We start from the raw sequence: 576,716 nt of genomic DNA, 5'->3' as shown, positions 1-576,716 counted from the left end.
TAGAGTATAAGTGGTAGGTTATCACAATGGACTTTGTCCAAGGGTTCCCTATGACACAATGTAGACATGATGTGATCTTGGTAGTGGTTGATAGATTGACTAAGGTAGCTCATTTCATACCAAGAAGTTTGAGGGATGGATCTTTGGCTTTGGCCAAGAAGTTTGTTTAGTAGATATTCAAATTACACAGAGTTCTTGAGACTATTATATTTGATAGAGACACTCAAATGACATAAAGGTTTAGATAACCTTGAACACATCTTTGGGTACTACATTGAATTTTAGTACACCATATCACCCTCAAATAGATGGAGAAATAGAGAGGGTTAATCAAGTTCTTGAGGATTTGATTAAGATATACTACATGGATCAACAACACAATTGGGAGGAATATCTTCCCTTGGTAGAGTTTTCCTACAATAACTTGTACCATTCTTCTTTAGGAATGACTCCTTTTGAGGCATTACATGGATGAAAGTCTCAAAATCCCATCAGTTGGGATAGAATTGAGGATAGAATCATCATTCGTCCTAACATGTTGAGGGAAATGGAAGAGTAGATGACTCTCATTAGGGAAAGGTTGAAGGAAGCAGCAGATTGACAAAAGAGTTATGCAGAAAAGAACCACACTTTTAGATATTTTCAGGTGGGGGATAAATATTTTTTTGCATGTGAGGCTACACAAGAGTTCCATATCATTTGGCAAAGCTTCGAAGCTTGCACCTAGATATGTGGGGCCTTTTGATGTTTTGGAGGTCGTCAATCCTGTTGCATATAGACTTGCCCTACCACCCATTTTTCCCATATTCATAATGTGTTTCATGTCTCTTTGTTGAAACCCTACCATCCAGATGTTTCTCACATCCTTGATTGGTGTGCCTTGCAAGTACATGATCTGGGAGTGGTACTAGTGGAGCCATCCGATATAATTGATCATCGCACCATCAAAGTACATGATAGAGATATCTAGCAGTATAAAGTCCAATGGGAGGATGCAAATGATATGCATAGTTCATTTCTGCATTTATTTGAATAGACATTATTATGTTATTTCAGCTATGTTTTTAGTATTGTGTATGTGAGAAAGTTTATTATATTTTCATAAGACATCGGGTCAATGTCTCTTCTTAGAGGGGAGGGATGTCACAACCAATTTTTAGACACGTATATTTCAGTATGGTTTATCGACTTTGTTTGACTCTTTTGACTTGGTCAGATGTTTTTCGACTCAAATTGTTATGATTAATAGATATAGATACATGGGTTAGATATCTTTGCTATTTTGACATGTGATTGGATAACTTCATGAAATATGATAAAATTGAAACTGTAAACAATGAATAAATATATGTGCATGTTTCATTTTGATTTTGATTTTGGGACTAACCTACTAATGGCACATTGAGTTTTGATTACCCATAGGGAATTGAAGACAAGAGTGTGGTTGAGGTAGAGGAGGCTAGCTCCTCGGTAGATGAATTCAGAGAAAAAATGGGATGCACACACCACTTAGATTAATTGTGTTGTTTAAAAAAAAATGTCAAGTAGAATTTTATTATATTTTTTATGTATTAATAGGACAAAAGAATACTTTAAAATAATAGATTTTATTTGGCGTGTACTTTGTTAGCTTAAAAATAAAGAAATAGTAAATATTTTTATTTATTTATTTTAAGTGTGAGATTTTTATTTTGGTTAAAATGAAAATAAAAATAAATACATACATACATAATTGTGTAAACCTATGAAGAAAATTGTAATAAAATGCAATCTTGGCGTTTAGTTAGAATTTGTTTGAACTTAGAGTTCTTTTATCACATCTTTTCCTTTTATTTAGTACCAAACTTCATGCAAAACCAACCGCATTTATGTGCTTGATGGACGATTAGATGTGAGAGAGCGTGTTGTAAGTAAACACGAGTTCGCATTAATAAACATGAGTAAAACAACAAGATTTAAGAAAAGTTATCAACGGATGGAAAGGGGAAAAAAATTGCAAAATGTTAAATAAGAATAACGAAGGAGAAAATAGGGAAAGATAGACGTGATAAAAAAGAAATTGATATAGAAGTCAAGAAGTGCTCAAGAAGTTAAGCTGCTATAAGAAGAAAATCCAGGCTCCTATAGTTTTTCACATTTTGTTAGTATTTAAATTGAATCTAAAGATTAGTTTGGAATATGGGATCTCTTAATCTACTTGATGGCAGCATGTCGTGATTAATTTCTATTGAAATTATATCAATTTTTAGTTGAAATTATTTAAGAATTTTCGATCTGAGTTAATAGAAGAAGTTCTTAGTAGAATCGATTAGACACTTTTCTTTAAATAGGAAACATGGAGGCTCAGTTTTACATTATTGATTAGGAAATTAATATTCTCCTTTCAATCTTATACATGTGATAAATTAAGTATAACTTTCTTAGCACTGGCTAATAGTTCCCTTCTGAATTTTTAAATATCAAATGGATACGAAATCGTGCTTAGTGTTGGAGATGTGTATATTGTTTGAATATTAAAACTATATTCAAATAGCCAACAATAAATGTGTTAGATTTTAAACCATTAGCCAATGAAGCACATTGTACAATTCTTTGTTCATTTGATTGTGCTTAGTATACGGTAGAAATTGAATAAGCTACCCATGTGGTAAAAAGGGAAATAGGTGAACTGTCAATATAGACTTAGTAAATCTATAAATTAGGATTGATAGTATTAAGTTTAGCATGCGGATCTTTTACCAAAAAATGTTGTAGCCAATAAACAAGAAATTGCCCTAAATTATTTCCAACTCATCACAGATTAGTGTAAACTCATAATCTTTTTCTTTTATGAAGTATTTTCAAATAGAGATCATAGTTTTTTTGTTATATTTTCTAGAAAAAGACACCATGGTCTTAAAATAATAGGAAGTCCAATTATTTTGTATTTTTTTTTGATAAAAGAATAGCCATAAACTAGGGGGCTGGTCCTTTACATCAGTGGTGGAACTACCATCAAAAACCTGCTAGCAACTAGCACAAAACCAAATAGTCCCCCTAATTGTTCATATAAAAAACATCATAAACAGTATACCAGAATATAGAGTCACTAGTAATCCTACTCTTAAACCCAGTAGAGTTTAAGTTAACAAACTACATGTAGGTGGTCATCGCATCGTACCACCTACAACCCATAAACAAGTTCAATATAAAAAACAAAACCATCAACAACAGATGGGGAGAGACCACATGAGTACCAAAAAAATAACAAAAACTAAAAAGCCATTAACTAGCCTCCTTTTTCTTTCCCTTCCCAGCCATGAGAACCTTGGTCCAGTCATCAGCAAGGAAGCTATAAAGGAGCTTTGTGTCATCCTTTCCAAGGTTCTCCTCCTTCGAGTTATTAGCCAATAGCTAAAGAGTGGTAATTGTTGCATGTGTCACTTTGAGAATGAACCTAGAGAAAAAGTTGAATCCCTCTTCCACCACCATGCACCTGTCCATCAACTCCTTGTATTCCTTGTGAGTAACAGGTTCATTCTCCTTGGTTTCTAGCTTTAGGGTCCTATTACAATTCTTCGGGGGGTTCTGCTTAACCTACACATTAGAAATATTACCATGGCCCTTTAAGCTCTTTTGACATTATTTACCAACTGGGGAGGAAATAATGTTAGGGGAGGCATTGATGATACTGGGGAGCTCTTGGTTGACAATGGAAGGTTTTAATGTCCCTTTACTAATTTTTTTATGATATTTCCAGCCTCAAATCAAAACTTTAAAATCAAACAACCAATATTACAAAGATTGAAAACCCAAACTCAAACCAAAAAATAACCCCAAAAACACCCAAATCGGCACTATTCAGCACAAAGGCAAACTCTGTATGAGCATGCACATGGAATGGCTTCAAACTCCCGTCCTTAGCCTTCTTGGAAACCTGCAAACTCCCGTTCTTGGGTCTCCTTCTCCACAGGTTTGGCAGCCTCTGAAGAACAACAAGAAAATTAGCAAGAATCAAGATGTAGAATGAGCCCAAAATGCCTCCAAACCCCTTTTAAAGAGGGCATAACCCTAAATCACGTCCAAGAGGGGTTAATAAAATATAATTTAATAATAATTTTTATTTATTAGTCCATTGGTTTCCAAAGATTAGCCTCTTTTTCCAAAATTTCACCTTTTTGGAGCCTGCCTGCCTTAACAAAGTTTTTTTTTTTTAATTATTTGAATAGGGGACATGACAAGTCCTCCCCTCCCAAATATTGCTTGTCCTCAAGCAATGAAGGTTGGAATTCTCAAGAATATGTGCTGCTTCCCAAGTTGCATCCTCTAGTGGTAATCCTTTCCATTTGACCAAATGCTCTATGATGCTCCTATTTCTCAACCTTTTCTCTCTTGTATCCAAAATCTCTTCTGGTATCAAAACTAATTTCCCTTCATGATCAAGAGGTGGTAATTCTGTAGATACTATGGTTTGCTGGCCTAGAACCTTCTTTAAGCAAGATACATGAAAAATATTATGTATTTTGCTGTTTGGTGGGAGCTCCAATTCATAAGCTACCTCTCCTACCTTCTTGATGATTTTATAAGGCCCATAGAACCTTGGCTTGATTTTCTCTGCCCCACTTCTCTTCAAGGTGCTTTGCTTATATGGCTGCAACCTAACAAATACCAAATCTCCCACCTCAAAAGATCTTTCAATCCTTTTCCTGTCAGCATATATCTTTTGTTGGTTTTGTGCATGTTGTAGATTATCCTTGAGGGACCTTATTATGTCTTGGCTTTGCTTGATGAAATCACTTGCTGTGGGTACTCTGCTATCGGAAAGTATTAGATCAATAAAGGAAATGGCATCATAACCATAAAGAGCACGAAAAGGAGGCATACCAATAGACATGTGATGAGATGTATTGTAACAATACTCCCCTAGGTGTAACCATTTCACCCAAGCATGTTGTTGATTTGAAACATAGTTCCTCAAATATCCTTCTATCCATTTATTAAATATTTCTGTTTGTCCATCTGTTTGAGGGTGATAGCTAGTACTGGGAGTGAGTTCAGTTCCTGCCAAATGAAAGAGCTCCTTCCAAAAAGAGCTAAGGAATCTACTGTCCCGGTCACTAACAATGTTTCTAGGCAAACCATGTAATCTAAAAATTTCCTTGAAGAACAATTCGGCCACTTGTGATGCCTTGAAATTAGATGTGATAGGAAAGAAATGTGCATACTTAGTTAGTCTATCTACAACCACATATATGCAATCCTTACCTTGAACCTTGGGCAACCCAGTGATGAAATCCATGGAAATACTTTCCCATTTTTGTTCGGGAATAGGAAGTGGCTGCAACAACCCTGCAGGAAAATTTTGCTCACTCTTGCTTTGTTGGCATACCATACATTCCTTAATGTGTTTAAGGACATCCTCCTTCATACCCTTCCATGAAAACTGCTCTCGAATTTGCCTGTATGTCTTGAAGTATCCCTGGTGACCAGCCAAAGGTGTGTCATAAAAGGCCCTCAATATCCTCTCCTTAGTTTTTGACACTGGCACTAAGAAGATCATGTTCTTGTAATAAATCAATTCATCAACAACCTTGTACCTGTTATCATCCACTAACTTATCCAAAATCTTGGTGGCAAATGAATCTTTAGCATACTCTAAAATTATGGAGACTTTCCAATTAGCAGAGATAGATGATAAGGAACACAAAGTGGGCTTTCTTGAGAGAGCATCAGCAACCACATTATTCTTTCCTTTCATGTATTCAATATCAAAATCATAAGCTTGCAATTTTCTTACCCATTTTTGTTGATGATCATTCAAATCCCTTTGGTTCAAGAAGAACCTGAGGCTATTATGGTCTGTCTTTACAATGAATCTCCCACATACCAAATATTGTCTAAACTTATGAAGTGCATGCATGATTGCCAACATTTCCTTATCATAGATGGAGTACCCTTTCTCTGATTGATTTAATTTTTGACTCTCAAATGCTATTGGATGTCCCCTTTGAGTTAGGACAGCCCCTATACCTTCTCCAGAAGCATCACATTCAACAACAAAAGGTAAAGAGAAATCTAGAATTGCAAGCACAGGGCATGAACTCATTACCTCCTTAAGCTTATCAAATGTTTTTTGTGCCTCTTCTGTCCAAACAAAAGCTCCTTTCTTTGTCAAATCAGTCAAGGGGGCAGCAAGCTGAGAAAATCCCTTGGCAAATCTCCTATAGTAGCTACACAACCCGAAGAAACCTCTCAACTGTGTAAGATTAGTGGGTGGAGACCAATCCAAAATTGCCTGGATTTTTTGTTGATCAACCTGTACTCCTTTAGAGCTTATAATATGTCCCAAATATAGGATCTCTGTCAAACCAAACTCACATTTAGATAGATTAGCATAGAAGGATTGCTGCTCCAAGATTCCCAAAATAGTGTCTATGTGCTTTAGATGCTCTTCCCATGTTTTACTGTATATCAAGATATCATCAAAAAATACCAAAACAAATTTTCGAAGATGCTGACTGAATACCTTATTCATACAAGATTGGAATGTTGCAGGTGCATTAGTGAGTCCAAATGACATAACAAGAAATTCAAAGTGCCCATAATGACATTTGAAAGCAGTCTTTTCCACATCTTCACTCCTCATTCGGATTTGATGGTAGCCTGATCTTAAGTCAATTTTTGAGAAGTATATAGCACCATGTAACTCATCAATGAGTTCATTTATGCATGGTATGGGATACCTATTTTTTATGGTCTTCTTGTTTAGAGCCCTGTATTCTATACACATTCTCATTGTACCATCCTTTTTCTTGACAAGTACCACAGATGATGCAAATGGACTAGAGCTAGGCCTTATGAATCCCATGTCCAGGAGTTCTTTAATAGTTTTTTCAATTTTTTCCTTATAACCTCTTGGATGGCGGGATGGGGTTGTTATAACTGGTTTGGCACCCTGTTCTAACTCTATAACATGCTCAAAACCTCTATCTGGTGGTAATCTTGGAGGCAAATCATTGAAAACTATACTATGCTTATCAAGAATATTTTGAATTTCAAAACAGAAATTACCTTGATTCTTTGGAGAGCTTGTTGGTTGGATTATGACTCCTGCTGCCCATGTTACTTGTCCTCTTCGAAAAGTCCTCTCCATCCTCTTTGCAGAGACCGCCTTAGGTGCTCCATTCGATAAGCCTCTCAATATGACTTCTTTCCCATTGGAATGAAATTTAAACTCCATAGTTTGATGGTTCATGTAATAGCCTCCGATAGAGTGCAACCATTGAACACCCAATACAAGATCTGTCTCCCCAATACCAACCACATAGAAGTCATCACATAACTCATAATCTCCTAAGGTCATCTTGAATTGTTTCACCACCCGTGTGCAAGGCATAGTGAATCCATCAGCTACAATAACATTGAATCCCTCAAAATCTTCTGCTTTAAGCCCTCTTTTCATGACAAATCCCTCATCAATAAAATTGTGAGTTGCCCCACTATCAAGAAGAACAGTCAACCTTTTCCCTGCTAGTACCCCTCGAATTCGGAAGGGATGGTATCTTGGGACTCCTGATAATGCTGCTAAAGTGCCATCCTTGCTGATTTCTTTTACTTTCTCTTCTTCTACCTCCTCCCTAGTATCATGAAATTCCTCATGCTCATCTGAATCAGATTCTGAAGCAACTTCAATATAGTGCACTTGACCTTTCCCCAAACATCTGTGTCCTGGAACCCATGGTTCTCTACAAGTAAAACAAAGCTTTTTCCTTCGTAATTCACTCCTAGTCTCTTCATCTACCTTCTTTTTTGCCACATTTGTCACATCTTTTGGTGGTAGTGTTGGGAAAGTCTTTTTTTGAAAATTTCCCTTATGTTGCCAAAGATTTGGGGGTTTTTGATTAGTGATTGATTTCATAGGCACGCAAGTTTCAAGTTGCAAGCTTCTTTTGATAGCTTCCTGTAAGGTTGAGGGTGAGAAAGCCTTAACCAAACCCTTAACAGAATCTTCTAAACCATCAAGAAAAAGATAAACGATCCTCTTTTCACTCATATCAGGTACCATAACAGCCACTTTTTGAAATTCTTCTATATACTCATTAACTGATTTGGTTTGCTTCAACTTTGACAATTCTTTAAAGTACTCTTCATCATCCTTGAGGTCAAATCTATCTATCACCCTTTGACTAAAATCTTCAAATGTAGTTACCTGATCGTGACCTTGAGTAGTCATTCCATGATACCACCAATCATAGGCTGCATCTTCCAAGTGTAGACTTGCAAATTGAATAGCATCACTCTCTTTCATGGGGTTAAGTGTGAAGAAAGTTTGTAATTTTTGTAGCCATGCTCTAGCTGAAATTTTATTTGTTCCATCAAAAGTAGGTGCTGTAAACTTGCTTATTTTATTTTTGAGCTCTCTTCCACTTGTGTCATGCTCCCTCCTGTTCTCTTTCTTGGGCATCAAAGCGTTCATCATATCCACATATTCTCTAAAAGGAACTGAACTACGAAAGTCATCATCTAAGCCATTGTAAGTAGCTCTTAATGTAATCAAATTACCTGTAACCTCTTCCACTGGATTAATGGCTGGATTTGGTACTGGTGGCTCATCTATAGGCAAGAAAATAGATTTGGTTGATTTAGATGGTGTGGATCTCCCATTTCTTGGCTCCTCTGAAGTGCTCCCTTTCTCATTAATAGATGCAATTCCTTGTAATTTTTCTGTCAATATTCGCAAAGCCTCTCTAGTTTCCACCAACCCATCCACTGTTTGCTTCTGAGTATTTTGGATGTCTTGGAAGAATTTCTTTGCCATCTCATCTGGATCAGCCATACTTTTTTCTTCCTTGGATTTTGTACTTTTGCTTTCAACTGGGGGTTTGATCAAAATCTCTTTATTCTTTTCTCGCTGCAAATATCTTTTTTCTCTTTCACTTAGTTGCATGTAATCATAAAAGATGACATGCAAGATCTGGGTAGTTATCAAAACTTGACATGCAAGATCTGGGTAGTTGTTAAAACTGACATGCAACTTCTACAAACCCTCAGGCTGGCAAGATCACGGCTCTGATACCACTATAATGTCCCTTTACTGATTTTTTTATGATATTTCCAGCCTCAAATCAGAACTTTAAAATCAAACAACCAATATTACAAAGATTGAAAACCCAAACTCAAACCAAAAAACAACCCCGAAAACACCCAAATCGGCACTATTCAGCACAAAGGCAAACTCTGTATGAGCATGCACATGGAATGGCTTCAAACTCCCGTCCTTAGCCTTCCTAGAAACCTGCAAACTCTCGTTCTTGGGTCTCCTTCTCCACAGGTTTGGCAGCCTCTGAAGAACAACAAGAAAATTAGCAAGAATCAAGATGTAGAATGAGCCCAAAATGCCTCCAAACCCCTTTTAAAGAGGGCATAACCCTAACTCACGTCCAAGAGGGGTTAATAAAATATAATTTAATAATAATTTTTATTTATTAGTCCATTGGTTTCCAAAGATTAGCCTCTTTTTCCAAAATTTCACCTTTTTGGAGCCTGCCTGCCTTAACAAAGTTTTTTTTTTTTAAATTATTTGAATAGGGGACATGACAAAGGTAGGGTGATGGTGGTAGAGACATGTGTGGGGTCAGGGGAGGGGTCCTTAGTAGTGTTGTTTGCCTCAAAGTCCCATGTACCATCAAGGGTATCATCCTGTTTCTCGACATCTTTATCCATCTCCTCTTTCCCCTTATTCAAACCACCTCCAAATTCTTGTCACTCTCCTCTGAGTTGGTATCATCCTCCTCCTTTTCTTGAGAGCGACTGACCATTTGTTTGTACTGACCCTAGGTCTTAGCAATTCTTCCTGACCTTCTTCTACCCCCACAAATCTCCTCATCAGAGTCACCAATTTAAACCTTCACCCTCTTATCCATTTTAATTCTTTTATTGGGCTCCAGCTCAAGGGTCAAAATCTTGTTTTTCCTTCCCTTAGCAGGGGTTTGGCTAGGCGAGGGCTGAAGTGTGGGGCCTTGGCTACCAGTAGTAAATTCCAAACACAGGCCCCCCCTAGAGGCAAGGATGTTATCGATGGTAATCACACGAGGAGGGCAGAGGGTCAGGTGAAATTGGAAGAGGTAGAACATGAGCCCTTGGTGGAGAATGGTAAATTTGCCCCTTTTTTCTTCTTTTCTCTAACATCAATGACAATGTCCTCAAGGAGATACAACAGGAAGAAAGGAATACTAACAAATTTCCTATTGTGAAAATGGTTAAGTAGAGGGAAATGGTAAAAGTAATACACATCGTGCCTGCTCTTTAGCATCAAAGACTTCATTATCATCAAACAGACATCATCCCAGGGCTCTAAAAGTTTGTCTCTCCTAAATCCTCCCTGGTATTAGTCAGGTGCCTCATTCTCTCTGAAGAAACTGGACAAGCTCACCTCATCTGGCACCTTCGTGATTTTTTGCCATTTCATTCCCTTCATCTCTAAACCCATCACCATAGCAATAGATTCTTTATTCACCTAAAAAGAAATGTCATTAATGGTCACCTGCCTATCCTTCCAGGTAGTGACAAACTATTGTGAACAATTTTCATCATACCCTGCCATGGCTTACATGTAGGGGACAAACCCTCCTTCCTTAAGTATAATCCAAGTGGCCTACCTCTTTGAGAAGTCCTCCAATTTTGTGGGCTCCAACCTATTTAGGTCCCCACCCATGCCAGCTTTCTCCTCAACCAAACCTCCTTCCACAATCTTAGTAATTCTCATTTGCACCCAGAAAATCACCAAGGCAGGCCTAAAAATAGAACAACCAGTGGATAAAAGCTCTTTTTTTTTTCTTTTTCTTCATGAGTTTGTGAATACAATGTGCATGCCAATTAATGATATCATTATGGGAAGTGTGAGGATTATGCATGTAATACCATAATGATTTGGCCCGGGTATTAATATGAACTTTTCCCTTAATCATGCCATAAAACCACACAATAATGGCATTAATTTTAAAGCCTATATTGTTTATTAATTCACCTTTTCTGTTCCTTTTCATGATGTAATTGATATTATTTCCCTTTGTGAGCCACCTTGTCAACATTATGACAACCTTAGCTATCATAATAATAGCAATCCCGCCAAAATTGTCCATTTTCCAAATTTAGAGAGTCATCCAACCTAATTTAGTGGGGTCTTTTCACTGGAAATGAAAGAATGCACATTCTTGGGTAGTGATTTCATACCCCTCCAGCTTTTACCATTCACAAAATCAAAATCACACCTAGCTAAGGCATATGCCACCACATTGCCTTCCTTGTATGTGTGTTGCAAATCATAATGATCAAGTTTCATAAGATAATGCCATATGTCCCCCAGGATGTGCCTCAGTGTCCATCCAGCTTGAACCCGGGCCTGAACCGAATCAATGATGAGTTTAGAGTCCTGCTCAATGGAAAGTCTTCTGACTTTTGTTTCCACTGCAATTTTTAGCGCCCATAGTAATGCGGTAGCTTCTGCCACATTGTTGATTCCTTGACCCAAACTTCCTGAGTAGCCAACTACCACATCGTCTTTTTTCTCCCACAACACACCGCCCGCTACCGCAAGCCCCTTATGTGTTGCCCCATCAAAATTTAGTTTCACAGTGGGGCTAGTGGAGAGGTTCCAACACGTATTTCTTCTAGAAAGCATCTTTGACTTGTCAAAATGATGGAAATTGGGAAGAATATTTCATCTCTCAGCAATATCCTCCTATTTCGTACTCGAGGTTCCTATGGAAATTCGACTTTAGGTAGCATAACATTCTCAGTTATGATCTTTTTTAGAATCTCTCCCACTATCTCCTCACCCATCTCCTCCTCCCGAAAGACCTTGTTGTTTCTCTCCTTCCAAATGGCCCAGAAAACATGTGGGGGGAGGAGAAACCAAAAGATTTTGTATTTTTTTTATACAAACTCTTTTAATATGATTCCTACTTGTTAAGAATTGAATTGAGTAGAATACTTTGTAGTTGGATCTGTATATAATGATTCTTTTCATCATTAGGGAAAACATACCTCCCTAGCTATATACAATTGCTTGATCTCTGAATGTTCTGTATTCCCAGCTTTAATTCATTTTTTTGTATTCTATATCCATTTGGAAAGTACAAATATTTATTTTTATTTACATATAACACTTGAATTCCACGTGATTGATTCAAACATTTACTCCCCTAAGCTCTTCTGTCCATTATTAATTAAGGAAGTAAATTTTAGTTTATTTATTTTTTTCGATTAAAAAAGAAAAAATAAATAAAAGCAACCTTAACCAAATTTGAAAACAATATATAAAATGATAAGTAGGAGATAATTATGGGTCAATGAGTTTGACTCAAAAATCACACAGTTAAATCATGATAGCAATATCACAATATATAAAATTCCACTCTTTATGTTGAAACTTCCTTCTAAGAATACATGTACTTAGTTTGGGAATTTAGATGCATATAATATAGGAGACTATATAGAAGGAAAGGAAAGGAAGCAATCATAGTTGTAAAGCAAAAAGGAGGTGGTGACATATTTAATTAGTTAGATATTTGTGTTTTTCTCTAAATGGAATTCTTGCTCTTTTCTCTCTCACAAGGAGACAAGTATGATTTGTTTTTATAAAAATAAAAATAAAAATTGGAGATGTTAATTATGGTTAGATGATATTATATATATAATTTTTTGAAATTATGATAACACTTATTTGATATTTATCTTAAATATAAACACATGTTTATTTTTAAAGATGATAATTATTTGTGAAACTCAAATTATTATTGTTGTAAATTTTAAATCAAACATTTTTTTTTGTTTTGAATTGGGAAAAATTTATAGTTTGATATTGAGAAATGACTAAATAAGGGAGGGAAAGATTAAGAATTGGGTGTAATGTGGAAGACAGAGAAGGGTAAATATGATATAATTATTTACCTACTAGTTTAATGTGGGAATTTGAGATGCTTTGGACAAAGCTTAATTCACATATGGTTATATAAATATGCTTGGTTGGATGTTTGTAATCTCTCTACCACCCTGTGTATATTATTTTTGCTTAGAGTATAGAATGTTTAGTAGATAGGTGCACAATTTCTCCATATTCTTCTAACTCATCAATGCTAAGTCACTAGGTTTCTCGAGCAAGGGTCGGCGCACTTTTTATTTCAGGAAGAGCCCTAGGGGAGCTAATTACTCCGTGGTTGGATGATAAAAGCACTTAGACCACACTCTCGTCTTAGGATTTGCAAGTGGACGTGATGTCTAGAGGCTTAGGAAATAGGGTTGAAGTTTTAGTGTGGTGCTTGGATGACTAGACAGAGATGCTCTTATTTGGGTGTATTTTGACTATACATGAATTATTGAGTTCTTATGTATTATACCATTGGAAGTATCACATATAGTCAACATTTTCCATTTTTGATTGTGTATATAATGTTAATTCAATTCACAATCATTTGTATATATTGGTTAACTTGAAATGAAATATTGGAATGTTCTTATTTTGGAAATCTATGGTCAAACTTTTGTACTTGACAAATTATTATGTAAAAATTTAACTTTGACTACTCTTGGGTTTTTTGACTATGTTTACATGTCTTTGGCTTGGCATATTTTTGCTACATTGATGAAATGGCAAGGGTTTTAGGAAATCTAGTCTTTACAGATAGTTTCAAAAAATAGTGAAGGAAGTTAGAAATTTCAAACTTTAGTATATTTTTAAAAACTTTTGGCTTTGTATAAAATGTTAATCATGTTGTCTTAGAGATGATGTATTCTATTTTGTTTTCTATGGGTGAAGCTTTGTAGAATGCTTTCCAAACACAACCATATGTTCCAATTGGGTTAATGGGACATTCCGTTGATGTTAAAAGGAAACCTTATTGTGTTGTGAGCATTCTTTTAGAGCTGTTAAACAATATATGATAAATTTTAAAATTATTTATAAATATTACCCAATTTCTTAGCGTCATAATGGTAGAATTTTGGTAAGCCAGTTTATATATATATATGATTAATTTTATTAATCTTAGTTGCCTTGTTGAAAGAAAAAAACTAAACAATTAACTGTGATGTACTTTGTATTAGTTATTAGTACTTGCCATAAGGCAGGAGACTAAAGTTTTCAATAGCTTTTTAGGTATTAATTTGTTCTGGAAAAATGTGCATTGTTGAAAAATCTAGTGTAAAACTATAGTCTTGGAAGAATTTTAGAATTAATTTGAAGTAGAAAATAGAAATTGCCTTTTTACTATTGGTTGATATTATTTTCTCTAGTAGTATTTTTCTTTTTTCTTAAAGAAAATTAGAGAACTTTTTAGTTGCCACCACACAAAAGTTTAGCTAGCATCATGCATGGGCCATTGACTATCGTGTCTTTTGCATGCTCAAATCCTAGAGCCATATGCTAACACATGTACTTCTACATGTTAATTTTTACCCATTGTTTTAAAATAATATTTCTATAGCCAATCAGTAAGTATTGCATACATATTTGGCATGTGAAATAGGCTACCCCTTGCTCATATATTAGATTGATCATAGGTTTAAACTCTCTTTATCTGATCTCAATTTAGGCTGGTTAACATGCTTAGTTCACATTATTTGAATAATTTTGAGGCCATCTTCAAGAAGTATTCATTTATGCGAGGAAGCAGATGATTTAAAAGAATCAAATAGGCTACAAAGTTTAGAACATTGCAATTTTAGGGTTTGAGAACTAAGAAATTAGGATCACTCTGTACAGTTTTTGTGCTTCAATTTCCACATCTTGTATGTTTTGTCAAATCTTTAACAATGGGTAATTTTTTAATTTGTAAGATCCTCTTTCTGTATGCAGCTAGTATATCATGGCAATTTTATCTTAAAATGAAGTTGAAATTTTCTTCAAATTTTCATAATATGATTGTTTTGTCAGAAGGGCTTGGAAATGTTTATCATTATGTCTCATAAGAGAAATATAATTCTTTTCACATCTTCCTTCATTTCATATAGTATTGCATTGTACTCTACATTGTAGCTACTCTAATATTTTTTCTCTTCCCATCTTCCTTCATTTTTCTCTGATGGAGACTTACTATGCTCATGAAGTTATGGATCATTGTAATGGTGTTTCATTATTGAACTATGGATTCGATAAAAGAATGTTGGATTTTGATTCAAGTCTGAGTGAATGGTCTTTTTGGAGAGACCCATTCGTTCAAGACAATGGATCATTGATACCACAATTTGTTGGGGTGGATGGGAACTTCATTGACAATAAAGAGCTACCAAGTACCAGTTGGCCAAATGCAATTCAAGGAAATGGTCCTTTTGCACTTTAATACTCTTTGGTACAAGAGGATTTAATGGAGAAACTAATGAGCCAGGAGATATTTAGAAGCACTCAAGGCAGTTATGGTTATGATAAGGATGTTATGAGAATTGGAGCTAAAAAAGTCTGTGGTGTAGAAAACCATAGTACAAGTCTGTGGTGTAGATCACTACCCTCCAATGGGATTGTGGTGATGATGAAAATAATGATGAGCCCTTAATGTGTACAACTGCACATGCTGGCAGAATGTTGTCTGAGTATACGACCTCTCTAGGGATTCCATTTTCTTTCGAAGAAACAATTGTAGAGAATTTGAAGAGGGACAATCATGAAGTTGTAGCGGTGAATTGCCACATATGTGTGAGAGAAGCAAAATCCAACTATCCAAATTCATTGAGGGAGCACACTGGCTTGATCCAGTGATCCTGATCATTGGAATAGGACCTTGTGACAAGCCCCACCAAAAAAATAAATTATTGGATAGTTTTGATGAATGTCTCTAAAATCTTTGTGTTGTCTTCAATTGTTCTGAAGCAGGTTTTCTTGAAAAATATGTCGTTGCTCGATCAAAGGTGGAGTTTCTATTTTTGGTTCCAATGGTATGCAGGTCATTAAATTATACTGGGCAATCACAACCAATCATTAAAGTTCTAGACATCCCACCCAAATGTGGCTTCATTGAAGGAGAGATTAGCAAAAAGAATGTGATGTATGCGAATCAGATGCTTGTCCATTTAGGGTTTGCAATGCAGTACAAAGTGAAATGTGTGGATTCTCAGTAGTTTCTTCTTCGATGAAATTCTATTGTTTTGTCTTGCCTCTCCATTTGGAAACTGATTGCTTACTAAAGTGACATTATTCTGGATGTTTACTTTTGGCAATAAACATTGTAAGATTATATTGCCAATATATCTAGAATAGAAGTTTGGTGTAGTAGTATCTGAGTTTAGTATGTAGTGTTTTATATGTATATATATAAAACAAAATAAAACAAAACAGTTTCAAGAGGTCAATTGGTTTCCCCTTTTTTTTTGGTTTTTTTTACAATTATATGAATATGAAGTATGCGTGATTAGTAAAAGAAGTGTGAAAATGGCAGGAAAAGAGCAAAAGACAAATTTGGAAAAAAAGCAGAGATACCAAAGCAAATCAAATAATGTGGATTCAAAACTATATTACAAAGCACTAAACAAAGGACATCAAATGGCAGTCATAAACAATCCAAACCCTAACAACAGAGCTAGAAAACCATAGACATCAAGTAAACATCAGCCATATCAATCACAAAAATACGCAAGGGCAAGAAGAAACAAGAGTTAATGGGAATCGCATCGATACATTCAATCAGTTTCAAATTCTAACAAATAATAAGGCTAGACAAATTAACTCTTTCAAGGAAACTGTCGAGGCATATGATAACAGAAGGCTTGAGATCTTAAACAAAGGAAAAAACAAAGAATGTGCATCGAAGGAAGAGGAAGGATGACAAATCGTTCAAAGGAAGAAGAAGATATCAAAACAACGCTAGAACCACCAGTCGCTACAGAAAAAGAAAAATTGGCAAAATAAAAAAAAAGAACTAAGATTTAAGATCCAAAATAGAGGAGATGGAGATGACACAGAATGTAAAAAGCAAAAGAAGGAGGGTAATACAATACCACCAACACTTTACATAGATGAAGCTAACCATACAGCATTAGGGCAGTGGCAAATTTTCAAGGAAAAAATGGAACTTGAGCCTTCGAAGGACAAATTGTATATCCCTCCACATAAGAGGAACATGGAATCTCTGAAACAAAACCAGCTGCTAGATAAAAGCTTTGTTGATACTCTGATCATTAGTGACATATTCACAGAAGAAAGTTGGCAAGAATGTGAAGAAAGGGGGCTTTATGTAGTATGGAATGGCCCTAGCAAATATATCCCAAACCTAAAAAGGAGAACAGAAAAATATTGTCAAGACCAAGTAAGTATAAGTTTCTTTGCAAAAAGCTCATTATTTATTCTTTGTAAATCAATGCAAACTAGGAATTTATTAGCCAAATTGGCAAATTGTTTTTATAAAGGTTTTTTAGTTAAATTTTTACTATGGGAACCTAACTGGTTTGAAGGTAAACCTAATAAAATTGCCTACTGGTTAAAATGCAAAAATTTCCCTTCAAAAATTAAACATATTAAAACCCTAACAAGAATCGAGAATTTCTTAGGTAAGCTAATTGGTATAGAATCTGATTATTACAAAGAAAGTACCATCAAATTCTTGATAGAATCAAATTGTAAGCCAACAAAACCTATAATCAAAAAATAAATTACAAATAGATCAATTTATAACCTAGAATTTTTAACCTGTGAGGGAGAATGTTCTAGCATAATCATTTCGAGCACCGAAATTGGATTTAAAGCTACAAACATTAAAGACATGCTCAACGGTATCAATCAGGGAAAAGGATGTAATAATGGAGTAGCACATTGGAAATTATACAAGAAATCAGTAATAGACGAACAATGTATAGAGGAGCCTAAGGACTCTCAGGAAGGGATAACAAATAATGATCACGAAGAACACGAGACAATAGAACGAGATATTTTAACAGCTATTAATCAATGCACTAAATGCAGAAATAATGTTGAGGAAATGGAGACCAATAAGAACAAACTCAAGGCACTAAAATATGAAATTGCAATCACCCAGAGCGATATTGAAGATTTGTTAATCATCACAGAACAAATCCACAAAGAACATTGTAAAACGGGGGAGAATTCTTAGACTTTAAACCCCCTAACCCATAAAGAGAACAGTCAGGAACCATTGGATATTGAGGACCTACAAGTAGAAATGGAAGAATACATAGAATCTCTAAAAAGCACAGATACTCCTATTCAGAAATCAGCTAAAATCCTAGCAGCGGATGATGAACAATGGAACAATATAACAATTCGCAAAAAGAATAAGAAAAAGAGTTACAAATTTTGGCAAACCCCAATGGATGGCTCAGATTTATTTGAAGAAGTTGGGAAAAGTCAGACCACGGGCATGGAAATGCAAGCAACAATGGAATTACCTGAAGTAACTGAGATTTTAAAAGAAGCAGGCCTATCAGAAAGAGAGGTAAATGAAATAAAAGAAGGACTTAAATCCAATATACATGAGAAGGAAGGAATGAATAATACCAGAACCAATAATAGTCCTAACCAAGCAGGAAAAGAAGAAATAGAAGATATAGAAGAAGGAGATTGGAACTATGAGACAAAAGAGGATGATTTAACTGATTTTCTTATTAATGATCTACTAATGGATGAACCAAAAAGCAATGAAGATGAAAACAAACAGATCACTTCTGAGTTGCTGGGAATAGCTACTAATGAAGAAGGATGTAAACAATCTAAATGTGGCAAAATTAAAAATAGAAGGGGGAGAAAGTATCTTAAAGAATTAAGAGAAGTAACAGGACAAGCCAAAGAACAGCAAAAAAGCAATGATTTATTAAATGCAGGGAAGGGGAAGAGCCTTCCCAGTGTACAATGAAGATCACTTCCTGGAATGCTAGAGGGTTAAATGCCCCTAGCAAAAAAAGGCTATTAAAACAAAATTTAATAGCTTTTGAGTCAGAAATTATAATCATTTAGGAAACTAAATTAGATATTGCAGAAAGTATTAAACTGGGGAAAAGATTAAATCAATGGCAGTCAGACTTCAAAGAATCTCTGGGAACTTTAGGAGGACTAGGAATAATTTGGAATCCTCGGAAGGTCAATCTCACTATAATAAACAAAAATTCTAATTGGATAAGTAGTAGAGTGACAAGTCTCAAAAATAATGTAAAATTTCTACTACTTAACATCTATGGTCCCATCTCTTCTAGGGACAAAGCTACAGTATGGCAAGAGATCAGTGGTTTCCTCGCTAATCATCCAGATATGACAGTATTTCTAGGAGGAGACTTCAATGCAATAATGAGGATGGAAGAAAAGTATGGTGGAAAGCAAATGTTATCACAGATAAACAGGGACTTTAAAATCTAGGCAAAAAAAAATATGTTGACAGATATACCAACTAAAAATGGAATATTCACATGGAATAACAGAAGCAAAGACTTCAATTACATCGCAGAGAGATTAGACAGATTCCTAGTTAAAGGAGATCTAAGTAGCCTGGGCTTGGATATTATGGCAGAAATTCTCCCAATATCAGGATCTGATCACTTTCCTATTACTCTTAATATCTTAAAACCCAACAAACCAATAAGAAATGCCTTTAAATGTGAAAAAAATGTGGTTTCTAGATCCAAATTTTATGACTCAAATTAAGAATTGGTGGAAAATAGATAAATCGTCAGGATCAAAAATGTTTTGCTTGACAACAAAAATGAAAAACCTAAAAAACAAAATAAAAGAATGGAATAAAGAGCACTTCCAAAATAGTTTCTCAACAAAACTTGAAATAGAAGAAGAATTAAAAAACCTCAATAATGAAGTAATTAGGGAAGGCATGGACAATAATAAATACATAAAAGAAAAAGAATTAATGATTAAACAAGAAGAAATATTAGCAAAAGAAGAAATCTTCTGGCACCAAAAATCAAGAGAGAAATGGCTAGAAGCAGGGGACAGAAATAGAAAATAATTTTATAACAGTACTCTCCATAATCGTAATCTTAGACTCATAACTCATATTAAAAACTCTAAAGGTAACCTAACCTCAGAACCTCCTAAGATCTCTGAGGAAATAATAAAGTATTTTCAAGATTGTCTCAATAATTATGAAATATCACATATCACTGCCCAACAGGAAATGCTCAGAAACATCCCTAAAATTATCTCAGATGAAGACAACAAATTCTTAAATAAACCATTTACGTTAGAGGAAATAAGGACAACCCTCTTCAGCATGAACCCAGATAAATCCCCCGGTCTGGATGGATTCCAAGCATTTTTTTATCAAAAATGTTGGGATATCGTCGGGGAAGAGCTTTGGGCTGCCATAGAAGCGACTAGAAATGGGGGACATATACTCAAAGAAATTAATCATACTTTCTTGACGTTAATTCCAAAAAATAGTAATACTGAAACGCCGGGGGACTATAGATTGATAGCTCTCTATAATAATATATACAAAATCCTATCAAAAGCCCTAGCCACCCAGCTCAAGACTCTGTTATCTAAAATTATATCAGAAGAACAAACAGGCTTTATGCCTGGAAAATCCATAATTGATGGAATATCTATTATACAGGAAATAATTCACTCAGCAAAGACTAACAAAGAAACTTGCATGCTCCTCAAACTAGATATTCAAAAAGCATAATATAAAGTAGACTGGCGATTTTTATGCAAGACTATGGAGAAATTTGGATTCTCAAAAAGATGGATAAACCTCATCTACTAGTGTATAGCTACACCAAAATTTTCAATACTCATCAATGGAACCCCTGAAGGTTCCTTCAGTGCTTCAAGATGCATATGACAGGGTTACCCAATTTCACCCTTTCTTTTTATAATGATGGCTAAAACCTTGGGTAGAACTATCAAACAAGCTCAAATCCTATCCAAAATTCAAGGCATTCCGGTAACATAAAATGTTGAAAATATAACTCATGAGCAATTTGCAGACGACATTATTATGGTTGGACTTAGCACTATCAATGAAGCAAAAAACTACAAAACCATCTTAGATAATTACACCAAAGCATTAGGACAAAAAAGTAATGCTGAAAAATCAAAAAATTTCTTTATGAACACAGAAAATAACCAGGAAGAACAAATATGCAATTTACTATGGTATAAAACAGGAAAATTTCCTTGTAAATACCTAGGAATATACATAGGAGAAGGTAAAAATCAAAATCCAGTCTGGCAAGACGTCCTCTCTAAAATAAATAAACACACAGATAGTTGGAATGGGAAATGGCTAACAAAAGCTGGTAGAACTACCAAATTAAAGCAATCCTATCGGCACTTTCGACATAGCAGTTATCCTGTCTTCAAATTCCTAAAAATATCAGTAAAAAAATTGAAGCCAAACTCATAAACTTCTTTTGGAATGGGACTGAAAATAAAAAGAAAGCAGCTCTAATTAAATGGGAAAATATATGCCGAACAAAGAAGATGGGAGGATTAGGCATAAAAAACCTAGAATGGCAAAATGAAGCATTAGGGGCTAAACTGGCATGGCGCATGTTTCAGGACAAGGATAGTAAATGGTCCAAAATCCTATACAATAAATACCTAAATCCCGATGATCCAACATCTTTATTTAGAATTAATAACCCTCCCCGAGGATCAGAATTTTGGAATTTTCTGACAAAATGTCGTCATACCATCTCTAAATATGCAACTTGGGACATTGGAAATGGCAGTAATGCCCTCTTTTGGGAAGATTCCTGGAATGGCTTCCTCGTCTTAAAACATATAACATTTCCAATCAAACAGTGAACCTCCTCAAAGAGAGATGGGGGATAAAAGTAAAAGATTATGTGGATCATGATCCATCCAATGAGGATACTCCATGGAAATGGAAACCTCTATCCAATACTAACATATCAATTATTGATCAATCCAAGCTAGAAGGTATCCTCCAAGACCGAAAAATCCATCTTACTAATAGAGAAGATAAACTACGATGGGCTCTATCTAATGAAAGAACATATAAAGTTAAAGAAGGATACAATGCGATCCTCAACTCCCAGAGATGGGAGGAAATCAACAGCCCTATGAACCTCTGTTAGGATCCTGCCATTTTGCCCAAAGCAGGAATCTTCCTATGGGCGGCTTTCCAAAACCGTATTCTCACCGCTGATAGAATAATTAAAATGGGTTTCCAATGTCCCTCTAGATGTTCTCTGTGCAACAACAATAATGAAACAGTAAATCATTTACTCTTCCAAAGCAGCTTCTCCAATGAATGTTGGCATAGGATCAAGAGAAAACTCAGTTGGACATCGCCACTTCCTGAGACCTGGAAGGATCATATCAATGGATGGCCTAAAAGCAGAGAGATCAGCATTTATGATAAAATCTGGAATGTCACTCCTGTAATTGTAACTTGGGAATTATGGAAAGAGAGAAACAGAAGAATTTTCAATAACATTGGAATGACAATCCCTCAATTAGTCAATAAAATGGAAATAGCCATAACTGAAGTCTTAAATAATCACCTTAGAGTTACTCCTAAACAGGACGACACTTTTACAACTTGGGATGCAAAAATCAAAAAACACTGGCCTCAGTTAATTAATCCCCCATTAGTTTACAATTCAAAGAATACATTAGCATGCAAAGAATGCAAATGGGAACCGCCCCCTCAAGGATGGAAAAAACTTAATTTTGATGGAGCATCCCGCGGAAACCCAGGGGTATCTAGATTAGGGTTTATCCTAAGAGACCATTTGGGACAATGGATTGTCAAAAAAGAAAAACCCCTAGGTATTACAACCAATAATTTGGTAGAATTAGAAGCAGTAAATGAAGGACTTTCATTCTGCAATAAATACAAAATTAAAAAATTAATAATCGAAGGAGATTCCCAAATCATCCTAAATGCCCTTAGGAAAAGATACACTCCAAATTGGAAAATCAATTCTAAATTAGAAGAAGTAAATAAAAAATTAGACAAAATAGAAGAAGTTATCATTCAACATATCTACCGTGAAGGAAATTGTGAGGCAGATAAGTTGGCGAATGAAGGAGCGAATGGCAACAACATCCTTTTACTTAATCAAACAATAAACTAACAAATTAATATTTTTTAGGAATCCCATCAGAAATACTCAACTTCAGGACATATAAACATAGATTCAGATAAATTCTATTTAGATAAGTTATTATATTTATAACGGGCTATATGAAATTTAATTAGATCCTCTCGTCCTTATGTTAAGAGACTAAAACCATAGATTAGTCCTTAACCACTCGAATAAGAAATAGGAAGGTAGGGATAACATAGTGTCTTCGGAACTTTTAACTTAAGATTAAAATTTGGCTTTAGGTTTCGATATTAACCCCACGAATATCTTTGAATACTTCGAACCTCTAAACTAATAGAACTGAAGTAGGCTGCCGAATTCTTAGAAAGATCGAAAGGAACTTTCTAGAACCTCTAGAAGCTCCTCGAATTCTCTAGAACCTTCGACGTCTATACTTAGCTTTATCTGTATCTCTTGTCTCTTTCTACCTCACCTCAGCCAAAACAATGGAAACTTTCATTAGCCTGTATCATGTTAATGAAAACCAAACTATGGCATTCAGGGGGAACATTACACCAGAACGATGGACTCGGATCCTTAATCTAGTTGATAATATGACAAGAATTGTGGTTAGCAGGGCAATTGGTGAAAGTGTTTTCAGGTATGAATACACATGGAGAACAAACAGTGATATTATAGGATCATTTATAGGCTGCATGATAAGGGCAAAAATTGATAAATGGGTTACTATTCATCTTTGTTATAATATTTTCAATCCTATATGGCTGGTAGGGTTGGAAGAGGCAATTATGAGTATCGATAACAAAAATAGAATTCCTCTTCCTGAGCTTTACATGGCCCTACCCCCAGGAATTCTTGATACCACCTTACACCCCACTCGACCTGTAATCCTTATCCGCGACCCTCCCACCTTCAACAAAGAATGGGCAAATATGGAGACTAGCATCCACTTTCTGCTGCGATGGAGAGGAATCCTTGAAGATAATAGCCAGGAATGGCTTCAAAACTATCTCACATCCACCAAAGCTTACACAGAACCGGGTTCAGATTTTGATTATCTTCCTTCACTCTCCTTTTGCACGCCCAATTTGCACAAATCCAGCAAAGTCAAGATAGCTTAACTGTTTCCCCCCAACTTCCAAATGGAAGACTCAATGGATATTTCAAAAATTATCATGGTGTTCAAAGAGAAAATTGTAGAAGTAGAGTAAATTTGTTTGCACTCAATATGAAGCTCTCAAAACAGGCTAAATGAGAGCAAATTTTGATTAAAATATAGCAGGTCTCTCTTAAGTAACAGCTCGTTGAAACTCTGTAGTATTTAGGTTGTTGTAAGTAGGGTTTAAATATATGTATATGGATAAATTTTTACAGGAAAACAGTATATGCTAGAGATGATAAACTCATAGAAAACTCTCTCTTTTTGTGGCTTCCCTCTCTGCACCATATTATAGTAAAACAATATTATGGGATACATATATAACAGCAGGATTAATTGATTAATCTTATGTTTAAGCTGAACCATTGAGGCATATATTGACCAAGCTGGTTTTTATCTCTTTTCCTGTATAAGCTTTTTTTCACTCCTATTCACCTTCATTATGACAGTAATGGCTGGAAGATTTATATGAGGATAAAGATGCTAAATCTGTGAAAATTCACTCATAGCTTATTATAGCCCTTCTATGTCTTTATTTGTTATTAACATATAGGATTTTTAGCACTTAGACGCTACTTAAGATGGTTTTTAATGTATAACAAATGTTAAGGATTGGGTAATAACTTTACAGTCTAGAAAGAGGAACATATGTTATTATATGTGGGGCATTGATATATATATGTTAGCATGAGTAAGCATGTATATATGAGTGTCAACATAGATAAAAGGAAGTTCTGTTATATATAGGATGTGAAGTATTACAAATTCCCACCATAAATATCCCCTCTTTTGTTGATCCAGTGATTCTAAATGGATCTCAATCCGAAGCTTGGAAGATCAAATAATTCACAAAAAAATATTAAAATGTTCCAATATCAAATGATTGTGATATTAGCATGAGATACTAACCTAAAACTTATATGGAATTCTAACAATACTAACTCCCTCTATTTGGAAGCATCTCTTGTTTGATTTTGTTGTGAAGAAAACAGGTTAAAAGCAAGTTACTCAGCGATGGTCAAAGATATTCTCCCTGGTTCTTGCCCTTTATAACAACGGCCCATGAAATCCATTGGAAACTACCATTTGTAAATTGTATGATAAATGATTCAAAGTGATAATTGTAAAAGTGATATTAAAACATGATGTAATTGCTGGGCTATGCCCCTAAGATACATGTAAAATAAAGGACATTTGTCCCAGGCAAGACTGGAGGTTTTCTTCCCCATTCTTTCCTACCAGTGCCCGCTTGAACGGTGGATTTGTAAAAAAACTTATATTAATAAATAAAATCAAGGCTTTTGTCGTTTATTGATCATATATATATATATATATATATATATATATATATATATATATATATATATATATATATATATATATATATATATATATATATATATATATATATATATATATATATATATGAAGTATGATTTAAAATATTGGAGATTCACAATTTAAATTTTTTTAGTAATAAGTATAGATTGTACATTATTTATATTTTTTAATTAAAAAATATAAATTCAAGATTTGACAAGTTTTAATAGCAATTAATTTAGTTAATGTTAAGGTGGGTGGAAAGCCACTCTCTAAACATCATGAATTGTCATAAGGGGATGTAGATATCAAATTGGAATATAAATAATCTCAGAGCTAAGAACCTTGTAATGCTCAAAGCTTGTAATGACTTTGGTGTTTTCCATTCTTTTCAAGAAAGGGATAGGTCCACTAATTTTTATTTTTATTTTAACAAATCTTGGTGTTCATCAACTTAACATTTTTTGTTGCGGGATCAATGACCATGCTCATGTGAAAATTAAAAAACTTATTAATGATGACATATTAACATGTTGAAGGGAGACATTTTGGTCTACTGATGATGATTTGTATTTTCTCTATCAAAATTCAAAGATTAATTTGTGTAGAGGCCATTATGCAATGTAAAGGTAAGAAATACAAGTGGAAGATTTATGGTAAAACCATTCAAAGTGAACTTTATGATAACACAATTTTTGAGCATTTTCTCCTTCACTGAGCATTTTCTCCTTCACTATTTTAGTAGGTGGAGACAAGATAAATGACTTTCTCATTATTTTTAAACAATTTACAAAGTTTGAATTTTCCTATTAGCATATATTTTTCTACCAGTCAGGATAAATTTTTGACTCTAGGTTTGTGTTTTCTACATGGCTAGATAGTATCCAATGCTCAATAAGTGAAAGCCTTAATTTCTACTAGTTAGAATAAATTTTTGACTCTAGGTTTGTGTTTTTCACATGCTCAATAGGTGAAAGCCTTAATTAAATATTTAATCAAGAATACCTATTTTCATGTTTCACATCTTTTGGGTATTTTTCAAGGTAAGTTGTAATCTCCAATTAGATTATCAATCTTCTCCACATGAAATGTTCCCATGATGATGTTTATGACATTGTTGACGTTGAATATATTTTATACTCCAAAACCAATGAGCAAACTTTACTCAAGTTTAATGGAAATTTGTTGTGAACCCTAAATTCTTCTAAGTACATGTTGGGACTTAATTTCACTATTATTTGAATTTTTTTTTTTTGCAAATATTTATTTTTGTAGATTTATAATGCAATCAGAGTTGCAGATTAATAAGGTTGTTTAAAAAAATTGCAGATTAATAAGGTTGTTTAATTTATTTTTTAAGAGAAGATTAATGTACAATGCTTGTATGCTAGTTTTCATTTAATTTTCATTTCTTGAGTTCATAAGACAGACTGATGCTTTTTCACTTGATTGTGACCCTTTTATAGTTCAAAGTGGCAGAACTTCTGCTAAGACATCCACATACTTCTTCCTCCTACCCCACCATAGGCACGGACTCGAGTTGCACACAACACTTGTTTTATGCAATAAGTTCCATGTTTAATAGAAAGATTGATTCATTCTGTGGAGATATAGATAATGATTTTTTTAAATACCAAACCACACACAGTCTTGTTTAGACCACAATATAGAAAATAATTAGAAGGTCTCTATATATCAGAAATGTTTGGAAAACTATTGAAATGATGTTATGTTATTCTAAATAACTTTTAAAATGTTGAGATTATTTTTTTCTTCTAAGTATCTTTGAACTTTATGCTTTTTTGAAATGCAATACAATCTGATTCATTTTTCTTGTAAGAACTAAGGAAGGAAAGTAAAATAAAACTGTAGTATAAGTGTTGAATTATTTCATTATGAAAGTTGTATACGTCAAGAATTAGAACTACTAATGAGTCATTAAAGTAACAATGGGAGTTGTTCATCTCTATCCCTTTGAGTAAGTCTTATTTGAATTCTATGCATTGTTGGTTAACTCAAAATGGTTGAGAAATATGTGAAACTTATTTTAATATAAAATATCATAGTTGAAGGGCATTTAACTATAAAATTGTTAAATAGTAGATTTCTCCAGGTGCAAAGAAAATAAAGAAACCAATGATACTATGTAGGAATACAAGTACTTTTCTTTATCATTTAATATTTTGTAAGAATGGGGTGGTTGTGTTAAGTCTAAGATTTAAGGCTTACTTGAAAATAGTGGTTTTTTATCTTGATGAAAAGTTGAATTCAAGAACAAACTCTCCTTATGCTTGTAATGTAAACTTAGTAGTCATATAATATATTTAATGAATTTGGAAAAATGTCTTTTACTGACATTTTTAATTGTCATGAATATGTGTCTTCATTGTTCTTAAATTTATTACCTATCAATTATATATATTTTTATAACAGCAAATCCATTTGATCCAACTGTCCTAAATTGCTAAATTCCTTGAGCAGGGTCAAGTAGTTCTTCATGTTAGGAAAGACCCCAAGGGAAAGACTGCATACAGATGGACAAAGGTCTAATGAGATTATTTATATTCTTATATAGGTTTTCACTTTTCATGTTGTAGGTAAATGATGTACTTATTATTTTATGTTTGGTGTTGGTCGACTTTTTGAATGTAATTAAATAAATGTTTAGTCATGTGATGACTTTCCATGTTCAGCAATTTTTTCATCACTTGAGTTGTATTTTGTTGCTTCATTCGATATGTATATCTTGTTAGTGTGTATAGATTGTATTATTTAAGTTAAGAAGTTAATTATTGACATATATCTAAATGTTATTTTCTAAATAAAAAATCAGCAATAGATAAAAGTAGTCCTTTAATGATTATTTTTATTTATTGCAAGTCTTTTTATTACATAATAAGATTTATATAACTATTTAAAAATATATTTTAAATTAGAACTTGTTTTGTGGCTCGCTTAATTTTACAAAATGAGATGTATTTGCTATTTATGTTGTGATTGTATCACTTTGTCATTGCAACTTCCATTTGATTTTTTTTAATGGAAAAAAGAAGGGAAAAAATATGTAGTTGCCTTAGTGCAATATCTATACAATCCTTCAAGTTGATTATTTTTATAAACTAAATTTTATTTTTTTACATTAATTCAAGTAATATTATTATTAAAAGATATATTTTAATTAAAATTATTTTCTAGTTACTTTAATTTTGCAAAATATTATATCATTACACTTAGTACCATTACATTTAATGAAACACATAGTAATCATTACATTTAGTACCATTACTATTTCCTTATATTCTACTTAATGACACTTTTTCAATAAATTGAATAATATAATTTTAATAGTTTAACTTTATTAAAAAAAATTCTATTAAACTCGTTAAATTGTGTTTAATGAATTACATTTAATGCGCATTCTGGGTGGAGTGGGATAGTGTGAGCGTGTTAATTGTTAATGTTAACTTTTATTCTTTTAGGTTAAATTTGATAACCATCTACATGTCAAAAGTTTAAATCTTACATAAATAAAATATACTTTTAAAAATAATTTAATAAATACCACATAATATATTTGTTTAAATTATAAAAATCATCTATCTATTTTTTAGATATTAAAATTATAAACTTAAGTTAGTAAAAATCTAAATAAATGGAGATAAAAGAAATATAAATAATTTTAGATGTAAAATAAATTATAATTATTTTGTAGTGGATATCTATCCGCATTTCTTTAGATAGATTTATTTAAAATATCTATACTAATTAGTAAATTCATTAATTAATTTATATCAACCATTCAAATTACTTAAACTTTAAACAATTACTTATATTTTAAAACTAATATTTGTTTCCAATTAATTAATTATTTTTTCCTCTCAAATAAGACTTCACAATTTTACAGTTATGTTGTAGACTATTGCCTATTTATTTCCAATTAATTATGTTTTATTAGATTACTTTATTTAATTATTTTATATTCAATTAATATATTAAACTAACAAAATCTCCACAGACCGGTTGCTCGAATGCCTCCCCGAATTTTATCTCCAGTTGTTTGTCAATGCGCCTCTTTTTCTCTTTCGATGCGCAACTTTTTCCCTTTTTTTTGCGCTCAAATAGATTGCCTCCTCCCGTAGATTTTAATCAACCCATCCCCAACATTTTTCTACCTGCTGCACTGAGATACATGCTCTTCCAACTGTGAAATCCGCACACTCAGATCATAAATCATCTCATTTCGCTTCTCACTTTTATTCAGCAAATCAGATACCGTCTTCTTTAATTCCTGGTTCTCTTCTCTTACCATACCAATAATATCTTCAATGCCTTTTACTCTCTCTGGATCTTCATCAACCACACCACATTCGTCAGTTCCAGACAAAGATCTGTGTTCAATATTCTCAGATCCAACACTATTATTCGTGTCTTCTTCATTGGAAACCTCAATTTGCAAATTTTGCCCGCATTTCTGTGAAATTATGTGATCGACGGTATCTTGCAAATGAATGAGGTCACGAGTGAGGGCCTTTCTCGATTCGCGCACAAAAGGAATCGCTTCCTGAATTTCGTCGAGCCTGAGCAGCAGAGACATTATCCACTCCGTTATTTTCACCCGCTCCTTCTCATCTCTTCCAATCAACTCCACAAAATGTTCATCGCTCAAGCGCCTCCGAATTTTCGCAGCCTCTGCCCGGGTTTTCATTATAACCCTCAACTTGTTCAAAGCCCTCGTTTTCCTCACACAAAACCCTCGGAAAGCCGCCTGGGTTTTTACAGCCGCTGTATTTTCATCCATAACAGGCGCCTCTCTGGATTTGCGTGTCTCAGAATCCACGAAATTCATTGGAATTGTGATGACTTTCTTGGCCGGCTTTGCTGGCTCTTGATACAATCGTCTCTGGGGACCTCGACCTCAATACCCTCCGGGAAAAGGACTATCCATGGTAAAATTAAACAAAACTTCAACAGATCACAAAAATTTAATTCTTGTAGCCTGTAACTCAAAAAATCTGAAACAAAATTTCCCTTCGTGAATCAAGAATGCTTATGTTAAGGGAAAAAAACCGGAAGGAGAGTGTTTATATGAATGTTCGATAGAAACGGGACCAAAGGTCTGCACTGTTTGAGAAACGCCGTTCTTTGTTTAATTAACTAGATTTTATTAACCTAATTCATTATTTTAAATTAAATGACTTTAATTGTATTTAAAGAGTTTTTAAAATGTGTAATAATGAGTACCTTTGGCCACATATTGCTTTTAACATAGAGAAGGTGTAAAAAATTTAACTTGTCAAGCTTCCATATCAAATTCATTTTTCATTGGAAGGAAATATAATATTAGGAGTTGAGTTATATTATCACTATATTTGAAATATATATTTTTAATGAGCTTTCTTATATAATATAAAAAAATTATATACGAATGATTCAAAATTAATCTTATGCTTCATCAATTAAGCCGTATGAATAATTGATGATATATATTATAAAAAATATTATACCAAATTCTAAAATAATTCACTGAGCTTTTGAAATGGATGGTGATCAAGAATGTAAAGACATTATAAGACGATTGCATTTTGTTTCTCTCATTCTTTTCACCTTCCCTTCTTTGGGTCGCATGTTGTAGAAACTAGTTAGATTTGCAACATTTCCTTCCCTTTTCTCAAGAAGACATATTTTCTATGTTTCATAACACCATATGACATGTCCAACCCACACAATCAGATCATTCATTACTAGAAAGATATGTCCAAATTTTGTTTTGAAGAATTAGGTCTTTTCCAAATATTACAAAATGGTGTTTATTATGATATGGGTTTCCTTACAACTCAAAGATAGAGGCGTTGGTTCTTGTAGAACATTCACTAGCAGACTTGTTATCCTTAACTATTATGAAAACAACTCTTTTGTGCCTCTTTTTCATATAAGGTGTCTATAAATTTATGTAGTGTGTGAAAACTTGACAATATGTTATTGTTTTTTAGAATAAAATAGAGGACAAGTGAGAGGAATAAAATCAGTGTAAGAATAGAGATGGTCCTATCTTATGGAAGATTTATTCATGGAAATAATATATTGGAATCAAGGTTAAAATCCCATGGCTGAATATTGAGTAGACAAATATTGAATATTTAATGTTCCACTAGAATAAGTCTTTATTTATTCTTCTTTTATGTGTGTAGTTTTAGGATTGGTGGGGTTAGGCTTACACTTTTTAGCTTGGGAGTTCGATGAATGGAATATAGGTAATTTTGCTCCGAGGATTTTAGGATTTCTTATTTGTTTCTATTAATTGGTCATTACTCTACTTTATTGCCAATCCTTTTGCTTGCATTGGTAAATTCTTACATTTATCTTGGCCGAGGTTCATCCATTGATGCAAAGAGCTTCTTTAATTATTGAGTAAGGTGTAATTCATTTTAGTTTTTTAGAAGATAGGTCATGTGTTTGAAGAAATTAAAAATAATGCAATTTTGATTTTAAAAAATAGATTTGCCACTGTGAAATGCTTTCTTAAATTGACCCTGTTCACTTGGTGAATAGTGACAATTGTACCAATAGTTGGAGAGACTACAAGCAATCACTATCAACTTGCAATCTTCATCTAGGTTTGAGAGGGGAAACTCCCTCGTATGATGTGGGTATTTGGGAATTTTGTGTACTTTTCACCTGAAAGTACGAAGGAGAGAAACCAAAACTAAAAGAAATAAGGATATGGACATCAACAATAGACATATGACTACTGAGTGAGATTCATGAAAGAGAACAATTTACAAGGGGGTTTCAAAAATATAGAAGTAATCATGGTGAAAGCAATATAACAAATCCCAACATATGAATTGATAAGCTATACGAGTACATCCAAATCAAGATGCCATGAAATGAATTTTTTTCTTTGTACCAAATCAACAAATGATCCACATGAATGCATAAAAGAATCACTAGTTTAACATGCAATAAACAAGTGATCGTAATTCAAAAGAACAATTTGAACATACGTTCAAATGCATTCTTCATTATCTTTTGAGAATATATAAACTCATAAACTCTTACACATAATATGGAACTCAAATTCATCTTAAGTTTCTCTGAAAATTTCTCCAGAGTTTCCCCTATGCATTACATAAGTCAGTATTTATAAACATCATTTGCAAAAATAACCATTTTCAGATTAGTAACTACCTCTTTTTTGTGAAATTTCAATAAGGTTATTAACCTTACAAATTCTGCACAAAAGAGCCAACTTCCTAACCTAGTCCAAAAGTGACAAAAGTAATTCTTTACAAGCATGATGATAGAATAACGATTCTTCATCAAATCTCTACCAAGTAAGAGGAACCATGGAAATAGTGATATGCCATTCTTATTATCACAAGCCGCTTGGTTTTTGAGGAAATCCATTCTAACTCCAGCATAGAAAGCATTGTTAAAAACATTTACATTTTTGACACTTGAAATTATTTGAGCTTGTCCCTCATTCAAATATTCTGTCATAATAGTTTATATAGCATGGGCAAAACTCCCTCTCCATAGTATGATGGTAATAGATCTTGATTTCTATAAGAGTTCTGAGGGTCCTTGTACATGCGGTAGCCATAGCTCTCGTAGAAAATCACATGATAAAATATTCACAATCCTTAATTTGCCATTGCATTGATGTGGATTAGTGTACTTCAACTGACCACCTATATGGTGAAACCCCCAACCATAATCTTCTCAAGTAGTAAAATTCCCTCCTTAACCTTTTGTCCCTCACAAATATTTCTATGCTTGAACATTTCTCCAACATCTTCACCAAATCTCTTTACTGCATATACTACACTTGTTCAATTTCATTTATATGAACTTCTTATCAGTCTTGTGCATCTCAAATTTTTCCATATTTATTTAATGCTCACTATCATTTATGTTGATGTTGGCAGTCAATATATTTATGTTCCTATCATCTATTTCATTGATCAAAACATGGTCCATGATGATTCAGAGGAGGTTGGTAAAAGAAGAAATGGAAAATATCGAAATCTAAATTTTCAGCATTTTCTATGTTCCAGTAATTTTCATTTTTAGAGGTCTTGGGAGCATTTCTTAATGATGATTCAGAAGAAGCTGACAAAAGAATAGAAAATATCAAAAATCCATATTTCGATATTTTTCCATGTTCTGATCATCAATTGGGCATTGTCTTTTCAAGGTAATACATCTAAATGATTCAGGTTCAATGCCCATGATTAAGCACTATGTAGACTTGTTTATTGCTAGATGTTCCAAATTAAGAACTTTGGAGTGATCGAACTTTGATCAATTTATGATTCATATTCATGCTATATTTCAAAGGATGAAATTTCTACACAAATTTAGTGATAAACTTTGTAGAGATTGCTCCATTCAACTTCAACCCTTAGTTACTAGAAATGTGATGGGACATCCCCATTTCACGTTTTGACAGTAGAAACAAGTTTCCTGTCGTGAAACAATCATTTATGAGCTACCGAAAAATAATTGGTTAGTAAATGTTTCCAAGTAAGCTCAGCAAAAAGTATAAAGTTCCCATGTTTTCTTAGCAGAAAGTATAGGCATAAGTCAAGTATTAGTTTTACTCTTAATTCAAAACAACTTCACATAACTTCCAGTAATAATTGGGCGCACTAAAGAGTTTCTTAAAAGAATAGAGGAGATTAGTTGTACTGTAGTATTAGTTATTATAGAATAAGTATTTATTTATTTATTTTTATATTAAAAGATGTAATAAATATAAATATTAGTTATTTATGAATGTCATTTAAAACTAAGTAATACATTATTAAGTAATATATTAATATCTATTTAAAAATTAATTATTCTAATTTATTTTAAAATATCTTTATTAAATATTAAAATTTTAATTATTTCTAGATATACACGTTTCTTTTACACAACTTCTAAAAATTTCATTTCTCGTCACGTTGTTGTTGTTGTTACGTTTCTCATTTCTAGTAACTATGCTTCAACCCACCAAGTGCATTTCTTCGCATATTTTCTAAGTCTTTTTAATAAATCTCTCATGTGTCTCCAATCACATTTACTCAAAAGTTCTTCAAACCTTAAAATAAACTAATTGTATGCAGTCCCAAATGTAACACCCTATGAGAAGAAACTTGAGGGATTTGATATTTTGCACACCATTATAGTGCCTCTTCTAAAATAAATTTATTGTCGATGAAGTTCAATATATCAAATAAGCAGACATTCATGAACCTCCATGAGTTTTTCTAAAGATTTGGATCCCTAACAATGAGGAAATTAATTTAAAAATTAAAAAAGTAAATACCAAGTGCATTTATTTGATCGTGTGATGGAAATTCGTCTTTAAACCAATCAATCCATAGGTGCATCCGAATTTGGGATAAACTCCATTTTTTCCCAAAACCTTTGCCTCATCCCATTTTCTAAGAACTTTGGTTGTTAATTTGACCTTTTTTAGTACTTTAGAAAAACTAGTTATGAATGCTTCATTTTTAAGCATAAATAATTCATAAAATTTTGTGTGCTCTACTTTTGAGCATTAATAACCCCTTGGAACTTCTCTTAGTTATGAGTGGTCAATTGTTTAGCATTTCTAACTCCTCAAGTTAGAAAATTTAACAAGTTTAACATCAGATAAAAATAAAAGAGATAAATGATTTATATACAACTCCAATAATTTCAAGACTTTTAGTTTAGCTTGTAGCAAATTAGAAATTAAAAATCTTATTTTGTAGCATGTAAAGAAAATAGACTTATACACATGGGAAGATTTGTAGTTCCAACAATATTGAGGTTTAAGATTTATGAATATTTTTTATTTAAAATAATATTTTTCTATACTATATATTTGTAGATCTGCATCACTTAGATATGTTTTTGTGATTGGAGCGTTCTGTTATACCTACTATAAAGAATCAATTTTATTTTATATTGCATAATTAGCTTATTATTTAGTTTAATTTTTTTACTAGTATAGAAAATTTGAGTGCACACTTCCTTCTTGAAGATGTAACTGGTGAGTGGAAGATGTGTAATTATTGATCACTCTTAAACACCACATTTTCGTGAAAAATTAAGCTTAGAAAAGATAATTCAACTTTAACTATTTAAATAATAAAAATAAAATCTTAATATGTGATATTTATGCAGTCCAAAAATAGTTAAAACATAAAGAAATTTTAAAATTGTTTGTGGTGAAATGTTTGAAAAGAAGGATAAAAATTGAATGAATTGATAAAAGAAACAGAATGTAGATGATGTCAATTAGGCCTTTGGACAACGATGGATGTGAGTATAATAATATCCATAATCTCATTTGCAATAGTAAGTAAAGCTAACTTACACGATCATTCTAATCATCATCTATCACTGCCATCTTATTTTTCATCTTCAACAACTTACTCAACCACCTCAGCATAGCCCGCCACGTCATCGTAGTCCACATCATCATCCTCTTCAAAATAACAGTCAATGCGATGTAGAGCAATTACTCCCTGCAATGTTTGGAAGGCTTTCCTTTCTTCGCCTGCCTCCACTCCCATTAAAAATGCCTCCCTTATCACAACGTGATGGCTACCATGACTCATATTGTGAGAGCCACCCCTCATTGACTATGCATGTGTATACTATTGGCATAAACTAATTACCATGCCTACTAGCTATGTCGGCATAGACCAAAGAAGACTCCAAAAATGTGTGTAACCATTTCATTCATTGCTTTCTCATCTATATTTCATTAATACAACAACTAACTATAGTATACAGTCTCCTTCATATTTATTGAGCCAATAGGCTCATTCCTAAGAGAGTGCCTATTGGATTGTTCTAACTTTACGTCAGTATCTGACATCGTGGGACAAACAATCGACAAAATTCTAATTTCTTGATTATTTGGTGGTTGCATCTTTTGAGCTTGTCATCCATGCAAATTATGAACATTTCATATATGATTTTGGTCTAATCTTAACAATTCTAATGCTCTTTGATAATTTTTACATGTGAAAACATATCTATGCCATTCAAAGTCAAGGTCATTCTCCTTCTACGTACTCATTATTCAATGTTTAATTTAATATATAAACATATCTTATCTTATGATTTAAACAATAAAATTTTGTTGAGGTAAGCATTGCTATTATTTTCAAATCAATAATTCATCTGAGATATATAATTGATTGTTTATTAATTATAAGCATATATTTTAAAATAAGATTATATAAGGTTTTATTTAAGACATATTTCTTTATATTATTGAAATATTTTTAAAATGATTTGAGAACCTTTTTTTTCTTCTTTTTATTAGTAAATGACCAAAGCCTTATATTATATTAGATTATAAAATAAAGATTACAAGATTTTCCATTCTGACAGGCACTGGCAGAAAAGAACAAAAAAGAAAACCTCCAATCTAGCCTAGGACTTGTGTCCTTTATTATACATGAAATAAAAGGGGCATACCCCAATGAGACATAAATCAAATAAACCTTTTAATATTTAGCTACATAGTTATATAATAATAAAATAGAGGAAAGGACCAAGAGAGCCTAAGACGTGCTTCCTTTGGGATGCAGTAGGGTACCTGTTAAAAGTGAAAGAAACAACATAAGCTAACCACCAACCAGGGTTAAGCATTAAAAGGAAAATAATAAAAACCACCTCTAATATGTGAAATAATCTAGAGATTGGCGGGAGATAGCAAAAGCAGAGTTAGGAGACAATAATCCTTCCACATATATGATTTTGTCCTAATAATGGTTTATAATGGAGTTAATGAGAGAATGATTATAATACTAGTTTGAGGTGTATTCTTTATATTAATTGTTTTGTTGATTGCTATTAAGTTATTATGTTATTGAAGGTTTCATCTATCCTCTAGATTTTTTGAGATTTACAAATGACTTTGAAACAATAGTTTTGTTCTCGTCCTTGTTAAATGTAGATTTAATGTTTGAAATTGAAAAGTGAGAATTCAGATTATAGATACAATTTTGTATGGCACTCAATAAAATTATGTATTAAAGGTCCAAATTAGGCAAAGAAGCACAACCATCAAAAACCCATTCCAGATTGATTAATATTCGAACAAGATTATCTTGATACAAATAATATATTAATATGATCAGAGTTTACAAAAGAGAGCTAGTCGACCTCTGTCGAATACCAGAAGGGTCCTGTATGATGTATAATAATGTGACAACTTTTTAAAAATGCAGCTAGTCAACATCTACCCTAATCCTTATTTTATATTTTCTATACGTTGCTAAGAGAAAATGCAATCGAGCTAGACCTATAAAACTTTAAACTATATACAGTAATACCAACCCATAACTAAGGAGTCAAGAAAAGACCAAAGCAACAAACAAGAGACAACCCAAGATCTTAGCTATGCATCTTGATTCTACTTTTGGAAAACTATAATGATCTCTAAGGCTTCTTAGAGGTTTATAGCCTTGGAGCTTGGTGGGAATTCATAAGTGTTCCTTGTTCTGCTGGATTTGTCATAGTTTGGGAGACAAAACTCAACTGCTTCTAGGTCTAAGAGATCCACATCTAGGTGGATATAGGCATCGAACACCCGCAGGTAGTTTGTAAGCCATTCTTTGCCTAGGTCCTCTATAATCTCTCCACCACAGCAAGAATTGCATGCTAGTTTCCATCCTCAACCATTCTCTGTAGAAGAGAATTTTGCCTCTAATTACCAAGTAGGGATGTCTAGGGCTCTTGGAAAGTTTAGGGATGCCTAACAGGTGTTCCATATAGGCTTCAGGCAACGAGATTTTAAGTTTAGTGTCAATGTTGGAAATAACAGCCTCTAAACCTATCAACGAACTCAGATCGAAAAGATGATTAAAAACTCTAACATTTTTCTACTCTAGCCCTAGCTAGCCATCCAATCCATAACCCCAAAATGTTATTGTTAGTTCACCATGAGTAATTGTAGTTAAAAACCCCTTCCCCCAAGACCCTACTGATTGCAACTCTGCTCATATCGTCTATCGGTAGATATATCATGTTCCATCTTTCAGGTTTAACTAGACCACAAAAGGCCATAGTTCAATTTTTAAATGCATGACACAATAAGATGTTGGTATCCATAGGGAGAGACAACACTGGGTCAAAATCAAACAACAGGGGTAAAATGAGAAAGCCCAAGACCGATACACGTTAATATAGAAATAAGGGGGAAGGGTCTAGAACAATGGATGATGACATCATCTTTAAATTTTTGATTGATTTCCCCTCTCGAAGCCATAATTAATGTTATACTTGTGTTCACATTATCCTTTAGTAGCAGATTATAATCATTTGAAGATACGTAAGCCAATATTTATGCTAGTTGGAAAATCATTACTCCAAGTGTTGACGGGAATGAGAATAAATGTTATAAACTAAGTATAATAATCTTGAACTAGCTATGATTAAAAGATAAAAAAATTTCTCCATTTGTATCTTTGTTTACTAAACTATCTACTTCAGAATTACCTTCTCTAAATATATGCAAAAATCTAACTTCTTCAAATTCTTCCAGTAGTTTTAAAGTTGTTTCTAATTAGGAATTTAAAATCCAATTTGGCATTTTCCCTCTTTTGAGTGTGTTTATAACTATTTGTGAGTCTCTTTCGACTATAATTTTCTTGATTCTTAGTTTGATACAAATTTGTATTCCTTCTACTACTACTTCTAGTTCAACCGTGTTATTTCAAGTTACTCCCAGAGGCTTTGCTCTTTTTGCTAGCTAGTTTCCCATTTCTTCCCTAACTATGCACCATATTCCTACCTTTCTAGGATTGCCTCTAGAGGCTCCGTCAAAATTCAGCTTCTTCCATCCTATCGGTGATGGTTCCCATTTGCATTCTTTTCTAGTTGCACTATTATTCCTTATATATGTGAGTGGCAAATTGATTAGATGTTTCCATTGTTTTTTAATCTTTGCATCCCACTCTGTGAACGATCCTTCTTCTTTCAAATTTTTCCTTAAGTTGCTATTTATAACTTCTGTTATATTGGCCTCGATTTTATTATAAAGAGATGGTGTATTTAGTTCTTTGTCTTGAAATATTCATCTATTTCTCTCTTCCCATATCTCCCAAGCTAGGATTGTTGGGGTGATACTCTAGAGTTTTCCATAAACTTTCTTGTCTACATTTTTTGGCCATCCTATCAAATGATCTTGCCATTTTTCTGGTAGAGGGACTTTCCAATTAAGTTTTGATTTGAGCCACGTCCAACATTCTTGTGCAAATTTGCATTGATATAGAAGGTGCTCTATTGTTTTTGAATCTTCTTTACAGAGAATGCATCTTGTTGGGCCTTCAAATCCCATTTTTCTAATTCTGTCTGTTGTTAGGATTCTCTTTTGGATGGCTACCCATAGAAAAATGCCTACTTTAGGAAGCCTTGTTGGGTCCCAGTAGAGGTTCATCAAAAATTTTATTGCTTCCCACCTTTAAGAATTAACAATTTCTTTATAACCTTCTTTTATTCTATAATTTTTCATCTTTGGAAGCTATCCAGATGAGTCTATCCTCCCTATTTTTAACTATGATCGGGCAATCTTTAAGTAAATTTTCTAGAATTTCTCAGTTTGCCTGATTAAGACCACAATTGGCTAAGGACTTCCATTCCCAGGATGTTTCTTTGGTGGATTGGATTACTTGTATATAATCTTCAACTTTAGAACCCCAAATTGTCTTTAAATGTATTTTGGCATTATGGGTTACCTTAGTAAGATCACGGGTGGGGAACCCATTCCATGAATCTTCCCAAAATAATGCTTTTTCACCTTTCCTGATATCCCAAGTTGTAAATTTGGTTATAAGGGGACAGTACTTCATTAGGAAATTCCATGTCACCGAGCCTTTCGGAGGTTTCCTGTTTCTAATAGTGAGGTATTGTCGGATGCATCTAGATATTTATTATATAGAATTCTGGCCCATTTGTTGTCTTGTTCTTAGTAAACTCTAGCCCATTCTGTTAATCTAGGTTTTTAATTCCTAGTCCTCCTGCTTGTTTAGGCCTACATATTTTAAATCCTAGTTTGTTGCATATATAGTCTTCTCTATCAGCTGTCATGTTTAAGAAGAAAATTTCATATTTTTCTGCATTGATTTTTTGGCCCGAGGCTTTCGTGTAATTGTTCAAATTTGTTTGGAAGTAATCTGCCTCTTTCTTAGTACTTACTCTGGCTAGTATTGTATCATCAACAAATTGTTGATGAGTTGTGTTTTTTACATTGTTGGTGACCTTTACTCCTTTGATTTTGTTTTGAAGTTGCATTGTTTTAGTTGCTCTTCCAAAGGATTCTACCATGATTTTTTGGCTCGAGGATTTCGTGTAATCGTTCAAAATTGTTTGGAAGTAGTCTGCCTCTTTCTTAGTACTTACTCTAGCTAGTATTGTATCATCAACAAATTGTTGATGAGTTGTGTTTTCCACATTCTTGGTGACCTTTACTCCTTTGATTTTTTTTTGAAGTTGCGTTGTTTCAATTGCTCTTCCAAAGGATTCTACCATGATGATGAATGGAAATAGGGAGATTGGATCACCTTATCGGAGCCCCCTAGATATGCTGAAGAATCATTTTGGAGTTCCATTTATGAGGAGAGAGATTTTTGGGGTAGATATGAATTGAAAATGATTTTTATCCATTATTTTGAGAACTTGAAAGCTTCAAGTGTTTTACATAGGAATCATCAGTTGACTTTATCATAGGCTTTTTGAATATCTAATTTTAATAGCATACATGCTTCATTATTTTTGTTTGTTGAATGGATCATTTCTTGAATGATGGAGATACCATCTAGGATAGATCTCCCAGGTACAAATCTTGTTTGATCTTCAAATATTAGTTTAGGTAGATGTTTTTTGAGACAGTTAGCTAGAGCTTTTGAAAAAACTTTTTAGATCATGTTGCATAATGCAATAGGTCTGAAATCTCCTAGTTCTTCACTCTCTTTTTTCTTGGGTATAAGAGTTAAGAAGGTATGGTTAATTTCCATTAAGAGGGTCCCCCTGTTCCTAGAGGCTTCCAGTGCTTTCCATAGATCTTCGCCTAAAATATCCCAACATTTCTGGAAGAAAAATGCTTGGAATCCATCTGGTCCAAGTGATTTTTTTGGGTTAATGTTGAAGAGAGTCATTTTGATTTCTTGTAATGTGAATGACTCATTGAGGACTTTATTATCCTCTATTGTAATTACCTTAGGTATTGTTTTCAACATTTCTTCTTGTTCTATTCTGTTAGAAGTATCATAATTATCAAGTATATCTTTAAAGTTTTCAACAATTTATTTTGCTATTTTGTCTAGATTTTCTGTTAATTCAGATTGCGAATTTTTTTATTTTTGATATATTGTTACGTACTCTTTGATATAAAGTGCTACTGTGAAAGAATTTTGTGTTATGATCTCCTTTTGTCAGCCATTTTTCTCTAGACTTTTGCTTCTAGTATACCTCTTCTTTTGCTAAAATTTCTTTTTGTTTTAGTAGGTATTCTTTTTCTAGTTGTTACATTTCATTGTTCATTCCTTTTTTGATAACTTCTTTGTTTAATTTTTCCAATTTCTCTTCTATGTCTAATTTTTCTTTAAATATGTTTTTGAATTGTATTTTATTTCATTTTAATAATTTTTCTTTTATGCTTTTTAATTTGGATACAAAGAAAAACATTTTAGATCCCTGAAAATGCTCTTTTTGCCACTACTTTTTTATCTAATCCATAAATGTTTTGTCCAAAAACCACATCTTTTCACATTTGAATGGATTCTTGCAGGGCTTAGCCTACTCCTTGATTTCCATTTTGATGGGAAAGTGATATGATCCTATCATTGGTAGAATTTCTGCATTGATCTCTCTGTCCAGGTTACTTAGCTCTCCTTTAAAGAAAAATCTATGTAGTCTTTCTACTATGTAGCTAAAGTCTTTCCTTTTTTTATTCCATGTATATATTCCATTTTTGTGAAAATATCTATGAGAGAATTATTTTCTATCCATTCTTGAAATCTTCTGTAGCTCTAGATATTGTCTTTAGCCCACCATATTTTTCATCTCTCTTTAATATTACATTAAAATCTTCCCATATAATAATGGACTCATCCTGTACTGTGTTGAAGAAGGTGTTGATCTTGCTCCAAATTGTTGATTTGTCTGCTATTTGAGTGGGCCCATAGATGTTTATAACTGCCATCTGGAGATTTGATTTTGTGTTGGAGACTCTGCTTCCCATCTAGTTAGCATGGGAGGTGTAAGAATTTGGTATATCTCTAATACCATGTAAGAATTTGCCTTAGGGAAAGATTCACCCAAGATCCTAGAACTCAAACATAAGCACAACTGTAGACCAAAAAGTATGATCAATATATCAGAGTATGCCCTCATACATTTCTCTGTATTGTGTATAATAAATGTGCACACTAGGAGTTCATGTATATAAAGGCCTCTTAGGAAGCACCTAGAATGTCTCTAGAAAGAGCCAGGAGATAAGATAAGCATGACAACTAAGAACACATCTTATCCATCATTCTAGACGATAGAATAAGAATAATGAGGTGTATCTCAAGTGGAGATGTTGTAGACACCATGTGCTTAATTAGTGTGCTAACTCCTATGTTGTAGACACCATGTGCATAAAAGAGGTGCAAGCTTTTGTGTTGTTAACATGACAATTCACAAGAGTGCACATACTCCTAGGTGACTAATAAATAAATATTAAAATAATACATTAATTTAAGTAAACTTAAGTAAGTGTAAATAGTGAATAATTATTTACACCAACACCCTCTCTTAAGTGTAACTTAAGGGAATTCCCTTAAGCTTATGAAAACTAGGATGAAATGCATAATGGGTCCCAACTACTAGGCCATGTTAGGTACCCATGTACATAATGAAATGTAGTCTCTCATAAAGTGAAAAAAGAGGAAAAACCTAATGGGAAAAACCCTTCCCCAAAAAGAGAGATGAAAAAGGATGCATGGATGGATGGAGTAATCAAGACTTCCCCATTACGACATACATCTAGTATATACAAGAGAGAAGTGGGAGAAGGAAAAAAAATCCCTAAGAGGAAAAAGTCCCCCCTATAAAGGAGAAGAAGAAGGAGACAAGGTCCTCCCCCCCACTAATTGTAAGGTGTTGATCAGTGAGAAATGCTCCAATGTAGAAGTTGATCCATGATTGTTGAATGATGTTCTCCCTTCTGGAAGAAACAATGCCAGAGGTATAGATGAGATGCTTCCCCTTTGTGTGGAAAGAATCTCAATGATGTAAGGTGTCTGTGAAACTTGTTCAAGTGTCTCTATGTCGATACTAATGGTGGCTTCTCCCGAAATTGTTGAGAATAAGTAAAGATCAAGCAAGGATGCATATAGAACCTGTTTCAAAAAATAGTCTATCTCCTCAAATGATAAAGAAACCTCCAACAATTGTTGTACATAAGTATCCACAATCATGCCAATCTATAAAAATTGATCGTGTAGAGAATGGACATGAGGGTCAGAGTGAGCCCTCGCAACAACTATAGGAGGATCGTCATCATCAAAGAGATGCAGTATATCATCAAAGAAGTCTCCCAAGTTTGTTATGTGTGACTCCATGAACAAAGCTGAAATGTCAGTCAAGAAGTCATCACTTGAGGCTAGAACTGGAAGACAAAGTGTACCCTGTTGTGCTAAAGTACATGAATCGATCACTATGGCAATAGGTGAAGAATTTTCCGCAAAGAGATAAAAAATATCATCAAGGATGTCTCCCACATCTTTAATGTGAGACTCCATGAACAAGATTACAATGGCGAGAAGGAAGTCATCGCATGAAGGTAAAGTAGGAAGACATAAAGGGTCTTGTTGCACTGAATCTGAAGCATCTGTGGCTGAAACACGATTAGTAAGAGCAACAGGAGCATCTGGAGGTGTGATCTCATTTGAAGAGGATGTAGCTACAACTAGAGGTAAAAAATATTTTGGGAATGGAGGAATGTGTGGATCTCAATACAACTCCCAAAGATAGATCCAAAGATCATATGGATACCATAACTTGGTAATGACCTTATAAAAATCAAAAGAAGAGAAACTATAATAAATGATATCCAAAAGTCTGTTAATAGATGGTTGTTCTTCAGTGTCATAGATCAATTTTTTGGAACATAAATAAGGAAATACTTCCTTATGCTTTCTTCTTAGATGATCAAGGAGTGTATCACTCGATTTTTCATAGTTTCTTTTTGTCAACTTGGGTCTAACTCCATGCCGACATGTGAAAGAAAACTCCATGAGATCAATAAATGTATGCACCCCCCAAAATGTAAGAGAGAATCAAAGAAACCCCCCAATCTATGATTTAGGCACTTGGTAGCCACTTGTCAATTTAGGGCTTATTTCTAAAAGTAGTATTCATGTCCATAGAACCTATAACCTGATTGTAGATCTGGAAAGTAGACAAAAAAAATGCACTTTAAAAAAAAATGGAACTTGATTTGGAGTCCAGATGAGCTTGTACTAAGCATTTGAAGTGACAAAATTAGGGATTTGCGAGTTGCAAAAACAATTAGGAATAGAGATCTCAAACCACCTATACTAATGCATAGATCATGAAATTCTACCCCAAAACAAAAAAAAATGCTTGCAAAAAGGAGTCCGTATGAGGGAGATATCATTGTTTGAAAATCGATGTTGCTATTTTTTTTCTAAATCACCGTCGTCGCACCTTCAAAAATCAAGTGGCTCTAGATTTTGCCTCAGATGTCTGATTTGGATGAAAGAAAATTTGATTTGGGAGTTTTTTTACCTTCTAAATGTGATGCAAATATCTAATTTGCACCAGCAAGCACCAATCTTCACCTACAAAAATCTCTCCAACTAGCCTGATAGTAAAAAAATTTCTACAAAATAATGCAAGTCCGAAAAAAATAGCAGAGATGCAAATGAAAAAAATGTAGATCTAAAAATTAAATATACAGATATGAAATGATCATACCAATTTTGCAAATCGGTCCTTCGAGTGCCGGTTTGCAAAAAAAATTTGCCTCACAATCAAATTTGGCCTAGGGTAGACAACTTTATAGCCAATTTTCACTAAATCAACATTCTGGATGCAATGGTGAGGTCAAATCTGGTTCTAGATGCTCCCAATTTTTGCAATACTCTAGATTCAGGCCGAGGTGCTAAAGCAAGAAGATGGTCTTGAATGGCTATGTGAAGAGAAATTCTCCATGAGCTTAGATACCATGTAAGAATTTGGTATAGCTCTGATACCATATAAGAATTTGGTATATCTCTAATACCATGTAAGAATTTGCCTTAGGGAAAGATTCACCCAAGATCGTAGAACTCGAACACAAGCACAATTGTAGACCAAAAAGTATGATCAATATATTAGAGTATGTCCTCATACATTGCTCTGTATTGTGTATAATAAATGTACACACTAGGAGTGCCAGTATATAAAGGCCTCTCAGGAAGCACCTAAAATGTCTCTAGAAAGAGCTAGGAGATAAGATAAGCATGAAAACTAAGCACGTCTTATCCATCATTCTCGATGATAGGATAAAAATAATGAGATATATCTCAAGTAGAGATGTTGTAGACACCATGTGCTTAATTAGTGTACTAACTCCTATGTTGTAGACACCAATTGGATAAAAGAGGTGCAAACTCCTATGTTGTCAACATGACAACTCACAAGAGTGCACATGCTCCTAGGTGACTAATAAATAAATATTTAAATAATGAATTAACCTAAGTAAAGTTAAGTAAGTGTAAATAGTGAATAATTATTTACACCAACAGTAGGTTATGCCTTCTATATTGACTTTCTAGGTATTCCAAATGATTCATTGTCCTCTTGAGGCTCCCTCTGATGGTTTAAATTATGATTTCCAAGTTCCTAGTTTATGTCCTAACTTTAAGCCTTCTTCTTTGCTTAATTTTGTTTCTTGAATTAATATAATGTCTATATCAAATAGTGTTAGATTATGCTTTAAAAAGTGTTTCTTGCTAGGGGCACTTAATCCCCTAGCATTCCATGTAGTGATTTTCATTGCTCCTTGGGAAGGTTCTTTCCCTTCCTGCCTTGTAGAATTTCTATGATCTTAGTTTTTTCCTTTGCTTGTCCTGCAACCTCTCTTAATTCTTTTAATGATTTTCTTCCTCGCTTCTATTTAGGTTTTCCATAATTAGGTGTCTTTAACCCTTCCTGATTCATTGATATTCCTAGATTTTCTAGATTTAGTTGTTTGTTTACTTTTTTAGCCATGTCTAATTCTTCTATTATCTGGTTGTTCTCTGCCAAAATTTCTTTAAGTAGTAATTTGTTCATTTGGTATTTTTCTGCTTCTAGGATTTGCCCCTCTTCCTTGACTCTTTTTTCCTTAGTTCCATTCTCCCAACTAGGGTTTTCCTCCATAGCTCCATAAACATCCCACATTGATTATTCTTCACTCTGATTTTCCTATCCTTTTTCTTGCATGCTTGTTTTCTCTCTAATCTATTATGTTTCTAAGGATGTTTTCCCTGTATCTATCTCTTTTTTAGTTTCTTCTTTGTTCTGGTCAAAAATATCCTTTCCATTGCTTGGTGTCTACTAGAATTTGTAACTCTTCTTTTTTGCTTTTTTCCTGATAATGACATTACTCCAATGTTTTGTTTCAGCCTGATGCCACAATTCTATTCAATCTTCTCCGATATTTGATCTTGTTCTTGACTCATTTCTTGTTCTGATTCTATTTCTCTAGAGCACTCTAGTTCTATCTGATTATTCCCATGCTTCCCTTCCTGTGTTGCATATGTCTCTTCTTCCATTGATTTGAACTATGTACTTCCTCTATTTTTTGATTCCTTCTCTGAATCTGTTATCAACATCTTCTTGCCTTTATGTTATGTATGATTGGCTTCTGTTAAAATACATTGATCTACCATATCATTCTATAATAGCAATATCTCATGGGAGAGCATCTTTATTTTTTTAACATTGTGTTCCATTTCTTCTATTGTGTCCTTCTCTATTCTACAATCTTTACAATTTCTGAATTTTTCTAAAGAATGTTGATAGCCTATATTTGTGATCCATTCATATCCACCTTTTCTTCTCTCTCTAGTCTGTCATATTGAATCTCTTAGACTATCTCTATTATTTCTATGTCTAGGTTTCTTTTCTTCTTTGATGTTCTTTTTGCCCTATTTGCCTCTACTTTTTTGTACTTTCTCTTGCTTGCCCTTTGAATTTCCTTTAGATTGTTCGTGATATGAATATTAATAAAATCTGCTCCCATAATTTTACCTATTTCTCCTATATATTCTAAGAAAATTAATTTGTATATTGATTTGTTTGTTATAATTTTCCTATTTATAGTATTGCTTAGTTCTATTTTAACTAAGAATCTTATCTTGCTTGTTTTTATTTTACTGACTTCAATTCCTATTAGGGTTCCTAATGATTCACCTATTCTTTTAATAATATTAATCTCATTTAGTTTAGATGTTATGTTTGCACATTCCATCCATTTGATTACCTATTTATATATATTATAGTTTTCATTGAAGATGGACTACCATGCTATGAAATTATATAATGCCCTTTATAAAAATAGTTTAATAATTCTAATATTTTGTTTCTAGATTCTATATCCTGACATTGTAGAAACCAATATTGATTTGCATAAAGAGTTATGTTACTTACCTTCTTTCCACACATTTTGGCTAGGTTCTGTTCTAGATTGCTTCTGAATTTTGTTGGACCGTTCCAATATGCATGAACACCTTTCTCAATGCAATCCTTCCACTTTGCTTCATTGTATATGTTGCTAATGATTATAGTATCAATTTTCTTTATTTTGGTTGAATTACTTAGATTAGGGTATCTTCCTTCACTTGATTTGTTTAATTCATATTGCTTCTTTCGATGTAGAGGGATATATGCCTCTATTGCTAATGCTTTAGCTCCCTTCTTGATTAACTTATCTGGGTGGTTTTTAAGAGTAGAAACATATGTTTCATGTTTCTCTGCTTCCACCCGTATTTGAGCCAAGGATGGGCCTAAGGGTATATTGTTGGGCTCAAAGATCCATAAGGGCTGATATATTTGCTTTTTATGTTTGAATTGCCCCAATAAAGACTTTTGATCTTCTTTGCTGATATATCTAGTTTTATTGAAGAAGGCCTTTTGATTCTTCGTTCGTTGGTCTATACCTTTGATCCTCTTATGTGATATTGTGTGTTGTTTTTTCCTTCCTGTCTATACTTTCTCCTATTTTGAATGATCTACCATCCATTTTCATTCTTGCTATTCTGATTTTTGTGAATGATAGTGATTCATTCAATGTGGAGTCGTATTATGGTTTCGAAGCCTTTCAATTTTCTTTGTGATTTACAAATTCGTTGTTCATCCTGATTCGTAGAGAGCACTTCAAATTGATTTTTAATTTGTAGGGTACTTTCCTCCTTATTTAGGTGTTAATTCACATTGTGGAATAAGGGAAGCCTATTTTCAGACTTGAGTGTCTTTTCTACTTTCTTTGGATTGTTTTTCATATTTGTCTTTTTGCAGACTAGAAATCACTAATAAAAAAATGTCTAAGATTTGATAACTAATCTTAATTCCCTAAGCACAAAATAAATATTCTTTATCATCTCCCATCTTTTCACCATGTATTTTTTTTACTATTATATAGTATGTAAAAACTTAATAATATTTATGTAAAATTGGAAATTTTAATTATTTTCTATTTAACATATTAAAACAAAAGAAAAAATTTAATGTTGTTTATATTTAAAATTTACACATATTGTTCCACTCTATTATGTGATTGTAGAAAGTTTATGGACATTAATTGATAAAGGGTATAATTTTAAAATTTTATTTGTATTTTTATCTTTATTTTTTTAATCCTAATACAAATTCTATTTATTGTACAAAATCAAATTAATATATCTTAGACCATTCATGGAAGAGTCTACTCTATTCTATGGTTCCAAATTTCTAAATTCAAATTCAAACTTACTTGATTATATAAACATTTCACTATTTATTTAGTCCCAACCAAGAAAATATTTATATGATTAACAAACATGACCTTGCACTTCACAATATTTTATTGTATTTATTTCACATTAGTCTTACACCTCCCTAACCTCCGCCTCTCTTAGAAAATTTAAGGATCATCTACTTTAAAATTAAAATTAAAATATACTTTCTAGAATCATTTGTACTACTAAAAATTGTTGTCAATCATAGCCATGAGAATGAAGTCGTTTTTTTTTATATGATCTCCTACTACAGACTACTTTGAATTCACTTTTCTCCCTATGATTCACAATATTTAATGCTCCATGTTATGGGATAGATAAAAGGGGATGCATGACAAAGAACAAACTGAGGATGGAGAAATGTATGAGCTATATACAAATAGAGAAAATGCATAGATTTTTTAATTTTATAAAATTGTAAAATTAAATTAAAATTTTTATTTATAAGCCAATGCACACTATAACAAATAAATAGTATATTTAGAAAAATATTTCATATTATTTTATTTTAACTAATATTAAAATTTAATTTAATTAAGATTTAATTATTTTAATGATAATTATTTTATTATGTTTAAATATATATTTTTATTATATTTTTAAGTTTTAAAATTAAAATTAATTTTTGTAATATTATGGTTTATATTTTAAAATTTAGGTAATTATTATTCTCGTGTTAAAATTGATTGGTTGAGATTTATATTTTCTAAGTCAATATGTTTTTTAAACTATATAATAAGATAAGAACAATTTTTAAAAATATTACCTTTTAAAGTTCTCTTTGAATATTTTTAATACTAAAAGGTATAAGATGACATTTTTAAATATATATTAATGTATTTTTTAAGAGATGTGAATATGGTCTATTTTCATTATATTTGATATGTTATTATTATAATCCAAACAAAGATTTTAGAGTAGTGATATTGGTACTATAAAAAATAGAAAGGGAAAAAATAACAAAAGGGTGTGCTTTTGTATGAGGGAGATAAATATGAAGGGAAACACAAAGAAAAAGGACGCAGGAGAGAGAGAGGAATAGGAAGAGGAGAGAGGAGAGTGGGGGGATGGAAATATAGAATAAAGATATTTAAGGTGATAGATAGAATATAGATAGATACAAATAAAACATCAAATAGAAATAGAGAAAATAGAATATAAGGTGAATGATAAAGAGAGGGATAAGATAATATAGAGATAAGCATGGAGAAATGAGTGTTTGTTTGAATAAAAAAAGACATAAAGGAAGGATAGGAAACTAGATGTGGAGAATGTGTAAATTACAAAGAGACACATGGATATAAAATTAGAAAGATCTATAAATATAGAGTAAGATGACAATGAAGAGATAGAGATGAAATTTTTGATTTAAAATAGCTAGGTTGTCCATTTCATATAGTAAATGATAGTTATAGGGATAAATAAGTATAATGAGAGATATGGAGAGGGCGAGTAGGAACAAGGAGGGAGTAAGATGAATAGTATAAAGAAAAAAGAAGGGTGGAGAGGTAAAAAGATTTATGGTGATAAACAATATGTGGAAGTATATGGGGAGACAATGTATATAGATAGATGGATCATGATTGAATAGAAAAGTTGTGGATAGGTATGAACGGTGAGATAAAAATTTAGATAAAAAATAATGAATAGATAGATGGATCGTAATCGAATGACAAAGTAGTGGTTAGGTATGAAGGGCGAGACAAAAATTCAGATGTAATTCACTCCACTTCTATAAATATCTAACATTTATTTATATGTGATCTTTGCTTCCAATAATCCCTAGAATTCATAAAAGATGAACTCAACCAAAAACCTAGCATCTTTAATTAAAACATATATTTGTTTAGTCTAGAAGCATCTTCAAAGTTAACAAAAGTCTTTGAAACTTAGAATTGGCATCACATTTTTTATATTTTATTATTATTTTTAATAATATGATATATACTATTTTTTTGAAGAATATTTTGAAACTTTAACTAAATAATTATTTAAATAAGATTGTTCTAATAAAAAATTAGCTATAACCTTAATACCATGCTAATTTAACTTAATTATAATTAGTGCTTGTACATTTGAAGGGTTCATGGGTTAACCTGATAGTCTTGTATACATTTAATGATATTCTGAAATAATTATTAATATAATTTATGTGATTATTTTTAAGTTTTGAAACTTTCCAAAAAATACATTTTATAACATTTCTATTGCATTATACTCCCTTTATATTTATCTCCCTCTCACATACACATTATTTGGCTATTGTTCCCTCCCTTTGTTTTATCAACTCCAAACATTTTACCTCTTTATCTCTCTTCTCTCTTCATTTTATTTTGTAGCCATATTAAGGGCTGACTTGTTTAAATTTAATTGACATGTACCCTAACTTTAACTATTTGTAAAACTACAAAAATCCTAATTTTAATTAAGCATTACTCATAAATCTTGTTTCCTAATCTTTTTCAAAATCTATAAAAATAATTATTTATTTAAATTCAATCTATCAAGAATTCTGCTTTGTGAATATGGCAAAAAAAATACAAATGTACGCAACGCCTAATCATCACAAACCAAACCACTTTGTGCCCTGGCAGAGAAAATCGTAGACTCTTTTGAAGACTAGTAATCAATTCAAAGCCCTATCATCTCCAAGCAAAGGGCAAGAAAACAAAAATAATACAGAAACTAGCAAATTTGAATATTTGGTCAGGCAACACAAACAACGACAGGAGGAAATTCTTGAAAAGAAAAACTGTGAAGATGAAAAAGGGTGGCAGATTGTGCAAAAAAGAAAGAATAAACCACAATCTTCAGAAAAAGAAAGCTCAGAAAAACTATAATTTCAAAACAATTTCTTCTAGAAAACAAAGTATGCTCCATTGCTAGAGAAAAACCCTAATCCAAAGAAAGATACAATTCTGACAGAGATTAAGCAAATAGAGAAGCCAAAAATAATATCAGAAGCTAATCGCATTCCATTAGGGCCTACATCAGAGAGCATGCCCAAAGCAAAGGGGCTTCCTGATTCATGGAAGATTACTCATGGTTTCAAACCTCAACAGGAATTACCCTACCAATGGAAAAAAATTTACATTCTACCACATCAAAAGAATCAGTAGGTAATGACAAAGCAAGAAGAAATCAGAAACCCTAAACAGAGAATTCCAATCAAGCACAAAGACAGCAAAGAAATACTAATCAGCAATTCACATAGTGAAGGAAGATGGAAGGATTGTGAAGAAAAAGGCATATACATGTATTGGAATGAGCCACCGAATAAAAGAAACAAGTTGGCATGCATCATATCCAAAAAATGGAGCAAGCAGGTAAGTAATCTAACCCTATTTGCAAATAAAATTTGGTTTATTCTTTGTCAGAATTCTAAAGATAAAGAAGAAATCCTAAAATTTGATAACCTATTCTACAAAGGACATCATATTAATTTTTTAGCTTGGAAGCCAAACTTTAATAAAAACCACATTAAAAACACAAAATTAATCAAATGGATGGAAAGTAACATCATAAAGAAAATTGGTGAATCAATATGATCTATGATAGGTTTTGAAGATAATACAGACAAATCAAACATAGTAAGAATATTGGTAAAATCAGATCTGAACAACGCAGTCAGCCAAAAAATTATCACTAACAGATCAATTTACAATTTATCATTTAAAGAATATTCAAGAATCATAAATAAAATTAAGAACCCAAACTTAACTAAATCACATATCAAAAATAACATTATGGACAACATAAGTTCAAGAAAGAAAAAAAGGGAAAAGAAAATGCAGGAAGAAGAGATAAATGGAGTATCAAAGAATATCAAAAAAGGAAAGAGAGGAGAAGAAGAGATTAAAAGCAATGAAGATGGAAATCTTGAAAATGGAAAAGCAGGAAAATAAGTGGACATGGATTTAGATGGTTCGATGGGGAAAGATGAGATGGACAATATAAGCTACCAGCATTCTCTCAATAAATTCAAAAAATGTAGGGATTGTCAATCAAAAAAAGAAATAATAGAAGAAATGGAACTCAATATCAAAAAGTTAAATAAGCTATCCCATAAAATCGTATTGATTCAAAATGATCTAATTGATCAAAGCTTATTGGTAGAAGAAGTTCATAAGGAACATAAAGGGAAAAGAATAGTAATTACTGAAATAGGGGAACCATCAAATAAAGGAAATCAGTAGAAAGAGGATCTAAGGAAAGATCAGGCTAGAAAGCAAGAAGATAACATAGAACCAAGAGCAGTTAAAGGAAGGGAGCAGATACTTGAAAGTTGACAAGGAGAATAGTATCAAAAAGAAAACATAGTATAGGAGGCTATTATCCCACTGGCAGATTCAACATAGTGGAGTAACATAACCATTAGGAAAAAAGGAAAAAAGAAAAGTTACAAATTTTGGCAAACTCCTAATGATGGAAAGGATATGTTTGCACTAAACAAAGAAGGACTGGAACTAGAATCACAAAGAAGAGAAGCACTCACATAATGGACAAATATATTAATTGAAGAGTAAATCATGTGGAATGAATCAGAGGATAGACCTATTGAGAAGAAGAATAACACAGAGGATAGTGAAATGGAAAAAGATCAAGACCTGGTAAGTAAGGAATATCATATCAATAAACTGATTATCAAAGAAATTGTTATAGAAGATAAACAAGAAAGACAGGATTCAAAGATAGCAGAAAAAGTAATAAATGAACAAAACTCGGAAAGAATAGGCATCTCAGTAATTTAGGAAGGAATGAAGACTTTGAATTGTGGAAAATCAAAATAGAAACGAGGAAGGAAATCATTGAAAGAACTCAGAGAGGCAATAGGGTAGGTAAAGGAACAAACTAAGATTCTCAATATTCTACAAAATGGGAAGGGGAAGAGCCTTCCCAAGGAACAATGAAAATCACAACCTAGAATGCTAGGGGCCTAAATGCTCCTAACAAGAAGCACTTACTAAAGTGCGATCTCACCTTGTTTGATTCAGATATAACGCTAATATAAGAAACTAAGTTAAATAAAGAAGAAGAAATAAAAATGAGTTAGAAATTGGGGAAATGGAAGTCAGAATTCTATCAATCTCAGGGCGCATTAGGAGGGCTTGGGGTTATATGGAATCCATAGCAAACCAATATTGAAATATTAACCTCCAAAACTAATTGGATGGGATGCAGAGCTATCAATAACAAGACAAACTTGCAACCAATCCTAATAAATGTTTATGGACCTATCCAGTCATCAAATAAAGTAATGGTTTGGAATGACATCAATACTTTTATTAACTCTAAACCCTAAGAGATTTTTATCCTAGGGGGAGATTTCAACACAATATTAAATAACGAAGAAAAAATCAGAGGATGCACTACAGTATCTAGCCATGGGAGATTTTTAAAACTAAATCCAGAAGGACTCCCTTATGGATATCCCCACCAAAAATGGAGTATTTACATGGAATAATAGAAGGAAAGGATTTTGCTTTATAGCAGAATGTTTGGATAGATTTCTTATAAAAGGTGAGGTCAATTTAATGGACAGTACAGTCAATGCAAAAATACTTCCAATGGTAGGTTCAGACCACTTCCAAGTAAAATTGGAAATCAAAGAGTAGAAAAAACCAAGCAGGAACCCTTTCATGTGTGAGAAAATGTGGTTCATGGATAAGACTTTTATGGAGCAGATAAAAGGATGGTGGCAAGAGGAATAGTTTGAGGGATCCAAAATGTATTGCTTTGTATCTAGATCAAAAAGTGTGAAAGAATTTTTTTTAAATGGAACAAAACTCATTTCAAAAATATTTTTAAAGAAAAACTAGATATTGAAGAAAAATTTAGTAATCTAAACAAAGAAATCATTATGGAAGGTTTGAATAATGAAGCTTATCAATTAGAAAAAGAATAATTATTAAAACAAGAAGAGATATTAGCCAAAGAAGAAATCTTTTGGAGACAAAAATCTAGGAAAAAATGGCTACAAGAAGGAGATCGTAATACAAAATTCTTTCATAATAGTACTATTTTAAACAAAAACCATATTAATATATCCAAAATTAAGAATTCGGAGGGGGAGCAAATTGAAAACCTAGAAAAGATAGCAGATATCTTTGTCCAATATTACAAGGAGACTTCACAATTATACTCATCAAATAAAATTTCTCAAGAAGAGATGTTAAAGTATATTCCTAAGTTGATAACAGAAGAGGATAATAAAATCTTAAACAAACCTTTCACTCTTCAAGAAGTTAAAGTTGTGCTCTTTAATACTAATCCAGACAAATCACCTGGACCCGATGGCTTCCAAGCTTTCTTCTTCCAATAATGTTGGGACATAATAGGAGAAGAATTATGGAAAGCTCTGGAAGCAACTCGGAATGGCTGGTCAATACTAACAGAAATCAACCATATGTTTTTAACTCTTATTCCCAAAAAAATGAAAGTGTAGCACCTAGGGATTTCAAACCAATTTCCCTATGCAACACTATTTATAATTTTTTATCAAAAATCTTGGCAAATCGCCTTAAAAGATTTCTCCCAAAGATTATATCGAAAGAACAAACTAGCTTTGTCCCAGGAAGATCTATACTAGACGGAATATCTATTATCCAAGAAACCATTCACTCTGCAAATAAAAACAATGAAGCCTGCATGTTTCTTAAACTTGATATTCAAAAAGCATATGATAAAGTAGACTGAAGATTTTTATGTAAAACCTTGGAAGCATTTGGCTTCTCAAAACAATGGATAAATATCATCTTTCAATGTATATCTACACCTAAATTTTTAGTTCTAATCAATGGGACCCCAGAAGGGTTCTTCAATACCTCTAGAGGCATCAAACAAGGTGACCCAATCTCACCATTCTTATTCATCATTATGGCAGAAAAATTTGGAAGGGCAATCAAAGCAATGCAAATAGAAAACAAAATCAAGGGAGTTAGAGTAACTAAAGATGTAGAAAATACAACTCATCAACAATTTGTTGATGATACTATACTAGTAGGAATATGTACTTTGGAAGAGGTAGATCAAATGAAGCATATCTTAGAAACATATACCAAGGCTTCGGGGCAAGTCATTAATGCTGAGAAATCATAAATCTTTTTCCTAAACACTTCCAAAGAACTAGAGCATCAAATCTATAATAAAACTAATCTTAGTTGGGAACAAACTCTTAGGAAATTAGATAATCAAATAGAATCATGGAAAGGAAGATGGCTGACCAAGGTTGGGAAAACTAAAAAAAATCAAGGCTATTTTATCAGCCATTCCAACCTATCAACTCTCCTACTCACAATTAACCAATAACATCAACCTCAAAATGGAAAAGAAACTTTGTGACTTTTTTGGGAATGGATTAGAGGATAAGAAAAAAACAACCTTAATCAGCTGAAGTAACATCTTTAAACCTAAAGAAAATGGGGGTCTAGGAATCAAGAATCAAGAATGGCAGAATGAAACACTAGGAGCTAAACAAGTCTGGAGACTGTATCATGAAAGGGATAGGAAATGGGCTAGAATTATTTTTAACAAATATCTCAACCCCTCTGATAGTACATCATTATTCAGAATTAAAGAACCTCCAAAAGGTTTTGGGGGTTGGAACTTCTTAATCCAAAGCCAAAATTTGATTTCAAAATATCTTACATGGGACATAGGGAATGGTGATAAAGATTTGTTTTGGAAAGACTCTTGGAACATATATCTGCTTCTTATCAACTGTGAAATTAACCTTGCAGCGATTTCTCTCCTCAAGGAAACATGGGGAACCAAAGTAGAAAATTACATAGAGGAATCTGAATCTAAATTAGGCAAGATATGGAAATGGAAATCATTTGCCAATTGTGGGCTAAATCAAACAGATAAAGAAAATTTGGAAAACATATTAAAAAGCTGACCAATATTAGTCAAAAATAGGAAAGACAAACTAATTTGGGCAACCTCTAAAGACAGAATTTACAAAGTCAAAGAAGGCTACAGAATGATTACAAAATCCCAAAGATGGGAAGTCAACACACTTCTGTTAAACCTATGTTGGGACCCAACAAGACTTCCCAAAGCTGGGATCTTCTTATGGGTTGCCATGCAAAAGAGAATACTAACTGCAAATAGAATTAAGAAAATGGGAGTTGAAGAACCGACAAGATGCATATTATGCAAAGATAATGAAGAAAATGTAGAGCATCTGCTATACGAATGTAAATTTTCTTAAGAATGCTAGAGGTGGATCTAATGCAAACTAAAATGGCTTGCCCCTCTAGTAGGTAAATGGTTAGACCATCTCTTGAGTTGGCCTAAAGATACATCAAATAATGTATATGGAAGATTGTGGAATATTTCCCCAACAATTGTAGTGTGGGAAATATGGAAAGAAAGAAATCATTGTATCTTTCAAAACCGAAGTCTAGATGAGCAAGCTTTCTTTGCAAAACTAGAAGTAGCCATCTTGGAAGTTATCAATAGTGATCTAAGGAAGAGACCTAAAGAAGAGGGAACATTTTCAGAATGGGATGCAGTGATCAAAAAAACATGGCCATTCCTAATTAATCCTGCTCCATATTATAAAAAGCAAAACAATCTAGCTAGGTAAACATGTAAGTGGGAACCCCCTCTGCCAGGATGGAAGAAACTAAATTTTGATGGGACTTCAAGAGGAAATCCTGGCAAGGTAGGAATAGGATGTATTATAAGGGATGAATCTAGAAACTGGGTAGCAAAGAGATCAAAATCATTGGGAAGAACAATTAACAACATAGCAGAACTTGAAGCAGTAGAAGAAGGAATGAAGCTATGTACTAGCCTAAATATCAAAAGGATCATAATTGAAGGGGACTCTTAGATTTTTATTAATGCCCTTAGGAAAGGAGAAACTCCAAACTGGATACTGAATAATAAACTTGAAACAATTATCAATCCTTTTTTTTTTTGAAGTGAGATTCTCACACGTATACAGAGAAGGCAACAACGATGTAGATAAACTAGCTAATGAAGGAACAAACAGGGAAAATTAATTAATGTATAATCAAAGTATGTGTCCCAAAGTAGTAGACATCTAATTATAATAACATCCCCCCCGTTAGTAATCATTAAAAATCAACTGGGATCTACATCGTATTAAGGCATACCATTCACTCATGTTACATAGCTTTGCCATAATGATTTTGCAAGGAAAATCTGCACATATCTAGGAATCCTCATCATAATTCTAGCATCTAGATCTTTCCAATTCATAGCTATTTATATCTACTAAGGTAGCTTCTCCCCATCATAGTTTTCAATTTGAGGTCTGTTATTCTGGCTCCCTGGGCACCAACATATGTCTCTTTCATGCTTTCGAAAGTCAAACTATAGCTTTCTATGGTCTGATAAAGCAAGAAAGGTGGAACCAGTTGTTTAGGCCTATTGATGACATGAGCCATGTTGTCATAAGTTGAGCATTGGGAGAAGGGGCGTTTAACTATGACTACTCATGGAGGACCAATAGTGATGTTATAGGGCTCTGGGTAGGATGTTTAGCGAGGGCAGGGGTTGAAAAATGGGATATTACTAGGTTAACCCATAAAGTCTTTGATCCCAGCTGGCTAGTAGGGTTGGAAATTCCAGTAGCCAACATAGACTCTAGGCTTCAAATCTCACTCTTGGAGGCTTATATAGAGCTTGAGTTGGATTGTCCAGAACTTGCAAGAAGCCCAAGACAACCTTGTTTGGTGATAAGGGACAACATACAATTTTTTAATGAGTGGCCTAAAATGGAAGTGAGTATAAATTTCCTGCTTAGGTGGAGAGGAATTATTGAAGACCCAAGTACAAATTGGCACTTAAATTACCTAAGGGCCTTCAATGCATATATCCATCTGAATGCAGGCCTCACCAATTTGGAAAATGTGGAGTTCTACTTACCAAATTACGACCAGTCGAGCAGGGGAAGGACAACCCATGAATTCCCATGTGGTGCAAATGCCACAAATCTATGGGAGGCTTTATAGATCATCATGGTATTTAAGAAAAACATTTGACAAATGTAGTATCTAGGCCATTTTGATAATTAAATGAATCATATAGTAAAGGAAATAGTATCTACAATCAGTATAGAATCCATATTTTGATCATCAGTCAGTAAAATAGGTTTATATCTTGATTAGGCGATAACAAAGGAAAATTTTCAAAGATGCCCTTATTTCACATCGAATAGTAGCAAGTATATTTTGAAATGTATATACCTAAAATAACGTATATGAAGATAATATAAATATACAATTCAATTGTTCAATCTGGTGTTGAGCCTCTATATTTGGTTGTGACAGTCACTCTATTTTAATCTTGGGCTCTTGTTGTTTACATGATTGGTCTCTCTGGTTTCTCCACTATTCATGAATTCAACATAGTATTTTGAATAATCATTTTAAAATGTGGAAAATCTTTGTAATCGGTCAATTAATTTATGCCTGCGTACCTTTTAATGATTTTCCAACTTTCACCAGCATTTACAAGTGCATTGAAATATCACATGTATTTGCATTTGTTGTAATTTTCTCCCTTTGGATTTTTTAAAAAATAATAATAAAGGAAAAAATTAAGATTAAACACCTTTTTTCACTAACCCCTAACTTTTCTTGTTGTTTTATTATGTGGTGTTTCATTAACAGGTTCTTAGCTGAAAGAAACCCAATTGATTAAAGAGTTGTCAAAGTAATATTGATGTAAAAATTGGGAAAAGATGTAAAATTTATTGAAACTGGGGTATGCCCCTTTTAGAAATGTATAATATAGGACTATTGTCCCAGGCAAGACTAGAAGTTTTCTTTCTCTGTTATTTCCTACCAATGCCTGTCAGAACGAAGGAACTCTTGTAATACATTTATTTTATTAATAAAATATAACAAGGCCTAGGCTATTTATCGATAAAAAATAAATTAAAAATGTATCAAAATAAAATAAATATGTATAAATAAATATTTTGTAAGGCTTTACTACAAGGAGAATTTGAAAAAATCTAAAATGATGGTATAGGATTCTATTTTTTGTGGGAAGATTGAGGTGGTACTAACTCTTAAATAACATCATGAAAAGTATACAAGACTATCGACTTGACCCCTGCACCCATCAAAGGTGCAAGTGCTAGTTATAGTTTTTCCTATAAAAAGAATGGATTGGGCCTATGATTAGCGAGGCCCATATTTGAGTTTCTCTCCTGTGTTGTGTTATGGTTTTTAACTTATATCCTATACCCAGAATATCCATGCCAGATTCTAGGGTGGTTACTCCTGTTAAATCCACTTTTAAGTGTGGTTACTCTTGTTAAATCGACCTAAGTTAGACCATGCATAGTAAAAATCTTAAGAGATTTATTGCAGGAAAAAGTTGTTAGTGAATTGAGACCTTCCTTGTTTGGAATACACAAGACAGAGATATGGCTTCAAGGCTTCTCATACAATATTGATCATCACTTGTCTCCTCCCCGTTCCTTAATATAATTTACCCTTCTACAGAAGCCAAATCAACTTTACTTGATAGTAACAAAATAGAATTTTTGATCTAGTGAAAGAATTTACCTGGTGAACTCCATGTAGCAATCTCATAGGTATAATTCATAAAGAAATAGAGTGTGCACATTTAGTAGATGAATCCATTCAGTATCCCTTCCAACATGAAAAAATAGGTGAACCCATTGTGCATAAGTTGATGTCTTTCAAATCTCTAGAAAATAAAGTTTGAGTTTTGGGTAGAATATTTGAAGTATAGTCTATTTTAATCTCGCATAGAGAACTGTAACATTTGAAACTTTTTTTTGAACCTAGTGAGGTTGTCTTGGAATCTATGGATCTTGCTCAATTCAATTTGAATTCAAATTCTTTTTTAGTTAGAAATGAGAACAAAAGAAAAAAAAATTGTTTCCAAGTAGGAGCATGAATTTAAGGCTACAAACAAAACATACAAGATCCTTAGGATGCCACAACTCACAAGAAATATGATTTGTTTCATTATCGCAAAGGTGGTCATGCATTCTCAAAATACATTTTGGCCCAAAATGGCATATCAGCCATTTAAGGAAAGAAGTTTCCACTACAACAAGGCATTTGTCCTTGAGAGTCTAAAGTGGTCATGATCTTGCCAAAACCTCCCATTCCATAGATGCCAATTATTTTATCTCTCATCTCCCTGTTTCTTCTGTAATGGCTGTAGAAATTTTTACCAAGCTCATCAAGTCCCAACCCATGTTTTGCAACTTTGAATCAAATTTTCCTCTTTTGCTTCTCCTTAACTATAGAAAACACGATCTCATTACACAGCTTGTTCAGATCTCTAAAAGTATTAAAAACCAAAAAAAAAAAAACTTTTCAGGAATGAAATAGAGCATAAGAAAAGAAACATATAAAAAGAAAGACAAAAAAGTTGGTATATATGCCATAACGGAATCACATGTAATTTCCAAATTGATCTACCTTTAGAATAATTAAACCAGTTTCTAGAAATTCTTCTTGACAAAATACTGAAAAAATATATGGATGAAAAGAGAATAAAGATTTCTTATTTTAAGAACCAAATTCTCTAGCATTGCCACGCACACAAAACAACCATAAAAAAATGGAAATCTAAAGTTAAAGAAGTCAAAATAAATGAAGTATTGCAAATTTATTCCATTTATTTAATGTTGGAAACTTTCACATAATGAAATTTAGTCGAATTGAAATTGGTATCACATATCATAATTACATAAGCACCAAAATATTTCTATAAATGTGATATTACATTGTCGACCACATGTCGATATCATAAAACTAACAAAAGTCATAAAGTTTACACATGAAACATATGTCAAAATTATGTTGGCTTACACATCAAACATAACAAATCATGAGTACATCAAATGAGATAAACATACGATATCATAAAACACATAAAATAACATGCCATCAGACATGTGAGCCTCTCCATGTGCAGTCTTGTCTCCAAGCCATTCGAGCATTATCCATCTGCTATCATGAGACAGAAGAGTGGTCCAAGCACTTTTACCACCCAACCACAAAGTGAATAGCTCCCCAAGGTTCTCCTATTAAGAACTACCCAACCCTCGCACGAGAAGGCTAGCAACTTAGCACAATTGGATCGGAAGGATTTGGTATAGCCAAGTGCCTAGTTCTACTTTACACATATGCCTAGTAGAAACCATACACATGGATGTAGAAGACAAAAAATACTAAAATAACCAATGCATTTCAATCATATGCATAAATGTTTCACCGATCTTGGCCAAGCTTCATGAACCAACATAATATAAAAGATGGGCATGCAATATATAAGGAACAATAACACAAGTTTTTGAATAATTACCCTCCTCTTTGCTCTGACATTCAACACCCATTCCTACTATTCACATCACTTTAAAATATACCTAATGAGTTTTTCTCATTTACTTTAACAATAAATACATGTTCAAGTTAAATCATACCAATTCCAAAGTTTATTTTATTTTCTAAACAGAAAAGATCACACTATAATAGATAATTGATACTCTTATCTATATTCTTTTAGCATAACTTCACAATACTCCTACAAGATCTCATGACTTCCCAAGTAAATACATATATTGCCTATTTTTCCTTGATAATGGGGTTATTATGAAATACTTCCGCTATTTTTAATAACACAAAAATAGAAATAAAAACACGTTTTTATAATTTTATGATCAAGCATCCCATATGTTAATCAGTCATTTCTCTTTTGATTATAAATTTTCATTTTCATAAATGGAAGTAATAACCTAAAAAAAAATTGTTATAAAACCTTACTAGTACCATTATGTTGAATAACATTAGCTGAAACTAATGAACTTTCTTCTATTCTACATATCTAGGTTTATTAGCATTAATACAAAAGGTAATGTGATAACCATATGTCTATGTTATCTAAAGGAAAGACAAAACAAAATGTTTCATCTTAAAGACAAATCTGAAAAAAAATAAAAAAAATTGTACCCCCATATTATCATTTATATTGAACTGGAGTTGCAAAAAAAATTGGGCGGCAATTTTCTTCTTAACACATTGCTTCAGCAGGGCCACGTAAAACTTCAATGGTTGAATTGCTCAAGAACTTTTCCCGTCCCAATGATACAAAAGAACAAAGAAAATTTAAAAAGCTTGTAAGTTCAACCCCAATTTTTTATCATACTAAAGCAAATGCACTAAAGTACCCAGTTCTCGTTTTCCACCCGCAAGTTTTTGACATGCTTGTACATATGGAAACTCATATTTTCTCTCACCATGGCAATGAAAACTATTAACACCTGCCAATTCCTAACTATTTTTGGTTTGATCAAACTAAATTATATGAATTGATTATAGAATTCAGATTCTGATGTTGGACTAAACCTTAAATCATTTTAGAAACCTAAAAACAATTTTGGTCAGCTAATGGATGCTCACTAACATGTGTAGTGGGCCATTTCTATCTATCACGAGTTTGGAGGCTATACAAACACCTTTCTCAAACTACCATATGGTTTTGCTTTGGAAAACAACAATACAAACCACGGCTCCTCCTCAAAACATTTAGCTTAAATTGGTTTGAAAACTTGTCCCAATCAAAAATGAAAATTAGAGTCTTTACAACTTATCAAAATAAAATAACTATGGCATACACGGTTTGCATCCTATCACAATTTAAGATTTCCATAAGAAATTGGTAACAATATAATGAACCATTTCTCAACACAATAGGCAATATGTTTTTTCTAAACATTAAATCAATCATGATAATTTTTTAGCAAAATATATAAATCAAGGAACTTAGTTTGTGATGTCATCTCTTTCACCCGTGGTTGATCCTTTCTACTATAGGCCCCTATGCTTCAAACGTTAGCACCACACAAATTCCACCCAATCTTCTCTTAAATCGCTCTCTCCCACCACATGTATCCTTTTCTCCATTAATCACTACCCTCCTTCCTCATTGAATGACTCTCCTCCTCCCCCTTTTCAGCAACAAGCATGATACACTTTTAATAAAAGTCTCCCACCATCCATTTTCTTCTGCCTATCGATAACATTGGACTTACATTTGGCTTAGAAAATTTCCAAATACTTATAGTTCTATTAATTTCACCTTTTACTAAGTCAAGTTTTTTTTGTTTTTTTCAAATTTGAAAAGCTATTAATTACCATTAATTTCCTCAACTAACAAGTTCTAACATTTCAAATTTGAGAATTTCTAATTTGAAAAATTAAGAGCAAAACATTATTTTAAAAAAATAACAATAAAAATCTTAATTATAATAATTCATAAACATTAAAAAAATCTACAATTTAAGTGTGTGTGTGTCTGTGAATAACTACACCAAAAGATCTGAACCAACCCTATCAAGGAGCTAAACTCCTCTACCTCTACCACTCTTTTGCTTTCACTACCTGCACACTCACAACCTCAAACATGCCAATGCATCAATATTGTCAACCATATCAACAAGATTACAACATAGAATAAAATACACAAGACATTTCATATCGTAATTCTTGATTTTCTCATTAAATTTATATAATATGAATTGTGAACATTCAATTGCTATATATGTGTACAAATTCAAAACAAGATTTTAAATCAACTATTTTACATAATTAAATAAAAAGATAGCAACTTGTAAATATAACCATGCATCACTAAATCAATATTACACATTATCAATAAAAAATTAAGCTTAGTTTTAAACATCGTTATTAATCCAAACATGTACAATAACTAGCATAATGACATCATAGTCAATCAACACTCATAATCAAAGAAGGTCTTCATCATATAAAACAAAGAAACCAAAATCACAAGTTATATAGTCGGAACACATATCAACCAAGAACATATCAACTATAGTTTTAAGTCAAATACATAACGACTTAATGTCTAGCTCTCACAAATAGATGCAAAGGTAAGATTCTCCAATCTAGGTCAACCAACCTAATCGACTGAGTCAACAACTAACAACATCATCCTACATAGTAGGAGTTACTCAAAGCAGGTCATGACACTTACTCATTCTGTTCATTGAGTTTGAAGCCCTTGATTTTTGATACATTATGCACACATCCTTTCCACAATTGAGTATCATGATTCGAATATCTGCCCTTCTCTTCGTGTTTGGAAAATAAATGCAAAAGTAGCATCTAGTTAGTGAAAATATATGCAACATTGTGTAGGAGAAGCTAAAGAAAAAGTAAATGTGGATTCCCACTCTGGCATGATGGGACGTATTTGGTCAGTTTTTCCAATAAAGGTGCATAATATACTGCTTGGAAGGTGTCCAGGTTATGGCCTTGCAAAAGTTGAATTATTCTAATAATAAAATTAGTGTAACAAAAGAGATGGTCCTATCTTATGGAATATTTATTTGTGGAAATATCACATTGGAATCAAGGTTGAATTGGTATGGCTGAATATTGAGCAAACATATATTGAATATTTTGGGTTCTATTTGGATAAGTCTTTGTTTCTTCTTCTTTTAATGTATGTGGTTTTAGGATTGGTGGGGTTAGGTTTACACTATTCAGCTTGGGAGTTCAGTGAATGGGATATAGGTAATTTGCTTCGAGGATTTTAGGATTTCTTTAAGATTTATTATTTGTTTCTATTAACCGATCGTCCACCTTAAGCAAAGAGCTTCTTTAATTATTGAGCCAGTACAATGCAATTCTTTTTAAGGTTTCCGAAGATAGATACAATGTGTGAAGAAATTAAAAATAATACAATTTTGATTTTAAAATGAAAAAATTAAATAAAATATATTAAAAAAATTAAAGAGGATAAATTATTTTAATCAATTTCTTTTTTATCACATGAGATTAATTTATTTTTTTATCACATGAGGATTCTATCTCTGAAAGTTATATAAAGATATTTAACATATTACTGAATATTTGATAAAAATAGAAGAGATAAATGGTTTGTATACAACTAAAACATTTTCAAAAAACTTTTAATTTAGCTCGTAGTAAATGATGTATTAGCAATCTTATTTTATTGCATTTAAAGAAACTAGACTTTTACATGTGGGAAAATTGTAATTCCAACAATATTTTATATTGCAGAATTTTCTTATCATAGTTTAAACATTTTACTCTACTAGAAAATATGAGTGCATGCTTTTTAGTTGAAGGTGTAACTAGTGTGTGGAAGATGTGTAGTTGTTGGTCATCCTCAAGCATCACATCTTAAATAAAAATAAAGCTTAGAAAAGGTAAGTCAATTTTAACTATTTAACTAGAAATTAAATCTTAGTATGCGATATTTAAATTGTCCAAAAATAATTAGAACATAAAGAAAAGTTAAAATTATTTGTGTTGAAATCATTGGAAAGCTGGATAATGCAGATTGAATGAATTGATAAGAAGAAATGAATGTAGGTGATCTCATTGCATACATCCACAGCTGAAAATGTGGGTGCAAATGAGAGAAACTTTGGGCAATGATGGATGTTGAACATTTATCATATTATAAGCTTTTCAGTAAACTACAATACAATGTTATGGTTTATTAATAACTATAACAAGTTAAAATTAACATATGATGATTAAATTAAATTAAATTAAATTTATGTACCAATCTTATACAAATATTCTTCAGTAAACCAATTAATTTGTATTAAAAAAATCATCTTAATAAGTGTCATATATATAACCAATATTTAAGGAAATGAATAGTTAGTGAAATGAGTTGTGATCAAATAGAGATAAAGTTGTAATTATTCATTTAATAAATTAAGAAATAGTAAAATATTAAACATTAGTATGAAATGATATTGTCAAGTTGTTTCTAATAAGTACTAAAATTTGTTTGGTACTAATATATTCACTTTATTATACAATTGATTATATTTTTGAATTTGAAATTTTATATATGTTTAAAATTTAATTTATATATCTATATTTTTTTAAAATCAAAATACAATATTTATTTTTATTATACTTTATAATGCAATGGATTATATTTTAAATTTTAATTTAATCTTTTGTCTCTTTTTATTATTTATATGTTTGGGTTAGTGAGGATTTAAGTATCACTAGCTTAGATATCTTTATACATGTATCTAAAACATGTCGAGAGCTATCAATCTTGATGCACCTATTTCAATAAATAGTTATTGAGAATAGATAGGCACCTCGAGATTGATGTCTCTCAACATGTTTTAGATAGATGTATAAAGATATCTAAGCTAGTAGCATCTGCAACACAACATGTAAAACTGAAATCTATTAAATTTTTAATCTGAAAAATGTTTTTTAAACATGATGCTTGTCATATCCATTACGTTTTATAGATATTGAAATATAGTATATACATTTTGTGTACAATTAATCTCTTTCCAACGATTTGAGTCTTTCATCCTCTGCTTTCCTTTAGACAAGTTGCTTCCATGTTTTCATCTTTTCGTAATGATCATAAGAAAGTGGTGGTGAAATTCAAAGTCCATCCAAAGACTTAACTTGTGATATAACAAAAAATGTTAGTCATGTCCTTTCTCTTGGTCGAATGTCAATTATTGCCTTGGAAAGTGTTAATCCCTATGATTTATGGATAGTTAATGCCCAAGCCAAATGTAAGGGCAATTGATGTGTGCATCCTCTTTGTATTGGAGAAATGGGAATTAATTTTGGAGGTTTGTCTTCAAATGGCATTCTAGAGTAATTGTCAAATTCAACCATAACATATTTTGGTGGATCTAGTGGGGCATTTCCAGGTTTGTATATGATAGTTCTGTTGAGAATTGTGCCTCAACCTTGCAAGCTTTTTCTGGAAAACTCTAGAAAATTTTAGCTAGAAAACTCTAGAATTTTTTTAGAAAATTCTATAATTTGTCTATGGTAGTTTTCCACATGTTTATGAGTTGGAAAAAGGTGTATAATTTGTTAAAAATTTGTCTAGTCTCTAGAACAATGTAGAAGGGATATTTTTAAAGTGTAAACAACTCATTATATGACTTTTATGGGAGTCTAAACGAGAGGACAAAATTATGGATGAAAATGGTATTCTTGGAGTTACAAATTATAAGTGGGTAACATGTGGCATGGTTTTTTTGTCCATGGTTTTGTAAAACCACAAATTATTTCTAAGTGGAAAATCACTATAAAAGGAGGGCTTGGGGAGGTGTTTGAATCATCGAGTTCAGTTTGCAAAACTAGTGCTAGAAGGAGTCTCTCTGAGTCTAAGTCTGAGTTTAAGTTGTGGTGATGCACTACTATGAGAACTTGCATTGCAAGTGTATCATACTCTTCCAAATTTGAGAATACATTGTGTGGGTTTTGGAGGGTGAGGTGTTTCTCCTAGAAGGGTTTCCCCATGGTAATCATTGTGTTATGTGTTCATTTTTATTTTTATTATGTTTTTATGCATTTCTTTGAGATCTTTGTAATAGTTAGTTGATTTTTCATAATCATCCCCTCAAAGATTAGTGTAGGAAGCGATTCCACATACCTTAGCTTCCTTACAAGTGGTATCAAAACCTAGCCAATTTTGGTTCTATTTGTTGGATACATTGTTTTTTGAGCTAATCAAGGTTTGAGTGGGAGCTTTTGTAGAGGCTTTTATTTTTTTGTTTCAGGATTGCAAAGATGGAAAGCACATCACGGAGGATTGATGCAGAGATTTTTTTTGGCATAAACTTTAAAATGTGGAAGCTGAAGATGGAAGATCTATTGATTAAACGAGATCTATGGGATGTTGTCGATAAAAAGAATTTGAGGCCCACAAATCCAACTTCAGCTGCAGAGTATGATGTGAGAGGTAGAAAAGCTAAAAGTCTCATCAGATTGTGTCTTGTAGACTCTATACTGATTAATTTCCATGAAGAACCTACAACAAAGAAGCTTTTGAAGAAGCTAAGTGAGATCTATCAAGTGAAATCACATGTAAACAAGATTTTCTTGAGAAAGAAGTTGTATTCCTTGAGAATGGAAGAAGATGGACAGATTTTTGAGCATCTTGAAAGTTTTAATATGTTGGTGACTTAGTTGACCTCAGTTGGGGTGTGGATGGATGAAGAAGAAAGGTGCCAAATATTGCTATGTTCGTTGGCAAACTCATGGGACAAGCTTGTCATGGCCATAAGGAGCACTTCAGTTGTCTTGAAGATGGAAGACATTATTGGTTCTCTACTTTCTGAAGAGATGAGAAGGAAGGTCTCTCTGAATGCCAAATAGGCTTTGAGTCTTCAAGGAAGAGCAAAGGAAAGAGGCAAGAATGAGAAGCAGCATGGTTGTTCTAAGTCCAAGAATAAGGGGAGATCAAAATCTCATGGTAAGTCTAAGATGATCTTTTGGAATTGTGGCAAACATGGACACTTCTGAAAGGACTACAAAGAGGAAAAGAAAAAGAAGAAGCAAGATTCTAATTCTAAGTCTGGGCAGGAAGATGGAGATGTTGGTCACTCATGTAGGTGATAATGCATGGTTGATAGACTCAGGTGCATCTTTTCACATGAATCCTAATAGAAATTGGTTTAGTAAATATGAAAAGTTTGATGGTGGTAAGGTGTATTTGGGTGATAACTTAGTTCTTGATATTGTTGTTCATGGAAGTATTCATGTAAAATTTTATGATGGTAGAATTAGAAGATTTGATGGTGTCTTGCATATCCTAGGACTGGCGAGGAATTTGTTATCTGTTAGTAAACTAATAGATGTAGGTGTGCATGTACAATTTTTTGAAGTAGGTGTGAAAATGGTGAGAGGTGCTATGGTAATAGCAAGAGGAAGTAGATTGGGTCATTGTACTAGCTTGATTCATGCACGATTGAGTGAAATAGTACTTTTGATAAGATTGTGAAGAGGACTGCTTTGTTGGAGAAGGAGAGAGTTTCTCTTTCAATAGATGGTCGTGGCTTTTGGGTACCCAAGGCTTCTCTATCTATTGAATCAAAGTTACCTACAAAGAAGACTATGTTATGGCACCAGAGACTTGGCCACATAGGTGAGAAAGGTCTACGAACCTTAAAGAATAAAACCTTATTGATGGGTTGAATGACTGCAATCTTCATTTTGATTTTTGTGAGAATTGTATCTATGCTAAAGAAAATTGTGTTCAACTTACTCAAGTTCTCATAAGTCCTCATGTAGTTTGGATCTAATCCATTTAGATGTATTTGGTCCAGTTGGTGTTCCTTCTATTGGTATATCAGTTTATTATATTTCTTTCATTGATGATTTCAATAGAAGAACATGGGTTTATTTTCTTAGAAGTAAAGCTGAATTTTTCAGTCATTTCAAAAAATTTAAAGCAATGATTGAGTTGCAAACTAGAAAGAAGATAAAGCATTTGAGAACTAATAATGGTGGTGAATATTGCTCCAATGATTTTGACACATTTTGTAAATATTGTGGTTTTAATAGAGAGAATGCAACTTCCTATTCTCCACAACAGAATGGAATTGTACAAAGAATGAATAGGACCTTGATGGAGAAGGCTAGGAGTATGTTGAGTGGAGTTGGACTGGAAAAAAAATTTTGGGTCGAAGCTGTAGCCACTACCTGCTACCTAATAAAAAGGTCTCCTACATTAGCTCTTGTTGATAAGACACCAATGGAAGCATGGTCAGGCCACAAGCATTCACTTAGGCATCTGAGAGTTTTTGGTTGTGAAGCATATGCTCATGTGCCAAAGGAGAAGCAGAAAAAATTGGATAACAAAGCTGTCAAATGTATCTTCATCGGATATAGTTATGGTGTGAAAGGATACAAGCTTTGGGATCCTATTACACAAAAGGTATTTTACTCCAGAAGTGTTATTTTTAGAGAAACTAAGCCTTCTTCTGTTACAATGTAGCTGAAACAGATAAAAGAAAAGAAAGATGTGATTCAACTTCCTGCTACACTTGAGAAAGTTGAATCGAGGCCCTTATAAAGACAAGTTGTTGAAGAGAGCTCTATGAGTGTTGAATCATTAGAGGAAGAGGGAGAACCTAATCATGAACCTAAACCTAAACCTAAACCAAATCTTTTTCAAAGGTCAAGTAGGCAAAGGAAAGCACCAAAAAGGTATATTTTCCTAATGATTGGAGATGTATATTTTCTTTGAATGCTAATATTGATGAACCAAAATCTGTTAGTGTGAATGATTTAGAGTCCTAGAAAATAGCCATGGAAGAAGAGATGACAACTCTTAAGAGGAATGACACATGGGACCTTGTACCATTGCCTAAAGGATGGAAGCCTATTGGTTGTAAATGGGTGTTCAAAAGGAAGATAGGTTAAGATGGAAGCATTGAAAAGTATAAAGCACGATTCATTGCAAAAGGTTACTCCCAAGTTGCAGGAATTGATTATGGTGAATTTTTTTTCTCCTATAACAAAAATGACATCCATTCGATTTTTACTTTCTATTGTAGCAGCTCATGATCTAGAAGTTAAGCAAATGGATGTAAAGACAACTTTCCTTCATGGAAATTTGGAGGAAGAAATTTACATGACACAACCAGAGCACTTTGTGGTGAAAGGTAAAAGTCATTTGGTCTATAAATTCAATAAATCCTAGGAAAGTTTAAAACAAAGTCCTAAGATGTGGTACCAAAAGTTTGATACATATGTATTGAGTTTGGGATTTGTGCAATCCAAATCTGATCACTATATATACTACAAGTTTGATGGTGATTATTTCTTGGTAATTGCCTTATATGTTGATGATACATTGTTTATTAGAAAAGGAAAAGGTTTGATTGCATAATTAAAATCTCAGCTCTCAGCAAAGTTTGGAATGAAAGATCGTTGTGCAACAAGGTACATTCTAGGAATGGGGATTATAAGAGATAGACAAAATAGAAAGCTTTGGCTAGACCAAAGTAAGTATGTTGGTAATATTCTAAGAAGATTCAATATGCAGGATTCCAGACCATTGAGTGTTCCGATTACTATGGGAACAAAGCTTTCTAGCTCACAATGTCCTTCATCCCCATTAGAGATGGAAAAGATGACTTGAATACCATATTAGAGTGTTGTTGGAAGTTTGATGTATTCTATGGTTTGTACAAGACCAAACATTTCCCAAGTAGTGGGAGTACTTTCCTGTTATATGTCTAATCTAGGAAGAGCACATTAGGATGCAGTAAAAAGAGTTTTTAGATACTTGCAGTGTACCTCAAAGTACTCTTTATGTTTCCATGAAAAAGGAAATGAGCATTTCTTGGATATTCAAGGCTATGTGGATTTAGACTGGGCTGGCAATGTTGATAGAAGAAAATCCACTAGTGCATATGTGTTTACATTATTTGGTGGTGCAATCAGTTGGATGAGCAAGTGACAAGTTGTGGTGACTTTGTCCACTACAGAGGTAGATTATATGGTAGCTACTCATGCCTACAAGGAATCCATCTAGCTTAAGAGTCTGTGTTCGGATATAGAGTTCAAACAGTGTGTAGTGACAGTCAAAGTGCAATCTACCTATTGAAGAACCCAACATTTCATGCCAGGACCAAGCACATGGATGTACAATATCATTTTGTGAGAGATATGGTCAAGGACAACAAGGTGAAGCTAGAAAAGGTGGAGACTTTGGCGAATTTTGATAATGCATTAACTAAACCCGTGAGCACAGAGAAATTCAGATGGTGTTCAGAGTCTATGGGCCTCTCGGCCCCTAGCAATTAATTCCATGCCATTGTGGATCCCTTGGCTCTTGCAGGGTGTTCAAAAAGAGGGAGAATGTTGGTAATTGTGTCTCAACCTTGTAAGCTTTTTCAAAAAACTCTAGAATTTTTTTAGAAAATTCTAGAATTTGTTTGTGGTAGTTTCCACATGTTTATGAGTTGGAAAAAGGTATATGAGTTGTTAAAAATGTGTCTAGTCTCTAGAACAATGTAGATGGGCTATTTTTAAAGTGTAAACAACTCATTATATAACTTGTATAGGGGTCTAAACTAGAGGACAAAATTATGGATGAAAATGGTATTCTTGGAGTTACAAATTACAAGTGGGTAACATGTGGCATGGTTGTTCTGCCTATGGTTTTGTAAAACCACAAATGGTTTCCAAGTGGAAAATCACTATAAAAGGAGGGCTTGGGGAGGTGTTTAAATCATCAAGTTTAGTTTACAATATTGGTGCTAGAAGGAGTCTCTCTGAGTTTGAGTCTAAGTTCGAGTTGTGGTGATGTGCTCCTATAAGAACTTGTGTTGGAAGTGTATTGTAATCTTCCAAATTTGAGAATACATTGTGCAAGTTTTGGAGGGTGAGGTTTTTCTCCCAAAAGCGTTTCCCCATGGTAATCATTGTGTTATGTGTCCATTGTTATTTTTATTATGTAATTATGCATTTCTTGAGATCTCTACAATAGTTAATTGAATTTGCATAATCATCCCCTCGAATATTAGTATAGGAAGTGATTCCACACACCTTAGCTTCCTTACAAGTTTGAATCTATCCCAAAGCTCCATTGACAAGTCCTACTTCAATCCATAAATTAGATGTTAACATGACCCTTGCATCCTTGGCAAGTAATAATTCAACATCTAGTTCATCATTTTGACCTCCCCCTAGATTAGTACTGCCTTCTTTTGATGCAATGTTGTAGGCCACTAGTTTTTTTAGTGAATGTAATTTCTTTCTATTATAGCTATGCACATTTTCATTTGTTGCAAATAGATGAATACTATTATCAAATTCCTCCTTAGCATTTTGGGGCAATGAAACATTTGTCCTTGTCATTAACAATCACCAATCATCTCTAGTTGGAGTTGCATCTCTTCTATTGGTGAGTAATTGGTGAAACCTTTGTTTTGTCTTCACTTTCACCTTCATGGTGGGTTGTGTTTGTAAAGATTTCAAGCTATGGCTTCAAACGAAGAGTTATGGAAGAAAAAAGTGTTATGATGAATTTGGAGATGTTGTTTCACATGGGAAAAGAGAGTGTGATAGTTGCAAAGATATATTCAACACACTCTAGAGGGATAATTTTGATATCAAAGAAAAATTTGATATTGAAATGGATGGAATTTTTTTATGTTCATATAGAACAATTTATAGATGTATATGAGGGATTTCATTGTGATTTTGATATTAATAATTTATAAAGGATAGATTATTGAAAGAAATGTTAGTATTCCATATTTACTATTATGGAAGACAAAGTGTGGAGAAGAATTTGAAGATATTGGTATATAAATGGGATGGTTGCATTCCAAAAGCTACATTTGGAATATTCTAGATGTATTACTCTTTAGATTGGATGTTTTCTATTTAGCTTTATTTGTATATTTGTTTACTTAGATAAGTTGACTTGTGAACTCATTTGTTAAGTTTTGTAATTATTTATTATCTGTTATTATTATTTGTTGAGATTAATTAGTATTATGCATTAAAGTCAAACATAATACCTTTCACAATTTATCATTGTGTTGTAGTGGGGTCTAAATAGTGGGTCCACTTGGCCCAGATTACAAAAATAAATAAATAAATATTATTATTTTGACTTATTTATAAATTGTATCATTACAATAATGCATAATAATTTTACTTAAAAAATACTTTAAAATGTTTCTTTGAATAAGTTGTAGAAGCTGGGGACCAGTGCCCAAAAAATCGATTAGACAACGGATCCAAATCAAGATGAAACATGCAAAGATGTTAGAGTGAACTTTGACATTCTCAAAAATTTAGCTTTAATATCTCATTTTATTTGATAATTTTTTCAAAGATTGAACATATATTGAAGATTTAAATGGGTTACGCTCCCTACATATTTAGCCTTGGTGCCCTAATTTTAACCGAATATTGTTGCACTTATATGAAAAGCTTATGTAATTTGACTCAAAAATTGCACTCAAAACCTACAGAGTTAATATTGCAATTTTAATATTGTTCCTTACTATTTTGAACATATATTATTGAAACAAGAGAGCTAATATTCATTCAAGTTGAACAAAATCATTCAAAGATTTTTAGAATATTGTCTGCATCTAATTGACAGATATTTGTCTGATTAATCCTAAAATTAATATTATATTATATTATTTGGTGAAGATTATAGATGGTTTATTTATAATTATTGTTGTGTCATTGTGAAAGATATTTTTTATTGGTTAGTAGACGTTATATGTGTGAAAATTCTATATGTCTGAGACTATATTTGAATGTATTAAAACAACAGTCTAGTTATGATTATTGAGTATTAAAGAAGTTATAGAAACAAAAAGATTTTATAATCTAATTTTAAAAAATTAGTAAAGGAAATATTTCTAGTTTTTTTTTATATGTTCTGAAGCGTGGTTATGGTGTAGTGGGTATTTGTCTTGTTGCAATTAGTCCATGCAAAAAACTGAAATAGGACAAAAGAGAGAAAATAGAGCACAAAATAAAAATTTGGCAAACTTAAATATGAATCTTTTATTCATAATTCTCAATACATATTGCCTCAATTCTCAAGGCTTACACAAATCTCAGACTTTCCATGCCAGAACATTCAAATTGTAAACAAACCCCAATTAATCAATCTCCACTTTTTACTATACGAATTCCTAACTTAATCACCATAGACGGAATGATAATTGGAAGATGTCTCTCATTATCATTCCATTGAAAAATGGGGATTGGGCATTATATCCTTTTGATAAATCTTGTGATGTTGCTCTTGTAATTTAGGCATTATATCTAATAGGTATTTGCAATCGAATTGTGTGAAGGGAAATACCCTGTATGAGGATATACCAAGTGTGATAAAAGGATATAAGTACATGCTCCATATTTAGGCTTTGTTTTATGAGTAATGTAATGTTGTAGTGAGCATAAAATTTATAGCAAATTATATTCTTTGTACTCCAAATTCATGTCTGCATAAAACTTATAGGGGCAACCTATTTGACATTGGAAATCGTAGTTTGCCTAAGTAGAGTATGTTCCATATAAGCTGAATGGTTGTGAATTTATGTTGAAAAGAACATATAATTATTTATTGCCTTAATATATTTAGATATCGTTAAAAATTATTCCGGTGAAAAAGTTGATGGCCTGCAATAGTGAAATCTTTTGGTATGAACAAATACAAAAGGAAGAAGAATAGAGAATTCAAATTTAGCCTTCAAACCAAGCACAATCTCCTTGTTTCTCACATCTTCTATATTTATATCATTAATTGTATCTTATGACCAATGAGATAGTTCATTTAATACAATATTAGTCGGCCTTAAATTTTCAATTTTAAAAAGTTAACATTAACATGGTCACACCACTTCACTTCCCCCATTCTGCCACTGTAGGTTACGCCTCTCGGCATAATTAAGAAGCAAACCACTTAATTGTTATACTAGATGTTCCCTTATGTTTATTAAAATTAATATATTTTTGAATTATTGAGTTTATTGAAATTTTAATTATTCTACCATAATTATATTTTTTTATTTATATTTTAATTTACTTAATATCAATAAAATCTAGGCTTGAACCTTCAAAGAAATTTAAAAGGAATTACTTTGCTCTTCCAAATGAAGAACTTCAACACAAAGATATATTCAAATGTTGCAAAATATGATAGGTCACATGGTGCATACTAGAAGGTCACCCCTGTCTCAAATCCCTTTGGGGTTCTATAATCATTGTTAGAAGTTGCAAGGCTTGATAAAGGAAAGGACACCTAGCAACATATTGATACATAAGCGACAAAAAGTCTCAACAATCTATATCAAAAGAAAGGATTAAATGATATCATCGGCATGTAAGGTCCCTTTTTTGCCAGAACTAGGTATGCTAATTAGGATTTAGTAATGGACCCTAGTCTCACCACTTTACAAGACATGAATAATACATGACAAAGGAACATTTTTCACCATAAGCACATGAAGATGAAAAGTATGAGTAACAACATGGAAAGCTTCCTAAAAAGTTATAAGAATATCACGATTACACAAAAGGAATAGTTTTTAATCAACATAGACAAACAAGTAGAATATTATGCCAAAACAAAATGTGTGAAGCTAGGGCAAAATGAAGCCAAAAACAATTAATCCTTATTTTAAAATTTCCAACCAAAAGAATAAGCTAATCATCTATACTAGAATAACAAAAAAATTGAATAACTAGAGACTAAATATATCATTTTTTTGTCACCAATAACAATACAGTACCTCATAAATTAGATACAAATAAATCTCTATTTTGTAAGGATCAGATTATACAATTTTTGGTTAATCATCATTAACAGTTTAATCTTGAATTTAAGAAATCTTGTGGATGCAATCTTATTCAAACATGATTGAGATCCTATTCAGACAACAAGGGTGGATGGGACATGGTAACATCTAAAGAATTAAAAAAGAATGAGAGAAAATGTAATAACCCCAACCGGTTATAACTTCATCAAACACCAATTTCTTCTCTTGTTTAGTTGTTTGACATTTTGTCAAACACTTTGCAAGCAAGCTCTAGTACCATTATAATATCTTGTGCAATTCTGATTTTTATTTCCTGATTGCTAACTTGAGAATTTTGTCAAACACTTTGCATACAAGGGATATATATAAATTCCAAACTTTAATTAATAAGCTTGAAAAACTCCAAACAGCCAACAACAAATGTTTTTTGTATTTTTTTTGAAACATAGAGCATTGAGAATAAATGATAAAATATGCATCTACATCAATAAGATATTAGGCAAACAAATTCTAAAGTAGAACACTGATATAAATCAGATTACAAATGATTCCTAAATTGTTACACATGCCCTAAGACATTCAAATCTATCCTCCATTGAAAGCAAAATAAAATAAATAGGATCTTGGAAACTGCTCAAGAGAATTTGGATTTTTATTGTAGTAAGTTCATGTAGCAACAACAAAACTATAGAAAATAAATGTAGAATGTTTCTTGTAGTGGCGTTACTATAGTAGTGACACTTTAGCAAGTTATTATAACAACATCCAGCTTATTCCTTTAATCTTACTCCATGAATCTAGCCCTAGGCCACAAATTTGACACAATGAAAAGATTAATTTGTCTTCTCCAACAACTACAACCCCTTGAAGGGTCTTTTACCAATATGCTCAAATAGAACACCTGTATGATGTCCTCCCAATACCAAATTCACCAGGTATTTCACCAGCTCAAATGGAGGCACACAAAAGAACTCTGTTCTCTAGTGGCAAATGTTGAAACCCATGGCTCCACACAACTCATCAAATGTAAATGACAATAATTAGATGATAAGAAAAGAGTCTCTCATGCCCCCTTTATTCTTTCCTTGTGGGAGCTCACTTACTTTTCTCTCTAATGTGGGATAAAAGATATTCTTATATTTTCACTTTATAATAATATTATAATATGAAAGTAAGACCCATTATATAGTGGCAATCCCTAATAAAACCCTCTAACCACCATACTAGCTTACAAGGATCACAATAATAGGCTAATCCTTGCAATCTTGATGCTGGAAAAAATCGAAACATTACAATCCTCCCTCCCTAAGATTGCTCATCCTCAAGAAATCCAACAATAGAGTGAACTCCAAACTCCACCCAGATCCCAAATGAATTAGTATGTGACACCCCTGTCAATGTTGAACCAACTGAATACCACTAACATCATCAAGACCAACTACATAACCTGTAGTATAACACTTAGAACATGTGCTAATGATGCAAGAGTTAGAATATCATAAGAAGAAAACCCCAGAAGAAATATATTCATCTTTATCCCCACCCATATAATATATGTTGGACTAGAATCCTGATCAATAATGCCTAGAAGAGACGTAGTTACAAGAGAACCATATACAATCATGCCAATTGTATCAACAACAGGTGTAGCCATGACAAAATTTGTGGATATAGGAACATTACCAACTGCCACAACACAAAATTAAATCTTTACAGATAGTGAAAATTGAGCCCAACTCCACTCAAGTGAGTGATCAACATCAACCTCAAAAAATGGATTGTCATAAGACAGTGTTGCATCCATGTCAAACATAGGACTATCCATGAAGTGAATATCAACACTTTGATGATCAATAGTATAACATAAATTTGTCACTATATCACCCACCTCATCAATAATAACAAGTGTACTATCATCAATTCACACATCTACAACCACACGTATATTGCTAAACTCCTCATTGGATGGCTTAACCAACATAGAAGTGGTTGTTGATATGATAGTATCCTCAAATTCTCTTACTCCCACTATAATTGCATCGCCATCAAATACATGATCCAAGGAACTCATGCCAACAACTGCATCATCTGGCTTAACCTGAGATGAATTCTCATCACATTACACCTCAATTATGCCCAACTCATGCAATGTCTCATAAGAAATGTCCCACAAAATTGAAGTCACAACTATATCATCACATTTTTCTCTTCAAAAAAGCGATATCATGCTCTGCTCAAACCTTGAATTCAAAATTAGTTGGATCATCCATTTGTGATTTTGATTCATCTCATTCACTCACACATCCAACTATTTCACAATACTCCATATCTCAAAATCTCCATCCCTTGACAAAGAATTATGCCTCTGTAGATATAATAAATACCAAACCTTTTGTCACCATCCATAACATTGAAAACCAAGTCCTCTATCTATGAATCAAAAGAAAAGTGATGAGCACTCCTCACAGTGTAATGCTGATAAAAACTCCCAATATCTATCAACAACTCATTATCATCAAACTAGGAATCAGAAGATGGCTCCAATCTCTGACTCTGAACTATTCTTTGGGCAGGATCCTGAGCAACCCTCTCAACAAACCTAACCACAAAATCCCTATTGGGAAGCATTATAGCCAAGGTCTCTACAATCTTCCTCACCAATCATCATATAACACAAGAGCCCCGAATGAGAGTACCCTCAAATATACTGTATGAAACCTCCTACAAATCTAATCTCTCAAGTAAATAATCCATGAATGACTTGGTACAGTAGAAACTATATGTGGAAGCAACAATCTACTCCCCACAATCCACAACTGATCCCTATGAAAATGTGACAATGCCAACTGTCCAATGCTACCAACTATATGAAAAGAAGAAATAGATTCACTTCTAGTAGAAGGAAGCAAATCACCATGAGAGCTCATCTTCATTGATGATCTCACCTTCTCTATACATACTACACTCATATCTTGGATGAATGTGTTTGCCACATCATCACATCCCTCATCCTCAACCGTAGAAGCAAACTCACCACCAACCACAATATGTAACTAAATAGGGTATGGGGCTGGTGTTTTTTGTACCCATTCTAACTCCATGGTAACCTCATATAACTATGAGTGTGACTTTTAAAGAGCCAGCTAATTATACTAAAGAGAGTCCATAGTGACTTCAAGCTACTGGGTGAGCTCAACCACCACCTCCTCTTTCCCTAACAACATCTCATAACAGGTGCTACTCCACTCTAGAAGCTAATACATGTCAGAAACTAACTATGAGTAACTATGCTTGAAGATACTAATAGCCTCTCAAAGCACATGAACCTTTGCTAGGGATAGACTACTACCACCGTGCTTATCTAACATAGGAACACCTCGACTAGATGTAGCTATCATCTGATGAATAGCATCATAATGATCAAGAGATGAAGAAAGGCTACTATCACTCACCTTTAGCTCATAAGTCACATGATGCCTTTGTAACCCCTGACTCCTATGCAAGCTCTATATCTCACTAACTACACTATTATATGAAACTAAATTAGAACTATCCACCACAAGATCACTCATACGTGTGCTATTGTCCTTGCATAACTCTGCATTTGAAATACAACTACTCTGTACCTCAAATAACTCCTCATCTAAAGAAATGGAAGCCCTCATAGTTTCAATCTCCTCGCATGCCTCAACTTGCACCTCAATAGTAAGATCCTATAAACATTGATCCTGGGACTCATCCAAAACCTCCTCAAAGTCATCATCTAATACCTAATAGAGGGTATCATACCCAGTGCAACTCATAGCATCATCAAACAAATCATCAGATGTGTCCATACTATCTGCATTGACATCTCCTAACAAAGCCTCAACTATAGACTCTTGGCTCTGCACACATGACTCAACATCAGGTTGTGAATCAGTAATACTAGAGCATAAACCCACATCTACTAACTCCACTAAGACACCCACATCACCAACATCATAGTACATTCCTCCGTCCCACCTAAGGAAGCAACTACCTCCTATACTAGAGTAACTCTACGATAACAAGTAGATAAGTCTCCAATAACAACTCCCTCCTTGGGAGAGTCTGAATAGCTAGTGAGAACTACACTACCTCTAAACTAACTGTAGCAACTACTCTAGGAGCCTCAACCTACTAAAGCTCGGTGTTGCTATACACCAAGGGCACTAACACATCCACATCTCCCTATGAAATAAGTCCATCATCAACACTGTGGATAGGACTAGCTAGTGTCATACTGAATACGGGTACATCTACATTATGGATACATGTTGGGGAAAAATCAAGCTTCCTTCCATGCAACCTCAATCTCAACCTTCTAAAGGCAGAAAAAATATACCTCACTGCCCTCTCAACTACCTCTGGATCTTACAAGCTCTTTGCCAATCTTTTTTGATGAAGCTTAAGTTTCCCCGTACTTTCTTGTAAATCATTCATTTTCTCGCTAACTTCATCATTTCTCCATCGACTTCTACAACTACGAGTCACCATATATCTATCCATCACTAGAAAATGCTAGAGTGTTTCTCACTCCACATGTAACAACAAATCTAAAAATAAAATAACTTTCCCATCTCACAGGATAGCGAGAAATCACTTTGATACCATTGTAATAACCCCAATTGGTTATAACTTCATCAAACACCAATTTCTTCTCTAGTTTAGTTGTTTGACATTTCATCAAAAACTTTGCAATCAAGCTCTTGTACCATTGTAATATCCCGTGCAATTCTTATTTTTATTTCCTAATTGCTAACTTGAGAATTTTGTCAAACACTTTGCACACAAGGGATATATATAAATGCCAAACTTATGTGCTTGCAAAACTCCAAATAACCAACAAAAAATGTTTTTGTATTTTTTTTGAAACATAGAGCATTGACAATAAATGGGAAAATATGCATCTACATCAATAAGACATTTGTGCAAAAAATTCTAATGTAAAAATATGATATAAGTCATATTACAATTGATTTCTAAATTGTTACACATGCCCTAAGATATTCAAATCTATCCTAAATATAATGCAAAATGAAATAGATAGGAACCTAGAAACTACTTGAGAGAATCTAGATTTTTACTATAGTGAGTTCTCATAGTAGCAAGGACACTGTAATGAATTATTTTACCAAATCACTATAGCAGTGTTACTGTAGTGGTGTTACTATAACAGTGACACTATAGCAAGTAACTGTAACAACATCCAACTTATTCCTTCAATTTTACTCCATGAGTTTGACCTAGGCCACAAGTTTGACACAATGAAAAGATTGATTTGTCTTCTCCAACAACTACAACCCTTGAAGGGTGTTTCACCAATATGATTGAATAGAACACCTTCATGATGTCCTCCGAACACCAAATTCATTGGGTATTTCACCAGCTCAAATGGAGGCACACAAAAGAATTGCATTCTCTAGCGGCAAATGTTGAAACCCTTAGCTCCACACAACTCATCAAATGTAAATGACAATAATCAGATGATAAGAAAAGAGCTTCTCGTGCCCCCCTTATTCTTTCCTTGTGGGAGCTCACTTAATTTTCTCCCCAATGTGGGATAAAAGATTTTCTTATATTTTCACTTTATTATAATATTATAATATGAAATTATAATATTTTAACTTTATTATAATACTATAATATGAAATTATGCCCCATCATAAAGTGCCAATCCCCAATAAAACCCTCTACCCACCATATTAGCCTATGAGGATCACAATAATAGGCTAATCCCTAAAATTTTGATGTTGGCTAAAATGGGGACATTACAGAAAATAACTCCAAAAATAAGATTGAGAATCTTGAAAAAAAGAGACATGTCAAGCTAGTATTTCATAAGACCAAAAAGTATAAGAAGAAAGATCACATAAAATTGTCAAATAACTTTAAACAAATAGAAAATAAATATCAATCTTACAAAGAAAATAAGGTAAAATAAGGAAAAATCATAATCATAAGCAATCACTATATAGAAAACCAATGGTTTGAATGCAAATCATTAGAAGTGTTTGCACTTTGGAACAATCTCAAGCCAACAAGTTCTATGTTGATAAAATGGTTAAAGGTAGGATGCGAGGGATAGGTAACTATACTTTCTTGAAGGATTCGAGCAATACAAATCCAAAAAACTTGAAGAAAAACTACATGCAAGAATCTATCATAGAGAAGACAAAATAAATAAGAGGTAAGGGTTTTTCTCTAAAAATATGCAAACTATTTTATTAAACTAAAAATAATGAGAGATATTTACAAAAGATCAATCCTTATAGAAGGAAATCAAAAAATCTAAAAGGGAAACGCTAAGAGGTAAATGACATTTAATAATTACTAATTAATTATTAAATGGAAATATAAGTACATAAAGGGAAATCTTAAGAAGGTAGTAAAGGTAATTTAATAAACTAAATTAAACTAACCTTTTACTCTAACATCCCCCCACCCCCTACAAGATTAGAAACAAAGAAGCTAAAAACAATGCATGAAAAAGAAAGGAAACTACAATGGTAAAAGAAAACTTTGGTCCCAACAACAAGGCCTAATGAGGTATCTAATCATAGCCAAATCTCTATGAAATGGAGAAATAGAGAAAACCCAGTGTAAAAAACCCTACTCCAAAACGAGATAGAAAAGGATGCACAAATGAACTATGTAAAGAGACTCTCTTAAGATCGTACGTACAATGAAACCCCCCATCATAGAGGCTTGAGACTCCATAGCACATAACCTTTGTGTTCATAAACATACCAATGTAGCTCCAATCTAAAAGAAACAAAGGTAGTGGACAAGGAGGGTGAAACCCCTGAATGTAATGTAGAGCTGGAAATCCTAGCTAATGTTCAAAAGAGAATGCATGAGAATCTTGAAATGGAATCTCCAATGTAGGTGAGATAACAGTATGTTGAATCTATCATCAAAGAGGAGATGTGCATCCTTTGATATATCCTCAACAACTGCAGAAAGTAGCTCAATGATTGGAGCTACAATGGTAGGCAATGTTGAAGAGTAATCATGTGTAATGGATGAAATTTGGACAGGAGGTGGAGGTGTAGAAGTCACATTGGTTTTAGGAACAACACATAAGTTCAAGTGACTTGACTTCACCTCAGTAGTATCTTGTGAAGAAGAAGAGTGAGTCTCCGATAGTGGAGATGGTGAGAGAAAGAGCATAGGTGGCAAGAGTGATCAACAATTCCTATAGAAACAATATTTTATGTCTCATTATCTCTAATGTGCAATGAATCTTGTGCAAACTCAACTGTCTTCCTTGTTCCACTATGTGTAATATGGTAAATAGAGAGAAGGTTAGAGGAAAAAGATGGAATACATAGTACATCATGAAATGTAACATCATCAATGTCAATAGAACCTTTTCCACATATAGTCATAACAGTGTTGGTCCCCATCAAAATGTGTGGAGTAGGAGAAGCCTCAAAAGAAAAGAATAAATCATGAGAAAATGCCATATGGTGTGAAGCACTTGAATCCACTAACCATCTATAAGAATGTGGAGTAGTAGTTGCACATAATGCATGACCCTTTCCTATATCTTTACCATTTGAATAAAATGGTGATGATGATGAATATCTTTGAGACAATAGAAGGAATATCAATGTTTCTCTTCTGAAGGAGAGCTGTCAAATTTGAAACCTATTTTGCATAGCCATCTAACTTCTTCTCATAGAAATGTGACTCATCATGATTGGGCTTATTACAATAAGCACACTTTGGTCTTTCTAGATTTGGTTTATCTCCCTTAGGATGAGATGGATCTAATGTGATCTGAGGGCCAGAATCAATTTGAGACTCTATAGGATGTGACTTATGTTTCTTCTCCTTCATCCTAGGAGATGACCAAGCTACCAATGCATAAGTTTGTGAGAGAATCCAACTGAGAGAGCTTATCTTTCTCTTGAGTCAGATGATCACAAAAAACCTCAAAGGATGGCATGGTAAGTCTATTACCCAAAGAATCTTTGGTGGAATAGAAGGTAGAAGCAAAAATTTTTAAGTTTCCATGAAGCTTAGAAAGAATCGAGCAAATGCACTCAATGTCAGTCTTGGTTTTCCCACAACCCTACAATAAAGATCTCTATTTTATGAACTTCATTAGAAGTCCTCAATCGATGGAAAAGAATCTGGTACAAGAGAGGTAAGATATGCCTCAATCTAAAGTGCCTTAAACTCATTCACTGTACCAAACAAGCCATCAAGCTTGGTCCACATAGCTAGAGGGGTATTGCACCGATCAAGATGAAACTATAGACTATCAGATATTTGTAAATCAATCAACCTCATTTCTTGATCCATCTTGTTCCTATGATGTATGACCTCAAAAGGCCTCTATAAAACTAGCTACATTGCATATAAACAAGACCACAACCTTTTTCACTAAAGAAGCCATGTCATCAGGGACTTCCATGTGTGATAGTTATGAGGGGTCAGAAGTTCTAGACAAGAAGAGGTCTCATCCATTATTTTAGAAGGTGTTGGATTGTTTTTGAATTTTTTTTGGTTTATTAATATAAATAACAAAAACAATAATACAAAACACCCCCCACAATTCAAAAAAATGAAGTCCTACTACTAGAAGGAATTCGTAATTAAGAAGAGAGAAAAATGGCTTTAGTTTAAGAATCACATGTACCTTTGATAAATACTGATGAAAATAATAGAGAATTTGGATAGGGCTCGAGAAGATATTTTCAACACTTCTTTTGGATCAAAAAATAGATCTAAAATGAACAAGTTACACTCCCCGGAAGATAGAAAGAATCATCTGACTATGAGTGGAAAACATGTACAAAAATGGTATTTTTTTTTTTTTCAAAAAATGACTTTACAAATGTGTCCATCTCAAAATCAGCTTTCCAATGATATAAGATTTGTCAAAAAATACCTCTATATGCAAAAGATACAACCAAAAAACTAGCAATAGGTTTTTAGAACAAAATAAATTGAACAGATGAGAACTTGAAGGCTGTGAAATTTTGACCCAAAATTGGTGACATCAGCATCTACGCCCTGCTGACATTAGTGTCTGTGTAGGTCTATCATTACCTATGTACTTTATGATGTAGGCATACTTGTCTATGCAAACTTTTTAAAATTTGCAAACTTTGGCATGCACTTTTAAAAGTTGCAAGCTAATGCATTTTTCAAGGCCACTTTTTTAAAACAAGGGTTCTATTTTTTTAAAAAATTTAAAACAAAAACAAATTGTACTTGCATTGGGACACGTGTCAAGGTAGTATGGCTTTGTTATGTGATTTTTTCCCCTCCTAGTCAATGTTGTCCAAAATCGATGATTGTTATATAAAAATAAGGGTTTTGATGTCTTCTGAATCCAACCGTGATGTCCATTTGGACTCAAAGAGCTTCGATTTTCAGAGACCCCCCTTATTGCACAAAAAATACTAAAAAAATAGCCATATTTGATCCAACAAATCCTCATTCCTGCTTTCTTCAAAAATTAAATTAGCTACAACAAATCCGACTCTAATACCATGAAGGATTTGAGCACTACAAATTCACAAAACCTGAAGAACACCTACATGCAAGAACCTATCACAACGAAGAAAAATAAAGAAGAGGCAATGGTTTTTCTCTAAAAATATGCAAATTACATTATCAAACTAAAAAGAATGAGATATATTTACGAAAGATCAATCCTTATAGAAGGAGATCAAAAAACCTTAAAGGGAAACCCTACAAGGTAAGTGACATTTAATAATTACTAATTAATTATTAAATAGAAATGCAACTACATAAAGGGAAATCTTAAGAAGGGAATAAAGGTAATTTAATAAATTAGATTAAATTAACCTTTTACTCTAACATTTCTATCTCCAACTCTTTAGCTTATGTACAATGCAATAATAAGCTCACTTCAAATATGTTTTACAATATGATTCTCAATATTTTTTTGAAAGTAGAGTGTCAAATTTTGTAATTGGTGTCCTAATTTTGATGAAATTTATATTAGGAAAATGAATAAACCAACTTGGATATTAACAAATAAAGTCTTGATAAAATTTAACCATATTCTTGGATATTTAAAAGAATTGGTAATTCAATAGGTGACTTTATTGGATTAGAACCTAGCTTCTCAAAAACCAACAATGTTAGTAGGGATAACTTTCATAAATCCCTCCCTAAAAAATATATAAATTCATGGCGAATCCAACATTAGTTTCGAAAGGAAAAAATTAATTTCTATTGGCATTTTTTTCGATGTCTAGAAAAATTTAATTTTAGATGCAATTTTTCTCCAACCATTACAAAATTTCATAAAATCAAGGCGATTTTTCTCATTTATTGGATATATATATATATATATATTGGATTGGGCAATTTTTCCCATCTAGTGGAAAAACATATATAATGCATTGGTGAATGTGCTAGAAAATGATGTGATTACTCAATCAATGAATCAATGACTAGAATTTGATCGTATATTTTCAAATTAGTTTTCAGATTATCGAAAGATTATGCTTAATATTAAATCAAAGAGTGATAAGAAAGTGAGGTATCTATAAGATGACACATATGTGTAATTTCCTATTGTATTTATGGAAAAGTGAAATATTGTTCAAAAAACATTATTTAAATTGCAAACATCTTGTTAGTGATTGCCAAAAATGGGACTTACTGTGGAAGAGGGATTGTTGAATAAAAATCCAAACCCTATTGTCAACCCAGATTTGACTATGGAGGAGGATGAGGAACAAAGTGATCTTACTACTGAGATTATTGTAGCTTTGTAAGTTCTCTCTACTAATTCTGGGGATGCCATCAAAGAGCTAGAAAAGGAGTAGGAAAAGGAAAACCTCCGAGCAATGTTCGTTGAAATGGGTCTGGACCCTGCTAATTTTGAACAACAAATTAAAAATATAGTGGAATAGTAAAACTAGAACTTCAATTATTTTGGGATATTTTGAAGGATAAAATGATTACATGAAGAATCGTCAGTTTAGTTAGGTTTTATTCTGTAAAACATATTATCCAAAAGTGTGTGAATTTGAAATGTAATGGTTTGAAGTTTGTAGCTTCCCTTTTTGAGGGAAACCACAATTGTTTTTGGTATAGTATAGTATGCAGTGTAGCTAAGTGTAGTGTGTGTGTGTGTGTGTGTGAAGATTGAATGTAAAGAAAATACAAAGAATATAATGCAAAGTAAACTACTTTTTTTTGATATTTGATATTTAAGTTGCATGGTGTTTTCTTTTGGGCTTTATTTATTTTACAGAAATTAGATGATGTATTTAATTATTACTTTCCAAATTTGTGTGAATCATAATTTCATCTCCTAGTAAGTACTTACAAGTTAGTAATAGTACACAGTACACATGCAAGTAGGAATTGATTTATGAAGTGATGACTTCTTGGGAAATATTTCAAATATCATGTCATATCTCCAACATACATGCATAACCGGTACCATCCATATATAAACTACTGTCCAATGATAATATATCAATGATTGAAGCTTTATTTCAGGCCAAATGTCTCCAAAAAAGCCTCAACCTTGTTCAAGTCTCTGGAATGGTGACACATATCCTTCCACCTTGTACCACTTGTAGTGGATATCAAATAGATATCTTGCCACTATCAGTTACATTCCCTCTTCCATCGGCTCCAAACACATTACAACCTTTTTAGCACAAACTTGCATTTATGTTGAAGATTTGCAAAGATTTAATCATTTAAAATAATTGAACTCTAAGATAGATAGACAAATGTGTAGGGACCATCACTCAACCACTCAACTTATTTATAGGAAATTGAGCTTCTTTTGTCATTTGTTGTCTCAATTTTGGTAGTCAATTGTCTGGTAGTTATACTTGTAGTGCTCATTAATTATTGGTCTAGTTTATTTGGTGTGGCAGAATGGTAGTTATTTCTCTGTAGTCATTGTTCTATATTTAATTCTTTCATAAATTTTGAATCATGATGGATACTCCAATCTGCTTGACATGCCAATTGGAAGAGGAACATAAGACCTTTTTTAGGCGATGTCCTTGATGAAAACCTCTTGTTAATTTGCAATGAGGTTGTACCCATTGTGGATTTCATTATTCATGCTATGAAAATAGTTCTAGGGCGCCAATTTTTGGAGAATGAGAATAAGTACTATGTCAACACAAACATTACATCCCATTTTCTATCCTCTTTTCTTGACCTCAGAGAAGAAAATGTTGACATTTTTCTCCTCTTGAGGAAGAGTTTTAAAGTAGAATACCTAGGTGATGATATTGACATTTTTGCTCATGTATAATAAGGGGTGGGGATCCCTTGGGTGGGTGAAATGCACAAGCTTCTACAACCTAGCTCGGATGTGGCCTCGTAACCATTTATGTTGGGCCTGACTGGAGTAGTATTAGGATGGGTGACCTCCCAAGAAGTATCAGTGCTTAACCCTTGTAAGTGTGACCTATATCCAATGAGTGCTAAGTGTTCCATTTATTCTCACAAGAGATGGATTCATGTTTAATCACTACTCATGAAACAAGGGTTAATGAGTTTGACTAAAAAATCACATAGTTAAATCCTGACAGCAATATCATAACTTGACTTGTTGTGAAAATTATCTCCTACTTATCCATTTTTCATTTTTAAATTAAATTGTTAAGAAACTGAATATAACACTTAAAATTGAATAAAAATTAACATATTGATGTTTAACATTTAATAATTAGTTTAATTAATAAATCACTTACTTTAATGTTCAGTTTCAGTAGTACAGAATAATAGAATATGTGAAACATAATTGATAGTTACTTTTACAATCAAATTTAATACTACATTAGATGAGTTTATTTTAAAATCAAATTTAAAGCATCATTGAAAAACTATTTTATTTTAAAAATTAGAAAAATTCTAAAATATTTAAGAACTATGTTTGTAATATTATAAAGGTGATGTCATGATTATTGTTGGATGAACAAAGATCAATGATTCCAGATTTTTTTGGGCTAAATTCGGCAACAACTGACTAGTTTTTTCAAATGCCCCAGAAAGAATACACATGGAAAACATGTTTCAAGTTTGAAATCGCTATGCTCATAGACGTAGCACCATTTGATCAACTTGTTAGTGTAGTTTTTTATTTTTTCCTATTTTGCTAGGTTTTTCCTACACTTTTAATAATCTCGCTTAGGTTAATAAAGCATGTCTTATTAGGTGAATGGTTGTGAGGTGTCACCTTCCTACATGTGAGCATCCATTAGCTATCTTGGGAAGATACTTTGCTATCTTTAGTCCGATAGATGGTTGCTCCTCATTGGTTGGTGTTGCCACCTCCTCTCTCTTCCTTGCCTATATAAGCATGCTACCTGGCTTGTATTTGTATCTCTTGTTTTTTCATCCTCTTAATGCTATTTTGCTTCCAGCATTTGCATTACTCTCTTGGAGACTAACTCTATGATGCTATTTTGATTTTGTATCATTTGCATTCATAGTATAGATATTTACTCTTTGCACTAGTTTTCTGGGTTGTTAATCTTTTCAGATTCTAACATGGTATCAGAGCTTTTCTATGTGCAAGAGTAGATTTTAGTTTCCTTATTTGAGAGATTCGGGGGGGGGCAAATAAACTTTATTGTAGTTTTTTGAAAAATGAAGTATGCTCTTCTCTTGCATCTTTGGATGATCCTGAGAATCAGAAAAGTTTTGACAAAAAAACACTTTCTGGGTTTTGTTCGCAGCCCCGAAAAACTATCTGGGTATCTTTTAGATTTTGCATGCAAGCTGTATATTTTTCAAAATCGAGCATGCAAAGCTACAGCCATACTCCTCTCCGTTGGCAGTCACAGATTTGAATGCAATTTTTCTTCAAATCAGGGGGTCAGCAAATTTTCGGAGCACTTTCAGCCCAAACGGACATCACCATTGGATCCAGAAGGCCATTTGCAGTCAGGATTCATATAAAACTTTTCGATTTTGGACACAGGGCATTTTTGAAGATTTTTTGAGCCCTCAAGGAGCTGTCGTACGGATCGTACGGACGCAGTGCGGAAAAAATTCAATATATATATATATATATAATCGGCCGCCGCCAGCGCGCCGCCGGGTGACCACCTACGCACCGCTCACCGGCCATCGCAGCCGGCTGAGCCGCTGCTGGGCAGCCCCGGCCCGGCCGCCACCGGCCGGCAACCCCCGCTCCGCCATTCCGGCGGCGCCCCTGCGTTTCACCACCCCTGCGGCCACCTCTACCCGGTCCCCGCCGCCAACTCTGCTCCACCCACTGTCCGACACATGGACTGTCTTCATCCAATCGGCGCCCCACCACTCAGCCCGACAGCTCTGCAGCCGCGTCAGCCATTGCAACCACTGCGGGGGTGACACGTGGCCTGGGTGACACGTGGCTTGGGTGCCACGTGGCACCTTGCCATGTGGACCCGCCACGTCACCCCTGCCACGTCAGCTTTCCATGTGGTTGCCATGTGGACCTTCCACGTGGCTCTTTTTTGCCGCGACGGGCCGCAGGCCATCAAATTTAATTGCCTGACTTGCTGACGTCAGCACTGCATCACCATCCTTGCTTGCCCTCTCCTTCAAGTTCTCTTTTGGACCTACTTGTGGTTTTTTGGCCATAACTTTTGCATACGGAGGTGTTTTTCCAATCCGAAAGAAGCGTCGGAAAGATGGTTCCGAGACAAAGATGTTGGTATAGGTATTTTTTGGTTTTGGTGTAGTTTGGTTGCCTGTTATGGCAGTCAAAGCTGGATGTTCTATTTTGCACTCTGGGAGGCGTATCTTGAGCTTTCGATCTCCGATTTTGGACTTCTTTATATCGCTGGAAAGCTCTTTATGTGCTCTTTCTAGTGATGCTAGTTGTTGTTCCAGATTCTATTTCAGACACATCCTATTCAGTATTTTGCATTTTAGCATTCTGGTGGATATTCTGTTTGTTTCATGTCCGGAGATCAATTTTGTTGCTTCAGTTGCTTCATTTTGGGCTTTACCTTCTATTTTTTCAGCCTTATGTTTTTTATGATCATTGTTGATATTCACTGTAAGCATCTTTATGCAACGCACTGAGATAAAGTGCCACTCTTGCATTTTGGGATCCTTTTCATCATTGTGATTCGTTGTACTCACACTATTATATAAAGTGCCATGGGGGGGATAGTTGTTTGCCGCTTATAGGCTCTCTTTCTCTAATTCCTCATGCAGTGTCGATGACACATGCCTTTATTTGTGTTTGTACCTCACTCTCGATGAGTTTGGCTCCTATGTTGTAGGAGATTTTTGGCCCATCTTTTCAGCTGCCTGTCACCTCACCTACCTTAAGGGGAGGTTATATTGTTGTTCTATGCTTCTTTGGTTGATGGTTTGTGCCTTCTATTTCCATGGAGGTTCCTTTGGTTGATGGTTCGTGCCTTCTATTTCCATGGAGGTTCCTTTGGTTGATGGTTCGTGCCTTCTATTTCCATGGAGGTTCCTTTGGTTGATGGTTCGTGCCTTCTATTTCCATGGAGGTTCCTTTGGTTGATGGTTCGTGCCTTCTATTTCCATGGGGGTTCTACAGATAAGCATTTTGACAGAGTTTTGCGGTTCTTCATGCTTCAGTGATGCTGCTTCTTCATGATCACTCCTTGTTCCTATTTTAGGGGACAATTTCCCTAGCGGGAGACTTCTTCAGTTCTTCACTAGGTTCTTACCTCTTTTTGGGGGAGGGTTTTTCCCTTGTGGTTTTCTCTCTTTCCCCGCTTTCAGAGGTTGCATCTTCTTGCATTGTACTTGGGTACCTAACATGGCCTCGTTGCCGGGACCCATTTCTACATCCACCTAAGCTTCGCTTATGGGGGGGTGTTAGTGTAGTTTTTTATTTTTTCCTATTTTGCTAGGTTTTTCCTACACTTTTAATAATCTCGCTTAGGTTAATAAAGCATGTCTTATTAGGTGAATGGTTGTGAGGTGTCACCTTCCTACATGTGAGCATCCATTAGCTATCTTGGGAAGATACTTTGCTATCTTTAGTCCGATAGATGGTTGCTCCTCATTGGTTGGTGTTGCCACCTCCTCTCTCTTCCTTGCCTATATAAGCATGCTACCTGGCTTGTATTTGTATCTCTTGTTTTTGCATCCTCTTAATGCTATTTTGCTTCCAGCATTTGCATTACTCTCTTGGAGACTAACTCTATGATGCTATTTTGATTTTGTATCATTTGCATTCATAGTTTAGATATTTACTCTTTGCACTAGTTTTCTAGGTTGTTAATCTTTTCAGATTCTAACACAACTTAGATCAACAACTAGAGATTATTTTTAGGTAAATTTGGAGAATGCTCACCCATTTTTATAAATGCACTTGGAAAGAAGACACATTTAACTAATAAATTAATAATGATGTATCATTATTGAATTATTCATATGTAATAAATTTTAAAGTTTAATTAAAACTTTAAGTATGCTATATAAATTAGAATGATTTAACAATATTGTATTAGGTCCTTAATTATAGACTAATATAATTATTGAAGTACTTTTCTAACATAATAGTCAATAAATTAAATATTTGTAAACTACTCTATTTTCATACTGATACAAAAACTTTGATTATAACATACCAACTTTTTTAATTTTTTAATTATGATCAAAAGTATAAAATAAGATAATTATTTTGTTAATGTAAATGATTCAGTTGTAAATTCAATACAAAATATGTAGATTCCTATTTCTATTTAATTTTTTATGATTATCTTCTTATTCAATCACAAAATAATTTTTAAAAATAAAACATAAAACATCTTTATTCAATTTAGTTTTAATTAGTAAATTTTTATCTTTAATAAAAATATATTTTACTCTCCTTAATTAAATTATTATAAGTTACAACAAATAAAAGCCACTACATAGTACTTTTTTTTATCATAAGAGATTTAATTTTAATCTAAAATTTTAATCTTGGACGTAGTTTAGATCACTTTGGACAAGTGTTAATACAATTTTGTTATTATTATAATATAATAATAATAATTGTATAATTTAATATAATAACACAAGTGTTAATATAATAAAGGGGATGCCCCAACTACCATTGGATGAAAAAAGATCAATGACTTGAGATGTATTTCAGACTTACTTGGGCAATACTCAACTTGTTTTCTCAAACCACCCCAAAGAGAAGACACGTGGCATACATGTATCACATGTGAATAATCTCGATTGATTTAGACATGGTAAATAACATAGTGAAACCTAGGGAAACAACATCAAAATCATTTATATTGTACCAGAAAGAGCCCAAAGGGAACACACTGACCATCATTCAATCAACAAAGATCAATGACACTAGATGCATTTCAGGCCAATTTTGGCAATAGTCGCTCATAAAGAAGACATGGGGCATACACATATCAAGTGAGAAATGCATATGACATTGTATATTGACGTGAATTTTAAAGAGGCAATGTTTGATGCACCAACCATCATTGGATCATCAAAGATCAATGATTGGAGATATACTTCAGGCTGATTCTGGCTATAGTAGTTGCTTTTTAAAAAAAAATCTCGAAAAATAGACATGTGGCATACACGTATCAAGTGAGAAATGATTATGATGTGTACTGATGTGACCTCTAAAGAAGCAATGGTTGATGTGATGACCACCATATGATCATCAAAGATCAACCATTAGAGATGTATTTTGGGCCAATTTTGGCTACTTAATCATTTTTCCAAAATTTCCCAGGAAAGGAAGTCTTTAGAAAGAAGTCTCTGACTCTTCAAAGACATAAATTAGCAATGGCTAAGTGTTTTAAACTAATAGACAATGTCAAGATTTCCTTTAAGGTCAATAGTCCAAAGCATAGACTTTGGACTTAGTCTTCTTAATTCTAATCCCACTTTTTGCTCTTTGAATGCCCAACAATTGGACTTATAAAAAACTATGAAAAAGGTTGACTTGCTAGATTATTACCCCTGCTCTAAAGTGGAAGACCTACTCCTTTCCCCTCACAGGGAAGGTATCTGATACTTCTCCTTACCTAGAAAATCCCCCTGAGGATTCATAGGATCTTACTAACACCTTGAGAGATCCCTCTTTTAAGGTTCCATCTATTTCCCCTAGTCATAATGCTTGTGTAAGAAAATATAAGAAATTAAATGGGTTTTCTATGGTTATCATTAGATTAGAGCTTCAAGACTATCCTTCCAATTTGAGTACAGTTGATGCAATCACTAAGATGAAAAAGAAATTTAGAATGCTCAAAACTAAAAAAATGTAAGGAGAAAAAGTAAGAGCAAAGATTAACTGGATGAACTTGGGAGACAAAGGTTCTAAATTTTTCTTCCAAGTTTTAAAAATTAAAGAAGTCAAGGGTAAAATAGAGTTCATTTGTGAAGAAGGGGAAACTTTAACCTCTTTAGATGATATTTTAAGAGCATTTACCCATTACTACAGTAATTGTTTCTTGGCATAAGTTGATGGCTATAGGATGAAGGAAGCAAGAAATAGGATTGAGTAAATTATCCCCCAAAGGTATATGCAATGGATGAAACACACCTTTAAAATGTATTATTATTGAGGAAATAATAAATGTTATTAATAATTTGAGAAATAATAAAGCCCTTGACCATGATACTAACCCTAACCGTTACTCTACTCCTAACTATAACATGATTTTATGTAACAATATCCTTTAAAAAATAATTTAAACTTGTGAAAATTAAACACCATATATAGAATTAAAAAATAAAATTTTGAAGAATAACTTTATAACCTTATATAATTATAGTAAAAAATTAATTAATAATTTTATACTAACCTTGTCAAAGTAGAAAAATAAAAAATGATTATCTTATTGCATTGCAACTACCACTAGCTTATATATGCCTATATATATTACATACAAAGTAATTATTCTTGAGGCAACCTTTTCTTGTTAATGGAAGGTTTAGACTTGTGAGGAAACCCAATAGAGGTATGAGGCCTATGAGCTACCAACCAGTGAAGGCCACAATAGAAACATTTTAGGAACACAATATAGACCCACATGTACTCTCTTTAGCTTAGAGACAATAACTGAGGTACATTCATGCTATTAAATTCTCTTGGGGAACAATCCCAACTTCATCCCTTATGATGTCAAAACCTTGCACTCAACAAGACTTGACCCTAGTGGTCTCTTTGTCAACCATTCAACTTTACTAGTAGACCAAGGGCCCATTGATGAGGCACCAATTTTCATAAATCTAAACTGAGATAAAATAACCTTGGCTCAAGAATGAATACTCTTGGTGTAATACATATAGGTATATATAAGCTATTTTATAAATTAAAAAATGCAATATGATTTTATTGGTTGAGATATTGATGTTATTTCAGTTGATCATTGACTCATTGACTAGTTGCAAGTGTTTGAGCTTTTATTGGATTGAAGGTGAGAATGTGCTTGAAGCAGAGGAGGCTAGCTCCTCGGTAGGGTTGGCATTGGATACTCTCTCTCACACACACTAAAACATATGTTGCATTAATTTATTTTTCATTATTTGTCTCTAACATTACTTTAATATGTCCATGAGAATGATTTTTAATCCATAAAATTTAGTAAGGAAATTTTATGTTTAATATAATTGCTTGATACTTATTTTGTAAGATGTATTATAAAAAAAAGATATTAATGTCAGCTTGATTACATTCAATTTTTCAATACTATGAAAATTATATAAAGAATCAATGCTTTGGATAATACTTTAAACTACATTATTGTATTTGCATTCAATGATCCTCGTGCTTCCTAGTAAATAGGATGTGAAACATAATTTATATTATGTGTACAATGGCTAGAAAAGAGGAAAGTAAATTACATATAGTTAAATATCCAACAACAATAATAGTGGGGGAAGTTGAAATAGAGGTAAATCAAGAGTGTTGCATAGATTGTGGAGGATGTGGTCATTAATTAGGAATGATAAATTTAGAAATTGTTATTAGGAAGTTAGAGAATTGGAGGGAATTAATTATCGCATACTATCATGGACATAAAATATATATTTATTAGATGGATTGTGAGAGGATTTTAGGATTCATTATTGAGATTCAGGTTAAGTCAGAGTTCAAAGTACACTTGACATGAAAAATTTGGAAAGATTGCGACTGTTAAGGCCCATTTGGCTGTAGGAACAAAAATATGGGAATAAGAATTGTTATTCTAGAATAGTTATTCTAGTATAGAAAGTATTGATACATATTCAAATTTTCTATTTGGTTTAGCCAGAACTTAATGGAGAATTCACAGACCCAAAAATTTATGCTTTCTAAAATAAATAAAACTAGAATAGGAATTCCACCTATTTAGATGGAATTACAAATGCTCATTTTTTGGGCCAAAAATTTGAATATGTATTCCTTTTATATTCCTATTTGCAATTCCAATTTGGTGCACCTAAATGGAGAATTCAAATGTTAAGAATTTACATATGCCTATTCTACTCGTATTCCCATTGCCAAACAAGCCCTTAGCAATTAATCTATCATTGGCCTATTAATACTTTTCCTTGAGCTCCACTGGAATGGTGGAGAGGTAAACTTAAATGGAGATTCCTTTTTAGTGAAAAAGAAGAAATTTTGGAAAGTTGGAGGGGGATTCTTGTTTTGGAGACAGGAGTTGTTCGTGGAGATGGAAGGGTGAATTTGCATACCATCTACGATAGAGACAAAGTATATTAAAATAGTTCTTGTATCCTAACTCAGAATGCCCCTTGCAATGACTACTAGCACAAACACCTTAAAGGTTGATGTCATATTTCAATTATACAGTGATTTCTTGAATCCTCTATGTAACGATTGGTTCCTTATCAAGGAACATTCCTCCTAGAATAAAGTCTAGTGTCAAAATCTTTGTGACTTGATAAATGTTAGGTTTCAGTTGAGTGTATGATACTTCACTCAAATAAAAGTAATTAGTATGAGATTTTTTTATTTAGGTTTCAATTTCAACCCTTATCTAGTTTGCCTTCCCCCTCTAAGGGATCCACGAATGGGAAAACTCTATAGAAATGTACTTGCTAAGGCCCTTAGACCAATTTTGACTTAATTGCATTCTATAATTATTGGGAATGTATACCACCTATATGTCAATGAAACTAGATACCCATGGTTCTTGGATAAGTTGGATTTGAATTTTAGCTTTCACACCTTCTTGACAATTTTTTTTTCAAGGTGGACTACTACACCTCTGGATGGCATAAGGACCAACTTGAGATTTTTGAAAATAGATAAAGGTATGACATTGCTAGAAGCTCCAAAATAAACTAGGCAGTTGTAGAATTTCTTCCATAGATTTTTAGGCTAAGCAAGAAAGGAGGGTCTGTAGTATGCCCCATAGAAATTAGTCGCATTGGCATTATTAAAGGCTATAGCCTTCATAGTGGTAGAGCACATTTTTGCGTTCTCAATTTTTTGCATGAGGTCCTTTCACTACCCACAACAACTCAAAAACACATCCATCAAGGATGTGATGGTGTCATTATTCCCCATTACCATTGAGGTTTCATACTTCACACATGGTGATCTTGTGCTTCTCATCACAGACTCATGAGGCAGCTTTACCAATTTGGGAGGGGGAGACACGTTTACATTTGCATAGGGATCAAGAGGAATGCTAGTTTTTTTGGTGGGGTTGACATGGTGAAAGGTCCTTTATTGGATTGAATCCTTGTACTATAGGGAGTTTGTAAACTAGTAAGGCATTGACCGCAAAGGCTGGGATAGAGTGATCAAAGAACCCTTAGAGATCATGATCTTCCTTATCTTCTTCATCTCTTCTAAAAAATGAAATCTCAAAGATGACGAAAGAGTTATGAGGTTTCATTAGAGGCTTTCAAGATGAAATATGTTTGGATTGTACTTATCAATCAAATGATAAATTTGGATTAACTTCTCCATGGCCTTTGAGTGTGAGTTAGTGTTATATAACCAACACTAGTTGGTCAAGGGATACAATTCTACAAGGTGTGTGAAGTGGCTAGGCCAACACTCCCCTGAGCATCAGACTAATTTGGGGAATACCTCCATTGTTCAACGTATTGTTCCATTATAAGTTTCTTAAACATTGTTTATATTTGTCATTACTATTGGTGCAACGACTAAATTTAAAGGAACCTTACTTCCTTGAGAACATGTTTCCCTAGTGAAAGGGACTATGTTGTTGGATCATTGCCATAACCTTCTCCAAGTTTAATTAGCTCATATAATTATCTACTTAGGCCATGATCCTATATAATGTGTACATCTCAGCTATAAACATGTAACTTAGAGTCAAGGTAGTGACAACTGTGTTTGTGAACTTGTCATGATAGCACAAACTATGGAATTCTACCCATTTGGGCTAGTAGAAAGGAAGGTGGAGACTTCATATAATGGCCTAGCCTAGGGGGTTAGATTAGGAAAAAAGTCTTAGGTACTGAGGGCACCACTTTTGGGGGGGTGGGGTGGGGTGTAATGGGGGTATTCATGAGCCAGATGAGCGGTAGTGTGTGATGGATAAGTGTAGTGGGACTTTGGGTAGGTATTTGGCCCTACAATAGAAATCATATTAAAACTATCAAGATGAGAATATCTTCTAGGATGAGGATGGTATGACACACTTGGCCATGCCCCTAAAGGATATCTGGTAAGCTCATTCAAGATCTCTAACACCAAGGCATAAATCTTGGCAAGGGTATCCAATCTGTTGTGGGTATTTTCCTTAGGATGAATGCTGAGATGACTTATTCTAGTGCATTTAGGTAGGTCTAGAGCATAAATTCTAGTTTTGGGATGCAAGTATATAAACATTTCCTGAGGGTGCACTAGCATAAATTTTTTAATGCATGTAGTGGTTCATTTGGTTCTTTTTAGATCCTGATTAAGTGGCAATAACATAGAGCATGATCCTTATAGGACCAAAATGCCTTCTCCATATGATGCCACCCATGAATGGAGTTGGTAGGAAGGTTGAGATAGTATTTTAGTTCATTAGAACCTAAGGTATTGGGAATAGATGATAGGCCACATCCTCATGTTTGACAAGATCTCTAACCAAGGCATCCTTGAATACATGGATGTGCTCCTCTACTATCTAAGATCCTATATGTTTGAACTTCTAGCATATCTTTTCTAGATGAGCTAGCATATTATCTACTAGTGGAAATGGCACAATGGAAGATTGCTAAGTGTGGGTTGGATATTGTCCTAGATACAAGTTGGGATGTAAGTATACTCTTAGTAGTGGTAGGTTAAAACCTAGGGGTTTGACCTTTGTTCTTACATGTATTCTTCTTAGGTTGGAACATAGATTTGAGCTCTTCAAAATCTATGGGAATGATAAATAAACACGACTACGAAAGGTGAGATGTGAAAAGGATCTAATTTGATGTAGAACCTAGGGACTAAGGTGCTTACTAAATGACTATTCAAGTGGAAACTGTTCAAGGTCCTCCAGTGCAAAACTGAAGGGTGGTTGAGTTGGTGAACTCAAACTTTCTTGCTCTAGTTTTCACATAGTACAAACTTCAATGACAATAGGACTCAACAAAAAAAAAGGGTAGAAGTTTGAGTTCCCTCCTTCTAGTGTCATTTATCTTTTGATGGGACTTCATTTTGCGCCCTACCAATAGAGTACAAATTATGACTGGGAACTAAGTGTCCAACCAATTTCACTTGAAAAAGTGGAAAACAAGAACTTCCCACTATCAAGTCATCCAAATCTGGTCATGGTTGTGTAGGAACAAGTAAAAGTTGGATGAGAAGGTGATTTTTATTTATATTAAGGTGGTTGATCATTATTTACTTCTACCTATGTTTTGTTAAGTGTGGGATATTGGAAACCATTAGGTGATTATCTCAGAGAGAACTAAGAAAACATAAAATAAAGAACAAGAAAATAAAGAGCCTAAGGGTTAGATATTTAATCCATTTACTATCTACATTTTCTATCATTACTATCAATAATACATGCTTGAATGAAGGAATACTTAGATCTATGATCAATCAATCAATCTCACATAAACAAGTATTATAAATGAAATTGATATAGAAGTTTTAAAAAATTCATTCAAATATTATCAAATCCAAGGAAGAGAATACTAACAAAGAAGAAAATATCTCACTATTTTCAAAGATAAATGAAATCCACTGCAACACTCTAAGTGTTAGGATATTATTTTGGGCACAAGGTTTGAATCCTCCCATCCTACTCACAAGATGAACAATCATATAGGGAGATCCAAAAACTTGAGGCCCAAAATCAAAATAAAGTGTACTTGGTAAAGGAATCAAGTGATGTTTGGAAAGATCATACCTTGTAAGCATAAAAACTACCTTTTTCAAAAAGGAAATATGATGCAGGAGAATCCTAGGTGTAAGAGAAATCTTGCATCACCCAAAAATATTTTCTTTCAATTTCTTGAATAAGGTTTGTCTCAATGCAGAGTTCTTATTTTTGGAGGTTTGCTACTTGCTAAGTTACTCATATGAGCTCAGAATGTTGTAATTTAAGAGGTGGGAGTTCATCTTGGATATATTTGCCTATCAGTTGACGCTCACTTCCATATCATGAGTATTTGTGAAGTTATTACAGATTTTTGGTGTGCAATTTTGGTACAAAAAACTTTAGGCTTAATTTTGAAGGCCTTAGATGCTCTGGATGGCCTCCAAATGAGGTTGATTGGAGCTTGAGAAAGTTAATCCATATAGATTATTGTAAGGAAGGCACCCATGTGGATTTTCTTATTTTATTTCAAAATTCTATAATTCTACATTTGTGGCAATAATAAGAAATCCATATTTTTTTCTCACAAATTATTGTTGTTTCTTTGTTTCTATTATGTATTTTAGGTATTAAGGGGAGCACCCTTCATCAAGTGGTATCAAAGAAGGAGTTCTTGAGTGTGTAGACAAATCACCAACTATGAGTTAGTTTATACTAGGACTGTGATCTAGGCTACATGTGTAGATAGATCACTTTTTGTAAGGCAACTTGTACTAGGGTTTCAATAAAAGCATAAAAATGCCTCCACGAAGAGAGAATGGTGGAAAAGCTAGATGTGTTACACCTGAGGTTAGAGTGCTCCAAAGATAGATGCAAGCACTAGAGGATCAAATGCATAGAGGAATAAATCATGTCGTAAAATATGAAGTGATGGTGAAAGAGAAGGAGAAATTGGTTAGGAAGAAGAAGAGGAAGTTTTGAACCTAGAAGAAGAAAAGCTTTTTAGGGTGAGTTCTAAGATAGAAAAAGACCTAGGTTTGTTGTTCAAACATTTTTGGGAAATCTTAACCTATAGGAATTGATAAATTGGATCAATGAGTTAGAATCATACTTTCAGTATGAAGATATTGAGGATCCTAATTGTTGAGATAATGAGTGTTGCACAGTGCATAATATTGTTATATTGTATTATTTATTTTATTTTATTATGTAATGTTGCATCTAGGACCACCTAGATGGATGTGCAACATTAAAGATTCCCATGGAATAATAATAATAATATCAACAGTGATGGGAGCAGAGAGAGCGGGTGTTTTCAAAATTTGAATTCATGCAAGAGCGAGAATTCCATGGATGGTCGGTTTTGAGCCCCTGAACTTTAGCACGGACAGCAAGATGGAGGCTGTCTGGCTGCTCCTGGCATTGGGGACAAGTCAGAAAGCGTGGTAGGGGGTCCAGCTGTCCTAATCAAGGAAGCAGCCAAGTTTCCTCTGGCCTCCAAATCAAACGTGCTAGGACCTACAAAATGGTCCTCACTCTTCGGGGTTAAACCCTCTGGTAAGTCCTCTTTCTCGCCTGTTAAAACTATTCAGAATTCAGTGATTGGTTCTTGTGCGATAGCCATCCAGGATGAGATTGTGGATCACAATATTCAAACTATGGCATCTACTTTGGTTGGGAAATTTCTGGGACCTAGACCGAGCATTGATGAAGTTAGGCAGCTCATTAAGCATATATGGGCTCTCAAGGGCCAGGTCTTGGTCATGGCTATGGTGAAAGGCTTTATGTCTTTCGAGTTCACTTGCTTGGAAGACCTTGATAGCATTCTGAGTGAAGGGCAATGGGCCATGGGTCATTCTTCCCTTGTGCTCCAGAAATGGTCCTCTGGCATGAGCTTAAACGATTCTTTTTTCACCCAAGCTCCAGTGTGGGTAAGACTGCCAGAATTGCCACTTGAATACTGGAATGAGGATGTCTTTGGAGGTATAGCTAGGACCTTTAGGGAACTTCTCTCAACGGATCTGATCACTACTTCCAAGCGTCACCTTAACTTTGCACGCATCTGCATTGGGGTGAGAGATGGAACTGACATGCCTGAGTTCGTTGAACTTCATTCCAAACTTGGAGTGCACAACCAAAAAATTATCTACGAAAAGATCCCCTTTGTGTGTTTCCTTTGTCTAAAGGCAGGTCATAAGGCCCACCAGTGCCCCAATGAAGCAAAGAAGAAGATCGCGGAACCAGTCATCCCTGATCAAACCAAGAAAATTTCTACACGCCCTTCTGGTAAGGGAAAGATGAGGATGCTATGGAGGCGCAAACTTTCTATGGCGCAGGGGAGAAAAGTTGTTAGCCTAAAAGACACAGCAGCGAAGAACACTATTCAGAAGGATCCCCCCAAGGAAAATGTCATCTCCCCCCCCTTTGAAGAGGGCCCTATTTTGGAAAAGACAATCTCTCTCCTGTTGAATGACCCTAAGGTGCGGGTTAGCTCCCCCTCCTTGGCCACGGGTCCCGTTGTGGAACAGAATCTCCCTCTGGAAACTATAGTACAGTTATCTCCCGCAGTGGAGGAAGTCCCTTTTTTGGGTACTACTGTGTTGAATTGCCTGGAACGAGAGTTCCTGGCCCAGATTGAGGAAACCCAAGTTAAGTGTCTTCCTCTTGGGAACACTCTAGCTTCTCCGGGGGTCATCTCAGCCAAGGGGGAAGATTTTGCAACCCCAATAGGTATTGAGGCCAAGCTTCATCTCCTCATTAAGAACACTGATCCATCTCAGCTAGCCCTTTGGGAAGATAGGTTAGATAACAGTGCAACGGATAGCCTTGATGACTGGTGCATGGTCAAGAAGAAAAAGAAGAACCAGAAGAAAATTCCCCCCCCCCCCTATCGCCTGCTTCAACTAGAAGTAGGGTTAAAGTTGATATTGGATCACCCCCCAAGGGAGCAGGAAGAAAGAACTTAAATCAGATACTACAAGAAGAAACAAGAAGGAACCTGGCAGATGGAAGCCAGAGGTCCATCAAGGATTTCTCAGGAAGTAAGAAATGAAATTTATCTCATGGAACATAAGGGGCCTTAATGGGGCTCACAAACAGGAACTCATTAGAAATATGATTAGAGACCAAAGACCTGACTTTCTGTTGTTACAAGAAACTAAGATGAAAAGTGACCTGGTAAGAAGGATATCTTTCAGTAAAACTTTTGGCTGCGAAGCTTCTGATTCGGATGGAGCTTCAGGTGGTGTCCTAACCTTGTATAATACCAGAGCTTTCAAATTAACTACTCTTTACAGCTCAACTAATGCTCTTCTTTGTAATGTATTTCACATCCAAAGCAATGATTCTTGGATAATCCTTAACCTATATGCCCCCAATACCAAGAAAGAAAGGAATTGCTTCTGGACTAAGCTCCTTGGCATCTTATCTAATTGTAACTTGAATAAAGGGATTATAATGGGGGACTTCAACTCGCCTCTATCTGATGCAGACAAAAGGGGGGGCCAGGCCTCAGATCAGGATAACAAACGTGACCTTGCTTCTTTCATTCAGAATCTTGCTTTCTTGGATTTGGACCTTCAAGGTGGCAGATTCACTTGGTCTAACAGAAGAATTGGGGGAGATAGTATCCAGGTTCGCCTTGATAGAGCCCTCATCTCCCCCGAATGGCTCCTCTCCCACTCCTGTCGATTATCCCTCCTCCCCAGGGTGGGCTCTGATCACTCCCCGATTTCTCTTTCTGCTTCCCCCCTTTCCAGTAACAAGGCCTTCCCTTTCCGCTTTGAGAAAATGTGGCTCTCACACCCTGCGCTGGAAGACAATATTTCCCTTGGTGGAGCATTGAGGTTGAAGGCACTGCTATGTACAGAGTTGCCCAGAAGCTGAAAAATGTGAAAAGAAACATCAAATCATGTAATAGAACTGACTTTGGCCACATTTTCAAGGAGAAAGACGAGGTTTCTGATCAACTCTCTTCTATTCAGGATGAAATCCAACATTCAGGATACAATGCACATAATAGCCAGCAAGAAAAGGCCATCCTTTTGGATCTACACAACATCATATCTAAGGAAGAGCTTTTCTAGAAACAGAGATCAAGAGTCAGTTGGTTGAAGGAAGGAGACCGCAATACCAAATTTTTTCACCTGACCACCCTTAAGCACCGAGCTAATAATAGAATATCCAACATTGTTAAGGGCCAGGATCAGATTACCAAAGAGGATGAAATTGAGAAGGAAGTTGTCTGCCTCTTCTCATCTCCCCTCTCTGTTGATCCTTCCCTCTTTGGGTCTGAACAAGAGGAAATCCTTGTGACCATTCCCCCAATTCTTCAAGATTACCACAACTCCATGCTGAAGGCTATCCCCTCCTTAGAGGAAATCCATCAGGCCCTCTTCTCTCTCTCGAGGGATAAAGCTCCTGGCCCGGATGGTTTTCCTAATTTTTTCTTTCAGATCTTTTGGAATGTTGTGAAATTGGATGTGGTTAAAGCAGTTTAGGAGTTCTTTGGAGCTAGGAATTTGCTTAAAGAACTTAATGCTACCTTTCTGGTTCTCATCCCTAAAATCTTGGGTGTTGATTCCCTGGATAAATTCAGGCCTATTAGCCTCTGCAATTCCTTTGATAAGATCATTGCCAAGGTTCTCAATTCCAGGCTCCTCAGAGTTCTTCCTTTGATTATCTCTCCTCAACAAATCAGCTTTGTCTCTGGTAGGCAGATCCTTGATTCGATTGTTTCGGTTCATGAGGTCATCCACTCCCTTGAGGCAGGTAAAAAGGAAGGATTCCTTCTTAAGCTGGACCTGTCAAAAGCTTATGATAGGGTTGACTGGAAGTTTCTCTTTGCTATTCTTCGTGCCTTTGGCCTCGATGATCAGGTTGCAAACTCATCTCTCAACTTGTTTCTTCTCCCTCTTTATCGGTTATGGTCAATGGCCACCCCTCTCCTTTTTTCTCCCCCTCTAGGGGTCTAAGGCAAGGAGACCCAATCTGTCCATTCCTATTTGCTATCATGGTAGAGTGCCTTGGCAGACTCATTCAGAAGAAGATTAGGGACAGGTGTTTAGTGGGTTTGAGACCTTCTTCGGGTCCATCCTCTTTCACTCATCAGCAATTTGTGGATGACACTATTTTGGGGGGTGAAGCTTCAGTCCGGGAGACCAGAATCTTCAAAAGCATCCTTAATTCCTACACCTGGGGTTTTGGCCAAGCTATTAACTTAGACAAAAGCTCTGCCTTCTTCCTCAACACTCCTTCAAAGAGGCAGAGGAAAATTGCTCGAATTCTGGGTTGTGGCATTGGGTCCCTACCGACGACTTATCTTGGGCTTCCTCTTGGCTCCAAACCCCTGGACTCCTTTTGGACTGGCATTATAGACAACTTCAACAAGAAACTTGCTGGCTGGAAAGGGGCCACCCTCAGTCACGCAGGTAAATGCACCCTAGTTAACTCGATTCTCCATAACCTCCCCACCTATGGCCTCAGTCTCTTTGGAATTTTGGCTAAGTTCATGGACAGAATGGAGAGGATTCAGAGGGACTTTCTTTGGACTGGAACTGATGAACACAAGAGATACCACTTGGTAGCCTGGGACCAGGTTTGCTTGCCCAAAAGCCAGGGAGGTCTTGGTATCAGGAAAATTTCTCACCTCAATCAATCCCTCTTAGCTAAACTCCCTTGGCGCATCTTCCATGGCACAGGGGTCTGGAGGGATATATTGGCCGAGAAGTACCTTGGAGGCCTGTCTCTCTCATCCATTTTTCAGGGGGCCGAGCTGCCCATGGGTTCTTACATTTGGAAAGGTATTCTAAAGACCCTTCCCCTTGCCAAACCCAGGGCCAAATGGAAAGCTAGAATGGGAGACAAAATCCTTTTATGGCAGGACAGCTGGCTTTTTCAGGAACCTCTCATTAACCATCCTTCTTTTGGCAGATGGGCTGATCAGGCAATAGGCAGATATGGCATGCTGGTTAGGAACTACAGAAATGGGAATGATTGGCATAATCTGTCGGATCTCTCACAGGATCTCGAGCCTTTGATGGCCTCTTCAAATGCTATTAACATCAACCAGAAAGGGGATGCCTTAGTCTGGGGAGACTCATTTGGAGACCATTATACTGTAGCCTCTGGCTATCTTTCCCTAGTGGGAATAGGGGAGAAACCTATTTGGGCCAAGGCCTGGACCCTTGGATTAACGCCAAAAATCAACATTTTCTTTTGGCTCCTCTTGCAAGACAAGATCCTTACCCTGGATAATTTAGCCAAAAGAGGCCAAATTATTCCCAACAGATGCTGCCTCTATAAAATTGACCTGGAAATGGTTAATCACATTTTCATTCACTGCCCCTTTTCATCTAGAGTGTGGAGTCTTCTGACTTCCAATATGAACTCCTACTGGTGCTCGCCACCCAGCATCTATAATTTCTTCATTCAGTGGAGAAGCAACCACAAAGGCCTAGAATCCCAAATTTTGAGTTTCTAGATTATCCCACACTTTTGCTGCGGAATTCGGAAGGAGCGCAACAACAGGATTTTCAGAGACAGAGAAGCTCCTGAGGGTATTATAGCAGAGAAAATTGATAGCCTCATGAAAGAGAACTATTCCACAACTAGAGATGGAAACATAAAGGACGGAGGGAAAATTAAGACCAGGAAAGAAGACAAGATTAAAAGAAGATAGCAGGCTTCTTGGTCCTTCCCCCCTGAAAATTGGCATAAGGCCAATTTTGATGGAGTGGATAAGGGGAACCTTGGTCCCGCCGGATGTGGTGGAATCATAAGAAACAACATGGGAGGGGGCATTGCTGCTATCTCCTCCCCTATTGGTCACCAAACCAACCATTTGGCTGAAGCCAGTGCAGCCAGACTCATTATTAAGATGGCCCTGGACTTAGGGATCAAACAATTGTGGCTTGAAGGTGACTCCCTAAATATAATTAATTGTATTTTAGGAGTTACCAAACCATCATGGACCATAGAAAGCATAATAGAGGACCTCAAAATGGACTTGAGCAAATTTAAAAATTACCACAATAGCCATGTCTACCGTGAAGCTAACGTGGTTGCTGATTGGTTCGCAAACGTAGCGGTCACATTAAACTCGGTGATGACGTGGGGAAACAATACTCTTTTTTGACGACGGCTATTGAGCTCATCCGAAAGGAGCAAATTCAAGGTACTAACTCAAAATCTTTTTATGATGATGACACATGCTAAATCATGTTTTAAAAAGGGAATCAATAGGAGTTATGCAGAACCCCCACCGTTTCATAATATCGTGTACGGATTACACAAGCAGAAGAAAGCCAGAGTTAAACCCAAAAACACGCGCATTAATGCTCTCGTCCTTAGCAATTTTTCCATCTTTGAGCTCTGCAATTCTATTCAGGGTTTAGCGTTAGAGCAGCATAATTTTGCAATGGTGGGAGAAAGGATAAGAAGAGAGCCATGGGGAGAAACGGAGACCTGGAAAGAAAAAGGGAAGGTTTGGAAAAAACTCCAGAAGGGCGGCATTACCAACTTCATGGAGAGGCTCCATGGTTTCGACATAGGGGTTACCAAGATAATGGTTGAAACCTGGCACAACGGAAAGGTCATAATTGATGGTGTCTCCCACCAAATCACAGAGGGTCTCATTGCGGAAGTGACCAGCTTCTCCCAGGAAGACATTAGCTTCTTCAGGGATAAGAAGATGTTCGCCAATGCTGTCAACGCGTTCGTCAAGAACGACAAGGAGAAAAGCAAACTGGTGAAGATTGACACTTTTTACGACATAGAGTCCATCAAGAAGTTTTGGGGCTTGTTCTGAGGATCATCATAGAGTATGTCACTTTGGAGCCCAGGTTCGATAGAGTCAGAACCCATCATTTTGTTCTGCTTAATCATTTTAGACATAAAGTGAAAATCTCCTTTCCTTTCTACATTTTTACTTCTATGACTAAGAATATAGAGAGTTACAAAAAATGTCTTGTCAAGAATCCCGCCCTTCATGAAGGTCTTTTGCTCCTCATCTTTGAGTTTCTGAAAACCCAAACAAGAGTCAGGCCCATTGGGGCTTCGGGTGGCTCCTCGGAGGACACTACTAGCTCAGAATCAGGGGAAGTGCGCGTTGTGAAATCTGTCAAGTCTGAAACCCCAAAAGCCAAACCCTCTCCCCGCTTCCCTAGTAGGAAGAGCCCTAGGTGCCCTCCCCCTAACCCCCCTACCCCTCATCCTAAGGAGTCTAGTGAGGAGTCGGATATGGATTCAGAGGAAGCGGATTCAGCGGTAGAGAAGGAAAGTGAGTTGGAAGATGATAAGGAAAAAGATAATGTCAAGAAGGAGGTGACCCCCTTGGTTACCCAGGATAACCCCAAGAAAAGAAAATTGGACCAAACTTCTACCCATGATCACCTCAGCGACAACGCTGATTTGCCCCCCAGCCCCACTGCGCCCACCTCCCCCCTAGAGATCCCCATTTTGCCCCCAGAAGAGATGATAGAAATTATGGTTGAAAAGGGAGGGGAGGCCATCAGGAAAAGTAAGGTAAGAGCCTGGCAAAATTTCAATATGGATAATGTTAGTATTGGCATTGTTAGAGAACCTGCCAAAATTCAGGTGTTGGGGGATCTCGATAGTAGCACCCACTATGACGAGCTCCTTGACTCGACTCTTCTGGTTCTCTCTGACAATGCTCGTGAAACAGGTTTCAACTTCCTCAACAATGCAAAGAATAGCCTAATTGACAACTTCCGCTCCATCAAGTGGCTTTTTCAGGAAATTGAAACTCTGAAGGACAGGTCCAACTGTTAGGAACCTGTGTGTTCCTTCTGTTTATTTTGTTAGAGTAGTGTTGTTGGACGCATATGCTTTGTAAGTCGTCCCGTGAGTATATTTTATTATCCCACATGCATAGGTAGTATTACTTTTCTAGATCGTACTCAGTATATAAGAATAGGTTGAGGCCCTTGATGGACACGGACGAATTTATTGTATTGAGCTTGCTCAAAGGAGGTTACCCCGTCGAAGTGGCCTGCGATCAATAGATTCATTCTGAGTTCTGCTATCACTTTGTATTCTGTTATTTCGAGCATTCTCACGATATTGCTATAAGGAGGTTCATCACATCTGGTATCAGAGCACTCTCTTGGGCTCGCTGGGTGGAAATTACATCAAATTTTTTTTCTGTCGTGGCCTTCAGGTTCCTCTCACTTCTAATATCTCTTGTTATTGCAATAACTATTTTCAGTTGTTCTGTCTGTGAGTGAATTTTTCTAAGTCGACTGTTCAAAAAAAAAAAAAAAAAAAAAAAAAAAAAAAGAGTAAAAATTTTTCTATTTTTTTAGTCGTAGCTTCCTTGTTTGCTTTCTGTTTCTACTCATACTTCCGCAGAACGTCTGCAATATCATTTCGCATACTTCCTTCCTTGGCGACCCAACCCCAAATTTTACATATCAAAGCCCTAAATCCCTCATTTATCTAATTTTAGGGTTTGCCCTATCTTTTTCACCTCTCATCCAATCGCCACCAAACTGAGCCACCAGATTCAATTCCTCATTTTTCTCCCTTATCCCTCTAGGACTGTTCGCCTCATTTCGCCTCCCTCCCCTTGAAACCCTCATTTTTCTGTTTCCCTTGTCCCCAGATAGTCTCCCACCACCCGTCGAACACCCATTTCCTATCTGAGTTTTACCCAAATCCAAGTTTGCCGTAACTAAAAAAGTTTTTGTTTCTCATCTTCTACCCATTCCAAAAAAAAAAAAAAAACCTTGCTTTATGGTTGTTACGCGTACAGGAGCAAAAATCATGGAAGAAGAAATGGCATCCCTCAAAACCAAACTTCAAGATCTGGATGACAAAATTCTGGGTCTTAACTTTCAGCAGTCAGCCATGAGCCGAAACCATTCAGGAGATACTGGGTCCTCTTCTGGCAATTTTCGTGGACCAAAGCTTGATTTTCCACGCTTCGATGGTTCTGATCCGACTGGATGGATCTATAGGGCAGAGCAGTATTTCAACTTGCATAATACTTTGGATAACCACAAAGTCCCCCTTGCATCTTTTCATTTGGAACATGAAGCTCTTCAATGGTTCCGTTGGTACATCAAGGCTAATGTAGGCCCAACGTGGAGAGAATTGTGCACCCTCATTTTGGAGCGCTTTGGCCCTAGTTCCTTTGATGATTTCACAGGAGCACTCACTAAACTGCGTCAAACAGGCACTGTAAGAGAATACCAGACAGAGTTTGAAAAATTAGCTAATCACACAGAGGGCTTGTCTGATGAATTCTTCCGTAGTTGTTTTGTCAGTGGTCTGAAGGATGCACTTCGCTCAGAAGTCAAAATGTTTCGACCTACTATAATGATGGAAGCCCTTGGGTTGGCTAAGTTAGCGGAAGACAAGATTAGTGCTCTACAACGCTCCAGATCTAATTTTGTTCCATTCAAAAATACAGGTTCTCACAACCCTCCAGTCATACCAGCTCCCAGAACTACTCCGATCAAGCACTTGTCTGAAACAGAGATGCGAGTCAGGCGAGACAAAGGGCTTTGTTATAATTGTGATGAGAAATGGTCTCGGGGCCATAGATGTGTTCAGCAAAAGCTCTATCTCTTGGATGTGGATTCTCCACCGTAACTGGAAGAATATGTAGATGCTCAGGAAACAGTGGATGATGAGGTTGAGCCTCACCAGCCTGAACCTCCTTCACCAGAAGCTCCACCAGAGATATCTGTCCATGCTTTGGCAGGAGTCACTACTCCACAAACCATGCGGGTCCAGGGTTTCTTCAAGAAGATCCCTCTTACTATACTCATTGATTCTGGTAGCACTCATAACTTCATTGATCCACGAATCGCCAAACAGGCTGATTGCTTTATCCATCCCTGCTCTAGCTTTGAAGTCATGATTGCCAATGGGGGCACTTTACCTTGTAAAGAGAAATGTCGCAATGTGCGTCTCTCTATTGGCGATTATAACATGCGCTCTGACATGTTTGCCTTACCCTTAGGTGGCTGTGATGTGGTTTTGGGTGCCCAATGGTTACGCACTCTTGGCCCCATTCTCTGGGATTTTGCTGAACTTTGGATGCAGTTTTCAGCCGAGGGGCACCAACACACTTTGAAAGGCTTACAACCAGGGTCTCTCAGCATCATCAGTTCACACCGTATGGAAAAACTTCTTAAGAAGAATTCACATGGTGTCATCGCTCAGCTCCATTCCATTCAGATGCAGCCATCAGCAGTCTCTAGCACTCCTGCCGATCTCCAACACATTTTGGACAAGTATTTTGGTGTATTTGCTGAACCTGTGGGATTACCTCCTTCTCGTCCAGAGGACCACCGTATTCAGCTCCTTCCTGGCAGTGTTCCGCCCAACATCAGGCCCTACCGCTACCCATTTCATCAGAAGACCGAAATCGAGATACTTGCCCGTGACTTACTGAAGCAAGGTATTATTCGCCCTAGTACCAGTTCCTTTTCTTCTCCAGTTCTGCTTGTTCGCAAAAAAGATGGGTCATGGCAACTTTGCATTGATTTCCGAGCACTTAATCATCTCACTATAAAGGACAAGTTTCCCATTCCAGTTGTTGATGAACTTCTTGATGAACTTCATGGGGCTCATTTTTTCTCCAAGTTAGATCTTCGTTCTGGGTATCATCAAATTCGGGTTAATGAGGAGGATATACCTAAAACTGCCTTCCGCACACATGATGGTCACTATGAATTTTTAGTCATGCCCTTTGGCCTCACGAATGCTCCTTCAACATTTCAGGCAGTGATGAATAACATATTTCGACCATACCTCCGAAAATTCATTCTGGTCTTCTTTGATGATATCCTCATATATAGCAAAACTTGGGCTGAGCATCTCCATCATCTGGAGCTTGTCTTGCAACTTCTTTCTGATCATCAATTCTGTGCAAAACTATCTAAATGTGTGTTTGGCCAGGAGGAAGTGGAGTATCTCGGGCATATTGTTGCACACCATGGAGTGCGGGTGGATCCTACAAAAATAGATGCCATGAAAACTTGGCCGCATCCTAAAACTCTCAAGAGCCTTCGGGGTTTTTTGGGGTTGACTGGCTACTACCGCAAGTTTTTCAAAGATTACGGGAAAATTGCAGCACCATTGACAGCTCTGTTAAAAAAGGATGCCTTCTCCTGGACCCCTGTTACTGAGACTGCATTTGAACAACTGAAACAGGCTATGTGCAGTACACCTGTTCTCGCAATGCCCGATTTTTCCAAACCCTTCACTATTGAGAGTGATGCTTGCGGCAATGGATTGGGTGCTGTTCTCCTGCAAGATGACCATCCTATTGCGTTCACTAGCAAAGCCCTCTCTGGTAAGAATCTAGCCCTCTCTACTTATGAAAAAGAAATGATGGCTATTTTGCATGCTGTACAGAAGTGGCGGCCATACCTCTTAGGGAGTCATTTTTGCATCAGAACCGATCACCAAAGTCTGAAATACTTCCTGGAATAACGGGTATCCTCTCCTACACAACAGAAATGGGTCAGCAAACTCATGGGGTATGATTATGAGATCACCTACAAGAAGGGTAAGGAGAATATTGTGGCAGATGCTCTTTCTCGCACATTTGATAATCAAGCTTCCCTTTCCGCTATTTCTATGCCCATTCCCAATTGGTTAGCGTCTGTTCAGCAGGGCTATGACAGTGACTCTTCTTTATCTCAAATCATTCACCAGCTAGCCAGTAATCCTTCTGCTATACCACATTACTCTTGGGATGGTGCTTCTCTTCGATACAAGGGTCGGCTAGTGCTTCCTCAGAACCCAGCTCTACATCAGGCTATTTTTTATGAACTCCATGCTTCTCCTTCTGCAGGGCACTCAGGCTTCCTCAAAACTTATGAGCGAGCAAGGAGAAACTTCTTTTGGAAAGGGATGAAACAGACGATTCAACAGATGGTGGCTGAATGTGATACTTGCCAACGCCACAAGGGTGAAACGACCCTCCTTCCTGGCTTGCTCGAACCATTGCCCATCCCTACACGGATTTGGACTGATATTTCTATGGATTTAATTGAAGGGCTTCCTAAATCCGGTGGCAAGACAGTGATCTTGGTTGTGGTTGATCGTCTCTCGAAATATAGTCATTTTTGTGCCCTCAGCCACCCCTATACTGCCTCCTCTGTTGCACAAATCTTCATGGACCAGATATTGCGTCTTCATGGACTCCCTTCTTCCATTGTCTCTGATCGTGATGCAACTTTTACCAGTCATTTTTGGACTGAACTGTTTCAGAAAACTGGCACCAAACTGAAGATGAGTTCGGGCTATCACCCACAAACTGATGGTCAAACTGAAATTGTCAATAAATGCTTGGAAACTTATCTTCGTTGCTTCACTTCCGATCAGCAACATCAGTGGGCCAAGTGGCTCCCTTTAGCTGAATGGTGGTACAATACCTCTTACCACACTGCCTCTAAAATGACTCCATATGAAGCAGTCTATGGTCAGGCACCTCCAGTGCTCCTTCCCTACACTCCCAACAGCTCACCAGTCCAGGCAGTTGACATAGTTCTCCGCAGCAGGGATCAGATTCTTCGTACCTTACAGGATAATCTTCACATGGCCTGTAATCGGATGAAACAGCAAGCAGATCAACACCGTTCTGAGCGCTCATTTCAAGTTGGGGATATGGTTTTTCTTCGTCTACAGCCATACAAACAATCCTCCCTAAAGCTGAAAGGGCGTCATAAGCTGGCCCCAAAATTTTATGGGCCTTATAAGGTTCTACAGAAGATTGGTTCAGTTGCTTATAAACTGGAACTTCCTCCTTCTTCCCGCATTCATCCAGTCTTTCATGTTTCTTGTCTAAAGAAAGTTCTGGGTACCACTGTCAGAGCACAAACTACTCTCCCTGAAATGGATACGGAAGGATCCATTATCCTGGAGCCGGTGGCAATCATTGACCAGCGCACTCGCCAGCTTCGCTCTCGCTCCATCTCTGAGGTCTTGATTCAGTGGCATGGCATGCAACCAGAGGATGCTACCTGGGAACCCCTTCTTCAGATTCAACAACAATTTCCACACCTTAAGCTTTGAGGACAAAGCTTTTTTCTAAGGGAGAGGGGATGTTAGGAACCTGTGTGTTCCTTCTGTTTATTTTGTTAGAGTAGTGTTGTTGGACGCATATGCTTTGTAAGTCGTCCCGTGAGTATATTTTATTATCCCACATGCATAGGTAGTATTACTTTTCTAGATCGTACTCAGTATATAAGAATAGGTTGAGGCCCTTGATGGACACGGACGAATTTATTGTATTGAGCTTGCTCAAAGGAGGTTACCCCCTCGAAGTGGCCTGCGATCAGTAGATTCATTCTGAGTTCTGCTATCACTTTGTATTCTGTTATTTCGAGCATTCTCACGATATTGCTATAAGGAGGTTCATCACACCAACCAGACCAACAATAGGAGGGAAGTCAAAGATCATGAGGCCAGAGGCAGCAAAGACCAGGTGGGCAGCCAGGAAAAAGAGAGAAGCAAGGACCCCAGTGACAATCAGGAGGACAGAATCACCCGGCTAGAGCAGAAGGTCCAAAGGTTGGACTCTGTCCACCAGGTTGTGACTAAACAGATTGTGGACACCCTCCATACATTGAATGAAAACATTGTTAATCTGGGGGACTATCTAACCAATGTCGATCTTGTGGGGAATGTGGAGCAGAGCATAGAGAACAGAACCAGTTGGGAGGATCCTTAGAAAGAGACTGGAATCCAGGAAAGCTAGGGGGATCAGCTGCACTTCCCCCTCGTGACCCAGGAGGAGGAGGCCATCCAAAAGGAAAGCGACGCTGCAGAAATCCTGCAGGCAATGGAGAAGAAGGGACACTAGTCTGCCCACCAGGCTCATTTCCTGGCCTTTGTTTCCATAGCTTTGGGCCTTTTTGATTCTGGCCTTTTGAGGTTGTTTATGTTTTTTCTGACTTTTTATGCTTTATGCTGTTTAATGCTATAAAACTTTGGGTTTCAGGATCCTTGTAAAACCTGTTTTCCAAATCAAAAACATTGTGATAATATTTGATGTAATCATTTAATATTGGGGAAAATAATTAAATATCCAATATTAAATGTGAGATCAATGGGTTAGGTAGCACATGGTTTATGTAATACCACTTGGTGGTTTTGTGAGACGTACTACGATATAAGAAGCCACAAGGGTAGTTGTAGAAACAAGACAAATGGGAAAAAGCCAAAGAGACAAGAGTCAAACAAGACAAGGCTTGACATATTATCCAAGGGAGCATTTGTGAAGGTTGGAAGCATGGCATGGGATGTGTGGAGTCATGCTTGTTCACAGCGTGGATTTCTTGGTTGTGACTATGGATTTGAAGGCTTCCATGGTTGTATTGCAATGTTATTTTTGCTAAATAATACATGGTGATAGATTCTTTTGGAGGTTGGGTTTTTTCCTCAATGAGGGTTTCCCAAGGTATATCTTGTCTCACATTTTTTATGGGTATGTTGTCTATTCTCTTACATGTGGATTTTAATTACATATTTATTTTAGATATAATATGGGTTATGTGGAAACAATTATATTTTTTGTTGCAAGTTTACTTACACTAATAGGGTCAAGTTTGTGAAGGCCAAATTGAAGGGTCGTGCAAAGATCTAGTGGCACAAAATTTAATTGGAGAGAAATAGAAGAGGGAAAGACAAAATCACAAGATGTGACTACATAAATAAATTTAAGTGAAAATTTTCTTGTGGATTATGAGCTTGATCTTCTTAAGAAAATGTAAGGGTTGAAGCAAGTGGGAATATCTGTTCAAAGTATACAAAAGAATTATACCAAGTTCTCATTAAAATAGTCCATGTAAAAGATGACAAGGAGAAAGTTGTTTGTAATCTTAATGGATTGAGGCCAAACATTTAGAAGGAAATGAGTTTGGTCTGAATGAATAGTATTGAAGAGGCATACCAATTTTTCCTAAGAGTCAAGGAAAAAATGGAAAAAAAAAAAGTTTGATAAAAAGACTAGTGGTAGAGGTCATGGTGGAAGATCTAGTAGACAGTCTTATGGAGGATGAAATGATTATCAAAATAAGGATGGGGTTGTTAGTAGTAGTTAGAACCAAAGGGAAAATAATTCCAACCATTTTCATGATCAAAATAATAGAGATTAGAGAGGAAGAGGAAAAGGGAAAGGATCTAGTAGAGAAGGTTTTTGTGGAACCTATTTTCACTATGGAGAAGAAGGGCATAGGGCATTTGAGTGCCCCTAGTGCCAAGGAAGAACAGATTGAAGAACAAAAGGTCAAGCTAGAGTTGCACATATTGGTGAAGATGTCAAATCATTGCATTTTAAATAAGCTAAAAGAGGAGAAGTTCTAATTGTGAGTCCCAACTTATAATGTTAATAATGTATGTCAAAGAGTCACACCATTTGTTATTTTTTCATTGATATCAAGTCTTAGTTGGCTAGAAATTATGTTAAGTCAGTAGAGTGTCATATCATTTGATTGATGAAGAAGATTTGAAGAAAGCATGATGTTGAGTTAGAATATTGATAAGTACAATATTCAATGGACACTTGAATGAGATGGATTGTGACAATATAATATTGGTTTGATTATTTTGCAATCATGTAATATTTTGATGTAATGGTGAAGTTCATGTATTCATCGGATTATAGAAGTTACACCGAGTAACAAGGTGAAAGAAGGAATATAATATTCACCAAGTTACTACAGTTGTCATCAGGAAAATGACATAGATAAGCTAAAGTTCACTGTTAATTGAGCAATTCTAGTGTTAACCAATTGTTGTATTGCTTGAGTAAAATGTAATGTTCACTACGTATGAGCTAGAAGAACAAGCTAAGAAAGATTGAATCTAAGGTTGACTTATGATAAAAATAAAGAATATTCCATAAGCTCAAAGGCTAAAGTCAAAGTTAGTTGCAAGATCTACAACTACAAAATGTAATGAATAAATGATGAAGGAGAATCAAGAAAGATAAGGTCGGGCATAAAATTCAATAAAAAATTTATTTTCTAAGTGACCAATTACATTGAATATGAGATCCAATTTTTTGATTAAGTGACAAAAGCAAGAAGCTTCTAGAATCTAGAAGATTACTATTTAAGGAGATGATCAAGGCAGTTTATGCTTCTAATTGTTCGGTGATAGATGCAAATCATTGAAGGTGAAGAAGAAGTAGAAGAAGCAAGGTGAATCGAGTAGAGCATATTTGAGAAGATCAAGCTAGAGATAGTGCAAAGTGAAAGTGTGAAGAAGTGAATCAACTAGAAGGAGATCAGAAGAAGAAGATGGGATAGAGAAGATATCAGAACAAGCAAGGTGGTGCTAAACCTATAAGATTATTTGACTATTACTTTCTTACCATTGTAGCATAAAAATATGTTAACTAAGTGGCCCTAACAATTTTGTGAAGTCCCATATGGTAACATCAATTAGTGAATTTTGTAAGTCCTTTAGAGTAGGTTGCTTCTTAGACATGATCAAGAAGTGATAAGGTATCAAAGATGAACAAGGAGAATTTATCCTCGTGGAAAAATAGAATGAGGTTGTATCTGTCTAGAATTCATAACAATGCTACATACTGGTTGGATAATGAATACACCACACCTTCCCTTCCTATGAATTTGGAACAAATAACTAAGAAGAAAGAACATAATAGCTTGATGATTGAAATTTCATCTGCCTAAAATGATTTTGAGTTTGATGATGTCAAGAACTATACCAATGTTAATGAGATGTGGGATAGCTGGCACTTGTACATGGCAAAGATCCAAATGTATTGAGAGCTTAGCAAAAAAGTCTATGAGGAAAATATGATGACATGAGAATGAAAGAAGGTGAGAATGTTGCACAACATGTGAACCAAATCAAGTAAGTTGTGAGTGCAATTAGAGCTCATGGAGGTATCATTGATGATTCTAAAATTGTAAGTAAAGTTCTCAGGTCCCTTCTATCCATCTATGCTATAAAAAAATTGCAATTGAAGAAGTTAGATATGTGCCTGGTAATGATCTACCACTTGATGGTTTAGTTAGTCATCTACATTTGTGTTGAGCAATTACGATAATAATATGGTTACACATGGAAATGCTTTCAAGTATTCACTAAAAATTTGTTGTTCAAAGAAAGAAAATAGTAGTAAAGATGATATGGATAATATTAAATCATTGCTTACAAGGAGATTACCAAGAGGTAAAGGTAAATTTAAAGATAAATTACCCTTGATCTATTTTAAGTGCAATGAAGTTGGTTATTTTGTAGCTAAGTTTCCTAACAAAAGCAAGAGTGACATAAATGATAAGAAAGATCACAAGTACATGAAAAATAAGGATTGCATGGATAGAGGAAAGAAATCATGCTAAATTTTTGAAGAAGATCAAACTGAGTCTAGTAGTGAAGATGAGAAAGAAGTAGTTGAGATGGTGTATGTTGCAGTCAAAGAAGATCCCAATGAATAAAGGTACGAGAATGAAAAAGCCCTTATTTCACATGTAAGAAAGAATGATAAATGGATTATAGATAATGGATGTTCACATCACATGAGTGGTGACATAAGTAAGTTTGACAAAATTGAAGAAATTGATGATGATGGAACTGTTAAGTTAGGTAATGATGTTCCATATCGAGTGAAAGATAAAAGATCACTAATGTTGATTGATAAAATTAAATGTGATGATGCATACTAGTTATAAGGACTAAAATACAATCTATTGACTATTGCTTAGTTGAACAATACAGGTCACAAGTTTAGATTTTTACAACTGAAAAAGTAAACATCTATGATGATGAAGGAAATTTGATCAGAACTGGAGTGAAAACAAAAGGTAATCCATTTTATCTTGATCCTATTTTTGACACATATTTGTCTGCTAAGGTTGAGGATGTATGGTTGTGGCATAAGAGGTTTTGTCATGTAAATTTTGAGAATATGGTGAAAGTTAGTAGAAAGAAAAGAGTTGGAAGCTTATCGAATTTGTATAAACCTAAGAGTCCTATGTAAAAAGAATGTCAACTCAGTAAGATGAAAAAGTTAAAATTTTCAAGTAATACACACACTTTTAATGATATTTTGGAATTAGTACATACATATTTGTGTGGACCAATGAGAGTGGAAAGTTATTATGGTGAAAAATATTTCATATTATTTGTTGATGATTACACTCAAATGATGATAGTTATGTTTATCAAGGTAAAATAATATTCTTTTGATATCTTCAAATAGTATAAGGATAGAATTGAAAAAGAGATTGGTAAAAAATTGTATGTATGAGATTTCATAGAGGTGATGATTTTATGTCTATTGAATTCACTAACTTTTATGCTGAGCATGGTATTAAAAGACAATTATCTACACCTGGGACACCACAACAAAATGAGATTGCTAAGAGAGGAAATACATCAATTGTGGATTATGCAAGGACATTGTTGATTGGAAAGGAGGTTGCTCAGATGTTTTGCAGAGAAGCTATTAGCACTGTAGTCTATACTCTCAACTAGGTTTAGTTGAAAAAAAGAACAAACAAGACACCTTATGAACTCTGGTATGATCATACACCTAATGTGAATTATTTTAAGATATTTGGAAGTAGGTTTTATATTCATAAGGATGCAAGGAATGGTAAATTTGATTCAAAAGGAGATGGAGGTATTTTCCTTGGTTCTTCTTCAAAGAGAAAAAGAATATAAATGTTTGAACAAGGCTACTAACATAATTATTGAAAGTGCAAATATAAGAATTAATGAGTTTGTAGACAAGAATGATGTAGAAAGAAATAAGGAACTTGAAGATTATAGCAAGTTGGTTTATGTGTATGAAGATGTACCTAACACACTACCCAAGTTACAATTGAGAGCTATCAAACAACATACTACTTTACCCAAGCAACAAATAGTACAACCCAAGCAAGAATCTAAACCCCAACTAAGTGAAAATAATGATGAGAATCAAAGATCTGAACCTATGCTAGAAAATTATGTGAGGAACAAATTATTGAAGATAGATGTGTTGAAGTGATGAAAAGAAGTAATTTGAAAGGTAGTACCTATTTAATAGTTGAATTTGAAGCTAGAACAATTAAGGTAAAACTATATAATGAAGATTGATAAATGTAATAAATGTAGAAATTGATCATATTGAGAAGAAGAATACATGGACATTACTACTGAGACGTACATATTAGAATGTGATAGGAACTAAGTGGACTTTTAAAAACAAGCTGAATGAAAATGGTGAACTGGAGAGAAGCAAAGCAAGACTAGTTTGCAAAGGTTATGCACAAGAAGAAGGAATTAACTATGGTGAGACTTTTGCACCTGTTGCAAGATTGGAAGGAGTAAGAACATTGTTGGTTTATGCTACTTACAAGAAATTCAAAGTATATCAAATGGATATCAAATCTATAGTTTTGATTCGGATACTTGAAGAAGAAGTCTACATAGAACAAATTGAAGGATTTGTTGAACCTAGTTAGAAGAACTTGGTTTACAAATCGAAGCAAGCATCAAGAGCATGGTATGGAAGGTTACACTCTTATTTGATTAAGATTAGATTTTGTAGAACAAGTGAGAATAGTAATTTTTATTTGATGAGTGAATCAAAAAACATGGGTAATTGCTGATTTTTCTGTGGATGACATTATATTTGGTGGAGATGACCTACTATGTAAATCATTTGATGATCAAACAAGTAAAGAATTTTATATGTCTATATTTGGTGAGATCAAAAATTGTATCAGCTTAAAAGTTCATCAAACAAAGGATAGCATATATGTGACTCAGTCTAAGTATGTTAAGGAAATCTTGGAAACATTTGGAATGGATGAGTCAAGGCTAGTTAGTATACCCATGGTGACTAGATGCAAATTATCAAAAGAGGATACTATTGCTGAGGTAAATGAGTTATAATATAGATAAATGATTGGTAAATTATAATATATCATGCATAGTAGACCAGATATAACACAAGAAGTTGGAATAGTTGCGAGGTTTTCCTCTAATCCTAAGAAAACAAGCATGACTATTGTTAAGAGGATATTTAGATATCTTAAAGGGACTAAATATTTTGGAATGTGGTACATATTGATGTAGATTGGGTTGGTAATGTTGATGACGGAAAAGCACAAGTGGTGGAGCTTTCTTTTTAGGAGAAAGATTGCCAACATGGTTGAGCAAGAAACAAAGCTTTATTTAACAATCTACTATTGAAGCTAAGTATGTTGATGTCGTAATTAATTGTTCTAATATTGTCTACATCATGCAATTGTTAAAAGGAATTTAGTAGGAGATAACTTCACCTGTTACTATTCATTGTGATAACACTAGTGCAATAAATATCTCAAAGAATCCAGTCATGCATACAAAGACCAAGCATATATCAATCAAGTATTGATACTTGATGGAGAAAGTACAAGAGAAATAAGTAAGGCTTGAATATGTGAAATCTAAAGAGAAATTTGCATATATATATATATATATATATATATATATATATATATATATATATATATATAGAGAGAGAGAGAGAGAGAGAGAGAGAGAGATTGCCTAAGGATTCTTTTGAATATCTAAGAGATAAGTTGGGGGTCCTTCCCCTATCCAAAATTTACTAAGTGAAGATGCATGTTGCCTCAATTCATGGGCGAATTGTTTTATCTTTGTGGAGTTGATACAAGAGTTCACTCTTTAGGGACTATTTTTTGAAGTTGTAAAAATGATTGTAATAAAATTGAAGTAATAAGTGCATGCAACGTACGTGGTATAACTATAAGGTTTGATAAGTTTCAAATTGGAACTTATAGTTAACTTTGGCATTGTTGTCAAAGGCAGGGATAATGACTAAAGGAGGAGATGACTCATGAGTAGAAGAGTATGATACACTAAGGGGGAGAAAATTTGTAAGAATAATGATATGCAAATGACAAGATGAAGAATGAAGATTGTTAAGATTGAAGATTGTTGTCAAAGGGGATGAAGATGAAGAGAATTAGAAAGCAAATGGATAAGTATTAAAGATAGAAGCTGATATTTGTTACTAAAATTCTACACATGCTGTAATTTTACTTCAAGTAACATTATAGAAGGAACTATTCATTTTCTATTCATTTACATTTCATAATTTTGCAATCATATAAAAAATCATGAGGAAAAGGAGATACAATGTTCATTGTATAAATCATCAACTGATATGCACAATTTTCAGTTTTATAAAGTATGAAATGAATAAGAAAATGCTAGAAATGAAAAATTTCACACAAGCCATGAGTCTAACTACTGCTTTTATACATATTGAGAATGAAAAGGAAAAGTATAACATAGGAAGGAAGAGTCGAAGGTAACTAGTCATTGCCTTTAAACCTTTCACTGTTTAAATGTTCTTTGTTGTAGCTCCTAGTTTAGCCCTCAATCTGTTAGATCTCTACCTTTGTTTCCCTGCATAAGAAAGAGTGGGGTTAGATCTTTAAAGATCTAACTAATGACTAAGTACATACAACTACGTACCCACACATGCAATATTTTTCCTATTCTATTCTAAATACATATAAAAATAGTAAGTGTATTCTAAGTGCTCAAATGCAAAAAATTGAATATATAATGTTAAAGGGACATATTATTTATGATATGAAACCTTTCATTATAATCAAAGACAAGCATATTGAGATTTCATAAGGAATAGATGCAAATCACAGAAAGGTAGTTTATGAGTGTCAAAAGCCCATGCTTAAACCTCCTAGAATACTCTTTCAAATATCACAAAATGGGATAATTCAACACTCAGTCGGTTGCTTTAGAATATGATGAAAAGTTTGCATAACTTGCTACAGGAAGGCTTAATATGGAAAGCAAAACTTTGCTTATTAGTGGAAGAGTAAAGAAAGCATGACTCTTTCAAAGACCTTATCAAGTCAACATAATATCTTATGTTTCATTTGAGATTCTGCCAATTCAATACAAAGATAATATTTTCTTCTGATAATATCACTAGGGATAAACATAAACTGGAAAAGTTCATACAATATGGTTGTTTTAGTGTGGCTTCTATTTTTGGCCTAATTTTCTTTTTAGCATCACTTGTTATTGTTTTCAAAGACGTGGAGAGAAAAATGAATGATTTGATAGAGAACAACTAGATGCTGTCCAGAACACTAAATGTTATAGTCCAAGAAACAAATGCTTGATGATAGTGGCAAAAGTTGGGGTATAATTACAAAGTAACAAAACCTAGTTAGATGATTTAGAAGTGATAAGCAAACACATAAGAAAATGTTTCTGGTTTGATTATAATGATATTGAGTATCGGCCATTATATGGAACCAAAAGCACCTTGCCAGCTAGAAGGGAGGCCCACTATAATCGACAAATCCATAGAGACATGCATTGAAGATTATTCAACAATACGTATCCCAGCCATTACTAACAGATCTATGAAATTACATATTGAGGAATTAATGACCGAAATACTTTGGAGAAATTTAATGGTAAGCCTATTTTAAATGATGGATGTGACAATTCTTGGATTCATAATGGTTTGTCAAAGATATCTGAAGAGTCTCACAATAAAAATATTGTTTCTAGACAGTCGAAATGTTTAGAAAACCAAAGTGAAGAACTTTCACCTTAAAGAAAATGTAAGCCACCAAATAATCATCTTAACATAAATACATGTTTTCCTAGAAAGTTGTGAAATCATGGTGGGAAGTAAGAAAGTTTAACACAATAGACATATGTCCATCAACACCCACAAGGAAGAAGCGTAAAATAGTTGCTAGCTCTCGACGATCACAATATTTGTAGGCTCAAGCTCAAGAAATTGAATATAAACAGGGGAAACAAAAATTTACATTGTTGGGGCAAGGCATTTCAAAAAGAATGAGAGAATTGCATTGTGATATTTGCATTATTAGGTGCTCTAAGTGCCTGAGAGAACAGGCTCACAAAATTCAAAATATACTTTTACAGATTTAGAAAGAAAGGAAATGAAAAATAGTTTAAACAACAAGGTTTAGATTACAACAAGTTCATCAATGGGAGCGAGTAATAATAGGAACCCAATATCTGTAAAAGAAATTCATCTCTAATAGTGGCAACAACAAGATATCAAATACTTCAACATACCTTTCCAGCATATTCAAATGGCAGCTTGAAGTTTTTATTTCTTTTTAACTCCATGGCCATGAACCGAAGCAAGGTTTCTACATATTCTTTACAATGGTGGCCCAAAGAATAGTGAAACCCTTGCTTTTCCCTTCATCAAATTTTCCAAATTCTACGAATGCCATGTTAAAATGAAAACCTTTTAGGGTTGTAAAGGGATATATCTTTCCCTTTTCAATTTTTTATATTCTTTTGGAGTCTGTGCAGGTTTGCATGGGATTTTTATCCCTTTTAAAACTTTAGATTTGCTTTATGACGGGAGGGTTTTGTTTATGCAATACCTTAGGTTGTATGTAAGGTTTTATTTACCTTATTTCTTTTTGCCTAAGTTGTAATATTGTAAAGAAGAATATTTAAATGATGAAATTATAAATCATTTCATATTTTTTCTATTTTAAATGTAAAAAGAAAGCAAGAGGTTCATTTAATTTTCATGTTCTTTAATGAAAGAGTCAACTTGAAAACATTAGGAGCCTTTTTAGGAGGGAATCTGGGGGTCAAGTTTGACTTTTCCTTATGTAAGGTTTTATTTACCTTATTTCTTTTTGCCTAAGTTGTAATATTGTAAAGAAGAATATTTAAATGATGAAATTATAAATCATTTCATATTTTTTCTATTTTAAATGTAAAAAGAAAGCAAGAGGTTCATTTCATGTTCATGTTCTTTAATGAAATAGTCAACTTGAAAACATTAGGAGCCTTTTTAGGAGGGAATCTGGGGGTCAAGTTTGACTTTTCCCTAGTAGTTAAGGAGTCATTATTGACTGCTAGAGCATTTTTTGGATAGTTTTGAGTGAGTCATGGGGTTCATTATGAGGTAGTGGGACTTTCTCAGGGATAGGACTTAATTTCATGAGTCATTAAGCCCCCATTTTTGGGCTATCTTTCTGCATTCAATCCAAGTGTTGGGATTCTATTAGTGAGCTTTTTGAACTCATTTTGAGAGTTTTTATTGTGTAGAGAAGTTTTTGTGACTACTTTTGAGTCCTTAGCTTTATTTGCAGAAGTTTGTAATTCATTTTTTGGAAGTTTAATACATGTGACAACAGTTGAAGTTATGTTATTTTGTGTCTTTTTTTGAACCTTCTTTCTTTCTACAATTTTATGTGTAGTGTCAGAAAGATTTGAAAAAATAATTTGTGAACAGTTATTGTTCCTTGTTATTTTGTCTCATTCAAGCACCTAGTTGTAAAGGAGTATGTCTATTTGTAGGTTGTAATATGTGTTCTTAAAGGTGAAATTGATAAGAGAGAGGCATTTGTATTCCTCTTGCAAATTCATTTTTCAAACCTTATTACAAATTACTTATGCTAATCTTTACAAAAAAGAAGTATTTTGTTTGTACTTAGAGTAGCTAAGTAATCCTTCTCCATCATTTGTACCCAAAGTTTCATATCACTTTTGGTGTATCACCCATCTCTTAGGTTAAACTATAGGTTTGTAGGTTTATTTTTAGTAATTTCTACCCTTTTCCCCACAAGTTTAGATTAGGCCCATGGAAGTTTCACTAAATATTTAATACGAGCTAGCCTAGAAACCAAAGGTTTCACTTTACTACATGTCTCATCAAGAAGTGATTCCCATGTTATGCTAGAATCATTGAACTTTTTCAGTTCAGTACTGGGTGCAAATTCTGGTACTTAACAGTTTTGGCATGCCCAGTGGGACACGAGCACAGTTTTCAACCAAATCTCATATGTACTGATGCAACAGATAGCCATGTTTCAACCAGCTAGCAAAGAGCAATAAATTTATTTAAAAAATTCAGACAAGCAGTTCCACTTCTTTTGAATATCTATAGCTAGAAACTCCTAAAAGGTGTGGAAGAACTCTTGCCAGAACAAAGCTAGCATCAAGAAGGCAGATTTCAGCCCCTAGTATACATGTGTATAGTAGAAGACATCAAAGAAAAGTTAGGCATTTAACAAGTCCAATAGTGAGAATTGAATTGTTTGAAACTGATATTTCTACTACTTCAAATGCAAGTACTAGCTTCATACCAGCAACTACAACACATATACGTTTTCTACAACAACCTGTTCCTGTCCTAATTTTAGCACCACAACAGCAGGTACCATTACCTCCTCCAATGGAAAGAGCATTTTCTTTTGTGCCATTCGATCATGGGAGCCCTTTAAATTTTGCCCAACATCATGATATACCCCTTGCTTCCTTAAAAATTTTACCGAATTTCACTGGAGAGAATCAAACTACAGCATATGAACAACAATCGGTTTCAAAGGACTTGGCCTAGAATACCTGTCTCGGTAAGACCTTCAGTAGACCATGCTTTTCTGTATTTCTTGAAAAGCTTAAATAGTGATATTTCTATAACGTTTCAATCAATGGGAGGTGTTTCACTGCCTCAAGCATATAATATTTCTATTAGAGCTTAAAATAGCCTTATCCAAGTAGGAAAAATAGCCCCATCCAAGAAGGAAAAATAGCCCCTAGGCCTCTAATGCCTATTTTTCTAGATATTCAGCCAAATATACCATTAACAATCCCACCTTTTAATCATTTATTTGTTGTTCTTGTTGTTCCTAGTCAAGAAATTGTTGTAGCAAGCCCTTCACAAGAGCTGCAGGAGATTAAAAACAATCAACTCAAGATTGAGAATATGATGCAAATGTTTAGCAATGAGTTGGTTAATTTGAAAAAAACAATAATTTTAGGTTAGACCACCTTATCAACAGCAAAATCAAGCCACAAATCCACCTTATCAGCAAAAAAACCAAGGCCAAGCCCAAGTTAATAGACAACCATATTAGGGTAATAGGCAATATATCAATCAAAGACCTTTTCGGCCTTATAACCCAACCCCTCTCAATGTTGCTAATCCAATAAGAGATATTGTGCCTATGCAAAATATTCTTGTAGCCAATTTTGAGTGGTGTTATCCCTGCAATGAATCACACAATCAAGCTACTTGCACTAATGGAGTGATTAATCAGGCGTTAATGGTATAGAATACAACTGTAGGACAACAGAATGCAATGAATGATGCACCTAAATAGCAGCATGATGCAAATACTCATGAAACTGCTCTCTTTAACTGGAAAAGAGATGAGTTTTGTGCAGTAAATAATGATTCACCAATATCAGCCAATACTTGAGCCAAGAAGAGAGCTCTTGAAATAGAGAAACTAACAAATAAAGGTAAAGCACCTAATATTGTTGAACCATCACATCCCACAAATACTGTGGAAGATATTCATGTCCCTGTCACTAAGGAAAACTTTCACAAGTAAGTAGAACATGCTGCTAGTAGAGCTCATCAGAAATCATGTTGTTGTACCTTTCAATATTGTGGAGAATATGAAAAAGATGAACTTGTCTATGTCAATGTGGGAGACATTGGCTATTCCTAGCCAAACAGATATTTTTAAGAAAGCTCTATCTGATGAAGCAAATCCGAAGGGAATAGTGGATGAACCATCAAATCCTGTATTGACGAATACTGATGAGAAGCAGGAGGACGGTAATAAAACTGCCAAGGAAACAAGTACGATGGTTAAACCTCCTCCTTTTTATCTTTCATTGATTATTGGTCATAAGTTAGTTCATAACTGTATGGTTGATAGTGGGGCTACAAGTTCAGTCATGCTCAAAAAGATAGTTGATCAATTAGGATTAAAGTATCAGCCCATTGAAAAAGGTGTTGTTCAACTTGTGGAACATCCATTGTTACTATAGGTCTGATCAACGATGCAAGTCTTACTCTTCATGCTTGTCCTAACTATGCCATTCAGCAAGATATCTATGTAATAGACTTACCTCCATATTTTGTCATTTGTTTGTCTAGAGACTTTATCACAAAAATTGGGGGCTATTTATCATCTGATTGGTCTCACATACTTGTTAGGACTAGACATGGTACAAAGGTAACAATTAAGTTTGAATTACTTGCAAGAAACCATATAGAACCATACATACGTAGTGTTTTGAATGCAAATTTTCTTTCATTTGATGAAGAAAAACATGACATAACTATTGAAGCTAGAACCAAACTAGATAATGTTCTAGATATCCTTCTTGATGAATGGGTGTTAAGTCAAACTTATGAAAATCATTTTTATGATTTGAAAAATGTTGATTTAAGGACTTATGTCATACATGAGCAAGATGGAATCATTCCTAATTTGGTCAAATTACAAAATCAGATATGAGTATGTTTTTTGATGGTTCAAGGGGCAAACAAGGTGTTGGTGGGGGTGTTATGTTAGTTTCACCTGAAAATGAAAAGTATAATGCCGCTTTCAAATTTAGTTTTTCTTACACAAATAATATAGCTGAGTATGAGGGTTTCCTTCATGGATTGGAATGGGCACAAGAGCGTGGTATCAAATGAACTAATAGTAAACCAAGTAAGAGGCCTAAATGCTATAAAAAATGATGTTCTCAAGTCTTATAGGCATCGAGTGTGGGATCTTCTTGAGAAATTTGATGCTTTTAACATACTTGTTGTTTCTAGAAGTAAAAATCAGCATGTTGATAGGTTAGTAGCTGTAGACACACAGTATAACATTGTAAACAACATTAAAGCTAGGCCTTTAGTACCTTATAATAATGTTAATTGGAAAGCTTTTGAAAGTGATGAACAGATTTTGCAATTCTTGTTTGAAGAGGACATCATTGCCAATTCAAACTAGTAGAGGTATAATGATCAATATGGAGATCAAGTGTTACAGCTAAAAAATAACAAGTTGCCTAAAGGGTTAGTAACGTTGGAAAGTGTTTTTAACTCTGATGATCAGCTAAAACCTGGTAAAACAAACTTGTTGGTCAAGAAAAATCAGTATGAAGACTTGGAAAATGTCTTAAGTTTGGCAAAGTGAATTCCATTGAAGAAAAATAGTCTTATCTTCATTTATTTTGGGAATTTAGTGATGTTTTTGTATGGGAATACAAATATTTGAAGGGTTTTGATCCAAAGCTTACACAATACACTAAAGAGTTAGAACCAATAGCTAAACCAGTTTGGCAGAAACAAAGGCCAATTAATCCTAAATTGGAGCCTTTGATGCAAAAAGAAGTTTTCAAGCTGATTGAAAGAAAAATATTTTTTCCCATCAAGCATATAAGCTGGGTTGCTAATTTAGTCCCTGTAAGGAAAAAGAATGGAGAACTAAGGTTATATGTGGATTTCAGAGACTTGAATAGAGTTTCATTAAAAGATAGACACCCACTTCCATCAATGGAGAAAATATTACAATATGTATCAGGAGCTGAACGACTTTCCTTGCTGGATGGATATTCAGGCTACAATCAGATTTTGGTGAAGGAAGAAGATCAAAAAGCAATCGAGATGGCTTTCAGTAATTTGATGTATAAGTTTGTTTTAGTATACCTTGATGACATCACTATTTACTCTAAAAAAGTGATAGATCATATTAACCACTTGAAGCAGATCTTTGAGCGTTGTAGAGAATTTGGCATCTCATTGAACCCAAAGAAGTGCTTTTTTTTTGTCCATGAAGGTAAATTACTTAGCTATATTGTATCAAAAGAAGGTATTACTATGCATCATGAACGAGTTGCAGCAATTTTGGAGCTACCTTTACCTCAACATAAAAAGGGGCTTCAAAGTTTCATTGGCTATATAAATTTTGTGAGAAGATTTATGCCTAATATTGCAGTGTTACTTAAGCCATTAACAACTATTCTTAAGAAAAACACAGTCTTTGGATGGACAAAAGAGGCAAAATAAAATTTTTAGGCCATAAAAGATGCTTTAGCAACAAACCCAGTGTTAATAATTCCTAATTTTGGTAAGGATTTTATTATTTATACATATGGTGGTTTTGATGTTATTTTAGCAATGTTAGTATAGAAGAATTCAGAAGGATTGGAACAACCAATCGCTTTTTTCAGCAAAGGACTTGAAGATTATGAGAAAAGGTATAGTTTTGTTGAGAAACATGTACTTTCAGTTGTCAAAAGCCTTAAAAAATTCAGGCACTTGTTGACACATAATAAAGTGATTTTGCGTGTGGCACATCCAAGTGTTAAAGAGTTTCTTTTGAGTAAGGATTTGAATGAAAAGCGAGCTGGCTAGATAACACAAGTCATGGAGTATGACGTGGACATTCAGATAACCAAGTTGGTTAGAGGCAAAGGCTTATGTGAATAGATTATAGACAAAGAGGTGTCAGAACTTTAAGGACAAGCAAACACCGTTTTGCTAATTGGTACTGTAGAAAATAATGACAGACCAACAAGTTGGTTACATGATATGGTTTATTTTTTGAGGACTAGTGAGTGTCCAACCACTTTTAACAAAGAAAAATAGAGGTATTATAGGTTACAATCTATTCCCTTTGTCCTAATCCATGATGTTTTGTATAGGAAAGACCACAATTGTATACTTCTCAGATGCATTGATTCAGATCAGGTTGCCAATATCTTGCATGAATTTCACGATGGTCATTCAGGAGGACACTTTTCCCCTAAAACAAAAACATATAAAATTCTCTGAGGTGGATATTATTCGCGTGATATTTTTTAAGACGGTCATGTGTGTCAAGTGTGCCATGTTTGCAGGAAAAGAGAGGCTTCCAGCTCTACCTTTGCAGCCAATTAAGATAGAACAACCCTTTCAAAAATGGGGTGTTGACTTTATAGGGCCTATAAACCCTGTCAAGTGCAGGTCATAAACAGATAATTAATGCTACTAATTACTTCACATGCTAGACTGAAGTAGTAGTGCTAAAGGACACAAATGAAACAATATTCCTTAACTTTTATGATGATATTGTGAACAGGTTTGGGATACCTTATTCTATAATTTTTGATAATGCACTTGCTTTCATTGGATTGAAAGTGATTGATTGGGTATTCAAGCATGGAATTTATCTCAGCACTAGTTCCAATTATTATCCACAGGGTAACGGATTAGCAAAATCCTCCAATAAGAATATGATAAGGATTATTAAAAGAACTCTACAAGAGAATCAGTGAGATTGGCATTGTAAATTGAAGGTTGCCTTATGGGTTGATAGAATCACTCCAGAACAGGTTATTGGAAATTCACCCTACCGGTTGGTCTATGGGAAAGAAGCTCAGTTGTCAATCAAAATAGAATTACCAGTTCTTGATCTTGCTACTTAGCTAGTCCTTTTTAAAGAAGGTGATCCTATTCTAGTGCTATGTGCCCAGCTGATGGAGTTGGAAGAAAGCAGAAGAAAAACTATGCAAACTATGGAATTTCAACAAATGCAAATTAAGAAGAGTTTTGACAGAAAAGCACAAGCTAGAGAGTTTAGCATAGGTGACATTGTGCTAAAATGGGATGTTTTAAAAGTAGGCTAGGCCATCACAATAAGTTTGATCACATGTGGGCTGGGCCATTTTTGATTGCCGAATGCAAAGAACATAATGCTTACCAGCTGGCCATAATGGAAGGAGATGTTCTACCAATCCTTGTGAATGGGATCTACCTCAAGCCATGTTTTGAGGTATGAGTTTGGGTCCTATCTTGTATATACTAGGTTAATTTCCTTGTTTTCAATAAGTGCGTATGCATTTTTGTTTAATTTTCTCTAAGTGTTGTCCATGCACATGTCAGTTTTTGTTTTTTGTCCTAGGTTAGGTTGTTGGTTTGTGTTGTCAAGCTTCATAATTCACCCATCCCATTCATGCTCGCATCAATACATGTGTTTAAATGCCTACACATACTTAGTATACACATGCATACACATATACATAATGTTGCAGCTACTCAAAGTCATGTTGCCAACCTTACATACATGCATATCGACATATCCACTATTCACATGCATGCATTCAAATACATGCATTCATCCACACATAACTGAGATGATAAAATGATGAAGGTTTTGACTTCTAAAGCTACTACTTGAGTTTGATTATGCATATTAGTCAACCTAATAAGAGTCTTAAGTCTTATTAAGCTCACGTGCATGCATTCAAAACTAAACTAGCAAATTTAGAAGTCACTTTGTGTCAGGTCTAGGTGCTAGGGATGCATAATTTCAAACCCAATGCCCAATGAATCAAGCAAACTGGTCAAATGTCTAGCAAGAAGACATAGAACAGGGGTCACCAAAAATGTTACTAAAATTCTACACATGTTGTAATTTTACTTCAAGTAACATTGCAGAAGGAAATATTCATTTTCTATTCATTTGCATTTCATCATTTTGCAATCATATAAAAAATCATGAGCAAAAGGAGATACAATGTTCATTGTATAAATCATCAGCTGATATGTACAATTTTTAGTTTTACAAAGTATGAAATGAATAAGAAAATGTTGGAAATGAAAAATTTCACACAAGTTGTGAGTCTAACTACTATTTTTATACATATTGAGAATGAAAATGAAAAGTATAACACAAGAAGGAAGATTCAGAGGTAGCTAGTCATTTCCTTTCAAACTTTGACTGGTTAAATCTTCTTTATTGTTGCTCCTGGTTCAGCCCTCAATCTGTTAGATCTCTGTCTTTGTTCTCCTGCATAAGAAAGAGTGGGGTTAGATCTTTAAAGATCTAACCAATGACTAAGTACCTACAACTATGTACCCACACATGCAACATTTTCCCTATTCTATTCTGAATACATATAAAAATAATAAGTGTATTCTAAGTGCTCAAATGCAAAAAACTAAAAATATAATGTTAAAGGGACATATTATTTCTGATATGAAACTTTTCATTATAATCAAAGACAAGCATATTAAGATTTCATAAGGAATAGATGCAGATTACAGAAAGGTAGTTTATGAGTGTCACGAGCTCGTGCTCAAACCTCCTAGAATACTCTTTCAAATATCACAAAATGGGATAATTCAACACTCAATCAATTACTTCAGAATATGATGAAAAGTTTGCATAACTTGCTATAGGAAGGCTTAACATGGAAAGTAGAACTTTTCTTATTAGTGGAAGAGTAAAGAAAGCATGACTCTTTCAAAGACCTTATCAAGTCAACAGAATCTCTTATGTTTTATTTGGGATTCCCCCAATTTAGTACAAAGATAATATTTTCTTCTGATAATATCACTAGGGATAAACATAAACTGGAAAAGTTCTTACACTATGGTTGTTTTAGTGTGGCTTTTATTTTTGGCCTAATTTGCTTTTCACCATCACCTGTTATTGTTTTCAAAGATGTGGAGAGAAAAATGAATGATTTGATAGAGAACAACTAGATGTTGTCCAAAACACTAAATGCTACAGCCCAAGAAACAAATGCTTGATGACAGTGGTAAAAGTTGGGGTATAATTACAGAGTAACAAAACCCAATCAGATGATTTAGAAGTGATAAGCAAGCACATAAGCAAATGTTTTTGCTTTGATTATAATGATATTGAGCATCGACCATTATATGGAACATAAAGCACCTTGCCAGCTAGAAGAGAGGCCCACTATAATCGACAAATCCATAGAGACATGCATTGAAGATTATTCAACAATATGTATCCTAGCCATTGCTAGCAGATCTATGAAATTACAAATTGAGGAATTAATGACCAAAATACTTTGGAGAAATTTAATGGTAAGCCTATTTTAAATGATGGATGTGACAATTCTTGGATTCATAATGGTTTGTCAAAGATATCTGAACAGTCTCACAATGAAAATATTGTTTCCAGATAGTCTAAATGTTTAGAAAAACAAAGTGAGTAGCTTTCAACTCAAAGAAAATGTAAGCCACCAAACAATCATCTTAATAGAAATACATGTTTTCTTGGAAAGTTATGAAATCAAGGTGGGAAGTAAACAAGTTTAACACAACAAACAGATGTCCATCAACACCAACAAGGAAGAAATGTAAAATAGTTGCTAGTTCTTGGCAATCACGATATTTGCAAGCTCAAGCTCAAGAAATTGAATATAAACAGGGGAAACAAAAATTAACATTGCTGGGGTAGGGCATTTCAAAAAGAATGAGAGAGCTGTGTTGTGATGTTTGCATTATTAGGCACTCTAAGTGCTTGAGAGAACAAGCCCATAAAATTCAAAATAAACTTTTACAGATTCAGAAAGAAAGAAAATGAAAAATATTTTAAACTAGCAGCTTTAAATTACAACAAGTTCATCAATGGGAGCGAGTAATAATAGGAAACCCAATATCTGTAAAAGAAATTCATCTCTAATAGTGGCAACAACAAGATATCAAATGCTTCAACATACCTTTCCAGCATATTCAAATGGCGGCTTGAATTTTTTATTTCTTTTTTACTCCATGGCCATGAACTGAAGCAAGGTTTCTACAAATTCTTCACAATGGCGGCCCAAAAAACAATGAAACCCTTGCTTTTCCCTTCATCAAATTTCCCAAACTCTGTGAATGTCATGTTAAAATGAAAACCTTTTAGGGTTGTAAAGGGATATATCTTTCCCTTTTCAATTTTTTATATTCTTTTGGAGTTTGTGCGAGTTTGCATGGGATTTTTATCCCTTTTAAAACTTTATATTTGTTTTATGAAGGGCAGGGTTTTGTTTATGGAATACCTTAGATTGTATGTAAGGTTATATTTACCTTATTTCTTTTTGCATAAGTTGCAGTATTGTAAAGAAGAATATTTAAATGATGAAATTATAGATCATTTAATATTTTTTCTATTTTAGATACAAAAAGAAAGAAAAAAGTTCATTTCATGTTCACGTTATTTAATGAAAGAGTCAACTTGAAAACATTAAGAGCCTTTTAGGAGGGAATATGGGGGTCAAGTTTGACTTTGCCCTAGTAGTTAAGGAGTCATTATTAACTGTCAGAGCAATCTTTGGACAATTTTGAGTGAGTCATGGGGTTTATTATGAGGTAGTGGGACTTTCTCAGGGATAGGACTTAATTTCATGAGTCATTAAGCCCTCATTTCTAGGCTATCTTTCTGCATTCGACCCAAGTGTTGAGATTGTATTTAGTGAGCTTTTTGAACTCATTTTGAGAGTTTTGATTATGCAACAAAAATTTTGTGACTACTTTTGAGTCCTTAGCTTTATTTATAGTAGTTTGTAATTCATTTTTTGGAAGTTAAATACATGTGACAGAAGTTGAAGTTATGTTATTTTGTGTCAATTTTTGGACCTTCTTTCTTTCTGCAATTTTGTGTGTAGTGTTAGAATGATTTGATAAAATAATTTGTGAACTATTATTATTCCTTGTTATTTTATCTCATTCAAGCACGTGGTTGTAGAGGAGTAAGTCTATTTGCATGTTGTAGTCTGTGTTCTTAAAGGAGAAATTGATAAGAGAGAGGCATTTGTATTCCTCCTTTTGCAAATTCATTTTTCAAACCTTATTACAAATTACTTATGCAAATCTTTACATAAAAGAAGTATTTTTTTTGTACTTAGAGGAGCTAAATAATCCTTCTTTGTCATTTGTACCCAAACTTTCATATCGCTTTTGTTGTTTCACCCATCTCTTAGTTTAAACTGTAGGTTTGTAGGTTTATTTTTAGTAATTTCTACCCTTTTCCCCATAAGTTTAGATTAGGTCCATGGAATTTTCATTGAATATTTAATAGGAGCCAGCCTAGAAACTAGAGGTTTCACTTCACTGCATGTCTCATCAAGAAGTGATTCCCATGTTATGCCAAAATTGCTGAACTTTTTTAGTTCAATACTAGGTGCAAATTCTAATAATTAACAATATTAATATGAAGTTGAATCAGAAGTGGAGCATACCCAAAGCGGGAGAAACATTGAAGATTGATGTTGTTGAAGATACAGACTAAGTATGCGTAATGTCAAATATGATGTAGAGAACCTAAATAAAGTCAAAAGAGCTAAAAATATGTATTTTTGTCAATGCATACATTTGATTACGTTATGTCTATTTTTTTTGTAATGTAAAATCATATGTTTATGTGTTATCATCAATGATAAAGGGAAAGATTGTTAGTCCCAATTGATAATGTTGATAATGTATGTGAAAGATTCATATCATTTGTTATGTTGTCATTGATTCCAAGTCTTAGTTGGCTAGACATTATGCTAATTCAGTAGAGTGTTATATCATTTGATTGATGAAGAGGATTTGAAGAAAGTATGATGCTGAGTTAGACTATGATAATTAATGTTTACATTTTAAAATCATGTAATCATCTGATGTTATGATGAAGTTCATGTATTTGCCGAGTTATACAAGCTACATTGAGTAATAAGGTGGAAGAAGGAATGTAGTACTCACCGAGTGCCTCCAATTGTCACTGAGAAAATGGCAAAGATATGTTAAAGTTCTGTGTTGGAACTTGAATGAGTTATTGGATAATAATATTGAACCTTCTATTTTGTGGACATAGCCCAAGATTGGGTGAACTGCATTAAATATTTGTCTTCTATTCTATTAATGTGTGTTTTATTCTTTTGCATTATTGTTTATATTTTCATGTAACTTGTTATTTTATGTCTATATAATCCTAACAAAAACATCATATAACTTCATACCACTTGATCTTCAATATATTAGTCATACCAATCCTTTTTTTCTCACTAAACTTATCAAGAACACTAGGAGAAATGAAAACCTATGTTGACATCAATGACAAAACCTCTCAAATGCATGGTGAAAATATCATAAACACATATTTGCATAATATTCTAACATGAGAAATAACAAAAGTTAAGGATCATTTAAGAAGACATGATTGCTCCATTGTAGGAAACAATTAAGGTAATAAAGGTTGTATCGTTGAAAGATACAAAAGTTTTCAAGATAAAGTCACAAAAAATTGCTACGATAGTAGTATCAAGGGTGTAAAATAACTAATCTCGAATAATAGTGGCTCTAGTTGGGAATAATTAGTTACTTATGTAGAGGCACGTGTGAGTTAACTAACTATACAATCCTTTTTTCAGATTGAGTCTCTTGTCCTTCCTAGGGTGAGCAATACTAAGATCTTCCCAAGGTTACAAGAATTGGGTTCTACCTTCCCAAGGCATCTACTAACCCAATCTATGCTAGCCTATCCAACACAAATAGGATTAGAAAATTTGACTCCATAAGGTGACTAGCTCATAAGTGCTTCTAACAATAGGATCTCATGCATCTATGAGGTTTCATGTCCTATTTTATATGTCTATCACAATCTTTGAGTTGTGAAAGTAATGGGATCCAAATAGTTTTCCAAGATTCAATTGCTTGTGTTCACTAGACTTAACATGCCTAGTAGAATTAAGTCTCCATTTAAAGTTTTTCCATCATCACTTTGAAACTGACTAAATAAGGGAAAGATATTTTCACTTTTTCAAACACCCATTTGGATGCTTTACAAAATTAGATCTGGGTTTGCTCATTAACCTAGTGTTGGAAATATAAGAGGAGTAACTGAGAGGGGAGGGGTGAATCAATTACCACTAAAACAATTCCAAAACCCTTAGATGTCAATACAAAAACTACCTTTAAACTCACTGCTCAATTAGAACTAGAAATCCACTATAACTCTTGTTGAAGTTGATGAACGATCAACCCCATAGCTCCTAAGAATCACTTGCATTCAAACACCTGTTACAAAAGAGAGTAGCAAAATGCTATGGAGGCAGAAATTGCTAGATCTATATACGAGACATTCTTGATGATAAGAAAAAAAGTAGATTTCTATAATCAAAAGAAAAAAGTCTCAATTCTCAATTGTTAATGTTTACAATGAGAGATCATCATTATAAAGGAGATCAAAACCCTAAAAAGGTGTAACCTGAGTTGCTTCAATATAATTAATAAAATAATTAATTATTAGATACCTAAAGTTTAGCTTAAGCAACTAGAGTCAATTAGGAAGTATCTAATTAATATAACACCCCCCTTAAGATAAACTTAGGGAGTAGCTAAAAACCTAGAAACTACTACTAAAAGTAGAATTGGGTCTCGACAAAAAAGGCCTGATGAGGTACCCAAGCACAACCAAATATCTAAAAATAGGAGAAATAGAGAAAAACACATGGGAAAAACCCTACTCCAAATAGAGATTGAAATAATGTTGAAAAGACTAGTGAAGGATTTAAAAAGCCTCCAAACTAGGGAATGTCCCAGAAGATAGGAACAAAAGACGATCATGAAGAACACCACTGAAGCATGTATAATCTGCAAAGTGCTGTCAAAAGTAACTGTTGATTTGAAGAACCTCCACTGAAATTGAAACTGATAAGGTAGGGAAGATTGTAATTTGCATTGAATTAGGAGGAACACAAAGGTAAACAAATAAACTTGAAGATACAAAGAAATAAACACCAAAGCCTAAAGAGCTAATCAATCCAACCAAGGAAGCATGAGAAACAACAGAAGAACCTCCCCCACCCTAATGTAGACAAGGGTGAGGTGACAAGGAACTGGAAAAGTGTGCCAAAAGAATTGCATGTCAAGGAACCACAATCAAGATGCACAAAAGAGTACATATGTGTGTATTGAGGTGATCAATCCTAGACACATCACGAGGCTAATATCACAGAAGGGACACTCACTAGACAAAGGAAGATGGAAAACAAAGGCAAAACATCAACCCCCCATGGCACTTTAATCATGAGCAATGCATGTATAATAAGGCACAAGATATGGTGAATCCAAAGAATACAATAATCTACATGTGTGTCTTCAAATGACACTACTCGAATTAGAAGAAAAAACAAGGTAAAACAATTGAAAAAAAAATGCATATTTAGTATGACACTTTATCTCAGTGTGTTTGCAAAAATGCATATAAATGATGTCTAAATAGACCAGAAGAGACATAAGACTAGTACAATAGATAGTATAAGTCATGACAAATCATCTAAAGCAACAAAATCGATCTTGGACCTGAAACAAACAAGGTATCCACCATAATGTAAAAATATTGAATAGAATGTGCCTACACCAAAATCTGAAAAAATAACCAACATCATTAGAAAGAGCTCAAAAAGACCTATCCAATGATTAAAAAAAATTCCAAATTAGAGATCGAATGCTCAAGATATGTTCCCCAAAGTGAAAAACTAAACTCCTAACTTTGACAGTAGAAAAAATATAAAAAAGCATCAAAACTAAAAACTAACTATACCATTGTGACAGGCTTAGAACCATCTTTTTGATGATATCTCATCATCGAAAAATGGATTCCATATGCCTGAGATTTGAGAAAAAATGCAAAGGTATGTCCAAATAGACCATGAGAAGGTGATAGGAAATGTTGATGCAGTTCTGATGTGGCGCTAATGTTAGAAAGTGATGAGCCCAAATTTGATGGTCAAACGACCATCAAGGCAAAAAAAATCTCATAAAATGACCCCTGTTGGAAAAAAAACCAACCGCTAGAAACAAGACAATGTGGAAAACAATGTTGTTGGTAAAAGAGCCAATGTCGGATAAATCTGATGACCAACATTTCAAATTAAAAGCAAAATCTTGAATTTAATATTTCTAGATTTGTGAAAAAGGAGTCAAGAAAGGCGAGAAAGGGAGAAAGGGCAAAGCAAAGAAGAAGAGCATCTCCAACTCCAAAGACCATGCCAAAACATAACAAAATGTTGTCTCCAAAACAAAAACATTGCCTCCATTCCAATTCCTATCATCAGGGCCAAACATACAACATTCCACGCAACCCACGCAACCTAGGCTCCCACCTTGAGAACATTAAAAAACCACACCACAAAATTGCAGACATATAGAGGTCAGAAAGTGGCATGAAATGTGGCATAAACCAACCAATCAATCTCTAAAATAGGGGCTATAAACCATAAATCACATTAAAATATGAATAAGAAGCCCTAAAAACAACGTCATCCCTTCAAAATAGGGTTATCCCAAGAGAGATTAAAGGTAAAAGTGCATTCCAAACCATAAATCACATGCATAGGAACTAGGAACAGTTGTCACCAACTAGTAAAAAAAATGTCTAAGTCAAATGCTAAAAATGTGGAATGAACTCCAAGAGAACCATCGTGACTCTAGTGACCACCAAACTCAACATGTGCCTGAGCATATGTGTGGATCAAGGCATGCCATAAAAAGAACTATGTGGAGATCACCAAATAACGCCTCTAAATTGGTAATGAAAGAATTTTCCTATTGTTGTAAAAAAAAGTTCTCATGCACATAAAAACATGTTCCCCCAAACGACTAGCAGGAGCGCTTTCTCCAAGGTTGGCACCAATTAAAAAATGCAATTTTCTTAACATAGTCTAAAGAAGGCACAAAACCACCGAGCATGGGGCAAATCACCAATAGTAAAAGACTCAAACCATCTCAATAACCACTTGGAATGTGGCAAAAAGCCAAAAAATTATTCCATGATTCTGGCATTTCACCAAAATACTTCTCAAGTGGGGCGTGCAATCATAGTTTAGATTATTCATCTTTTTTTGATGATGATTGGAATCCACACATTTTGACATCACCTTTATGAAAAAAAGAATGGACGCCAAAAACTTAAGGCATTGTGCATAGGCCTAGGCTATGAAAGTTGATTTGGGTGCCACTCCAAAAAACAACCACATCCATAGGGGCCTGATATAATAGTGTTGCAGGACAGAGTACAAGCCTGCATGCTCAGGGATCCATACCCAAAAATTCACCCTCCTTTACAAAAAAGAATGCCTTCCTCATTTTTAATAAAATGCATGTGCATTCTATTTCATGCACCTGCCCAAATTTTTTTGGCTGGGCCAACAAAGATTTTCTCTTAATTTTTTATAACAAAAAAATATCATTGCCTCAAAGTGTGAGCCCAAGTTAAAACGACTTGGGTGCAAAAAAATTTTGCATCAAATTTCAACAACATTCAAATGGGACACATTTTATATGGAAATGGGAGTTTTCGAGCACTCTGAGCTCAACAGTAGTGTCCATTTTTGCTCAAAGTGCCTCAAAAATTAGTGACCCACTAGATCCAATAAAAAATCGTTGAAAGCTCAAGTCTGAAAATTGATGCCAAAATCCTCAAAAATATGATAGGGGCATGAAGATATAAAGCTCTAATACCATGTTGAAGTTGATGAACAATCAACCCCACAACTGCCAAGAATCACTTGCATGAAAACACCTATTACAGAAGAGAGTAGAAAAAAGCTATGGAGGTAGAAATTGCCAGATTCATAGACGAGACATTCTTGATGATGAGCACAAAAGTAGATTGCTATAATCAAGAGAAAAAAGTCTCAATTCACAATTTTTAATGTTTACAATGAGAGATCATCCTTATATAGGAGATTGAAACCCTAAAAAGGTGTAACCTAGGTTGTATCAAAATAATTAATTAGTAGATGCCTAAAGTTTAGCTTAAGCAACTAGAGTCAATTAAGAAATATCTAATTACTCTAAAAACTCTGTTAACAAAGCAATCTTGAAATATTAATGTGCATTAACCTTTAGTTGTAGAAAGATAAAGCAATAATGAAATAACATGAACACATGAGACACCAAAATTTAATGTGGAAACTCAAGTTCGAAAAACCACTAATACAACTAGTTACTGTTGGCATTATATTGTATTTGTCATTAGTGACAACACTTATTCGATTCTAAATGATTACCGAGCTCATCACTCAATCTATAGTGTATATCAAGCATTCAATGGTTACCTTGTAGGTTCATCACTTAAGCAGTTCACACCGAGCATTCTTGAAGCTACCGAGTGAGTGTGTAGTCCAACAGTGTTTACCAAGCCTACAATGTTCATCGAGCTTCACAGTGTCTACCGAGTCATCAATTTGTGTGATGGAAGCCAGTGTTTACCAAATGATGAATGTGTAGTGTTTACCAAGTGAAAGCAAGGTAAATGAAGGATTCAGTTTTTACCGAGTGACACTATATCTACCAAGTGTCCAATGGTTACTGAGTTCTAAGCTACGTTGTGTGATTAGTATGGACCAAGCTTCTACTTCTATCGAGTGCATGAAAATGCTAAGTAATGCAGTGGATGTCGAGTATCAGAAGGTCACCAAGTCAGCTTGAAGAACCCGAGTTTTCTACTGTTTGACCAGCTCAGTAATAATTTTTTCACTTGTGCTTTGGCCAACCTTGCAATTGTAATTATTGGAATGGTATTTATGTAATGTATTATATCATTTGCAATGTGTGTGTGTATATCAAGGAATGGACATGTAATGCTTTGAAGAAGAGTAATTTTGAATCAGCAGTAAAGCAGAGTATTCAACAGGGTCTACAAGGAGCAGTAAAGATTCATCAGTCAAAAGAGGTGATTTGTACTTCAAGGATCTAATCAACAATCAAGTTGTAAGTAGATCCACTATTTCATCCTAATAGGTGAATTAGTTTTGTAAACCCTTTAACAAGGTAGACTTAACAATCTTTGTATAAATCTCCTAATAGAGTGCATACTTCATTGTATGTTTGTAAATCCTCTAACAAGGTGGATCTAGCAATTCAAATTGCTCTTAATAGGGTAGATCATCAAAAGTGATCAATGTAAACCCTAACAGGCCAACTTTATACTGTAGTAGTGAAGTTTTGTGGGTATCATCCCCACCCCAATTTTTCTTTCCATTTGGAAGGTTTTTGGGTCACTAAAATTCTGTGTTCATGTGTTATAAATGTTTATCTTTCTCATGCATACAGTAGATCAGATGAATGAATGATGAATGGATTAAGTACTGAATTGATTTAAAGTTTTTGAGGTTACTGATTCACCCCTCCCCTCTTAGTGACCTAGCTAGTCTTGATTATTTCCAACAATTGGTATCAGAGCATTGTGGTTCTCAAGATAAATTTTGACAGCTTGAGCAATGATCTAAAGGACAAATGGAGATATTCAAACTTGACAAAGCAATTGAAAATGAAAAGCTAGATCTAGAGATGGCCATAGTTCAACTCAAGGAAGCAAAGGAACACCTTTCACAATCCCTAAAAAGAAGAAAGGAACTTGCAAATTAGATGAATGATCTCAAATATGTTGAAGAAAAGATTGAAGACTTTTTCCCCTCAAGCAGCTCAGATGAAGCAAACAATGCAATCAAAGAACTCCTAGAAAAGAATGGATCTCTACAAAAAGAAGTAAGAATAAGAAGAGAACAAGAAATTCAGTCAGCAAGGTTATGTGAAATCTTGGAACAAAGAAACAAATTGGAAAATGATACAAATGAAAGGATCAATGCAAATCAAAGTCTTATTCATCAACTATCCAATGCAAATGAAGAAATCATGAATCTGAGATCTGAAAATGAAAGCCTAAGGATTGATTTAATCACTGAAAGACAAATCAGTGAAAGTTTGGAAAATGACCTAAATACTGAAAAGAAAATCAATGAGAGAATGATGAAGTCCCAAGAAGATATGAATCAATTAAATCAACAAAATGAGCAGAATCTTCATAGACAAAAAGGTAAAGCAAGACTTGGATATAATGAAGAAGGTGAATCTTCCAAAAAAGGTGCCCAAAGGAATCAAAGACCTACTTGCAATCACTGTGGTAAGTTAGGTCATACATCAAACAAATGTTGGAGCAATGGAAAAGCAAAATTCAATGGAAAATGCTACAATTGCAATCAACATGGTCACAAAGCTAATGAGTGCAAGGAAAAATCAAAATTTGAAGGTAAATGTCACAAATGCAAGAAGCATGATCACAAGACATTCCAATGCAAATTTAAATCATTCAATCTAGCTGAACAACTTGTTAAGGCAATATTTGGATGGGATTACAATACATGGTTCAGATGTCATTATTGTCTAGAATATTGACACATTGGCAAAGACTGCTCAAGGCATCACTTGAGAAAAAGAGATACAATAGTAAGATGTTATACATGCACTGAACTCGGTCATATAGCCAAGAATTGCATGAATATAGGAAGAATTAAAGATGAAAAGAAAGCTAAAGCTGATAACATTTGGAAGCAGATGAGACAACAATGGATTCCTAAATCTACTAAGTAGAACAGTTCAAATGATGGCCACGTCACTCAAGAAGTCGGTGACTCCACTGTTTCCAATTAGATTCATGAGGGAGGATCTAGAACTATATCATCAAGTTATATCTAGAGCAGTTCCAAATGAAAAAAGAAAAGAAAAAGATCCAATCAGTATTTTAGATACAAAGGGTCACAGGAAATCAGGTCATACCGAGCAAGGTCAGTCACAGACTCAACCGAGCTAGATTGGGAGTAACAAAAGTTTTGTTCGATCATCGAGTCGCAAGTTTCTATCGAGCAAGTGAGTGAATGACATCCTGTCAAGCACTATGTCATCATAGCTACTTTTGTACTGAGCATTAATGGCAAAATTTTCATCAAAAAGGTAGAATTCGATTTCATTTCTCACCGCGTTTTCAAATTTCTCAGAGCTAAGCGATTTTAGGTGCATCTAGGCTATTTCAAGCAATTTTAGAGCGAAGGATTTGTTCAAAATATTTCTATCTTTTACCAAGCATCAATGGCATCTAGGAGTAGCAATAGTATCAAGGTGAAAAGAGGTTCAAAAATGTTGGTTAAGGTTGTGGAGTGGAAAGTGCCAAATTTTAAGCTAGTTCTAGTAATTGTAGAGCCACTCGACCCCAATGGAGCTCAATCGCAAATTCCACCAAAGGTACTCTTTATCAATGATATTCATACACATTTCAAATGTTCTATTCAAGAGATTGGAATCCTAAAGATGGACAATGCCCTAGGAGAAATGTGTGTTGATGGTTCATTGAAACCCGAGCATAGGCATCTAGAGACCAAAGGATTAACCCATATCTCACATATGCTAAGGAATTTCCAGATTAAGTGGATTAGGTGCATCCTTAGTTGTGTGCACAATGGTCAACTATGGTTAGAGCAGCTAGTATTAATCACCAAGAAGATGATTCATAAGATTAATGGTCTCCCCATGCTAAGTAAAGCAAAAACTACCAAAACCTTAGGTCAGGATGAACTTCAGAAGAAAACCCTAGCCGAATGGGACAGTAGAGGTATGAAGGTTAACATTATTTCTAACATTGAATTAAGGTTTGGCATTCACATCATTGCTCACAAGATTTATAGCTCTAGTCATTTGAACAGTGTGCCTTGTAAGGTTGTGGATTTGGCATTCAAGGTTGTGAAGAAAAATCTGGAATTTGATCTGTCAGAGTTATTGTTAGTACAACTGAACAAGAATATGGACAGCATTAGGACATCAAAGAACAACCCTTGCAAATTTGGTTCTTTGTTGACATGTCTTTTCTTCTATGTACAAAAACTCTTTCCATCCAAAGGATCTATTGTGTGGAGAAAATATATTCCTATTCTATATCAGATAAATGAGTTTGTAGCAGAAATGGGTGTAAACTTTGATAGCATCATGGATAATTATTTTGAAGATTTCAAGGAAAGGATGAATAACAAGTTCTGAATTCCACCAAAATTGGTTGAAGACTACAAAGATGATGTATGCTTTATGTTTGACAGTGATAGAGTATACATTCAGGCAATCAAGCCCCAAGTTGCATGGGTGAAACCTCTTCCTTATGAGGTCAATATTGATGAAACCAGGGATATTATTGAAGCACTGGTGAATGAGCCAGTAGATCCAAAGCAATCCACTTTTGGAACTTATGATGAGGCAAAGGCCGAAATTGAGCTTGAAATCAAGCTACCCCAGGCTATCAGCAAAGGCAAGAGGAAGATAGCCAAATTGAAAACTGCAACTGGCCCTCTCATGCTTACCCAAGGAAAAGGAGAAGATGAAGAAGAATAAGAAGATGAAGATGAATCTAAGAAAGAGGTAGAGCCAGTCAAGAAGAAGGGCAAGGTAATCATTACCAAGCCACCCAAAGCCTCCACAACTATGTTTACTAGAATATCAAAGAAAAAAGGAGGCAGTGAAGTTGTATTTAGTAAGCGCCCTCTCACCTTCCAAGAAAGATTGAAACAAATGGAAGAAGGTGCAGGCATCTCAAACTTCAAGGCTTTAAAGTATGAAACTAGAACATATGCTGAGAAAATGCAAATTGAGGAGCTAGTACTCTCCAAGATGGAAAAATAGAAATATTCCCCTGATAAAATTGCCTCTCAAATTTCTAATGAGTTACTAGCAAGATTACAGCCTAGATGGGAATTAGCTATGCAAACTGCAAAGGATATATATGAACAATCTTTGAGACAGTTGCTACCGAGCCTTACCAATGCAAAGGTAAAGGAAGCAATGAAGAAGAATGAAGACAAAATGACAATCAGGTTTCATACTTGTTTAATTTTAATAAAAGATATTGAGCATATAGTTAAGGATGCTACAAAAATGTGGAAGAACATCTATCATCTGCATAAGCCCAGTAATAATCCTATAGAAATCAAAGATGATGATGATGATAGTGACAATGATGAAGAAGATAATGCTCCATTTGTCACTTTTGATGTTGAGGACTATCAGGCACTAAAGGATGATGATGAAGCTGAAGAGGAAGACAAGGATGAAGAAGATCCAGTAAAAATTGCAGCAGAAGTTATTGCATCCCTTCCTCACTCTCCACTAAAGACTGTTACATCTACTATGGAGACAACTTCTGCAAGTGAGACTATAAGCACAATAGCCACATCAATAGCTCAATCATCACCTGTCACCTCCCAACTACAAGTACCTTCAATGGAAGTGTCAAGCACTTCATCTACCGAGCTACAACCCTCTTCATCAACTCCCTAGTCATCTACCTCAGCAGTATGTATAGCTGCCAGTTCTTCAATGCTGATAACTTCTACTACAATATGTATAGTAAGTTTGCCAGTTTGCTCTACAGTTTTGTCATCCATAGCTTCAACTGCACCAATTTTTGTTCCAGTTAGTTCTTAAGTTGTAAGTATTCCAATTGGTACATTACCTATTGATACTTCATTTTTGGGAAGCACATCAATTTTGGATACAGTTAGCACCTCTCTTAGTTTTCCTCTAGTTGGACCAATTCAAGTTTTTCTACTAGTCTAACTTCATCAACTATTGTTTATGTTTCTAAATCCAAGGAAGTAAGCACTGAAGTAAAACCAAAGACTCCACTAAAACTTCTGCTTACCAGCAAGGAAATTGATGAGGATATAGACTTGGACAAGGAAATTGTTATACCTAAGATAGATCAGTATACTGCCACAATTGATGAAATGAGACTCGTCAGTCAGCTTTTACAGCAAAGAACAAAGTAGAAAAAAGTTAGAGATGAGAGAGATAGAGAATTCACTATAATTGAAAGTGCTAAAAATATAATTACTGAGGCAATAGGTGTTGATGTGGATTCATCTCAACACATTTTGTTACAATTAGAAGAGGTCGTACATAAGTTCAATGAGGACACTTATGGTCAAGAGAAGCTTATAGAAAAGGCATAGAAAAAGTTTGACAATAAAGTGCTTGAGCATATTGCTCAGCAAATAGCCATTAAGCAGATAGAACTTTCTACAATTTTGGCTAATCTTGAAAATTCTTTTACAAATGTAACATCCCTTTTTGCCAAGCTATGTGATGTTACCGAGTACACAAAAGAAATAAGGGTAAAATTGAATAAAATTGATGAGGATTTGAAGGCCAATACGCAAAAGTTGCAGCTTGACCCCAGTTCAAGCTCTACACATCACATAAAGATTAGATTCTTGTCAGACATGTAGGCAGAACTATTGAGAGTGGAAGCAAGGATCCGGTCTACACTAATAAACATCCAGAACATGATCCTTCCTATCATGGACACAATGCAGAAGCACATTGCTTATTCAAAAACATTGATCCGTGATAACAATTTTTTAGTTGGAGATCATATGATTGAACTATCAGCAAAAGTCCAGGTTGCACTTCATATCTACATAATTTTGCAAGAGAACTGGGATAAGACATTAGCTCTTATTCTTAAGGTACATTATGAGTTTCTGTCACATTTTGGTGTCTCTGTATAAGTATGATTACCTTTGGCATTATTGTCAATAAAAGGGGGAGTAAGAAATAGTAAAAGTCAAGGGGAGTAAGAGACAATGGAGAAAATAAGGGAGAATATAATAGATTGATATATGTACAATGATAAGCTATGTATATACCATACCATATGTATGGGGGAGATATGTAAAGACATGTAAGAAATGTATATACAACAGGTTTACAAAGATCAATTTTGAAAAATCAAATCCAGTATGTCAGTGTACACAAAGTTTGGCTCATAAGTGTTTTTTTTTTGTCACTAATGCCAAAAGGGGAGATTGTTGGCATTATATTGTATTTTTCATTAGTGACAACACTTATTTGATTTTGAATGATTACCGAGCTCATCACTCAGTCTATAGTGTATACTAAGCATTCAGTGGTTACCTTGTAGGTTCATCACTTAAGCAGTTCACACTGAGCATTCCTAAAGCTATTGAGTGAGTGTGCAGTCCAGCAGTGTCTACCAAGCCTATAGTGTTCACTGAGCTTCACAGTGTCTATCGAGTCATCAGTTTGTGTGATGAGAGCCAATGTTTACCAAGTGATGGATGTGTAGTGTTTACCAAGTGAAAGCAAGGTAAATGAAGGATTCAATTTTTACCGAGTGACACTATATCTATCGAGTCTCCAATGGTTACCGAGTTCCAAGGTACATTGTGTGATTAGTATGGACCGAGCTTCTACTTCTACTAAGTGCATGATGATGTCGAGTAATGCAATGGATGCCGAGTATCAGAAGATCACCAAGTTAGCTTGAAGAACCCGAGTTTTCTACTATTTGGCCGACTCAGTAATATTTTGTTCGCTTGTGTTTTGGCCAACCTTGCAATTGTAATTATTGGAATGGTATATATGTAATGTATTATATCATTTGCAATGTGTGTGTGTATATCAAGGAATGGACTTGTAATGCTTTGAAGAAGAGTAAATGCGAATCAACAATAGAGAAAAGTATTTAGTAAGGTCTACAAGGAGCAGTAAAGATTCATTAGTCACAAGAGGTGATCTGTACTTCAAGGATCTAATCAGCAATCAAGTTGTAAGTAGATCCACTATTTCATCCTAACAGGTGAATTAGTTTTGTAAATCCTTTAACAGGGTAGACTTAATAGTCTCTGTATAAATCTTCTAACAGAGTGCATACTTCATTGTATGTTTTTAAATCCTCTAACAAGGTGGATCCAGTAGTCCAAATTGCTCTTAATAGAGCAGATCATCAAAAGTGATCAATGTAAGCCCTAACAAGCCAACTTTATGCTGCAGTAGTAAAGTTTTGTGGGTATCATCCCCACCCCAATTTTACTTTCTATTTGGAAGGTTTCTAGCTCACCAAAATTCTGTGTTCATGTGTTATAAATGTTTATCTTTCTCATGCATACAGTAGATCAGATGAATGAATGATGAATGGATTAAGTACTAAATTGATTTAAAGTTTTTGAGGTTACCGATTCACCCCTCCCCTCTTAGTAACCTAGCTAGTCTTGATTATTTCAAATAGTTACAACTTTTCACTCTTCTGAAGTGAGCTCTATTAGGAGCCAACCCTATCAAAGGTTACAAAACACATTGTTAGGTGTGATCCTATTAAAGGATTTAAATCAACCTAGTAGGAGTGGTCTTGTTAGAGGTCTTAAGACACTTCAATCTAGAGATGCCACCTAGTTAGAGGATTTATGTAAAATGACTGTTAAGTCAACTCTATTAAGAGATTTCTTCACTGTTACAATTGTTAGAGAGTAATAATGATTGACCTGATTGAAGAAACAATTGGATTGCAGATTTAGGTCACTATTCTAGTTGATCTTCTGGATCCTTCTTGATCAAAATATTCTTTTTAGCTCCTTGGATATTTTGCCCTTATGCAGATACACTTCTTATTTCGCATGTTATCTTCTTTCACAACTTCTCTATTATTTCATCCCGCAACTTGACCTTTCATATATATGAAATACAATGTCAAGTCAGCTTGAATATCCAATAAACAATTAACATCCATTAAGCCAACTTGCATAAAAATAAATAAATAAAGAAAATTATTTTGATGTAGGTCAACTTGAACTGCAACTGAGTCACTCAATTACTACTAAGTTCCTTGGTAACACCTGACTTAGTTTACACTGAACTTCTAACTCAGTCACAATTGAACTCCTTTGGTGATTGACCTAGCTTAACTTCAATTGGATCACTGGACTTGTCTTCTATTCGACTGATATAAGAGTCTTTTGAGCTTGATTCCAACTGGCAATGCTCAGTTAGATTATAATATTTGTGTAATATCAATGACAATATATAATTGAATAATTATTATCAACAATCTCCCTCTTTGGCATTGATATCACCACAACATGTCATTATGCATAAAAGAATTAGAGCAATCGAATGATTTATAAGATTTTATAATACCCTTAGTTTCATTATGATTCTCTATCCATCCATGAGAACTCCCTCTGAGATTCTCCCCTTGCTATCTTATCTTCAGACTCCATTAGATCAAGTTCTCCCTCTTTTTAATATGCAAATCACTTCCTTTGATTCTTCTCTAAATATATCAATCTTCCCCTTAAATAATTATATGACATGATTCAATCTCTCACTCTTTGACATCACATGCCAAAGACTTGATATAATGTTTTTATAGTGTACCTAATGTATTGATTCATATGCAATGAGCTCTTACTTCTTTGCACCAATTTGATAGTTCTTCAATGAAGCTCGGTTGATGCATCAATAATCTGTACTCTAGTGAGCATCAGATAGGGGAATGACCCCTAGCTTTCCTCTTAGATAAAAAAATGCCTCCTTAGGTAATGGTTTGGTAAATATGTCAGCAACCTGCTTCTTTGTGTTAACATATTCCAATCTAATCTCTTTATCTTGAACTGATTCTCTTAGGAAATGATACTTGATTGCAATGTGTTTTGTCTTGGTGTGCATCACTGAATTTTTAGATATATTTATTTCACCTGTGTTATCATAATAGATAATCACTAAATCCTTAATTTCTTCCTTCATTCCTCATAACAATTGCTTGAACCACATTATGTTGGAATAATTAATTCTTGTTGCAACATATCCATCTTCTATTGTAGACTGAGAGATGCAATTCTGCTTCTTACTTGTCCAAGATACTAACCTCTTTCCAAGAAAGAATGCCCCTCCATTGGTGCCCTTCCTATCATCAATGCTTTATGCCCAATCAACATCAATAAAGGATTTCAACTCGTAGTTCCCTCCTTTCTTGTACCATAGACCATAGTCTTGAGTACCTTTTAGATATCTCATAATTCTTTTGATTTCCATCATATGATATTCTCTGGGACTTGCAGAGAACCTTGCAACTATACCAACTGCTAATGCAATATCAGGTCTAGGTTTAAATTCAACAAGAAAACATGTACCTTTTAGTTTGTTCCTTGTCATTGTTCCTTTTATCTAATCTCCAATTATTTGCTTGGGTGCATGATGCCTTCTAACATATCTAGCAAGTATAGGTATCTTACTTCTAGATTCTGGACTGGATTCACTTAGTTCACCATGCTCAAAGGTTTTATGAATTTCCAAATTCTACTCTGTTTCTACTATCTGAGACTCAGTTCCCATAGAATGTGACTCGGGTTCCTTTGTCTGAGACTCGGTTCAAACTTTTTCCAACTCAGGTTGCACTGGCTACAACTCAGTTGACACTCCAAACTTGGGTGACTCAGATGGGGTAATCTATTGAATGCTAGGTAATGTATCAGGTTCAAAGTAGACAAAATTTTTGTAATTTTTAGGTTCTTTGCTACTTTGTTCTTCATTCTTTTATGCAAACTCATCAATTTTTACATGTGCATTTTCTATAACCCTGGGAGTAGAGAGATTCAAACACTTGTAGGCTTTTATCTTGTTGGAGTTCCTAGGAAAATGCCTTCATCACTTTTCACATCAAACTTTCCTTTCCTTGACTCTTTTAAGCTATAACATTTGCTTCCAAATACTTTGAAATAACAAACATTAGGTTTATATCCATACCATAATTCATAAGGTGTTTGATTTGTACCTTTCTTCAGTTGAACACGGTTTAAAGTATGAACTATTGTGTTGATTGCTTCCTTCCACTATTTGGTTGCAACATTTTTCTCTATCATTAGTGTCCTTGCACAATCTATGATGGATCTATTTATTCTTTCTGCTATGCCACTCTACTAAAGTGTACCACGTGCATATATGTGTCTTTTGATTCCTCTTTCATTGCAAAACTCATTGAATTCATTAGAGATGAATTCTCCTTCTCTTTCTACTCTTAGGAATTTTAACTTCTTACCTATTTCCTTCTCAACTCTAGCCAGATACTACTTGAATTTTTGAAAAGCTTCAAATTTACCCTTTAAGTACATTACTATCACCATCCTAGAATAATCATCAACAAACAAAATAAAGAATTTTATGCTCTCTCTACCTATTGGTCCACAAAGATATGTATGGACTACTTCCAAGACTTCTTCAGTATTGTAATTCTTACTTATTCACACCACAAACTTGCAAAGACAACCTAGGTGCTCCTATATCATACTCTTGAGGTAGCAAGAAACTCATGTCTCATGACTTATTAAATCTTGGACAGTCTTCCCATGTTTGATTATATCTTTTTTTGACATCCATATTGCTTTAGCTTTAGGTAAGCTTTCCCACTTCACCAAGTACTCCTTATACACCCCTTTTCTAGTCTTCTTCACTATTTTTATATCAAGAATACATTCCAATTGAAAAGGTTTACCAGGAGGTAAACTCATGACCCAATCTGCTTCCATGGTTTGGCGCAACTATGCAGAGTCTCCTTTAGGACCTTGACCCTTGTAGGCATATAAATCACATACATTAAAGATGGGAGAAATGCCCAACTCAAGAGGCATTTCCAATTCATATGCATTATCCCCAAACTTATTTACTATCTTCAAAGGTCCAATCTTCTTCATTGGTAACTTTGTTGGTTGACATTTAGGCAATCTTTCTTTCCTTACATAAGCCATGACTAAGCCTCTAACTTTAAACTTCAACTCTCATATGGACTTATCTGCTTGAGCCTTATACTTATCAACACTTTGTTGTTAAATCTTTCTAACTTGTTCATGAACATCTTTAACTTTCTTTGCAAAATTCTCCCCCAAGACACTTCTCTCCTCCATTGCTCCTATATCCCTCAATTCCATAATTCCCCTAGGGTGATATCTATACACTATTTCAAAAGGTCTCTTACTTTTACTCCTATTCATTGAGTCATTATATCCATGTTGTTTGGTTAGAATTCTTAATAGCTTGCCCAAGGACCTATTCACTAGTTTAGATTGGCCATCTGATTGAGGTTGGTATGCAGAAGAGAATGGCAACACCATGGATCAGGGAATGGTTACAAATAAGAATTGAAAGTCAACACCATGGTTTACATTTAAAGACTATATTTTTTTCTATTTGTTGGTATTTTTGTTTTTGATAAGATAAACAGGTTTTACAGGGACCATGAAATCCAATAGTTAAAACAAAATCAAGGCTGATAATAAGTAGTTAAAGCCTAGCCAAACATAGACAAGTCACTAGGCTGATAATAAGCATGAAAGCCTAGCCAAAAACAAAGGCCAACGAAAAGGCCAATTCAACATACATCTAAAAAGCTAGAACAAGAAAAAGCCAACTAGACAAAAAATAGTTGTAAACCAATCAACAAAAGACAGGAAAAAATAAACCATGATTACTCTTTTGTCTTTCACTTATGCTCCTACATCGTCTAAGCTGGTTCATAGACTTTGCGAGTCTCCTCAGCCATCTGCTCCTCAGTCTTCTGAACTTCTCGATCTAGGCTGCTAAAAGTTATTTCTATCGCTGTGTCCTCTTCCATCCTGGCTCTTTCTCTGTCCTTGTCCCCACTCTCATCTAGTAGACCTCTGGCTTTTAACATTCCAATAAGGGACAAAATGTTATCATTGATAGAATTGAGGATGGAAATCATTTGATTCGCTAGATTATGATTATAGTTTTCTAGATTCAAGATTCTCTTCTCAGCGAAACTAAGTTGATCCTCCTGATCCTTCTGATTTCTCGGACTTGGCTCCTTCCTATTGTTTTCTAGTTGGTTGAGTTTTTCCTTGAACTCTTCCAATTTGTGGTAAAGCCATTTGATTAACCTGAAATTGTCGATCATGCTATTTCGAGCATTATTCAACAAATTCATGCTTGTTTTCGTAGCATTATCCATTATTTCCACCATAGCGGGATCAATGAGGTCTTCGAACTTGAGCTGGCTCTGCTTTTCTTCCAAGATTTGGGGATTCACTGTCTCTTTGACAATTCCCATCTTGGTTGTTCTTACATTGAAGTTTCTCCATGCCTTTCGTCTATCCTTCATAACCACTTCTCTGCCCTCTCCACTAATATTCTCCTTCTCTTTCTCTTGGGGATGAATAGGGGAAAGAGGAATAGCAGAGTTTATTGGCCCTGAACCCAAAACCCCCTTAGTTTCCATCTCTTTAACCCTCTTCCATTATTTAGCAACTAGTTCTTCCCTCTTAATTTCTGTCTCCTCCTCTTCCTCAGCCTCATATTTCATTTCCTCCCCTTCCTCATTGTAATCTTCATCGCCCTGGCCTGTTATTTTAGGCCCATGTCCTCTAGGGCTCTTCCTGCTTGGGTTAATAGAAGAGGGTGATTTCTTATCCAACTCTTTGGCCTTCTTTCTAGAGGAAATGTTTTCCTCCCCCTCCGAGTTGATCATTTGGATATCCTCCGTATTAGAGGAAAAACTAGAGCCGCCCGAGTCCTCAGAGGCTTCTGCTCCATGTAGAGGAGTTTTACTTAAGGTCTGAGCTTTAAAATGCTCATAAATTAACAACAATAATCCTTCATGTAGGGCAAGATTCACTGAGGGTTTTTTCTTGAATCCAAAAATAGCCTTGCTTATAGAAGTAAATAAATAAAAGGGGAAAGAGATCTTAATGCCATGGTGGAAATGGTTGAGACGTATTTTTGTTAATGAAAGGGTTTGGTTTGATTTTTTAGACTCGAATAGTGCATAGTTATTGACTTTAGATTGTATGTCCATTTTACTGTTAACTGTGTTAAGTGATTATAATATTAGACAATAATGACATATATTTCTAATTGATGTTCAAATGTTCATTGCAGATTCTATTATATCTTTTATATAATTTTCATAAATACAATATTACAAAACAACTTTACTGCTACATATTTATACTAATTTTTTAATAAAAAATTCCATTCAAAAGTTTATATTTTTAAAGAAAATTCCAGATCCACCCCACTAAGAATACAAATAAACTATTGAAGAACACTTTCATGTCGATGTGACTCGAAGCTACGCGACCAAGTCAGAACTTTTTGACTACCTAGAAACGAATTACATCGTCGAAACGTCCATATTCTAAAATAGTTATTTTATCGTATACGGACCGTTGGGTCAAAGGAGTCGAAAATAAAATCGATTCATGAAGAGGTTTTCCAGAAGGACACGCACATCAAATTATTATTATTAATAGATTTATAGAATTCAGAGCTACTTTTTCGAATGGGTCCCGCACAACGTAAATCTTACCGATGGGAAAGGGAGTTTTGCTAAAAAGAAACTGTCCCCTTTAATAAGATTTACATTTTTATTAGTTTACGATGTAGACGTTTCCAAAAAACATTGCCCAACGAGAAAAAGACCTAAACATTTTCAGATTTTTAGATGATGAGATGTCAGAATCCAGACTGCTTGTAGACAGCCACCGGGCCTCATGTACCAAGAGTCTCCCTGCCACGTCATCCTGTGAACACTTTTAAGGCCGCCACGTATATATCTAACCCCCAGTGCACTTTTCCAAATTTCATGGCTTTTAGGAGCAGACCTTCGCCACCGCTATTTCTTCAAAAAGCGGGACCCACGTCCGACAACATCATATGTATATGAATGTCCACGTCGACCATGCTCCCAACAAAGTCACGTTCCCACCCATGTTACTACTGAAATCCCTCCCACTCGTATATTTCACTTGCTCTGCCGCTCGTTCTGTTCGGCTCTCCTGCGCAGTTACAGCTGACAAATCAGACTGAAAACTCACCAGTGTGCTTCGCCACCATATATTTTATCCCGTTGCCTTCTGGTTTTTTATTAAATGCCTCGTGGATAACAATACAGAGGTTGCTGCGGCTTCTTTTTCTTCTGGTTAGTTTTCTCGTAATGGCGGCTACTTCTTACTCAAACCCTAGGAGTGGCTCGCCCTTCAGAACCAGGCAACCTTCGCAGGAGAAAATTCCAGGCTTTTCTCCCTGTCCATCTCCAACTCCCAGATCTTCAACTCCACGGAGCAATTCTCCGCGTTTGAGATTCAATTCAGCTTCCTCAGTAGATTTCTGCAGCCCTGTCAATGACGCCATAGATTTTCCCGCTGCCAAAGAAAGCATCTCTGTCACGGTTCGGATCCGCCCGCTCAGGTAGGCTGCGAATTCCTGCTGCATTCTTGCAGATCCTTACGAACGGAGTGCATTTTGGCTGTGCAGCATTTAGCTTACATATTTTATTTATATATCAATCTGTATAAGTGGCCGCTTGGCAAGCATTTGCTTTGATATAAATACATTGCTGAAATTATACAATTGTAGTTGTCTAGCGCATCTCCATCAAGTAGAGATAAATTCTGTAAAAGATAAGTATAATGTATCTATAATAATGCATAAAACACTAAAATTATATAAGTAGCTCCCTCTTGACTTTTCGCGTTGGCCGGCATGTACAGTGTTTGACCGATCTCGTCTGTTAGCCGCTCTCTGATTAATATTATGCCTGTATGCTTCTTAGATGTGTGCTTTGTGACTAATTTTAGATTTTTGTTATCTGCTTCATTTTTCTCTTTGCTGCTATCTATGCTATATTCCGGAAATAGTCTTTCATAAATTATGTGTCAAAACTTGAAGGGCAAATTTCATCTAAAAGGTGAAGGTGTTGGTTATTTTTCAAGTCCACGGATTAACCAGATGACAAATCCAATATACACTTGTTTTTCGTTTTCCTTCATCCTTTTCAGTTTGTCTTTGATATTGTCACAGCGACCTAGGTTTTGAGGTGTTTTTGAGTTTCTTTTTCGTTTATTTGATTATTGTTTTGTTTTGTTTCTATCTGTGTTTAATGTGTTGTTTTGTTTCTATGGACGAATTCACAGTTGGAGGGAAACTGAGAGAGGAGATCAGATTGCATGGTATCCAGATGGAGATACGTTGGTGAGAAGCGAGTATAATCTTTCTACAGCCTTTGCCTACGGTAAAGTTTTCTCTACATTGTGTTCACTTTGATTTTGTGGAGCAAAATTGGTGTGATTGTATGGAATTTAAGTTTCCTAAGATTTGCAATGCAAAGGTGTATGCAGTAAAATTAGTTATGCATTGGACAGAATTAAGATTTGCACTGTATATGCGTTGGATTCAATTTTTATATTGTGAAATTATTTGTGCACTATGATTGATTTAAGCTTAATATGGTGGAACAATAAATATGTTTGTGCATTGTGACGAATTCATGATTTATGGTATAAAACTTTTCATGCATTGTGATGAATCTAGGCTTCATATGGCGAGATATCAAAATTGATTATGCACTGTTCTAGATTTACCATTTAGCTGTCAAATTTCTTGTGCATTGCTCAAGTTTAAGGTTTGCTGCAAATACTCAATATGTTTCCACAATCTGTTAAGGATATATACAGACAAATATTCAAACTCTTAAGAATGTTTTCTGTCTTAGGTATTGCTTTTCCATCATAAAAAGGATTATAAGGAAGTGAATCAATATTGGTACCATGCATGCGAAGAAGGGAAAGAGAAAAGAAAGGAGAGATCAATGAGTGATAAGATTTTGCTTCTGGTTAGTAGTATATTCTGAAGTAGAATTCTACCCATCAATGAACTTACTTGTATAAATCCAATCCAAACTTCAAATACTTCAGGGTATATTATACTTTAGAAGACCCGTGACCAGCTTGTCTAAACAAGGTCAAAACTTGTTCAATTATTAATTTATTATTACTAAGAAACAAATAGATAGGATGTCCTATGCATGTGCAACAAGGAGTGCTTATGATTTCATGACTCTTAGTTCATGGTTTAAATATACTAATTTGATACTTTTAGTTTTGATATTGGAATTTTTATGTAATAGCATATCGATTTGAAGTGTATAGCATCTATCAGGACTTCTTATGAGAATATTCTTTATAGATAGATCCTAGTATGATAACTACTGTCATAAATCAGTCAAACCCACATTTAAGCAGGTTAGAGGAAGATGGAAGCAAATTAAAATGGAGGGAAACAGTTGGAAGTTGGTAGATGGGAGTTGGAACCATTAAACCATTAAATGTTTTTATAATATTTGTAGCCTACAAATACATGATTCTCATATGGAAACAAACATTCAGAAAAATAGATATCATGCCAACTTAGGAGGTGATGGTGAATAAAAAATTGTTGTCATTGGAGTTAGTTATGTCATGTAAAATTCAGACTTTCCAATTTAAAAACTTCATTGGACACTTGTTACGATCTGACATTTCAGAGCTTTTTGTACATTTTGTAAATGTTGCAGATAAAGTTTTTGGCCCTGAAACAGAAACTGGAAGTGTTTACGATATAGCTGCCTCCCATGTTGTTAGAGGCGCCATGGAAGGAATTGATGGTATGTGCATTTAATAGTCTATTATGTTCTTGCTCTTTTCTTCACAAGAATGGTGACTGTTTCAAAGTCATTTCTTGCTTCAAAATTAATAGTCTCTTCTTAAGTTGCAGTCATGGTGTACTGAATTAAGGGTGTAATGTTTCCTAAAACAAAATTGGAGTCTTGTACCTCTTATTTATTCTAGATTTTTCTGTTGCTAAAAAACTGAGTTTTTTTGTATTTGAGTTCACTAACAAAATTTTCGTAGTCTTAAATTTTAGATGAATTGAATGCCAATAAAATAAATGCATCCACTTACAAAATTTAGTTGATGACCTGCAAGTCTTCTCTTTTTTGACAGATTTCTAGAATGCAGTATTTCTGTACTTTTCTTTAAAAAAACACCAGAAGAATAAAATCAATCCATTTCAGTTTCAAAACCTAATTTTAAGTTTATTGACTTGAATAGTTTGACTGTAATAATCTTGACTAACTTCAATAACAGAGTTCTGAAACCTGCAACTGGGACTTGCATCAAACAGTTGTCATTCAAACACCATATGCCTCATTTACCAAGGTTTCTTAATAATTCCAAATCACTGTTAAAATTTTTACAGTTAGGAGGACTGAGTTTAAGCAGAAAACAGATACACAACCCACCATGAAGGTTCAGACTGAGTTTGAAAGCCAAGTTTTAAATCAGTCTAAGAACAGTAAACCCATAAAATCCCCTTGTTTTCAGAATATGAAACATCCATAGACAGCAATTTGTAATCTGGAAATCAATGAGTACCTTAATATTTAAGAGAATACCTCCCGTATACAACTGGTATTTTGCATTTAACACACTCACATATGACAGTAGTTCTTCATTAAACTCAGAATGCACAGTATTGTTAAGTCTGATGATTAACAAAAGGTAAGTAAGGGAGAGCAGTAACAGACCCGTATCTACTTCTTGCCTTGAATATGTTAACAGCAGTTGGTATTACAGACACCCAGACTGGAGCTTACCCACAACCCAAGTACATGATTCACTACGCCCGCCTTGACCACTGTTGGAGTGTATATATTCCACTTGGGGAGAAAGGAGTTATTGCATAACCCAAGTCTGTGCTGCCGTGAGGTCCCAGCTGGCGTATGTCTGCAACACTTGGACGTGTACCTTAATGACCACTACTAAGTTACCGATTCGGATGCAGATTCCGAAGCGGATTCCGGAAGCGGATACGAGATGCGGGGATTTTTTATTTTTTTTGGATGCGGATGCCGGAGGAAACGTGTATATATATATATATATATATATATATATATATATATATATATATATATATATATATATATATATATATATATATATATATATATATATATATATATATATATATATATGCAAAGAAATATATTATATCAAATGATATTATTATCGGGACCTGTTTGCTAGACAGTCTTCTCAATACACAGTTGCTAATTTGGAACAGCACCAAATCTGCCAGATTATCCAATATCGATGGTCTCCTAGTACAGATTTCAAATCGGATATAATAATTGTTTTTATTATTGACTTGTATGCTTGCTCTGTTATCGGGACCTGTTTGCTAGACAGTCATAGAAAACATTTTTAATAGTTTCTTTTTTTACTTTAATGCCTGGGCAGGCCCGCGGATACTCCCGGATACATCCGGAAGCCCTGGGGATGCTGGCAGGAAGCCAGCTGCAGGCTCCTGGATGCGTCTGGAAGCCAGTCTCTGGCTTCCAGACGCATCACTGGCTTCCAGACGCATCCAGGAGCCTGCGGCTGGCTTCCTGCCAGCATCCGCACGGCTTCTGGACGCATCCCGCATCCGTCTGCCTCCGATGCGGAAGCCTCTGCCTCCCAGGACGAATCGGTATCTAAGGTTTTCCTTAGTAATGTAACCCAGCAAAACCACAGTCTACGACTCTTGTCTATTCGTGACTAACTCCCATTTCTGAACTTGGACGTCTAAACAATAACAACACCTGCTACGGTAATGAGATAGTCCCTTACCTCCTTGGATTAATCTTCCACCACACTTCAAATTTCCACTGTATACTGTTCCTCATGCGGCTTCCTGAGATGATGATTTTCACATGTATTGTGATATCCTTCGTTATGCAGAATCTGACATGACTTCTTAGCAAAACCAATGAAGAGCTGGGGTGACGTCCAACCTCTTCGGAAAAGTAAACTAGAGGGGTTTCGTCCTCACAGTTTAGACCAGTCACATTAAAGCAACCAGAGCTTCAAAATATTGAGTGCATAAATTCTTGTGTGTCCAAATCCCAATGCAAACTCTTCTTTTATAACCTCGAAGTGAGGGAAAAACAATGATGCAAGGAATGTGGGATAAAACACAATTTTCGTTTTGTAGTCACTTAAGTCACTTTATAAAGTAATTAACTTAATAACAACATAAAGTGACTTTATCCACACACTTTAATAAAATACTGAAGTATATAAAATAAAACTTCCAATGTGATTGGTAGGCATCCTATTATCTAATGTCGTTAATCTATCCAGATGTGGAGATGGATTAACTTGGCACCAAAACACTAAAGTCGAGAAGGGGACATGACAGTCCTCCCTTCCCAGGATTGCTTGCCCTTAAGCAATCTCAATGCTAGGTGCTGCAGTATGGACTCACCTTCCCAAGTGGCGTCCTCATATGGTAAGTCTTTCCATCAGACTAGATATTCCCTGACGGTTCTATTATGTAGTTTCCTCTCCCTGGTTTCAATCACTTCCTCCGGCACCAAAATAAGCTTACCCATATCATCAAGCGGGGGCAAACTCTCTGAAGGTACAATTTGCTGGCCCACGACCTTCTTGAGGCATGAAACATGAAAAATGTTGTGGATTTGGTTGTCATTTGGCAAATCCAACTCATAAACAACCTCTCCTACCCTCTTGGTGATACAATAAGGTTCGTAAAATCTAGGCCGGGCTTGAGTTTCTCTGACCCACTTTTCTTCAAGGAGCTCTGTCTATATGGCTATAGACAAAGAAAAACTCTATCCCCTAACTCAAAACTTCGCTCAGTACGATGTCGATCAGCGTATAACTTCTGCTGGTTCTGTGCCTGCTAAATATTGTCCTCGAGAGCTCGGAGGATGTCCTGCTCGTCCACAATCCAATCTTTGGCCAATGGTACCCTGCTATCCTGTAAGGCCAAATCAATAAAAGAGAGGGGCTCATAACCATCAAGGGAGCAGAAAGGGGTCATCCGAATGGACATATGATAAGTGGAGTTATAGCAATACTCCCCCAAGTACAACCACTTAACCCACGCTCTTTGCTGGCCTACAACGTAATTCCTCAAGTACCCTTCCACCCATTTATTCACTATTTCGGTCTGACCATCCATCTGCAGGTGGTAGCTAGTGCTGGGAGTCAACTCTGTACCCGCCAATTTGAAAATCTCTTGCCAAAAGGTGTTGAGAAACCTACTGTCCCTGTCACTCACAATAGTCTTGGGTAACCCATGGAGACGAAAAACCTCTCGAAAAAACAACTCAGCAACTTGAGAGGTTGACCAATCTGTAGCGATTGCGAAGAAGTGTGCGTACTTAGTCAATCTATCTACCACCACAAAGATGCAATCCCTACCCTGGACCCTCGGCAATCCTATAATAAAATCCATTGAGATGCTCTCCCACCTCTGAGCTAGAATAGGGAGAGGCTGTAGTAAACCTGCAGTAAAGCCCTGTTCAGACTTGGTCTGTGTTGATGCGAGTTTGTATCACTTACATAACATATTAGCAATTGGATATTCGATACGGAGTATCAAGCATACAATTCCTCTCTTGAAAAGTTATTGCTCATGGGACATGAGTATAACTCCAATGTTCCTTACATTGTTGGATACTCACTTAGTTTTATCGATGTGATTTGCTGGTAATCATGTAGGCGGCCTTACGCTATTCATTCAAGGATGACTTGGACTTTGGTGGAATGATGGAGATGATGATGGGTTTGTGAAATGTGCGGAGGTAGATAATGTTGATGATGGTGGTGATGGAGGATGTGTCTGCCGGTGATGATGTTGATGGGAAAGCGATGGTCGTGGAAGGTGAATGGATGTGTTCTAATTTTTGACCTACTCCTTCTAACTTCCCTCTCTAAGCTTCGACTACCCGGCTACTCACTATTCTACTCCTACTCTTATGAATGGAAGGTTAGCAAATGGACGAGGATCGAACTTAATGAGAGCTGACCAGCGGCCTCACTTCCACAAGTGCAATGATTCAAAGGAATAATAAACTAGTTGCCACACAAAGCTTCCCAACCAGCCACTAGGATGCTAGTGGTCTAGTATTGATCCCTATCAAACATTTACCAATGCTACCATACAACTATCCATCTACTTTAACTTAAACAACTTCAAATGCAACCAACTTAAGACAACTTGAAAGAAAATCTAACTATGTGGAAGTAGAAAACATGCAATAACACCCAATGTTCTTGATCAACATGCCAATTGCAACAATGAAAAAGAGAGCATTTTGGTATTATCTTCGCAACAATTTCTCCGACACTTTACAAATGAGAGCAAATGGCCTTTTATAGGGGCCACAAATACAATGGACGGTGGAGATCAAAATAAGATCAATGATCTAGATTGGATCCTCAAAACCCTAATTAGGGTTGCCACCCCATCAGCCAATGAGAAGATGCCACCTCATCAATGGACCAATGAAAAAAGTGCAAAAAATGGCAACCAATGAGAAGGCACCAAAATGGGAGCCAATCAGAAATAGACACATGTCCTATTCTAGAAGAAAGGGAAATTTGCCTCTTGGGCTTACATCAAATGATCTTCTAATATAACTCTTCCTTTTTCTTTCATTTTCTTAGCTAAGGCAATGAACATAGCTAGCCTTTCATTAACTTCTTCCATAGGAGGACAAGGTGTGTGCTTCGTCTTGAGTTCCGCTGACCTCGCCACGTTGCCCGTTGCTTGTAGTATCTTTTCATGATCCTTCTCATATTCCTTCGCAAATCCAATAATAGCACTGAGAGAGGAACGGGTGCCCAAATGCATTTTCTTGATAGCAACCTTTCCTAACTCATCCAACCTCGGTCCAAAATTTGTCTCATTGACATCCTCTTCTTTGATATCTTCAAAATCAAGGGCTACGCCGTTGTCGCTCATCATGGTCACAATGGAAGTGTCAATGCCTGGGCTGTGATGTGCAACTGCCTTTTGTATATCCTTTTATTGTACCGCCATTGGTATTGGTTATTCGCCTCATTTTTGAGAAGAAGGGAGTTTTGGGCATCATATCCTCTTTGTCTTTCTTAGTGTTCGCCCGCTTGGGATTCTTACTTGCACTATCATCCTCCATGCTCGTCGCCCTATTACGGGATGGTAGAGTGGTGGACCAAAAGGCAAGAAGAACCAAGCGGAGCAATCCTTAGACTAGAACGAAAGATGGATGTCAGCTTAAGGACCCCTTGCAACTCTAAATGATTTGAAATTACCTCTACCTATAGCCAAGGGGGATTGTCCTTCCTTTAGTCTGTCCCTCATCCGTATCATGTCCACTATACAGATATTGGTGTCGATTATTCTCTTCATTTTCGAGAAGAAGGAAGTATTGGGCATCATATCCTCTTTGTCTTTCTTAGTGTTCGCCCGCTTGGGATTCTTACTTGCACTATCATCTTCCATGCTCGTCGCCCTATTACGGGATGGTAGAGTGGTGGACCAAAAGGCAAGAAGAACCAAGCGGAGCAATCCTTAGACTAGAACAAAAGATGGATGTCAGCTTAAGCACTCCTTGCAACTCTAGATGATGAAAATTCACCTTAACCAGTAAACTTACAACGACTTTTTGGAACCGAGGATATGACTTTCAAGAAGTTCAGATCCCTTGCAAATCAGGAATTTACCATGCAATTCACCTCCAAATAAAATTACCCAACTTAGGGCAAAAATCGCAGCCTCTTGAAAAAATCAGAATTTTATCTCCCACAAATTTCGGCTCCCACAAAACTCGGCCCCCACAAAATTTGGCTCCCACAAATTTCGCCCAAGTCTGGAAAAAATCTACTCCACAAAATTCGCCCACATGGAGAGGAAGAAATGATTTGTGAAAATGAGATGGGGAGGAGACTCCTTTTATAGCCAATTTTCTTTCTCCATAAAACTGGCCTACATGGTCTAGGAGAAAACAAAAAACAAAAATTAAATTCAAGTTAAGGCCTACAATTAAATACTTAGCTCAAAAAAATTAATTTTGCCAAAAGAAAATTGCACTTTTAAATTTACCAATTAGCTCCAATTGCAAAACGAAATTAAATAGCCTTGAGGGTGTTAAATATTTCCATTTAACGAGGGTTTAGTAATTAATACGTCATTAAATTTGGATTTTGGCTAACCAAAAGCCATTTTTTCAATATTAAATTACTAAATTCATTAAAAACTTAGAAGTTTTCAAGGCAAATTAATCCAATTAAAGTCAATTTTTGCAATTTTCTACAAAATCGATTTTGCCAAGCTAAAAATTAAAAAATTAAAATTGCATTTAGAACCAAAAATCGATCTTTTGCACTTTTCCTCATTTCAACAAACTTAAAAATTTTCACCAAAGAAAAATTTGAGATTTTCCAAAAACTTAAGTCTAATTAAAATTTCTCTTTTGAGAATTATCCAAATTTACAAAAGAAAACGTCTAAGTACAAAATTCACAACTTTATCCTGCCAAGTTGAAGTTAAATTAGAAAATTATTCGGCCTAAGGACAAAATTGATAGCTCTGAAAAATCAAGTTGAAACCGGGTGAAAATAAATCTAACCTTCTCCCTATTGGCCCTGAAGGTGTCCAAGGCTCAAAATTTTCAAAACTTAAAATTGTTGGACAATCCAAAAATTTGCCAAGGCGATTAGAAAAAAGGGGGTCCTCAAAATTTTTGGGGCGATGGTGTGAAAACCCCACAACAGTCTGCTGACAGGTTTGGCACTCTCTAACATGCTGCAATACATTGCCCTTTAGCCCCTTCCAAGAGAATCTCTCCTTGATCTGCCTGTAGGTTTTAAAAAACCCGGGGTGCCCTGTTGATGGTGCATCGTGTATGGTGTGCAAAATATCCCTCTTTAGTTTAGATTCAAGTACTAAGTAGATTCTATCTTTGTAATATATAACATCATTCATCACCTTGTATCACTCATCCTGAAGCATACCATCCATAATTTGACATGCATGAGCATTTTTGGAATACTTCACTAATAGTTGGGACCTCCAATCTGTTGAAATTTCGGAAACAGCGTAGCACTCTAGTACTGGGGATCTTCAGGAAAGAGCATCAACAATTATGTTATTTTTCCCTTTGACATACTCAATGTCAAAATCATAAGCTTGGATCTTGCTGGCCCATTTGTGTTGTCTTTCATTCAATTCCTTCTATTCTAGGAAGTAACGTAAGCTATTATGATCGGTCTTCACTATAAATTTACTTCCCACCAAGTATTGCCTAAACTTGGCTAAGGCATGCATTATGACTAGCATCTCCTTATCATAAGTGGAATATAGTAGTTCGCTGCCCCTAAGTTTCCTGCTCTCAAAAGTAATGGAATGACGATCCTGCATCAATACTACCCCTATTCCACTTCCTGAAGCATCGCACTCCAAAACAAAGGGTCTAAAAAAATCAGGAAGTGCTAGCACTGGACATGTGCTCATCACCTATTTTAGTTTATCAAAGGCTACCTCAGAATCTTCTATCCAACTAAATGCCCCTTTCCGTGTCAGATCGGTAAGGGGTGCTGCTACTTGGGAGAACCCTCTGGCGAATAGCCGATAATAGGAGCAAAGACCAAGGAAACCCTGCAACTCTGATACATCTCTCGGTGGTGGCCAATCTAGGATTGCCTGTATCTTCTCTTGATGCACCTTAACCCCCTCGGCACCAATCACATGTCCCAAATAGAGAATCTCGGTTAACCCAAATTCGCACTTAGACTCTTTTGTGAATAAGAAATGTTCCTTCATGAGACCAAGGACCTCATTCAAATGCTGCAAATGTTCTCCCCAAGTCCTACTAAAGATTAATATGTCATCAAAGAAAACCAACACACTTTTCCTTTTGTTTTTTGAAAATATGGTTCATGCATGACTAAAAAGTGGCTGGTGCGTTAGTGAGTCCAAAAGGCATCACCAAGAACTCGTAGTGTCCATAGTGGCTTCTGAAAGTTGTCTTATGCACATCCTCCTCTCGGACTCGTATTTGGTGGTATCCTGATCAAAGGTCTATCTTCGAGAAATAAACTACCCCATGAAGCTCATCCAGTAATTCATCAATGCGAGGAATCGGATACTTGTTTTTAATGGTTCTCTTGTTTAGGGCGTGGTAGTCTATACACATCTGAAGGGTGTCGTCCTTCTTCTTAACCAACACAACTAAAGAGGCAAAGGGGCTAGAGCTGGGTCTGATATGCCCCATATTTAAAAGCTCCTTGATCATCTTCTCTATCTCTTCCTTGTAGTGCTTGGGGTGACAATAAGGAGTGGTAATGAAATTATGAGAGGCTCCTGTATCCAAGAGGCAAACAATGCGTTGACCCATAACCACCTCCTTCACTCTAAAAGGATGACATGCTAGATCACTAGAAAGAGTGGCTATAACTGGAGGCTGTTTCGTGACGACTTTCTTTTTTTATCTTTAAGGGGCTGCTCCTCAACTTCTTCCTCACTGTCCTCCACATCTTCACCTTCCTGTTGCTCCCCTTCATCCTTAGAAAGAACCTCAACATAGTGAATCTTGCCTTTACCCAGGCATCTATGATCGGGGGTCCAAGGCTCCCTGTAGGTAAAGCACAATTTCTTCCTCCTGAGTTCATTACACGTTTCAAAATCCAGTTTGGGAGGATTTGGTTTTTGTTGGTTTTTGTTTCCTTGGCTCGATGTAGATCCTCTGTAAGGTTTCTTTGGAGGCTGTAACATCGATGAAGGTGAATCCAAATCATGGGCTATCTTGATTGCGTCATCTAGGGTGTTCAGTGTGAGTACCTTAACCAAACCCCGAAACTTGTCCTATAACCCCTCTGTGAATAACATCACATTCCGTTGCTCTGACATATTTGGCACCATAACTGATAGACGCTGAAACTCATCAATAAAATTATCTAAAGATCCACTCTGACATAACTGAGCCAAATACCTATAATAGACTTCAACATCTCTCTTGTCAAAGCAGGTAATCAGCTTGGAGCTGAAAATCTTGTATGAAGTTATGAGGCCATGATTCTGGGTGACTAATCCATGATGCCACCAATCGTATGCGGCTCCCTCTAGGTGTATGGTCGCAAATCTGATGGCTTCCGCTTCAGCCATGGGCTTAAGTGTCAAATAGGTATCCAACTAGTGAATCCAAGCTTTACCGGATGTCTGATTGCTGCCATTAAAGGTGGGGAGAGTTAGTTTGTTCATAGCATGTTTTAGATCCTTGTTAAGTGCTCTTGGTCTCCGATCCTGCTGCTGCCTATCAACCTCTCTTTTCTGATTTAGATATTGAACAAAGATCAGCTTTTGTTTAATTGGATCCGGAAACAAATCCCACTCATCAAAAGTTGCCATAACATTATTCGGTAATAAATTTGGAGCTGGTGGTGGTGGTGCTTCTTCTTCTTCTACATTAAAGATTGACATTAAGGGCCTGTCGATGTTATGTGTGGGAGCCCTAGTTGCTTAGGGAGATCTAGCTATACTTCTGCCTCCATTGTGATGGCTTGGAGCTCTTCTATGGGCCGGAACCAACTGCAGCATAGTTCCTGCTAAGTGCTGAAGAGCATTAGCAATGTTGTTCTGTCCATCTCTGATAGCCTGCAACATTTCCCAAACTTTTCTATCCTGTTCATCTTCATTACGTACCATTGGAACATTGTTTTCTGGTTCAGCCTGTCCCAAGCGATCAACCTGTTGAGTAATATCAACCTGTTCACCTATTCCAGAAGTTATTTCCTCATCCACTGTAAAACTGTCTTCAATGTCGATATGGTCTGAAGAATCTGCTTGTTCCAGCTGTAGGTGACTGAATTTATGTTGTCTTCTACTCATTCCTGGCTCTCATTTTTGGGTAGAAAATGGTTTGCAAAAATTATATTATTTTCCCACAAGATGGTAGGTCTTGTGGCTCTGATACCACTGTAATAATCTTGACTAACTTCAATAACAGAGTTTTGAAACCTACAACTGGGACTTGCGTCAAATAGTTGTCATTCAAACACCGTATGCCTCATTTACCAAGGTTTCTTAATAATTCCAAATCATTGTTAAAATTTTTATAAGTAGGAGGATTGAGTTTAAGCAGAAAATAGATACACAACCCACCATGAAGGTTCAGACTGAGTTTGAAAGCCAAGTTTTAAATCAGTCTAAGAACAGTAAAACAATAAAATCACCTTGTTTTCAGAATATGAAACATCCATAAACAGCAATTTGTAATCTGGAAATCAATGAGTAACCTTAATATTTAAGAGAATACCTCCCGTATACAACTGGTATTTCGCATTTAACACCCTCACATACAACAGTAGTTCTTCATTAAACTCAGAATACACAGTATTGTTAAGTTTGATGATTAACAAAAGGTAAGTAAGGGAGAGCAGTAACAGACCCGCATCTACTTGCCTTGAATAAGTTAACAGCAGTTGGTATTACCGATGCCCGGACTGGAGCTTACCCACAACCCGAGCACATGATTCACTACGGTCGCCTTGACCACTGTTAGAGTGTATATATTCCGCTTGGGGAGAAAGGAGTTACTGCGTAACCCAAGTCTGTGCTGCCATGAGGTCCCGACTTGCGTATGTCTGCAACACTTGGACGTGTACCTTAATGACCACTGTTTTCCTTAGTAACATAACCCAACAAAACCACAGTCCACGACTCTTGTCTATTCGTGACTAACTCCCATTTTTGAACTTGGACGTCTAAACAATAACAACATCTACTACGGTAATGAGATAGTCCCTTACCTCCTTGGATTAATCTTTTACCACAGTTCAAACATCCATTGTATACTGTTCCTGATGCGGCTTCTTGAGATGATGATTTTCACATGTATTGTGATATCCTTCCCTATGCATAATTTGACATGACTTCTTAGCAAAACCAATGAAGAGCTGGGGTGACGTCCAACCTCTTCGGAAAAGTAAACTGGAGGGGTTTCATCCTCACAGTTTAGACCAGTTCTATTAAAGCAACTAGAGCTTCAAAATATTGAGTGCATAAATTCTTGTGTGTCCAAATCCCAATGCAAACTCTTCTTTTATAACCTCAAAGAGAGGGAAAAACAATGACGCAAGGAATGTGGGATGAAACACAATTTTCGTCTTGTAGTCACTTAAGTCACTTTATAAAGTAAATAACTTAATAACAACATAAAGTGACTTTATCCACACACTTTAATAAAATACTGAAGTATATAAAATAAAACCTTCGATGTGATTGGTAGGCATCCTGTTATCTAATACCGTTAATCTATCCAGATGTGGAGATAGATTAACCTTGCACCAAAACACTAAAGCTGAGAAGGGGACATGACATTGACCCTATATTACCTTTTCCCTTGATGGAAGAAGTGAGAAGGAACATCTAAGAAGTAGCTAAAAGAAGAGAGCGAGTTTATCTTAGAAGTATGTTTTCAAAGTGATATCCTAGAAACGCACTGAAAAAATGTTGGCATTACAAGATGTAGAGGGGGGATGGGGGCATATTTATTATGAAGCAAATGATTGAGAGATGGATCTTAGACATGGAGGCTACATGCTTTGAAGGATTCTCCAAAGTAGGCATAAGTTGTCCCTAATCCTATCTCCACTGACTTTTTTCATAGAAAAATTGGATCTTGGATAGACTATCTTTAGATGTATAAAATAACTTTACTTTGTTTCTATTTAGTGAGCTAGTTTTTTTATTCTGTACAATTCCATGAGAGGACAAGGTGACATGACCACATTAATTATTAATATCAACAAAAAGCAGCGCTGCAATTTAGAGGTAATGTAAGTCAAAGTTCAAACCATACCCAACATGAGTGCTTTTTAAAGAAGACCTTGAACTCATCTTAGTGGAACCATATAGACTCTAGAGTTTGTGAATGAGGGTACTTATGTTCGACTCCAACTGAATTCTTACAAAAGCAGAGAGCCTATGGAAGCCTAGAACTTAACTATTATGGTAACATGGAGCATTATGATGATAGTAATAAAGATCTTTGAGCTTTTAAATGTTTCTGGGTACAAAGTCAATGGCCCTTCTAAAGTGCACAATGCAATGGAAAGTCTTTCGAAATGTGGGCCCAAGGTGATCAGGATGCACACCTATAATTGGGGTGCATTTGAGATGTCCTCATGTGTACATGTGAGTTGCACCTAGAGAAACCTGACACAATGCATCTTGTACACTGTTGAAATCAACTATGGTATTTTTGTTTGCAAGCTGACGTTATGTTAATCCTTGTCAGCATTTAATAGTGATGTATCTGCTTGAGCTTTTGTTGTTGGTGTTTGTATTAATCACCAACCATAAGTCTCATCATTCAATAACAAGCCTTATGCCAGGGTAGGGGCATTGTATATCAGGTCCTCCCTGTAAATAGTAAACAGTATAAAACAAGGTGCTACCTATGTATGGTAACTTGATTATTCTTTATTCACTATGCCGTAGAATCACTTATCTTATTATTACAACCAATTTTCTTTGGTAGTGTAGTTTTGATTAGCAATCAAATCTCACATGCACCCTATTAAGAATCCCATCAATTTATAGTAAATACAATTTTTATCATGTTTCTTGATGTTATTCTTTATTAATAAGTTGAACTTTGAATGATGATGTTTCAGTTTAAAAGTGACAGCCTATCCAAGTTATTAGTGTACCCTAGTTTAGGGTTTGCAGCCTACATAACCTTGCATCCTAATGGACATACATTTGAACTCTTGTACCTTGTCTACCATTGAGTCCGCACACCTTTGTATCCAAGTTTCGGGATTTATTTTGGTGGACATACTCACATCCAGAGCCCCTTTTGACCTGCACAGGCACACACCATTGCAATTGAACATATTTCAATTATAGCTTTAAGAGTATAGATGCGAATAATGTTTTAGAAGTATCCTAACCACTCTCGCCCCCTTGATTTTGGACTTCTTCCTGTTGCTCAAAAGTTACTCTATTCAAAATGACGGCATAAAGCATTACAAGTGTGGCAAGATTTTAATAGTTGCGCAACTATTATGTTTAGAGTTTGTTGTACCCATTCATTATTTTCATATTGTATCTAATGTCAAGCTAAGTTTTTGTCTTTTTGTCAAATGATGAGTCATATTTGAAAACTTTGTCATGGTCATCTTTGTTGTTTTTGCTGTTCCCCGTTTATGTCTTTTCTGACCAATAGAAATAGACTTCAAATGAATTTTCCAGGGGAAAGGTTGGAGTTCAAACAAAGAAGAGACAATTGAAAATTCACCAAGTCATCAACATTGAAAAATGTGCAGATCCATGCATGACCTTACACTTTTATGAGGCAGAACCGGAGAGTTTGAGTTAAATGTTGCAGCATAGTGTTTGGCCATGTGTCATTCAATGTATTAAGTTTAACAGGTTTTGAATTTTGAAAAGTTGCATGTGTTGTAAGCACTGCAGAAAAGGAAGATGAGTCTGTGTCAAAGTTTATGAATGCTTGCATAGGCCTTTGCCACATGTGGTTCTGCACGAAATTATGGAACCTTTCATCTTGGTTGGCTAGAGTGGGCCACATAAGATGATGATTGAATTTCCGTTAAGTGAAAATTGAAATGTTATGAATGGGTGTGCGCTAAACAGGGTAGAGCTGTGTGCCTTTTCTTGCTGATATATCTTTTCAAATGTCAGTGCGTGCATCATTGTTGTCAGTGCATGCCACAGTTTAGTGAATCAAAGTATTAAAAACATAGAAATTACAGGTAAAGTAAACAGGTATATGCTCTGTTTTACACCTAGAAAATTTTCCCTGGTTTGCCAAATCGCCAACTAAAATCTTGTCATTTTTCAACCAGCATGCTTGTTTCAGACACTGTCTTGTTTGTCTATGTCTGAGGCACACCTATAGTAGATGTCTGATTGGATGTTTTGAAAGGAAGGTTTTGACCACTATGTTAAGGGAAGTGCACCCATTGAACAAAGATCATGGCTTTTGAAACACATAAGAATGCTGCTATTTATAAATGTCGGATCTTTCAAGCAGAAAGACCAATGAAAACAACAGAGTTGAAGCAGACAAGAAGTTATATATATATATATATATATATATGTAAGTTCCATTAAAACTAGCTTTAAACCCTTAATTGTTTCACATCATATTGTTTAACAAAGAATGGTTTTTGACAAGCACCTGTAATTTTCATCAGATCAGCAGGGTACGAATAAGAAGCAGGGGTTTCATTGACAACCAATGTATACCAGTCATACCGGCAGTGATCGAGCATCTCATTCTTCAATCTTCATCTTTTTCTTTAGTAAATTCTTTACAATATTGTTCAAAATGACTGGATGTTAAAGGATTATTATCAAATGGAGCAAGTTACAAGTTATCTACAGCAGGTTTTCCATCAGGAATTCAGCAATCTTTTATTGGTATTTGACCAGGTGATTGCAATTCAAACAAGTTTTTTGTCAGCTATCATTGAAGACATCTGATAATAGCTTATCATTTACATCATATTTTCAGCAAGCTGAACCATTGTATTGCTCTTGCAACATCATTATATAGGTTTGTTTGAATTTTATGTAAGTAAACATATAATCAGAGCCTAACTTTTCCAATATGTGACATCTGTTTACCATACAAGCTAAACGGTTTATTAATGCATTCAAACAATAGACAAGAACATGTAACACAGAAGTATTCCTTTTATTATTCGCATGTATACAGAAGATACTACAATATTCGATGTGATTGATTACAATGATGATTACAATTCTCATTATTATCCAAAGTCCATTACGGACGGTTTACATATACCTTCCCGAAGGGGTGACTCAACTGTCACGTGCCCGTTCAGATATAATTCTACCTATTGGCTACAATATAGATTTTCCCGACAACATCATTCCCCCCAAAAGAAAAGTCGTCTCTGGATGGCAATTAACAAAACGAAATACATTAATTGACTAACTATAGATCTGTTTTCGTCACACCACTTTCACATTCGTCTTGTGCCTGCACCAAATTGGTCTCCAAAACACGTTACATCTGTAGCCTCTACTAACACAATATTGTCACCTTAGCCAATTTGACTTTGATAGCCACCTGTGCCGCATTCTCTGCTTCCAACTCCTGGGTACACTGAGCTAAGCGTCGCTCTGCTACCTCCAATTGGATGATCAGCTCCTCCCGAGCTTTCTATGCATCCACTAAGACAGCCTTATGTCCAACACCTACTCCGAGTGCTTCAAAGTGTAGCACTCCAGTGCTCTCTCCACCTTTGATACGCAAACACTCCATGCCTGCAGCAGCTCCAGGTCTCATCAACTGGTCACACTTCCCACGACTGATAACTGAACTGACTGGGGGTCTAGGGGGCGTCGCCCACAGTGGCGTTGAGGGGTAGTGTCCTCACGGGGTCCTGGGTCATAGCCCCAAGCGCACTCCTTGACACGATATAGGTGTGGTCGAGGGGTAGCACCCCCGTCGCCAAGACCAAATTAGCACTCTCAAACCCACACAAAAGTCTATTGACCGCACCATTTTTGTGATTTTCTTTCGATCCCATACTCTTTCTGCTAACCGCTTGTGTTTTACTACTTGTTTATGTCTTTCCCTTCCCTTCGGTATCATATGTTATTCATTGGGAACATTTTTTTTCGTCATTTTTTTTAAGAACCTCCTATCACCCTTCTTCTGTGCCTACCGGTGTACTGCAATCTCCTTCCTTTCAAGAGAGTCTGTATGGTGATCTCAGAATTCTGTGTTTTATAGTTGACTATGCCTATGTCGTATGGTTCTTCTTTCTCCAATTCCTACGGTACGGAATGGCTCCCTTCCTTTCAAGAGAGTCTGTATGTTGATCTCAGAATTTTGTGTTTTATAGCTGACTATGCCTATGTCGTATGGTTCTTCTTTCTCCAATTCCTACGGTACGGAATGGCTCCCTTTCCTGTATTGAAGATGTTCCCAATTCTCCTACGACGTACGGCTTCCTTGCTCCTGATACCATATGTCTGGTCGTATGACTGTGGTATGTACTTACGGGCCTCTACCTTTGTCTTCCATCGTACGGTATGTACTGATTCGATGTTTGCTTCCTTGATGCCGTACTAGACTTTTCCTCTGCTTCCTACTGCGATTTGTTCTCCTCAAGGCCGTACGGTTCACTTTTCTCTTTGCTGTACGGTTATTTCCCTTGTACCCAGGCCGTATAGACATACAAGCTCTTATAGATTTCTTCCTTCGATCTCCTAGGCGTACGATACATCCTACTTCAATCCCCTATTCTCAAAGTCCGTATGGTATGTCGGCTTCCACTTTTGTGTCTTCTTATATCGTACAGAATGACTGCTTCTAGGGGTCCGACTTTTGGTTCCACTTTCTATCTTTTATATTGCCTATCTGGCCATACTATTTTAAATGCAACTATTTTTAATATTGGATTCCAGTTATTTCCCACTAGTATGTTCTTTGGTTCGGTATCATCTCCCAGATTCATGGTTTGTACCGTGGCCTCTTCATATTTTATTGGCTTTTCCTTATTGAATAAATGTGTAGGTGTTTCATCTAGCTGTGTGTTCCCTTCTTTTATTTCCCTAAATTCTTTTGGAAATCCATCTCCATTGCGTTCTTCCTCTATCATTAGTATGTTGCAACTTTAGAAGAGTTCATAATCCTCCATCTGCCAGTGAAATAGACTGTAAACCGAATCAAGATTGTCGTCCTTCGATCCACCTTCCAACCGTAGGACTCCTTCCTCATCCAGTTCCATCTGCTTCTTATCTTTGTCCTCTCCTTCTAAATTGGACGATTCGATTTCTTCTCCCACCGTTTGTGTGTGTAAATCAATAATGAATCTCCGTCCTCTACTCTCCATTGATAGTGTATTCTTCTTCCAGTCATGTTTAACCTTTGCTTGTACGAGCCATCCTTGTCCAAAAATGGTGTCATATCCCCTTCTTTTTAGCGGGATGACTACAAAGTCGAGCAAGAACGACTGTGTTCCAATCGTTATTGGTTGTGCCATTAGGATCCCTAGAGGCTTAATGCCATGTTGGTTTGCAGTTAGCAATTGGAACGTGGGTAGCCACAATGTCAGCTATCCCAACTTTTTCCAGATATCCTTTGGTAGGACATTTACCCCCGGACCTTCGTCCACAATTGTGTCTGAGAGGATCATTCCCAATACACCTATTTCCATGACTGTCGGATGCCTTCCTGATGTGAGAGCTAGCAGCATTGGGTCCTCTGCACTTGTTCCGCTTTCCTTCCCCTTCCAAGGTTCTTTTGGTAGTTTAGCAACCAAAGCCATGTTTGTGAGTGCCGTTTGTAGTTGGGGCATTGTGAGGATCAGATCATTTAATTTTACTAGTACTTTAGTTTGTAATATCCGCCTTATGATGTTTTGTTCTGCGTAGTTCCTCATTGAGGTACCTGCAGTGTCCCCCTTCTCCGTTTGTGATTTCTTTGTCTGTATCCCCTTCTCAATTTTTGTCCATGCTTCTTCCAGTTTCTTCTTTTCTTCCACCATGTCTGGGTACAACTTTGCTTGTTTACGTGTAATTGCCAAGATTTCCTCTTCGTCGGTTTCTAATTCGATGTTGATCAAATTCACTCCTGATTTCGATTTCGGACACTTGGCATCTTCATGGTCTCTAAGGCCACACCATCTGCATAACTTCGGCGTGTTTGTCGTTGTACAACTTCATGCAAAGTGGCCCCACAAGTTGCATGCTCGACATTGAACCATCGGTCGGCCATTCGCATCATATTGAATTTGACTGCAACCTCCATCATTATTGTTATTATTGTTGTTGTTGATGTTGTTATTTTGTCCCCTTCTGTTCTTTTTGTACCCACCCGAGGTGGCACTGTCATTGTTTGTGTTTCTGTTCCGTCCTGATGTGGATGCTTCCTTTGTCAGGAGCACTTGTTGATGCCCTCTTGTTTTCATATTGAACGAACATTCTTTTGTGGAATGTCCCGCAATTTAGTAGATATCACAGAATTGATTCTTCGGACAGGATCCCTTAGTGTGACCTTCTGTCTTTCATTCTGTGCACCATAGCTCATTTTCTTTGGTCTGGCTATTCCCTTTCTACATATTCCGAAACTCTTTTATCATCCTGATCATATCCTTCTAGAGAGCTCGGACCTTCTTACTACCCTTTTCATCACCATTGGTATCTTCAGAAGAGGATTCATCCGAGTCGGATGATCTATTTTTCTTCTTCTTTTTTGTTTCTGTTCACTCTCTAAGTCCATCGCTCGATTGTATGCTTCAGTATACGATGATGGCGGTAGAATCTTCATTTTCCTTTTTAACTCTGGGCGTAGTCCTTCTATGAACCATCTCTTTTTCAGCCTGTTTGTTGGCTTACTTTCCATTTTATTTACTAATTCTTTTAGTTTTTTGGCATATACATAGACTGTTTCATTTCTTCCTTGTTTTGTGGTGTAGATTTCTGCGACTATCTCATTGTCGTCTCATAGTAGTTGAAATTTTGTAATAAATTCCTTCCTTATGTTTTCCCATGTGGTTAGCTTTGCCGGATTGGTGTTAGAAAACCAATTGATTGCTACACCTTGTAAGGTGGTTGGAAATTGCCTTGCCCATTCGTCATGGTCATTTTCTCCATTCGTTGTCCAAATTGTTTCACAAGTTTTGCAGTGTTTGATTGGGTCAGCCATGCAATCCCCGTCGAACTTTGGTAACTTTTCCTTTGGACCGGCCATTGGTATCCTTTCTTTCTTTTGTTGTGCGCTGCCGTCGGTACCCGCGTTGTTCTGTACTCCCGTACCGCTATGAACACCCGCGTTATGAACACCTATGTTCTCGAGTGGTGTAAAGGCTTCCTCAAGGACTTGGTTGTTTCGACCAAACTATATTTGCTCATCAGGTGTATCAGGGACGAAGAGTTCACCCCACGCTCTTGTTCGTTCGACACTCCGAACTGTGCTAGTCCTTTCCTTTCTGTCCGAATTCCCCCTTGGCATACACTAGTTTGCCAATGCTTCCTTTGTTCCTTCGATCACCCTTCGCCTTTCTCGGGCTTCTTCTATCAACCTCTCCCTTGATTAACTTGGCGACTGCACTCCGTTCGTCAAAGCTCCCATGGTACTGTGGTCACCTCCTGTGACACCACTGTCATACCATTTGGCGAGTTGTTGGAGTCTGTGCCTCTGGTTGCTTTGTTGTGTGTGGTTTAATATTTCCCATGCCACACTTATACTGTCATCTTCTAGATTCTTATTTTTATCTTTATTCAATGTGTTCGGCATTCATAGCACTCGTTTCTTATAGGCAACGACATCAAATGTTTATCGTATAGGGTAAACGGTTTATTAATGCATTCAGACAATAGACAAGAACATGTAACATAGAAGTATTCCTTATATTATTCACATGTATACAAAAGATACTACAATATTCGATATGATTGATTACAATTCTCATTATAATCCAACGTCCATTCTGGATGGTGTACATATACCGTCCTGAAGGGGTGACTCAATCGTCATGCACTCGTTCGGATACAATTCTACTTGTCGGCTACAATATAGATTTTCCCGACAACAACATCCTTCTCAATCTATAGATGTGCTTCCCATGTTTGTTAATGAATTCCTGACGATTTGGGAGATTGACTCATGTGACATCTGCATGAAAGGGTTGAATTTGGAGGAAAAGATCAAAAGTGGAAACATGGTAGCACAAAAGCGAGCTCCATTCCGGTTTTAGTACAAATTCATTCTCATGTTTATAGAATTGTGATCTTGAAACCCAAGAGATAAGATAAATGGATGGCCAAATCTTCCACAAGCATAATTTGTAAGAGATAGAAATCACATTCTCCTTGCTGCCTTATGAAGAAGATAGCATGCCAATCTCAAGGAGTGCAAAAAGTGTGTTAAAGAAGTGAAGGTACCATATTGGCAAAAAAGTGGCCAAAGGAAAAGAAAACATATGTGCCACATATTCTAATGCTAGGCAAGTTCAAACATTCTCCATTATGATTGCTTGCTGAATCAAGTCATAGGGCTGGAGGAAGCAAGAAGTTTCAGACTATGGATGTTCCTGTCTGAGAAGTGCTATACGCAAAGGAGAATTACACTTCAACTGGGTTGTATTGATCAACAAATGTTGCACAAACAATTGATGAAATTCGAGTAAGGTTGCAACTTTGAGATAGTCACCTAAAGTTACAGTTTTGCAAGTTGAAATTACAAAATAGGGCAGTTCTCTTAATCTATTCATCTTTTTTTATGAATGATTTTGCAAACAACCAATGAACAACACTAGAATTTAACAAAACACCTATTCCAATGATAATATTTATGGCTTGGGAGTTGACGTAAGAACAACTCCAAAGAAACCAATTTACTTTATATGGGTGGAACAATTTCACAAACCCAGAGTCCTCTACACTTATCCTAAATGAAGATTGATAATCTGAAGAAACAAAAAGGTGCAAAGTCTCTTATTGAATATTCACTTATTTTAATAAAAGTATTTATAAGTGAAGCACAAAGTCTTTTAGTTCTTGTAGTCATTATCAACTGTAACAATTTGTCCTCTGCAACACAAAATCTTCATAAAACTCAAATTGAACTGTAACTCTAACACGATATGCAGCTCAAATTTTGCAATGTTGAATTCAAATCCCTCTTGAACAATGCATAAAACTTAGAATCAATAGTCAAAAAATATCCTCACATAACACCTTGAATCAACACAATGTTTGAAATCAAGGTGCATCTTTATTGAAAGCAATTTAATCTCTATCCAAGCAGAAAGTCTTAGAGTGCATATACAAATTGGAAGAGTTTTCTTGCATTGCCAAAAGAAAAAAATTTACAATGAGCACCCTCCTTTATTTATAGGTGAGGGGTTGAGAGAGAAAGGTGGGAGAAACCCAACAAACTTCGACATATTCCTAACTAACTTTGACTTATTCAAACTGCAGGTCCTAACTAACTTGACTTGCAATTGGATGACACACAATTACTTTACAGGTCAAAGTCTCCCTATAATTAAAACTTGTTTTTTAATTACATGTAATTTGTCAATTACAAAGTGCATGAAGAAAGTAAACTAAGTGTCTGATAAGACATGACTTCTACTACATCATCATTTGTTGGTTTTTATGCTACTACAAGATCCTTCATGATTGATGTGCTCAAGTTTAGTGGAAACATCTTGAACTTTGATAGAAACTCGAATCCTTGATTGTTTTGCATCATGTTGACTATTACTGGGAAAGTACCTTTTAATGATCATTTTTGTCTTGAAAGCATTTTATGCTCTCCTTCACTCATCTCACTCATTCACCCCTTGTATGGTTCTATAATGTTGTTGTCCGTGCCATGCTTTGTTCTTTAGTTCCTAGAAAAGCCATAACACAACCTTTCAAGCTAGAAATTTGTAGATTTGGGAAATTTGTAGATCTGGAAGAGTATGCGTATTGGATATGAGTTAAAGACCTTTCAACAACAAAGGATGGAGACCAATAAATGAAATAAAAATGGTAGGAAAGATGAAAATGAGGTTTCTCTAGAGCATTGTAGGTGTACAAATTGCAAGCGTTTGACATGGAAATGAGATGCAAGTGTGTGATAGAGTAAAGTAATAACTTAATCATTAAGTTATCTTGACTTGATCATTAAGTTACCTTTAATTCCTTCTTAAGATTTCACTTTATGCATTGGTGACATTTAATAATATATTAAGTATTTATTAAATGTTTACCTTTTAAGGTTTCTTATTTTAGGTTACTCGTTCTCCTTTATAAAGATTGATCCATTGTGTATTTTATTTATTTGCTTGATTTGATAATATTGTTGTCCTTCATTTTGCAATCACAAAATGGAGGCAATACTGTGAAATTTTGACATTAAAAGTTTCCAATTACTCTACGTTGATTCACTACATGATTTGTGAAAGTTGGTCAATTAATCTTTCTTAATTCATATTAGGAATCTTTTTATTGAAGGTTCTCATCAAGCTTTCTCTGTCTTTGTAAGCTTAATTAGATTAATTGAATCTAATGGCGTTATGGTTGATTGTTGAGGACTTCATAGTCCCTTCTTGCATTTTAGTGTATTTTTCTTGGTTTTTTGGGTCCTTTTGTTGCCTTCAATCTCTTTCTCTTGGTCACACGCTCATTTTGAGCTAACCTAGGATTTGATTGGGGTTGTCAATAAAAATATATTAAGGTTTAAGTTAATGTGTAATCGGACTTTAGAACCCCGATTGCAAATTTTATTAAACTTGAACCTTTAAATCTTTTTGTTGTTGTTGTTATGTTGTACTTTTTGATGTTTTTAACTTAAAGTCACTTATAAATTTGTAAATACTATATTAAGTTGCATTTTTCGATCTTTTAAGTTATAGTAACTAAAATCACTTAAGTTATAAAGTGCACTTTTGAACCTATTTATACATTACACATGCACTTTAAGTTATAACTTAAATCACTTAAGTCATAAAGTGCACTTTTTGAACCCATTTACACATTACAAATGAACTTTATATGCAATGTGTAATTGGCTCCAAAAAGTGCGATTTCACTTAAGTGAAACAATTAGACATGTGGAAAATAGAAACCAAGTGAAAAGAACACGTTAAAACAAGTCAATAACATATGCTTGGAAGTGAATATGCAAATGCATATGAAAAGTGCAATTTGCTTCACGTGTAATATGCAAATGAACTAGAGAACCACGAATTTGGCTTCAAATGCTCTCATTTCAAGTGCCAAATCGCACTTCTTGGTGTATATTGCATATATTGCATATTTCATCACTTTTCCCTTCATATGCAATATGCATTTCATTTTGAAAACCACGATTTGCCTCTTGACTGCCCACTTTTATGCAATATGCAATGTGTAGTTCAAGCCAAAAAGTGCGATTGGTCTTTTACTTCCATATTTTAGGCAAAAAGCAACATGTAAACCTCTCCAAGGAGTCTGATTTGTATATGCAATGTGCAACAAGCCTCAAAAAGTGCGATCTGCACTTACGCATTTCATTTGCATATCATTTAAATGTGCAATGAGCCTCAAAAAGTGCAAATTTTGATCAGGAAACAAAGGATTTTATAAAGTTTTCCATGCAATGTGCAAATGCATTTGAAAAACCCAATTTGGAGAGAAGAGTTTCATTCCAACTTCATCTTTGCTCCAAGTTTTGCTCTTTGCTGTCCAAGTAAGTGTAATCTTTGGTTTTGTTTGCATTTCTTGATCTTGTTGCATATTTGATGCATTCTTTTACTCCTCTTCCATTTGTTCATTGGCAGCCCTAGGTTTTTGTCCTTGAACACAAATAAATTCAAACTCTCTTTCCTTGTAAATGCAAGAAGGTTCTTCCTCTCAAAAACGAATTTGCTTGCAAGATTGAGGTGTTTGAAATTCTTCATTTTGTGTCAAAGCAAGAGGTATGTTTTTCTTTTCTTTTTGTTGTCTTGTAAATATGTTTGTTTGTTTTAGCCTATTTTTGGTGCTTTTAGTGAGCAAGTTTGTGACGAAAATGATGAAAGCTGTCTCAAAAATGCAAGTTTCTATCTGCATTTTCAGCCTTCATTCCTTATTCCATCTCCAAATTTGCCCAACTCCTTGTTTCCCATATATGAAATTAGACTTTAAAACCCCGATTACACATTTACACAAGTTAAAATGATGAGTCTTACGATATGTAAATGTGTTTCTAAATCCTGATTTTAGGGAAAACTTTCAAGCTACATCTACTTGCATTTTTAGCCATTCAAGCCAAAAACCACATTTTGCCCATATGCAATTCACATGGAAAAACCCGATTTGATCATGTTTGCCCAAAAAAGGAGTTGTTCATATCTTTTTGTAATGTCCCCTCCTTCGGGCTAGGGTCGAATGCTATACCCTGCAATAAATTGTTAGTACAATATCAAAATTTGCATGTAAAACATATTCAAAACATTGAATTAGTAAATATTAATATAAAATTCTACTCAAACTAGCCCTCCTAATCCCTCGGAAGAGATCTTTCTGAAACCACCTAACCGTCTGATGAGAACTATATCTTGATTAGATGATTATCATTAAAAGAGAATCTTCCTTAGGCCTCTTTGGGATCTTTGGAAACATTACTCGGTAGAGATCCCATCTCTACCAAGTCTCTTATCTCTGATATATGCATATATTTGACCACTACAATATATATTGTCTCTAAGAGATTCTCTATAAATCTCTCTCTAAGATTCCCCTTGAAGAATCCCCCCAATATTCACCCTTGAATGCCCTCTATTCACTAAGTTCCCTTGACATTCAGATTAATGCCTTCTACCAAGCTCTCACTTAATCAGATCTCTAATCTACTCATATCTTAAGCTGTGGATATCAACCATTCAAATTTTCCTTTTAATGTATTCTCATTCTTGATGGATAAACTATATATCTACCTCCACTGATTGACGTATGACTACTATTTTAGTCACCCTATAGGTATACAATTGAGATGATATGTGGTTGTCGCAATACCCTTACTATGTTGGACCCTATTCTTCATCAATACTTTAATGATAATTACAAGATCCTCTAGAGATGTAACCCTGATGGAAATCTACAATAGTATATCCGGTGCTCTTGTCTCTATTTTCTATGCAAGATATTTGAGCCTGCTATTCACTATGTTTTTTGGCTTTTGTGATTCTCGTTGCCTTCTTGGAGGTAGTCATGTTTATTCTAGCTTACGTCTAGAGTATGTTGCATAGTCTGAAGATCCACGTTATGTTCTTGTTCTAAGCATGTGCATAATCTGAGTCTGCTGGTATCTTATGTTAGCCCGTGCTTGCCATATTCGTTATCCACATTGATGATAGTAGGACTATGACTTTGTCAATTTGTGAAGAATGCTAGTCTTATGTCGTTGATGTTTATCTTTTATTAGCTTCTTATATTCCTGAACTCTTCATACATTCGTTGAATTGTATATTGAAGTCAATGTCTGATTTGATATTAGTCTTTCATCATGATTCAACATTTGTTTCTTCCCATGTTACATTGTGCATATGGCTCCATGGGGTCTCTTCTTGTTCGTCCTACTCTGTATAACGTTATCTACATTATTTAAGGAAATACATTTTCTATTCATTTTTAAGAATTATTTCTACTCTTATTTTGTTCTCCATCCCTCCCCTTCTCCAGGCCATGTTGTTAGAGAGAATTGGGATGCTGTTTCTTAAATGGATACACTATTTGACTATGCAAAGGTCTTTCCCCCTATACTAGGGCTGCAATCTCTATTCGTTGTCTCATTTTTAATATCGTCCCCCTTCTTATCCTATGTAATGAAATAACTTGCACTATAGAAGAAATAATATGAAATATTATATAAATACTTGATAATAGCTAAGAGTAATAGGCCACTTCGAGGGGGCAACCTCCAGATATCTCCGATGAGAACACACTTCACCATATGATCATGAAATAAGACTCACAACCTCCTATATATACCTAATTATGCTTAGGTTGAATAGACACAATCCTTCATAACACCTAGGCCGACCTACCTACCTAAATTATGATATAATAATGATAACATGACTTAATTAAGGATTAAGATAGCCACAAGTTGACTATTCATAACCCTATATACAATAAACTTAAGGGCGTAGCATCCTATTTGCTCGATTATTTATATATAGGGGGCCTACCTTCTATGAAAGGTCGTGCCTTATTGGATAATATTTATGATTCCAATAAGGGAATGATTCTCATCTAATTATCCATTAAGTGTAATTAAACTGAATTGAGAAACAATCAACTTAATTTAATAAATATTATTAGTTAGGAGTTTTTCTCATATTAGTTGATCTTTGATAAATATCAATAATTTATTATATATCTCATTGGCTTCCTAATACATAAATTGATATTGGTATCTAATATTTCTTATTCCTATTTTATTCTCATAACTAATTATTTAGATTATATCTTCAAGGAAGGGGATATTACACTTTTCCAATCTATCTAAGTGTTCAAAAAGTATCTAAATCATACCTAGAACACTTTTCATCCATAGATCTACCATTCTTGTCCAAATCTTGAAACCCTCATGGATTTAATCCCATTGGAAGGTGTTTTCACTCTTTGGAATTTTAATGTTGTAGTGAACTCTTCAAGTCAAGCTATTTCAGCATAATCTTCACCATCCAAAGGTAAAGACAAAATGAAGTATCAATATGACAAGGAATTGGTTCATACTACTCCATCCCAAGTTTTATCCCCATACGATAGAATTAGGGATATAGAGGTTGGTCATATAGATACGTCAGAATTTTTTTTAAGAATAGAGACATCCTATTAAGAAGACATGCTTTGAATGAAATGAAGCAATATCTACTTGTTCTCCACTTTCCCAATGGTTGCTTGAGAACTAGATTTCGTATAGGAATGCACCAATCACTTCTATTAAAAAACAAAATTAGTTAAAGATGCTGATGGGAAAGTTGTCCTAAGTTTACATCCGGACATCATTGAGAAGGTTTTCAAATTGCCAGAAACTCCAGAATGTACAAATCTGACAAAGGAGAATTCACAACAACTATGGAATGAGAAAAGCTTGATTACATAAAGTTTTCAAATGACAACTGAAAATGCATCAGAGAGAATCATGAGGCTATCAAACAATGCAATGCTACAGTTATCAAAGTGAATGCAGTGGCTCAGAATACAGGAACTCCAATTCCTACAATCATCCACAATTGCATCACCAAATTCAAAGCCTTTGTTGATATTCTACGTGATTGATTCGTTCAGATTCAATAGTTTCAATATTTTCATCATTTTGCTTTAGTTTGTTTTTAGCTTTTAGCTAATAGTTCAGAAGACATGTTACATGTAATTGATTTTTACATGTAATCGAGTTACACATACCTTCAACAATGTAATTGAATAAGTCTTCTTTCCTTTTTGACTTAGTCAAAATGGTTGAGTTTCTCTCACTTTTTCTCCTCTTTTCTCTTACTCCTTTGCATATATAAGGGAGTGCCTTCCATTGTGAATATCGTCTTTTTATATGCAAGAAAGCCTTGCAAAATTTGTGTAACTGTGATTTATATGTACAAGTTCCAAAGAGAAGTGGATAGAAGAAGCAATTTGTTTCAAAGCTGTGTTGAGGAATGATTATGATAGTGTAAATTGTAAGTTGTGTTTACAAAATGTATTGCTTTCTTAAATTCGTGTAATCTTGTTTACATTCAGAGCATCTATAGAATTAGTTATTTTCAGTTTGTGTGCTGGGATAAATTAGGGATCTAGAATTAACAAATCATTGTTTATGGAAGTCCGTGCGCCCCATTTGTAGTAGTGAAATTAGAAGTTAGAAATTATCTACTTATGGAAACCTGTGTGCTCCATACTGGAAAATCATCTCTGAAGGATTGCATAAGAGTCTATAAGTGTCCTATTTGTCCTTATAGCTTAGAAATTAGACATGATCTAAACTAGTATGCTTACAATCAATCTGTGAGTTGATTTGAGTTAATTGGTATCATTGTTCCAATTTTAGATAGAAGTGTAGTTAGAGTTTCATTGTCCTCATTACCCACTTAATGGGTATTGGGTTTCTTTCCTGAAAAAAGAGTAAAGAATGTTGGTAACATCCGTTTTCAGATTCTCGCGACTTCTTACTTACCTTGAATTGATCAAAGTTACAGTGAGAAGTGGGAGCCTTCCCTATATGGTAGAGAGACTTTGTCTCCCACTTTGTGGTTGGAACTAGTGTTTTGTGACAAAAATTCTAAAAAGTGTTAGTTGTAAAATATCCACCCAACAAATATAATTTCTCATATTTTCAGAGTCGAAACCCTTTCTTTTTTACTTCACTCTTCCTTGTGACAGGTTGTCTTCGTATGCATTTGATCTGACTCCATGAAGTTGGATTGACAACTTCTAAATGGTATCAAAGTGTTGACCTGCTGCAACTTGTTTTGGTTTTTGAAGTATTTTGGGTAATGGGGGTTTGATTGCGTGGATCAAGGTTCTTTCATTATTTTTTATGAAATAGGGGATCACCTTTTTTTTGTGCACTTTGAGCTCAAATGGACCTCACTATTGAGTTTGTAGTGCTTGAAAATCCCTATTTTTATATAAAGTTTGTCCAATTTGGCCACTGTTAACTTTTGAGGCAATTTTTTTTGCCTCAACACTATATAACCTTGGGCATGACTACTGAGCCAACTTTTTCAACTATCAACTACTTTTTTCGGCTGCCAATTTTTCTCTTTTCTAGGACCGACAAGTTTTTCCATCTAACTAGTTTTTTGGTAGTGATTGTCATATGACCATCAATTTTAAACTTGCAAATTGTTGACGTAAGCATTGCATCAACAACCTTCAAGCCCCTTCAAGGTCCTTCTGGAGCATCTCTTAGTTTTTTGGCCATATTGTGCTCACAACATGGACTCCGTTTTTCACAGACGAGATATCATCACAAAGATGGTTCCAATCTTGTTGCAGTTTTGCAATTTTTTCTAATATATTTTGCTTTGGTTGTCCTTTTACACAGTTAAAGTTAGATGATTGTTTTGCACTTCGAGGGCCATATCTTGCTAAGTTTTGCTTTCATTTTCAAACTCGAATAGGTATTGGAAATCTCTTCTCACTCTCTATTCAAATCTTCTGTTATTTCTTCAAGAAAATTTATTAGGTACGCAAGATATATGTCTGAAGCTTTTTTGTGCTTTTTCTAGTTTTTCCCTATAGAATTTACTTCTAGGGTTCGGTTTCTAACCTTGTGGGGAGAGTTTTTTCTTGCTTTCAATCATTTACTTCAGAAAACCAAAACTTTCTCACATTCAAAGCACTCCAAAATGACTGATACTAGTTCTTCTCATGACCTTACACTTCACAACTACCATACATGGAAAGCCATCTTGACTTGACTTCTCAGATCCAAGGGGTCGTGGTCCTGTTTAGATGTAGTTCAACCAGTATTGACACGATTGTTGGACGTTATGCAACAAAGAAATAAGATGGACAAGGCTATGGGTTTGATTTCCTTACATGTTTCAAACAAATTGTTATTTCATCTTGATGGGTGTAATGTCCACATGAGAAAATTATAGTTGTGGTGGGCTTATGCAGGAGTCATGAAGGTGCCTACCGACCCTATTAAACTTGTGCATCTACCAGTGCGTGCCCTATAGAATTTTAGGGAGGGCCGTCGCATGTGCATTGTTCTATCCATCACACTCGGCTTACAGGTAGAGCTAACTGACCAACATAATGCTTAAGCCAAATTTAATGATTTATTTGGTACTATTAATGAATTTAGAGTGCTTCAAGTTGAGGCTGAACTTATTTCACTTGGACCTAATTTTTTTCCCTTGATAAAGGATTTTCTGATAAAGTTTAAACAATAGAGATCATTGCTTCACGGTTGTGGAAAGAATACGATTGATAGTGTGTATTTGATGGATTTTGTCAAAGTTTTAGAATTTCTCATCTACTTTTCATTCCACTATGAATGCCTTGGGTCCTAGATTCACCGTGCCCACATTTGGGGTTTTTTGTGATTGGTTGACTAGAGATCGGGCCAAGCTTACATAGTTGGACTCTCTAACAAGATCAAAGAACCAAGCATTTGTTGCTCGGACATCAAAAGGGAAACAAAGGCAAAAATCAAAGCCCGACACAGATTCAATTGCTAGTGAGAGTTCCTGCAAGCCACCTCCAAAATCATATTCAAGAAAATCCACTTCGAAACAAGACAAATCTTCTAAGTTTGGTGAGTCTTCCTCCAAGACTAGGAGGTATACAAGTGATCCTTGCAATTTTTGTGGAAAGGAAGGACATCTAATTTTCAGGTGTTGGGAATGTCTACAGATTTTAGAGGAAGCCATACAACAATATCACATTATTTCTCTGAGGTTACCTCCTCCTTCCACAAGAAAATGACATGCTCTTTCTGTACGAGCTCTGTCTTCTATTGCTACACGCATCATTGATTCTGGTGCTTTGCACCATATGTCACACATGATTTGGTCACCTCACTTGCCCATAGTGATACTTCACAGATTGCAGTTGGTGACTTAGCACAACTTTTAGTTACAAGTTATGGTATTGTTACATTGGATGGTGGTTCTCTTCAGAATGTTCTTTTGGTTCCTTACATTTTTGCAAATCTCCTTTTTGGTTATCATATTTGTTATTTTGGCTTTAGTAAAACAATTGATTTCTCACCACATGATGTGGTTATTCGAGACCTTCATGATCCTAATCTGGTTGTGGCTGCTAGGAGTGTTGGTTCTGCGATTCACTTATATAGGTTTGATGGCTTTGAGAGTTCTTACATTTCAGCTGTTTCTCTTGTTGCACATGCAAACTCAATGAGCAGACTTTGGCATGAGCATTTGGCCATGCCAACTGCAAATATTTACAATAGATGAGTACACAGACACTTGTGATTGGGTTACAATAGATTTCTTGCACAGATGGTGTTTGCCACGGATGTGTTCTTGGCAAGCATCATCAAGATCCCTTTCCTACAAGCATGTCCCATCCAAGTTCCCTTTCTTGGCAAGCAATGGTGGTGGTACAATGTAGGGATGTTCCATCCCAGTTCACATCCTTGAAATGGGGGGGTTGGGGGAGTGTGGATGGGGGACATGTCCTCATGGAACACTGATAATGACAAGTCTGGATATTTTTATAATATCATTTCTATGTTTGAACATGGTGTAAACGAGAGGACCCAAGTCATTTGAATCTCACAAGAAATGACTTATTGGGTATTATTTGAGTTAAGAGTTTGGATATTGTATGTAGAATTATTTCTTTTCATACATTTTTTATATTATTAAGGGCATTATAGAAGGTCTCAGTTATTTAATGATTAGGATAAACCTAAGATTTATGAACTCAAAATGGCAGTATCTAATGTTGCATGTAAATAATAAATCACTAGTGTGTAATTCTCTATCCTCTTATTACATATTTCCATATTATAATTTTTTTGTATGTCCTTAACAAGTTTCAGTTGAATTTTTATTTGTAAACACAAGCAGGTTGTTATTCTCGCCTTGCAAACATATGATCAATTTAAATTATTTTATCAGAAGTCTTTTTCTTACAAACACTTAAGCTTTAAGGTACCTTTATCTTGCAGGTACTGTCTTTGCATATGGTGTCACTAGTAGTGGCAAGACTCATACCATGCACGTGAGTGTCTAATCTTCTTTATATAACCTTTTGGTGTGTAATTCATGAATTTCCCTTAGTTGTTAAACTTTATAATCTTGTTTTTAGTGAAATTTTAAGCACATCCAATTTTCACATCAAGTTTAGATTTTAATCTTCATATTACTGAAAAGGATGTCACTTTCTTTTATGAGTATCCCATGGTCTTGAATCTTTGTAACAAAGTCACTTACAAAACTAAATTAAATATTTTTAATTGTTCTTGAAGATAAATTTTGTGATTATTTATTTATTAGAATGGTAGAAAAAGTGAACAATCCTTAAAGAAGAGATTGTATTCAAAGTCAATATTTAGATCTAAGAAAGTAGAATAATATAAGAGGGATAGTCAAGTATAGAATTTACTATGTGGACTGCATAAGATTTCATCAAAGAAAAATAAAAAATATATTTAAGTAGTTTTGTATGAATGGTAATGCTAAAACATTGAATGTGGGAAACTAGACAATAGAATAGGAAGATTGCTATTTTTAGCACAAAGTAACTTCATAATAAAATAACATTATTTGCTCATTAAATAAGTCATCCAAATGCAAATATTTAGCATGTAAAGTCCTCCCATGCTAGGAATAACAGTTCTTATCCACTAGATTTGCCTATCGAGATGGATAATAGGCAAATCTCAACATCTGAGTGATTGTCTTGGAAAGAGGGGACATTACACCCTAGGAGTTGTTATATTTGATGCTTTCTTTTTTTGGTTACAACTACTTGATGTTTGTAAGGAGTGCTTTTATTATATTTATCTTGTGGTGTCCTAATTGGCATCATGTACTTGACTAGTTTTATTTGTAGTGCAAGGTCTAAATTGTAATCCTAACACGTCTTCATCTTGATGATGTAGGACATGGATTCTATGATGTCCCCAATTTAGCAGGCTCCTGTAGCCAAGGTTGGTCAGCTCATCATTGCGACCCTCATGAGTTGACCATGAGATTTGAGGGTCTTAGTTGTAGACTTGCTATTTTTAGTAAGTCTATTTTTGGTAGTGCAATGTGGGCACAATTGTTGATTGTCACCTTCTTAGACATCTGCATAGGATGGAGTTAATATTTATTGCATTATTATGAGGCTTTATTATAATTAATGCACTTTATCTTATTATATGTTATAAAATGATGTTGAGAAGTTGAAGCTTCTTAAGTGAAAGGTGTGATGATGAAGCTAAGTTGCACAAATAGGATTATGAATATGGCTTTCATTTGGAAAATTAATCATCCATTGAGTTATTTATTAGCTTGATTATTTGTTGAGGGTTTGAATTTGGGAATTCTGGAAATTCAACTGAATTGTGCTCCCAATTGTTGTTGAGGTATAACAATTGGAGATAGCTTCTCATCTATGGCTACTATTATTTAGAAGTTGATTTGTGTTAATGATTTTGCTAAGTTTTAAGGTCCATTTGTGAGGAGGCGGTTGAGAGTTCTTGCAATTGTCTTCCCTACGATTTCTTGTTAGGAGTTCAAGCTACACAATAGTGGCTGCCGTATGCTGGGAATGGGCAATGTTTGATTATTTTAGAGGCCTGCATTTGAAGTTACAACCCCAAGATCTATTTGGGGGCCTGTATTATTTCTCTTTGAGCTTGTGTTGAAGGAATTAAGACTCACATTGATGCACTTGGGCATGTGGAATTGCTACAGCAGACAACATTTGATATAGGCAGCTTGTGTGACATTGGAGTTAATTATCATAGCTTGTGTTTCCTTTGCTAAGGCACGTGGATATTGGGAAAGACATGGAATCGCCCCTTCTATCATTTTGGTCAACAACCACATCATTTCCAAGGCGAATTCTGCATAATTAGGCATGCGTTGCAATTAGGGAGAAAGGCTTTGAAAGGAATCAACTCAATCAGGTTCTTGTTTGATATTTGTAATCCTTTCTTTATCCACATAATAATATTGCCTAGTTCAGCATTTGTATAGATTGACTATTAGAATTTTATTTCAGTATTTTTCATTTATGCATTTATATTCCATAAAAAAAAAAAAAAAAAACCAGAAAAAAAATACCAAAAGAGAAAAAGAAAACATCTAGCCATTTTTCACCAGCAAAGCCGAAAGAGCCAACTAGGGCTGCATACAATGGTATCAGAGCGGTTTTGTGCAAATCTGCTTCACTTGGGCCCAATTGACAGTTTGATCAATGCATTGTTCTAAGATTTGATATTCAGTGTTCATGGAGGGAGATAGGAGGTTTATTTCGGGTAGGCACTATACTTGCAGAGATCGTACTTCTCCACCTAGATATCCATTTTGGTATTGTTTGTGATAGGGGTGTTGTTGATTCTAGTGGATTAGTTAGTACAAGTCATAAGGATGCCGGCACATGTTCCGAGATTGACAAGTACACCAGAGAGACATTTAAGGACTTGACAATTGGACAAAACCATGTTGCAGATGTGCTACAACATCTTTCTAACACTCTGTAGCAGATTGCACTCACTTGAGGACAGAGTAGGGAGAGGGGTACTTGGGATGATTTCGTAGGTTCCCGTAGATCTCGAGTTGATGATAGGTCCATAGCTGGTGATAGATACAAAGCAAGGGACTGGATTAGGATTGATGACATGGTTGATAGGACCTAATATATTGGCGTTGGTGATAGGCCACAGAGACCCACCTTCTTGAGACCTGAGATGGATTCAGTTGGTACAGAGACATGTTGCACCCTACATGGACGATATTAGTTGTGAATTTTGTTGAGTGAGATGCTCTTCCATAAGCCATTAAGTAGAACTTGAATTTCGACAAATATTTGACGCAGAAGTGTGAGGATTTCAGAGGTAGGCCTGCTTCTGATAGACAAAAGGTGTAGACAATCTAACTTACAAGAGGTGGCTAGTAAGATGACTCTGGCATATATTGATGGCATTAGGAGAGTGACTTCTAGAGCTTGGGTCCACAAGCTTGACACCTATCTTTCTTTGTGTCCAATGACTTAGGGTGCTATTAGATTTGTAGTATTGCATCTTGATGGAGTTGCACACAATTGGTCTCTCTTCATCATTGTTGGGTGGATATTTTGCAACTGATAGTTTTGGGTAAAATCCAATCACAAAATAAGATGACCAGCCACAACGTGTGAGACAAAATCTCTCCTACCTTTAAGGGAAGGCTCTTCCTTCTCACCGTTCCTTGGATCAACTCAAGGTGAGCAAGAAGTTGAGAGATTTTGTAAAGGGTATTACCAATATTCTTTCCTCTTAACTTTAAGGAAAGTATCCACTTACTTTTGGAGCGAGTAATGGGCAGGGTTAAATCTCTAACTACACTTCTATTTAAAAGCTGAAAACGGTGATACTGATAAACCGACACCAACTCAAAAGCTAGCTAAAAGTGTACCAATTTGGCTCTAAGTTCGGTCATAATCTTATATGAATAGGCTTTACTAATAGGGCACAAAGACTTCCAAAAGTAAAGATATCTTAACCATTTTGTGAATCAAGAAAGAATATAAGCTACAGACAAAGCTTCTAGTTTATACATCTCTACAATTGCTCCTAGTCAAAGCTTTGGCTCCAATTGCTTCTTAACTCATTTTATACTCAATTATCAAGAACACAAGATTACATGAATCAAAGATAACATATGCAAATCATAGACAAAGCTTCTAATTCGCACAAGCAACAATCTCACTCAATCAAAGTTAAGTCTCAATTGCTCCTTTGTATTCACTTTTCTATCAAAATAGTGCTACACAAACAAAGTTCTGTTGGCACAATTTTCTCTAGAGCTCTCTTGCATACAATAATAGATGATTTTACAATAAGAGGGTCTTTTTTATATAGGCAAACGAGTTAAGAAAAAGATGGAGGAAAAAGTGGGAGCAACTCAACCAACTTTGACCAAGTCTAACTAGAAGAGAAATTATTGGGTTACATGCAATTGTACATGCAACTCACATTATATGTAATTACGTCTTTTCATGCAATGCATCCTCTTTAATCTACAAACAGAAATAAAAACAAAATAACAATCTTAAAGATTGTTCTTTTGTGCCTTGAATTTGATGATAATGTCATGCACTGTAGGAAGAACAAAAATCTCCATTGTCTTTGATATTGCTTCTATCCTTATTGCATCTTCATATGCTGATTGCACAACCTTGGAATTCATTGGCAGAGAAACTTGCAAGTGTTTTGCCAAAGATTTATGCAAAGAAAATTTGTTCATTGTGTGAGGACCGAAATCCTCAGAATCTAAATCAGCATTGACCCTGATTGTATGTTTTGAAGTCATCCTTTCAACTACAATCAAACTACCATGTTCATCAAGAATCTGACATCCCATTTTCTCTAAGTCACATGTGATCCCTGTTTCTATTGCTTGGCAATCTCCAAGGGTTGACTGCAACTTTGTTATTAGTTTTCTCAATGTTTCTTCTTTGTAGCCCATAAGCCCTTGATATTTGAAGAACATTTCACATGACGAAAGAATGTCACATGAAACCGTGGCATCTAAATCAAATTTAACAATCTCATCCTAGTCGTTGAGAATCTCTTTCAAATCATCCGCTTCTTGAGTCAAAGAGGAAATCAAGCCTTGCTCCATTTCAATCATATCTTTGATATGTCTAAAGATTTTAACTATATCTGTAATAGCTTGGACTCCTTCAGAAATGACTTCCCCTATCCAAGACTTGACAACTTGAACTAACTTTCTTTCCTTGGATGTTTGAGACATAACAACAATATTTTGAGAAGATTGTTGCCGAATAACTTCATTTAGGCAAACAAATTCATGTTTGAGCTGATTTTTCTTTTCCCATAATTCATGGTTGCTCTTTGATACATTGGCAAGTGCATCTTGAGCATCCTGTAAGCAACTAAGTCATGACTGCTTTCCAATCTCTACCTTGGTGAACTTGTAATCGGAACGGGTAAGCTTTTCAACAGGTTTGTCCATCAGTGGCTTAACAACCTCTACAAACTTGGGTTTCTCCGAATCGACTAAGATCTTTGAATCCTTGAAACAATCTTATCTTTCAAAGATTTGAACTTAGTTTTCTTTACACAAAGGTTATCTGGGGGTACAACTACTTTCCTTCTCTTCATTGTGATCGTGCTCAATCATGTAGGCAAGTTGAAACTTTCATCTATGGAAGCAGGTATAATGGCGACCATTGGCATTGATCTTGATTGTATCTTCATTATGACTGAGCAAGATTCAGTTTGCACAACTGAATTCGTAGGTGCATGATGAGAGGATTCTATCATGAATAGCTCAAAACATGTTAGAGATGTATCAAGTTGAGAAATGAACCCTTTGTAAGAGTTGGAAAATCTTCGAATGCACTTCCCTAATGTTCATATTGTTCATTTGTTAAAATGGGAGGAGCTGCTGAAGATATAGGGAGAGCCAATGTATTGACTTCTGAAGCCAGAATGGAAGGTGTGAAAATAATGGAAAATGAATCCACATCATCATCTATCACATCCAAAAAAGGTGCTTCATGCATGGATGGTGCATGTGTTTGTGCAGGTCTTGGAGAAGATATGATCATAACTACCCCTTCTTCTTCCTCATCTTCTTCGTCTGATTCTTCCTCTGAATCTTCCTCTGACTCCTGAACTGGTTCAGGGACTTGAGATGATTTACTTTCCTTTCCTCCCTTCGACTTGAATTTAAGAGATTTCTTCACATTAGAAGAGGAAGCTCCATTTTTACTTGTAATTTTCAGTTGTGACTTCCTTCTAGGAGGACCACAACTTCCACAATCCAAACCCAATTTCATATTAACCCTTTTTAGGCCTTTAATTTTCAGCCACTTGTTGGTGTTTGATAAAATGGATTGAAATCTATCAAGGATAGATGTACCTTCTTTCTGCTGCCATTGAATGGGAAAAGGACATCTTTTATAAACCAACCTAATGATATTTAGGATCAAGAATATTGCCACATCTTCGATTTGGAAATCTGATGGGATCAGATCAAATCAGATCAATGATTTGCTACAAAGTTAATCTGGAGTAATCCATCTTCATATATCCAATTCTATCCACATGTCAACCCAAATATCCTCAATGCGATGAACATGTGTAAATGCCCTCTTGATTTGAGAATTCATTTCCTTGTAATCAAAGTCAAATTTGGCTTTGAATTTCTTCAAAGTGAGCAGTTGTAGTTCTGCTTCCATATTTTTTGTTTTATGTATAGAATCAATCATATAATTACCAATTCCCAGAGGTTTGGCAGAAGAAATACCAAAACTGGGCCTATGCAAAGTATGCTGATTGGTTTGAACTTCCATAAGTTGTTTGGCTAATTTCATCAAAATGATCCTATCAATAGCATACATAGGTAAGGTATATGGATCAACTTTAAAGTACCCAACCCTCAAGTAAGTAAAGGTTAGAAATTGGATAAAGATACAACCATACTGATCTACCTGTAATGCCCCGCCTGGAGATCATTGGAAACAAGGATGAAATACAAGCCAAGAATTTTTTTTATAAGTATGAATGCACATGACAACATCATACAGGGATCACAAAGATCGCAACGGAAGACTTCAACACAATCCCGGCAACCAACAAATCTCCAAACGCCACTACCAAACTGACACACACAAACAAAGCCAACAACGACAACGCACATGATGAGGGCTCAAGAAATGACCACTCATCAACAAAATACCAAGTTAGGGTAAATGCAGAATCCTGAAATTCGACTAAGCCTGAAATCGTGAAGCCCTAAAAAATTGGCTAGGTCTGGATTTCTGAAACCCTGGAATTTCCTAGAATCCATAACTTATCTCCGAGAGGTCTGAAACCTATCTCAAAAGATTCGTCGCATATATTAAAATATATACGTCAACTTATACTTAAACGATATATTTTAAACCCCAAGAGACAACAATAGAACACAAAAAACTACATTGAACGAAAACCACCAGAATACAAAATGCAACAATATAGGGTCGAAGAACGCCCAAAAGGGTATCCAAAACAACTCTCAAAAAGAACAGATCACGAAGAAAAGTGCCCGCTGTCGGCACGCGCAAATTTTTTACAAAAACCGTGCGACACTTTACTAAGGGAGGGCGACACTTCTTCTTAAGGCGTGCGACACTCTTCCAGTGTCATATGACACTTCTCAAGAAGGCGTGCGACACTCTTCTAGTGTCGTATGACATTTCTCAAGAAGGCGTGCGATACATTTTTAATGTCGCACCATGTTGAACAAATGTCGCCCAAAGAACACGAAAACACTCCTAGAAGCATAAAGGACCAAAATAGAGCAAAGAACCTCCACAACAGGGAGTACCGGATTTACAAAGGCTCGAGGAATGAACACTCGCATGCAAGAACAACACAAAACGAAGAACATCCATCCATCTAAACCATAACAGTAAAGAGCATATTGAAATAAACATCGCAATGAACAGAAATATATAACAAAACTAAACAACCAAATAAGTACGCGGTTCCTCCCAACCGTCAATAGCATCATAAGACCATCGTGGATCCTAGCCATCCCCCGCGCGTAACATCCCAAGCCACTGACCAGATCGTCGGTATTGTCGTAATAGGGACGTCACTACTAAAAACATGCAACACTATAAGCATAAAGAAATCTAACATGCTAGTAGAAAAGCATAAGATAATCCTACAGTAGATAACATCACCTTTTCACATGCTAAACAGCAGTAAGCAACAAATATACTGCTAAATCAAATAACATCATCTAATCATATGCTAAACATCATGATAAGGGAATGCATCAAATAAACTAACATCATCTAAACATGATATCCAAACTTTCCAATGAAAGCATAAATCACAAGAAAGCATACTCCGGAACCCGAAGTACCAAGTGAAAACATCCAGCAACAGTCGCACTAGGATAAGAGACTGTCTCTGTACACCAGTCCCTAGCAGTGGTGAAGGTAGCTACGCCTCCCAACCACGTAGCACCCATAGGTCCACACCCGCCATGCTGATCGAGATAATGATCCAACCACAAACACAAAAAACACAACATCCAAGGCTAACACTCACGCCAGACAGTATGATGGCTACAATCAAGAACCTAAGACAATGCAAGGAGTACAGGTCCTAGTCAGACACTCAAAAGGCTACTACGTAGGGGTTGACATCATGGAGAGTCGCTTGGCATCGACAAGCCCAAGCTCGGATCGTTCGTTTCAACTCCTCAACGGAGGGCCCCACACACACATTTTATTATCTTAAGTTTTATTACCAGTCACACATTTTCTTTAATTATCACTTATTTAAAACTTCCTATCCTCCACCAACCCTATGGGACTAAGGTCACCAGGTTGCGAGATAGAAGCCCCCTCCAGATGCTACCCTACCCTACCCATGCTCATCCTATGACAAGTGCCCGTGGGCATGCATACTCCCATCACAACGCCAATGATCATAACTTCTGGAAAATCTACGGAAGATCGGGCCTCGCAAGTTACCCAACAAATGTACGCGCACGTACTCGTGTGTGGCGCACCACCATCACGAAGATCATAACACAAGGACAGGAATGAGAACACAATGCAAAGAAAACACCCAACTGAAAGCAACACAGGAAGGATGGATTCTATAGGAATTCCAAGCCAATAAAACCATACATCATAAAATCACTCAACCGGCCTCAATCCGAGAGTATGGATTCTACACGAATCCCAATGATGTAACAAGACCAAAAGTCATGAACTTACTCAACCGGCCTCAATTCGAGAGTAAGGATTCTACACGAAACCTAGCGTTCACGAAACAAAAGGAAAGGTCCAAAAGAAACCATAACAGGTAACAAATCACTCAACCGAACACAAAGTCGGGAGTACGGGTGCGACACGCATCCCAATGCAACAAAAGGTGCAATAGGGGTTCGCTTGATATTCAAAATGGATCATCCAGGTCCACGACCCACATTGTGCCAAGAAAATCTGATAAAACAAGGCGGCACGCAAAACGAGGTAAAAGCCCCAAAAATTAGGAAAACTACAAAATTAAAACCCATTTGGCCTTTGGGTTCAAAAACTCCAAAAATCCAAAAATAAATGGAATCGGACACCGTATGCAAAAATGGCTAGCATAACGGTGCAAAACTCCAAACCCTCATCCCAAAAAACACGGAAATGTTCATACCCACCCAACCGGGTAGAACTAACATACAGAAACGGAGGGGAACACTAGTTCTCAGCCTCCAAACAAATAGCTACCAAAAACAGAACCAGAAACGGAGCAGAAACAATAAAACAGGAAAGCCCTACCTCATAGCCAAAAAGGCAAAACGGGAATCTGAACCATAAAATAAATAGCCTGCAGAAGTAGCTAAAAATCACGGCAATCCAAAGTTTCCCCGAGCTGGATCCAACGAGCCCAACTTCGCGACGATCCCACGCCCGTAGCTCCCACAACGAACAAAACAGTAAATCCTCATGAAGAGGATTTTGGGTTTTACTCTCCAACTTTCCAATTCAAAAGTGAGAAGTGAGGAATTAAATTCCTCTTTGGATATTTATTCACTTTTCGAGTGAATAATCAATTAGGGCAAACAACCAACCAACCTAGTTAAACTCCGAATCGACTCAAACGAAAACAGGCTATTCCTATAAATAGGAATTCATCTATGGAAAAGCTGCCAGAAATTAAAATAAATCAATTAAAAAGCCCGAAAGCCCAAAACCACAGAAATCACCTTAACAACTTTCGTGACAATGCGAACCTCTAAATGCACAAACACGCTTACTGGTCTAATCACATATCTAATCACATAATGCAATGAGTTCGGATTTAATAATCACGAAAAGGTTTAAATTAAACATTTAATTAAAGATACGTCGACCATATAAGGACGACATTGGTAAAATATGAAAGGCTGAATCACTAACTCCATGTGCCACTGCTAGGGATATAAATCCTGCACACTAAACAACACGATCAAGTGCAATTGCATATAATAACATAGCCGAAGCAATAATGCATTAAATCACCTAATTTAACCATTTATTTAATTATATTAAAATAATCTATTTACATCACTCACGTTCGCATAAAGCATAACAACGTAGGAATGAAGTAAATAACCATAGCATTAAATCCATCACATAACATAATCAGAGGTATGTCCAAATACCAGATATCATCATAAAACACACTATCATCTCAAAATGGCATCATCATGCAATATGATCAACTGAACAACATAGTAGTCTAATATCTATGATATTGAAATCAAAGAGTAACATCTGACCCTCAGGTCATCTCAAATGTAAACATAACATGAGTAACAATTATCTCTCTAATCAGAAATGTAACAAGGTAAATGTCTGCAGCACATAACCAAATAATCCCACATGAACAATCCATTCTAATTACTTAAGCATTTAATAATGATTGTTTAAACAACATTAAAAAGGCATTAAAACATATAAACAACCATAGTCATAAACATGACTAACCACTGCTACAAGAACCTAGTCCAGTGTAGCATGGTAATAGTACACAGTGCAATCTCTGCACACATCTCAGGGTAATCACGGAACAACCTCATGATACCACATCGATCCTGGTAACCACTGGCACAAACCTCAGTGAACCAAAAATCACATCATAATCTCATAGATTAGTCAAAAGCATAATCAAAGCAACTGATATAGAAACATAAATTCAAACACCTCAACGGTGTAGACCACTCAGGGTCACAATCAAGATCCATCACAATAAAAGATCAACAAGGTTGCATCCATCAAGATGACTTACAGAAGTCAAATGGGAGAGGCACTACATCACCTTCTCCCAAGCTTCATCAGATACCCTTTTGATGGATAGTTGTCTATGAAATAGACACCGAAAATGCCCAAAGAAAGCATCTTGAACTCTTCTGTAATGGAACTTACTGTTAGCTAGAGTGATTGTCATGTCCTCTAATTATGGTAATATATGTGAATTATTTTAAATAAATAAGCAGATTAAATTATTAGAGTAGATGACTATATATAAACATATTATAATTTCACGATGAATAAATATAATTGTAAAAATATAAAGTTAATAACAATACAATATTATAATCATATATAACAGTATCATACATATACCGTATTATAATAGCAATATTAAAGTATGAAATGATAATATAATATAATGATATTATGATGATTAAGATATATTTTAATATAGAAACATTATATTAATAAAAAATGGTATATTAATTTCTTTAAATAAATAATAAAAGTTTCTCTATGATAAATTGCTAATATATTATTAAGAATAATATATTATTTCTCAATGTAATAGTATATTAAAAGAAATATAGTTGATATATTATTAATATGTTATAACCTAATTATTAATATAATTATATTACAAATAAAATATTATTATTATTATATAATAAATGAAAAGGTACAACTCTTAGAATTAAAAACTATATATATAGAGTTTTAACATTGAGAAAGGGGGATTCAGTATGGAGAGTTATGGAGAAAAATAAAGGGAAAATACCAAAACAAGTCAGCAATTAGGAAATTGAAATAAATTAATGAAGTTTCCAGTTGGGGACATTACAGTGGTATTAGACTATGATCTGGCCATCCTATAAGCTTCAATAAAATCATCGAACAAGAAAGACACTCATCATCCATCATCCACAATAGCACAAAGACATTTATGAGAATATCTAAGAAATATTATTACGTAAATATATTAGATAATAATGGACTTGAGCATTCCAACTTCTGTCCAAGATTTAATGAACAACATACAAAGACGATAATTGAGGCATTGGTTAGAAAGATGCAAATGCATTATAAAGTATTAATTCATGGTATTAGAAGCACAAGTAACCAATAACAAAAATTACTCCAGAACAGACCATGGAGTGTAGGTTTGGAACACATCTAAAATCATTTTTTCCAATTCAACCCTAACTACAAAAGTACTATTCAACCCAATTCTTTCCGTGAGCATAGAGGATTAATTCATGACACATATACTTTTTTTGTGGAATATTAATTCTTAGGATATGATCATGCTACAATTGGAAATATTGATACAATAGCAAAAGAGATTAGATCAGGCAAGAATTATCATCATTTGGCACACAAATAATTCACAGGCCATTATTTGGATAATAAAACACAGCCAAATAATTGCTGCTGATAATAATGAAATATATGACACCTTAATTTCTATGGAGACATCGACAATGGTTATTTGTGTTGGGAAATTATAAGACTGATACCATCAAATGACTACAGAGAGTGGTCAGAACATCATTGAGAGATAATGTGCATCAAACAATCAGTAAAAGGCAGTAGAATGATATTGAAGGACTTCGATCACAACCGTTTCAATTGATGACTACGATTCCCAACTAGTTATACCCAGGTGCATATCTCTGAAATTTAATGGATGCATAGGTGATAGGAAAGGAACTAATGTTATCTTTTCAACATCAAGTCATTAGAATGAACACATATTATTCTCAATCAAATGTGGCCAACATTGCAGAAATGATCGCAACCATGAAGAAGGAAGAATAGTAATAGTATTGATTAAAATATGCAACGTATATAGGGAGGCAAGAAGGATAAATCTCTCCCACTTTACGCAAGAAAAGGCACACATATTTGTTATAGCCAAGACATAAAAAAGTATTCAGCTCCATGTTTTGAGAAGAGATAGAGCGATGAATCAACATTCTGTATAATTTATCTACCATTGCAATAAAGAATTTGAAGGGAATTATGCATCATGTTGAAGGATAAACCATGCGATAAAACCAACACCTCTTTGTAAGTGGAAGTCATGAAGGGAATTGAGTGTCAAAGAATGAATATACTGATTAAGCTAAAATTAGCATTCAATTACTGCAAATACAAGAACTTATGGTAATTGAAGGTTACAGGAAAACAAATTTTAAATCCATGACCATACAATAGATCACACACACTCCAATCTCAAATACTCCAACGTATAACAAAGCATGGTGTCTACTATGGTCGCTCTCTAAATGACTGAACCAATAAATGAGAGAAGGGGCAATAGTGTTCTTCAACAATGATAACAGTATGGGAGATTTACACACAGTGGCACATATATTAAAATAGATAGGAAGGAATGGAAAAAGTGGCTGAGAACATAAAAAGGAAAACCAAAATAGTATAAATGTTTCCAAGATGCGAAATTGCAATGTGATAAAGGTTTATTACACATCCAAGCATACAAGGTGGATGTGAAGTCCAAACTCAAGGAGACAAGCTTCAACAATCCAATTTATATCAATGTCCATCTAGTCATGGAGATGGCCCATCTAGTGTCCAAATGATATTAATAATTATTCAGGTATACTCTTGCCATTAGTAAGGAATTATACTATTTGGAATGCAAATACATTGAAGGATGTGACAAAACAAAGAAGAAGATATATTGTTGGTGCCTCTTGAAGACCATCTCGCATTGATAAGGACGAAGTTAATCACAACCAAACAAAGTAAAGAAATGTATGATAAATTAATTTTTATTTTATTTTTATGTTTCAAATTAAAGAAAAATAATATAAAAGGGAAATATAAATGTGATATAACACAAAAAGTTTAATGAGTGGTAATATAATTATTTCTTCAATCATTAATTATCAAAACAAAATGATTCAAAATAAATTGGAAATGTATGTTAATGAAGAAAGGATTAGGTAGGTAAGAGGGTAGGGTTGATCCCTAAGGCAAGAGAGGGATGTATTCCATTCTTGGGTTTAGGCTTATCAAGCTATGGGACCCCACTACTCTAGTAAGGCAGTCATTAAGAAGTAATAATTCTAAAATGATCCCAAGATTATGTTAATCAGTAAGAAACTAGGTGGGTAAGAGGGTAGGGCTGAGTCCTAAGGCAAGAGAGGTATATACCAACTCTTGGGTTTAGGTTTATTGAGCTATGGGACCCCACCACGATGTTTCAAGGACTGTGGTATGGTATAGCATCTAGGCATGGTGAAGGATCAAAGGTATCCATTTGAAAAGCGAGGACCAAGATCTTGTCAAGCCTTTAATGTGATTTCCTTCTCCAATCCTTTGGTGACCTAGCCTATACATACAATGTAATCGATAGGTTACAAATATATACATATATGAAGAATTTATTTCAATTAAATAATGCAATGATAATCTTTTAAATTGATTCCTTGGAAAAGTAGGATAATATTATAAACTCTTACAAGTAGGGACATTATAGTGGAGCTATTTTTCCTAATTAAAACTATTAGCTTCTTTTGAAAGTATACTTATATGTACTAACTTGTATTCCTTTGGTATAGGTATATGAATGTGTAGTAGTGATTTTGTGCTTGCAGTTTCATAATCAAGGAATTGCATAACATGTGTATTGTGTGTTTATTTCGTGCCTTCATATGTCTTCATCGTGTCTTAATGCATTAATGTGTCTTCTTCGTGTATGCTTTGTGCCTGCAAGTACTCGTATATTTACTTCATGCATTACGACATTAACTGCATGCATATCTTATGTATTCTTTCATCCTAGTGTATAACTTGTATATTGACTTCACAAGAAAGGTTTAGTGTAAACGGTCATTGCTTGAGGACAAACAATTTGAGGAAGGGTGAACTGTCATGTCCTCTAATTATGGTAATATAGGTGAATTATTTTAAATAAATAAATATATTAAATTATTAAAGTAAATGACTATATATAAACATATTATAATTTCATGATGAATAAATATAATTATAAAAATATAAAGTTAATAATAATATAATATTATCATCATATATAATAGTATCATACATATACCGTAGTATAATAGCAATATTAAAGTATGAAATGATAATCTAATATAATGATATTATGATGATTAAGATATATTTTAATATAGAAACATTATATTAATCAAAAGTTGTATATTAATTTCTTTAAATAAATAATAAAAGTTTCTTAGTGATAAATTGTTAATATATTATTTAAAAAAACGTACCTTTGGCAAAAGACTAAAAATGTCAACAAGCAAGCCACTTCAACATGCAAATTCAAATTTGGAATTTGGGAAAAATCAAAAAACATGAAAATGAACCATTTCATCATTTTTAAATGAAAAATACACTTTCCATGGCATCAAAATCAACAAGTGTAAAGCATCAAGCTAAAATATGCACAAAATCAACAAGATAAACACAAATTAATTAGCAAGAAGGAAAATGTCCACTTATATGATAATTGTGTGCCAAAAATGAAGGAGAAAGAAGCTCCAATGTTGAAAAATTCTCAAACAAACTTGGATCGTTTCAAACTTTGCAAAGAAGAATTCAAATGAGCAGCAAAAGAGGCGTTTTCCATGCACAATGTCAAAAATGTGCCCTAAAAATGCTCAAATTTCCAACATTTTTGTCAAATGCAAGTTCTTAAAACGTTTTTGGGTAAAATTGTGATTCAGATCTGCACTTTTACAAGTCATTTTTGTCATTGAGGAGCAAAAATGTGCTTTCCAATGACCAAGACATTCATCCAAAACACCAAACGCTTCTTCTTATGACAAAAACATGGATTCTAATGGCCCAAATTTGGGCGGTTTTGTCCAACATGTGACCCCAAAATATGTTAAAAAGAATCATTTTTGATGTGTATAGGGATGCCAAACGCATGGAAATGCATTCAAATGCACAAACGACCCTATAGCAAAGATTCCATCAATTTGGCTATGAGAGATTTGGAAATTTCAATAAAATACAGGTTCTTGGTGGGCACATGCATGAAGTTTTGCCTCAAATCTTAAAAAATGGGTTTATGAAAGGCAAATGCATATGCTTGAATGCAAAACGAACCTTTTGGAGGTATTTACGTGTTTTAAATATGCAATATAGACGCAAACACACCTTTAAGAGACCATTACATGTTTTAAAAACATGTAATGGGCTCTCCCAAGGCAAAAATGCACCTTTTTAGTGCATATGCATGTTTTAAAAATGTGCTTTTTGCCCAAAAACGGGTTTATGAAATGTGTTTGCATGTCTTTAGTGCAAAACACACATTTTTGGTGCAATTACATGTTTTAGTTACTTGCATATGCAACCCAAGGCAAAAAACACACCTTTTAGGTGCATATGCATAGAACATATGTAACTCAAGTTTTTGATGTCATTGCACATTTAAGTTGAGTTTACATGCATTTGCATCAAAAATGCTCCTTTTAGATGCTATTGCATTGCATATTTTTCTTATTTACGTATTGCACAACTTAAGTAATCAATTAAGCAAATGTCAATTAATTTTGATATAATATTACTTAAGTGGGACAAATTATATTTACATTATCATATTAACAATATAATGTGTAAATATCATTTAATAAGTAATATTTACTAGAGCATTTGATTTAAATATCAAAAATTAAATTGAACTATATAGTTAATGTAGTTACTTAAGTGAAAAATCAAAAAGCAAATTCAACTTAAAAATATAACATAAAGTGCACTATAGTTACTTTAAGTGAAAACTTAAATGATAAAGTAACTTAAAAACATAATATAAAGTGAATTTAAGTTATATTTTTTGAAAAGTGAATGTCAAATTAAAAATATAACATGATATTTTTAATTCGTGCAGTTGTATCAAAAATGTCCACTTTTTGGGCTCTAAATTGGTCATATCTTTTGATTGCCAACTCGGATTAAGCCATAAGATAGATCAAATCGAAGGAAAAATCGAAAGCAATGACTTGAACAAAACCAAAGGACTAAAAACCAAGAAACACACTAAAAAATGAAAGAAAAGACAATGAAGGCCTCAAAAATCAAGCATAGGCTCGACAAGTAGGAAAAATGCAAAAGACTTGACAAAAGCCTTCAGTAAGATGATTCATTATATCAATTTATGGTGCTTGATTGATCAATACAAACCATTTAAATAATGAAATAAGCTTAGAGAAATGCGAAACTAGTTTCCTACTGTTACTTACATTTTGTGGTGACAAAATGTAGGACAACAATCATGATCAGATCACTTCATATCAAGAGTTCGTGGACAAATTGATAGAGCAATTCAATAGGAAGGACCTTGAGTTATATGTTCAGGAGCTGACTCAACTACAATAGACAACTAGTGTGGAGTCCTTCATCAGTGAGTTTCAAAGACTTTCAGTAACGGTGTATGATATATCTGAGAGGAGGAGAGTCACGTTGTTTATAGAAGGCTTGATTGAGCCACTTAGAGGTTGGGTTAAGTCCTTGGACCCACCTTCACTTCAAGAGGCTATGAAGAAGGATAGGAATTTGGAGGCATCTGCACCTAGAGGCAAGTTTGCCTCAAATTCATCCTATGATAGAGCAGCCCCTAAGGAGGAAAAATCAGATTCTAAGTGTCCTATGGAAGCACCTTTGGACCAAGATACTATTAATGATTTGAGGAGGACTAAGCTATGCTTTTATTGTAGGAGACCTTATGATGTTACTCATGATTTCCCTACGAAACTTAAGGGCAAGAATAAGATGATGGAGTGGTACGATGATGAGCATAGTTCTGATCCTACAGGGCACCTAGTTGATTATGATTATGAGTTACATAGATCCATAAGTGAGGATGATGATGAAGTGGATGATTCCCATCTCAAGGTTGCCTATTTATCTAGCATGCGGAAAGAGCGAGCATTTAGGATGCATGGTCTTTTGGCGGGGCAGCGAGTGATTGCTTTACTTGATATAGGTGCCACACATAATTTTTATTGATGCCTGTTTGGTCACTATTAGAGGGATTCAGATTAAGGACTTTGAGGGACTGCGAGTTCAGGTGGCCGACAGTTACACCCTTATGTGTAACAAGATGATTTCAGATCTTCTAGTTAAGTTAAATACTTATGCTTTTAAGGCAGATTTTTATGTGGTGGATATGGGCAGCACAAATATTGTTCTTGGCATGGCATGATTGCATACTCTTAAAGACATTTACATAAACACAGAGAGGATAGAGATGATATTCATTAGGGATGGTAAACCACAGCTCCTTAAGGCTATGAGGAATGATGATTTCAAGTAGATCTCTCTTAGATGTATGTAACACTTGGTTCGCCATGAGGATGTGATTGATTGGGTAGTTGAGTGTACGATGATGCCCACTCTGGGTAGTATAGATTCAGCAGTTGAGGACGAAACATTATAAAAATGTTTAGTGATTTAACTTCGATAGACCACCTAACATAGTGATTTAGCACATTATAGATTTGGAGGAGGGCACTAAGGCCATTATGATCACACCTTACCGACACCTGAAGCAACTTAAGGATGAGATTGAGAAGACTATACAAGAGTTGCTAGATATGGGACACATCAGGCTAAGTAAGCTTCCCTTCGCTTCATTAGTTGTATTAGTGAAGAAGTATGGTATGCTCTGCATGTGGATTGATTACTAGATGCTTAATAAGAGGACTATTAAGAACCGGTATCCTATCCCTCAGATTGATGAGCTTATAGATGGGTTGCATGGGGCTCAGTTCTTCTCCAAGATTGACTTGAGATCAGGATACCATCAGATTTGAGTTAGAGAGAAGGATGTGGAGAAGATAAGCTTCAGGTGCCTTTGTAGTCATTTTGAGTTTCTTGTCAGCTATAAAGGTTTGCGTTGGTTTTCTTCAATGCCATCCTTGTCTATAGTAAGACCTGGGATGCTCATGTTGCTCATCTTGATATAGTATTGGATATTTTGGATAGAGCTTCATTGTACACCAAGGAGTCCAAGTGTGCACTTGGTATGACGGAGTTGCTATATTTGGGTCACATCATTAGTGCAAAGGGCGTTCGCATGGATCTTGATAAGATTCGTGTGATTTTGGATTGGCCTACACTAGAGAACCTGACACAGTTGAGAGGGCTCATTGGACTTTGTGCTTTCTACCATAGATTTGTGGCAGGGTTCTTGAGACACACAACTCCTCTTACCGATTTGAATCGTAAGGGTGCTTTCAGTGGACTCCTTAGGCACAAGAGTGCTTCAAGAAGTTCAAGGTGATTATGATTTCATGTTCTGTTTTAGCTTTTCTAGACTTCATGAGGCTGTTTGATTTGTACTGTGATGGCCTCAGGGGAGGATATTGGAGTAGTTTTATGCCAAAATCGCCATCCTAGCTTTCAAGAGAAAGAAGCTATGAGGCCTAAAAGGTCATTCAACATCTAACAAGGAGATGTTGGCCATTATGTATGCTTCAACCAAGTTCAAATAGTATTTGGTTAGCAACAAATTGTGTAGTAAGACATCATAACAACCTGAGTTAGTGGACTTGAATGAGAGGCAGTAGAAGTGGCTTAGTGAGTTACAGTCCTATGATTTCGATATCTATTGTATTAAGGGTACACAAAATGTTGTTGGTGACCCCCTTTCTCAGAGACCCCACTTGTGTTTGGTTACTGAGATTATTGAGGATTGGAGGCATATGATCATAGCTGAGTATGCAAGGGATCAGTGGGCTGCTAGTATTGTAGATGGCAGTATTCAGGACAACAACTATACCCTTGCAGACGAGTTGATCATTTACAAGGGGAGCATCTATCTTGTCCCAGGATTAAGTGTCCAAGAGATTATTCTTCGAGCCTTTCATGATTCACCCATGGCTGGTCATCTCGGATTCTTTAAGACATATAGACAGATTTGGGAGGTTTACATGGAAATTTGTTAGCAAAACAAATAGGAGCATACCTACCTTGCAAAGTTGCTGCAACCACTTCTTATTCTTGAGCAGAAGTGGCAGAGTATTTCTATTGATTTCATTGTGGGCTTGCCTAAAGCCCAAGTTAGAGATTGCATCTATGTGGTGGTGGATCAACTCACTAAGTACGTTCACTTTTTCCCTACCATCATTGCATATTTAGCAGTGCAGTTAGCAAAGTTGTTCTTCTGAGAGGTGTTCAGTTTGCATGGCTTACCTCGGACTATAGCAGCGACTGGGATAGTAGTCACTTTTGGCAGGGGGCTTTCAGATTATGCAGGACAAAGTTGACTCAGAGAACGAGTTATCTCCCTTAGACTGACGACCAGAATGAGATTGTGAATAAGTGGGTGGAGGGCTATTTGTAGAATTATGTTTCTTCTCATTAGAGGGCTTGGGTGAAGTTGATTCATCTATGTGAGAACTATTATAATTGCACTTACTACATGACGATACAAATGACCCTGTTTAGAGCTGTGTACGGTTATGATCCTCCGAGTTTCATGGACTTGCTTTACAGTGATAGTAGAGTGCCTAGCGTTGGTGATACGTCACAGGACATTATGAGGACATTTTAAGGATAATATTCAATGTGCACAAAATTAGTAAAAGTAGTATGTTGATCAAAGGACAACTTGCTCCTCTTAGGTGGACGATATGGTTTATTTGATGCTGCAGCTGTATAGACAGTCTTCCATCAGGAAGAGTGGAGCTAAGAAACTTAAGACTCAGTTTATGGTCCCTTCCACATGGTGAGGCGTATTGGTGAGGTGGCATACAAGTTCGATCTGCTCGATGAGAACAAGTTCATAGCGTGTTTCATGTTTCATGCCTCAAGAAGGTGCTAGGCAGACAAGTAGTTCCATCTCCTATTTTAACCTTGTTGGATGATAGGGGAGGCTTGAGTTGATCCTTGAGGCGATTTTGGATGCTAGGGAAAGATAGCTGCGATGGAGGACTATTAAAGAGTTTTTGGTTAAGTGGCAGGGACTTCAAGATGAGGACACCACTTGAGAACCTGAGGATATACTTCAGCACTCCAGATTGTGATTGCTTGGGGACAAGCAATCTTGGGGAGGGAGGATTGTAATGTCCCCGATTCAGCAGGTTCCTGTAGCCAGTGTTGGTCAGATAATCGTCGTGACCCTCATGAATTGACAATGAGACTTGAGGGGTCTTAGTTGTGGACTTGCTATTTTTAGTAAGTCTATTTTTGGTTGGTTGCTATTTTTGGCAGTGCAGGGTGGGCACAGTTGTTGGTTGTCACCTTCTCAGTCATTTGCATAGGATGGAGTTATTAATTGGTGCTCATATTTATTGCATTATTATGAGACTTCATTATAATTATTGCACTTTATCTAATTATATGTTATAAAATGATGTCGTGAGGCTGAAGCTTCTCTAGTGAAATGTGTGATGATGAAGCTAAGTTGCACAAATGAGATTATAAATAGGGCTCTCATTTGGAGAATTAATCATCCATTGAATTATTGATTATCTTGATATTTGCTGAGGGTTGGAATCTGTGAATTCTCAAAATTCTACAGAATTGTGCTCCAAATTGTTGCTGAGGTATAACAATTAGATACAGCTTCTCATTTGTGGCTATTGTAATCGAGAAGTTGATTTGTGTTAATGATTTTGCTTAGTTCTTAGTTCCATTTGTGAAGAGGCAATTGAGAGTTCTTGCAATTGTGTGCCCTGCGATTTCTGGTTAGGAGTTTAAGCTGCACAATAGAGGCGCAGTATACTAGGAATGGACAGTGTTTGATTATTTTAGAGGCCGGCATTTGAAGTTACAACCATTCGGGGCCTGCATTAGTTCTCTTTGAGACTGTGCTGAAGGAATTAAGGCTCACATTGATGCACCTGGGCATGTGGAATTGCTACAGCAGGTGGCATTTGATATAAGCGACCTGTGTGACATTGGAGTTAATCATCATAGCCTGCATTTCCTTTGCAAAGCCATGCGAATATTGGTAAAGCCGTGGAATTGCCCCTTCTATCATTTTGGTGAACAACCACATCATTTCCAAGGCAAATTCTGCATTATCAGGCCTGTGTTGCAATTAGGGAGAAAGGTTTTGAAGGGAATCAACTCAATCAGGTTCCTATTTGTTATTTGTAATCCTTTCTTTATCTACATAATGAGACTGCTCAGTTCAGCATTTGTATAGATTGACTATTAGAATTTCATTTCAGCATTTTCCATTTATGCATTTATATTCCAAAACAAAAAATAAAAAAGTCAGAAAACAACAAAATACCCAAAAAGAAGAAGAAAACATTTAACTATTTTTCACCAGCAAAGCCAGAAGAGCCAACTTGGGCTCCTTACAGACTATAAAACGTTCATGATTGTTCCCAAAACTCTTGTATTCATAATAAACATTAATGTTATTTAATGTTTTACAAATATATATTAACATGTGATCTGACTAGTGGTTAATTATGATTAAACTACTATAATTGTAAATGTCTCATATAAGTTATCAGTCATTGTGCTATGAAAGGCTATGGGAGGTCGTCTTGTGATAACCATTACAACCATTCTAATTTAATGGTAATGACATTTCTATATCCTCTTTCTTTCTTGTCTGTATGTATTTTCTCTCTTGACGTGGTTTTGACTTATTTTGAGTAGTCATTAGTAACATTTAAAAATATCAAGTCATGTCATACTACATTTTGTGTTTTATCAGAGATCATTGTTATGTTCCTTAGGAGTAAATTGCTCATTTCCTTAAGAGTGTGTTTTAAGGCATATCACCATGCCTAAAATATACATACATTTCCACATATGGATATGCATAAACCATGGTGAAAATCTATGCATATAAATCAAGTATCAGAATTTTTGTCATTTGTAATGCCCCTTTTAAAAGCGAAATTGATTTGCGAACAATTTGCCTATTTTCGAGTTTTTAGGCCAATTGGTGAGGAAGGGAGAAATCCAAAGTTCTTGTAGAGAATAGGATTGGTCAAGCAGAAGTATTGTTCATGGGAGTGAGTTAAGTTGGTCTTAATGAATCTCTGGATGCTCCAAGAATTAATTTCCAGTCTTTTTGGTATCTCTCCAAACCTTTTTGAGAAGTATGCTACTTTTAGAAAGTTGCCTAGTTGCTTCGGTTCATCATCTTAAGGCTTCAGGGATACATTGGTGTAATCAGTATTGTATATTAGTGTCATTTGTTACTTTCTGCAATTTGAATAAATTATTGTGTGTTAAAATAATTCTTCTTGAGCTGTGCATAAAATATGAAATGATTTTGAATGCTAATGGCTGCTGCAAAAAGTTATCACACAAACATTTGAACTTGGATGCAAATCTTTCTGTAACTTTGTGCCTTATGGAGATTCATTCATTCCAAGTTATTATAGACCTTCCATTTCTAGATTGACATTATCTAGTAATCTTCTAATATTTCTTATTGATCTCAACATGCTCTCACAATGATCTCTTAAAAGTGATTTCCATTGGCAATTACATGTGTTCCACTTGAAATTAATACATTACTTTTGTTTGTCTTCCTAAGATACTACATTTCTTTCTGTAGTCACTTGCAACCCATGTAAAGTGAGTTTTAATTTTTACATTTTTGAAAGATGAAACAAATATGTTTCTCTTGTCTCTTCCATAGCAAACATAGTATTTGTATATAGTGTATACAGCATGGAGGCATAGTCTCTATATGCTCTACTTCTGTTGACACAAATCAGGCATGGTCGATACACATCTTTTGCATGTCAGGTTGGTCTTTTCTGCATTTTCTGCTATTTTAAAAAGCATATTGGTCTCAATAGGTACTAATTACATGTAATGCAAAGAACAGATGATGTCTGTTCAAAATCTAGATATGTGAAAAAAATTCCCTCTTTTAATGGTATGGACAATATGTCCATTAGTTATCTTGGTCTAGCCAAGAAGCTAGTGTATTCACTCCCCCGATTCACAGAAACTCAACTCCTACTATTTTACACAAGCTGTGTTAGCAGGAGAGGCATGCCTGCAATTTTTGACATGGACAATTTTGGCAAGTGTTCTATCTTACCACTAGTCGCAGGTTGATAAACTGAAAGAAAAACCCATTTTGTTCATATATATTGCCAACTTGTGTATGAAATCTCTCTCTCTCTCTCTCTCTCTCTCCCTCTCTCTCCCCCTCTCTATAATATTGCCTTTGTTGGCAGACAATCTTGCAGAAGTTGACTTAATTATTTATTTTTGGAACAAATTGAATGGCTGATAGTTGCATGCATCATCTTCTTAAGATTTGGGATTTGAAAGGTAAAAATTCTTGTTCATCTTTTTCTGGTCTGAGACAAATTTCAGGGATTTAATTCTTTTGCAGGGTGACCAAAAAGCTCCTGGCATTATCCTCTTGGCAATTGAGCATGTCTTCAAGATAATTCAAGAGGTATGTAGTGCCTGGACAGACTTTGGGATAGCTAATACGGAGTAAATTCCATAGTTCATGTAGTTACTGTATGTTACAGCACGTATTTCCCATTCTCTTTTGTATCCTTAAAATCCTATGTAATATCCTGAAGACATTGGTGAGATCAGCCCTGAACCCCATGAATTTAAATATTACAAGCCTGTGGAGTTTTACCTATGAGAATGGTTTTGTCTTTTTAAATTCTACTTAAGATTTCTGGTTCTTTTAACATTACATTTTAAGTTATTGAACATAAGAAAACTCACTTCAACAGATACTGAAAACCATATGGTTGAAACAAGTCTGTTTCGGGTTCACACATAATTGACATGATTATCTTTGAAGATATGTTCTTTGATTTATTTATGATCATAGCTATAGATTTCAATTTTTTATAGATAATCATCTGGCTAAAGGTGTCAATAAAGGCAGTGGGCATTGTTATGTTCTTTCAGTCCCTTAGACCCTCTTTGTGGTCTCTCGTTGGACATTAATAAACTTATCTCATCTTATCTGTGACTATCTGAAAACTGCTTTGACTTTTATCATTCTTCCTGCTAGACTATCTACCATATTCTGAAATGATTGTAGACTGTCACCTTTTCCATAGGAAGGTCACGGTCTCTCTCAGCGCTCTCTGTTGGACATCTTTTAAAGCTTTCATTGGAAATGATAAGTATCAAGTTTCAAGAGACAAACTGTTGAAAATCTCATATCTATATTCTAAACCAACCCTTATTAAACTAAAACTTAGTTTGGAGTGTCAGATTAATAAGTATCAATCGTATGTGTTTGAAATGGATCGTTCACAGTATTTTGAGGAGTGGCTGGGGCATGGACTTGCTTTCCCCTTCAGCTATGATCAACTGGTTCATAGTATAGGTTTAATGAATTATTTTTAATAATATTAAATAATAATTAGGTAAGAGCCTACAACACAAAGATAAATTATGAACCTTTCATCTGGGAGGTCTTGGGTTCGGGTCTATAACACATTATAAAAATAATAATATGATCTCAACAAATAATAAATAATATGGGCTTTGGCTCATTGCCTAAAATAAAAATAAAAATTGTAATATCATTATTAAAATTAGTATTTATATGAAAGGAAGTTGGAGTAAATTGATGAGGGAAAATAAAAAAAAGAAAAGTGAACATCAAAGACATCATTTATTTAAAATTCACAAGCAATCTTTTTGTTGTTGTTTATGGACAAATAAAAAAATTTTGGCCAACATTTTTGTAAGTCACTATGACCACAACTTACAAACTTGTGACTTTAGGCAACGTCTTATGAGATTTATCTCTCCTCTTAGTAATAAGGGAGGCTCCCTTCTTACCATTGGTGGCTCCAATAGAAACTTAACTGAAATTACCAAAAGGGTGGTTCTCTTAGTCAATTCCTCTTTTTTCAGGAATGATTTTGCAAACTACAACTTTCAAACTTAACAAAAAGATCCTATTTCTACGAGAATACCGGTAGCTTGGGGGTTGATGGAAGAACAACTCCAAAGACAACATTCTACTTTTATATGTTTTGGAATAACTATAGGAGCCCAAAGTCTCCTGCGATTATCCAGAATTAGGATTCAAGTAGAATAACTAGTAAGACACAAAGTCTCTTATCAGATACTCTCAAACGTAATAAATGTTAAGTTTAATTGATCTCTGATAGATAAAATTGTTACAATAAATATAAGAACAATGGAACTCTTACTTGTATTACTGTAGAGCAGAGTTGCCCTCCAATTACTGATGATCTCTGATTTTGTATGCAAAATCTACTTCTTCAACTATTGCTGATAATGTGAGATGTATACTGTATGTAACAATGACCCTGCAGATTAGATAATAAAGAAAGTGCTGATGATTATTTGAATACAGTTCGCTGAGTCCAAGATGCCATATATTGATGTTATTCTAAAGCGATCTAATTACCCAAATATATATCTAGCAGCGAAGGGTCATGATCCCTATAGAGTCATGGCTCTACATGGCCTTTGGCCACAAAGAGTCGTGCCTCTATGATGGCATGACCAATAACTGCCTTGTTAACACAATGTAATCTTAAACATGATGTAGTCAGCAATCACAAGTAATATTGCCGCTACTTGCGATGTTTGATAATATCATAACCTCTACTGATATATAATGCAATCAGTCGATGTTCTCTCAGCCGATAATGTTATTGGTTGAATCCAAACAATATACATATATATGTGTGTGTGTGTGTGTGTGTGTGTGTGTGTATGTATGTATAAGTAACTACAATGAGCATTTATTTGAGAACATAAATACATATTAGTATATTAAACAAGCATCATTTACTTCTACTGATGCTAAAACATTAACACTCCCTCTTTAGCAAGGGAGAAGTAATACACCATTTGAATTTCAGAGTGGAATACTTGATCACTTTATCTGATCTTAACACTATGAAACAATGACTAGTCAGATAACAAAAATCACCAAGCTATGAACACTATCATAATGTACATTATGATCTCTAATTGTCCGAAACAATATCTAGAGTAAACATGATGATAATGTTATCTATGATCTCTAATTGCCCGAAGCAATGTCTAGTGATGTTCATAGTAATAACATGAAATTTTTTTTACTCATGATTTCTAATTGCCTGAAGCAATGTCTAGAGATGTCCATGATAATAACATGAGTTCATTATCTATGATCTCTAATTGCCCAAAGCAATGTCTAGAGATGTCCATGATAACAGGCCTATCATTTACAAGATCGTCACCTTGTAAATAATTACCTTCTGAATAAATATGTCTATGAAAGATCATCACCTTTCATTACATATCTAATGCAACTAAACAACAATAGAAGCATAAACTCACGTGAATTAAAATTTTTAATTTAATATTCAATATTACAAATTAATCATACCAAGTTTTTCTCTGAAGTATTTCAACTTCACTTTAGTAAGAGGCTTGGTAAAGATATCAACTGTTTGCTCATTAGTATAGATGTACTCTAGTTGAATGATTCCTTGATTCACCATATCTTGAATGTAGTGGTAAGGAATTTCAATATGTTTGGAGTGATTGTCGAAAACTGTATTGGTTGAAAGCTTGATGCAACTTTGATTATCACAATGAATCAACATGGGCTTCAATGGTCTTTTGAACAAATCTGCTAACAACTTCCATAGCCTTATCGCTTCTCTAGCACCCAAAGAAGATGCAATGTATTATGCTTCTATGGAACTTAATGCAATTGAAGTCTGTTTTCTGCTGGACCAAGAAACCATTCCAGGATCCTAGACTGAAGCAATATCTAGAAGTACTCTTATGCTCAATAGGATTGCTTGCCCAATTAGAATCTGAATATCCATGAAGTTCAATGTTGACTTTATCATATTTGATTCCCATTCCAATAGTACCCTTTAGATATCTCAAAATGTATTTAGTTGCATGTAGATGTATCTTCTTTGGTGCACACATAAACTGACTCAAGGTGTGAGTAGCATAGCATATGTTAGGACGAGTATTAACCAAATACGTTAAAGATCCAATAATCTGCCTGTAGTAGGTAGAATTTGTAGGTTCTGATTTGATCATGTTATCCTTCGACTTGTGTAGGTTTACTTCTATAGGAGTAGCCGATGGTTTACATTACATCATTCCAAATTTTGTTACAATGTCGACTGTATATTTTCCTTGATTCAGAAGAACATAGTTATCTTGTTGCCAGACTTCTAATCCAAGAAAGTAGTGAAGTAGACCTAAGTCTTTCATTTCAAACTCTGTTGTGAGTTCTTTTTTGCATTTCTTTATGAGATGTTCCTCACCTGTTATCAACAAATCATCAACATATAACACAAGAATAATCATATCATCACCATCTATTTTGAAATATAAGTTGGGATCAGCTTCATTTTTGGAATATCCTAACTTCATTAGATAGTTGTCTATCCTTACATACCACACTCTGGGAGCCTTTTTGAGACCATAAAGTGCTTTCTTTAATTTACAAACATGAGTTTTGCTGTCATGAGTACTGAATCCTTCTGGTTGCTCGATATAGACTTCTTCAATCTTGCCATTAAGGAACGCTGTTTTGACATCCATTTGATGAACCTTCCATGCCTTCGATGCTGCAATAGCCAAGATGGTTCTGACTGAAGTATATTTAGCAACTGGAGCAAATGTTTTTTCATAATCGATGCTTTCTTTTTGTGAGAAACCCCATCCTACAAACCTGACTTTGTACTTTTCAATGCTGCCATTAGATGCATGTTTAATTTTAAACAACCATTTGGAAGAACCAACTGATTTGTTCTTAGGTCTTGGTACAATATCCCATACATCATATTTTTAATATAGAGTTATATTCTTCAACCATTGCTTCTTTCCAAGATTGACTTGAAAGTGCTTCTTTAACACTGGAAGGTTCTGTTTTTATAAGTTCAGTTAACAATGCAACATAACACGATTGATTTCTTGTTCTTTTGCTCTCTCGAATCACTTCATTAGGTTCAACCTAATTTTCTTCTATCATTTTCCTAGCCCAAAGTGGCCTCTTTTTATTATTGACATTTTCATAATCTTCATGATTAGACATAGTGGAAGAAGATGGTTCAATATTATTCTCCCTCTCAATTTCTGCTTGTTAATTTTCATCTACTTCGAGAATAGATTCAGTAATGGATTCATCACTGTTTTTAGAAATATTAAAGGCAATATCTTCTTCAAATTTCACATCTCTGCTAGTCTCAATTGTTTTTTGACCTGGAATGAAGACCCTATATCCTTTTGTAGTTTCACCATATCCAATAAATATCCCCTTGTTCCTGGAAGGTTCTAGTTTTGTTTTTTTCTCTTTAGGAATTTGGATATAAACTGGACATCCAAATATTCTTAGATGGCTTAGATTAGGTTTAATGCCTGTGAATACTTCTTCTGGAGTGGTGTTCTCTAATATTGAATGTGGACATTTGTTTTGAATGTAAATTGCAGTATTAGATGCTTCAACCCAAAAGGAAGTATGAAGGTTTTGATTGTGCATCATTGCTCTGGCAGATTCAACAATTGATCCATTTTTACGTTCAACAATTCTATTCTGTTGAGGATTATAAGGTACAAGAAACTCTTTCTTAATCCCAACAGTAATGCAGAAATTCTTAAAAATATCAGACATGTATTCACCTCCATTGGCTGACCTTAGTGTTTTAATTTTTTGTCCTAACGGATTTTCAACTAAGGCTTTGAACTCTTTGAATTTTGATAAAACTTCAGCTGATTCTTTTTGTTTCAGAAAATAGATCCAAGTTCTTCTAGAGTAATCATTAATAAAAATTACAGAGAAGAAGCACCCATTAAGAGAAGGTACAGACATAGGACCACAAAGATCAGTGTGGATCAGTTCAAGAATGCATTTAGATTTGTGAACACTTTTAGGAAATGATTGTTTAATATTTTTACCTAAAGCACATCCTTTGCAAAAACTTAAATGATCAGTTTTTAGACTAGGTAAACCTTTTACAATTTTTCCTATGGATGACAATGGATGATAGTGAAAGTGACCTAGCCTCCTATGCCAAATTTCAGTGGAATTTGAAGTTTCATGACTAAGAGCTAGGTTTTGATTATTACAAAGTTTATAAAGACTTCCATCTCTAATTCCGATGGAAATGACTTTCTTAATATTAGAGTTCTTGGGCCAAGATAGAACTTTGTCCTCTTGAAATGTGACTCTGAAACCTTGATCAACAAGACCAAAAATAGAGACTAGGTTTCTCTTTATTTTTGGTACATATAAAACATTTTTGTGAAAGATCCCTGATGGATCTCCTTTGCTGATCTGCTCTAATTTTATATTTTTCAATTTGTTTTCCCTGTTTATTAAAATTTTCTTGCAGAGCTAGATAGAAGTTGCAGAAGGGTTTGATTGTTTTATATTTTTGATGATTTTTCAATAAGTAATAACAGAAGTACAATAACATGAACTAGTTCTGAAAATGTATTCGAAATACATTTAAAGTAAAGTTGCTTCAGGCAGATTTTTTTGAACGTACGCCTAATATGTAACCAGATGAAGATTTACAATAATATCCAGATGATTACAACCAAGAATAAAGCCAACCTGAAGGCATTAAGGTGGAATATGAGCCAAGAAGGAAGCTACGGCTAGAATCCAGCTCTCAAATGCTGTATGTGAAAAAGTAGATGGCTGCTAGGCGTGGCCGTACAGTTGCAAAGTGCCCACAAGTGGGTAAAATACCCAAACCCCAACTAAAAATTTGACTTAGTATTGCGTTTCCCAGAAGAAACAATGCACAATCTCCAAGATGCTTCTGACTGCAAGAATCCAGACCGTTGTTTTAGGGGCTACGACCCAAACAGGCAAAGCAAGTGGGTTTGGCGTCCCGAATGCTGAAAGCTCTATTAGAGCCCAACACACAAATCCAAGATGTAATATGTCAATAATGCCTTTGAACTTTATCTTTACCTCATTATAACCAACCAAACTTAGCTCAAACCCTAAAAGTGTCCCCATGTGGCGTTGGGTTATAAAATAATATATTTCGCATTTTTAAAGTGGTCAAGTATCTAGAAAATGACCTTTTTCCCAATAGAAAGAAATCCGTTCACCGAAATGCTCTAAGTCAAAAGAGAAATATTTAGAAAGTTTCAAGAACTTTCCAACGAGCTATTACACCAAGGGATATTCACCCAGAGGAGGCCAAAAAACCCTTATTACTTCAAAATGGCTATAACTTAGCCTTATTTAAATTATTAAAATGCTAACTTAGGAGAATATTTAAATATATTAAAATATTTCCCAAATAGAGAATTAATAGCCAAAACACCTCTACAAGGTGAAACTGAACTCGTCACCTCCATTAACTGATACCGAACCTCCATTGACTGATGCCGGATAATTTGAAATAACTGACAATCTCAAACTCAAAATTAGGGATACTCTTAAAAAATAGGAACATCTCTGAGTCTCCTGAAACTGAAACCATAGAATGATCTCGTAGAGACTCAAGACTATAACCCATCTCCACCTCCTAAAATGTAGGAAACTCCTCCTATAATTAAGGAACTGCTCTCAACCACCCTCCTACTGTCTGAAACTCTAGATCCGAACACTATATACCCTAACTGAGTCTCTAAACACAAGCAATGAACAAACTCCTGTTGTGCCACTCTGATATACACTCTTGGGTGTGTGAAATGAAGCAACACATCAAGGATCACCACTCTGATATACACTAATTTTATGAATTTCTTTACACTTCAAAATGATGCTTATTGAACTTAGTACTATTATTTGCTTCATCTTTGGTATTCTAGATTTTGTTTAATCAATGTAATTCCAAATATAGCTATTCAATGATTAAAAGAGGCTAGGTTCAGACATCTTTTTGAAATCATTCAGGTTGTCTTGTCTGTGTACTGCAACGCAACACCAAATTACTATAAAATCCCTTGCTTCTATTCTGATGAATATGCACGATTCTTACTGTTGCAAGATTGGTCCAGCTGGAGGCTGTTCATAACATTTCTGTAAAAGTGACAGACCTTGCCATATTGGTTGTCTAGATTTTCATCTCTATAACTATTTTCACCTTTCAATATAATACTTCATATTTAAATTTTTTTGAAGATATGAGTAGGACATTTTTTTACTACCTGTGTTATTTAGTGCTGCGTATTGGTTTGTGCAGGCTGCAGGTCAAAAGTTTCTGCTACGTGTATCCTATCTTGAAATTTATAACGAGGTAAGGATATTTAATGTTCAACATAGAAATATTTGCTGAATCATTTGTTGAGCTGCTTTACTTGTTACTTTTTGCTAAAAATTTAAATTTTTCATCCAATTCTACTGCTTGGTAAAAGATACTTTCTGTTGGTTGAGGCAATTTATCTGTTTATAATATGCTACAGACTTTTTCTTGTTTATAAATTTCTTTTGATAAAGTTTTATAAAATAAAACATGATGGTATGTCTCTGTTAACTTTGTTATGGAAGTTTAAATCAAGTTTTTTTTTTAATGGAGGATAAATAAAATCTGCTGTTATGGTATTTCAAGAATAGAGGAAGGACAAGTCTCTTATAGAATCATCTGAGAATGATTCCATGCTTATAATATTCAATGTTGTCTACTTGTTTTCTATAAAAACTATCTGCTGGTGGCCTTGCTCCATTTATATTATGTTAGTGGATCATAGCTGTCGTCATATTGAATTATACGCCTTCTTGAGTTTATTTTAACCAATACAAGTATCCAATTTAGTTCTGTAGTTAATCTTCCATTTGTATTAAAGTTAGGCCCAAGTGTTGGGACAGGATAATAACAATGGTTAGGTTTTATATGTGCAGTAATACATTATTTTGATGACAATACAAATTGCAGTGCTCGTGTCAGAGTAGCCAAACTCGTCCAAATTCTGTCTGGCACTATTGTTCAAAATCTGTGCAGTGTAAATAGAACTTAGCACATAGCCTCCCCCCCCCCTCTCTCTATAAACTCACACACACACATCCTGTCCTTTTGTTGAATCTCTGAACAATAGTGATTATTGTTTTATGGGTTTAATATGTGCCCTGATACTTGTGCTTCTTGTATCAATGGCTTTTTTAATGCGAAGTGTACTTTTATTGTTTACTTCTTTGCTTGTATTTTCTAACTCATAAGAACTTTTAGTGTATCTATGTTATTAATATTAGATGATTAAATATAAAAATATGTTTCTATATATATAATATTTATCACAAATGAGAACTTCACAAATATGGTTCAAATCAGTGTTACAAGACTTGGACTTGGTCCAGACTTGGCAAGCTTATTTTTGACTTGGAGTTCGACTCAATGCCTAGACTTGGCGAAAAATTGACAAAGGTTCGACAAATGGAAAACCCAAGGGACTCAAATATTTTAAAGGATTTAACACTTCTTTTTATGCACCCTTGAATAAACAAACTTTAAAGACATTAATCTCATCAAATATCAAATAGAACTTTACAAGAAAATTTTAGGTGACAAAAATAACACATTAGATATATAAATAGGGTGAAATGCCTACAAACTCATGGAATATGAAACTCATGGCATCAGAAGTTCCAAACAAATATCGAAACAAAAGCTAGAAGTCTATTGCACAAGCCTTAGAGCAACCCATATTACTTGAAAGCCTTAGAGCAACCTATATTAGTTGACACCCCGGTCCTCCTACATGTGTGTCTAAGATAGGTCTTGGATGATGTTGCAGCTGTGATATCTTCCCCTGTCTCAGTTTCAGGGTCAGTGACATCCACATCATCATCCAATGGGTGTCCTCATGCTCTGTCCTCCTCCTTTGCCATGGCTACTGCCTCTGCCTCTTGATCCACCTGATCAATCCATGCCAAGTCAGAACTGCTAAAGACATGATCATCAATCTATGGATCAAATTCCTCTAAAGTGATACTAGACAAATGTCCAAAAGTTGTTTGTGATAGGGACAGCAATTGTGATTCTACTATTATATACAAGACCATTCAATCTTTCACTAACAACCTATTGCACTTTTTAGAGTGTATGTGCTCAAACATACTCTAATTGTGCTCACATGTTAAAGCACTACATGGTTGGCTCAAGAAAGGAATTGCAATCCTTTGTAGATTTGACACCTTAGTGCCAAGCATCTCTTACCATGAATCTAAAATGAAAAAAAATAAAAATTTATTCAGCCACTTTGAGTTTACTAACATAAAATGGTAAAGATAGAAAAGTTTGATTTTAAGTTTTAAATTAGATTTATCCATTTGATATATTTTTTACTTGGTTATATTTTTGTTTGATTTTTCTTGCATACATCTCATGCAAAGAGGTCTCCTTGTGTACGCATAAATATCTATATCTCATGGACCATGTGTTCGCCAATTGATGAATCGGGTGACATTTTCTCTACAACTATGTAGAGTCCTCTCAACACCTCCTCTTCAACCTTGAAATCTAGGGAAATTGTTATAATGATTGTAGCTTCAATCGGATGATTCCAATCAATGAAATCAAATGTTTGAATGGCTTATCGCCCATAAACATTTGATATCTATCCTTCACCATTATTATCATAGAGCATTATTATTATTGATAATAAATTATAAATTATATATATATATATTATACATAAATTATCTCTCTCTCTCTCTCTCTATATATATATATGTGTGTGTGTGTGTGTGTGTGTGTGTGTGTGTAAATTATATCATAATCATGGCAATACATTGAGCAAATATTATTTTTGATATATAACTAATGTGAGTTAAGATATTAACAAGAGACGCGCCTCTTTATATCATATATATATTCCTTGGAAGAGTAACTTGAAACTCACAGAATTAAACGAGTGCTATTACAAGTTACAGCAATGTATTAAAATATACATACATTGAGATCTTTAACATGGTATCAGAGCAAAGCCTAGGAGAAAAATCTCAATATAGAAATTATAAAATACCAGATGCGACAGACCATACTGAGAAAAAATAATGCCTCTACCATGTGCCTCTTCAATTTTCTTCACGATTAAAGAGTTACAAAGGTTGACTCTGAACTTGCATAGATTTTACATTGGACTCGATTTACACAAAAAGTGAAAACAGCTAGCATATGGCATCCATGAATATTATCGGGCTCTCTTTGAGTAGTGAACGATATCCATGACTAGTTAACTCATCGTGGTTAGAAGTATTTACGACACTGTTAACATGTAAATTGCCAATTGTTTACTGTTGTTGAAGCACTGTCACTGTGAAAGACATTTGGTATTTGGGAGAATGTGAAGAGCATACAAGCTGTGGGTAGATGTTATGAGCTTTAATGCGCGTGTTGGTTTGAAGAACTTGTGAGTACCATGATTGTGAGTTTAAAATTATCGAAGGTGAAGATATTCTTATTTGAAGAGATTCGAAGTTGACTCTGATTTTTTTGGAAACCAAGCAGATGTTCCTTCTGTGCAACGTATATTGATTCCACCAACAATACCGTTCTGAGTTGAATGAACAGTAACAATTGTTTTTGCTGCTATGGATGCAGAAACCATGAGTGGTGTGATTATTAGCATGGGTATCATACTGTATAAAGCTGTGTAAGGTGAACAAACAGCATATTCACATGATTGCTGGAGATTTTACATCTTCTGTATTACCGTGATTAAAAGGGAAGTCCAGACTTTATCCTTCATTATGACTGTTTGAATGAAGGAATGACAAGTACTGGTTCCTAAAGAAAAACATATCTTTGACATATCTAGCAGCAATGTAGAATTAATAGAAAGTTCGGCATATGCTTGAAAACTGACTTCATAAGGTCTACGACTTTTGCTTCCTTCTGTAATGGAATGGTCAAGATGCAGCCCAATGCTGTTGGAGGAATCTGTGCTGCTTCATAGCATATCCAGAATGCTAGATGGGCACATCTTCACACATTGTTCTAGGTTTTAATCCTTATTTTGCTCAAGCTCATAAATTTGAAAGATAGACGTCTATTAAATGCATGTGAGAGAATCTTTATCCTTACAATGGTGTAATAGCAAATAAAGATTATAAAAATATTTATAAAAACAAGCAATTTCTCTATGCACTGAAGAAACAATTGTGCAAGGAGGATACTAAGACAAGCATCAAATACAAGAAGAGCTGTCAAGGTAGTTATTAAAATGGCAGCGAACATTTAGCTTCCATATGTGAAAACATTCAATGTCAAATCGTGAGCCTTATTCAAGAGTAATCCATGCTCCTTTTAATGGAGTCGGGCTGGATCAAGAGTCAACTTTCATACTTGTTTGGAACGAGATTATTTCAATCTAGATACCATTGTGACCTCTAGCATGGGATTTGCAAACAACTTCAGTGTATTTGGAATGAGTGGCAACTGCCTGGAAATGATTTAAACTCTTCACATTCATTGCAGGTATTCTTACTGTTGTTGGTCATATGTGTGCTGAAATTTGGTCTCATGGGTGCAAGGGAATTATGTGCTCTAAGAAAGATTATACCTTTCTAGTTGCAAGAAGATATATCCTATATTTCTAATGCTCCTTGATTACCTTGCTTCAGGCATAAAATCCAAATTAATATTCAGTTTTACAGTGTTCCTCTGCTCTTTGGAATCAAGCATGGAGTATTTTAATTTCATCTTTTCTTTGAGTCATAATATCTCTACTTGGAAGTATAGGAATATTACCATGAAGCAATGAAGATTCTAGCTGTTGTTCTAAGCACTGCATTATAGTTTCAAACTGACGTAAACATTGAATCCTATCTTATGTGTTGATGGTCATTTATCTGATCAGAACTAAGGAACATTGACTCCAAATTTAATGCTTGCTTGAAAGTGTTGTCCATAAGATTATTAGAATCGGGGTCCATTACTAACACACTAGGTTTGGATTCTTTAGTCTCTTAATTGTCACAAGTAGAAAGAATCCACTTGGTCGCCAAAGACTATATATTACATGGCTCCGAGCTTTGGCTAACGTGAAGTATTTTGTATAGTCATTTCCTATCAATAGAACATATGGGAGTTGTAACAAAAGCATTAAATGGTGTAGTGTGCTTAGTAGTCTATCGTGAGTTTGCTATGAATTGCCAAGGAGTATCGTACATGAAGAGATAAGTATTTTGTATTGTTCATGAATTTCATATGCAACCTTGACAAACCATTAGAGGCAACCTTGGACAAGAAGGTCAGAAGGTTGATATTAGATTCAGAGGGAGTTTGATAGTTCATTAGAGGTAACATTGGACGAGAAGGTCAGAAGGTTGATATCAGAGTTAGAGGGAGTGTGATAGTTCATCAGAGGCAACCTTGGACGATGAGGTAAAATGGTTGATATCAGATTCAGAGGGAGTCCGACAACTCATTAGAAGAAACCTTGGACAAGGAGGTCAAAAGGTCGATATCTTCTTAATGAGTTCTTCTCTACGACAGAGAAGTTAATGCATTCTTCTCCGTGAAAGAGGAGTTTGAGGTGAAAGTCTTTGTTTTGTCCTTTGAGGATATTCAAGGTGGATCCACCCTCTGATTTGGTTCATGGTAGAAGTCATGTGAGTTATTGAATGATCTTGTGAAAACTTCTTGAGAGGTGACAATCTTTCAATACATTTTCTTATGGTTATTATTGTAAGGTGACGATCTTAACAATAGTTTAACCTTCTATTAGGATGGATATTGTTTGGTTGATGTCCTTGGAGATCATGATTGTACATATCTCTTATGTAACCTTTGAAGTTACATTACTAAGATATGGCATGGTGTATACTATGACACATAGTATCGGAGACACCATGTGCAAATATTTTCCTTCGTAGGCATCATGAGACAATGCAAGTGCACATACCAAAGAAAATGTAAGTATGGTGAATATCTTATGGATGATATTCTTGTAGACACCGAACTTTGATGATATCGTAAGGTATCATCTAAAAAATGGATCTATGTTAATATTCTTCATCACACCATCTTCTAGAATATCATATCGAGTTGATATTTCTTTCTCATTACTCGAGAGTACAATTTGTTGATCTAATAGACAATCCTCCCTAGCTAAGAGGGAGTATTAATGTTGTAGCTTTAATCGGATTGATTTGATCAAGAGATAAACTATTATAATTACTAGTTAACCATGGGCAGATACTATGAGACATAGTATCAGTGGAGACACCATGAGCAGATATCTTCTCTAGTAGACATCATGAGATGTGATGTTAGTGTGCATACCAAGAAAATATATGAGTATGGTGAATATCATATGGTTGATATTCTTGGGCATACCGTACTCATGATGTTACTGTGAGGTAACAGTAGTACATGTTGTGTTGTTTATTTGGATCAAAACCATCCTCCCTAGCTAAGAGGAGTGTTAATGGTTGTAGCTTCAGTCAAATGATTCCAATCAATGAAATCAAATATTTGAATGGCTTATCGGCCTTAAATATTTGATATCTATCCTTCACTATTATTATCATGGAGCATTATTATTATCGATAATAAATTATTAATATCAATTATATATATATATATATATATATATATTACTAGTTAACTATTATTATTATCGATAAAATATAGATAGATAGATAGATAGATAGATAGATAGATAGATAGATAGTACACGCACACACACACACACACACATATAGCATAATCTTGTCAATAGATTGAGCAAATATTATTTGTGATATATATCAAATGTGAGTTAAGATATTAACAAAAGACACGTCTCTACAAGATACATGCCTCTTTATATCATATATATATATTCATTGGAAGAGTAACTTAAAACACACATAATTAAACAAGTGCTATTACAAGTAATAGCAATGCATTAAAATATATATACATTGAGATCTTTAACAAATTGGAATGCTATATTAATGTATTAGGCAACTACATGTAAGGCTTGTGAAGTTGAAGGTGCCATTGTTGATCAACGATCTCCCCAAACAATCTGTAATAATTTTTTGTCCTTAATCTACTAGTTTTCACTTCAATGTCATATATTTTTTGCTCAAAGCATTGTTTTCTGTCTCCTTGTGCTTGAAAACAATAACGATGATGTTTTAGGGTTTAGAGAGCAAATATAAGTGTTATTGTTTTTAGTGAAAAGTGTTTTTAAATTTTTTTTTGTTGACTTACTTTTAGTGCTTTCTTTGGTAGAGTCTAGGGCTTGGGAATTGCCAAGTTTGGTGAGTCTTGTGGGCTTACCAAGACTCACTTAGATTTGAGTCATGAGTCCCTAGGCCTCAAAAAGCTTAGGTTGCCTCTGGGATTGCTGAAGTTGGGCAGGTCTTATAACTTTGGTGGTTTAAATGCATAGGATCTAGTTGCACATTTCTATGATATGTCTGGTATGAAACACCAATTGTATCCCATAAAAAAATTGAAAAATAACACAAACATACAAAAACAAGACAAATAAATTGAAACGAAGAAAAGAAAAGACAAAATTGACACCCTTCAATTTATTTTTACCTCTTAAACAATCTATTGTCTTGATGTGCCTCCATCTTTTATTTTAGCATTTACCAACTCTTTCCTTTTGTTGACTTTCTTCCTTTCTTCAATCACCCTTTCAACATTTGTAGTCTACTTGCAATGTACCATGGTTGCAAACTATTTTTTTTGTCCTCTTGGTATGTTGCTACAAGTTGTCTTTTGAACAATCATCTTTACAGGCCACATCGTCTTATTATGCATTGGCCAATATCCAACACATTCTTGGTATACTTCCTCAAGGCACTATTGTATTACATGCTTATTATCTTTCCTTAACTCTACCATTTCTTTATCAGACTCTGCCTCTTGTTTTTTAAAATCTATTTTCATGTTCTCTTTCTTCTTAATGCTTCCCTTTTGAGATTGTTGTCGCATCTTGCTATTCTTTCTCTCTGCTTGTCTTCTTGTGATACCTCACCTAGGGCTTTCTTTTCTTCGTTGCCCAGTCTTATGGTATCTAGGCTCTTCTCTCCAACTTGTCAATCTACAACACACATACTGAACCAAGTGCTAACCAATACAATTAATTTCTCCTGCCAAGATCTTTTGGGCTCAAATGCCAAATGATGCAGGGGAAGGACTAAATTAATCAAGCATGCAGATTCTACTGAAAAACATTCAAGGTGCATTCCAGTTACACCTTTTAGCTACATTGTTCTTTGGTCTATTTGACAAACAACATCCAACCTTGTTTAAGGACATACATTCTTGGCTTGCCTGTGGCCTCTGACCGTGCCTCTTTATGATTAACAAATCATCAGCATATTAAACAACTCAAATGATAGTGTTCCATAAACTCTCCTTCTACTAGGTTTTTTTTGATAGATACCCTGCACAAAGAGATCAATAGACCTAAATAACTTGTGTAGAACAATTCATCTAGGTTTCCTTGGCGGGAATGTGGGTAGCTTTGGTACAAGGATTTCCACAAAGTTTAATCAAATTTCAACTGTGGAAACACCTATTAATTAATTTCACTTACTAAAAGCCTAAGGTTGGGTTCAGGACAGAAAATACAAAAAATGCTATAACTTGCACAAAACCAATGAAAAGTCATGAAACCAATTGCAATTGGAATTTAAAAAACCATATCAACTTTATCAATCATGCTCAGGTCCATACCATACCATACAGATCTGTACCATGCATGTTTGCAGGCTATAATTGTTTAGGAATATAAAATTTACAAGGTAGCCAATGGTGTCTTTGAAACTTGAAAAACCTGAATCATTTGTATTAACACTCTTAAATAGACTTTATAGATGCTACAAAAAATGTTATAAAAAGTAAAGTTGTCTAAATAAAGATATCATCTAAAAATAAAAATGACTAAGAGAACTAATAAGAAAGCCTATATGACCATTAATTAAGGTTCTAGAATAACAAGCCAAATACAACAAAAACCTAGGATACTAAAAATATTCTAATAACCTCCTTAATGGTCATTCTATCAACTATCCAATAGAAGACTGTACATGTCTTGTGATCATAAATCCTTCAAAGCATTTTTCTGCCGTTGGTGAGACCCTCCCTATTATTGCAAAACGTTAATGACCAAGAGTAGCCAAAACAACAAAGAATGATGTCCCCTTCTTCGAAATGTTCTACAACAAGAGATTAGAGTCTTCCACTGACCCTCCCAGAATCCGCAAAATGGCTGAGCAAAAATCATTTAGAAAATGTCCAACCTGATGTTGGATAAAAAAAATGTTCTTCCCTATAAACAAAGACAAATAATGAGGATAATTGCCATGATTTTGAGGAAAATCCAACAAACTCTCCAAACTGTTGCACATGAGGACACCCCAAAACATAATGAAAGGTACCATGATTTGAAGTATATGAAGCGTTGTTTTCGGGGGAAAAGCAAAAGAAAAACCAAAAGTAGGAATCCTTGACAGAAAATCCAATGCAAACTTCACAAATTACATAAGCCAAAAACAATTTTTGAGGAGAAAAACTGACCAAAACCAAATATGATTTTGAGGTGAAAAATCAATCAAAACCAAACAAACTTGGTTCAGAGAATGCAAAATAGATAATTCTCAAGGAAAAATTTAGTAAAACCCAAATGGTTATTTTGAGGAAAAATTAATAAAATCCAAGAGATGATTTTTATGGAAAAATTATTAAAGCTCCCCATAACAGAGTTATATCCAGACCAGCCCCCCCTTGAATTCCACGAAACCATAAAAAAACAGAATCGATTGTATTAACAATACACATTCTTAAATAGATTTACAGACGCTATAAAATGTGTTAAGTAAAACGTGAAGTTGTCTAAATAAAGACATCGTCTAAAAATAGAACTGATTAATGGAACTGAAAAGAAAGCCCAAATGGCCATTAAGTAAGGCTCTAGAATAATGAACTAAATATAGCAAGAACCCAAGATACCAAAAATGTTCAATTTTTTTACCATAGCTTGCTCAAAACTTAATGAAATTCTATGAAATTAATTTCATTTGGAGCTAGAGACATAGCTATAACTTTTCCAATTTCTATTTGAGGCTTGTATCTATCCATGCAAGTCTGTACTACACGGTGTAACGAGACTCGAACTCGGCAAGGGTAACTTGACTCGTGACCCGGCTCTGACTCGTGACTTGGCTCGGTGGTGACTCGGCGAAGTGAAAAAACCTCGAAATTTTGAGATTTTTTAGGATTTAAAGAACATTCCATGCACCCATTATTGAATAAAGCGTAAAGACACAATAACATCATTAAATAGAAGATAATTTGATCATAATGCACATGCCACATACTTAAAGTTAAAAACTTAAAACTTAAAAGTCAAACATCGATTACATATGTACAATACTACAAACTACAAAGTTACAAACTTACAAAGGTAAATTGCTAAAAGTAAATACTATATTACTAGTAATTAAAGTGAAACTAAGATAAATACATGCAAACCATCAAAATGTATATGTATTATCATTTATGCATTATGAAATCCAACACATCAAGATTCAATAGTCATCATCAAATTCAAATGTTCCAAATGCTGATCATATATTAAGTTACTGTTAAACTGTTAAACAAAAAGTTAAAACAAGACTATAAGTCTAAAGCTGTGGCTCCTAGTCGGAGTCCTCATCATCATCCTCATCCTCATCGTCATCCTCATTATCATCGTCATCCTCATCCTCATCCCCAACCTCAGCCTCAACCTCAGGCTCAGGCTCAATATAATCTACAAAATGCCTCTTAGTAAGGCGTCTAAGGTAGGTCCTAGATGTCTCAGTAGTCATAGCATCAGCTCGTGAGGTGCCTCTAGGATCAATTGTACTCTCTGCCTCTGGCTCTGCCAATGTCTGTGGGGTACCACTAGGAACAACTGGAGCTCTCTGGTCCTTTGCTGCCATAGCCACAGCCTCAGCCTGGCCCTCTCTATCTGCCTGGTCAAGCCACTGTAGGTCCTCATCATCAAAGACAGGATCAGTAGCCTCAGTGATCCAATTAGACACTGGATCAACCTCCTCTAGAGTAATCGGAGAGGTGTCACTATCCAAATTCTCCCTGATCCTAATGCGTAGGTTGTAGTGCACAAAGACTAGAATTCATTTTCTACACAGACAACCTGTTACACCTCTTCGAGTGGATGTGCTCGAACATGCTCCAGTTACGCTCACATCCAGAAGCGCTACTTGGCTGGCTCAAAATGCGGATGGCGATTTGTTGAAGGTTTTTGGTTGAAGGCCCAAACATTTGCCACCATTTATCTGAATTTTGAAAAAAGGAAAAGAAAAAAATATTAGTCTCATTTCAAAATTTGAACTTTAAGTTTAAAGCTAGAAATTTATAAACTAGATTGTATAAGGCTTAAGTTGCAATCTTTACCTGGCTGCAATTTTGTAAGACCTTCTTTGCAAATTTGACTTGAAAAAATGGGCCCTGATGCATTATTATAGGCATCCATCTCAAGCAATATATCTGTGGGATTAGGGGACATCTTTGATACCACTGTGTATAGGCCACTAAGAACCTCCTCATCTGCCTTGAAATCATCAAGGAAATGGTATGCCGGATTGAGGTAATAGGCTGCTGCATGGATGGGCTTATGAAGCTGATTTTGCCATCTCCTATCAATTATGTCCCAAATAGGGCCATAGTTTTTCCCAACTCCTACATATTTGGCCTTAATAGTCTCCTTGACCCTATCCATGCCCTCATAAATGTAGCCCATACAGGGCTTCTTGCCATCAGCAACTCGTAAGAGAGCTACAAGGGGCTCGGTGATCTACAAAACAATTAAACAAAAAAACAATTTAGTGAATGATGAAACTTTGCAAAGTTGCACAATGAAAATAAAACAAAAATATGTATGAGACAAATTAATTTATAAAATTTTAAGACTTAAGCTTTTAAAATTTAAAATTACCTCCACAATCTTCGAACATGGCTCCCAAAAATTATCATCATCATAAATGCATTTTGTTGCATCTATCCCTGCAGGGCTGCTCGCAAAGGAGGAGGAACTCCATTCTGGATCAACAAACATGCACCTCAGCTCTAACCTTGAACTCAGCAAGGATTTTAGTGTGATAAAGTTCAAATCTTGTGATACTAGGACGAGCCAACTCCTTTCCCTTCGTGTATTTCCTCATAGTGCTGAGGACCAAGGCATGATTATAGATGAACTTACAAAGATTTTTGGCCTTGGTAACACATGATTTCACCCATACAAGCTTGTCAATATCCTCTAACATGAGGTCGATGCAATGGGCTGCACATGGAGTCTAAAAGATTTTTGGGTGTCTCTCCATCAATAGTTTTCCTGTAGCAATTTTAAATTAGTTAGTAAACAATGAAAATTTTTGATGTATTAAAAAACTTTTAATGTTCAAAATTTAATGAAAACTAAAACAAATTTTTTAGAAGTAGAACTTAGAAAGTTAGAAGTTCAAATTTTACCTGCAGCAACATAATTAGCTGCTTTATCTGTCACCACTAGGACAACATTCTTTTCCCCCACCTCCCTTATGACCTCCTCAATAGTCTGACATAAGAATTTTGCATTTTTCACACATGAGGAAGCATCTATGGACCTCAAAAACATGGTGGATCCTGAAAGTGAAAATTAAACAAAATAATTATCATTCAAGAATCAAGAATCAATACTCAATAAAACAAAATTTTCGTTATTCAATAATAGTATACATTAAATTTTAGACTTCAAGAAGTAGAGCATGATGAATTACCTCCGCTAGAAATAAGAAAATTTAGGAGGGTTCTGGACCTCCTATCTGTCATGATGGTACACCCCTTTTGGCTCCAAATCTTTTTGTGTCCTCCAACTCAAGTTTCATCTCCTCAACCATATCTAGCAAGAGGGGGCCACTCAACTCATCTTCAGTGGGGGCTTTGAACCCCGCACCACAGATGGAAATTGCATCATTCATCCCCTGCCAATAAGGAGTCCTATTACATTTATAAAAACATTTTAATTAGCATATTTCAAATTTTCAACATCAAGTTAAAAGTATAAAATTGAATATAAATTTTAAAACTTAAAACTTAAAACAATCAAATATAAATGAAGTTGAAAACTTGAAGTACCTAGCTGCTATAAATGGAATGTTGCAGAAAAACCAAAACTTGCAAATTGCTCTTACTCCAGCTTCATGTATCTCCCTATTCCAGCCCATGCTCTCAAGTGAGGGTTGTGCACCAGGAGTGGTACGCGGTACAAAAAAGTTGTCCAACTTACTAGATTTTCTGACTCTAGGACGAAGAAGAGCAACACTACTAGAAGGGGCAGCAGCAGTAGTATCACTAGAAGTGCAAGGAATAGATGTAGAAGAAGCACGAGCAACAGAAGCACTAGGACGATAGGGGGGACGGGAAGAACCTTCTCCAACACAGCCTACTGACTCTAAAACATTTGCAAATGAGCGTGGAAGGGAACTAGAACCAATCAAAACTAACTCTTCTAATTGTTTTTCTTTTAATTGTTTTTCTTGTTCATATTTTTCCAAGGCTACATAACAAAAACGTTGAGCCTCAACAGATGTAGCTCCACAAGGCTCAATATCATGACCACATAAGCCAGCAATATGGTATTTTAATCTATTTATCCCCCCACTATTAATGGTTTTGCAAAATAGGCATTTTGTTTGAGTTCTCTTTCTACCCGGAAATTCTATGGTGAACTTCCAACACTCATATTTTTTGTTGCCTTTAGAGAGCTTGGGTTTTTTACCTCCGGAAGCCATTATGACTTAATTAAGGAACAATGTAAAGGTTGCTGCAATAAGACATTTTAGACCAAATATTACCATTTCAGCATTGCATTTTATGAAGATCTAAAGTAAAAAAAAAACTCATAAACAAACAAAAAAAATTCATGCAAAAAACTCATAAGCATAGACAAAAAAATCATCAAAATCTAAACAATCAAGTCTTACCTCTTTCAAATGCTTTGGGAAGTGTTGAGAAGAGCTCCTATAAACTCCTTGATGATCTAAATGCAAGTTCCAATGTCACAAATGCAAGCTTTTCTCCTCCTCCTTTCAGCTGGTTGCAAAACAAGAAACCTCTATTTCTCTTCTACCTCTCTCTCTCTTTCTTCTTTTCACTATAGACTGTTATGGGAGCCCTTTTAGGGTTATATGAGTGAGATATATTAAAAAAAAATGTAAAAAATTATATTTTCAAGGCCCGGTTTCATGCCTGTCACGGCCAAGTCAAGTAGGCCGGGTCATGCGAGTCACTCGGTGACTCGTGAGTCACGCGAGTCACTCCTCGTGACTCACCGCTCGTGAGTCACGAGTCATTGTGACTCGGCGAGGTCAGCATGGCTCGCTGACTCGCTTGACTCACGTGACTCGCCGCGAGTCACGTTACCCTGGACTACTACATGCTTCTTTCAGTTCTTTCATAGGAAAAACTCAAACTCAAACAATCTTTTAGTGATGCAAAACAAGTTTTCTTGCATTCCAAACTACTATTCTCTGTCCTTTTTGTAAATAAACATTTCCCATTATTTTATATCATTTCTAACTCATCCAACTAATTACACTTAAAAGATGCACTTTTCATGACAACTTTGCCACTTTTTATGACAACTTCGCAATTTTTAACCATAAACTCAAACCACATGGTCAACATGGTGTGCAAGGACCGTATTTGGACAAATTCACCAAAAACTAAGGATGGAGAATAATTCCTAACCTTCCTAGCTTAAAAATTCACTAGAAAATTCAAATTGGGTTTTCGTGGGAAACCCCAAATTACTAAATTTCTACAATGTGTGACAACTTTTGCAAATTTTAACCTTTTAACTCAAACCACAAAAGATGAAAGTGTAAAAACAAAACTCACATAGTCTACAATGACCTTATTTGTAGAAATTGATCCGAAACCAAGGTTGAAGAATAACTTCCAATCTTTCATAACCCAAAACTTCACTAGAAAATTCAAATTGGATTTTGGCGAGAAACTTTAAATCTAAAATTTATAGACATTATGACATATCTTAATTCATTGAAATGGACCTCAAGGAGCCCCTAAGGCCTATAGCATCAAAAAACAAGTCTATGAACATAAAAAAGAAAACAAAATGCACCAATAATGGATGCTTCCACATCAATTACAAGGCTCAAATTGAAAGGCACCATACTACAAGTAATGTTTTAGGGAAGGCTATACCAATTATTGTGAGGCATTAAATATCCCCCTACAAAATTCTAGTTTTCTTGTTTTCACCATTTGTATGATATGGAAGGAAACATCCATGTTGTTAGTTCCTATTACACACAGGATACTATGCATTCCCCGATTCAACTAAATCAACCAATCATCATCCAAAATTAAAATTGGTTTGCAACATTTCCTACAGTTTATCATTTTTTCACATTTCTTTACAAATATACGAATTAATTTATTTGTAATCCTATTGGTTAACAATATCATCATGTTAAATGTTAAACCACCAACATATTAGAAGCAAGGATTTAAATCATTTGACCAACTTTTCTTCTGATTTTTTTCCGTTTTCATATAATAGTGCTTTCACTATTCCATTTTGTCCTTTTTCTTTCACAATATGTGGATGATAAAATCATTTATTTTTTATAATATCTTAACAAATATCTTTTTGTCGCATTGCTTTTGACAATGATAAAAACACATGATTTTTATATTAGTAATTTAACATATCTACAATTATAAATATTATTGAATTATTTTAATAAACTTATTTAGTAACAATAAGATAATTATCTCTTGCATAATGTTATATAAGAAATACATTTATTAGATAAAAATATAATAAATAATAAATAAGAATGCAATTTACTTTATATTTATTAATGAAATAAATATAATACATTAATTAAATATACGTTACATATAATTGCATAGTAAATATTTTTTATTAAAAATATTTAGTTATTCATAATATATAGTAGAATAATTATTATGAATAATAATAGGTGTCATGGATAACTAATAGTATAAGAAGTTATTATCTCTATTATCATTATTATCATAGAGATTAATTATTACATGTACAAAATTACACGTGATATAATTGTTATTATACTTGATTAGTTAAAAAATATTCAGTTGATTAATTAATACTTGTTATTGTATAATCATGAATAAAAAATAGAATAATAATTACTTTAAATAATAATGGACATTAATGATAATAAATATGATAATGATTTTTTTCTATTGGTGTCGGATCTACTTATATCTCCCGTACTAATTGTCTACAACTCCTTATCTCTTCAGTTTTCTCCTTATGTCTCCCAAAGCACTCCCTCTATAATGACAAGATATCTCCAAACACTTGTTTTTGACTCTGTTCGTGAATCTATACATATATTTTTGACCATGTCAATGTCTATGCTCAGTGATGTGTGTCAATCTCTGATCAATGGTAATTACAGTCAAAGTGCCATGAATAACATCTATGTCAACATTGATATTATGTGCATGTGTTTGTCACCTAACCTCTAATCATTTTTGACCATCACTCTTCCTATTTCCAACTATGGGTGGGCAAGAATCAAACCCATGACCGTCCTCTCAATAGAGCTCGTGTTGTACTAAGAAATATGTTATTAATTTTTTGTTACAATGTTGTTTAACTAAGAAATATGATATAAATTTTACTAGTTGAGAGGAATTATATGCAATGCATATTTTGCTTACTTACTAAGAAAAATATTTTATGTTTCCACATTTCAATATAAATTAAATTTAAATTTAAACATTTTGCATTACTATTTGTCAAAATAATTAATATATTATTACGACAATAAGTTTTATTAGTTTTGTTACTAGTTTCCTATGGTGAGTGAACCAAGTTCTTTATATATATATATATATATATTTGTTGTATCATTAAGTGTTTTTCCCAACATATTTAAAATAAATATAAGGCTTTACATGTTATACTTATCTTGTCAAAAAGTTACAAGGCTTGTTTTGTAATTATTATAGTTCTACATTTTCTTTTATTGAAGGTCATAAACGATTTGTTGGATTCAACACGACAGAACTTGAGAATAAGGGAAGATGCTCAGGTGTGTTTTCTAAAAAAGCTTGATTTCAAACGTGTTCTAGTGAAATCAAATTGAGAAGCTAGTCTTTTGTTATTGTGTTCTAATTTTTGAGTACTTGCATAACCATTACTGTTTCAGCAGCATGATAAATTATTAAAAAATAGTCACATTTAAAAATATTTTCGTTCACAATGCTTTTTTTTTGTTCTTATTTTCTTTACTATAGGAATTGCTAAGGCACAAGATGGAAAATTTAAAAGGGCGATTACCATAAGCAATGATTAAGCTTTTTGTTAAGTTTAAATGGCGAATTTGGATTTCTTGGTGAAATATTTATTTTTTCTTGTGACTAATAATCTTTAGGTAGGGAGCCTTTACTAATTTAGTATTTTTTTTGAATTAGTACTCAACTTTTATATGGCTAGTTGCTACCTAAAATACACACATAATCTATTATAGTTCTAGAAAAGGATTTGAAATAATATTGATTTGAAACTTTAGTAGTTGTTCAAAATAATTGCTATGTTATAGATAATAGAAGGGCAATGATAAATATGTGGTTCCACCTGCTTCCATGTCTTGACATGCAAATAACTTGTTTTTAGCTTGTGAGAGTTGTAATTTCACCCATGCTTTAATATTAGATTAATAAGTTGTGTGTAATGTTCCCATTTTTCTTGAGCATGAGAGGATTAGCCTATCATTTGACACTCATAGGCTTGTATAGTGGATTAGAGGGTCTAGTTTGGGAGTTTTTGTAATGTCCCCATTTTTAGTAGGCTCTTGTATTTAGTTTGGCTAGTTCAACATTGCGACCCTTGTGAGTTGACGATGGGATTTGAGGATCTCAATTGTGGGGCTATAAGCCTTCCAATAGCCTATGGTGTGTTATGGCTCCGTTTAAGAGACTTACTATTTATAGTAAGTCAAACTATTGGTTCCGATGAGCTCAGTTGTGTCAGAGGAGTTGAATGATGCTCTCAGTTTTTATTTCAAACTCCTAGCTTGGGCTCCAAGAATCTTGGACGGAGCATCTATTTATAGTAAGTCACTCTGTCAAGTTCATTCATCGTCTTTCTTCATCAAGATCACTCCAATGTTGTTAGATTTCAATTCTGATGCCTTTTCAGTTGTTTTCTCAAGATGGGTGAAATATTATTATTACTCACCTAAATATGCCGAGGTGGTTAGTTTTTTTGGTGTTGTATGTTGGTCACCTTAGTATCATAGCTCGTTGGAACTGGGATGAAAAGTTTTAAATCGTGGGCACATGAAACAGTGGCCTTGTGTGTGAGAATATTACGTTATAGTGGAAAAGGTCATTTTTAGAGCCAAAAGCAATTAATAAATTATATTATAATGACACTTTATTATATTTTAATATTGTGTGCAGGAAGCTTCTTAAGTCAAGTTCATTTGGGAAAATTGTGCCATTTGGAGATTATACATATGAGGCCATTTGATAAGAAAGGCATCCGATTGAATATTATTTTTTCTCTTGTTGTCTTTGTGACACTTCTGAAGTTCTGAAATTTTGTTCCCTTGCTGAAGTATAAGGGTATGGAATCTACAACTGAATATTGTAGATTCAATTATGAGGATTGCATTTTGCAGTTTGTTGTCTTGCATTTTGTCACCAAAAAATTTAGGTAACAATGATCAATCAATCAACCCCAATTGGTATGGTGAATCTTTTTATTGAAGGCTTTTGTCAAGTCCTTTTCTGTTTTCATTTTAATAAGCCTATGCTTGATTTTTTCAAGCCTTCAACGTCCTTTTTCTCATTTTTGAGTGTGTGTTTGTTTGCTTTTGGTCTTTTGGTTTTGTTCAATATCTTGCTTTCGATTTTCTCTTCGATTTGGTATATCTTAGGGCTTAATCGGGTTTGGCAATCAAAAGATATAACTATTTTAGTGCCCAAAAAGTGGACTCTCCAGATGCAATTGCATAATTTAAAATATCATGTTATATTTTAATATTGACATTCACTTTTTGAAAAATATAACATAAATTCACTTTATGTTATCTTTTTATGTTACTTTATCACTTAAATTTTTCACTTAAGTGACTATAGAGCACTTTATGTTATATTTTTAAGTTGAGTTGCTTTTTAATTTTCCAGTTAAGTGACTTTATTAAATATATAGTTTGATTTAATTTTTGAGTTACTTTATGTTTTAGTTCAAAACATCTAAGTTAATATTACTTTTTGAATGATATTTGCACATGATATATATATATATATATATATATATATATATATATATATATATATATATATATTTAAAAAAAATAAAAAATAAAAATAAAAATCGATAAACGGCTGAAGCCAAGACCTCCCACATGAGAGGCTCGCAAGTTACCGTTGCATTGTAGGCTTTTGCCTTATATTTGCACATGATATATTAAACTATACAATGTAAATATTATTTTTGACCCAAATAAGTGATATTTCTTCAAAAATCAATTAAACACGTGCTTAATTGATCACTTAAGTTGTGCAAATGCATCTTGTTAACTCATTTACATGTAATGGTCCTCCAAGAGTGAGATTTGCACTAGAGATGAATGTAATGGACTTCCTAGAGTCCATTTTGCATAAAAAACTTCCTTTACATGTAATTCACTTTACATGCAATTGCATCCTAAGAATGCGATTTGCACTATAAAGTCATTTTTATGGACTTAGACAAATAAAAGCCAAGGTTTTGAAAATATGCAATGGTCCTCCAAGAGTGCAACTTGCATGGAAATGACCATTTAAATATTAAAATGAAATATGTAATGAGGTTGGAAGAGTGCGATTTGCTTTGTTTTACACTTATATGTATTTCAAAACATGCAAAAGACCTTGGAGAGTGCGATTTTGCACTATATGCTTGTTCTTGACAAGTTTTGAAACATGTAATGCTCCTTCTAGAATGCGATTTGCATCTAGATTCTAAATTCATCTATTTGAAAACATGTAAATGCACTTCAAGGGTGCGATTTGCATAAGAGACCAATTCCTATACATTTTAATATTTGAAATATGTAATGGACTTCTAAGACTCCATTTACATGTAAATGCACTCCCAACCAATGGATTTTATATGTAACGTGTCTTGGAGAATCCAATTTTGCATTCAAAACTCATGTAATCACCCTCCAAGACCCCATTTTTGCACTCCAAAGCCAAAAACGTCCAAACATATGGCATTTATTACATATTTTAAATATGTAATGAGGTCTTGAGAGTGTGATTTGCACTTCAAGCCATCATATGAATACATTTTAAATATGTAAATGCATCCATGGACCCTGATTTGGCATTTCAACACATGCAAATTCTATTGGAGACCACGATTTGCACTCCCAAGCCAAAAATGGCTCAAATTCATGCATTTCTAGGGCACGTTTTTGCTAAAAATGCCCAGAAAATTGAGTTTTCATCCACGTTTTTGCATTTTGGAGCCACATTTTTGCATTTGGATCCATGTATTAGCATTTAGGAAAGACGTTTTTGCATTTACAAGTCAAAAGCGACCAAAATATATACAATTTGGAGCCACGTTTTTCCTGAAGATGCCCAGATTTTGGCATTTCCAGCTCAGAGTTTTGATCCAATAGGGGGCATTTCAGAGTTCTGATCCATGTTTATGTATTTTGTGATCACATTTTTATCATTCTTGGTCAAAAATCTTTCATATTATTGCAAAACAAGAGCATGCTTTTTTCCCCGGACACGTCCAAATGCATGTTTTCTTCAAAAGCGGTTACATGTTGAAGGTTTGAGATCACTTTTTGGGCATTTACATACAAAAATGTCTCATACAAAGCCATCATTTGCAAGCATTCAAAAGTTCAAAGAGTTTGTTGGAAATTCGAAATTGGAGGAGAAACTTTCTTCCAAACCTATCAATCTTCCACACTAGGCTCTTTGATCACTAAGTAAGTTGAAGTTTTCCATTTGTTTCTATTTCTTTGCATATTATGGTTCATCCTTGTACATTTGTCCAAATATATGCCATGTATTTTGCAAATCCTCTTTAAATAGGATGAAAACCTTCATTTTCAAGTATTTGGAATTTCCTCAAATTCCATTTTCGAATTTGCATAGGAAAGCACCTTGGTATTTGTCATGTTTGAGTAAAAAACCAAAGTTATGTTCTTGTTTTGTGCTTGGTTTTTTTTCTTGTTCGATTGCTGTTTTTTTTCTTCAAAAAGCTTAAGATTGTTCTCAAGAATCCAAGAGCATATCACACCATTTCATTTTTCACCTTTCCATGCAAGTGTATCACATCTTTTCGTATCCCACCAATTCATATCCAAGCATATTACATCATTTCCTTCATATGCAATTACATGTAATCTCATTCTCCACCTACATTTACATGTAACTACCTCCATACCCACTTACATATAGTTCCATCCTTCGAACCTAATTACATGTTTTCATCAAGTCACAATTACATGTAAATTACTTTACATGTAATTGCATCCGGAGAATCCAATTTTGGTAGGTCACCCTTTAAACACCAAAGTCACCATTTGCACACATCCATATGCATCCCAACTTGCATTCTTGGCCATATCCACAAAAGCCCATCTTTGCCCTCATGCAATCCACGCTTGACAGTGCAATTTTGGCCCATTTTGCCCAAATACATATGCTCTCCGGTTCATTTTCAGCCATCATATGTGTTTCATAAGTATTTAATCCATACTTAAACACTCATCCCTCATGGATTCGTCATTGTAACTCAAATCCCAAAGTTTTCATGGATCCAATTTCATTCATTGGAAGATGTTTTCATCTTCATGTTGTGGCGCACTCTTCAAGATATGTTAGAACTTCTTTGAAGAACAAAGACATCCCATTGAGAAGATATGCTTTGATCCTTAGGAAGCAGTAATTCATTTGGTCTCCACTTTTGCAATGGCTAGCCTAGAACCTGAGTTCACGTGGGAATGCGCCAAACACTTTGTTTCAAAAAAAGGAAGTTAAAGGTGCTAATGGAAAGTTGTTACGAGTCTACATCTGGACACCATTAAAGGTGCTAATGGAAAGTTGTTACGAGTTTACATCCCGACACCATTGAGAAGGTTTTCAAATTGTCAAAGACTCCAAAATGTGCCAATCTACAGAGGAGAATTCACGACAACTTGAATGAGGAAAAACTTTATCACATCAAGTTTTCAAATGACAATGGATAGTTCGTCAAAGAGAGTCAAAGGCTATCAAAAGACGCAACACCATGCTTATCAAAGTGAATGCAGTGGCAGGAAATATAGGAACTTTCGATCCTGTGATCATCTAGGATTGCATCATCAAGTACAAGGCTTTTGCTGATAGTCTACAGGATTGATTCATTTAGAATCAACAGTTTCAACATTCTCTTCAAGTGTTATCCAATTTTGTAGATGCAAAAGATGGATTGCATGTATTCCAATTGCATGTAACTCAAACACATGTAATTCGATTACATGTCCTCATGACATGTAATCCAATAATTTCTTTCACCTAGTTTGACTGGGTCAAAGTTGGTTGAGTTATTCCCACTTTTCCTCCACTTTTTTCTCAACTTCTTTGCCTATATAAAGGAGTGCCCTCTCATTGTAAAAGTCATCTTTTGTTGTATGCAAGAAAGCTCTGTGGTACAGTGGCACCCACGAAAGAATTAATTTGCCATCATTATGCGTTGATATTATGCACAAATGTAAGCATGAAATAAGATATGGGTGAAGGACTCCAAAAGGGTTAGTATCTTATCATTTAGGTACAAGTTTAAATTAATGGGTAATGAAGCAATAAAACCAGTGTAAAACATGTAACCGAACTAGGCAAGAAACGGTTTGTAACTGTTAAGATAGTCTTTAAAAGACATCTCATGATGTAAATAGAAGGAAGGAGAATCGATAAGTGTGAAAAAGTGAAAAGGTTTGAAGAAGACAGTGAATTGAGAAGAAATTCTCATGGCTCTCTGGCGGCAGCCAGAGAGCCATACTTTGTAATCTGTCATTAGCATATAATGGTGTGTGTTTTTTTGTTTTAATAATGTTTCAGTCTTCTCTATATCGATCTTTTGTACTCTGAAGCATTCGGTTACAGCTCATTGGTTCATTGATAGAAAGAATGTTATAACAGTTTGGTTCGGGTTCCAAGTTAAGAACAGTCAGTTTCATATTACCATTATTTTATTGTCATTATTGTGGTTGCTCCACATTAGATTGGTATCAGATTGGTAGGGGAGAGTTTTTTGTGGTGAGTTTGAAGTAGCAATGGTAAAGGTGGATCTCTGACTGATAAGGCACCGTGGAAGTTGCAGCCATTAATGCTCCACTAATCGGAGTATTTGAGAAGATGATTTTGAGGACAGTCCTGTGTCCTTAAGGGAAAAGATGATGGTGATAAAGGCATGAAGAGGCAAAGACAGAGGAAGGTAAAGATGAAGATTTTTGTTGTATTTTTTTTGCAGGTTATGGCACACCTTTCCAAGAGACTTGGAAAACTTTCAAGGACGGTAGTATGGTGCAGGAGCACCTAATCCTGAAGGTCACTATGAGATATATAAAGTTTTTGAGTCTTTTAAAGTCAATTATATGATGTATTGATTCATTTTGAATCCATTTGTAAATGTATTGATAGGACATGTAAGCATGTGCACAATATTGCTCAAGTTGTCAAATAGGTCATGTTTAGGTCTACATGGTCAAATTGTTTAAAAGGCCTATGAAATGGTAAATGCATTATAAGAGGTCTTAAATATTAAATTTAGGTATGTATAGAGAGATTTGATAAAGTTTTAAAGTCATTTTGTCAAAAATGTAAAAAGTTGCATAAAAAAGTTGTAAAATGCAACATTGAGAAAGTTGCTAACATTGCAAAAAAAGATGTAAAAGGGTAGATGGTTGGTGTAGGAGTTGGTTATGAAGTTAAAAACTACTAAATACCTTATAAATACCATTGTATGGTCGAACCAAATCATAGATTTTGAAGGAGAAAATATTTTGATACATTTCTGGTGCATTCTATTATTGTTATTTTGATTAGTTTTTCAGTTTTAGTGTTGGTTCTAGGTCTTGTACGGCCATGTACAGCCTGGAAACCATCTAATATTATAATGGATAGATAGAAAGATGAATCCTCTTTCTTATTCTTTTGGTTTGGTTCATTTTTTTAAAGAAATGAATAAGTTATGCATATTTTGGTGAAAGTTAGTATTTGCAGATATGAGGATTTCAGGGAGCAATTATGTTGCAGCATTTGCTGCTGACATATTTTGATGAATCAAGACCTCTAAGAATATTCATTGGAAAGATGTGAATTAACTTTCATTTCCTTTTGGTTTGGGTTGTTTTTATACAGATTTGTGAAAGTTATGGGCATTTGAGTGAAAACTGGTTTTTAACAATCTGCATTGGAGTTGCAGGCAATGATTTATGCTTCAAAAATAATTTGTGAATGGTAAAAATAAATGGCTTACATATTTGGAAACTAGATTCATTAATAGATAATGTGAAATTCGTTTGGTGTCATTTAGATTCGTTTTGAGGAAGATATGAGATTCCCTAGGAAGGTTTTGGTGTTTTAAATCTAGTTTATGATAGAAAAATGACAGTCTAAAATAGTTATTGGTTGAGGAACCAAATGGAATCATAAGACCTTGTAATTTTGGGAAATGGTAATTCTTGATGTTGGCTAAAAACTTCATTCTTTCCAAAAAATTTAATATTGTGATTTTATGGGTCAAATAAATCAATCTTTAAAAACTGTCTTGGAGACAGCAATGTTGTGGTTTTCCTCATAAGTTGCCTTTGTTCAAAGATATTATTGAATGGATGTTGAAAGGATCATAAAGGTATCTATTTATTGTTGGTTTTGTATGATGCTCTGCATCACTCTGCCAAACTTGTGCAAGCATAACTTTGATTTTGTGGTACGAATTTGGGAAGTGAATAAAAGAAGCAATTGGATTCAAAGTTTTGAGGGGAAGCAATTGTGATAGAGCAAATTAGAAGCTTTGGCTGTAGTTTGTGCCTATTATCTTTGATTCATGTTATTATTGTGTGATCAATAATAGAGCACAGTGAATTAAGAAGCAATTAGAGCTGAAGCTTTGACTAGGAGTGATTTTGGTAATACATAGACTAGAAGCTTTTACTATAGCTTGTGTTACCATCTGAAACTCACAAAAAATAGTTAGAATTTCTCTACTTCTGGAAGTCTTTGCGCCCTAGTGGTAGAGGTGTTTCTTATAGAAGATTATAACTAAAATAAGTGATAGAATAGAGATCATCTACTTCTGAAAGTCTTTGCGCCCCCTCACTATTAGGGTTAGTTTGGGACAAGTAATTCCTACAAAATAATGGTTAGAATCACAACAATATGTCGTGTCCCCTTTCTAGAGTGGACATCAGAGACGATAGAGTTGGCCTATCATTAGAGTCTCGTAGGCTGACAGTGGTGTTTAGGGACTCAGTCAGGGTACATAGTGTTTAGATCTGGAGTAGTTTCAAATAGTAGGAGAGCAGTTGAGAGCAATTCCTTAATTGTAGGAGGAGTTTCCTACATTTTAGGAGGTGGAGATGGGTTATATTCTTGAGTCTCTACGAGATCATTCTATGGTTTCAGTTTCGGGAGATTCAGAGACATTTCTATTTTTTAGGAGTATCCCTATTTTTGAGGGATGAGACTGTCAGTTATTTTAGATTATCCGGCATCAGTCATAGGAGGTGACGAGATCAGTCTCACCTTGTAGAGGTGTTTTGGGCTATCAGTTCGCTATTAGGGAAATATTTTAATATATTTAAATATTCTCTTAAGTTAGCATTTTAATAATTTAAATAAGGGTAAGTTATAGCCATTTTGGAGTAATAAGGGGTTTTTTGGCCTCATCTAGATGAGTATCCCTTGGTGTAATACTCGTTGGAAAGGTCTTGAACTTTTCTAAATATTTTTCTTTTGACTCAGAGCATTTCAGTGAACAGATTTCTTTCTATTGGGAAAAAGGTCAATTTTTGGATACTTGACCACTTAAAAAATGAGAAATATATTATTTTATAATCCAACGCCACATGGAGACATTTTTAGGGTTCGAGCTAAGTATGGTGGGTCATAAGGAGGTAAAGAGAAAGTTCTAATTCATTATTGACATTACATCTTGGATTTGCGATTTGGGCTCTGATTGAGCTTTCAGCACTTGGGACGCTAACCCCACTTGCTTTGCCTGTTTGGGACATAGCCCCCAAAATAATGGTTTGGGTTTGTTGCAGTCAAAGGCGTCTTGGAGATTGTGCATTGTCTCTTCTTGGGAACACAGTATTGAATCAGAGTTCTAACTAGGATTTGGGCGTTCTATCCACATGTGGACACTTTGCTGTTGTACGACAACACCTCACAGCCATATTCTTTCCCACGTGTAGCATTGGAGAACTGAAATCTGGCCGAATCTTCTTTCTGGGTTCATATTTCTTCTTCTCGCCTTCAGGTTGGGTTTATCCTTAGTTGTAATCATCTGGATATTATTGTAAATCTTCATTCAGTTACAAACTAGATTTTATATTTAAAAATCTGCTTGAAGTGAAATTACTTTGGTTGTATTTGAAATATATTTTCAGAATTGGTTCAGGTTATTGTACTTCTGTTATTACTCATTGCAAAATCATCAAAAACATAAAACACTCAAACCCTTCTGCAACTTCTGTCTAGCTCTGCAAGAAAATATTATTAAATAGGGAAAACAAATTTAAAAATAATAAAATTACAACAGTTCAACAGAAGAGATCCATCAGGGATCTTTCAGTGGTATTAGAGCTTACATCCTGTCAGCCTGTAGGGTTTGTGAGAAATTGTCACAACAGATTTCAGCAAAAGTCTTGATAATTCATTTAAGCATCTGGGTACTAGCTAAAAAGTTTTGATAATTTATTTTGGCATCTAAGTATTGGATAAAAAGTTTTGATAATTCATTTCAGCATGTGGGTACTGGCTAAAAAGTTTTGATAATTCATTTTGGCATTTGGGTATTGGATAAAAAGTTTTGATAATTCATTTTGACATCTAGGTGCTAGCTAGAAAGTTTATATAATTCATTTTGGCATCTAGGTACTGGATCAAAAGTTTTGATAATTCATATTAGCATTTAGGTAGTCACTAGTTGGTGGACTGAATACAAATCTATGCATCCAAGAGTTGAGATACACAGATTTTATACGTGTAGAAGAGCTCAACTTGAGCAAGGGTTTGGAATAGACCAGGAACCTACCATGGTTAGAAATAAAAATGGGTGCTCTAAGGTTTCGTCTTCGTTAACAAGCACAAGTAAAATGCCTCTTGCCAAGACATTCAATGTTGCAGTTATGAGCAGCTATCATCAGTATTGTTCTTTTCCTAAGGAGATACGCAACCTCCTTTCCTTTACAAAATTTATGGCTGTACCTGAAGCAGATGATAACTGGGTATCTACAAGCTCCTTTAAGCAGCAAAAAGAGAAAGAAATATTAAATGATAATAAAGAAGCCATTGGTCACAAATTGGAAGAGACTACAATCAGGGGACAAACCATTAGAGATGTTGGAAATGTGACACCAAGGTGTGAGGCCTATTCTGAAATTTGCAACAGCAGTAACACAACTTCGTTACAACAGCAATGACACAACTTCGTTACCTCAAGATGTGGCATCCTTTGGTCAAGAAGAGAACAATGATTTGTATTCTATATTTGAGGGTACACATGGTGCAAGCATGGGATGTGAGGATGGGAATGGTACAAGTCATCATAAGCCTGATTTTGTGTACTTTGGGGTAGATGATATGAAACATTGTCAAAGGTTGAATAAATATTGGTTAGATAGAGCTATGCAAGCAAAGATACTTGCTGCCCAAGCAAGACAACGTCTCCAAAGAGTCAAAGAATGCCATAATCAGATAGATGATGCAAGGAAACAAAGGGAATCATTTATTAGATCTTTATTTCTTCCAACGGAAGAAGAGGGCAGCGTTGATTTTTGGATGGAACAATAAGTAATACAGAGGGCCAGGATTATTTTGGTGAGTTTGCACAAGAGAGTAATCTAGACATAGGTATTTTAGAGGCATTGGGTGATGAGATTTTATGTCATGATGAGTCTGATTTCTTAGACCATACCCTAGAAATTAGAGTAGTGTGTACTCATAGTGACATTGAATCTAGAGATCGTGATTCGGTTGTATGTGCAGACGCATGGGCAGCTGATGAGAGTGAGCATAGTGTGGTGACAACAGTTTCATCATTGACAGAGGAGGTGGTCTCAGAGGTACAAAGTTGCAGTACTATAAATGAGGATACATGCATTAGTGAATACATATTGGATACTCCTTACAGCGATGTACATGACTCTGACACAGTATCCTACCATAGTGTAGATTCAGAGGTAGTACACATGCCTGAGAACTATCATTGTCAGACTCCTCATCGCTTGATTAGACAACTTAGGGTTGATGACAGGAGGGTAGACATAGTGGTTGAGCACTTTGATGTCACTCGACAGATGTTATCTACACTCAGTTGGAGTGATCTTATGACTAACGAGCAGGATAGTGGAGGATTTTCCATGGCAGATTTTAATGCTCTTCATAAGGCTATGGGGATATTGGAGCAGGACTTATACTATTTGTGTTGTGATAGTCCGCTCCCATCTTCAGAGGATAGAGTTATTGAACGTAGGCACCTGACTCAATAGTTTGGGAGGATTGGTTGGTGGGACCAGCAAACGGTCCAACATTATGTCACATGGGCTATCACATCTATATCATAGAGACTTCATCCGGGATCATGGTTACAGGATGATGTGGGTATTAGCAAACATGATGCTTTGGATGATTATTACTTTCATGGTGGTATCAAAGTGGTGCAAAGAGATATGGCATGATAGAGGTTTCTAGTTATCCCTGTTTATACCTGATGGATGGGTGTTGGTTCAGATGGTGTTGGAATCTGGGTGTTGTCTTGTTTGACGCCTTGTCTCACAGGGATTCTAGTATGTTACCACCTTGGTTGTGGGAACACTATCATCTAGTGTGGGATCCTGGTATTATCCTATGCAGTGCATTTGATTGGGCAATCCTTGATGTGTTGCTTCATTTCACACACCCAAAAGTGTATATCAGAGTGGTGCAATAGGAGTTTGTCCATTGCTTGTGGACAAGCAATCTCCGAGAAGGGAGGATTGTCATGTCCCCTATCTAGAGTGGACATTAGAGACGATAGAGTTGGCCTATCATCAGAGTCTCGTAGGCTGAGAGTGGTGTTTAGGGACTCAATTAGGGTACACAATGTTTGGAGCTAGAGTTTCAGACAATAGGAGAGCAGTTGAGAGCAGTTCCTTAATTGCAGGAGGAGTTTCCTACATTTTAGGTGGAGATGGGTTACGTTCTTGAGTCTCTACGAGATCATTCTATGGTTTCAATTTCGGGAGATTCAGATACATTCCTATTTTTTAGGAGTATCCCTATTTTTGAGGGATGAGACTGTCAGTTATTTCAAATTATCCGACATCAGTCACAGGAGGTGACAAGATTAGTCTCACCTTGTAGAGGTGTTTTGGGCTATCAACTCGCTATTAGGGAAATATTTTAATATATTTAAATTTTCTCCTAAGTTAGCATTTTAATAATTTAAATAACGCTAAGTTGTAGCTATTTTGGAGTAATAAGGGGTTTTTTGGCCTCATCTGGATGAGTATCCCTTGGTGTAATAGCTCATTGGAAAGGTTTTGAACTTTTCTAAATATTTCTCTTTTGACTCATAGCATTTTGGTTAACGGATTTCTTTCTATTGGGAAAAAGGTCAATTTCTGGATACTTGACCACTTTAAAAATGAGAAATATATTAGTTTATAATCCAACACCACATGGAGACATTTTTAGGGTTCGAGCTAAGTATGGTGGGTTATAAGGAGGTAAAGAGAAAGTTCTAATTCATTATTGACATATTACATCTTGGATTTGCGATTTGGGCTCTGCTTGAGCTTTTAGCACTTGGGATGCCAACCCCACTTGCTTTGCCTATTTGGGACGCAGCCCCGAAAATAGCGGTTTGAATTTGTTGCAGTCAGAGACATCTTGGAGATTGTGTATTGTTTCTTCTTGGGAACACAGTATTGAATCAGAGTTTTAGCTGGGATTTGGGCATTCTATCCATGTGTGGACACTTTGCAGTTGTACGACAACACCTAGCAGCCATAATCTTTCCCACGTGTAGCATTAGAGAGCTAGAATTTGGCTGTATCTTCTTTCTAGGTTCATATTTCTTCTTCCCGCCTTTGGGTTGGGTTTATCCTTGGTTGTAATCATCTAGATATTATTGTAAATCTTCATTTGGTTACAAACTAGGTTTTATATTTAAAAATCTGCTTGAAGCGAAATTACTTTGGTTATATTTGAAATATATTTTCAGAACTGGTTCAGATTATTGTACTTCTGTTATTACTCATTGCAAAATCATCAAAAACATAAAATACTCAAACCCTTCTGCAACTTCTGTCTAGCTCTGCAGGAAAATATTATTAAACAAGGAAAACAAATTTAAAAATAATAAAATTACAGTAGATCAACAGAAGAGATCCATTAGGGATCTTTCACAATAACAAACCTAGTTATATTATTCTACCTTCTAAGTTAACCCGAATCTTAGGGATGCCTCCAAGTTGGGCTTCCTAGCTCATAGCTACCTTGCTGTCTTTTCGGAAGCGCACCCCTTAAGATTCTTTTTGGACGAACATCCTCTATCCAAGGCTACTCACATATGCATATGTTGACAACATCAGAATATTTTGGTAGATCAATTATTGGTCATGGCGAACAATGGAGATCTTAATATCTCCATGCTTTATGCTTCGATATTGATCTCGACCATGATAGACAATGGAGATCTTAATATCTCACATGCCCCATGCTTCAAGTTGACATTGATTGTCGGTCATGGTAGACAATGGAGATATTAATATCTCACATGCTCCATGTTTCGAGTCTCATTAATATCCATGGTACTAACCCCATAGGTTAACACAATATTATCTACAGGTATGAGTCACTAATATAAATAAATTCATAAATATAATTAAACAAATATAATCCATAAATACACCTTTCTTACTTTCTTCTTTTCTTGGTTCAATGCTCTATCTTTAGTTGGCCCTTTAATGAATTATTCTTTCTAGAATTATCTCTACTCTATACTTACTTTCCAGAATTCTTCCTTTTCTAATTATAAGGAAAGTAAAAATATACTTTTTTGTTTTTTGTTTTCCAAGAGTCACAACCTTTCATAATACAAATCCTTTGAAAAGTCACAGTACTTCATAGTTATAATCCTTTTGAAAAGTCACAACACTTCATAACTAAAATCCTTTGGAAAAGTCCCAATACTTTATAATCAAAACATTTTTGAAGAGTCACAACTATTCATAATTATGACCCTTTCAAAGGTTTGCATCCTTTCAATATCATTAATACCTTTTTAGAAAGTCACTTCCTTATTTTCTTCATATTGCTTTTCTCTTCCATTTTTCCTTTTTGAATTCCCCTCTTCGCTTCTTTTTTCTTCTTTCTAAAATAAACTCTCCTCTCTTTTATATCTTAATTTTAAGGAGTCATGTCTATTTGTTAAACATCTCTTGACTTTTCATTAGATTTAGCTAATTTACATTATTCTATGTTATATTATTTATTTACTTGTTTGTGTTTATTATTATTTATTAGTCCCTGCCTATTTATAGGCAGGGTACTAATGTTTTTTTTTACCCCCCCTCTATTAATTTTTTGGAGAACAATTACTCTATTTCTAAAGTTATTCTTAAAGTTCAATAAACTTTCTATTTTAAAATTAATTTATATTGATTTATTACCTTTTTCTAATTGGTCTGTTACATTTTTGGTGGGGTTTATTTTATTTTTCCACTTCAAAAAATACAATATTTTCTAAGATGCATTAATGAATTCACTAATTACACTCTATCTTTTCCATATTTGTGACAAGTTCATTATTAATTACAACTTTATCTTTTGCATATTTGTCACAAGTTCATTAGATTTATAAAATAATTACAACTTTATCTTTTGGATATTTGTCACAAGTTCATTAGATTTATTAATTGCAACTTTATCTTTTGCATATTTGTCACAAGTTCATTAGATTTATAAAATAATTACAACATTATCTTTTGGATATTTGTCACAAGTTCATTAGAATTATTAAAAAGTCATGTTTTTATCTTCCACAACAAAAATAATGTCTTATCAATATTAATATCACAATTTTTAGTTTTGAATATAGTATTTAAAAATGTTAATATATTTTATATTATTTTAAAAATTAGTTTTATATAAATCAATAATTACTAAATTTGATTTTTTATTAAAATATATTATTGCTATTAAGAATTGTATTGCTTTATATATATAAACTTTAGTATATATTAATTAAAAACAATTAATCTCCAAATTTAACTTATGTAATAAAATTCTAAAAATCTTAAATTTCTTAGTTAAAACTCTATTCATTCAAATCTCGCGATTTTACAATGCATTACATTATGTTGTATATTTTTAGACAATGGCTAGTCGCCACATTATTCTATAAAACTAAAATTTGAAATATTAACTAAAAATCTAAATTAAATTTGCTAAAATTTATAACTTCTCTTTTCCAAACCATAATTTTAACAAATATTACGTCCAATTTGTTTCCCTAGAGGCAAGGACTCCAGCTCTCAAAGAGCTCTTGTTATTGAATTCTATTTAGAAAGTTAGCATACTTTCTACAATATTGTCTCTCTTGAATTTAATTTGATTTCATCATTTATTCATTGAAATTTTAATATTTTTTAATTATTTAAAATATCATACTAAATATTATTCCGTTAATAATATAGATTAAATAATAATAATTTCCTAGTTTTATATTTTAGTATTAGTTTTACTATAACTATATTATCATTATTTATTTAATAACATTGTATTATCTAATTATTATTAAAATTCTATCTTAAAATGGGGATATGACACAATGTGAGTGATTTTTTTAATAAACTAGACAAACATGACTTATAGCCAAACCGGTAAGCTTTCAGTCAACCTTTTAGTTGGTGTTGGTTTATCAGTATCACCGTTTCTAGCTATTAGATAGAAGCGTAGTTAGAGGTTTCATCTTGCCCAGTAATTGCTCCGCGGGTAAGTGGATTCTTTCCTAAAGGATGAGAGGAAAGAATATTGATAAAACCCTTTACAAAATCTCTCAACTTCTTGCTTACCTTGAGTTGATCCAAGGAACGGTGAGGAGGATCCTTCCCTTTAATGTTGGAGAGACTTTGTCTCATACGCTATGACTGGTCTACCTATTTTGTGACTGAATTTTACCCAAACTGTCAATTGCAAAATATGCATCCAACATAGTTGTGCAGAGGTATACAATTTGCCATCTTTCCTATTGTTATCTGTTGTGTCTAAGGAGATCTTTGATGCTGAAAATCATTGTTTTCTGTGAGAAGAGGTTAATTGGGATGATTAATTCTAACCTGTGACTGCTATATAGAGCCAAGATTTGGGCATTTAAGGTTGTCGATTCACCTGGGAGGCAACACTTTGGTATTAGAGACGTTTGTAACTATTCTCAAGGTTGAGACGCCATTCATTGGAGGCTAGGCACCATTCTAGGACCTGCAATTATTATTTTGGAGGCTGCAAATTACAGCAGAACCCATGTTCTATATCTAGAGGCCTGCAGCTAAAACCAAAGACCTGCGATTTGTTATTTGAGCTGGGGTTTATGTTCATTGGCTGTGATTTTGAGTGAATGCATGTGTAAATTGGTTTCCAGGTTTCTTATACTGGTTATATTTATTTTGTTGGCTTTGTCATGTAAAAAATTTGAATTGAATAAATAAGTATTTGCAAATCCCAGGTTTCATTACGAATAGAAATTGTAGTGTTTGCAAATTGTAGATTTGAATGGTAAAACAATCATCAACCTAGCATTAATAAATTTGTATTGGTCTCATAGATATTCATTGGAGAAAAAGAAACTCAAGTTATACATATTTCAATTCAAACTGAAAGACAACAAGGAAATTATTAGTAATTTTGCCAATTCAATTAAGAGCCCACCTAGGATTATTACAGTTTTGGAGCTCTTCAAGTGGTTGTTGTAAGAATTTATCTCACCAAATTCTTCAAGTGTTTCAAAGCACTGCTATTCCAAGGATTTTGGTTCCGTTTTGAGGGACTTACTATTTATACTAAGTTTATGGATGTTAGAGAGGGACCCTTACTATATTTAGTAAGGCAGATGGATGCAGTGGTTGACTCCCTAATTCTAATGACTCATCAAAATAATGAGTATTTAATGAGATATCAATATTTGATGGCCTTTAATGATGTATAATTATTTGAGTTGTATTATAAAGTTATAAGCTGACTTTGTAATAAAGAGAGCCATTTTGAGGGTCTTGAGTAATTAATACTCATTGGAAAAGTATGCCCAGGATTATTATTATTTTTCCTACGTACATGAAGTAAGTATTAAAATAACATTTAAAAGTTATTTGATTGCTTTAAGGGGTCAAGCCATTTATAGAAGTATTAAAAGGGCTTCAAGGCAAGTCAACATCATGTTATGGCTATTTGACTTTACCTTTTATTCAGTGTTTTGGGATTTGTGAGAAACCCAGGGTTTCTGTAGATTATCAAACATCTTCAGCCATTGAGATCGACAACTCTTTAGTGTTTGAGGAATTTTGAGGCTCTGAGATACCAACTGAGATTGTTGCGTGAGTGCGGGCTTTATTCAGAAGTCCAATCTGTGCCTCAAGTGAGGTATTCTATCAAGGGTTTGAGGAACAATAAAGTTTAATCAATTTTAGACCTGAAAATTCATAATTGCAGCCATTGCATATCAGACTGTAGCTTCATTTCCAGGTAATAAGTTGCTGCAACTTGTAGAGTTCATTACCAGGTTTGGGCGTGTTCTTCAGCAGACCTAAACCCCTGCCTATGAAAATGTGCCTTTGTGTTCATATTGATGGATGCCACAAACAGTGCAGCCTCGGTGAATGTTATATGTTTAAGAACTCTTTACAGGTTTGCGCACCATCAACTGTTTTGAACAGCAAACCACCCTTACTTTCCAAGTTTCTCATTTTATATTAATATAATTTAGTTTGGCACATTGTACTTGGCTTGGCATTCGAAAATAATGAGTTACGAGGTTGCACAATTACTATATGATGAAATGCCTTTGCTGTAGTTATGTCATTTCACTTTATATTGGATCAGTAGTATGCATGCCAAATGTTAATTGAAATGCTTAGCCTTTGGAAATGGGCGTGTTCTTCAACAGACCTAGACCCTTGCCTATGAAAATGTGCCTTTGTGTTCATATTGGTGGATGCCACAACCAGTGCAGCCTCGGTGAATGTCATACGTTTAAGAACTTTTTACAGGTTTGCACACCATCAACTGTTTTGAACAGCAAACCACCCTTACTTTCCAAGTTTCTCATTGTATATTAATATAATTTAGTTTGGCACATTGTACTTGGCTTGGCATTCGAAAATAATGAGTTACAAGGTTGCACAATTACTATATGATGAAATGCCTTTGCAGTAGTTATGTTATTTCACTTTATATTGAATCAGTAGTATGCATGCCAAATGTTAATTGAAATGCTTAGCCTTTGGAAATCCAAAGAGTAGTCTTGCATTGTATCTCTGTTATTTGTTAAGCTTATTTATATTCGTTGGCTAAATTTCTTGTAAGTCACTATAACTGCAACTTATAAAGTTGTGACTTTAGGTAATGTCTCATGAGATTTTTCTCTCCTATCAGCGATAGGGGATGCTTCCTTCTTACTGTAGGTGTCTTCAATAGGAACTTAACTGAAATTACAAAAATGGTGGTTCTCTTAATCAATTCCTTTTTTTCCAGGAATGATTTGCATACAACTACTGCTTTCTAACTTAACAAAAGTGCCTTGTTTCTACAATAATCTAGATGACCTGGGAATTGACGTAAGAACAATACCAAGAGCAACTGTTTACTTTTTTATACTGTGTGAGACAAAAAGAAGAACCCAAGATCTCCTCGCCTTGTGTGGATTTAAGCAAAATAGCCAATAAGGCACAAAGTCTCTTACTAGAGCCTCTCAGATTTAATAAAAACACTTACGACTGAAGCACAAAGTCTTCAACTCTAAGTAATTGCAGCCACTATTGTCCATCACAAATTGTCCTTTTGCAACACAAAGTCCTCAAAAATTCAAATTAGCTCTAAATTCAACATGTAACTCAAAGTCTACACAAATAAATTCAAATACCTATTGAGGAAAGCTGTAAAACTCACAATCAATTCAAGAAAATCTCGTCACATAATAGGTTGGATTGACACAAAGTCTTGAGACAACCTACCTCTTTTATTGAAAGCAATTTAGATTAACATCTAATTAGAAAGTCTTAGAGTGCATATACAAAATGGTAGAATTTTCTTGCATTGGCAAAAGATGATTATTACAATGAGCTTCCTCCTTTATATAGGAAAAGAGTGGAGGGAAAGGTGGAAAAAGAAAGGGAAAACCCTTAACCACCTTGACTTATTCTCTAACAGACTAACTTTGACTTATTCAAAGTTGCACGCTTAATGCGCTTGCAACCTGATTGCATGTTACAACTTTGCACATGATAATATCACATGCAATTACATTGTGTTTTTGCATTACATGTAATCTATCAATTCCAAATTACCAATACATGATGAAAATGTTCTAAATGCTTGACAAGACAAGACTTCTATTACATCATTCCTTTTGGTCTTCATGCCACTAAAGGAATGTTTTATGTATGATGTTCTCAGGTTTGGTCGAAGCATCTCGAACCAAAAAATGAATATACATCCTTGATTGTTCCATTGAGTGTTCATTGACCATTTTGTCTTGAAAACATTCTACTTTTGTAATCATTTGTTCACCTCCTTGTAGGCCCCATTGTGCAATCTTGCTTTCCTCGTGTCCCTCTTTCTTCTTTGCATGTATGATTCGAGGACGTTTAAGCAATGAAGGATGAAGGAACTAAGGTAAAATCAACTCTTTAAATGGGGCAAAAACTTTGAAACAAGGTTTTCTGTGAGCATTGTGTATATTAGATGGCTGGAAACTTTTGGGACAATGAATGGACATATGCATTTTGGCTCAAAATGTGTGCTTATATGATGAAAAAACCTAAAAATGGGTCGTTGGAGAGTAATGACATGTGGGCGGTGAGCTTATGCATGAAGAATGCATAGAAAATGGGTGGCATAACATTTACTTATAATGAATTATTATGTTTTCATCATAAGCCAGTGTGTAGGCAACCATCATCAAGAATTTGAAGTCACATGGCAGCGACATAACAAGCGTGGATGAAGTGCATGCAAGCACAAATGTGGGCTTGGGTGCAAAAGCATGTACAAAATGAGCTTTCTTTACTTGGTAGCTTCATTCAAGAATGATATTTTTAATCTGGATTGTATATGCAAGTAAAATGAGACTCTTGCATATGCAACTTGGAGAAATAAGATGGAAGATAGAAGGAACAAATATCGTACACAAATAAAATGTAAATCTGAAAATGAAACGAAGAGATTTGCGAAAATAAAGAGGATAAAAAATATATGACTTGGTCCTATGAAAATCACAAGAAATCATAGTTCTTTTTCACAAAAATCAAAGGAAGAAGCCTCTTCAAATCTCAATGCAAAATCTGAAAAAATCAAAAAAGATTTTTTGATTTAGAAATGATTGAAGCAAAGAGACTTATGTAGATTTCAAATCTTGATTCAAATGAACGCATTTTAGAGTCAAGATTCATTGCTTGCCTAGTGTGAGAAGTTAGAAAATTAAAATGCACAAAAATTGCAATTGTATTGACTAAATCAAATGCAATATGCAATGGCAATTAAAAATGGCATCTAGGGCATTAAAAGCAACTTGAAGAGGATGATAAACAAGCTGCAAATGATAAGTAATGTCAAAGAACTTGCCTTTAGTAGCAAAATTTTGGATTTAATGGAAGATAATGGCAAAAAATGGGCCATTTTTTGGCAAAATGTGCCCTAAACAGGCTGTAATGAGAATAAAACACCTCCAAATCTGCAAGTTTGATGAGGCAAGATTGATCCTTGATGAATTTACAACAAAAACAACCCTATTGGAGGAACAAATCTGAAGTTTTTGATGATGAATCTTGTGTGTTTGTCCTCCAAAACCCGTTTTTGGCCCAAGATGCCCTAGAAAAGTGGGTTTTCACAACTCAAAAGTATGTGTTTTTCACTTGGAAATCACCACCAAACGGAGTCTGATAAAAATGCATGTAAAAGTGAGTAAAGACGGTTTTTTTATGATGTAGAAACATGTGCTTTTGAGTTGCATAAACGCACCATTATGCAGTTAAGTTAAAAACGCATTAAAGGTAAGTAAAGACGTGGTTTGTGCAATGTTCATAAAAAGCCCACTTTTTGAGGATTTTTTAACAAGACATGTTGCTGCCTTGAAAAACTCCACCTTTTCCTTTATAATTGGAGCTAGACAACTCTGTTTGAGGTAGAAATGCAAGGGCTATTAACCTAAGGGAAAAAGAAGATTAGAAACTACTACTAAGAAAGATAAAAATGAAGAATAAACTTGCTCTCGTGTTGCGTGGTCACTTTCCTGTGCTGTGCGACTACTACCTGTGCTGCGCGACTATTGCCTGTGCTGCATGGCCACTACCTGTGCTATGCGGCTACTTTCCCAAACGGTTCCGGAGATGCTCCCGTGCTGCGTGGTCACGGCCCGTGCTGTGCGACTCCTACCGGTATTGTGTGGCCACTACCTGTGCTGCGCAGCCACTTTCCTGAACGGTTCCGTAGATGCTCCTGTGTTGCACGGTCACAGCCCGTGCTGCGCGACTACTACCCGTGCTGTGCGACTACTGCTTGTGCTGCGCGGCCACTACTCGTGCTGCGCGGCGAATTGGAGGAGTGAAACAAAGCTGCATAGCTGAAATTTAGAATGTCATACGTTGTGCCAGGAAGGTCGTATGGTTGAATTAGAGCAAGCCGTATGGTGGATTAGAGATGGCCGTACGGTGTCTTGAAGCAGACCGTACGATGACTGTAGTAGGGTCGTAGGATGATGCAAAAGACGTATCTCAGTACAGAATGATGGGTAAGTCGAGGTGTATGTGTGGTGAAAGCTGTGAGGAAGGATAGTACGGAGAAAGGGGGATAGGAACCAGAATCTAATACAGAATGTAATCGTGGTTCATACACAGTACACCATAGAAAAATCCACAATAACAGAGACTTAGATGCGAATAATAATTACCAAAGATACTCCAACTTGCCAGATCCGATCCAAGTCATACATGCAACAACGAAATAGGGTGAGGGTTGAATCCCGCCGAAACTGCACAAGCCAAATAAGGAAGATCTTTCACTTCCGAAATGGCGAACAATTCCGAACTCCAACAAGAATCCGTAGTACAGAGAAAATATAATCCAAAGCATACCTATGATTACCTACAAGCCGTGCTTAAATACCCTTCGGATAAACATCTTGAAGATTTACAAAAATAGCTAACGGCCAACACCTACGGAACAATTAAATAAAAATAGGTCCGAGATATACTAAATCAATCGAAACCCCTAAATACAAACATTAAAAACTTTTGGGCTTAAATTAATTAAAATTGGGAACATTACAAATCCTCGCCGCCCAAAAATTGCTTGTCCTGAAGCAATTGTCAACTCCAAGATCCCAAATCGTGCGCGGATGCATATTGCTGAAAACTCCATGCTTTTTTGGGATCACATGTGCATAATTGGATTCAATTGAGATGAGTAGATCACCATTCAAGCTCCGTTGTGCCATTTTGATAAAAATATTGTTTCGTCCTGAGTCACCAAGATCCCAGACTTGAAATTCATCTTTGTAATCCATCATGATTGCCACTGGGGAATAGATTTCATAATCAACCAACTATAAAGATTGCTCCTGCAAATAATCATCGATCGAATTTGCATCACCACGAGGTTGAACAACTATCGATAGAGCTTGCTTATTCGGAGGATCGCTGGTAGAACCCAAAGTTTCATCAAGTTGATCGTTGAGCATTGGGTTAATGTTATTTGTGCAAAGTCTTCTTCCATAATCATTTCCTTCATCTTCGATTTGGGTACCAAATAGATTTTGTCTTTGTGGTAAATGATATCACCAACCACCTTGTATCTGTCATCTTGCACTTGACCATCCAACAGCTGGCATGCAAAAGTATTCTTGGAGTATTCGGCTAGCAGATGTGCCCTCCAATCAGATGGAAACTGAGCTATAGTGTAATCCAAGTCAAAGTTCTCCATTCTCCCAATAGGCTAGCAGAATCACTAGCTTTGATACCACTGTAATGTTCTTGAACGGTTTTGGTAATGTTCCCAAAAGTTTTGGAAATTTCTCGACTGGTTTCGGAGATGCTTCCGTGCTGCGCAACCTCAGTTACCCATGCTGTGCGGCCACTACCCATACTGCGCGACTACTGCTTGTGCTGCGCGGCCACTTTCTGGAATGGTTTCGAAGATGCTTCTGACGATTTTTGCTTTGATACCACTGTAATGTTCCCGAGGCAAACTCGGCTCGAAGGTATCTTGGCTCAAAGGAAATTTCGGCCTGAAGGAGATCTTGACCCGAAGGGAATTTCGGCCTGAAGGCAATCTCGACTAGAAGGCAATCTTGGTCCGAAGTGGATCTCGACTGAAGGGGATCTCGGCCCGAAGGCAATCTCGGCCCGAAGGGAATCTCGACCCGAAGGCAATCTTGGCCCAAAGGGAATCTTGTCTAGAAGGCAATCGATCTGAGAGGTTGAGAGATTAAGAGTATATTACCCCGAGAGACTTGAGGGATTGCGTGGCCTGAGAGACTGAGTGGCTGTACAATAGTAGCAGAGATGTTGTACAGTATGTTAGCTGGTCGTACGGTAGAAAGTCATGATTGTACGTTGGGGAGCAGGATAGTCATATGATAGAAGGGTGAGGTCGTACGGTGTCAAACATGGAGGCTGTACGGAGTGAGTTAAGAGGGCCGTACAATGGCTGAGAGGGGAAGTACGGTGGTGTGTGGGAGATGGTTGGAATGAATGTTGTATGGGTGATGATGAGGCCGTATGGAAATGTCCAAACACCACACGATTACTTAACTGCGCCACATGGAGGATGCAAACTTATTCTTGCGTAAATAGATTCAGACACGATAATAGAAAACTTGAACACGAGCAATCCTTTAATTAATGTGTCGAAAGATGTTGCTCCGATTTGCCAAATCCAAGTTAAGCCGTACACAATAGAATACAAGTGGTTGCCTTTGCCAAAGATATCAATAAAACCAGTACACGTATAGAATAAGAATTACTAATTGATATAGATGTAAATATTTGCAAACAATAATGGCACTCCAATTTGCCAGATCTAAGCCGAGTAATACACAGGCGGAATAGGGTGAGGGTTGATTCCCACTGAAACCGGAATAAGCCAAATAAGGAAGATCTTTTACTTCCGAAATGGCGAACAACAGAGAATCCCAACAAGAATTCGCAGTACACAGAAAATAATCCAAAAACATACTTACAACTATGTACAAGCCGTGCTTAAATACCCTTTGGATAAACATTCCGAGGGTTTACAAAAATAGCGGACAGCCAACACCTACGGAACAATTAAATAAAAATAAATCCGAGATATACTAAATCAATCAGAACCCCTAGATACAAACATTAAATAACTTGGGCTCAAATTAATTAAAATTGGGAACATTACAATGGTTAGGTAGGGTCATACCCCTACGTAAACATATCTCAATGCACAAATATATTATATGCAATTATGAATTCTGGGAATAATCAATAACAAAGGCATTACATCTCAGTCTAATTCAGATCTGCACATTATATATAAAAGTGAATCAGTACAAAGACAAAAGGAAAGTCTGTTCTTATCATATAAGGATCTTTATTTTAGAATTGAATTGAAGATTGCTAAAGATACATACATAGACAAATTATAAGTTTAGATAGTCTCCACCAATAAACGATCATTCAACTTTCCATGGTATTAGAGCCTAATGGGTAGAGAGACTTCCTAATTTAAATTCTTAAAACAAAAGTGAACATGTCAAACAATGTTAGAGTAGAGGATAGGCTTGAAGAAGCAGCAAATTTCTTCTCATGGAAAATTCGAATAATAACAATTTTCGAAGAATTAGAACTAGAATCATTCATTGAATCAGATATTTTAATGCCTGAAGATGAGGCAAAAAAGACCACTTGGAAAAGATGAAATAATATAGCCAGGAAAATCATTGTTGATTCAGTAAAAGATCATATTCTTCCATCCATCTCAAATCTCAAAAAGACATTTGAAGTATTCAAGACATAAGGATACATTTGAAATCAACAACTCATGTAGATTAATTACATGAAAAAATCAATTGATGAATACAAAAAATGAATAAAGGAGAGTCAATTTCATCCTACTTTGGAAAAATTTCCGAAATAAAGAATCATATATCTTCTATTGGAAGCAAAGTAGAAGACCAAGAGCTATCCATAATAACACTTAGAGGATTACCTATATCTTGGGAAGCATCCATCCAAGTTGTCAGCAAACCTTGAATACCATCTTTTGATCAACTAACAAATGATTGCACATTAGAAGAATCAAGACTAATTTCTAGAGGGATCATTTCAAATCAAGAGGGAGAAAATCAAGCTATTTTCTCTGTCTCCAACAACAAAGGAAAAAAGAGGAAATTCAAAGGAAAGAAATATGATAAAAGGAAAGGAAGTAATAATTACAAAAGAAATGACTTCTCCAAAATTCAATGTTTTAAGTGTGAGAAATTTGGACATACTTCAGAAATTGTCCAGAAGGAGAAAAAATCTTAGCTTCCTTAGCCGAAACAAAAAAGGACGAAAATTTGTTATTTTATTCTGCCCTATCAATTGAGATGAAATCCAACGAAAATGTGTATAATAGATAGTGGTGCTTCCCGACGTATAACATGATTTAGAGATAAGTTTGAAACTTTTGGAAATTATCTTGTTGAAGGAGTCACCATTGGAGACAACTCCACATATCCATTAAAATTAACTGGGACCTGTTCTATACAACTAAGAACTAGGGTTACACTTGGTGGAGCCCAAATTTGTATCTCCATGTGTAAAATTATGTTGGAAAGTTTTTGTTTGTTAAAAAAAGATAATAATCAGGAAATTATAAGATCCAATCATGGAATGAAAGATACTAGACTAAGGTCATCCAAGTGTGCAAATATTTCGCAAATTTGCAGCAGACATTATGCTGGATATAGAGCAGTTTTGAGTCAGATTTGGAACAATCATAAATAGCATTCATCTCATTAAATTGGTGGCGGACTTTGGTTAGACTCATATGGAAAGTGTGAGCATTCTAACATAGCAGATATGAGCCAAATAATAAGGTACAAATTTCCAGATTTTTCAGAGGCTTCCAAGGCAGAATTCTGAGGGGTGTTTTAGCAGATTAGAGGCCTTTTGATCAGAGTTGAGGAAGCCTCACCCAGCATGTAAAATCTAGAGATAATTTTAATATTTTTAAAACATATTTGTAAGGAAATATGCAGGTTATATGACAGAAGATATGTTACAATGGGTTGATTTCTGATTATACTAGAACCAGTGTTCTAGAGGTCAAGCTGCATACCTACAGCAAAGCAGATGAAGAGAAGGCAAAAGCCACATATCAGAATAATGTACTCAGAGAATGCCTAACCATGTGGAACAAGAACAAGCATATCTTGTTGAACTTAACGATTTTGTTGCACATAAAATGGACAGAACATCAGACTTTGAGGATGGGAATGATCGTCATTATTTAGTATGACATGATGTTTTAATTTGCAAGGGCCTAGATAATAGTTTAATGGTAATAAGATTTCAGCAATTATTCCATGATGACTCACTCACTATTCCAAATCTGCATGAATGCATACAACAGAATCAAATAGAAAGACTATTATCTTAATATTCAACAAATATATGTATCAGGACAACTGTATGTTCATCCACAGGAAAATTTTTGTTAAGGCAGCAGTATGCCATTTGTGGAAGTTGCTATATAACAAAGGCCCAATGAAAGAGTGCATTCAAAAATTATCTGCTTATCTTTATCTTGGCCGCGAGACTCCAGATTCACAAGGGATGTGAATGCATTCGGATTTTAATGATTAATATCTTGCGTAAATCTTGGTTCGGGTGAACATCATCAAAGCTGTTAAATATGAAGGATTTATCTTTTGGGCCTTCATAGGGCTTCCTGAGTGGGAATGACATATTTCCTTTAATGTTTAACTTGAGTATATTTCTGGATGCAGATTTATGAGCATTAGCAATAGAGGAATGACCAGATTTAATGAGTCTTAAGCCACCAAGGACCACCCGCAACATACACGTAGGAGGATAAGGAAATTGAGAGTTTGAATGATGGGTGACGAAGGAGGGCTCCACGCAGATGATGTGAGTGAATATTGCAGAGTATGGCTTGTGAATCGCTGTTCGATAGATGGAAATCGCACAGAGAAGCACCCACGAGAGTGAAGGAGATTGCGTCCAATGTTATAAGCCACGGAAAAGATTAAACCGCCGGTTATAATACAATATACTTCAAATCATATTAAAAATTAAATACTGATTAGTTTTTAACAAAGTAACGTGACTCGTACCTGGCTTGGACTCGACAAGGGTAACTTGACTCGTGACCCGGCTCGGACTCGGAGCTCGGACTCGGAAATGACTCGACAAAGTGAAAAAACTTCGAAAATTTGAGATATTTTAGGATTTAAAGAACATTCCATGCACCCATTATTGAATAAAGTGTAAAGACACAATAACATCATTAAATAGAAGATAATTTGATCATACTGCACATACTTAAAGTTAAAAGTCAAACATACATCGATTACATAAGTACAATACTACAAAGGTAAATTGCTAAATACTATATTACTAGTAATTAAAATTTAAACAATAGCTGAAAGAAATATTATAAAAGTAAAACATAGAATCATATATAAAATGATAAATCCATGCAACCCATCAAAATGTATATACTATATGTATTATGTATTATGAAATCCAACACAGCAAGATTCAATGAATCAATAGTCATCATCAAATGTTCCAAATTTTGATCATATATTAAGTTAAACAAAAAGTTAAAAGAAGACTATAGCTATGGCTCCTAGTTGTCATCCTCATCATCATCGTCATCCTCATCATCATCCTCATCCTCATCCCCAACCTCAGCGTCAACCTCAGGCTTAGTATAATCTTTAAAATGCCTCTTAGTAAGGCATCTAAGGTAGGTCCTGGATGTCTAAGTAGCCATAGCATCAGCTTGTGAGGCGCCTCTAGGATCAACTATAGTCTCTAGCTCTGCCAATGCCTGTGAGGTGCCACTAGGAACAACTGGAGCTCTTTGGTCCTCTGCTGCCATAGCCACAGCCTCAGCCTGGCCCTCTCTATCTGCCTAGTCAACCCACTGTAGGTCCTCATCATCAAAGACAGGATTAGTAGCCTCAGTGATCCACTCAGACTCTAGATCAACTTCCTCTAGCGTATTCGGAGAGGTGTCACTATCCAAAATCGCCTTGATCCTAATGCGTAGGTTGTAATGCACAAAGACTAGCCTATTCATTTTCTCCATAGACAACCTGTTATGCCTCTTCGAGTGGATGTGCTCGAACATGCTCCATTGCGCTCACATCCAGAAGCGCTACTTGGCTGGCTCAAAATGAGGATGGCGATTTGCTGAAGGTTTTTGGTTGAAGGCCCAAACATTTGCCACCATCTATCTGAATTTTGAAAATGGGAAAAGAAAAAAATATTAGTCTCATTTCAAAATTTGAACTTTAAAGTTTAAAGCTAGAAATTTAGAAACTAGATTGTATAAGGCTTAAGCTGCAATTTTTACCTGGCTGCAATTTTGTACAACCTTCTTTGCAAATTTGACTTGAAAAAATGGACCTTGATGCATTATTATAGGCATCCATCTCAAGCAATATATCTGTGGGATTAGGGGCCATCTTCGATATCACAGTGTATAGGCCACTAAGAACCTCCTCATCTGCCTTGAAATCTTCACGGAAATGGTATGCCGGATTGAGGTAATAGGCTGTTGTGTGGATGGGCTTATGAAGCTGATTTTGCCATCTCCTATCAATTATGTCCCAAATAGGGCCATAGTTTTCCTCAACTCCTACATATTTGGCCTTAATAGCCTCCTTGACCCTATCCATGCCCTCATAAATGTAGCCCATAGAGGGCTTCTCGCCATCAACAACTCGTAAGAGGGCTACAAGGGGCTCAGTGATCTACAAAACAATTAAACAAAAAAACAATTTAGTGAATGATGAAACTTTGCAAAGTTGCACAATGAAAATAAAACAAAAATATGTATGAGATCAATTAATTTATAAAATTTTAAGACTTAAGCTTTTAAAATTTAAATTACCTCCACAATCTTCGAACATGGCTCCCAAAAACCTTCATCATCATAAATGCATTTTGTTGCATCTATCCCTGCAGGGCTAGTGGCAAAGGAGGAGGAACTCCATTCTAGACCAACAAACATGCACCTCAAATCTAACTTTGAAGTCAGCAAGGATTTTAGTGTTATAAAATTAGAGGCAAATCTTGTGATACTAGGACGAGCCAACTCCTTTCCTTTCGTGTATTGCCTCATAGTGCTGAGGATGAAGGCATGATTACAGATGAATTTACAAATATTTTTGGCCTTGGTAACACATGATTTCACCCATACAAGCTTGCCAACATCCTCTAACATGAGGTCAATGCAATGGGCTGCACATGGAGTCCAAAAGATTTTTGAGTGTCTCTCCATCAAAAGTTTTCCTGCAACAATTTTAAATTAGTTAGTAAACAATGACATTTTTTGATGTATTAAAAAATTTTTAATTTTCAAAATTTAATGAAAAACTAAAACAAATTTTTTAGAAGTAGAACTTAGAAAGTTAGAAGTTAAAATTTTGCTTGCAGCAACATAATTAGCTGCATTATCAGTCACCACTTGGACAACATTCTCTTCCCCCACCTCCCTTATGACCTCCTCAATAGTCTCACATAAGAATTTTGCATTTTTCACATGTGAGGAAGCATCTATAGTGCTCAAAAACATGGTGGATCCTAAAAGTGAAAATTAAACAAAATAATTATCATTCAAGAATCAATAGTCAATAAAACAAAATTTTTGTTATTCAATAATAAATTAAATTTTAGACTTCAAGAAGTAGAGGATGATGAATTACCTCCGCTAGAAACAAGAAAATTTAGGGGGGTCCTATTCCTCCTATCTATCCATCCATCTGTCATAATAGTACACCCCTTTTGTCTCCAAATCTTTTTATGGTCCTCCAACTCAAGTTTCATCTCCTCAACCATATCTAGTAAGAGGGAGCCACTCAACTCATCTTCAGTGGGGGCTTTGAACCCCGCACCACAGATGGAAACTGCATCAATCATCCCCTCCTAATAAGGAGTCCTCTTACATTTATAAAAACATTTTAATTAGCATATTTCAAATTTTCAACATCAAGTTAAAACTTAAAAGCATAAAATTGAATTTAAATTTTAAAACTTAAAACATAAAACAATCAAATATAAATGAAGTTGAAGTACCTAAGTGCTATAAATGGAATGTTGTAGAAAAACCAAAACTTGCAAATTGCTCTTATTCTAGCTTCATGTACCTTCCTATTCTAGCCCAAGCTCTCAAGTGAGGGTTGTGCACTAGGAGTGGAATGCGGTACAAAAAAATTGTCCAACTTAGATTTGCTGACTCTTGGATTAAAGGTAAAGCCAGTAGGCCCAGTATTACTAGAAGGGGCAGTAGCTGTAGTAGTAGCGCCACTAGCAGTGCAAGGAATAGATGTAGAAGTATGACTAACAGAAGCATTAGGACGATAGGGGGGAAGGGAAGAACCTTCTCCAACACAACCTACTGACTCAGAAACATTTCTAGATGAGTATGGAAGGGAACTAGAACCAATTTGAGCTAACTCTTCTAATTGATTTTTTTTCAATTCCTTTTCTTGTTCATATTTTTCCAAGGCTATATAACAAAAATGTTGAGCCTCAACAGTTGCAGCTCTACAAGGCTCAGTATCATGACCACATATGCCAACAATATGGTATTTCAATCTATTTATCCCCCCACTATTAATGGATTTGCAAAATAGGCATTTTGTTTGAGTTCTAGTTCTACTCGGAAAGTCTATGGTGAACTTCCAACACTCATCTTTTTTATTGCCTTTAGAGAGCTTGGGTTTTTTATCTCTAGGAGCCATTATGAGTAAGAAAAAATGTAAAGGTTGCTACAATAAGACATTTTAGACCAAATATTACCATTTAAGCATTGTATTTTATGAAAATCTAAAGTTAAAAAAAAAATCATAAACAAACAAAAAAAATTCATCCAAAAAACCCATAAGCATAGAGAAAAAAAGTCATCAAAATCTAAAAAATCAACTCTTACCTCTTTCAAATGCTTTGCGAAGTGTTGAGAAGAGCTCGTATAAACTCTTTGATGATGTAAATGCAAGCTCTAATGTCACAAATGCAAGCTTTTCTCCTCTTCCTTTCAGCTGGTTGCAAAACAAGGGCACTCTATTTCTCTTCTACCTCTCTCTCTCTTTCTTCTTCTCACAATAGAGTGTTATGGAAGCCCTTTTACAGTTATAAGAGTTAGTAGGAAGGAAAAAAAACATTAAAAAAGTATGCAAAAATTAATATTTTAAGCCTGTCGATTTTATGTTGCCGCGGCCAAGTTAGGCGAGTCACCTCGTGACTCGTGACTCAAGTGAGTCACGCGAGTCATGCCACCTTACTCACCGCTCGTGAGTCATAGGTCATAATGTCTCGGTTAGGCATTGGTAGCTCGCTGACTCACTGTGAGTCACGTTACTCTAGTTTTTAATTAAGAGTTGGAAGGTTTGGAAAGGTAACCGATACCTTTTTATCATCTATAAATATGTAATGAAGAATCAAACAAAGCCACCGTTATTTAAACTTGACAAATACAAATATTGTGAAATATTTGAATTGTTTCCTAATTTGTATCTATTTTGTCTCTATAAGGGTGAATACATTATAGTCTGGTTCAAATACGCATAAATACGAAGTGATTTGATGCATCCTGATAATTGAATTGTTTATAGATTTAATATAAATAATATCATAGAGTTGTATGTGAAAACATATAGTTTTGACTCTATCGTCCTTTTAAATTTCAGCACTAATCATTAACTCGCTCATAATTCTCAATCTATTTGCTAGCAATATTGTAATCTTTTTCTTTTAAGGGTTTGATAAATATTTGTTTTAATAATTCACTTTTAATCTTATTTCAGCATTCACGAATTTATTGAAGTAATCATATTTTCAGAGATTAATACTCACTATTAGCAATCCAGAAGTTTCCTTAACCTCTTGCCATTTTGGGAAACTATTTTTGTATTGTATCTATTTGCTATAGAAGTCTTGGATCCAAGTTTTTTATCTAGGATTAGGTGCACCGGCCTTGGTTTTGTAGAGCCAAAAGTGCAAAGGATCTAGATAGCATCGATCAATCCCTTCAAGTTGGCCTTAACTGGTTGGATATCCTAGCATTGAGCAGACAAGGCTCGTAAGATTCCAATCTGTGGTTTTGGGAACCAACAACACTAAAATTGAAAGATGTTCTTTTCATACCAGGCATAAAAAGAAATCTAGTATTAATCTCTGGACTTGTTGATGAAGGGTTTCAAGTCACCTTCAATGAAGACAAAGTATTGTACTGGGCTAAAAACACTAATCTCAAGAATGCTATAACCATAGAGACTAGAGATGAGACCCAATATAAACTATGCAACATTCGAAAGAAAGCTCTAAGCCACGAAGCGACAAATTCTAATGTAGTATGGCATAGAAGGCTTAGACATATTGGATTCAGTTCACATTGGATTCAATTCACTTTCAAATGTAGAAAAAATCACTAGTGGAACACCTAGCTTAAACTCAAAACATATAGGCACTTGTAAAGGATGTGCTCTATTACTGATTTTTTTGTGACAAGGAAGGACCTTTAGTCCTTACCTTGTCTTTTCTCTAGTTTTGTGTCTTAGTTTTGTTTTTTCTTAATCACTGTTTGGTGCTTCTACTTTGGCTGACTCTTCTGTTTGTATGCTCAGTCCCTTAAACCTTGGTGGTTTTTTGTTGGACATTAATAATATTATCTTATCTTATCTTATCTAGGAAAGAATATAAAAAGAACTTCTCCTAGTGAACACAAGTCTAAATCAGTTTTGAAACTAGTTCACTTTGATTTATGTGGACCTATGCCAACACTTTCCCTAGGAGGATTCTCTTACTACATAATATTCATTTATGATTTCTCTAGGAAAACCTGGTTCTATTTCCTAAAGGTCAAAGAGTCAAATGAGGTCCTATCAAAATTTAAAGAATTCAAAGTAATTGGGGAAAATCAAACGTCAAAAAGAATCAAAACTCTAAGATCAGAGAATGGAGGAGAATATCCCTCTGAAAATTTCAAAGTTTTTTGTACCTTTGTTGGGATTAAGGGGGAGTATACAATACCTTATAATCCTCGATAGAATGGGCTAGCAAAAAGGAAAAATAGAACTATTGTTGAAGCAGCAAAAGCCACGCTTCATGATCAAAATTTACATTTCTCATTTTGGGTGGAGGCCACCAATACAACTGTATACATTCAAAATAGATGCACACACTCAATACTAGAAAACATAACTCTTGAATAAGTCTTTACATGAACTAAACCTGACTTAAGTCATCTTAGAATATTTGGTTGACCTATTTACATTCATATACTTAAAGAAAAAAAGAACCAAATAAGAACCATCTGGGAAGAAAGGAATATTTGTTGGGTACAGTGAGAACAAAGGGTATAGAGTGTATGTACCTAGACAAAGATCAGTTGAAGTGAGCAAAGATGTCATATTTGAAGAAAGCACTTCTTTAAAACTATCTACAAGTACAGAAGATGAGCCCATCACAAATTTAGATGAAATTCTACAAACTGAAATTCAGAGGGAGAACATATCAGAAGATACTAAATCATTACTAGATACATGAAATAGAGACATTATTAATATCAAGAAAAGACCATTATGGGCAAGTAAAATGATTGATGGAAATAATGTTGAGCTAGATGAAGTTTCGAGGGAAATTAAGAAAACAAAAAAAAAATCTTGTTACACTGCGCTAGTAACTGAGCTTACTAAATTTGAACCGTCAATTGTCTAAGGAGACCTAGCTTGTCAAGCTTGGAATGATGCTATGGTAGAATAATATCGATTTATATTACAAAATGATGTTTGGGATATTGTACCTAGACAAAAAGACAAATTAGTTGTTTCATCAAAATGGTTATACAAAATCAAATATGCTTCAGATGACAGTTTTGAAAAACATAAAGGTTTGTTGCTCGAGGCTTTTCTCAGAAGGCAGGTATTGATTATGAGGAAACTTTTCCTCTAGTTGCTCGATACACTTCGGTAAAAACAATTATTGCAATTGCAACATCCAAAGGATGAAAGATACATCAAATGGATGTCAAGACCGCATTCCTGAATGGTGTCATTAATGAAGAAGTATATATTGAACAACTTGAAGGTTTTGCTATAAAAGATAAGGATCTATATGTATGTAAACACAAGAAAGCTCTCTATGGCCTCAAACAAGCACCTCGAGCTTGGTATGAAAGGATAGATATCTACCTCACCAAACTAGAATACTCAAAGAATGAAGGTGAGCTTAACATATACTTCAAATTTCTTAATGATGACATGTTAATACTTATTCTATATGTTGATGATCTATTGATAATAGGCAATGATCACTTAATTGAAAGATTCAAACAAGATCTTATAGTTGAATTTGAAATGAAGGATCTAAGCCTACTACACTATTTTTTGAGCCTAGAGGTCTATCAAAAGAAACATCATAGTTTTCTAAATCAAGGGAAGTGCACTCAGGACATCTTGACTAGATTTGGAATGATGCACAACAAACCTCCAACAACTCCGATGGAAACTAATCTACACAAACTAAAAGAAGAAACTGTGAATTCAGAGTTGATTGATCCCACTCTTTATAGACAAATCACTGGATCACTTATGTATCTAGTAAATACTAGATCTAATATCTGCTATGTCACAAATGTTTTAAGTCTTTTCATGTGTGAATCAAAGAAGATTCATTTGATGGTTGCTAAACATATCTTGAGATATCTATGTGGCACTTTTGGTCTTGGTTTGAGGTACAAAAATGTTGATATTAGACTTGAAGGATATACTGATTCTGATGTTGGTTGTTTCGTAAACCGCAAGCGCACTACAGGGTGTTGCTTCAGTCTTAGATCAACAAAGATATCCTGATTCAGTAGAAAACAACCAACAATTGCCTTGAGTTCTATCGAAGCTGAATATATGGCAGCCTCCATGGGAGCACATGAAGCAGTATTGTTGAGAAAGCTATTATTTGGACTCTTTGGTAAACAACTAAGTCCTACAATGATTCACTGTGATAACCAGACCTGCATCAAACTTTCTGCAAATCTTGTTTTTCACAATCGATTGAAGCACATTGAGACTCCTTACTATTACATAGGAGACATGGTTGACATAAATGTTATCAAGCTGATTTATATCAGCTCTAATGAGCAAAATGCTGACATTTTCACCAAGCCTCTTGCAAAGTTGAAAATAGAGTACTTCAGAGATAAACTTGGTATGAAAAATTTGTAAATACATTTGTAAATTAATATATTCATGAATAATTGAAACTAGATTGTTTGCAAACTTGTGTTATGAAATGCGACGATCTTTTTTATTTTATAAGATCACTATTGTAAAGTGACGACCTTATTTATAGTTAATCTAACTTCTAACACCAAAATTGTTGAAGTAAGTGTTATCATTATTCCTTGGATTGGATTTTGCTAGACGCATTGATAACCATCATGGTTCTTTGGGCCGGATTTTGCCAGAGATATTGATAACCATCATGGTTCTTCGGGCTGAATTTTGCCGGACACCATAATTTGATTGACCACATTTTAAGTCGTGTATAACCTTGTGTTATAATTCCTTCGATTTCCTCCTTACTAAAGAGGGAGTGTTAAGAATATTAGCTTCATGGTAATTGAAGCAATATAATACATATGATTTATATTAAATCTGATTATATATATATATATATATATATGCCTGATACTCATACTCATCTCATTCGATATGCTTTGGTTCGATCATTCGAGATTAAAAGGTTATTATATATTAGAATATGAATGCATAAGTGATAATATATAAATCTGCATATATATATATATATATATATCTCGAATGATCGAACCAAAGCATATCGAATGAGATGAGTATGAGTATCAGGCATTACGTATAAACCGATACCATGAACCGTCACAAGTCTTAGTTAAGGCCATAGTTGGAAAACTCGCCAAAGCCAAAAGCTCGCCAAGCCCCCTAAAAGTTTAATTAGGAAAAACTTGGCGATTTTTAAAAAAAACTCGGGAACTTAGAAAAACTGTTGAAATTTAATTAAAAATACATTTTTTTGGCAAAATTTAATGAGAAAATGAATCTAATAAGTTAATTAAAGAGAACACAAAAGAAACAAGTAGAGTTTAGATATATATATAAATAAATAGTGGGTACAAAATTGCATTCTCATGTGGAATGCTCATGGCAGGAAACAAAATAGTAAATAGTTTCAATTTGTCAAACTAGAAGTAAATACTAAAAGTCTAAATACATCAATACAATCACATCTTCCTCTTTCCAACTGCACTAGCAGGAAAACGAGGGGTTCTAGTCTTTGAAGAAGTGCCCCACACTAAGATAGCGCATGAGCTGCGTGACTGTGAAGTCTGTGGAAGTGCCTCCTCATTTGACATTGCTACTAACTCACTCGGCGTCCTGGAAGAGGATGTATCTCCTTCTATATGTGGCATTGGTAATGCCTCGTCCTTTGAGCTTGAATCATCATCATCCTCGTCCTTAATGTCATTCATTGTGAAATGAAAACCTATTCCAGCATTCCCCTCCATGGTCCATCTCTCCAAATCAATGATCTTATCCGATGAAAGCAATGGACCTGGCTCTTGTGCTGTCCAATCAGAATAAGGATCTATCTCTTCTAGATCAAGTGGACTAGGTAGTGTTGAACTTTGTGCCCTTTTTATGTGCAACTTAAGATTATAGTGCACATAAACAAGGTCATTAAGCTATTTTTGAGTCATTCTATTTTTTTTTCTTTGTGTGGATGGACTCAAATAAGCTCCAATTGTGCTCACAATGGGATGTGCTACAAGGTTGGCATAGGAGTCTGAGAGAAAATTCTTTAAATTGGGGGTATTGCCACCCCAACTTGCCCACCAAGCGTCTGTAGAACAATATATAAAAATTATAAAGAAATGAAAAAAGATAATCAGAAAACACAACTTATCAATTTGTAAAAGTTTTAAAGTTTGACACTTTACCTGGTGCTTGAGTAGATCTTTCTCTCTTTGCTAGCATAGAAGAGAAAAATTACCCCTTGATTCCACATAGACTTGTTGTTCGGTCACAACAAGGTCTCTCTGTGCTTCATTGGATATCATTTTCTCACTGCATTTAGAGAGACTTCCATGACCTCTCCGTTAGGAATTGAGTAGGAATCATCAGCCCTGAAACAAATAGAAAATGATATCAAGTCTTACCACACGTCCTTAAAAAGTAAATTAAAATAAAGTTTTAGTAAAATCTCAACTTCAAGGACAATTATAGTACCTGAATTTGGGATTGAGGAAGTAGCCTGCTACATGAATGGGTTGGTGGAGCATATTGTTCCACCTCCTAGCAATTATTTCCCAAATGGGGTCAAATCTGAGTCTGTCCGCATGATAGTAATTTCGAAAAGGCTCTTTGGCCTTATCCATGCCCTCATAAAGACCTCCATGCCCATCACATATGTGCAAGACTCTAACCAGGGGCATAGACATCCACATTTGAAAAATGCAAATTAGTTAATAACATAGTAAGTTATGAATTAATAATGAAATTCGAAATGAACTAAAAATATAATGTTTTGATTCTTGAAGTTACCTCCACAATCTCCTTAGCCTTTCTAAAAAAACTATCATCAAAGACTATCCGTGCCACAACCTCTCCTTCGGGCTTCTTTGAGTAAGATGAAGCAACCCAATCAGCGCACACAAACATTTGTTTCAGAGCCAATATGTGGTCAAAAATACTATGCAACATCAAGAACACCATTGCAAACCTTGTCATAGCGGGTCTCACCAAATCTTTGTCTTTAGTGGTCTTTCTCATCAAATTGAGAACCCATGGGTGATTATAGATATATTTGGTGACTCGCCTAGCATCCACAACTGGACTCACCCAATCAAGTTTTCCTAAGTCCTCCAAAAGAAGGTCAAGGACTTGTGCTGCACACAGTGACTAAAAAAGTGTGGGATGCCTCTCTTGGAGGATTCTACCTAAAAGATAAGTAAAAAATCAATAATTAGTTACAAACTTTCCATGTTTACATCAAATCTAAATTGAATAATACCATAGCATTACATTCATGATTCATATTGAACATAAAAAATTAAATTTAGCTACTGCCACATATGTTGTTGCATTATCAGTGATGATTTGCACCACATTCTCTACTCCCACTTCCATGACAACATTCTCCAATATTAAGGCCAATGTGTGTGCATTTCTCACTTTGTTGGAGGCATCAACAGATTTCGAAAACACCGCATCATCTTTGCAAGGAACCAAGAAATTAATAATGGTTCTACTTGTTCCATCTGTCCACCCATTAGATAAAATGGTGCAGCCATATTTCTTCCACTCTTTCTTTTGGTCTTCTATCAATAATCTTGCCCTACTGACCAAATGGTCAAGCAACCTACAAAATTTAGGTGTAATAAAGTGTTAGTGAAAAATAGGAAATAACAATTTTAAGATTGAAAATATAACAATGAACTGAAGTGAATCACAATTATTCACAATTACTAAATAGTAAAATACTAACCTTCCACTCAAATCCTTGGAAGTAGGCGGCTTGTACCCTTTGCCTGATATTGAAATTGCATTCACCAAATTCAACCAATAGGACTATCAACCACATACATTGAGATATTGTTGAAAAACCAAAAATTAGATGCTGCAATATCAGTTTGCTCATGCACCTCCTTGAACCATCCAGTGCCCTCTAATGATGGTTGTGATACAACTGTGTTCCTAGTCACAAAATAACTCCCTAGCTCTGATGTAGATGGTGATGAAGAACTAGGAAATGTAGAAGACGTGGAACCGACAAAAGAGATTTTGTTTGCAGATCCATGGGTCATGAAGAGATCATGGTATGTTCTCCTTAATCAGATTTTCCCTCATGGAACTCCTTGGAATGCACAATTGACTACCTTTGAACAACATGTCATCCTGAATCAAATAGTTTAACCGCTTGGTTCTATCTACAACAACAGGTTCTTTACAAGCTTTCCTTGCTTCAGCAAAATCAGTATCCTCGGGGTACAAATTCTTGAGTTCATCAAACCCAACTACTTCAACCTGCATTACTGTAAGCAACAACTGTCTCCTACTTAATGCATCTGCAACCCTGTTAGATTTTCCACTTCTATGCTTCAACACAAATGTATAGCTCTGCAAGAACTCTACCCACTTCATATGCCTCTGATTCAATTTACCTTGGCTATTTAGGTACTGTAATGCCTGATGATCAGTATACAAAACAAATTCTTTTGGCAATAAATAATGACTCTATTTCTTTAAGGCCTGAACTATTGCATAGAACTCTTGATCATAAACAGAATACTTCTTCTTTGCATCATTCAATTTTTCACTAAAATATGCAATAGGCTTACCTTCTTGGCTTAATACAGCCCCAATAGCGCTGCCACTAGAATCACAATCCACTTGGAAAACCTTTCTAAAATCTGGAAGTGCCAACACAGGTTGTTTTGTCACCTTCTTCTTCAGCAATTCAAAACTTCTCGCAGCTGCTGCAGTCCATTTGAACTCTTTTCTATCCCCTCTTATTGTATCAGTTAGGGGTGCACATATGCCACTGAAATTCTTAATAAACTTCTTGTAAAAACTAACCGGACCATGAAATGATCTTACCTCAGTAGTAGACCTTGGAGTAGGCCGTTCCAAGATGGCTTTTACCTTCTCCGGATCCATTTTGAGACCTTCAGGTGATATAACAAACCCCAAATAGACTAACTCCCTTTTTGCAAAGTTACATTTCTTCAGATTAATTAACAGTTTCTCTTCCCTTAGCCTTTCAAGGACACTACGAATATGCAATAAATGTTCTTGCAAAGTCTTGCTGAAAATTAAAATATCATCCAAATAGACAATAACAAATTTTCCCAAGAACTTCTTAAGTACCTCATTCATGAGCCGCATGAAGGTGCTTGGGGCGTTCGTCAATCCAAAGGGCATGACTAACCACTCATAAAGACCCTCCTTGGTCTTGAAGGCTGTTTTCCACTCATCTCCTTCTCGAATCCGTATCTGGTGATAACCACTCTTCAGATCTATCTTTGTGAAGTACTGAGCTCCACTCAAGCAGTCCATAATATCATCCATCCTTGGCAAAGGAAACCGGTACTTGATGGTGATCCTATTTATAGCTCGAGAATCTGTACACATCCTCCACTCTCCATCCTTCTTTGGTGCAAGTACTGTAGGTACTGCACATGGACTCAGGCTCTCTCGAATCAAGCCCTTCCTCAATAGCTCCTGAACTTGTCTATTTAGCTCCTCTGTTTCAGTAGGAGTCATCCTGTGAGCAGCCTTGTTAGGCAAACTAGCTCCTAGAATCAGATCTATCTGATGACTGATTTGCCTTACTGGTGGCAATCCATCTGGAACATTATCAGAGATAATATCTCCAAACTCCCCTAGTAAATCTGAAACTTCAAGTGGTATTTCACTACTACCTTCTTTATCTTTCCTAGGAATCAAAGCATAGCACATATGCTGATGTTTCATGCCATCTAAAAACTTCCTTTCATCAACAAGACAAATCCTAGCACTGCTACATACCTTTTCACCTTCCTTTTTCATGGGCTTCAATTTGTGGCGAACTCCATCCTTTGTCAGAGAGTATGTGTTTGCATGTCCATCATGTACTGCATGTCTATCAAACTGGCATGGTCTACCCAACAATAGATGGCAAACATCCATCGAAATAACATCACAGAGAACTTCATCATGGTAACTCCCAATTTTGAATTTTACTAAACATTGTTTGCTTTCCAGGACCTTATGATCATCTTTTACCCAAGCAATCCGATAGGGCTGGGGATGTTTCTCCCTCTTGAGCTTCAGCTTAGATACCATCTCTTCTGATACCAAGTTATCAGTGCTACCACCATCAATGATCACGTCACAACATTTATCCTCACACTTGCATCTGGTACGGAACAAACTCCTCCGTTGTCCTGGTTCAATCTCACCACTTAGTAGGACTCTTTCATTTACCAAGGTCTCTCCTCTTTCTGCATCCTCTGAATGTGATGATTGTGCATCTTCATCCACATGAGTAACCCTAGCTTGGCCCTCAGCTCTCCTATCTGTCCTTCCTTGTCGTTGAGGGCATTCAAAGGGACGATGACCTTCTTCATTACAATGGAAACAGGTACCACGGAAGCCTCCTCTTCCTTGTCCACGTCCTCTACCTCTTCCTCTCTGATTTCCAAAGTCTTGATCATGGGAGCAGTTGAAACCCTCATTCCTCTGGTTCTTGCTAGTACCCACATCTTCATTTTTCTTTTGGGTTTCATTGCGGCCTCCAGATGACCTACCGCTTCCCCTTCCTCCTTGACCGCGCCCTCTTTGTCTTCCTTCAAACCTTTTATTCAACTTTTCTTCAACTCGTAGGGCAAACTGGTATGCCTCTTCAATGCTGGTCATTCTTACCAGACTTAATTCCTCTTGGATGCTAGGTCGTAACCCACTGATATAACGAGCAACCTTCTCCTTATTTGCTTCTACATGCCCTGCTCTAATCAAGAGTCGGTAAAATTCCTCTGTATATTCTTGGACTGATCTTCCTGCTTGCTTTAACCCATGCATCTTCTTAAACAAATCAAGCTCGTAGTCCACAGGAATGAATTGCTTTTTCAATTTGTCCACCATGCGATCCCATCTTGTGATCTTCTCCTTTCCTCTTCTGTTTCTTTCCAACTGAACCTCTTGCCATCAGATTTTGGCATGGCCTTTCAGTTTGGCCTTTGCAAACTTAACCCTATCTGGGTCCCTTATATCCTCATACTCAAAGTATTCTTCCAGTTCATTGATCCAATCGATCAACTCATCTGGTTTCAGATTTCTTGAAAATACACCCACTTCAATTGTAGGTCTTTTTCCAAACTTAGTAATGGCCCTAAAAAGCCTTTCCTCTGCATGATTCAGAACTTCCCCGTCAAATTCCCCTTCTGGTTCCATGACTTCTTCTTCATTTTCATCTTCACTGTCGTCACCAGCGGCAACATTTTCTCCTCTACGGAGCTCCTCTTGCAATGCCTGCACCTGCCTTTGGAGGGCTCTAACCTCCTCAGGATTAATAGCTCTGGCCCTTCCACCACGCTCTCTTCGTGGAGGCATCTTCTAACTCGATCCCACAACCACATAGTCCTGGTACAAACTGCCTCACAGTCGGCGCTCTGTTTACACACTCAGGAAAACCCGCTCTGATACCACTTGATGGAGACACAACCTAAGAACAAAATGGACACAACAGAAAGGGAAAATTATATTAACTGAGAAAATAAGCTAGTACAATAGTACAAAGAAAATAAACTTCAAAACATGCCCTAAGGGCTTACAATAGCATAAATCTGGAGATAATTTCTCCTTACAGTACCTCGTCTCAAACTCCACTCCGAATTGCCTTTTACAATGCCAGAAATCTCCTTAAATAAACCTAGAAGAATCTAGAAACGGTAACTGAACTTTCGAGAGGCATAACTTTTGAACCGTAGCTCCGATTGACGAACCGTTTACATTTTCGGAAAGCTCTCGAAGCGCTCTATAGCCCTATGGACCAGCTTCGCTCGTCCCCCATTTTTCGGCCCTTTTCGAGGTCATTTAATGCCCCTAACCTGACTTTGAAGCATTCTTAGGAGGTCTCCAAAACCCGAAAAACTGCAATAACTTTCAAACCGTGGGGCCTTTTGACCTGATTCTTTTTTTTGGAATGCTCTAAATCACAATTACATTCATCTAGCCAATTCACACCTAGGTCACCAAAATGATGGCCAAATTGCATGCTCCTATTTTTTCGGGATTTTCTAGCACACTGATAGTTGAACTGTGAGAGTTGAAACCTTTATTTGACCCAAATGGGTATCCAAAAATGTAAAGACATGAAACAGAAACTAAGTCTAAGTACATTTTTTTTGGGTGACACAGGATTGCCCTTATACCTCTGGATGCTCCTGCATCACAAAAGGAGCTCCTTGAGATTCAACTATGGCTGCCTTCATAGCTAATTTCGCCCTCTCCCTATTCAATTTTTTCTCTTAAACAACTACAAGTAGGGCATTGATAAATCTTTTTTCTTCTCTAGTTACTTTGAGACAAGGATTTGAATCATATTTTTTTATGGCTGCAAAGTGGTATTTGAAGCGGTTTATGCCTCTATAAATAAGTTTTTCACATCGAATGCAAATAACCTGTTGGTTTCCAAAATTGTAGATTGGAAATCCAAGAGCTTGCCACTTCTCCGATAGGATTCCACAATCAGTTCTGGCCAACAAACAAGAATACTTCTCGATTCCCTTGCACTTCAGGCTCCGCTACACCTAGGTGGGTAGATCTTCTCCTCGAACCTGATTACTTGGTTTAGAGCTTTTCTAAAGTAAATTTAAGCTTTGGAGTTCTCCAGCTGGCAAGGTCCTTGAAATCGATTAAAATGAAGCTGAATGTTGAGTACTTGAAACAATTGAATGTTTTGTATAAGATTTGTCAGTAATGAATTTGATGCTTGTAGGAAGTTAGTTATAGATTTTCTGACTTGAATAATAAAAAACTAGTGCCTTTGCTTATCCGGGCAATAGAGTCAACTTTAGTGAAGAATTTCACATAGAACTTTATAATGTTCTATGCACTTATACTATCAACAATTAAATAATCAAGATGTGATAGACCAAATATTATGCAATCTTAAATTAGTCCAGATTGAATTTTAACTCCTCTGGTAGGGAGACAAATTGGACATAGATACGGAATCAATTTGATATTTCACAATATTTGTGATGATCCTATTTAAGATGCTAAATGACCATGTCCACTTATCCGATATTTAAATCGTATACAAAATTCCAAAAAATAATTACAAAGGACGATTCATCTGTAGTTTAAATCTCCATGCCATTTAGAAATAAACAAAAGACATCTTATTTTATTATTAAAATAAAATAATTGAATTTATAGTACAAAGTGATATTAAACTCCTTATCCTCCATACAAGTAATATAAGATACTTTCTGTAGAATATGAATGTTTCGAATATGAATGATCGAATCTCTCTATTCTTTACTTCTCCTATTTATATCATTTTTATCTTAGAGATGTGACCTTTTAAATAAAAAGTCTCACCTCATAAAATAGTCACTCCTCTTCAAATAATCACGTCTTACCATTAATCATAATCTCGAGTAGTTAATTTTTAAATTTCCTTTTTATGGACTTCAAACATTTTGAATGAAAATATTATTAATTTGATCCCTATCTTCCAAAGTTCCGATAATGTATTTGACCTTCGCCCAAGCATATGATATCCATTTTTACTTGTTTATTTTGATGATCTCCTCGACTGTGTATGCCGTTTTGAACGTCAAAGCTTATATTATTAATCTTTCCGGATTCTGCCAAGTGCAATCGCTTTCCACCCTTCATACTTCAAAATCGTCTGAGGGAAGCTCACAATGTCATACTTTGAATCCACGTCACTTCATCTATTCTCTGTACTTTGGCGGACATGGTCATATGGCTTGGCCTCCTTGATGTCCACATCTTTTCTCTTGGCATTGTTTTTCGTGGCATCATGTCTGGTTGTTGTGCTTGTCTTCACTATTGTTGATATACAACCCTACACTGCTTATTTTCATCATTTTGGATTGTATTTGAAGATTCTCAGCACTTGTACATCTACGGCAGCTTGATTTGCCCTGCATATGTTGTGATGACAGGCAGAGTTGATAGTTAGGGAAAATAAAACTGGGCACACACACCTCCATATTTAATTTGTGAATTCCTAAATTGCGGTGACTTCAATTCATGTTATGAACTTAATCATTTGTAGTGTTATCATCATCATCTGGAACTATTCATTCCTTCATTTATATTTTATCGGGTTGTATTGATTCTCACATTCTAGATGACTTCTCCTTCCAATTACGACAAGTTTAAACTATCTTTCTTTTGGTTTGTTAAATGAAAGCTTTCGATACTTGTAGATATTAGTCATTTACAGGTGAGGGTGAGTTCTAGGAGTGAAGTCATTGGAATAGCAGTAAGATGGATTAATTTGAGAGCATTGGACTTTTCATGTTGACTCACTTAATCTGGCCTGTTAACAACATCATTTGAACCTACTATCATTATGTTCTTGCATGCACATATTTAACCACTTGTGATACTTTGGGACCCCTAACACTATAAAAAAGTAAATGATTAATAAACATGACATAAATGGTATAAAGGATGGAAAAATGTCAAAAAATAGAGACTAGAAATTTTCGGCTCCATCATAACCTTCCCAACATCATTTGGAGCTTCATAGGCATACCACCATGCCTTATCTCTTGCGTTTCTAGGCCGAGTGCCTATATATCCAGATGGGCATGGTGTTTGTGGCCACTCTTCCTGTGGACTTGTCATGCTTTATCAGTGCTTAACTGCTGCCCTAAACATAAATATATAGAAAAATGAATAAAAAAAGTTAGAACAACTAGAGTTTGTTTTTAGAAATTCTTACATTTTCTTCAAAAAAATTTGTGAAACATAGAGCTAAATGGCTTTCAAATGATTCAAACATAGAGTTCAAATGCTTTTAAATGATTTGAATTCATTTACAAAAAACAACAAAAACAATAGAACATTATTTAAAACTATAAAAAGTTTACAACTATGAGAAAAATAACATACTTGGAAAGAGATTTGTCTTTTAAAACAGGTTAGAATCCTCCACAAATCCACTCAAATCCACTTTGAATCACTCGCAATCACCTAGGAATGCCTCCAAACCTTCTTCTCTCCAAACCTCAAGCCTCTAGAGTGCACAAATGTAGTAGATGTTGCAAAAAAATGAACTTTTTGCCCTTTATTTCCATCACAGAGCGCGGGTTTATGAACTGGGTCTGTCACTGCGAGTTTTTACGAACAACTCGCCAATTACTCGCCGAGTAATCGGCGATTTTTTACGCCTGGGCCGAGTTTTAATATCTACGAGTTGTTCTGGGAAAAACTCGCCAAGCTTCAAAACTCAGCGAGTGTTTGAAACTTGCCGAGTACTTGATGAGTGTTCCATCTATGGTTAATGCAGTGATTCATATTAAATGATTCGGTGACTTTGATCGGTGTTTGTTAAGGACTTTAGTTATGCATTGTGGTATGGTTACATAGGGTCATACCCCTACGTAAGCATATCGCAATACAGACATATATTATATGCAATTATGAATTCTGGGTATAATCAATAACAAAGGCATTACATCTCAGTCTAATTCAGATCTGCACATTATATATAAAACGGAATCAGTACAAAGACAAAAGGAAAATCTGTTTATATCATATAAGGATATTTATTTCAGTCCAAGAAATATATATATCTATTAGAATTGAATTGAAGATTGCTCAAGATACATACATAGACAAATTATATGTTTAGTTAGTCCACCAATAAATGATCATTCAACTTTACATACATAGTTGGTGAGTAAAGCCTGGAAGTGCATAGCTGTGTATTTGCATTAATACTTTCATATTGTAAATTCTTTATTTCCAAATCGAAAAAAGCATCAAATATTCTGGGAAAAAAACTAAAAAAGAAAATAACAAACATAAAATTTGCAAAAACAAAACATACCAGTGACAGTGAATTTGAGGAAGAACCATCGGGGTTCTTACAAGATCTTACCGAAAGATTGGATGCACAAATAACTTCCTAGTGATAGATACATGACGTATGTAGGGAATGGAAATCTAGACACCAACAACAGATCTATTTGTTATCTTCATGCATGTGCCAAAGTATATCTTTCACTACCATAGCTAGTGTACTTCAAAAGGGATTTTGTCGTCACAATGGCTGAGATGGACCAGGTCAAAATCTCTTGAATCCTCAGTGTTACAACCAAAGAGATGAATAAACTCAACATCCCCTTCAACAATCTTCTCAATGCTCTTTTATGACTTCCAAATGTCCCTTGGTCTTCCATTTCCTCTTGCCTTCTCATTTTCCTTTCCATTTGATTCCACTTTTTAAATTAAAGTGACTTTAATTGATCTCTCACTTTATTAAGTTACTTTAGTAATTATATGATAATATCCTTATGACAAACTCTTTCAAAAAGGATTAAGTAAGGTCCCCTTTTGGCTTAATATCCTTATGACAAACTCTTTCAAAAAGGATTAAAATATTATTAGTTGAAAAAAATCTTAATGTAGGCCATGCCGGATTTTTTAAAAATAATTGGTTTTTTCTTCTAACCATGCTACCTTTTGGCTTGATCCTTTTAGGGTACCTACGTTGAGGACATTACCACAGAATTTGTTACGTGCCCTGCAGATGTACTTTCCTTGATTGCTGCAGGAGAAGGTATTTAATTATAATTTGGATTGTGGATTACTCTATTTGGTAAATACTTTTTTATTGGTTCAGTCTTTTCTCAACATCAGAAAAAATTCTTGTATTAATTGTCTTCTTTTCAAGTTGGTATTGTATGCGTGTGGGCACTTCTTTTCTTTCTTTATATGCAGATAACAACTAATATTTGTTGTAACATGCTAAATTACATTATTCAGATTATGCATAAAAAAATGTCTCCCTTTCTTACAAAAACTATTGCAACTAATCTAGCGAATCGTTAATGTTCAGTGCAAAATTCGTATATTCAGTCATGGCTATCCATCAAGGATTTACTGAATAATTTTTATGAAGGATGGTTCTGCACAATTACAAGAATCTTTGCCATAACTATGCGATTCAAGCACTTGCCATTTTTAAGGGCACTTGGATGCTGATTGTTTGGGAGTTGTTTCGCTAAAAAGCTGTGAATATTATCTTACGTGCATTAGTGATATTACATTATTTTTTAAATTAAAGGTTCAAAATTGATTGATTCTTATAAATTTCTGTGGAATTGTAAAAGATGAGATATTAAAATTTTTTGATCGATAACTCATTGTGTAACCAGTATTGATTCTTTTAATTGCATCACTGATCAATTATTGGGCTTAGTTGGTATTTGTTTCCAAATACTGCAGATTTGGTGAATTGCTAAGTGCTTAGAGCCTTGAGCATTCGGTATTTTTGTAGAGATTTATATACTAATAGACATCCTAGCATTGCCATCAAATTATCAATTGACTATTATGCTTTACTTGTTAATAAATTGAGGTTCTAAAATGTGCACATTCAGAGGTCTCGATATTTAATCCTAAATATTTATTTGTTAATGTAAAGCTATTTTTCTTCAAAATATAAAATTAAAGATATACTTGATATTTAAGAATGAGTATTATATGGGAGTGGATTTATTAATATTTGTTTACGAAGTGTAAAGGTTATAAAGTGTATCTTTAATTCAAATAAAAATGCACAAAAATGCTTATTTAGCTTAAGGCTTGAGAACATTAAGAATCACAGTATGTAATGACCCCATCATACACATGATCGAATAGAGCATCAATCAGCATACAAATCAGATTGGTATCAATGTGATAAATAAGAACAGCCAGCAAGCACTAAGTAGACAAGTCTTATATACGAAAACCAATCCTCATTGATACGTGATAAAGGAGGACACTATAAGTGTCCGGTTGCTTTGAATTAATTATTGCTGCACAGTAAGAATCAACCAAGAAAGGCTATGTTACAACCAAAGAATACCAATAATGGCTATGTAACAACCAAAGAATACCAATAATGGCTATGCAACAACCAAAGATTATTGATAATTTTAAGTAATAACAACCACCGATTGATCATGGAATGTAGCAATCATACAAGTGAAAGACTATTTGCATGATAAAGCTATAAACTAATCAGTATCATAAAGAGATACAATTTGTAAGGAGGCCTGTTGACTCACTCAGTAGCTATGCTGGAGAATTGTTTTGAGTTTTTGCAATTTTTTTGTATTTTGAATATATATGCTTTTTTTGTGGTTTTTTTTTTCAGATATATAAGAAAGCTTGGAAAATGTAAATAAAACAAATGAAATTTCAGAAGTGCTTAATTAGTCAACTTTTAGTGTGCAAGATTTAAAATGCAATTAACACACACAACAATTCAATTATAAAGGGACCTGGGATAAGTAGACATTGCTCAGCAGTTCATGCTTGAATCTTACTCCTGAATGCAGCTTCTTGACCAGAAATGCAGAGCATATAGTTCAAAACACTGCTTTGATTGTTGACGACTAACACTAGTATCCTGGCTGCTGCGGCTGGCACTGGACGCTGCTCCTTCCACAGTAAACGCAGGTCCTAGAAACCACCTGTGGTTGCATATATCTCAACTTTGCTCCAGTCAGGTGAATCACAGGCCAATATAGCCTCAGAATGTTCATGTTTGCTTGCTGGGATATTTCTCTTTTATTTGCATTGAATGTGTTTGAAATGATGTATTTTCTCTCTTAAATGGCACTCAACTGGAACTGCCATTTTGCTGATGATGGCCGGCCTCATAAGTTTGCATTTTAAATTCACATCTCCTCCTTGCCAAGTTGCTACTTTCTTTGTTTTTTGCATTTTTAAGTTTCCTTTAATCCCAAGAGGGAAACTTCAAGCTTTGGTTGGACCTGATTTTTAGCTGGAATTACCTCTTTCGGAGTCAGATTTCATCCCTTTTTAGTTTGATTTCTTGGATTTTAGGCTGGAATTCTATCTTTTGGAGCTGGATTTGATCTTTTTAGCTGGAGTTTTTAAATAGAATGCAATTTTCATCTGGATTGTGAAGATTTTGAGATGGATCTCCACCTTGTTAGTTGGATTTCTTGCAAACCATCAGCTGTGAGCTGGAGTTCCTGTCTCAAACAAGGATTTGCTTTCCTTTTTGCTATGGATTTTGTATTTTTTAACTTGGAATTCATATCCGAAATAAGGATTTTCATACTTCAATTTGGACAGGGACTTCCACTTCCCAAATCCTGATTTCATACTTCAAACATGGATTTCCAAGATAATCTTGGATTTTATCATTGAGATTTAATCCTTAGAAATGTGTTCATTTCATATCTCAACCTAGGAATTCCTTACTTGAATCACCCATTCCCTAGAGCTTGGAGACTAAGAAACCCAAAAATGTTGCTAGGCTATATTCAACTAAGAAAAATACTAAGCTACTAAGCAAGAAAAAGAGGGGCCCCCTTTTACAATGGGGGTGTGTGTTTACACACAACAGGTCTGCTCCAATTCGCCTTTGATGTCTGCTTTATATCTGCTTCAAGACTTCTCTAATTCACACTTGATCAATTCAACTTTCAGATCTGCAATGTGATCTTCAACGTATGTACAAGAATCTGAAATGAATCTTCATAATATCTACTCCATTCATCTGTCCTGTTTCTCCTCTTCATTCAGCAGGTAATCTGCTCTAAAATCAGATTTATCTTGCAATTGAGTTGATGATATAATGTCCTCTAAACCTCCCTTGTTTATATCTCATGAAGTGCCTCTAGAATCCAAGAGTTACCTCCTTTCAGTGCCCATCAAGCAATCATTAAAAAATAACTTATTTTAATTTATTACTTACATTGCCCAAAGTTGGTTAGCTCGCCCTTGGAGGTCAGCGAAATAGCAGGAAGCGCCAAATATTTTAAATGCTCACTGTCAACATATCTGCTCAGAGTGTCAGCCTTCTTTGGCGCACATGCATGCATGTATACATACATATACATACTTACATACATATACATACATACATACATACATATACATATATACATACATACATATACATACATATATACATGTCTTATTAATTTTTCTTGCTTAAAGAGGGGTCATCCAAAATTAATTTTTGACATCAATGACAATTTTCCAACATGATCATGTTGATTAAATTTTTTGTACATGTAGAATGGTTATAGTACAGTATGTTAGAACATGAATTCAATACTACCATTATTGACATAAGCAATTATTACTAATGATAACCATACCAGATGTGTGCGAGGGAAACAATAGTCTGTATTTATTACCAAAAACAATGGTACATCTTTTATGTTCAAGAGTTCTTAAATAGATCCTCGGTTGGTTAGGCAGATCAACTGACACATCCCCTTGCTACCTAACTACCCAAACCTTCTAATAACTATTCTTAAGCATACTATAATAAACTAATGTTTTATTATGGCTCTACATCTACCCCCCCTAAAAAGAAGTCATCTTCCAGACGACTAGACAAAACAAACTGAAGAGCTACACTACTAAGATGTAGGGTGGAAAGACATCCTTGAGCTTGAGGTGTGTTGTTGCCGTTGAAGTGATAGATCCCATTCAGTTGTTTGCTGCTTAGCTCGGGCTACTTGCAATAGGTATAGGGTGTCCATTCGGTCCTTTTCTATAGAAGCTAGGTTTTCTGCCTATGCTGCTTTCTCCAATTCCCATTCTTCCTTGATTTTTCTCGCTGTCTCCTTTGCTTGTTGTAGTTCTATGAATGTCTTCCTAAAGATTCCCTCCATCTGTCCTCGTAATTGCGTAAGAGGTGAATACTCTGTGAATCTGGCTATGATGCTACTTGTCTTCCATATTTTTGCTGCCTCTTCTTGTGTTGTTCTACTTTCCATTAGGATGCTCCATTCTTCATTACACTCTTGCATAAATTTAGAAGGGATTTTGCTATCTTAACATTGTGTCCATATCTTGTCCCTTAGCCTCCTTTGCGTCTTCCCTTCTGACTTGTACCATTTCCAGTAATCTTGTTAAGAGTTTTTCGCCCTTCTCTCCAAATGGAAGTACCTTCTTTTCTATGGTGCCTCCTACGTGCTCCTTTTCTGCTTCCATCCTATCTTCTAGTAAAGTGGGTGAAGGTTGGGGTGCTTCCCTTACTTCCATTTGGTGTCATCGGTAGAAATTGTGTAGCTGACGGGATCATGTCGTCGGTAAAAGATTGTGTAGTTGACGGGTAGATTAGTATTGTTATGTGGCCGATGGACTCCTTCAGGAAGGTTCGGCGGGAAGTATATATACCCCATCTGAGATCATTGTAAATCATCATAAGCATAATGTAATGTCTTTGGCATATGCAAATAATACAAGGAGTATTTCTGTTCTTATCTATTGTTTGTATGCATTAATCTATTTACCCCATGCAGTAAACATTTGGCACTGTTGCCTGATGGACCTGGAACAAAGGCCGAGGAATGAAGACTAATGTCGAATCAGTTAAATAAAAATAAGAATAAGCTCAAGGACAAAGATGAAATCCGCACAGCTCAAGGAAATTTAATTTTGGCGCAACAGGCTGAACACAGACAGAGGTTTCACCAGGTTGCTGACGGACGTCGAACTGTCGAGGAACTGTTGGAGAAGACTCGATAGCAGGTGGAATTGGTGGAAGAAGCAAGGGAGGAATTTTTGAACTTGTATTCGTCGAGGGAAGAGAATCCAGACGGAAAGGAATTAAGTTGCACTGCTTGGAGTGCCGAAGGAGCATGAGCGTGGAGTGAACTCTTCGTCCGCAATGCACTTCCGAAAGGGAAAACTACAGAAGATCCTTCTTCACCAAAGTTTGCAGCTGTTGCAAATCAGACACCTGTACCAAACAGCGCCGGCTTTGGAGTACAAAGCCATAGTGTGGGAGCGTAGAGCGTTGGTGTGGGAGTGCAGAACAACGCTGGTGTTGCAGGACCGAGCAGTGCTCGTGCACAAAATCCAGTACTGATGGTGGGACCAAAGGAAAAGTTGCCAAAGTTTGATGGGGATGGTATGGCCGATCCAATTTGACACTGTAAAACATGCGAAACAATTTGGAGGGCGAATGGTATCACAGATACAAATGAATGGGTCCGACAATTTTCAGCAACCCTACAGGGTGTCGTAATTGATTGGTTTGCCGATACAGATCCCCAAAAATTAACCACTTGGGACAACATTAAAAAGGAGTTTATCACGAAATTTCAATTGTTATGCGACGACAATGAGATAGTAGTGGAGATATACAACACAAAGTAGGGGAAGAATGAAACTATCCGAGTATACGCTAGGAAATTAAAAGACTTAATAAATAAAATGGAAAATAAGCTAGGAGATGGACTGCAAAAAAGATGGTTCGTTGAAGGCGTACGCCCGAAATTGCGGAAGAAGATGAAGATTGTGTTGCCATCATCATACACTGAAGCATATAATCGAGCAATGAACTTGGAAAGTGAACAGAAGACAAAAAAGAAAAAGAAGAGTAGTTCATCCGATTCAGATGATGATGCGTCCTTGGGAAAAGATAGCAACGATGATGAAAACAGCAACAAGAAGGTTCGAACTCTCTAGAAGGACATGATCCGCATGATGAAGGAATTTAAAAACATGCAGAAGGAAACAAAGGGAAGCGAGCTATGGTGCACGGAATGTAAGACGAAAAGTCACACAAAAGTGTCCTGTCCAAAGAACCAGTTTTGCGAGATTTGCCAGATCATGAGACATTCCATGAAAGAATGTTCCTTCAATATGAAAACAAGAGGACCTCAGCAAGTCCTCACACAGGAGGCTTCCGCATCAGGAGGTAGTGGAAACACCAGTAATGCAGGTGCCACGTTGGCAGGGTATAGAAATAATAGACGTGGGCAAAACAATGACAACATGCGAACAATAACAATAACAATGACAGTCGAGGTCGAATTCAGTACGATGCAAACGGCCGACCGATGGTTTAATGCCGAGCATGTAATTTGTGGGGCCACTTTGCACAAGACTATACAACGGAAAACACACCGAAATTATTATACAGATGGTGTAGACCCGACGATCATGAAGATGCCAAGTGCCCAAAATTTGGAGTAAATTTGATCACCATTAGGACGAACGAAGAGGAGGTTCTGACAATTACATAGAGGCAAGCAAAATTGTACCTCGAACCGATGGAAGAAAAGAAGAAATTGGAGGAATGTCTTACCTGAGGATACCTGGAAGAGGTTGGGACAGCCGACATTGTGGCCACCTACATTCCATTTGCTGATAGCAGACCAACATGGCATTAAACCTCTTGGCGTCTTGATGGCATAATTGGTGACGATTGGGACACAACCATTCCTGTTGACTTCGTTGTGATTCCGCTAAAGAGGAGAGGATACGACGCCATTCTCGGCTGGGGATGGCTTATACAAGAAAAAGTTAAACACGACTAGAAGAAAAACACTCTATCTCTTGAAAGCAAAGGGCGAAAATTGGCCATTGTTTTACACACCCAAATGGTGGGGGAAGAAGCTTTGTCATTAGATTCCGAAGAAGAGGATGAAGGGAGGCAACGTATGGAACCAGATTGGGAGGGAGTCCTGTGGTTGGAAGGAGGATCAATGGATGATGATTTGGATTCGGTGAATGGCCTTTTTCACTAGCAGGTGGAGGACTACAAGCTATTTAGAAGTTGCAACATACTCATGATAGAGGAAGGGCACATTGGAGACGAATTTTCACAAGAATTCAGGGAAATAAAAGAGGGAGACACACTGTTGGATGAAACACGTGCGCATGAATTCAGTGAAGGGAAGCAGATAAAATATGATGAAGCCACAGTACAAACCATGAATTTGGGAGATGAAGCAGAACCAAAGAACACACTGGTGGGAGATAACTGGGATCCAGTACTGAAAGCAACATCGTTTAAAATATTCTTGGAATACAAAGATGTCTTTGCCTGGACATATAAGGATTTGAAGGGAGTTTTGTTGGAGCTGTGTGTTCACCGCATCTCGCTGGTTGAAGGTGAAATACTTGTACAGAAGTGACCTTACCGAATGAATAAGAACTATGCGACACGAGTTACAGAAGAAATCAACAAGATGTTGGAGGCTGGTATTATTTTCAAGGTTCAGACAAGTGAATGGGTATCGCCCATAGTAATCTCACTGAAGAAGGATACCACACAGATCTGGATATGTGTCGATTTCAGATGCCTCAGTGCAGTAACAGTCAAGGATCCCTTTTCAATACCATTCATAGAAACATATTGGAAGAAGTAGCTACACATGAAATTTACTCATTTATGGACGGCTTCTCCGAGTATAATCAAATTTGCATAGCAGAAGAGAACAAGTTGAAATAACATTTGTGGTAGAAGACGGGGTGTACGCATACAACCAGATGCCATTCGGCCTGTGTAATGCGCTGGCTACGTTTCAATGGATCATACTGCACATATTTGACAAGATGTCCGTCGAAAACTTCAAGACGTTCCTGGATGACTAGTCTGCATTCAACACGGAAGACAAACATCTAGTGGCATTGGGCGAATGCATGAAGAGAATTCGACGGGTGCAACTAGCCTTGAACCCCAATAAATGCAGATTCATGGTTCTGCAGGGAAGATTGCTCAGACATATCGTCTATAAGGAGGGTTTGAAAACAGATCTGGACAAAGTCAGAGTTATAATGGAGATGCAGCCATCCACAAATGTAACAGAGATAAAGTCTTTCCTGGGATACATAAGCTACTATAGAATATTTATCAAAATTTTTGCCAAAGTATCATACACGCTAGATAGGTTAACATGCAAAGGGGAAACGTTCAAATGGGACGAAGAACAGGAGGATTCGTTTGAAGGATTGAAGGTACGGTTGGCCATAGCACCTATCTTGGTGTATTCGGATTGGAACAAGGAATTTCATGTTCATGTCGATGCATCCAACTATGCAATAGGTGCAACTTTGCCGCAAACAGGTAGCCACAGGTTGGATCACCCAGTGTACTTTGCCAGTCGACTACTGAGTCAGAGAAAAATTACAGTACAACAGAACGGGAAGCAATGGGCATGGTTTACGTAATATAGAAGTTTCGACACTACTTGCTGGCAACATCATTTGTATTCTATGTCGACCATCAGGCTCTATTGTACCTGGTAAATAAACCTGTCATTCAAGGGAGAATCAGCTGATGGCTACTCTTACTACGAGAATTCACTTTCAAAATCATTGTACGGGCAAGAAAGAAACATGTCAGCGCAAACCATTTGTCGCAGATTAAAATAGGTGAACCAACGGATGAAGGCATGAATGAAAATTTCCTTGATGCACAGCTATTCCAAATTGCAGTACTACCAAAATGGTACACGAGTATTGGGGAGTACCTGTCCATGGGACAGCCACTGAGGGAGATGCCAAAGAATGAAAGACAAAGATTGGTATTAAGGAGCCGTACATTTCAGTTAGTTAATGGATTACTGTACAAAATGGGCCCGGATCACATCTTGTGACGGTGTGTGTTGGAGGAGGAAATACCAAAAGTATTGAAGGAAGTGCATGAGGGACCAGTAGGAGGACATTTGGGACCCGATACCATGGCAAGGAACATACTATTGGAAGGACTATGGTGGCCAACAATGTACAACGAACCACAAGAATGGGTCGTTGGTTGTGACACTTGCCAAAGGCTCGGGAAGCTGCTAAAAAGAGACTTCATGCTGCTTAACCCCTCAGACGTGCAGGAACTCTTTGAAAGATGGGGATTGGATTTTATTGGACCTCTGAAGGTGAACAAGACTAGAAGGCACCGATACATTGTTGTAGCGATGAAGTACCTGACCAAGTGGGTGGAGGCACGTGCACTATCGGATAACTTGGCGGTAAGCACAACAAGATTTATTTATGAGCAAATTATTACTAGTTACGGGATTCCATTACAGTTGACAAGTGATAGGGGAGGGCACTTCGTTAACCATGTTATCCGACTGCTCACTACTGAATTTAAGATCTATCATTCATTATCGAGCCTGTACTACCCGAGAGAAAACGGACAGGTTGAGGCTACGAAGGTGCTCTTGGTATCAATTATCTACAAGTCATGTGTGGGTGAAGGTGAAGATGGGAGAAAAATTGCCCTCTGCTCTTTGGGCATACCGCACGGTGTACAAGGTGACAACGGGACACACACTATTCTAGTTAATGTTCGAGCAGGAAGCAGTAGTACCAGTAGAGTTCATGATACCAAGCCCGAGGATCGTGTTGGAAAATAAGTTGGGTGACATGGCCAGCCTGAGGGAAAGGTTGCATAATCTGAACAAGCTCAAAGAGAAGTGGCTACTAGCATAGTGGGCCACAGAGGTGACATAAAACAAACGTAAGGCGTGGCATGATAAGCACCTGAAACTCAACAGTTTTTAACTAGGGTAGTTGGTGTTGAAGTATGATGGATGAAATGAAATCAAACCAAGAAAGTTTAAGGTCAGATGGGTAGGGCATACTAGATTTGGGATGTAGGTGACAATGGAGCAATAAAATTGTCGACTTTGGATGGACAAGAAGTACCTCAGGCAGTCAATGGTTTGAAGTTAATGATGTACCATGCGAGGAAGACTGCCTTTTCGTCAAGGAATGACGATGTTCGGAGGGAGAACTAAGTTTGTTGTATTTAAAAATAAAAAATAAAAAAATTGGAAAATTTGAAAAATAAATAAATAAAAAAAATAATGAATGAAAACAAGAGAAGGCCCGTGGACATCAGGCCTGTGGACAGTCTTCCGTGGATGGCCATTAATTTCCCCGCGGATTGAACTTCTCTCCCACGGCTTTACTTTTCTCCTCCGCGAACACCTTCTTTCCCTGCGAGTTATGTTATTTGTAATCCCTGCGGTGTCTCTTATTTTGGCGTTGTTCATCAGTTCGACGATCGGTGTGGCTTGTCTATTCCCTCGCTTGTAACTCCAGTTCTTCCGTGGATGGTATTGTTCCCGCATGTGAATTTGTGAATTCCAGCACATTCCGTGGATATATTTCAAACTCCCGCAGCGAATAGTGACATTATAAAAGTGGAGGATGAGGATGTTGGGATTAATCTCCAGTAGGTGAATTCTTTGTTGAAAGCTGGTGTAAAGATCTTTGCCGCAGGTAATCTCCCAGCCGTGAGTTGAAAGGGAACCGTTGGGGAAGAAACAAGTAATGGGAAAAACATATATTGAGGCATATTCTTTGTGGGAAGACAAAAGTGACAGGAACCCTACATTATAAAGGCAAGAAAGAAGCCGTTATTATGGAATTGGCAGGAAAATGAAAGCAGTGGAAGAACCGGCTGAAAACAAATATGGAGAAGAATGCCAGAGTCTTGGCTTCTGGAATTCGAGTTGTAGGGCCATCAGCATCCACTAGCAAGAAGCAAAAAGTAAGGGCTGAGCTCACACACCATATGGTTCAATTTGAAGGGCTCAATGGCAGCGAATGCCAGAAATGATGGCAAGAAACTTCAGACATAGAGGTAATTAAACAAATTTTGGTACGAGCACAGGTGCATTGGGCCATACAGCTTCCAGTTTTCTCCATTCAATTGTTTGAATCGGTTTTGTGAACCATGATAGAATCATATAATAGGCACAACAGAACCAACACATTTTTGTACAAGAAGCATCAGATGATGCTTTCTTTTAAACCAAAGGATTTCACTAGGGTTTTTGGCATCCCTGGCCAAGGAGGACGGATAGTGGAAATCAAGAATCACAAGTTGTCACGAGAACGGAAAGAATATTGGGTGAAGTTAGTAGGCCATGATCTTATGCCTGAGGAGATGGAGTCAGTGGTAAAGGGGTCTAAGCGCAGAGGGCTTTGGCGAGATTTTATTTAATAAGGCCACTGGAGATGCATCATGGATGTCATCAAGAGGAAGTTGATAGGGGCAAGTCGCGCGTTGGATATAGCCTTGCAACAAGTTGTATTCATGAATGACATCATGAATGGCATAGTGTATGATTGGGCTACGGTTCTCGCCGACAAGATGGAGTTCCTGATACTTTAGCATTGAACGTTCTTTATGCCGCACCATGCCATTGGCCTGTTTCTGAAGGCAGTCATTAATCAGATACCAATGGATGATTTTGAGGCTCCATGGCGGGGAAAGTTGGCTCCAGGAGAGCCTCCAATATTCTATTGGAGACATTTGGACAGGGGTGGAACAACAGCGGGGCAGAAGTTATTTCAAGGACTGGAGGCTTACAGGGATATGAACAATGGATAGGACACTTAAGAGAGCAGTGCAGTTGAGTACGAGGAAGAGAGTACTTCTATGGAAGTTGGCAGCGAACCAATAGTTAGCGAGTCCACATTTTTCACTTCGCCGCAGTTGCCAACTTCGACGCACTTGTTCGCCACCGCTTCACGCATTCCTCTGTTTGGTCATTGTCATGCACCCATTGTTATAACTCCACCGATAGTGGCAGATGTGGTCCCACGGTCAGTAGCAGATGTCCCCACGGCAGTGGCAAATGGTGTCCCACAGACGACGACAAATGTTACACTAGCGGCCACTATAGATGTTGCTTTCTCGACAGCCGCGGTGGATGTTGCTTCTCCTATGGCCATGCCTGAGGGCATGCCTTCCCAGGATATTACGCCAGACCTTGTTGCACCAACAGAACCAGAGTTGATAGAGTTGCCAGCGCCAGAGCCTGAACTGCAGGTATGTTTGGATGTGATTGGCTCAGATGCCATGGTCACTATTTCGTCTTCCTTGTTGATGGAGGCACAACCAACACAACAAAAGGAGAGCATTGAGCTAGCACAGACAAAGCAGCCCGAGAGAATGGAGGTGATGGATAGAGCAAGCGCATTTTGCGGCAGCAGTTTCGACTTATTCTTGCAGAAGTCGGATCGTCCATTCAGTCCCCGAGGCATGGAGGAGTCTCCCTAGGACCAGCAGCCATATCGGAGACACAGGGGGTGGCAATTCCATAGCCCAAGGATGCGCGTAGGAAGGAGGAGGTAGCACCAGATGTGGACATGGTTACCACAAGAGTGGCAGAGACGAGTAGTGATGGGGATTGGACCATGTACGATGTGGCGAAGGAGGATTATTAGTCAAATGAGGATAGGTGCAGGGACTACCTCAGAGCCATACGAGTTGCATTGAAGAAGGGACACACCATTGCTTTGCAGGCTTTGACGTGGCAGAAAGAGTTGCATTTGGTTCAGGCTTATCTTAGGGGGGTTTGTTCGGAGTAGTTTTGTTCGTGTTTTGAGGACAGGGGATGGCCAACAGCTGAGACACCTGAGATGTTAGTGGATTGGGCCACTGAACTTGAGTTGGGGCCATGCACTACTCCAATGGAGAAGTTGGTGCACGAGATAGTGGAATTGTACAAAGAAGTCTATTATGCTTGCAGGCGTGTGGAGGCGGACAGGGAAGCAAACAAGGTCATAGCTGAGAGGTCTCTGGCAGCAGAGAGGGATGCTAGAGAAAAGGCAAATGTGGATTTGGCCAGCCAGCCAGCAGCATGGGAAACTGAGCGTGCAACACTTTTGCGGGATAAGGAAGCGGTTGAGCAGGAATTATAGTTAGTGAAGACCCAGGCCATGGACGCAGGGCTTCTTCTGAAGGAAGCCGTAGAGGTTAATGCATGGACTCAGAAGGATTTGAGCATCCAGATGGATCAAGTCTATGAATTGTGCCGACAACAGCATTCTTTAGGATTACAACCTCCTCTCTAGTTTATATTCTTTCTATATTGTATTTTGTGGTCTCCTATTTTTGTTAGTTTTGAAGTCGCCAGGAGACGACTTTTCTTTTAGGGGGGATGATGTCGTCAGTAGAAACTGTGTAGCCGACGGGATCATGTCGTCGATAAAAGATTGTGTAGCTGAAGGGTAGATTAGTATTGGTATGTAGTCGACGGGCTCCTTCAAGAAGGCTCGGTGGGAAGTATATACACCCCATCTGAGATCATTGTAAATCATCATAAGAATAATGTAATGTCTTTGGCATATGCTAATAATACAAGGAGTTCTGTTATTCTTATCTATTGTCTATATGCATTAATCTATTTACCCCATGTAGTAAACATTTTCTACCGATGACATTTTGAATTTTTCCAACATTTTATCTTCCTCATCTTTATTCGTTTCCTTTCTTGGTCTGTTGTGTGGGTGGTTGGTACCGAGTTGTTCCCCTTAGGTCTCTTTTTGTCTGATTCCTATTACTACTAGGTCAATTGGCTAATCTACCTCCACCCCTTGTAGTGTGGTGATTCTAATAGTATGAGGTGTCTTCCTATGAGCTTAGAGATCAAGTACCTTAGTTTGAGGTATTTGTTCGACTAGAACTATTTGTACCAGAGAAGACAACTGTGTCACTGTAAATGCTAATTGTCTAGCTCACTAGTTTGGAAGTGCCTTCCTTGGTTCAATTGTATGACTGCCTTCTTCTTTGTGGACTAAACCAATTGCTCATACTGGTGATGTACTACTGGCTTCTCCATCTTCCTTGTAGATTGTACGAAATGCCTTGCAACATTCTTTCGTAGGGTCCTCCAGTATACGACATGTCTCTTGTCCATTTGTACATACTTCCTCCTAATGTATGAGCATGATATTTTCCTCCTATATGGACATCTCAATCGTATGGATGTCTTCCTCCTCTAGTATGAACATCTCATCCGTATGTACATGTTCCTCCTTCCCCACTGTATGGACTTCTAGTGCTTTTGTATTTTAGAGATGGTACCACTTACTCCTCTGTGCTCAATGTATTGCTTCTTTTGGATGTCAGCCTTCTGTGGTATGGCGCTTGGTAATGGTCCTTCAATTGGAAGGAATACAACTTTTGTTGGTGTTTCTTTGAAAGTACCATTCGCCATACAAAACTCATGTTCCTTGGAGGCTGAAGAGGATTCCTCTATATCCTCACCTTCTGCTTCATCATCATTTGAACATTCTTCCTCTTTGGTGCTTTGTGTCTAGATAGAAGCTTCCCATCTTACCATTTTCCTTTGAGGTTCCCACTTCTTGCTCCAAATGTATCCATATGCAACCAGTATGTCATTGTCAGCTTGTGGGGTTCTACTCTACTGGCAAGAACAAACTTCGACCAATGTTTTGGAGATACTTGTGTGCAGAGAGCTTCTAGGAATAAGGCAGCTTCTGGAATAAGGAAGTGGTGTAATAAGGCATATAAAAAGTTTGGTGCCTTAGCTCCAAGAATTCCTTCAAGCATCTAGATGGCTATCTCAGAGGTTCGGCTCCCCCTTGTGAGCTTACTCTTCATCAAGTCTACAATGCACCTCCATTCTCCAGTGGCTATTAAAGTCTTTTTCAACCCTTGGCTATGCTTTTTCTTAGAATGCTTTCCCACACCTCTACAAGATCATCCCTGTATATTAATCCCAACCATTTCTTCTTTTCTTCCGTAGTCATTTTCATTGGGGTTTTAGCTGGGCCCTGTCATCTATTGGGAACCCCAAATACCTTGTTCATGCTCCTAAGTATAGGCTCAAATTCCTTTAGATCAAAAATAGGCATAAAAATATTTCATATCTACTTTAGCCTTGCATAGTGCCTCCTTCAGCACATGATTTTCCTTTGCGTTCTCCCACTAGATGCGACATTCACTCCTAGAGACGCTCTAAAATGTAATACTGGCCGCTGTAGTCTTTTCACCGCTATTCCCCTTATCTTTCTTTCTGGAAGATTCCATATTCCTTGCCTATAATCTCTTGTCTTTTCTTGTATCTATAACTGTTCCTCTGCTTGGATTACCTACTTAATAACTCTGTCTGGTCTTTGCCATAGAATGTAATTGCAAAGTCAAACTGAAAGTCGCCTGGTCCAATTTCAATCTGGCGTTCACAATCTACCCTTACAAATGCTGCCCAAAACAAACTCCAATTTGCAGACTAAACCCTCGTCCAGCAATAGAGAAATTATAATATTCAATTGTATAAATGCTCCTCAGCCATAGTTAATATAGAAAGAGGAGAAAGAGGAGACGATAATATAACTCAAAAGTCCACAATACCTTAGTTGTGGATTCTCAGATTTAAATCTGCAATACTTCAGTTATAGATCCCAAACCCCTATACTTCAGCAAGGTCACAAACTTCAGACTTAGAAATGTCACAAAGGCAACAAGAGCAAAATAAGATAATCAAATAATTGGATGCTTTACTCATCAAATGGGCTCATATTTATAATCTGCAAATGGCACAAAGTTTCCCAAATGAACTTCACTTAAGAAGCTTCCCACACACAACATTAAAATATAATAAAGTGCCATTATAATGTGATTTATTTATTGCTTTTGGCTTTGAAAATGACCTTTTCCACCATAACTTAAATTCTGACACGTAAGGCCACTGTTTCTTGTTCCCATGATCTAAAACTTTTTGTCTCAGTTCTAATGAGCTATGATACTGAGGTGACCAACCAACAACACTATCAAAAATAGAAAACTCAGTGTATTTATATGAATAATAATAATAATTCACCCGTCTTGCGAAACAACTGAAGAGGCATCATAATCAAAATTTGCACGAAAGTGATCCTGATGATGAAAGATGATGAATGAGCCTAACCGGGTGACTTACTATAAATAGATGCTCCCTCCAATATTCTTGGAGCTCAAACTGGAAGCCCACAATAAAAACTGAGAGAATCCTTCAACTCCTCTAACTCAACTAAGCTCATTGGAACCAACAGATTGACTTACTATAAATAATAAGTCCCTCAAATAGAGGCAAAACACACCATAGGTTGTTGGAAAGCCTATAACTGCACAACTGGGACCCTCAAATCCCACTGTTAGCTCATGAGGGTCGCGATGGTGAACTGACCTAGCCAACTACAAGAACCTACTAAAAATGGGGACATTACAGTCCTCCCTCCCTAAGATTTCTTGTCCCCATGCAATCCCGGAGCAAAATGAACATCACAATCCCCCTGGGTCCCAAAGGTAGAATTGCGTCCTATCCCTGCTGTGCACAAGAAACTCTTGTAGAATCAGCACCTAGATAATTGATATGAATGACAGAGTCATTTGGAAACTGATTGTAGACACTGATGGTGATGACAACCCATCGGAACTCAATCCAACTGAAATACCAACTCTATCCACACTTGAGTCCCCATCAAATTGATACTCACACCCAACTACATTGTGGCGATGGTAACAACCATAGGTACCTGAAACACTACCACCAACTCCAACCTCTGCCAAATTGTCCTGGGTGTGGAGATATTGCAAGGGGTCTAATTTGCAACTATCAATCCCATCTACAAAAGATAATGCTAACAACCCATCCCATAATGGATGGTATGGAATTGGAGCCAACCCACATGGAACCAAAAACTCTACCTGTGGGTCAAAATAAAAGTGATGAGCACTCCTCACAGTGTAATGTCGATAAAAACTCCCAATCACTATCAAGGGCTGATCAGTATCAGTCTAGGAATCAGAAGATGGCTCCAACCTCTAACTCTGAACTGCTGGTCGGGCAGGATCCTAGGCAACCCTGTCAACAAACCCAACCTCAAAATCCCTGTAGGGAAGCATAGCAGATAGAGTCTCTACAAGCTTTCCCACCAACGTCTGAATAGCATGAGAGCCTCGGATGAGAGTACCCTCAGACACTCTGTAAGAATCCTCCCTTGCATCCAAACTGTCCAAAAGATACTCCATGAAGGACTTTGTGCAGTAGAAATTATACGTGGAAGCATCCACCTGCTCCACTGCGAGCCACAATTGATCCCTCTGAAAATGTAGCACTGCCAATTGTCCAATGCTCTCAGCTGTATGAGATGAAGAAGTAGATTCATTTCTAGTAGAAGGAAGCAAATTAGCATGAGAGCCCAAATCCCCAGATACTCTCATCTCATCCGTATTTATTGCACCCATATCCTGGACGAATGTGTTAGCCAGATGATCACGTCCATCATCCCCAACCGTAGAAGCAAGCTCACCACCAACCACAATATGCAACTGAACTAGATCTGGGGCTGGTGTGGTCGGAACATGCTCCAACTCCACGGTCACCTCATCCAATCGTGACTATGACTCTTGAGGTGCCCACTGAGTACACTGAAGAGAGTCCACAGTCACCTCAAGCTCTTGGGTGAGCTCCACCACCTCCTCTTTCTCTAACAATGTATTATGACAGGTGCTACCCCACTCTAGAAGGTAATCTTGATCAGCAACTAGCTGCGAGTAATTATGCTTCAAGATCATGATAGCCTCTTGAAGCACATGGACCTCTGCTAGAGAAAGAGTACTATCACTGCGCTCATCAGACATAGGAGCACCCCAATTAGATTTAGCTAGCATCTGACAAACAACATCATGATGCCCAAGAGCGGAAGAAATGTCACTATCACTCACCTTCAGCTGACTAGTCACATGATGTCTTTGTAACCCCAGACTCCTATGCAATCTTTGTCTTACTAATTGCACTGTGATAGGAAATTGAATCAAAACTGCCCACCACAAGATCACTCATACATGTGCCATCACCCTTGCACAACTCCTCATCCGAAGAAATGGAAGCCATCACAATATCAATCTCCTCGCATGTCTCAGCTTCCACCTCAAATGTAAGATCATGTAAACATTGAACCTGAGACTCATCAAAAACCTCCTCAGAGTCATCACCCAATATCTAATAAGGGATATCATACTTGGTGCAGCTCATAGTATCTGCATCCACATCTACCAACTTCATTGTAACACCTATATCACCAACATCATAGTTGGGTGATTCCATACGTGCCTCGGTCCCACATGTTCTAGGGAAGCAATTGTCTCCTATATTGGAGCAACACTACAATAGTTGATATATAAGTCGCCAATAACAATTCCCTCTTCTGGTGAGTTTCAAAAGTCATTGGCAACTACATCATCAACTGCCTCTAAACTAACCGTAGTGACTACCTTGGGAGCCTTAACCCGTTGAAGCTTAGTGCTGCTATCCATCAAGGGTATTGACACATCTACTGATCTCTGTGAAATGAGTCCATAATCAGCACTACGAATGGGGCTAGCAGGTGTCGTACTAAATATAGGTACATCAACATCATGGACACCTGTCGGGGAAAACTCAAGCTTCCTTCCCTGCAACCTTGATGTCAGCCTTTTAAAGGCAGAAACCATATACCTCGTTGCCCTCTCAACTATCGTGGGATCTGACAAGCTCTCTGCCAACCTCTGTTGATGAAGCTTCAGTTTCTCTATACTCTCTCTCAAGGAATTTAATTTCCTCCTATCTTCCTCACTACTTCACCGATTCTTGAAACTACTAGGCCTCATGTATCTATCCATAGATGGAAAAAGCTAGAGTGCTGGTCACTCCACAAAAAATAGCAGATCTGAAAATCTTCAAAGTCAACATTGAACCAAATAAAAACTAAGCCCAATCCCTGTAGGCTGGCAGGAAACTGCTCTGATACCACTGTAATAGCCTTGGCTGGCCTTTGCCATAGAATTTAATTGCAAAGTCAAACTGAAAGCCGCCTGGTCCAATTTCAATCTAGCATTCACAATCTACCCTTGCAAATGCTGCGCAAAACAAACTCCAATTTGCAGACTAAACCCTTGCCCAACAACAGAGAAATTATAATTTTCAATTGTATAAATGTTCTTTAGCCATAGTTAATACAGAAAGAGGAGACGATAATAAAACTCAAAAGTCCACAATACCTCAACTGTGGATTCTTAGAATTAAATCTTCAATACTTCAATTGTAGATCCCAAATCCTTATACTTCAGCAAGGGCACAAACTTCAGACTCAGAAATGTCACAAAGACAACAAGAGCAAAAGAAGATAAACAAATAATTCGATGCTTTACTCATCAAATGGGCTCATATTTATAATTTCCAAATGGCACAAAGTTTCCCAAATGAACTTCACTTAAGAAGCTTCCCACACACAACATTAAAATATAATAAAGTGTCATTATAATTTGATTTATTTATTGCTTTTGGCTCTGAAAATGACCTTTTCCACCATAACTTAAAATTTTGACACGTAAGGTAACTGTTTCTTGTTCCCATGATTTGAAACTTTTCGTCTCGGTTCCAACGAGCTATGATACTGAGGCAACCAACCAACAACACTATAAAAAATAGCAACCTCAACGTATTTATATGAATAATAATAATAATTCACCCGTCTTGCGAAAACAACTGAAGAGGCATCAAAATCAAAATCTGACAACACCAAAGTGATCCTAATGATGAAAGATGATGAATGAGCCTGACGGGGTGACTTACTATAAATAGACGCTCCCTCCAAGATTCTTGGAGCTCAAACTGGAAGCCTGAAATAAAACTAAGAGCATCCTCCAACTCCTCTAACTCAACTGAGCTCATCGGAACCAATAGATTGACTTACTATAAATAGTAAGTCCCTCAAATAGAGCCACAACATACGCTGCTGGAAAGCCTATAACCACACAACTGAGACCCTCAAATTCCACTGTCAGCTCATGAGGGTTGCAATGGTAAACTGACCTAACCGACTACAAGAACTTGCTAAAAATGGGGACATTACAATCTATGTTCGTTTTCACCATTTTGTGGCTCTTTTTAAGTAACCAAGTGGCTTTTGTGCTCCTCTCACAACAATTTCTGTCCAACTATACCACTTCTTCCATGCGTGCAACTTCCTTTAGCTGGTATGGTTTCTGTACGGATGCTATTTCCTTCAATTAGTATGGTGCTTTCTCGAATTGTTTCCATTTTCTTTGTATAGGTTCTATGTGTATGGTGAGCTTTCTCTTGTTCACTCGTTCGTACGGTGCTACCTCCTCATATGACCAACTCCTGTCCACTTGTCCATATAATGCTTTCTCGAACTGTTTCCCTTTTCTTTGTACAGGTTCTATGCATATCGTGAGCTTTCTCCTAACCAATAATTCTTATGGTGCTACCTCCTTGTACGACCAATTCTGTATTAAGTTGTTCTCCTTCATCACTCGTACACTATATGGTCAACCACCTATGATATCCTTCAATCTTTTTCTCCGTACGTCATACAACCAATACTGAGACATCCCCTTGCTATCTAACTACCCAAACCTTCTAATAACGATTCTTAAGCATACTATAATAAACTAATGTTTTATTATGGCTCTATAAAATACAACTATTTCAAGGAGCTTGTCCCAAAATTTAATGGTTTGGGAAAACTCTGTCTTAAATAAATGGCCATTTTATTGCACAATAGTGTTTTGCTTAGGTTGAGGCTAGATTCATTCTATTTCTATAATCCATGCACAAGAACTCTTATAGAATGCAACTAATGGTAATGGTGATATTAATTTAGTTATTTTTCATCTAAATCATATTTTGAAGATTAATTAAAGGGCTTGAATACATATAAAAATAATCTAGATCCACCATTGTTAAACATACTTTTTTCTAACACATGATTGTCTCTTACAATATTATTTTCATTTGAAATATTTTTAAATGCCCATGTATTCTTGATTTCTTAATACAAAAAGTATTTTACATGTATACAGAGCATCGTCATGTGGGATCAAATAATGTCAATTTGCAAAGTAGTCGGAGCCACACAATCTTTACTTTGGTAAGATTTACTACATTTCTAGTTTGTGCAAGTGATAGCTTGTATTTAATCATCTCAAAAGTTTTGTGCTTTCCTGATGTGAAATGGATTAGATGATTTATGCATGCTACAGTAAATACTACACAAATGATTGGATTGATCTGAAACAACATATTCTTGATTTAGAAATGTACTGTATATGTTTATTATTGATGGTACCAGGTAAACACATCTGCTAAAGACAGAACTTATGCATTCTACACCTACTAGATAGAAATTTATTAGCCATTTGATTATCTCCATCTGTTCTTATTTAAATTCTGTTGTGATTATTCAAGTCTTCTCCCTGTCAATAATACTCACCAATATTCAACATATTATTCCAATAGAATAATATTGTTCTTATCAATGTAGAGATTAGTGTATCCAGCAAATGCATTATCACCCATGTCTGTTGTGCCTTGAGCAAGCTTTGCAGCCTTACATTCTGCATCCAAATTTGTTTCATTGTGCCCGTTATTCAATTTGTTTTCAGTCAACTATGAAAATCAGTAGCTCTTCTTTGTCTTGACACTTTCATTGTTATCACTGATGAACAATACACATTTCAAATTATTGTGGTTGAGTCTTGGAATGTGGTAGCAATACACATTCTTGTCCTTGTTTGAGCAACATTCCTCTGAGTTTCTTTTCAGAGAACTTCCATTGCTATAACAGGGCCTCAGTGAGCTATTTACTCTAAAGAGGAATTTCGTCTTTTGTGTTCTTGAAGGAGCTAGATTTTTGTCATCACCTTAGTAAGCTATTTACACTAAAGAGGAATTTCATTGTTTGTGCTCTTGAAGGAGCTAGACTTTTGTCTTAACCTCATGCTACCCTGTCTTTCTGTTTGTATGTTCGGCAACTCATAAAGACCTATAAATGTGAGCATTGTTCCACTACAACATGCAGAATCAAACACTCAATGTTTTAGATTGAAACACTAAACATTCAATCCTCTCTTGATATAAGGTCATCTCTCATACCAATCTTGCAAATTAAGAATATGAAATGACCTCAAGCATCCTTTAATTTGTGGATACTTACTCATTGAAGTAATGTGATATGAGTCACTTAAGGGACATACGATATTCATTCAATGCACATCAACTGTTGCACTTCTAAGGATTTAGCTTCACAATGTGCAATTAAATATTTGTTTGATCTTCAAACATCCACATCAACTTAAACTTACTTCTTCTGCTTCTAACAATGAATACAAGGAGCCATGGATGCATTTGGACTCTACTAACTCCACCCACCTAGTGCAAGCTTCTAAGGAAAACTCGAATGGTTTTCAAATCAATATTATCTTCCCAAATGCATCAAATGGGTGCAAATTAAAGATTGAATATCATTTGAACTTAAGTGATTTCAATCACCAACTTACCATACAACGCACTCCTACCATCAACAAGAGGCTAGTGACCCAGATTTATTCGAGTCAAGCAAGTAAACATACACAAGTACTTACATTCAACTAAGATACTCAACAAGAAATAAATCTACTCCATGTGAAAGTTTGAGGAAATCATGCAACAATTGAAAGCAAAATTTAGTAATTCACCATGAAAAAAACCAACAATGAAGTATTATAGAAACAATTTGATCAAGTCTCTCCCTTAGCTAGTCTACTCTACTTCTAGCTTTCTAATGCTTCTCCCCTAGTCTCCTAATCTCTTGAATCTAATTTTCTAATCCCTTACAAATGATAAGGCCTTGGCCTTTTATAGATGTTCAAATACAACAAAGGGCCACGATTGATTAAGATCAAGGGCCAACATTGATGTCTACAACCCCTAATTAGGGTTGCCAAATTTACAACCAATTACATACAAGCACCAATTCATGGGCTAAGAAGCAAATTACAATGCATTTGATAAACAATAAGGAAATAGGACACTTGGCATGCTGTGATAGCTTGTGCTTAAATATGGAATTGTCTAATTGAAGGTAGGGTTGCCAAATTTACAACCAATTACAGACAAACACCAATTCATGGGCTAAGAAGCAAATTACAATGCATTTGATAACCAATAAGGAAATAGGACACTTGGCATGCTGTGATAGCTTGTGCTTAAATATGGAATTGTCTAATTGAAAGAGATAGCTAGGTGCCACCTCATCATCCTTATTCTTTAGATATATTTAAGAACATATGAACTGAGTCTTGGCTTGCAGAAAGTGTCTGTTAATACTGCAAATATTTCTTGCTCAATTGTTACAAAGTAACTTTGATTTATTCTTTAACTCCTTGAGGATGATTATGGAAGCATTTCCCAAATTGCTCACTGCGAACTTGGTGATGCAACAAATTGGCACTCAAATAGATTGGGTGAAATAGATGTACCTAAATTGGAGGAGATCCAGATTTTTGTGACGAACCATCAAATGTCACAATCAACATTCAAATCTTTCTCGAAATTTGAGTTGTTGAAGTTAAATAGCACTGATATTCTAGTCTATTTTTTGTTTGAATGGTCTGATGTTTAATTGCATATATAATCTATATATACCTATATATGTATACGCATATATATATATATATATATATATATATATATATATTCTCATTCTTAATATAATAGTTGTAATGAAAAGACACTAATGTGTATATCTATTTGGGACATAATCATGTTGGGTCATAACCTTACTTGGTTGTGTTTCAATAGGTATATATATAGTCTCATTTGTATCTGCAGATCATATCAATAAAAGTGGCATACAGATCTCAGATCAGAACAAATATTACTGCATTAATAACATATAGATATAATTGAGAAGTCAAACACACAATGAGGAATGTAGAAGTCTGCTAAATCATTAAATCAGATTGAAATATAATTGATATGTCTCCACCAACTAAGATCCATTAAATTTTACAAAAACATGGACATCTAGACATACATCTCATGTTTGTTAGTTGGCAATAACTGTTCTGTTGGCTAAGCAATTACCATTTCTGTCCAACAACTATAAGTAGCCATATGCATTTTACATAGAACAGGTTTTCTTTATCTCGTCCCAGAACTTTCTTTTGTTAGCTACAGTAATCTCTATTCTGTTGACATATTTTTGGTCAACAGTGGGTATTAATATAATTTATTTCTTTCAAATTTTTCCAAATATAACACCATATTTCTATACACATTCACTGTTTTCATAACAGAGCATTATTAATTTATTTTATCTTCCTAAAATATGTGAATGTTGAAATATGCAAATTGATTCTCAAAACAAACTGTGCATCAGTCTTTGAGACCAGTTTAGCAGTACTGAATCAATGTACCGTTGTCAATATTAATATTGGTATTGTGAAGCTTAGTTTTCTATCATTTGATAATGTATCTGGAAAACAGCATTGGTGCATCCGAGAAATTGATCTTTTGTTAATTTTTGCATTAAGTTTTCACCATGAGTTTTAATGAGAATTATGTTCTATGTCATACATTCAAAATTTAAACTTTGTCTGAAAAAAGTAAATTTAACTTAGTTTGGTGATGAGAGAGAATGATTTTAGGATGTTTTGTGAGGAACACTATGCTAAAATCTTAAAAAAGGATATTTATATTATCATAAATTTTTCAATGTTAATCCTGATGTTAAAATGTTAAGGTATGAGCTTTCTTTTACATGTAACTACAGTTGACTAGTGATATTATTACACTTGATAAATTCTCAAAATCTATGGATAGCATGTAGTCTTCTGATGATGCATTTTGGGTGAGTTGGTTTTGCTGTGAATCTTGGAATGAGTGAGATTGTACTATTACTTTATGTACTTGGAGTGTGATTATTAAAATGCTCAAATTTGTTGGGAATATTCATTGCTCTGGCTATAACTTATGCATTCATTTAATTTCCCTTTCTAAAGTTTCTTTTCTTTAACATTTATTCATCATCGTCCATTAGACTGCAAATAGTACACTTAATCTTGTATCCCCCTCACAACCTTGATGCCATTCTATGTGATTGCAGACAGTTGAGTGTGGGGACAGCCTTGGTGTAGTTACTTCAGCTCAACTTGTAATACCTAACTTGTCTTATTGAATTCTTCATTTTCTTCATGAAGGCTTATTTATTCTATATATTCTCATTTGTATGAAAGCTAAATCTGTGCGCTTAACTTTCTTGGATCAGAACCTTATAGATCTCGCAGGATCAGAGAGCTCAAAGATTGATACAACTGGCATAAGGAGGAAGGAAGGTTCCTATATCAATAAGAGCCTATTAACACTCGGAACTGTGAGAAAAATTTCTTTTGCTTATTTCTTGATATGTGAAGCATTATTTCATGTTTATTTTTATGGAAGCTATTTGCCTTTCAAGCTCTAGGTTTTGGAATAATCAAAAGGAGAAAACAAAGATGATGCTGTGAAAATTAAATCTAGAAATTCAAAACCTCAACTACTTAGAATTTAGAAGTACTGTACCTTCTTGTTTAATGAATACCATTTTATATCAGCTACAATATTAGTCCAAGCCATTCTATTTATTTACTGCTATATTTGATACATTGCATACACAAGTGATAGTAAAGATGGCAGTGTGTACTTAAAATACACGTTTAATTTCTCATGAAATTCTTGTTGGTTTTCATGGATCGATGCAAATGTAATGGCACTGCCCATATGGTATGTGTTTTCCAAAAGAAGCAATCTCTCTTTTATATTGTGGAAAACACATGGAGAGACATGTCCCTTCATGGGAAGGGACATGAAGGGACATGTCTATTCATTATTATTTAATTAATATAACAATGAATTATTTAACTATATATATTATATCTCACATATTTAATATATATATATCTTCAGTTTAGTCTTATGGGTTTATCCAACTGAAGCTAACAAAGATTAACACTCCTTTTTAGTTAGGGAGGATAAACATAGACATTATGCCCATGGTAATATACAAAATGACAAAATTAGAGATATCTTTGATTAGAAGATATCCACCATTTTGATATCATGAGTATTGACTTCTAGAATATCAACATATGATATTCACCAAATACTTTGAGTGTTGGCCTACAGAATATCAACATATAATATTCACCAACTACTGAATAAGGCAAGGCTTGCAGAATATCAACACATGATATTCACCAAATACCTATCATATATCTATACAAACAACTCATAGACCATCAAGTGAATGACATCTAACACTTTGTTGTTGATTTACAAGACATAATTTATCACGATTTGTTTCGACATTTACATAAAATGTATATCATGATTTAAACTATTGTAAGATCATCACCTTCCAATAACTTCTGCAAATATGAGTGATAATCATTTGGAAGTTGTCACTTCCTAATGATGTACACAGGGTGTAGGCCTATTAAAATCATACAGTCACACACATGGACTTTCAAACTCCCTTTGAATATCAATCATCTGAACTTCTCATCCAAAGTTGTCTCTGAAGAAGTGTCAGACTTCCTCTGAATCTGATATCAATCTCTCTTTTCTTACAATAATATTCTTGGAGGAAAAGATCAAAGCAAACAGTACTTATAATACAAATAAGAACGTTAGTAATTTAACTCATGTCTGTTACTAACAAAAACATAAATACATTTTTCATTATTATCAAGATTCACATTATAATTCTCAATTAAAATATCTCATATACTATTTATTAAACATAAGAAAGCATATAAAATGGACATTACTCGTAAAGCATATCTTATTACTTACCTTTATTGACTTGGTACCTAATGTCTCTACCTCCCTAAAGCCTTTGTTCACATTTTGCATAAAGTTAAGTATTCAACCTTAGATTGACCACTGACAATAATTTGTCCCTTTTCTTGTTTCTTCTTGGTTAGATTACCTATACATTATCATAGTTTGATCAATATATTACTATGATTTATGTGATGTCTATGTCTTATATTGACCTTAATACATGTGGGAAACTTTTCCAATTGTGTGTGGGACACTTTGCCAATACACTTCTCTTTCTTAAGAGCCCGAGACATTGGACACGATACAAAAAGGCCATATCATTCTACATGCAGTGGATTATCTCTGTCCCATTTTAGACTACCTAATTTTAGCTTAGATTTGATGTGTAGTTAATTATGAGACGTCACTCACGTAGTCTTGAGAATTATTTCGTCCCATGTACAAAATTCCTGGAAGATTACAGATGGAGCTTCAGGCCACTTCATCTTATTTTTCTTAGGAAAAGTGGCAATATTTGAACTCTCTCATCATATGATAAATCCCTAGGAGATTGCAAAAGATATTTTGTAGGAATTCTATTGGAGACAGAACCAATTACCATGACAGTTTATATTTGATGCCCCTAAAATATTTGTTCTCTAAAAACCCTCACTGTAGGGTTATATGGTAGCCATGTGGGTTAGCAAATATCTCTTCTTTTGTCTGACATTTTTTGCGATACCGTATTTTGATTATTCTCCACAATTTTACTATCAAGCAAGGTTGTATGCTGACTCACAATTCTCCAAGAAACATATAGCCTTAGTCAAAAAGTATATAATCTGAAAATGCATTCTCTGATTATAGATCATAGAAATATTGAATGCACCTCCATATAGATTCGACCTAGGTATTTAGTGAGAACTCTTTCTTATCTTCTAATTGCTGACTGCTCAATCAAAAATCCTTCCTTTCTTTTCACTGCACGAGGTTTGTAAGCTGCTCTGATACCATGTTGGTTTTCATGAATTGTTGCAAATGTAATGGCACTGCCCATTCAATATGTGTTTTCCAAAAGCAGCAATTTCTCTCTTATATTGTGGGAAACACATGGAGACATGTCCCTTCATCGGATATGTCTATTCATTATCATTTAATTATTATAACAAATAATTATTCAATTATATATATTATATCTCACACATATATATATCTTCATTTTAGTCTCATGGGTTTATCCAATTGAAGCTACCAAACATTAACAATTCTTACAAAGAATAAGACCAAAGATGGTTGGCCAAAGATTATATTTCATCTGAATACACCATGTTACCTTTGTTGACTATACACAATATATTTAAAGGACTTGTATGACGTTTGCCAAGAGGAACACAAATATTAGCCAATTGACACTTATAACTACCCAAGAGTTTTAACCAAATTAATACAATGTTGGATAACCAATATTATCAAACATAACAATATGCATTTTATGCTGACTAAAATATTACCTGAAATATGAATTTGTTACAAACAACTTGACACTACAATTAATGCATGATAAGTAATAGCATTATATGGCTATTCCACAATTCAACTCTACTCAATCTTCTAGTGTATATACTAAACTTTGCATTTCTCCTCAAGCTAGTGTGCGAGATTGAGGTACACATTAATGACACTAAAAACTACCGGAACAAAGTGTAATGAGCCATACCTGCTATGAGCCCTTTAATCAATGTACCAATTCCTGAGTTGAGGCTGTACGGTTTGTAAATGCAAGGCAAAACTCAAACTGGAACCTAATAGTGTTGTATGGTGGCTGACAGAAGGCCACATGGTTTGAAATATGTGTCCGTACGATGGGGGGAGTAATTCAAGAGGGTCGTACACTGTATGGAGGATGGGGGGGGGGGGGGGGTTGGTAGTCCGTATGGTGGATAGGAAGGCTGTACGGTGGCATTTAATTATGTTGCCATACAATGGGTGGAGCATGAATAGTATGGAGAGATTAATGAAGCCGTACAGTAGAGATACTAGCCGTATGGTGAGGATAGAGAATGGTATGAAGGAGTTAAAGGCTGTACGGATGGAGAGAGTTGTACAAAAGGAGATGGAGGCCACACAAATGGGTTTATGTGAACAAAATGCGATCAGATTTCTACAAACATGATAAAACACATTTGAATGTGAATAATCAGAATTTGCCAAAAGATATTACTCCGATTTGCCAGATGCAAGCCACGAAATACATGCATCAATGGAATAGGGTGAGGGCTAAATCCCACTAAAATCGCACAAGCCAAATAGGGAAGATCTTTCACTTCCGAAATGGCGAACAATAGAGAACCCTAAACAGGAGTTCGCAGTACAGAGAAAATATAATCCAAGCATACCCATAAACTTCCTACAAGTTGTGCTTAAATACCTGTCAGGAAACCTTTCCGAGGGTGTACAAAGATAGTCGACGGTGACACAAACTACGAAACAAAAATAAAAAATGGGTTCGAGATTAAATAAATCAATCTGCTTGTTACAAAAATTAAATTATTATTTATTTTATAACGAGAACATTACAGTCCTCCCATACCAAAATTTGCTTGTCCTCAAGCAAGCGTAATGCCGGGTGTTGGAGGATGTGCTCGCCTTTTGACGTTGCGTCGTCCAATGGTAGGTGTCGCCAGTGTACCAAGTATTCCTTTACAGTGCGGTTCCATAGGGCCTTTTCATGCACTTCGAGAATCTTAGCAGGTTCCAGAATGAGCTTCCCTTCCTCATTGAGTGGCAGAAGGTCGTTAGTGACTGTGACGTTTTGCTCTATAGCCTTTTTCAGATAGGAAACATGGAAGACATTGTGAATGTGGCTACCTTTTGGAAGTTCCAATTCGTACGCTACCTCACCAATGCGGCGGATCACGCGATAGGGATCATAAAAGCATGGGTTTAATTTCTTTTCACCTATTCCTTTTAATGAAGACTGTCGGTATGGGTGAAGTCGGAGATAGACTAGATCCCCCACTTCAAAACTCCTCTCTATCCAGTGTCTGTCGGTGTAAACGTTCTATTGATTTTTTGCTTGCTGTAGGTTCTCCTTCAAGCTCCTCAGTATGTCTTGTCCCTCCTAAAGCCAATCCTTCGCCCTTGGAGCGCGATTGTCACCCAGAACTGCGTCGATGAAGGAGAGGGGTTCGTGCTCGTATAGAGCTTTGAATGGCGCCATCCCGATAGACATGTGATACATGGTATTGTAGCAGTACTCCCTGAGATGGATCCATTTTACCCACGCTCATTGTTGTGCTGAGAAATAGTTTCGAAGGTAGCATTTGAGCCATTTGTGGGTGGTAACTTGTGCTTGGTGATAATTTTGTTCCTGCCATCCTAAACAATTCTGTCTAGAAGATACTGACAAATTGTTCATCCCGATTACTAACGATGTTTTGGGGTAACCCGTGTAGACGAAAGACTTCTCTGAAAAACAAATCGGCAACTTGTGCAGCTTGAAGGTTCGAGGGGATGGCAAAGAAATGTGCATACTTTGTCAACCTGTCAACCACCACGAAGATATAGTCCTTTCCGTTCACCTTGGGAAGACTTGTAATGAAGTCCATGGATATACTTTCCCACTTATGTTTGGGAATTGGCAACAGCTGTAGCAACGTGATAGGAAGAGTGTGTTCAGATTTGTTCTGTTGGCAAACTGTACGTTCTCGTACATGCCACAACACGTCCCCTTTCAGTCCCTTCCATGAAAAATCTCTCCTGAATACTTCTGTAACTTTTAAGGAAGCGAGGGTGTCTAGCCAGAGGTGAGTTGTGTACTTTCTTCAGGATCTTCTACTTTAGTTTGGATTCTGGCACCAGGTATATCCGGTCTTTATAGTAGATGATATCATTCACCACTCTGTACTGATCATCGTTGGTGTGGCCATCCATTATTTCACAGGCAAATGTATTCTTGGAATATTCTACTAACAATTGTGCCTTCCAGTTAGCTGAAATCTGGTCTAGCGAGCAAATGGTGGGTTTTCTGGATAAGGCATCTGCAACAACATTGTTTTTCCCTTTTACATATTCAATGTTGAAATCAAAAGATTGAACTTTGCTTACCCATTTTTGTTGCTGTTCGTTCAAGTCCTGCTGCTCCAGGGAATATGTCAGACTGTTGTGATCTGTACGGACGACAAACTTGGCACCTACCAGATACTGCCGAAACTTGGTTAGTGCATGTACAATGGCCAACATTTCTTTGTTGTAGATGGAATACAGGTGTTCTGCTAGTGTAAGCTTCTTGCTCTCATAGGCGATGGGGTGTCTATCCTGCATCAGAACCACTCCAATGCCTTCCTCGGACGTATCGTATTCCAAAATGAATGGTCGGGTGAAGTCAGGCAGTGCAAGAACCGAGGAAGTGCTCATGGCCTCTTTTAGCTTATCAAAGGTGAGTTGTGCCTCTTCGTTCCACTGGAAAGCCCCCTTCTTTGTCAGATCCATTAAAGGTGCGCTGAGCTGAGAAAATCCTTTGACAAATCTCCTATAGTAACTGCATAGTCCGAAGAATCCTTGTAGATCCATGAGTGATTTTTGGGGAGGCCAGTTGAGGATAGCCTGAATCTTCTCCTGATGCACTTGAACCCCGTACTTACTGACAACATGCCCCAAGTACAATATCTCTGTCATACCAAACTCACATTTGGGCTGCTTGGCGAATAGGGATTGTTCCTCCATGACACTTAGAACTTCACTCAGATGCTTGAGGTGCTCCTCCCATGTCTTTCTATAAGTAAGATCATCAAAGAATACCAATAGATACTTACGCAACTGTTCGTTGAAGATGCGGTTCATGTATGATTGAAATATAGTAGGTGCGTTGGTCAATCCGAACGGCATGACCAAGAACTCATAATGTCCGTAGTGGCAGCAAAAAGCCGTTTTCTCATCTTCTTCCCTCATTTGGATCTGATGGTATTTCGAACGGAGGTCTATTTTTGAAAAATAGACCGCGCCATGTAGTTCATCCAGCAACTCATCTATCCTTGGGATGGGATACCTATTCTTTATTGTTCTTTTGTTCAACGTGCGATAGTCCACACACATTCACATCGTTCCGTCCTTTTTGACCAACACCACGAATGACGCGAACGGGCTAGAACTGGGACGGATCCATCTTTTCTCAAGCAATTCTTGAATCGTTCGTTAGATCTCATCCTTGAATTTCTTGGGGTGGCGGTATGGTGTGGTTATGACTGGTTTTGCCCTTGATTCCAACTCGATTGTGTGTTCAAACCCCCAATGAGGTGGTATGCCAGGAGGAATATCCATGAAAACTTTTTCATGCCTACTTAAAATATCATAAGTTCATCATCCTGTGGAGGTGTTCGATGCCCCTTTATAGGTTCCGCCAAGATAAAACAATGTGCAGCCCAAGCAACGTCATCGTGCTGCAAGATTGCCTCCATCTGATGCATGGAAACTTCCTTCGAGCCATCATTTGCTATTCCTCGGAGGACAACCTTCTTCTCGTCTACCATAAAAGTGAGGTCCATCTGCTCAAAAACTCTGAGTATATTCATCAAGGGTCTTCATCCACTGTATGCCAAGAATGGCTTCCATGTCAGCAAGGTCCACTATGAAAAAGTTCTCCGTCACCGTGTGATTCGCCATTGTGATGCTTAGCTACGGAACAAGGTGTGTGCAAGGCAGGAAGGTCACTTCGGCTACCTTCACCTAAAAGCCTGCGTGTGCTTCTGTAAGGAGATTTCTTCGCTTTACCAAGGATAAGTTTATAAAATTTAAGGTAGCTCTGCTATCCAACGTCACCGTAACCCTTTGTCCCTGAAGGGTACCCTGTACACGGAAAACTATGCACCTTGGACTACTAGCCAATACAATGGATCCTCCATGCTGTACCAAGGTGGCAATCCTCTCCGTACAGTTTAAACTAGCCATGTTGGTGTCATTGTTAGGTTGGTTATCTTTGACCGACATTTCTTCCTATTCGTGTTCGTCCTCATCATCTGACACGACCTCGATGTAATGGATCTTCCCCTTCCCGAGGCATCGCTGGCTAGGCTCCCAAGGCCCCTTGCAATTGAAGCACAATTTCTTCCTTTCGAGTTCCTGTCGGGTGGCTTCATCCAATGACGGCTTCTTGAGCAGAGGTTTGTCCCTCGGAAACGTCGGCAGTTTTAAATGTGACTTCTAGAGGATGAGGATGATGTTGACGACGATGCCATACTTCATGCCTTATTGATTGCTTCCAACAGGGTAGACAGATTGAATCCGTTCACCCAACCTTTCAACAGTTTTGCTAGTCCGTCCATGAAGAGCATGAACTGCCTTCTTTCGGAAATGTCCGTGACTAACATCGAAAGTTTATGAAACTCCGCAATGAACTGATCTACCGATCCAGTTTGCCTCAGTTGCGCCAAATCTTTAAAATTGAGCTCAAGATCTTTCCCATCAAATCGTTCTATTAATCTCTTTGTGAATTCTGCATAAGTCTTTATTTGATCATGCCCTAATGTGATGGTGTCGTGGTGCCACCATTCGTGCGCAACCCCCTCCAAGTGCAATGCGGCAAATTTGATTGCTTCTTCTTCCAGCATAGGATTCAGCTGGATGTAGGTATCAGCTTTCATTACCCATGCTTGCGCTGATATGGAACTCGATCTGTCAAATGGAGACAAATTCACCTTACTCAACTTTCTCTTGAGATCATCGTTGAAGTACCCTTTGTTTCCGTCTCCCAAGTATCTCATTCTCAAATCTGCATAATCTTTGTAGGAAATGTCTTCTTCAAGCTTTGCATTCTTCCAGTCTTCTCTCATCTCTTCAAAGGTTGGCTATCTCTCTTCGTGATGTGACTCCGTTTGTGGTGGAAAAGTTGGCATGGAAGGTTGAGAGCGTGCTGGCTGAGGGTGTGATTTACCCGACACCGAGTCCGTGCTGTGACCATTTTGTTCTCCAGATATTTTGTTTTCTGCCAATTTCTTGAGAGTTTCTTCCATGAGCCGTTGCGTATCAGTGATCTGTACCTTATTCCGGGCAAGTTCCCTTAGAAGTGCCACAAGTTCGGCACCCGTTGGTTCCCGTTCATCAGCCATTCAATCAACAAAAAGTGTCCTTCTCCTCTTTCGGCATAAACTCTCATTCACCGTCCACAGGCTGGCAAGATCAAAAAGCTCCGATACCACTGTAATGAGCCGTACCTACTATGAGCCCTTTAATCAATGTACCTGTAATGAGCCAAGATTGATATGTTCAAAAATGTAATGTATTAATTGATATATTCAATATATAATTATGAAGGCATTACTTTTGAATTATTTAAGTCAAATAGCATACAAGTTATAATGAATATTATTAATGTCTCCAAATTCTATGTGAACATTCATAATTATAAATATGTTGTTAATTCAGATATATTAATATCAATAACTTTAATATATTAACCCTGCTATTATAAATGTTTTCAATGCTAAAAAACCCTAAACCTCATTTGATTATTTATTTAAAGATTCTTTCAATCCAACGAAACCTAATTACAATTGTTTCTAATTATTATAATACTTTATGTATAATTATAAGTACTTACTAAAGATAACATCAACGTGGGACTATGCACATAAGGTAAATTAAAATCATAATCCAGGGCACGACTTTTCATTTATGACCATCGGATAATGTATATATATGCATTAGGGTTTCGTTTCTAAGTAAGAAAGAAAAAGCATACAAAAATAATAGGAAAAAGATTACGAAAGAACAGGAAGAAAAACAAGAAAGAAGAACAAGTAAAAGTGCAGGAAATGTTTAGAATTCCGCGTGGTAACCCAAGCCAAAATCATCAATAAATTCCCAACATTTGCATTAGCAGAATTCAGCATCACCACGGACGCTGTGGAGAGACAGGTACGGTTGGTATCAAAATGTAATATGCTTTAGTTACACATGTAATAGAGTTCAAAGATAGGAAAAATCATTATTAAACCTTGCAACGTTAAGGTACATACAGAATTCTCATAATAAGACCATAACATATAAGTAGATAGTTATTGATATCAGTTCAATTCTATTCATCCATTGATTACAATAACGTTGAAAAGTATAAAATCAAACTTTGTTAATTGATAATGTAAGACGTCAGTATTAAAGGATACGCATGATTATGTTATGAATTATATTTGATCCAATACCATTTCATTTATAAGTTTGAATTGACAAATGATTCACATGAGTATATATATATATATATATATATATATATATATATCAAATGAAACTAAAATCGATACATGGCTATTAAGCATTGGAATATATATATATATGTGTGTGTGTGTGTAAAATATTTGAATATAGATATAAATGTATGACATTTAAGAAATACTAATACATTATAATGAATATATATTTTCTTAAATATTTTAAGGACATCTGAATTGCATTTTGAATTATAGTACTGGAAATCTTGTCCTCACCTGAGGGATGACATCTTGAGATAGGGAGTTGGTGGAGGGAGAGGCGGAGTAATTTCGAGCACTTGTCGGATTCGCTTGGAGCTCGTTTCACGCACCCTCTGCACCGTAATTCTACCGTCTCGAAATGGTCATCACCTAATGAGGGAAGATAGTTTGACACTATAAGAAGAAATCTTCCGACAAACCAATTAATAAATTAGCATAATGCTCAACTTCTCACATAACTTAATAGTAGAAAGCATCTTAGGCTATTGTAAATTGATGATTTCCTAATTTATACCTAAAATTGATTATCAGGTTAAAATTTTGAAAAAGGGGTCATCACAATTGGTATCAGAGCCTGATCCTGCTATCTTGAAAATATAGTAAATGACAAGAGGAGCAAAAATGAGTGAGCAATTATCTAATGAAATTATAAATGTTATGGCATAGACAAACCAATCCTTGGCAAAGCAAATAGAAAGATCAAATCAAACACTTCTTCAAGTTTTGCAAAACATGGGAAATTCCATAAACAACCTTAAAAATAATAATTCTGGTGGAAGGGACATAAGTTCAAACCATTCAACAAATAATGGAGTTTAACCACCTCAAGTACCCAAACCCACCTTCTTACCCAAGGAAGGCCCTCAATGGAAGAAGAGGGATAGACAACAAATACTGCTATTAAGAATGCAAGAGCTTATGCCAACCTTGAACCAGAAATCAGAGAATTAATAACATTTAGAGAATTTTGTGAAGCCAATAGACATGAAACACATAAGAGAGAAAGGAGCTTTCAAAATCAAGACTTTAGAAGTAAAGTAAATAAAGTGACACTTCCAAATTTTGATGGGTCAGAAAAGTTCACTGCACGTGCCTGGTTACAAAAATTAAACACCTATCTGACCCTTAGTCCAATGACAGAAGAATATGTACTCCAATTTGCAATCCTCCACCTAGAAGGTGCAGCATATGATTGGTGGCATCACGGTATTATTACTCAAGGGCACCAAAATATTACCTCCTATGAAGAATTCTCTCAGAAACTCATTAAGAGATTTGATAGAAAGCATCCTCAAGAAAACTTTAAGAAATTAACTCAAATAAGACAGCAAGGAACAGTAGAGGATTATATTAAGGAATTTCAAAAGATCTCGGTCCAGGTCACAAGAGTAGATGATGAACGCTCTACTTGTTCATAGAAGGATTGAGAGATTCACTAAAAGGTCTAGTAAGTGCCTTGAAACCTTCATCTCTAGATGATGCCTTTGAAATAACACTCAGATTGGAAGTTTCAAAAGCAAATAACAAATCCTGGAATAAACCTAATACAAAAAATCACAAAGATAATAAATTCCACAAAAAGTTCATTCCTACAAAGGATCAAGAAGAACTTAAGAAGAAAAATCTATGCTTTAAATGCCAAAAACCATGGGAACCAGGCCATAACTGCAGTAGAAAAAGAAACACTTGTCGCCACTGTGGAACAGATTGGGTACCAGGACATAGATGTGAAAAAAGAGGTCGCATACAAAGAATAGAAGAAGACCTAGTGGAAAAAGAGGTCAACAAAAAAGCAAAATGTTACAAAGGTGATGAAGAAGAGGGAGAAGAATATGGAGTAATAGCCACTATGACTCAACCCTCCAAAAATCGAGTCTTAAGAATTAGATGCACTCTTAATGGTCAGAAAGTCATTGCATTAGTCGATAGTGGAGCATCCCATAACTACATTGATGAAAAACTCGTTCACAAAATGAAATTGAAAACTGAGAAGTTCAAGGGTTTTACTGCCGTTCAAGCCACAGGATCATTAGTGCATTGTACAAAGATGATTCCACAACAAGAGATCACTTTGGGAAAAAGGCACACCATCAGAGAAGACCTACATGTGGTTCCACTTGATTCAGATATAATTCTGGGAAGTCCGTGGATATTTTCTCTGGGATGTTTTAGGTTTGACCTTCCAAACTTAAAAATCCACTTTGAGCACAAGGGTGAAGAGATAACATTGGAAGGAATACCAGATGGTTTGGCAAAATTAGTCTCATGCAAAAGAATAGAAAGAACACTACGGCATGGTCGAGGAGAATGGGTTGCACAATGTTTGATATTAAATAAATCCACACCTCAAGAGTCAGCTATCCATATAGATATTGAACCTATCCTTAAAAAACATGGGAGGGTGTTTGAAGAAATTCCATCAGGATTGCCACCCAAAAGAGGATTTGAACACATTATAGAATTCAAAAAGGATGCTAAGCCAGTGATCACCACCCCTTATCGACATCCTCAAAAATACAGAGATGAAATTGAAAAGGCCATCCAAGAACTCCTAGCCATGGGGCATATTCAACCTAGTTCCAGTCCTTTTGCATCCCTAGTAGTACTCGTGAAAAAGAAAGATGGGACAATGAGAATGTGTATAGATTATCGGGCACTAAATAAGAAAACCATAAAAAATCGGTATCCCATTCCTAGAGTGGATGAACTTATAGATGAACTTCATGGAGCAGTATATTTTTCTAAAATTGATTTACGTTTAGGATACCATCAAATTAGAATGAGGGAGGAGGATGTTCCCAAGACAGCATTTAGATGCCATTATGGACACTTTGAATTCCTAGTTCTACCTTTTGGTCTCACTAATGCTCCGGCAACTTTCCAGTCATGTATGAATCATATTTTTCGGAAACAACTTAGGAAATTCCTCCTTATTTTCTTTGATGACCTTCTCATCTATAGCAAGTCATGGGAAGAACACCTTCAACATATTGAAGAAGTACTAAGCATATTAGAATCTGAATCATTATTTGCAAAAGCATCAAAATGTGAGTTTGGATTAGAAGAAATTCTTTATGTTGGCCATAAAATCAGTGCCAAAGGTGTAAGCGTGGATGAAGAAAAGGTTAAAGCAATACAGGAATGGCCAAAACCCAAAACCCTAACTCAACTTAGAGGATTCTTGGGCTTATGCAGCTATTATAGGCGGTTTGTGAAAAACTTTTCCAAGCTAGCATCCCCTCTAACTAACTTAACAAAAAAAGGAAATTTTGGATGGAATGAGGCAAGACAAAAGGCTTTTGAAGAATTAAAAGAAAGAATGAGTTCTTGCCCAGTCTTAGCTGTCCCAGATTTTACACAACCCTTTGAATTACAATGTGATGCTTCAGGTGAAGGAATTGGAGCTGTTCTCATGCAGAACAAACACCCTATTGCTTTCGAAAGCAAGAAGCTAACAACAATAGAACGACACTACTCAATTTACGATAAGGAGATGTTGGCTATCATGCACGCATTGGTGAAATTCAGACAATACCTAGTATGTGGAAGATTCAACATTAAAACAGACCATAGTAGCCTAAGGTTTTTCATGAATCAAAAAGATCTTAATGATCGCCAGCAGAAATGGGTAAGCAAGATCCAAGCATATAACTTTGATATTGAGTACGTTAAAGGAACCCATAACGTCGTAGCGGATGCTCTATCTAGGAAAGGCCAGATGAATACCCTTACTAGCATCATAGGCGATTGGAAAAATGAAATTTTTACGGAATATGCTAAGGATCCAAGGACTCAAGAAATCATGGAGGGAAGCATAACTAATGATGAAATCAAAATTGTTGAAGAACTCATACTATATAGAGGAAGAATACTACTTGTAGCAAATTCCAAAGTTAAAGGGAAGGTTATGAAGGAATATCATGACGACCCTCTGTCTGGACACACTGGATTCTACAAAACCTACAGGAAGATAAAGGAGAGATACTCTTGGAAAGGCCAAAAGAAGGATATTATGAAACATGTCCAGGAATGTATAATATGCCAGAAGAATAAGGCTAAACAAAATTTTCCAGCTGGTCTATTACAACCATTACCCATCCCAAATAAAAAATGGGAAAGCATTACTATGGATTTCATTACAGGGTTACCTAAGGTACAAGACAGAGATTCCATTCTGGTAGTGGTAGATAGACTCACCAAATATGCACATTTTTTTCCCATATCCACACATTATAAGGCACCTCAAATAGCAGAGTTATTCTTTAAAGAGATTTTTAGATTACATGGGTTACCAAAGAATATCATTAGTGATAGAGATAGCAAATTTCTTAGTTTGTTTTGGAAGGAACTATTTAGATTAGCAGGAACTGAATTAACTCCTAGCACCAGTTATCATCCCCAAACAGATGGACAAACCGAAATTTTTAACAAATGGATAGAAGGCTATCTCAGAAACTATGTGACCGGGCAGCAGGAACTGAATTAACTCCCAACACTAGTTATCATCCCCAAACAGACGGACAAACCGAAATTGTTAACAAATGGATAGAAGGCTATCTCAAAAACTATGTGACTGGGCAACAAAATGCATGGATCAAATGGTTATACTTGGGAGAATATTGTTATAATAATACCCATCACATGTCAATTGGAATGAGTCCATTCAAAGCATTATATGGATATGATGCCACTACATTTGGAGATCTAATCAATCAAGAGAGCAAAGTACCTACAGCCCAAGATTTTATCCAACAAAGCCTTGACATCATGAAAACTCTCAAGGATAATCTCCACCATGCTCAAAACCAACAAAAGATATATGCTGATCGGAAATGGGTGGAAAGGTCATTCCAAATCGGAGATTTGGTATTCTTAAGACTTCAACCCTACAAACAATCTTCACTCAAGATTAGTGGAGCAGAAAAACTAAAGCCACATTTCTATGGACCCTACAGGATCCTTAAAAGGATAGGAGAGGTAGCATATGAAATAGAGTTGCCTGAAAATAGTAAGATTCATAATATTTTTCATGTATCCAGACTTAAGAAAGCCCTCGAGAAACATATAAATTCTTGTGGTGATCTACCACCATTGCACAGTGAAGGGAAGCTTATATTGGAACCTGAGATGATTCTTGAAAGGCGTGATAGGAGACTGAGGAATCGATCTATTCCAGAATACTTAGTAAAGTGGAGAAATCTTCTCAGGGAAGACGCCACATGGGTTGGAGAAGAAGTCATTTCCCATTCAGCTTTTCTTGGGGACAAGCAAATTCAGGACGGGGGGTCTGTAATGAGCCAAGATTGATATGTTCAAAAATGTAATGTATTAATTGATATATTCAATATATAATTATGAAGGCATTACTTTTGAATTATTTAAGTCAAATAGCATACGAGTTATAATGAATATTATTAATGTCTCCAAATTCTATGTGAACATTCATAATTATAAATATGTTGTTAATTCAGATATATTAATATCAATAACTTTAATATATTAACCCTGCTATTATAAATGTTTTCAATTCTAAAAAACTTTAAACCTAATTTGATTATTTATTTAAAGATTCTTTCAATCCAACGAAACCTAATTACAATTGTTTCTAATTATTATAATACTTTATGTATAATTATAAGTACTTACTAAAGATAACATCAACGTGGGACTATGCGCATAAGGTAAATTAAAATCATAATCCAGGGCACGACTTTTCATTTATGACCATCGGATAATGTATATATATGCATTAGGGTTTCGTTTCTAAGTAAGAAAGAAAAAGCATACAAAAATAATAGGAAAAAGATTACGAAAGAACAAGAAGAAAAACAAGAAAGAAGAACAAGTAAAAGTTCAGGAAATGTTTAGAATTCCGCGTGGTAACCAATCCGAAATCATCAATAAATTCCCAACATTTGCATTAGCAGAATTCAGCATCACCACGGACGCTGTGGACAGACAGGTACGGTTGGTATCAAAATGTAATATGCTTTAGTTACACATGTAATAGAGTTCAAAGATAGGAAAAATCGTTATTAAACCTTGCAACGTTAAGGTACATACAAAATTCTCATAATAAGACCATAATGTATAAGTAGATAGTTATTGATATCAGTTCAATTCTATTCATCCATTGATTACAATAACGTTGAAAAGTATAAAATCAAACTTTGTTAATTGATAATGTAAGACGTCAGTATTAAAGGATATGCATGATTATGTTATGAATTATATTTGATCCAATACCATTTCATCTATAAGTTTGAATTGACAAATGATTCACATGAGTATTAATATATATATATATATATCAAATGAAACTAAGATATAAAACTAAAATCAATACATGGCTATTAAGCATTGGAATATATATATATATATATATATATATATATATATATATATATATATATATATATGTGGTATGTATGTGAAATATTTCAATATAGATATAAATGTATGACATTTAAGAAATACTAATACATTATAATGAATATATATTTTCTTAAATATTTTAAGGACATCTGGATTGCATTTTGAATTATAGTACTGGAAATCTTGTCCTCACCTGAGGGATGACATCTTGAGATAGGGAGTTGGTGGAGGGAGAGGCGGAGTAATTTCGAGCACTTGTCAGATTCTCTTGGAGCTTGTTTCACGTGCCCTTTGCACCGTAATTCTACCATCTCGAAATGGTCATCACCTGATGAGGGAAGATGATCTGACACTATAAGAAGAAATCTTCCGACAAACCAATTAATAAATTAGCATAATGCTCAACTCCTCACATAACTTAATAGTAGAAAGGATCTTAGGCTATTGTAAATTGATGATTTCCTAATTTATACCTAAAATTGATTATCAGGTTAAAATTTTGAAAAAGGGGTCATCACAGTACCAATTCCTAAATTGAGGCCGTATGGCCTATAAATGCAAGGCAAAACTCAAACTAGAACCTAATAGTCTTGTACAGTGGCTGACAAAAGGCCGTATGGTCTGAAATATGTGTCCATACGATGGGGGGAGTAATGCAAGAGGGCTGTACATTGTATGCAGGATGCCGTACGAGGGGGTGTTTGGCAATCCATATGGTGCAATTAGATGTTTGTACGATGGAATATGATTATGTTGCCATACGGTGGGTGGAGCATGAACAGTACGAAGAGATTAATGAAGCCATACGACAGAGATACTAGCCGTACAGTGAGGATAGAGAATGGTATGAAGGAGTTAGAGGTTGTACGGATGGAGAGATTTGTACGGAAGGAGATGGAGGCCACACAAATGGGCTTATGTGAACAGAATGCGATCAGATTTCTACACAAACATGATAAAACACATTTGAATGCGAATAATCAAAATTTTCCGAAAGATATTACTCCAATTTGCTAGATCCAAGCCACGAAATACGTGCAACAATGGAATAGGGTGAGGGTTGAATCCCACCGAAACCGCACAAGCCAAATAGGGAAGATCTTTCACTTCTAAAATGGCGAACAATAGAGAACCTTAAATAGGAGTTCGCAGTACAAAAAAAATATAATCCAAGCATACCCATAAACTTCTTACAAGCCGTGCTTAAATACCTGTTGGGAAACCTTTTTGAAGGTGTACAAAGATAGCCAATGATGACACAAACTACGAACCAAAAATAAAAAATGGGTCCAAGATTAAATAAATCAATCGGCCCGTTACAAAAATTAAATTATTATTTATTTTATAACGAGAATATTACACAAAGCCTTTGTTATGGTTAGAGCCATAATTGAAGAACTCAGACTCGGTAATATCTCGGTTGACACAAAACTTTTGGAAATCTTAAAATCACCAAAAACTCGGCAAAAAATTGACACTTTTATCGAACATTAAAAAAATGCAATTTCTTAAAATATTCTAAAAAATGCACACATACACATCAAATTTGTAGAACATTGCTGATTTGAGATATCCACCATATATTAATCAAAGTTTTGAGTTAAATACATAGCAATTAAAACTTAGTAGATTAACATAGAATCATATACCAAAAAACAAGTACAATATCTGAATAGAAATAAGTTCAATACATTTAGAAGTCAAACTGCATGAAACTACAATTTTTGAATTTATACTAAGTTCAAGTTTCAGTATCAATGAAAACTAGAAGTAGAAATCATAAATTATGTCTATGACTAAAGTTGAAAAGAGATTGTTGTTGTTGCATGGGTGGTGCTAAAGTAGTTGCAATATCCTCAACAGGTGCCTTGATAGTTGCTTCAAGCTCAACAGAAGGCTTTGGTAGATGACCAAGCTCATGTTGCTCCTTACGTGTTGCCACTTTTGCATTCTATTCATCTGCCTCCATCTGAAACTCAACTAGCTGCTCATCATCAGAAAATAAAGGATCCACATGCACATATATCATCAAAATCAAGAGGAGCAATCCAATCTACTAAATATGGATAAATCTCATCCAAGTCAAGTGCTTCATATGAAGCCTTCCCTTGCACCTTCTTTTCATGAAATCGAAGGTTGTACTGCACATAAACCAACTCATCCAAACACTTTTGAGTCAACCTATTGCACTGGTTTGTGTGTCTGTTCTCAAAAATATCACAGTAGAAGAACTAGAGGGCTGCAATTATATTTGGATGGCAAGCTGTTGAAGATTAAGTGTTTTGGAACCATAAGCTTCCCACCTCAAATCTTTAAGGATTAAAAAATGCCATTTAAAATGTGGTAAGATTCCAAAAAAATTAATGAGCAAAATAAATTGTACAATAAAACTAAACACATGTTTTTAACCTAGCCGTAGGGTGTATCTCCTACATTTGCAATTAGGTGAAGAAAACAATGGGGCCTATTCCCTCGTGTAGCTTTATAATTGTTCAAGTATGAGGTCTCGAAGGTCCAAATCAACAACTAATATTTGAATCCATGTCATGGCCAACTTGAACATATGCATCTTCTCTACAAGTGTTGGATAAATAGAACTTGAGGTTCAAGTAGTAGGCAGCTATGTGAATATGTTGTTGAAGTTGTTGGTTCCACCTACAATCGATTACGTTCCATATGGGTCTCTATCTAGTCTCATTTGACCTATACAAGTACTGAATGACCTCTTCGTCCTATCCATGACCTCATATAGATAAACCATGGGTTTTTTTATCCCCATCCATCATTTGTAGAACCTCACCAACGGTTCTAACACTTGAACAATTATACAAAAAACAATGAATTGCAATATATTAAAATTAAATAATTGTGTTCCTCCATGTTTGGGATGCGAGGGATTATGGTTGCTTGCTGCTCGTCATCGTCTGTCTCCTCATCGATCAATCCAGTCTTGTTTGCTGGTGTTGTGCTTGCCTTGGTGGTCTTCGCCCTTCTATTCCCGAGATTGCCTTTCCTATGTGGCTCACTCTCTTTTCCTCACTGTTGTTAGAGTTAGTTAGCTGCTAGTATTTGGATTGATCCATTAGCTCGACCTCCCTAACTCAAGGTTTTGCCTCTGACCCGTGCTTTAGGTCTATTCCTGGCTCCTCATTTGTCTCCTCTGCGTGCTCTTGTTTGGTTGGCGATTGCAGTCCTACCTCATCTGGCACTATGTTGAGTTGTGGGTTGTGTTTGTGTTCAAATTGTTTGGTTTTGTTCTTTCTGTGAGCTTTTTGGGTGTCATTTCTCTTTGTCGTCTACTCTGGTCCAATCTCTTTCCTTCCTCCATTTTGGTCTAGGCTACTCAAATGAGTTTCTTCTTGCCTCTCTCAGCAGGTCCTTGCATTTTCTCTGGTTTGCAAGAGATTTGGCAGCGGGCTTTCAACCTTCTATGTGTTTGTTTAGATTTTCTCTGCTTGGTCTACGAGTATGATTCGAGCCTTCTTTTTACTTTGGCTCTTCAATTATGTAGCCTCAACCAGTGGCTTCCACTACTCCTCTCACGTACCTATTGACTGGTTGAGCCGGTCACCAAGCTTGAAATAGAAAATCTCTTGCTCAAGGACATGGTGAAGTCTTTATCAAATATGCTAATTGAGTTCGAAGGGACGATAGACTCCAACCCTTTGCAAATCTCTGAAATTTTGGCTAGACTGTTAACAACTATATTAGAAAACACAAACTCAAAAACATTGTTAATGCCAACAAATCGTAAGCCTCCAAAATCAAATACATGATAAAAAAAAAACTGAACTAGACAAGTAAAAGTCCTTGATAACTAAAATAGGACAGCAACTCAAATCTTGGGCATCCATTCACAAGAACAACACATCACCTCTTTTGGGGGTTGAAGAGCTTGTATAGGCCAAGGGAGCCTCAAGTTCATTGCTTTTTGTACTCGAGTATCAGTGATTCTACTATCCACCTTAGGGTTGGTGATTAGTAGAGGGTTAAGGAATTGAGGCTTAGGTATGTATTATAAGCCAATGACTGTAATGTCCCCTATTAGGGTTGGACATGAAAATTATACTATGAGTCATTCAGCATTATAGATTTCTCATCAATTTGTGTTTATGAGTAGGAATTAATTATCTTTCAACATATCCGAATTAATTATCATTTGATTTATGGATTGAAGAGTATGGATATTAATCAAGTTGCCTAGATACCATCTAAAGATTCCCTCAAAGATAATATGTCCAAGCCCATTTCATAATGATTACGGGATGCTGACCCCTACCCTCTATTGGGAAATCATAAGACTGGATTTATACAAGCTTCTCCTTGATAATATATGATACTCTTTACCAATGATCAAATAATAGTAACATTGGAAATAATTGTATTTGATGATTATGTGTAATGAATACTATTCTTATCATTATTATTATAAGTTTGAATTCCATTCCCATTCTAAACAATAACATTATATCCTAAATAATATTAGAAATTACTATTATTTATTCTGCATGTAATTATTTGCTAATTTAATGATTATCTTTTGCATTATACTCATAATAAATATTTTCTACGTTCTTACCTTCGAATCCCATTCCCTGTTGGAGATATCACACGGGAATCCCACTTGTGCTTAAATTTCTTTTCTAGTTTTCCAGTCTGACCAATATTTTTGTAATAATATTGAATTTCAATATTGTTCTACTATAGATTAATGTAATATTCATTTCTGAAAATATACTTTCATCTGGATAATTTCTGGTATTTTGCTGGTTAATGTAGAATCTATTGCATGAAATTATTTGCTTAAAATTTGTGAGGCATCATTGAGAAATTGGAGCAAATATCCAGTCGGGGATATTACAGATGACCGATTTGGTAACAATGATCACCAGAAATAGTTGCAATTTGTATGCAGTCATATGAAAGCCACGACAATTACAATGTAAGAAAAATGCACCCACAAGGAAGTCCCATACATTATTCAACACCCCACACTGCAAGATAAATTCTAAAAATGTTGTTGAAAATTATACTCCTGCATAAAAAAAAACAATGACTCCAAGGTGGTTCAACAACCACCACAATTTCTAACAGGCGCTTAGAAAAATTTTCTTGAATTTAAACAATTTGTTCCTTCTCATCTGTGGAATATGGAGGCTGTAATGGCTCGTATATTTAGCATGAAGACAAACACAAGGATTTATAGATGCAAAATCCAATTTTAAGTAATCATCTCCCAAGACTTGCTTATTCATTATACTAAAATTCCGGTAATGACACAATGCAGACTACATGTCCTGCCAATGTTTCCAATATATTCGACAATGACCTGTTTAGTCTTCCTTATTTGTGATATTGATAATACCCAATGATTTTAAACCCAAGGTTTACCAGTCACGTTCTTGACTGCAGATATGAATGCTAAATCTTTGTTGCCAATTAAATCCCTCATCATGATTATTAATATGTTACCAGTTCTTTGAACTCTGTAAGTCTCCAGTCTTCTCGCACTAGTGTAATGACAATACAATAATGACAACGATAGACAATCATGTATTTGTAATGTCCAAACAATTAAATCTTTTGGAGCACCATGTAATAAAGTTTCGAGCAAAAATTAATCCTCAAAGATTAAGCTTTGCCTGTAATATTTACATCTGTAATTGGTCTAGACTCAGGAAATAGAATCAGCTCAGTGATTATTATCTCAGCACTTCATATAATTTTTGAAATATATTTGCCACATCATAAAGTTTGCGACTAAAAAATCTTCAAAACTACTCTTCTTGATTTTCAAAACTACTTGATATACCAGTCTAGATGAGTCAGGTCCACATAAGTTGTTAAAATAAAGTAACGTATATATGTTCCAGCTCCAATAAAATATCAACTTAAAAGTATTGATGCTAATACTTCATTCTGCACTATAATCTTCAACAAACATTTACGACACCAATTTTCTGAATTAGTTGAGAATTTATAAGGGCCCGAAATATTACTTCCAATACATTGGCAGTGATTATATATTCAAAGAATCAATTGCCAATGTAATGTCCCAAATGCTTTGAATCAAATCATCTTTTATGTGATGACCCAAACATTTACTTGTGACACCACAATTTATTGACTTCTACCAACACTGGTATTGACAACAAATGAATAATTTTTTTGAGAAGAAACATACTTATCGGCCCCACATTTAATCAAATTTGTAGCCAAAATTTAAAGTCTGCTCCTTTGTAGCCTCTAGAATATCAATGTATCCTTTTAGTTCACAAGATATATGGTGAAATAATAGTCGGTATGAGACTATTATCTATTTCAGCAAAAACTGTATCCTTTATATGACTCATCAAAGGATGCAGTGGTTGATTTGCTAGTTCAGACGACTCATCAAAATAATGAGTATTTAATGAGTTATTAATATTTTAATGGTCTTTAATGATGTTTAATTATTTAAGTTATATTATAAATTTGTAAATTGACTTTTCAATAAAGTTGGGGCCATGTTGAGATAGTGAGTAATTAAGTCTCATTAATTAATGATGTATTATAACGTTTACTTATTGTAAAAGAAAATATCAAAAACATTAAAGAGCCTTGCTAATGAAGTTTTGTGAAAAAATATTATAAAGGAGCCTCGGAGAGAAATCAAAAGTCATTATATTGTGCATTTGTTTTTGGTGAATTGGTGTTGAAGATTGGAAGCAAGGGTTTCAACATTTTAATTTGAAGATTTGAGAATTCTTTTTTATTTTCATGCACTTTGAACTGGTGAAACTATTCAGCTAATTGTGCTAGAGCTTTGGTTTCATTTAGAGGACAGGATTGATTTCATTGTTTTCTGAAATAGATAAGCAGCAGCCCCATTTTATATCAAAGTCACTTGCAGGGTCAGAGGATTTTCGTTTATAGTAGATCGTATTGGGTGGATATTTTGCAACCGATAGTTTTGGGTAAAAATCCAATCGCAAAATAGGATGACCAGCCACAATGTGTGAGACAAAGTCTTTCCTAGCTTAAAGGGAAGGCTCCCCATTCTCACCGTTCTTTGGATCAACTCAAGGTAAGCAAGAAGTTGAGAGATTTAATAAAATGGGTGTTACCAATGTCCTTTTTTCTTATCTTTCAAGAAAGAATCCACTTACTTGTGGAGTGAGTAATGGGCAGGGTGAATCTCTAACTACACTTCTATCAAGAGCTGAAAACAGTGATATTGATAAACCTTCACTAAATCAAAGGCTAGCTAAAAATGTATTGGTTTGGCTCTAAGTCCGGTCGTAGTTATGTATGGAAAAGCTTTACAATTAGGGCACAAAGACTCCTAAAAGTAAAAATAACTTAACTATTTTGTGAATTAAGAAAGATGTATAAGCTATAGACAAAGCTTCTAGCTATATATTTGCACAACTGCTCCCAGTCAAAGCTTCGTCTCCGATTGCTTCTTGAATCACTATGCTCTATTATTGAACACACAATAATAACGTGAATCAATGACAATAGGCACAAATTATGGTCAAAGTTTCTAATTTGTTCTATCACAATTGCTTCTAGTCAAAGCTTCAAATCCAATTGCTTCTTTTATTCACTTTTCTCCCAAATTCGTACTACACAATCAAAACTATGCTTACACAAATGTGGCAGAGCTTTCTTGCATACAAAAAAAGATGATTTTTACAATGAGGGGGCACTCCTTTATATAGGCATAGGAGTTGAGAAAAAAGTGGAAGAAAAAGTGGGAGCAACTCAACCAACTTTGACCTAGTCTAACTACAAGAGAAAATATAGGGTTACATGCAACCACACGTGCAACTCGCGTTACATCTTTACATGCACATGTAAGTCACATTACATGTAATTACATCTTTTCATGTAATGCATCCTCTTCAACTACAAACATGAAAGAAGAAGAAAGAAGACGGAAGAAAAGGAAACAATCCTAGGAATTGTTCTGAAGGGCCTTGTACTTGGTGATGCTATCCAGGATGATAACAAGATTGGGAGTTCCTGTATTTTGTGTCATTGCATTCACCTTGATAATCATTGTGTTGCGTCTTTTGAAAACTTGACTCTCTTTGCTAAGTTGTCTGTTGTCAATTGAAAACTTGATGTGATCCGTCTTTTCTCACTCAAGTTGTCGTGAATTCTCCTTTGTAGATCAGCACAAACTGGAGTCTCTGACACTTTGAAAACCTTCTTGATGGTGTCTGGATGTAAATTTGGAACAACTTTCTATTAGCACCTCTAACCTTTGTTTTTTTTGAAGTAAAGTGCTTGGTGCATGGGAATGCATGCAAATGGAGATTGCTGATTTTCAAACGTGACTTAGGGTCTTCGAGACATTATTGCACGGAAAATGGATTACATGTAAATGCAACATGTAATGAGGAATGGAAAGGTGAGATGACATGCAAATGCGGATGGAGGATGCACTTTACATGTAAGTGTGAGTGATGGGATGAGATGAAATGCGTAGTGACATGGGAAGTGGAATAACATGTATTTTCTCATGGAGGTGTAAATGCATATGGAAAGATGGAAATGGAAAATGGAAGAGGGATAATGAGCTTTATAGTCATCTTTGGTGAAAAGGTGAAGTCAAAACACATGAAAGATGAAAATGACATCTTTTTGACTTTTCAAAAAGTGACTTTTAGTTAAAATCAGACCTTTTGAATGTAATTACACGTAAGGCATTTCGTGTAATCATGTTGTGAGATTGGATGTGAAAAGTGAGATGAGTGAAAATGGAAATGGAAAATGAGATTACATGCATGTGCGGATGGTGAATGAGATGGAAAACATGTAATCACATTCATCGAATGAGAGGTGAGGTGTTGTGACACAAAAACGGAATGTGGAATGTGATGATGCTTTCGCATGAAGTGAAGCAACTATAAGTTCTTGGGAAAAAACTTGTGACTTCTCCAAAGTGGAGAAAAACTGGCAAGCAAACACAAAACACAAAAACACAAAGAAAAACGTACTTTTGGAAAGTGACTCAAACATGCCAAAATGCAAAACACTTGAACACTCAAATTCGAAATTGAAACTTGGGAAAGAACCAAAAACATGAAAACGAACAAATTCTTCATTTTTAAAGGAAAAATGCACTTTCCATGGCATAGATTTTGACAAATGGAAATCATCAAGCAATTATGTGCATAAAATCAGCAAGATAAGCACAAATTAAAGAACAAGAAAGAAAGAGTCCACTTACATGAAGATTAAGTGTCAAAAATGAAGGAGAAAGATGCTCCAATGTTGAAAAATTCTCCAAAAAATGTTTAAATCTTTCAGTGTTTTACAAATTCGAGTGGGAAAGGGTAGTAAACAAGGAATATTTGTTAAAAGATGCCAAAACGTGCCCTAAGATTGCTTCAAGATCCAACGTTTTTGGGATTTTTGGTGAAAAATGTTTTTCACCAAGATACAAGACCAAATCGATTTGGTGTTTAAACATCAAAATGTGTATCAACATACAATGTAATGCCCAAATAAAGCCAATCAATTTGTATTGGAACAAAATTAATGATAAAAAATGGAGTTATTTGCTCATTTCTTCAAAAATGTGCCCTAGATTTGATCTTCCAATAATGTTTTTGGGCATGTTAGATCCATTTTTGATGCAAAGAAAATCATTGCCAGGTAAAAACGCCTCCAATAGAGAAAATCCCATGCAAATCCATCAAGAAAATCTCTCTTTATGATGAAAATCAGGTTCTTGGAGGGCAAAGACATGTATTTCTTCAAAATCGGACTTTTTGAAGGGCAATGCATATATTAAAACATGTTTCAAGTTAAAATCGGACTTTTTGGAAGGGAATACACATTTCAAGTTACATCTCACATTTTGGATGCAAAGACATAAAAACTTACCTTTTGATGCACTAACATCAAAAAGGTCCACTTATGATAACTTGTTGATGTAATGACATCAAAAAGGTCTACCAAGTTGAACTTTATATGCAGTGACATGTCAAATGTCCACTTTTAATGGATTTTACATATAATTGCTTATAAAATGTCCACTTTTGATAACATAAAGTCATTTAATCCACTTAATTTCATAAAAATGTTACTAAATGGGTCATGAACAATATTTATATATCATATTTAAAAATATAACATATAAACATCATTTAAAAAGTAACATTTAAATGAGCATTTGATTTGAAAATAAAAAGTTAAACTGGAACTATATAGTTATATAGTTACTTTAAGTGAAAAATTAAAAAGTAACTCAACTTAAAATTATAACATAAAGTGCACTATAGTCACTTTAAGTTAAAAATTTAAAGCTAAAGTAACTTAAAAACATAACAAAAAGTGAAAGTTAAATTAAAATATAACATCATATTTGTAATTCGTGCTGTTGCACCAAAAAGGTCTTCTTTTGAGGCACTAAAACGGACATATCTCTTGATTGACAACTCCGATTGAGCTCTAAGTTAGACTAAATCAAAGGGAAAAGCGAAAGACATGACATGAGCAAAACCAAAGAACTAAAAACTAACAAAAGAAAACTCAATAGCAAAGAAAAAGACGATGAAGGCTTAAAAAATTAAGTAAAGCCTCGATAGAAAGCAAAATGAAAAAGACTCGACGAAGGCTTTCAATAAAATGATTTGACATACAAATTGAAATGGATCAATCAATCAGCATTAAGCAATTGAATATCAAATTCAAGCTTAGAGAAATGTGAATCTAGCTTGAAAATGTTTTGTGTTATTACCAACATTTTGTGGTGACAAAATGCAGGACAACAACTGGCTCTATCTAGAGAATGTTACTTGTTTGTTTTTGGAAACAAAGAGTGATATAGAATCCGGTTCTCTAAGTGTCTTTATCCACTCCATTGGGCTATAGAGTTAGGTGATGAAAAATAAAACAAAACTAACGTGACTAAAGCAAATCAAATCTAATAGAACAAAAATGTGCAAATGCACTTATTGAAAACAAAAGAAAACTAGCCAAAAATGCAAAGTTTTAGATGAAACCATTTACGAATTCAACAAAATAGCTACCTTTTTTTCAGTAGCTTGCAGTACTTTGCATGTTCACATGCAACTTCATAGAGATGGAACACGAACAACTATAGCAATGGCGTGAAGGCCTGATGTAACACCTCTTGGAAGAAAAAAAAGAATTCACCTTTTTGAGATAAATCATGTGTACTGTTGCTCCAAGAAAGGTTCATGAATTGAAACTGCTCCTCCTGAACTGAACACTCTTCTTTGATGGTATTTTCATGTTTGGGTACATGTGGAATCTCTAACTTTCCATTAGCTTCCAACCAAGCAAGATGTCGGATTGGACATCCCCTTGATCAAACAAATTCCGAGTTCTTTCCAACTACAATTTTCTTGATTGGTTCATCAATCACCACTACCTCAAGATTCTCAAGAAAACCTTGCTCATGTGATTTTAGTAAGGACATGCCTGCACTGCATAGATCAACATACTCTTCACAAACTTCTGACTTGGGAAAGTCTTTATGGTTTATGAGTTCTTTCTCAAACTTCGAGGTAGAACAATTATGCAAAGTGTTCCCAAGTTCATGACCTTGAGACACAAATACATCATTTTCAGCTTGATTCGATCTTGCTTGTATGTCAACTTTTATGACACAACCATCTTGAACCTTGAAATTTTTTTTCCTTCCTCATCTTTTCATCATGGGCCTTTTGAGACTGCATACACCAAATATGGGAGTTACTAGCTATGTCTCCTTCATTTTCTTGGAAGAGAATAGCAAGATCAGTAGCTTCAGATATAGGATGCTTCACTATTGTCTTTGCTAATGGTGCTTGAATTGCAAGCTTCTTAGATGGTGAAGCTAACTCTGATTGATTCCCAACATTAGAACTTTGTGGAATAGTTGGAAGAGGCCTCCTTGGTACATCTTAATGAGGAACAAAGAACATGCCTTTAGCTATTTGCTTTTTGAGGGCAAGTATCTCATTTGTTAATCTCTGTACTGCAGGATCCATCCTTGTATTAGAGGAAAATGAATTACAAGAATAATAACTTTCTTCAAACCCACTTGCTACAATTCTTATCTTTTCAGCAAGAATAAGATCATCTTCAATTTCAATCGCCAATGCCTATGCAACTGCAAGAGTAGTTGAGACTTCTCTCCTTAATAGAAAATTGACTTCAGGAATTTGAGCACTGACAAAGAAACACTTTAGATTGGTAGTTGTAGGTTGAGCAGCAACTGGAATTCTTCATGTCAATTTTTTGAAATGAGCAACAAATTCATGCATAGGCACATGAAATGATTTCTTCAGTTGAGCAAGTTGGGCCAGTAATGCATGAGCATCTTCAGGTGGGTTGAACCTTTTTTCAAACTTGGCTATGAGGGTAGCCCGGTTTGTGATAGTACGTGGTGGTAAATGATAAAACCAATCAATAGCCACATCTTGTAGAGTTTCCACAAACAACCTAACAAACACATCCTCGTATTCAATAGCATGAACACCGCATGAAATGTGGAAAGCAGCAATATACTCATTAGGATATTGTTCTTCATCAGCAAAGAACTTGGAAAAGTTCTTTCGTGAGCCATTAGGAAGATCATGTAGAGGCGGAGCTAGATTCAATGGTTCAAAAGCATTTCCCCAAGGACCTTGGGCCATTTACATGTCCTTAGTAAATGCATGAAACAATTACAATGAAAAAGGACATGGGTATGCTTCAAATTAAAGCACGAGGCTCTCCAATGCACGTCATGTCTGTAGTAGAGTCACCAAAAAATTGTTGGTTGCAAAATATCCACCCAACAGATCGCAGCCATAGAAAGGCCTGCATTTGCAAGCTTAGGATAGCCATGCAATATTTAGATGCCATGACATTCATAGAATGGGTAACATTTGAGGTTTTTGAGGCACATTTTCTAGGTTTGGTGCTTTAGCAACATAATGCAAGCCTAGGTATCAAGAATACAAAGATTTTAGAGGGCTGCATTAGAGTTTGGAAAGATCTGCAGTACGTGCAATCAATTTTCAGTTTATTTCATTGCATTTGTTTATTACAAAATTGCCTGTTATCATCATTATAATAATCTTGGATTAAATTTCCTGCATATTTGATTAGGAATTCATGCTATATCAGCAGTGTAATTGATCATTGATAATAAATCAATAATATGCATGTCAATTGTTTTTGAAAATGTCCATTGGCTTTATGTGCACATTTTACATGTAGAAATCATATGTATGCTTTCAAAGGACAAAATCTATTGTATTTACATTTTAATTTTTCGCTTAGATATCTTGACAATTACTTGCAAGCATTTAAACTTCACATTTGAGACCATTCAAAGCAAGCAGAAACAATCTGAAAATAAAAGCCAACAAGATAGAGGTTGCAAGCAAAGTGGTTGACAAAATGTCAAACATTCGAAAAGTAAAGCGATTCAGTGATTGCTAGAGTTAGAATTTGCTAGGGTCTTTTTGTAATGTTCCCATTTTTTAGTAAGTCTATTTTTGAAAGTGGTATTTTTGGTAGTGTAGTGGGTGGCTTGAGCATTCGGTCATCACTTGCAGTTAATAAAGTAATAATTGCATGAACTCTTACTTTTATTAATCATTGAGTTGGACTATTATAATAATGTTTATATTATTATAATAATGACTTTAAGAGATGTTTGTAAAAGCGAGTTGGAAAGTTTCTAGCGTTGAGTTCTTTTGGGAAACTTCCACAATTTTATGAAGTGGAGTTTTAAGAAAACTTTGGTCAAAGAAAAGCTTATAAATAAGAGCTCTTTCATTGGGAAATGCACGCTTGATTATATATTTGATTTTGTGCCTTCGTGGTTTTTTCCTGGGTTCTGAACTGTATGCCCTTGTTGATGTATAAGGGTTGGAAATTCTGAGAACTGCATTTGCAATTTAGTTGCTGAGGTATAGCTAAGATTTCCTAACTTCTCTACTGTTCATCACTATATCTGAGAAGTGTTTTTCATTCCACTGCTGAAGTATAATGGACTTGATAATTGCTAGATATTTTCCTTACTGTAGCATACTGTGGCCAAGGAGAATACTACTGAAAAGATTATAAGTGTGAACATTTACTTTTTCTGCTGAAAGCTTATATTGGTGGTCGAATCTGATATTGGGAGTCTACGTATTCAATAATCTCAGGAGCCAGGGTTGAGAAGGAATGCAATCACTTGGGAGAGGTCGGACACTAGCAATATTAGTGCCCAGACATTGCTCATAGCTTGTGCTTGGTGTGTAATGGCTATCAAGAAGCTGTGTGGTGTATTTTGGAGCTTGCATCTGCAGTCAACAGCTAATCGAGCTCCCAATTGGTTATTTAGAGCTATGGTTAGGCAATTTAACGTTGTAGAACAAGTTTGTGGGGTCATGATTACATGCACGTTGCAAGTCATTTACATCTAGAGGCTGTGAATTAAGTTGACTTCAATCTAGATTGTAGTTCCAATATTATGGCCAATCATTGACATTATCAAATCAGGTTCTTATATCTTGCATGTGGTTTACCAATAAGTGTATGCCAAAATTGTATTGTTGCAATTGGGTAGTGTAATTATAGATTCCCTCGTTATCTTTGTTGAGTGTATGTCTGTAACTCTAGGGGCTTGAATAATAAATTATAAGTTGATATGTAATTACAAATATCATTTCAGTATTTGGCTTGACTATTGCGGCATGACAGTTCACATCTAGCTATGTCATTAACAATGGCTATGAGGCTGCTATACAAACATTTGGTTGAATGTTTAATCATTAGATATTAAAGAAATTGGTGATAGCCGGTAAAGGGTTTTTACACCTTAAACAAAAGGGTTTCAACAACCTATAATATAATTTAAAGTAAATATGTATAATTAGATAGAGAAAAATGTTTCTAAGAATACATGTTACACAAACAAATTATAAAAACAAAAAAATTAAAATACTAAATTATTTAACTAAGTTACATCTACAAGTTCACTTACCTTCGATAGCTTCAAACTTAAAAATGATCGACAAATTCCTTGTGTCATGAGGTGGTTGGTGAGAAACATCTGGATGTTCTTAGCCTCTGCATACGCCCCTTTGATCCACCCACTTTATTCCCAATCTTTTGTAGCATAATATTGAGTGAGTGGACCACACAAGGTGTCCAAAACATATGTTGATATGGCTCTTCAACCAACAAACCAACAGTCTCATAGTTGTTTACTCGTTATGACTTGAGAAATATTTCTAGGCCCCATTCTCTCAATGGAAGAGATGAAAATATCAACATTAAATTGCCTATCTTGTACTTGCCTCTCACAATCCATGGATTTCAAAAACATTGCCTCTTTAGGGGATACTACTATGACATTGATTAAGGGGTGACTTCTTGCATCATTCCACTTATTTGAGACAATGGGTAATCTTGTCTCAATCCATGAATCCCTTGTGGGCCTCAAAGAATCCACAACCTTCTTGACTTATCTTTCCAATAAGGTGTTCTATACCTTCTCATAACCCGGGACCTTATACCCTCTTGGGGCTACATTGATACATTGATAGTTTCCAACATCTTTCAATTTGGGAACAGACAAAATTGAAAGGCAACCCATTTGCATATGTGCATCTAGCTATATCTTGGTTGGCAATGTTCTGACTCTTATTTTAAAATGAAGTTTCCAAAGGTCCCTTTCTTTTGTGTAGAATGGGTGCTTCGATTTTAATTTCAATATCAAATATGCTAGTAGAAAAGGGGTGGTTTTCTATCACAACATTCAAATATGGGGGCTACATTCCCTTTGATATTTTTAATGGGCATATTTTGTTTGCATGCCTCTCTCTCTCTCTCTCTCTCTCTCTCTCTTGCTTCTTCATTTTCCATGATATATTTTAATATTGTTTCATTTGGTATATGCTTCCCTATATTACTAGGTCATTTCTTGAATCCTGTTGTAGGGAATCAACACAAACTGTCTAACACTCGATCTTGTAAACCATTTTTTTCTCTGTCACAACCCAACCATTCCAACGGAATCTTCCACATTTTTGAATTGTTCTTACAATATCAGCATACTTCAACAAAGGAGAATCATAACACATGGTCTTCACCAAAGAGGTAGTACAATACCATGTGCATTCATATTTGAGGGTTGAAAAGCGGCAAAAAATCGGGGCAATATATCATCTAAATAAGGGGGAGGGGGGCTTTTTTGGGTAGGGGGTGGGGTTTTATATAGGAAAATGAGTGTGGATGTATTTGGTAGGTATGAGAGGGTGTGACAAAAAAGGAGTTTCGGGCAATTTTTTTTTGAAAGTAGGAGGATTCTTTAGTATGCAATGAACATACATGCTATGATTCAGGATCACTAAGTGAATCCCCCTTGAGTTAGAATATGGATCTATTTCTTGTTGTTGAGAATTGGTATTGCATATAGAGGAAGAGGTAGATGATATTGTAGTTCCTATAGTAAGATTTTTTATACACATGAAACATAAAGGCAAAAATATGGGAAAAAACATAGGTAAATCTTATGGACAATTAAAGAGAAATGGGAAAACAATAAAACAAATTGAGCAAAAACAAAATAAAATGAAAAAAGTCATCCCTTCCACCAATTAGAAGCTTGTCAAGGAGTAAGGATCAAGCTCAAACACTTGATCAAGCTTCACAAATCAATCTTCTTATTCCCATTTTCTCAACTAGACTTTTGCTCCACCTTAAGAGAAAACAACCTATTTGCACAACAAATGAGCCATAAAATCAAACACAAGTCAATTTAAAACACCTTTCTATAGTTATGGTAAATTTGCAAAAGAAAAGACTTTGTCATCACTTTCCTAGTCGTGTCTGCTCACTTTCCTAGTTGGGTTTGCATGTGGTTAGACCAAATTCGCTCGGGTTTGAACTTGGTCTACTCGAATTTAATTGGCCACCCTAGGAAAGTACATAGTTTGGACCGACAAGTTATTCAACCTTCGATCCAGACCCGATTTGTACTTGACAAGGACTCAGGGCGTATGGGGTGAATTTGGTAATTTATTTGATAACATGATTTCTATTATGGGATGCCCCCTTTTTTACAGTTTCACGTGACTTTATAAGCTCACTTTTGTTAATGATTTCAATAACTTCAAAAGAAATCCTTCTTATTACCGTTGTGGGGTTCTTCATTGGTTCATGTTTTATGACTTTTGTTCAAGGTTGGAGACCATCACTTTTCTTGGCCAAGCCCATAACTATCAACTGTTACTTTCGCAGGAGTCTCTTTATCTCTTGTAATGCCCCCTTAATTGGATGCTTCACCTATCAATGATGGGCTCTTTGTCTATCATGTGGTATGATGATTTTGTCTATTCTTCATTCAGTTTTTATATGTGTTGGAGACAAGCGTAAAGAGATAGAGCATTCGTAGTGGTGTATGTGAGAGTTGACTATGTATGTATGTTGAGAGTTGTCTGTGTAAATGTGTGTGAAGTTTTAATGTTATCACAAGCAGGCCTTGGTTCAAGAATAGTCTATGGTTAGTTAATATGATTGGGCTGTTATTTTTCTAGATGGATATTATGAGAGAGCTGCACATGAATTATTATGTGTATTGTAAAGAAGTAATCTCGATATTGTCAAAAGAGTGTTCTTCTTAGGGGTGTGATATATACTTCAGATCAGAATGGGTATTGTGTATTTTGATCAGTGTATGATCAATTTTATTTTGTTAGACATACTCATTGCCAAAAGTATTTGTGTGATACTTATCATCTCATATATTCAACATTCTGTGAAAAGGGCTTATTGATTGACCATTGAGGGCCATCAATTATAAACATAAAGATCAATATTTGTTTTGAGGATACAATAAAATGATCTATTTTTCAGGTGTGGTTGGATTTTCCCCTCAAGTAGGAGGGTTTTCCTAAGGTAAATAATGGTGCCATCTTTTCGTACACTTTTTTGGTTTTTAGTATATTGCATTCATACTATTCTGGTTGATAACATCAACATGGTACCAGAGTGGGACTATAAAAAAGATCCAAAACCAGAATTCTTAAGCTTTAAGATATTCTATTTATGGTTAATATTCTTGGACCATCACAGGTTATGGACAAGTCTTTTTGGTTTAGTTTTGATCATTCAAGATTGATGATTGTTCATGCTTCTGAGAAGTATTCCTTAAGGAGATGCTCATTTGTATTTGTTTTGCAAGATAGTATGCATGCAGTGCTATGATCATCGTATGATTCGAAGAGGTAGTTTTGTATTGATCTTTATTTTTGTGCATGCTGAGATCCTTCTTGGGGAAGATTAGACAACTAGGGGATTGGTATCATATGATATATATATATATCTATATATATATATATATATATATATATATATATATATATATATATGTATATGTATATATGTACATACATATAAATATATGTATGTATGTATGTATGTATATATATATGTATGTATATACATATATATATGTATGTACATATATACATACATATGTATGTATATATGTATGTACATATGTACATACATATATATATATATGTATATATGTATATATATATATACATATATATGTATATATATATATACATATATATATATACATATATATGTATATATGTATGTACATATATGTACATATATATGTAATATATGTACACATATGTACATATATATGTAGATATATATGTGTGTGTGTGTGTGTGTATATATATAGGTGTATTCTATGAATTATTATTAATCTCTCTTGGTTGCAAGACATATCAAGAAGCAACGTGATAATGAGAGATCACATGCAAAGTCATATAGGCTGTAGAAATGAACATGGGAACACTGCTTGTAACCATGGGACTGAATTGGTGATATATAACCTCATGAAAGAGAAATAACCTATTTAGATTGTCATTGCAGTTAGTTTTTTCGAAGAGGAAGAAATGGTACTCAAAGGGAGCATATTCAGCTGCATAAATCAGATTCAAAGCGAGCTTGAGTGGAAGATGTTGAATGCCAAGACTTTTGTAGAGGATTAACAAGCTTGTGTAGTAGTGTGATTACAAAAGCTCATTGTCAGACAAACATTTGGGTCAATTTTCTTGTTGTGTAATAATCAAATCTATGCGAACGCTGCCCCTATTGAGAGAGAGTCTCAACATTTTGATGATTTTTTATGTGTGCTTTAATGAGTTCTTCTTTGCAAGAAAATTTCGAGGTGAAATCCCTTGTTCATGAGTTATTCTCTTTCAGAGAAGTTTTACGTTAAATCCCTTGTTAATGAGTTCTTCTCTATGAGAGAAGTTTTGGTGAAATCTCTTGTTAGTGAGTTCTTCTTTGTGAGAGAAGTTTGAGGTGAAATCCCTTGTTCCAGCCTCTAGGAGTAGCTATGGTGGATCCACCCTCCTGAAGTAGCCATGGCGGAAGTCGTGTGACTCCATGACTTTATTTTATGCTTTTCTGATCCACCCTCTAGGAGTAGCTATGTTGAATATTGTTATGCTGAGATAACAATTTATTGTGAAAAATCTATGAGGAGATTTTGATTCACATTTTTTTTGGGTTGCAGCTCCATTGTGCTTGTTAGGTTGAGAGGCACCATGTTATATGAATGATCTCTCTCTTGCTAAGAGGGAGTGTTAATGATTTAAGTAGATTTGGGAGAAATCATTTGACTTTTTGCCATTGTGGGGTTCTTCATTTGTTCGTATTTTATGACTTCTATTCAAGGTTGGAGATCATCGCTTCTCTTGGTCAAGCCCGTAAATATTAGCAATAATATTCATGACAGTTTCTTTATCACTTGTAATGTGTCTTCAATGTCTACGATGCTTCATCTATCAATGATGGACTCTTTGTCTATTGTTTGGTGTGATGATCTTTTCAGTTTCTCATTCAATTTTCATATATGTTGGAGACAAGCATAAAGAGATAGAGCATTCATAGTGGTGTATGTGAGAGATGACTATGTGTATGTATGTTGGGAGCTGTTTGTGTAAATGTTTGCTGAGTTTATGGTTATCATGAGCAAGGCACTGGTTCAAGAGTAGTCTAGTGTCAGTTAATATGATTGGGATGTTATTCTTCTTGAAGGATGTTGTAAGAGAGTTGCTCATGAATTATTCCGTGCATTGTAAAGAAGTAATCTGGAGTTTGTCAAAAGAGTATTCTTCTTAGGTGTGCGATATATACTTTTGGTCAGAATGGTTACTGTGTATTTTGACCAGTGTATGATCAAGTTTATTTTGTTAGACATAGTAATTGTGAGAAGTATTAGTTTTGTATATTCAGCATTCTGTGAAAAAGGCTCATTGATTGACTATTGAAACTCATCAATTATAAGCATAAAGGTCACTATATTTGTTTTGAGCATATAATAAAAGGATCAAGTTTTTAGGTGTGGTTGTTTTTTCCCTCTAGTAGGAGGGTTTTCTTAGGGTAAATAATGGTATCGTCTATTTGTATACTTTTCTGATTTTATTACATTTGTATTATTCTAGTTCATAACATTAAGAACTTTATTGTTAATTTATAAAGTAACTAATGATTTATTTTTCAAAGTTTCTTTATTATTATTTTATGAGGTGACTTTATAATTTATTTTAAGAGTCACTACAATCTATTTTATAAAGAAGCTTCATAGTTTATTTAAGAAGTTTTTTTTTATAATAAAATATCTTTAATTTATTTTAATAAAACATAGAAGTTAATTTTATATCATCTTTAATTTTTAAATATTTATTCATGATTTTTCTCCAACATTGAAGACTGTCAACAAATGCTGCACCTATGGCCCATTGGCGATACCTAAAATTAGTTGAACATCCTAATAAAGGAAGCCAGCTCTGAACCCTTGAAATGCCACCAATTAACATCTAATCATTTTTCTAACATTCAAAGATCACCAACATGTAATGAAGAATCCTAATGCCTCATTGTAAATAATAAGGTCAGTCCCCAATGTACAAGTGACTTACCATATATAGTGTACCCAAATGGAACTTGAAGCATTCTGGAAGGAAAACCTCAAAGAAGACAATGAACTAAGAAGGAAAAATCCAAATGATGGTACCCAATGTGTCCACTGATGAAGGTAAAATGATCTCCAAATCATGATATTAGCCTATAGAGACCCAAGAGATTAGCTAATCCCTACAAACACTAACTCTAAGGAAGGCGCAAAAATGAGGACATTACAGTCCACCCTCCCCAATGATTACTTGTCCTCAACTAATTCTAGTACAACCTCCAATCAACAAACCGATCCAAACTAGAATAAAAAATAAAGCCAAGTTTCCATATCAATCTTGAAAGGGATCCCCCTAGTTGATACTATGCTGCTAATCACATTTGAAATACCATTGGGTAAAATCGATACTCTCCTCTAATAGTAGGAGGACACTCTAAAGTACTCATGAATGAAACTCGGGTCCCAAACCAAAATAGCTGATATCTATATCAATAAACATGTTCTACCAAGGTATCTTGGCAAGGTCCAAAAGTGCAATACTTAGTACCTAACAAGATTTTGGGTAATTGGAAAATTAAACTTCTCAAACATAGTATAATGTCCCCGGTTTTGGCCATTCTGTGCGGTTGATAGAGTTAGCTCATCATAGCAACCCTCATGAGCTAACATGGCGTTTTGGGGGTCTTAGTTATGGATTTACTATTTTTAGCAAGTCTATTTTTAGTAGTTGCTATTTTTGTTAGTGCAGTGGGTGACTTGGCAATTGGTCGTCACTTGCGGTTAATTCGGTTAGCATGAGCTTTGATTTATTTATTATTCATTGAGTAGCATTATTATAATAATGTTTATATTATTATAATAATGACTTTAAGAGATATTTTCAAAAAGCAAGTTGGAAAGTTTCTAGTGTTGAGTTATTTTGGAAAACTTTCACATTTTCTGAAGTGGAGTTTTATGGAAACTTTTGCCAACAAAAGCTTATAAATGAGAGCTCATTTAATTGGGAAAGGCACACTTGAATATTTTTATGCTTTTTGTGCCTTTGTGGCTTTCTCCTATTTCTTGTCTTGTGAGCCCTTGTTGAAGTATAAGGGACTCGTCTGAGAAGTTCTTGGCAATTGTGCTGAAGTATACAATTGGCCAACAATCTCCTACTGTGATTTTGTGGTTAAGGAGAATAATCTGGAATATATATCTATTGGTTTCAAGCTGAGGGTTTATGAAGTTCTGGTGATCGTTCTATGTAATTCCGCAATTTGTTGCTGAGGTATAACAAATTGTGACTTCTCTTACTGTCCTTATTGTGTTTTTGGGGATGGGATATTATAAGTTATTGACTGTTCTGAATTGAGAGATTGGAGACTTCCCGCCAAACTGTGTGCTGCAAATTTGGGAATCGATTTGACATTGGGAGCTGGTGTCTTGGTCTTGGATGAGGTATTTGTTATTTACTCATTGTGTCAACACAAGTTGGGACGTAGGGATTGAAATTGGAGATAGGCGGCTAGCAAATTCAGATGTCGATTCAAATTAAACTCTGCCATCAACAGCTAGAGTGCTTGCATTGTTTTGGAGGGGCTGCATTAATTATTACAAACCCACGTGGACGAGTTTGGGATATAATTGCACCCAGATCTGACGTGGGGCTTATTTGCTGAAGCGGCTACCTTTGCTGGGGAAAATTGTGGCCAATAAGAGTCAGCGTGGGCATTAATCTGGAGTCTACCAACTGGCGTGGGCTTAGGGATCAAACCCCTTTTGCAAATGTGTTTGGTAGCTATCAGAAATTAGTTGAAAATCATTCTTCCCAGGTGCATTGTCTATTTTGATATGTAACAGCAGATTGTCTTCCTTTAATAAATTCAAATTGGGGCTGGAATTTAGTGTTTACTAACAGAATCTCCAGTATTTGGTTTAAGTATTTTATACTCTCTGAAAAATTCATAAAAATCATATATTCTCAAAAAGGACAAAATAAAAAACATTGTTCCGTTGCATCAGCACTTTGGATAGAGACAAATTCAGAATTCAGTAAATTGGTATAGCAAGCTGAATTGGCTTGCCCTTCATCATGGTTATCTAGAAAATTGCCTCTTATCTTTTAATTATTTGGAAGTGGTAATTTGGAATTGAGAAAATTGTGGATTGACAAACATTTGGAGTTCCTTAATATTGTTTGCTAAGTGTTTGACTGAGTGCCAAATCTCTGACTAGTAAGGGAAGTTGATGTTTGTTAAAGCCATAACCAACAAGGGTTTTTACACATAGAATGGAAACTTCAAATATTCTCATAATGTCCCTTGGGTAAAACAAATGAATCCCTAACAAAGGGTGGCTATAGAATATGCTAACACATCTCCTTAAAATTTATTTCCCCAATCTCGAGTCATTAACCCATAGCTGAGAGATTTGCCAAGCCCCTAAATCATCACTCGAACACATTCACTAAAAATGAAGAGACAAATGTCTCCCATGGTGTTACCATCACCAATTATCCAACTTTGAATGATATTTAGGGATGTGAAAGCTATCACAGGTGCATAGATAAATATGCTAATCCATACTAGGCTGCTGATATAAGTCAGATTACCACTATACTAGGCTGCTGATATAAGTCCTATGATGGTGCAAAAAGCATATGCAACATTATATGAGATCAGGATCTCATCATCATGCCATTCTTCAACACTGAAGTTGTGTTCCCAACCTCCCAATCTATCCAAACAACTACTGCCTTCAAAGTTCAATCTGAAAACTTCATGACTAGCAATTTACGGAAACTACCTATCAACAATGTGTATTAGAAATCAATGGGCTAAGGTTGGAACAACACTCATCCCTAAAGTATGGGTTGTAGACCATTCAAAATTCAACACCTCCAAACACAACATCGAATGTTCACTTTCCCTTCACATATCTCAAGCCCCAAAATTAGGACAAGATTACATTCCCAACATTGAATCATCCTCATGGTGGTGTACTGTCAAAACACAAATAGACTCATTGATATTTCCAAGGGTAGCTAAACTTCTACCTCTTGTGACCTTTTCACACCATTGTACCATTACAAATGGGGACTCTATCTTTTTCCTTTAGCAGTTTGTGGTTGCTAGTTTAGTTGTAGCATAGCAACATTTTCATTTCAAGGGTTGATAAGATAGAGATTTTGGGCAAGCTTGTGAGGCATATTGATTGTGGTTTTAAGTGCCCTAGGATGGTGACAGAGCTTGACAATACTTAATTTTCCACCCTAGGTTTATGACACGGAGCCCAAGCATTCCTAAAAGCCCACAAAGCATGAGTCCAAGAACGCTGTGAATTCCTATCCAGCTTTGGAGCTTCAAGCCCAAGACCATGCAAATTTCTGCCTAGATCTTTGGGCTCTTATTTGATGGCTTTTTATAGTGAATTTTAATTTGTTAAAGTAAATTTCAATTTCTAGGTGAAGGGGATGATTGGATTAAAGGTGGGTTAGCCTTGAGTGAAAATATATCAAATTTCAATTTAAATTAAAGCTAAAATAGGTAAGCCATGTGAAAATTCATGCATTTTCAATTGAATGCCTATAAAGGAGAAAGTTGTCAGCTCCCATTCAAATACCAGCCAAATTTGATCTAATGCAAAATGCAGAGCTATGGCTGAAAATCAGAGGAAGATGGGAAAGTCATGATCAAAATTGCAGGAATTTGTAAGACAAGAGGAAGACAATTTGGCATATTAAATTGGAGATAAAGCTAAAAAAATTGGTATGAAACTAGAACATTATAACTCAGATCCCTTCAATTATTGCACTCATATGTGAGATGAGGCTCAATTTGCAAAGTATAGTCATGAAATTGATTAATTTGAAATGAGAATAAGAAAATGGAGGTGGATTTCACTGAATGATTGATGCATGGATAGTACTAAGATTTAAACAAATTCAATGCTGATGCTAAATCATTTAAGTGGAAGGGATTATTTTACAAATGAAAATGTTTTAACTTTGTCTATATTTCTCGTATTGTAAACTTAAGTTTCTTCTTGGTTTGCAAGGTGAAATGGAAAAGGAAAGCTCAAGATTGGAAGGAACCAAGTCCAAGAAAAGGATGGGCTTGAAGTCATTCATCAGTTTAGCGAGATGATTTGAGGCCGAGGGTCAAATTGAAGTTGTAACCCCAAGAGCAAGATCTAAATGGAATTTAAAGGAACAAGTTGCACAAGTCGAATTACCAAGCTTGCAAATGGAGAAGATTATCACAATCCTGAGATTCCTTTGGAAATACAAGATCAATTAGAATAATCCAGCTACATGAAGCACCTCATCACTTCTAGAATGTCAATGTGAGATAAAATTCAAGCAATTCACAATGAAGAACTTAAATGGATGGAGGAAATTCACGAAGTTAAAGCAATTTGGGAATATGAACCATCACAATTAATCAAAGGCTTGAAAATTTTGAGTATGAAAACAAGTTGCTAGAGGTGCAAAGACTTCTTTATGACAATGAAGAAGTAGAATTGAAGAAAAGATTGCAAGATATACATGGTGAGGTTGCAACCACTCATCTTCAACCAATCAAAGAATTCCAACTGCATGTGTCCAAGTTCATCAAATTAAATTCATCTATAGCTGTCATGGAGTGCATTAATGTCTTCACCTAACAAATATTCTAATTGGTCTACTCTCAAATGGATATGCATTGAAAATCAATCTAATTTTCTCTTTGGCCCATAGATTGGTCCCTAAGCTTAATGGGTTAGCATTTAATAATTGTAAGTAGCAGTTGTAAAAACCTTAACTAGGGTTGTGTTGGCATAATCTTGGCCATTGATCTCAAATCAATCCTGTCTATTCATTGTATTTGAGCTATATATGGCTTTCTCTTCTCATTTGTAAACCAAGAATTGGATAGATTGTTGCATGAATGCTACTGAAGCAATTGCAAGTTCATTGCTGATTACATGGGGGATTGCTCAAGCTATTTTGGTTGTATGGTTTTTAATTATGCAGTTTAAATTTTCTTAAGTCGTGTAGAAATTTAAAAGTAGTTTAAGTGGTTGGATAGTTTAATAAAAAAGTATTGTTGTTAAATCATAGTGAAACTAGGGTTTATACCTTCTAGTGTTTATTGATTGCAAGCAATAATTTAAGGTTAGTAAGAAGCTCAATACAAAAACTTCAATTACTTGGTGTTCGTTGGTTTGAATAGTTTTGGTTTTGATGACCATAAGTAGCTTGAAAATTATACTTACATCCATAGAAGATTGGACCTTTCTTAGCTTATTTGATTTGGTGAAGTAGGAATGGGTTTGGTCTCACCACATCTTCAACTTTATCTTACATTAGTAGGAGTAGAATTACAAGTAACTTAAATCCCTAAACACTCATTTTGTTTGCACTTTATCACAAACCATTGTTAGAAGTTGACAAATCCTCCATAAAAGAGCTAACATAAGTCCTTAAGCGATTGCTAAGAAATTACATCACAAGACCAATCAACTCCAACACTAGAAGGGACCTATTGGGTGGATAGTTTGAATGATCAAGTGAAAAACAGTGGTTCCAACTAAAATATGTGAGACATAGTCTCCCCTAATTATAAAGGAAGGCTCTCGTATCTACTGTTACTGGAAACAACCTACACTAAACTAACACCTCGGATTATGTGTATACACTAGTATAATTGATTGGTTGTTACATTCACCATACTCTTATTTCAGAGTGGGTGTTCTTGCATCACACTCTTTAATTTCAGAATACTTGTTTCTATCTTTACAACAATATCTCAAGTGCAATTCAACAAAGTTAAAAACAAGATCATGAAAGCTCAAATTGTTTTCATGACTTCCCATGTGAATTCAGGAACAGGGATGAAACATAGATGCAGTTCAAAGTCTCCAATGCGTATTTCACCTTACATGTACAAACTTAGAAAATAAAAGCAGCACAAAGTCTGCAAGTCACCTCGTTACTTGAGTGTTCTACACTAGCTTTAAAATTGAATAGCAATGCAAAGTTTAGAATACCGAATCTGAAACCAAAATATAACTTTGAATGCAATAAGCAGCTCAAGGTGTTTGCAAGATTGAATTCAAATCCCTCTTGACTGGAAGCACAAACTTACAATCAATTCTAGAATATGCCATTACATGACAATTTGAATTGACATGAGGTCTCAAAATAACCCATATCTTTTATTCAAACTTATCTGATTTACATCTAATCTCAAAGTCTTAAGAGTGCATATACAAAATGACGGAGTCTTCTTGCATTGCCAATAGATAAAAAACTACAATGAGCACCCTCTCTTATTTATAGATAACTTATAACTTTGGTTCATCTACATATCTTTTCTTTGTGTTGTTATCACTATCAGTCATTTGTAGATATTCCTGAGTAAACCATTGTGTATATCCTTTCTTTCAGCACCTCAAGTAAATATTTGGGCTTTTGCATGATTCCCCATTAAACGTGAATGGCCTCCATTCAACTTTCATTCTCTTGTGCATCACCTATTCATAGTTGTCATTCTTTTTGGGTCTTGAATGTATCTTGGCCTTCTCTACATATTTTTATGTGCAAGGATCCATGCCTTATTACTTGCATCATTTCATGTTGATCTTCTAAGGATATCTTTGTGCCTTTGTCTCGATTCCCCCAGTGTTGTGTATTCCTTGAATTTCTTTTGCATATTACATTTTGTAGATTCTCCGTGCCTTGGGTGCTTCTTGGATTTCCTTTTCAGTTCCTTTTGCAGTTTCATATCTAACATATGTATCCTATGATTGATAAGTTTCATCTTTAATATTAAGAGAAAACTCAATTTACACCAAAGTTTACTGAATCTCCATTTAAGAATGAGTCTGGAGATGTTCTTATACTGAATAAAGTCAAACAAAAATAATAGTGTATCACTTGTCTATTCCCTGCACACTGCTATAATATAACTAGCTTATTTCATTGCGATGAAGGCTTAATTTGTGCATGTGTCTTATAAAAAATAATGTATTCACTAGTCTGTGGGTACGTTTTTGCTCATTAATCACATTCATTATTCTTAATTACCTTTCTTATAACCGGAGTTCTCTTTCTATGCTTGCTATAGCATGACTGGTTCCTAATAGCAGGTATTGCTCTTTTCTTAGAAACTCATGGCAACTGCAGAGTGTTTTCACCTTTGAACCTGCATCTATGAATTGCAAATATTGAGCATAGTGGCACAAATCTTTTAATTGATAATGATTCTTGTGATTCCTATTTATTTCTAAAATTATACAAGAAAACAGAAAACTCAAAAGTCATATATGAAATGAATTTACATATGGTGTCATTGCAATGGATGTTAGCTAATTGATTTTAATTTCCAGGTGATATCGAAATTAAGTGATCGTAAGCCTTCACATATACCTTACCGTGATTCCAAACTCACACGTTTGTTGCAGTCTTCTTTGAGTGGGCATGGCCGTGTATCGGTGAGACTTTGTTAATTCCTTGTCGTGACCTTTTTGTTAGCTTCTATATCATTTCCTGATTTAAACTTCTTTGTAAACCTATTTATATTCACTCTCGAAATGTTGTTTTGAAATATCTAATTGGTGCATGGTGTTGAGACTTAGAGTCAGCAAAATATTTGCAAGCAGGTCTTGGCTTGAGCTTAGGCTCAGTGCCAAAAACTCAGCAAAGACTTTGGAAACACTGTACAACTTAAAAATCATTGAAAAATTGTGAATTTTAAGGGAAAGGACTTATTTAATTGCATTTCCTATCAAAATAAATTCAAATGCATGCAAAAACTAATTAGTTAGATACATCATCACATGTGTAGACAACAAAATAAGGGAAAAAGTTTTGTGAACTTTAAAGTTAATGCTTAGGCAAAAGAAAAATTGCTTTGATATACTTAAAATTGTTTCTTGTAGACAAGCAATAGATTTAGAAATTCATTCACATACAATTTGCAAAACAATATAGAGAAAATCAAACAAAGATTTAGATAAGCCTTTCCTTCCAACATTATATACAAGCTATTGGATGTAATGCTTCTTTGTGTACCTCAAAGATGCAATTGTAACAATTCTATTTGCAAAAGAAGTAGCAACATCATCTTGGATTTTTTTTAATCTCTAGTTGCATGGGATGTCACCTCCTTTTCTCCAACACTAGAAGTTTCATGTCCGGTCCTTTGTAAAAGTGGGGTTATCCTTAGCGATCCACTGATTGTAACTAGAAGACTCATCTCTCCCCCTTAAAGATGCATCTCCGAGACCTCGCACGTACCTAGAGACTTCAAATTTGGGTGGAGACTTCGTGTCAAAGCCTCCCAACATCTTCAAATATCCCACCAAGAATTTTGACATTACCCACGCTGCTTTGGAGGAAAAAGCATATTAAAAAGTCATAAAAACAAAACAATCTATATTTTTAGCATAGTTTATCTGTTTGGAGGCCCAACGACTTGCATTCAGAAGCCTAGGCCCTAAACAAAGATTGAGACTAAGACTAAAGTAAGGTAGGTTTGATTATTTTGATTTTGATTTATTTTTTTTACCAGTTGGCAATGATTGTTTGTTTTTATTTTTAACTTTTTATGGTTTACATTTTTCGGTGGCTTGATTTTGGCTTCCTTTTTTGTTTTTTTTGTTTCAAACTTTCATTTGCTTCCACATTTTGTAGAGATGTCCACCAACATAGATCCATTGGCAAATGTGTATGCAAAGCGTGGAAGCATCCACACTATTGTGTGAATGCTTCCACATTTGACATACATGTCGTTTGAATGCTTCCACATTTTGCATACATGTTTGCCAGCAGACCTGTGTTGGCAAACATATCTGCAAAATGTGGAAGCCATTGGAAACAATGTGAATGATTCTACATTTTGCGGGCATGTTTGCAAAATGTGGAAGCATTCACACACTATGAATGATAAGACTTAATTTTACAGAGGAAAACATTACTTCTTTGAATGACGAATTATAAAATTTGAATATTTAAACTTAAATTTTCTAAATTTTCATTTTGCTGATAAGCCTTCATAGATGTGAACCAGATAGTAGAGTTTTAACTTGTGAATGTTTTTTATTTGTGTAGAATGTCAGTTGGGAGAATATATTGTTATAAAAGTATTGAGATCATATTCTCGGGACTAAAATTAGAAGTGGAACATCCACAATCAAATGTAAACAATGTCCAAAGGAATGTCAAGGTACTCACTTGAGGGCGAAGGCTGTCTTCAAGCCGTGAGGGATCAAGAAAGGTGTGATGGGAAATTATATCATAATGTTAGCTCCTCTCATGCTTCAACAACAGGGACAACTACTAAAACTCATTCTCATAATGGAGAGACAATAGAGAGAGATGTATCTTCTAGTAGAGATATAGCAACAAAACTCTCACAGTCTCACAAGAGAGCACACAGTGGCAGCTCAAACCCCTTTGAAAGACTTCTTGATATGTAAGGTTAGAAAAGTAGTTGACACAGAAGTTGCACACTTGTATTAAGAAAAACCATTTAATGTTGTTCGTTCACCTTTCTTTGGAGAGACGGTCCAAGTTATCAATACTGGACCAATGAGGTATAAGCCACTTGGGTCTGAAATGCTCCACACTACTCCATTGATAAAGTAAAACTTCGATTTGAACAACAAAAAGCACCATTGAAAAGAGTGTGCACTATAGAAGGCTGCAATATTGTGATGGATGGGTGGACAAATACTAGGAATCGTCCCCTCTACTCAATGTTAGAATAACATGTAGCGAAGGGCTTTATTTTTTAAAGGCAATTTACTATATAGGGCAATAAAAGAATGTTGTTTTCTTCATAACAAGTTATGTGACAGCATTGAGGAGGGGGGAGCATCACTAGCGGTGCGAATTAATATTAACGCTGCCCCTGTTCCTGAAGCAACAGGTTTGATGGTGTAGAAAAAATAGAGTTGTATTATCTTGACACCATGTTGTGTGCATTCACTGAATAATGCACTAATGACATTGGTGAATTTAGTGGATTTTAGATCTCATAGAAAAAGGTTGAAAAATTTAGATGTTCATTTGTAATCAACAACACAAGCAGTTTATTGGAAATTCGCTGGAAGAAATTATGAAACTTGTTGATACATGGTTTGCATCTTATTTTATTCTTCTTGACTACCTTTATGAAGTCAAAGGAGCTTTGTGTTCCACTATTGCTAGTGATGCATGGGCAGCTTGGAGTCAGTCTACATCGGGTATTGGAGTTGAGGCGAGAAGTTTGGTTTTTGATGATTGCTTATGGGCTCATAGATTTTTTTTTGGATTTTATTAGGCCTATTTGTGGGATGATGAAATTTGCTGACTCAGATAGGCCATTTGGGGGAGATTTGTAAAGTTTCCACAAATTCTGAACAACCAAATCTGATATGAAGCCTTTTGTACTTTGCTGAAGATGGTTTTTATCGATACCAACCAGTATATACAGTATCCTTTGACTGATGTATACTCTGCAACTATATATTTAATTTTGCTAGTAAGTCGAATGAGGCAGAGAATGCTAAAGGAGTAGACTTATTTCATTCGTGTATTCTTCATCCACATTCCTATCTCTTACTTATAAGGCACCCAAGAGGCATGCCCTTAGAAAGGACATGACTCTTTCTAGGTCTGCCCTGCTCACAAACTAAGGAGTATATTGCCCAGATTGGCATCTCAAGAATAAACAATTTAGTTAGTAAATATACTAACAATAACTATGCCATTTAGAACATTATTAAATGCTCTAAGAAAGACCCGAAATAGGTTAATACTATAAGGTATTTAATAGGCTAAATCCTTTCTAAGGATATCAATGCTTTGCTAGATCCGATCTGCAGTCCAGATCAGTTATGTTATCAGAGTTATATAGGATAACACTCCATCTTAACTTGATAATCATACTGAGAGATAATCATAGCTGGCAATATCAATTAAGATAAATAAGCATAGATTGATACTCTATATCTATCTGAATCTTCTAAGCATGTGGTATCATTGAACACATGATACTATGTCATATTACTATACTTGTGATATGACTTATCACTTATACTTGTGATAACAGTATTGCATGGAATGCAATATGCAGGATGAGATCCAGAATGATTAAATTCTTCCTTTATCCAAGTTGTGACTAATAGGTACTGGCAGGTCTATATCACAATATGATCTTGAGTTAAGATCTACCATTTCACAGGATAAAATCTAGAGAATGTGTAATGTCCCTGTTTTTGGCCAGTTTGTGTAGTTGATAGAGTTAGCTCATCATAGCGACCCTCATGAGCTGACAGGGCGTTTTGGGGATCTCAATTATGGATTTACTATTTTTAGTAAGTCTTTTTTTAGTAGTTGATATTTTTGGCAATGTAGTGGGTAGCTTGGCAGTTGGTCGTCACCTACGGTTGATTAGGCTAATAATTGCATGACCTCTTATTTATTTATTATTCATTGAGTTGCATTATTATAATAATGTTTATATTATTATAGTAATGACTTTTAGAGATATTTCTAAAAAGCAAGTTAGTAAGTTTCTAGTGTTGAGTTCTTTTGGAAAACTTCCACGTTTTCTAAAGTGGAGTTTTATGGAGACTTTTACCAACGAAAACTTATAAATGAGAGTTCATTTCATTGGGAAAGATATGCTTGAAAATATATCTTCCTTTGTTGCCTTTGTGGCTTTTCCGGATTTTTGAATTATGATGCCCTTGCTGAGGTATAAGGGTATGGTTACTGAAAAGTGGTGTCTTTCCACAGCTGAGGTATTGTGGAGGATTTCTATTGTATTGTGTGCAATTGCTGCTGAGGTATACCAATTGGTATTGACTTCCCCACTATGTTAGCTATGACTGAGAAGTTGTTCTATGCAAAAGGAAATTGAGTGTTTCTGAGAAGGCTCGTGGTTGTGATTCTAATATCCAACCTTGTTATTGAATTTTGGAAAGTGTTGTCCATCTTATGGCTGTAAACAATGCCTATGGTAGCATTTTGGCTTACTTCACACCTGTGATCAGATCACAACTTAGTGACCTGTGTTCATCTTGAGAAGCTTGCATTCAATTTTGGAAGGCTGCGGGGTGTATTTCAAGGCCAACCTTGCCAATTTAGAGGCCCACGTTGATCATTTGGAGGCTTGAATCAGTTGCCAGGCAGCTTATAAATTAGTGTGTCAAATTATAACAGCTGGGGAAAATAGCTAGATGTCAAACTGGGAGTTGGTTGTTGCCGGACTTGTGAATGGCCAAGGAGAAATAAGGCAAGTGGGATGTCTGCATTACTATCACATCCTATCCATGCAACTTGCGTTCTACATTGCAACTGGGCATCATTCCTTCCTAGCCACAATCTGCATTGGGGCCTTTCATATTTGTATCAAATTGTTTGACAGTATCCTTGGTTGCATTAAAGATATTAGGGAAGAGGTTGTGTTAAGGGACCAACCCTCATAATTCTTCCAAGCTACTCTTCGATTAGCAATTGCAAGGACTGTGCTAAGCAATAATCAGATTCATTGTTGTTGTTAATTACTAAGGAATTTCGTTCTTGATATTTGTTAGATGTTGTTTTCATTACTTCAATGACATTATATGTAATCTGAAATTGGATTGTTAGATTCAACATATGCCATGTACTTCTGATAAATACTGAAAATTAAATGAAACAAAGACACAATAATTTTGTTCATTGACTATGGCAATTTTGTCGGAGGCATACTTAGAGTCTTTACAGAATGATAAAATTCTTCCTTTATCCAAATTGTGACTCATAGGCATAGAAATGTCTACATCACAATGTGATCTTGAACTCATCCAGATCTGACAGTAGTTCTCTACTGTTCAGTACATTATTTAAAAAATCGTCATCTCTCATAATGTCTTTTTATACAAGTGTTCATTATCTCAGAGATCGTCACCTCTTAAATAATGAATGCAAATGGTGGAGCCTATAACAGTTAATAGCCTGACAAAAATAATTTTTAACTCAAAATTATTTCATTCATAATTAAAGAATACAAATGTATTATAATTCAACCATACTAAGTATTTTCCTGAAGTGATCTATCTTCACTCGAGAGAGAGGTTTGGTAAGAATATCTGTTGTCTAATCTGCAGTGCAAATGTATTCTAATTTTACAGTATTCCTGTCTACCATATCTCTTACATAATGGTCAGGAATTTCAATATGCTTGGATGTGTCATGAAAAACTAGATTCACAAAAAGCTTGATGGAACTTTGATTATCACAATGAATAATAGTAGGATTCATGGATTGACCAAATAATCCCGCAAGTAACTTTCTAAGCCAAACTGCCTCTTGAAAGGCTGTTACTATGACAATGTATTCAGTTTCTGTGGAACTCTGTGCAACTGAAGCTTGCTTTCTGCATATCCAAGATATCATCACTGAGCCTAAACTGAAACAACATCCTAAAGTGCTTTTCCTATCAGTAACACTTCCAACCCAATCTGAGTCTGTGTACCCATGTAAGTCCACGTCTACTTTCTCATACTTGAGCCCAAGGCTAAGAGTACCTTGTAAGTATCTCATAATGTGTTTGACTGCAACTAGGTGACTCTCCTTTGGCTCACACATAAATTGACTTAAGGCATTAACAAGATAGCAAATATTAGCTCTTGCATAGTTGGAAAACTCGCCAAATGCAAAAACTCGCCAAGCCCCCCAAAAGTTTAATCGGGAAAAACTCGGCGATTTAAAAAAAAAACTCGGGAACCTAAAAAACCGCTGAAATTTAATTAAAAATACATTTATTTTGCAAAATTTAATGAGAAGATGCATCTAATAAGTTAATTAAAGACAATACAAAAGAAAGAAACAAAGTTTAGATATATATAAATGCATAATGCGTACAAAATTGCATTCTCATGCAGAATGCTCATGGTAGGAAGCAAAATAGTAAATTACTAAATAGTTTCAATCTGTCAAACTAGAAGTAAATACTAAAAGTCTAAATACATCAATACAATGTGACAATGCCAATCACATCTTCCTCTTTCCACTTGCACTAGCAGGAAAGCGAGGGGGTCTAGTCCTAGAAGAAGTGCCCCGCACTGGGATAGGGCGTGAGCTGCGTGACTGTGAACTCTGTGGCTGTGCCCCCTCGCTCAACGTCCCTACTGACTGGCTCGGCGTCCTAGAAGAGGATGCATCTCGTCCTAATGGTAATGTCTGATCCTCGCCTGAATCATCATCATCCTCGTCCTCATCCTCAATGTCATCCATAGTGAACTGAAAATCAGTGTCAACCTCCCCCTCCATGACCTGCCTCTCCAAATCAGCGATCTCATCTGGTGTAAAAAATGGACTTGGCTCCTGTGCTGTCCAATCAGAATAAGGATCTATCTCATCTAGATCAAGCGGACCAGGTAGTTCTAAGAGCTGTGACTTTTTTATGCGCAACTTAAGATTATAGTGCACATAAACAAGGTCATTAAGCCATTTTTGAGTCATTATGTTTCTTTTCTTTGTATGGATGGACTCAAATAAGCTCCAATTGCGCTCACAATGGGATGAGCTACAAGGTTGGGATAGGACTCTGAGAGCGAATTTCCTTAAATTGGGGGTATTGCCACCCCAACTTGCCCACCAAGCATCTGCAAAACAAAATTTAAAAAATTATAAAGCAATAAAAAACAAAATCAGAAGCACAACTTATCAATTAGCAAAAGTTTTAAAGTTTGACGCTTTACCTGGTGCTTGAGTAGATCTTGCTCTCTTCGCTAGCATAGAAGAGAACAAAGGACCCCTTGATTCCACATAGATTTGTTGTTCGGTCACAATAAGGTCTCTCTCCTTTTCACTTGATATCATTCTCTCAATGCATTTATAGAGACCTTCCATGACCTCTCCATTAGGATCTGAGTAGGAATCATCAGCCCTAAAACAAATAGAAAATGATATCAAGTCTTACTACACAACCTTAAAAAGTAAAGTAAAATAAAGACTTATTAAAATCCCAACTTCAAGGACAATCAATTATCATAGTACCTGAATTTGGGATTGAGGAAGTAGCCTGCTGCATGAATAGGTTGGTGGAGCATATTGTTCCACCTCCTATCAATTATTTCCCAAATGGGGTCAAATCTGAGACTGTCCCCGTGATAGTAACTTCTAACAGCCTCTTTCGCCCTATCCATGGCCTCATAAAGACCTCCCATTGGGGATTGCTGCCCATCACATGTGCGCAAGACTAGAACCAGGGGCAGAGACATCTACATTTGAAATTTGAAAAATACAAATTAGTTAATAACATAGTAAGTTATGAATTGAAAATGAAACTTGAATAAAATAAAAATATAATGAAGTTACCTCCACAATCTCCTTAGCCTTTGCAAAAAAGCTATCATCAAAGACTATTCGTGCCACAGCTTCTCCTTCGGGCTTCTTTGAGTAAGGTGAAGCAACCCAATCAGCACACACAAACATTTGCTTCAAAGCCAATATGTGGTCAAGAATACTTTGCAACGTCAAGAAGACCATTGCAAACCTTGTCATAGCAGGTCTCATCAAATCTTTGCCTTTAGTGGCTTTTCTCATCAAACTGAGAACCCATGGGTGATTATAGATATATTTTGTGACTCGCCTAGCATCTTCCACAACTGGACTCACCCAATCAAGTTTTCCTATGTCCTCCAAAAGAAGGTCAAGGACATGTGCTGCACAAGGTGACCAAAAAAGTGTTGGATGCCTCTCTTGGAGGATTCTACCTAAAAGATTAGCAAAAAATCAATAATCAGTAACAAACTTTCCATATTTAGTATTTACAAATTACATCAAATCTAAATTGAATAATACTATAGCATTACATTCATGATTCATATTGATTCAAATATAAAAAATTAAATCTACCTGCTGCCACATATGCTGCCACATATGCTGCTGCATTATCTGTGATTATTTGCACCACATTCTCTATTCCCACCTCCATGACAACATTCTCCAACATTAAAGCCAATGTGGCTGCATTTTTCACTTTGTTGGAGGCATCAACAGATTTCCAAAGCACCACATCATCTTTGCAAGCAATCAAGAAGTTAATAATGGTTCTACTTCTTCCATCTGTCCACCCATTAGATAAAATGGTGCAGCCATACTTCTTCCACTCTTTCTTTTGGTCTTCTATCAACAATCTTGCCCTACCAACCGCTTTGTCAAGCAACCTACAAAATTTAAGTGTAATATTAAATAAAGTGTAAGTGTTAGTAAAAAATTAGGAAATAAGTTATAACAATTAAGATTTAAAATATAACAATGAACTAAAGTGAATCTCAATTATTTACAATTACTAAATAGTAAAATACTAACCTTCCACTCATATCCTTGCGATTAGGCGGCTTGTACCCTTTGCCTGATATTGTCATTGCATTCACCATATTGACCCAATAGGGACTATCAGCGGCATTCATTGAGATATTGTTGAAAAACCAAAAATCAGCTGCTGCAATATCAGTTTGCTCATGCACCTCCTTAAACCATGCAGTGCCCTCTAATGATGGCTGTGCTCCAGGTGTGTTCCTGGGCACAAAATAACCACCTATCCCTGATGGGGATCTGGATGGTGATGATGAAGAAGTAGGAGATGTAGAAGAAGTGGAACCGGTAAAAGAGAAATTTTGTTTGCGGATCCGTGGGCCACAAAGAGATCCTGGTATGTTCTCAAGTGTTTCTTCTTCCTCTTGCATATCAAAAGGAGCTCCTTCAGATTCAGCTATGGCTGCCCTCATAGCTATTTTTGCCCTCTTCCTATTCAATTTTTTCTCTTCAGCAGCTGCAAGTAGGGCATGGATGAATCTTTTTTCTTCATCAGTTACCTTGAGACAAGGATTTGAGTCATGTTTCTTTATGTCTGCAAGGTGGTATTTGAGGCGGTTTATGCCTTCAAAAATAATTCTCTCACAGGGAATGCATATCACCTTCCCAATATCATTTGGATTTGGAGCTTCATAGGCATACCGCCATGCCTTATCTCTTGCATTTTTAGGCCAAGTGCCTATATATCCAGATGGGCATGGTGTTTGTGGCCACTCTTCTTGTGGGTTTGTCATTTTTTTAATGGTTGACCGCTGCCCTACACATAATTATATAGAGAAATGAATAAACAAAGTTAGAACTTAGAAGCTAGGGTTTCAAATGATTCAAACTTCAAACTTGAACCATATCCTTAGCAAACAACAAACTTCAACCATATCCTTAGAAGCTAGGGTTTCAAATGATTCAAAATGATTTTAAATGATTTGAAAACATTTACAAAAAACAACAAAAACAAAAGAACATTTGTTATAAAACTATAAAAAGTTTTCAAACTATGATAAGATGAACATACCTGGAAAGAAATTTGTCTTCTAAAATCGGTTAGAATCCTCTACAATCCACTCAAATCCGCCTTGAATCACTTGCAATCAGCCAAGAATGCCTCCAAACCTTCTTCTCTTCACTCCTCAAGGTTCTAAACAATGCAAATACAAGAAAGAATGAGAAAAAACACACTCACTGCTGCTTAAATCCGTCACAGGCCGCGTTCACCAGTAAATCGCGAGTTTTTAGGAAAAACTCGCCGATTACTCGGCGAGTTTTTACCAGATTGCTGAGTTTTTAAATCGGCAAGTTAACTGGTTAAAAACTCGCCGAGCTAGGAAACTCGGCAAGTTTTAAAAACTCGCCGAGTACTCGGCTAGTTTTCCATCTATGAGCTCTTGTAGTTACGAGGTACATAAGAGACCCAATCATCTATATGTAAAGAGTAGAATATATTGAGGTTGATTTTGCAACTGCTTCCTTAAGATTGTGTAGATTAGTCTCCATTGGAGAAGACATAGGTCTGCAGTTCCACATTCCAAATCTCTTCAAGATGTCTAATGTATACTTTCCTTGATTAAGTATGATGCTGTTAGAGTTCTGTCATACTTTCAATCCTATGAAGTAATGAAGGTGTCCTAAATCTTTCATTTCAAATTCTCTGATTAGATCTTTCTTGCATTGATCTATAAGATGATCAGCACCTGTTATTAGTAAATCATCAACACATAGTATATAACTTATCATATCATCTTTATCCTTTTTATAATAGAGATTTGGATCAGCTTCATTCTTGGAGAATCCTAAACTAGAGAGATATTTATCAATTCTTTCATACCATGCCTTTGGAGCTTGCTTAAAATCCATAGAGAGCTTTCTTGAGCCTGCAAATAAAGACTTTAGGGTTATGAGTTTCAAATCCTTCAAATTGTTCCAAATATACCTCTTCTGTAATCTTTCCATTCAGAAATGTTGTTTGCACATCCATCTGATATACTTTCCATCCCTTCGATGCTGCAATAGCTAGGAATGCCCTTACAGGGGTGTATCTGGCAACTGGAGCAAAGGTTTCTTCATAATCAATTCCCTCCTAAGAGAAACTCTTGGCTACGAATTTGGCTTTATATTTTTTAATGCTACCATCAATAACATGCTTGATTTTAAATATCCACTTAGAAAAAAAATAGATTTTCCTTTAGGCCTTGGAAGAATTTCCCAAACATCATTGTTAATAATGGATTGGTATTCTTCCATCATAGCATCCTTCCAAGCTATATGTTTAATAGCATCTAAAACATTGGTTGGTTTTGATTTAGATAAATCACTCATGTTTGTTGCATAACTAGAAAATCTTTTGGGTCTTTTGCTTTTTTTGATAGTTCTAGATGGTGTAGCAAAGTTTTGTGCTTCCTCTATAGTCTTTAATAGCCCAAAGTGGTCTTTTTTTATGATTTTGAGTTTCCTCAAGATTAAGATTTTGAATTTCATCTTCAATTTCTTCAATGTTCTCCCTTTGAAACTCAGATTCATGATTTTTTTCAGAATATGTCGGATCTTCAAAACTAAGGGCTCTTTTGAATGCTAAATTTTCGTCAAATATTACATCCCTGCTACGTTCAATTTTTTTTTGACTAGGTATGACAATTCCATATGCCTTAGATGTTTTACTATACCTAACAAAAAATACCTTTCCTCTCAGAGGGTTCTAACTTAATTCTCTTTTCTTTTGGAACATGTATGTAGATTGGGAACCCAAATATCCTAAGATGGCTTATATTTGGTTTAACCTTAGAAAAGACTTCGTTAGGAGATTTATCTCTAAGGTGGGAGTGAGGACTTCTGTTTTGAATATAGACAACAGTACAAGAGGCTTTTGTCCAAAAATAATATTCTAAATTTTGATCAAATATAATAGCTCTTGTTGTTTCTATAATTGTTCTATTCTTCCTTTCTGCTACCTTATTTTGCTGTGGGTTATAAAGAACAATATACTCCCTCTTAATTCCCACTTCTTTACAAAAATATTTAAACAAGTCTAAAGTATATTCCCCTCCATTATCAGTCCTAAGAGTTTTAATTTTGTGTCCTAATAAGTTTTTAGTTAGGGTTTTGAATTCTTTAAATCTCTTAAGGATTTCTTCTGATTCTTTACTTTTTAAGAAATAAATCCATGTTTTCCTGGAGAAATCATCTATAAAAAGTATTCAATACCAGAATGCTCCAAGAGAAAGAACAGACATAGGTCCACATAAATCTGAGTGGACTTATTTTAAAACATTGTTATTTTTTGTAGTGCTATCGTGAAATGGACTTTTGGTTTTCTTACCTAGAGCGCATTCTTTCCATATGCTTGAATGATATTTATTCAACTTAGGTAAACTAGTAACCATCTTATCCATAGTTGATAAGGCTTTGAAGTTTAGATGTCCTAACCTTCTATGCCACATTTTGTTTATAATAGCAGCTTCATGAATTAAGGCGTCAATAGGTTCTATGTTTAATTCATACATGTATCCCTTTCTTTGACCAATCAACTTTGATTTCTTAAATGAAGAGTTCTTAGACCAGGTCATTACTTTACCATCCATGAATGCAACATTATGTCCATCATCTTCAAGTGCTCTAACAGAGATTAGATTCCTCCTTATTCCTGGTACACAAAGTACTCTTTTGAGATGGAGAGAAATATCTGACTTTAGTTTCAAGGTGTAGTTCCCAATTCCTTTGACTGAATGATTAGAATTATCACCTATGGTAACTTTGCCATTAACTTCTAATATTGAGTCTAGTACTTCTTTGTATCCTCTAATGTGTCGAGATGATCCACTATCAATTACCCATCTTGTGCTTGATACTTCAATTGATAGTGCAGAACACAATACACGTTTCTCAGGATCATAGTTTTTTTCATAGTTATGGGAGTGGGACTCATCTCTAACTCGGAAAGTCAAAATCCAACTAGGATTTGGACTCGGCGACTAGACTTGGTAAGGACTCGAAAAATTGAAAAACCCATGAAATTCAAACATTTTAAAGAATTTAAAGATTTCTGCATGCATCTTTTAGTCAATTAACATCAAATACACAATAACTGAGATAAGTAGAAGCTACTTAATACACACACAATTTTGGATAGATCACATAAGTATAAAAATGAATTTCTGAAGGGAAAAAACTGAATAACACAATATAAAGTAATAAACATAGTGTCACTGTAGTGTCAAATGTGTACAATATTCATTGATTATGAAATCAATGGTATCAAAAGTTCAAAACATATATCAAAATAACAACTAGAGTGTAGAACAATAGAAGACTAAGGCTCATAGTAGCCTATGTCTTCCTACAAGTACGGCTAAGATAAGTCATGGAAGATTGTAGCGCCATTCTCTCTCCCTATGTCTGAGGCTGAACCTCATCCTCATCCTCACCCACATAATCCTCATCATCAGATTCAGATCCATCACTCCTAGCCTCAATGTCTTGCACTCTATCTTCTCATGCTTTAGCCTCCTTGATTGCCATTGCCTCAGCTTCCCGATTCACTTGATCAACCCACTCTATGTCTTCATCACTAAAGACAGGATCAACAATCTTTGTGTTCCACTTTGCATGTGGATCAACATTCTCTCATACAATTGGTGATGTATTAGTGCCCAGGATCTGTCTATGGTGAAGGCGAAGAATGTAGTGAACAAAGATAAGATCATTCAATTTTTTCACTACCAACCGATTGTGCTTCTTTGAGTGCATATGCTCAAATAGACTCTAATTACGTTTGCATCTTAATCCACTAGATGGTTGGCTCAAGATGCAAATTGCAATCCTCTGTAAACTTGGCACCTTAGTGCCAAACATCCCCCACCATGCATTTGAAATAGGAAAATTTTAAATCAATTCAATAACTTTGACTTTATCAAATTAAAATGGTAATAGAATTAGAAATCAGGATGTAGAATCAAAGATTTTTACCAGGCATCAATTCTGTCCTATTTTTCTTGCATAACTCCCGTGCGAATAAGTCATCTTGAGCTTTATTAAACAACTCAATCTCACGAACTACAATTGTTCCAACTCTTGAATTCGGTCACATTCTCTCTACAACATCATAGAGGCCACTCTACACCTCATCATCAACCTTGAAATGTGGGCTGAATTGGTATGTTGGATTAAGGAAGTAGCTCACTACATGTATAGGCTTGTGAAGTAAATTGTGCTAACGTCTATCAATGACATCCCATATAGGTCCATACCTATCTCGATTCCTTGCAAAAATAAAGCGAATGACCTTCTTCACCCTATCCATGCCCTTATATAAATGTAGCCCACCAAGGGCTGCTCTCCATCAACAGTTTGTAGAACAACAAGCGGTTTTATGAATTGCAACCATTATAAAAGTTGGAAGAGAACAAATCAGCTTTAAGTTTTTTTTTTTAATAAAATGAACAATAATTTATAACATAATTTCATAAACAAAAAAGTTGAAATGGGGACAAAAAGGAAAATTACCGTCATAATATCAATGATCGGTGTCCGAAAGGAAGTCTCATAAAAAATGTGATCAGTTGCATTAGTCTTGTTACCAATTTAACATACCTCTTAAATTGCTATGTTATGCTTGCCTTTATACTGAGACAGGTGTTTTTTGGTTGTTGAGCGTATTACAAAATGAAATGGATGCAAAAAGTAAAGTATAGAAATCAGTAAACAAGAAAAAGTTGATCATTTTTATTCGAGATACAAGTACCAAAACAATACATTTTTATTGAAATATTCAAAACTTTTTTGATAAGGTAGAAAGTGTTCAAATTTTAAACAGTACTTAATACAATGCATCCAGATACCACAAGCATTCTCAGCTCCTAACATAATATCTCAATAAACACACTATATAAATGGAAAAGTACTAATAAGATAAAGGGAAAGGCCTCCATTGCCTGAATGGAAGAATTGTTGTTCTGGATGTTGAAGGATTGAGCCCACATCTCCATCTGGGAATAGCCCTGCCAAAAATGAAAGAAGAGGAGGATCAATTCATACAAACTGAGTAATGGAAATCCTTCCAATTAACTCTACACTACTGTTCCTACAACATGGTTATTCAGATAACTATATTAAAATATAAAAAGGCAACAGAGATATCTGAAAGAAAAATAGGTTTTTATGCTAATGAGATTTTTTTATGTGCAAATATAGGTATGAAGTTTGAGGTTGTTGAAGGATCTTACATAAATTACACGCATGAAGCCTTTCCATTGAATCATGTAGAGGCCAAGACTGAAGGACTGAGGAGGCTATCAAAGGGACACGCATAAATTACAAGTGTGAAACCTTCTGGTCAAATCATGTAGAGGCGAAGACTAATGTCATGGGGAGACTGTTGAGGGGGCATATGTAAATTACGAGTATGAGACCTTCTAGTTGAACCATAGCAGAAGGTTGAAGACATGAGGAGATTGTCAAAGAGACATACATATGTTACAGGTATGAAGCCTTTCAGTCAGATCATGGAGGGTATATGGAATTCTTAGTCTACACGCTGAAGGAATTGGATTTTTACAAGTATACGGGTAGGAAATAAAAAATGTGTCAAACAACAGAGATTTTATGAAAACATTTGAGGTATGTAATGAAACTAAATAAAGCTACAACAATTAATGCAATAAGGCATAAGTGTTTCTATTTTACTACCATAAATGTTTTAGATATACATAGTAATCAACTTTCTTTTTATTAATGAGTAAATCTGAAATATCATCAAGGATTGCAGTCTATGATTTCGCAAGTATTTGCCAAGGGAAAAGTGTATGTACTGAAGATAAATGTCATATTACACGGTTTGGGACAGATTTCTTGGATAAGTAGGGAATATCATAAAATGAAGGTGGTTGTTGTTCATCTATAGCAGGGAATATCATAAAATGAAGGTGGTTGTTTTTCATCTACAGCAGGGAATATCATAAAATGGAGATATATTTTTTACAGTAGTGAACATTCATTTACAACAAATAACTTCCATCATAGCTCGTGAATGAAATAAAGTCACGCAGCATAACATGAAATCATGAAATGACAACATATCCATTGCTTTCATAATTTAAACAACAAGAAACTCCATGAAGTAATGATGAAGCTATAGAAGTAAAAGAAATACAGATTTTAACTCCATAAAAATACTGCAGAGACTTCCATCATAGCTCATGCAATAAACCCAAATCTGGAAAAAAAGATGAAGCTATAGCTTCATAGAAGCATACGTTCATACAACCCATGAAATAACAATGAGGAGAAGAAATAAACTCACAGCATCAGCCACGACTTGAGAAAATACCAATAACTCTCAAAGCATGGAGTCTAAATATCAACAAAGCCAGCCATGAAAGAAGCTCACACCATATCCAGCAACAAGATAAACCCTTAAGTCAGAAAATGTCGTCCAAACAAGAAAGATATACAACAACACGGCACCTAGCTGATATGGCAACCAAAAGCCATGAGTTGATAAGGCAAAATCAATAGATCCGGCCAGAATGGAGTCCAAACCTCAATAAATCTGCAGCCAAAGCAAGAAAATCCATGAGGAAACCTGCACATAAAAACTAAGATTCATGGCTTCCATCCAACACAAACAGCAGTTACATCATAGCCAATATCTCAAAGAAAAATGGAGAAACCCGTGAATAGAATGGAAGAGCCATGAAATAAAGAAAACAACGCACACACTCAACAAATTCCCATGGAGAAAGCTCAAGCATGGCGTCCAATAAAACTCTCAAAAAATCTGCAAGCATGGAGTCTAAATCTCGAAAGATCCGGCCATAAAGGAGGCTCACGCCAAATATCAACATCAAAATGAAACCCGTAAAATACCAAAAATGACGTCCATAGCTAGCAAATGGAGAGAGCTCATAGCAGAATGCCATGCGTACAAGATAAAACCAACAGGAACTCGTGAAACTCTCATGAAATCCACAAGAAGAAAGCATGAAAAAATCGCAAGGAAGAAGCTCATGGTGGCTAGGGTTTTCAAAACCCTCTTCTCCTCATTCACATAAATGGGAGAATGAATAATGCCTCTCAAGTTTTGCCTTTTTCTTTTTTGATAGCCCTTTTTCATATTTCATAAAATTTCGGGTCCATCCTCAAATATTTGGAAAGTGAAATAACATAATAGTTTATTTAATAACATTAGAGTCATGCTATGTTAATATATTTATTATTATGTTATTCTATTTAAAGAATTATTATTATTATATTAATAATGGTTTTTACTTTAAACAAAAGAATTTATTTATTATTATTTGCATGAAATATGTAATTAATGTTAATAAATTGATAAATAAATCGGTTTATTAATGATAAAGTTAAGTGCAATAATAATAAAGAGGTTAAAACAAAGTTAACACATTTTTTAATGCCTAAATGCAAGGGGAGAAGTTCAGTATCTATTTTCGAAATCACAAGTCGAACTCTAGACTGTGGAGTCAAACACTTTAGTGCTATTTTTGGCAATTTATGGAGCAGTTAAGGCCAGTTGTGCATGCAGTTCATTATGGGAGCCTGTTTTATGCATACTTTGTATATTTTTGAGGAGTTTTACATGCTATATTTTTGGGTTGTTTGTGAGATCGGAGTTAGGGTTTTATGCATGATTTTGAGGAGCTAGAGGCAGTTTTCCAGTTATCTATTAGTTAGACAGGTGGTTGAGAGTAGTTTTCAAGGACTTCTTCATAGTTTGTATCATTTTTTACTTATTTTTTCTAGGCATGATCTTGAAATCCGAATTATGGTTATGAGCTCTATTTATTATACATTCACCTCATTATGAGGATCTTCGTTTGGATTCAGATTTTTGTGCATTGCAGATTTTGAGTTGATTGTAAGAGCAATTTGTAGCAGAGGTTTTTTAGCATTGGTTATATAGATTCAGCGGTTCCTTCTCATTGATTCTCATGCAATATTGTCAACTCTTTACTTTTATGTTGTGTTTGTCTTTCACTTAAGTTATATCCCTTATGGCAGATTTGAATCTTGATATGTGTGATTATAGGTCTTTGTTTGTGTCCATTGTTCTTTTTGCAGAAAATTGGTAAAACCTAGGTTTTCCTTTCGAAGCAGAAGATTCTAGTCCTTGCATAGAATCACTTTTGTAGTTACGTGTTTGTTTGAGGATTGTGAATCAATTGTCTTGCATAATTCGTGTTGATTTGATTAAAGTTACATTCCAAATCATCAGTGTATCACCTCATTTAAGTTAGTGTTTATTATTTGTCATTCACTTCTCATCCCTTATTTTGCATATAGTTTAGGTTTTAGGTGATCACTATTTAGGAACTGGCCTAGCTTTCGGAGATTCATCTCTCATTTTAGGACAACCCACCACCCGAGAGAGTTTCTATGTTTCAATAGGATGGCTAGATTCTGTATTTTACTATAGGTGCAATCCTAATTGACAACAAGTCCCTGCAGTGGTCTTTGCATATGATGATGCAGTCCACTCCTCACTTACAAACATGGATCTCAAACTTCTCTTTGAATCAAGCAAAGAGTGCAATGTGAGAAAATTGGTTGCCAATCTAATGACCCCTGGACGAGACAACTCTTTTTGGTCAGTGTATTTCTTCATGAGGTTGAGGATCCATGTGTGATTATATATGAATTTGCATACACTCTTTCCTTGCTCTATAATTATTTTTATCCAGAGGAGTTTACCAAGATCCTCTAACATGAGGCCAATGTTATGAGTAGCACAAAGGGTCCAAAATAAGTGAGGGTGTCTCTCCATAAGAAGCTTTCCTACAACAACATAATTTGTTGCATTATCTGTAATTATCTGCACCACATTCTCCTCACCCACGTCCTTTATTACTTCATTCATTATCTGACAAAGATATTCAAGATTCTTTGTTTTTCCTGAGGCATCAATTAATTTCAAAAAAATTGTGGCACTCGAAGAAAAAGAAACAAATTAGTATAATGATCAATGATCAATCATAAATTCATAATTTATTATCACGTACAAGTTCTACTTCTAAATTTTTAATGTCTACAATTATCTGATGAGGAGGCAAGAAAGTTGAGGAGAGTTCTACTCCTTCGATCAGTCCAACCATCAATCATGATGGTACAAGCCTTCGTCTTCCACACCTCACACTGCTCCTTGATTGCACCTTTTACATTAGCCACCCTTTGGGTCAAAATAGGACCTCCTAGCTCGTCAGCAGTAGGGGCTTTGAATCTCGGACCACAAATAATAACATCGATTGCAATTTGCCAATAAGGGGACCTAAAACAAATTAAGTAAAATTTAAAATTAAACAAAATGGTATATTATATTCTTACTATTAAGTTTGAAAACAAATTAAAATAAACAAAATAAGCATATTATTGTCTCTTGAAACTTGAAAGCAAGATAAGTAAGATATAAATTTAAATTTAAATAAAAAAGTACCTTGTTGCATTGAATGAAATGTTGTTGTAGACGAAGAAATCTCCAAGTGCCAATTTTGCATTATCATGCTTCTCCTTGTTCCAACCCATGCTCTCAAGCAATGGTTGTGCACTTGGAGCCGTGCGTGGAACAAAGATGGAATCAAGTGTTGATCTTTGCTTACGAATGCGTGGCCCAATGGTCACACTCGTAGAAGCAGTAGCAACAGTAGGTGGAGTAGGGGATAATGGAGAGAAAAAACTAGAAGATCCTTATTGGGCTAGTTGTGCCATTTCTTCTTGTTGCTTCTTTTTCAATTCTTTTTTTTCCATTTTTTCCTCTAGAAGAGCTAGCATGTCTCGCATAACATCCTGAGGTACTTCTTTGCATTTTTTAGCATCATGCTTAGGTATATGTGTTAGGTGATACTAAAATCTATTTATGCCTCTCCCATTATATATTACACCACAATGCCAACATGTAACAACTCCCTTTTTGTGGCTCAGGATGGCATGTTTCCAAGTCCTATCCCTTGCAATTGTAGTTGGGTTTTCATTAGGGTTAAATGCAACCCTAGTTCCACTTCTAGAAGGCTCACCCTGAGGCATGATGTCAATGTGTTTGTTGCTGCAATATGAATATATTATAAATAGAAAAAAGTTAGCATCAAATTAGATTTTTAAACTTTAGGGCCTTCTTATTTATCAAGTTTGTCATCAAGATAAATCAGAATAAATCTAAATATTAGATACTAGAAGTAGAGACTAAAACAAATGTAAACAAAATGGAAAGTAAAAAATATGAATGTAAAACATATTACAAAACAACACAAAGAAATGCAACTTGTTGCTTACCTTTTCAAATTTGCATAAATAATGGAAATACAAATTTGTAGAAGCCTCCAAATGCTTCCTTAAGCTCCTCTCAATGCTTAAGTGCAAGCTACAAAGTTGCACAAATCATCAACAATAGATATGGGAGAGCTAACCGGGTTGCTAATTTCTCTCTTAAAACCCCAATACCCTTCTCTAACTCTTTCCTCTCTATCACAAGCATAAGCAAAGGGTGAAATGACCTTTTTAGGTCAAATATATGTTATACAAACCAGAAAAATGCAAGTGTTAGATTTTTTTTAATTTTCTCACTTTTTGGCCTTAGTTGCTGGCGAGAGTTCTAGGCTCGGGACTAGGCGAGTCTAGTGAGTCCATGGACTCTGCCAGGACTCAGCCGAGTCTAAGTCCTAAGGCCATTTGCCTTGGAAAGCCTACCTCAGCGTCGGACTCGTAGAGTCTCAGAACACTGGTTTTCTTCTTTCCTAGTAACATTTGTACAATTTACTTGCTGCTTAGTATTCTCAAGGCAATGAGATCTGTAGTGTTCAAATTTTTCACATTTGAAGCATTTTATTTTGGATAAATCTCTCTTAGGTTTGTTGTTCCTTTGATTACCCTTCTTCTTAAAGTGCTTCTTCTTATTTATAGGAATTTGTGTTGAGAACATGAAGTTCTTCATCTTCAGTGTTCAATTTTCCGTTGTTCTTAAGTTTCCTATATTCTTCTTGAAGGTAATCTCCTTTAAGTCTATTGAAGTTTGGAAGATTGTCTCTAGCACTTATTCTTTGTAAGAATGTTTCCCATGAATCCAGTAATCCATCTATAGCCATTAGTGTCAGTTCTTCTCTTCAATTATGGTCCCTATACTTGCAAGTTCATCTCTTAGACTAGCCACCCTTAGGAAGTACGAATTCATAAATTCTCCCTTCTTTATCTATATATGATTTAGTTGCCTTTTTAGTGCAAGGTTCTAGTTGCATTGTTAACCTAATATGCATTTAATAATGCATTCATCATATTAAATGTTGATTGATGTTTCATTAGCATAGGTACTATTTCATTTCTAACGCCATCTAATATGATTTGCATGGCTTTCTTGTTTGCTTTAATCTAGACAGTTTTATGAGGATCAACATCAGGTCGCTTGGATTCTTTATCAACAAACTGTATTACATTATTGTCTTCAAGAATAATCATAATTCTGAATTTCCAAGCAATGAAGTGTTCTTTTCCATCAAACCTATCTTTGGGTCTGATTGTGCTAGCCATTGAAGGTAGAAGGAGTTGCTAGATATTTTAAATCTGATTGTCAATTTGCAAAGCCTAGGTTCGATTACCAGAGCTTTGATTGTCAAATGCAAAATCTACCATTGCCATTGAATTGAGCTTGGACATCATTAGTGTTGTTCAAAAATTGCTGAATCTTGGTGAATGTGATTTAGTCAGCCTTGGAGTTCTTTTTAGTAGTATTGACATTGTATGCTAAATGTTATGATTCAATGGCTAGGTTCTTCTTGTGCACACTTTTCATTGAAGAGCCTTCTTCAACACACCAATTAGAACAATTAAATCACATAAGTTATTTAATTAAGTCAAACTTAATTATGCTTTTATTGTCAAAGCTTTATGAAAAACTGAGATGGCCTAACCCAAGGCATCATCATTGGACACAACTATAGATAGTAAGTCACACAACAAAGACCCTCACATCCAAGTGTTAGCTCACAAGGGTCGCGATGATGAGCTAGCATACCCGTAATCCTGAAACCTGTTAAATTGGGGACATTACATTGGCATGTCTCAGCCAATAATAGATGTGTTCAGTATGTTTAAAAATAATTATACTTGAGCATCCCATGCTCTTACTAATCACTTACACTTTTAAGAATAATTTAGATTGTATATTTATTCATTGAATTGTTCATGCTGCAAGTCTGGATCCAAAGATGCAGCTTCACAGACATACAGTTGTATTGTATGGTGTGGAATTCAATGATATACAATTTCTTTTGTTTTTATATTGCTGTCTTATGGTTGCAAAGAAAATCTGGTGTTTCTTAGCAATTCATTTTGTATGGCATCTACCATAAGAACTGTATATAAATATGTAAATTTCCTTTTTTGATTAAAAGATTAATTACATAAAAACTATGGATCATTATTAAGGAATGTTTGTTTTAATCACACACCAATTTAAACCTGCTCATATCATACAGGTTATCTGCACTATTACACCAGCTTCAAGTAATATGGAGGAAACACACAACACCTTAAAATTTGCCCAAAGAGCCAAACGAGTTGAGCTTCATGCAGCTCCCAACAGGGTATGATTTGTTTAAGAAGGGTTCACATATAGCTAGCTGGAATGGTTTCAAATAGTAGACTGATAGTTATGGGTTTTAATTGTTCACATATATGACATTTGTGTTATTTTAGATAAAAAAGATGATTTGTGAAACTGAATTGTTATTTTGTTTAGATCATTGATGAGAAGTCGCTGATCAAGAAGTACCAAAAGCAGATTGCTAGTTTGAAACAGGAGCTTGAACAATTCAAGAGGGGTTATCTTGTACCTACCCCTCAAGAGGATCTTCTTACATTAAGGCAGAAGGTGTTCTCTTCCATTCCTTAGAATTGCTTTTATCAATTTTAGATCTTTCTTGTCACTTTTATAATTTATTTTTAACTATGTCAGTTTTAAGTTCAGTATACCATGTGATTTCTTTACTCTTCATTTGAATATAAAAGAAAATGAAGCTTGGTTTTGTGTCAGTTGAGGAATTATGGATTGTGAAACCGTTAAATGTTCAAAGATTTCTGTATTCTTGTTTTAGCTTAGATTCTTAGACTTTACTTCCATTCTAGAGAATCTTGAATTGGGGTATTGTGTCAAATGAGCAGGAATTGAAAATGCAGTCAAGGTTAGAAGAACAAGAACAGGCAACGGCAGCATTAATGGGAAGGATCCAGAGGCTTACCAAGCTTATACTAGTTTCTTCAAAGAATACAATTGCAGATAATCTTCCTAAAAAACCTCTTTATCGTCGAAGACATTCTTTTGGAGAAGATGAGGTACTTGATTTTTTTGAGCACTTTCTAAAAACTTTAATGAATATATAGCTAGTTATTAAGATTTTCTACCAGCAAGGACATTCCATCACCTTGTTGGGACATAAACTATCAGACATACCCTTTATACCTTTATATATTCGGAGCTTGTTGCCATATAATTGATATCAATTTATGAGTTACACATTCTTATTTATATTTCATAATTCAATTTAAGGATAAAAGTAAAGATTTTTTAGGTCACCACCTAGTGAGACAGCAATTTGGTAAATGAGACCACCTTGTCGAAGAAAATTAATTTTACTGTTACAATATATGCTTCTTAAATTTGTATCTTTCAAGTTCTGACTCCAGACCACACCTTTAATGGATCAACTTCTCCCAATATGTCTAAGCTTAAGCTTCATTTTTCTTGGCTAAAAATGACGGATTAAGGAACCCTAGACCAAAAGAAAATATATGTGAGTGCCATCTACCAAGTTATATTCTACTTGTCTAGTTGGAACTCACAAATATGAGAATGATAGATTTGAGAATCAGTAGAATCCTAAAGATATTAGCTAGCATTGACTAAGAAGAAGCAATTCTTAGCCTCAACTTGCCATACATAAAGTGGAGCCTTGGAAGAGCTTACAGAAGCTTAAGGGACCAGAAATTTGACTGTATGATTCACCTTACAGCATCACTCAACACAAACCTACTGCTTTATCCATAACTTCAGTGTTACTGTAAATACAAATTACATCAAGTCTAGGAAACTCATTTGGAGTCATTTGACAACCAAGAGAAACTTTTAGAACATTTTTTAGAGTGAAATGTCATTCCATTGTTCTCTTAAGAACCTAATCAAACTTGCAATCTTTATCATTCCTAATTATTTGTCTCTTTGTTTTTCATTAATTTAGCTGGCTTGGAACAATCTTTACAGTCATCTCATATTTTAAGTATGAAACAATGTTTACAGAATCTCAAATTCTTAGATATGAAATAATCTTTAGAGTCATCTCACATTTTAACACCATGTACGAGATGCTAAGGACTAGGAAATTATAGTTTGATGAAACAGGTGTTCCTCATAGCAAGAATCTCTAATCAAAAACATGCTTACAGAGATCACAAATCCTAGTGAATTATTGTGAAACAGCTATTTAACAATGATTGAAATTGTTAATATTTATATAAGATGGTGGAATGGATGAACTACCAAACTGTGTATGCAACTGCACCATGGGGAACTTGGAAGCTCAACTCCAACAAGCTTTTATTCTAGCATCGGTAGATTAAGAAAAGGCCGTTCAAGATAATTTGAAAGAAAAATCTACAACACATCCATATACACGACACAATGCTGTCGAGGCTGTTCCTATACAATGTTATGAGGTTGATGGAATATGAAAGATGGGTATTGTTTGCAATCAATAATTTTGTCAAGCTAAGACTTAGGAGGGTGGCAAGAAATGTCATATCAATGTTGAGAAAGTCTCTTGGACTTGTAGGAGAAGTGATCTACATCACATCTGTTATGGATAGTGAAGATCTAAAGAAAGCAGTCACTCTCTTTAGAGATGGACTTGCCATAAACAACATTGAGACAGTATGACCCATCAAGAAAGTCTTCTTTCTCCTATATAGATACAAAAACTGCAAGGCAGGCATTTTGGACCACATTCATTAATACATAACTTAGAATAGACTTCATTCTCACAATAGTCTAGGTTGTAATTTTTTTTACCAACTTTAAATACAATTGGAGATATTGTAATGATAGCAATTTGCCTATAAAGAAATTTAATTATTTTGCACACAATTGCCAAAGTTATGAAAAATATTTTACTACCAAAATATGAATTCTAACCCACCATCAATACATTGAGTACAAAAGAAATCGATCTGTGTGTAAATCGGTGTTTCCCCAAGTTGACACACTTCTCGAAGAAGTGTGGAGTGCTCCCAAAATTTGGGATCTGCACATGGATGGTACCATTATTGATTATACCCATCTTGGCTTCAGAAACTCTGCCACTATTAGAATTGTTGCTTAATTTTAACTTATGTTAAAACTCAGTTCCGAAAAGATCAAATTAAGTAAAGTGTTCATGTTTATCATTTTCAGCTAATAATACAAATTGCAGAAAAACACTTTTCATTCATGTTGAAAGAATAGGAAATATCCTTGTATTATTCATTCCGAATATACAACTGATATTTGCAAAAGAATAGTAATAATCAAAGATGCTGAAAGTAAAATTCTCTCACACAAGTGACTATGATAGTAGTCCCTAAACTGCTGATATATATTCCTACTCTGCCAAAGTAAATGACATGAAAAGGAAAAAAAGAGAGGAGAAAGTCATTCGCACCATTCATTGCCTGTAATGAGCGGTTGACATGCATCCATCCACTTCCACCCATTCATTGCCTCAAATCGTGTCCCACCCATGCATCTGAACCCTGGATTCATAGGAAAATAATTGTTAGATCCTATGGATCTAAGCAATGCAAAGTGTCTCATTTCGCCTCATTCATCTTCACAAAATAAAAATATATATCAGCAAAGAAAGGAAAACAATCACACTGAAATGCTTTACTACTAACATGTTTGTTTACTGTGCAACATCCTATTTCTACACGGATATAACAGTACACTCGCACAAGGGTTATTGAGTCTGGCATACCCATTATAAATAGGACCTATGAAGCTGATCAAAACAAGTATGAATAGAAGAGCAAAAGTATTAAAGGGACGTATTGACTTATGAAACCTTTTACTTCTGTAAATAAGATCTGTTTCAGCAATTACTACATCAAAAAAGTTGCTGATGAAACAAATACAGCTATGCAAATCAGGTTGATAAACAAAAACAAATGGACAAACAGCTGAAATATGTCAAACATTGGATGCAAACATTTGAAAGCTTCAAGTTTCCTTCAGTCCTTGAATTTAAATGATTTATCATATGCACTAATAAAGGCAAACAACCCTTGTATATTCTTATATACGCTAGACAAAACAATGATGAAACACGAAGGACAAGTTTAAAAACAACAATAATCAGAGAGTGTGTTTCAGGGAACAATGAAAGCTACAGGCAAACAAGAAGATTTCAGTACCAGGATGGTTAAATATGATTCAAATGACTATTCAAACAGTAATAACAACATTATATGAGACTAAGTGCTGAAATGTATTGAACTGGAACATAATGGCGGAAGCATGATATCTCTACAAAATACTCAAGTAAGCTACAATGATATGAAGATGGAGGAAATTGCAAATTGTAGTTACAAGTGAAGCAGAGAACACTTGGTATGATTCCAATTCAACCATTAACATGTGATATTGAAATAAAAAGTGAAGAGATAATTTTCAACTTATAGAGGAGCACACAGTGAGAAAAATAACCAGCAAGCTACAGGAAGACCCAGTTAGGAATTATGGTGAATGTTCCAAGTTTTCCAGTTTTCTTCACAGAATGACAACAGATCTGATAAATGGTTAAAAACCCAGTAGAATGGTTGTCTACAGTAGCTGCATTTTCATCAGAATGGAGACAAGATAAATTACAACAGAATGTGCATATACAAGCAGAAAATTCCAGTTACGACATGAAGGAAATCATAGGAAAAGACTCAAGCCTTCATTCTAAGTACCTAACAACCTAATGTATAGACCGAGCTCCAAGGAATAAAATATGAATGAAGTGAAGTAAAATATTAGAGTCATCTTCAGCTGAACGACTACAACAAAGATCCATGAATAAAACCCTCTATGATCAGAATAGACGAAACCATGATTTGTTCATCAAAAGATTATGGATGCGATTGAAAAGAAGAGCCATCTCTAATGGAGATATTTAAACCCTACCTCTAGTCATGAAAATATAACAGAAGTGACTGAATCTTCAACAAACAACAGAAGATGTAACTATGGTGAGTTCAATGCCTTTCGAAACTCGTGCCATGAGAAGGGAAAAGCACATAAATCATACACAATAGCAAGAAGACTGGAAGAAAAGAGGAATAGTGGCTTCCTAAGACAAAATGTTACCTTTCACCTATTAAGCTCTTTCAATGGTGACTGAAACATCAGACAATTCAACCACTAGATGGAATGCAATGATTCTAGAATGCAAAAAATAGCCTTAACTCTTTCAAATTTGGTACTTTATTGGAAGAGAATGCTAGATACACAACAGAAATCCTAGGTCAACCATGGAAATGAAGTGAGGAAAACTTATGATGTGGCTTCCTTGCTCTCAAACCCTCTATGGTAGCCATCATCAATTGTTTCTTCAAAAAACCTATGCATCTCATTCCCCTCAAACTCTCCAAAAATGTAACATGTGGAATGAATGACTTTAGGGTTATAGATTGAAAGTATGATGCCCTCAATTGTATTGCATAAGTATTGAAATTTGAGAGTTTTAGTGAGTTTTTCTTATTTTTCTTATTCCATAATGTGTGCCAAGAAGGGGTGTTTTAAAGTGCCTATGAAGTGTGTTTTTTTCCAAACACTTAGGTATTTTATGTTAGACCTTCATATTTGTACTTTAACATTGTAAATAATTTTAGCTGAAATGATACTTTTATAAATCATTTTATGTTAATATTATCTAAATAAGTACAAATGTATTAACTTGGACTTTGTCTTCATAATGAAGTCCCTTTGGAAGTACGATATTTTGATTCCAGAATCAAAATTTGCCATGTGTTCAATTGTTGTAGTTAACTTATGATGATTTTGACCAAGTGCTTTGTTACCAATTTAACATACCTCCTAAATTGCTATGTTATATGCTAAACTAAGTGTGTTTTATCTGCTGATTAAGTGTGTTTAGTTGCTGAGAATACACATTACAGAATGAAAAGAGTGTAGAATGCAAAGTACAAGAATCAATAAACAAGAGAACTGATCACTTTTGATTCAGAATACAAGTACCAAAATAGCATCATTTTTTTTTATTGAAATATCCAAAACTATTTTGAGGAGATACAAAGTGTTTATGTTTTAAACAGTACTTAAATACAATGCATTCAAATATTACAAGCATTCTCAGCTCCTAACATAAATATTTGAATTAAACACATTGTATAAACAGAAAAGTATTGAAAAGACAAGATAAGAGGAAAGGCATCCATTGCCTGAATGGAAGGTTTGTTGCGTTGAATGTTGAAGGGTTGATCCCGCATCTCCGTCTGGAAGTAAACCTGCAAAAAAATAAGAGAAGAAAGGGGTCAATTCATATGAACTGAGCAATGGATAACTTTCCTATCATCTATACTCTATTGTTCCTACAACGTGGTTATTCAGATAACTATGCCAAAAGACAAGAAGGAAAGAAATCTAAAAAATATAAACCATGTTTATACTAATAAGTTTGTTCCATGTGTAGAAACAGGTATGAAGTTTGAGGTTGTTGAAGGATCTTGCATAAATTACACTCTTGAAGCCTTTCGACTGAATCAAGTAGGGGCCAAGACTGAAGGACTGAGGAGGCTATTGAAGGGACACGCATAAACTACAAGCATGAAACCTTTTGGTCAAATCATGTAGCAGCAAAGACTAAAGATATGGAGAGACTGTTGAGGGGGCATACATAAAATACAAGTATGGGACCTTCTAGTTGAACCATAGCGGGAAACTGAAGACAAGAGGAGATTGTTAAAGGGATGTACATACAGATACAGGTATGAAACCTTTCAATCAAATGATGGAGGACATATGAAATTCTTGGTCTACAGGTTAATGGAACATAGGTCACATATATTACAGCAGCAGGATTGAAAAAAATAAGGATATAATCAGCTGTATCAGCACAGATCAGTCAGAATGGGTTAAAGGATTATAAGTTTCGAATATATAAGAAAGGTGGATAAAGGTATATTTTTTGTTTCACTTGTTGTTGATCATAAGTTTTACTTCAGCATACATTTGTGAAAAGGGGAAGTAAGATGTGATAAGTTTTAACAGAAACAAAGGGTGTTATTCATAATTCATAAACTATCTCAGTATCATATTAGCAATGGATCAGTAGTCATGCTACTTATCACAGAATTATAACGAAGTAATTTCCAGACGGTTTAACATCATGAATGGGCACAAGGAAATAGTTTCCGAGTACATCAAGCAGCCCACTGGAATCTAATGACAGAGGTTCATTCTAAAACAAATTGTAAAAGATACTCTGATCCACATGAAAGTAATAAGAGTCCAGTCAAAGAATATGACTGATTATGGAGTTTCTCTAAGTGGAAAATGTAGAAGTGTATAATGGCAAAGGCATTTACATTCATAAAGGCTGAATGAAAATACCAAAAAATAAAATCAGCATATGCATCAGACAGTAACAGCAGATACGAACAAAAGGCGTCACAGCTGAATCAAAATCTCACAGCTAGAACGGAGTAAAAATCGTAACAGCAGATCCAAAAGGTACTATTGAATTCATTGATGAAGGTATATGTTAAAAGTGGGTATTTTGGAAAAGCAAAGAAGGTGCTCGCTGAACTGAATAATTCTGGCCATATTTCTAATGAGATGCCATATTGCACAGTAATGCATGAACTTGCCAAGGTAGGTAAAATAGAGGATATCCAGTCAACAAACGTTTTTTGACAAATATAAGGACATGTTAAACTAGAAGGAACTTGAAGCTCTAAACCAGTTTACCAAAGGAGAGGAAAATGAAGCCATTAAAGACAAGAGAGACCAAGATGGGAATTCACTTCTTACACCCCTCAAGATGGGTATTCATATAATGAGATGATCTGTTCTTATTCTAAGAATGGCAATTTTGAAAAAAGGTAAAGAAGCTAGGTAAGGAGATGGAGAGTATACAAGTTAATTATGAATTAGCAATGATGAATACGTTATTGAAGGCTTATTCTAGAGTAGGTGACATGGAGTGTGTCATTCAAACACTCAAGAAAATGGATAAGTTCAAAATTTCTCCTAATTGGATAGCATTCAGCACCCTTATTTCCTATTTTTGTGAAAAGAAGTTATATGATCTTGCATTACATACATGCAAATTAAAGGGCACCAATCAACAAAGAAACTCTGTTCACCATTTATTATAGGACTAAGAGAAAAATAAAACCCTCGTTGAAAGGAAAAGCAAGTATCTGTCATTAGATTCAGCAAAGGAAAACAATGAGAAAGGAGAATAAGACTCACTGCTAAAAAGCTCAATGACGTCCAACAAGATATCAGTAAAATAAACCCTCAAAATCTGAAGTACCCATGGCGTCTACAGAAAAGAATAGCATCACCCAGGTTTGGCCATGGATAAAACCAGTAGCTCACGGCTATGAAAGGAGCCATCCAAGAAAATATGATGACCAGTATGGCCAGTGAAAGATGCCGTCCAAGAACAAGTATAACAAGAAATTGGCTAAGAAAATGAAATCCTTCCAGCAGCATAAATCATGCCTAGAAAGCCGGCTCACGCATGCATAAAAACCATGAAATGAATGCCTAGAATCTGCATCATGTATGGAGTCCTAAAACTCCTAGAAAATCATGCCTAGTAACAGTGAATGGAGCCGTCCAAGTAAATATGATGACCAGTATAGCCATAGAGGAGCCAAATCGTGCCTAGTCAAGGAAAAAACGGCATCCAAGAACTCAGATCTGAGCTACCAACAGCAGAATATAACCCAAAATCATGCCCAACAACAAGAAAAAAGCTCACAAAGGAGAAGAATGCAGCATGGTATCAAAAAAAGGCCCATAAAAATCATAGACCAGTCTCCATGCAACTAGGGTTTGGGAAAAAACACTCTCTCTTGCTCTTGTGTGAATGAGCAAAAATGAAACAAGACAAATGCCTTCTACTTTTGCCTTTGGATGTTTTCATATTTTATTCCTTTGCCATATTTGATGAAAGTTTCGGGTCCATAAGGTAAGAGTTAGAAGTGAAACTCTATTTTTATTATTAGTTTTATGTGTATGTAGTGAATGATACTTTATCATTTCTTTAATACATATAAAACTAATAAAAAATAAATTATTATATCCTTTTATTTATATTAGTTTTAATATGTTTTAAATTAACAAATAATACGTTAATTATTAAAACATATTAGTATTAATATAAAAAAAAAAATTTCCTTATAATATTAATTTAATATTTAACGTGTTTATAAAAGAATGATAAACTATAATAATAAATATGATAATATTAAATTAATATAATAAAATGAGCTTTGATTGTAAAATTAATATGTCAAGTGGTCGTAATTATAAGGCCATTGATTTTATTAATTAATTAATGAAAATTATAAGAGTTTTAAATATTTTTATGCCTAAATGCAAGGAGAGAAGGTTGGAAAGCTATTTAAAAAAGGAACATTCAATTAGCAAGGGATATTTTGGAGGCCAAGTACAGTTCCAGATTTTCATTCATTGATGTGGTTATAGAGTGCTATTTTTAGCGGTCTATGGAGCAGTTATGATCAGTTATGCATGCAGTTCATATTAAGAGCTTATTTTATGCATATATTGCATAATTAGGAGCAGTTTTACATGCTATATTTGTGGGTTATTTGATGCATCCGAGTTTGGGCTTTTGTGCATGATTTTGAGGAGCTAGAGGCAATTTTCGAGTTATCCATCAGTTGGGCAGGTGTTTGAGAGGAGTTTTCAGAGGCTTCTTCATAGTTTTCATTATGTTTGAGTGATTTTTTCTAGGCATAATCTTGGAATCCGAATTAGGGTTATTTTTCTATATATTGTACTTTCACGTCATTATGAGAGACCTTCTTTCGGATTCAGATTTTTGCACATTGCAGATTTTGAGTTGATTGTGAGGGCATTTGTAGCAGAGATTGTTTTTCAGTATTGATTATAGAGATTCAGCGGTTCCTTCTCATTGATTCTTGTGCAATATTGTGGATTTTTTACTTTAATGTTGTATTCGCCTTCATTTTAGCTACGTTCCTTATTACAAATTTGGATCTTGATATGTGTGATTACAGGTCTATGTTTGTGATTATTGTCTTTTTGCAGAAAATTGGTGAAACCTAGGTATCCCTTTCAAAGCAGAAGATCTTGGTCCTTGCATAGAAACACTTTTGTGGTTACGTGTTTGTCTGAGTATTGTGAATCAATTGTCTTTTTCATAATTTGTGCTGATTTAATCAAAGTTACATTCAAAACTATTGGTGTATCATCTCATTTAGAATTAGTTTTCATTACTTATTATTCATTTCTTACCCTTATCTCGCGTTTAAATTAGTATTAGTTGATCACAACTTAGGAACCGGCCTAGCTTCCGGAGATTCATCTCTCGTTTTAGGACAACCCACCACCTAAGAGAGTTTCCATGTTTCAGCAAGATGGATAGATTTTGAATCTTGCTATAGGCGCAATCTTGACTGACAACATGCTTCAATCGGTTGGAGTCATATGCAGGGAATTTAGGAGATTGTTAGTCGAGTTTGACTTGGCTTTGGCAGCTGTAAGGATCTTTATGACATTTTTTGGTGTGTTATGGGTAGTTAGGAGTGAGTCATAGGTTACTTTATGACTTAGTGCAGTTTATTAGTCAATCGGTCATCATTTTGATGAGTATTGACACCTTTTTTGGAGCCTTGTTTCATGGATTCGACCCCAATGGGGTTTGTATTTGGTCTATTGGACTATGATTGTTTAGAGAGTTTTGAACTTTTGATTATGCAGAGGAGAGTTTTGTGAGATTGCCTTGTGTCCTTGATGTATTTTTTGCATTCTTTGTAATTCAGTTTTGGTACTCAATACATGCACTGAATCATTTTGTGACAGTTTCTTTTTTGAAAGTTAGCCTTCTTTCTTCTATTTGTATGTGTGAGAGTATTTGATTGATAAAGTGGAAAGTGAGTCTTTAGGATTCCTTATTATTTTGTCTCATTTATCACCTAGTTGCAGTTTGTACTTTGTTTGTATGTTATAATTTGTGTCTTTTGTTTTGAGATAGTTATGTGAATGCTTTTTTTATTTCTTAACCCTCATTGTCAAGACCTTATTATGAAATATTGATGCAAACCAATATAGGATTGAAGTGTTTGTCAACAAGGAAAGTTTTACTATTTGTTAACAATCATATCTTCAATATCCACAAGTTTCGGTGTATCACCTATTTAATTCAAATTTAGTTTTAGGTGTTCATTTCTATATTTTTTCCCCTTTCCCATCAATTTCAGTTCATTTCAGTAATAAGAGCTTAGGTTCTTATCACAAGGAGCCGGCCTATGACCTGGAGATTCACTTAGTTCAATTAGAAAATCCCGCTACCTATGAGTGATTCCATGTTACCTAAAATTTCCAGTTCATTTCACTAAATTTGGTAAGGTGCAAATTTAAGGACTTAACAAGAATACCTTCCCAATAATATTGTCACTCTCCAAGAAAGTTGGAGTTCCCCAAGGATGTTGGGATGGACGAGAAAGGGGGCATTACAATTCATTCTTGGTCTCTTCCTCTTTTTTGGATGACATATTTGTTGTTTGGGCGAATCCTTTCTAAAATGTTTTCTTTTAAAGGGGGACCTTCAACTCTAATGTGCTCTTTGACACTAAAATGTTTAGTGTTTGGAATATCTTGATGTTCTCCTATAAACAAGATGGATTGAAACCTTTTAGAGATTCAGATAAACCTTCCATGAAAATAACAATGAACATCCTTTTACAGACATTAGGAACTATCACAACCAATTTCTAAACTTATGCAAAATAGTTTTTCATGGTATTATATTGTTCTAGTTGAGCCAACTCAACTCCTTGAAATGAATCCTTGGTTCCTTCCTATCAAATTTATTAATCAAGCTTTTTCTTAACTCAATTGATAAAGTTGTGACCTCTAGTGAGCAACCCATGTTACCACTATCTGTGTGATATGCTCTCTAGATGGAGGGTGGTGAACTTAATAGCTTCTTCTTTGAACATAGGTATAAGTGATAAATAAGTGTCCAATTTTCCAGGTGCAAGTTGTACAGCTATCTGATCCATCAGAGGTGGGCTGGGTTAACTTCCCTAGTTTATGTTGTCTGTGATGTTGATTTGTTATAGGTATATGTTCATTTATTGGTTCACTTGTTATACTCAGATTGCAAAAATTTGTCAAGAACATTTTTGCTTGAATTTCTAATGCAAAGGCTCTATTCTTTTTGCAACTTGTAATGCCATCTACTACTATATTTTGCTCCTCAATCTTAGGCGGTGCTCCTCGCCTTCATAGGAGGCTAGATTGCAATGGTCTAGGTTCCTCGCCTTCATAGGAGGCTAGATTGCAATGGTCTAGTCGTGAAACTAATTACGATTTTGTTAGATGTTACTTGTTTAGGTATTCGCTTCACCCACGTGATTTTAAGCTTCTCTGAGTATCTACTAATGTTTTTTATGGTATCATACTAGAATATTCTTGAATATTTGCATCATAGAAAATCGTGAATGCTCTTAAATCATTGTAATATGTAGGATTTGAGTAATATAAATCCACAAAAATCGAAGAACACCTGCATGCAAGAACCTGTCACGGAGAAGAAAAGACAAGAAGAGGCAAGGGTTTTTCTCTGAGAATATGCAAATTATATTATCAGACTGAAAGAATGAGAGAGATTTACAAAAGATCAATCCTTATAGAAGATCGAAAAATCTAAAAGGGAAATCCAAAGAGGTAAATGACATTTAATAATTACTAATTAATTATTAAATGGAAATGCAAGTGCATAAAGGGAAATCTTAAGAAGAGAGTAAAGGTAATTTAATAAATGAAATGAAATTAATGCTTTACTCTAACACCCCCTTAAGATGCTCAACAATGCAGCTACAAACAATGCAAAAAAAGAAAGGAAACTACGATGCTTAAAACAAACTAGGGTCTTGGCTAGAAGGCTTGATGTGGTACCCAATCACAACCAAATCTCTATGAAACGGAGAAATAGGGAAAACCAAGTGGGAAAACCCTACTCCAAAAAGAGATAGCAAAGAAAAAAGTAGAAATGATATGTCTCAAGAGACTCTCTCAAAACCATAAGTAAATTGAAACCCCCCATAATAGAGGCTTGACACTCCATAGCCCCCCAGAATAGAGAACTCTTGTGTCGATGAACATACCAATGTGGCTCCAATCTGAAAGAAGCAAAGGCAGTGGACAAGGAGGGTGAAACCCTTGAATGTAAGGTGAAGTTGGAAGTCCTAGCTGATACTCAAAGGAGAATGCATAAGAAACTTGAAATGGAATCTCCAGTGGAGGTGGGATAATAGGTGTGCTGAATTTGTCATCTAAGAGTTCTCTGATATATCCTCAACAACTGTAGCAGTTGGCTCAATGACTGGAGCTACAATGGTAGGCTATGCTGAAGAGTAATCTTGTGCCATATATGGAATTTGAACATGACGTGGAGGTGTAGAAGTCACAATACTGGTCTCAGGAATAACACATAAGCTCAAGTGACCTGACTTCACCTCGGAAGCCTCTCGTGAAGGAGAGTGAGTCTCCGATAGTGGAGATGGTGGACCAAAATGAGAGAAAGAGTATAAGTGGGAAGAATGATCAACAGTCCCTGTAGCAACAATATGGCTTGTCTCATGGTCTTTGATGTGCACTGAATCTTGTGCAAACTCAATTGTCTTCCCTATCCCACTGTGTGTAATTTGATAAATAGAGAGAAGGTTAGAGGACAAAGATGGAACACATAGTACGTCATGAAATGTACCATTATCAATGTCAATAGAACCTTTTCCACATACAGTCCTAATAGTGTTGTTCCCCATCAAAATGTGTGGAGTAGGAGAAGCTTCAAAAGAAGGGAACAAATCTTGAGAAGATGCCATATGGTGTGAAGTACTTGAATCCGGTAACCATCTAGAAGAATGTGGAGTAGTAGTTACACATAGTGCATGACCCTTTCCTATATCTTTACCATCTGACTAAAATGATGATGATGGAGAAGATCTGTGAGAAGTAGAAGGAATATCAATGTTGCTCTTCTGAAGGAGAGTTGTCAAATTTGAAACCTGTTTGGCATAGCCATCTAACTTCTTCTCATGTCAACATGTCTCATCATGATTGGGCTTATTACAATAAGCACACTTTAGTCTTTTTGGCTTTGGTTTATCTCCCTTAGGAGTAGGTGGGCCTGATATGATGTGAGGACTAGAATCAATCTGAGACTCCGTAGGATGTGACTTATGTTTGTTCTCCTTCATCCCAGGAGATGGTTGAGCTACCAATGCATAAGTCTATGAGCCTGTGAGAGAATCCAACTGAGAGAGCTTAGTTTTCTCTCGAGTCAAACGATCACAAAGAACCTCAAAGGTTGGCATGGAAAATATGGGACCCAAAGCATTCATAGTGGAATGGAAGGTAGAAGAGAAAATCTGAAAGTTTCTTCAAAGCTTTGATAGAATCAGATAGATGCAATCTTTATCTGTCTTTTCTTTCCTGCATCCCTGTACCAAAGTCCTCTGTTGTTTGAACCTCATGAGAAAATCCTCAATAGAGGGAAAATCATTTGGTACAAGAGAAGTAAGCTCTGCCTCAATCTGAAGTGCTCTGAACTCGTTGATGGTACCAAACAAGTCCTTGAACTTGTCCCACATTTCTCGAGGAGTGGAACACTCATCAAGATGAAACTGTAAGTTGTCTGAAACATTCAAAGAAATCAAACCCATGGCTTCATCCATCTTATTCTTGTGCTGCAAAGTCTGATATTGACTCTGAAATACTAGTTGCACTGTATCTAAATAAGGCCACAAACCCTTTGAACAAAGAAGTCGTTGCATAGCAGATTTCCATGTGTGATAGTTATGTGGGTTTAGAAGTACTAGACAAGAAGAGGTCTCGGCCATTGTTTTAAAAAAATGTTTTGAAATTTTCGGATATACTGATATTATAACAGAAAATAATGAAAAAATACCCCCCACAATGCAAAAAACCGAACCCTAGCTTGTAGGAGGAATGCGTATACAAGAAAAGAGCAAAATGACTTCAATTGAATATCACAAGTACTTGATAAAAAATATTGGTAAAATGACAGAATCTGGAAAGTTGTTGAGAAGAGCTTTCTGACACTTCTTTCAAATCGAAAAGCAAAGCTAAAACAAGCAAGTTATGCCCTTTGGAAGATAGAAGGCATCATCTAACTTCGAGTGAAAAACAAGTACTAAACTGAAAAGAAATACAAAAAATAGCTTCACAATCATCTGTCTTTGAATAAGGTTTTTGGTGTTTCTTTTGGATCCCAAAAACACCTTCGTATGCTGAAGTTAAAGCGAAAAGACTGTGAAGGCCTCCAAAAGGCTTTAAAAAATAATTTATTTTAAAAAAAGGGCACTAGCTCCTAGCCTCGCCATGTGACTACGAGCTGGAGGCTGAGTAGATCGGTCGTGGAGGGTGGGGCAGCACAGTTAACGGTAGAGGCACTTGGGTGGCGTCAGAGTGGTGCAGAGCTTGTGGTGGGCGAGACCATGGTGATGCGAACTAGCGGAGGTTGTTGCAGTGAGAAGGCCGACCGCTAGCGGTGTCGTTGTGGTTAGGATGACTGCTACGGTTAAGATGACTATAACGGTGTTTTCACACTGATTTTTGCCTCCCCACTCAACATTGTCCAAAATCGACAAATTTTACATGAAAATAGGGGTTTTAACATCTTCTAAATCCAACGGTGAGGTTTGTTTGGCCTCTAAGTGCTCCGAAAATGAGAGACCCCCTATTTTCACAAAAAAACCCCAAAAAATGCAGATTTGTTCTGTTAAACCCTCGTTCTTCTTTTTGTCCAAATAAGAACAACCTACAGTAGGTCAAGCTCTGATACCATGTAGGATTTGAGCAATACAAATCCACAAAACCAGAAGGACACCTGCATGCAAGAAGCTATCATAGAGAAGGAAAGACAAAGAAGAGGCAACAATTTTTTTTTGAGAATATGCAAATTATATTATTAGACTAAAAGAATGAGATATATTTACAAATGATCAATCATTATAGAAGGAGATCAAAAAACCTAAAAGGAAAACCCTAAGAGGTAAATGACATTTAATAATTACTATAATTATTAAATGGAAATGTAAGTGCATAAACAAAAAATTTTAAAGAGTAAAGGTAATTTAATAAATGAAATTAAATTAACGCTTTACTCTAACATAATAACCCCTAGCAGGATTTTTGTTCCATTGTTGCAATATTACTGATTTTTTCTTCAAAAATTTTGTGAAGCACTTTGCTTCCACCTTGTTATGAGGAATTTCTCTGATTGCAATCACATGAAAATTGTAGTAATAGAAGCTAAATTTTCTTGAACATATAATTGCCATAAATCCAATATAGCATTCATAAGTCGAATAAGGCATATCGTCAAATAGTTTACATTCATTGTATATGGCTAGAAGCAATAAAATATGAACAATGGAGCTGGTTGTTCCACAAACTAGATTACAGGCATATAAATGTTTTCTTATCTAACCTCAGAAAACCCTCTACATGGGAGATTCTACTCACCAGTATTCACTTGAACAACATCATTATGAAGGCAAGAGTCTACAACACAATGATAAATTGTGAACCTCTTATTTGGAAGATCTTGGGTTCGAGTATACTCAAGCTTAAGAAATAATAATAATAATTAATCTCAACAAATAATATTAAATAAATAATAAACATCCTAGGCATTTTTGTTTTTTGATGAATGTTGTTTGTGATTTGTTGTGAAGGATACTTTCAAAGAGAGGAATTTATTATTAAGCTTTTTTTGAGCAGCTAGATGTGCTGAGAAGGCTAATCAGGAGCTACCATACTAAATAGAAATTACAAAGCTAGGAATGTTGTTCACCGGTGTAGTATATGGAGCTTCCCTAAGGTGAAGGAGGGGCCTTCGAAGGTGAAGAAGACGCTAGCAGCAAAGCCAAAGCTCATTGCAAAGGAGCTTAGCTTGTTGTGAAGCAATAAAATTAAAGTTATCTACAATCAAGGGACAGGTAACATTTTTTTTGTACCTTAGCACAACAATCTCAAAGGGAAACTTATAGAATTAGCAAATATGGTGGTTGTTGAACCTGTTGGCTATTTTTGCCCCTCATTCAGCCCATCATTGATAACTGATCTGAGAGATCTTCAATGGGTTGAATTCTTTGATGTGGGTTAACATGCTTTTGGTCGGGTTAACATTTCGTGTTAACTTAGTTTCTTAATTGATCGAGCTAGTTCTGTTCCTTTATTGACTGAGTTAGCTCATTTTCCTTCATTTGCCGAGTTGCTGGTTAACATGTGTTTTCGCACTGGATTAACATTCTACGTGAACCATTTTTGCTATTTTGGGGAGTGACTTTTCTTGCATCCGCAAAATCACATGCTGCCTCCTCCACCATACATTTGGGAATGTACCAACAAACAAGTTCATGCCACATGGCGGATCCTTCTTGTGCTGGACTACTCTTGATCGTTAGATCTGTATACATATTTAGATATTTTGAAGTGTATTACAGTTGTCCGTTGGAGAATGAAGTGATCTTGATCTACGGTTTGGTTTTAATCACTTGCTGAGGAGATTTCTTGCAGCATTTGAGCCATCTATTTCAGAATGAAAATCTACATTGACAACTCATCTTATAGGGGGCAAATCAGTTTTATTCCACGCATGTCGACTCTACATTTTTCCGGTAGGTTAACATCATGTGATATCCCATGTCACATTTTCTTTTGATAGCGACATGATTTCTTTTGTTGCGGTCATAATACATTACAAGGACTGCTCTTTAATGTTGAGCGAAAATCTTTGGCCTTGTTTGCATGACATCTATATGCATCTCCAGGTCTCATTAATGATTGTAATGATCAAATCTCATGGGATTTGATTTCTTACAGTTGAGTGCATTTGTTTTGCCCTTCTTGTCACTTCATTACAACAGATTGTATTTCATGATCAGATTTAGTTCTGATATTCATTTATTGCTGCTCTCTGCAATTTGACTCCACCTTTGGTTGGGGTTTGAATTCCATAGTTTAGATTTGAGTTATGCCTGAACTCTATAAAAAACAGTTGTAAATATGTTTCAAGGGTTCTGGGATTTTGCAAAAAAAGCATTTTGTCTTGATCTCTTAGGAGTTCTTCATAATATTTCTTGTAGATCACTTTGTAACCAGTTGGATGAATGTTGTTGAACTATTCTTTGAATCTTGAATAAAGAAATAGTTCAAACGCCCTTATTGTGTTCATTTTTGTTGTGTAAGTTATTGGTCTGATATAATTCTTGTGATTTGTTTCAAATCCCTGAATTATATCCTAGTTCTATCTGCAAATGAGTTTGGAATATTCATATAGGTTACAAGTCGCGGGTTTATGCTTCTTCTCAAGTTGCTAACTGTGAGCGTCATCACTCCCCTTAACACCTTGTTTAAAGTTTACTCTTATTGTGTAATATTTATATATGAGTCTTTGAGGTCAATATTGTGCCCCCCTCTAACTGTTCATAAAAGCTTCATCGTGTTGGGTCAACAATATTCCCATCTTATTGTTTGGTGTATCACCTCAATTTAATTTTTAGCATTTAATTTCATGCAAGCAATCCTTCTATCTCTTTCCCTCCCAAGTTTAATTTTTTGAGGAGCAAATAGGTGAAGCATCATAAGGAACCGCCCTAGAACCCGAAGATTCACTCCTAATCCTAGTACACCCCCTACCTAGGAGTGCTTGCATGTTACTCGAAGTGACTGAATTAAAGGATCCATTCAAGGTGCAACTTTTAGAGATAACAAAACCACCACCAAATATTTATAGTGAATATGACTACATGGAAGATGAGGCACTTGCCCTATTTTGAAGCAGCCAATAGTTTGAAGACAGAGGGATGCAATAGAGGATAGATAAATGCTGGCAAAAAGACTTGGCAAATACAATTAAAAATTGAAAAAAATAGTGAAAAAATCTGATCATCTACAATCGTTTGACAAAATGCTCATACTCAAAATTGAAAAATTTAGGATCAAATTGAGAGGGAATCTTACATTGAGCCACATACACAAACTTCAATTCCGAATGAGGTGCTGCAACAAAGTGTAAGGATTAGAACCTCTGTCCAAGTTTTCACTAGACCAGGGAAGAGGAAGTTGATAAGTAGGAGATATTTTCCACATTAAGTCAAATTGTGATATTGCTATCAGGATGTAACCATGTAGCTTTTGAGTCAAACTCATTGACTGATATATCATGAGTAGTGATTCACACATGAATCCATATCTCATGAGAATAAATAAATGGAACACTTAGCAGTTATTGGATCTAGGTGATGCTCATGGGATAAATTCATGTGTGAACCACTACTCATGATAAATTGGTCAATGAGTTTGACTCAAAAGCTACACAATTAAATCTTGATAGCAATATCACAATTTGACTTGCTATGGAAAATATCTTCTACTTATCAATTGATGAGCTTAAGGGGCTTTCTTGTGAATGGTTCATAAATCACAACACTTGGTGAAGATTTTTTGAATGGGGTTGCAAGTAGAGTGGGTTTAACCATGGAGGGAACTTTGTAGTTAACTGTGCTCGAGCTGGAGTAGTGCTAGGATGGGTGACGTCCTAGGAAGTCCCGGTGCTTCACCTTTGTGAGCATCACCTAGATCCAATAAGTGCTAAGTGTTCCATTTATTCTCATGAGAGATGGATTCATGTGGAAATCACTACTCATGATATATTGGTCAATGAGTTTGACTCAAGCTACACAGTTAAATCTTGATAGCAATATCACAAGAGGAAGTTGTTAAATTTTGTAATATTCAAGTTATGAATTATGATAATTTTCAAAGGCAATCATCATTATTTCATAAAGCATCTACTTAATTATTGTATCAAGATTTTGCATAATGATGTGACTTTTTACTCAATTTTATTCAAATCAATCAAATTAAATACAAAACACTTTTGTAATCACTCATGGATTCATAGATGCATTTTTCCATTGAACTTCATAAAAACCCTGTAATTTAAAAAAATGATTCGTTTTTAGGTTCTTAAAGTTTTGCTGAGTTTTTTTTTGAGCTTTTGCTGATTTACAATTTTTGTTTTTGTTCAGTTTTTGACGAGTTTAAGTCTTACAACTATAATGAAAAGGATACAATGTTAATGATAGAAAATCCACAAAACTTTTTTTTTAACTATGGAGAAATTGTGAAATATATTTTTTTAACAGAAGTACTTATGGTCGGTTAAACCAGATTTAATAACTCGCAAATATGAGGATGAGTTGTATTTTAAATCAAAATGCTTTCTTATGTATCCAACTTGTACAGCTGATTTTGGAGAGCTTATAGTGAACTGGAAGTATTCCAAAAGAATGCTGCAATTACTGAAAGTAAAGCTTTAATTTGCCACAACTCCCCCAAAACATTGTATGATAACCTCAAACAGGATGATAATTACGGTTATCCAGAAGTTTTGTTATACAATAGCTCAAGAGAATGGTACAATTATCTTGAACATTTAAAATAACCTTCTCAAATGAAACAGATAACTTTTCAACATAACAAAATGTTACAGCTACATATTAGCAGCTCTAACTTATGTGTACCTCCAAAAAATGATTAAGGTATTAGATGGCACAACTAGACTTTATGATGGTATGACTCTTCCACAACATGAACAACTGACTATTCATTGATTAGATTTGTTGTAAACAACAGATATTAAGGATTAAATTTCCATGCAAAAGAATATGAGATGAATTGCTCAATGCAAGACAATAACCAAACTAGGAAGACTTTCAACCTTTTTAGTAAATTGGTAGTCCTTGAATAGAGTGGCTTTGAAAATCAAAGGTTTTGTCCCCCGATTCAAATAACAAGAGTGTTTTTGTCCTCATATGGAAGGTGATAAAATGTTAGATCTAAAGAAAGGGATTTTAGATTTCATAAAAATTGGTTGCTTACTTCTATGCCTAGTCCCTCCTTATATGACCATATTTAATATTTATAACTTAAAAATCATTTTCTGCTTTTCTCTGGAGTGACTAGAAAATAACTTTATAATATTATTTTTTTGGCCACTTTTTCTAGAAATGTGTTTTAATAGTTTACTTTCTTCTATAATAGAGCACAAGTTGACTATTTATAAAAATAACATAATGTTATTAGGACAATCTAAGTTATATTTTATATTATTTCCCTCACCTTACCTCTTCAATCTACAAGAAATAAAATAATAGGTTAGGGGACTCCCGGATACTTAGGTTGAGAAAGGGGACATAACAATAGTAGTCTTGGAGGAAATACATTTGCTCACAACATGGGCATTGTTTGCTCATTGAAAAAGACCAATTATTTTATTACCTTAAATTCAGTAAAAATACTTTTGATTGCTGCTTCATTTCACTTTCGCCAATTTCAAATTTTATTTTGTAATTTTAAAAATGTATTTGTTATTTGTGAAATGACAACATTGGTTTTTTCTCTGATGTTGCTTTGCAGCTTTTGTACCTTCCAGGAAGATGGCACAATTCTATATGTGATAATGATGATGATTTGGGATTAACAAGGCAAGATACAGATTTTCTCATTACTGGGAACGATGTAAGGAATAGTGCAGATGAAATTCTAAGGAATGAAAAGAAGAACAGAAAACGTGGCATGTTTTCTTGGTTCAAGATTAGGGTAACCGTAGGACCTTGAAATTAGATCTTCTTTGTACTTTCTTTGTTGAAAAATTTACTGTATTGATAATATGTTTATGGGATTCTATTCTGCTATGCCTAGTATTTGTGCTTCGTAGTGAGACATTAATTTTCTTGTTATGTCATATTTTCAGTCTTTTAACATAATTTTCAAAGGTTTATAGCGTAGGAAAGTTTTTGGAATTTTCTTGAACTTTCTTTTTTACAAATACTGAAAGATAAGTATGTCCATATTATTGTTGACCAGTATGATGACATGCAGATTGCATCTGTCAGGTTACAAAAGTTTGATTTTAAGTTTGGAAACATTTACTGTGATTTCAAGTATAGATAATTTGAACTTTATCATTATGAGATCATTTGTATAATTGTGTGTATGTTCTGATATGGAGAAGCCATGGATAAATGAATTTGCATACAAGTTAATGAAATCAAGGGCTGGCAATTAGTATTCTTTTTTTCTTCTCTTCCAATTTTTTTGTAAAGATATTTGAAATCCAATTGATAATATTCACGAAAATAGTCATTTTAAGTTGAATTTTTTTTGAGTTCAAAATTTTAAGGTTATATTTTGTTGCAGAAGCTGGATAACGAAACTCCACTTGCATTCCCAATGGATGATATTATTCCAAGTGGACCTCCTGCTTCAGCTCCTTTCTCAATGCATTTGGACTTGGCAAGTCAATTTAAAAGCAGACAACAAAATTCTAATAACAAAAGCAATGATGAATATTCACCTGTTTTTGATTCATATTTGGGATCCACACAAGCTGGTGAACTGTTCTATCTGACTGCACATGGGCATAAGCTACAACCTGTATGTATCTTATCCCTGTATTTCTTTTATACTTCAACTAGAGTATGTTCTGAGCTTGTTTCTCTTTCTCTCTGACGGTTATTGAGACATTTCATTGTAAGTGAGACATCATAAACTTGGATATTGTTCCTGCTTGAAACCACGATTACCTAAATATATAGAGTGAAATACATGGGAGAAAGGATGTAAATTTGCATGTCAATAAATTCATTTTTAATGTAGTTGACTATTACTAGTAATCATTATTGAAGAGCATACATGAAATACTGAGAAGGGGAGGGGGGCGGGGGAGGATGGTGGTGAATAAGTATTTCAAAACTTTCGATACTTTCAGATAGAAAACGACGACATATAAAACTTTCATTATTAAAATTAGGCACCAACCCTCCTTGACACCAACTCCAAATGCTGAAGCACTGACTTGAAATATAGAAACAAAACAACTCATTTCACTATACACTCTAGAGTCTATATCATTCGAAAGGAAAAATAAAGAGCAAGGAAATGAACAAAAATCCTAGAGACTTCGTTGATAAAAAGATGTTACCATGAGAAATGCAAATACTTGCAACAATCACCCAAAGAACCAGGAAATACAAGGACATTTGAAAGGGTAAAAGAAAAGAAAAAAACCTTGCGAATTATGAAAGAGGCAAAGCCTAAGGAATGAGAGAGGGAGCAAGAAGCTCTTTACAATAACATCAAATTTGTAGAAATGAGAGAGGAGCATCTCTTAAATAGATATTATGTAAAGACTGCCCCTGCAAAACCAATAAAATAAAGGTGAACAAAAGTCATAGAAGATAGGTCACATAAGAAATCAGTGGCTAGGTAGTCACAAGAAATATTTTCAAGCTAGCCCCTCATCACATCAAAGTTCATGAAAAATGAACATAATCAAATGAAAACCCAACTCACATAAAGCACAATGACTCACTAGTCACCAAGAGGGAGTAGTTGTTTAACGGCACCTTGCGTACAAGGGCCGTTAAGAACATAACTAATATCTTGATAATCACATAGTTCTAAATGCATAAAGGATCATGCAATACTTATGCAAATGAAATCCATGTTCTTCCTACTTATCATACTAGGTTACTGAATGAACCACATGAAACTGGCATAAAAACATAATTCTTGCACCATATGTGCATCAAATGTTATTTACACAATAAAAGACATTTTTATTTTATATCACAAGCCAAGTCTTCATTTATTAGGCACTCATAGCCTAGTGCAAAAGTCAACCATCATTTGACTATCTCAACAGCTAACAAAATTTTACACTCTTCTCGCATTACACTTGCAAGAAACAAGTACTTCAGGTATAATACAGAAATATGCATATTATACCACGTAATCTAAATCAAAAGAAAGCATAACCATATGAGATAGGAAAATTATCAATCATTCCATAAACTTTCCATTTTGACAATCTTTAAAGGAATGCGATTTGAACTCAAATCATGACATGCATAAGGAGCATCATAAGAGATGAGGAGAGAGGTTACAAAGTAACTCACAAATCTATGAATGCCACCATTCATAATAAGTATGTGCAAAGTGTCAACATCCTCTTAAGGGGGATAAACTAGATTTCCTTAATAAAGGAATTACAAAGAAATGATACGTACTCACACTTGTACTAGATGACAAAATAGATATAGGGATTCCTTGGAATGTCTCTTATTTAATACAACCAAGGAAAGATTAATCTTCTAACACCCTCCTTAATCTTTTCTTGGGGAATTTAAATCAATGGGTTCAAACTCAAATTTTTACAATGAAATTGAAACTTGTCTTCAGAAAGATGTTTTGTCAAACTATCAACAACTTGATCTTCCCCCTTGTGGTAGACAAGTGACTCTTTTCTTCAACTTGTTCTCTAATGAAGTGATGTTGGAGAGCAATATGTTCCGTTCTCGCATGAGAAATAGGATTCTTTGCCAAGGCAATGGCATTTTGGTTGTCACAATACAATGGTGTGGGCTCTTGTTGAGGGAGACCCAAATCTTCAAGCAATCTTCTAATCGATAAGGCCTCTTTAGAGGTATTAAGACATTCATTATATTTAACTTTAGTAGAACAAAGATAAATTGAATGTTCTCTTTTACTTTTCCAAGAGATTGCACTTGAACCAACAAAGAAACAATATCCACAAGTAAATTTCCCATCATTGGGATCTCCGCCTAGATCTGAGCCAGTAAATCCTTCTAAGTAAAACAAAATTTGTGTCATAAAATATACCAACATTAATAGTGCCTTTAATATATCATAAACTTTTTTAGCAAATTTAAAGTGAGTTTGTTGAGGTTCAGACAAATCTTAAAACCAAGCCAACACTATAAGCAATAGATGGTCTAGTAAGAGTTAAATAATTCAAACTTTCAACTAGAGTATATAAACTAGCATCAACTAAAGGAGTTTCCATATCAGGCATTAATATAGTTCCTAATTCACATGGAATTGAAACATCAACGTCATTTATTTTAAATTTGTTTAAATGAAATTTGGGCATATTTTCTTTTTTATAGAAAAATACCCTTAGGCGTTTACCAAATTTGAATTCCTCTGAAATAAAGTAAAATCCCTAAATAAGTCATTTGAAACTTCTGATCAAGCTGAAATTTAATATAAAAAATTAAGGTATTTGAACTTGAAGAATCAAATCATTTATATAAAGAATAATAATGACAATATCCTCGTCACTATGCTTAGTATATAAATTAGGATCTTTTTTCACTTCTGATGAAATTTAGGAATAAAGAATGCATTGATTTTAGGGAATCATTCCCCAGGAGATTGTTTTGATCCGTAGATAGATTTTTTTTAAAACTGTAATGGACACTCCTGGATGTCCCAAAAAAACTAAACCAAATTGCTGAAAGGAATTATGTCAAACAGTTTGCATTCAACTTCTTATTTCTCCGTTTAATGTTTTAAACCCCTTATAACTCCAGAAATCAAACGTTTATTTGTTTGTTGTGTTTGTGCATGGAATTGGTATCATACAACATAAACAAGAAAGAAACTACAATAATATGCAAAGTGGAAATGAACTACAACCAAATAAATGTTATTTTCAGAATTCATAAAACCAAATACATGGCAGATTTATCAACTCACTAATTACTTCAGCATTATTGACATAATACTCCAACCCATGCTTTCGAACTTGCTGCTACAGTACTTTGTCCTTCAATCAGTCCACTACCTTCGTTATATCATTCTCTCAACGCGGCATAAGCATCGGACAAGTAGTGAAGAAGATATGAGCAAAATACCAAATCCGCCTGTAGCCGGAAATGCAACTAAACTGCCTGATAATGAAGCCAATAAGAAAGAATTCCAAAGGCCAAACCCCAAGGGAATGATGTCTAGAATGTTACAAGAGAGGATAGAGGTCCTCAAATGCCAAGAACGGAGCTGCAACTCACACACCAATTTTTTCTCATATTCAACCTGTCTAATGAAGCCACAAATGCTTCCTTTTATTCTATTCCCAAGGGTCCGCTCAACTCATATGGGCAATGTGGGATAAAAGATGTGTAATATAAAACATATATTAAAATACCCCTTATGTCTCCCTTGGGTACACATCACCATAAAATAAATATTAAAGTAACACTTTAATATTTTACAATTAAATTAGACGTTACTTTAATAAAACTTCAGGCATTAAAATGTATTAGCAATTGGACTCCGAATAATGCGAGTGATAGCTCATCGGAAAGCTCTCACCGAGGAGTATTGAATCCAATCACCAAAATTGACCTGCACTGTGTCCTGCTGACTTACTAAAAATAGTATGCCTGAAACTGAGTAAATCAACTTTGTTTTGGCCCAAACTGGAAATGACTAGGCCAAAACACTCCAAGATCCCATTAAACCCTTCGTTAGCCCTCGGGACCATGTAGAACAAGGCTAACGCACACACACTTGGTCAACTGCTAAAATGGGGACATTACAGTCCGCCCCCCTTGAAATTGCTTGTCCTCAAGCAATCTCAGTCCAGCCTGCTGAATAACCTGCTCACTCTCCCATGTAGAATCTTCCTCCGACAGGTCTTTCCATCTGACCAAATACTCCTTCACTATTCTGTTTCTAAGCTTCCTCTCTCTGGTATCCAGAATAGCCTCGGGTACTAACACAAGCTTCCCCTCCTCATCCAAAGGGGGTAAATCTGCAGAAGGCACTACACTCTGACCAATGGCTTTCTTAAGCCTAGACACATGAAACACATTGTGCACTCGATTGCCCTCTGGAAGCTCAAGCTCATAGGCGACTTTGCCCACTTTGCGAATCACCCTGTAGGGACCATAAAATCTAGGTTTCAACTTTTCAGCTCCGCTCTTCTTGAGCGATGATTGTCTATATGGTTGTAGCCTCAAGTAAACCATATCCCCTACCTCGAAGCTACGCTCTATTCGGTGCTGATCAGCATACAATTTTTGTTGATTCTGGGCCTGTTGTATATTCTCTTTGAGCACTTTCAGGATGTCCTGACTATCCTGCAATAAGTTTTTGGCTTTGGGCACTCTACTGTCCCCCAAAACTAAATCCATGAAGCTAGGTGCTTCATAACCATAGAGTGCCATGAAAGGAGTCATCTTGATGGACATATGATAAGTGGTGTTATAACAATACTCTCCCATATGCAACCATCTGATCCAAGCCTTTTGTTGTGTAGTTACATAGTTCCTCAAATATCCTTCTGCCCATTTATTCACAATCTCTGTTTGCCCATCTGTTTGCGGATGATAACTAGTGCTAGGTGTAAGATCTGTACCACACAACCTAAACAACTCTTGCCAAAAAACACTCATAAACTTACTATCCCGGTAACTGACAATGAATCTGGGCAGCCCATGTAACCTGAATATCTCTTTAAAGAAAAGATCCGCCACCTGTGCTGCTGTGTAAGTGGACGGAATAGCAAAGAAGTGAGCAAACTTCGTCAAGCGGTCCACCACCACATAGATGCAATGCCTTCCCTACACTCGTGGTAAACCAGTGATGAAGTCCATCGAAATACATTCCCATTTCCTATCAGGAATGGGCAAGGGCTGTAATAAACCTGCAGGAAATGTGTGCTCTCCCTTATTCTGTTGACAAACCACACACTCCCTGACATACCTCTGAACATCATCCTTGAGCCCTTTCCATGAAAACCGCTCTCGGATCTGCCTGTAGGTCTTGAAGACCCCCGGATGTCCAGCTGTGGGTGCATCATGAAATGCCTTCAGTATCGCCTCTCTCAAATGTGATGACGGAATCAAATAAACCCTGTCCTGAACTCTGATCAATCCATCTATCACCTCATAGCGATCATCCTGTATGGTACCTGAAATCAATCCAGAAGCCCAAGCATCTCCGACATACTCTGCTATAATCCGATCTCTCCAATCTCCTGAAATCTCTGCTAGAGCACATAAGTGAGGTCTCCGAGATAAGGCATCAACCACCACGTTTTTCTTACCTTTGACAAACTCTATGTCAAAGTCATAAGCCTGCAATTTAGTCACCCATTTTTGTTGCCGGTCATTAAGATCACACTGGCTCATGAAGTATTTAATACTGTTGTGATCAGTCTTGATCACAAAACGTCCACCTACCAAATATGATCGAAATTTCGCCAATGCATGCATTATGGCCAACATCTCCCGGTCATAGATAGAATAACTTTTCTCAACTCCTCGGAGCTTTCTACTCTCGAATGCAATGGGATGCTTCTCTTGCATCAATACTGCTCCAATCCCATCACCTGATGCATCACAATGAAGCTCAAAAGGCTTCGTGAAATCCGGTAGAGCTAGAACTGGACATGAAGACATTACCTACTTGAAATGCTCAAAACACCTCTGTGCTGCCCCTGTCCACACGAAGGCTCCTTTCTTGGTAAGATCTGTCAAGGGTGTAGCAATCTATGAGAATCCCTTAACAAACCTCCTATAAAAACCACATAAACCAAAGAATCCCTTAAGCTGTGTAAGGTTTGTGGGAGTAGGCCACTCTTCAATAGCTCTGATCTTTTTGGGATCAACCCGAACGCCATCTGCACTAATGATATGCCCAAGGTAAAGGAGCTCAGTCATGCCAAACTCACATTTAGATTCCTTGGCATACAATGACTCTCTCTCCAGAATAGATAACACCTCCTCCAAATGATGTAAGTGCTCCTCCCAGGTCTTACTGAAGACCAAGATGTCATCAAAGAAGATCAAGACAAATCTCCTCAGCTGCTTCCTGAATACCTGGTTCATACAACTCTGAAATGTAGCGGGTGCATTGGTTAGACCAAATGGCATAACCATGAACTCAAAGTGGCCATAGTGACATCGGAAGGCTGTTTTCTCAATGTTCTTTGCTCTCATCTTGATCTGATGGTATCCGGATCGCAAATCAATTTTGGTGAAGAAGCATGCCCCATGCAACTCATCAATCAGCTCATCAATCCTAGGAATGGGATACCTGTTTTTAATTGTTTTCTTATTCAGTGCCCTGTAATCGATGCACATGCGCATCGTCCCATCCTTCTTCTTTACCAATACTACTGCTGAAGCAAAGGGGCTCTTACTGGGCCTGATATGCCCCATCTCCAACAAATCCTTAATCGCCTTCTCTATCTCATCCTTGTGTTTCTTAGGATGACGATAGGGAGTCATCATAACTGGTTTGGCTCCCTCCTCGAGCTCAATAACATGTTCCATCCCTCTGTCAGGAGGAACCCCATGAGGAATATCGCTAAATACTTTAGCGTGTCTATCAAGTATCTTCTGGACATCTAGTGGATGACTCTTTTCTTGTGGCTCTGGTGAAGTTGGCATAATGTGGCACTCTGTCGCCCACTCTATGTCATCATGACGAAAAAGTCTCTACATTCTCCTCAAGGACACTACTCTGCAACCTCCATCTGAAAGCCCTCTAAGTACCACAGTTCTGCCCTCATGCTGGAATCTCATCTCCAATTTCGCTAGATTGAGTGTGAACTCAACTAGTGAAGCCATCCATGTCATGCCGAGGATGACATCATAATCTCCCATGTCCACAACATAGAACTCATCCTCCAACTCGTAGCCATCTCCAAACCTGATGCGAAGATTAGATATCTTCCGAGTGCATAATAACTTATCACCGTTAGCCACCATGACTCTAAACCCATCATGCTCCTCTGTCTGTAACCCTCTCCTGGCTACCAACTGTGCATCTATGAAGTTATGTGTAGCCCCAGTGTCAATAAGAGATATCACTTTCTGCCCCTGGATAGTACCCCTGACCTTAAATGTGATTGCTTTTTGGGCCCCTGTCAAGCATGCCAACGATCTATCATCCTTAGGAATGTTGCTCTCCTCTATAGTGTTACCCTCATCTGAATCGGAGTGCTGATCCTCCCCTTCTGACTCTGACTCTTCTGCTGAAAAATACTCCATTTAATTTGCCTTAGCCTTGAGAGAACATTTATGAGATAAGTCCCAAGGCTCTCTACAATGGAAGCATAGCTTCTTCTTTCGAAGTTCATTCAAGGTTTCATTGTCTAGTCCTTTTGATCCTTCTTTGGGTTTGCTATACTCTTTCTGAAACGATTTTTTGTCTTTGTCCTTGCGGTAGGAAGAATCTGTTGAATGGTTTTTTCCTTTGTATACCGAGGGGGCTAAATCTCGTGCCTTTTTAGTTGCTTCAGCTAACGTGAGTGGATCATGTCCCTTCACCCAACCTCGTAATGGATCAGCAAGACCATCACAAAATAACACCACCAATCTCCTAGGAGAGATATCAGTAACAAGTACAGACAAGCGCTGAAACTCGGCAATGTAAGCATCCACAGAACCTGACTGTTTTAACTGTGCTAGCTCCTTGAAATGTAACTCGGGATCCTTAGTGTCAAATCTCACAATCAATGTTTCGGTGAATTCCTCATAGGATGTAATCTGATTATGCCCCAAAGTCACCATGCCATGATGCCACCATTCATGTGCAACGCCATCCAAGTGCATAGCCGCATACTTGATAGCCTCCTCCTCAGGCATAGGATTTAGCTGCAAGTATGTATCTACCTTCTGTACCCAAGCTCGTGCAGTCATCTTCCCTGAAGCATCATAATAAGGTAAAGAAAGTTTTCCAACTTTCTTCCTCAGCTCAAAGTTTTGATTCCTCCCTCCTGCTTTAGGCATGTGTCTCATCCTCAAGTCCATATAATCTCTAAGAGAAATATCTGCGTGAAACTCTGGTCCACTAGCCTCCCAGTCCCTCCTGAACTGATCCTGTAACTCGGTAATCTGCGGTTCGTTTGCTGGTTGAACCAGATCTCTGGGTGGGAAAGTGGGTAGAAGAGGTCTCGAGCTTGCAGTCCGTGCTGGGCGTGCAACGTGTCTAAAGTTATCAGCCTCATTCCCATTGTTGCCTTGTCCATTATTACCATTAATGTTATTCTCAGGACCATTGTTGTTGCCTTGGCCTCCATGGTTATTGTTTCCCCCGTTGTTATTGTTTCCCTCGTTGTTATTGTTTCTGTTGTTGGCATCACCTGGATTAATATTGACACCCATCTGTCTAGCCATGAGCTGCAACATCATGTCTAGTCGCCTATTCTGCTCCTGCTGCATACGCTGCCCCTGCTCTAATGTATCCAGTAACTGTCGGAACAATACCTCCCCCTGATCTGGACCAGCATTTCTGCCTCCGCCTAATCCTGTATTTCTGTCATCTTGATCACCCATATTATTGTCCTGATCAAAGAATATCTCCTCTATGTCTTTATGGTTGGGTTCAATGTCCACCTGCACGGATGTACTAGACTGTTTGCTTTGCAAGTCTGAAATCCTATTTTGTCTTGCTCTAGTATCGCGGAAATTATAAGACCACTGTCGCATGCTCAAAGATAAATGCTTAGCCTGTGTTTTTTTATTTCTGATTTTAGTGTTTTGACATTTCGTCAGACACTTTTTCCCTCTATCCGGCTGTTCCAAATTCCCTATAAGACCTCCACAGGATGGCAGGACTTATAGCTCTGATACCACTGTAATGGACACCCCTGGATGTCCCAAAAAAACTAAACCAAATTACTGAAAGGAATTATGTCAAACAGTTTGCATTCAACTTCTTATTTCTCTGTTTAATGTTTTAAACCCCTTATAACTCCAAAAATCAAACGTTTATTTGTTTGTTGTGTTTGTGCATGGAATTGGTATCATACAACATAAACAAGAAAGAAACTACAATAATATGCAAAGTGGAAATGAACTACAACCAAATAAATGTTATTTTCAGAATTCATAAAACCAAATACATGGCAGATTTATCAACTCTCTAATTACTTCAGCATTATTGACATAATACTCCAGCCCATGCTTTCGAACTTGCTGCTACAGTACTTTGTCCTTCAATCAATCCACTACCTTCGTTATATCATTCTCTCAAAGCGGCATAAGCGTCGGACAAGTAGTGAAGAAAATATGAGCAAAATACCAAATCCGCCTGTAGCCGGAAATGCAACTAAACTGCCTGATAATGAAGCCAACAAGAAAGAATTCCAAAGGCCAAACCCCAAGGGAATGACATCTAGAATGTTATAAGAGAGGATAGACATCCTCAAATGCCAAGAACGGAGCTGCAACTCACACACCAATTTCTTCTCATATTCAACCTGTCTAATGAAGCCACAAATGCTTCCTTTTATTCTATTCCCAAGGGTCCGCTCAACTTATATGGGCAATGTGGGATAAAAGATGTGTAATATAAAACATATATTAAAATACCTCTTATGTCTCCCTTGGGTACATATCACCATAAAATAAATATTAAAGTAACACTTTAATAGTTTACAATTAAATTAGACGTTACTTTAATAAAACTTCAGGCATTAAAATGTATTAGCAATCGGACTCCGAATAATGCGAGTGATAGCTCATCGGAAAGCTCTCACCAAGGAGTATTGAATCCAATCACCAAAATTGACCTGCACTGTCCTGCCGACTTACTAAAAATAGTAAGTATGCCTGAAACTGAGTAAATCAACTTCGATTGGCCCAAACTGGAAATGACTAGGCCAAAACACTCCAAGATCCCATTAAACCCTTCGTTAGCCCTCGGGACCATGTAGAACAAGGCTAACGCACACACACTTGGTCAACTACTAAAATGGGGACATTACAAAAACAAACTAAATGTTCATAATCTTCTTTGACAAAACTAGGAGGTTGAGCCATATAAATTTCCTCATGTAAATCACCATTTGAAAATCATGTTTAACATCCATTTGGTGAATAGGCCAATTCATTTTAGAAGTTAACGAGTTTATAGTAGGCAATTTAGCAACAAGAGCAAAGGTCTCATTGTAACCTAAGCCTTCAATTTAAGAAAAACTTCTAGCAACTAAGCTAACTTTAAACTTACTAACTTAATTACTGACATTCAATTTAGTTTTATACAACCATTTGCAAGAAACAAGATTTTTACCTTATGGAAGAGGAACTAACTCCCAAGTTTGATTAGCAAGCAAAGTGTCATATTCTTTTGGCATTTCTTTTTGCTAAATGAGATTGATATTTAACTTGCTTAAAGGAATAAGGATCACTTGCACTCGTAATAGTAGACATCAAAGCATAATTGCTATAATTAATGCTTCTTGGTTTAAGTTCACCAATTCTATCTAACAATCATCACTTTCTTGAAGCAAATTCTTAAACCTTTTTCAATTTCTCTTAGATGTAACTTAATCATCACTAGAAAAAGAATCACGAGGAGTAGAGATATTGGTATCATCACTACTATCACTAGAAGGAATAAAAAAAAATGTATTAGGAGTAGGGTTTATAGAAGGAGGTTGGTCCTCCAAACCACAACTTTACTTCCACTAAATTGAGCATCTTGTACATTAGAACAATCATGTACTCCGTTTTTTGGAATGTGTTGGAATGTTATTTTGCAACCGACAGTTTTGTGAAAATCCATTCGCAAAATAGGATGACTAGTGACAGTGTATGAGACATTGTCTCTCCTAGCCTAAAGGGAAGGCTCCCCCTTCTCACCATTCCTTGGATCAACTCAAGGTAATCAAGAAGTTGAGATTTTGTAAAGGGTGTTATCAATATTCTTTCTTTTTAGCTTTCAGGAAAGAATCCACTTATCTGTGGAGCAAGTAATGAACAAGATGAAATCTCTAACTACACTTCTATCTAGTAGCTAGAAACAGTGATATCGATAAACCAATACCAACTCAAAGGCTGATTGAAAGAGTACCAGTTTGGCTCTTGGTCGTACAAGTCACCTGAGTCGGCGAGTCAAGTTACCCCTGCCTAGTCAAAATGACCCGTGACCCTGACCTGCCAAGTCATCAAATATTTAATATTTCTCTAAGGTTTTTCTATTAATATACCTTGACTTGCCGAGTCATGACTTAGTCCAAGCTAGGTCACAAGTTGAATTGCCCTTGTCGAGTTAGAGCTGAGTTCGAGTCTTGTTACTTTGGTCTAATTTATAAGAAAAATTACTAACATTGGGGCACAAGAACTTTTAGAAGTAGATGATCTCTATTCTATAACTTATTTAAGTTTTAATCTATTCTATAAGAAAACCCTCTACCATTGGTGTGCAAAGAGTTCTAGAAGTAGGGAAATTCTACCTATTTTTCGTGGATTTGAGATGGTAACACAAGCTATAGTCAAAGCTTCTAGTCTAGGTATTATCATAACCGCTCCCAATCAAAGCTTCAGTTCCAATTTCTTCTTAACTTACTATGCTCTATTATTGAACACACAATAATAAAATGAATCAAAGACAATAGACACAAATTACAGTCAAAGCTTCTAATTTGCTCCATCACAATTGCTTCTAGTCAAAGCTTCAAATCCAATTGCTTCTTTTATTCACTTTTCTCCCAAATTTGTACAACACAATGAAAGTTATGCTTGCACAAGTTTGGAAGAGCTTTCTTGCATACAACAAAAGATGATTTTTACACTAAGGGGGGCACACCTTTATATAGGCAAAACAGTTGAGAAAAAAGTGGAGGAAAAAGTGGGAGCAACTCAACCAACATTGACCCAGTCAAACTAGGTGAGAGAAGTTATTGGATTACTTGTCATAAGGATATGCAATCGAATTACATGAAATTACATCATTTCATGCAATTCATTCTCTCCAACTACAAACATGGAAGACACTTGAAGAAAATGTTGAGGTTGTTGATTTTGAATGAATCAATCTTGTTGATTGTCGATAAATGCCTTGTACTTGATGATGCAATCCCAGATGATCACAAGATCAGGAGTTCCTATATTTTGTGCCACTGCATTCAACTTGATAGCATTGGTGTTGCGCCTTTTGATAGCCTCTGACTCTCTTAGATGAATTGTTTGCTGTCATTTGAAAACTTGTTGTGATTAAGCTTTTTCTCGTTCAAGTTGTTGTGAATTCTCCTTTGTAGATTGGCACATTTTGTTGTCTCTGACACTTTGAAAACCTTCTCGATGGTGCCCGGATATAGACTCAGAATAACTTTCCATCAACACCTTTAACCTTTTTATTTATTTTTGAACAAATTGCCTGGTGCATTCCCACACGAACTTAGGTTCTTGAGCAAGTATTGGGAAAATGGAAACCAAATGAATTGCTACTTCCTAAGGATGAAAGCATATCTTCTCGATAGGATGTCTTTGTTCTTTGAAGAAGCTCTGACATATCTTGAAGAGTGTGCCACAACATGAAGATGAAAACATCTTCCAATGAGATTGGATCCATGAAAACTTTGAGGTTTGAGTTACAATGACAAGTCCATGAGGGATGAGTGTCTGAAGTATGGTTTAGATACTTATGGGACACATATGATGGCTGGAAATGTACTAGAAAGCATATGTATTTGGGTGAAAATGACCAAAATCAAACTCTCAAGGGTGGATTGCATGTGAGAAAAGATGGGCTTTTGTGGGTGTGGCCAAGAATGCAAAATGGGATGCATATGGATGTGTTAACTAGCGACTTTGGTGTTCAAAAATGGCCTTTTACCAAAATTGGGTTTTCTAAATGTAATTACATGTAAAGTGATTTACATGTAATTGTGTTTGATGAAAACATGTAATTAGGTTTGGAGGATGGAATCACATGTAAGTGGGTATGGAGGTAATTACATGTAAATGTGTAATAATGTATTTGCATATATTAGAAAATAGATGCAATGTGCTTTGGCATGTGTTGGTGGAAAGTGAAAGGATGTAATATGCATTTGCATGAAAAGGTGAAATGTGAATGGATGCAATATGCACTTGCATTCTTGGGAAAAAGTCTTCAACTTTCTGCCAAAAAAGGAAACCAAACAAACAAGCAAACAAGAAGCAAGACTATGCAGAAAACAAAAACATACCTTTGGTTTCAATCATGACAAAATATCAAGTTTCTCTCCTATATGCAATTTCGAAATTGAAATTTCGGGAAACTCCAACCATTTGAAAATAAAATATTTTATCTTATTTAAAGGAAATTTGCAAAATGCATAGTGCATCTTGGGACAAATGTACAAAGATGAATTAAAAGATGCAAAGAAAAAACAAAGGATTGAAAACTTCAACTTACTTGGTGATCAAAGAGCCAAATGTGGCGGATTGATAGGTTTGAAGAAAGATTCTCCTTCAAATTCGAATCCATATTGACTTCTTCAACTTTGCAAATGATACACATTAATGACTAATCAATGGGCATTCTTTGCATGGATATGCCAAAAATGTGCTTAAAACCCTCAACATGCAAGTCATTTTTGCAAAAAACCAAGTAGAGGTACATTTTTTACCAAAAACATGTTCTCAATTTGCCATGACATGAGTCTTTTTTTACATCAGAGGGAAAAAATATGATCCCCAACAGCAAGAATATGGATTGAAACTTCAAAACGACTCCTTGGTCAAAAATGTAATCTAAATACTGCAAATCTGGATGTTTTTTCGTTAAAACGTGCCCTCAAAACACCATAAAATATGTCATTTTTTCCAGGAAATTCAACGTATAATGCATGGAAACACATTAAGATTCAAAAATGACCCTAGTCTCATGGATTTTGATCCATACAATGGGCGAATGTGGAATTTCTTAGCAAAAATGTGTTCTTGGAGAGCAAGAACATGAACAAGTTTTCCCTCTTTTGCAAATCCGTGGTCTTAAGATGCATTTGCATGTGTTTCAAAGGCAAATCACACTCTATAAGGGAGTTTGCATGTTTTAAAATGCATGGAAATGAAGGCAAGTGGCAAATCGCACTCTATAAGCCTCGTTACATGTTGTAAAATGCAAAGGAATTGGTTTCTTATGCAAATCACATTCTAGAAGGGGCATTACATGTTTTAAAACTTGTCAAAACCAAGCATATAGTGCAAAATCGCACTCTCCAAGGGTCATTGCATATTTGAAAAACAATGCATTTTCATGTCTTTGAGCCTTTAGATGCAAATGGCATTCTAGGAGACCCATTGCAGGTATTAAATTACATGCATTTACATTTTTTAAGCATTTCAAAATGACTCTCTAGTGCAAAATCACATTCTCTAGAGGCATTTACATGTAAATGAGTTGGAACTTGGAAAACATGTATATGCACAACTTAAGTGAACAATTAAACACATGTCTAATTGATTTTTGAGGAAATATCACTTAATTGGGTAAAAAATAATATTTGCACTATATAGTTAATATATTATGTGCAAATATCATTACAAAAAACTATATTTTTAACTTAGATGTTTTAAATACAACATAAACGAATTCAAAAATAAATCAAACTATATAGTTAATAAAGTCACTTAAGTGATAAGTAACTTAAAAACATAAGATAAAATGAATTTATGTTAAACTTTTCAAAAAGGTGAATGACAACCTTAAAATATAACATGATGTTTTAAATTATGCAATTGCATCGGCAGAGTCCACCTTTTGGGTACTTATTTGGTCATATCTTTTGATTGCTAAGTCCGATTAAACCCTAAGATTTATCGAATCAAAGGGAAAAACGAAAGCAATGACTTGAGCAAAACCAAAAGCAAGCAAACAGACTCGAAAATGATAAATAGGATGTTGAAGGCTTCATAAATCAATCATAGGTGCAAGAAAAAGAAAAATGAAAAGACTTGACGAAAGTCTTCAATAAAAGAGTTCATTACGTAGATTGGAGTCAATTAATTGATCAATGTTAGCCAATTAAATAATGAACTAATTGAAAGAAAAGCGAAACTAAGTTCAAAAAGTTTCATACTATTACCTACATTTTGTGGCACGACAAAATGCAGGACAACACAAGGCAAACTTCTCTTGCAACTTTCACTTTGTTAGTAATAGGATTATAATCTCTATAACTTTTAGCTTGTTCATCATACTCAACAAATATATAAGGAGAAGATTTAGCATCTAATTTGTGTCTTTTCTTGTTTAGGTTTATGAACATAAGCAATTGAACCAAAAAAATTTAAATTTTGCTAATTAGGTTTCCTACTTGGCCAAACCTCTTCAGGAATCATATCCTTTAGAGCTTTAATGTAGCACAAGCCATTGCTTCAGCTCAAAACTCATAATCCATATTCTTAGCATGTAGTGATCATCTAGCCATTTCTAAAATAGGTCTATGCTTCCTTTCTACCTCACCATTTTGTTGTGGTGTATAAGGAATGGTAAGCTCATGTTTAAGACCAGAAGATTTCAAATAAGAATGAAAAGCATTATTAACATATTCATTTGTCATGTCCTCTTTTTAGCTTTGTCTAGTAGTGACATGAGAGTTAGCCTATTATGGAGTCTCATAGGCTGACAGTGGTGATCAGGGACTCAGTCAGGGTTTTCAGCGTCCAGATCTGGTATTACAAGTAGTAGTAAATCAGTTGAGAGCAGTTCCTTGATTTTAGGAGGAAGTTCCTTGATTGTAGGAGGAGATTCCTACCTTTTAGGAGGTGGTGACGTTTCCAGAGTTGAGGTTCTATGAGATCACCCCCTGGTCTCAATTTTTGGAGATTTGGGTGTGTTTCCTATATTTTAGGAGTATCCCTAGATTTGAGGGTGTGACTGCCAGTTGGCCCAGGTTGTCCGACATCAGTCACAAGCAAGTGACAAACTCAGTTTCATGTTTTAGAGGTGTTTGGGTTGTTCTTTGGCTACTTGGGAAATATTTTAATATATTTAAATATTCTCCCAAGTTAGCATTTTAATAATTTATATAAGGCTGTGTTTAGCCATTTTAGAGTAATAAGGAGTTTTCTGGCTCCATTTGGATTGATTTGCCTATGTGTGATAGCTCGTTGGAAAGAGCTCAGTCTCTAGTATTTGATTATCACTTGCCGAGACTTATTTGATGCTTGGAGCTATTTGTCATTAATAAAGTAATGATTTCCTTCTATTTAGATGCCTATATTAGGAAAATAATGTTATATTATAAAGTTCAAATGCAATCCACTTTAGGGTTCTTTTAGGGTTCTAATTGCCTTGGAGAGGGCATATAAGGAGAAGACAACCTAAACAGGAGTATCTTTTATCATTTTATCATCCTATTTTGGACGTCATTGCTTTGGAAGAGCATTCCTCACTTGGGACGCAAACCCTGGTGCTGAGAGCAGATTTGTTGGGATGTAGCCCTCAACAAGATCAGATTCGAAGGTTCCTATGCATACAGTTTGATCAAGGCAGTGGATCAGTTTCTAGTATTGCAATTACACTTTGCAGGCAGTGGATTTTTAGGGAAGGCGACCACTTTGGTTCAGCCTGGCGTTTATTACAGCAGCTCAGCTGGATCCCATTTTCAGCTGGCATCCATCTTGTTTGAAGCACATCTGTATTGGTACTATTTTGGAATAAATCAAACTTTGTTGGTATGGTTTTAGAATCATTTCCGAATTAGTATGTATTGCTGTATATTATTTCTATCACTTCTATTTATCAGTTGTTATTTATTCATTGTAATACCTATATTCTAAAAAATACAAAAAGAAACAACATTCTTCTGCAACTTCTGTCTAGCTCTATAAGATCAAAGAAAAATTTACAGGAAAATATAATTTGTATAATTAAATATTATAGTAGCAACAGAGCAAATATCCATTTGGGATATTTCATCATTCCCATATTCAATTCTAAGAATTTTAATCTTAAACCCAGATTGCCTTTCAACAAACATATGAATTCAAAAAATAGATCTAAGTTCTTGAAAAATCATCAACAAATGTAAGTGCATACCTTGATCCCCGAATGGATTTGTTTTCCATGTGTCCCAAAAAGTCTCTTTGAACAAGGTCCAATTTATGATTTTCCCTCCAAGATTGACCATGTGGAAAGGGCTCCCAGTGTATCTTACCACTCATACAACCAATGCATATAATTTTAAAACGAACAACAGTAGGCAATCCATCAACCATATTTTCTTTTTGCATTAAAGAAATATAACCAGAATTCAAATGGCCAAGTCTTTCATGCCATACATTAAAATCAATAGTAGTATGTAAAGTATACTTGGAAGTGGAAAACTCATAGAATTTAAATAAGTTCGCATGATCCATTTTGGCATTAGCAACAACTTGATAAGTTTTAGGATCAATCTTATGGCACATGAAATTTGATCTTATAATCTTGACATTACTTAGGAACAAAAAGAAGATTAAGTTTCAATTCAGGTAAATCACGTCATGAAGTTTCCCATTAGGAGCAGTCAAACCACCTAAACCTTCAACTTTTCAACTATGATTGTTAGCTAATTCAATAGGAATATTTGAAGTATCAGGATGCATAGAATCAAAAACTCCTTTATGAGAAGTGGCATGTTGAGATGCACCACTATAAGCCAAAGAGTTAGAAGCATTATAGCTACATGTAAATGCACGTTGAAATTGACGACCATTAGCTTTCTTAAACTTTTGATGATTTTGACTTTCTTAGAGTAAAACTTTTGATGATTTTGATTCATGGGCCTTCATCATTTTTCTTTTAAAGAAATCATTAGTTACATGACCATCTTTCCTAGAATATGTGCAATGAGGATTTTTATTAGGAGTATGTTTTTGAGTATTATTATTATTTTGATAGGGCCTAGAATGAAATTTGTTATTGGAAAATCTATGATTATTATGATTATTATTTGATAGAAAATTATTGTTTTTAGACATGAGTGCATGTTCATTATATTTAAGAGTGTACCAAACTGAATTAATTTTGCTTCTTAACATGATAAATTTTGAAAAATAGCGTAAGTCAATTGACCAACTAATGTTGGAATAGCAAGTTGAGCAGGAGCATTTGTAATAAATTTCTGAAACTGGCTAGGAAGATATTTCTTAAGAACAAATATGAATTAGATGAATATCAACTAATGTTAGTCCTAAACTAGTTAATTGACCTTTAATAGAATCAAATTTTAATAAAAACTCATCCATTGTTTTAAAATCAGTATACTTGAGGTCTTTGAGTTGATCTTGAAGTTGAATTTTGTGGGATTCACCGATACTATCATGAATATATTTTAAGATTGCCCACGCTTCATGGCCTTCTGTGCAATTTACATTTAAAACATAGAAATTAGGAACCATAGAAATCTCAATTAAACTTGTTGTTTCCTCATTTTAAGCTTTCCATGTCGCTTGATCGACTTGAGGTTTTTGGTTCAAGGGATGGATTTGTATCAACATCTAACAAATGCTTGAAAGGAAAAATAAATGAAATATGTGTTTTCCATGCATGATAATTAGAACTATTCAATTTAATTTCTAGAATCAAAGTAGACATAATGACAAGAATTTAACATACTCAAAAAAAAAAACAAAAACCCCTAACTTAAACAAAAAAACCTTTTCGATTTGAATAATATAAACAATAATTTTAATTTGATGGAAAAAAAACTTTTTATAAAAAACTTTTATATTTAAAAGAACTTAAAAAATAAACAAATAAATCGAATTGAAAAGAACAAATGAGGAACTTTAAATTTCTAATAATTTAAAAAGTTTTATTTAAATAACATAATATATTAACTCAGGCCCCCATGGGTTAGGTGAGTTGGTCTGAGGTTGTGAGTAGTTCCCCATGGTTTCAGGTTCTACTCCCCTACTTGGAATTATTCAGCCACGCCTACTGGGGGGCAGTATGGATTGCAGCGTGTCCCCAGGGATTAATCTCGCCTCAAACTCACCCCATAAAGTGCACCTGCTTGGTTTGAGTCAGGGGATTCCCTAAGACATCAAAAAAATAAAAAAGCACATTTATTAACTCAGTCTCAAGTTTTAGAACTTCAATGAAGAACACAATGAAAGAAGTGATTACTGTAGGAATTAGCTAATAAACTTATAACTTCTGCAAATGAACTTTTAAAAAGTAAATAATGACATGAATTATATGAAAAGATACTGCTTACAAAGTGTAGATAAGATGGCAATTAATGACAGACTTATTATAATTGCAGTATAAAGGAGAGCATATTAACAGTAGAATAAGTTAGAGAAGTTGAATATAGCAGCAATATCAATAAAAAAAATGACAAAACTTACACAAACACTGGTAAATAATAGATATGAAGATCCGATTTATTGCACCCAAAAGAATGCTAAACAAGAAATTGGAGAGATGTAAGAAAACTATTACAATCAAGTCAAAATGAAAAAGACGATTAGTCCTAATTGAGGTAACAAAAATGAAACAAAAAAGAGTAAAATAATATAAATGTAAACAAATAGAAAAATTTTTGAGTTCAAATTTATGTGATGAATTTTCGAAATACAGCAATTAAAATTTTTTTAAAAATAGTTCTTTTTTAAAATTTATTGTAGTTTGCAACAAAAAGAGAGCAGAGATTTGTATCTGAACTTTTCTTTAACAATCTACACAGATTTCTATTTTGAAATATGAGAGAATTTGAGATATTAGATTTTTTTGTTAAAAAAATGCACACAAATTATATGAAATATATAAACTGCATAAAGAGGTTAGATTTTCTTTTACAAACTCCAATAAAATTTGATAAACAAAATATAAGTTGTAGGAAAGAACTGTTAGATTTTTGAAATTTAAATTTTATACAACAGATTTGGAGATATTAGTGACCTGCAACCAAATTTGTGTAAAACAATTTGACTAAATACTAAGAATTAATCTTCATAAGCTCTAACCTTGTGCTCGACACAACAAAGGTTAAGCTGTTGAAAATTTATGAACTAAATGCAGATTCAACATAAATTTTAAGCTAAACTTGAAACTGAAAACTGAAAAAACTAAGTTTTGTTGGCAAACCTTCTAAAACAGGGAAAAATGAAAAAGGGTTTGGCAGCAAGCCAGGCAAAACAAAAGAAAAAATTGGTTTAGAAATTAATTCTTTGGCGGTAAGCTTTCCAAAGAGGTTAAAAGAAAAATTAATTTAAATAAAAAACATGCAACACAAAATGAGTTAAAAGACAAATATTTAAGCCTCTTTTTTCAAAAAGTGCCTCCAAAACAAGGTGTGCTCCACAAAATGACAAGCTTCATCAACTACTACTCAAACAAGGATTGATAACCTGCTCTGATACCATGAAAAGAAAATAAAGAGCAAGGAATTGAACAAGAATCCAAGAAAGTTTGTTGATGAAAGCAGTGTTTCCATGAGAAATGCAAATACTTAGAGCAATCACCCAAAAAGGCAAGAAGGAGACAAAAACTTTTGAAAGGGGAAAATCAAAAGAAAACCCCTTGTGAATTATGAATGAGGTAAAGCCTAAGGAATGAAAGAGAGCAAGAAGCTCTTTACAATAACATCAGGTGTTAAGAAATGAGACAGGAGCATCTCTTAAAAAGAGATAAGGACAGGAGTTATAAAGTAACTCACAAATCTATGAATGCCACCATTCATAATAACTGTGAGCAAAGTGTCAACATCCTCGTAAGGAGGATAACCTAGATTTCCTTAATGAAGGAATTACAAAGAAATGACATGTTCTCACACTTGTACTAGAGGACAAAATACATGTAGGGGATTCCTTGGAATAACCCTTATTTAATGCAGCCAAGGAAAGATTAATCTTCTAACACTGTCTTCAAATATCATATCTTCAATCTGTTTGATTCTAACAGCAGACTCCAATAATATGGGCAACTCTAAAATATCACCACTCAATCACATATGCAGCTCTGAAAATAATATCCACACAACTAAAATACTTGACTTAGCATGATACTTGTCATACCCCTGTACATAGATCTAAAAATGTTTATGGCAGTCTCAGAACATAGTAATGCAGGGCAGAGAGAAATATGTAATTCTCATGTTACAAGTCACATTTAAAACTTGTTCCAATCCACCATATGAAGACCACTATCTGCATCAGGAAGAAATAATCCTACCATTATCTCATTACATTGTGAAGTCAAGGTTGCATCACACTATTTGAAATGGAACCAGCTCCCGTTCTCAGCACTCAACACCTCTGAAAATGCAGAGTAACTCATCAACTGAATACCAGAAAATCCCTCGATGTATCGAACATAGACCCCAAAAAGTACTCCTCTCGAGATATGTTACCAAAACTGCTCAGCACAAATCAGTAATTGTTGCTGCCCAGTCATGAATATTAATGCAGCCCAGCCAACATAGTGTCTGTTTTGGTTTTTAATAAAACATAGCATATTCAAAACTCCCCATCATGTTGTTGAAACAATAACACAAGCTAATGAAAACAATTCCCAGAGCAAAGATGAGTGAAGAAAAGTGTTATTCCAAACACACAGCACCTATTTTAAAGCATTTCTTTTTTAAAGACTACACAGCACTTAGTACTAATAAAACATCAAAAAATACCTGATTTCGGGTGTATTTGACAGTCACCATAGCTGTGGAACTTAATACTTCAGTCTTTCACAATGCAAAAACTTAAAATAGAATGCATAACTTATGTTCACGAGACTCCACAAAGTGCTGACTGACAACCTTGTTCGAGTTACAAGATTCTGCCAAGCACAGTAAGTGGATGACAGTCTGCCACGCACTATGTCATTATGGCACTGAGCATTAATGGAAAATTTTTATCAAAAAGGGCAGAATTCGATTTCTTTTTTCACCGGAACTTCAATATACCCAGAGCAGAGCAATTTTCAGTGCATCCAAGCAATCTCGAGCAAATTTGCAGAAAAGATTTTTCGAAGAATTTTCTCATTTACCAAGCAACCATGGCATCTGGAAGTGGCAGCAGCAGCAAGGCAAAAAGAGGTTACGAGATGTTGGTGAAAGGTGTGGAATGGAAAGCACCAAATTTGAAGTTGGTACCAGCAGTTGCGGAGTCACTCGACCCGAATGGAGCTCAATCGCAAATTCCTCCAAAGGTACTCATTAACGATATTCACACTCATTTTAAATGTACTGTGCAAGAAATTGGAACCCTAGAAATGGACAATGCCCTAGGAGAAATGTGTGTTGATGGATCTTTGAAACCCGAGCATAAGCATCTAGAGGTCAAAGGATTAACCCATATCCCACATCTGCCAAGGAATTTCTAATTGAAATGGATTAGGTAGATTCTGAGCCATGTGCATAATGGTCAGTTATGGTTAGAGCAACCTGTCTTGATCACAAAGAAGATGATTCACAAGATCACGGGTCTCCCTATGCTCAACAAGGTTAAAACAACCAAAACCCTAGGTCAGGAAGAGCTTGAGAAGAAAACCCTAGCCAAGTGGGACGGCAGAGGTCTGAAGATTAATAATGTATCTGACTTGGAACTTAGGTTTGGAATTCGCGTCATTGCACATAAGATATATAGCTCCAGTCAATTGAATAGTGTGTCGTGTGAGGCCGTTGATTTGGCATACAAAGTTGCAAAGAAGAACCTAGAATTTGATCTGTCAGATTTATTGTTGAAACAGTTAAACAAGAACATGGACAGCATCAGGACATCAAAGAACAACCCCTGTAAATTCGGTTCTTTGCTAACTTGTCTTTTCTTTTATGTTCAAAAGTTTTTCCCATCCAAAGGTTTAGTTGTATGGAGGAAAGATACTCCCATTTTGTATCAGATTAATGAATTCATTGCAGAAATGGGTGAAAATTTTGAAAGTTATTATGGATAATTATTTTGAAGTTTTCAAGGAGAAGATGAACAACAAGTTCCAAATTCCTCCTAAACTAGTTGAAGATTATAAAGATGACGTATGGTTCATGATTGATTGTGATAAAGTTTATATCCAGGCAGTCAGGCCTAGAGTTGCATGGGTGAAACCTCTTCCATATGAGGTTAACATTGATGAGAAAAAAGACATTATTGAAGCCCTAGTCAATGAGCCAGTAGATCCAAAGCTACCTGTCTTTGGAACCTATGAAGAAGCAAAAACCAGAATAGATCTTGAGATCAAGCTACCTCAGGTGGTAAACAAAGGTAAGAGGAAGATAGCAAAGCTGAAAACTGCAAGTGCCCCTCTTATGCTTACCGAGGGAAAAGGAGAGGATGAAGAAGAATCAAAGGATGAAGAACAGGAATCAGAAAAGGAGGAAGAGCTTGTAAGAAAGAAAGGCAAGGTGATTATAACCAAGCCACCCAAGGCCTCCACAATTGTGTTTACCAAGAGATCTAAGAAGAAAGGAGGCAGCGAAGTTGTGCTTATTAAGCCCCCCCTCACCTTCCAAGAGAGATTGAAGCAATTAAAAGAAGGTGTTGGTATTACAACTTCAAGGCATTAAAATTTGAAACCAGGACAGATGCAGAGAAGATGAAGATTGAGGAGCTAGTGCTGTCAAAGATGGGAAAATGGAAATACTCCCCAGATCAAATTGCCCCACAGATTTCCAATGAATTATTAGAAAGGTTGAAACCAAGATGGGAATCTGCTAATCAAATTGTCAAGGACATATTTGAGCAATCTTTGAGACAGTTGCTACCAAATCTTACTAATGCAGAAGTTAAGGAAGCAATGAAGAAAAATGAAGAGAAAATGATTATGAGATTTCATACTTGTTTGATTTTGGTCAAAGATATTGAGCATGTAGTCAAAGATGCTACAGATATATGGAAAAATGTTTATCATTTGCATAAGCGAAGTGAAGACCCAGTTGAGATCAAAGATGATGATGATGATACTGACAATGAAGAAGATAATACACCTTGCATCACTTTTGATGCTAAGGATTATTAGGCATTGAAGGATGATGAAGAAGAGAAAGAGGAAGAAGCTGGTGAGGAAGATAAGGAAGGAGATGAAGAAAATGGTCCAGTAAGGATAGCTGCACAAGTTATAACCTCCCTTCCTCACTCTCTACCAAAGACTGCTACATCATCTAACATGGAGATAGCTTCAACAAGTGTGATTGTAACATCAATAGATATATCATCTGCTCAATCACCCTTTGCTACCTCTTAGCTGCAGGCATCATCAATGGAAGTGTCAGCCACTTCGTCTACCGAGCTGCAACCCTTTTCTTCAACTCCCGAGTCAAGAACTTCATCAGCAACATGTGCAGTAAGTTCAACATCTTGTTCTACAGTTTTGACTACTACAGCTTTGCTTGCACCAATTTTTGTTCCAGTAAGTTCTTCTGTTGCAAGTACTTCAGTCAGCACTCCACCTGTTATTACTTCAATTTTGGATAGCACAACAATTTTGGATTCTTTTAGCACTCCTGCTAGTATTTCATTAGTTGGTCCTATTCAAGTTTTCACTGCAAGTCCAACCATCTCTACAATTGTTTTTGTTCCTAAGTCCAAAGCAATAATGTCAGAAGTAGAATCCAAGCCATCACTTAAACTCCTGATTACTGGGAAAGAAATTGATGAAAACATTGATTTGGACAAAGAAATTGAAATTCCAAAGATAGATTTCAATACTGCTATAGTTGATGAAATGAGATTGGTTAGCCAGCTTTTGGAAGAGAAGGCAAGGCAAAAGTAGTTAAGAGGTGAAAGGGACAGGGAATTCAGAATAATTGATAGTGCAAAGAATATCCTAACAGAGACCATAGGTGTTGATGTGGATTCATCTCAAGACATTTTGTTGCAGTTAGAGGAGGCAGTGCACAAGTTTAATGAGGATTCTACCAGACAGGAAAAGTTAATTGAAAAGATAGAGAAAAACTTTGATAATAAAGTGTGTGAGCACATTGCCATAAATCAAGTAGAACTATCCTCCATTTTGGCTAACATTGAAAATTCTTTTACAAATGTAACATCACTTTTTGCTAAGCTATGTGATGTTACCGTGTTCACTAAGGAGGTAAAAGAGAAATTGAATAAGATTGATGAAGATATGAAGGCCAGTGCTCAACGATTGTAGGTTGACCCCAGCTCAAGCTCAGCCCATCACATTAAGGTGAGATTCTATCAGATATGTAGGCTGAACTACTGAGAGATGAAGCAAGGATCAGATCCACATTGATAGACATCCAAAACATGATCCTTCCAATCATGGACACAATGCAAAAACATATTGCATATTCAAAGTCATTGGTCTAGGATAACAATGTTTCAGCTGTAGAACATATGATACAGCTCTTAGCAAAAGTTCAAGTAGCTCTTCATACATGCAAAATTTTGCAAGAGAATTGGGATAAGACACTAGCTCTTATTCTCAAGGTACATTCCGAGTTTCTCTCACATTTTTGTGTCTCTATATGAATAAATTGTATAACTCTTCGGCATTATTGTCAAAAAGGGGGAGTAAGAGATATTTTGTGGAGAGACAAAGGGGAAGAGAATAGATTGACATATGTACAAAATAAAGGGGAGAGAGGTTGTGTATAATTATGTAAAGTGACTATGTATATATTATGTCTTAGGTATGGGGGAGATATGTACAAATGTATATACAGCAGCATTACAAAAATAAATTTTGAAAAATCGAAAAATCAGTATGTCAGTGTACATAAGTCTTGGCTTATAAGTGTTTTTGTCACTAATGCCAAAGGGGGAGATTGTTGGCATTAAGTTATATTTGTCATTAGTGACAACACTTATTCAATTCTGTATGGTTACCGAGCTCATCATTCAGTCTCTAGTGTTTGCCGAGCAATCCAATGATAACCAGGTTTCACAGTTCACACCGAGCATTTCAGAAGTCACTGAGTGAAAAAAAGCAGTGTGAAGTCTAGTAGTTATCACCAAACAATTCAGTTGTTGCCGAGCTTCACAGAGTTTACCAAGTGCAAGCAAGGTAAACACAATATTTAGTATCTACCGAGTGACACTATATCTACCGAGTCTCCAATTGTCACCAAGTTCGAAGCTACATTGTGTGATTAGTATGGACTGAGCGTCTACTTCTACCGAGTACATGACGATGTCGAGTAATGTAGTGGACGCAGAGTATCAGAAGTTCACCAAATCAACTTACATAACCCAAGTTTCTACTATTTGGCTGACTCAGTAATATTTTGTTTACTTGTGTTTTAGCCGACCTTGTAATTGTAAATATTGGAATGGTATATATATGTGATATATTGTATCATGCCAATGTATTAAGGAATGAAGAAGTGAATGTAAGAATGCATAATACTAAGCAGATGTTTGATGAATGCGAATGAGTATCAACAGCAAAGTAAGGAAATCAGCAAGGTCAATTTAGGAGCAGAAGAGTCTTATCTATCACATGAGTTGATCAGTACTTCAAGGATCTAATCAACAAATAAGGTTATAAGTAAGATCCTCTGTTTTATCCTAATAAGTGAATCAGTCTTAAATCCTTTAACAGGGTAGACTTAACAGTTTTTCTTCAAATCTCTTAACAGAGTGCATACTTCATTGTATGTTTGTAAATCCTCTAACAAGGTGGACCTAGCAGTCCTATTTGCTCCTAACAGGGTAAATCACTAAGAGTGGTCAATGAAAGCCTTAATCAGTCAACTTTATGCTGTAGTAGTGAAGTTTTGTGGGTATCATCCCCACCCCAGTTTTACTTTCTATTCCAAAAACTTTTGGGTTACCAAATTTTGTTTTCATGTGTCATGAATGATTATCTTTCAGTTTCTTATGCATGCAGTAAATTAGATCAATTAATTGTGAATGATTTATATTGTTAAGTGTTGAATTTATAAAAAGTTTTTGAAGTTACTGATTCACCCCTCCTCTCTCAGTAACTTGGCAAGTTTTGATTATTTTCAACAATTGGTATCAGAGCTTTGTGGTTCTCAAGATGAAGTTTAATAGCTTGAGCAAAGATCAAAGGACAATGGAGATATTCAGACTTGATAAAACTATTGACAGTGAGAAGCTAGATCTGGAGATGGCCATAGCTCAACTCAGGGAAGTAAAAGAGCATCTTTCCCAATCCCCAAAAAGAAGGAAGGAACTTGCAAAACAGATGAATGACCACTAGTATGTTGAAGAAAAAATTAAGACTTTTTCCCCTCAAGCAGTTCAAATGAAGCAAATAAGGCAATCAAAGAACTCCTAGAAAAGAATGGCTCTCTGCAAGAATAGCTAAGAAAATTGAAAAGAGAACAAGAAATTCAGTCAATAAGAATGTGTGAAATCTTGGAACAAAGGAATAAGGCAAGTGAAGACTTGGAGGCAAGGAACAATGCAACTCAAAATCAATCCCTTTAGCAAGAAAGTCTTATCAATGAGCTCTCCAATGCAAATGACGAAATCATAAATCTAAGATTTGAAAATTAAAGGCTAAGAAATGATTTAAGCACTGAAAGACATGTTGGGTGGATATTTTGCAACTGATAGTTTTGGGTAAAAATTCAATCGCAAAATAGGATGACCAGCCACAGTGTATGAGACAGAGTCTCTCCTACCTTAAAGGGAAGGCTCCCCCTTCTCACTGTTCCTTGGATCAACTCAAGGAAAGCAAGAAATTGAGAGATTTATAAACTGGGTGTTACTATTATCCTTTCTTCTTAACTTTCAAGAAAGGATCCACTTATTCGTAAGGCGAATAATGGGCAACGGGAATCTCTAATTACACTTCTATCACGAGCTGGAAACAGTGATACCGATAAAATTTAACTAACTCAAAGGCTAGCCAAAACATACCAGTTTGGCTCTAAGTCCTGTTGTACTTCTATGTGGTAAAATGTTTACAATTAGGGCACAAAGATTCCTAAAAGTAACAACAATCTAACTATTTTGCGAATCAAGATGAAAATACAAGCTACAGACAAAGCTTCTAGCTATAGATTTTCACAATTGTTCCTGGTCAAAGCTCGGGATTCAATTGTTTCTTAACTCTCTTCTATCAATCACAAGATACAATATCAATGACAAAAGATAGTACGAATCAAAGGTAACTTGAATGAATTATAGACAAAGCTTACAATTCACACAAATAACAATCTCACTTAATCAAAGTTAAGTCTCAAATGCTCCTTTGTATTCACTTTCTCTCAAAATGGTGCTACACAAACAAAGTTCTGCTGGCACAATTTCTCCAGAGCTCTCTTGCATAAAGATAATGATGATTTTACAATGAGGGGGGCACTCCTTTATATAGGCAAAGAAGTTGAGGAAAAGGGGGAGGAAAAAGTGGGAGCAACTTAACCAACTTTGACCAAGTTTAACTACATAAACTAAAGAGTTACATGCAATTGCACATGCAACTCGCATTACATCTTTTACATACATGCAATTTGCATTACATGCAATTACACTTTATCATGTAATGCATCTTAAACAACTATGAAGAAGAAATTACATAACAACTTTAAAGATTGCTTCTTAATGCTTTGAATTTCACAATGACGTCACGCACTGTAGGAAGATCAGCAATCTCCATTGTCTTTGATATGGCTTCGATCCTCATTGCATTCTCATATGCTGATTGAACAACTTTAGAATTTGCTGTTGTAATTTCCAACAAGTGTTTTGTTAAGGATTTGTACAGAACAAACTTGTTCATTGTGTGCGAACCAAATTCTTCAGAATCTACATTAGTATTGATTCTGATTGTATATTCTGAATTCACTCTCTCTGTTGCCAAAAGATTACCAAGATTATTAGTAACACGGCATCCCAATTGCTCGAAACACAAGTAAGGCTTGTTTCAACTGCTTGACAATTTTCAAGAGCCACTTGCAATTTTCTGATCAACTTTCTTAAGGTCTCTTCCTTGTAACCAATGAGTCCTTGAAATCTTAAGAACATTTCACATGACAGAAGAACGTCACATGAGACCATAGCATTTAGATCAAATTTTATCATTTCATCCCAATCCTCAAGGATTTCCTTTAGGTTATCTGCTTCTTGAGTCAAAGAAAAAATTAAGCTTAGTTCCATTTTGTTCATCTCTTTGATACACTTTAGAAGTGTAAGTGTTTCTATGATAGCTCGAACTCCTTCAACAATGATTTCTTGTATCCAAGACTTAGCAGCTTCAATCAACCTTCTTTCTTTAGATGTTTGTGATGCAACAACATTCTGAGAAGATTGCTTCTGGATGACCTCATTCAAACAAGCTATTTCCTATTTCAATTGATTCTTCTTTTCCCAAGGCTCATGACTGCTTTTTGATACATTTGCCAATGCATCATGAGCATCTTGCAAAGAACTCAAACGAGATTGCCTTTCAACTTCAACCTTAGTAAATTTATAATCAGAGCTAGTGAGTTCTTCAACAGGTTTATCTACTAAAGGCTCAGCAACCTCAACATACTTGGTTTTGTCAGAATCAACCAAAATTCTAGAAACAATCTTGTCCTTCAGAGATTTGGATTTAGTCTTCTTCATAGGAAGATTGTCAGGAGGAACAACCACCTTCCTTCTCTTCGTTGTTGTTCTACTCAACCATGTAGGTAGGCTGAAACTTTCATCTGTAGAAGCAAGCACAGTGGAGACCATTGGCATTGATCCAGATTGTATATCTGTAGTGACTGAACAAGATTCAGTTTGCACTGCTGTAGGCATAGGAACATGTTGTGAAGATTCTGTCATGAAAAGTTCAAAACCTGTCAAAGATGTATCAAGTTGAGAAACTTGACCGCTAGTAAGAGTCGAAAAATGTTCAAACACATTTGCTAAGTGTTCAAATTGATCATGTGCAGGAACACGAGGAGCAGCAGATGAAATCGGAAGAGCCATGGTATCTACATCATCATCAACCTCATGCAAAAAGGGCTCTTCATGTGGAGAAGAGGTACAAGCTTGTGCAGGCTTAGGAGGAGATATGATTCTTATTTCTCCTTCTTCATTTGAATCTTCTTTCTCGGATTCTGTTTCCAATTCTTCTTCTGATTCTGTCACTAATTCTTGAATTGGTTCAGGAACTTGGGATGATTTAGTCCCTTTTCCGCCCTTTAATTTGATTTTGAGAGTATTCTTGACATTTGAAGATGAAGCACCATCTTTCCTTGTAATTTCCAGTTGTGACTTCCTGCCAGGATGACCAAAGCTTCCACAATCCAAACCCATTTTAGGATTTACTCTTTTTAGGCCTTTACTTTTCAACCACTTGTTAGTGTTTGCTAAGATGGATTGAAACCTGTCCATAATAGATGTACCTTCTTTTTATTGTCATTGAATAGGAAAAGGACACGTTTTATCAAAATCGGCTTGATGAAATTCCGGATCAAGGATGTCGCTGTCATCTTCAACTTGAAAATCTGGAGGGATTTCCAACATATTAAGATCGATTATTTGTTGCAAGGTTAAAGTGCAATAATCCATCTTCATAATATCAAGCTCTGTTCTCATGCCAATCCAAATGTCTTCAATGCGATGAACATGAGTATAAGCCCTCTTTATCTGAGAGTTCATCTCTCGATAATCAAAGTCAAATCTAGCCTTGAACCTTTTCAATGTAATCAATTGCAACTCTGCTTCCATATTCTTCGCTTTAGGCACAGAAACAATTGAGTAATTGCCAATACATAAAGGCCTAGCTGAGGTGATGCCGAATCCGGGCCTATGTGAAGCATGCTGATCATTCTGCACGTCCATGAGTTGTCTTGCTATCTCCATTAGAATAATTCGATCTGTAGCATACCTAGGTAAGGTATACGACTCTCTTTTGAAATATCCAACTCTCAAGTATGTGAAAGTGGGAAATTGAAAAAAAATGCAGCTGTACTGGTTTACCTTTTCCCATGCTGCATTAGATACTCTTTTGATACACAACTGTTTGTCGAACAGACACCTGTAATGTCAAAAGAAAACATCTTGGACTCTTCTGTAATGATATTTACTGTTAGCCAAAGTAATTTGGTCATAGTATTCCCAAACAGGTACTTGAAGACGATCACCTTTGGTGGAAAGCCCCGAAAAAGACCCCATAGCAGCATCAATGTAAACTAAAAATGAATTCATGTAAAAAGGTACTGATGTTCCTACATTGCATATCTGCTGATAGAGTGCAGTACTAATAAGCTCTCCCCAAAAGATATGTTCTTTGCTCTCTATGATTTGAAACATAAATTTGTACATCCATCTCAAAGTCTGAAGAATCCTTAAGACCATAGATTCTGTTGAGAAGGATGATGAGATCCTTGTATTCCTGTTTAAAATTGGACCGATGAAGAGTCTTTGGTCGCCTGGAAAAATTACTTTTTTTGTTGTCTAAACAGTAAAGGTTGACATACTTCTTATAGTTACTTTTTTGTTCATTCCAACAAGCCAATGAGGAATCTTTGGTCAAATCAACACATTCTGATTTATGAGGAACTTTGAGGACTTGTTCAATCACTTCAGGATCAAGGCTAATAATAACCTTGCCGTCAGCATCTTTGATATTCCTTGTCTTAGGAGTGAAGCGCCAAGCACATCCGTAAACAAAATCAGATTCTATGGCCGCCATGGGAAATGTAGAAACCAAATGGATGTTGCTTCTTTTAATACGTTTCATCTCATGCGTAGTTGGAGCTTCAATCCTTTGTAGAAAATCGGCTACATCTACGTGACCAATCTTGGTGTCTAATATGTTATCTAGAACAGACGTAACTAAAGAAGGAACTGTATGAGCCAATTCTTTGTCATATTGGTATTTCATCTTGCCCTTGGATTTGGAAGGTGAGGACATTTCTTGTGCTTGTACTGTAACACAAAAATTCCAAAACACAAATACATCGTCAGAAGGAATCTCCATGTAAGTGAATTCCAGAGCAGCAGTGAAGATTCGAAAATGAGTGACTTTTGAAGAGGAAGCGTATGCATATGCAACAAAATGTGAAATGAAATGAAATAAAAGTATGAATATGGAAAATGGAATGAAAATGCGCGAAGGTGAAATGCATGGGAATGCGTGCAAAGTGAAAGTTGCTGATTTCAAAAGTGACTTAAATGTTTTCAAAGCTTTATTGAATGAAGCATGTATATATGTAAATGCAATATGTAACGGAAAGTGGAAATTTTTCTTTTTTTTAAGAATGAAATGAGGTGTAAGTGCGAATGCATATACTTTATATGTATATGCGGATGCGAATGGAGGGTAACATGTAAAATATGTTATGAGGTGGAAACATGTATTTATTCATGTAAGTGCGAATGCGTATATGAAGATGGAAATGAAACAATGGAGGTGAGATAATGAATTATATAGTCACTTTTGGAGGAAGAAAGAAGTAAAAATTCATGGAAAGCGAAAATAACATCTTTTTTGTCTTTTCAAAATGACTTTTGATCAAAATCAGACCTTTTGGATGCAATTATACGTAAGACATTTCGTGTAATCATGTCTTGCAAATGGAAGTGAAAAATGAGATGGATGAAAATGGAAATGAAAAATGGGATTACATGCATGTGCGGATGGCGAATGAAGTGAAAAACATGTAATCGCATTTGTCGGATGAAATGTGAGATGTAATGACATGAAAACGGAATGTGAAATGAAATGATAATGCTTTCACATGTAGTGAAGGAAAAACTAGTTTTTGGGAAAAAAAAACTTGCAACTTCTCCAAAATGGAGAAAAACTGGCAACAAGCACACAAAACTAAAACAAGAGAAAAACATACCTTTGAAAACAACTCAAAACATGCCAAGATGTAATGCACTCCCAAAGATGAAATTCGAATTTGGAACTTGGGGAAGAACCAAAGACATCAAAATGAAGAAGAAATTCATATTTAAAGAAAAAATGCACATTCTAAGGAAAAGATTTTCACAAATGGCATCCATCCAACGATTTCAAGCATCAAATCAGCAAGGATAAGCATGAATTAAAACACAAAAAGAAGAAGTCCACTTCTGTGATGAATATGTGCCAAAAATGAAGGATAAGATGCTCTTTCTTTGAAATTTTCTTCAAAAATGATGAGAATTTTTCAAATCTCCAAAATCCGAATGATGAAGGGCAGCAAACAAGGAGATTATTATGCAAGATCACAAAACGTGCCCTAAATTAGCTTCTCATTGCCACGTTTTAAAGATTGAATGTTCTTAAGCCATTTTTGTCAAAACAAGCAAAACACGTGATCTTCAAAGTAAAGTATTTTCATGATTTAACACCAAAATAATAATCCTCAACCAATGTAATCACCTAAAAAGGTAAAAACGACTTGATCTCATGCAAAAACATGATCAAACTTGGCAGATTTATGGATTTTTATGCAAAAAACATGCCCTAGCTTGAAGTTTCAAATACGTTTTTGGGTGCAATAACTTGATTTTTGATGAAGGCAAAATGATCACCTCTCCAAAACATGATGAATACAATTGATTTCATTCAAATCCATGAAGAGAATCAAAAGTTATGATCAAAATAGGAGGTTTTTGGAGCAAAAACATGTTTTCTTCACATAATAGGACACTTTTGTGTTCATTGCATATTTTAAAACATGTAATAAGGTAAAATAGGACCTTTTTGATGCAATTGCATGTTTTAAAATATGTCTTTGGTTATAATCTCACTTTTTGAAACCCATTACATATTTTAAAATATGCAAGTCTCCAAAATCTCACTTTTTGGAGTCACTTACATATTTTATAAACATATCTCACCTTTTTCATGCACAAGCATGAAAACTCAACTTTTCATGTCATTGCATCAAAAAGGTCCACTTTTACAAGCTTTTGATGTAATGAGTTGAAAAAGATTCTAAAAATGGATTTTTATATGCATTAGCATGAAAAGTTTCCACTTTTCATAGTTTTTTACATGCATATGCACATAAAATGTCCACTTTTAGACTTTTAAGTTATGCATTTCACTTATTTTTATAAAAATGTCAACAATATGGGTCAAAAATAATATTTATGTATTATATTAATCAATATAAGTCATAAACATTAAGTTAAAGTGACATTTATATAAGTATTTGATTTAAAAATAAAAAATTTAAAAAGTAACTATATAGTTCTATAGTCACTTTAAGTGAAAAATTAAAAAGTAACTCAACTTAAAATTATAACATAAAGTGCACTATAGTCACTTTAAGTTATAAATTTAAATGAAAAGTAACTTTAAAACATAACAAAAAGTGAGTAAAATGTTATATTTTCAAAAAGTGAATGTCAAAATGAAAATATAACATCATAGTTTTAATTCGTGCTGTTGCACCTAAAATGTTCACTTTTGAGGCACTAAAATGACCATATCTCTTGACTGACAACTCCGATTGACCTTTAGGTTAGACCAAATCGAAGGGAAAAATGAAAGGCATAAGATGAGCGAATTCAAAGGACCAAAAACAAGCAAACACAAACTCAAAAGCAAAGAACGGACTGTGAAGGCTTTAAAAATCAAGCCAAGGCTCGACAAAAAAGAAAAAGAAAAACAACTTGACGAAGGCCTTCAGTAAAACAATTTGATATTCGAATTGAAATGGATCAATCGATCAACATTAAGCAATTGAATATCAAATTCAAGCTCAGAGAGACACGAAACTAGCTTGGAAAAGTTTCGTGCTGTTACCAACATTTTGTGGTGACAAAATGCAGGACAACAAGACAAATCAATGAAAGATTGAAAGTTGATCTAAATTCTGAGAAGCAACTCAATGAAAGGATAATGAAATCCCAAGCAAACATGGATCAATTGAATCAGTAAAGTGAGCAAAATTTGTATAGGCAAAAAGGTAAAGTAGGACTTGGATACAAAGATGAAGGTGAATCTTCCAAGCAAGGTACTCAAAGGAATCAGAAGCCTACTTGCAATCATTGTGGGAAGATATGTCACACATCAAACAAATGTTGGAGCAATGGAAAGGCAAAATTCAATGGAAAGTGCTACAACTGCAATTAGCATGGTCATAAAGCTAATGAATGTAAGGAGAAACCAAAATTTGAAAGTAAATGTCACAAATGCAAGAAGCAAGGTCACAAGGCATCCGAATGTAGATCTAAACCATTCAATCCAGCTGAACAATTTGTAAAAGCAATATTTAGTTGGGACTACAATACTTGGTGTAGATGTCATTATTGTGGAGAATATGGACACATTGGCATAAATTGTGCAAGACATCACTTGAGAAAGAAGGATACCACCATAAGATGTTATGCATGTACTGAAGTTGGTCATATAGCTAAAAATTGCATGAATATAGGTAGAGTTGAAGATGAATAGAAAGCTAAAGCTAATAACATCAAGAAGCAGTGGATTCCTAAGTCTATCGAGCAATCCAATTCAAATGATGGTCATGTCACTCAAGAAATGGGTGACTCCACCATTTCCAATTAAGTTCTTAAGGAAAAACTGAAATTGTATTCTTAAGGACATATCATAAGCAATTCCAATGAAAGAAAGCAAAATATCCAAATCAGCATCTCAGATACAGAGGGATAACAAGAAATCAGCATTCATCGAGTAAGATCAGGTCATACCGAGCAAGGTTGGTCATAGACTCTACTGAGCTAGGTTGGGAGTAATAAAAATTTTGTTCAATCACCGAGTCACAAGCTTCTGCCGAGCGCAGTAAGTGGATGACAGTCTGCCACGCACTATATCATTATGGCACCGAGCATTAATGGAAAATTTTCATCAAAAAGGGCAAAATTTGATTTCATTTTTCACCGCAACTTCAGTATACCTAGAGCAGAGCGACTTTTAGTGCATCCAAGCAATCTCGAGCAAATTTGCAAAAACGATTTTTCGAAGAATTTTCTCATTTACCGAGCAACCGTGGCATCCGGAAGCAACAACAGCAGCAAGGCAAAAAGAGGTTCCAAGATGTTGGTGAAAGATGTCGAATGGAAAGCACCAAATTTCAAGTTGGTACCAACAGTTGTGGCCTCACTCGACCCGAATGGAGCTCAATCGCAAATTCCTCCAAAGGTACTCCTTATTAACGATATTCGCACTCATTTTAAATGTACTGTGCCAGAAATTGGAACCCTAGAAATGGACAGTTTCCTAGGAGAAATGTGTGTTGATAGATCTTTGAAACCCGAGCATAAGCATCTAGAGGACAAAGGATTAACCCATATCCTGCATCTGCCGAGGAATTTCCAAGTGAAATAGATTAGGTATATTCTGAGTTGTGTGCATAATGGTCAGTTATGGTTAGAGCAACCTATCTTGATCACAAAGAAGATGATTCACAAGATCACGGGTCTCCCTATGCTCAACAAGGTTAAAACAACCAAAACCCTAAGTCGGGAAGAGCTTCAGAAGAAAACCCTAGCCGAGTGGAACGATAGAGGTCTAAAGATTAATAATGTATCTGACGTGGAACTTAGGTTTGGAATTCACATCATTGCACGTAAGATATATAGCTCCAATCGATTGAATAGTGTGCCATGTGAGGCCGTTGATTTGGCATACAAAGTTGTGAAGAAGAACCTAGAATTTGATCTATTAGATTTATTGTTGAAATAGTTAAACAAGAACATGGACAGCATCAGGACATCAAAGAACAACCCCTATAAATTCGGTTCTTTGCTAACTTGTCTTTTCTTTTATGTTCAAAAGTTTTTCCCATCCAAAGGTTTAGTTGTATGGAGGAAAGATACTCCCATTTTGTATCAGATTAATGAATTCATAGTAGAAATGGGTGAAAATTTTGAAAGTATTATGGATAATTATTTTGAAGTTTTCAAGGAGAAGATGAACAACAGGTTCCAGATTCCTCCTAAACTAGTTGAAGATTATAACGATGATGTATGCTTCATGGTTGATTGTGGTAAAGTTTATATCCAGGCAATCAGGCCTAGAGTTACATGGGTGAAACCTCTTCTAGATGAGGTTAACATTGATGAGACAAAAGACATTATTGAAGCCCTAGTCAATGAGCCAGTAGATCCAAAGCTACCTATCTTTGGAACCTATGAAGAAGCAAAAACTAGAATAGAGTTTGAGATCAAGCTACCTCAGGCAGTAAACAAAGGTAAGAGGAAGATAGCAAAGCTGAAAACTGCAAGTGCCCCTCTTCTGCTTACCAAGGGAAAAGGAGAGGATGAAGAAGAATCAGAGGATGAAGACCAGGAATAAAAAAAGGAGGAAGAGCCTATTAGAAAGAAAGGCAAGGTGATTATAACCAAGCCACCCAAGGCCTCCATAGCTATGTTTACCAAGAGATCTAAGAAGAAAGGAGGCAGTGAAGTTGTGCTTATTAAGTCCCCTCTCACCTTCCAAGAGAGATTGAAGCAAATAGAAGGTGTTGGTATTACAAACTTCAAGGCATTAAAATTTGAAACCAGCATAGATGCAGAGAAGATGCAGATTGAGGAGCTAGTGCTGTCAAAGATGGGAAAATGGAAATATTCCTTAGATCAAATTGCCCTACAAATTTTCAATGAATTATTAGAAAGTTTGAAACCAAGATGGGAATCTGCTACTCAAACTGTCAAGGACATATTTGAGACAATTGCTACCAAATCTTACTAATGCAGTTAATGCCTTAAGTCAGTTTGTGTGAATTGAAGGAGATTCACCTAGTCGCAATTAAACACATTATGAGATACTTACAAGGCACTCTTAATCTCAGACTCAAATATGAGAAAGTTGCTTTAGACATACATGGATTCACTGATTCAGATTGGGGTGGAAGTGTTAAAGACAGGAAAATTACTTTAAGATGTTGTTTCAGTTTGGGATCAACAATGATGTCTTGGATATGTAAAAAGCAGTCTTCAGTAGCACAAAGTTCCACAGAAGCCGAATACATTGCAGCAACAATGGCCTCCCGAGAAGCAGTATGGCTGAGGAAGTTACTTGTGGGATTATTTGGGCAAACTATGAATCCCACGATTATTCATTGTGATAATCAAAGTTCCATCAAGCTCTGAGTGAATCCAGTTTTCCATGATAGGTCCAAACATATTGAAATGCCTTACCATTATGTAAGAGATATGGTAGACAGGAATTTTGTAAAATTGGAATACATTTGCACTGCAAATCAGACAACAGACATACTCACCAAACCTCTATCTAGAGTGAAGATAGAACACTTCAAGAGGAGACTTGGTATGGTTGAGTGGTAATCCATTTGTACTCTCTTGATTATTAATAAAATAATTTTATTTTTTCAGGCTATTGACTGTTATGGGCTCCACCATTTGTATTCATTACTTTAAGAGGTGACGATCTCTTAGATAATGTGCTAAACAGTAGAGTTCTACTGTAAGATCTAGATGAGTTCAAGATCATATTGTGATGTTGACATTGCTATGTTCATGGGTCACAAATTGGATAAAGGACGAATCTTAGTATTCTCCGGGTTTATCCTGTATTCTAGTAGATCTTAAAACTCAGGATCATGTTGTGATATGAAAATACCAGTTTCTATGAAATCATAACTTGGATAAATGAAGAGATTACTCTTCAGATTTATCTTGTATAATATCACTAGTGGCAATGATTTGTCATATTACAGGTTTAGTAATATGACTTTGTATCATGTGTTCTATGATACCACATACTTAGAAGAGACAAACATATATAGAGTATTAATTCTTGCTTATTCCTCTATATTGGTGTTGCTAGATATAATATCTCTCTGTAGGATTATCAGGTTAAGAGGGAGTGTTAAGAATATTAACCAAGATAAACCTACAGGTCGAATAGTACAAACCGTACTTCCTCTTAATAGTAATATATCTCTAATGTTGGCACACACACACACACACACACACACACACATCCTATAGGTGCCAAGTTAGGAAGGGTTATGTCCCTTGAGGGACATACCCTTTAGAAAGGATATATAAGTAGATTGTAAATGCAGATTATAGGACACAGTTACATCAGTCTGCTCCTATAAGCATTTTATATCCTGCAATTTATATTTGAGATTCTTTATCACAATAAAAGGTTAAATATTCAGTATTATATCTGCATTATAATAAGCACTAATTTCATCAATATTCATACTACTTAGAAGATCATTCTCAGCATATAAGATTGGATTAAAAGTTTGTTTAAGAGATAAGGATTTAGCAGAAACTTTACAAATAACACAAAGTTCATTTGCCAAAATGCTGCATTACAAAGCGAAAACGAAGAATGTATCTTCCATCCTCTTGAGAAAATGAAAAATCAGAGTTTTTAAAGATATCTTGAAATGATAACTTAATAAGAAAACAATGATATTAAAATGTATTTTAGAGAAAACTGAAAACAATACAAAGATCGTGATCAGTGGAAAGTAACTACCTCATAATCAAAGTTTTGATGCAATTATCCTCCAGTCTCCCTTCTCTAAAGTGTAAAAACAATAAAAATCCTCTTACACATTTACAGTCAAAGTCACTATCTAAAGGAAGAATGTATCTTCCATCCTCTTGAGAAAATGAAAAATTAGAGTTTTTAAAGATGTCTTGAAATGATAACGTAATAAGAAAACAATGATATTAAAATGTATTTTAGAAAAAACTGAAAACAATACAAAGATCGTGATCAGTGGAAAGAAACTACCTCATAATCAAAGTTTTGATGCAATTATCCTCCAATCTCCCTTCTCTAAAGTGTAAAGACAATAAAGATCCTCTTACACATTTACAATCAAAGTCACTATCTAAAGAAAACTGAAACTCTTCCATCGCATTATGTAAAACAAATCAAAATTTATCCTTTCCTCTAACACAGTTCAGAAACAAGCTTTGCTTTCCCTCCCTCACAATAAATGAAATAATCTAGAACAATTATTTTCTCTCCTGTTGTAGCACACAATTTGCAGTCTCGGGAAGAAAAAGTGGAACCCCCTACCTTGCTGCTACTGGCTTATTTATTATCTTCTCATTTCCTATAGCTTTGTAGTTATAATAACTGATTCTTCATTACATTTTGGAAGCCATTCCTTATTATCACTTCACTAGACCCGATGTTTGTTTAAAATTATCTTTATAAAAATAATATTAGGGATACTTATAGAATCTAAATCTTTAGACCATAACATCTGTCATATATCAGCATTATGTGAGAGAGTTTGCATATGCCACCTATTCTCCCAGATCATTATTTCCATGGGACCCCAAATCCATATCACAGGCTCACTACCTTATGTTTATCTACAACATTTTAAAGATGAAAATCCTCTTGGGTATTTTGTTGAACATCTAGTTGTTACTCTCTATACTATGCTGCCGGTGCATTCATCCTTGATGTTTTTAATGGGTGAATGATATTTTTAACAATATCCAATGTCACTCTTTCACATTAGAAACCCACATCTTCCCTTTATGTGCTTTGTGGGCTCTCTTCTGATTGCGTGAATGATTTTATACTAACACCCATCGAGCCATGGGTAATTCATAGCCATGTTCTTTCTAAATGAGAGATTGGGCCCATTGCTTTTACCTATGCATTCTATCTGTTGTCCTGCATTTTGTCACTACAAAATGTAGGTAACAGTACGAAACTTTTTCAAATTAGTTTCGCATTTTTCTGAGTTTATTTCATTATTTAATTGGTTAGTATTGATCAACCAATCGGTACCAATTGATACAATGAATCTTTTTATTGAAGGCCTTCGTCAAGTCGTTTTCGTTTTGCTTTCTATCGAGCCTTTGCTTGATTTTTGAAGCCTTCACAGTCCATTCTTTGCTTTTGAGTTTGTGTTTGCTTGTTTTTTGTCCTTTGAATTTGTTCATGTTATGCCTCTCGATCTCCCCTTCGATTCAATCTAACCTAGAGGTCAATCGGAGTTGTCGGTCAAGAGATGTGGTCATTTTAGTGCCTCAAAAGTGAACATTTTAGGTGCAACAACACGAATTAAAAAAATGATGTTATATTTTCATTTTGACATTCACTTTTTGAAAATATAACATTTTACTCACTTTTTGTTATGTTTTAAAGTTACTTTTCATTTAAATTTATAACTTAAAGTGACTATAGTGCACTTTATGTTATAATTTTAAGTTGAGTTACTTTTTAATTTTTCACTTAAAGTGACTATAGAACTATATAGTTACTTTTTAAATTTTTTATTTTTAAATCAAATACTTATATAAATGTCACTTTAACTTAATGTTTATGTATTATATTGATTAATATGATCCATAAATATTATTTTTGACCCATATTGTTGACATTTTTATAAAAATAAGTGAAATGCATAACTTAAAAGCCTAAAAGTGGACATTTTATGTGCATATGCATGTAAAAATCTATAAAAAGTGGAAACTTTTCATGCTAATGCATATGAAAACTCATTTTGAAGACCTTTTTCATGCCATTACATCAAATGCTTGTAAAAGTGGACCTTTTTTAATGCAATGACATGAAAAGTTGAGTTTTCATGCTTGTGTTTGAAAAATGTGAGATATGTTTATAAAATATGTAAGTAACTCCAAAAAGTGAAATTTTGGAGACTTGCACATTTTAAAATATGTAATGGGCTTCAAAAAGTGAGATTATATCTCATGACATATTTTAAAACATGTAATGGACTCTAAAAGGTCCTCTTTTTCCTTCCAACATGTTTTAAAATATGTAATGAATATAAAAATGTCCTATTATGTGAAGAAAACATGTTCTTGCTCCAAAAACCTCCTATTTTGATCATAACTTTTGATTTTCTCTATAGATTTGAATGAAATAAGTTGCATTCATCATGTTTTGGAGAGGTGATCATTTTGCCCTCATCAAAAATCAGTATATTGCACCCAAAAATGTGTTCAAAACTTCCAAGCTAGGGCACAATTTTGCAAAAAACTCCATAAATCTTCAAATTTGGAACATGTTTTTGCTTGGAATCAAATCGTTTTGACCTTATTTGTTGATTCCATTACATTGTGATCATTATTTTGGTGTTAAAACATCAAATCATTTTTACTTGGAGAAACACGTTTTTGCTTACAATGCCCGGAAAATTGGAGTTTTAATCCACTTTTATGTGTTTTAAAGCCACTTTTTTGCATTTTGATCCATGTATATCCATTTGGGGAAGTTGTTTTTGCATTCGCAAGTCAAAAATGACTTTAAAACATGCAATTTCTAGTCATGTTTTTGCAAAAACGGCCCAGATTTTTGAATAAGAAAGTCATATTTTTGTTCAAAAAACTCAAAAAATGCATTTTCAGCCCATACCTTTGATCAAGAGGGATTGTTTTTGAGTTTTAAATGCATGATATTGTCTTTAGAGACCATTTATTTGGCACTTTCATGACAAATCCGACCATTGAATGTCCATTACATACAAGTGCGAAAAAAGTCAAAAAATTGTTTAAAAATCTGGATTTAAGGGAGAATTTGTCTTAAGTCTACAAAACTTGCTATTTTGGCTCTTTCTCCTTCATTTTTGGCATTTAATCTTCATACAAGTGGACTCTTTCTTTCTTGCTATTTCCATGCATATTTTAGCTTGAAATTGCCCATTTATCCATATATATGCCATGAAAAGTGCATTTTGCCTTTAAAAAGGATGAAAACTCTCATTTTCACACTTTTGGAATTTTCCCAAACTCCAAATTCGAATTCGCATGTTGAAGGGGTTTCCTTGTTGACATGTTTGAGTATTTTGCCAAAAGCATGTGTTTATTTTGTGTTTGTTTTTATGTTTTGCTTGTTTGCATTTCGGTTTTTTCTCCATTTGGAAGAAATTGCAAGTTCTTTCCCAAGAACTTGAGCACATTTCACTTCACTCCACTTTCCATTTCCATGTCACAATACTTCATCTCTCACTCAATGAAATGTGATTACATGTTTTTCATCCCATTCGCCATCCGCATATGCATGTAATCCCATTTTCCACTTCCGTTTTCATCTATCTCATTTTTCGCTTTCATTCACACGACACGATTACACGAAATATCTTACATGTAATTGCATTCAAAAGGTCCAATTTTGACTAAAAGTCACTTTTTGAAAAGTCAAAAAGATGTCATTTTCTCCTCTCCATATGCATTCACACCTCCATGAGCAAATACATGTTTCCGTATCTTTCCATGCTTTCCATCTTAGTCTTCATCCACATATGCATGTAAAGTGTATCTTTCACTCACACTTGCATCTCATTTCACCCTCCACCTTCCATTACATGTTGCATTTACATGTAATCCATTTTCTGTGCAGCGACATCTTGAAAGTCCAAGTCACTTTTTGAAAATCAGCAATTTCCATTTACACGCATTCCCATGCACCAAGCACTCTACTCCAAAAAAAAAAAAAAACGAGTTAAAGGTGTTGATGGAAAGTTGTTTCGAGTGTACATCCGAACATCGTCAAGAAGGTTTTCAAAGTGTCAAAGACTCCAGTTTGTGCTGATCTACAAAGGAGAATTCACGACAACTTGAGCAAGAAAAGATGGATCACATAAAGTTTCCACATGATAATGGACAATTCATCAAAGAGAGCTAGAGGTTGTCAAAAGACGCAACACTATGGTTATCAACGTGAATGCAGCAGTACAAGGTATAGGAACTCTCAATCCTGTTATCATCTGGGATTGCATCGTCAATTACAAGGCCCTTCAAGATTTGTTCTTTTCTCTTCCGTCTTCTTTCTTCTTCTTTCATGTTTGTAGTTGGAGAAGATGTGTTACATGAAAAAGTATAATTGCATGTAATGTGAGTTGCACGTGCAGTTGCATGTAACCCTTTATTTTCTCTTGTAGTTAGACTTGGTCAAAGTTGGTTGAGTTGCTCCCACTTTTTCCTCCCCCTTTTTCTCAACTTCTTTGCCTATATAAAGGAGTGCCCCCTCATTGTAAAAATTATCTTTTGTTATATGCAAGAAAGCTCTGCCACATTTGTGCAAGCATAACTTTGATTGTGTAGTACGAATTTGGGAGAAAAGTGAATAAAAGAAGCAATTGGATTTGAAGCTTTGACTGGAAGCAATTGTGATAGAACAAATTAGAAGCTTTGACTATAATTTGTGCCTATTGTCTTGATTCATATTATTATTGTGTGTTCAATAAAAGAGCATAGAGAGTTAAGAAACAATTGAAGCGCGAGCTTTGACCAGGAACAATTGTGAAAATTCATAGCTAGAAGCTTTGTCTGTGACTTGTATTTTCATCTTAATTCGCAAAATAGTTAGATTGTTCTTACTTTTAGGAGTCTTTGTGCCCTAATTGTAAAACATTTACCATATAGAAGTACGATCGGACTTAGTGCCAAACCGGTATGTTTTAGCTAACCTTTGAGTTAGTGAAGATTTATCGGTATCACTGTTTCCAGCTCGTGATAGAAGTGTAATTAGAGATTCACCTTGCCCATTATTCACCTTACGAATAAGTGGATCCTTTCTTGAAAGTTAAGAAGAAAGGATAATAGTAGCACCCAGTTTATAAATCTCTCAATTTCTTGCTTACCTTGAGTTGATCCAAGGAACAGTGAGAAGGGGGAGCCTTCCCTTTAAGGTAGGAGAGACTCTGTCTCACACGCTGTGGCTGGTCATCTTATTTTGCGACTGAATTTTTACCCAAAACTGTCGGTTGCAAAATATCCACCCAACAGATTCTCGACAGTCGAGGGTAGTAGACTCTCTGTCTTACATGAATGAGCAAAAACACCCTTAATAGAACCGCCATTGTAATATCCCCTTTCCCAAGATAAATATATATATAATTATATTAAATTATTATTTAAATAGTATGGGTTAGTTAATGTCATGTCTCCAATTTTTGCCCTTCCTTAGTGACAACATTTCTAGTAGGGTTGGTCTATTATTTGGTTCCCATAGTCCAGAAGAGCGTAGAGGGAACCAACTCAGGGGCTTTGCGAGTCATGCATGAGCTTCCCAAATAGTTTGGAGCAGTAGACAACAGTTTCCTACAATTTAGGAGGGATTCCTAATTTGTAGGGATTGACTAGGAGTGGTCTAGGAGGCATTTGGAGACCTCGGCGAACGTTTTGGAGACTTAGAGTGCATCTCCTATTTTTTAGGAGGCATTCCTATTTTTTAGAAGGAACTCCCAATTCAGTGACAATTCTCTCAGAGGTGCACACAATAGGGGAGAGTCATTGGGACTCAATATTGGTTGATTGGGGTTGTCTCCTACTTTTTAGGAGCATCCCTAGATTTTAGGGATGGACTACTAGTTGACCCATCTTGTTCGGCATTAGTCACAGACAGGTGACAAGGTCAGATTCATGTTTAATTGGTCATTTTGGGCCTTTTGGGACCATTTGGGAAATATTTTAATATATTTAAATATTTCCTAAGTTGGTGATTAAATAAATTAAAATAAGGTTAATAATATAACCATTTTGGAGTAATAAGGGGATTCTGGCTTCAGTTGATTAGGTACACCTATGTGTTATAGCTCATTGAAAAGGTCTCGAATTATTATATATGATTTTTACTATTTGTAGACTTTTTGGTGCCTTCAACTATGGAAATTTAATAAAGTAATGTTTTTCCTATAGCATGGACGACTTTAATTGGGAAAATGTTATTTTATTATATTTTATTTAAAGGGCAAAGTGTAATTTCCCTTTAGGGTTCGATTTACAGTTGGAAGGGGATATAAGGAGATGGAGACCTAATTTCTTATTATCTTTTGCATATTGAAAAACTTGTTTTTGTGAATTGGCTCTGAGAGAGCAATTCTTCATCTGGGACGCAAACCCCAGGTTCTGGATTGGCTGGGACATAGCCCTCAGCAGTTATTGGCATTGGATTCTTCAGACAATGTGCGTTGCTATTAGGGATAGAGTACGCCATTCTTTATTGTGGATTCAGGTTGCAGATTTATGGTTTCAACGTTGCAGATTGATTCTTTCAGTTGGGACGTGATCCTTGCAGTCTTAGGGCCGCCATTTGCAGCAGGTACACCCCACGTGGAATATAGGGAATGCTTGTATTCAGCCTCAGATGTATCCTTGATTCATGTTCATTATTCATCATCCAGTTTGGCATCATTATTGGATGTAAGCTCCTTGGAACTGCATTGGATTTATTATTTGGCTTTATAAATCAGAAATTTGCCTGGTATGATTTATAGCAATTCTGATTTGGCTCTATGCTCTTATTTATTTTCAGTCTCCTTTCATGTTTATTGTTCATTATTCATTACTGTTGTGAAAACTATCAAAAAACACAAAACAAAAACAAAACCTTCTGCAACTTCTGTCTATTCTCAAAGACCATCAAAGAAATCACAGGAAAATATAGTTTATTAATTTAAAAACTACAGCAGATCAGCAAGGGCATCCATTAGGGATCTTTCAATTAAATATATAATTGATTGATTAATTAATCATAATAAAATAATATAATATAATTATAATAATAATTATGTATATTATAAATATTATAAAGAATGAAAACTTACAATATATAAATAAGTCAATATTAGTTTCATCTCATGGAAACATTAACAAAATTCTATAACTAAATATGATATATTATGACATGTGAATAATATATTATTTGTTTAAATAAAGATGATGATGGATCTTGCAGAGACATGACCATTGGAGAGGCATGAAATAATATAAAAGAATCATTGTTTTGGGTCTTACAAAGGGGGGAGGATGATCAGGATAAGAGAATTAAGAGAGACAAAGGAATAATTATCAGGTTACGCTGGTCGTGGAAGCATCTGATATATTACCAAGGGCAGAGTATTGGAAGAGCATTACAATTATAAAAAGGACAATTGTGAATTATATATATACATCTATGAATCTCAAATAAGACAACCATCTATGCAAGTCATCGCCGAGTATTGGAGCAAAGCCAGCAGGCAGGGAGATAATTGGAAAATAAGTTGATGGAGGAACACACGCCCCATCCAAGTATTGCGAGTAATTCCATCGATATAGGCAGATGGGTATAACAAAGGAATATACGAGCAAATAAGACTCGAAGACTATACAACTGGGTGTTTATGGGTAAAGGCTAGAACGAGTAACAAAGGTAGATGATTCACCTTCCTAGCAAGGCAACAGTGACTCACCAACCTCCAATTAGTAGGGAATAAGAGAGTGCAACAGACATCAAACTTACATATGTAGCAGCACAGATTACCGTGGACTGATGCAGAACATACCCTCACTCCTAATAGCAGCCAAGACATTTGATTAGCAATCTAAGAAGGAAGATATATTGAACGAAGGAAGATGTATTGAACAAAGGAAGAAGAGCAATGGGATACATGGAAATCACGGAGGTGTGTAAAGACGTCAATCACATATAGTTACTGACTAAGGAATGAATACAGACAAGTGTCATATCAATATGGACAACAAGGAATACCTCAACAAATGCAACAATACCAGTATCACAGTCTTTAGTAATCATAAGCAATTGAAGTGGAGATATACACAAGCAAAGAAAATTAAGAAGAAACGGAAAGATGATATCAATAGAGCCATGTCAAATAATAAACGTTGACACATGAAAGAGGGTCATATTAGGGAAAATAGACCGAAAGTCAGATATTAAGGGAAATAAAGGAGGTCGATGGTTAAAGGTTGGTGCCCACAGATCTTTGATAACTACTTACAATAGACAAAGATTAGACACTTATTGCAAGGCAAGTATCACATGGAAACAAAGAAGCATCGAGCCATCTACCATAACAGAGAAGAAGGACCAGGGTTATTCAAAATATTGATAAGTAGTTTCCAATAAGAATCATACCAAATAATTAATTTAGTCCAAAGGCCAAGTTAAACTTGGTAGAGGACATTCAAAATTTGAATGTCAAGTTCTCCTATGAGAATTCAGAGATTAGAGGGCATTCAGAAATAAATGTCGGGATCAGAGTCCTAGAGAGAGATTTTTGAGAATCTCTTAGAGACATTAGAGGGCATTCAGAAATGAATGCCGGGATCAAAGTCCCAGAGAGAGATTTTTGAGCATCTCTTAGAGAGAATATATATTGTAGTGGTCAAACATATGCATATGTCAGAGATAGAGACTTGGTAGAGGTGGGATCTCTACCAAGTATTGTTACCAGAGATCCCGAAGAAGCCTAAGAGAGAAACTCCTTCTATGACAATTACCTAATCAAGACGTAGTTCTTATCAGAGGGTTAGGTGATTGGAGAAAGGATCTCTTCTGAAAGAATAGGAAGGGTAGCTTGGGTAGTATTTAGATTAGTATTTACTTAAATCTAATGTTGCTAATATGTTTTACGTACAATTTTTGATATTGTACTGACAAATGATTGCAGATTACAGCTTTCGAACATAATCGAAAAAGTGGGGACATCACAGCCGCCAACTCTATATCCCTTATGCTCGGGTGTCTTTGGTTATCGGTTCTTCTATGTTAGTTTGGATGTCTCCATCTTCACGCAAGACACCCATCGAGGGGCACTTCCTAGCTTGGGTTTAGTGATCTTTGCTTGATTTGGGAAAACATACAGCATACAAAGACCCCTCTGTGTAAAGGCATTTGGCAATGATGCATCCATCTGTGGAGGTATCTCAGTACACCAAACTATTTGTAGGTTAAGAGGCATTGGGTTGAAGTGTCGTCATTGTGTTATTAAATTAGCAAACACAACCTCTGGTTTCTTTTTGACCCCATGCATGTGCTGATCTGAATGCAACTAAGTTTTTTCACCTTCTGATCGTTTGGGACTGGCCATTGGATTCAAAACCTCATTTGAACTTTGAGAATTGAAGATTTCATATTTGATAGGAATACAAATCATTGAATATTTCCCACACTACCATGTTGCGGTGGCCAAGTTTGTTATTACATTGGTTGTGCCATCTATTATGAATTGTACTTCCGTAGTGGGGGAAACTGTTGAATGATTCACACTCATTCTACATTTATGATATTTTAATCATATTCAGATATTATGAGTATCTGTGAGTCCATTGGGGGTCCTTCTCTTTAATCTGTATAGATCATATGCCCTTCAAATTCCTTGTTTATATTAGCAATCAAACTTATCAAGTATTTGAGAATTTATCTCTAAACCATAAGTCTTATGGAATCAGACTGAACTTGTGAACCTTTAGGATTTGGTCCAACCAGAAACTCGTACTGCTTATTGAATTGATCTCTGTACTCTCGAACCTGGTTTCGAACTTAAGTTGCACTTCTGCACTTATAAACGTCTGGAATATTGCACATCTGAGAAACAATTACCTAAACACATCCATTGTGGTGAATTGAACCAACAAGCTTGTAGAATCATTTGAACTTGTTCCAGCAAATTGAACCAATTTGAACCATTTTGAACTACTTCGAAACTTAGTTCGAAGTAGTTCAAGACTCCACATTGAAAGTTTTAAAACTGTGTCCATATTGTGTACCAACAATAGACAAGGAACATTCAGGAGAATGCAGTGTTGTGAGTCCAAGTCCTTTTGTTTCCCCAATGAATAATCACTTAGGAACAACCTTTAATAGGTCTGGAACCAGTATATGTAAAGGAATAGGTATCTTGGTTTAGAATCATAACCAAGTAACAGATGTTTCACAACTCTTTTAGTGCTTCAGAGAAAATTAGTCCATATTAATCAGATGTCGAGAATATCCTTTTGTCTAATAGCATTGGGCCCATAATGAGCTTCTCTTTCCAATAAACCACCAAATTGGATGCATCTCTTCATTATCACTTGTGATCCGATCATATACTAAAATCCTTACTAATAGACCAACTGATTTGTGAATCATTCCTTTCATTGATCTATTAGTTTAAGTTCTCATAATTGCACTCAGAGATATGTAGAAAATGGAAAAGACCAAATATATTCTTGTCCAAGTTGAAAAAGTTAGTGTAGGTAACTAGATGGATGTCAATCACATTTTTAGTGTATTCTGATCAAAAGGTGGCTCTGCAAAATAGAAGCATCCATACTTTGAAACAAAATAACGAGACTCGGACCTAGAACAAACTCGGCAAGGGTAACTCGACTTGTGAACCAGCTCGGACTCGCCTATGTGTAATGTCCCCACTTTAGTAGTCAACCAAGTGTGTGTGCATTAGCCTAGTTCTAGATGGTCTCGAGGGCTAATGAAGGGTTTAAAGGGATCTTAGAGTGTATGGCTTAGTCATCTCCAATTTGGGCCAAAATGGAGTTGATTTACTCTGTTTCAGGCATACTTACTATTTTTAGTAAGTTAGCAAGACACAGGAGAGGCTGGTTTTGGTGATTGAATTTGATACTTTGCGGCGAGAGCTTTCCGACGAGCTATCACTCGTGCTATTCAGAGTCCGATAGCTAATATATTTTTATGCTTGAAGTATTATTAAAGTAACAATTAATTTAATTGTAAAATATTAAAGTGTTACTTTATTATTAAATTTTATGGGGATGTGTGCAGATCAAAAGGGGCGCCTAAGGGAGACACAAGTGATTATTTTAATATGTTTTATATCACACATCTTTCATCCCACATTGCTCGTGTGAGTGGAATGTGATAACCCGCAAAAATAAATGCAATTTCCTACACAAAGAAATTCATATTTTATTTATAAATGAGGAAATAAGAAAATAATATGCATAATACAAATAATAAATAACTAAATACTAATAACACTAAAAATAATAAAATACAAACAAATAAGAACTAAAAACTAATACCATTACTCTCAATACAATTAATTGCTCCCTAAGAGACATGACTAGTCAAAAAGGCAGTCATATATATCAAATGTGATCCGAAGGTAGAAGAGACAGAACTAAAGATCAATGTGAGGAAGCCCAACAAACCTTGGCAAAAGAGCATCCACGTACAGGCAAAGACATTTAGAAAGGAAACAACAAACTTCCAAGCAACAAGCCAAGCAAGAAAAAGATCCATACCGTCCCTTATCCAACACACACAAGGATATAATCTATTAAATTGAAAGTAAGAGAATATCATCGACAATGAATAAGACATCGCACAAGACAAGGAAAACAAACCTTAGAAAATCACAGAAGATATCATACACCTCTCCAATGTGGATAATGTAACCACAGATAAGACAACTCCTAGAGGCGTGAACAGAGCCGAAAGCCATCAATTTCATGAATCCAAAGCAAACAGTTGGAAGTGCCTTTAATGGAAAGGAAGAATAACAAGTTAACAAGAATGACTATCATCAATGATGACTACACAATACTCACAAATCATCACCTAAGCCACCCTCGACTGTACAATAGCAGAGAGCTAGCAAAGGGTATTAAAAAGGACTAATATAAAGAATATACTAAGAGGATTGGGCATTGACCAAACTGGTATGTGAACTTACCATTAACAAAGAGAATTCCTTAATCATTAAGGGAAATACATAGAGGGCACCTAGTTGGATGCAGTGCCTCTCTTGAGGACATCAGAGATAGAGGGCATTCTAGAGTGAATGTCGGATTCCAAATAGGAATCCTACGGAAGGGATTTATGGAGAATCCCTTAGAGGCAATATATATATTGTAGCGGTCAAGCATATGCATATGTCTGAGATGAGAGCCTTGGTAGAGGTGGGATCTTTACCAAGTGAATAATCAAAGATCCCAAAGAGGCCTTAGGAAGATACTCTTTTATGACGATTACTTAATCGGGAAGCAATTCTCACTAGAGGGTTAGGTGATTTGAAAAGAGTTTCTTCCGAAGGATTAGGAAGGGTTAGACAAGGTAGTCTTTATTATTAGTTTCATGTTTCTAATGTAAATTTCCTATATTTTCCATTATACTAATGATTTAATGCAGATTCCTACCTTCAATCTAGATCGAAACAAGGGGACATTACATGGAATGAACCCTTGGAGAAAGAATAAAAGGGAGCATTAGTGGTTTCATTCAGAGGTGGAATATGAGAAGAAAATTGATGTGTGAGTTGCAAATTCGTTCTTGGTATTAGAAGACGTCTATCCTCTCTTGTGACATTCTAGACGTCATTCCCTTGGGGTTTGGCCTTTGGAATTTATTGCTATCAGCTTCATTAACACAAAGATTGGGCGCATTTCCAGCTACAGGCGAATTGGGTGTTTGCTCATATTATTCTCACTTCTCGTCCGATGCTTATGCCATTGTGAAGGGATGATTTTATGAGGGTCTTGGACTGATTGAAGGCAGATTTTATTGTAGCAGAACTGTAGCATGGCACTATTCATATCACTGTAGCAACAAGATGGGAAGTCAATACTGGAAAATTATATTATAATGCTGGAGTAATTAGTGAGTTGAAAAGCCTACTATGTATTTGATTTTATTAGTTGAAAATTAATATTATTTCAGTAGTAGTTCAATCTTCAGTTTGCATATTATTATAAATTCCTTCTTGTTCATGTTATGTGGTTTCAAATCTATGCAAAGACATTAAAAAAAATAAACATTTTATTTTCGAAGCCATAAAAGGGTTTAAACATTTAACGGAGAAATTAAGAGTTGGATGCAAATTATTTGACTAAATTCCTATTAGTAGTTGGTTCAGTTTTTGGGCAATTCTAGGGTGTCCATTACAATGTGACTTGGCAGTGACTCGGCAAAATGATAAAACTCTTGAAATTTAAAGATTTTTTTAGATTTAAATTAATTCCATGCACCCATTATTGAATAAAGGTTGAAGGCACAATAACATCATAAAATAGAAAGTAATTTGATCACATACATAACATACATTGATTACATAACTACAAAGGCAAAAAAATTAAAAATCAGGCAAGTCAAATGAGTCAGCTGAGTCACCCTGCTGAGTTAGGCGAGTTAGGCAAGTCAGCTCAGTTGACCCGCTGAGCCAGGGCCACAAGTCATTTTGACCCAGCTGAGGTAACTTGACTTGCTGACTCACCTGACTTGCGGAAAGCCTCGTTACTATGCTTTGAAATTTTGATAAGAAGTAGATAATGTATAATTAAAACTGATTAAAGTTCGCTTGTAAACCAAATCTACCAACATTCACTTGTTCAAAACACAAACAATGGCAACAAATTGCAAATCATTGTCATCACCAATATTTTACTGCGGTATGTAAGCCTTGTGGCATTTCTAGACATGACTTTAATAATCAAGTGTGCACAATGAACATAGACTCATTATATATAATAAATGCAATACTGAATATGAATCAGATCATATACTAAGCAGCTTCAATGAAGTAATCCAGCCACTCACTATTTATTGAGGAAAATTACAATAACAACAAACAATTTTTAATATAATTCTGAACCTGGAATCATTTGTAGCAGCAAATGACATCAACGTTGGACTCTAGAAATATCAAAACACTTACAGCAAGAATCTTACACTCCCTGCATGGGTCCCAATCCAAGAATAGGTTGAAAACTCAACCAATGTGATTGTAGAACAATAAAATGCAGGCCGCAGGTCTTAATGGCAGATCGTGGCTGTCAACAAATGCTCCAGCAGCCCCTTGTAAGAATGTGACCCTCCAATGTCGTAACCACATCCCTAGATTTCCACACGCAAGCTAGAAATGACATAGCCGCCCTCTTAATTTCAGATTGCAGCTGGTAATGGTGGCTGCAGACCCCAAAATCAGAATATCAGGCGCAAGGAGAATCACACCTAGCCTCCCAGAATGACATCCCAACCTTAGTGATTGGCTACAGATGAATAATATACCAAAAACTTGGACTCCTTGGAGGAAATGATAGTCTGAAATGCACCAATCAATTCTTCACTCTCTCAAACACCAACTCCACCAGCAAACTTCTCCTTAGCCACAGAAAAATACAGTAGGAGAGACACCCAACAATCTCTAGAATACACAACTCCAATCTCCACTAGACTTCAGCAATGGAGAAAACCTCAGAACAAACCCTTATACTTCAGCAAGGGTGCAAAACCACAAACTCAAAATTGTTAAAAAGACAACAAGCAAAGAGATAAACAAATAATCGAATGCTTTAATCATCAAGTGGGCTCATATTTATAATCTCCAAATGGCACAAAGTTTCCCAAATGAACTTCACTTAAGAAGCTTCCCACACACACCATAATAATATAATAAAGTGCTATTATAAACTAATTTAGTAATTGCTTTTGGCTCAAAAAATGACCTTTTCCACCATAACTTAAAATTCTAACACGTAAGGCCACTATTTCTTGTTCTCATGATTTAAAACTTTTCGTCCCGGTTCCAACGAGCTATGATACTGAGGTGACCAACAAAAATAGCAACCTAAACATAGTTAGATGTATAATAATAATAATTCACCCGTCTTGCAATAACAATTGAAGAAGCATCAGAATTGAAATCTAACAACAACAAAGTGATTCTGATGATGAAAGATGATGAATGGACCTAACGGGGTGACTTACTATAAATAAACGCTACCTACAAAATTCTTGGAGCTCAAACTAGAAGCCCGAAATAAAAACTGAGAGCATCACCCAACTCCTCTAACTCAACTGAGCTCACGGAAACCAACAAATTGACTTACTATAAATAGTAAGTCACTCAAACAGAGCCAAAACACACCATAGGCTGCTAAAAAGCCTATAACCACACAACTGAGAGCCTCAAATCCCACTGTCAGCTCATGATGGTGAACTGACCAAGCCAGCTACAAGAACCTGCTAAAAATGGGGACATTACAGTTTACATGTTGAATTAGGCAATATATACTAAAATTTATCAAGTTGCCACATACTTCTAGGAATATTGAAAATATAGCTTTTGTATCGCTAGCACCCCAACCCACAATCAAGTTTGAGCATTCAATGATGATAATTTAGCAATTTTTGACTGCTAATATGTCTTCCATGGGTTTTTCTCTCCTTCCTAAAAATATTCAAGAAATGGTTTTCTTAGTTCTTTCTAGGTTTCGGGTGTGTGTGGGATTTTAGAAACCTAGAAAATCTTGAAAATTCCATATTAAGTCAGCTGAATCTGTTGCTTCATTGTGCTAATTCTGGTAGGCTGAAAAAAGCAGTGAGCTCTAGGGCTCCATTCACATGGCTTAAGATTCAATCATGTGCTCTCAATTTCGCTTATTGTAATAATGTGTACAATATATATCTGTTGGATAATGGAAGTTTACATTTTTTGTAATGCCTATATTTTGTATATTTAGTTTATTCTAGAAGTGACATGTGAAGCTAGCTAGGGATTCCTGCCAATCCAGCATATTTTAATTTTATATGATGAAAAGCTTCTATAATTCTAATTTCATAAAATATGGTCATTTAAATTACATTTACTATACCAAAGACTAATAACTCATCTAGTATTCTATAAAATTAAATCTTGTATCTTATTATAACCACCTTTGAATGTAGACTGGCACAACCATGGCAGAACAGATGGACCTGTTAAGAGAACTATTGAAAATGCTTGCTGGTGACATTGCATTATCTACCAGTTCAGTAAAACGTATGTCTGAACAAGCTGCCAATAATCCAGACGACATTCAATTACAAGTGAGATTCTCTTCCTTGATATTCAGGCATTCAAAGATAAATGATCAGGAGATATTTGTAAATCTAGTCTCCACTCTTCTGTTCCGCATTCTTATTTCCAAGCTCTAATGTTTGTATTAACTTGAAGCTCAATTTGTAAATCCTCTTTTCATGCATGAAGGCTCAAATTCTGCAAAAGGAGGACGAAATCAAAGAGAAGAAACGACATATGCGAACTTTGGAGCAGAGAATGATTTTAATTGGAGAAACATTTGTAAACGATGCATCACTATCAGATCTGCAAGAGGTAATCTAAACAAACCAGACTACATATTGTCAGCAATGTTCAAACAAGCACTTAATTACGCAATGTAAACAATCATAATCATTTTATTTAATAGATAAGAGCATGATGTCTGACATCTGAAAACTCTAAATAAAGCTTTTTAGTTTACTGCTTAATCATATCGTTTTGGCATTTCATTAATTTGTTCTCTTCTATGAATTTGTGTTGAAAAATAATTTATATGCAGGTGAACACAAAGTTAATGAGCCAGCTGAATGAGAAAACATTTGAGTTAGAGGTGAATTCAAGGCATTCAATGCTCACATTGGTATTTAGCTGTCTAATTTACTGTTTATTCAGTAGAATAACACACAATATTAGCAGCTTACATGCTTGCAATTAAGGTTGATTTTGGATGGCATCTAATGCCAGATTGTTTATCTGCTTTTGCAGATTATGTCTGCAGACAATCGTATTCTACAAGAACAGCTGCAAACTAAGGCAAGAAACTTCCTACATGATCAGTACAGCCTTAACATTGTGCATATGGCTAACTGAAGTAAAGCACGTTTGATAAAGTAAATGATTTGTTAAAATATTCATCAGATTATAGACAGAGGTATTTTTAAAATTTTAATATTATATAGACTAACTCTGTTATGATCTGTTTTCAATCTGGTAAAATTCTTTCCTTCTTGCAGAGATATACAAGAAGATAATAATGCATATCTGTAAGTATATTTGGAAAGCTGATATATCTTTAGATTATTATATATATCAACATATAGAGACATGTCTTAACGTAGAGACATATCTCTATGTGAATCTGATTCACATAGGGACATGTCTCTACATTGAGATGTGCCCCTACATATATACTGCCGTTTCATAACAGTCATTACTAAGTTACATTGATTGGATAATACGCCGTTAAGGATAATGAAACACATTGAAATATATATGATGTGTGGTCAGAATATGTGCCATCAACAGAAGTTAATATGTTCCAACAGCAATCTAATCTATTTGAACATATACATGTTCAATCATACATAATTGGCTTCAAGATATTCGATCGTTATGTTTATTCAGATCGATACTCAGAATTTGATATGCTCTCATCATTAATGATACAATTGTATAATTATTATTTATTGGATCAATTAAGAATTATATGCCAGTCCGATAAACGATAATTATCATAGTTACACCACCCTGGGGGACGGGGGGACGGTGAAACGGGGGGACAAGTTTCCGGGACGGGGGGACAGAGGGGCCTTAATTTGGGGACGGCGGGGGGACGGTGGGGGGACGGCGGTAGGGGACAAGAGGGGTGTATATATCTATGCATATGGTATTTAAAAATGTTAGTTATGAAAATATGTATTGCAATATAGGATGTAAAGATGTAAAAGAGTGAATACTTGAAACATTGCATTGAATTGGAACATTGAACATTAAACATAAATAGTCGAATTTGCAAATACTGAATAACAGGATGTCCCCCATCCTCGGTGGAGGTGGTGGAATCTAGTGGCACCGCTGGGGACGGGGAGACGGAGTCCCCAAGTCTCCGGTGCGTTGAAGTCTCCGAGACGTCGGGCAAAAAGGGGGGGGACGCGTCCCCGTGTTACTATGATAATTATTAATAATATTCATAACAATATCACATAGAATGTATAGACATCAAATGTAGAAGTGTATTAGATCATGTAATGATTTGATTTTATTGATTGGACTTATTCAACCAAAGCTATAAATCAATAACACTCCCTCCTAGCTAGGAAGGATAATTTCTATCATCTCAATGCTATATACAAAGAACATCAACATGATATCTGTTATAATAGAGGTTACCTCTCAGTATCATCAAGAGTATGGTGTGACCCTGAATATCAACCATATGATATTCACCATACTCATATCTTTTCCGGTATGTGCACTGGCATCAAGTCTCATGATGCCTACCGAAGAAGATATATATTCATGTCATATCAATGAATGCTATATCTCATAGCATCCACCATGACATATCTCAGTAATACGTCGTGTTGTAGTTTCATACTACTCAGTTAATATTAAGTAAGAGATATGCACTATCATAATAAATGCACAGATATCAACCATATGATATCCATCATGATAGTTAATCTATTGTTAAAGTTGTCACTTTACAATGTTAACCACATATAAACATTGAAGAAAGATTTTCACCATTCATAATGTTTCTACAAGATCATGTAATAACACAAATGATAAAAGAGGTTATTAATATAAAACATCTTTAAAATATTTGTACATTACATTTATTGAAACTCAACCTCAAATAAAATTATAATTTTACCATACCAAGCTAACCTCTAAAATGATCCACTTTTATCTTAGAGAGAGGCTTGGTTAGAATATCTAAAGTTTACTTATCATTGCTAATGTATCTCAGCTGTATAACATTTCTTTCCACCATATCTCTAATATAATGGTAGGGAATCTTAATGTGCTTGGATCTATCATGAAATACTGAGTTCCCAGAAAGCTCTATACAACTTTGGTTATCATAGTGCATAATTGTCGGATTCATGGTTTGTCGAAACAACCCCACCAATAGTTTTCTCAACTACACAGCTTCTCGAGCTCCCATGGATGCTGCAATGCACTCGGCTTTGATAGAGTTTTGTGCAACTGAGGATTGCTTCCTGCTAAACCAGGAGATCATGATTGATCCCAAATTAAAACAATATCCGGAGGTACTTTTGCAATCAACAACAATATCCAATAGTTCCTCGCAGGTATCTCATTGCTGCAACAAGGTGTATTTTTCTAGTTTCACACTTGAACTGGCTGAGTGCATTTGTTGCATAGAAAATGTTTGGTTTGGTATTTACCAAGTACATCAAGGATCCAATTATCTATCGGTAAAGAGTAGGATCAACAAGTTCTGATTCTGATGTTGCTTCTTTTAGCTTACATAGATTTCTCCATGGGTGTAGGTATAGGCTTGCAATCCATCGTTCTGAATTTATTTAAAACATCAATGTTATATTTACCTTGATTTAGGATAATATAATTTTTTTCCTTCCATACTTCTAAGCCAAGAAAATAGAGTAGGGTACTCAAATCCTTCATGTCACATTTGGAGAAAGTTCCTTTTTACATTTGGAGATAAGATGATCTTCTCCAGTGATTAGTAAATCATCAACATAAAGAATGAGAATTAACATATCACTATTTACCACCTTGAAATAAAGATTAGGATCTACATCAGTTTTGGAGAATCCTAATTTGAAGAGGTAATTCTCTATTTTTCATACTAGGCTCGAGGGGCCTCTTTGAGACCATAAAGTGCCTTCTTTAACTTACAAACATGAGAGACACTATCATGAACAACAATTCCTTCTGGTTGTTCTAAGTATACTTCCTCTTCTTGATGTCATTTAGAAATGCACTCTCTACATCCATCTGGTGGGTTTTCCATCATTTTGATACAACAATAGTAATTACTGCCCTAACTGAGGTGTAATGAGCAACTGGGGTGAATGTCTCTTCACAATCAATTCCTTCCTTCCATAAGAACCCTTTGGCAACAAATCTTGCCTTATGTTTTCGATACTTTCATCTGCTACATGCTTGATTTTGAAGAGACATTTGGATGATAGAAATGATTTTACTTTATGTCTAGACACAATGTCCCAAATATCAGAAGGATCAAACAGGAGTGGAAGTCCCTACCATTCTAGAAGGGATAAAGGTGGGACCTCCTATCTATTGAGTCTCCAATACCATCCTCTAGGCCTTATAGAAACAATAAAGCCATAGTGAAGACAAATGAAGACATAGTTTGAGGCAAGGTGGATGTTCAGGCATACGAATGCTTGTTATAGTATTCCCTTCCCCTAATCCCCATCTAATACCTAGGCAGCTGAACCCTAACATTCTGTAGGTGTCTCCTATCTTTCATTTGGGCCCTACCATTCTATAGGGGAGTACGGAGGTGGGGTTGATCAAGTGAATAGTTAGCAAATCTGGCCTAACTATTGCCTGCCACCCTAGGGGGAGGGTAATTATAGCTGGGTGGGCAGATATAGTTGAATCAATCATCTATTCTTCGATCATGGCATCCTTCCAAACTTGATGTTGCAGTGCTTCCTTAACATTAAAAGGTTTTGACTTAATAAGATCACTCATGAGAGAAACATAGTTTGAGTAGTCTCTAGGTTTCTTGCTTTCCATAAGTTACCCTTTTGGGCTGCGTAATTTTCTGCTTCGATTATTTTCCTTGTCTAGAGAGGCCTTTTTCAAGTAAAAGTAGTATCACTAGGTTCAAGAGTTGGGTTGAGAGGTTCGTTATCTTCTGCAGGTGTCTCCCTCTGAATCTTAGGGCTAAGATCCTCTTCTATATTTTGTGGAGATTCATCATTTGTTTCATTTGTCTTTGGATCTTTTGAATGCAGTATCTTCCTCAAAAATTATATATCTGCTGAGCTCAATTAGTTTTTGACCAGGAATGTAATTTTTGTAGTCTTTGGATGATTTACTGTATACGACAAATATCCTTTTCTTCCCTCATGGTTATAGTTTGGACCTTTTCTTTGGGAGTGTGAATATAGACTGGACAACCAAATATGCTAAGGTGACATATCAGGTTTGATTCCATATAAATGCTTCTTCATGGGTTATATTGTCTAGAAAGAGTGAGGACATCTATTTTGTATGTATAATTATATAGTGGCAAACAGGGTCAATCTTGAAGATAATATACAGTGACAAATCTGTTTACCAACAACCTACAAGCAAGAAGCTCTAATGTCTAAATACACACACATACATGTTTGAGCACCACCTAGAAATGGTTGAGTAGAATTCAATTCAAAAGCATATGTTTTGACCTATATAGGTGCACATACGGGAGCACTCAAGCAATTGTTTGGGTTTTTGTAAACAAATATTTCTATGTTCAAGTGTGTGTTGAATAATCAAAAGAAGTTAAAAAAAAAAGTATATACTATACATAGACAACCAATGGCATGTGCTTGCAAGTGTCTGATTGCACATATGTAGCGTGCATCTAAGGATAGACAAGATAAAGTATTATAATTAACAGGTGAAATTTACTTATATTACCACTTACCATGTTCTAGAGAAAGTGCATATATTGCTATTAGGTGTGTGCTGAGTGATATAGAGGTCAACTTACTCATTCATAGGCATTTCACATTTGGGCCCTGTAAGGCTAGTAAGAGATGGGTTTCTTTAAATTGTGCCATGCTTGTTCATGAACAAACAAGTATTTTGGAATATCTAGAATCTGTGATAAAAATGTGCTCAGCAGCCAAAGGATAACCATCTTCTGAAATAGCTGAGATCAGCAAGTATAATTATCAGAGATTATCTGCATAACAGTATTTTGTGAGCAGGAATTGTGAATGTCTTGTATAGGTTTTTAACATCCGAGCAGTCATAATTAGGAATCTTATAACCACAATTTTTTGTTCAAACAGTCATACCAGCATTGAGACTCTATATTGGTGGCAGAGACATTTGAAAACACGCCATCTTTTTGTCATTTGAAAACCTACCGTGTTTTTGGCATCTAGATACCCAATGTGTTTGTAGTCTTGTAAAATGTGATGTGTTAAAATGTGATGTGTTTTTAAGATGTCTTCAGATGCCACATGTTTCCAAGGTTAGAAAACATGGCGTGTTTTCAGTTCAAGTTTGACAAGTCACATTGCATGTTTATAAGGCTTGACTGGCATTCATGATTTGGATAATATGATTGCAAGTTTGAAAATGATTACAAATGTTTTGAAAGGGGAAATACAAATTTGGGTCCTAAGGACCCAATTACAAGTAACTGAAAATACTACTTAATCATAGACTTGCAGCAATGTTTATAAAACCCAATATTACAAAAGTTCAAACCAACCAAATCAAAGAATAGTAAAGTACCTTGTCAAATGGATCTTAAGAAGGTGAATGCAATTGCATGCAATGTGAACTTTGTCGTCGATAAATATTGTGTAGCTGACAGGATGTATGTCGTCGGTAAATATTGTGTAGCTGACGGGTTGATGCCATTGGTAAGTGTTATGTAGCTGACGAGCCCTTCGGGAAGGTTCTTGTTATGTAGCCGATGGGCCTTCGGGAAGGTTCTTCGGAAAGTATATAGACACTCTCCGGGATCATTGTAATCATCATTGGAAGCATAATATAATGTCTTTGGCATATGCGAATAATAAAAGGAGTATTTTTGCTCGTGTTCATTGTCTATATGCATTAATCCATTTACCCCATACGGTAAACATTTGGCGCCGTTGCCAGATGAACCTAGAACGAAGGAGGAATGAAGATTAATGCCATATCAACTTAACAAGGATCGAAATAAGATAAAGGGAAAAGATGGAATACGCACTGTGCAAGAAAATTTAACTTTGGAACAACAGGCCGAGCACAAACAGAGGTTTTAGTGGATTACCGAAGGACACTTAAGCACCGAGGAATTATTGGAGGGAACTCGATAGCAGGTGGAATTGGTGGAAAAAGCAAAGGAGGAATTTTTGAATCTATATTCGCCAAGGGAAGAGAATCCAGACGGAAGAGAATTAACTCACACGGCTCGGAGTGCCGAGGGAGCACGAGCATGGAGTAAACTCTTCGTCCGCGATATACTTCCGAAATAGACAAGTTCGCTTAACGAAGACCCTTCTTCACCAAACAACACAGCTATTGGGAATAAAACGTCTGCCCGAAACAATGTCAGTATCAGAGTGCAGGGCATTGGTGCCAGAATACAAAGCTTTGGTGCCAGAATACAAACCGTTGGTGTCGGGATACAAACCTTTGGTACTAGAGAGCAAAGCGTTGGTGCCAGAATACAAAGCATTGGTGTCAGGATACAAAGCGTTGGTATCGGAGAGCAGAGCGTTGGTGTTGGAATACAAAGCGTCGAGGTTGGAGTGCAAAACAGTGCTGGTGTCGTAGTGCCGAACAACACCCCTACACAACATCCAACAATAATGGCAGGACCAAAGGAGAAGTTGCCAAAGTTTGATGGCGATGGAACGGTCGATCCAATCAGACACTGCAAAACATGCAAAACAATTTGGAGGGTGAATGGCATAACAGATACAAATGAATGGGTCTGACAATTTTCGACAACCCTAAGGGGGTAGCAATTGATTGGTTTGCCAATACGGATCTCCAAAAATTAACCAATTGGGACAACATTAAAAAAGAGTTTATCACGGAATTTCAACTATTGCGTGACGACAATGAGATCGTAGCCAAAATATACAACACAAAATAGGGGAAAAATGAAATAGTCCGAGTATACGCTAGGAAATTAAAAGACTTGATAAATAAAATGGAAAATAAGCTGGCTGATGAGCTGCAAAAAAGATGGTTCATTGAAGGCCTACACCCAAAGTTGCAGAAGAAGATGAAGGTTGTGTCGCCATCGTCATACACTGAAGCATACAATTGAGCAATGAACTTAGAAAGTGAGCAAAAGAAAAAGAAAAAAAAAAAAGAGTAGCTCATCCAGTTCAGATGACGATGTGTCTTTGGAAAAAGAGAGTAGCAATGACGACAAGGGCAGCAAGAAGGTCCAAGCCCTCTAAAAGGATATGATCCGAATGATGAAAGAATTTAAGAACATGTAGAAGGAGACCAAGGGAAATGAGCTATGGTGCACAGACTGCAAGACAGAAGGCCATATGAAGGGATCCTGTCCAAAGAACCAGTTCTACAAGATCTGCCAGATCATGGGACATTCCACAAAAGAATGCCCCTTCAATATGAAAACAAGAGGACCTCAACAAGTGTTCCTGACATAGGAGGCTTCTACGTGAGAAGGGAGTAGAAACACCAGTACGGAGGGTGCCACCTCGGTAGGGTACAAAAATAATAGACGAGGGGAAAACAACAACAATGCCAATAATAATAATGGGAGCCGCAGTCGAATTCAGTACAATGTGAACAGATGGCCGATGGTGCAATGCCGAGCATGCAATTTGTGGGGTCACTTTGCCCGAACCTGTATAATGGCAAGCGCATCAAAGTTGTTATGCAAATGGTGTGGTCTAGGAGATCATGAAGATGCCAAGTGCCCAAAATCAGGAGTCAATTTGATCACCATCCGGTCGGACGAAGAGGAGGTTCTAGCAATCATATGGAAGCAAACAAAATTGTACCCTAACCCGATAGAGGAAAAGAAGAGATTAGAGAAAGCACAGGCGAAAATTGAGAAGGCGACGTAGGCAGACAAAGCACACTTGAAGGACACTACTGGTACCTCAACAAGAAATTGCGCGGAATAGAACATCGTACGGCAGGTATTACAAACCAAAGTACCAGTCAAGATAAATGATCTGCTGCTCACAATGCCTCAACTCCAATCGACACTCACAAACATCACTCCAGCTACTAATTTATCTGGAGAACAAGGGAGAAGGAAAGTGGAACACGTGCAGAGGACCTGATGCTGCTAGCCCTAACCTTTGGATGGCATCAGGCAGTCGTCGAGATGGAAATTCTAGGAACTGTTCTGACAGACACAATTGTGGACGGAGGGTCCGGTGTGAATGTGTTACCGGAGGACACTTGGAAGAGGTTGTGACAGCTAACAGTGTGGTCACCTACATTCCAGTTGCTAACAGCGGACCAACACGGCATTAAACCTCTCAGCGTCCTAATGGCACAACCAGTGACGATTGGAACATAGTCATTCCTGCTTGACTTCATCATCATCCCACTGAAGAGGAGAGGATACGACGCCATTTTGGGCCAGGGATGGCTAGTACAAGCAAGGGTTAAGCATGACTAGAAGAAGAATACACTCAATGGAAAGCAGGGGACAACGATTCACTATTGATTTACACACACAAATGGTGGGCGAAGAAGTTGTATCATCTGATTTCGAAGAAGAGGATGAAGGAAAGCAACGATTGGAACCCAATGAGGAAGGAGTCCTACGGTTGGAAGGTGGATCGACGAACGATGATTTGGATTCGGTGAATGGCCTTTTCCACTAGCAAACAGAGGATTATGAGCTCTTTTCGAGCTGTAATATGTTAAGGGTCAATGAAGGTGAGAAAGAAGAGGGAAATGAATGTCCGAAAGAATACAGAGTAGCGGAAGAAGGAAAAGAGGTTATGGCTGAAGCTGAAGGGAAGAACATATAGTACGAACCCAAAAAAAGGAAAGATTCCATCGTACGGAACACAGTGAACGGACTGCACAGAAAGAAAGGGTTACATTGAACCATAGATATAGTAGAAAGGTGTTGGCAGCAAATAAAACACATCGTACAATCTACACAGGAAACAAAGAGGAAGGGTTTAATAAAAACTTCAGCAGTACGGAGTGAAGGTTCTAAAATCAAGAATACAGTTATTGAAGGCAAGGAGTGGTAGCTGACGGAATTCATGGTACCGAGTGTTGAGAACAAACTAGGCGATATGGAAACCCTGAGGGAGAGATCACGTAACTTAAATAAACTTGATGAGTGATGATTGCAGGCACAATGGACCACAAAAGTTGCACAAAATAGGCGGAAGGTATGGCATCAGAAGCATTTTAAATTAAATAAATTTCAACCGAGCCAATTGGTATTAAAGTATGACAGACGCAACGAAATCAAACTGGGCAAGTTCAAAGTTAAATGGGTTGAACTGTACAAGATACGGGAAGTTGGCTATAATGGGGCAATTAAGTTATGGACACTGGACGGAAAAGAAATACCAGATGCAGTGAATGGAACGAAGTTAAAAATATACCATGAAAGAAATGGTCCCCCACCGACAAACAACTGAGAAAGGAAAAACAACTGTAAATAATGTATATATGTAAATAAAATATAGAAGTTGAAAGTGCCAAGTAATAAACTATAGTTTTAAAGTGTGAAGTAATAAAGTAATAAAACATAAAGGAACAGGAAGCAAATTTGGAATGACTGGAATTATAGACATTAAAAAGTAATGGGTAGCACAGCTTGTCATACGGCCTTGTAGGAGGGAATAGAGATCAAATATAAGGCGAGCTAATGGCCGTACAACCTCAAGAAAGCTATATAGGTTTACTAAAGCTACCATACGGAAGAAAAGAAAGGAAAATATTTAAGTCTAGGCACCATACGGTATTCAGAGGCAGGAGCTAGGAAGGTAAACGGTGACCGTACAGCCGGTATTCAAAGGCAGCAACTAGGAAGGTAAACAGTGACCGTACGGTGACACAGAATAGGAGTTGGGATGCATAAAAAGGCCATATTGCTAGAGCATATTAGAAGACAATCGTACGGTGTCAAGGAAGAGGAATAAAAAGCCGTACGGCTGGGAGCATAGTAGAAGGTAGCCATACGGTGTCAAGGAAGATGAATAAAAAGTGAAGACTATACAGCAATCACAACAAAGAGACTAGGTTGGTTGCATACAGCATACAAGCCATTTAGAGCCGTACGGGGCAGTGGAGACATTGTTTGGCAAGACAATGACTAATGATTGCTTGAAGGCTCGTATGAAGTACGGGATTTCTTGAAAGAAGTGCTTGAAGTCCGTACAGTGGGGTCAAGGAAGCAAATTCCATACGGTCCCAGGTTATAAGAAAGGGAAAAGGGTCATATTGCCGAGATAAGTAGAGAAGAAAAACAATCCGTACGGCCAATCAGAGAGGAAGCCAAGCCATACCATCACAGGAGCAGTTGATTTAGTAAGGAAGGGGAATTGCTATAGCCAATTCACAAAGCTTAAGGGAAAGCCATACGGATCCGTATAGGGAAGGAGAAGAATTTCTATGTGTAGAGGGATAACTGACCCAACCTAGCAGAGGAACAAATGAGGTCTGTAGGAAAGAGGAAGTGGAAGAGCAAAAAATAAAATTTAAAAAAAATTTAAAAAACGACGACAAATTGAAACAGTTCAAAATGAGTAACATATGATGCCGAAGGGAAGGGAAAGATGTAAACAGGTAGAAAATGCAAGTGGTTGGTTGAAAGAGTGTGGAATCAGAAGAAAATCACAAAACTGGTGTGTTCCATGGAGTTTTGTGTGAGTTTGAGGGTGCTGATTTGGTCTTGGCGGCGGGGGCGCTGCCCCTCGACCTCGCCCTATATTGCGATAGAGAGCATGCCTGGACCCCGTGGGGCGCTACCCCTCAACCCCACTGGGGGCAATGCCCCCTAGACCCCCAGTCGGTGCAGTTATTAGTTGTGGGAAGTGTGACCAGTTGATAAGACTTGGAGCTGCTGTAGGCATGAAGTGTCTATATGTCAGAAGTGGCACTCGGAGTAGGTATTTGGACATGAGGCTGTCTTGGTGGATCCATAGAGAGCTCGGGAGGAGCTGATCATCCAGTTGAAGGTAGCACGGTGACACTTAGCTCAATGTACCCTGGAGTTGGAAGCAGAGAAAGCGGCACAAGTGGTTATCAAGGTCAGCTAAGGAGACAATAGTGTGTTAGCAGAGGCTATAGATGCAACGTGGTTTGGAGATCAGTTTGGTGCAAGCATGGGACAAATGTAAGAGTGGTGTGACAGAAACAGATTTATCTTGTTGTAGTTAGTCAGTTAATGTATTCTGTTTTGTTAATCTATCTCGGATATTTTGTAATTGTCGTCCGGAGACGACTTTTTTCTTTTGGGGGGGTGATGTTGTTGGTAAATATTGTGTAGCCGACAGGATGTATGTCGTCGGTAAATACTGTGTAGCCGACGGGTTGATGCTGTTGATAAGTGTTATGTAGCCAACGGGCCCTTCAGGAAGGTTCTTGTTATGTAGCCAACGGGCCTTCAGAAGGTTCTTTGGAAAGTATATAGACACCCTCCAGGATCATTGTAATCATCATTGGAAGGATAATGTAATGTCTTTGGCATATGTGAATAATTAAAGGAGTATTGTTGTTTGTGTTCACTGTATGCATGCATTAATCTGTTTACCCCATACGGTAAACAAACTTGCTATTTACTTGCAATTATAAGCACTTGCAATTAGAGGCTAGATATCTAATTTCACTTAAGAGGACCAACTCAACATTAATACAAAACAAAAATGTATATAAGTAAAAAATCTGGTTTTAAGAAGGTTATCACCAGTGCAAGTAATTCAAGATCATAACTTTACTTGTAATAACAATTACTCACAATTACAGGCCAAAGATCTAGCATTGAAGACAAACTTGCAATGCAACCTCTGAAACTCGAAATTGAAAGAAAAGCCAACTTTTAAACACTAAAATTTGACAAAAGAGGAGGCAAAGGATTTGGATTTGTTAATGACTGTTGAGGTGATGAAAATGTGCCTCAAAAAGAATGTCTAGAACCTTAAAACGTTAAAATTTTGGCTAGTATCCCTGTTTTTTTACAAATAAAAAGTTAGTGACAACATTATTGACATGGATCACCGATGTTTGGCAAAGATGTATGATGTCATCGTCTTGATGATTTAGAAATTGAGAGTCACAATTAATGAAAAAGGGCATGATCCTGAAGAAACTTTCTTCAAAGAGCTTTAGTCAATTTGTATTGAGCAGTAGAACAAAATGACCACCCCACTACATCTTGCATTCTTACTGACTCCCCAATTTTATGGGATGAAATTCTTTCTATGCCATCAAGGGTACCACCATTTGGAGATACAAAAGCCAGTAAAGGGTGTAGAAAAGCACCTTCTAAACTATTCCCTGACTCTGAAATGGAAGATTTAGTTACAAGTGAGTTTGCTTATTTGTAGCCTCCAATGGTCAAAGTGATTCCAATCTCCATGACAAGTATAAGAATCTAAGATGGATGCTCGTGTTTGTAGTACCTCAATGACCATACATCACCACAACTTCAAAATCTTGCAATCAAACTTTTATTGCAAGTAGGTTTCTTAATTTTTAATGCTCTATCTAAATTTATATTGTTTACTATTTTAAATTAAAAAAATTGTTAATTTCAGATATAAACTTAATTTTATATTTGTATCCCTATAATTTTGTGTCAAGTTTTCAATAGGTTGCAAGTTCCTCTGCAGCTGAGTGAATTTGAAGTGAATACCGCTTTATCCACTAAATGAAACACAACTAATTGACAGCAAATAAGAGGGAAGAGCTAGTTTATGTGCATTCCTACTTGTGCCTTCTTAATCAAACAAAATGAGTACAAGGAAGGGGGCACAAAGTTGTGGGATATAGATCTAGAGTGAACTAATTTAGAATTTTTATTTGTCACACAACCTCTACTTTTGGTGGAGTTAGATAGCCAACGTTCTTCTAGTGCAAGTGATAGTGGGGTTGCATGTGGTTCCACTAATCTACCTACATCATCTAATGTCAATGAGGATGTTAATCTTGATCTTCCTAATGATCCATATGTTGCCGATTACTAATTGTGTTATTTTACTAGTTGAACCAATAAACAATAATTTTGATATATCTATCGTAATATTCATTTTTGACAAATCAATATGAAACAGCACTTCTAGTAAATTTGTAATATTTATGGTAGATCTAAGTTTTGTTTAACATGAGTGATAAGTGGTATTCTAAATTAAATTTTTGTTTCTACTTTGTAGGCTGCATATGTGTATATTAAAATATTTATGAATTTTATATTTTTTTTGTACAGACATATCCAAACCCCTGCCCCCGCCCCCAAAAAAAAATGTGTCCACATACTTGTATTGGCAAGTTAGCCTTTTTTGCATCCACAATTTAAAATTTTAAATCCCCTTTCCACCAAAATACTATACTAAATTGTTTTTAAAATTGTTTTTTTTATTTAAATAAGCAGCCTTGGTAAAATAATTAATCAAAACTCAATAATTCACCCAAGTTGTGGAAATCACTGAAGAGCATTGGGATCAAACTTTGACTATATTGGGATATGATAATGACGATTAATAAAAACCAGGGTCAACAAGGGGACTTCCTATAAATAGACACTTTCTCTAAGAATCTCTGAAAACACACCAGAAGCTGGAATTCACTTTAGATTGTGTCATAGGAGTCCTTAAGACTAATTGAGCTCACTGCCAACAACAAACATAACCTGCATGCTCCAAAAACCTTAAAGTTCCTCTCTTCAAACACCTTGACAAAAGCTTGCAAAACAGAATGGGGGACGTAACAGTCCTACTTGAATCAAACAATAGAGCATGAATAAATAAGGGAAACAAACCTCAACTCTGTGGCGCTCCTGAAGTAGAAAGTGATCATGAAAATTAGTTGATGTAGGTTACAGCCATGGGTATAATAGATTCCAATCTTAATCCTTAAAATTCAATTGACAATGCACCATGTAAACTTTATCTAGTAAAAACTGGAAGAAATCAATATTAGGGTACACAGGAACAATATGAATATACAAATCCAAGAGGCTTCGCCAAGATGAAAATGAGTCTTCTAGGAATCAGAATAAAGATTAGATTGAATACTAAGTTTGGAACTTTAACGGCTGGCCATTTTTAGGCCTGCCTTTAGGAATTTTTTTTATTTAAAAATTCTATATGGATGCCTGTAACACAAAAATTGTGAGTTTATTTCTTTTTCATCTGTTATTATTCCCTTTTGCCAGCAGGGCACAAAGTGACTTTTTTGTCAACAGATTTAAGTTTGCAATGACCTGTATTAGATGGTTCTAGTATATCTAATCTTTGTTATATCTTCAAGCCTTTATTATTTATGGAAATTTGGAAATCAGAAAGAAAGAGTAAAGTAAATATTATCATTTCTTTGAAGTAAGTAATTAAATAAAATATAATGTTGAACAGGAGGAAATAAAATCGCAGTTTAGTCTGTAAGTTCATGTTTGCAAACATAAATCTTGGTTTTAGTAGTATTTTGATTATATATATTTGTGTATAAGAAAAATATGAAGTGAACTATTTTGGTAAATCTGAATAAAAAAGATCTTTCAAAAATACCAAAAATCATGATATCTGAAGTATTCCCTCTATGGCTCCTGTTCAAATAAGTATATGTGTGTGATCCCTTATGATTTTTGATTTCATAGTGGTAATGGAAAACATGATTAGTTTATCTAAAAAACATAAAAGGCTCATGTAACACACTGATAAAAGTGGTTTTGTTATCTGCACAGGCTGTTGAAATTGAGAAATTGAAACAAGAGAAGGTTCAACTTATAGAAGAAAAGGGTGGGCTAGAAATACAATGCCAGAAATTGGCTGAAGAAGCATCATATGCAAAGGAACTGGCATCTGCAGCTGCTGTGGAGCTTAAGAGCTTGGTAGAAGATTTCACTCAACTTTCCTTCCAGAACACAAAGCTTACAAAAGAACTAGAAACAAGGCAAAAAATGGAATCTTATAGGGGATCAAGCAAGCCAGTTATAGCTAATGGGAATTTTGAATATTATGAAAATAGGATTGAGCAGGTGAAACCCGTACAAAAGAAAACATTAGTTGGAGGAAATGAATTTCTAAATGACAGTATCGATGACATAGAATCATGGAATCTTGATTCAGAAGACATCAAGATGGAGTTGTATATAAGGAAAGAGAGAGAAGCTTCTCTAGAAGCCATTTTATCAGAGAAAGAACAGGCAGAAGTAGAAATGCATAAAACAATTGATGACTTGAGAAAGAAGGAGATAGATTTGGAGAATGATTTGGCAGGGATGTGGGTTCTTGTTGCAAACTTAAAAATGGAAAATGAAGCTCATAAAAATGTCAAACATGGGACACAAAATATAAAAAATGGTGAGAGCTTAGAATCTGAAGGAGATAGAATAGAAAGCAAAGAAAATCAAAAGGACAAGGAAACTATGAAAAAATTTAGTGCTTGTCTTGAAGGTGAAAAGAGACAAGGCAGGTTGGATGAGCATATAGCTACGTTGAAGGTAATACACATAAATGTTCATAATTATTAGAACTTGTTTTAATTTATTATTAGAGCCAATTCCACAATTATTACCAGATCACATGCACATTTTCCATGTAAGCAACACAAACAATTAATGAGACTATAATTGTCTGATGTAATCACAGAGCTCATGCTAACTTGTTCGCCACATACAGCATCTGAAGTTTGAACATATGGTTTACTTATAAAGAGATTATAGGATACACTAATTAATTTTTTATTATATGATGATTATCATTCTTGCTTATATCTTCTCCGAGCATTGGCACAGAATGATAAATTGATACATGATAAAAGCAAATTACAAACTATTCTCACATTTTATGTGAAATGAATGTTGAACAGTGTACATTATTACAGAGTGAAGATCTGGAAGGATTTGAACATTCAGCTGTTTGTGACCTTCATGTTCATACATTACACAATCTATGCAAGCCTAAGGTCTCTCTCTCTCTCTCTCTCTCTCTCTCTCTCTCTCTCTCTCACACACACACACACTCACACACACACACACACACTTACATTACCCAATCTATGCAAGCCTAAGGTCTCTCTCTCTCTCTCTCTCTCTCTCTCTCTCTCTCTCTCACACACACACACACACACACACTCACACTTCTTTCTACCCTCTTCCTCCTTTCCCTCTTCTTTCCTCGTTTCCTCCCCCTCTCACTCGCCCATTTTTCGTCTTGCACTCTTGCTCCCAGCCCACCTTCTCTCCCTATGCTTCCCTCTTCCCCATAATTCCTCACCCAGTTTTTCATCAGCCCTCTCCAATGAGTAAAAGTAAGAGGAGAAACCTATCACGCATAATAAGGTCAAAACAGAGTTGATTTTTTGGCTTATAGGTAGATAGCATGCACCTCTTTGACACATGATTACCCTTGTGGAAACAAGCAGACCTTTTTCATTTTACATAAAATGGACCCGCACAATCCATTTATACTATGATCTTTAGACAAATAATAGTGTTATTAAAGTAATTTGAATTTAACCTTGTCGTTTTTCCTTATATAAAGAGCAACTCCATTTTAATATTTCTATGTATTTGCTTTCCACATAATGTTCTGTGCTTTTTTGAGACAACTAGTAAATCTGTTCATTTTGTTTCTGATCAAGTTCGTCTCATGTCACTTCAGAAGTTAGAATGTCTTTTAGAAACACAGTTTTCAGCTATATGCTTTCCCACTATTCATTCTACTAGTTTAGGTATTTGCAGCTTGAGACACTGACAATGATCATTTAGCTCTTCCATCTCATCTTTAAACCTAGAATCTTCGATGGCACTTTAGTTAAATATTTCAGTTACTCTTTTTTGTGATAGCATCTTTAGAGGGAAGAGAGAAATGACTTGTATTGATATTGGAAAAGATGAATGGAATTCTATGTGACTTGAAAAGTGCATCTAGTTACAAAACAAAAGTACTACTGTATCAGATTAAAATGAATAAACACCAAGTACTGAGTAAATGTAAACATGCCATGATGGTAAACTTAAAGCAGCAATAGGAACTAAGTACAAGTAACAAGAATCTAGTTAGGTAAGGGGTCCTCGACAAGTGTGGAGCTGATGAAGGTGAAGCACAGGAGACAGTTATAAGTGACCGGCAAATGGAGGTGTTTGAAGAAATGCTCAGATGAAAGGAATCAGTAAATAAGATTGATATAGCTAGGATCAGTATGACATAACCTCTAAAGAAATGGATCATGAATATTGAATAGATCAAGATAAATCTTTCTGAACTCATTCCACAAAGAAGATGTAGACACCATTAGGTGCACAAATGAGCCTAGATTTACTCAAGGAGATGAATAATTTGAGTTAGAACATACCTAATTAGGAATAGATTAAACCCCCACCCCTAAGTGCTTCTCTCTAAAGCAACTTGGAAATAGTTTTTGTGTTAAATCTTATCTTACCTAAGAAGATAAACGGGATATACATACTATGTTTTCATGGATGATATTCTAAGATTTTAACTTTTCTGGTCAAATTTCTATATTTACCAACCTAGGAATAAATTCCAGAGGGCATCTCCACAAACTGGTTTTTCAAATTAATTAATGCATTATGTGCAAAAGACCCCCTTGTGCCTTGGCATCAACCTCTAGGCATAACTTAAAACTCTTTTAAATAAATAATTAAACTTTAGTTACCTCTTTAATATTGCCTCCTTAGGACAACTTAAGTTATAATCATTTAATTAATTAAGTCACCCAAGCTGCAGAAAGCATCAAAATGAGACAAATATGAAATTCTAATCACACTAGTATGTCACTAAGAACTTAGGATGATACACTGAAGAAACGTGATGATTGTCTAAAATAGCATGCTTCTTCAAGAAGTTTGGAGAGCTCCAAAAAGGCTAGTATTGGATTTGGAAAAGCACTGCAAGGCTCACCAAGATCATCTGAACTCACTGCCATAAACAATACCATTACTTGACTAACCCTTTTCTCTCAGAAATTTTGGAGCTCTCCTTTGCTCACCTATTACTTTATAGGAAAACTTGTATAGTAATAGCTTAGAAACCAAATATGCTTGCAAATGGAGCATTACAATAGCCAAATAGTTTTTTTAAGTAGAATGGTTTCTTACAATATGTCTACTTATGATATATGCACATAAATAGGGATAAGAAGATGAGCATGTGTAGATTGTATTAAGTTACATGTTCTGTTTCAAGATACATGTGGCTTGTGGTCCAATATAAGAAAGATTGTGCCGTAGTTGATCAATTCTATGGGATAGGTGCCTCTATAGTAATTCTATACACATTTCTATGCATTGTAAGATATTGAGCAATGCACTATATTTGATTTAGTCTCCATGTGGGTAGGTAATTTCAGCCATTGCAGTCAATCTACAGTGTCTATTGTTATGTTTGATAATATTGATTATCTAACACCATATTAAGTTGTTCATTATTCCCGAGAAGTTTGTTGGTTGACAGTTTGTCCTCCTTTCTTTCTCAACAAAAATGACTCTCACGCCCAAGGGGGGGAAGACCAAGAGTCACCAACAAATTGGGAAGCATTTTTGGTTTTGCTCCTCTTTTGGCTTCCCTCTGAATTTTAGAGGTACAACTCCCTTCTAGTGGATGTGCAATGAATTTGTTTTGGGTTCATAATTCTAACATGGGATATGCTTTTAACCAAAGAGTAGAAGAGGCTTTTTCCAGATTTCCCATTTCCGCAACTACAGAATATGTAATGTCCCCGTTTTGGAGGTAATTTGATTTAATTGATTTAATTAATTAAGTTGTCCAAAATAATGAATATTTTATGAGGATAACTAATTAATTATTTTAATTAAATAAATAAGTGGTATTAAGTTAATTATTTATAAAGTTATCAAATAAATAAATATTAAAAGGTAACTTTATATTTAATTAATTTAATAAAGTGACTTGAATTATAAAATATTTTATAAAGTCACTTAATAAATAAAATTAAATAATGTTCTAGAAGTTTTTGGAGAAAGTGGAGAGAAAAGAATAAATAGGCATCCTGGGCTTCATTCTCACCATGCAGATTTGTTGTTGTTGATGTTGATGTTTGTTGATGTGCATTGTAGAGCCTAGGGTTTCTGCAGTAGTCACAATTGGCCATTGAGAACGAAAACTCTCAATTGGTACGCAATTTTGAGGGTGTGAAATATCACTTGAATTATTGCAGCTGGGAGAAAGTTACTTCAGACTTTCTATTTGAGCTTCATGCATATGGGAGGTACAGATTTGCATAGAGAAGCTTCATTTTGCATCGATTTTGGTATAGGATTGGAGCGCTGACTTTGGAAGATGATCTCAATGATTTTGGCATTGAATATTTAAAGGGAGAGGTCTGATTTCAATTGAGGAATTCTGAAGCTAAATCTGAAGTAAAACAGGGATGCCATTGGAGACACATTTTAATTCATTGCAGCTCATCTACATATTGGTTTCTCTTGGAGATTGGAGCACTTCATTTCTTAGTTCTTGCTGATTGTGTTTGGAGCTTTGGAGGCTTGAAAAACATTGAGAATTCTTTTATCTCTCCATTCATATCAAAACAGGGGTGGCTGTTTCAGAAAATTATTTGAGCATCATAAGGTCTTCATCTCCCAAGGTATTGCTTGCCTCTTCATTGGGGACTCAAGGCACCACCAAGCTACAGGTTCCTTTGGATATTTCATGCATTTTTCTTATCATTTAGATGCATATTAGAAGGTATGGCTGTAGGTGAAAGTTTGTATCAGATTTAAGCATTATTCTTGCGGATGTAAGCCAAGAGTCTTGGCATCTTTTCATTGTCATCATTATAGGAAAGATAGCATTTCAAATTAAGTGTCATCTTTTGGGAGTTATATATTATTGTAATGATCATTTGAATATTGTATGAGGATGTATGCCAATTGTATGACAAAAAGTCACTTGGCTGTAGGCGGTTAGTTTGATGTTTGAATTCATTATTATGCATAGAAAGTATATAAAAAACTTGCATAAGCATCCTAGGTCTTTGATAGAATCATTTAGAAGTGAACTTCAAGCAATACTTGCAATCACAAGTGCTGGAGCAAACTGAAATTTATAACAGTCATAGATCCCTTGAATGCCAACTGTTTGACATAATGTCAAGTCGCTGAAGATGAATAATTTGCATATAGAAAGCATTGAAGTGCATAAAAGGGAAGTTGTAAATGCATCTAAGTGATTGTTTGTGCATACTAGAGTTGTTTTCAAGCATTGGAAGCGTTCATTAGTCAATTTTCAAATAACATATCAGTCTGATCACATAAACCAGCAAGCTGGGAGGTTGCAAGTGAATTGTTTGACGATATTCTTTGAGTTCCTTATCAGCACTTTGAGATTAGATTTGAGCAGGGACATTACAAAATACCCAAGCAAGATTAAAGATATTCAGTCCAATTACTCCCACGACCGCAAAAATAACCAGACCTCTTTTTGGCACATCAACTAATCCTACTTATACTCTTACATGCATCTACCAATTATTGAATGACATGCAATCTACCTCTAAATGCAAACACAAAGGAACAAAAATGCAATTAAACCCAAGTGGCTCTCAAACCAATCAAAACCATTAGCCCAACGACTGTTAAACTCAATGATTCCCCAATTCTTTCACATCTAAATTCCAAACACAAAATTCAATGCAGCACGACAGGGGAGAAGAAAATACAAGAAACCAAAATAACACATAGGTTACAAGAATTATCAACTCCAACGATCATTGAAGATCAATAATTCACACTTCAAGAAAAAGTCAAATTCTCCATTTCAATGTAAACTCTTGATTCTCACTCAATAATCGCAGTTACAAGGGGACAATTTGCACCAAAATTTGTCGATCCTTTATTGATTATCCAAATTTACATATATAGGCCCTTAGTCTTTGGGTGTTACAAAATATTATATTCTAAAAAGGTATATGAAAGAGCTAAGAATAGAAGAGGCATGACACATGTCATCCGTTACAAAGTAATCATTAATTTGGGGGAGCTGGAGCATTTGATATTTCGTCGTCCTCTAGCTTCGAAGCTTCTTGCTTTAGCTTGTGACTCCTCATTGCCCTAGTGATTTCCACTAGATCCTCTGGATTTGGAAGTGATGCGTTGTCTAACCCAAACAATCAGTAATCATGGTCTGTGGCTAAGGCTTCCACGGCATCTATCTTCTTCTACAACTTTTCCTACACCTTTGCTAATGTTCCATCCATGGCAGTTAGAGTGTGCAAACCCACAGATTGGAACGTGCTTGGACGGACCAGCCCATCAATGAAGTCTTGGCAAGCCTTTCTCATATGATTCACGTCCACGACTTCACCACACCTGCTAACGTGGGACTTTGGGACTTTGTATGAAGCTTTTGGAGATAGCTATAAACGTCTTCCACGTTCTTGACTGCTTCATACACTTTCTTCTGTCGGTTCTTAGTTTTAACCATGCTTTCTCTCTTGAATTCAAGAGACATCATCCAGTGAGAAAGTGGCTCATTTCCATCTTTCAAGATACCCACACTAATGACAGTCTCCTTTCATAGTTATGATCTCATACAATAGAGAGGCGGCATCCTTATACTTTTCAATGTCTGTCCTCATGGACACCATATTACTATCCATGGTGCTTTTAATTCATCAATTATAATGCACAAGGAACCCAACTTGTCAATTAAGGGCAATCCCCTTACTTTCATGTCTTCTATCCACTCTCTGCCTATCTGCCTGAAATGCCTTTCTTCTTGTAGCTTGGCCAATAGAGCCTTGCTCTCTTTAGCAAAGGGCTCAAAAATCCTTGAATTTGACGACTCTCCCACTTCACTAGCCAATGGTACGGACATCTATCTGATGTAATCCAACAATTCTTTGTTCACCGCCTTGAGTTGAGCCTTTGAAAGCTTCATTTCGTCCAACTCTTCACCGATTTCTTCATTCAAAAATTCCACATTTGGCGCTTCGAATTGTGTTTTGGCGGCCCTATGTTGCACTACTGGATACTGAAATCCGATGGGACAAGATCTACCAAATTACCCTCCTCCTAAGCTCAAGCAATCTCCATGATGTAGTTCCCAGTATTCGCGTCTTTTCCCAGGGCTACCAGCATGGTCATCTTCTTCAAGGCTAGAGCTTGCTTAACGGTCTCGAAAATCAAGTCTTTCGGGAGCACTCCCCTCTGTTCTCTTTTTTTCCGCTCCAAGATATTCTCTAGCTAGGACACAGATTGAAGCACATCCAGTGAAGACTGGAGGGCTGTGGCATCAAAAAAAATTCTTGCAACAAGAGGTGTACTAGTCTTCCTACTAGAAAATGGAAACACAATTGTAGTAGAAATTGTGGTTGGAACATTACCTTGCGTATTCAGCCCTTGAGGTGTTTTCTAGGATGGAGCTCCTTGATCTTGTCCAACTCAGATCCTGCCTCTTTTCCCTTCCCCCACCCTTTTCTTTGTCCTTTTACTATTCTCCAGTTAAACTGAAAACTGGGTTGGCCCACCTCCACAAGTTGGAGTAATTAGAACATTACTCTTCTGGGGCTGATCCCCTCCATCTCCACTATTTCCTCCGACCGTCTATGAAGGGCCTACCAAAGTAGTTGTCATTGCGGCAATTGTGCTTGCAGAGGTTGTGGTAGCAGATTACACTGGCTGAGAACCCGACGGCAAACCACCGGTCCTCTTTCTCCGACCTCGGGTCCATTCGACCCACTTATCTATTCTTTTACCTTAGTTACCAGATTCATGCCCTGGAGGATGGATCCGGACTCGAATCTTGATCCGTGGCTGGATTCGTCCGGATTTTTTTTTTTTTGGAATTTTTTTTTGCGATTATTTTCATATAATCATTATGGATTTGATCAATAGATTCATACCAAAATCATAGATTCATACTATGAAATGATTTAGAATCGTAGATTCATACTTTGAAATGATTTAATTTTAAAATTATGTATATTTCTCTCATTTTTTAGTATATATAATGCATATATATATAAATATATACTAATTCTAAGGTTCTTTTAATGACTCCTTCAGTTAACTTCTCCAAATTATCAGTCGTAGGGCCGAGGGGAGGAGCCGAGTCTATAAGTGTGTTCTTGACCTGGTTCATAAATGTAGAAGATTGCTATGTTGCCCATCATCATCAATATCTTCTACATTAATATTAACACCATATAGCTTCACTTGATCTATAATCATCCTCAAAAAATATATTTCTTGTCTCTCCAATTCATTAGCACAATTAGCCCAATAGTCCTATAGAGCTGGAACATGTTTGAATGCCGACCCCAATTGCAGAATGTCTTTGATATAATCAACAGGGTCGAACTTAAGCCTGATGACTTCATAGGACGTTGGCTTATATCTCTCCTCAAAATTCTTCACTGTATTCTTGGTGTTTGATTTGGAGGCATAGGATTAGGCCCCTACTACAACTAGAAATGGGATTCTTGCCTTCTGTATTGCCGAACAGAGTTTGTTCACCTCTCAGATTTGTTTGCACATTTCAACAAGCACTATCCAGTCATCCAAATATCTAGGAAGCTTCCAAGGGAAGCCATCAAAACCTACAATCCCAATGGAAGGAAAGGTCAAGAACTAAATAAAGAAGCTTCCAAACTGAAGCACTACTTTCATTGCCTCTAGAGAAAATCGGCACTCAGGGAATCCTTGCAACATTCTACAAATTCACATGGTGAATGCATCGTTAACTTTCATAAAATCTACATAACTCCTATGCAGTTGCAGACATGGGAAGAAATCATAGACCAAGATGTCTTAATCATATTCCTCTACATGCGGCAATCCTAGCCACAACTGAATACTCGCCAAGGTATAGATCAAGTAGGAGAACATATAAAACTCCCTCTAAGCTTTAGCACTTTGGAGCCAACTAGTGAAGTTGTCACATAATCTAGGCCCAATCCACATACTCGCCCTTCATACATACCACCTGCACCAGATAGAAGTAGTGCTCTACAAAATTGAGTAAATCTTCCTTGCCCTTCAACCGGTTCAATAGGACCATGATGTCGATGATCTCCCTCTGCACATTTGTACCATACAAAGTCTTTGGCACTTTGTTTTTCATGCCCTGAGGGGTTTGGAACCAACTTGTCATCATGTCTCCATGACACAACATCTTCTCATTGAACATGGAGGCAAAGTTCCAAAAATCCATTTCACTGTACACCTCCCTCTCTTGTAGTCAGACTGCAATGTATTCAGGTAAATGGTGAGCAGCCCATCATCTCCAGGCATCTTTATTTTCTTGATGTCAGGATCAAAGTGCGATATGCACTCCAAAATGAGCTTTGGTGCTTGCACTGCCACTAGAAATCCTGCTGCTTCTACTAGGTCGCTTTCCTTCAACCTCTAAGTGATTGGATGAATTGAATCTACCCCTAATATCGGGTGCAAATCACCCAAGTTGTAGAATTTTTGTAAGGTATTGCTCAAGTTCTTTAGAGTACATTCGGTACCATTCAAACTGTCATAACCAATGAACCTTGCAGCCATGGTGGTTTTATAGCATTTGAACAATTAGCTAGTTGCGAAATTCAAAAAGGGTCATTGAGAAAAAGATGATGAATTATGCCTGCAGAAATCCCTCTTTATAGATCTTCGTAATCTGATTTTCATTAAACCCTAGCACTCTTGAAGATTAATGATTAGATTTTCCATTAATGGAGTAGCTTAATGGGCAGAAATGATGTTATGCATGCCTTTTTAGTACAACCTTTTCCTTAATAAATCTGATCTTTTGAAAATCCGCCACCTTAGGTGGGAGAAGCAAAAATTATAATTTTCCGACATTAAAACTTGGCTAAGGCAAATGAAGCTTCCGTCAGCTCTAGATTTTTCGCTTTTGAAGATGAACTCTTGCGTGCCTTTTTCATACAACCTTTTTCTTTAATATATCTGATCTTTTGAAAATCTACTGCCTTAGGTGGGAGAAGCAAAAATTATAATTTTCCAACATTAAAACTTGGCTAAGGCAAATGAAGCTTCTGTCGGCTTTGAAATTTCGGCTTCTAAAGATGAACTCTTTGCTTCTGATGCTGGAGAAGTGCTTTCACTTCTTTCCCAAACACATGTTTCGCTTAGCTTTTTTTCACTTCGGGAATCTTCCAAAAAAGGTACTCCCGAACACTTCTTTTGAGTACTCCACCTGAGTAATCTTTGGTTTTTGGAAACTTAAGATGCCGCAGCTCTCGAAATTTTACATTATGCGGGAATCCTTGAAATCGCCTTCTCCCCGAACAATGTGCCCTTAATAAAGTATCTTCTTAACATTCCTTTGAGTTTTGGACTTTGACTTAGCTAGGGGAGCTAAATTTTCCTTTACATGGGATCTCCTTGAGAATGCTTCACCTCCGAGCAAGGGAAACTCCGAACTCTTCTTTCTTCAAAGAACATTGTGGACTTAGACAAGTTTATTTTCATCAGGGGGAAGCCTATAATCGATCTAAGGGGAAAACATTATTATAACCAAGCAACCTACATGTGCACATGACTTAGGGATTTGCATAAAACAAGCAAATGGAGCACAAGCGCACTAAGATTCCCGAAAACTCGACCAAAGGGAAAAAGAGACTTTCAATGGGAAGCAACTCTTACCAATACCCAACTATGGACTTAGTCAATTTTAGAGCATGGGTTTGGTAACAGGGCATGCTTTGGTGCACCCTAATTTTTCTTCAATTATGTATTGTGGTGAGAATTGTTTGATCTATCTGACCTACCATAAATTAAAGTTTTAGCCATCTTCACTTTGGTAAAGGAAACAATGGAAGATGTGCCCCAAATTGGGGTTAACAATGATGGTGTCAATTCAAACAACACGAAAATAATGAGTCTAGAGATCGAATCCTGTCCATCCAATTTGTTGTCTCACATGTTTCCATTAGGCCTCATAATCATGAAAATAATAGCCATGGAGATGGGTTTGATCATCTGCACCAAGATGATGATGATCATCCATTTCAGGACTCTGCATTGGGAACCAAGAGATGGCATCATCAAGAAACCCTCTCGCTTGTCCCTGTATGATCTCTAATGGATGGGCATCGCTTTCCATGATGCAACATCCAAAGCTCCTCTCTGGGAAGAGGTTTCAAGGAGGCTGGCGGAGCAAGAGAATTCATCCCAAACAATGTTGGGACATCCATACCCATTGGCGACTATTAGTAGGAAGTATCTACCAGCCTTTCCACTCAAGGACCACAGTGTCACATACCACTATGCACAACCTTAAGCAATTTCTAGTAGAGACGTGGGCCAATGTTGCTGCTTGGTCCATTAAATCTCTTCAATCCGTGCTACTGACCAAGATCATATATCTTAACCATAGTACTTGTAGATTTATTATTACTTGCCAACTTATGAATACACTTCACCCTCTTTTGATTATGTTGAGCTCTGCCTTAGTATATAGGTAGTGTGAGTTATTTGCAACGATTATTGCACCTAACAACAAACAACTTCTCCCAAGAATTGACTCTCTTTGTTGGTACTTGTTTTGTTATTGTTCCCTTAAGTCTCGTTTGTCTATAGCTCATTGCATGTGTTAATACCCGTTGAATGGCATCTCCGCTTGTTTGCAACTCATGTTCCATTCACCACCAGTCGTCTATCTTCCAAATTTGTATGCTCTTAAACTCACAAACCCTTTATCCTACTCGAAGTATTCCACTTCCAAGCTTGGCTACATTAACTACAATTAGTTCCCTCAGCAACGTGAATATGCCTTAATTGAAACTTGAATTCAGTAATGGTTTGTCATCTACACCTCATGTATGTTCATTCATGAATATCTCCTCTATCCACTATGTGATAGTGACTCCACAAGTGTAGTCAAACTAGATTCTCTCCTCTGTGCAGTCGATTTTATGAGGAGATAAGATAAGATAAGATAATTATATTAATGTCCAACAAGAGACCAAAAAGAGGTCTATGGGATTGAAAGATTACAACAGCAAGACTAACACCAGCAAGAGCACACAAAGGTGCTTGAAAATAAACAAATACAACCAAAGAGATAGCAACAAAGAGCAGAGACAGAGAAAGCAGTAGGAGTCTTTCTTGGGCAAAAAGAAATCAGTCACCGAATGATACACATGCCGATGTGTAGAGGTACTACACTATCTCCGGCCACTCACAGATGAGTGTCGCTGGTGCAAATAGCCAAAACGGGATCTGACACATCTAGAAAGTCCAACAGGTCGAATAGAGCTAGAAGGCCTTTTCGCAACACGCAAAGGGGATAATGGTGTAAAAAAAGCAGTAATAAACTGAGTAGACGAGTGCCAGTGTAGAAGCAGTGTCTGGATTATACTATCAAGGAGCGTGGTGGCCTCATGAAGATAAAGTCCAAGGCATCTCTAATCATAATAGCTGGAAAAGTCATAGAGAGAGAAGCACTCCCGGAACAGACAAAAGAATCTCCCTCTAATCTCATAGTAAATAGAGCATCAAAAAAGAAAATGAGCCTCATCTTCCACCTCCCCTAAAGTACAGAGCATACAGATCCGCTCCGCACTAACAATATGATGATCAGTCTGAGCCCAAAGATGGTGAGAACCCACTCTGAAAGAACCTAAAGAGATCTACAAGGCATGAGACCAGCACCATGAAAGATAGCTAGGATGGACAATAATACCATCAAAAACCTCCAAAAAGTGTGCCGCATAGAAAGACATCCGTGGGCATAACTCGCCAGGAGGGTTAACCCAGGCAGTAGTAATGTAACGTCTATAAATATCAAGACGGACATGCTCATTCAACTCCTGTCTAGAAGGGAGAAGATGAGCAAGGGCATCCAAAGAGAACTGAAAAGGGGGGAGATGATCAATGTCAATCCCAATCGAACTCAGCAAAGAAGAAACCTATGCATACCAGTAACGCGCGTGAGAACCAAACTTAGTAGCCGTAGTGGAAACCGAAGAGCAATAGGCTAAATAAGAGTAACGATCCTGGTCCCTAGCAGTATCAACAAACCCATGAATACGATGAAGGAACCAAACCAAATCAAAGATGTCCGCAAGTCTGAAAGGATGAGCACCAAACTTAGCAAAAATGACACTATGAGGAGTGAACCTGTGACATCTAATGATGCGCCTCAAGAATAAAGTATGAACCCGCTCAACCGAGGCCCAATCAGAGTTAAGAAGAGAAGGGCCCCAAACCACAAAACCACAAAGAACAGTCAGCCGCATAAGAGCGTCTAAGAGAGAAAGCTTAGACGAGGTATCCTAGAAGTGATGTCTGAAACACTATAGAACACAAATTAAGATGTTCATGAGCTTCTGTGAGAGAATGCATCGAGTTGCTCATTACTCAGCAAGATTGGGAGTTTTTCCATGTGATTGACTACAACCTTGGGCGAATTCTTTTACCACATGATAATTTGCATTAAGAGATTCTTAATTTCTGAGCATTCACATAGTTTTGTACGCATCGGATCACCAATACTTATATGTATTAATCAGGGGAAATAGTAATCCCCTACTCTTTCTCTGTCATTAAATCTTCCACTGTAAATATGGGTATGTGAAACACATCTTGCTGCCCTTTCTATTTCATTTTATTCATTTGCAGCCTGCTCTAACACCGTGTTAAGTAAAGATTGTTTTCTACAATTGTAATAGCACTGCCATTATATCTGTGTGTTCCAAATGCATAATTGAATGTTATATAACTATGAATAGAAGAGACATGTTTCTATGGTAGTTTATAAGCTAATCAATAAGTAGACAATATTAACATTAACATATAACATATCTCTCTCTCTCTCTCTCTCTCTCTCTCTCTCTCTATATATATATATATATATATATATATATATAATAATCTATAATATATATAAGTAAATATGTGAGGGTTTGTCTAATTGACTATTAACCAATAATCATAGAAGAATTATCTCTAGGTCAATTCAACCCGATTGAAGCTACAACATTGACAATACATTCTATTGTGAATCTCTAATATATCTATTACCAATTAATCACAGATTTGTTGACGTGGAGCACAAGTTTGATTGGGTCTTCCAGGATATGGGAAATAATATATGACTTGCAACTTCCTTAATATCATTGATGTAACCTTTACCACTACTTCTTTACATCTACAAGGTGGCATTAGTCAATGCTTGACTAATATATCTAATCACTATCTCTCCACTAGCCATTGTTGTTCACTCATGATATATAGTTGCAGGTCTTTATGTTATTGATTATGCATCTTAAATGTTCGATATCCTTGTGCTCATCTATTATTGATTTTAGTCTGATCCATATCCCATGTTGATCAATACTGATCTCTTTCACCAACTATGTTGCCAATATATCATTTCACACAATGTAATATCCCTAATTCAGGGTAATGTGTTTATATCACTATGCATATGTGATGTTTTGTCCATTCTTTTTTCATTATAAATAAATGTTGGATGCCTCATAAATATGGTGGTTGTCATTTTCTTTGGTTATTAATGTTTTAGGCTTATACTTTTGTTTGGACTTATGATATGGTATTGTTGATGAAGTATGCCAAAAAATATCCCTTCTTTGTAGCCAGAGAAAGACTGTTCATCTTAGTCAATGATGGAAAGATACTCTAAGAGATATTTGATTCTATCAATGATTCCTTTATATCATGACTATTTCCTTTCAAAGTAAAATTTAAACTCGTTTATTTGTTTATTATTTTAGCTATTGTTACTTCTGAAAAAGGAACATTGCAAATGACTTTGAGAAGCTAGAGAAGAAGTAGAATAAGTGATGGTGAAGGAACGAAGAAACCCCATTGTAACTACAAGTATGAGAAGAACATAGTTCAACAAGCGCTTTAGACAACCGTACTCATCAAGTTGATAAATCTTCCCCAAACCATGTCGCAAGTAAGAGTGTCACTTTCCAACATAGTTGGCGACAAACAAACCCAAGTAAAGGCATGATAGTAGAGCCACTACTAAGGGTGAACAAGTCATTGACCCAAAACTCATGACATTGAACATGAGAAGTTGTTGCCTTTTGTTCAAATGGAAACAATGGGGAACAAGCTCACAATTACCATCGTCGATGGAGAATCGGAAGTAAATGTACAGCCAAAAGACACCTAGAAGTGCCTTGGTAAACTAACTCTTTGGCACCAATATTTCACCTAGTTTGGGCCGACTAGCATGGAATTAATCCATTGGGGATATTGATGGCATGGAAAGTTACGATCGAGACCCAACATTTCCTCAATTTTGTCGTTATCTTGTTGGAGAAGAAAGTATAGGATGCATTGCTTAGGAGAGGATGGCTTGCAACAACCACAATCAATTGTGATTGGAAATAGAATAGGATCTCCATTTAGAACAAGGCTTGGAAGTATGTAACTGATTTAAAGAGCCAAGCCTTCAGTGAGGAAGTAACTTCTTGCAAGTAATTAGATTTAGATTTTTGAGAAGAGTGGATGGAGAATCAAGGTTAGATGGAACCGAACAACAAAGGAATTTTAGATTTAGAGTCATGTTCGAATGATGATACAAATTCTCTTCATGGTCTACTTTATTGGCAAGTGGAGGGCGAGAGGCATTTCCAATTTTGTGCCAATGTGTAACTTCTTGAAGCTCAACTCTTAATGAAGAGCATCTGATAAAAAAGTATGTAAAGTTATGGATGATACATCTCATAGTGTGAAGATCATATAATTTAAGATGGAGCATATAAATAATTTCATAGTAACACGGGGACGCATCTCCCCCCCCCCTTTTTGCTCCACGCACAAGACCCTTGGGGACTCCATTCCCCCATCCCTAGTGGTGCCACCAAGTTCCACCACCTTCACTGAGGATGGGGGGACATCCTGGTGTTAACTATTTGCTGATCTGACTATTTATGTTCAATGTTTGATGTTCCAATTCGATGCAATATTCAAGTATTTACTCTTTTATATCTTTATATTGCAAAAAATCTTTTCATAACTAGCATTTTAAGTACCATATGTATAATATATACAACCCTCTCGGTCCCCCCGCTATCGTCCCCAAATTAAGGCCCCTTTGCCCCCCTGACCCAGAAACTCGTCCCCCTGTTTTCCTAGCCGCCCGCCTCCCCCCCCCCCCCCCCCCCCTCCCCGAGGGTGGTGTAACTATGAATAATTTCCAAAGGGAAAATAAAAAATCTAAAGAAAGGTTGGAGAATGAGAAGAAAAAGAGAAAACTAAAGCTGGTAGGAAAAATTAAAAAAACGAAAATGGAGCCAAGAAAACAAAAAAGGATAGATAGTAGAGAAAACACAATTTTTTAATTAAAATTGGATCTAGAGCATATCATAAAGTGCAAGGGATAATTTCCTAAAAGTGCTACAGAGAAAAATTAATAAGTGGGGCAAATTAAAAATATTACAAGTATGGAGGAGAAATAAAGAGAATGTTAATGGTCAAAAACTTAAAGGTGAGAATTATATATTTAGAGAATGTGGGGATATATTCTCACTCTCAATGTCATTATATTTCTCATTCTCGGCAATGTTCTATTTCACATTTGGCTATATTATCCCTTTTACTCTTGGCAAAATTACATCTCTCATTCTAGGCAGCAGAAGCATCATATTATGCTCTTGGAAAAGGGAAAGTTTCATCATTATCAATGGCCTATTCAAAAATTCGTTTTATGGCACCTTCACTTCCCCATAGTACGGTTACAAGTTCTCATTTCAAGTATTCATACTGTACAGCCTACCATACACACTGTACAACAGTGGTGAATCTTCATCATACAGTGACCTCATTTATAAAATCTTTCAAAAAATTCTTGGAACCATTCCCCTTGCATTATGGCACTCAGATTTCTCATTGTAAGGTTTTCCAAATACAAATCCTACGACTGTCTCGAGTGATTTTTAATATACTATAGTCTAGGTATATATTCACCATATGAAAGCCTAATTATTGCAGGGAAAGATGAGTACGACTGGTTCAAAAGATATTGTTGTACAACACTATCATTCAAGTATTGTACAACTCTTTCATGATCTATCCATACAATGATTTGATCCTTATGTAGTATGGCTCTATAGACCTGTAGATAATGTTTGTCCATAGTATGACATCAAGACAACTACGGTGTATAGTTTCTTCCTCTCAAAAATGAATGGCCTCAACAATAACAATTTTCCCTTGTATGGCATTCCTTCTAGCATAGCATATGGCTATACCAAGGAATATGGCTTATGTTCTATCCATACAATGATTTGATCCTTATGTAGTATGGCTCTATAGACTTGTACACAATCATAGTATGACGTCAAGACAACTACGGCGTATAGTTTCTTCCTTTCAAGAATGAATGGCCTCAACAATAACAATTTTCCTTTGTATGGCATTCCTTCTAGCATAGCATATGGCTATGCCAAGAGTATGGCTTAACACTCTTGTGTGCACATGACATACTCACCCAAGGTGTATTCTGGTGCATTTCTCAATGTACAACCTAATTGGAAAAAGACAAACTCCCAAGCACCACTCAACCGCATTCTTCCTCAACAGTACAACAAAGAGGATTCTTTACGATAAGCTGCATATGTTGGTTAAACACTCCAAAATCACTATTTTTTGGCTTTGTCAACATCACTTTTGGCATCTTATAAATTCATGGAAAAAAGTGTGCCATGGAATTTTGTATGGTTTTGAAGTTTTTCACTTGGGCTTAGGACCCAATTATGAAAATAAATTTTCCGTGGGACCTCACAAAAGGTGCTACCCCTTGACCCTATTGGGGGTACTGCCCTTTGACTCCAATGGGGCATTGAACCAAAACTCTCATTTGATTTTTCAAGCAAGCTGCAATTTTTAGTTTCCGTAGTACAAGTCATTGTATACACTACTATCATTAGTCTTCCCAAATATAACTTGATATTTAGTTGTTGTTTGGGAAACAACTTGTTCTTTTTTTTTGGGGGTGGGGTGGGGTGGGGTGGGGTAGTCAACATGCCATATTTATTGTTATGTTCGATAACATTGACTATCCAAGAATGTAATAATTGTTCATAAGTTGTTTCTCATTCTTGGGTAGTTATAAGAATTGGTTGGTTGGTGGTTTGTGTTCTCCTTGGAAGCTATTGGTCTCTTTAAAAATATTGTGTATCGTCAAGGAAGAGGGTATGAGGTAGTGGGATCAGTTGTAATCCTTGGCCAACCATCTCTGTTCTTTTCTGTAATAATTCCATGGGCAAATAAAGGCATATTATTCCTCTATCTAGTATGCACTGTCATCTTTATGATTACTTCATATATTTAATTTATCAGATATAGCAGTAAACTTTTGGCATCATTGCCTTAAAAATGATGAGGTCAAATATTGTAAATAGCCACAAGCTGTAGAATGTAGAGCAAAGTAGAGGGTGAAGAATTCAGTGTGCTTCAGGTATGACAAGAAAGTATGCCAATATGTGTGAGATCTTAAGTGGCCTTAGACCATTGAATGCACAGGGGAAATGGCTAACTATGTAGTTATCAACAAGTGTTTTTCGTAAATATCTACCACACTTGAGAGAATCCAAAAAGTAACTCAAAAGTTGCAAATTAGTAAAGGCTAAGTAGTTTCTATTGATTTGGTAGAGATAGATGATTTATCATCGATATTGAAACATTGAAAACCATTTTGAGATTATTATTACTTAATATATTCAATTTATCAGATATAGCAGTACACTTTTGGCATCATTGCCTCAAAAATAATCAGGTCAAATATAACAGTAAATAGCCAAAAGCTGTAGAGTGTAGAGCAAAGTAGAGGGTGGAGAATTCCATGATCTTCAGGTGTGACAAGAAAGTATGCCAATATGTGCAAGATCTGAAGTGCTTAGCCTTAGAAAACCATTTTTAGAAAATGTTTATGTTTACAGCTCATCACAAGAGCTAAATATAGAAAGAAAAACTTGAGTCATTCTAAGCAAAAAGCGCCTGCTTGAAATTTCCTAGTAACTACAAAAAGGTTGTGAGTTTTTAATGATTGCTTGATGCATCACACAACTAAGAGATATGCAAACAGTAAGTGGGGCAAAGAAATTAACAAACAAGACCTTTTTTTTATTGATCAAAACAGAATAAAAAATAAAACAAAAACTCAAGGAGGATGAAAAAAAGGTCAGGCCAAATCAGACCCTTTATTAATTTGCAACCTTTACTGCTTTTAGAAATAAAAAAGTTACAACTTGAAATGCCAAAGATTCTGTTTGGAAAGTTCATTTACATGCTACAGGATTGGAAATTCATAAACACAATTAATTATTAAATATAGAGTTTAATAATTAAGTGGAATTGTTATTGATATGTAACAAAGTATGATTCCCTATAGAGGCTCTAAAACCAAATCTTCTATTTTTGTTTCATTGGTAAATAAAATCACTCACAAAATACAGCACTTTATGGAAGCCCAAAAGGCTGTAAGTGGTTGTTATAGTTTACAACACCACCTTTTTCAAGTTGATAGTCCTTGGACATCTGGTAGATAAAAGCATCATAAGATGCCTAGATTAGATCTGCAATAAGTAGCATGAAGCACTCAAGGACAGTATTTAAGTATCACTGAAGTCTGAAATGAAACAAAAGATTACATGATATATGTGAGCTCCTTTTTGGCTGAATTAGATACTTTCCTGGAACGAAGGTACTTGTATCATAATCTTTCAAATTGTGTCAATACAACAAAAAAGATTCAATAGAGGAACCCCTTGAGAGATGGGGTCCTTATGAAAGTTGAGACCATTTTGACAAATAGGCTGATTAAACTGCTTCCTTCTGATTCTGTCTTAAGCAACTATCTCCTTTGACATCAATGACAATAGTTCAACAGTATTGATCCAACACTTCATTTCACAGGGCTAGGGAGCTGCGGTGAATTACTTGTTTGTTGTTTGGAACCTTCTTTTTTTGCTTCCTGGGAATTCGTTTTAAAATCTTAAGAGTTTTGAAACATTGTAACTAAACAAGTGCAATGTAGTGATCTATGTCTCCTTTCATAGCATTTGGGAAAGACAAGAGCATACCAATCGCTATGTTGTTCTCACCTTAGGAATTGGATTGGATCAGGAATACTACACTGGTAAATAAATGATGGATAATCTCATATTCACTAGGGACTAAAACTAAGTATGCACCCATGCTGGATCTGATAGCTAACGTTTTTCTTGAAAGCTCTCTTCTAGCTCAAGGAAGGTTTAATCTATAAAAAAAATTAGGAATAGAACTTTCTTCTACAGCACTATTCTACTTATGAACACTGGCTATAAAATTGAGTTTTGCAAGAAATAAAAAACCAAGAATTTCCTAAACAAGTTTAGAGTAAAATTTTCTTGTATTCCATGGGTGCTGATTTTATTCCGTTTAAAGTTTTATGTTGTCACAGTCTTAAATAGGTAGTGGCTTTGTTACATTTAAAACATTATTTTGTGACTGGCTCAAATTCAGGAACAATTCGGAAGTGAATATGAACATGATTTGCAAGGTATCGTCAACAAGGAGGAAACTAGTAGTCATGTTTAAAAAATCTCTCCAGGGACCAGCAGCTATTTCTTTGCTTCCTTGCAGACATATCCAATGTGAGTTGGTGTGTTGCTATCACTGTAGATTTGTTTAATATAAATAAAAAATATTGAATTTTAGTTGTTTGCATGCAATATAATAAAAAACTTTATGTTTGGATTTTATTGCAGTTTCAGATCTATTTTAACTTGCTTTTAATCCTGAGTTTCATCCTATTGAGTGTGATAAATGGTATATTAGAATATTTCCTTATCCTTGGAAAAGGTTTTAATTACAAATAAAATTATGAAATTTGTACGAACCTCTTAGAGAGTCAAAATCAAGGAGCTGAGTAAAAAATTATCTTTTTGTACTTACAAGAATATAATTAAAAGAACGCATGTTAGTAAATTATTCCTTACAAAATAAAATCATTGGGGTGTGGAAAACAGCCAGCTGCAAGGCAAAGAGAATAGAAACTTTAGAGGAAAAAGAAAGATTACAGCTTAAGCTTGCAAATGGATCATAATTATAAATGGGATTGAAACTTAGAAAGAATTTCAGATATGTAATAAAATAATCCCTTAAGTGAGTGCTAAAATGCTTGTAACTTGAAACCAAAAGTGCCATGGTTGTAGGTCTGATGCAGTTTAGAGAAAGTCCTCCAAAGATTTGTGTAAGCTAGATGTTTTCTCTTCCCTTGATGGATGTGTGACTAGTACCTGAGCTAATAAGACCTGTAATGGGGGCCCCACCATTTTTCTCCTTGTTTTTGAGAATCCAATAGAGATTCATAGGCAGGGACTAAAGTTTGTAGAAATATGCTATTCATTTGTTTGCCTTGATTGCAATTTCAACTTGCCTTTGAGAGTGCTGAGCAGCATGACTCCTGGCATCAGCTTTTTGGGTGTTTTCATAAAGTATTCCAAAAATCTTTATTTAGCTTTGTCATTTGTAGAATCAGATGGTTATGGCTGATAAGATTTATGTACTCAGCTTGAGTCCTGAGACATTCCTATTAAATACAATGGATTTCTTGTTTTTACTAAATCAAGGATACAAGTGTGATACAGTTTTTTAGTAAATAGCATCTAATCTTTTTTCTTCAAATTTTAAAAATATGTAGTTGTCTTCTTTTTCCCTTTCAATTGTTGGATCCTAGGATGTAGACACATTAGTTGGAGTGGCCTTTGGAGGAATGTTCCAAGCACTATCCACTTGGGATGAAGTGACGTTGGAATCCCACTCCAATTTCCAGCTCAGGAGCTTGTCTAAAGGCTAGGCATTTGCAAGCCATAAAAATAAGCTAGGTTTTGCATTGTTCTAGGAATATAAAACCAATTGTATTGAGTCATCTTTCAAGCAAAAATCATGTTGCTTCTCATTTGTAATTCAAGTTTGACTCGTAGTTCTCAATAAGTTGTTAATATGTTAGTAGCTAACACTTTCATAGGGTTGACAATCAAAGTTATCAAGTGTATCCAGTAAGGTGAGTATGGAATATGGACTGAAGAATAGAAAAGGTACTACAAGGCAAAGAAAAGGTCATCAAGGATTTTGGGACATGTCTTGACAACCGAGAGATATTTCTACGGATTTCAATTGGGGAGAGGTTGCACAAGTAGTTTAAAATGTGGCAACGAAAGAATCTCATACTTAGAGGTCAAAGTGTAATGTCCCCTTCTCTAAAATGATTAGTTTGTGGACAATTAGCCTGTTTTTTAATCTTTGAATTTGTTAATGTTTCCTTTAAATTACAACGATCTTTGTCTCTTCGTGACTACTTTTAGTGTCATTCTATTGCATTAAAATGTGTGTCTAATTCTAAAACTTTGAGTTTAGAATTAAATCGTTTGTTGAGAAGGGCCACTATTCTTTCTTTGGTTATCATCTGTGAGTGTAAGGGAGGTGAACTTTGTGTCATTTTTTTGCGTTCATTTGATTCAATGTTAAATCTTTCACATCTACTTTCATTTGTATGGGTAGCTATTAGTGCCTTTTTTCTTTCCAGTGAAAAGCATGATTAATATTTCATTCATTGCATATCTTTGAAGAGGGAGTTGTTGTTAGCAAGTTGGCTAAGGTAAGTAGTTGGATGTTGTCATTAATGGAAACACTATATGTGATTAAGGTCACTCATAATAGAGATAGAGTTTTGATATGACAAAGTAAAGAAATTGACTAAGTATAATAGAGGATAATAGGTAATAGTCAGATAGATTTCTTCAGCGTACACTTATGTTTGCTTATGATAATATGCTAGTTGGCATATGTTTTTGGATGGATAACTAGATGGCAGTTTGTTATTGCAAAAAGCGAAGTACATGCGACAAAGTGGATATTGTTGCTAAGAAGGACTTGGGAATGTAGGGACGACATCCTAGATGTTAACTCTTACTTAGCATATTGTGATAATAAGTTTTGGTAATGTGTAACATTGATATTCATGTCAACTAGATAGAGATTTAATGAAAAGGATCTAAACGAAGAATCTTTTGAGATGTGAAGATACACATTATTATGTTATGGTGTGATTATGTTGTGCGAGCTTTATTTATGATGATATGCAAATGTTTCGATGATCAAAGCAGAACAAAGATTTTATATGGGCATGATCAGATGGGAGGATGTAATGATCCCATCTTTTGGCCTTCACGTTCTTTTAGCAGTTAACCAAGTGTGTGTGCGTTAGCCTTGTTCTACATGGTCTTGAGGGCTAACGAAGGGTTTAATGGGATCCTGGAGTGTTTTGGCTTAGTCATTTCCAGTTTGGGCCAAAACGAAGTTGATTTACTTAGTTTCAGGCATACTATTTTTAGTAAGTCGGCAGGACACAGTGTAGGTCAATTTTGGTGATTGGATTCGATACTCCTCGGTGAGAGCTTTCCGATGAGCTATCACTTGCATTATTCGGAGTCCGATTGCTAATACATTTTAATGCCTGAAGTTTTATTAAAGTAACGTCTAATTTAATTGTTACTTTAATATTTATTTTATGGTGATGTGTACCCAAGGGAGACATAAGAGGTATTTTAATATATGTTTTATAAATTACATATCTTTTATCCCACATTGCCCATATGAGTTGAGCAGACCCTTGGAAATAGAATAAAAAGAAGCATTTGTGGCTTCATTAGGTAGGTTGAATATGAGAAGAAATTGGTGTGTGAGTTGCAGCTTTGTTCTTGGCATTTGAGGACGTTTATCCTCTCTTGTAACATTCTAGACGTCATTCCCTTGGGGTTTGGCCTTTGGAATTCTTTCTTATTGGCTTCATTATCAGGCAGTTTAGTTGCATTTCCAGCTACAAGCAGATTTGATATTTTGCTCATATCTTCTTCACTACTTGTCCGTCGCTTATGCCGCTTGGAGGGAATGGTATTATGAAGGTAGTGGACTGATTGGAGGACAAAGTATTGTAGCAGCAAGTTCGTAAGCATGGGCTGGAGTATTATGACAATATTGCCGAAGTAATTAGTGAGTTGATAAATCTGCCATGTATTTGGTTTTATGAATTCTGAAAATAACATTTTATTAGCAGCAATTCATTTCCACTTTGCATATTATTATAGTTTCTTTCTTGTTTATGTTGTATGATACCAATTCCATAAAAACGTTTGATTTCCGGAGTTATAAGGGGTTTTAAGAAGTTGAATGCAAACTGTTTGACATAATTCCTTTCAGCAATTTGGTTTGGTTTTTTTGGGACATCCAAGGGTGTCCATTACAGAGGAACACAAGGACTAATCATATATTGAAGATACCAGTATAGTGAACTACTACTTGTGATAGTTGTATATTGTTATAAGAGTTGTTTGTAATACAAATTTTAACAAGATTGAGACCTCTAACAAGGTCAAGTTCTCTAGCAAGGATATATATACTATATGCATGTAATAGACTACTAATAGGGTCAACACCTTTGCAAGGTACTTTTGGTTAGTGGATAATTTTGTGGGTATCATCCCCACCATGGTTTTCCCTTGGCCAAGGTTTCTCTAGTTAACAAACTATGGTGTTGTGAGTTTCCTCATGAGATGTTCATTATTGCTATTTAGTTTTGTTATTATGCATGTTTAAGGTTCATTACTAAAATCCATATTTGGGCAAAAAGTGTCGGAATATTGATTCAGCCCCTCCCCTCCTCTTAGTATTCCCTATTTGTAACAATTGGTAACAAAGCTTAGCTACTCAAAACAAATCTAACAACTTGAGGGAGATCACTATGGATATAAAAGATTTGCAAAGAAACTATAAAGTAGCTTTGAGGAATTGGAACAAGCTAATGTTGAAAGAGACAAATTGAAGATCAAGCTTAAAGTTGCGCAAGATTTCATTAAGAAGTTGAAAGATCAAACTAAAAGATTGTTATGTCCCCACTATTAGGGTTATCTTGGGATAAGTAATACCTGCAAAATTGATGTCAAAATTCAATAATAATAAGTTTAAACATACTATTCTACCCTCTAACTTAACCCCAACCCTTAGTTATTCCACTACCTTCTTTGGAGTGCACCCCTTAAGGTTCTTCTTAAACAAGACATCCTTTATCAAGGCCAATCACATATGCATATCTTGACATCATCAGAATATTCTAACACATCAATCTCAGGCATGTTGGTCAAATGGAGATTATATCAATCTCACATACTGATCTAATTTTAAGAAGTTGGCTAAAACACAATATATCTAGTGAGAATCAAGTACCTACGATATCAATGTTCAATTTCTGGAAAAAAACTTGCAAAAACTCTAAAGAGTTGTATGCAAACCAAAAGCCATCATATTATTTGAAAATGTAAGAATATATACAATGATGGAATATCAAAAGTCACCATAGCCATGAATTTGAAATGTATATGTGGCTATAATAAAAACAACAATATTTAACTAAAACTATTCAAAAGTAGGTGTTTAATTACCCCAACTTGTCGGGGTCATAACTTTTGAACTAGAGCTCGGAATTCAAAACTACTTACACCATTGGAATGAAGAACTAAAAATCTAATTTCAGTCCTTAAAATAGTGAGCCTTCGATTGCCCAGTTTTAGGGACTTATGAAAGTTTTGACTTGAAATTTTGAGCAGAAGACCTCCCAAAAAGCCAATTAAAAAGACCTAGAAAAACTTTTTTTAAATATGAACAAAATAGTTTCAAACATATGATCTTCTATATAATCTGGATCACATACCGACATTATAGAGATGATTAGGATCTTGGGCATGTCAATTAGATGGAGATTATTAATCTCACATACCAGCATTACAGAGATTCCTTAGTCTCGGGCATCTTGGTCAAATGGAGATTATATTAATCTCACATACCAACATTGTAAAGATTATATTAATATGGTTGTGTCAGTCATATGGAAATTAGTCATATGGAGATTATCAATCTCCCATACAGACACTATTAAAGTTTTAAATCAATCTCTTTCCTTATAGAAAAATATTTTCTTATATATTTTAATGAACATTATATTTTTTTAATCTTAAAAAATATACATTTAAAACTTAAATAATGAATTTATGTAAATGAATATATTTAACATGTACATTATATATATAGTAGTAATGAAGAAGAAAAAAATATTAGTAACCTTTATTTACCTCTATGTAATCATGACTGCTTTAAGTCCTATGGTCCACTCCCTAGAATTTTGAATTTTTCCAAAGTTTCTATTAATTCTCTTACTTTCCACGTAGGATGAATATACTTCCTTATTTACTAAGTCCATACTCTTACTTTGTATTTTTTGATGACAAGAATTTTGTATTGTTTTCCTTTATAATATTTCTTTTCGGTGTTGGTAATGTTTTATACTTGTCTTTTGTATTATGTAGGTACGATTCCTTTATTATATACTTCTTTTGATTTATTTGTGGTGCTTACCATTAATTCTCTTCTCCATTTATGTAATGGTATATGTATTGTGGACGCAAACTTTATAAAGGACACATGTATTCATTACACCCCTTTATAATTGTTTGTCAAATTTAATATAATTTTGTTATTGCAACAATGGACCTTGGTAACTATTCAACATCTTATTGTTTTTCATTTGAGTTATTTATTTAATAAACATTATAATTTTGTGATTATATATATATATATATATATATATATAATTATATTATTATAGATCTAATAATTAATCAAATGTTATATCAATTACAAATAGGAATATTAAATTTGTTATAGATGGGATATCTCAGTCCTACCCTCCCAAAATTGCTTGTCCTCAAGCAATTACAATCTCCTCTTGATTTGTTAGATCTTAGTAAACCCAAAGATCTTGTTATACAAGTTGTTTACTTTTAAGATGGAGTTTTTATAATATAACCAAGAGTTTACATGATAATCGATAAGTTCGTTTTGCAAGTGATTTGATCTTGTATTATTAATTTGTGCTTGATGATTGAATGACATAAGATGATTGATAGATTTCATGATGCCAAGGTTGGTGAGTTGCCCAATGATTCCAAGAAAAATTTGATTGATATCTTCATCATTGAAAGATATGGTTTTGATTGGTCTTTAAATTTTAAAAATAACTTTTTGTTGTAGTTGACAGTCAATTTAATGGTCTCTTAAATGATTGTCTCCTCTATGGGAGTTTTTTTCTTTCAAACATTAATGTACATTAGTATGCTTGTAAAATGAAATTATTTTAAGTGGATTATGAATAACCCCTAATAGGTTAATTAATTAGCATGCTAATCCTGAGTCATTTTTCTTTGCTTCTTACATACCCTCCTTAAGAGAGAGAGAGAGAGAGAGTTTCAATGTTGGAGAGTGCTAGACACTCTTCTACAAGTTAGCTCCCTCAAGGTATTGGGACCGCATATTTGTACCCATATTGGAATCTTTCCTCGATGCATTGGAACTTCATCCTTTCCCATCTTGGAATCTACCTATCTTGAGAGGATTTACTCTGCCTCTCCCAAATCGACAAAAATCCCTTGTGTATCTTCATAATTTGTTTAATCATGTTTTCAAGCTTCATTATTACCTATATTCAATTGTCTAATCTTTTAGTGACTCAAATGTTTATAATTGTATTTTCCCTACACTATGGCAAGATCATAGCTTTGATACCATTATAATGTCCCCACTATTAGGGTTATCTTCGGATAAGTAAATATCTACAAAATAGATGTCAAAATTCAACAATAATAAGTTTAAACATACTATTCTACCCTCTAACTTAACCTTAACCTTAAAGACATCTCTAGATCGGGTTTCCTAACCCTTAGTTATTCCATCATCTTCTCTAGAGTGCACCCCTTAAGGTTCTTCTTAGACAGGACATCCTCTATCCAAGGCCAATCACATATGCATAAGTTGACATCATCGGAATATTCTAGCACATCAATCTAAGGCATGTTGGTTAGACAGAGATTATATCAATCTCACATACCAACATTAAAGAGATGATGAGAATCTTGAGCATGTCAATCAAATGGAGATTATTAATCTCACATACCGACATTAAGAGATTCCTTAGTCTCAGGCATGTTGGTGTATGGAGATTATAGTAATCTCACATACCAACATTGTAATGATCATTAATATGGTTATGTCAGCCATATGGAGATTATCAATCTCTCATACTAACACTATTAAAGTTTTAAATCAATCTCTTTCCTTACAGAAAAATATTTGCTTATATATTTTTATTGAACGTTATATATTTTTTATCTTAAAACAATTTACATTTTAAACATAAATAATGAATTTATGTAAATGAATATTTATAACATGTGCATTATATATATATATATATTGAAAACTATCTTTATTATTTTAATTATTCTAAGATATTTAATATGTATTATTAAATTAATGATTAATCAACTATTAGATACATATCAATTACAAATAGGAATATTAAATCTTTTATTAGAGCAGATATCACAAAGATCTAAGAAGCAATAGGTAGGTTAAGTCAAGGATTCACATTCAGTTGTCAAGCTAAAGAAGGAGAATGAAATATTGAAACATGAACTTGAAATCCCCACACTGAAGATGAATATGTTATCAAATGAGCAAAAAGTTGAAACAAATCTAAAGGTTGAAGTCACATCTTACTAAGGTGACATTTGAACTTGAGAAGTATAACAACATTGTAAAAGGAAACTTGTTCAAACCAAGCTCCATCTCGAAAAACTATATTAAAGTACAAATAAACTTGATGAACAACTAATGGCACAAAAACCTAAAGGTGATATGATAGGCATGGGGTACATTGAAGGAAAATCTTCAAAGGAGTCAAAGGTAACAGTTGAGCATGAACCTAGATAGTAACCTAATCAGTCATCAGATCAAAGGAAACCATCCAAAGGCAAATGTTATGCATGTAACAAGTATGGACACATGAAGAAGGATTGTAAAGGTAACATGGATACTGACACTTCATTGGATATTGTTTCAATTGCTTTCTTTATGGACACAAATCACATGAATGCAAAAATCCTAATTAGAGATCTAATGCGAGAACAAATGAAAGAGATAACATGACAGAGAGAAGACCTTTGGGAATGAATAATGTTATCCTTAATGGAATTATATGCTACAAATGCAACAACTTTGGACGCGTTAAATCCTAATAGCAATATCACAATTTGGACACATTGTCAACAATTATAGATTGCCAGTTAATCAATTTAGACCAAGGTATGGATATTCAGTTATTGCATGTCATATTTGCAACAATTTGGGACATATAGCAAGATTTTGTAGATTTAATGGATTTGCAAACACAATGAGAACACCTGGTGTTATGTAATATCCCACTCAGATATTTTTCCCAAATTTATTCTCAAATAATTTTCAGAAAATAACATATATCTTTTGCAAATAAACCAATAAATGCTCATTGAAGACCTCAAAATGCGTTATTGTATTATACATCAGCAATATAATAACCAATAGTCAAACATCCAAACTTAATTAAAGTTACACAATCAAATTGGAAGGAAGCAATAAAATGCACCTATATTCTCATATGTGAATTCTAAATGTGAATCCACCATAGATGATGAATCGAGGCTATGTCCAATCCACCTAGAAAATCTTGAAGGTTTTCGTCCTTGGGCTTCAACAAGAGAAAGCTAACAGCTTCCCAAAGTTCTCCAAAGAGAAACCAGAAAATCGATCTCAAATCCAAGCTTGCCGAAATTGAGCTTCTCGTCCTTCTTTTATACTCATAACAGTGACTCTTTAGTTTCTTTCTTCTATCCTTTCATCTTTTTCCTTCTTGTCACTTTAACCCACTTTATAATATTAATTTGACCCATTTAATAAATTTGCATTAAGCTCCCTTAAGACAAAATTAATATTTTATGAATTTGGCTTCAAAATTCCCAATGTCCCAAAAGAGGAACATTACAAGTCCTCCCTCCTCGATATTTGTTGTCCTGAAGCAAACGGTACTAGGATCCCATATAAATCTACAAGTAGCTTTGTAGCCCATCCCAAAAACATACCATGTAACACGATGAAACAAGGTGTCCAACTACAACTCTTTAATCGATGAGATTCCTAGATCCCAAGTCAATCTCTTATACTCTGTTGTGTCTATAGGTTGTGCGACTCTATTCATAAACCTCAAAGTGTGCAATGTCACAACATGCTTCCCCCAATGCAAAGCACACCTCGTGTTGACCCCTAGATCTCAAACCAACTTGTCAGCACAATTCTAGGTGTAGAAATAGATGATCAGTGAATCACCAACCTTCTGAATCGGCCATTAGAACAAATGGATGTCAAACACACTGCCCACATGCAAGGAAACTAACTCATCATGACTCAAGATGTTGTCATAACTTGGATCAGCATAAGCAATGACACACTATCACCAATATGTCGCTGAACTGGAAAGGTAAATATCTCATATGGATTATATCACAACATGTGTATTCCCACTCATCTATATGCAAATCACTAATCCCTGTACGCCAAACCAAATCTAAAAATGTACTAGTAGTCCAAGCAAGACAACCACTGATAACTGGAGTATGCAGAAAGATAAAATCACTAGTCAATAAGTAGGCAGTTGCCATATCATAAAAACATGGTGATAAATCTCTAGGTAAGCTGTAAAAACCCTCAGGGCACACTAAGGACAACTCTAAACTATTCTACTTCACCATAAGTATCATCACTAAAATCAACGTCTCATCAAAAAAATGATCTTCACACATAGTTTTTGAAAAAAAATTATTAGGTTCATATTCTACCTGATGATATGGTGAAATCATGTAGCTGATATTATAAAATTCAGAACTTGTGTGTTTGACTTCTTTTTGGTCCTTATGGTCTTCGTTAGCAAAAAGTGCATCATCAATATGGAAAATGGTGGAAATATTGTTCTTGTTTTCATGCCCACAAATGTTATTGATTCCTTAAACGATTTGTACCACCTCCATAATTCTATATTTAATTCCATCTTCCTTGTAGGTGGCTGCAATAGAAGTCTGATTTTCAGCCTGATGCAATGAGTATATTGGAGACATAATTCATCTACCTACTTTTCCTTATCTTTTGCAAACTTGATAGCGAGATCCTTATCCCAGAACAGCTGCAAATAATCTGATTTTAACCTTTCAAAAGCTTCTTTGATTGTGTGCAATTGAGTGCTAGTGATCCCACACGGATTTCCTATTTGCCTCTCATCCATTTGAGTTTTCCACATAAGATCTTCAATGTATTTGTGAGACTCATTTACCCTTTTTAAAAAATTGTATAACCCTCTCCTCTGTGATCAACAATCTCTCCTTCAAATCTTGTAGTGATAAAGGTTGTAATTCAAATTCATCTAAGGGGTAAGGGCTGTCAAGTGACACATTTTCTAATTTATCCTCAACTGTTGGAGCAATATAATCATCATAATTAATCGTTTCTACAATAAATGTCAAGCACTCATCTTGACGTGTTAATGGAATAGCATCATGTTCATCTACGAATTCATCAAAGGAGTTTTTCTCTTCACTAATTTTGTCAATTGTAATCAGCAATTTACCAGTTAAGAGCTTAGGATACCTCTCATCAGTACTAATGGCCTCTTCCACCATTTCATCCTCAGCTGGTTGGTATTCAACTTCTAATTGATCTGTAGATGTATTTGTTTCAGCTTGTTCGTTCCAAATCAAGTCTCCAGTTACACGTGTTTTTGTCCTTACCAATGTGGAGCTGCATTATTTATTATTTGCCTTGTTGTTTGTACTTCTCAATTTTCTGCTTACATTATTTGAGGACCTTGTTGACCAACTTATAATCAAGTTGTGATGGCTTTTGTTCTCCATTGGAAATGGCCAACAAGATTTGTAGAAGTGGCTGAAAATGGGCATCACTCTCATTAATTGTCATGACCATAATGCCTTCCATGGTTGCAACATCTTTCTGATTTCGTGAACCTGTAAACATTTATTCCCAATTTGAAATACTCAGGCTATGGCAGAAATTTTTTTCTCCCGTCAATGATCTTACAGTAAATAAAACTTCATACGCACGAATCCTTAGAAGCTCCAGTCTCAGAGGTTAATAAATGCTCAAGATTCAATCAATTAAAATACTAGCTTGAGAATAGACTATGGTAGAAATCTGCAAATTGATAAAATCTTTCTGAAAAAAAAGTCCTAACTGAATATACCCAATAGGATGACAAGTTTGATGCTTTCATACCACTGTAATATTCCAGTCGAATATTTTCCCCAAATTTACTATAATGTCCCCATTTTTGTTAGTAACGGAGTTTCATGAATTAGCCTATTAATGTGATCCTCGTAGTCTAATTATTGTGGATAGAGGGTCTTTTGAGGTAGTGGCTTGACTTGGGAGGGTCTTATCTTCTCCACAATTCAGTAAGCTATAGGTTGGTCTTCATTTGGCTCAGATTTGGGCTTCATTTGGGCTTAGTTTTGTGTACTTACTATTTTTGGTAAGTTGGTGTTGATCGAGATGGACTCTTTCTATTTTTCGAAAGTGCATTTGGTCACATGGAGAAATAATGGGTATGACTCCTATTTCAGATGGCATATTTAAATGATGAGTATTTTGGGAGTTATTATATTTTTAGTGGCCAAATTATTATTAAATAATTAAATGGCTTATTATAAAATTATACTTTAAATTTATAAGTTCACTTAAGTTGAAGGTTGAGTTATCAGTGGAAAATGCCATTTATTAATTAGTTAAGCCAAGTCAAGTGAGAGAATCTAATGGAAGCTTCTAATTAATGTTGTGTGGTGAAGCTTCCTGAGTGAAGTTACATTTTGGCAACAAAAGGGAATCTGGAGGTTATAAATACAAGACCAGTTGTTGACAAAAGCATGCTTGGATATTTATTTGCTTTGTTGCCTTTGTGGCTTTTTCTGAGGTTCTGAATTTTGATGCCCTTGCGAGGTATAAGGGTTTGGAACTGAGGAGTGTTGGGTAATTCACAGTTGAAGTATTGTGTGAATTCTTTTCTTGCAAATCATTTGAAATCACTGCTGAGGTATAATGATTTGGCAAATTGTTTGGAATCTTCCATTACTGTATTTACTGTAGCTAGGAAGATTTTGTGTGTTGAAGAGTTTAGTGTTTGAGATCATTGACTTGCATGATCAATTGTATCAATTGTTGGGTGAAAATTAATGCTACAAATTAGAATTATTTAATCGGGGGTTGAAAGCCCTGTCAAGCTATTTTATTATATCCTTGGTTGGACGTTATTCCTACAATTTCCTGTGTTCTCAACTAGGTGCTTGGCTACTAAAGATTGGGGCATCCTAAATATTGTTTTTTGGGCAGCAATAAATAGTGATCAGCATGCCTGTTCTGGGCAGTATATTCTCTGCCATTCAATTTGCTTGGGACTGCCTACTATTATTTTAATAGGCCTGGTGTTAGCATGCAAGCTGGGCAAATATCCTCCTTGCCAATAACAGTGATTGTGTGAGGGAATTATCAATAAATGTGTGCATTCTCTATCTACTACGATTTGGAGCTGCTTATCCAAAATCAGGTTCCTTGTTTAAATTTTTATTGTGAAGATAAATAAAATACTTATAGGCTGCAAACTAGCTAAAGTTGTGTGCTGCTGCAAATGGCATTGTCTCCAAATTTCCTTGCATATTGAATAACATTTTGCTTGGTCATGAGTAATTGAGATGTTCTAATCATAGTATTGAAATAAAATCATTAGTGGTGGAACAATAATACGTGTTGTCTTTATTGCAAGTCTGGGAATATTTTGATGGTTAACTTAGCTGGTTGTGAAAGTTTATTTGCATATGTCAGTATTGTGTTAGAATTTTTCATTAAACTTATTTTCAGCAGCAAGAGCCATTTGGGGGTTATTATAGTGGTATCAAAGCGGTTTCCTGCTAGCTTGCAGGAATTGGGCTTGGTTATTATATTGATCAGTGCATACTTCATAGATTGGCAGATTGATTTTGTGATTCAGTTTTCAGTGTTATGGATGGTGACAGGAGGTTTGGTATTCATTTTACTCGCAAAGGGCATACTTCTCCACCTAGGGATAGAGAATCTGAGATACGGGTTATTGTGAAATAGTTGGATGTGTTGGTGAATGAGCTGAATCAAAATCACAAATGGATGACCCAACTAATTTCAAATCCGAGATTTGAGCAGAGCATGATATCGCTTTTTCAAAGAACAAAATGTGATGATATAGTTGTGGCTACAAATGCGCAGGACATTTCTTATGAGATACCGTATGAGTTGGGCACAATTGTCATGGAATGTGATGAGAATTTATGTTAGTTAGAGTCAGATGATGCAGTTGTTGGCATGAGTAGTGGGAGTAGAAGCATGCAAGCATGCTGTCATATCAGAAACTACTTTTGTTGAGCCATCTAGCGAGGAGTTTAGCAATATGCATGCAGTGGTTGTAGATGTGTGCCTTGATGATAACACACATGTCAATGATGATGAGGTGAGTGGTGTCGAGGCAAAGTCATGTTATAGTTCAGATCAGCACAATGGTGAGGTTCACTTCATAGATAACCCTATATTTGACATGGATGCAACATTGTCTTATGACAATCCGCTGTTTGAGGTTGATATTAATCACTCACCTGAGTGGAGTTGGACTCAGTTTTCACCATCTGCAAATTCAATTCACTTTTTTGTTGTGGCAATTGGTGATGTTTCTGTGACAACATATTTTGATGTGGCTACACCTATTGTTGATACAATTGGTATGAGTACATATGGTTCTCCTGTAGCTGTGTCTTTTTCAGGGATAGTTGGTGATTATCAGGATTTCAGTCCAATATATATATTATGTGGGTAGAAATAGGGAAGAAGAGGATAAATAGATCTTGTATGGAGTTGCCTTCTGGTGACATTTTGACTTCTGCATCATCAACACAAGTTTTGGGTGCTATGTTGCAGGACATGTGGTTGGTCCTAATGATGTTGGTTTGCAGTTGGTTCAGTGTCGACAAGGATGTCACACACTTCTTCATTTGGGATCCAAGTGGAGGTTGGAGTTCATTGTATTGTCGGATTGCTTGAGGACAAGCAATCTCGGGGAGGGAGGATTGTAATGTCCCTATTTTTGTTAATATCAAAGTTTCATGGATTAACTTATTAATGTGATCCTCGTAGTCTAAATATTGTGGATAGAGGGTCTTCTGAGGTAGTGGCTTGATTTGGGAGAGTCTTATCTTCTCCACAATTCAGTAAGCTACAAGTTGGTCTTCCTTTGCCTCAGATTGGACTTCATTTGGGCTTAGTTTTGTGTACTTACTATTTGTGGTAAGTTGGTGTTGGTCGAGATGGACCCTTTCTATTTTTGGAAAGTGCATTTGGTCACATGGAGAAATAATGGATATGACTCCTATTTCAGATGGCATATCTAAATGATGAGTATTTTGGGAGTTATTATACTTTTAGTGGCCAAATTATTATTAAATATTTAAATGGCTTATTATAAAATTATAATTTCACTTTATAATTTCACTTAAGTTGATGGTTGAGTTATCAGTGGAAAGTGTCATTTATTAATTAGTTAAGCCAAGTCAAGTGAGAGAATCTAATGGAAGCTCCTAATTAATGTCATGTGGTGAAGCTTCCCGAGTGAAGTTACATTTTGGCAACAAAAGGGAATCTGGAGGTTATAAATACAAGCCCATTTGTTGAAAAAAGCATGCTTGGATATTTATTTATTTTGTTGCCTTTGTGGCTTTTTCTAAGGTTCTGAATTTTGATGCTCTTGCAGAGGTATAAGGGTTTGGAACTGAGAAGTGTTGGGTAATTCACAGCTAAAGTATTGTGAATTCTTTTCTTGCAAATCATTTGAAATCACTGTTGAGGTATAGTGATTTGGCAAATTGTTTGGAATCTTCTGTTACTGTATTTACTATAGCTAGGAAGATTTTGTGTGTTGAAGAGTTTAGTGTTTGAGATCATTGGCTTGCATGATCAATTATATCAATTGTTGGGTGAGGATTAATGCTGCAAATTGGAATCATTTAGTCGGGGGTCGAAAGCCCTATCGGGCTGTTTTATTATATCCTTGGCTGGATGTTATTCCTACAATTTCTTGTGTTTGTTCATCTGCTCAACTGGGTGCTTGGCTATTGAAGACTGGGGCATCCTAAATACTGATTTTTGGGTGGCAATAAATGGTCATCAGTATGCCTGTTCTGGGCAGTAAATTCTCTGCCATTCAATTTGCTTGGGACTGCCTACCATCATTTTGATAGGCCTGGTGTTAGCGTGCAAGCTGGGCAAATGTCCTCCTTGCCAATAACAGTAACTGTGTGAGGGAATTATCAATAAATGTGTGCATTCTCAATCTGCTACGATTTGGAGCTGCTTATCCAAAATCAGGTTCCTTGTTTAAATTTTTATTGTGAAGATAAATAAAATACTTAAAGGCTGCAAACTGGCTAAAGTTGTGTACTGTTGCAAGTGGCATTGTCTCCAAATTTCCTTGCATATTGAGTAACATTTTGCTTGGTCATGAGCAATTGAGATGTACTAATCATAGCATTGAAATAAAATCATTAGTGGTGGAACAATAATACGTGTTGCCTTTATTGCAAGTTTGAGAATATTTTGATGGTTAGCTGGTTATGAAAGTTTATTTGCATATGTCAATATTGTGTTAGAAATTTTGAATAAACTTATTTTCAGCAACAAGAGCCATTTGGGGGTTATTACATTTACTCTCAAATAATTTTCAGAAAATAACATATATCGTTTGCAAATAAACCAGCAATGTACTAGTAAATGCTCATTAAAAACCTCAAAATACATTATTGCATTATACATTTGCGATATTATAACCAAAAATCAAACATCCAACCTTAAATACAGTTACACAATCAAATTGGTTGGAAACAACAAAATGCACGTGTAATCTCAGATGTGAATTCTGAATGTGAATCCACCATAGATGATGAATCGGGGTAAAGTCCAATCCACCTAGAAAATACTGAAGGTTTTCGTCCTCAAGCTTCAAGAAGAGAAAGCTAGCAGTTTCCCAAACTCCAAAGAGAAACCAGAAAATCAATCTCAAGTCCAAGCATGCCGAAAATGAGCTCCTCGTCCTTCATTTATGCTCAAAACAGTGACTCTCCAGTTTACTTCTCTTTTCCTTTCGTCTTTTTCCTTTTTGTCACATTTAACCCACTTTATAATATTAATTTGACCAATTTAATAGATTTGCATTAAGCTCCCTTATGCCAAAATTAATATTTTATGAATTTAGCTTCAGAGTTCCTATGTCCCAAAAAGGGGGTCATTGCATGTTACAAGGAACAACAATGGTGGAAAAAGAAATGAAAATGTTAACATATGAGAGTATGAAAGCATTGATAAGACATTTGTAAGAGAAGGAAGTGTTGCAAACACAAAAGTATGGAAAGAAAAGTTACAGGATTACATAGAGAACAAGGTAGATGCAGTGGTTAGCACTGAACCTTCCACTTCAGCCTAAATAGCTATTATAGCTATAAGGGGAGCACTTTACCAGTAAATTATTAGACCCCGAAATTGATGAGTTAAGTTATGTGAAGTTAGCTACATGTATTACAAGCATTACAGAATCTATATCTCAGTTCATAGATGTTAATTCAAAGAATCGGAAGATCACTGCAAGTTTTGGCACAATTCTATGAGTCTCAACAGCTTTCTGTACTTGCACAATATGTAATCAATGCAAAAGTGTTTTGGTAAGGATTCAAGGGAAAAATTCAAGTTAGTCATCACCATTCGAGCAAATTGAGAGCATACAGAGGCTGGAGTAAACATTGTAGAGTGAATTTGAGGTGTTTGCAGAAGTCTCATTGGAAGCTCTAGTGTAAACATTGTAAGGTATTTATCTTGTTGCAAAGTAATTTCAAACATTTAATTGGAGTTGTATCTGAGGTTAGTAATTCATGGATAAACTACAGTTGTACAATGTCAAGGAGAGACCAAGATACCGGTTTAAGAAACACCCCTTTATATCAATGGAGGACAACCCTATTGGTGAATTTTCACAAACCCTAGAAGGTGTCTTACACATAGAAGATATCAGGGCTTATATTCATTGTAAGGTGGAGGTAATTGGGAATGAAGATATAAGGTCAAACCTAGTAAACATCTACACTAAAACAAAATGTTAAAACCTGAGTTTGCACACCTGCAAAACCATAATATCCTGGAATATGTTGACTATGAGGAATTTGAGGAGCTTGAGTTGATTAGGATTGTCCTAAATAAAATTCATCATCAAATGTTTTGGCTAAGTGACAAACCCACCATGATCATAGAAGAACTTATTCACCTAATGACCGGTTTCAACAATGATAGCACTATACCAGTAGCTACAAAATTGGTAAAGAAAGAAGTAGAGAACACTAGCACAAAGTGTGGGATAAGAGAGCTATGACCCCTATCAGACATTAGACAAACTGATGTGAGGATCATTGCAAAGATACTTGGATACAAGATGCATTACAGCACTAGGTCTAATTCAGTTTCAGCAGGGGTAATCCAAACAGCATATAAAATGATCATTTGATGTATGCGAGATCTTGAGGCAACAATTGTTTGAGAATCTAGGAAGAATCAAACATGATAAACATCAACCATTTAGATTTGGATCACTTGTTTTGCACATTTTCTTTCCCATAATGCATAAGTTTCCTGATATGCACCCTAGAGCATGGACAAATGATAGATGCACAATGGAGCTCATCATTGAAGATTATCACATGCAGTACAGAGGAGACATAATAGCTGACTTGTTTGGGCTGATCAAGGGATTTTAGAAGGAAATGAAATAGAGGTATAGAATTCCTAGATCAGTAGTTGAGAAATATGCAAAAAAGAGTATGCTTTATGGTTGAAACAAATAACACATGCATAGAACTAGTGGAACCTAGGGAAAATTTCATTCATCCTATGGGCTATGAAATGGATGAGGAAACTCTAGTAGGCTATGCATAAGTGATACTTGCATCACCTAAGGATAAGAGTTGTGAAAGATGGGGGACCTACATAGGGAAGTTTAGTCAAGTCAAGGAGCAGCTCTATAGTGGGACAAGGAAAAGAAAGGTTGAGAAAATGGTAGAGAGGATAGCAATGCAGGAAGGTCTATCTAAGGAAGAGTTGCAGGAGATAAACAAGGCAAGCGAAGTTCCCACAAAACCTAAGCTTTAAGGCACTAGCAGTGGACAGGTTAAGGAGCCTATTACAAAGGCTGTAGGCACACAAGATACTGAAGATGTCGAGATTACTACAGTACAGGTCACTCCAATACCTTGCAATACACCTAGAAGGTCAACCAAATCCACACCTTCAACGAAAACAAAGGAGCAAGTAAAGAGGGAGCCAAAGGTGACAACTAGACAGAAGGCAAAAGCCCAAGGCCTTAGCCCCAAAATGTATAAGGTTGAGATAAGAAAAAGCCACAAAAGAACAAGAAAATAGTTAAAGTAGAAGAACAAACAGAACTTGATACCACAGAGATGCCAGAAGAACCTCATATTGATGTTGAAGCAGAAAAGAAGTGGAAACCAGCTCTCAAATCTATTACAGAAAGAATTGAATGTGATGGTAAATTGGATCTGCTTCAGAAATTCTATCAGAGGTAAGAAGAAGAAGAACAAGGTATAATTAAAACTTCTGTTGTTAAGTATCTATTGAATTTTAAGAGGAACTTGGTAGAAATCAAGCATAGCATCCCTGATCACCTGTTCAATAAGTTAGAAGAAAAGAGATTGAGAGCTTTAGAAGAAAACAAGTAGAGAGAGAAGACAAAGTGGGTGAGCTCTATACACTCATTTCATACGATGACATGAAGGAAGTATTAGACAACGTTAGATCCAAATTAAGAACTAAGATGAGATTAGTAAAGTTAATGGTTGGATTGTATGATGAAGTGGGAGTTGAGACAAAGAAAGCCTTAATTGAAGTGTTAAATGACCTGAGTCTTAAGAAACCTAAGAGTAGATCAGTTGGCATGAGCATTAATGAGCCTACTGATAAAGCAACTGATGAGGATGGCACCAAACGGTTTTCTAGCACTGTTCAACAACCAGATTTCTTTATAAGTGGAGCCAATTACTCTTGATGCCTATCATATCCCCGTTTTAAGATAGAATTTTAATAATCATAATTAGATAATACAATGTTATTAAATTAATAATGATAATAAAGTTATATTAAAACTAATACTAAAATATAAAAATAGGAAATTATTATTATTTAATCTATTTTACCAATGAAATAATATTTAGTATGATATTTTAAATAATTAAAAAATAATAAAATCTCAGTGAGTAAATAAAGAAACAAAATTAAATACAAGAGACAATATTGTAGAAAATATGTTAACTTTCTAAAAAGAATTTAATAACAAATAATAATAAACACAAGTAAGTAAGTAAATTAATAATATAATGTAGAAACTCTAACTAGTTATAGCTCAAACAAACACTAATTCTTTACTAGCTAGTTATTCAACATTCCGTCAAACACTTGGAAGGCCAGCTCAATATCACTATAATGACAAATCTCCCTTGTTATTGCTTTACATTTAGAACATTTGTGTTAAATTTATAACAGTTTGAATATCGAAATCATTATTGGTGCTATAACGTAGTGATCCTCACATTTCAGTGAATTCCAATGCTGAGACTTAACTAGATATCGAACACAATCACACAAATTTCATGGACTAATGACTACCTTTATTAGATGCAAATCAGATTGCTAACATAACAAACAACAATTGCATAAACTGAAATGACTATAATGGAACCTGTGTTTTGCACATTGATGAAATTTCCTTGCAATTGCAGATCGCACTTTCTGAAAATTAAACCAGTCTCCAAAACATTAGACGCAATGTCTCCAGACTTTAGTTGCAGGCTCACCAACTAAAATACAGGCCACCAGAAAAGAATCACAATCCCTGCAGGCCTTGATTATGATATCGCAAGCCCACAATAATGCTATGCAGATGCCTGTATGTTGCTTGTAGGCTTATGAGAAATGGACACAGGCTGAATAAGAGAGATCGCAAGGCATAAACAAAACAGACTGCTGCCTTGGTGATGAATGGCAGCCTCACAAACTGCACAGGTGTCTTACCAAACTCAGACACGGATATAGAATAGCAGCTTCAATAACATTCCTAAATACCAACAAGGATGCCAGATGCAGCTCCAGAACAACACAATGACAAGCATCCTCCTTGCAGCAGTATAAATGATTAATAACAGGCCCTAGAAACACCAAAGGAAATGACAATACCAAACGTTCAACCTAAAACTCTTACAGATGAGATACTCCACGATAAATACTGCCCAGGTATGCAGATAGAAGCAACCTTTAAAATCTCATAATAACAGTTCTCCAAGTAACAATAAAACAGAATGGAAGACAGTAAATTATTCCTCAGAAGTTATAATTCTAATCTCCTAGTCACAGACAATCACAGTAAGAGATTTAACCAATGAAATCACTATATCTCAGCAGTGACTTCAAATAATCTTCAGGAACGGAATTCACAATACCTCAGTTGTGAATTACCCAATATTTCTCAACTCCAAACCATTATACTTCAGCAAGAGATTTGAAAATCAGAACCTCAGAAAAAGCCACAAAGGCAACAAAGCAAATTAATATTCAAGCGTTTTTTTCCCAATGAAATGAGCTCTCATTTATAATCCTTCGTTGGCCAAAGTTTCCTAAAAAACTCCACTTCAGAAATTGTGTAAGTTTTCCAAAAGAACTTAACACTAGAAACTTTTCAACACACTTTTTAGAAATATCACTTAATGTCATTATTATAATAATATAAACATTATTATAATAATGCAACTCAATAATTAATAATTATTATAAGAGCTCAAGCAATTATTAACTTTATTTATTGCAAGTGACGACCAACTGTCGAAGCCACCCACTACACTGCCAAAAATAGCAACTATCAAAAATAGACCTACTAAAAATAGTAAATCTAATTCTGGGACCCCCAAAACACCCTGTCAGCTCACAAGGGTCGCTATGATGAGCTAACTCCATCAATTGCATAGACCTGTCAAAAACGGGGACATTACATATAACATAGAATAATATAAATTAACTAAATCTAATGAAAAGTCAAGAGATGCTTAATAAATAGATATAACTCCTTAAAATTAAGATATAAAAGGGAGGAGAGTTTATTTTAGAGCAGGAGAAAAAGAAGAGGAGAAGATAGGAGTTCAAAAATGAACATTGGAAGAGGAAAGTAATATAAGAAAATAAGTGACTTTATGAAAAGGTATCAATGATATTGAAACTGTGTGAACCTTCGAAAGGGCCATAATTATGAATAGTTGTGACTCTTCAAAAATATTGTAATTATAAAGTATTGGGACTTTTCCAAAAGATTTTAGTTATGAAGTTTTGTGACTTTCCGAATGGATTATAACTATGAAGTGTTGTACTTTTCAAAGGATTTGTATTATGAAAGATTGCAACTCTTGTAAAAGAAAAAACAAAAAAAAGTATATTTAATCCTTTCCTTATAATTAAGAAAGGAAGAATTTTAGAAAGTAAATATAGAGTTGAGATCATCTAGAAGGAATAATTCATTGAAGGCCCGACTAAGGATAGAACCACATGGACCAAGAAAAGAAGGTAAGAAAAGTAAGTTTATGGATTATATTTGTTTAACTATGCTTATGAATTTACTTATATTAATGAATCATACTTGTGGATAATATTGCGTTAGCTCATGGGGTTAACACCATGGAGATTAATGAAACTCAATGCATGGGGTATGCGAGATGTTAAGATCTCCATTTGACTACTATGGCCAAGAATCAATGAATAATCTCCATATGCCAGAATATTCCGATGATGTCAACATATGCATATGTGATTGATCTTGGATAGAGGATGTTTCGTCCAAGAAGAATCTTAAGGGGTGCGCTCTTAAGAAGACAGCAAGGTAGCTATGAGCCAAGAAGCCTAATCTAGAGACGTCCTTAAGATTGGGATTAAATTAGAGGGTACAATAATATAGTTAGTTTTGTTATTGTTGTGATTCTAACTATTATTTTGTAGGTATTACTTGTCCCAAACTAAACCTAATAGTGGGGACATTACAATGCCACAACAAAAGAGCTTGAAAAGGATAAGCAAGAAGATAATTTGTATAATATTGCAGATATTGGTGGCACTATGCTAGAGGCAGTGGATGCGGTAGAACAAATTAGTGATAGTTATAACGAACAAGATCAACAAGATACTTAGAATGAAGAAAAGGATGGAGAACAGAAAGACAAGGACATAGCTCAATTAGAATTTCCATCTGTGGCAAATGAAGATGAGTCTTCATTTCCCACAGCAAATGACCCTAATAAAGTGGATGATCAGCCACTCTAGTAGAATAGAGGACAATTGAGAAAGACATTGCTACACCTATTACACCAAGCACATCTCTACAAACATTGTTGGCAAGTAGTAGTCTTGGTGAGGATATCACTAAACTTGTAAAAGAAGAGGATGAGGATGAGCTTATGCAAATATCATTACTTGCATATGCTAAAGCTAAGAAAAGTTAGAAAAGAAATCAAAGAAGCATGTGAAGATGCTTGAGAAAGCTTTGGACAAGTTACAAAAAACTTTTCCTACTCCAACAACATTACTAGGTAATAATATTGCAGACAACCTCAACAAGGAAACCCTTGCATGACCTCTTATGGCAGCCAACAAAGTTAGAAGGCTTCAAATCTCATGGAAAGAAGAGAAATCTGCCATTTTATCTTACCCAAAATGCCCAAATTCGAGCAGTAAGTCTGCTATTTATCTCATGAAAATGTGCCCAAAAAATAAAATAAAAACTCCAGCAAGTTCCATCCTTTCAGCTCCAAACTCTCCTTCCATGGCGGCTAAGAATAAAACTCCAGCAAAGACAACAGAGGTAATGGGGTGAATCTTCATGAAAGTGCCCAGAAATTTTCAGTCTCAAGCTCATAAGATTGCCAAAGAGCTCCTCTTTTCTCTCAAAATTCAATGGCCCAGCAAGAAGATGAGTGATCTAATCAACAAGTAGTCACAAAATGCAGAAAAAAAGGGTAGAAAAATGCACAGAAGGGCCCTGGTTTTCCTTCCAAAACCCTCATTTTCTTCCATGACGGCTAGAGCTCCATTTTCGCATTTTGCAAGTATAGAATGAAAGGCGTTTGATGTGGTTTAGGGTATTCATAAGATACCTCCAGAACTTTCTCATTCCCATTGGTATTTTTGTGGGGATATTTCATATTTTCAAGTCTTCTATTTCCATGCCGTGAACCTTCTCACATTTGCATGTGACCATTTGCTAGGTTTGAGTCATGATTTTGCAAAGTATCCTTCCTTAATTTCTCTTTTAAAGGTAAGATAAATATTTTTAAGGAATATTCACTATAGTATTATGAGTCTGATTTTAATATATTAATTGTATTAATAATATTATTAAGTGATTTATGAGTTAAATCATTTAAATAAAATTATTAACATTATTAATCCAATTGATATATTAGAACAACACTCATAATACTATAATAAATATTTATTTTTATCATCTTTTAATATTAATTATAAACTTTATAATTTATAATTCAATAAATATCAACTGGATTAATAATGTTAAGTGATTTAACTTATCATTTAATAACATTATTAATACAATTAATACTTATTGAAATATAAATTATAAATGTCATAATAAATATTATTAATTTAAATATTAAACAATTTATGATTTATTTATCTAATTGATATTTATAATATTGACTAGGTAACTAAATCACAAAATATTTAATATTAATGATAAGAATAGGATATTTATTTTACTTTTAAAATAAGATTAGAAGGATCTTGGGATATTTTGCAAAGTTATAACTTGAGTCATTTGTTGGTAGGACTTGAAGGCCAAAGAGTTATTGCATTTGGGAGACTTTTGAGAGTCTGCTTGGAGATAATGACTGCATTTATGAGGGGCAGTTATGATGATATTATCAGGCCATGACTTTTGGGCCATTTCTACACCTTTTGAAGTCTTTTTGTGGGCTCAAAAAGTGCCTTTTTAATTGAGCTCGCCCAAAGAGTGGGTGTTTACATTTATGATGCAGGTTGGTTGTAAAAGTTATAAGTATTGAGCTTTGGGCTCATTTGAAGGGATCGAGATTCTGGTTATGAAGTAAAATTTTGTGACATATCTTTGTCCCTAGTATACTTTGCAGAATTTTGTAACAGAGTTTTTGAAAATTTACTACACAATGACTGAACATTTTTGGAGTAAGTCTTTTGCAGTTTTAATCTTCTTTTCTTTTTGTATTTTGTGTTCAATGCATAATTGATAAAAGTAATCTGTGAATTTGTCATTCCTCATTGTTTTTTGTCTCAACTAGTACCTTTCTACAGAAGTGTATGTTGTTTGTAGGTCATAGTTTATGTCCACAATATTGTTAAGTAAGAAGTGTTTTTCTTAATTGTCATTTTCAGGACCTGATTGTGAAATGCTTCTGCAAGCCTATATAGAAGAGAAGTTTTCATCTACAAAATACAACCTTGCAAGATTGAGACCATTTACCTATTATGTTATCATTTTTGGTGTATCACTTTCCCAGTTTTTAAGTTCTTTTCATTTTCCTTCTCTCCCTTTTCCTCCTAAGTTTCTTTTTTCTATCTAAAAGAGCAAATAGATGATTACCCAATAGGAACCGGCCTAGAACCCAGAGATTCACTCCTATTTCTGGTATACCCACTACCCAGGAATGTTTCCATGTTTCTCGAAGTGACTGAGTTCTAGTATTCAGTCAGGGTGCAACTTTTAGAGATAACACTTCTCTTATGATATTATGTTAGGTGGCATATGTTTTTGGATGGATAACTGTGTTATCGCAGAGGTAGAGTGCATGGGACAAAATGGATGCTTTGGCTAAGGCATTGGATTGTCTTGACAATTCAAGGACTTAGGAATGTAGGGACGACATCCTAGATGTTAACCCTTACTTAGCAGATTGTGATAACAAGTTTTGGTATTTTGGTATATTGTAACATTGATAGTCAAGCCGAATGAATAAAGATTTAAGGAAAAGGGTATAAAAGAAGAATCTTTTGATATTGAAAGATACACGTGATTATGCAAAGGCATGATTATGTTATGTGAGCTTTGTTTATTTTGATATGTAAATGTTTTGATGATCAAAGTAGACCATATTGTTACAGTGAACTCCAGCTTCCATAGCAACTGTTTGTTTAAATGCTGAACTGTCTTGCCTTATTATTTAGTGGAGTTGAATGCTAAGCATTAGGGTTCCTACCTTTATATGACAAGTAACACACCAGATTTCTAATGCCATACAAGTGTTTGACGGAATTTCTATTCATAGTACTTGTAATTTGTGTGGTGTTTTGTGACACAAGAACTCGGAAAATTAGGTCAGACTTTACTTGCCATCTGTTTGACGAAATTCCTCAAGACATGAAGTACTCAAGGACAGAACTGGAAGGAGTTCTACAGTAGGATACCTTACTGGAAGAAATAAACAGATTAGGATAAAGGAGTGTATGGCAGATAGCCACCTCAACGAGGTGGAGAAATTGACTCTAGCAAAATAATCAACAATAATTAAGCATCACATTAGCATTGAAAAAGCTTATGTGCTTGCTAAAGATGATTTCTACAACCCAAAATGTCCAAAGGAGTGGACAATGGCAAATACCGTGACAATTTAATAGGGATGAGTACTTGAGGTTGAGTCATTTATAGAGAGCTATAAAATCAAACTTGATTGATGTCCCTTACAAACATTTATAATCAATTAATTCCTAAAATGATTATTTAATAAACTATTTTTGGCAACGATTGCTTATGTTTTTCTTTAGTCAAGAAGTGAAGATTAGTGACTAATCAATCAACGGGATAGTGAATCAATGGAATATATGTTAAGGGATGGTTTACAATCATCACCTAAATAGGTCAATTGATGCTCTAAATCTGAGTTGGTATTTAAGGCATCATATGTACATAATACAATTATCTATATAAGGAGTTCTACTCGCACACATTCATCCATGATAGATAACATAGGGTGATGTGAACTGTCATCGGTTTCCTAATTTGTAGCTACAGGGTTTTTAAGATGCATGTTTCTATTGCTTTGAATTGTTGAAGCCTAAAATCTTCTGAAAGTTGCTATGGTTAATCTTTGGTCTTAGTTTCAAATTTTGTGAAGGCATGAAAACTTATCAAACTATGTATTTAAATCTTGACCTTCTTAATTTCAAGTTCTGTAGAATTGGGTTAGTTCTGAAGATACTTAAATTTTTAATTAAACTTAATTTTACATTTGATAGACTATTTGACAAACTTCTAGAGAAAAGTATTGTTTGTGAATCAAAATAAAACAAATTCACATAAAATAGCCCAGAAAACCCTGCCAGCGCTAAAAACAAAAACATAAAATGCCAACATCGCATATAATTCTACTGATTGAAATCGAAATATAAGTAATTTTCAGATTTATACTGAAATGGATAAAGACAGCGCCAAGATTTTAAATTCCTTTTACAAACATTTTTTAAAGTTGAAAGCATAGTCAAATTATGGTTTTTGACCTTATAACATTCAACCCAACTCAGGTCCATCCGCTGAATTAGAACTATAATCGATGTTTGAAACCATTTACTCTTGGTATGTGACAGACATCTGATTTTGATTTTATAGCATTAAAAATGATTAAAAAGTGTCTTGTATTGTTCTAGGGTGGATATATTTTTCTTTTAGTTCTTAATCATCGTTTAAAAGTTACAGGTCGTTTTAAATGTTGGAATCTGTGAAGAATCGAGAAGCAACTCTATGTTATCAACTTGCAACTGGACAATTTAAGTCCCTGTATATTACAGTTCATCAGTTGAGATAGTTACAGGTTGGTCCAAACTGATTAAACCTGTGAAGAACGGAGAGGCGGCATTTTGTGTATCTATTGTATCTGGACTGTTTAGTTCACTGTAAATGATTGATTTAATTCCCTGTAAATGATAGTCAATTGGTTTTATCTACCGACAATTTTACAAATATGTCACACGGAGCATTTGTTAGTGGATCCATATGCCCACTCAATTTATAGTGCCATCTCCGCCTTTTAATAAGGCCAGAGGTAATGCACGAGCAATCTCATATAGGAACATATTGAGCTGCATTGTATCCTTTATTCCAATATCAATTTAAGTTATTTTTCAATGTACACTCAAAAACGGTGTGTTGATATTTGTTTGTTCGCTTGAAAATGCATCCTTCTCTATATATAAAGTACAAAAATCTGTCTTCCTGCTTATCTAGGTGATGCTATTTTTCAATCTAATTTTGTTGTTGGAGGAAAACAAAGCAAGTTTAATTAATTGGCAATTGTAATATGTCGATCAGAATATTTATGTAAATATGAATCTGGCATGCAAAATCTCTGGTTGTCTTGATGAAAGAGGAAATAAGAAATATATTTTACAGGTTTAAATTTAGGTGAAGATGAACATAATACGACTGGATTCATGTTTAGTCTAACTGCGTCACTGATTACATATACTAAGGTAAATAAAAAAGTCGATAAATAGTCTAATGATAAATAATATAAATGTTCCATTAGATCGCTTATGACATAAATGAAGATAAAAAAGTCTAATGAGAAATAATATAAATTTGCCAAATAAGTCCAATGGCCATTGTTGTTGTCACGCTCGCCCCATAATGACATTCATAAAGATCTTTTAGTAGATATAAAAGGAAAAGGAAAGGTGGTTTTATAGTCTACGACACTATGCCATAGTTTTTGGGTTTATATATGGTGACAGTGATATGGGACTACCTCGTACTCTTTTTCGAGAGGCGCTTGGCGCTTGGCCTAGTAGGATTTGAACTTGTGACCTCTCTTTCAAGAGTACGAGTTCTCCACCACTAGGCCAACTCAGGCTGTAGGATTGTTCAGTGCATTTCATGAGGTAAAACTTCTCGAGGATATATATTATATGATCCTTCGTATTGCATACACAATCTCGACCAACCTCAATTGAACGATCCTTTGATGTAGTGATGTTGAATCTGAATATGTTTGGTTATGCTGCAATATATTGGATTTTGTGTCATTTGTATAGCACTCACATTGTCAAAATATCAAAGATTGGATTCAATCAATATCTAGTGCATATTCTTCAAAAATCATCTATTGTTTGGCAAGCTATAGCTTTGTACTCTGCCATAGAAAGTGATACGCTTGACTATTTATTGGACATACAAGGGAATACTACAAAACCATGACCAAAAGTAGACTTATTGTAATCTATGCAATCCAATCACCTATATATAGCTAATCAACTAACTATTCGTTAAACTTAGAAATATAAATCCATATTTCAATCTCCCTCTAACAAATCTCAACTAATTTTGCTACACTTTCAATGTGTTTCTTTGGATTCCGACATAAAATCTAGATGCCAATATGCAATATAATTAGATAATAATTAAGTGGGTCAAACTATAAATATGGTGTCTATATAGAGTTAGGTTAACTAAATCTAGTACGTCTAAGTTTAACCACATTAAGTCCAATATTCATCGACGTTGCAATTGGTTTAGAACCTTTCACCTATGCTTTTATAAGATGTTTAAAGCATTCTTTTTAAAGACATGAATATTCCATCTAAATGTTGATATACTACTATTAAAAAATGAATGCATAATTATTTCAAATTGTCATCAAATTCTAGATAGTTACTTTAAACTCAAAAAAATAATGTCCAATTGTAATCAAATAGCTAAGAGCATCCACATAGAGAATTGGGAATTGGACAAGAATATCATTAGTTAAGATTCTAATTTAGAAATAATTTGAATACTTTTTAAAATGTATTTTGTTAAAGGTACGAGTCTAACTTAGAAAACCATAGTTTTTTATTTCTTAAAATTATACAAGATATCCTTTAATTTATTCATGGTTCTCAGAAGTCGTTTCAAAACATCTATGTTACAATATTTGTATCTGTTGTTTCTAAATTTTGCCTTTGTGGGATGTTTAGTAATTGAAAAACTTCTATTGTGCATTACTAAATGACCTTCAAGATTTTAGAAGTTGCCGCCTCATTTTACTTTTTGCTTTAATAGGAAAAAGGAGGAAAAGCAATGAAAGTAAATCTAAGATGATACACCATAACAATATTTGGTAAAACACTTTTGCACCTAACCAAAATATTGCATAGTGGGATAAGAAATTCTTATTTACTATAAAAATATTCACAATCATGATTCAATAGCTTATAAAATTTTGTTATTGCAAAAGCCTTCAATACAAGTAACACGGATTATATTCAAAGATGATGTAGAGCATGAGAAGTGAAAGTCATGTAATATTTCACAAAACATTGAGAGGTTGTAGGCACAATCTACCATAAAGTCAAATAAAACCAACTACTACTATATATAATTCTAGAGTTTTTAGATTGATAGATGCCAATAAAAATAAAGAGCTTTGATCTTAATTTATTGTTGGATTGATAGATGCCAACAAAAATAAAGGGCTTTGATCTTAATTTATAGCCCCAAACGAGCTATCTTCAAAAACTATCTATTGTTGACATAATCAAGCAATAAATGTATTCGTTGCCTTGGGTTTTGTCAAAGTTTAAAAGTCAACATCCTATAAAAGAGCTTGTAATATCCTACCATTAAATAAAATAATAACATATGTATTTGGGGTCTCAATTGATTTATGTATATCTCGAGTCCATCTTTATTTTTTTTGTAGGTGTGTGTGTTTGTCATGTTATGTATCGGTACATTGTTTCTCCCTCTGGAGTTTTCCTCTAATGGGTTTTATATATATATGTTGGGTTAGATGTTGGCATGCGACTTGATTTGATTTTAATTTGTGAATTTTGTGGAATTTCGCTATTATTCGCCATTTTAGAAGTGAAAGACCTTCCCTACTTGGTGTGCGCAATTTTGATGGGATTCAATCATACACTATTTTGCTATTGGATTATTTTTCTCAGATTTGAAAAATTTGAGTGTCCTCACTATTTGCAACAATAGTCTCTATTTCAACGAATTTCATACCTCTATTGTCTTGGCGCACATTTTGTGCACTGTGGCAAATCTTTATTTGACATTAGCTCTATTGTATGCATAATAGAATTGGTTTTTAGGAGACATTTGTCTGAAAATACCCTCAACTAGTTACCGCACAATGCAGACTCCCATCATAACACACTTCACTATACCAATTTGCACTCTTTCCCATCATGCTTCCACATACAGCCTGAACTCATTGTACACCAACCTTATCCAACCAAATGTCTCACATCCCTATATAGACCCCTGTCACCCTATGCGGCTTCTCTAGACACGATCATACAATGTTTTCTCTTCTCGCCCCATACGATTCAAAGTAGCCTATTTCATCTAACCACTCCTACTGTACAAACAAGTGTGTCATAGAGTCCCTACTCTTAGGCCCTTTGTGTGCTTGTCTCTTTGTACACCCATCTATTGGTCTTTGGCATTAGCATATTCTCCTTAGTCGTATGACCGACTTGGAATATTACAATGGTATTAGAGCTAGTGATTTTGCCAGCCTGTGGAAGTGAATGCATGGTTATACCTAGAGAAGAAGGCGGGATCACGATGTCAGTACAATGGGGGATCTATAAGATCCTACGACGTAAGTCATGAATCTTCTAAGAGAGCTCACCAGAAACCAAGTCTAGATAAATGAAACCCAATGGCTTATGCAAGAATCATTAAAAAAATTGGTTGAGGGAAAAGAAATTGGAGAAAAAAATGGCCATAGTGATAACTCTATTATGGGAAGGATAACCCCTCAACCCTCTCACCCTTGACCTTTGATACCAATTTTTCCTCCAAGGGTAGAAGCATCCCACAGAGAGTGAGAGCCCACCTTCTAAAAAATACAAGAACAACTTCAAGAATATTGGTAGAATGTGAATATGGAAGGTGATATATTCTACAGAGACTATGTTGATATGAGAATGAGATAATTAGTAGTGGCGTTTGGGGATTACAAACATAATAGGCTAAGACTGAATCTCACTAAAATCGCACACACCAAGTAGGGAAGGTCTTTCACTTTCCAAATGGAAAACAATAGAAAAATTCCACATAATTCCCAAATACAAATCAATTCAAGTCACATGCCAACAAAAATTCAACACCACGAACATATATACCCTGTCAAAGGAAAACGCCACTACTGACCAAAAAGACTGAAAACAAAAGACACATAACTGAATTTGATTTGAACACATTCTGGAATCAAAATGCGACACCATAGGGTTGAAGAACATGAAGAGGGTATCCAGAACAACTTCCAAAAAGTTTGGATGAAATCGAAAAGTGCCCGTTGCCTGTCCACATAGGTTTTTACAAAACTCGAGCGATACTTTAATATAGCACTGGAAAGTATCACATGACATTCCTAAAGAAGGAGGGCGACACTTTTAGGGACTGAGTGATACTTCTCTCAAAGGCGTGCAATACTTTAAGGGTATCGTACTACATTTCTTACAAGGAGGTGCGATACTGGAAAATATCACACGATATTTCTCCAAGAGGCATGATATAGAATCAGGGGATGCATGATACAATTTCTAAGGGCATGCGATGCATTTTTGTGTCGCACCATGCTGATAAATGGTCACCCAAGAAACTTAAGAAACACTTAAGGAGAACACAAAAGGAGAAAAACAGAGAATAAAACCTCCATACCGAGGAGTACTGGATCCACATGTCGAGGCAAGAACCCTCAAACTGAATATGAAATACAGAAAGAACAACATCTAACTATCTCAGAGATAAAAGTATGAAAAGGAAACATCGTAGTAACTGAAATAACATCACAATGTACAGTGCAATCAAACTAAGAACGCGGTCCTTCCCAACCATCAATGGCATCATAAGACCATCGTGAGCCCTAGCCATCCCCCGCGCATAACATCCCAAGCCACTGATCAAATCGTCAGTGTTGTCGTAATAGGGACGTCACTACTAAACATGTGACACAAAAGCATAAGGAAATCTAACATGCTAGTGGAAAGCATAAGATAATCCTACAAAGTAGATAACATCGCATGCTAATCATCAAAGTAAAGGAATGCGTCAATAATTAACACCATCTAAAACATGATATAAGAGCATTACAATGAAAGCATAAATCACCAGAAGCATACTCTAGAAGCCGAAGTATTAAGTGAAACATCCAGCCACGGTTGAGCTAGAACAATAGATCGTCTCTATACACTGGTCCCTAGCAGTGGTGTAGGTAGCTATACCTCCCAACCACGTGGCACCCGTAGATCCACAGTCATCATGCTAATGGAGACCATGATCTAACCAAAAACACATGCAAAACAACATCCATGGCTAACACACATGCCAAGTAGTATGATGACTGAATCTAAGACAAAGACAATGCATATACTACAGGTCTTGATTAGACACCTCAATGGGCTACCAAGTACGGGCTGACATCATGGAGAGTCGCTTGGCATTGATAAGCCCAAGTTGGTACTGGCAGCTCTCCACTTCCCAACGGAAGGAGCACATCCCGAATCATTTTATTATCTTTAAGTTTTATTACCACCCAATGTTTAAATTTAGTTATCACTTGTTTACAAAGCTTCTACACACCAACCCTTGGGAAATAGGCACTGGGTTGCAGAGATAGAAGCCCCCTCTATATGCTACCCTACCCTACCCATGCTCATCCAATGATGAGTGCCTGTAGGCATGCAAACTCCCAACCCTACCCCAAACGATCATAACTTTCGAAAAAGTCATGGAAGGTCGAGACCCGCAAGTCCTCTAAAAATCGTACGCACACATACTCGTGTGTGGCACACCACCATCATGAAGATCATAAGACAAGGACTGGATGAGAACACAAACATAAAATCACTCAACTAAAACAGACTTGGGAGGACGGATGTAACACGTATCCCAATGCAACATAAAGTGCAAAAGTGGTCGAACAGATATTCAAATGGATCATCCAAATCCATGACCCACATTGTGCCAAGAAAACTCGAGAAAATAGGGTGGCACGCAAAACGAGGGAAAAATCTCAAATTTTGAAAAAAAATCAAAATTAAAACCCATTTGGCCTTTGGGTTCAAAAACTCCAAAAATTCAAAAATAAATAAAATCGAACATTGTATGAAAAAATGGCCAGCATAACGGCTCAAAAACCCAAACCCTCATTTCAAAAACAAGGAAAACTTTCATACTCAACCAACCGGGCAGAACTAGCATACAGAAACGAAGGGGAACACTAGTTTTTGGCCCTCTAACAAATTGCTACAAGAAATGGAAGCCGAAACAGAGTAAAAACAATAAAACGAGAAGGCCCTACCTACCAGAAAAAGGGCAAAAACTAAAACCCGCACAATAAAATAAATGACCTGCCAAATCTGTTGAAAGTGACAGCAAAGCATAAACTCCCTGAGCCGAATCCAACGAGACCAACCTCACGAAGATCCCATGCTCACAGCTCCCAAAACGAACAAAAGTATAATCCTTCAAAAGAGGATTTTTGGAAAAAGCTCTCTAATTTCTAAAATCCAAAATAGAAAAAGTGAGGAATTAAATTCCTCTTTCAACACTTATTCACTTTTTGAGTGAATACTCAATTAGGACAAATAGCCAACTATAGTAGCTAAACTCTGAATCAATCCAAATGAAAATAGGTTATTATCTATAATAGAAATTCACCTAAGGCAAAGCTGCCAAAAAATAAATCTGAAAGGATTTAACTCGAAAACCCAAAATCACAGAAAATCACCTAACACTTTCGCAACAGAGTGAACCTCTAAATGCACAGACACGCTCACTGGTCTAAACACATAATGCAAACGAGTTCGGATTTACTAATCACCGAAAGGTTTTAATTTAAAACAACTAAATAAGGATACATCAACCATACAAGGATGACATTGGCAAAATATGAATAGTTGAATCACTAACTCCATGTGCCACTGCCAGGGATATAATTCCTGCACACTAAAAACACGATCAAGTGCAATTGCATATAATATCGTAGCCGAAGCAACATGTATTGAAAATACTTATTTAATCCATTTACATCACTCACGTTCGCAAAAAGCATAAAACTATATGAATGAAGTAAATAACCATGGCATAAAATCCATCTCATAACATAACCAACAAATATGTCCAATAAACCATATAACCAAATTTCATCATAGATCTATTGTCATCTCAAAATAGCATCAACATGCAAATATGATAAACTGAACAATATAGAAGTAAAACATCTATGGTACCGAATCAAGTATACATCTGACCCTCAGGTCATCTCAAGATACAAATAACAATAATAGTAATAAGTATCTCTTGAATCAAAATAAACAACAAGGTACAAAATGCAAGCACGAGAGGCACTACAATGTTGTTGGATTATTTTGCTCGAATCTAGTAATATAAGCACCCTCATTGTTTACAACAATATATTCTATTTTAGTGAATTTCATACCTCTATCATTTTGGTGCATATTGTGTACATTTTGGAAAATCTCTACTTTGCATTGACTATGTTTTTTATTAAGTAAAACAGATTTTGAAGTGTGCCTGAAACCCTTTACAAATTGAAATATTTTCAATGAAGCCCAAACCAAGAAATACAATAGTCCATAGATGAAACAAGTCACCAACTAAAACAAGGTGATTAGAGTGGCATCACAAATAACATAGTACTCTTTGACCACCAAAACAAGTTTTGAATGGGCACCTAAAATCCCATGGTTACAAAAGAAATAGACAATTAGTCCTGAACCATTTCAAACTACAAAGAACAGTAGGCCAAAAGAGCTAGGAAATCCAAAAACAGGACAACCACAAACTGGCTAGGCCTCGAGATTTTGCATTGGCTATGTTGTATGCATAATAGAATTGGTTTTCAAGACACATAGTTATTTGGAAATTACCCTCAATTTGTTACTACATTGTGCAAACCTCCATTTTAACACACTTTACAAAACCAATCCACACTCTTTCCCATCACCCCTCAACTTGGTCATACATCCTGAACTCACCATATGCCTACCTCTTCCAGCCAAATATCGGACTTCCCTATATAGAGCTTTGTCACCTTGTATGACCTCTTTTGACACCACCATGGAGTGTTTTCTCTTCCCACCCCATATGGTCCAAAGCAGCCTTTTTCATATAACCACTCCTACCATATAGATAAGTGTGTGTCATACAAAATAATGGGCAATAGAGAATCAATCAATTAGGTGTAGGCATAGCTACAATGATGAAGTCAACCTATTACTCTCCTCCCTAAGGTAAGTTTGGGTCAGAATAAGTTTTTTCAATTGTGTGTGAAGGGGAAACTAGGTATTGTCGGGCCCTTTGTACCCTCATCTCTTTGTACACCCATTTGTTGGTCTTTGGCACTAGTGTATTCTCCTTAGCCATACAACCAACAAGCTCTTAATATTACAGAACTACAAATGTTTCAAGTGTTCTCTCAAACCATGAGTTGATTTAGAAATAAAGATAAGTTAATCATATAAAAATAGCCTTTGAAGAGAAAATGGGGAAAACTAAGGCAATGTGCTAGCTCAACACGTGCATGTGTACAAAAGGAGGGATCCCACGTGTCAACAGAATGTAGCAAGATTTGAAGAGAAAAGGGGAGAAATCTAAAGAGATCCAATATCTCAACATATACATGCTCTCCAACAAAGAGAGAACTACACGATTATAAAGGAGGGGCCTAACACAAAAGAACACACCACATAACAAAAGGGGAAAAGAAATAAGATGGATCCAAAATTTAAATTTGAAATTCACTTAACTTATTCCTAGTAGAAAATTTTGTAGTTTGATGACTCTTGGGTGAATTCACCTATGATGTCCCACTCGAGAATCCTTGGAAACAACAATTAAAACATAAACTAATATATATTTTTTAAATAAAACTATAATCATACATACTCCATACATAAGCTGTAAGAATAAAGTAATAACTTCATCATTAAATCGTCTTGACTTAATCATTAAGTTAACTTTACTTCTCTCTTTAGATATCACTTTATACATTAGTAACATTTAATAATTGTATTGATTATTAAATGATTACTTTTTAGAGTTTCTTATTTTAGGTTACCAAATTATCTCCTATATTAGGATTGATCATTGTATACTTTATTGATTTGTTTCATCTGATAATATAATCTTTCGTATTTTCATAGCCTAAACCCTTTCTTTGTTATTTCATTCTTCCCGATGACATGTCTTTGCATGCATGTGATCTTGGCATGTTTGAAGTTGGATTGAAAACTTCTACACCATTAGTGGCCCTCCAGCCAGCGTCACTACTGAGATATTTTCTGGCAAAATTGGATCATTTTTCTAGCACCAATTTTCTTTTTTCGACACATGACATCTTTTTCGATAACATTGTCAACATGATTATTTTTTCCAATGAAGGCCATATGGTCATCAAATTCAACCTCACCAATTGCTAATGTCAATGCCACATCATCACCTTTCAAACCTCTTTTGGGTCCTTTCGCAAACCCTTCATTTTTTTGGTAGCATCTTGGGCATACAAAGATAATTTTTGAAAAATCTTATATTGTTAGAAAGCTCTTTTTGAGCTCTATCCTTTTTGGAAGTTTGATTTATTTTCTTTTCTTTTCTTTGATCCCAAGAAATGATTAAGTTAGAAAAACCTCCCAACTACATAGAACCCGGTGAAACACTCTGTCGTCATGCTCAAGGACATAGAAATTCAACCACCTTCATTAAAGAAAAAAATATCCAAGGCTTGTACACACCAAACAGTTCATGACACAAGTACACATATGATCATGCATACAATGTAGTACAATACATCAGGTCATTAGTGAGAACACTTTATAGGATAACTATGTAGCGACTCTAGTGGAGTTGTGTCATTGCTTGACTCATAATATCCTAAGTAGTGAGTTGTTGTCTCTACTCCCTCGAGAAGACATACTTCAAATGTATCTTCACTCCAACTCCTTCAGGAGGCTAGATACCATTTCTTTGTTCCAACTCCCTCGAGAGGTCAAGCACCGCACCTTTGTTCCAACTACTTTTTGAGGCTAAGTGTTCAATATAGTCTTATTTTTCATTAAGTTTGTTATTGCATATACTTTTTTATTATCACTTATTAAAAGCCTTTCATGTTACCTTGTTGATCAATTCCAAGTTAAGATAGTCCTAATAAAAAGCTCTACAAGTATATCCTATATACCTTTCTCATTATACAAAAAGTACCATAAGACAATACAAATTCTCAACCCAACCCTCATGAACTGACACTAAACTAGCCTAAATCTAGGAGTTGAGGTCTTGCAAGTTCCCTCCATAGGCATGTGCATGTGCTTGGGGGTGGGCACAACTAGCTCCATGCAAACAACGATAAAACTAGATGCAAGGGTTGAATTCAGGAAATTCAACATCATAAGAAAAGCATAAACATGCTTGGAAAAGAAACTAAGTGGAAACCATAAGGATATACAATATCACATAACTCAACGAACCACTTCATTGAGAGTGAGAATTCCCATGTGAAATCTATAAATCATCTCGTAGCATATGAGGATGACATATAATGCCCCAAAAAGGAACCAATATACAAACTCCAGCACAATTTGGCAAAGGGAAAAATTCCACATTTTACCACTAAAAGCACACATTTGGATCAAGATATAAAATCCTTTAGAACATCCTCTATCCATAGTGACTCTGCAATCCTACTCTATGTAGAAAAGGCTACTAACACCAAATTCAAGTGAAGCCGCACAAGGAAATAAATAATTACTAAGTGGCATAGGAAATGAGGCAGCACTCAAAATTCAAACATCCTATTGTACTCAAAACTCCCAAATATCTAACAAAATCTCATTTCAGACATGCATGGAAATTATGGTGGCATACCCACACAAAAACTTATATTTTAATTTATAAAAATACATAAATGTTCATATATAACCAATCGGGCTATGGACTAGCATGAAAAGAGAGGGGAACACTAGTGTCAACCTCTAGTCATTTAGCAATCAACAAAATGAAAAGAAACAAAGTAAAACAATTAAAATGTGAGTCATACCTCTTACGCAAAGCTTGAAATCATGAAACACAAAAAAAAAATTAAAAATGGAGAGAACTTTGAAGATGATGAGAGCCTCGAGAAATATAAAAAATCCATCAACGAATTGAACGAGCTTACCCTTGTGATGATCTGATAAGCTAATCTCCCACAATGAACAAATCAATAAAATCCTCAAAGAGGGTTTTGGAGTAATTTAATTTCACAACTCAATAATGAATGTAAGTATAACCCTCCCCCCCAAACTCCTTTGCAAATATAAGTGCTTTTAATTAAAAGTCACTTATAAATTAGAATATTATCCACTTAATATTAAAAAAAATCTTTTTTTTCAAATTAAATTCCAAAATTCTAGGTATTTGGATTTCAATTACTACAAATTAACCAGCAAATAAAATAAATTAAATCAATAATTAAAATTTCCCAACTTTTAATTAATATTTTCAACGACAACTACAGAATCCTAAATGTATAGACATGCTCATTGGTTTAGTCACATAATGCATCATTTATCTAGCTTTACTAGCATTTATCAAAGGAATAGTAATCTAATACCACACACATGACACCCATACAAGGATAACATTGGTTCAATATGGAAGATCAATGTAAGATCCCTCCTCGTACGTAATTTTTAAATATGAATTTCTCTATTAAATCTGTTGTAGGAGATTTGAATGGATATGAAGTTATGTTTTATGTTGTGAATGTCCTAATGAAATTAAGATCAGTTGACACATCCATGTTTTAAAATACTCAGTGATTCGAAAACTATTGCATTATCTCGGTTATTTAAACACTAAATTTCACTAACGAAGATACAAGGCATTTTCACCTGATAATAAGGGTGTTGATTTTGGTACCTCGATGATTAGGTTTTATAGTTCAGTGTTCCTTAATTGGTAATGTTTATGATGATAGGTATATGCATGCTTAATGATTATTATTCTAGTATTTTAATCTAAATTAATGGATAAGTTATGTTATATTGATTTTGTGATTTCTGATGATTAAATGTGAGTAGAAATGAATTAAATAGTTAACTTATTTGAAAGATGGATGTTTTAATTTATGTAATTTCCCTGATACATTATATACATATATGCATGTGATTTTCTTGTGCTATTGATGTGTGCAATAAGTGTGCAAGATATTTTAGCCCAAAAATCTAATGGAGAAACAAAACTGAACCCTATGTACTATTTATGAAAACTAGGGTTAAATCTAATAAAATATACAAACCCCATTGTTCGTATTTTATTTGTAATGTGAGATGAATGAATGTTTCATTCTTTAATTAGTAAATGTTAATGTTTTGTAGCAGTGATTTTATAGTGTCACTTGACACTCGTGACTTGTATATGCATTTTAGCATGACAGTTAGGACTAATCGAGTAACCTAAAGATCTAAGTTGGACTAGGTTAGTAACTTTTTTGCTAATTAGTGAGTAATCAAGGTTAATTATCCTAATTAGGATTAGTGAGTAATCTATTTTTTTTTAAGGTTGTTAGGAAGTCCTAAAATATTCCTAGCTTTTGATAGGTCCCAAATTAATCCTAAAGGCCTAAAAACATGAAATCTAAGTACCCAAGTGGTATGGGTATGGGTTGGGAACATTTTCCACCCCTTAGCCCCTTTTGTTGACTTTTATGGGCACTCAAAAAGTCCATTTTTGCTTTAATGTGAAAATTGAATGATTTCACCATGGGTTGAATGACTTTAGCTCCACCTTGAGGTTAGCCTTAGTTTTAGTTGAGTTAGAAGCCTCTAGAACTTTAGGCAAGTGGGGGGGAGTTATTGCATTTTAGAAGTAGTTGAGTTTTGATCTTATTTAGAGGCATTTTTTAGAGGGTTTGAGTGTTCACCCAACCTCTAGTTTTAGAGTGGAATCCAGGATTGAAGGAGAAGGAGAAGGAGAAGGAAGGGAATGCTCTTCTCAAACTTGTTCATTTTTCATAACTCGATTTTGAAGGTAGGAATACTTCACCTCATGTTTTTTATGTTTTGTTCACGCTTAAGTTATTGTGTTTGCAATTGTATGTTGTATGTGTGTTAAGTATGTTTTGGGAGGGATCAAAACAGGTTTTCTTGAATATCTTTCTTTTGTATTTTGCTTTGATTTCAAAGGGATTGTATGGGTTGTGTTAGCATTACTCACCCTCAGATAGGGAAGAAGTAACCATGTATGGGGGAAGGGCTTTAGTTGGACTCCAATAGTGTAGAGTCTCTTCTCGAGATGAGAAGAGGGAGAAAGGGTAGGGTGTTATGGGCTCCTACTCGTCAGCACAAACCATGTATGAGTTTTGGAATGTAAGAATGGAAATCTTTGTGACATTAGCTTCGAAAGGGTATTTGTGGAAGAACGGAAGTTCTTGAGATTTTAGCCCCGATTGGGCATATGTTATGGTGTTGTGGCTAATCTCCTATTCGAAAAATCCACCTTCTCCCTAATCTGGTTCAATATTGAGCTTGTTGTGCAAACTCAGGATGGGAGTGGATGTCTGTTTTTATCTTTTTGATATGTTTATTTGTCTCCTGGTTAGTTTTTGTTCTCTCCATGATCACCGTGATGTATTGCAGAAATTGAAATGGATCCCTATTAAGAACTAAGAAGAATATTCAAATTTTATTGAAATTTTGTTATGTTGGGAGATTTCTCCTCGGGATAATATCCTATGTAAAAATGTTATATTTTCAACTTATTGTTGAAGTGGCAATGAAGTCGGGTTTTCTTCCTGGTTCTTTCCTGATGGAACCTTTGAATCAGGTGGTCCAATAAAATAAATGAGAAATAACTAAACCACATAGATTGATTAAAAAGTTGAGTAATGTTCTTACTTATGATATTTTGGTATTTTAGTTTTTGCATATGTTTACTTGAAATTAGATGTGATGTTGTTTTATCTTACTATGGCATTATATACTTCAAAATTTCATTCATTTGATTTATGTTAAATGGATAAAATGATGTTTCACCTTCCTGTGGCATTCTTATGTTTCGAGAATCGTATTCATTTGATTGAGGTTAATTAGATAGCATAGTGATATATATCAAGTTAGGAAAATTAAGTTTAAAATCTGTTAAGAAAAGAAGAAGAAAAATAGCATTTGATTTGTACTTAAATTTTGTAATTATACATGTGTATGAGGAAGTTAAGTGATTCTATTCGAATACTTATTTATTACATTTAACCCTATCATCACTTTTAAAAATAAAAATTTGTTGGTGTGTTTTTGTCCAGTATTTTGGGAATGACAATCAAAGTCACTATATCCTGGTGCCCTCTATCAAGGATATAGATACACTTAGAATTTGTAATCAAGGTGAATGTACCTAATAATTGTTCAATAAACAAGCAAACATATCAGCTATAGATGCTCAATATATAACTAGCTGAAGCACAAACAGATACATAGTCGCGTTAAAGGATAATGAGGCACCATGTAGATCTCTTAACCAAGTGATTATAGTTTTGTTCATAGTTCATACTAGCACTAACTAGCAACAACATATAGAAGTGGTGCAACACAGTATAACAAGGAATAATCATATCATTAAGTATTTAAACTACAGTATTTAATTAATCATCCTATCATTTGAGCATATATCTACTAAAGGTAGAAGGCACATATCTATAGTATAAAAGCACAATAATAATGAATCCAATAACATCCATCAAATATATAACCAATCACCCAAACCTAAATATAAATTAATCATTGCCCAATTATTCTAAGCATATATCAATGGAAATAAATAACTCAATCACTCAACAACATATATGGCACAATACTTTATGAAATCTCAGACAACCATCCTAAAGAAACATCAATAACCTCAAATCTAGAATACACTAGATAACATCATAAGGTACCATTATATAGATAAAGTCAAAATACTACTAAAAATATAATTAAACATATAAGTCAACACTACTATAGGAACTAGAATCAGGTGCAGTAAAAAATGCATCACATAGTGCAACCATTGTTCATGTCTCAAGGGTGCTCATCGTATAACATCGTAATACCATAAAAATCTAGGTAACTACTGGCACATACCTTAGTTAAGCCATTAAATACATCATAAGTCTCATAAGTCAAACATAATGCATAACTAGTTGGCTATTGTAACAACAAAAGTCAAATCACCTCAAGGGTGTAGACCACTTATGGGTCCCAACATGATTACTTAGAAAAAAGAATTTGAAGGTCACATCTATTGTGATGGCATTAAGAACACAAATGGGAGAGGAACTACATCATCCCCCTTATAAATTGGGCTTACTCCTAGAAGCCTACAAGTCAACAAAAGAAGCACACCAAGTGCAAATTCAAAACCAATCAAATGCAAGAATAGCCTACAAACTTCTACACAGGTCATTCCAACTCACTTTGATTCTCACCAACCATCTCATCAACCACTAAAAGGGTTATTCACACATGAAGGAATACCTCAAATCTCAAAAGGTGAAGATTATCTTTCTCAAAATTGCACTCTTTTGAGGAATGTTATGTCCAACTCAAGGTATAAATTGGTGCAAGCATACTAGGTTGCATAATCATAACCAATAGAATTCACATTAAGGGGATCAATAGTGTACTCCTTTACAAAGGGATAATCACAACATGACTTACCGCCAAGTATAGGAGCAACATAGCTTCTATGATGTTAAGAGCTCAACTATCATTGGGAACTAGGGTCACTTAACCCAACTAGACATGGTATCACCTTTAACAAAGTTGAAATGAACTCAGAGGGTGGATGTTACCTTATCATCAAATTCATACCAACTCACATGGTCGTAATATAGACCCAAAGATACCATGTTCTTCTAGCCAAACATTAGGGATACCACTCTCAACATGGAGTCTTATCACAAAGGGACAACTTAACCAATGAGTTATTGCGTATATACAAGCATAAGGGATGAAGCTATAAAGTTTCAATGTTTGTAAGGGAGTCTATCTACCTCCACACTATGGTAGTCCAAGGAGAGTTAGGGAGCTCACAATATAGCCAACCATTTGAACATTCAAAAACAAATAATTTCTACTAGTGGTGCATCCAACTCCTTCATATCCACTCTAACAAAGGAAAGTTCATAAGCAATGCATGGTCATCAATTCCCATAACACCGATCAAAACTCATAGGTCGACTAAGTCCACCAAATTTTCTAAAGATGACATAACAATAAGAAAGGGAAACTCATGGTTTGCAACCACCTCACAGAAGCATGTAGGTATGACAACAAGCATGCACATAAAATCATAGATTCCACTTAATTCACAAAAGAGGTTGGTGGTGGGATAACCATTCACACTTTAGTCTTCCATGCTAATCTGTGATGACTAACTTAGCCTCCACTTGATAAAGGGTATCTAGAACAATCATCATATTTCTTCAAAAATGATCAAATATGTTCTCTATCCATGACATGATACAAGAAGATAGTTTATCTATGATAAAAGGGTGGTTCTCGTACAACCAAATGCATTCAAAATTGTTTGGTTGTGTAAAAAAGTGATTGTTCATAAAACAATGCACCTAACAACAAATAGCCTTTACTCTGAATGCCATAAGTTTCACATTTGAACTCTTATTGACTATGTTCAAAAAGTGTCAAAAATCTCTTGAAGAGCTCTATGATATGAACCTAAATCCACCTTAGGACATCAAAAAAATTGACACCACACAAAAAGATTGAAACATAGCTAAAGCATGCAACCCTAGTTGTCAAGGTATGACATAACATGAGAACCATATTACAAGTAGTTATGAACTCTCTAACTAAGAGATTTTTCATTTCAATGTATTCTAATCAATTTAGACTAGCAATAACCTATATCACTACCAATTTTATTTTCCTTTCAAAAATATGATAATTTTTTATTATAATTAAAATAAAAGACATTAGTTTTAGCATCTTTGTAACTACTTAACAAATGCATTAACGTATGATATCTACAATGTTCTCCCTTCCGCATACTATCAGAGGTTTGAATTGAACATGATAGATTCATAACACCAAATTTGGCAATAAAAGAAAACATTTTGAATAGTCATCACAAAATAAAAGAAAAAGACCAAATGGGAGAATTGTCAAAAGATATGTGTATTTCAATAATAAATCAAAGGTGACAACTGTCACAAAGAGAAGGATGGGAAAATTATGATGACTAGTCTAAGTAGGTAAAATACCAAATTAAAGCTAGCCCACACAACACGTGGAAAGATCAACTATGGGAATGAAATAAAACACTATTCAAAGTTACATTTACACATGGTGACTAAGATCAATCATATGAGAGGGAGTAATGACCACATAGTACTAGGGAATACATCATTCCAATAACAATAGAGAACATGTTCACACACATCAAACAATATACTTCAATAAACCCGTGCATATTCATAGATATATTATTTAATGAATGCAAAGTACTTTTTCCCTGGTGTGGATTTTTTATTCCTTTTCATGTAATGCAGTAGTTTTTATTATGAAAGGTCATGAAGTACAAGTTGGGTTTTCATGATGCTATTGAGAAAATAGTTCAAATTACTGTCTCACAATCACATAGATTTTCCAAAAAATTTAAGAATAAGAAATTTTGGAATATAGGTCACTAACCCAAATGGTCTATTGTGATTACTATTCAATTCTTCACTATCCAATTTACTATTTCTTTTGTATAACTACCATAATACATAGTTATTTCTCTAAAAAGAAAATATTTCAATGCTAAAACAAGATTTCAATATTTACCAAACATTATCCCTTTCATTTAGCATAAGAATATTGTCCACCCCATGCCACAAGGTAAAACACAAAAGGAATTCAAGGTCAACATAGACACCACTCAATGTGTCTAATGAAGGGGTCACACGTGCCATTAAGCCACACTAGAGCATATCAATTTCAACCACACTCAAAGGGTTGACATAAATGCATTAGGTAACACACTATATCAAAAGACAACATAACCACCATTGTCAAGGTACCCATGTACACAAATCACAAAAGGATTAACCAAATACTGACAAACGAAGAGAGACACACCAACTGTATGGTCTAAAATTCCCTGAAGAGGTTCTCATAAAGGGACAACATCTATCCCTGAGAGGTGAACCATAATAGGAGATTCACTTCTTTCTCTTCCCATTACTTTGTTTAATTTCACTAAATATGGATGTGTTCCACACTTAGGTACCCAAGTAACAAGCTATCACAATCTCATGACACTAATCACATGTGCACCCATTGAAGTCATTATGGTAGAGTTCACGGACAACAAGCCAAGGTTCTACCTAAAGACTTAATGAGGTCTTGTTGACCAACCCTGGATGACCTAGCATATACATTTGTACATGATATTTTTATATGGATTAAATGTGAGTGTTATAATAAGAAATAGAAAATAACTACTCCTAATGTTTTAACTATGTCTATTCAAATTTTTTTAGGAATGATACTACTATACTCATATTTTGAACTTATATATATACTAACTTGTGTTTCCTTTGTGCAAGATTTTAGAAATGGTATAGTGATGAAATAATTATTCCTAACCTCTACCTATTGAATTATAGGATTTTTTGTAAAAGGGGACAATGCTTGCATTATGTGTCTTCTTTCATGCATCCACATGTCTACATTGTGTATGCTTCATGTATTCATTCATTCATGTGTCTACATTGTGTATTCTTTACATCCTTATGTATTAATGTGTGTACTTCATATATGCTCTACGGCTTCCTACATTGATGTGTAAAATTTGTATGTTCTTCATGTTTTCATGCATTTATGTGTATACTTTGTATATGCTTTTTGTAATGCCACCCTAGTGACAGGATTAAGATTTATTTAGAGATACTAAATTTACTTTATACATTTATGATTGTGGCAGGAGGTTAGAAGATACCATTTATGTGATACTTTCACGTTGAGTTTTGAGTTATACATCTATGATGTAATTTATATGATTTCATATATAGATTATAAACTTATAGATTTCTAACCCTGCTAACCCATCTTATGTTTGTATTATTACTTGATATAACTTTATGATGATACTATTTGTGGAGATGCATGTTGTGTTGGTTGGTGATGCAAGTGTGTGCAAGATCATTTAATAAAAGCCTCTGTATTGATTCTGAGATGGAACCGTGGTCCATATAGGCACCTTGAACCTAGAAGTCCTATTAGGGGAGCTAGCTACCTAGTTTGGGAACTTGGTGATTTTCATTCTTGTTTAGTTCAATGATGTTTTACTTACATCTTTATTGTGATTTTGGCTTTATGTTGGTGGCCTCAATATATATGTTTACCAAAGTATGTATGGGTGTACACATATACTATATACCTAATTGTGTGTGTGTGTGTGTGTGTGTGTGTGTTAATTGTTGGATGTGTTTCTTACATAATTATATTACGATCTCTCATAACTAAAAGAAAAAGAGAAAATAAATAAAATAACTAAAATAAATTACAAATATTTAAGGGATTTGAGCTCCGAATTGTCCAACTTTCAATTTCACCCTCAACCAACTCGTCCACATAAATCTTCATGAAACATAAAATGGAAAGTGGAATTTAACACGTCTTAATAAAACCAAGAGATGGTAAAAGGGCACAAGAATTGAACCCTTGACCTCTTAAGAAAGATCGTAGAAACTTAGCCATTGTGCAATGAGAACCCTTGGAGTAAGGACCTTTTTACTATGTAGATAACCTAGTAGTAGTTAGGAATTAAAATAAATAAAAAATCATTAAGTAAGGGTTTGATTAATTTAATAAAATCTTAGCAAAGTGGCAATTGCAATAGACGCAACCTTTCCAATGACTTTGGCTTCCTATAAATTAGGAAGTTTTCCTAGCAATAGGTCATGGGAAATATTGGAGGCAAAAAATATAGTACAATAAAATACTATTGACAAAATTTCTTGCAAGGAGAAAAAGGAGAACGTTTGGAAGGAAGGAGAGAACCTAGACATTTTGAAAACTTTGGTGTGTAACTAACAGACGATAGGAAGCTTGGACATCCTCAAACTCCAAGGAAGGAAGAACAAGTAGGCTAGAACTTAACTCTCTCTCTCTCTCTCTCTGAATTGTACAATGTTATGCTTACTGGATTTTTGAGTGTCTTCCTCCTCTACAATTTTTGGTATATTCATGTTGTATCTTGGAGATCTTCTTTTTGGTTTGGTTTCCTTGCACTAAACTTTGTAAGATCAGATGGGTTGGAAGAGGGTTGTGTTTGTGATTGTTGCCTAGGAATATATCTAGTGTACTCCTCTATCCTAAAACATATCTGGAAGTTTTGTGCAAGCATTCCCTTTTTTTCTAGTCTGTTGGAATGGATGCGCAAGTATACTACTCATATCCACATTTATACTAAGCATATGTGGATCACTACAAATGGTCAAATGTTTATCCTCTGTCAACCTATTAAATATAAATATATTGTTTTTCCTGGCATATATGTTGTAATATCAAATGTATGATTATTCTTAATAGATGTGTAGTTCTACTTTACAGATGCGCAGTTCTACTTTATACAAGTACAGGTCTTGTGAATTTCACAGAGATGCATTGTTACAATGAATTGATGCATTGTTTAATTAAGTGCATGCAAAGAATGGTTAAATGCATAGTTATAATGCAATGATTGGCCTTAATTCTTGATATATGTGTAGAAATAATAAAAGTAGAATAGTAAGAAATGGATGTCCAGTTGTAAGAAGTAGATGCGTAGGTTTTTAGATTTTTGTCATGATTACTTGTTGTTTGATACCTTGTGGTCAAACTCCTTTCTTGGTATGGTTTTGTTGCCTTTTGTTGTTTACATGATTTTTTTTTAGATGTGTTAACTTGTGTTATTTTTGTATGGAATGTTTTGTTTGGTCTTGGAGCAAGGTAGGAAACCCTTGGTAGGTGGCTTTCCATAGGTTCTAGGTCCCAGAAGTGGTTGTTGGGGGATCCTATGCATAGAGACTAGTGCTCTAGATAGGATGTCTCTATAAATTAGTTGGATAATAAGTGATAACATAATAAAATGAATGGATTGGGTATGGATTTCTCACATTAATTAAGATTATGAAGAAGTATTCTTAGGGTACTCAAAAAGAGGACATCTTGTGCAGATTATTGTTAGGATTAACCTCAAATAGAAATAGCAGTTACATACAAATATAACCAATACCACAAAAAAGTAGATCATATAAAAGAGAACACAAGACACCAAGATTTAACGTGGTTCACCCAATCCATAGGCTACATCCACTAATAGCAAGTCCAATATTATTATTATCTAGTGATTACAATCACAATCCCTTACAGCTCAATATCGCTACAATATCACCATTACATTATGAAATCCCTAACACTAAGCCTTTTTATACAAGCTCTTGCCGCTTACAAAATTAGGGCTATAATAAGTCATGCAATAGTAAAAATATAAACTAACACCTTTGACAATATAAGGGCATTTTTGGCTTCGGGGGCCCTTCCCTCGAAAACCTCCGTGGGGGCATTGCCCCTCGACCCCACCCTGTATGTTACACCCTTAATATTGTTGTATATAGAGTTATGAATAGTCAACTTGTGGCTATCTTAATCCTTAACTAAGTCATGTTATCATTATTATATTATTATTTAGGTAGGTAGGTCAGCCTAGGTGTTATGAAGAGTTGTGTCTATTCAACCTAAGCATAATTAGGTATATATAGGAGGTTGTGAGTCTTATTTCAACATGATATTGTGAGTGTGTTCTCATTGGAGATATTTGGAGGATTGCCCCCTCAAAGTGGACTATTAATCTCGGTTATTATCAAGAATTTATATAATATTTCATATTGTTTCTTCTATTGTGCTAGTTATTTCATTACAAGTGGTATCAGAGCATGATCTTGGCACCATAGAGGCAAGTTTTTTTCTCAACATTGGGGCAATTTTGTGAAGAGCATAACTTTCAGATTTTAGCAAATTTTTTAAAGATTTTTAAAGGGTTTTTGAAGAACATATTAAAGAAGCTATAGTCCAAAATTTAGAGGAATTGGAGAAAATTTGAGGAAATTATTGCAAAATTACTATTTCTACACAATTTTTTGAAATCTTCATATCTCTCACATCTTGTCAAATTGGAGTATAACTTGTATTAGGTTTTTCAATACATAATAGAGGAGCCTAAACTCAAAGCTTGGAGGAAATGAAAAATAAAAAAATCAAGATATTCTCTCTCAAGGCAGAAAATTTGCTAATTCTTTTGGGGATTTTTTTTCCAATTAAGGATTTCTTGGCCCAAGTAAGTTATAGTTAAAAATAAAAAAATTAGAGAATTTACATTTCATTTGTGTGATTTATTTCAAAAATATTGGTTTCCATCATGACAGGGCCTCTAACAAGAGGCAAAAAAGAATTCTACCACATTGGAGAAATCCTCTAATCAAGATTGGGAAGCAATAGAGGATAGTAATCCCAATGAGGAACTTAGAAAGTTCAAGGAAGAGGTTAAGAAGGATATGGGTGACCTATAAGGAGATATATTAGATATACAAAGCATGTTAAGAACCTATATGAATGAAATAAGGAAGGAGCTCTCAAGCAATCAAGGTGAAACCTTCAAATCGACTAATAATGACACAAATTTTACTAATCCTATGGGATCTAGGAATTTCTTTCCAAAGGTGGATATGCACAAATTTGATGGCAAGGATCATCTAACATGGATAAATCAAATGGAGAATTTTTTTGAAGTACATGAAATCCCGTATGGATAAAAGGTTATGATGGCTTCCTTATATCTAGAACTAGATCAATTCACTTGGTATCATTGGCTTTGTACTCATAGGAGGAAAAAGGGTCTCACTGTATCATGGTCAATTTTTATAGAAGAACTCCAAGCACAATATAGCAATAGCATGATAGAAAACTTCTTTAGCCAACTTGCTAAGCTTCAACAAATAGGATTAGTTAAGGGTTATATTTTAAAATTCCAAAATCTATCGTTAAGAGTGGATACAATTGCAAAGGAGAACTTCAATGATTTATTCTTGGGTAGTCTCAAGGATCACATTCGACATGAGGTACACATAATTTGTACCAATTCAGTAAATGAGTCTTTTATATTGGCACACTGGGTAGACGAGAAGTTCTTGATTCCTACAAAGCAAGGGGCTAATATGACAAGACAAAAAGGATATTCAACACCTTATCCCCCTCAACCTACTAGGTTGACTTTAGAACAAATTGAGGAGAAAAGAGAAAAAGGGTTGTGTTTCAATTGTGATAGCAAATATAGTCGAGGACATAGATGTAATAAAAAGAAATTGTTCTATATTGAAGGTCCAAGTGAGGAAGAAGAGGATGAGACCATATTAAAGGAGGACAGGGAGTCAAGTGAGGAATCACATGGTTCTCAACCAATCATTTCTTGTCATGCACTTTCAGGTTTCAGTGCACCACAAACTCTCAAGGTAGTGGGTTTCTAAAAGAAGAAGAAAGTAACAGTGTTGATCAACTCAAGTATTACTCATAATTTCATCAACAAAAAGCTGGCAACTCTTCTAAATTGTTTTATGTATCCATCCCCAGAGTTTTAGGATTTGATTGCAGATGGGGGTATAGTTAGTTGTTCAAGGAAGTGTCATAGCACCAAATTGTCCATGGGAGATTACCAACTTGATACCCCAGTGTATGTGATATCCATGGGTGTAGCGGATATTGTTTTGGGAGTACAATGGCTTACTACATTGGGAACAATTGAGATGAACTTCCAAGAACTATTCATTTGATTTCAATCAATAGGAAAGGTGGTGGAGCTAAGGGGATTGAAGGAAAAATCCCCATAGATGGTAAGCTCTCAAAAAATGCAAAAGCTTCTTAAGAAATGTGTGGATGGATTTGTGGCCCAACTATGTTCATTAGAAGTCTCTCAATCTAATGCTCTTACTCATCTAGATTTACAAGCAAAAATTAATCATCACTCAGTGATTCTTGGAGATATGCTTAAAAGACTTCCTCCTGAGAGGGATCATGACCATGCCATACAACTAGTTCTAGGGAGTCAACCACCAAACATTAGGCCTTATAGGTACCCACACATACAAAAAAGTGAGATAGAAAAATTGTTGAGGAATTATCAGGCATAGCCAAAGTGCTTACTCCTCACTTGTTGTGCTAGTGGGTAAGAAGGATGAAACTTGGCACATGTGTCCAGATTGTAGAGTTCTCAACAAGTACACCATTAAAGATAAGTTTCCTATTCTAGTCATTGATGATCTTCTAGATGAATTAAATGGAGCTATGTATTTTACCAAGTTAGATCTTAGATCGGGTAATCACCAAATTCTGATTAAGAAGGAAGATATTTGTAAGGTAGCATTTTGAACTCATGAAGGTCATTATGAATTTTTGGTGATGTCATTCGGTCTTACCAATGCACCATCTATGTTCCAAAGTTTGATGAATTCCATTTTTAAGAAGTTCTAGAGAAAATTTATGTTAGTGTTTTTTGATGATATATTAATTTATAGTGTTGTTCATGATATATTAATTTATAGAAAGACTTGGGAAGAACATTTGCAACATGTAGATCAAGCATTACAATTGCTCAAAGATCATCAACTCTATGTTAAGCCATCCAAGTGTGCTTTTGGTCTTAAGGAGGTGGAGTATTTGGGACACATAGTTTCACATGGAGTAAAGGTGGAACCTAACAAAATTAAGTCTATCATGGAATGGCCTATATCCCAAAAACTATTAAGAAGTTGAGGGGTTTCTTGGGATTGATAGGATACTATAGAAGAATTGTAAGAATTATGGTTGTATAGCAGCACCCCTTACAACTCTATTGAAGAACGATTCTTTTCATTGGAATGAATCTGCTAATGTATCATTTGAGCAATTGAAGAAGGCTATGTATACAACTCCAGTGCTTGCCACTCCAGACTTCACCAAGGAATTAATTGTAGAATGCGATGCTTCTAGAAATGGGATAGGAGCAGTTCTCATGCAATAAGGTTGACCAATAGCTTTTGAGAGTCATCAATTAAAATGTAAAAATCAACTCAAAGCTATTTATGAGAAGGAAATGTTAGCAATCCCTCATGCAGTTAAAAAATGGAGGCCTTATTTAATGGGTTGACATTTCAAGGTTAAGATAGATCATGATAGCCTAAAATATTTTTTGGAACAAAGACTATCATCAAAAGAGAAACAAAAATGAGTCTCTAAGATGTTGGGATATGACTTTGAAATTGTATACAAGAAAGGGAAGGAAAATATTGTGGTCAATGCACTTTCTAGGAAGGATGAAAAAGGTGAAGCCTTACTATGTTCCCTTTCAATATTACAAGCAAATTGGGTGGTACAAGCCAAAGAAGAGTGGAAAAATGATGTTGCAACAAGTAATCTTATCCAACAAATAAAAAGTGACCCTAGTAGTTCAAATAAGTTTTGTTTAAAGGGTGATATTCTTTGGTATAAAGAGCACTTGTATCTCTGCAAGAATTACACTCTTAAACACAAGATTCTTAAAGAACTACATGAGTCCCCAATTGGTGGTCATTCAGGATTTTTGAAGACATATCATTGGGTCAAGCAAGATTTTTTTTGGGAAGGGCTAAAAGGTGATGTTCAAAAATTTGTGGTTGAATGTTTGGTTTGTCAAACAAATAAGGGGGAAAAAATTAAGACACCATGTATCTTGCAGCCTTTATCTATTCCTAGCCAACATTGGGAAAATGTATCCATGGACTTCATCACAAGGCTCCCCAAATCTAAAGGTCATAATGTCCTCATGGTAGTAGTTGATCACCTCACTAAATGTGCACATTTTATTGCATTATCAAATCCTTTTACAGCAAGTATAGTGGGACAAGTTTTCTTGGAGAATATCCAAAAGCTACATGGTACACATAAGGTTATTATTAGTGATCATGATCCTATCTTTACTAGTCACTTTTGCAAAGATTTATTCTTGTGTTTGGGTACTCAATTGGCTCATAGGTCTTCATACCATCCACAATCAGATGGGAAAATTGAGGTGGTTAATAAATGGTTGGAAGGATATCTATGTTGTTTCACTTCAGAAAGACAATCTCAATGGGTAGATTGGCTACCTCTTGCAGAATGGTGGTACAATACTTCTTTTCATAACTCATCAAAGATGTCTCCATTTTTAACACTCTATGGATATCATCCTTCTTCCATCACATCATCATTAAAGGTGTCACCAAGAGTTCAAGTACTAGAGGATCACTTGCTTCGTCAACAACAAGTACTTTTAGGACTCAAGGAGAATTTAGCTATGGCACAAAATCGCATGAAACAACAAGTGGACCAACATCATAGTGAAAGAAATTTTGAAGCTGGGGACTGGGTCTTCCTTAGATTGCAACCTTATAAACAAATATCAATGAAGCAACAAAATAATAATAATAAATTGTCTCCAAGACATTATGGACCATACCAAATCATGCAAAAGATTGGTAGTGTTGCCTACAAGCTTGAGTTGCCACCAACAACAAAGATACATCCAATTTTTCTTGTTTATTGTTTGAAGAAGGTAATTGGGTAGAATATTCCTACTCAAACAATAGTACCAAAACTTGACGAAGAAGGAAGAATAATTTTGGAACTAGAGTGCATTCTTCAAACATGCACAAAGAAGCTAAGGAGCAAAATCCTGACTCGGTATCTCATCCAATGGAAGAATTTACTAGTTGAAGAGGCCACATGGGAGGATGAGGAGTTCGTTCAAAAGAATCCACACTTGGCTAGCATTGAGGAAAAAGCTTCTTTCAAGAGAGGGGGCATGTTATGCCCTTAATATTGTTGTATATAGGGTTATGAATAGTCAACTTGTGGCTATTTTAATCCTTAATTAAGTCATGTTATTATTATTATATTATTATTTAGGTAGGTTGGTCAGCCTAGGTGTTATGAAGGGTTGTGTCTATTCAACCTAAGCATAATTAGGTATATATAGGAGGTTGTGAGTCTTATTTCATCATGATATTGTGAAGTGTGTTCTCATTGGAGATATTTAGAGGATTGTCCCCTCGAAGTGGCCTATTAATCTCAACTATTATCAAGTAATTATATAATATTTTATATTATTTCTTCTATGGTGCTAGTTGTTTTATTACACTGTACTGTGACAAGGAGCACAACTGGGGTGCTAAAAAAGGACCCCATCTTGGGGGCACTACCCCCAAACCCCCGTAGAAATAATATGGGGAGAAAAATGTGCCGAATAAACCTTTGTATCTGATTAGGCTCCACATCACAACAATCTCCCACTTGGAAACTAATCAAATTCCACAAAAATAACCTCCCACTTGGAGACTAATCATAGCACTGCTAAACTTGTAGCTCCCACTGGAATATATCAAACCACCCTAGAGTCCATTGTTCACTTATTTTGTTCAGTCAAGAAGACCAACTAAAGTTGAAGAGGAATTCAACTTCTCCCTTGTCACTACCTTTATAAACATATCCAGTAGATTTTCATCTTTATGTATCTTGTCCATCTTTAATTGTCCATCATCCGAAATTGACCAAATGAAATGGTACCGCAACTAAATGCATTTTGTCTTGGAATGCAGAGTTGAATTCTTTGCAAGATGAATGGCACTCTAACTATCTGTAAATAAATAATTATCCCTCTATGAGTGTCCCAATTCTTTCATGAAGAACTGAAGCCATATCATCTCCTTGGTTGTCTTTTTAGTAGCAACATACTCTGCCTCTGTAATGGATAAAGAATTAACCTTCTGTAATTGAGAAACCCAACTCACAACTGCCCTACCAACAATAAATACATAACCTATAGTACTCTATCTAGTATCAATATCCCCTATCAAATATGAGTCAACATAGCCATGTAAATCAGTGGTAGAGACCCCAAAGTGTAAACACTTTATGGATGTTCCTCTAAAATATTTGAGAATCCATTTTACTACATTTCAATGCTCAACTCCTGGATGACTCATATACCTGCTAACAACTCCCACTACATGTGAAATATTTGGCCTAGTATATACCATAGCATACATTAAACTTCCTATAGCTAAAGCATAAGGTACCTTAGACATATTTTCCTCCTTTTCTTGTGTCTTGGGACACATCTCCTTAGTTAACTTTAAATGACCAGGTAAAGGTGTGCCGACAGATTTAGCATTCTCCATAGAGAAATGTTGCAGCATCTTCACAATATAATCAGCCTGAGATAATGTCAATTTCTTATTCTTCTTATCTCTACAAATCTTCATACCAAGGATTTGTTTTGCTACCCGCAAATCCTTCATAGCAAATGCATGTGCTAACAGGCATTTTAGCTCCTTAATGTGATCCATGTTAGACCCACTACAAGCATATCATCAACATATAAACATAAAATAATGTAATTGTCATCATCCAACCTCTTAAAGTAAACACAATGATCTGAATGACACCTACTATATCCATTCTCATGCATAAACCTGTCAAACCATTGTCAAGGTTCTTGCTTCAAGCCGTATAAGCTTTTCTTCAATTTGCACACTAAGTTCACCTTACCTTTGACCTCAAATCCCTATGGTTGTGCCATATATATCTCTTTATCCAAATCACCATGAAGGAAGGTTGTTTTAACATCAAGCTACTTCAAATTCAAATCTTCAGTATCCACAATACTTAAAATAGTGTGAATAGAAGTCATCATAACAATAGGAGAGAATATCTCATCAAAATCAATGCCTTTTTTCAGTGCAAATTCTTTTACCACTAACCTGCCTTTAAATTTTTTCTTACCTCCACCCTCTTCTTTGAACCTGTAAACCCATTTATTCTATAAATCCTTTTTACCTACAAGCAACTTGCATAAATCTCACGTCTTATTTTTTAGCAAAGAGTTCATTTCTTCTTTCATTGTAGATTCTCATTGAATCTTTGTATCCATCTGCACAACTTTATCATAAATTCTAGTTCACCAACATTAATAAGCAAAATAGAATACAAAGAAGGAAAAAATCTTTCTGGAGGTCTACTTATCCTTATTGATCATCTAACATTCACTGGGGTGTGTGGTATTTTTTGTTGTGATTGTTGCAGATCAAGAGGAATTATTGGAAAATCAATTTTTGGAGTATCATCTAACACTACATAATCATCTTCTTTCTTCTCATGTTGTTGCAACAAATCTTTGTACAACACTTTCTCATTGAATATGGCATCTCTGGTTCTTATAATTTTACAATTTTTAAAATCTCAAAGCCTATAACCAAATTCATTGATACCATATCCAACAAATAGACATTTCTTTGACTTAGATTCCATCTTGGTTCTATTTTCAAAATCTATGTGAACAAATGTTTCACAACCAAAGGTTTTGAGAAAAGAATAACTCACCTTCTTACTAGTCCATACTTCCTTTGTAATACCATAGCCAAAAGGAGTATAGTGACCTCTATTAATCAAATATATAGTAGTATTCATAACATCTTCCCACATGTTTAAGGGCAACCCTGCATGCAACCTCATCCTTCATGCACGCTCCATTATAGTCTTGTTCATGCATTTAGCCACTCCATTTTCTTGTGAAGTCCTTGGAACAGTTTTCTATATACGAATACCATTAGTGGAGCAATAATTTTCAAATTTATGACTACAATACTCACCACCATTATCAAATATGAGATATTATAATTTCTTACCAATCTCATTTTCAACCAAGCATTTCCATTTCTTAAAAGTTTGAAATAAATCATATTTATGTCTAAGGAAATAAATCGATACTTTTCTAGTTGCATCATCAATAAATTTAACATAATAATAAGAGCCACCAAGGGAAGATATCTGAGTTGGTCCCCATGCATATGTATGCACAAGCTCTAATTTCTCACTTTTATTTTCCTTCCTAATCATCACAAAACTCACTCTCTTTTGTTTTCCATACACACAAATTTCACAAAAATCATATTAGCACATTTCATACAAGGTAAAACTTTATTTGAATGAATTACTTTCATACTTTCTCACTAATGTGTCCAAGTTGATTATGCCACAACACCGTATCAGAATCTACATTAGCTATTTGTTCTCCCTACTCAATTGCAGCAATTGCTCCTGAATATTTATTTTTCTCTAAAATAATCAAAGTAGAAGGAACAATATGACTTGTATAAAAATATAAGGTTCCTACTTTCACACATTTTGCTACTACCAAGGAACCTTTTGAAACCTTCCAATTTTTAGCATTAAAAGTAACTACACAACCCTCATCACCGAGTTGCCTTGTTGAAACTAAATTCCTACTCAGCCTTGGAACATGTCTTACCTCATGTAGTAGCCAATGATTCCCATTCTGTAACTTTATCTTAACTTTTCCCTTTCTAACAATTTGATAGGGTTCATTATCTCCCAAATAAACAAGCCCAAAATCCCCTTGGACATAATCAATGAAATAACCTCTATGAGGTGTAGTATGAAATGAAGCACTAGAATCTAAGACCCATGAATCATTAATACTTTTTAAAGAAAGAAGAAAGGCATCCTCTTCGAAATTGTTACTTACCATATTTGCCTCCTTGTTCCCTTCTAGTTTATCTCCTTCATTGTTCTTTCAAGTCCGGCAATCTTTCTTTGTACCAACAATCTCTCGGTCCTCTGGATTGAGACCTCTTCCCTTTTGACTTTCCTCTTGATTTCTCATCATTTCTAGAATTATTTTCTCTCTTAGTTGTTCTACCTCTACTTTGTGTGTTCAAAGCACTTCCTGATGTAGATCCACTTGAGATTTTCCTATGAGTTTCCTCACTCAAAATAACACCAATCACATCATCATATTTTAGAGTATTATATCCAGAAACAGAATTACTTAGAGCCATTACCAATCCATTCTAGCTTTCAGGCAAAGAACACAAAATCAAGGGAGCCCTAATTTCTTCATCAAAATTGATACCCACAAAAGATAATTGACTAGTAACAGTATTAAACTCATTAAATGATTTGCAACAGATCCACCTTCTATCACTTTCATATTAAATAGACACTTCATGAGAAATATCTTGTTTGAAGCAAAGGGTTTTTCATACAGTTTTGCTAGAGTTTGCATCAACTCTTCTGTCATCTTCACTTTTGTAATATTAAATGCCACCAATGGTTCTAGACATAATTGAATGCTTCCAAGTGTCTTTCTATCTAAAATATCTCAGTCATCATTTATTATAGATCCCTAATTCTTGAGTTTTCCTTACAATGGCTTCCATAAATCCTTCTGATAAAGATAGTCCTCCATTTGCATTTTTTATAACTGAAAGTTCTGCCCATTAAACTTGTTTACCCTTAGCTTACCCTTGTCTACCATAGCTCCCACTCAATCGTGAGACTCCCACTCAAACATGAGACCTTCCTGTAGAGGATTGCTAAAAAAAAATTGATGACAACCTGAATCTGATACCACTTATTAGGATTAACCTTAGACAAAAATAACAGTTACGTGCAAATATAACCAATGCTAGAAAAAAAAAAATCACATAAAAGAGAACGCAAGACAACAAGATTTAATGTGGTTCACTCAATCCTTGGGCTATGTCCACCAACAATAAGTCCAATATTATTATTATCCAATGACATGGAGCACACCTATACTGCTACATGAAGTGCACCTAGGGGACCCCGCATGGGCACTTCCCCTTGACCTCATCTTGGGAACCCCCGTAGAAATAATATGGGGAGAAAACCATGTCAAATAAACTTTTGAGTCTAATTAGGCTCCACATCACAAAAATCTCCCATAATTGTGGTCCCTGACTCAATGGAAAGATCCCAATAGTACTAGACCATGCATGTTATGTTGGAGTACTCAAGAAAAGACATTTTATGTTGTAGGATGGTCTTTTTCTTAGGGGAATGTACAATGACACTCACCTAGAGATGGTTGAATCCCTCACTCACATTTTTGGTGGTTTTGGTTTCTTTTCTTTATTTGGCTTGGGGTTGAACCTTAGATATAGCCTTTAGCCTATTAGGATCATGGTTTTGTCTCCTATCTCATGGGAGTGGTTCTTTATGGCTCCACATTGTTGGGTGGAAAAACTTGAGGCTTGTACATGGCTCAACATTGGATTCTTTTTATGGGGATGCTTATCATGTAATCAAAGATGATCCAACTTATTGTACCTGATGTATTTAAAGGATATGAAATATATTTTGGTTTGGTGGTTCTGTTTTGTTTTCTTTATTTTGGTTTGGTGTTGAACCTTAGGTCTATCCTTTAGCCTATTAGGATCATGGTTTTGTCTCCTATATTGGGAGAGTGGTTCCTGATGGCTCTACATGATTGGGTGGAAAAACTTGAGGCTTGTACGTGGCTCGACATTGGAGTCCTTTTATGAGGATGCTTATGATGTACTCAAAGATGATCCATGTTATTGTACCTGATGTATTAAAAAGATATATAATTTATATTTTCAACAAGGGAAATTGTTGTTGTAAATCAAAAATATATGTAAAAGGGTCGAGGGTATCTCTAGGAGAAATAAAGGGAAATGAAAATAAATTGTATTTTTTTCAAAGGATGAATGAAGTGATGAATGGCAATGTATATTTCCTTTTTTTTAGATGAATGCATGATGAACAATGTACTCTTCATAAAGTTATCAAAAGAACCATCTATGATTCAGTTTACTTATGGTTTAAATCTATTTTCATATATCTTCATTCCATGATAAGTAGACATAATTGATTATAAGAATTAGGGCATTAGTTTCATATTTGTAAATGGATATTGGGATGAATAATATATCAAGTCATAAGTACACATAACACTAATGTATGGATTAACTTAAGGATGAATGTTAGAAAAGAAATTAAATATTATTGTTAATGGAGCTTATTAGGAAATTTACATCTATGATTAAGTGAACTTATCAAGAAACAAGTTATTCAAGAAAAATTTACTCATCAAACTTAACAACTTTATGCTAATCACTTTTGGTTTCCTTAGAGGGGTATTACACTTTTCATCTTGATATTTTATGTGAATAAAACATATATTTTATGTGCTCCATGATGCCAAAGATACAAATTTATAGGAAAAGTTGATCAAAGATCAAAATTAATTTGAATGCCCTCACTAGCAAGATTATATGGTGAAGTCCATGAATATTCAATTTGTGTGAGGGACAGAAAATTTAGGAAGGGAGGATTGTCATGTCCTTATTTTAAGATAGTAATAATATTTATGTTTTATCGCTAAGAGGTCAGTGCCAAGAATAAGATATCGTTATGTGATGTGATTAATTATTATTATTTATTAAGTTCAAGTAGACTTGAACACAAGACCTCCTAGATAAGAAGCTCAGAATTTACCATTTTGTTGTAGGCTCTTGCTTACAATTTTAATAATAACTAAATAATAGAATGTTGCTAAATAAATAATGATAATAAAATTATAAAGTAATAGTAATATTAAAATAAAAAGATAAGAAATAGTAATAAATTATTATTATAATGCATAATAAGAAATGATAATATAATCTATTATCAATTAAATAAGATTTTAAAATAAATTAAATTAAAATGGTATGAGTAAATAAATAAAATTGACAACAAGATAAAATATTGTAGAAAGTAAATAAATAGTATAAGTTAATAAATAATAATGAAAAGTTGAGAGATATGTAATAAAGAGATGTGACTCCTTCAAAATAAGAGATAAAAGGGAGGAGAGTTCATTTTTAAAAAGAACAGAAGAAGATGTGAGTTAAAGAATGATTAATGGAAGAGGAAAGAATGTAAAGAAAATAAGGATGTGAATTTTTCAAAGGTAGGAAAGGTGAAAGGATGTGATTCTTTTAAAGTGTTGTGATCATGAATAGTTGTGAACCTTCAAGAAATTTGTAATTATTAAGTGTTATGAATTTTTCAAAGGATTATGATTATGAAGGGTTGTGACTTTTTTAAAGGGGTTTAATTACAAAGAGTTGTGACTTTTCAATAGGACTATAACAACAAACTGTTGTGACATTTTGAAAGAACAATGATTATGAAGTATTGTGACTTTGGAAAGAAGATCAATTGTGAAGGCTCACAACTCCTCATAAACATGTTGAAAATATGTGAACTTTCAATTGTATAGGAAGATAAACACAATCTATTAAGACCATGTGAAATGCATTTATTTTTTAGAATAAACCAATATATGATTATAATAGAAATTTAAGACAAGTAATATGAATGGAACATTACATGAGGAAATAGTATGTATTTTTACTCAACAATACTTTTATCGACATGACTTGTGGGTTCAATGTGACATTAGGATTTCTTTTTGATCTACCTAACCTTTAATTAGTTTTTCTATCAAGGAGAGGTATCTAAAGTCATGTTGGTCATATACAATTTCTCTCCTTTTAACTCTCCAATCATTATTAATTGATTAATTTCTTCCTGATATGAAAAATGTCTTCAATAAGAGGATGTTACATGAATGACTTCTCTCAATAGAGACATCCATGAAGTCTCCCTAATAAATGCTAATTTTCTTATAGTTTTGTCATTCTCATTGCCACAATTAGAAAAAAAAGCTATATTGTAAGGACTATATTATTATTATTTTAAGGGGATTAAGGAAAGTGATGGGAAAATTATAAAGATAATTATGGAGTATAGTGGGAAACATTTGGAAATTTGGTAAACATCAAGATGAAATGATTCCTTTTTTCTAGGTGTTAACAATGTCTCTATTTGGGGATGAGACATTAATGGGATGTCTATAAGAATGCATAAAAAATTTCTAGGATGCAAACTGAATGAGAATGATATGGGAAATACAATAGGGGGTAGTAAAAATAAATATATTCTACTATGCACAAAAAAAAATCTTATTTCTTAAGAAAATAAGTGCTTCAAGAACTATCCATGCACTGACTATTTTTTAGCTTCTCTTGATATGTTTCTAATAAAATAGGAACATTATCCTCCTTTACCTATCGCTATGTATGACTCGGTCCACAATGCCACAAATTTTCCATGTTTTTCTTTGTCTTGGTTCCCATCATTCCACATGAGAACAGACTCCCTTTATTTAAATTTTTTGTTTTAAGATTTTCTATCATGATATGCTTCACCTATTGTTGTATCTTGACATTTTTATTTGTGCTTTCATTATAACATAATCCAATTCTACAAGATGCTCACACCTCCCTTCTATGGGATCAAATATTTATAATTCTTCATCTACTACAAATGTATGGATTGATAGTAAGTTATGGTGATTCGACTTTCTTTCTCTATACTAATTCAAATGAGGACTTACCTGTGGATTTTTTTATTGAAATTTGGTATGGCCATAATTCCAAGTTTAATCTAGGATCCTAGACATTTTTATTGTCATCTAGCATTCTCTTCATGATATTCAAATTTTTCTTATTCTTGGAATCTACCTACTTGTTCCCTTAGGGATGGTATGGTGATGCATATGAAACTAGAATGACATAGTCTTCACAATAGATTTTAAAGTCCTCATATTTGAAGCATGTATTATTATCTGTAATAAATCTAAATACAGCTCTAAACCTATTCAAGATTATTTCCATCAATAATTTGATACCATTTAACTTTTATCTTCCTTGGTAGGAATTCCTTCCACCCATTTGGATAAATAATCCATAGATACCAAAATCCAATGATGTTCTCCACTTGATTTGTCTATTATTTCTCCCATAATTTCCATCCTCGTACAAAAAAGTTCTTCTATCTGCATGGGCCAAAATGGTAAATCTCTCTATCATTTTATTTTCCCTAAGAATTTTTGTTGACAAGCATCACATTTTCTAGCATAGCTATGTGCATCCTTAACAACACAAGATGAATAGTATTCTACTTTGATCATCTTGTGAGATGTGGTTTTAGCTAAAAAGTTTCCCCTACACATGTGAAGTAACTTAGAATAAACAAACTCACATTGAATTTTTCCCACTCGTATTTTCTTCTATATACAAGGATTCTACTAGGATTTCCCTTGGTCATACCAATCTTCCTTTGATCTATGCGGGTAAATCATTTTTTTTTATGGAGAAGGGTGTTGGGAAGTTGTTAAGAAGATTTATTCTATTAGTATGGTAATGTTTTGGGTGTCTCTTTGTAGTCATCAACCCCTTTGGAAGTTGTTCATCTTGACCCCTCTTCATCTAATGTGGTCCCTCTTCATTATTGGCTTTGTATTCATTTCTCCTCATACTTATATATAGGTGATTCTATTGGGAAGTTCCCATCTTCCACAACCCCTACTACCTCGGTGGTGTCTCTTTCTTTTCCTACTAATGCCCCTTCCTCTATTGTCTAATATTATTTGGGAGATGTTCACTCTATGACTATTGTCATTGGGGTTTATTTTGTTCATTACTTGGCTATTAGTGGTGGTAAGGGAGATAAGGTTAAGTCATTCCCTTCTTGTATATATATATTTCTATAAATCTAGAAAATGTCAATTTGGGTTAGACTCCCACACCTCCCTCTTCATCTTTGGGTTGATGCGATCCTTGAGAAAATAGTTAAGGATTAAGGTCATTTTCTAATGGGAGATGTGGAGTATTCTAATATTCTCCATTCCACTTATGCCCACGTTTTAGTTGATATTGATGCTTCCAAAGGGTTTTGTATGAAGATTAAATTTACATCTCCAGAGAGTTCCTAAATTCAACCAATGGCTTATGAAAGAATTCCCTTTAGATGTAGAAGATTCTTCAAGATTGGATATGTTGCAACTTATGAAAATTCAACTCGAATAAATCATCTTCATGGTGGAAGGATGCATCTTTGCAACATCATATAGTATTTAAGAAATCTTGTTAGGTGGTTGAATGGGAATATTCTAGCTATAAGGACCCATATTTTAGTTTTGTTGGATCTGATACCCTAGTCCATTAAATAACTTCTAATTATATTTTTTTGAGGTTGTTAAAGGCTTTTTCCCCTTTAACTATCATTTTAGCTTGCCTTATCTCAACTGAAGTTAGTTGACAATTTTGATATGGTTTCTTCTATTGGATATATCCCTACAATAGATAATGTTAGGGTCTCTAATGGCATTGGTGGTGTCTCTATGTTTATTCCTTCTTTTATGGATATGTTTGTTCCTAATTCTATTTTTTTTGTGGGCTTCAATGGATCTTCACTTGGTGTTCACTTAGCTAGATCTTCACAATGTGTTGGTCTCTCCTTAGGTATTTTGATGTTGAATTCATTAGTGCAGCAAGATGAGGCTTCCATGTTGGAAGAACGTTAGATTGTAGTCAAAATAAAATATTATAAGAAGTCGTCTCCCTCTTTTAACATGACTCTTTGATCCCATATGAAAGGATCCAAAGGGAAATCCTAATGTTTGACAATTATTCCTAGGGGACCTTGTTGTTTCTCCCCTTAGATAAGCCCACTCTTTGTAAGCCTACTCTTTCTTAGGTATTGGTTTTTTAACTTTTGAGACTTGATTGTGTAGGATGTCTACTAATTTCTCATGTTCTCTATTATCATGTAACATAATGTTTTTGGTGAGGGGAGGTTTCTAGTTGTCTCCTCCTTTTTATTTTATTTTTCTATGTTGTCTCAGCTATGTTTTGTTTCAATTTGTGGCTTTAACTAGATATATTTAATTTTGAGTTTTAGGTCCCTTATAAAACCTACTTTGTGCAGGGTTTTGGCTCCCTTCAAAACTAATTTTTCACTTAACCAAAACCTTAGAATAAAGAGACACTTAAAAATAAACACTAATAGCTAACTATGCCAAAAATGAAAAATATATTTTGATTACAAAAACTACAATGACAAAGTATAGATAATAATTGGAAAGCCACATAAACTCATTACCTTGGACATCAATGTGAATCTTGGACAACAATGTGGATAAATGATGTCAGCACAATACACTTACATCCCATAGGAACAAAGCACAAAGATACCAATAGAAATCAAATTATTATAAATAAATGGACAAGAATGTGTCACTAATACATTGGGGTGAATTTCTAATAGACATTTCTGATGGGCCATAAAATTGTTGAACCTATAACTGGAACAATTGTTATGTTGTCATTGATGTCAAACCTATTACTAAGACAAAGTGTCAAACCTACTAGAGAGACATTTATTAATAGTATAGAGTGTCATTTTTTTTTATTGATGAGGATGATTCGAAAAGAAGAGAAAACAAAGTGAGCTAGTGATGTTGTTGAGAAGAGAAGAAGTTAAGTATTATTAAATTACAATGGGCACTTGATAAGTTAGTCATTTACAAATAATGTGCTATTTAATCAATAAATGAAGTGTAGAAGATAGTTGAATTTGTTTCTCAAAGAAAAGGACAAGGGTTAAGATAAAATCTAAGCATGATTGAGTATCAATATTAGTTGATCAATGAAGGAGACAGAATAGAAGATGAAGTAACTTAGGAATAAGTTGATCAAATAGTGTAAGTTAAGTGATAGTTATTGCTAATAAAGTTGATAAAGGAAGGTTAGTAGTGACCAAGCATAGTAATGGATGAGTGAGCCAGTGAATTCCAATCGAACTAAAATAGTGTATGCCAAGCAGATGAACTTAGTGATTATTGAGTGATAGTAAAAGTTACAGTTTGTAAAAGAATCAAGTTTGAGAATGATATAGTTGATTTTTTGGATGATTCAAGACATGTGGATGATAAGGATTGATGAGATGTAATATTTAATTCATGAAGAGATTTTTTTATGTGATCAAAGGCAAGGATTTGATCAAAAGTTTCTAGAAGTATCAAGAAAGAAGGAGAACAAAATAATAGAAGGATTCAATGAATCTAACCTAACCCTAAGATCTATGATAATGTTTACGAAGGAAAAGATCAAGAATACCTATTTAAGGAAAAATAAGAGATGTTTTCTAAGGTTTGTTCATTTTTGATTGGTGATCTTAAGTAGAACCTATGAAGAATAGAGTAGCGGAGATTAAGTAATGAGATTGGTGAAGTTTGATTTCTTGAAGGGATGCAAAGCAAATCAATGATGGAGATGATAATGGAGGTCAGTCAATGAACTACTAGATGAGCAAAAGGAGATTTTTAAAAGTGGGTTGTATGTTTTACATATCAAACCTGTTGTTACTTTCTAACCATTGTGACAATCAAAATCCTTTAATCAAGGTTGACCTAACAAACATTTTGTAAATCCTTTAATCAATATGACATTCTAATGGAATGATCTAAAGTCCTCTAACAATGCCACTTCTAATAAGGTCATTAAATCCTTTAACATGGTCATATTTAACAATTTTTTGTATAACCTTTAACAGGGTTGGCTCTTAACCAAGCTCACTTCAGAAGAGTGAGAAATTGGTAGCATGTTACTTGGTGGTTTTGCCCAAATTGGGTTTCTATGTTAAATCCTAGTGTCAAAGTATTATTTATAGGTGTAGGTTGTATTTTATGCATGTTATTTTTACAGTTTTTTATTTTACTATTAGTTGTCACATATAGACAGAATAAAATTTAAAGAAATGCTAAATTGTTGATGATTTTCTGTATGAACCAAGTTATTGAATGAGATTAATTAAATTTTTTGAAGCTATTAAAAGTTGAGTCAGAACATTTGGACCTAAGGATAATTGATTCCCCCCCCCCATTATTCTAAATCATTCTATACAATTAGTATTAGAGCATAGGTGCTTGTAAGGAAAGTTTGATGGGACTCAATTTAAATATCAAGATGTACAAAAGATAGATACTCAAGCTAAACAAGGAGAAATGTCATGCATGGAAACACTTGATTAGGTTGCACTTATCTAGTATTGGAGATTCTACATCATACTACATGGACAATGAGTACATTCAGGTACCTAGACCTATGATAGTTGAGTAAATATTAAAAGAGAAGCAAGAGTACAATCAAATGACAATTGAATAGGTAGTAGCCTAAGCTATGTTGAATTTAATAATGTGAAGGATTGTACTACTAAAACTAAAATGTAGGAGTAGTTGGTACAAATCCATGGAGGAGATAAAATGTATTGAGAGCTAAGGCAGAAAGCTTAAGTGGAAAATCTGATGATATGAGAATGAAAGAAGGGGAAACCATTGCACAATATTATGGCTGAATCAAGGAGGTGGTGAATGCTATCAAAGGAGTTGGAGGTATCATATCTTATGAGACTATTATAATTAAGGTGTTGAGGACTTTTCTTCCTATCTATCCAATTAGAGTATCTTGAATTCAAGAACTAAGATGTATACCTGGTAATGATTTGAACTTAGACAATCTAATTGGTAGACTCACTACATTTGAACTATCAAATTTTGATAATTATTCCCCCGCTAGTATTGGATCTTCTTTTAAGGCTCAACCTACCCTTGATGGGTCCAAGTGAAAGAAGAAAAGTAGACTTGTAGAGAGTGATAGTGAATTCGATGATGATCTTGATGAGCTTGAAGCATTATTGGACATAAGATTACCAAGAGAAAGAGGAAAATGCAAAGGTAAACTTCCTATTATCTATTTTACATGTAACAATGTTAATCATATTGTTGCCAGATGTCCAGACAAAGATGAGAGAAATGAAAGGAAAGAATTTGAGTATAAAGGAAGAAGAGACAATAGAGAAAAATGAGATAATAAAGACTACAAAAATAAAGGTAAGAAATCTTGCTACATTACTAAAGAAAATGGTTATGATAGTAATTTTGATGATCATGATGAAGAAGTTGTTTATGTTGAAATAAAATATGAGTCTAAAGAAGATGAGAAAATTGCTTTTATTTCACATGTGATTAAGAATGATAATGGATAATTGATAGTTGTTTCTCACATCATATGACTAGTCATACAAGTAAGTTTGAGAATCTAGAACATTATAATAGAAGTAGTGTTAAGTTTGGAAATGATGTACAATGTTATGTGAAAGGTAAAGGATCAATTTTACTAAATGCTAACATCAAATGTGATAATGCATATTGGGTTGATGATTTTAAATATAACATGTTGAGTGTGGCATAGTTAATCAGTTCAAGCTATAGATTTTATTTCCAAAACAAGAAGGCAAAGATCTATGATGCTACCAGTGAACTAATTGGAAGTGGGGAGAAAACAAGAGGTAACTTGTTTGATCTAGACTTATCTGAAGATACTTGTTTATTTGTGCAATTTGAAGATATTTGGTTATGGCATAAGAGGCTATGTCATGTGAACTTTGATTATTTGGTAGGCATTAGTAAAACAAAAAGACTTACAGGATTTCCAAGATTAAGAAAACCTGATAAGGTGATGTGAAAAAAATGTCAAATGGGTAAAATGATAGCCTAATTTCAAGATAAAGACCTATTTTTCTAATGATATTTTGGAACTAGTTCATACTAATTTATGTGGCCCTATTGGAGTGCAAAGATATTATGCTAAGGAATTTTTTATTATATTTGTTAATGGATTTTCTAGGATGATGACAATGATTTTTTTGAAAGAAAAATCTGATCCATTTCAAATGTTTAAGTGGCATTTAGATAGAGTTGGAAAGGAAACAGGAAATGATCTAAAGTGCTTGAGATTGGATAAAGGAGGTGAATTCATATCAAATTTGCAATGACAAAGAAATTAAGAGACAAATGAGTGCACCAAGGACTCCACCACATAATGGTATAGGCGAAAGGAGGAATAGATAAATTATGAATCATGCAAGGACGTTGATGATGGAGAAGAATGTATTATAGAAATATTGGAGAGAAGTTATAAGTACTACAGTCTCTACTCTTAACTGAGGACAAGTCAAGAAAGGTACAAACAAAACATCTTTTGAACTTTGCTATGGTTATGCACCTAATGTGAATTATTTTTAAAAATTTGGAAGCTACTGTTACATATTGAAATATACAAAAATGGATCTCTAACCATGCATAAAATATTCACCACTATTCATATATATTGTTTTAGAGTTGAAATGGAATAAGTAATAAAAATTCTTGAAATTAAACAAGATAAGATACATACCTCAGAATAGCACCAATCTGGAAATACTTGCTTTATAATGCTTATGCACAATTTCTTGAAAATTTGCAACCCATTCTAGATTGGAAATGTTGAGATGGAGAAAACCCAAAAAAAATTATCCTTATGAGGTCAGGTCGACCTTGACCCAATTGGCAGGGCACAATCTTACCTCGGGGCACAATTATGCCCCAAAAATTTGACATTGACCTATACTACTCCGATGAAAATTTTATTCACAGATCTCAAAAGTTTGCCAAAAAGGGTATCCAAATCTGTACTCCAATCTTTAAAATATCACCTTCATATATCTAAAAATGGGATTTTATGGTGGTTATTAAGGGTTTTACCTTAGTCAAACCCCCATTTTTGTGATTTCCACCTCCACGAATAGCCAAATATAATAGAATGTGTGTATATTAAATGTGTAATGCCAAGATCTAATCTACTAGGTTGAAACCCTAGCATGAATATGTATGAAAAAGAAATGCATCGACTTGAATGAAATAAGAAAGTATACCAAGCCCCCAAGGCTAAAGGACTCCTACCAAAATCATAATTCATAATTTCTACCCTATGATTGTATCTTTAAATGCTTGAATATCGATAATGGTGGATCAAGCAAGATTAGATCTATCTTGCTCCAAATAGATGTTTACAATGGTATAAAAATGCTTAATATCCACAATAGATTGATCTTCTATATCATTCTCTTACAATCTTGCATCTTCATAGTGTCATCTCTTGATTCTAGTTGTCCTTCTTGTTCTCTTCTCTCTAGTCGTAAATAGATGCAAATCAAAGTCTTTATATAGACGCTTCAAGGTGAGGCCCCTAGAGTAATGTGAGGACCCATAATTAAAATTTTACCTTGAATTATGGTACAATCATAATAACCAACTAAGGAGAGAAAAGAATTAAATGAATCTTGAATTAAACCCCTTCCACATTCAAATCTGAAAGCCCAACATTGATTTTGGGACCCTCTAGGACCAAAATCTGAAAAGGGGGATCAAATCCTGAAGAGGGTCAATGTCGACCTTGACCCTGACCTAGGTTAGGGACAACCTTGACCTTGTCCTAAGTCATGGTTGACATGGTCAACCTTGCTCTAGGTCAGGGTCAACCTAGGAGTCAAAACCCAACCAAAGTAGAAAGTAGAAAGTCTCGAGGATACCCAAAAACCTAGAAATGATATCAAGATAGGATTGAATGTTAAGAATAGGCACAAAATCCTATAATGAATATGCTTAAGGATAGGAGGACCTATTCCTAAGTCCTATCCAAAAAATAGAGCAATAGAGGAGTGAAATTAAGGAGAATCTTCAAGATCCTAACCCTAATTTCACCTAGAATGAAGGAATCCAGTGTAGAATGCATCCTAAATGCATATATATCATGATAAATATACTAAAAGAGGGTGCTAAAATTACCAAGATGGAAGTTCTTCTATTTTAAGATGATACATTTAGCCCCCACTTTATCTCAAATATAACACTACGTGAATATGCAAGCTAAAGTAAGAAAACATCATAGTAAATAAAAAGGATATAGCCAAGTCCTTGATGTAGAGATCTTGCAAAAAACTACTAGAACTTGAAACACACAAGGTTAATGAAAATCCATAAACCACATAAAGCTTACTAAATGATAGTTGAGAAGTGCATAAATCCCCGTATGCCCCCTATTTTGGCTTTCTATTTCTGAAGGATGAATCAGGGTAATAATAATAACTCTAGACACTGAATATGAAGTTTATTGAAAAGATCTTTCTTAAACTAATTAGAAGGATTTTTAACCTTCCTAAATTGACTCAAGGAGTTAGGTATCTAAATCACATTTCCAACACCATAGATGGCACCAAAATTGGAGTTACCAAACTCAAGCTATGATGAAAAGAGTGAATGTCTATCTAAATGCATGAGATAAGAGGAATCTGAGTTTACCATAAGTAAACCCTAAAAGAAACCCTAATTTTACCTATAAATAATGAAATGGAAATCATACTTACTCATTCTTACCTTGTGTATATTCAAACAAAGAAAGAAAGAAGTTAAGGAGAGAAGAACTCTGAGTGACATGCATGGAGCTATTGAGACAGTGCCTAGCTACCAAACAACCACTTCTCAAGGTGAGTTTTTTGTTATTTTGATTTTTTACTTTCTAAATATGTGATTTCTATAGGAAAAGTTGACCTTGGCCCTTAAAGGTGGACCTTAACCTAGAAATGTCAACCTCGACCCAAGAAGGTCGACATAAACTATTAGATTTCCACTAATTCTGGGATGAGGTCATCCTTGACCCAACGAGGTCAACCTTGAGCCAAGCAGGTTGACCTTGGCCTAGTCAAGTTTAGTTTACAAATTTGTACAAAAGACTAATATTTTATTTATCTGTGCTTACAAGAAATGATTTGTCTCTTAGAGGATCCCTTCAGAGAGTTTTTGTTACCATTAGAGAGAGATTGTTTAAGCTAGATGAGGATGATATACAACTACTAAGAGATGTAGGGCTATACTAGGTAGTAGTCCTATTATAGATCATACTAGATTGATCCATGTTATTGGCTCGTATAGAAAGGTGGGATGAGGATACATGCTCCTTTCATCTTCTCTTAGGAGAGATCATAGTTACATTAGAGGATGTTCGTAGGGTCTTATGGCTTCCAGACCAAGGTGAGACCATCAAACCTAGAGCATAGAGAGTCTATGAGGATATCCTTTTAGATAAGGAGTATTACTTGGGACATGTTCCACAGATGAAGACCTGATTAGATCATGTCCTTCTATCATCCATACTATTAGGCCCTACCCCTATAGTACAAAGAGTGATGCTTGGTATAGTATCCTTGGTTGTGTTGCCCAACTCAAAGGGTACCGTATTTTTGACACCTCTTACCCATGTTATATAGAGGATGTAGAGCGAGAGGATTGTATTCTCATGGGGTCACAACATGCTATCCTAGATATAGCATGAGTTACGTCAGTTAGTGAGATATCAAAGAGAGAGCCTGTCACCTATAGATTTGGTTATTTAAGAACTTTACATGTACACATCCATGAGGTATCTTAGAGATGGTAGATGCAAGCATAGTGAGAGTCTTTGCCTATCCATTGGAGAATGTCTGGCAATTTTGAAGATATATTGTATTGGAGGGTATCTCTAGACCATATTTTTGGTAATAGATGTGATATGGAGACCCTACTGTCAGATGAAAATGTGGCTTGATACTCGATTCCAAATAAGATACTCACAATGGCAAAAAATGCTAAAGAGTCATCTAAATCACATAGTGGTGTCATACTACTATGATTAGGTGATGAGTCAGTTTGGTCTAGTACGGGGAGTCTTTAAGACCATATTCTGGGTATGGATGTGATATGGAGACCCTATTGTCAAATGAAAGAGTGGTTTGATACTCGATTCTAGATGAGATACTCATAATGGAGAAAGATGTTAGAGAGTCATCTGAATCACATAGTGGTGCCATACTACTATGATCAAGTGATGAGTCAATTTAATCTAGTATAGGGAGTCCTTAGAATAGTACCTCACTATGTGCATCCAGCAAGGTATTATCAGAGACTTGGCACCATACATCAACCATCAACAATAGATATAGAAAATAGTGATTTTGATGATACAAAGGATATAGAGGTACCATTAGATCTGACCTACTCAGGCATGAACCAAGATTACATCAGGTACTGGAGTCTACAAGGGTCGCATCCCAACTTCCCTCAAGGTTATCCTAAAGGTGATCCAAGTACTTTATAGAGGACACACCAAGATGATGGTACAACAAAGGAGGATGAGGATATTAGAGATGAGGAGGAACACATCTCTGAGGGGGATCACATGGAGGACAAGAGAGAGGAGGAGAGAGTAGAAGAGATTCTTATGACCAGTGATATTGGTGTAGATGTACACATTTATCACATATCACCACTGAGATCACAATGGTCCCCACATGCCCACACAAAGACACCACCAATGAGGCCTAGACACAGCGAGCATGGGGAGAGTAGTCACTCCATGCCCCCAGCATCCAATCCTTTTAGTGACGTTCAAGAGAGAGACCCAAGTATGAAATAATAGAATATAATTAAATATGCAATTTGATTTGAAAAAGTATAAAATTTATAAATGTAACTTTTATTCTATAGCTAGCATAGTGAAGTGGAGGAGTTTTGTATATCCTAAATGATACATGCATATCCTATCGGCTACCAACGAGAAAGATAGAGTCCTCTCTTGGCTATAGACATCCCAATAGGCATACCAATTTATCATTGTACTTGTCTAGTGAGAGTTAAGGATGTGCAAAGAAAGGGGGGAGAAACTGATTGCTGAGCTACAAATTTCTCGAGAGTGCTCACATGGTATGAGCATATCCAAGATCCATACGAGGACACATAGATATATTGCTTCCTATTATAGGATAGAGAGATTTGGAAGCCATTGGCCATCAGAGTGCATTGATAAGCATAGTGATAGATAGGGTCATTAGCCATATATATATCAAAAAAATTCTTTACTAATTAGTTCTATGTGTAATATAAAACTTAATAGAAAGAAAGAAGGTGCATAAATATATTCAATATATAATTTTTATAAAACTACATAACCCATTAAACAAAGTCTATAAGGAATATATAAATGCAAAAAGAAAAGAATAAAATTAAGGATAATAACGTTTAAGATAGATGATATTAATAAGTTCCTTAAAAGAAACAACGTCCATATCAACAAGTTTAAAAGTACCTAAACCAAAGTCTTCAATAACAGCAAAAGGTCCAAGACAATTAGGGCTAAGCTTTCATTTTTCACCAGGTAAAACATTCACATTTTGTTGATTCTTATTTAAAATTAAATCACCAATTGAAAATGTTCATTCAATTTCCTTATGATTATATTGCTTCTATAGATATTTATGATAAGTTTTTATATGTTCTAATGCATGTATTTGTTGTTCATCCAACATTTCTAACTCTTGTAAACATTGTTCTCAAAAAGTATCTTTGTCAATTATCTCATGAAATGACACACGTAAAGAAGGTATTTCTAATTCCAAAGGTATAATAGTGTAAGTACCATAAACAAGATTGTAAGGAGAAGTACCCGTGGTAGTGTGAACACTTTTCCTATAAGCCCATAAAGCATATGTCAACTGAGTATGCCAATCTTTTGCATGAATGTTAACTGTTTTTCTTAGAATCTTCTCAATGATTTTATTTGATGCTTTGGCTTGACCATTAGAATTTTTTATTTTTTATTTTTGTTAGTTTATCGGTTGAAGCTTTGATTTTTTATCATTTATTAATTATTATTTATGAATATAAATTATTATCATTCATTAAGCTTGAGTAGTTTTGAACTCAAGACCTCCCTGATGAGAGGCTCACAAGTTATCGTTGTGTTGTAGGCTCTTGCCTAGCTTGACCATAAGATTTAGGATAGTGAGGAGTTGAAAATTTATGTTGAATTCAATATTTCTCCAAGAATTTTGTGACTTCTTTGTTTTTAAAAGATGTACCATTATCCAAAATTATCACTGAAGGTATACCAAATCTTGTTATGATATTATTAATGATGAAATCACAAATAACATCCACAATTGTTGAACAAAGAGGAATAACTTCAGCCTGTTGGAAATATAAGAGTTACTAAGAGGGGAGGGGTGAATCAATAACCACTAAAATAAATCCTAGATACCTTAGATGTCAATACAAATCAAAACTCTAATTAAACTATTTTCTATGATAACTCGGCATACACTAGTAAATGTTGTAACTCAGTAAATACTGAAATAACTTAGAAATTGCTTAACATGAAAATCTTTAAGATATTATCTATGATTAATCTTACTTAACTTAGTTGCATACATAAAAGAAATAACATGAACACAATTGACACCAATATTTAACATGGAAACCCAATTTGGAAAAACCACCAATTGCAACTAGTTACTAATTTTCACTCTTTTGAAGTGAGACATGTTAGGAGCCAACCCTGATAAAGGTTACAAAACACATTGTCAGGTGTGACCCTGTTAGAGATTTAATCACCCCATTAGGAGTGGCCTTTTTAGAGGTCTTTAAACACTTCAAATAGAAATGCTACCCTATTAGAGGATTTATAAATAGTTGTTAAGCCAACCTGGATAAGAGATTTAGATTTAGAAAGTAACAATGAGATGACCTGGTTTCTAATGCAATTGAATTGTTGATTATAGGTCTCAATTTTGGCTTGTATACTTGATCCTTCCTAATCAAATATATCTTTGCAGCTCAACAAGGATATTTTTCTTATCCTTTCAACTCATTTCCTCTAAGCATCATTAAATCTTCTAGTATGTTCTGCACATTCTATCCTCAACTTGACCTTATATTTATGTCTTACACATTGTCAAGTCAGCTTGAATACAACTTAGAATAATTAATATCCATCTTCTTAGTTGGCTAGAACCAACAAATAATTCAATTGAACTTAATATGCCAAAATAAGAAAATCCTTCACTAGCTGACCCTACTCGATAGACACTAACTCAGGAGGTGGGACCTCCTAACTTCCAAATAGATTTGGCACTATATCAGGTTCATAGTAAACAAATCTTTTGTAATCCTTAGGTTCTTTGTTGCTTTCCTCTTCACTATTTTCTACAAATTCATCAATTCTCACATATGTACTTTCTATGATCTTATGAGTTGCAGGAATATCCTAAGAATATGCCTTCATCACCTTTGACGTCAAATTTTCCTTTTGTAGATTCCTTTAAGATATAACATTTGCTACCAAATACTTTCAAGTAGCTTACATTGGGTTAGTAGCTATACCATATTTCATAAAGAGTTTGATTTGATTCTTTCTTCAACTATACTATGGTTAAGGTATGTACTGTAGTACTAATTTCTTGCTTCTAGTATCTGATTGCAACACTCTTTTATATCATTAAGGTTCTTGCACAATCCATGATGGATACATTCCTTCTTTCACCTATACCATTCTGCTGAGGTGTACCAAGGGCTAATACTTATCTCTTAATTCCTTTTTCAATGCAGAGTTCATTGAATTCATTGGAAATGAATTCACCACTTCTATCTGATCTCAAACATTTTAGTTTCTTTCTCTACATTTGAAAAGTACCACTTAAACTTTTGAAAAAGCTTCAGATTTTTCTTTTAGATACATATCAATCATCATTCTAGAATAATCATCAACAAATAGAATAAAATACTTATCTCCACTATAACTCTTTACTCCAATAGGTCCACATTGGTTTGTATGAACCAACTCCAAGACTTCTTCTGATTTATAGTTTTTTCTTTTGAAACTAATCTTTCCCATCTTTCCAATTTAACAATTTTAGAATAGACCCATATCAAGTTTCCTCAGACTAGGAATACCTCTTACTCTTCTATTTTTTCTTATCCTCACTAGATTATCAAAGTTCAAATGACACAACATTTTATGCCATAACCAACTTTCTTCTACTTGAGAAATAAAACATGAGCTTTCACTGAGATCTAGGTATAATAGATTACCTTTTGTTTGTTTGCTAGACCCAGCCAGATTTCCGTTCCCACCCATCAGTTTGGTCTTCCCCTTCATGAATTCCACCTTGAATCTAATGTTATTCAATTGTGCCACACTTAGTAGATTATGCTTTAGTCCTTCAACCCAGTAAGCATTTTCACATATAGGTTCATTGGTTAGTGAAATACAACTTTTTCCCTTTATGCAAAAAGGCTCATTGTTTTCAAATCTCACACTACTACCATCGTAATGTTCCATGTGTTCAAATTTTGATTTATCACCGGTCATATGATACGAACATCCACTATCAATAATCCATGTATCATTTTTACTAACATGAGAGATAAGTGTCATTTTATCTCCATCATCAAATTCATCCTTTACAGCAATATATACCATTTCATCATCTTCACTACTATCTCCTTGTAGTCTATTTAGTTTTTGAAACTCTTCTTTCCTTTGAACTTGCTGTGCTTCTTTTCATCTTTTTCTTCTTTGTTTGGGAACCTAGTAGTAATGTGTCCAACTTCTTTACAAGAGTAATAGCTAAAAAGAATTTTACCGTTATACTTCCATTTTCCTTTGGGATACTTTCTTGAAAGTAATACTACAATGGCTTCAAGATCACTGTTAGAACTATCTTCCTCTTCACTTTTAGATTATTTTCTATTAGACTTTTTGGTTTTCTTCTTGAGTGATATCTTGGCTTCAAATGCTAACTCAAGATTGCTAGAACTAGGAATATAATTATCATAGTTATCTAGTTCAAATATTGTCAACCTTCCAACTAGTGCATCCAAAGTTATCTTGTTATTTGGATCACACCTCATTTCTTGAATAGTAGAGACTCTGATTACATAAATACAAAGAAGGGCAATGAGTACCTTTCTTACCACTATTACATCATCAATTGCTCCTCCATAGGTTTTTATAATAGTGACACTAGATTTGATTCTATCAACATATTTTGCAATGTTTTCATCTTTTCTCATTTTCATCTAATCAAACTAGCCTCTCAAAGCATTATGCCTCGGTTCTTTTTACATTATCATCACCTCCATAGATATCCTTTAGTTTGATCCACATTTCATGAGCAGTAGCACATCCTTTGACTTCATCAAATTCAACATAGTTAAAAGATGATGCTATTCCAATCATCATGATATTATGATTTTTCTTTTCAGTAATTTATTCTACAAACATTGTACCAATAGGAGCCTTATAAGCGGTGTTTAAGTACTTCAAACCTAAATCACTAATGGTTGCCAAATACAACTTCATAAGTTCCTGCCATGTTGTAAAGTTGTCTTTGTTCAACTTGGGAATCTCTCTTCTATAAGACATCTTGATCTTTAGCTTAGGTCCTTGAAACCTTATCTACAAGCACCAAGAAGCTCTTATACCAATTATTGGAAATATAAGAGGAGTTACTAAGAGGGGAGGTGTGAACCAATAACCACTAAAATAAATCTTAGATCCCTTAGATGCCAATATAAATCAAAAATCTGATTAAACTATTTTATGATGTAACTCGGCAAACACACATTCACTTGGCATACACTAGTAAATGTTGTAACATGGTAAATACTAAAATAACTAGGCAACTGCTTAACATGAAAACCTTTAAGATATTATCTATGATTAATCTTACTTAACTTAGTCGCATACATAAAAGAAATAATATGAACACAATTGACACCAAGTTTTAACATGGAAACCCAATTTAGGGAAAAAAACACTAATTGCAACTAGTTACTGATTTTCACTCTTCTAAAGTGATCCCTATTAGGAGCCAACCCTGATAAAGGTTACAAAACACACTGTTAGGTGTGACCTTGTTAGAGGACTCAATCACCTTGTTAAGAGTGAACTTGTTAGAGGTCTTTAGACACTTCAAATAGAAATGCAATTTTGTTAGAGAATTTATAAATAATTGTTAAGCCAACTCGATTAAGAGATTTAGATCACTACTACAATTGTTGGAAAGTAATAATGAGATGACCTAATTTTTTATGCAACTTAATTACTGATTACATATCTCAATTCTGGCTTGTATACTTGATCCTTCCTGATCAAATGTATCTTTGCATCTCAATAAGGACATTCTTCTTATCGTTTCAACTCACTTCCTCTGAGCATAATTATATTTATATCTTACACATTGTCAAGTCAGCTTGAATACAAATTAGAATAATAAATATTCATCTCCTCTATTGGCTAGAACCAACAAATAATTCAATTGAACTTAATATGCCAAAACAAAAAAATCCTTCGTTAGCCAACCCTACTCGATAGGCACTAACACAACAATGGTTTTCTTTTGTTAACCAAGTGAACTCAGTTAACGCTGCATATTCACAAAGTTCTATTGGTAACCAAGTGAGCTCAATTAACACTAGCTCCATCCAACATTTCCTTCATTAACTAAGTGAGCTCAGTTAACACTCAACTTCTACAAACTTTCCTTTAAGGACTGAGTGAACTTAGTAGACATTATTTTCTAAACTTGGTAGACTCTGGAATGCTTGGTAGACATATGAAATTGTCTTGATCACCCGAGTGAGCTCATCATACACTGATTGGCAATGATATGACATTTTGTGTAACATCAAAGATAATACACAATTAATCAATAATTTTCAACACAACCCACTTTGTGAGATAATCTATAGCAGTTAGAATGTAATTGTGCTCTTGAGAAGAAGGTGGTGAGATTTTTCCAGTAAGATCAAAACCCCAAATACTAAACGGTCATTCCAAGGAACTTGACTACAAAGCTCATGAGTAGGAGCATGAATCAAATTACTATTTTTTGACATTAAGGACATTTATTAACAAACACAAAAGATTCTTGTTCCATCATTTGCCAATAATATCCTATTCTAAGTAATTTATTAACCAAATATTTTCCACCAAAATGTCCTCCACAAGAACAAGAATGAGCTTCTCCCAAAGCTACCAAAATTTTAGTTTTATTGAGACATCTTAATAACAATCCTTCGTAAGAGCATTTATAAAGTGTATCTCCTAAAATGATGTAATGTGCTACAAGTTTCCTAATATGATTACGCGTGTTTCTTGTTGTTGATTCAGGAAAAGTACCATCTTTCAAAAAATGAAAAATGTGGGAATACCATTCATCCAAATGCAAATTAAAACAATTAGAGATAATATTTTTAGAAATTGTAGAGTTTTAAAGAGTTTTTATAGTAAATTGAAAGTTTTCAGCATTATTTTTAAGATGCACCAAAGAATTTGCACTTGCCATGGCATTTGCATGTCGGTTATCTTTTCTAGGTAAGATTTGAATTTTATAAGAAGAGAATTGTGAAAGCATATCAAGAGCCAAATCTCTATATTGTGTTATTTCATCATTCTTAGTTTGATAACCTACTTTAATTTGTTCAGCAATCAATTGTGAATCTCCATATATTTGCAAGTGTTTGATGTTAAGGGATGAAGTTGCTCGTAGACTAACTATAAGAGCTTCATACTCCACAATGTTATTAGTACAAGGAAAAGTTAATTTATATGATAAAGAAATTTTTTTTTTGGTAGGAGGAATTAAGATAATACCAACACCAAAACCTATTGTACATTTAGATCCATCAAAATACAATTTCGAAATATCATCTTGTTGAATAGTTAGAATAGTATCATTAGGAAACTCCATTGAAGTAAAACATGTTTCTAAATAAGGACAAGGTGCTTCAGCTAAATAATCTATTAAATCTTGTCCCTTAATAGCCTTATGAGAAATGAAATTAAGATCAAATTCTATAAGTAACATCACCCACTTTTCCAAATGGCCAAAGAGATTAGATTTTTAGAAAAGATGTTTCAAAGGATCAAACTTGATAATCACATTAACTTCGGCATTTTTAAGACAATGCTTGAGTTTTTGACATGCATAAACTATAACTAGATGTTGTCTTTCCGAATGTGTGTATCTTGTTTCATAATTAAGTAAAGTCCAACTATTGTAATACATAGGTCTTTCCTTACCATCATAATCATTTTGAGCTAACAAGGCACTCACGACCTTCAAATTTGCTGAACTATACAAATGAAATGGCTTATCAAATTTAGCTAGTTGCAAGATAGGAGGATTTGCAAGGTACTCCTTAAATTTGTCAAAAGTTTTCTTCCATTCATCATTCCAAGAGAAATTAGTATCCTTTCTAAGAAAGGAAGTAAAAGTAGTTGTTTGATTAGCCAATTTACTAACAAAGTGACGAATTGCTTGCATCTTTCCTTGTAAACCATGTAGCTGAGAAATATTTTTAGGAGGGGGCATATTAAAATAGCATCAATCTTTTCAGTATCAACTTCTATGCCTTGCTTAGAGATTATAAATCCTAATAATTTACCAGAATCTACTCCAAAAGTACACTTCTTAGGATTCAATCTCATGTTGTAACTTCTAATCCTTTCAAATATTTGTTGTAAAATAGTAACATGATCTTCTCTTTGTATAGACTTTGCTAAGAATTCATCCACATAGTATTCAAGAATCTTATTGATGTAATCATGAAAAATCAAAGTCATAACCTATTGATAAGTTGCTCATGCATTCTTTAATTTGAAAGGCATCATGACCCAACAGAATTTTCCCCAAGGTGTTATAAATGTAGTTTTAAATTGATCTTTAGGAGGAATAAAAATTTAATTATATCCATAAAAACTAGCCATAAAAGATAACAAAGCATGACCTATCATTGAATCCACAATCATATCAATATTGGTTAATGGGAAATCATCTTTTATGGATGTTTAATTTAAATCTCTAAAATTAGTACACATTCTTATGTTATTTTCTCCTTTTGAAATAGGCACAATATTTGAAATCCAAGTAGAGTAATCAATAGAATGAATAAATCCAAAATCCAATAATTTTTCAATTTCACTTTTGATTAATAAAGCAATCTATGGATTTAGATCTTTTGAATTTTATGCTTCACAAGTTTCATAATTGGTTTTAAAACAATACTATGAGTAACAATCTTAGAATCAATACCCAACATATCCGAATAAGTCCAAGAAAAAAATCCTTAAATTCAAGTAAAAGGGAACTTAATTGGTCACGCTCATCCTAA

General features: G+C 35.3%; 3 protein-coding genes and 1 long non-coding RNA gene across 12 annotated transcripts; 1 reads left to right on the top strand and 3 right to left on the bottom strand.

Moving 5' to 3' along the window:
- Window positions 1-11,146: 11,146 nt before the first annotated feature.
- Window positions 11,147-11,659, bottom strand: LOC149578102 (uncharacterized). The gene has a single exon (XM_089799325.1). The coding sequence runs from the start codon at window positions 11,657-11,659 to the stop codon at window positions 11,147-11,149; it is 513 nt and encodes a 170-aa protein (XP_089655451.1).
- A 122,524-nt stretch (window positions 11,660-134,183) lies between these two features.
- Window positions 134,184-518,120, bottom strand: LOC149578100 (uncharacterized). The gene is made up of 7 exons (XR_016364209.1): window positions 517,713-518,120; window positions 458,163-458,484; window positions 421,812-422,008; window positions 386,513-386,578; window positions 383,731-383,821; window positions 372,976-373,041; window positions 134,184-134,471 (listed from the first exon to the last, which is right to left on the bottom strand). It is a non-coding gene; the product is annotated as an uncharacterized LOC149578100 (long non-coding RNA).
- LOC149578099 (kinesin-like protein KIN-7E, chloroplastic) lies at window positions 157,778-535,016 on the top strand. Of its 9 annotated transcripts, none has more exons than XM_089827546.1 (25): window positions 157,778-158,278; window positions 159,004-159,101; window positions 160,422-160,511; window positions 191,847-191,899; window positions 215,961-216,026; window positions 223,750-223,803; window positions 240,549-240,608; window positions 288,521-288,599; window positions 309,426-309,493; window positions 313,490-313,537; window positions 313,652-313,756; window positions 358,087-358,191; window positions 380,518-380,625; window positions 380,781-380,912; window positions 381,203-381,373; window positions 401,811-401,993; window positions 402,594-402,830; window positions 458,175-458,315; window positions 458,476-458,601; window positions 458,828-458,878; window positions 459,034-459,081; window positions 473,651-474,409; window positions 474,793-474,873; window positions 494,387-494,517; window positions 521,745-522,187. In XM_089827546.1, exons 1-24 carry the CDS (start codon window positions 158,025-158,027, stop codon window positions 494,459-494,461), a joined length of 3,192 nt encoding a protein of 1,063 aa, XP_089683672.1. In that variant the 5' UTR covers window positions 157,778-158,024; the 3' UTR covers window positions 494,462-494,517; window positions 521,745-522,187. The 9 variants fall into 9 exon arrangements, with proteins under 9 accessions (XP_089683672.1, XP_089683668.1, XP_089683666.1 ...); XM_089827542.1 differs by having other exon boundaries at window positions 474,778-474,873; XM_089827540.1 differs by having other exon boundaries at window positions 458,828-458,908.
- Window positions 364,552-367,467, bottom strand: LOC149578101 (uncharacterized). The gene is made up of 6 exons (XM_089815198.1): window positions 367,049-367,467; window positions 366,794-366,903; window positions 366,053-366,450; window positions 365,732-365,955; window positions 365,434-365,621; window positions 364,552-365,337 (listed from the first exon to the last, which is right to left on the bottom strand). The coding sequence occupies exons 1-6, from the start codon at window positions 367,465-367,467 to the stop codon at window positions 364,724-364,726; spliced, it is 1,953 nt and encodes a 650-aa protein (XP_089671324.1). The 3' UTR covers window positions 364,552-364,723.
- Window positions 535,017-576,716: the final 41,700 nt, after the last annotated feature.

The sequence above is a fragment of the Cupressus sempervirens genome, chromosome 1, assembly GCF_028749045.1.
Source record: "Cupressus sempervirens isolate cs-2001-9-10 chromosome 1, ASM2874904v1, whole genome shotgun sequence".
Classification (NCBI taxonomy): domain Eukaryota; kingdom Viridiplantae; phylum Streptophyta; class Pinopsida; order Cupressales; family Cupressaceae; genus Cupressus; species Cupressus sempervirens.
Note: the sequence above shows the minus strand (reverse complement) of the source record. Positions and strands in the feature narration are given on the sequence as shown.

Coding starts and splice junctions, on each gene's coding strand:
- LOC149578102 (XM_089799325.1), bottom strand. CDS start 11,659: ATGCTTTCTAGAAGAAATACGTGTTGGAACCTCTCCACTAGCCCCACT.
- LOC149578099 (XM_089827536.1), top strand. CDS start 158,025: ATGGCGGCTACTTCTTACTCAAACCCTAGGAGTGGCTCGCCCTTCAGA. Junction 401,994..402,593: donor TTTCTTGGTTCAAGATTAGG/GTAACCGTAGGA, acceptor ATTTTGTTGCAG/AAGCTGGATAACGAAACTCC. Junction 402,831..458,174: donor ATGGGCATAAGCTACAACCT/GTATGTATCTTA, acceptor CTTTGAATGTAG/ACTGGCACAACCATGGCAGA.
- LOC149578101 (XM_089815198.1), bottom strand. CDS start 367,467: ATGAGGGCAGCCATAGCTGAATCTGAAGGAGCTCCTTTTGATATGCAA. Junction 366,904..367,048: donor CGCAAGGATATGAGTGGAAG/GTTAGTATTTTA, acceptor TAAATTTTGTAG/GTTGCTTGACAAAGCGGTTG. Junction 365,956..366,052: donor AGGCTAAGGAGATTGTGGAG/GTAACTTCATTA, acceptor TTTCAAATGTAG/ATGTCTCTGCCCCTGGTTCT.